This window comes from Nelumbo nucifera, chromosome 1 (genome assembly GCF_055504915.1).
Source record: "Nelumbo nucifera cultivar China Antique chromosome 1, China Antique-T2T, whole genome shotgun sequence".
Taxonomy (NCBI): Eukaryota; Viridiplantae; Streptophyta; class Magnoliopsida; order Proteales; family Nelumbonaceae; genus Nelumbo; species Nelumbo nucifera.
Genome location: NC_142649.1, coordinates 67074218 through 67626363, shown reverse-complemented (window position 1 = coordinate 67626363; position 552146 = coordinate 67074218). Strand labels below are relative to the sequence as shown.

The 552146-nt window shown below is 38.9% G+C and overlaps 23 protein-coding genes, 3 long non-coding RNA genes, 2 other non-coding genes and 3 pseudogenes across 65 annotated transcripts; 16 read left to right on the top strand and 15 right to left on the bottom strand.

Annotated features, from left to right (window-relative positions):
- Positions 1–3713: 3713 nt before the first annotated feature.
- Positions 3714–10524, bottom strand: LOC104594132 (putative serine/threonine-protein kinase). 9 transcript variants are annotated; one of them, XM_019197173.2, is made up of 9 exons: positions 10122–10524; positions 9601–9726; positions 8818–8940; positions 5765–8635; positions 5558–5661; positions 5233–5427; positions 5020–5116; positions 4756–4825; positions 3714–3901 (listed from the first exon to the last, which is right to left on the bottom strand). In XM_019197173.2, the coding sequence occupies exons 5-9, from the start codon at positions 5593–5595 to the stop codon at positions 3897–3899; spliced, it is 405 nt and encodes a 134-aa protein (XP_019052718.1). In that variant the 5' UTR covers positions 5596–5661; positions 5765–8635; positions 8818–8940; positions 9601–9726; positions 10122–10524; the 3' UTR covers positions 3714–3896. The 9 variants fall into 9 exon arrangements, with proteins under 9 accessions (XP_019052718.1, XP_019052717.1, XP_088759819.1 ...); XM_019197172.2 differs by having other exon boundaries at positions 5550–5661; positions 10122–10523; XM_088903693.1 differs by having other exon boundaries at positions 5550–5607; positions 7515–8635; positions 9585–9726; positions 10122–10518.
- A 28419-nt stretch (positions 10525–38943) lies between these two features.
- On the bottom strand, positions 38944–40013 carry LOC104594134 (small ribosomal subunit protein bS21c-like). Its single transcript, XM_010254299.2, has 2 exons — positions 39444–40013; positions 38944–39215 (listed from the first exon to the last, which is right to left on the bottom strand). Exons 1-2 carry the CDS (start codon positions 39896–39898, stop codon positions 39098–39100), a joined length of 573 nt encoding a protein of 190 aa, XP_010252601.1. The 5' UTR covers positions 39899–40013; the 3' UTR covers positions 38944–39097.
- Positions 40014–60788: 20775 nt separating this feature from the next.
- LOC104594135 (mitochondrial pyruvate carrier 4) lies at positions 60789–73230 on the top strand. Its single transcript, XM_010254300.3, has 5 exons — positions 60789–60948; positions 62859–62957; positions 63085–63137; positions 72433–72506; positions 73001–73230. Exons 1-5 carry the CDS (start codon positions 60894–60896, stop codon positions 73044–73046), a joined length of 327 nt encoding a protein of 108 aa, XP_010252602.1. The 5' UTR covers positions 60789–60893; the 3' UTR covers positions 73047–73230.
- A 6879-nt stretch (positions 73231–80109) lies between these two features.
- LOC104594136 (grpE protein homolog 2, mitochondrial) lies at positions 80110–85855 on the top strand. Its single transcript, XM_010254301.3, has 6 exons — positions 80110–80358; positions 82528–82726; positions 82815–83002; positions 83141–83308; positions 85089–85217; positions 85507–85855. Exons 1-6 carry the CDS (start codon positions 80221–80223, stop codon positions 85600–85602), a joined length of 918 nt encoding a protein of 305 aa, XP_010252603.1. The 5' UTR covers positions 80110–80220; the 3' UTR covers positions 85603–85855.
- A 900-nt stretch (positions 85856–86755) lies between these two features.
- On the bottom strand, positions 86756–93814 carry LOC104594137 (uncharacterized). 3 transcript variants are annotated; one of them, XM_010254302.3, is made up of 4 exons: positions 93330–93812; positions 90100–90159; positions 88031–88186; positions 86756–87128 (listed from the first exon to the last, which is right to left on the bottom strand). In XM_010254302.3, exons 1-4 carry the CDS (start codon positions 93636–93638, stop codon positions 86961–86963), a joined length of 693 nt encoding a protein of 230 aa, XP_010252604.1. In that variant the 5' UTR covers positions 93639–93812; the 3' UTR covers positions 86756–86960. The 3 variants fall into 3 exon arrangements, with proteins under 3 accessions (XP_010252604.1, XP_010252605.1, XP_088757978.1); XM_088901852.1 differs by lacking the exon at positions 86756–87128 and adding an exon at positions 87413–87807 and having other exon boundaries at positions 93330–93814; XM_010254303.3 differs by lacking the exon at positions 90100–90159 and having other exon boundaries at positions 93330–93811.
- Positions 93815–94078: 264 nt separating this feature from the next.
- LOC104594138 (Formyl transferase) lies at positions 94079–112954 on the top strand. 4 transcript variants are annotated; one of them, XR_016084371.1, is made up of 6 exons: positions 94079–94607; positions 95647–95755; positions 96855–96908; positions 98068–98244; positions 103428–103501; positions 112028–112154. XR_016084371.1 is itself a non-coding variant. In XM_088901828.1 (6 exons), exons 1-6 carry the CDS (start codon positions 94223–94225, stop codon positions 112424–112426), a joined length of 966 nt encoding a protein of 321 aa, XP_088757954.1. In that variant the 5' UTR covers positions 94080–94222; the 3' UTR covers positions 112427–112954. The 4 variants fall into 4 exon arrangements, 3 of the variants coding, with proteins under 3 accessions (XP_088757962.1, XP_088757954.1, XP_010252606.1); XM_088901828.1 differs by lacking the exon at positions 103428–103501 and adding an exon at positions 112313–112954 and having other exon boundaries at positions 94080–94607; XM_088901836.1 differs by lacking the exons at positions 103428–103501; positions 112028–112154 and adding an exon at positions 112313–112954.
- A 1644-nt stretch (positions 112955–114598) lies between these two features.
- On the top strand, positions 114599–114697 carry LOC148803371 (small nucleolar RNA snoR109). The gene has a single exon (XR_016081774.1). It is a non-coding gene; the product is annotated as a small nucleolar RNA snoR109 (small nucleolar RNA).
- Positions 114698–129566: 14869 nt separating this feature from the next.
- Positions 129567–141309, top strand: LOC104594139 (trigger factor type chaperone family protein). Its single transcript, XM_010254306.3, has 13 exons — positions 129567–130087; positions 130470–130553; positions 130962–131090; positions 132368–132456; positions 132573–132756; positions 133272–133362; positions 134846–135000; positions 135163–135255; positions 135362–135454; positions 140092–140172; positions 140372–140521; positions 140618–140713; positions 140923–141309. The coding sequence occupies exons 1-13, from the start codon at positions 129791–129793 to the stop codon at positions 140998–141000; spliced, it is 1620 nt and encodes a 539-aa protein (XP_010252608.1). The 5' UTR covers positions 129567–129790; the 3' UTR covers positions 141001–141309.
- A 1227-nt stretch (positions 141310–142536) lies between these two features.
- Positions 142537–144472, bottom strand: LOC104594140 (uncharacterized). Its single transcript, XM_010254307.3, has 2 exons — positions 143985–144472; positions 142537–143446 (listed from the first exon to the last, which is right to left on the bottom strand). Exons 1-2 carry the CDS (start codon positions 144382–144384, stop codon positions 142905–142907), a joined length of 942 nt encoding a protein of 313 aa, XP_010252609.1. The 5' UTR covers positions 144385–144472; the 3' UTR covers positions 142537–142904.
- A 6418-nt stretch (positions 144473–150890) lies between these two features.
- Positions 150891–196559, bottom strand: LOC104594141 (protein-tyrosine-phosphatase IBR5-like). The gene is made up of 5 exons (XM_010254308.3): positions 195971–196559; positions 190575–190674; positions 155002–155059; positions 154812–154918; positions 150891–151582 (listed from the first exon to the last, which is right to left on the bottom strand). Exons 1-5 carry the CDS (start codon positions 196205–196207, stop codon positions 151281–151283), a joined length of 804 nt encoding a protein of 267 aa, XP_010252610.1. The 5' UTR covers positions 196208–196559; the 3' UTR covers positions 150891–151280.
- A 38772-nt stretch (positions 196560–235331) lies between these two features.
- On the top strand, positions 235332–242755 carry MAP65-1 (microtubule-associated proteins 65-1). Of its 3 annotated transcripts, none has more exons than XM_010254309.3 (11): positions 235332–235528; positions 236461–236512; positions 236604–236704; positions 236846–237049; positions 237282–237539; positions 237669–237884; positions 238390–238545; positions 238640–238951; positions 239904–239991; positions 240851–240999; positions 242265–242755. In XM_010254309.3, the coding sequence occupies exons 3-11, from the start codon at positions 236633–236635 to the stop codon at positions 242565–242567; spliced, it is 1758 nt and encodes a 585-aa protein (XP_010252611.1). In that variant the 5' UTR covers positions 235332–235528; positions 236461–236512; positions 236604–236632; the 3' UTR covers positions 242568–242755. The 3 variants fall into 3 exon arrangements, with proteins under 3 accessions (XP_010252611.1, XP_088757941.1, XP_088757937.1); XM_088901815.1 differs by having other exon boundaries at positions 235515–235782; XM_088901811.1 differs by having other exon boundaries at positions 235516–235885.
- Positions 242756–262578: 19823 nt separating this feature from the next.
- EXT-LIKE (hydroxyproline-rich glycoprotein family protein) lies at positions 262579–276990 on the top strand. Its single transcript, XM_019197198.2, has 6 exons — positions 262579–263011; positions 263136–263236; positions 268991–269100; positions 274432–274507; positions 274696–274836; positions 275934–276990. Exons 1-6 carry the CDS (start codon positions 262918–262920, stop codon positions 276780–276782), a joined length of 1371 nt encoding a protein of 456 aa, XP_019052743.2. The 5' UTR covers positions 262579–262917; the 3' UTR covers positions 276783–276990.
- A 900-nt stretch (positions 276991–277890) lies between these two features.
- On the bottom strand, positions 277891–281091 carry LOC104594143 (indole-3-acetate O-methyltransferase 1). 3 transcript variants are annotated; one of them, XM_088896492.1, is made up of 5 exons: positions 280732–280871; positions 280407–280573; positions 280133–280321; positions 279724–279999; positions 277891–278447 (listed from the first exon to the last, which is right to left on the bottom strand). In XM_088896492.1, the coding sequence occupies exons 1-5, from the start codon at positions 280766–280768 to the stop codon at positions 278097–278099; spliced, it is 1020 nt and encodes a 339-aa protein (XP_088752618.1). In that variant the 5' UTR covers positions 280769–280871; the 3' UTR covers positions 277891–278096. The 3 variants fall into 3 exon arrangements, with proteins under 3 accessions (XP_088752618.1, XP_010252612.1, XP_010252613.1); XM_010254310.3 differs by lacking the exon at positions 280732–280871 and adding an exon at positions 280920–281091 and having other exon boundaries at positions 277896–278447; positions 280133–280573; XM_010254311.3 differs by having other exon boundaries at positions 277897–278447; positions 280133–280573.
- A 14969-nt stretch (positions 281092–296060) lies between these two features.
- Positions 296061–297719, top strand: LOC104594144 (uncharacterized). The gene is made up of 2 exons (XR_016084347.1): positions 296061–296805; positions 297185–297719. It is a non-coding gene; the product is annotated as an uncharacterized LOC104594144 (long non-coding RNA).
- Positions 297720–299763: 2044 nt separating this feature from the next.
- On the bottom strand, positions 299764–345908 carry LOC104594145 (transcription initiation factor IIF subunit alpha-like). Of its 2 annotated transcripts, none has more exons than XM_010254314.3 (10): positions 345749–345908; positions 345430–345602; positions 344971–345129; positions 318890–319032; positions 317677–318044; positions 317310–317425; positions 310008–310142; positions 309536–309754; positions 309163–309363; positions 299764–300081 (listed from the first exon to the last, which is right to left on the bottom strand). In XM_010254314.3, exons 2-10 carry the CDS (start codon positions 345598–345600, stop codon positions 299992–299994), a joined length of 1602 nt encoding a protein of 533 aa, XP_010252616.1. In that variant the 5' UTR covers positions 345601–345602; positions 345749–345908; the 3' UTR covers positions 299764–299991. The 2 variants fall into 2 exon arrangements, with proteins under 2 accessions (XP_010252616.1, XP_010252617.1); XM_010254315.3 differs by having other exon boundaries at positions 345430–345605; positions 345749–345889.
- Positions 345909–349939: 4031 nt separating this feature from the next.
- Positions 349940–379597, bottom strand: LOC104594146 (uncharacterized). Of its 5 annotated transcripts, none has more exons than XM_088901768.1 (8): positions 379451–379597; positions 378680–379293; positions 375421–375802; positions 370580–372027; positions 369859–369972; positions 369482–369636; positions 354346–354483; positions 349940–350329 (listed from the first exon to the last, which is right to left on the bottom strand). In XM_088901768.1, exons 2-7 carry the CDS (start codon positions 379157–379159, stop codon positions 354435–354437), a joined length of 2628 nt encoding a protein of 875 aa, XP_088757894.1. In that variant the 5' UTR covers positions 379160–379293; positions 379451–379597; the 3' UTR covers positions 349940–350329; positions 354346–354434. The 5 variants fall into 5 exon arrangements, with proteins under 5 accessions (XP_088757894.1, XP_010252618.1, XP_088757899.1 ...); XM_010254316.3 differs by having other exon boundaries at positions 354350–354483; XM_088901773.1 differs by lacking the exon at positions 369482–369636.
- Positions 379598–399558: 19961 nt separating this feature from the next.
- Positions 399559–413628, top strand: LOC104594147 (fumarylacetoacetase-like). The gene is made up of 14 exons (XM_010254317.3): positions 399559–399958; positions 400464–400542; positions 400973–401031; positions 401118–401242; positions 401580–401654; positions 402189–402264; positions 402499–402598; positions 402690–402749; positions 402830–402900; positions 403006–403068; positions 403387–403451; positions 412244–412340; positions 412491–412616; positions 413365–413628. Exons 1-14 carry the CDS (start codon positions 399755–399757, stop codon positions 413425–413427), a joined length of 1263 nt encoding a protein of 420 aa, XP_010252619.1. The 5' UTR covers positions 399559–399754; the 3' UTR covers positions 413428–413628.
- Positions 413629–417883: 4255 nt separating this feature from the next.
- Positions 417884–433316, bottom strand: LOC104594148 (putative BPI/LBP family protein At1g04970). Of its 2 annotated transcripts, XM_010254318.3 has the most exons (6): positions 432671–433316; positions 431534–431673; positions 419927–420278; positions 419043–419291; positions 418439–418564; positions 417884–418285 (listed from the first exon to the last, which is right to left on the bottom strand). In XM_010254318.3, the coding sequence occupies exons 1-6, from the start codon at positions 433076–433078 to the stop codon at positions 418094–418096; spliced, it is 1467 nt and encodes a 488-aa protein (XP_010252620.1). In that variant the 5' UTR covers positions 433079–433316; the 3' UTR covers positions 417884–418093. The 2 variants fall into 2 exon arrangements, with proteins under 2 accessions (XP_010252620.1, XP_010252621.1); XM_010254319.3 differs by lacking the exon at positions 419043–419291.
- A 4178-nt stretch (positions 433317–437494) lies between these two features.
- Positions 437495–438933, bottom strand: LOC104594411 (uncharacterized; annotated as a pseudogene).
- Positions 438934–448773: 9840 nt separating this feature from the next.
- Positions 448774–455914, top strand: LOC104594150 (golgin family A protein (DUF1664)). Of its 2 annotated transcripts, none has more exons than XM_088901730.1 (12): positions 448774–449068; positions 450524–450585; positions 451873–451944; positions 452547–452628; positions 453207–453277; positions 453420–453521; positions 453650–453743; positions 454649–454719; positions 454812–454844; positions 454927–455007; positions 455314–455373; positions 455459–455914. In XM_088901730.1, exons 1-12 carry the CDS (start codon positions 449014–449016, stop codon positions 455633–455635), a joined length of 960 nt encoding a protein of 319 aa, XP_088757856.1. In that variant the 5' UTR covers positions 448774–449013; the 3' UTR covers positions 455636–455914. The 2 variants fall into 2 exon arrangements, with proteins under 2 accessions (XP_088757856.1, XP_010252625.1); XM_010254323.3 differs by having other exon boundaries at positions 448775–449068; positions 453650–453739; positions 454645–454719.
- A 149-nt stretch (positions 455915–456063) lies between these two features.
- BAG5 (BCL-2-associated athanogene 5) lies at positions 456064–463183 on the top strand. Of its 2 annotated transcripts, XR_016084313.1 has the most exons (3): positions 456064–457012; positions 458423–458474; positions 462662–463183. XR_016084313.1 is itself a non-coding variant. In XM_010254320.3 (2 exons), the coding sequence occupies exon 1, from the start codon at positions 456314–456316 to the stop codon at positions 456983–456985; it is 672 nt and encodes a 223-aa protein (XP_010252622.1). In that variant the 5' UTR covers positions 456064–456313; the 3' UTR covers positions 456986–457012; positions 458423–460485. The 2 variants fall into 2 exon arrangements, 1 of the variants encoding a protein (XP_010252622.1); XM_010254320.3 differs by lacking the exon at positions 462662–463183 and having other exon boundaries at positions 458423–460485.
- Positions 460405–461047, top strand: LOC104594151 (eukaryotic translation initiation factor 1A pseudogene; annotated as a pseudogene). Its single transcript, XR_016084314.1, has one exon. The product of XR_016084314.1 is annotated as a eukaryotic translation initiation factor 1A pseudogene (transcript).
- Positions 463184–475619: 12436 nt separating the features above from the next.
- On the top strand, positions 475620–483077 carry LOC104594152 (mannan endo-1,4-beta-mannosidase 6-like). The gene is made up of 5 exons (XM_010254325.3): positions 475620–476117; positions 479374–479571; positions 480987–481109; positions 481589–481800; positions 482262–483077. Exons 1-5 carry the CDS (start codon positions 475734–475736, stop codon positions 482674–482676), a joined length of 1332 nt encoding a protein of 443 aa, XP_010252627.1. The 5' UTR covers positions 475620–475733; the 3' UTR covers positions 482677–483077.
- On the top strand, positions 477856–477973 carry LOC148803370 (U2 spliceosomal RNA; annotated as a pseudogene).
- A 582-nt stretch (positions 483078–483659) lies between the features above and the next one.
- Positions 483660–487883, bottom strand: LOC104594153 (protein IQ-DOMAIN 33-like). 2 transcript variants are annotated; one of them, XM_088901693.1, is made up of 6 exons: positions 487541–487883; positions 486478–486759; positions 485843–486046; positions 485097–485210; positions 484646–485008; positions 483660–483983 (listed from the first exon to the last, which is right to left on the bottom strand). In XM_088901693.1, exons 1-6 carry the CDS (start codon positions 487589–487591, stop codon positions 483834–483836), a joined length of 1164 nt encoding a protein of 387 aa, XP_088757819.1. In that variant the 5' UTR covers positions 487592–487883; the 3' UTR covers positions 483660–483833. The 2 variants fall into 2 exon arrangements, with proteins under 2 accessions (XP_088757819.1, XP_010252628.1); XM_010254326.3 differs by lacking the exon at positions 487541–487883 and adding an exon at positions 487049–487496.
- A 1733-nt stretch (positions 487884–489616) lies between these two features.
- LOC104594154 (serine/threonine-protein phosphatase PP-X isozyme 2) lies at positions 489617–503282 on the bottom strand. 2 transcript variants are annotated; one of them, XM_010254327.3, is made up of 8 exons: positions 502977–503281; positions 492209–492361; positions 491487–491549; positions 491315–491400; positions 490943–491018; positions 490575–490843; positions 490417–490495; positions 489617–490068 (listed from the first exon to the last, which is right to left on the bottom strand). In XM_010254327.3, the coding sequence occupies exons 1-8, from the start codon at positions 503115–503117 to the stop codon at positions 490018–490020; spliced, it is 918 nt and encodes a 305-aa protein (XP_010252629.1). In that variant the 5' UTR covers positions 503118–503281; the 3' UTR covers positions 489617–490017. The 2 variants fall into 2 exon arrangements, with proteins under 2 accessions (XP_010252629.1, XP_010252630.1); XM_010254328.3 differs by lacking the exon at positions 492209–492361 and having other exon boundaries at positions 502977–503282.
- Positions 503283–505737: 2455 nt separating this feature from the next.
- Positions 505738–506724, top strand: LOC104594412 (uncharacterized). Its single transcript, XM_010254698.1, has 2 exons — positions 505738–506070; positions 506152–506724. Exons 1-2 carry the CDS (start codon positions 505738–505740, stop codon positions 506722–506724), a joined length of 906 nt encoding a protein of 301 aa, XP_010253000.1.
- LOC148803369 (small nucleolar RNA R71) lies at positions 506116–506222 on the bottom strand. Its single transcript, XR_016081632.1, has one exon. It is a non-coding gene; the product is annotated as a small nucleolar RNA R71 (small nucleolar RNA).
- An 18166-nt stretch (positions 506725–524890) lies between the features above and the next one.
- On the bottom strand, positions 524891–529642 carry LOC104594414 (uncharacterized). The gene is made up of 3 exons (XR_002022528.2): positions 529076–529642; positions 526186–526493; positions 524891–526081 (listed from the first exon to the last, which is right to left on the bottom strand). It is a non-coding gene; the product is annotated as an uncharacterized LOC104594414 (long non-coding RNA).
- A 21-nt stretch (positions 529643–529663) lies between these two features.
- LOC104594155 (uncharacterized) lies at positions 529664–534882 on the top strand. Of its 5 annotated transcripts, none has more exons than XR_016084207.1 (4): positions 529664–530486; positions 531611–531826; positions 532185–533607; positions 534316–534882. It is a non-coding gene; the product is annotated as an uncharacterized LOC104594155 (long non-coding RNA). The 5 variants fall into 5 exon arrangements; XR_016084209.1 differs by lacking the exon at positions 529664–530486 and adding an exon at positions 530493–531315; XR_734695.2 differs by lacking the exon at positions 529664–530486 and adding an exon at positions 531940–532055 and having other exon boundaries at positions 530493–531826.
- A 6356-nt stretch (positions 534883–541238) lies between these two features.
- On the bottom strand, positions 541239–545343 carry LOC104594156 (geraniol 8-hydroxylase-like). 6 transcript variants are annotated; one of them, XR_016084203.1, is made up of 5 exons: positions 544804–545343; positions 544241–544693; positions 543376–544012; positions 542831–542994; positions 541239–541916 (listed from the first exon to the last, which is right to left on the bottom strand). XR_016084203.1 is itself a non-coding variant. In XM_088901534.1 (4 exons), exons 1-3 carry the CDS (start codon positions 545302–545304, stop codon positions 543395–543397), a joined length of 1572 nt encoding a protein of 523 aa, XP_088757660.1. In that variant the 5' UTR covers positions 545305–545343; the 3' UTR covers positions 541239–541916; positions 543376–543394. The 6 variants fall into 6 exon arrangements, 4 of the variants coding, with proteins under 4 accessions (XP_088757660.1, XP_088757669.1, XP_088757679.1 ...); XR_016084204.1 differs by having other exon boundaries at positions 541239–541909; XM_088901534.1 differs by lacking the exon at positions 542831–542994.
- Positions 545344–552146: the final 6803 nt, after the last annotated feature.

Genomic DNA, 552146 nt, shown 5'->3' with positions numbered 1-552146 from the left:
CCTCCAATTCGACCCAGATTGAACCTCTAACCCATGAACCTCTCCCTTCTCCGATTCTATGCCCGGTTTGGTTCTCTAAACAATGCCTAGAAGTCAAACAAACTCTCTAGAAGCAACGGAGGACTCCAACACTATGTAAACCATGACAACTCCTCTAGGTTGGAGGGGTAGAGATGAACCTAGAGAAATTAAAGAGTTGACACTATGAGATTAGCGAAGGATTGTTCCTTAACATGACACATGCCCAAGCATCACATCACCAAGGAGAGAAATCATCATTGTTGTCTTCCAATGCATCTTGTTTGCCTTCATCAAGTTCAAAGAACTACTCCTACTCAACTTTGTGTTGATAACAAGGACTTGTCAAAAGTTCATCAAAAACAAGCATTAGTATGTTGAGCATTCTACAACAAAATCATAGAAATCATCCCTTCAAAGTTATGTCTTCAAGATTTGTTAAGTTTCCACCTTGCAATTTCTTCTTTGGCGAAGGAGGTATAGAAGATGACGACGAAGCTCCATGACCTAATGAACTAGAAGAAGACGTCACCTACATAAGCAAAAGAGAAGTGTTAGTACAATAAAAATTAAAAGTACACCTTATCTTGAAGAGAATAATGCTTCTTAAATCAAGTCCTCTAGGGAAGAAGCTCATTGCAAGCTAATCCCTAAATCCAAGAGACCTCAAATCCAAAGTCTAGGAAGCTTTGGACCTAGGGACCCTAGACCACTCCGAATGGTGTGACTCTCTGGTGAAGAAGCTTTATGCAAGCTAATCTCTAAATCCAAAAGACCTCAGATCTAAAAGTCTACAAAGCTCTGGACCTAAGGACCCCAGACCATTGAAGGTCTACGAAGGCCAGTTACTGATGAAGCTCTGCATGGTGTGACTCTCTGGTGAGGAAGCTCTGTGCAAGCTAATCCCTAAATCCAAAAGTCCTCAGACCCAAAATTCTACGAAGCTCTAGACCTAGGGACCCTAGACCGTTGAAGGTTTGTGAGGGCCTGCTGTTGGTGAAGCTCTACATGGTGTGACTCTTTACTGAAGAAGCTCTGTGCAAGCTAATCCCTAAACCCAAGAGACCTCGGAACCTCAGTCTATGAAGCTCTGGGCCTAGGGACCCCAAACCATTGAAGGTTTGTGAGGGCCTACTACTGATAAAGCTCCACATGTTGTGACTCTTTGGTGAAAAAGCTTTGTGCAAGCTAATCCCTAAACCCAAGAGACCTTGAACCCAAAATTCTATGAAGCTCTGGGCCTAGGGACCCCCATTGAAGGTCTGCTAGGGTTTGTGGCTGATGAAACTCCACATATTGTGACTCTCTAGGGTTTGTGGCTGATGAAGCTCCACATATTGCTAGGGTTTGTGGCTGATGAAGCTCCACATATTGCTAGGGTTTGTGGCTGATGAAGCTCCACATAATCCCTAAACCCATGAGACCTAAAACCGGAAAGTCTACGAATTTCTGGAACCCAGACCATTGAAGGTCTGCAAGGGCTTGCTGCTAATGAAGCTCCACATGGTGCGACTCTCTAGTGAAGAAGCTCTGTGCAAGCTAATCCCTAAACCCAAGAGACCTCAGAGCTGAAAGTCCACGAAGCTCTAGGCCTGCTATTGATAAAGCTTTGCATGCTATGACTCCTTGGTGAAGAAACTCTGTGCAAGCTAATCCCTAAACCCAAGAGACCTTGGACTCGAAAGCCTATGAAGCTCTGGGCCTAGGGACCCCGGACCATTGAAGGTCTGCGAGGGCATGTTGTTGATGAAGCTTTGCATGTTGTGACTCTTTAGTGAAGAAACTCTATGCAAGCTAATCCCTAAACCCAAGAGACCTCGGACCTAAAAGTCTTTGAAGCTCTGGACTTAGGGACCCTGTACTATTGAAGGTTTGCGAGGACCTACTATTGATGAAGCTTTGCATTTTGTGATTCTTTGGTGAAGAAATTCTATGCAAGCTAATCCCTAAACCTAAGAGACCTCGGATCCGAAAATCTACAAAGCTCTAGGCCTAGGGACCCTAGACCATTGAAGGTCTACGAGGGCTTGCTGCTGATGAAGCCATACAAATGTGCCAAGTTGTGAAGCTCTAACTCAACATGTTCTATAGAAGCAAATGGATATCATGATACCTAGAGTGAACTATGTCTCTACCAAGCATAGCACTCTGCAAGTATCTACTCAACAAAATGCCAAATTAATTACAGCCATGACATGATAGAAATTTAAGAGAGAAAATATTCACAATGATACACTGTTGTCTATGGAGCCCAAGAAAATCTGTAGCAACATTCTCAATTGTTTGGTTGTTATTGGTAGGCAAAAGTTGAGAACAAGTGCGCAAGAAAGAAGGTCTCCTTATTTGTCTCCAAATACATATGGAAAGAACTTTGAGTTAACTTAAAAAGGTGTCACAACCATTCAGCCATTGGTTAGAGCTATTAAGAGCCCATCTAAGTGGAATATTAGATTTTATTAAAATCTTGGCAATTCTTGGATATGGAAGCCACAACATAATCAGAAATTCAAATTACTAATTATTATAATCATGGTGGGACGAGCATTTGCCTTCATGTTAATTGTTTAAACTTCATTGGGTTTGATACCTAGGTTCCCCCTAATCAAAGCTGTGAATCTATCGGAACTAGGCTTCACTACAAGTGTTCCCATGGAATTCAATCCAAAAGCTGTATGTTTCGATTAATTGAATGAAAATTTCATGAAGAATAATTTGATTGCACTTCTCCGAATTAATGGCTGAACTCATTAAATATTAAAGGCTACCAATACCAATACCAATGAAGAGTTCAAACTTTCTAATGTCTAACAAAAGTAACAAGAATGATACAACTATTCAGGTGAGTGTGGAAAATGCTGTAGGATCGAACACAGATTTTTTTTCCTTGTTTTTAGATACCCGATGAAGATAAATGACCAACAGCAACTATGATGAAAGCTAGCTTGAATATTGCATACCTAAATTTGCAATTTTGTTGTTAATCCACCCCAACTGATGACTACCTAATTCTGATGCTTGCTATGACTACGACCTGGTTATTGATGCCTATGTAAATATTTGCTACACATTTGAAAAATGAAACAAGTGTTGCTTGTTGAATATTAATTAATAAGGGGCATAAGGTCAATTCGTCTTAGGAAACGGAAATACCGGTATCCAACCAAATCATTGAGAGATACAATTTGATAAACCTGAGCCACTATCGAGTTGAAGTTAGCCACATACTACGTGGAATTGGACTTTGTTTTGGGTTCACAAGTCAACCAAGTCAAATGGTTGATTAATTATGATATCACTTCACAATCAATGGTAACATTCATCGAATATGTTAATGGCATACAAAACTCCATCGCCATCACACTGCAACAAAATCGGCATATAGCGGCGGATCATCCAAAAAGGGGTCACTATAAGTCATCAATAGCGGCGGAAATTTTGTTATTTGTAACCCATACACCCGCCGCTAAAAGGTTATCTAATTGTCACCATCTTATATATCCGCCGCTATAGATGTATCATTTTGCCACAAATATTCGCCATTAATACATAGCGGCAAATATATCCGCCGCTAAAAGAAAATTTATATCTATATATATATATCTGATTAGCGGCGGATATACCTGCCGCTATAGATCTGCAATTTATTCAACCTAATTAGCACTTGTTCAATTTTAACACCACATGAAGATTTCAAATAAAATTTAATAAAAGCTAATATATTAATTAAAAACAAAGGTACATTTTAACATGGTTTCCATACATTAATATTATAAAAAAACACAAAATTCTTCTTACATATAACAATAAATCACAAAAAAAAATGTAAAATATTGATGTTCATTATCTTCAACAATGTCTTCTATCACTCTTGTATTCGTTCAACCTGAAAAAACAAGGAAAGCAAATATAAATTAAAGTTAGATTGTGTATGATATGCATCAAATTATATATTAAATTGAAATAGACAATACCAAAACAAGATATTTTACAAACATCCAAGATTCATATGTTTAAAAAACAGTTAAAGATATGAAGAGAACATATGCAAATATGCAAATGTATGGGCTCCACCAATACAAAATCCTAAACAGCACAGATATGTAAGCCCTACCAACACATAGAATTTATACAAAACGGATATGTGCCCCCACCAATACACAAATCCAATAGAAAATAGATATTTGGGACCCGCCAACACATAGAACATGTACAAGAGATAGATGTGAGCTCCATTGGCACATAAACATGATTGTTTTCAATTGACTTAACATTCTTAATCATCAACACACAAAACTTGTGAAAAAACATAGAAGTTGATCAAATGGAATCATTTGAGTCTCTCTCTCTCTCTCTCTCTCTCTCTCTCTCTCCCTCCCTAAACATATTGATTGCTCTGAAACTATATATATGAGATAAGAAGGAATGCTTTTAGTAAGTGTTAATGGATGTGTGCTTCTATAACTTGCATTTGAAGCAGGTGTACATCGATGCATTTGGTATAGCATCCTTTAGAGGTCTATGAGAAATGCATGCTAAATCTCCCATTAAGGGGAAAATGTAGAAAGGAAGAAATGTTAATAAAAAAACACAACTATTTCCTCACATATAGGTTGAGTAGGGTTTGTGAAAGATGAATTAATAGCATGGGGAGGAAAACTAATCAACAGATCACCAAATTTATATAAAGAAATCAACTCAGTTTACATACTGCCTAAAAGATACTCCGGTGCTACATACCCAAAGTACCAGAAAGCTTAATGTTCTTGTTTTGGGCCCCAAAAGTTGCAGCAAGACCAAAATCAAAGAGCTGAATCAAGACAAATTTGTAGAACATATTTAGAGTATTTCATAATGAGAGACTATAATGTAAAGCAACACAATAGACTGATGATAAAGATCCACCATAAGAGATCAACTTATCTCAGTGATAAAATTAAATTGTTATATTTTTAATACTGATAAAAAAACATAGAAAAGTCTCACTAGTTGCTTGATTTTTACCTTTGCATTGAAATTGGAATCCAGAAGAATATTTGATGACTTTAGATCCCTATGGATCACTGGAGGATTGCAGTGTTCGTGTAGATATTCTAAACCTCTGCATCACAGTATTACACCATTCAAGTCAAGACCAGATAGGAAAGCATGGATCGAAGAAATTATAGAAAGCCAGAAACAAAATGCTTAAAGAAGATAAACAACCGGCATTCTGACCGGTTTAATGTTTCAAACAACTTAATACAGTTGACCCAAGATGTCAGATATGAAAGGTAGCACCTCCACTGGCACAGATATCCTTGCTTTGCACAAGGAATGGGATGAAGCTTTGTGCCCAATCTGCATGGACCATCCACATGATGTTGTTCTCCTTCCATGCAGTTCACATGGCAAGGGTTGTAGGTCTTATATCTGTGACACAAATTATAGGCACTTAAATTGCTTAGATTGTTATAAAAAGATGAGAATTGAACATAGGAACAGCCCTTCACAACCCAGATCATCTTTTATTGAAAACCCAGATAATTTAATACCTGAATACCTGATCAGTGGTCCTTGCATGGTAATACATCCGAACATAACTTGGGAGATCTGAGAATGACAAATGGCTTTGAATCAATCCCCAATCTACAGATTTCTTCCACCCTATTGCATAGGACACATTCTACTGAATCAATCCCCATTCCTCTATTTAACAAGTTGTCCTTAGTGAGGATCTTGCTTAAGTAGGCAGACCAAGCAAAGATACCTTTGAAGGTAGCTTATAACACTACTCAACATTCAGCAACAATATTAACCTCCTGTCTTCTTTCTGTCATCACTCCTTCCAAATCCCCTAATCCCAAGTAAATGGCGAAACACAAAAATGAACATGCTTAACAATACCTACCCCCTGTCCAAAAACCCTGAAAAACCTCACATAAGAGTGAAACTTAAGAACATGGCAACTAGCAAATGCCAATAAAAATATATCTTGCAATTTTTATCTAAGAGGTATTAATAACAAAAGCATTGATAACTCAAAATGTCATCCTCCAATAAAGTGATACAAAAGTCCAAAAAGTTCTTTAACTTATAAAAAATTCCTTCCTTTACAAAATCAAAAAACAAAAAGTTATAAACAAAAACCATCAGAATAAAAGAGCTTAATAAAACTGCATTTTGCATTAATGATTCAATGGATTTTTAGATATCAATGCACGGTAATCAAGCTAACATGTATTTTCTTTTAACTATATCAGCTTTAAATTTCAAGAGAACTTCTCCTCATATAAGACAAAAAGAAGCTATACTAACTTTAGCCCTAACTACATATAATATAAAGAGAAGAAGGTATGAAATAACATAATAATGCAACAGTAGAGCTCCAAGACCAGAAAGTAAGTACCAGATGTCAAAGGCAAAGAAAAGAATTCTTCATTCAGACCATAGAGAAAGTGGCAGAGATCAAAAGGAAATGAATAAATTTTTGCAACTATAGAAAAGAATGTGGTCTCCTTTATACAGAAGGGTGAAAGAAGCAGAAAATCAAGTAAGCAGAGAAGAAACCTATGTATTACTAATACTTCCCTCCAACATGGTAAACTTTACCCTGAGGTTACCATAGAGACTACAATCTGCCCAGTTCTCCACTGAATTCCACATTTCAAACAGAACCTCTTTTACTAAAATCAATAAGAGAAGCCAACAGAAACTAGAGAAGATTACATTAACAAAAATTCACTTCATCTCTTCAATGGAAAATAAGAAAAAAAAAACGAAAAATGGAAAAAAAAAAAGAAAAAGCAACATCTTGCTGAACTTGGAAAACCTCATTCTCAGTTAGTCACCATGTAAATGAGTTCAAGAGATGTCCAATGCCACAATTATTTTACTTGGTTTACTTTTTTCATTACAACTAAGTTTTGATAGTCATTGAGGAATTAGATAGATAGTTGTTGATTATTGTTGGAAGTTGTTGCCTAATTGGTAGACGGTTTTGCAGATCTTAAGTTGCTATTTTGAAACCCAGAAAATACTCATGAAGATTTCTACCTAAAATCTGAACCGACAGGAAGAATCTGAACTTGATCAAGTTAGGGTTAAAGAGGTGGATTGAAGCTGGCGCTTGGGGCTCTATAGGAGATATTGAATCTAGTATAGGATGCAGTAGCCATTGGTAGTGTATCACAGAAGTGATTATTTCCTCAAATGATTCGTTCATACATTTTGAACTATAGAGATGCATAAAATATATATTATTTGCATTAACCAACTAAATAACCATTGATAATTGATGCATATGCCTCATGTTACCTTGCAGCCTCTGACAAATACATCATTCACCAAATGTGGAAAATCAAATCAATTCAGGTGGTTCCCCATTGTCAGTTAAGATGGATTGCATGCATGATAATACAAACGCGTGTGGTATAAGATGCATTTGTAAGGGGATGCACTAGAATGGTTCAGGCCCAAGCAGTCAAGCATAGAATGATATACAAAGACAGAAAAATTACCTTGAAAATAGGGATGCATCAGAGTGATTAAGTACATGTTTTTCCTGAAAAACTCCCTCATCTTGATGCTTCACATGTTCTAAAGAAAGCTCCTGCAAAGGAAAGGGACCAGAAGTACATGTGCTACTCCTTGCATCAAAATATTTTGCAGGTTGACATAAAACAACCTTTCCATGATCATTATTTCCCAAGACTGGAGAAGGAGAAATACATTGTTTAGAAGTTTCCACCCCAATGATGTTAATTATCTCTCTTGGAGGTTCATTTGTTCCCTTAGTTTGATCAAGAGATTCAAGATTGTTGGATGCACCCTCTTTATTTCTCATGGAGGTTGACCGCATTTGTAGGGTGGCTTGTTACAAGCTAAAGGATCTAGAAGAGCTAGGGGCAGCCAAGGACATGGGTTGAGGTAGTGAGATATGATTTAAGGGTCCATACCTAAACAATGTACGTGGCACTGAACAGACAAAATGACAAGATAAGATTCATATAGCCTACCCCAATAGAGTTGGGACAAGGATTAATTGTGTTTAGTTGACTTGACTTGACTTGGTTTGTTCTTAATCAATTATAACTAGGATGCATGCATATTGCAGACCCAAACCCTATATAATAGGATTAGTATGTTTTAGTTCTGTTGGGTCCACCAGACCTATTGACATCCCTAGGATTCAAGAAGTCATTTCCAATTGGATTACTGAAGGTGGGAGAGAGAGAGAGAGAGAGAGAGAGAGAGAGAGAGAGAGAGGATAGGGGACAATATCCATATTTAAAGAAAAATGGGTTTGTTCTGTGTAAAATTTGGACTGTTGGTAGTTCAGGTAAGAAGCAAGCATGGGTTTGCGGTTTTCTGAAATATCTGAGCATGTATGGGACTGGTATTGCTTATGCAATTACTACATGGACCAGTATGAGGTACTTTCAAATCTAAAGTTCATGTTCCATGATGGTGACTTCCTAGCAAGATAATCAACTCTCCTTGCAGTAATTTGCAAAATTGCACCATCAGCAAGCATGTGTTGCAGCACTCTTGCAATATTCTTGGTATCATCAATCCCAAGATGGTGGCTTCCTAGCAATGGAATCCCAAGTTCCTTCATCATGGTCATCATTCCTGGGGCCTGGCATCCATTAAAAAAGTGGAGACATCAACCACAGAATACCTATAGGTTGTAGATATTAAAGATCCAAAGGTCCTGTTACTGGGAATTAGGCCATTATTTCAAATTCCTTGCAGCCATTTACTGGAAAAAGATTCAAAACAAACAAGTGCAGAAAGTAAATTTTGTCAATGAATGCTTACCCTCCTCTGGTAAAAATTGAGATAGATGTCCTTTAAATTGATCCACTCCATAAAATACGGTGGCAATCTTGTACTTAACACTTTGCATTGCCGAGGGATCTTTGTCTTCAAATCCCATTACCTCTAATATACACAACAGAAAGATTAAATCAGCAAAACAATGTCTAGTTAGTGTTGCCACACAATGATATCATTCAACTAAATTTGAATGACAACCTTACTATAAGTAGCATTACAGCATTAATGCTTTTCCAATTTCTCTATCAAAATTAAACAGGCAATTCCTATATATTTAATATTCTAGAGTAGATTTTTCTTTCTCTGACATACTGTATTCCTTTTACTTCCTACCCTTTCTACTTGAAAATGTTTTTTTAAGTGTTATTATCAGAAAATGGACATCTGGGGGAATGCTTCAGTAATACAACAAGCTAAGAACAAATTCTAGGTTTAGAAAAAATAAAATAAAAAAGGAGCATCACCATCTAGATACTTTGGTATTAATATTTCCTAGCATTGAATTGTATAATGATTATAACAATTTATAAATTTAGGAACCACCTAATGTTCCATTCAAACCAGAATTTGCATACAACAGGATTCAAGCCACGATGAGATGATGGCAACACATTCTCCCTTAGGCAATTCACAACATTATTAGACACATTCACATGGAATTACCAACACTTGTAAAATATTTGCCAAAGATGTTCAAGACATTTAAACACAAAAGTTCATATAAGAACAGAACATATATATATTTATACATGCTGATCAACCAACCAAGTTACAAATGCAGCACGGTGAAGAGGTCCTCCCAGTTCCTTTTACCACAAGCGATGATGGGCAATCCAACTTTCAAATTGATGAATAACTTCTTTAAGTGGAATTGTTGTATCATGCCAGACACTGCATATATTACATTTCCAACATCACCATACCAGTACATATGCAAAAGATAAACACAAGATAAATAATTCCCGAATCCCTATGCCATATCTTAATCCAAAAATAGAGTTGAAGTTTCTAGAGAGCGGAGAATTTGTTTCTTATAGTGTACAATTGGAGTTTCAATGCAGATAGCATAAGAGAATGCTGAGGTGTCTTTGAAATGACTGCTGAAATCACTTTTAAGAGACCATTAGTAGGGATGAGAGTGTGCTCGAAAATGGTTCCTTGGATGGTCTAGTTTCTTACAGAAGAATAGGGGACGAGCCAAAAAAGAAAAAAAAAAATGAGAGAGAGAGAGATAATGAGAGGAAGAAGATGAAAACGAGAGAAAGAGAGAGAGATCCGTGACTTACCTCACCCCAAAGTTACTCTCAGCTACCGAAGAAAGGAAATGCGAGAGATGAGGGAGAGAGGGTTGAAAACCTAGAATCAGCAAAGAAAAAGTTTGAGGGGTTTTGCTAGTGCGGTTTAAGGGAAGACGAAGGAATGGGGTTTCGTCTGTGCGGGAGAGAAATTTTAGCTTTTTTTTTGGATGTATAAGGGCAGCTCCACCGGCAAAAATGCATCCGCCACTATACGAAACCGCACTTATGGCAGCGGCCCTCACTACTCACCGCTTAAAAACGAGTATATAGTGGCATTTTTCCTAGTGTCACTGAGAGATCCGCCGCTATATATTGATTTTTAGTGTTATGATCAAATTGAAAGCAAGGTTCGAGCTGTCTCGAGAAATTACCCAAAGCTTAATATTTGTAGATGTTGAGCTCCATATAGCAAGGAGTAACTACATGCACTACAATTTATAATTTTCAGTATAAAGACAAATATGCATCATCTCCTCAAGGTTCATGAGCTATGCACAGGTCTTCTTCAACGGTTAAGTCAAACAATCATTCAACATAGAAATCGGTAGTGTCGAGGACATCGACACTGTACGAATGCAAAGTTGCAAGAGGTTCGGATGGTGTGGCATGGGCTTGACTGACTAAAGCCAAACTCGAATCCCACATGCATCATAATTCATAAATTTCAATCCATTATTTTGGAATAAAGGCTAACATGCAACGTCTCCTTTAGGCTTATGAGTTATATGAAAGTCTTCCTAAATGACCAAGTCAAACAATCATTCAACATGAAAATCAACATCGGCACTGTACGGAGCTCCATTACCTCATCCTTGAGAGGGCATTTGTAGACACATAAATTTTTAAGCCAAATAAGTGGGTTTAATTTACATGGTAGTCTTCACAAGTTAATATGGGCCTCCATGGGCTCAAGGCCCAAGTCTACATAAATATGACTTAGTGGTCCAAGGATCTAAGTGTACTAAGTCCAATATGGCCCATGTCCTATTATAATAGGGTGGTCCCATTGGCAATACTATTAACTCCTACATAATGGTTCATGTATAGGAGTTAATCTTAATCTAACACCCCACTTACATGGTACTGGTTAGAAAAGTTGGTTGAGACGGCAATCTCAATCCTAGGCTTATAGCCTTACATAGGAAGAAAGATGATCCCTTTTTACACACATTGCAAGAAGCTATCACACACCAAGACTTAAGGATTGCAAACAACGACAAGCTCTTACAAACTCCAACAACTTCAACATCAAAATAGAAGAAAAAAGGGAAAAACTTCTTAGTTCTCTACAATACACTTGGATTCAAGCTGTCTAAAGAAGATCAAGCCACTATAAAATAGCCCTTCATAGTCGATCAAGCGCGAAGCCCGGAGTAAAGAAATCTACATCAACTCTTTAAAAGCACCAAATTCAAGGAAATTTATATCAACACTTTAAGAAGTACAGGAAACACACTAACAACCTCTGTCTTCATTAAATTCGAAAGAAAGTTCAAGTCCCTTGTATTTTCTTAATTATAAATTCATTTTTGTAATTTGTCTTCATATTTTGTGTTAATCAAAATACACGAAATTTGTGTTGACAACGATATTGAAGACAAAATTACAATATTACTACTATGAAGAGAAACTTTCACTAGGTTTAATGAAAAACTATAATGATACTTCGGTGACGTTTGATAAATCTAAAAAGTTAAAAAGATATTATGTTTCTAAAATCTGAAAAAAAAACATAGATGTTTTTATATTTTTAGAGGCTCTGAATAGATAAGGTTGTTTGTGTTTGATTAATTCTTTAACATCTATAATTGTTTTATTTTACTATTTTTGGTAATTTTATTTCAGTTAGCACTATTTTATAAAATATTTAATAATTAATATGAATAAAATTTATAAAAAATTAAAAATAATTTATTAAATCAAAATAATATTAGAAAATATGAATAAAATCCATAAAGCAATAAAAATATTTAATAATTAACAAAATAATACTTCTTACACTCACCCTCATCGTCGATCATTGCTAGTTATGCATTCACTAGTTGAAATGCAAATAAAAACCCTAACAATAGAAAAAAAAATAAAACTCAAGTAGTGCAGCTAATCGAGATAATAAAAAACAAATAGAGTTTGTGAGATTTGAGACAAAGAAAACAAGGTTTAAGATAAAATTATGAGATCAATAACAAACTTAAAATGAAGCTTTGTTACTAGTGATGTGGAAAGTCTTTTCTCATTCGAGAAGAATATGCCAAATAAGCATGTCTTTTCAAAAATACTTTAAAGGTATTTTAACTTTAGAAGTGACAAGCCAATGTCTCTCCATTTTATATTTGAAAAATGGTTTCAAATCATATATTCAGATGCAAACCCAAATGTGTTTGATGTTCAAAAAGCAAATTTTTCAAATGTCTGACATCTAAAAAGTGTTATCAAACAGATCCTTAGACTTATAAAGATATAAAATAATAATTTATTATTAAAATTTCAATTATTAGGCCATAAAAAAAAACTTATTGAAATATAATTTTCACTTATAGAACATCTAGTTTTAGTAGTGGAAGAGAAAATTTTCAATCTTTAATGGTAAAAATCAGTTGCCACTTTATCATCAAGCTCATTTATTAAACTTACTTTTATTTGCAAGCTAATTTTTCTAATGTAATTGATTCTCTAAACTCAGAGGACTAAAGATTAAATGTTGTATCTTATAACTTATACATTATATTTTATATCTTATAAATAAGGTTAAAAATATATTATGTGTCATATCTTACATCTTATAAGTAATATTCAAAGGTATTAATACATATCGTACGATATGTATCAATTTTTTATATCACTAATAATTTAAAGAGTTAAAATTTAAAATTTTTATAAGTTTTAAATAATAATAATAATAATTATATCAGATCTATTATAACTTAAAAAAACAAATAAAAGTATAAAAAAATAGATGTAAATTGAATAATATGAAAAACTTTCATGTTATACATAATAATTTGTTAATTTGTTTATAAATTATATTTTAAATCTTATAACTTAAACATATATCTTATAATTTATGTCTTATATCTTATAACTTATATAATCTATGAATATAAAGTCATATGTTGTGCACATGTGTAAGAGAAAAATAAAATGATAAAAAAAGTATTAACATTATATAATATGTATTTTAATTTAACTTTTATAACATATATCAAAACTAGACGAATGTCAATATTATTTAATACTAAAATAAGAATATGTGTTATGCGCATGTGCAAGATAAAAGGATAAAAATAAAAACTTTATTTATATGATGTAATGTAAATTAAGTGATTTAATTCTTATGGCATTTACGGACATTAAGGCAAGTATTTTCTTTATATAATATAGATAAACATCTTATATCTTATAAGTTATAACATGATATCAAATCTTTTAATTCCATTATCTTATAATTTTTTATTGGTTTGTATAGTTGAGAATAATGACAAGTGGGAGAATTTATTAAAAATATAAGATGAATATTGTATGTACGACAAATGGGAGAATTTATAAAGTGGGGCAAAATGAAAATTTACTTATTTTATATATTATATCTTATTACTTATATGACCTATAAGTTATAAATTGTAATATATAATTTATAAGTTATAATATCATTATCTTATAAAATATAAATTAGAATGAGGTATTCATTTTTATTAATATTATAATATTATATCACTATGTGAAAAATGACTTTTTAGATAAAAGTGGTATTCTTAATATAGTTCAATGTTATTATAGTTTTTCATTTAATATAATATGTTTTATTATATAGGCAAACCGATTACAATTACATGTCACAATCTTTATAACAACTTAAATACTTGGTAGGAACTCGTACTAGCTGTTGATCCCTCCCTTAACCCTCACACTCCCTCTACTTCTTGCACTCAGATGTTGTTTCACCACCATCCTTAATGTCTTCCCATTAACCCGTGTAACATTCTATTGTTGCAAGTCCGAGACAAGTCCCCTTCCAGAATGGCTAAAGACTCGCATAACTCGAAGAAAATAATGGAGAAGCAAAACTTACCTACCACAACCTAGTAGATTACAGATCTAAGTAAGGAGCTGGAAAAGTATGCACCCATTGTCAGTCCCCACTTAGAAATCAAAGTGGAGCTGGTACGAGAAGCGATAGAGGTGGTTAACAAGACATTAAGAGGAAGAATATTTCCTCGCACTAAAGTTTCTATGGAGAACGACCAAGCATTTATTAAACATGCATGGAATCTGACGTACCTGATAGAAGTTGGCCATGATGATAGCAATGGTTGGGTGTTCATTTTCGAACAGAAAGAATACCTGTTGAAAGTTCTAAACGGAGGCTCGTGGTTCATCCGAGAGAGCTGGATGCTGGTAGCGGTCTGCCAAGATGGAACCATAGGAGAGAAGATTAAATTGTGGTTCCAAAAAATATGGCTTCAAATGCACAACATCCATAAGAACTACATCTCCGACCACCGTTGCAAGCTTTTTGCCTCTACAACAGGGAGAGTTCTAGAGGTCAATGCAGACATAGAACCTGGGAAGCCTACTCGAGGATGCATGGTAAGGCTACATGTAGAAAGCAACCTCAGAAAGCCATTACCAAGGGGATTCTTTCTGAACAATAACAATAACCCAGTCTGGGTGAGGTTTACTTTTGAAAACCTCATAGAACTATGTATCTACTGCGGATTAGTAGGTCACAACTGGAAAAAATGTCAGCTTCTTCCAAAAGCAACACCACTACATGAAATCCTTCTTGAGTTGGAAGAGAGAAAATTGGATGAACTAGGAGAATGGTTGCGGGCAGAACACAAGCCGAAGAAGCCACTCATCTTCCCAACCCAAAGGAAATCTCAAGAGACTACAACTGCATGCAAGCAACTTCAAATTGTAAGAGGTGATTAGAGCTTAAAAGAAGACTCGGAGGATGAGCTCATCAAGAAGCAACAAAGAAAAATAGAGGGTTTTCAACCACTGGCGAGAAACTGCAACAAAGGAAAGGAACGGGTAGTGAAAGCGAGTCACAGTGAGCCTAGTGAGTCATGAAAACGGAAGCGAGCCGAGTCAAGTAACAATGCAACTCGGAAACAATAAAAGCAAGAAATGATTATTCCGGGCTCGAATTCTGAGGAGTAGTAATTTAAAAATATTCGACCGCAACAGGCGGATATGGCATAATTAATTCCACTACGGGCTCGAGAAGGAGAGGCAGACCCTTCAGATATCAATCCTCGTTGAAAGACCATTTAGATTCCCAAGCTATGCCAAATAATTCCCTAAACTTTGGCCCAACTCTTGAGAAGCTAATTGGCTGCCAATCTGTTGCATCCCTAAGGAAATGCATACAAGAAATGAGAGCATCCAACAATGTTTCCTTTGAAGTGAACTCCACCACCAGTTCCAACACCACAGATCTCCTAGACCACTATGAAAGGAACCTGGGCAAACTCACATGCCTAGAGGAATCATCATGGACAAAAGATTGGGACATTCTCTAGACAGAGCAACAGCAAGGGGTTGCATCCTTAACAACTCTTGTAATTCAGGTATTCATTTATTTATATTCTCTGTTATACATTATATTTATTCAAATAAATCTGCACTTCTCTGCTTCAGATTACCTGGACTTAATCTACTTGGCTTACTATTTAAACTCAGTGCTAAACAATATGAAAATCTTGGCTTGGAATGTAAGGGGAGGGAAAATCAAGGAATTACAAAGAACTATTAGAAGATGGTGCAAGTTACAAAATCCTAACATCCTATTTCTTGCTGAGACAAAGATGTCAGGTGAAGAGGCTATGAAGTGCTCGAAATCCCCGGGGTATTATAATTTCAAAACTATAGGATCAATGGGCCTGAGTGGGGGACTACTGTGTGTTTGGAAGGACAACCTAAATATTACAGTAGTCGACAACTCATAGAGGTTTATAGAGTTAACTGGGATTAGTAGTACTTCAGCAGTCCCTTGGAACATACTCCTCTTATATGGCAATCCTGGTCATGGGGATAGAGTTGTTTTATGGGAACAACTTATAACTTCAAAATCATATCTAAAAGGGACTCCTTGGCTGTTCTTGGGGTATCTAAATGACATGGTCTATTCGGAGGACTATGCTGGACCTAGTAACAGATTAGAACATCTCAGCACCTCAGAGACCTGATTGACCATTTTGCTCTCTCAGATCTGTGATACTCAGGACCCTATTTCACTTGGACAAATAAACAACAAGGGAAAAAGGAGGTTTAAGAAAGACTAGATAGAGGCCTTGCTAGTGTGGAGTGCTTAACTTGGTTCCTAGAAACCAAATTATCAATTTTACCAACTATAAACTATGATCACTCCCCAATTCTGCTCAATACCAAGCCTGACCCATCAGAAGGGAAAAAACAGTTCCATTTCTTACCAATGTGGGTTCATCACAAGGGTTGTGACAATATAGTAGCAGAAAATTGGAACCAAGCAATTAATGGTTCCAGAGTCCTTTTTATTGCAACTAGGCTCAAATCCCTAAAGAACCACCTCAAAGCCTGGAATAAGACTACCTATGGTGATATAAACAAAAACTTAGCAGAACTGGAGAAAGAAATTCTACTAGCTCAATCAAACCAAGAAGAAAATAGTAAGCTAGTTGATCTGGAAGCCAAGTACAACCAGTGGCTCCTTGTTGAGGAGCAATTATGGAGGCTGAAATCCAGAGAACTATGGCCCTCAGAAGGGGATAGAAATACAAAATTCTTTCACCATCAAACAAAATTCAGAAGGAGGTGGTATGCAGTCAAATGTCTAAAAGAAAACTAAGACAGGTGGGCCACTGATCCAAATGCCATAGCAAACCTCCTTAAAAACCATTTCCTAAGCAGTTCAGGGCTTGAAGAAAATGTTGACCCAACCCTCCTAGAAGGGCTCCATTTCAACCAAACCTCTGCTGAAGAGAGTCAACATCTCCTAACACCCCCTCAAAAAGAAGAAGTTCAGCAAGCCTTATTCCAAATGAACCCTCACAATGCCCAAGCCCGAATGGCTACACAGCATTCTTTTTCCAGCACTACTGGAATTTGGTTGGTGATGACATCACAAATATGATCTAAAGCTTCTTTCACTCCAAAAAACTGCTAAAACAGTTGAATACCAACCTTGCCTTCTTACCAAAAAAGAGAGGAGTAGAAAAAGCAAAACACTTTAGACCAATTAGACTGAGCAATGTACTTTACAAAATCCTAGCAAATGTCATGGCCAATAGAATGAAACCCCTGCTTCCAGCTCTAGTCCAGCAAAATCAGGCAGCTTTTATCAAAGGTAGGAGCCTTACAGATAACGCCATCCTAGCCAAAGAAATTATCCACAAGCTAAGAACTCAGAGGGGAAAAAGGAAATGGGCAGCTCTGGAAATTGATATGGCCAAAGCCTTCGATAGTATAGGTTAGAGGTTCCACATAGAAACTATGAAAAAAATGGGCTTCCCAGCAGCATGGTGTGCGCTAATCTGGCAATGCATTTCTACCCCGTCCTTCTCAATAAAGTTCGATGGGTCTTCCTACGAGTTGTTTACCACCAAAAGAGGTTTAAGACAGGGAGACCCCCTCTCTCCCTACCTTTTCATTATTGGTATGAAAACTCTCTCAACCCTGCTGTGTATAGCAGAAAGTCTCTCAAAACTCCAGGGAATCAAACTTGCAAGAAACTCAGAGCCCATCACCCATCCTTTATTTGCAAATGATTGCTTCATATTCTACAAAGCTGGCCTTGAATCTTTTTATCACATCAAAGTCACACTTAGGTTATTTGAGCAAATCTTGGGACAGCACATAAACTTTGCAAAATCTGGGGTTATGTTTAGCAAAAATATGCACAGAATCCACTAAAAGCTACTGAGCAAAGTAATAAAAATGAAAATAATAAGTTATAGCTCCAAATATCTTGGGACTTGGTTAACAGAAGGAGAAGGTGGAAAGAGGAACACCCACACACATCTTACTGAAAGTATCTCCCATAAGATAGAGCTTTGGCAAGCAAAAACCCTTTCCCAAGCTGGCCACACCACACTTATCAAAGCAGTCACCCAAACTATCCCTTTGTACATCATGCAAACAAGTTACCTTCCCATGGGTTTATGCAAGAAAATGGATAGACTGCAAAAAAAAATTTGGTGGTCTGGAAGATCCAACACAACTACAAGGTGCAACATGAAATGGAATACAATCTGCTCCCCCAAAACCCTGAGAGGGCTAGGGATAAGGAGATTCTCCTTGATGAATAAAGCTCTACTGCTGAAGTCAATCTGGAGACTTCAAAATCTCAAGGACAGTCTTTGGGCCCGACAACTAGAAGCAAAATATGTCAAAAGAAATTGTTTATTCGACTGAAAGTAAAAGCCTCAGATTCAGGATGGTGGAAGAGTATCATCAAACTAAAAAATGAGCTAAAATCTCTTTTTTTTTTTTTGGAAGCTTGGAGATGGGAGATCTATCTCAGCATTCTTGGAACCCTGGGTTCCTTAGCTAGAGAATAATACCCCAACAAGGAGAGTTGAGAGCTCAGAACCTCTACATCTAAAAGCGTGTGAGTTTATCACAAAAAAAATTTAACTTGGAACGTTGATCTCCTTTACAACTCTTTTGATGATAGAAGTGTCGAAGCAATCCTTACCATCCCCCTAAGGACTTCACAACAACCCCATAGTCTTCTCTAGAAAGACTCAAAGAATGGAGAATTCTCTGTGAATTCGGCTTATCATTCTCTCCTAGTAACCACATTACAAACTCAGACAAGTAAAGTGAGATGGTCCAGAATATGGATGAGTCCATGCTCCTATAGATGTCAGATTTTCATGTGGAAGTTCCTCCATAAAGTTGTTCGAACAAAAACAGAAATATAGATCTACAAAAGAAGAGAAGACACCTGGTGTACTTTTTGTAAGGAATCTCCAGAAACCCAAGAACACCTCTTCTTGGAATGCCCTCTCTCAAGGGCTGTTTGGATGCAGGCCCAAGTCGAACTCATGTCGGAGGCCTTTCTGAACTCTGGTCGAGAGGATCTGATAGAATGGTGGTGGCATCACAATAATCATATACAGAATAAAGCCTTAAAGTACAATTATCTTGCAAAAGTCTGTGCAATCTTCAGAAGTATATGGGATGCAAGAAATGATCAAAACTTTAATAGTGGGAAAATAGACCCTATACAGATCCTGCACAGGGCTGATAACTATTGCTCCATTAAAGACACTGTCAGCTTCATAAATCGCATTCAAACCAACTACAATTAGATTGGGACTTGCATCAGGTTCTTCACTCAGATCTTCCAATCATCTTAGTGGATGGTTCATGGAGCACCTCCACACAAATTGCATCCACTAGACTCTTTATGTTCTCACACAGGTCTCCTCTTCTCATTGCAGAAGGAAAACCATGCATGGCAAGATCTCCCGCAGCAGCTGAGCTCTAGGCAATAGTAAGAGGTTTACATAAGCTTTTTTGTATGGGTTTCAAAGCAGGTTTTTTTCTATCAGATGCAAGAGAAGTTCTTTTGAAGATAGGAGGAATCGAAAAAAAAAACATCACTTGGGAGCTGCAAATACTGTATGATCACATATTTGAATTACTCTTACTTTTTGAAAACATAAAAGTGTTGTATGTAAACAGGGAAATAGTTAAGCCAGCTCATGAACTTGCAAGGAGAGCTAGGCTTAAAAACACTTATGTAAATAGTACTCACTCCCCTACGTACTTAGCTACATGTTTTATGGAAAATTGTAAAAAGGGGAATCAAATGTATCTATGATGTTTTTTTAGTGGATCCTTTTACTGATAACTTGTACCTTTTAAATTATAATTTATATTTTATAACTTTTAACTTATAATTTATATATTATATATATTTTTGTATAGTTCTTGGAACAAGACAATAACACAAAACAAACACAAAAACTAACCAAATAGACAAACTAACTAAACATTACCAAGACGCTTAAAGCAAAGGCCCCATGCAACAAACAAACAAATAAAGACTAACTTGGAATAAAAACAACATAATTGAACAAAAACATTCTATGACCAAGATTGGCAAGATGATCAGCCACAAAATTCACATCTCTCAAGACATGTACGTAGAAAACCTCAAGATTGTTACTTATATAAATCTCCGACATTCACTGATGAATCTTCTAAAGTTTCGAGGGTTCATGTGGATGCAAAGACTTCTTTTTAAGGCTTCAAGCATATTTCATTCATTCAAGAAATTGATACAAGTACAGAGAATTAACAGCAAGGCCAATCAGCACTTTTGTAAAAGTACTTTTATGAAAGCATAAAAGCACTTTTACACGAAAGCACTTTTATAAAAGTACTTTTGTGAAAGCATAAAGCACTTTATCAAAGTGCTTTTATGAAAGCACTTTTATGAAAGCACTTTTATGAAATCACTTTTATGGAAGTGCTTTTATAGGAGTACTTTTATAAAAGTACTTTTGCAAAAGCACTTTTGTAAAAGTTATGCATTTTCTGCATTTTTGTATTTTTTTGCATTTTCTATAATTTTTAGTGCTTTTTTGCAAAATATTTGCATTTTTCTAGTGTTTTATGCATTTTCTACAATTTTTTGGTATTTTTGCATATTTTCTAATTTTTTTCTACAAAAGTTCTGAATTTTCTACAATTTTTAGTATCTTCTTTCATTTTTTGTAAATATTTCTTATTTTTTTTTGCAATTTTTTATTATTTTTGCATTTTCTGTAATTTTCTACTATTTTCTGCATTTATCTACAATTTTTGCATTTTCGAGTATACAGGTTAACCTGACTTGTTTTTGTCATGTGGCAATCTTGAGAGAGATTATTCTCTCAAAAGTTATTATTTTGGGTATATGGTCCGTCCCGACCCATTTTTGTATTTATAGGTGAGGGTAGGTTGGTTAGTATGGGTGAGGGTGGTTAAGGGTAAATATGGATGGGTTAAGTGGGTCAGTATGGGTGGGTCAGGGTGGTTAGGGTTAGGATGGGTTATGACCCTTTAACAAGGATTGATGATGGGTCATGGTGGGTTGGTGGGTCAATATGGGCGGATTGGTATTCAATCCTTACCTAACCCAACCCACCCCACCCATTTGCCACCCTTCATGGGGGAACTTGGCAACAATAGTATGGGCTTCAAGGGCAGCCCAAGCTTCAGCTTCATTAGATGAACACTCACCAATATCTCGACAACTAACCCAGATCGTTTTCCCATGGTCATCTCTAACAATCACACTAATCGTGCACTTACTTTCCTAATTTTTTGAATCATCATAGTTAACTTTTAGAAAACCTCAATCCGGATGTTCCCATCTTATTGCATGGATCTGGGTAAGAGATCAATGGGCCTTATCCTCTATCCAAAACTCCGTTTTCATTTTTTCTACAATAAGGTGAGTCGGAATATCCTTATTTTGAAAAAGTTTAAGATTCCTTTTTTTCCAAATGTTTCATAAAACCACTTGTTTGTGGTTTTAATAGCCATCACTCTATCCCACCATACAACAAGGAACTCTCTAGGGTTAGGCCTTAAACCTTCAAAGCTAGTATCATTCCAAATTTGCTTGGCTTCATTACACTGAAGGAATAGATGATTCAGATTCTCCTATTCACCATAGAAACAACAGTTTGAATTATATGTATTATATAAAACAAATACTTGCCTTGAGTTCCATGTAGGTCATAAAAGTTAAAACTTAAGTACATAGTCATATGGCACATTCATATGTTCAGTTGACTTTATTGTTCATTTACTGTCCACTTTTGCAGGGACCACTCAAGCTTCAACAAATACTTTATTGTTCATTTAATGTTCACTTTATTATTCAGTTTTAGAATTCACTTATGTAAATTTGGTATCAAATCCATTCATCTTCAGGCAAGAAATATCTTATTAACTAAGACTTAAAACTGATCAGAATACTGTTAGACTAGAACCTTGACTATCCAATAAGATTAGAACCCTTGAAATAGGTCATAAAGACTAGTAAGAAGACCATTGGATACTGATTGACCATAATGGTGAATTGGAGAACAAGTACCATGAACAAGTTTTTTAACTTTACCTAACAAAGAGAGATCATCTGAAGAAGGTAGTTCTAGTTTCATTCTTACTAAACCTTAGTTCATAAAAAAATATGAAAGAAATTAGTTATAATAGCATAGAAAAATCACTTCAATATAAGAACTATAGAAAGAATAGTAGCATTAGGGAATGAATGCAAAGATTTCCATATTAGACCGTAACACTTATAAATAAATTTGGTTGCAACTTTATTCATTTTGGGCTTATATAGGTAGCTATAAAACTCCTAACTAAACTAGGACTTTAGACAGTTACACTAGCTTGTCTAAGGGATTCTAGACATAAACTCCTTAATAAGAGTAATTGAAGGAAGCTTACATTAAGGACTTATATATTTCAATGCATTCCCCAATTTTATTGTTTCATTATTAGATCTAGGAATCTATAGAGCCTTAACCTTAAGAATCCAAACTCAAGGCTTCGATATGAAGCCAGAATCTGAAAATGTCTCCCTAGTTTATAAAGTGTATTTTAAGACTATGAACACCATATGTCCTAATACGTGTATAACAGGAGTAAAGGGAATGGCGACTCTATTCCAGACTAATGCAAGTACTAATGTTACTATTCCAAAACCAATCTTATGGAAAGAAGTCCAATTACTAGAAAAATGGACCATGACTAACATTCAAAATCACAATTATTATGTTATGAGTATATCTATGAAAATTTCATGAAGATATTTGGGGAAAATATAAATTAACAAAAAATGAAAATGTAATTTTTTTTCTTTGCCTATAAAGACTTAATATGTTTTAGATCTATGGATTTATCTATTATATCCACAGAGAAATTGAAATTTCTACTTTAATATATTTTTTATTTTTATATTTTTACAATTAAAAAATAACTAATAATTAATAATATTTTATCATTTGATCACAATGATTGAATGAATTATAATTCATTGGATGGTCTATCATATCCATAGAGCAATTGAAATTTCTTCTTTAATAATTATTTTTTCATTTCATATTTTTAGAATTAAAAATAAATAATAATTAATTATATTTTATCATTTGATCACAATGATTGAATATATTATAATTCTATGGATGATCTATCATATCCAAAAAGCAATTGAAATTTCTTCTTTAATAACTATTTTTTGAATATATTGTATAATGTTTATTTATTTTTATTTTTTATAATTTTTAAAAATAAATAATAATTATTAATTATTAATTATATTTTCACTTAGAAGTTGTGCTAATGCATGTTTTATGGTTCAATAGGTGAGTTGGGTTTTTACCATCCCATAAAACTTAAGAATTATAATTTATAAATTATAGTTAAGCATATGTTTTTTTAATGAAATTATAAATAACTATAATATATTTCTTCATAAAACCATTAAAATATATTAATTTAATGTATATATACCTCATTGAGGTCTTATATCTAGTGTTATTGATATGTTCTTATAATTTATTGAAATATTTATAATGTTTCTATGCGTATCTCAATTTTCTCCAATACACATACCTATCCAAGGTGTATCCCGATATGTCTCTTAAAATTGTCTTTCCGATACACTTAGCATTTCTGATACTTTGAACCTTGCATATGAGATTCTAATAAAGACAGTTCCACCCTTGGTAAAATCTTATGAACCAACCAAGACTAACTTTGAGATAAATATCTTATAAATTGAGAAAGAAGAAATTTGATAGATATCTTTTTATGAATAGATTTTAATTCACAAGCTAGAAGAAAGCAATGGTTCTTTTCCACCTTTTCTAAAGGAGAAAGGGATTAAATAAGAACCTTATGGTACACAAAAATGACTAAGGTTCAAGAAAATTTGCCTTTTTGGGAATGGTTTCCCAAGTAGAAAAGAATTGCCAATTACAAGCCACTAGAAGAAGACTTAGAGGTATGTACTACTAAAAATGATCTAAGCTTGGAAAACAACTAAAAGAAAAGTTATGGAATCAATACAACCCCTATAAAAGCTACAAAAATAGGAAAATATGAACTAAAAGCAAGTCCTATTAAAAACCCCAGAATTACAAGAGAAGTTGAGAAATTGACACTTGAACATTGTTTCCTAATAATAGAACAAAATAACTATACCAATGTTTTCTTACAAACAATTGGGAAACAAACAAATAGGAAAGAAGCTCTTTTAAACTCTATAGAGACACATCTGGGCAGAAGACTACCACCATTCTTAAAAAAAACCACTAGGATCTCTTCAAGAGTTTTCACCATGAATGAAACTTAAAAAATAACCTTTGGATCTATCTAAAGTGGACTTCAAAGATTAAATGGCAAAAATGATTTCATTCCAAAACCCCTCTAGATGGGAAAAAGGAGAATCCTCAAAGATAAAGACCGATGATGAAAAGAAACTGACAAAATCCAAGTCCGTTAATTCAAAACCCATTGAGTCACTTCTAAGTGAAACATCAAAAAGTGAATCAATTAACCAACCCATACTTGAGACAAATAAGTTTATCCATAAAAGCCAAAAACCTTATTACCCCAGGCATACTCTAACTGACTTATTATTTGAAGAACCCATTAAAAGCCAAATTAGTTATGATGAGAATACCTTTTATGATTGCAATATAAATGGAATGTCTAAATACTAGGTCCACGAACTTATGTGCCATATGACTATCTATGTGAGTGCTAGTAAGTTATGCGGAGATGAAGAGAAAGTTATAGAAATGGTAATAACTGAATCATTTTCTAACCAATTAAAAGGTTGGTTGTACACAACCTAACTGAGAGAGAGAAAGAGAGAGAGAGAGAGAGAGACTTTATCCTCAATTCAATTAAACACGATGTACATAGGTAGGTGTGGTCTCCTAGTTCAGGATGTTGTAACCACCTTGATACTAAACATCCTTGCTCACTTTATAGGCAGCAAAATAAGAGAACAACTCATAAATCTCAAATGTAAAATTTTAACAGATTTTAGATGGTACAAAGGTGTATTTTTGTCCAAGGTTTATAAACTAGATAACACTCTAGAGGATTATTGGAAAAAATAATTCATTTTAGGATTTCCCCTCTTTTTGCCGAGAAGGTTCACAATTACTTAAGGAATTTAGGAGGAGGACAGCTTCTCTACTCACATTACACCTTTGGATACTTGATGCAAGTAGTAAAACAAGTACAATAGGACCTATGCAATGATCTTTGCCTTAAAAGGCAGCTCAAAAAAAGAATAAAGAAAAATCTGACTCCTAAAAAGAGTTAGGAGACTTTTGTTCCCAATTTGGGGTATGTAGTGATACAGTGGACTAGACCTAATATTTTTATGTGTGGTCTCATAAGTTCAATCTTTTATTTCCTTTTTTTTAGTGATATAGTGGACCATTTGATGAAAAGCATGGGTTAAGGTGGGAACCTCATCTCGAGAACGCATAAGATAAACCCATGAGAAATAGGAGTAATCATCGAACAATAAGAAATACTTGTACCCCCCATAGCAGGAATATGATATGACCCCATACATTAGTATGCACAATTTCAAAAGGAGTATTGCTTCTTTTATTACTCAAAAAATAGGAGGATTTACAATGTTTTGCAAGTTTACAACTCTCACACTTCAAAAAAGACATTTGAACTAACTTAAACAAAGCAGGAAACAAGGTTTTTAAAAACCTAAAAGACAAATGACCCAAACGATTATGCCAAAGCATAATCTAACTCACTGACTGAGAAACAAAAGACTTGGCAACTCCTCTATCACTTCCAAGTGGGTGCTTGAACAGGTAGATTCCATTTATCTCATGGCCGGTCCCAATCACCTTCCTTGTCACTAGATCCTGGAAAATGCAATGGTCAAGAAAGAAGGTTATTGAGCAATTCTGGCTTTTTATAAGGCTACTGACTGAAAGTAAATTAGTGCTAAGCTTAGGTACATGCAAAGCTGAGGACAAGGTAATGGCATCAGAGATTCCGATGTTTCCCTTGCCAAAAATGGGAACAAGGAAGCCATCAGCTATGGATACTTTATCTTTGCTTGAGGACAAATTGTATGAAGTAAATAATGAAGACAATTTTGTCATGTGGTCTGATGCACTAGAGTTTGTAATCCAAGTAAGGTTAGTGTTACCAGGAGTAGAGGCATGAAAAGCAATGGCTCTTGTACCTGAGTGGGCAAAGGTTGATGTGGAGGAAGGAGGTGTAGTAGTAGTAGAGACAAACAAAGATGATCCTGCAAGCCCAGCTTCATTCTCCAACTGAGTCAAAGCTTCCCTTATTGCAGCTAAGGCCTCCAAAGAAGTAGATCGAGGCCCCTAAAGGGAAAAACCATCTGATGTAATAGCTGCATTTGCATTTCCCTTCTTATTCCTGAGTCTTTCTGATACAATATTTGGGTGAAGCTTCCAACAATTGTCTTTTGTGTGCCTAGGTTTTTTGCAATATTTACAAAACACACCTTTCTTTCCTTAATTCTTCATTCTTCATCTCTTTCTCCCTTTCATCATTGTACTTGTGTTTTGCAGTTGCTAATGCCACTTCCATTTGAGAATTTTGTAGCATAACCTTCCTCCTACTCTCTTCACTATGTACTAGGGAGTAGGTTTGGGACAAGGTAACATTTTCCCTAGTGAAAATTTGTTGTCTAAAAATGTCAAAATCAGAATTCAGACCCATAAGAAATTCAAAAACTCTATTTCTCTCAACCAACTTGTTATAGGTTGTTGCATCCTTATTACTCTCCCACTCAATTGTTTCAAGATGATCTATCTCATGCCATAAGTATTTTAGATTAGAGAAATAAATTGATACAGGTTTCTCCCCCTACTTCAGATTGTTTACTTCAGTTTTCAACTCATAAGCCCTAGTTACATCAAGTGGTTGTGAATAAGTCTCTTTCATATTGTCTCAAATATCCTTGGTTGTCTTTGCCCAAAGGTAATTTCTACTAATATGAAACTGCATCGAGTTGCACAACCATGTCATCACAAGATAATTTTCTTGAACCAATTTAGCATAGGAGGGTCATCCTTCGGTGGTTCCTTAGTGTCTCCAATCACATAGCCTAACTTTCCCCTTCCTCCAATTGCCATCATGGCAAATTGAGCCCACTCCAAATAGTTATAACCATCAAACTTGATTATGGTAACCTGAAAAGGGTTGTTATCAATCATACTAATAGCCCTTTCAGCACCCTCTCCAGTTGGTTTCTATTCACCCCCAAAGAACTCCATGTTGAGTCCAACACAAAGAAGTACAAGGAACACACCCAGCTCCCTTTTTGAATAAAAAATGAGAGAACAGAGGAGAAGCAATTACCCAATTCAGAAAATTCTAGAAAAAAATAGTTGCACCCCTCAGAGATTTCAGAAAACCCTACTCGGTCCAATAAATTCCAAAAAGTAGCCGCACCTCTCAAAGGTTTCAGAAAACCCTACTTTCAGTTATAAACTTCTAGAGAACTGAAAAAAAAAAAAAGCCTACCTAGAAACTTTTGGGCGACACCTTCAATCCGAGATTTAAACCCTAAATCTCACCTCAAAAAGAGTTTTCTCTGATTCTTCCTAACTGCTGGGTAAACTCCAAGAACAGAAGCATCCTGGGCAAGGTTTTGAACTCCACCAATCTCTAAGAATCATGCCACAAACAAAACTAAAACTCCAGCCATATTAAAATCTCATGTAGCCAGCTGGAAAGAGCCTACATGAGATTTATGAGCAGAACTAAACCTGCTCTGATACCAACTCGAAGTTACTACCATTAGAAGAACTTCTAAGTGGAAGAGAAAATCAGAAATCGATAGAAAGAAGAAGAGAGAAGAAGATAGAAGAGAATAAAAGAACAAGAGAAGAATAGGCAAAAGTATCTTAATGTCACCCTAAGTCGTATTATTTATATGTTTAACATAACATTAGGTAAAAGGACAAAAATGCCCTGGTACCTATAACAATACAAGAAAGCAAGCATAAAGCCAAAAATAAGAAATAATAGACTGAACTTATGGGACCGCACATAAAAATATCAGGTATGGTCCACTGTATCACTATAGGGTAGAACCAGAATGCCCCATCACTAAGGCATTACATAGAAAAAATAAACAAAGATACTATGAAGTATCATGAAAAGAGAAAATCTTCTAAAGCAAGAAAGACTAAAAGGATACCTACTTGTTATAGATGTGGGAAAAGAGGACATTGCGCTAATAAGTGTTTCAATAAAAATTGTAAAAATATTAATGAACTAGATAACTCTGGAGAAGTGGAAGAGATAGCTTTAGAAGAAGGAGAATCTTCTTCATCATCCCAAGAAAATTGTTGCAATCAAGAGAATGGACTTTGTACCTGTAAAGACGAGACAAATAAAGAAGAAGAGTTGGAGGGCATAAACATACTCACCCTAGATGAAGATTAACTTCTAGATATTCTAGAAGATATCCCAGATGAATAAGTTAAATGAAAACATTTGCTTATAGCAATGCAAAGCAATAAAAAAAGGATAAAAGAATAAAATCTAGAAAGGAACCCTTCAAGCCAGAAGACATAATTTTATACAACCAAATAATGGAGCAAGTAAGGAAACAAATAACCTGACCTCCTACATTAGTAGAACTAAAACAAGAAGTTTAAACACTCAAAACGGAAGTACAATCGCTAAAAACATTAAGAATCAAAAGATGGATCTGTAGAACTTGCCAAATTTGTGGGAGAACAAGAAGAATTTGTCTATTTAATTGAGGAATTTAAGTGACAAAAATGGTATTCTAAAGTAACAATAAGGGTAAAAGACTTTAATTTGACTGTTATTGCATTAATAGATTCAAGAGCATACATAAACTGTATAAAAGGATTTGTTCCTTCTAAATATTTTGAAAAAACAACTCAACAAGTAAGTGCGGCAGATGGGAGAAAATTAGAAATTAAATATAAAATCCCTACTACCCATATTTACATCAAGGAAGCTTGGTTAAAGACCACCTTCCTTATGGTTAAGGACTTAAGATAAGAAGTAATCTTAGAAACCCCTTTCCTGTTATCAATATTGCATTATCACATAGACTCCTTAGGGATTACTATCACCATAGGAGAAATAACAGTCATCTATGAATTCTTACAAAAGCCTAAAATGACAACCTTAAATACCTTAACAAAAGACCTAAAAGGTAAGGCTAGGCTTATTTCAGAACTACAAATAGAAACAAAGGAAGAACAAGTTTCTAAAACCCTTAGAAACCCAAAAATGCATATGGAAATACAAAATTCCGAACTAGAATAGAAAAAGAATATTTGTAGAAACACCAAATGCATTTTGGCACTAAAGGAAACATACAATTGAATTACCCAATGAAGAAGGCTTCCAAGAATCTAAAATCCCCACGAACACAAGACCCATCCAAATGAATATTAGATTATTAGAGATATACAAGAAAGAAATTCAGAACTTGCTATCCAAGGATCTAATAAAGCCCAGCAAACCACCCTAGAGTTGCCCAACATTCTATGTTGAAAATGCTACTGAAATAGAAAGAGGAGTCCCAAGATTGGTAATTGACTATAAACCACTAAATAGGGAATTAAGATGGATTATGTATCCTATCCCGAATAAACAAGACTTAATAGGGCATTAAGATGGATTAAGCATTTGAATATATTTCTTAAAATTATGACAAAAAATGGATTAGTTGTTTCGGCTAAAAAGATGAAGTTGTTCCAGATTGATACTAGATTTTTGGGATATCAAATATCTAAAGGAAGAATAACCCCAATACAAAGAGTAATAGAATCTATAGATAAATTTCTTGATGATATTAAGGATAAAATTCAACTTCAAAGGTTTCTAGGAAGCTTAAACTATGTAGCATATTACTATAAATATTTGGCAAAGGATAGACAACTCTTGCAAAAAAAAAGGTTTAAAAAGAATCCTCCTCAATGAACTAAACGCTTCACTCAAAGGATAAAAATAATCACACAAATTGTTAAAACTCTTCCCTATCTTAGTATACCTCATCTTGAGACTCCCAAAATAGTGGAAACCGATGCTCAAAGATAGGATATGAAGGAATCCTAAAGCAAAATAAAAGCAGAAAAGAAGAAATTATAAGATATAGTTTAGGAACATGGAATGAAACCCAAAAATTACTTTATTGTTAAAAGGGAAATGTTACGTACAATCCTATGTATAGCTAAATTCCAAGGAGATTTAATAAATCAGTATTTTACCCTACAAATAGATTGTAAATTGCAAAAGAAATCTTAGAAAATGATGGTAAAAAATTAGTATTAAAGCAAATATTTGCCCAATGACAAGCTATCTTATTCATATTTGATTTCAAGATAAGATATATCTAAGGTACTGACAATTCTCTCCCTAACTTTTTTAACTAGAAAACTTCTATAGGGAAACTTGCAACATGGCAAGCAATAGCACGGCAAGAGCCTTCCTCCAAGAAATAACCAGCCTAATAGAATGACAAGGACTAATTAGTCAAATAGATTTTCTTTCCTTAATCAAAGGGAATTATCCCCATATCTAGAAGAAGGTGATAATTTGAGTCCCTATCTCACTTAACCACAAAATTTGTGGTAACAATTTACCTAGAAGAAGCATCTCAAATTCTTGACTCTGTAATTCCAAACAGAGTGATTCAATGCCTTGTCACTTAATATTTTTTAGGATAATCATTTTCCTATCTATGCCCTAAACAAAGACCAAAAATGCTGAGATCCTTATACAAACAGGATTAGCAAGAATTCAACATTATTTTCTAGATCCAAATAAATCAAATGTAGCATATTCTAAGCTTGTTATAAATAAGTTTCTCTCAAAAGAGACATGGAGAGATTTTAATAAGCTTAAATTCATTTTAAGGCGTCTCAAAGAGACCCTGATTACTTAATTACTGGGATTACCAGGAAATCCAGAATTCCATTTTCAAGCATTCATAGTTCCTCTAGTTCTCTGAAGATTTCCAAGGCTCATATCTTGACTAGGTCTATGTTTGGTGGATGTCATGGGGAGTGATACATGACATTTTCCCTAAAAAGGAGCTTCTAGACAAGTATGAAAAGTTTGTAGGTAAAAAGGTCAAATACGCTTTCGATCATATTAAGTAGCTCAAATTCTTTAGAACTTATAAGCTTCCATGGATCATTCGTTGGAAATATAAGCTAGACAACTCATGGAACCCTCCTGTAATAGAAAGGGAAATTAAAATAAAATTATGGGATAAATTTGACCTTTCGCGTACTCAAAAACCTCCGAAAGAAGATATCTTCTAATAATTTTTGAATCTTATAAATAGTAGCTTTGCGACAAATTTCCAGACCTAGCGCTAGATCATCTTGCTAAGATGTCTCTTCATCTAACCAAAAAAATGAAAGGAAAAAAGCAAAGACTCCTCTAAATACTCTGATACAGACAACTTAATGTTTATCTCTTTGCAATAAAGTTTGTCAACATATCCAACAAAAGTAAAAGGTGTTCAAGAGAAAAAAGATTCCTCTCTATCTCTAAGAGTAAGAGGTATCAATAATTCCCATCCTAAACAGGAATCTCAAAGTCCTAGGCTTGGGCTCATCTATTTAAAGCAGCACCCAATTCTTAGAAGATCATTGAAAAATTCTCAAGAGATATCTTACAGAGAGTTCTTCTCTTCTTAGTGTGCTTTCTATAAAATAGTAAGAGTGTTCTTGAGAATGTGTTCTTTCAGTTATCCCGAGTATATATTTGCTTGAGCTTGAGTGATCCCTGTAAGTCTAAGTGTTAGTATAATAATACATTAAACCCACTGTAAGTTCCTCTTCATAGTGGTAATATTGTAACTTTGTCTTCGATATTGTCTCTAATATTAATTATTGTCCACTGTTACTATTCACTAATAAATAATAAATACTATTAAAAATAATATATAATAGGTTAAAAGAGTAATTTCTCGAAAGTACTTTATTAAAAATAATATATAATACGTTAAAAGAGTAATTTCTCAAAAGTACATTCAAGAAACAATTTCATGAAGTACTTTCCAATAAAAGCAAGTTAATAGAAGTATTTTTCTTTTAAAAAAAGCGTTTCAACAAAATAACTTTCAAAAAGTACTTTTACAAAACTTTAATTACCACAACAACAACAACAACAACAACAACAACAACAATAATAATAATAATAATAATAAAACATGATTGTTAACACCTACATGAAACCACATTACACGACATTCTAACAAATTAAATATTATTAACTATTTATCTAATAAATAGCAATAAATATTAAAAAGTTGCATATTATTAAAAAATCATAAAAAATAGGATAATGCATATTTATCGCCAAGGTTTTAAAAGGCTAAAGGCGTAATGGCCCAAAAAGGTGAGGCATAAGCCTCAAAGTTTAAGGAAAAAAATTAATTAAAGTTTCTGTTAATGAAAATAGCATATAATATGCCAAATTAAAATGATAGAAAGTACTCATATCGATAAACTAGAGGTTTATAAGCAATATGTTTTGGCATTTAAGCATTAAATAAAATAATAACTAATCAACTAACAATTATAAACAATTTACATTTTGTTGTAACATGATCATGCCCTAATTTCCTAGTGGAAAGCAAATCAAAAGACAAGGTGCTGAAGTCGGTAAGTCGGATCTACGAAATAGTAAACAATCAAAGTACTCAGGGTGGTTAACCCAGGATGGACACTTTGATGCTTAAGTTAGTTGAGTTAAGTGAGGTTGCTAAGAGAGTAGAGAAAAGGAATGAGAGCCACTTTTGCACAAAATCACGCATACCTTCTAAAGGTTTGGAGGTCCTTTTATATAGATATCAGGGCCCAAGTGGTGTGTTCGAGATGTCCAAGAACGATAAGCCTTATCAACTTGTTATTGTCGAGGCACATCGTATCGGCATTGTGATGATCCTCATCTAGTTCCTCACAAAGCGGATGGAACCAGGCTCATCACTACCAGGTAGGCGACGTGTCATCATGTGCTTCGAAACCGATAAGCAAGGTGAGTGGATGAGGTTGGCCAGGTAAGGACGGTGTGCCACATAGGTCGGCACCCTGAAATATAGTTAACTACCTAGGTCATCAAATGCTCAAGCCGGGGAGGGTAAGTCGATTGGCAGAGCTATTGTCTCATCCTTCAGGGTGACATCCTCTGATTTGCCATTGTACAGCCTATCGGTTTCCCATTGATTAGAACCCAAGTCATAGAGGGCAGCTTAGGCCGACCTAATCAAGCGAGGCCCATTGGCCCAACCACGTGTGGAGCCGAGGTGTCATAAAACAGTCTGGGTCAACCACGTGGCGCATTGCGATTGGAGGGCCAAATCACCCCTCATCACATTTCATGAAAAAAACAATTTAAAAGACATGAAACAACTTAATTGATTTGATCTATGACAACAATAATAGTAATATTGATTAGTTAATAATAATAATAATAATAACATGACAACATATTATTATTATTATTATTAAAAAGAAAAATGACCCATTATTAGAAGAAATAAGAAGAATACCAAACTTGGGACATTACATTTAGAATAATAAGAAAAATCTCACTTGATTTATCCAAAATAAACTAATAACTTTATTAGTCCTTTTTGCATTGAGCTCTCTTAAAACACTAAGGAAAACTAATAGAATTTGATTTGACTTATTGGTTTTTCTACTTTTTTTTTATTTGGCCTATAATTATTGAAGTGTGTGTGTGTGTGTGTGTGTATGTGTGAATAAGTAATCCTTGATAATTGAAGTTTATATCTCATTCTCACATCTTTGATGTGAGGCTTGAACCTTTTAAAACAATGGGTCTATCATCATCCAAGCTTTTTTCCAACTATATGGGGTCAGGCGGTCAACTACATGAATTTGTTCTATTTAAAACCACATCCATTATTAAACTATTGGTGCTTGAATCACTTCTTATTACTTTTACCCATGTCCTTTTTAGTATGCCCCTATCTCTTTTAGCCCATCCATTAATAACAAAACATTATGAGGTTTGATAGATTTGAAACAAAATTTGCACATTTATTTATTGGATTAGGATAGGATCTACCATGACCTAGACCAACCTTGACCTGACCCATTGACAACATCACCTACAAGTCCAAGACTCCCATAGAATCAGGGGTAAATAACATACTACCACCCTCACTTTAGAGGTAATGATACTTAGCTCCCTGAACTATATTTGTAATAAAGATTCATCTTGAACTTTTAGATTCTAACTAATAACTCTGCATTTTGATGCCTTGAGGGCATCAATTCAGGGGTATTTTCAGCCTTAGAATAGTCAAATTGTGTCATTTTCCCAGTTAATTTCAATGTTGTGACCTCTGAGGGTCTTTGTGCAAATTTTGTGCAAAACTGGGAAGTTTTCATTGCTGAAATGCAGCTTTTGGGAAGCTGGTGTGAAGTCTAGCTGAGAGAGGGGGTGTTTTTGTGAAAAAATAAAAGTAGGAGAGTGCCTCCTATTTGCTAAACCCAATTTGGCGCCCCTCCTACTGTATTAGCATGCTCCCCACGCCTTAGCAAACCCATTCTTTTTAGTCTTAGCAAACCCTAGCCGCCCCTAGGTGTTTGATCTCCACCCTCCACCTCTTGTAATCTCAATCATTCATTCTAGGGCACTCTTTTTACAGTTTTTAAACCCTAAGGCACTACCTAACTACTAATCCTCACCATTCAGCCCCTAGCCACTAGATCCCATCCATCCATCCCATCTTATATCTTAGCTTTCCACTCTAGGGCACCACCCATCTCTTTTAATCTCTTCCCTTCAACCCTAGGTGCCTAAATCTCCTCCATCCATTTCTAGGCGTCCAAATCTCAGCCCTACATAATATTGGGCGCCCTCTCCTTCTATTCTTAGCCTTATGATCACTCTAAAACCATGATAACCCTCCATTAGAAACTCTAGGGCGCCCATAACTTTGCTAAAACCCAGCTGCCGCCCCCATCTTTCTCTCTATTCCTAGTTGTGTCCACCCTTCTCTATAAAAAGGACCCCAGGGGCCCTAGAGAAAGGGTTGGTCAATTCACCCAATTACAAGGCTAAGGTTTCTTGAGGAGTTCAAGGGTTATAGAAGGGGAGAACGCCCAGTTCTTGTCAGGAGGGGTTCCTACAAGCTGTTCAACCAATCTGCAACTACTGCCACTAGATCTGATCAACCACTCTTTTATTTTCTTCATTTTCTTTTTTGTTATTTTTATTTCTGCATTTTTCTAGATTTAATTCTTGTTTGTTCTTTTTTTTGCAGATCTGATTTTGTCTGATTCAAGGCTAAGGTGTCTCGAGGGGTTCAAGGGTTGTAGAAAGGAAGGATGCCCAATCCTTGTCAAGAGGGGCTCCTACAAGGTGTCCAGTCGATCTGTAGCTACCGCCATTGGATTTGAATTCTAGATCAACTTTGTTTATTTCTTTTATTTCTTTTGTTGATTTTCGCACTTTGTTAAATTCTGAATTTTAGTTATTGTTTTGTTTAATTACGAATCATTTAATTTCAGCAATAATAGATTTTATTTTCTTATTTTCTGCAATTCTCAATTGTATTCTCTTGTCTGGATCTAAGTACATATTAATTTTTTTTCTCACTTCCTTGTGGATAACCCGTTCTCATCCCTTTTACTACGTTTGTAATTGTTTGAGAAACGAAAAAATTTTATAAATATTAAACTAGTGTTCCGAAGTGGTTAACAACACGCTTCCGGAGAACACTAACACTATGCCCTTCTTCATTAACAGTCTTGATGGTAAAGATAAAATTATTAAGATGCCCATTTAAACGAGCCAAGAGAAGAAAATATCAAAATAACAAAAAACATGCATTGTTTAAAGCACACGCATGCCTTGTTGTATTGTTTAGTTTTTTTTTTTTTGCAAATTATAGTCTTTTTTATTTTCTCTTTTTCTTTGTTGTATTCTCTGGAATTTTCTATTTTCTTTACTTTGTTGTATTTTCTTCTTTTTATTCATTTTTTTTGTTATATTTCTACTATTATCTACAATTTCCTATGTTTCCTTTTATCAAATTTCAGCAAAATAATCAACATTAGGATAGTTTGAAGTTTTAGAAATGTTTAAACTTGCACATGATAGTTACATTTGATTTGTTTTGGAGTTACCAAGGATATGCCAAAGGTTGAGGTAAAGTCCTGGAATTTGAACGTTCAGGCAGATATTTGTCACAAATGAAAGTTCGGGGAGCTAAGTGTTACTATCCCCAAACTACATGATGGCAGTCTATAATCAATATTTTCAACCCGTCTTTGACCTAACTTTTTTGTTCAAGAGCAATATTTGATTCCTATCCATCGAAGGACATGCATTTTCAACATTAATTTTAGGATTTAGGGTTTAGTTGTGAAAATCAAGAGGTGCTCGGATGCTTTTGTACGACCATGGTTGGAGACAAGTAAAGCCCATATTTGTAGAAACAACAAAAAGTGAGAAAAATATGATTTAAACCATTTTTCATATATAATTTCATTTTAATTTTACGTATGTAAGAAAACATCATCTTTCAAAATTCAATTTAGACAAAATATTATATAATTATTAAATCATAAACATAACAAATGTCTAATTGCATTATACTAAAAAAGTTAAGTAGATGGCATAAATAATATATGATGGCGTTTGTATACAATGTGGTTGGTAGGAATGTATAAAAATGATAAAAAAAAATTAGCTAAATAGATATATTAAACTAAGCGTTTGTTCATTTGGATTGAATTCTGCCTCAAAAGCTATAATAGTTATTTTAAGAGGTGTATTGGAGTTGGTGAACTTTTCTTGGCTATGAAGTCTGAATGTAGAGAATGTTGTTCTGAAATTTGAATGTTAAATTATGAAAAGTAACAAATGACTATTTTAACCTTAGATATGAAAAAATTGTTTAACTATTTAACAAATAAATTAACAATTAATTAAATGAATATAAAATAATTAATAAAAGTGGATTGATATAAAATTGTAAATTATTAAATATCTTTAAAGAATTGATCATTAATTAATTAATTAATTAATAAGTAATAAATTATTAATTAAAGTATTTAATTAATTATTAATAATTTATAATTATTATTAATCATTCTTGTAATTAATTAAATAACTAATTATTAATTAATAGAATAATCAAATAATGAAATAGGTAATTAAGTAATACGTATATAATTAATAAATAATAATAATAATTTCTAAATATTATTTCATTAATAATTATATAATTAGATAAATAAGTAATTAGTATTAACTATTTAAATGATCGCTTTTAAAAACTGCTTCATTATCAATATTTTGTTATTATTGTTGTTGTATAGGATAATCGTAGCATGCATGAAAAGAGCAACCTTTTAGAAGTATCTTTGGGAAACAAAATTGAGCATTATTGCTAGTATACATGATGTACAACACATTAAGTCTGAAAACAAAATGAGAACCCAACGCTCTTAAAGTCTTAATACCTCTTAAAGTAATAAAGAGATAATAGGTATTAAGAGCAAAGGAACAGGCCCTAAAGGAGAATATGTTCATAAGGTATCTTTTAAAATTGTAAAATAAAAATGGAGCACTCTATATATTATATAACATGAAATCCATGAAAAATTGCATATGTATAATTATAAAAATATTCAATATTATAGAATATATTTAAGCGGGACATCCTATAATTTTCACATTGTATTTTTAAAAATCATTTTATTTAAAATCTAAATATCATTCCGTTTTAAAATGGAATTAGATTTTAAAAAATGACATTTTCTTAAACATTCGAAGTTAATTATCCTAAAATTAAATTAAACCATAAAGGAGAAAGCATGCGCCTTATGCAACCAAGTTACTTACTGGGCATGGTGGCAGTTTTGCTCTACTCCCTTCTCATGGAAGAAACGACCGCCAGAGTTATTAACTCCGGCGGGGCTATTGACAACGGCGGTTAACCTCCATTCCCAAAATTAATCCCTACTGCAAAGAAAAACCAGTTGCCAAAGATGATGAAATGGGTAAGCCCGATAATGAGGATAAGAAAGAGGGTACTCATTTTAACACTAACCTCCCAATGGAAGGCTTGGAAAAGGAATTTGAGCAAAAAGGAAATGATCGCTTCTGGGACATTAATTAGCAAGCCATAGCCAGGCTGCTTCTGCTGCTTGCTCAGTTTCAGACCCAATCAAATATATTGTATCTGCTTCTTCTTCTTCAAGGGGTTATTCTTTGATTCTTTCAATGGCCTTATTATTGGATGTATACATGTATACATTAGACATCTTTCAAGTGTAGATTTGGTTAAAAAAGACTCCACTAGACCTGTTTAATTTTGGTTTGTAGTTTGTCTGTTCTCTGTTCTAGGACAATATAATTTCTCTCTTTACCAAAAAAAAAAAAGACATCTTTCAAGTATTTCGGATTGTAGTTTCTCTGTCCTCTGTTCTAAGACTATAATTTCTCTCTTTACCAAAAAAAAAATGACAACTTTCAAGTGTAATTATCTTAATTATCCATTCACAGTCATCTATCCGTGTTCGACACATAGCCCCTGTCATGTGTTTCTCTCAAGGCTCTATATTCATTTTCAAAAGCTTCAAGTGAGTCAACCAGTTCCATTTCTTCATGGTTTGAATTTAAAGTTTTAGCTTGTTTCTGATAGGGGAATGGAAGAAGCCAGCAATGGTCTTCAAAGCAGATGAATTGAAAAAAGAAGGTATCAATCTACAGGGTGCACCAAGTTAATTGTACCTCTCAATGCCAGACAAGAAACCAACAATGATCTTTAACATGAATGTAAACAATAGTAATCTTCAGAAGTTTCTCTGCTATGCTAGTAGTCTCTCTTACCAAACTTACAAATTGAAAAGATAAAAATCCACAAAATTGCTCGGAGGAAAACAAACATTTCTTCAGTAAGGTAGGTCCCCTTCAGGCATATCCCAGTTGTCGTCGTCTTCCCCACTCTTCTTGGACGCAGCAGCATCGCTACTACCAGATGAAAATGGGATCCTTGGCCCTCCCGATCGTCTGCAATGGATTAAAAGCTTTGTCAACTCAAGCAAAATTGGGTATTTTCGGTCCGAATTGAAGTCTAATGAATTAGGAAGAACCACTAAGCCAAGAATTATTTCAAGCTTTCTAATCATCAAAAACATATATTAATGTGAATTAATATTTGATCGGATCTCTGAATTCCTAAATTGGGCAGAAATGCCATGTAATAAACAAGAGACAGTTTAAGAAGATTATGTTTACCTTCTGCGGCCTCTACGGCCGGCTTCTCTAGCTTTCCGCTTCCTCTCCTCCTTCTTGTTCTCGAAAAATCTCCTCCTCTTACACTCCTGAATCACTCCAGCTTTCGATACTTCCCTCCGGAATCTCCTCAAGAGAGCTTCTTCCGGTTCGCCCTCGTCAACCATGACCTGCACATTATAAGCTGATCTGAAGAACATAACATTAGCATGATGCAGTGCAGGATTAATTATCGAGTCAATTGAGTTTCCATCTTCGACCCACGAAACGGGTTTCTCCGATGTCGCCGAAACTGGAAAAGAGGAGGAAGGACGGGTGGCAGAGGAAGAGAAGGAGAGTGACCGACGAGACGGAATCGAGAAATTTGGAGGACGAGAGGGATAGATCGGAGAGGAATTGGGTTGGGTCTTCTTCAAGAAGCACAGTTGCAGAAAACCGCAAGTAGTCGCCATCACCATGGATTTCTTTCTCGTTTAGAGAGAGAGAGGGGAAGGCTTGAGCCTTATCCTATCCATTGTGTAACGTTTTTATGCGAGGGAAGGGAAACTGGGAAGGGAGGAGCAAGCAGTAAGCACAAAGTCACGAGCAAGCGAGTTCGAAACTTGGAATCCTATTCCGTTCTTCTTCTGCTTGTAATACTGGTCCAAGGCCAAGCGGCCCAGGCCCATGCAATGTGGCTCCCCGATTTAACGGACATAAGGGCAGAGCCACTGTATGTGTATGGTGGTGGGTCCTCTTGATGCGATGTGTTGTCTCTCCTACAGTTCGCTTGACCTTGGCCCAATATTAGTAGGCCTGGGCTATCTACTTTTTTGGACTTGGAGTATGCAAACTGATAATTTGTTGGGGATTCAATTGAATACCATTTCAGCCTCTCTCTCTCTCTCTCTCTCTCTCTCTCCAGTTTGCTTGATCACATTCTCAGAAGCAAGCCCATGAGCCCATCTCAGGGCCCATCACCTCTATACCAATGACCAAATAACAGGAGTGTTTTCACACCTATAGGCACATGCCCACATCATCAGATTTCGGAATTGTTAATGCCACCAAAGTCTTGACTATTCTGTTCTCCCCTATCTCATTACTACAGGAAATACTACAAAGATTTAACGTCTTGGATGTTAGAAACTGTTTATTTGTATGGTTCAGGGTTTCAACCCGTCTTTGAAGCAAAGGTTTGAGATAGGCATTGGCTCAGCCAGGGGGTCTTCATACCTTCACACAGACACAGGTTCAATTCTAGAATCATCCATTGCGATGTTCAAATCAACTGACACTTTTGCTTGATGAACGCTATGTGGCCAAGATCTTTGATTTGGGCCCTTCAATGTAGCTTTGGGTATCATGAGCTTGGAAGTCTTCAATCAGAGTAGTAATTCTTGAAGTACTCTGCAAAACCGGTCATTGATCCTTTGCTTTCAATGGAGCAGGTTAAGTTGGCCCATTGGGTAATGAAATGGCAAACAAAAAAGTTACTTGATCTGATCATTGATCTCCATTTCTTGGGTAAAATAAATTCTAATTCTCATAGGAAAAGGTTTAAAATGGAAATCAACAAGTAATTAGTAGTCAACACTGATCAAGAAATGGAAAAAAAAAACACAGCAGTTGACACCTAATTCAAGGATTGAAATTTCGCAAACGTATTGGCCTGTATTGCTCCATAGATATCGCATCAGTGACCTATAGACAACTTTTAAGTTGGGTTTTGGGAGTTGACCTGTTTCAGGAGGTAGACAGGCCTTATTAGTTATACTGACCCCCTGAAATGGTTTGAAAAAGAAAACTAAAAATAAAATAAAATAAAAGTGCAACCATATCAGCCTGTATCAATATTTAAGAACCTTCCTCTTATTGAATTCCAAACCATATTGCTAGCAAAAGATCTCATCTAGAGCCCCTAGTAAACATCCTATGTGAATTTATCCTCTCTATTATCCATTCCCTGAAGTCCCCATTCGGTCATTTGATAAAACTAGTAATTAAGCATGTGCAAAGAATTTTTTCTTCGTATTATTTACTTGAATTTTAGATACATTGAGATAGAAACTGAAAATTAATAAAATTAAAAACTAAACTTAAATGCTTGTTGTAAATGTGTATGTGCATTGTACCTAGAAATTTTAGGGGAAATTTTATATTTTACCTTTATTTTTATGTCAGCCAAAATTAAAAAAAAAAAAATAAAGACATGTTCTTGAATTATATTTGGTTATGAGAAGAAAAACAAGTTGGTTTTAGTTAAAAAAAAAATTATTCATATTTTTAAGACAAAAATTGGAGTACAGATATTGTTTGATTTATGAAAGACGTTGAATTCTGCAGGTGTATCATCCATGGTCCTTGATCTCATCTTCCAATAGGCATACCAATTTATTTCTCCATATAGTCCACTACTTAGTCAGACATGGATAGGCTAAGACTGAAAAGTTCAAAATTTGACCGATTGAATCACTTTGTTGGATCAGTAGTGTGACCAAGGGCATCATATTGTTTCCAAATGTTTTCAACAAAATTCTGAACTTTTTCATTTTTTGTGTTGTATCTTTTTTTTTAAATATTTATTATTCAATTATGACATCATGAGTTTCTTTGAAAAGTTGGACCATTGACCCACCATTTAAATAAGAAAATATCTTTACTTTTGGATTAGTTTTAAGTTATACATCTCATCTACATTATATAAATAATTTCTACTTATCATACTTAATTTTTGTTTAACATAATTAATATACAATTTTTTATATATTCTTTTGATTAATTATACCTTTTTATTTTTAAAGATTTAGTATTTAGCTATCATATCATCAAATAATCCATTTGACTCAAACCATTAACCCACCATCCAAAAAGAAAAGGGTAAATTACAAAGACCCCCCTATACTTTGTTTTGCGACAAAATCCCCCTATACTATGACCATGAGACAAAGATCCCCCTTGACCGTTAAGACCCCCCTATTGTTTTCCCTTGCTTCTCTTCTTTTCCCCTCCCTCTCCGTCCTCTCTTACCTTTCAATTCCAACAAGAAAATAACACCCAAAAGAAGTGTCTCCGGTGAAGAGGTAAAACAATAACTTTGGCGAGAAATCTCTATTGAAAGAGTGGAAGGAAACATGAGATCAAAGGATTGCAACAGCGGCAGATTCAAAACCATCACCGACACCTTCGCTTCCACCAGCGGCGAATTGCAGCGGCGTCCCTCTTTTGAAGACTCCTCTTTCATCGCCGAAGAGTGAACAACCCAAGAAGAGAGAAAAGGCATACCTGCTTCCTCCAAAGGTACCAGCATTCATGGTTAACTGCTCAATGAGCCCAACTGATTTGGGCTCCACACTCAATTCCTTGGCATACTTCACCCCTAGACCCTCCCCGGATGGCACGAAGAGTGCTCCATTTATCATTATGTCACCCTCCATCCTCCAGTTCCAACTCGTTCACTCGCCCTCATCCGTATCAACCCGCTTTGTCACCTACTGACCCAACCCACACCACAAAGTGCACGTTAGCAAAAACACAACAACAGGGGCGCATGGTATCAATAAATCCCTAAGACTACATAGTACTGTTACTACTATACCTCCTTGGCATCCGGGTTCGACGGCGCAATGTAGCGGTTGCCCTGACTGTTGATGGTGTGATTGGCACTACCATCGATTGCGTACATCTGCCATTGTGTGAAATCGTTGTTAACGATGTGGATGTATCCACGCCTACACCTGGGCATTCTCTATATGATCTCCTCACCGAAGTGATTGAACACAATGGTCACTTGCATCCCGATATCCAGTGGATACTTGTTGTTGTGTCCAAGCAGCATTACATCATTGTGATGGGAAAAGTAGTTGTTGGATATGGTAATCCAGGTGGACCCCATGATGGGATCAATTAGACCATCTGTGCAGTAGGACAACGAGCAATGGTCACTTGCATTCCGATATCTAGTGGATACTCGTCGGGTGGATACTTTTTTTTCCATAAATGAGTTTCTTTCCTGATTGTAGGAGAAGTAGAGGTGGTAATCGATGCAAGGTTGGCGATGACAACGGCAGCTTGTGAGTATGGTTTCTATTTACTCTTGTACTTGCAGAAACAAAGGGTAGAAAGCAGCGGTGTCCCATTTTTGAAGACTCCTCTATCAATCCATGTCGACCTTCAATTCCTCAATGGCTCCTCCACTTCCACAACCGCCTCCGCCTTTAAACCCGTCACCGATTTCTAGGATTCGTTTTCTTTTTCTATTTCAGCTCCTTCCCATAGTTGTCGCGACCTCTGTTACCGCCGAACCAATTGTTTCCTGCTGTTGTTAATGACTTGAGAGAAAAATAGGGGAGAAATGAGAGAAATGTGGAGCATCTTGACCTGGTACTCAGGAATAAGACCCGTAGAGGGAACGGAATTATAGAAACAAAACGACGATAGAGCCAGCGAAGGGGTAGAAGAGAGATCAGGAGAGAGAGTGTGAGGTTGGGGAAGATGAACAATATTTTTCTCGTTAGAATAGTTATTACAAGGGTAGTATAGGGATTAAAAAATATTGGGGTCTTTGTCTCATGGTCATAGTAAAGGGGGGTCTTTGTCACAAAACAAAATACAGGGGGGTCTTTGTCACAAACCCCATAGTATAGGGAGTCTTTGTAATTTACCCAAAAGAAAAATATTTTGATTTCTAAGTTGACATTAAATTTTGTATTACATTTCAATCATTGATAAAATTATTTCTTATGTATAGTATTATTTTTGTTCAATATAATGAATGTATAAATTAGATATGTACCCAATATTTTATTTTTTATAAATATATAACATTAGATATGTGCCCAAATGTTTCTCTATTTTTTTGTGATTCTTTGTATCTTTTTTAAATTTTATTATTTGGCTATGGCATCATTTCATTTATAGGTTGATTTTAAATTTGGCATTCCATTTTCAACATTAATAAGAATACTTCTTACATTTCATATTTATTTTTGTTTAGTATAATGGATATATAATATTAGAGATATGCCCAATTCTTTTTACTTTATTTTATTATTTAATTATGACATTATTTATTAACCCATTTGACCCTATATGATAGAATTGCTTATCCACCACCGAGAGGGAAGAAAATGGTTTTGCTTTTAAATTCCTTTTTTAAAATATTTATTTTTATATTATTAAAATTAATGTTATGGATTTGATTAGTAGAATTTAATGATGAGAAAAATATATCTTAAATATAGGATTTAATGAGAGAATATACCTTAGATATGAGATTTAATGAGTGAAAATAGTTTTATTTTCAATCAGTTTTAAATTTTATATCTCATTTCCATCATTAATAAAATCATTTCGTATTTATCATACTTATTCTTGTTTAATATGCCGAATATATGATTTTAAAAGTGTTCCCTTTTTTAATTTCTATATTTTTTGCATTTTATCTATTTTTGAACTTTATTATTTAATTTATACAACATGGATTGTCCCATTTGACCCAAAATGATTTAATTTCTCACCACCACATAGATGAAAACACTTTTTTCAAGATATATTTTAAAAGTATAAGTTTTTGTGTTATTGAAATTATTAATTTATTAGATATGGATTTAATTAATAGAATTCAATGATGAGAAAAAAAAATATGCCCTAAATATATGATTCAGTGAAGGTGAATGCAAGTTAATACCTTAAATGTTGGATTTAATGAGAGGGAATTGAATGCATTGAATATCTTAAAATTACCTCTTTTCAAGTCATTTAATATCAATAACCAATTACCCTATTTGTCCTTTTTTTATCAATAAATTTAAATATGGAGGGGTAAATTTTGTCGTAAAAAAATTCTAAAAATATTATTGAGGCTATTCGTACTTTTTAAAGTAGTATAGATTTCCACTTCAATATTTCTATAAGCTTTTCACATTCTTTTCACTAGTATTTTCAGCAATCCATAATGTAATTAACCACCTTAGAGTCAAAATCATCCCTTCAAATCCAAAAATTTGTCTTTCATGATGTCATTTTACTAGTTTAATTGTGTTTTGACCAAAACGTTTATTTCCAATTCTTTTCCTTTCCAAGTTATCCATTCAGATTGGATCAGTTCACTATCCAAGTTTGAAATTATGATGATTAGAATAAGCAAATATTTAACAGTTTATTTATTTATTTCTTTTAATATGAAGTGCCACTAGGACAGGAAAACAGTTTACTTTTACGATCAATATTTAAAATACTTGTAATTGTTACTTATATGGTGGCCCATAATTTAAATTTTATAAACCAAAATTGGGTTTTATATAGGAATTGCAATACAAATTTATGAGAAGCCTATAGCCCGAAACATTATTTTGGTTGATAAAAGAAAGGAATGAAAACAATTCATTTTCATTTTTACCACCAAAAAAAAACTTTTTGAAGAAAAAGCATTTAATTTATTACAATATTCTATCATTTTGTTCATTTTTACCCATTCTAGAAATTCATTCTAAACAAAAAGTAAGTAGTAACCAAACGTGGGTTTGAAAGAACAGATGACAATAAACCTATAACTTAAAAAATATGAATGAGACTTTGGTTTCTTTGAAATGCATCTCCAACAACCAGTCACAACTATAGAGATGCTCTATCTAAATCAATAGGGGTGTTCACGGGTCGGGTTGGGTCAGTTTGAGTCATTTTCTTCAACCAACCTGACCTAGTCGATTTACTTATTGACTAAACCGAAACCAACCGACCCTGAAGCAAAACCAACCCAAACATGAAGGGTCGGTCTATCGGTTTAGTCGGTTCTTATATATTTTAAACTAAAATATCTATTTATATTTAAGTTTAATTCTTTTTAGTTTTTATGCAAAATCAAAATATATATTTAAATCAATTAGTTTGTTATGCAAAACTGATTTTTTTGTTAATATATATTTAAATTTATACAAAACTGAATTAAATATTGTACCATTGTATTATATTTGTATTGGTTTACATTTTTTGTTTTTATCATAAATAACCACTTTTTTCAAAGTTCAAACAAAACACAAATAAAATATATCAACATTTAACATATAGGGTAAGGACAAATTAATAATTACTTAAACATATAGGATCGGTATGGTTTGGTTTGGTTTCGGTTTTCATGTATGAAACCGAAACCAAACTGAATTATCAGTTTATTTTCTCATACAAACCGAAACCGACCGATGGTTTTGAAAAACTAGCCAACTCGGGTTGGGTCGGGATGGTTCGGTTTTCATGTATGAAACTGAAACCAAACCGAGTTATCGGTTTATTTTCTCATACAAACCGAAACCGATTGGTGGTTTTGAAAAACTGGCCAACTCGGGTTGGGTCGGGCCAGTTTGGTCGGTTTTACATTTAACGTGAACACCCCTACAAATCAATTATTGTCTCCATCCTAACCAGAGGCTTACTTAAAAAAGAGAAAGGTCTTACGGATGGTTCAGCCCTTCATGTAACCATATAATTTCTAATCAACCATTTTTTTCAGTTGTCAAAGGGAATTCCAAACCAGGATTTGGAATGGATTTTGAGGGAATGATGGCATCCTTTGGAAAAGGTTGAAGAATCATGGAGACTAGGACCTACCACTTTTTAAGGATAAACATGAAAATTTTCCTAGTCAAAAAATCCACCATGGTTTTAAAAATGAATTCAAAATCAGAATCATTTTAGCCATTGATTTTGAGGTCAACGATTCAACCATCCGGTTTGAATGAACAACCTGTTTAAAAACAAATAAAAAACAACCTAAACTGTTGAATGGATCAAGCCAACAGGTCGCTGACCAATTCAATGATTTTTGGTCAGGAATCGGATTTGGGGTGAGATTAGAATACGGTTGCCCAGAAAGTTCTTGGGCTAAACAGACCAACCTCATGTTGGTATTGTTGAATGCCATTTTAGGCAAACGGTAATTAAAAGATTTTAAGACTGTCCATCACCCAATACATGCATTGCAATCAGTAGTTTGAAATGCAACTCCTACACCACACACATATCTATAGTAACATGGTAATCAAAGAAAAGCACATATTTGCTGGAAATCCATATTATTCAATACATAAGTCATCTTTGTATGAAATCTAGAGTAACAAGGTTTTAAATGAATGCTACATCTTTGTTGGACATATCCAACAAATTAGGAAAACATGGAATGGCCATCAAATTTTCACATTTGCAGTATGACATAAAGTCTGAGAAACAGATTGAGACAAAAAGGATATCTATATTGGACAGTAGATATAATGGTTGGAAGGGTATTATGTCTAGGGGTGCAAATATCCGATCCAATCTTATTTGGTCGAATTTGGATCACCCTGGTCAGATCTTTAGATTGGATTTGGATCAGCCCCTATCCAATCAAAGAAGATCTGGTCCAATGTGTTATATATATACATACATATGTTATTTATTTATTTATAAATATATTATTTATATTGTATTTTTGTAAATTTAATATATTATTTATTTTATATAAAAAACATGTATATATATGACAAAAATAATTAAAAAATACTTGTATTTTTTGTTTTTCTTTATTTAAATTGGTATATTTTATTTTCTTCTTTTAATAATTTATTAATTTTTAAAGAAAACAAGTTTGATCAAATCAGATCCAAAGATCCAATAGGGTTCGAATTCAGATCGAGTCCTATTAGATCCGATTGGATTTTTGGATCAGATCGAATCCAACATGAACAGTGTTGGATCATATTCGAATATGATCCAATCCACTAGCATACTCATCAATGCTTTGTTTCATGCCATCTAAGTGCTCATTAGCATTACTCTAACTTCTTGAGATAGATCTTTTTGGATATTCTTGAACTGTAATCACACTTCTCAAGTGGATGATGCATTTACTTTTAATTTCTTCCTCCAATGTCACTTGGATGTCTTGACATAATGTAATAAAACATAGAAATCTTTAAAAGGATTGGTAAACAAATAAGAGATAAAGGGTTAAAAGTAGAAGGTTAGAGCAGAGCTAAGTAGCTAGATGTATGTAGGTAGCAAACAGGATTATGCTTAAATAGTTAGGATTGGTGAGCTCCAGACTCAGTAGTTTGATGCTTAATCTGAGGCAACTAGATGTAGTCAGTTGTAAACTCTCAAGATCCATATAGATTGTAGAGCACCAACGTATTAGTCCCTGTTTGGTGGTAATTTTGAAAATACTTTTCATGAAAGTATAAAAAGTATCGAAACACGTTTGTTTGGGCTATTTTTTACTTTTAATAAATACAAAGTAAATGTACAAAAAAGCATGATAAGCAAAAAAACTTTTGATACTTCGTACTTTTTGGCCCTCTCACATACTTTTTACTTTCTAAAATGTATGTATAAACCGCATGTATGATACTTATACACCCCACCACATGGTAACATATATGAATACCACGTAGAAGTATAAACAAATTAATGTATTCTATGACACGTATTGTTGACTTACTTCGAGTGCCACGTGGCGACCAAATGCCACTAATCCTACATACAAATGCCACATGGCACATGTGGATGGCATATGTCATTTGAATATAATTCTTAACAATTATATGCCACATGACATTCATATACACTACCGCATGGCATGTAATATTCTCGACTTACTTTCAAATGCCACATGGCATCCACATATTATTGACTTACATTTAAAAGTCATGTGACATCCATATTATTGGCTTACATTCAAACTCTATATTGTCACAAGTGACCACTTTATCAAGTGCCTTTGTCATGCCCACTGACATACCATCAGAGCACCACCAAGTGTGTCTTAGGTGGGGTTGCACATGTATTTTATATGGGGGAATGCCCATGGCATTAGTATAATTATACAGTATGATTTTTCAATATTTTGTTAGAACACCAAAAGCTTAAGCTACTCTTTGAGGGGGAGGTAGGTAGTTAATTGGTGCCAATATTGTGTAAAGGTTAAGTACAAAGTCCCCTCGACACAAACTTGTGTACTTGTGCTTGCCATCTTTAATGCAATATAAAGTGCCTTTTGACTAATTCATATGGATTCTTTATTGCCTTTTGTGTGCTATTGCTTGCTTTTGTAGGCTTACTCAACCCAATCAAGTGTCGCATGAGGCCTTGTCTACTAGCCTCATGATAGTTGCTATCAGAGCGGGAGCTCGTGTCTAGCCATTTGACCCTCAACATGAGTGACACCATGAAGCACCATAGGGACATCATGGAGGAGATTGAGCATGAACTTTCCCCATCCCATGAGACCGATGATGCACCCATCGATGACACAGTAGGGACAAAGCACCGAAGAACCACACATCAAAGGCAAGCAAGCGCAAGAAATCCAATGGCATGCATTCCACCGTCGACCTACGCATGCTACGTTGTGAAGAACCACACATGGAGGAGATTGAGCATGAACTTTCCCCATCCCATGAGACCGATGATGCACCCATCGATGACACAGTTAGGGACAAAGCACCGAAGAACCACACATCAAAGGTAAGCAAGCGCAAGAAATCCAATGGCATGCATTCCACCGTCGACCTACGCATGCTACGTTGTGAAGCCATAGTGGGAAATATGCGTAATCGAGTAGACGAGCTCCACCAAAACGTCGAAGCCGTTGAAAGGGCGGTGATAGAGGTGGAAGGTCACTTGAGTGGTGTTGTCAATGAGGTCCATGACATGCTAAACGGGATGCTCAAGGAAGTTTGCAGCACCACACGCCAACAAGAAGGGAGCTCATCCCACTCTGACATTCAAGGCAAGCTAGATAGCTTCTAGGCCCAACTCAATGAAATGAAAAGCGAGTGGGCAACATGGAGGAGAGCCATGTCCTTCCCAATGGCCATTCATGCCTAATTAAATGAGATGAAAGCAGAGTGGGCAGCCATGAAGTCAGCCGTGTGTTCCTTCTCCGATGTCCAAGCTCAGCTAGATGAACTCAAGGTAGAGTGTGCAATCCTAAAGAGGGTTGTTGCCAATCCAGCTAGCACCTCCTCTGTGCATACTCCTTCCCACATTAAGATTAGGGACCCAACTCCCTATTCAAGTGCATACAATGCATGGGATCTTGGCAACTTCTTGTGGCAAATGGAGCAATGTCTTGCCGCATCCAACGTGATTGATGAACTAACATAGGTACGTACGACTATTATGTATTTGACTGATGTCGCTATGTTGTGGTGGCACAAAAGGCGTGTTGACATAGAATGTGGTACGTGCACCATTCATACATGGGCTGACTTTAAGGGGGATCTGAAAAGACAGTTCTATCCAGAGAACGTGGAGTACCTTGCTCATCGCATGATGAAAACACTCAAGCATGGCGACTCACTCAATGAATATGTCAAAGAATTTTCAGCTCTCACCTTGGAAGTCATCGACATGTTGAACAAAGACTTATTGTTCAACTTCATGGATGGCCTAAAGCCTTGGGCTGAGCTCGAGCTCCAGTGACGCAATTTTCAGGACCTTGCCTCCGCCATGGTCATGGCCGAACAACTTAGTGAACTGAGATTGTCGGATGATGAAGGAAGCAAACCAGCCAGCCTGTGTGTCACACATTTAAGTGGGGGAGATAGGCAACTAGGTCCCTTAAAGGAGAAGTAGCCCTTCCACCACAAGCCAGTCGAGTACCACAAAGGGAAGCAACCACAGGGAAGTTGAAGCTCTTACAACATAGATATCAAGGGAGACCAACCCGTCCTCCCGTTTGCTACATTTGTGGGGAGGAGCACTTGACAAATCACTACCCGAAGTGGGAGAAGCTGAATGCCCTAATTTCCAAACTAAGTGATGACGAGCAAAGTGACGAGGAACGGAGTACCCAGCTGCCAAGAGTAGGTGCCCTCCATCTTTTCAATGGTATGATGAAGAAAGGGGCTACCTCTAAGCAACCCACCTTAGTCAAGAGAGGACTGAGGTATGTTGACATATGCCTTGGCAGGAGGCCAACCAAGGCCTTAGTTAACACAGGGGCCATTGACAATTTTGTATCCTTTACAGAGGTCAAGAGACTTGATTTGGCAATTTTAAAAGAGCCAAGCTAGCTCAAAGTTGTTAATACAGGTGCAAAACCCATTGAAGGCATGGCTCGTCGAGTAAGACTCTGAGTTAGCACCTGGCATAAGGAGATTGACTTCTCTGTAGTACACATGGACGACTCCAATGTTGTCCTATGCATGGACTTCTTGACATAGGCGAAAGCTACACTGGCGCCTCACCTTAACACCTTGTTGATCATGGATGAGCAATCACCTTGCATGGTTGACATGATTGCACCAATCGACACAAAGAAGAAGCAAGTCTTGGCCCTTCCCTCCATCTTCCAACCCCACATCAAGGGACATCAAAGAGCTCTGCAGCAACAACCATAGTCACTGCAACTAGAAGTGATCGTGACATCTCTCGCAAGAAGACAACACCATCACCGCCACGGCACCAACAAAAGTTACATCCTCAATAGAAGGCGTATGTGCCCTCAATTGATGGGCCCAAAAGAAGACCCAAGGCCAACTCCAACACTAGTCTTACCTATCACTAGGTGAAGAGAGTGCCACCTACATATCCTAGGAGTCATTCCAACATTTGGCCTCCATCCAGTCCACATAGTAGTCTAGTAGCACAAACCAAACTAAACCATGCCTGAATTACCTTCAAGCCGCTAGCCAAGGACTTAACTTAGGACCTAGCCATAGGTTTCCCCTTCACTCTAAGCACTTGCCTAGGCCTGGAAGGGAAGAAGTTCATGGATCAGCTGAGGAACCCTCCTTCACCAACAACAGACTTAAGCAATAAGCAAAAGCTAGTCTTCAAGGATGAAGACCAAATTAAGTGGGGACACTATCACAAGTGACCACTTTTTTCGTGCCATCAAGTGCCTTCGCCATGCCCACAACATGATATCTGAGCGCCATTAAGTGTGTCTTAGGTGGGGTTACACATGTATTTTGTATGGGGGGAATTCCCATGGCATTATTATAATTATACAATATGATTTTTCAATATTTTGATGTAATCTTTTGTTAGAGCGCTAAAATCTTAAGCTACTCTTTAAGGGGAGGTAGGTAGTTGAGTGGTGCCAATATCATGTAAAGGTTAAGCACGAGGTCCCCTCGACACAAACTTGTGTACTTGTTCTTGCCATCTTTAATGCAATATAAAGTGATTTTTGACTAATTCATGTGCATTCTTTGTTGCCTTTTGTGTGATATTGCTTGCTTTCGTAGGCTAAATTGACCCAATCGAATGCCTCACGAGGCCTCGTCGACTAGCCCCATGACAATATGACATCCATATATCTAAATGTTATCATTTACTTTTACTTTGAAAAACATGCTTTTAAAAAATTTTCACTCAAACGGTTTTTGAAGTAAAAGTACAAAACCAAAAGTATACCACGTACTTTGTACTTTGGTGCTATTGAAAGTACCAAACACAAAGTACCACAAGAGTTTTACAAAATTCCACTATTATCAATTGATATAAAACCAAAGTTCTAAATACCTACCATTATCAAAGAAAATGTAACAAGTATACAATAACACAAGGAGAAAATTTTAAGATTGGTCCATGCAGCTTGTTTATTTACTCATACAACCAATTAAAGACTTTGAACCATATGGGTGTAAGAGTGCAAACGTAAATATGTAAATTTAAAGAAAATGCAAACTTGATTTGGTTTGCATTGATAAATTTTGTATTGTTACCAAAAAATATTTGGTTGTGATGGCTATAGACACAAATTTCAAGACTAAAGTCTACCTTTTTTACATTGACCAAATTTAAATGCAAAAGTTTGTTTCCATATTTTAAAAGTAAGCTTTTCTCCCATTTTGAATTCAAACATGTCAAAAAAGCAAAACTATCATTTTCAACACAAAAACATATTCTTACCAAATGCATGCAAAACTAAACTTGAGTACAAATTCACTTTGGTTCAACATTTGTACTCTTACCAAGCACAACCTAAGTGGTAAGCAACAACTAACAACTTCCCTCATCTATGCTTAGTAGTTGAACCAATTACTAGAAATATAGATCATTATCTAACACTTCAATAATCACTTTGTTAGAATAAGCAACATTTCTAAAATAGGAGTTCATGCCAGTTTGTAAATTTTAAGCTTTGAGACACTTTAAAATAGGCAATTGAATAAATCTGAATCTATGAGTAAAGTGCAACAGTTGTTAGAATTAGTCTCCCAAGTCAAAAAATCTCATTACAATCATCTTCATCATTATTTTTGGCATCAATCCTACCAAGCAACTTAACTAAAAATTTAGGCCAATAGTTAGTTTTCAGCCCAAAGAAGGAGTCCTAAAAATGTAAGTACCAACTTGACAACATAAATGTTTGAGCTTCTTGTAAGATAGAATTAGAAGATGATTGATTAAGTTTCACCAAGAGTGAAGTGCAATAGTTATGAGGACTGATCTTGCATAGTTACATTGTCATTAGAATTCATGAGTTAAGTTGTATAGGAATACTTGTAAAAATTGTATAAGGCTCAATTAGGAAAGAGTACAAATTCAAATATGTATAATACAAAATAATACAAAATATAAGGTTTTGCATTCTACATATTTAGAAACGATGCAAGCAAGTGTGAATGCAAATATATAGTGTAAAACGGTCCATACAAATTACAAAGTTGGATTAGTTTTGCATTGACAAATTTACCTTCTTACAAAACAAACTTTTAGCTATAATGGATACAAACACAAATTCCAATAAAGCATATGCCTTTTTTTATCAAAAGCCCACTTAAATGCAAATTTACTTCTTTTTTATTGATGTACTTTTACATCTCATTATCAATGTAAACATGCATTGAAAAATGTGTTTTCTGTCATTTCAAACACAGACAAAACTGAACCAACTTGCAAATTTACCCTAAAATGGGATTTACACTCCATTTACATCATTTCCAAATGCAGCCTAAAGACAAATCTTCTCAATTACATTCTCACCACTGCCACTATATAACGAATAAGGAGCTCGATGAAACCTGAATCACTTAAAAAAACAAAAACAATAAAAACTGAAAGGCTAAAATATTAAAATCGAATTTACTACACGAAAACAAACAGGGAGAACTGGTTAGATGCTTTTGTTTGTTAGTTTCACCGCATCGTTTCAATCCACGTACTCGATTTTGCTCTGTTCTATTGTCTTCTCCAATGCGAGAGTATTAAGAGTGGTCTTATATTCTTCCATCAAAATCTTTCCAGGTTTCAGAAAAATCTCTTTCTCTAATTTCTTATCTTCTTGACTCTTTTGCATATCTTTAAGTAAAATTGCACCCACCAATTCTACAAATAATTTGGAGAGGTAAGTCGATTATCATGTGGAGACTTCTAATACTCTAGATTACCATTATAGAATAGAGATCATTTCTTCCACCACCTACTGTTCAGTTTGTGGCACATGACACCACCGAAGTGAGAAGGGTTTTATTAGGGGAACAAGCGATTATAGAAGGACGAGGAGGAGGAGAAGTAGGAGCATAATACCAGCATGTTTGTGGGAGATGCCGAATTTTCTTTGGTGTTAGTGTCGGGAGAAGCGTTGGGTGATCTTCAACGAACGAGACAGTGGCAACATTTGGTGTCCAATCGAATAAATAGATTTGAATCTGATGAAGAGAACAGGCGAAAGAGAAGCTTTTTGTTCTGTTGGAGTCTTGGAGAGAGGAGTTTTTTCTTTTTGTTTTTTTTAATATTTATTAATTTAATTTTTAATTATTTTTCTAAAAATAAAAGTAAGATTTGGGTAAAATAGAAAAACTTCCCCTGAAGTTTCTAACAATCATAAAAACCTTCCTTTTAGTTTCATTTTAATAAATACTTCCCCTGAACTTTTAAAAAATTTGACAAAAACCTCCCTTCTAGACAGGAAACATTAAATTGAAGCATTAGTTTTTTAAATACCAATTATACCCTTTTGTAAATTATTTTTCATGGAATAATTTTATAGAAATAATCCTATTTGAAACTTGGTAAACCTCAAACTTGCCGAACACCTCTCTCCTTTTGTGAATCATGCTCCTTGCCTTCTGCAAACAATGCCTACATCTGTTTTTGCTCAATGTCTTCCAACATTGCACCAAGGCATAAATCGAAAAGACTCTAGTTTTCACCTCCATGACCATTAGTTGAACCACAAAACCACAGTGTCGTGTTTAGGATTGAGGGATTCATTGTAAAAATTGCAAGTGTCATAACAAAGGAAACACCCATCCAAAAACATTTGGTCTGAGTTGGTAGGAAGGCAACTAGGGAGCTTAGTTTGATTCTCGGTGAAGTACAGGAGGCAGCCAGTTAGGGAGAGGTCACTGTGGCATTGAGCTAGGTTGTATATGGTGGGAGAGTTGCTACTGGAGAAGAGGAAGTGGTTTAGGTTCCCCAACATTGGACACTAACACATTGAACAAGACCTTCCATTTCTTTGGTGAAGACCTTGGTGCTTGTGTGGTACCGAGAGGACCTCCAAAATAGGGCAGCTTGGGAGATTCCTGGATCGGAAAGGGAGGGTGAGAAGAAGAATGAGAGTTTGAAGAAGAAGACCCATATGAGATGTTGAAGCATTAGGAATGAGAAAAATTGTAAAAGATAACACGATATAAGCATGGATATCTCGACCGGTATGTTTATATTTTCCTGGAACATCTCTCTCTTATTCTTGAAGGATTTACTTTTTCTTCCCCCCACCCCCCCACCCCCCTTTTATTCCAATTGAAATTTTGGTTGCATACAGTTGGTGAGGCAGGGATGGAAGGAAGGTGGGAAATTAAAACAATAATAACAATGAAATATTATGGGCTATATTTACTTGATATTTTGATGAAAAAATTTCAAATTTCTTTTAAACGATGGATAGGTTCAAGTTCAGCTAAGAGTTGAGAAAGAGAGAACGAGAGCCGAGAGGGAGGAAGTTGCTTCGGCCTCCAACCTCTGGTTACAACTTACAACTCGAAAGTTCAATGGGTGAAGAGTGTAGAGATTGAATTTTTGTTGTAACCAAATGATGGCGGTTTAGTTGGTAGACTAGCCATCGGGGTACTATAAAGCTCTCTGGTTGTTTGTAGAGGAGACGTGAGATCAAATCCCAATGCCATCGGGGTTAGGGAGGATTATGGGTTTGGGGACGGGTACCCCTATTGGATACAGTATTGAATAGCAGAGGTGGAGACGATGGAGCAGAACTGACGGCCATTAAATCATGGATTGGAGGGATTTTTTTCAGAGGGTGTGCTAGCTCCGACAAGTCAAGGGAGGGCTTTGAACACCAAGTGCTACTTAAGATGCTCCGACAAGTAAAGGGTATAGAAAAGCTTTCAGGTTCTTCTCCTCCTTGAGTTTAGGGATGATGGGAGATTGAAAGAGGATAAAGAAGTCAAAGGGAGGTTTTTGTTGAGTTTCAAATAGGGTTATTTTTGTAAAATTGTATATAAAATCATTTACAAAAGGGTATAATGGGTATTTGAAAAAAAACTGATGTATCAATCTAATGTTTTTCATTTGGGTCAGTGATGGAAGGGAGGTTTTTGTTGAGTTTTTAAAAAATTAAGGGGATGTATTTGTTAAAATGAAACTAAAGGGGATGTTTTTATGATTGTCTAAAACTTTTGGGGAGGTTTTGTATTTTACCCATAAGAATTTTGGGAGAATGACTTTTCAACACACCCTAAGAATTCTTAGCCCCACAATACAGTTGGGCTGTTGGGGGTAGGTGCGATACCAATATATGGGCGGGTATTAGTGTTTTAGGGTGGTGGTGTTTGTCATTTTGAATTGCGTAGGGTTACAATGGAATTCAGAATTTTAAAGTATGATGCATAGTGTACTTTTCTGAAGATTTTTCTATGAATAGAATGGCGAATGTTTCAACTGTCCTTAGAGCCTTTGCAACAGTGCGTAGGGAACATCTCCATACTTGTATGATTTATTTACGGGGAGATATTCTCAATGCACAACTATAAGTGTTGTGAGGACGATGTGAGATAAAATCTGAATTCTTTCAGAATACCGGCGCGCCTACTTTTAATTGGTTACATAGCCCATTGCATGTTTATAGCTTTTCATGCGTGCGTTGAAGACGTGCTCACTCCTAATTTGTTATATAGTGGATATTGTTTCTGCACGAGGGAATTTGGATCTACTCCTAACAGAGTGTCACGGGGGTAGTTCTGTAGCGGAAGAAACTCGTGCGGCGTCCAAGCTAAGGTAGGCCAGGACAAGCCTTATGTGTGCTTAGGACTAGGAGTTTCCCAATGAGATGGCTCCACCAAGTTCAGTAGCACTGGATCATGCCCTCAGTTTGCATGGTCGGGGCTCTCTGTTGGCTCTAGCCGATCCATGGGAGGCGCCACTTACGTGCTAAAGGGGGATGACCATGATGTAAGGCAATTGGGCGCCGATGTGAAGGGACTCCTGTATGTCGATGATGATGGGCACCTGTGTGCCATGTTGATAGGCAACCACTAGGCCAGAACACACCCGTGCTATGGGCAATGGGATAGCTCATTAAGCTTAGGCAAGGGGCTGGCGTGGTGAAGGGTCATGCTTAATAGAGGCCCACATGCCAAGCCTCCCTCGAGTGTCGATGGCGCAGTGCCGGTCCATGCACTGTCCCCATGAGCATGTGGGCGCCCATGAGGAACCCTGGTAGCCATTGCTAGCCATTAACCAGGGCTGTCCCGCAAGGGATGTTGGTCTAGGAGTGCCAAGGTTAGGCACCCAAGGAGGTCGGTCACCCCTCCTCAATGAATACGCTAAGCTTTTGGAGGTCTGCCTGAAGATAACATCACTTTTCCCAAAAATCTTACAGGCGCAAAATGACAATGGTGTCCCTTAACGTAAGCCCGCCAAGCGTAGGCAAGGCTAAGCCTGTGTCAGACCGTGACAGGCTCCCCCATTCAATCCATTGTCGTCCTCGACAATGGCACATTCTGTGAATGGGCATCTATGTCCCGCACCATCCACTTTGTGTGCCAGTTCCTGGCTCGCCTGGCCAACCTGGGTCTCGTCTATGATGGTGTTCATTTATGGGGACGGAACCATTTCACCATGTCGACTTGTCTAGACTTCACCCCCTGTGTTGAGGTTACTCAAACCGCGCGATGGCTATGCCGTTGAAAGTGTGTGAGAAGGGCCCTCGAAGAAATTGGATGTGTGTGCTTCATGGAAGTCCGCCCTATGTATCATCTTTACCTCAAGGCTTGACCGTCTTCTTAGTAGCTTTTTGGTGGTGCTACCGAACACGATGTGATAGGTCTACTCCTACTATTGGCGATGTGTCCTGGGTACCCTTTCACCATGCTAGCCTGCAGACTTCACCTCGCCGTGTGCGGGTTACTCAAACCTAGTCCACGGCTTATGCTCTCTTGGCCCTCGAAACTACACTTCAACTCGCCGGTTCGGGCTATATCTTCGCTTCGAGGGGGCCTCAATGTGTTACTGCCTCAAGGAGATTTGACCGCAATGTGCGCGAGTGTGGCAACTTTTACCCATGATGTTGTCGAACATGCACTCGCCTTGTGATGTGTTGTTGCTGCTGCAAGTGTTCCACTTGTGTTGAGCTGAGCATGTCCTCCAGTTCAATGCCAGTGCTGGGCCGCCATGCTCCAATGGCCAGTGTACCCACATTCCTAACATTACAATATTGTGGCTTCAACCGAGGACACATTTGTGCTGAACTGCCACTTCAGTGATATTCCTTGACCAACCGTCGACACAAACCAATTCGGACTGTTGTCCCTGCTTCAATAGTGCCTCTGACAAGCTATGAAATAATGGTCCATCCGTCATGAAACCGAGATGTAGGCGCACCGCCCACAACTCACTAAAATAAACAATAACTGATGTCCATGAGGAAGCATGGCACTCCCCCACTCAAACCACCACAATATGCCTTCCATGAAAAGGCCCATGCGTCTGCCTTCGCATGAGCACAACGCTCAATGCGTCTACCCCCACAAGGGTGCTGTTTTGGGGTCATTGGAATGGGGACACGATGAATGGCCTCTTGCCAGGCCTAATGTGAATGCTTGCTTGAACCCGAGTAGAAGTGCCTAGGGACTACACCCCATGATGTGCTGCTTGTCGAGATGACCGCTTCAACTAGCTCTGTGTTCTTTCGCTCCGATACCAACTGTCACGGGGGTAGTTTTGTAGTGGAAGAACCCGTGCGGTGTCTAGGTCAGGGTAAGCCTTATGTGTGCTTAGGGCTAGGAGTTGCCCGATGAGATGGCTCCACCAAGTTCAGTAGCATTGGATCATGATCTCAGTTCGCATGGTCGGGGCTCTCTGCTGGCTCTGGCTGGTCCATGGGAGGCACCACTTACGTGCTAAAGGGGGACGACCATGATGTGAGGCGACTGGGCGCCAATGTGAAGGGACTCCTGTATGCCGATGATGATGGGCACCTATGTGCCATGTTGATAGGCAACCGCTGGGCTGGAACACACTCGTGCGTTATGGGCAACGAGATAGCTCATTAAGCTTAGGCAAGGCACTGACATGGTGAAGGGTCATGCTTAAGCCAAGCTCGCATTCCAAACCTCCCTTAAGTGTCGATGGCGCAGTACTGGTCCATGCACTGTCCCCATGAGCATGTTTGCACCCATGAGGAACCCTGATAGTCATGCTAGCCATTAACCAGGGGCACCTTGCAAGGAATATTAGTCTAAGAATGCCAATGTTAGACACCCAAGGAGGTCGACCACCCCTCTTTTTCGTGTGAGGTCGATGTAAGGTGCCATGTATGAGGAGCAGGTCAAGGAGGAGGAATCAATAATCATGTGATAGGAAAGGAAAATGTGTTCATGTCGTACGTCGTACCGTAGTAGATGATAATATGCGTTAAAGCGACGATTAGGATCGTCTGGTGGAGACTTATCAATACTATGATGTGGGACATGCGGAATGATCACTAACATTCCGTTGAACATGGGCGACGTGGCTTTATTATCCACCGCCAAAAGGAGCCTTTAACATTGACAATTTACAACTTAAAGCGACGATTAGGATCGTCCGGTGGAGACTTATCAATACTATGATGTGGAACATGCGGAATAATCACTAACATTCCGTTGAACATGGGCGACGTGGCTTTATTATCCACCGCTAAAAGGAGCCTTTAACATTGATAATTTATAAATTTTTTTCAGGGCGCCTCACAACGATTTTACTGGTATATCTCACCGTGCATAATAAATATTTTCCGTAAATAATAATACATAAGTACGGAAGATGTTTTCAATAGACGGATGTGTCTGTGAGATCGATGTGAGGCGCCATGTGTGACATCAATTTTTTTTTTTTTGGTTTTTTTTGACAAGAATAAGAACATGGGTTGGTTATAAACTATAAAGAGTAGGTGATTATTGAAAGGAAATTTTGTTAGGTGGACCGTGAACCTTCTCTCAATCACGGTGGTGGGAGAGAAGATACGGAGAGAACAGGGATTTCATGGCGGCTTCGAAGCTTCAAGCTCTCTGGAACCACCCGGCCGGCCCCAAAACCAGTCTGTTGACTTCTCTTTAATTCTCCCTCAATGTTAATCTACTGTTTTTTTTTTTTTTTGTTATATTCTCCGACAATTTTTTTCATTTTACCTTTTATTTTGGGTGAGTATCTTTTAGTTTTGGTTACAGATCAATTGCTTTAAACTCTACTAGCCACTACAGTCTTTTGCTGATTTATCTTGTCCTATCGATCGAGAGGTCGATCTCTAATATGCTTTTTTGACTCATAGTTAAGGGTTTTTCACTTGTTCCTTGCTCGAGTTAATTGAACGAATGCGAAGGGAAGAGGGTGTCGGTAATATAAATCAACGATTCCGCTCAAAGATGCAAGCTTTTTTATAGAAACTTTTCGAAAAAAAATTATCGAATTTATGGAACTGGATGATGATTAGCCCATAGTATTGACATGGCCAAAAATATAATAGTAATGCTACAAAAGTCGTACTCCTGTATTCAGTATCTCCAGTGGTAAAAACCAGGTACATTCAATTTTAGGTAATTATAAACTTGAATCTTTAAATCCTAAGATGAAATGCTGGAAACTCCACTCATGATAGATTGATAGAAGATATTTTGCAAGAATTTCCTTCTTGAATAGATAACACCATTCAGGTTTGGTAAAAATCAAGGTTCACTGTCAAGCTGTATAACATACTGGAACCTTTTAATCTAGATCAAAGATTTAGGTTTTGCCAAAATCTCAACATTCCTATCTTATGACTGTTTCAAAAAGTTTGGAATTTTGATTGGGTCTTGAAATTTTGCAAAATTTTGATAAAAAATTGTCTTGAATTTAATTTCTTGGTCTATTTGTGAAGGAAGTAAATTATACCACTTCATTCCTGTCATATCTTTGTGAAGAAGCTATATGTCAGGGAATCTGAAAATCTGGAAGAGGTTTATAGGGGGGTTGAGCTGGTTAAGAAGGAATGTCCGGTAACAAAGGAAGGCTGAAGGCTAGGGTGGACTTTGATCAATCAAATGGAAATAGAGGCTTGTTGTTTGGTTGGAAAGAAATTCCAAAATCTCTGAAGGTAGGGGAAACTTGCAGAATTCAGTCTCTATGGGGTAGAACATACTTGTGGGTAGCAGTGAATAGATGTTTTGGGGACACCCCCTTGTAGTTCTTTTTTTTTTTTTTCATTTCTGATATACTTTTTTGTAATTACCAAACTTTTGGTATTGAGGTGCACAGCTTTCTGTAGCAGGTTTAGTGGGTTGTAATTTTTTGTTTTTCAATACACTACTTTTCTTAAAGGAAACTGTTGTATACTAGTTATAAGTTGGATATTTAGCATTTAATTGTTAATACAAAGACATCACACTACATACTAGCGCACCAGGTGGATATGGTGGTCTCTGTAGGTAATTTTGGATGTCTCATAAGTTATGACAAAGCTGTGGGTCTAAACGTTGTTGACTTGAATCCAAAAAAGAAGGTTCATATTTCTTATCTTTTGTTTAATGGATAAATTGAGAAGATAATTGACAAAAATTATAATAATTATAACAGAGAAATATAACTCTAGATGCTATGAAACCTTTCAAAAAAAAATGCGGTGGTATTGAAGTTTTCTTTTAGGTCATATTTATTTTTCACATCTGGTGATTTCATGGAGACACATCTGAGCAAAAACTGAATCTTGACAATGTATAATTGGGACCACTATATTGCTTTCCAAAATAGCTAACAAAATATCGTTTGGTTTCCCAACATTTATGGTAACCACCTCCATGAGGCCACCAAAGATGAATCTTGGTAAAAGCCTAGAAACATAGAGAGGTTTCATTGAATGGTCCAAATCTCAGGAATTCATTCTGTGTTTTATATTTAGTATATTTAGATATTATTTTTGCTTGTTATCTCTTCCTGTCTGTATGCATGAGATTACACTTTTCCTAACTGCAGTTCACTTCTGGGCTCCAACCTTTAAATGGGGTATCAGCATAGCAAATGTTGCCGACTTTTCTAAACCACCAGAAAAGCTTTCTTACCCTCAGCAAATTGGTATGTGCCATTCAATGTTTCTTCAATGAGTGGGTCAGGTCCTTCTCACAAAAATTTTGTTTTCTGTTATCTAAGCGCCTTGGTTTAATGAGAAACTAATGGCAAATCTCTTCGTTATGGTTTCCAGCGGTTACATGTACTGGACTTATCTGGTCACGCTACAGCACAGTAATTACACCAGTAAGTATGACTAGTGCTATTCAGATATTTTTAACAAAGTATTTGCAATATTCTTGTTTCCATACTCCCATCCCATAATTCCGGATCCTACTCTTATTAATTGTTCATTTGTTCTCCTGAGAAATATTGTAAAACAAGCTTATATTGTATATCACTTGTAATGTTTTGTGCTCTTTTCTTTTAGAAGAAAACTTGACTAGTTAAGAAACATTTTCTGCTTCATGACATAGGCAAATTTGGTATAATTCATTGACCTGCACTAGGAAATCTGATTATCATAATTTTATGTTTCCAAGAACAATCTTCTAGATTCAGATAACTCTTTCCAACATTTTCTTGATGTAACTATTGATTGACTCCCAGCCAAGTATGTGCTAATGTAGAGATATGTTCAACTGCTTGAATATGTTCAAATGTTTGCTTTCTGACTAAAGAACTCATAATTCATAAATTTTCTTGGTACTCCTCCCCTCTTTGAGTAAGATTTATGATGTAGGATATCTCAATTTAAAGATTCCGTGGGCAATCATTTTTTTTATCAATAACAAGTAACTTTATTAAAATTTAAGAAAAGAAAAGGGGGGGGGGGTAAACTGTCTTAACTCCCCCACAAGCAAATTACAAAAGAAAAGAAAATTAGAAATGAGCCCAAAACAAAGAATCCCTGTTCACCTCTTGCTTGGCTACGTCAGCAAGTGAGTTAGCAGTCCTCTTCACCCAGCTGTATTTCATCTCAATGTCCCTAGCCTGCCATTAAATCATTAAATTACATATTTAGCAGTCCTTTCTTTGATGTAGTTTTTTTTATAGATAAAATATCATATTTCCATTTAATCAGAAAGAAATTACATAATCAGACCCCTGGGAAGGTGCGAGATGCCACCTCCTAAACATAAAAATGTACCAATGTTGTCTTCCTTTAGCCATCTCACCACCACCTCTGAGTCACCTTTGAGTACCAGCCTTCTGATGTTCAAATCTCTTGCTCTTTGGATTCCTTCCAAAGCTGCAAAGATCTCAGCCCTGAGAGAGTCACCTTCTCCAATTGGGACTGAGTACATGGCTAAGATATTCCCTTCCTCATTCCTGAAAACTCCCCCAATACCAGACAGCCTGGATTCCTTATGCTACTGCCATCAAAATTCAGTTTTATGAATCCAGAGGTGGGGGGTGGGGGGGGGGGGAGAGGTCTTGGAACCCTCTTAAACTGGGCAGAATTAGCTATCCCTTTTCCAATTTCTCAGCAAGTCATCCAGCCAATCATTTGCTAATGTAGAGATATATATAACCGCTTGAATATGTTTGAGTGTTTGATTTCTGATTAAAATTCATAAATTTTCTAAATACTTCTCCCCCCTGAGTAAGATTTATGATGTAGGATATCTCAATTTAAAGATTCCGGGGGCAACAGTTAGGGCTGTAGTAGGGTGAGATCTGAAAGGCTTTGATGATTAGAATGGACAACTAAGGAAAGGCTGGCTATGGGTTAGGTTGAAGTCAGAATTAAAGGTTAGAATCAGGCCTAGCATTGCCATTACATATGAGAGAGTAGGATAGAATAGAGTAAAAGTTGGGTAGCATGATTATTGTTTCATATGAGAAATTACAAGCTCAAAATGAGGATTCTTACCACTTACTGATATCTTGTTCCTTTGCTACAGCTATTTGGAATTGGATTTTTGTTTTGTTTGGGTGTAGGTGGAACCTGCCATCTGAAGTAAATATGTTTAACCCATCTGGGTGGCCCACAAAAAGAGGGAGAATTATGTGGAGATGTATCAGAACAACTGTTTTGTGGACTATTTGGGAAGAAAGGAATGCCAATTTTTTTCAAGAGAAGGAAAGGAGCCTTTCTTAAATCAAGAAATGAATTCTGACAAAGGCAATTCATTGGTTGAAAACTTTAAAGATCTTTGATGTTTATTCATTTATTATCTTTGGAGGAGCTGGTTAGCAGTGGCTAATACTTCTTCTAAGAAGAATAGAATTAAACCAGCGTGGGCACCTCCTTAGGAATGTTTTGTTAAGCTGAATTTTGATGAGAGTAGTCAGGGAGATAAGGATATCAACATCTTATCCTTGTTTGCAGGACCAGTGGAAATAAGAGATTCTACAAGGGCTGAGTTACTAGCTGCTGTGCAAGGGAACCAGCTTGCGAACCAGCTTGGGGTGGATAATTCACTAATTGAAGGTAATTCTAAGGTGGCTATTGCCTATTGGACCCGAATTTTGTCATTTGGTGCTACAGGGACCTTCTCAAAAAGGTTAATGGCTGACTAGAAGTATGACAGAATTCAATTGGTAGGCAGAACGGCAAGTACTTTGGCTGATTCATTTGCTAAACAAGGGGCTTCTCAGGAGTCCTTATATTGGGCTGCCTTGTAATTTGTACTTTGATTAGCTTTGAGAATCTGTGGTCTTTTTAAAGGAGGGGTTGCATCTCTTTCCTCTCCTTGGGTTGCTTGTAATTTCCCAATCTTTTGATTAATAAAATTATCCTTCAACTATCAAAAATAATAAAAGAATACTGAGCTTGCATAGCGTTATGTTTTGCATTAGTATGTGTATGCTAGGAAACCAAAGATATCTAATGCTTTCATCTTCAAAGAATCTATGCAGAGAAAATGCTTCCATCTTCAAAGAAGACAAAGATATCTAATGTCTTCTTGAGTAAGAGTTAAACCTAGATTGAGCATGATGTGGATGCGTATTGGGAGCAGCAGCAGCAATGATCCGGTGTTCTCATCCTATCCAATTCGGCAGCAACAGTCTTATCCATTCAGCAGATTAGATTAGACTATCTTGTTATTCTTATCTTATTAAGTTAGTAGATTAGATTATCTTATCTTATTAGATTAGGATTAAGAGAGACTTATCTTATTAGATTAGGATTACGAGAGATTATCTTATCTTATTAGATTAGGATTAAGAGAGACTTATCTTATCTTATCAGTCTTATCTTATCAAGATAGAGTTGGAGGTCTCCCTATTCAGTAAGGAGTCTCCCTAAGAACAGGACTCTTGTAATCTCCTATTTAAGGAGCCACTATTATTGAATAAAGGCATCTAAAATTTCAGTCAAAGAGAAGAGTAAAGGAGAGTTAGGGTGATCTCTTGGACAAATCACCCCTTAGGTCGCCACGATAGGGTCAACACGCAAAGGGAGGGGCAAGGGGAAACTAGAGGTTCTCCTCGTGGACCGACCCGTGACGAGATCCTACGCCCGGGCCCATAACAGAGCAAGAATTAGATGACTTTGGACCTCCTTATAAAACCATGCTAGACATCAGACCCAAGGCACATAAACATGAGGACTTGAAGGAGACATTATTCTTAGTTTTTCCTCTCTCTCTCTCTCTCTCTCTCTCACTCTCTCTCACTCTCTCTCTCGATAAAAGATAAAAGATAAGGTAAACTTTTATTCAAATAGCCAAAAATGGCAGATTACAACCAAGGCCCCTAAGACAAGGAGCCAAAACTCACTTTAACAACTACAATACATCATAACTCAAGAAAATTCCTAGATCTCAGCTGAGAACAGAGGACTGAAGCCTGAAGGTCCTTCGCCGCAGCCACCTAGGAGACTAGCTTGCCAAAAGCAAAGGCAATCAAGCAATCTATGCTAGAGGCCTTATTTTGAAAGATCCTTCTATTTCTTTCCGTCCAGACTGTGCATAAGATATCTGCAGGCAGGACACTCCAAATGCACTCCTCCAATTTTGAACCACCCTTCAGCTCCCAACTCCGTATCATGTCTAGAACTGAATGAGGCATACACTATTGCAGCCCTACCCCCGATAAAAAGTGGTTCCATATTGCAGCTGTAACCGAACAGTGAATGAATAGGTGCCTGCCATCTTCCTCCATATTTCCACAAAGAACACACTGCTGGTCCTGAATCTCAACACCCCTTCTAACCAGGGAATCTTTTGTAAGGCATCTATTGAGAGACACAACCCAAACCAAAGCATTCACTTTTGAAGGCACAGAAGGGCTCCAAATTTTCTCAGCTGGAATTTTTGGATACACAGCTTCATTCAGAACCCCCGCAAAAGAGCTAACCAAGAAATTACCATGATCCACACTAAACTTCCAGTTCCAAGAGTCCTCAGGAGACGTGTCAATGGACTGCCTGTAAAGCAACCCCAAGAGCTCAGCAACTTTCCCAATTTCCCAGTCCTGAAATGACCTTCTAAAAGAAGGGCTCCAAGTAATAGTGCCCCACTCACTTCAAACTGACTAGCCACTGATCCATTCTGATTTTCCGCAATCTGAAACAGCTGAGGGAAGACTTCAACCAGAGGTGTACTATCACACCAAGTGTCCTTCCAGAACCACAACCTATTTCCATTCCTGACCTTTGGAATTAGACCACTACTCATCCAAGGGAGAACTTCCATGACTTTTTTTCACAGAGAGCAGCCTAAAGAGTTCAATTGATCAGTGGTTACCCAGTCCCCACTGTCAGTATCATATTTTGCTGCAATTAATTTCCTCCACCATCTATCTTTTTCTTTCTCAAATCTCCAAATCCATTTTCCCAAGAGAGCTTTATTAAACAACTTTAGCTTCTTGATCCCCAACCCCCCTTTCTCCTTAGGGCCACATACCTTATCCCAGTTAACTAGATGAAATTTCGTTTCCTCCTCCCAACCCCTCCAAAGAAAGTCTCTCTGATTTTCTCAATTCTTTGGGCTACTTTGACTGGAATTGGGAATAAAGATAAAAAGTAGGCTGGAAGATTAGAGAGTGAGCTTTTTAGTAATGTGATTCTGCCCCCCAGCGACAGTTTATTGGATTTCCAAGACATAAGCTTCTTCTCCACTTTCTCAACCACCGAATCCCACGCCATTGTAGAGGTACATTTAGCTCCAAGAGGGAGGCTAAGATAGGAAATAGGCAAACATCCAATCTGACCAGGTAAAATCTCTGTGAGCTCTTCAAGATTCTCCACTTTGCCCACTGAAATTAGTCTACTTTTGGTCCAATTTACTCTCAAACCCGAAACCACTTCAAACCAACTAAGCACCCCCAAGAGAATCTTCAGTTGATCAACATCTGCATCAATGAAACACAGAGTATCATCGGTGAACTGTAGGATCTGAACACTTTCCCCACCCGGAAAGACCTCAAAATCCCTCCATAGACCCACAACCCCCACCTTCTGCACATAAACAGAAGAGGGGAGAGGGGATCCCCTTGTCTTAATCCTAGAACTTTTGAAGAATCCCATGGGTTGCCCATTAAGTCTGAGAACTTTGGAGAGGAAATACATTCCTTAACCCAATTTCTCCACTTCTGTCCGAAGTTCATTTTCTTTAGCACCAAGTCCAAACACTTCCAGTTTACATGATCATATGCTTTTTCCAAATCCAGCTTACAAAGCAGCCCTGGTTTACCTTCTCTTATTCTTGAGTCAATCAACTCATTTGCCACCAACACATTATCCAACAGCTGTCTACCAGGCGCAAACGCAAACTTATTCTCCTTGATCACACTAAGGACCTTCATTCTTTCTGCTAGGACTTTGGGAAGAATTTTATAAAAACTGTTTAGCAGACTAATTGGCTTGAAGTCTTTAATGTTTGTTGCACCTTCCACCTTAGGAATAAGGGAGATGAAAGTGCTGTTCAAACTTCTAACCAATGATCCATTTTGGTGAAAGTCATGGAACACCTTCAACAGGTCCCCTTTCACCCCCTCCCAGCACCGTTTATAGAAAGTGTTAGTCAAACCATCCGGCCCTGGGGATTTTTCAGTTCCCAGATTTTAACTACCTGCCATATCTCATTTTCTGTGAAGGGCGCTTCTAACTCCCTCTGCTGATCCACAGAAAGACTTGAAATTAAGCTCTTCTGGAAAGGGCCTTCTTGCCCAGTTTTCATTGAACAACTCTGAGGAAAAACCAGTGACTATGTTTCATTTCTGTCCAGTCTTCACCCACTTGCTCTCCACATTCAAGTTTCTCAATCTGATTTACTCTTTTCCTTGCTTTTGCCATTTTGTGAAAGAAACTGGAGTTTTTATCTCCCACTCTAAGCCATTTAACTTTGGCTCTTTGCCTCCACTTTAACTCCTCCTTGTAAGCTAATGAGTCTAAAGTCACTTTGGCTAGAAGTCTCTTCCTTCTTTCTTCTTCTCTAAGGGGTCCCACTTCTTCAGCCAAATCCAGTTCTTTAATTACCGCTAGGCACTTTCTTTTCTCCGCTTCCGTTTTTCCTTGAAGGTCCACTTTCCAAGATTTCAGCACCTCTTTGATCCCTTTAATCTTTTTTGCCAAGATGTAAGAGCTTGTACCCTCCACTTTAAAATCTGCCCATTTCGACATAAGCAGAGGAACCAACTCTCTCTCTGGGGATATGTGGATGCATTCAGCATTGAGAAAATGGTATTCCCACGTGTGGGTTATAAAGTGTGCGTGCGAGGAAAATCTATTATTTTGCACGTGGCTCCCCTTCCAACATGCGAAGAGAAGTCCACTATTCAGCTTCTCAAACAGGATGTGCTCCTCACCGAGTCCCTCCTTTTTTCTCTTATAAGTTATAACCTCTCTCTCTCTCTCTCTTGTGTGCAGGGCTGTCAACGGGTTGGGTCTGGGTCGGGATCAGTTAGAATCGAAACCGACCCGACATGAAATACCGAGGACCCGGACCTGATAGGGTCTATAATTTTCAGACCTAGAACTGAACTGATCGATTCTCGGGACAATCGGGTCTGACCCGATAGACCTGATTAAAATAAATAAATATATATGTTTAATATATATTAAATATTATATATATTATGTATATAGCTCGGTTCAGGTCTGAACCACTTCGTGACTAGGTGGAACCGGTTCCAAACCAATAATAATCGGGACACTATATCAGGACCCGGAACTGACCTGTCGACTCTAGTTCCTAGAACCAGAACTGACCCAATCGGTTTGGGTCCATCCGGTGGTTGGACCCAACCCATTGACAGCCTTACTTGTGTGCTGAGACAACATGTGTAAAGTGATCATATTATATCATCTTATTTATAGGGCTGTAATCAGATCGGATTTAGATCGAATTCAGCAAAATCTGAACCTCGATCCGATTATTAAAAATATGCACTCGAATCCAATCCGAGTCCGCTCGGATTTGAATAAAATACTGTATTTATAAATACAGTAATTAATAAAATACTGTTTATTTAATAAAATACTGTTACTAATAAATACTATTAAATACTGCTGCTTAACAATAAATACTGCATGTTAAATAATAATAAATACTGCTAATTAATATTAAATACTGTTAAATAATAGGCACTGCTAATTAATAAATACCGTAATTAATGAATCATCATTAATTAAATTAATTAAAATACTGTTAATTTTTCCAAAAAAAATTAATTAAAAAAATTGCCTCCTTCAAATTCTTTTTTCCCTTATACAATAATTTACCTTTTGCAAGCCCCTGCAACGCAGGGGCCCCTCCGCTACTTCCTCATTAAAATATATTTGAAATTACGTATTCAAAATTCATGAACAGAGAGAATATGGGGGGTCTAGTTTACTCAAAATTACTATGCTAAGCAAAACAGCAAAGCACAAAGGTTTCAATGGGATTTCACTTCCTCCCGCTCCTCCCCACTATCATTTATAGTTATATGGAGTTTCATGTTCGTAATTCATGATCAAAGTTTCAAGGGACCTCAGTACACTCCTTGGGCAAGAATCGGCACACACAAATTTAAGCTAGTTATAGATGGCACCACACTCAAAAAATAGTTATATTGGGCATCATACTGAAGCACCAAAAGGCAAAGGTCAAATGTTTACTAACTAGCTTGTTTTCTATTTGTAACATTATCCCATATTAATTTTATAGGTCAATAGGCCAAGTGCTTGGTAAAATATAGGACAGTAGCTCATATTTTAGATGCATTTCATTATTGGCATAAAAAAATGAAACATCAATAGCAAAAAGAGCTAATGAATGAAATTGTAAGTTTGTAACTCAATGGCAATTAAAAATTTGATAATATGTTGAAAAACCATATTACACGAGGTCAATGGAGCATTCCTGCTTAGGTATTGCATATATTCAAGTTTCAGCACCTAATTGTATTTTTTTTCCTAATAGCATTTATTAATAATTTATGTTAGGTGTGAAACTCAGTTTAGTAAATTAACTGAAGTAAATATATACATAATTCAACAAAACTTAGCACTGAATAAACAGATAAAGATTTACATGATTTGACAAATATCCATACTTCCATCCATGGTGTGTTGCATCTAAGGCAGGAACTTTGGGGAACATGAAGGGTCTCTGACTATGTATCACAAAATTGGGGTTTTGGGACCATATGATTAGACCAGAAGTTTCTGGTCTGAGAGTAGAGTTTAGGTCTGAACCCTGTGTTAGCAAACTGCAGGGGATGCTGGTCAGTCTGCATCACACTACCCTTCCAACTGTGTTTGAGAGATGAAATTGTCGAGGTAATATATGTAATACATGTAGATACAAGGGCCAGCTTTGGTGGTTGTTTCTGTTTTGCCATATGTTTCTTTTCATTTTTGAGGGAAGTTTTCTGCACTTGTTACTTAGGTGGATATTTCATTTTTTATCAACAATAATAAAATAAATCATTTTAATATCGTTGCTGATAAAAATGGAAAATAAGCTAGTCAAAGTGGAAATTTGATATTCTGGTAGGTCATTTGTGAAAATAAATTTAACAGTTTTCTTTTTCTTTTCCTTTTTTTTTGTGGGGAAGGGAGTAGTGTATTCTTGTTTTGAATGTTTTGGGTACTCTTAAATTTGCATGTTAAGGGAGGAAGTCCAACAAATTCAGGCTATATTAGAGGAATTCTCTCCACCACCCCAACAATTCTGGCTTCAATGTTCTCCCCCCACCCCATGTATAGTAGATTAAAGAAAGTTCCTCAAGAAAATTGAATGTTGTGAGCACTTTTAAGCTCCAGTAGCATATGCTTATATAGCTATCAGCTTGTTTATAAATTTCTGATTTGGTTCAAGGTCAACCTTTTATATTTCATGGTACTACCAGAATGTCGAGGAAAAGGAGCATAATGCACAAACCGTGCATTTTCAATAGATATCGTTCTGGTTTATTTTCTAACCTCTTTGTGGTGTTGTCGCAGTTATATATTATATCCCTGGAACACAATCTTGATACCATAAGGAAGAAATGTTCTAATTCATTTTATGCTATTTTTTCTCGAGTTTTACTCTGTAAAATTCATTGGGTTGTGGCTTGCAGTTAGTTCTAATAATTTGTGTAAATAATATTGGGATTGCAGAAAAACTGGAACCTTTTCAGTGTAAATGTTGCAATGGCTGGGACAGGGCTTTACCAACTGACACGCAAAATTCAGTAAGCTACATATCATTTCATGCTATTCATCTTGGATTGTGGGAATTATAGTGTAGAACCTGTAGGATAGAGAGTTTCTCTGTTCCTAAACTCATCAGTTTAGGTGGGGTTTTAGGGGTGGACTGGAACATTGCAGGTTGGGATGAATAATGTTACTAGCCAGTCTCATTCTTTTGGCCAGTCAAAGAGAATGGTTGTATGCAATGGCATGAATCAAAAGATGTTATCAATCTGGATGTTCAGGATCATCCTTTGGGAATATTGACCTGAGGCCAACCCAAGAGGTGGTTAGGTTGGTTGAAACCTCTGTACCATTGAGACGCCCATGACTGATCAATTAAACTGCTATTTTTTATCATCTATGTCCAGTATGCACAATCTGCTGACTAGTTGAGAATGTGGTTGTGTTTTCATTTGTCTCTTCTCTCTTTGCTTTCTTTCGAGTCCAAGCTGAGTCTAGCAATTCTAACACGATGTCTCATCATCTCTTCCAGGCACGATTACTTTTCCGAGACAGAAGTGGCTGCCACAAAAGAATAATAACAAAGAACTCCCTAGACTTCTCATTGTGTATCTTGGGGTGTTGAGCCCATCTTGATTACTTTTTTTTTGCATTCAAGCATTGTCTTCAGAGTTCAGATGTGTGGTTACAACTTGTTTTTTGTAGATTTTTGTTGCATGGTTTGATTCAATGGTTACGTATTGGACCAAACTTTAAATTTTACGAGTCTTGGTTGAGGAAACAGAACAATTTCTATAGCCCCTACTTCCCATCACCATTGTAGATATATATCAGATTTGATCACCTCCCCATCCTTGTTAAGTTGAACCAACTTTGTTGGATGGTCTCCTCGACTTAGAGTATTTCCTCTTTCCTACCGAGCCACGGGGATACTAGCCAATAAAGGTTGAACTTGAAGAACAAATCTGTCTTTTGATCAGGGTGTTTTCAATTAGGGGTGAGCATGGGTGGATTCAGTTCGGCTTCATGGCAAAACCTGGAACCTACCCTATACCCTATAGGGCTCAGTTCTAAGTTTTTGAAACCAGAACCTATCCTATGAAAGTCAGTTCTGGGGTCGGTTCTGGCATCGATGTGGTTCTGGGGTCAGTTCTAGGGCTACCTGTAAAACTTGTTCTTTCTTTACTCTCCTTAAAAAAATAAATAAAAAATGTCGTTTGGAAACTTGATATTCAATAATGACAATATATAGTTTAAAACTTATATTATCTTTATTGATTAAATTAATTAATTTAATATGTAGATTATCACAATATATTAATATATGGTTTAAAATTTGTCATTATAATTTAAATTTTGTAAATATTACCTTTTACATTATTATTATAGCAAGACACTCCACACCACCTTGTATTAAAATAAAAATAAATTATAAAATCACTTAAGTAACTCAATGGTCTAATGAGACCATGACTTTTGTAACCATGGGTGATTGGGTTCAAATCTTCACGTCCTTAAAAATATTTTGAGGTTTATTTTGAGTGGGATAAACCCCTAGACCTTTGGAACCAGACCCTACCCTGTAACAGATTGGATAGGACTAGTTCAAGGCCAGTTCGAATTTGATTCCATTTGGTTCTAAGTAGAACTTACCCATTTGCTCACCTATTTCCAATGGAACACCATTGTTATCTCAAATCATGGTGGCAATCGAGTCTGTTTGCGGCAAGGACCCTATCTCGCTTATTGATGCATATTTGAGTCCCGGATCTCACTTCTCATGTAAGTTGAATCACATGATATTTGATAGCTTACTTACTATCCTCTTACATGTGCTAATTGAGTTCTATCAAAACTTAAAAGTGTCAATTGTATGTTAACTAAAAGCCCTCCTTTTGTTCTTCTCACCCTATTATTATTCATGGAAATGGTTTATCCAGAATATCTCTCGTCGAGCTCAAGATATGGGCACATTTTAAATTGGAAAATATAAAAACCCGAAAAGTTTGAGAGCTATTATGATTAAAAAAATCATCAAAAGGTGGTTGATCCAAATGGGCCCAATGTGATGGATGGTCTAATTGCATGCACGATTGCTCGTTGATGTTATTTATTTATGTATTGATATCTTCTGAAGGGCTACACGGGGGAACCCATGTCCCAACCTATAACCCCCCAACCCAGTAGGAGACCTTACCAACCAGCTGGTTGGTATCTTTGCCTCGTTGATGTTATCTAGGTCCTTGATAGATTGAAATGGTGGAACTGTGGAAATGAAACACGAATTGTATATAACACTACGGTTCAGTTTGGAAGAAGTACAAATACAAATATGTAGAATGCAAATCTTTGTATTTTGTATTATTGTGTATGTATTTGTACTGTACATATTTTATATAAGATTTTATTTTCTTTTTTATTCAAAAAGAATATGCATTAACAGGTTTTACAAATACAAATATATACAATGCAAAGATACGGTTTAAAAATACTAGGTTTTACACAGCATATTTATATTTGCACTCTTCCCAAAATGAGCTGAATGGAAAGATTCTCATCTAAATGTTTAAATTTTTTGAATCCTCAAATTGCCCTTTTTTTATATCTTTGAATGGTTTATAATTTGATTATTATTTTTAAATATAACATTGAAGCCCTCTCAGTTGCTCCAATAGATCCTTGCAAATTCATGGCTAGACTATTCAAAAGAAATGGTAGAAGTTTCTTTCTTATAGATATAAGTTTATGGTTTTGTTTGCCTTTTTTTCCATTTATTTGATAAAGAAGTGAATAATTTCTATATTTCAAGATATGAGACATTCATGTAAGTGAAATGCATAAAAAACATTTTTTTCTATACCAATGAAATGATTCTTATTATTTTAGTTTGGTTTTGTTTAGAGAAAATGGAGGTGTTTTTAATCAATTATGATTTAAGAGAGAAGAGTGAAAAAAATAAGAAAACTTTAGGTGGGCATTTTGCTAATTTAATGCATTCAGTTAACTAATTTAATGATCGGGGTGTTTTGTCACAAAGTGAAAGTTTAAGTGGGTCTTTGTCTCTGTATACTTGACCTCCATGTCTAATAAAAGCTTCGGGGTACTTTTGATCAATTTGGCACATAGTTCAACTATCATGCCAGAAAAGGAGCTGGGATCATTGCCAATAAAAGACCTTCCAACACATTCTCAACATGATTTGACACCACACATCTTACCATGAGATTGGGACCCACCATAAAAGTGGGACCTGCTATGAATGAGATGTGTAGTGTTTAATCATGTTGGGAGGGTTTTGGAACATATTCTGTTGGCAAGTGATCTGAACTTGCCAGGAAGGTATATCCAAGATTTAAAACTTTGATACAAGATACGCATAGAAATTATGTGTATCGGACCCGTATCGAGGGTGTATCGGGGCGTATCGTAGGCATATTGGAGCGTATCGGAGGTGTATTGGTAGCATATCGACGAAAAAGATATGACAAAAAACTGAAAAAATATAAAAGGGAAAAGTAAGCTTCTTTTCCCTGAATTAAGCTTTCTTTTACCCCCCAAATGACTCTAAAACTCCAAATCTCATTCCTAAAGTGTTAGGTTTGAAAAAATTTACAAGAAACAAGTGTGAATTGTTAATATTTTTTAAAGAATTTTCAAACTTTGAAAAAAAAATGGTAAAGATAGGTAATTTTTTTTTCATTTTTTTATAATATCTTATAATTTCTTTTTTTTCTTGAATGTATAAATTTATGTTAATCTACATTTCTTACATTCCAAATCATTTTTTTTTTGTGTTATCGGTAGATTTATGGAAATTTCATAAAGATATTTGGGGGAAATATAAATTAACAAAAAATTTGAAAATGTAATTTTTTCTTTGCCTATAAAGACTAATTATGTTTTATATCTATGGATGTATCTATCATATCCATAGAGCAATTGAAATTTCTTCTTTAATAATTATTTTTTTATTTATAGAATAAATAAATAAATAATTATATTATATCATTTGATCACAATGATTGAATATATTATAATTCTATGGATGATCTATCATATCCACAAAGAAATTGAAATTTCTTCTTTAGTAACTATGTTTTGAATATATTATATAATGTTTATTTATTTGTTATATTTTTTGAAAATAAATAATAAATTATTATTAATTATATTTTCACTTAGAAATTGTGCCAATGCATATTTTATGGTTGGATAGGAGAGTTGGGTTTTTCCCATCCCATAAAACACTAAAACTTAAGAATTATAATTTATAAATTATAGTTAACCATACAATTTTTAGTGAAATTATAATTAACTACAATATATTTCTTCACAAAACTATTAAAACATATTAATTTAATATATATACACCTCATTGAGGTCTTATATTTAGTGTTATTGATGCATTTTTATAAATTATTAAAGTATTTATAGTGTTTCCAAATGTATTTATGCACATCTTAGTTTTTCAAAGTATTTTCGATACGTCTCTTAAAATTGCTTTTCCGATACATTTGACGTTTCCGATACTTGGGATATATCAGAAAGATTTGTAAACCAATGGTAGTTTACCCTAACAAAAGGAAGACCCGTGGTGTTTGGTGCATCTTTTGATTAGTGGAAAGCTAAAGACCAAAGAGTGGTATTTTCCTATTTGGTATTGTGTAGACAAAAGGATTCGAAGACGAATGCACAAAAAAAAGTTGAAAAAGCCAAAAAATTGGGAAGCTTCAAATAAAACTTTTGGTTTTTCCACGCTAAAAATAGTCTTCCTGGCTCTTTTGTAGCTTGACTAAACTAAGGTATATTGTTTAGTACCGTGGTGTTGCACGGCCATTTCGAGTCCACCTAGACACCACGTAGGAGATTTTACTTCAACGATCAAAAAACACATTTGGTTAAACCTTTTTAAGGAAGAAACAGACAGAAACAAAAACACCTTGGAACAAGATGTTAGTGTTTCTTGCAATGACCAGGTGGCATGGCTCCATGTATACATTGACTTGGCAAGCGCAAGTTATTATCCAATATTGGAACGTTTCTTTTTTTCTATGGAACTGAGCAAAGAAGGAAGCCCTAACAATCCAAACCATTGGATATATGTGCTGACACATGGTAGCTGTTAAGCAAGTAGTGTCCATTGAATATGAAGGCATGAAGCTAAGTGAGTGTGGTTCACAGAACAATCATCAACCAACCTATGCTGGTAAAATGTACATGTCATACATAGTATAAAAACACCCTACTGTTTCTAACAATTGCCATCGCCGTTAAATTGTAATAGAAAGGATGAAATATCCTTTTTGCCCTTCTAAATCTCCTTTGATCCCATTTTCCTGTCCCTTCATTCTTCTCTATCTCTTCTCGCATTGTCACCGGCTCACCGCCACCGCAAGATTCAAGTGTAACTAGTGATACCTGACGTGTTACCTACGATTTTCCCTCGTTGGTGGAGCATCATTGTTAGTAGCGACTGGTTGTTTTGATGGAAACTGATGTAACGGTTTCTGGTCATATATCATTTTTTTTTGACTAAGTATCTCGTCATTTGGTATGTTCCCAGGTGGCCGATGACTCAGAAGCTGAAGTGGAGCTCCCTGGTGTAGCACAACCTAACTGTTCCCTGTAGGAGATGATCTTCTCATCTTTGTAGACAACGGACCTGGTTGATCTGCAAGAACTGAATCAGAGAACCCGGGGGTGTTTACCCAACGAGGTCACTCCGATGGCCAAGTTAGCACTTAGTTGTGAGCTGAAATAATATTAGAGAGTGGGAGAGCTAGAGGGCAGAGATTACCTTCTCATCTCCTCCCTCTTCGCCCCTGGGGGGTGAGGCCTTTATATACTGGAGTCATCGTGGGTTTGGTGGAGCAATTTCTGGATTCTCATTGTGATGGGACCTGTTTTCGTGTTAGGTGGGGATAACACCACCAACCAGTAAGGTTGCCCATCTTCGCCTGAATCGGGGAGTAGGTGAGCTAATATAGCCGTTACAAGTCATAATCTTGTAAAATGCGGGGTATGGTGGTGATCCTCAGGGTTGTCATGCGGTGGTCAGTCTGACTAGAAAGCGAGCTGTCTGTAAGGTGTCAGGCTGCATGGTGGCGAGCTGTCTGTAAGTGCTGCATGGTGGCGAGCTATCTGTAAGTGTTGCATAGTGGCGAACTGCCTGTAAGTGTTGCATGGTGGCAAGTTGCCTGTAAATGCTGCATGGTGGCAAACTGCATGGTAGTGAACTGCCTTTAAATGTTACATGGTGGCGAGCTACCAGTAAGTGCTGCACGGTGGCGAGCTGCCTATAAGTGCTGAGCTATGGCGAAGTACCTATAAGTGCCAAGCTATTCGGGTGGCGAGCTGCCTATAACTAGTGAACTGCCTATTTGTCACGATGATTTAATCTTCCATGCAAAGAATAAGTCAATCGGGTTTCCCTAATCATTTCTTCTTCCCCTTCCTCTCAACGCAGCGGTAGAACATCGACACCCTTTCCTCCATCGATCTCTCTCTCTCTTCCCTCTATCTTTCTCTTTCTTTTTTTCTCCTTCTTGAACTCTTTCTTTTTCGGAGTTCCACCTTTGGCCGACCCTATTCACCCATCCAGTTGTAACCTGACGTAGTGGCGTTTTGTCGCCGCTGCTGTATCAAGAGTTATCAAAACTCACCACTCCAGTGTCTCCTTTTCGATCGCCATCGTCGATCGGACTTGCAAGCTGGTCCGTCTGTGGAGATGCTTTCGTACTTATAGAGATCGTATCCAATGATTTCCCCCAATGTTCTTGGGAAGATTTCTCCTAATCTTCTTGGGAAGGAGATGACCCCTTCCGCCTTCAGCTGCTTATCTCCTCCCCCTCAGGCAACCCTTGTCGGTTCATACTCGCTCTAGTACGATGTCGAACAACCATTTATTCCGTTCGATGGCTCAATCTCCAACAAGGTGGTCACGCCGTTGACAAAGAAGATGCCCCATTTGAATCACCTGGAGCTCCTCCAAATGGCAGCAGTTCTCTCTTTCCCGCTATCTCTCCTTCTCTGCTCTACTCTTTCACTTCCCCTGTTCTGCCATCGCTGTTGCAACTTGTACGGAAAATTTGGTAACCTTTCTCTCTCCTACTCTTTCTCTCACTCTTGTCTCCCTATCTCCCGTTCTTTCTTTCCCGCTATCTAACTCCTTCTCTCTCTTTCTCTCTCCCCTCTTCTTTCACTTCCCCTGTTCCGCTACCACCGCTACAACTTGTAGGGGTGGATTTGATAACGCCTCTGTAACTATCTGTTTGTTAATATTCCCGCTATATATTTCTCACTCTCTCACCTCCTCTCTCTCTGTGTGCATGTGGAACGAGAAACTCCCTCTTTTTCTTCCTGAAGAAGACCAGTTACTGGTGAAGCAAGTGCCCCAAAGAGACGATAATCGTAACAGTTTCTCTCACGGGCGGTGATTCTTATCCGACTTATAGAAGAGGGACGGAGGGTAAAATTAAATTTATATATCACGCATTCACGTGGTATCGCATGTGTATGAATTTTAACAATAATGGCGGTGAAGGACAATAGTTAAACCGTAAGGATAGAGTTAGCCAATCAACTAAACTACAAGGGTAATTTAAAAAATTTACCCCTTTTTTATATACAAATACCCCTTACGCCTTCTTTCTTCCTCTCCAAGCACCGAAGCACAATACTTCCTCCTCCAGTCCTCCTTCCTGTTTACACGGTTCTTAGAGAAGCTGGGTTGCTATTCTGAATTAAACGGAGATGTTCGTTTCAAGGGTATTTTCTAGGATTTCGAGGAACCTCTTGAATAACGCCCGAGGCGTCCTCGTCTCTTCTCGCCAAGAGAAGTTGTCGGTTATCCCCTATGGCTTTCATTCTATTCGTGAATCAACTAACAATGTAAGGTTATCCCTCCCAGTGGTTTATCTGTTTAGGGTTTTATTGAGGCTTTGCCGCTAGAATGAGTCTAGGGCTTTCAGGGGCTTCCCGGAGCTAGTTGGCGTGAATTCATGGTTTTCCTATTGTTTAACTATTCTAGTTTTATATATTTTTTTTCTCAATGCGTGATTTTTCTCTTGTTGGATAGAAGAAAACCCAACTTTTCTTTCTATCCGTGTTTTGGAGGGTGGGGTTTAGGGTTTAAGGTCTATCTACGGGTTCTGGAACAGGAATTGCTTCGAACCGAGCAATGCTTGTGGAGTACAGATTAATTCATACTTCACTGTTTACTGCAATTTTGATTTCTTTTCAAGAAAAAGAAAAGTTGTCTTTGAGATTGAATTTTGCTAAAAGTTCGATTATCTGGGTTGTTTACGGATTAGGAGTTTATGGAAAGAAATGCAAGGTATTTACCTTTGCGCTATAATCATGTCTGTTTTATGTTTTGTGATTCTTTTTGGACACATTTAAACCTTTGATACTTATTTCATATTAGATTGGTTGGTGCTCAATCTGCGCGGTATCCTCTCAGTTGGTGGAATTTTTTATGTTATTTCTGTGGGATAGCTTTTAACTTCCCATTAACTTTTAACTTCCCTGTTTAATTTTGCATCTGTAATCAAGAAACGCTTGAGAACATGTGCAATAATACATAAGAAAAAAAGGCCTGTTCAGCTTACCTTTAAAAAGATTCAGATGCCAATATAATATTTGTGTTAGGTTATAAAAGAATTGTATACCTTAAGGAATGCTTCACCGGTGCTTTGATAAAAAATTCCTCAAAAATGACACTAAATGCTTGTACATGGGTATCGTGTTGTTGGAAATTTCAACTTTTAGTCTAAATTCCATGCCGATCAACTTTCCCAGCTGTATCCTATGATACCGGGGTACCTGGTATTCTGTAGCTTTCCATATGGAATCTGGGGCTTTATACTCCAGCTAAAAATTGGCAAAGCACTTGGGTTTTCTGGATGGATGGGTAAGTGGTGCCAAATATTCGAGTGTTTAGAATGCATTAGTGCTTAAGACGGGTTAACTTAGGATGGATAGTAGTCTTATTTGCTGATTAATCCCTGTTGTTACATTTTTTGAGTAATACATATATACGTTATCCTTCTAGAGAAAAAGTATGTGCTTTCCTGTGCCTTTTTAAATCATCACTACAGTCTGCCTCATCATGGCCTAGTGGGGATTGGCAACACAAATCCTCTGCTTTGTTATGCTCTGTCTATTGTCGTGTATTCCATTAATAAATGAGCTAATCAGTCTTTGCTCCCTAACTGAAGCTCAGTTCTGTTTGGCAATTGATTGACATTTCTGTATTTTGTTTATAACCTTTATCTTGGACAAGGTCACTTCCTCCTACTAGTGCATTTATTGCATCCTTAGGATTTCGGTGTATGACACTATACTCACTTGCAGGCTAGACATCTAAAAGCATCAATTTGCATTGATCCTTTTGTTTGCTATTTCATGATATCTTCATGTTTCTAACTTGTTCTTATTTCTGATATAGTTTTTTTAATGAAAATGGTTCTAATATTATTTTAACAAAAACGTTTTTTATAGCCTTGTTAAATTAATAAATGAGCTAATGAGTCTTTGCTCCCTAACTGAAGCTCAGTTTTTGTAACCTTTAACTTGGACAAGGCCACTTCCTCCTACTGGTGCATTTATTGCATGCTTAGGATTTCGGTTTATGACACTAGGCTCACTTGCAGGCTGGACTTCTAAATGCATCAATTTGTATTGATCCTTTTGTTCACCATTTCATGATATCTTCATGTTTCTATTGGAAATGCTTCTAATATTAATTTAACTTGTTCTTATTTCTGTTTGGCAATTTGGCATTTCTGTATTTTGTTTATAACCTTTAACTTGGACAAGGCCACTTCCTCCTACTGGTGCATTTATTTCATCCTTAGGATTCCAGTTTATGACACTATGCTCAATTGCAGACTGGACATCTAAAAGCATCAATTTGCATTGATCCTTTCGTTCACCTTTTCATGATATCTTCATGTTTCTACTTGTTCTTATTTCTGATATAGTTTTTTTTTTTTTTAAATTTTATTTTATTGAAGATGCTCATGATATTATTTTAACAAGGTATGATTTCCATTCCAGTGGTTTCTGAGCCAAATGACTTGGCATTCTTCAGCACTTAATACCTCATTGTCTCAGCGATTTGGGTTCTCATCTGCATCTCCCCAACCCAGTGCAAAGGAAACAAACCAGACTGGAGATGAACATGTGAGTGGCACCCCTGCTAATGCTGAGGCCACAAAGACAAATGGAGATGCTAAAGTGCAAGAGAAAACAGAAGGTGCAGATTCTAGTTCAGAATATAAATCTCCTACTCACCTATCTGTCAACAAGAGAGTTACTAAACAAACTGCATATTTTTTGTTCAGATAATGAGGATGAGCTATCCATTGATGATCTTGTAAAGCTTGTTGCTGAAAAGGAAGAGCTACTAAAGATGAAAAACAAGGAGATTGACAAAATGCAAGATAAAGTTCTCCGTAGTTATGCAGAAATGGAAAATGTTATGGATAGGACAAGACGTGAAGCAGAGAACTCCAAAAAGTTTGCTATTCAGGTTGGTGGCTTATTATTGTTTCTAAGTCATGGCTTGTGATCATTCATTTGCATTATTGATCTCTTATCAGAAAATCTGGTTATTTCCTTGCATTTCATTTAAACCCTAACAGTGCCTGTTGTATGAAATATGCTCCAGAGCTTTGCAAAGAGTCTGTTAGATGTTGCAGACAATCTTGGAAGGGCATCTTCAGTAGTCAAAGATAACTTTTCAAAGATTGATGCATCTAACGACACTGCTGGAGCCGTGCCACTTCTAAAGACACTTCTGGAAGGTGTTGAGATGACTGATAAGCAGCTTGTAGAGGTAATGCATTTACTTTGGGAAAGCTTATTGTATTATCTCCTCCACCCCGCCTCTTGTTTGGTCCTTTGTCCCATGGTCATCTTAATTCTTGAGTAAAGACTTTCTCAGAACTTAATTTCGGTTTGCAAACTTTGTATTGCGTACCACTGGTGGAATTTTGCCACCTATTCCCAAAGGTCCATCTGATTTTGATAATGGCTGAAGTGAATGACTCTTGCCTTGTCTTTTAGTGAATGTCATTAAGTAGGTACTTGACTCCTTAACTGCTGAATGACATATTGAGTTGATTGCTGTACCCCTAAGTATTTTATTATGTCTATTTTAACCTCCAAAAGGCAAAGCAACATGTCATTCGGTTCAGTCCGTTCAATTGTTATCAAACAAACACCAGAATAGCCCTTTCCATAGACAGAATTTGATCACCAAATGGACAACATAAGTATGTTGCAGAAGTTAATTTGTTGTTTCCCATTTTTCATTGGTTGCATGGTCAACTTGTATTATAACATTTACCCTTGCAAAATAAAAAGGCCATTACCCGTAGGTCACAGCTATCTGGTGTCCTTGGAAGGGTGGACCGGATATACTGACCCAACCTTTTTGGCACTTTATTGCACAAAGTAGCTGTTCTCAGATTCAAACCAATGTTCTCACGCTTGTCAGCCTGAGATTTTACTACCAAACCAAGCAATGCCCTCTGTTTACCATTACAAAATCAGCAGCCATTTAATGGACAGGATGGAAGAAATTCTCAAGGATGCTGTTCTGGAAATCTGGTAATGTATTGAAGGGTTTCACTGTTCCATGGTCATAAGATAATATTGTCATAAAATCATAATGATATTTGATTTGTAAGCGAGCAAATTCAAATAATTTATGGATTCTTATTGTGACGGTCTATATTAATCTTTTTGATAGTAAATAAAAAAAGGAAATTCATTAAAGATCACCCCCTCTCCAATTCTAAATATGACCAAAATCTCTACCCCAAAGCTTCGTTTGAGACCCCCAAGAAATATGGTAAAATCAAGATTCACTCCAAAATCCTTTTCCCAATAATTGAACAAAGTTATTCATCAAAAAAAAAAAAAAATTGAACAAAGTTCTTCCTATGCTTATTGTCTTTCCTTAAAGATTATTTTGTTCCTTTCTCTCCAAACCTCCCAACAGACCACAACAGGAACATAAGACCAAACAATTTTCTTGCGACAGTCTAATTCATTGTGTTAAACTGTTTCTTTTAATATGCTTAGGAAGTAAATGAATATGGATGGCTCAAAGATGAAACCTCAACTGTCACTATTTTAGTACAGCATACCTCCTTTAATTGGGTTCTCATGTTCTATTAACTTTATTCTTTCTATTTTTCTGGAACCCTTATTTTTTAAGAAAAAGAAAAAGTCCATTACCCTTTTAAGGCTGCATTTGACATTCCTTATTTTAAGGACTTATCGCCTTTTTACTGTTAAAAACTCAGTGTTCATAGGGGCATTTTAACTGCAAAAAGGAGATAAGTCCTTAAAATAAGGAATGCCAAATGCAGCCTAAGTGTACATTTTGCCAGAGATTAATCATTCTCATCTTGTGCTTTGGCAGATATATGTTATATCTTTCTCAAAGTCCATTTTTAGTTCTTATCTTGGTTCACCTTGCTAATTGTTTTAGCTGTAACCATGTTAGCTCTTACAAGTGCCTATAATACGATGGGATCTTATGGATGGCATGAATAATGTGCTTTTTGTAGTCTTAAAGGTTTCTAATAGATGTTTCCTGCTTTCAGGTGTTTAGAAAGTTTGGAGTGGAGAAATATGACCCAATCAATGAGCAATTTGACCCTCATAGGCATTATGCAGTCTTCCAGATTCCAGACGGTTCTAAGCCTCCTGGAACCGTTGCTGCTGTTCTAAAGGTATACTTCCGATGGTAGAGATATTTTCTTAATACTTGTAAACCATACTAATTAGGTGCTCCCCCTGGTAGCCTGGGGTGAGAAGACGGATTGGCTTTGGCTGTTATTAGATTCACTTGGTTGCATTGTAGAGAAATAAGACCATCCCTTGAAACCACATTTACCTTGCGAAGTTGATTAGAAATTAGAATGCACGATGGAAATTGTAAAAGCAAAAAAGCTATAACCGAATTGCAATCTGTCTATTTTTATTTATTTTTAATCAGTTGCAACGTATCTATTTTTGCAGTCTGGATACATGCTCTACGACCGAGTTATCCGGCCAGCTGAGGTCGGTGTTACCCAGTCTTTGGACAATGGAGCTGGTGAAAGTTCTGAAGCTTGAAACAGGGTTTGTCTACTTCGCTGGTCATCCCATGATCATCAGATGTTCCTTTGAGAAATCTTGTAATTGTGAGAAGAAGAGAAGAAAGAACTAGTGTTAGATCTAAACCAGATCAGTTTTAGCCTATACTATTTTTGGTCATAGCGTGGAGAAAATTTTGCTCTGTTTTATTTATTTATAGCAAATAGTGCGACAGAATAATTCAAAGAAAATTTTGATTGAAATTATTAAATTACTACAATTTAAAACCTAATTTAAATAGCATGGGGTCATCAATTTGAATGTCTACGGCATGACAGTTGAAATATATGTTTGATTAAAAACGTCTTCAGATTTGCCTATTTCTATATGGACGATACATAGACTATTTTAATCAGATTTTCTCAAGGGGTTTGACATGTGGCGTGGCCCGTGGGTGTGTATCGTGCAATTCCACTTGTGTTGTATGGATTGGTCTCTGCTACGTACGGCCGGGGAAAATGTTGATGCCTGATGGGTTGCAAACTCTGTAGAGCCGGGGATTTGTTCTTGTTAATCGTGGGCTTTGGAATTTGGAGACCGAAGTCTGCTGGTCCGTTTGGTTCGTGGGAACAGGAGTCTAGTTGATTATTTTGATTTCTACGGTTTGATTGGCTCCTATTTCTGTTGGAATGGCATTTTTCCATTTGAAGGAATGGTCATTTTCTTCCTCTCCCCTCTCTTTGGAAGTGAGGTTTATTCCAGACTCAACACAAGTTTGTGAAATACTTGTAAAGTGTTTGGCTGTTACATTGAAATAAGTAGCCACAACAGCATACTTGTTTTGTTTGCTAATGCTTGTGCAGAAACGCCAACGTAAGGCATATTCTAAGAATTTTGTGGAGTTGGCTAATTGTAAATTTTTACAATGGGGACAACAACCAGGGAACGAAGGTATTGGGATTGCATTACTACAAGCCTACAACATCCCCATGATAATCTATAACATTCATCCATGAAAAGAGTCCAATTTTCCTTTGACAACACCCCACCCAAAAATGAAAGAAAGAAAAAGGACCTTTATTGCCTTTGGCCAAATTGGTGTTGCTGCAAGAAAATACTAGAAGAGCAAGTTTTACCCAATCTCATAACCATTCAGAAAAAAGTGAAGTGATCCAATGAAAAGAAAGGATCATTATGCAACGACGCAAAGAAAGGTAGCATCAAATTAGCACTTGGTAATCATGAATATGCAATTTCAATACTCTCCCCTAAGTTTAAAATGTGGGAGAAAAAGAAAGCGAACAAGATTAACCGTTCTAATCAGGTTTTCACAAATGGATCATTCTCTTCATTCTGTTTTGTCGCAGCCTAGAAGTCAAATTAGTGGGTTATATCCCTTAGGCTCCACCACCACCTGAACCCATTCTCTCCTGCTGCCCTTCTTTACCCTGATCTTCTGTTTTGGAGTTGGGGTCACGATCACCATCATGGGCTTTTAAACCCAGGCTCAAATCCAAACTAGTTTCGCTCAAATCTTGTGGTGCCAAGTGATCCTTCTCTGAAGCCTGAAAATACAAAGCAAGGGAACCTTATTCCAGTAGTCATGGCTCCTGTAATTAAGTTTTGAAATCATTTTAGTCTAGCGGCTTAGAGCATATTTATCTCAGAAACTATCTGAATCATCCCTTCAGAAATGGAGCAGAGAGATTGGCATCACCAGTGACATAAGTTTGCCATATTTCTATAAGCAAGCAATGCAACTCTGGCAGTGTGCCAAATATAATTTGATCATTGAACAGGTAAATATTCATTAGGATAATCTTAATAAATGAGCACGTAAACCACACTATTGGGCTATAGTCATTATCTATATCTCATTCTTCATATTGGCCTTGTTAGAACTTAGTCAACATATAATAGATAAGACTGTCAAAATAAATTGCCATGAAGGCTTTATGGCTTAAGTATAGAAGAACATCTCTGAATTTTGTATGATGAAATTTGCAAAAGCCTATTTGTGATCCTACATTCCCTCGCTCCAATAGGTCCATGGAAATCCTTGAACAAGTCGAATGAGATTAGACATCTTGTCTGCTCTTGCATGACAAAATGATATTGATTCCTGAGCATATAAAGGCTTCGTAGCCATATCTAGTACATAAAACACTCAAGTTTGCACAGTATGTACTGGACTGGCTTTTTTGTCTGATGTTCACCTATTTTGGTAGACAAACCTGAGATCCTCTTTGACAAGCAGCTTTTATTAGCAAAAAGCAAATGAACCCAAACCACAAAATCTACCCAAGCGAAGTCAACTTCAGTTAACAACAGAAGAAAAGAGCAAAAAGAGGAAATCAAGAACTTGTAATCACTCAATTAGGAGAGTACTGAGACTTGCACCAAGAAGGGAAAGAGAAAATCATGGAAGGAGGAAAACTAACAGCATATGAATAAAGTTGTGCATTACCTGATTTTCTTCCATTGGCACATCGTTAATGTCAGGTTTTCCATTGGAACTATCACTCCTAGGGGTTCCCCCTCCAGATGGGTCAGCATCACTTGGTTTGGTTTCCTCATCAGTCTTTTCATCAGCCTCCATTTTCTGCTCTTCTAGCACAGCAATCTGCATTATCAACCTTATTTAGAATAAGCATTCAACAAGCTTTAATGATCCCCACAGTTATCGACTCAAAAAGAAAAAAAGGCATCAGCATAACCAGTCACAGAGTACTGCTGCCAATGATAACAGGAAAGAACCGAAGAAAACCCAGTGCCTTTTTCTTTCTTTCCTTTTAACGAGTTCACATCACCACCCCACCGTGCCTCGCCCCACACAACGTGCAACTGACACCTGTCCAGTCGCACACGGTGGGACGTTCCCACATGCTGGGCTAACAGGACGGACGTTAGCCCCGCCCGTTAGCCCCAAAACGAACTCAAGAGGGCTTTAGTCTGCGACTTTGCGAGCTTTTCCCATATTCCCGCCCCTCTAAATCTCAAATCAGAGGCTCTGACCCCGTTCTCTGCCCGAGCTCGGATCTCTGCCCCCATCTCCGGCACTGGTGATTGCTCCGGTCACCAGGTAAGTTCTAACCCTTGTTTTTTGTCCAGGGCTTTGGCTTTTTCATTAAACCTTCCTTTGATGTTTTGTTTTTCTTTTCAAACCAGAGACGTTTTTTACCCTCTTCCACCTCCCTCTCCGGCACCGGCAATTGCTCCGGCCACTGTTTTTTGTGTGGGTATTTTTCATTTCAAGAAACCAGTGCTCCATAAAGAAAAAACTAAGGAGTCTACTAAATCCAACTTCAAACGCTCAATCATTTTTGTGAAAAAAAAAATCTGTTTGATGCATAAAGTCATAAAATCAACCATACATCAACATAAAATCAAGCTTAAGTCATTTTTGTGCTCAGTGGATCTCCTGTAAGGAGTCTACTTTTTCCATCTTTTCTGGTAATCTTTCTATGGTTCAACCATACATCGACTGATTAATTCCCAAATGACCCTGCATGTATCAACCATAATGACCATATGAAAACACAGAGAATGGTATTATCTGAATTCTATGCTCAGAGATGTGACTGGAGAGATCGCCGGTGCTGGAGATGGGGGTGGAATCCAAGCTCAGGCAGAGAATGGGGTCAGAGCCTCCGATTTGAGCTTCAGGGTGGACAAGAATATGGGAAAATCTTGCAGAGTTGCAGACTAAAGCCCTTTTGAGTTCGTTTTGGGGCTACTGGGCGGGGTTAATGTCAGTCCCGCTAGCCCCGAATGCGGGAATGTCCCACCGCATGCGACTGGGCAGGTGTCAGTCGCACATCATGTGGGGCGAGGCGCGGTGGGGCGGTGATGCGAACTCCCTTTTAACATGTCAAACACCACCGGAATCTCTACTCTACTTGGGCACCTTAGATGGTGGTCACCAAGGTCCAGCCCTTCAAATGTCCTTGGCTCTCTATACAAGTTAGTAGATACAAGTCTGGATCTGCAACCACAATATGCTGGCCACAAGACCCTACAGCAGCGGATCAGAAACATCTCTCATACAGTCATGTTGTCATTCATGGGAAACGTTCCCTGATATGCAGCTGTAGTGTCCTGTGGCCAGCCTGTGGCCAGTGTATTGTGGTCAGCATATCTGAACTCAGTAGATACATCTTTTCTTTTCCCAAATGTAGAATGTATACATGGTGCTTTCATTCAGAAGCAAATAACAGGATTTTCTAAACCAATTATGGTTTCGATCAAAAGGTCAGGTGGGATTTTCTCAGCTCATTTTCCCTTAGAATAGGTTTAGCCTCAAGTGTAACCCCCGATCAGATAGCATAAAAGGAACTGTAAAATGGAAAAGCAAGTCATATTGATTTCTTGAAATTGTTAAGAGAAATTAATGTGGATAGGTATGGTAGAAAACTTGAAATAATCATTCATGCCAATCTAAGGAATATAAACATGGTTAAAGATTAACTATAAAAGATTATAAACTTTGATAGATTTCACAAATTAATTTGATTTTTTAAGGGCATGAAAATCTACCAAAGGACAATAGCTGCTGAAGTTTTGTACATAAACAATGCATTTGATTTTCAGGAGATCCTGCACAATTGTTAGGGAGAAGCATTTGCATCTTAGCAGATTGCATTGATTTTAAACTATTCAGATAGCAATGCAATATCTGGTCACTGAGAAATGAACAAAGTCAAGCAAGTATCTGAAATTTCTTCAGATATTTAATAAACAAGAGAGCTATCTAAAATCCTAAAACACCATTTTTCCCAGAGCAATTGACATGCAGTTGTCTTGGACAAAACACAAACTGTACATGAAATACTTGAGAGTGCATCACATTATTGCAATTATAAGATGATCTCAGGAGACATGAGATAACAAATTGTAAGATACAAAAGCAGTATCCACATATAAGAAATTTAGAACTAGAACAAAGAAGTGACAAACAAAGGATCATTATTAGTTTTTATGAAAAAGGAGATGTATTATATATGTCAGCCCAAACAGGGCAGCATGTACAGGTGAGTTCTTGTGTAAAGTAAGGTATACAAAACAACAATAACAACAACAAAAACTATTAGCAAATGAATACACTACCCACAAAATAAGAATAAAATATTTCCTTGTTGCTTCCTAATCCTATCCAAACAACCAGGTTGGGTAAACAATTCATGCTACATTAATCTAAGACCCACCAATAAACAAAGACAGTTATAATTTGGTTTCTTCCTTATTTGTTACTTATTCTAATCTTTATGCAATGATTTTTTCTTCTTTTTTATGTTTTCTTTTCCTATCTTTTCTTTTTATTCCTATACATTATTCCTCAGTTCCCATTAGGCACAATCTCTTATAATCTGATCCATCTTCTCATCAAGCAAGGTGTATGAAGTACATCAACTGCACTTGACAAACATCAACATCATCATCATCCAAGCTTTCTCCCAACTATATGGGGTCAACCACATGAATCCTGTTTCACCATTCCATTCTGTTTAATGCCATATCCATTGTTAAATTATTGGCACTTAAATCATTTCTTACTACTTCTACCCATGTCATCATCCAAGCTTTCTCCCAACTATATGGGGTCAACCACATGAATCCTGTTTCACCATTCCATTCTGTTTAATGCCATATCCATTGTTAAATTATTGGCACTTAAATCATTTCTTACTACTTCTACCCATGTCTTGGTCTACCCCTACCCCCTTCTAGCCCCTTCAACTTGCAACAAATCACTTCTTCTTACAAGTGCTGTTGATGGTCTTCTACGCACATGTAAAACCATCTTAGCCTATTTTTCTCTCATTTTATCACATATTGGAACTACTCCTAGGTTCCTTTAAATGACTTCATTTCTGGTCTTATCCTTTCTAGTTAACTTCTTCTTACAAGTGTTGTTGATGGTCTTCTACACACGTGATGAAAGCCATCTTAGTCTATTTTCTCTCATTTTATCACCTATTGGAACTACTATTAGGTTCCTTTGAATGACTTCATTTCTAATCTCATCCTTTATAGTATTTTCATTCATCCATCTCAGCATATGCATTTTTGCCACACTCATTTTTTGGACATGTTTCTTGATTGCCCAGAACTCTGCTCTCTACGGCAAAGCTGACCTTAATCTAAGTGGTATTCACCTATCACATAAAACTCCAAATGCACCCCTCCTTTTTGCCCATCCTACTCTAATTCTGTGGGTGATATCCTCCTCAATCTCCCCCTTGTTATGAATTGCCGAACCAATGTACTGGAAAAGGTCACATCAAATTATCTCTTGATCTCTGGTCCTAAGTATACCCTGATTTGTACAGACAAAAGACACGCTACGACCACAAGTCGCACCACGAATAGCAACTGCATTACAGTCTATGATTGCAGGCAACTCCAATTATTGTTCCATTCTTCCATCAACAGGCTATGACGGTTGGAGAAAAGGCGCAATGGGATTTGAGCGAATCGTGCTGATGATCTTCATGCTAACCTTCACTCAATCATAAATGGTGTGTACTCCCTTCCTTTTCCAAGACTCACCATATTATCTCTCTAGGAACTCTATTATATGTTTTCTCTAGATCAACAAACACCATATGAAGATTTCTCTTATTCTCTCAAAACTTTTATCATTGCAAAAGAAAGACAGCTTCCATGGCTGATCTCCTTGGTATAAACCCAAAATTGGTTATTTGATATATAATAGAAAGAAAAAAAGAACAAGTAGGATGCCACCTTCAATTGTTGGCTCTTTGGAAATTGTCACTAAAAAAGTCTCTCTCTCTCTCTCTCTCATGCGTGCACACACAGAGGCAGATTGGTGTCAAAACCTACTCTCATGTACCAGGTTCAAATTATAGAAGGGGCTAACTTGGGAAAAGAGATTTTCCAGAGTGAAGGCAGTCATAGAAACAACTATCTGGAGTAAAGTGAAAGCCATCGAGAAAAGGGCTATCTGGAGCAAAATGAGAGCCACCAAAGGGAAAGGCTGCGAGATTGGATTCACTGTGGAATACCTATAGCTGGAGTGAGAGCCACCAGGAAAACAGTTACCTGCCACTAGAGTTAGAGCTGCCCAGAGTGAGAGCTGTTGAGACGTCAGCTGCAGCTTCAGAAGTCTGGCTATATGTTATGGTTCTAAAGGTTAAACACCCTAGCATTACATGTTTCAACAGCAATATCGCTTTTGCTGTATTGGTCAAGTACCTAATACACACACTATCAATCCAACCTTACCGAAATGTTTCTTTCTTTTTTTTTTTCACCGAATCCTATCTCTCAAGTCTCAACATATCTTTGTCAAGTTGCCAGCATTGCACCTGTGCAGAACATAATTTCCTCAAGAATTCAAATATTCCATGATCCTCCAATCACATCTTTCAAAAACTTAGATCCCAATTTTAATAGTGTCAAAACTTTATCTGTTGGGCAGTAAATTTTCTAAATATAAGCATCCCAGAGAGCAAAAACCAAACAAATTACAACCCAAAGACCAAAATCTTAATTAGCCCACCCACAAATACCACTGCTAAACAGAAAACCCAGGTCATAAATCAAACAATTCTTAAAACCCACTGGAAACAATCCAATTTTCTTCAGAACCCATGTCCCCAATATCAAAACACCCTAATATCCCCGAAGTACTTATAACAGGAATCCTCCATGGCAGCATTGGCACCCTTTTCAACAAACAAACAAAACAAGTTGAAAGAAACAGAGAATGGAGAACAGCAAAGAAAATTTCGTTATATTAGTACCGGAACGTATCGAAACTTCCGTTTAGGCGGCTCCTCTGGTGGAGCAACCGCAGCAGTATTGTCATCCTTGGCCGAATTCTTGTCTCCGTTGTTGTTGTTGTTGCTCCGAGTGATGGGTGTCCATTTATAGAGGAGCAGATGAGAGCCGTTGTTACCATTAGTACCATTAGGCTGAGGAGTATGGTTCGTGGCACTAGATGACGACACGTGTACCCACTTCTTCTTCCACTTCCTTACTGGGCCGCTGAATACTGTCGCCGGCCCGTACCGTGTAGACGACCGTCCGAGCCTTGCTCCTACACCCTCCATTCACCGGCCAAATTTGAAAAGACACCTAGGCGGTGGATCGGTTGTAAATTGGCGGGATCCTTCGGATCAAAAACCAAAAACCGGGCTTACTTTGCTTTCTCGTCGTCGTCGTCCTCTTCCTCTCTCTCTCTCTCTCTTTCTCTCTCCCTCCTCCTTTTCTCCTTTCCATCCCGTCTCCGACTAGTTTTATGTTTTTTGGGAACATACGGAATGATCCCAGTACTTCATACCTATATTAATACAGTGCTACCATCGCAGCTTTTGCATATTTACCTATTTATCATCAATCTAGTCCGTCCATTTGGCGGACCCTCTCTTAAATTTCTTTAACGCCCATAATTACAAAGATCCTAATGGGACCCAGTGATTAAACGGTCCAGATTGACAAAAACTTATTATCATAATCACGATCGTACTGGAACAATCTATATACCCTTGGTTTTTTTTTTGTTCTCAGTTCGCTCCGTTGTTTCCCTGCAAAATCTCACCTTTCTAGTAGGAGCTGAACCAAACTGGAGGAAAATTGAAGTAAATCAATAATAATCTGTATAGCCATTCTTCCCTTCTTCTGTTCAGTATTTTTAATGGAAGCCCGTAGCTTGCTCTCTGAATTTTGTTCAAACTCTACAAACTTGATACTTCAAAAGACCAGAAAATTATCAACAGCAAGAATAGTATCTTCGTCTTCTTCCTTCATTCAGTCCCATAATCGGGTTTCTTTTAAAACCCATTATCATACAAAGCTTGTTTCACAAAGGGTAGAGATTAAGAGAAGATTACAGTGTACAAATAGTGTTGAAAAAGCAGAGGACCTTAACGCGGTTGTGAAAGATTCGGGAAATGGGGTTCGACATAAAAAGCTAGCAGTTTTTGTCTCCGGTGGAGGGTCAAACTTTCGGTCGATCCATGAGGCCACTGTTGAGGGAAGGGTCAAGGGCGACATTGTTGTTTTGGTCACCAATAAATCCGGTATGTCTTTTTTTTTTCACCGAACAACTGCTTTTAATTAGTTGGAATGCCGATTTTTTTTTTCTTCTTTTCGATTGCGTCTTTCTTCATTCTTGTTTTCTTATTTATAGGGAAAGACTAGTCAGCATGGATGAAGTATAAATATTCCCTCTTGTTTGTTTTCTTTTCCTGGTTTTCCTTCATAGGCTAACCTGCATCTTTGTTTATGACACAGAATCGAGTGATTTTATTTTCTTATCATCTCTCAGTACTAACAAGAGCTTAGTGACTACTTTCTTTAGTTTTGTTTTCTTTTTCATGAGTCTTGTGTTATTCAGCTTTGTAGAGTTTTGAGCATGTTTTATTTCATTTGAGGATTATTTCTGGTTCTCATCTGGTTGAGTTTTCAGTACTAATCATTAGGAACCTGTGCATGACTTCTGGCATTTTCACCTTGTAAGGTTACATTTTACCCACCACCCTGCTTCTCGGTTCTTGCTTGCTTGTTTATGGTTTTCACTTGATTAAGGAGAACTAAAGTCACTCGTGAAAAAAAAATAATAATAATAACTAGGGTATCCTGACAAAAAAATCTAGAGGGTTAGTAACTTAGTATGGAAACATCCAAGCCTTCTGCAGTTTTAATCAGGATCATAATCACATGCTTGAGTTAGATTGATATTAGGGCTCCATTTTCTGGAATTAGGAATACGGCCAAATAAAGAAATGTTGCTGTTTCCACTGTCAATTTGCTATATGCCATCTTATTTAGAGAAATTTTAATTCATTAGGAGGCTGAAGCTATCCATGGCTAAATGGTCCAGGTGACAGGTAGTTTAGGTCTGCAGCTTATTGACCTTTTCATTCTTGCTTCGTGTTTGTTTTTGTAGGTTTTCCTTCTCTTCATTCGATGTACCTTCTCTGTTTTTAGCGAATATCTATTGTATGATTGTTATATAAGAAACTGAAAAGAAAGACAGAGAAATGTGAAATTGCTGTTATTTAAATTTTTATCATTGTTATTTTTGTTTCTTTTCTTTACCTTCTATTTCCATTGCAGGTTGTGGAGGAGCTGAGTATGCAAGAGCTAGTGGAATCCCTGTTATTTTGTTCCCCAAAACCAAAGAGACTGAAGGACTATCTCCAACTGATCTTGTAAGTGCTCTGAGGTGAGGCTTTCTTCCAAAAGCTACAGATAGATGTTATTCACGTGTCTTCATGTGGAACTTGTATTATAGCATCTCAAGTGGTAAATATGATATGTAGGAAGAACTGGTACCTCAGAGTTTCCATCGAAGGAACCAATGCATTTTACACAGTCAGAGAGTACACTGAAGAGAATATGATTTCAAACAAGATGGGGGATTTCAAAATAAAACTAGCTACACATTGGGGTGCTTAATTTTATAGGGTGTGCCTGTATGGCATGGGGGTGTGCTGAGATCTGACCACATCACGGAAGAAAAGATTCTTGATCTACATCATAGTTTTCAAGGCGCCAAGGTGAGGCTAGGCGATAGAGTAAAAACATGTATCCTAGGGTAGTTCCCTAGGTTCCATAATTATATTTCCTTAATAAATATCCATAATTTTCATAAGAAAAGTATAAACTTCATGTTAAATTATAAAAAATCAACATATTCATGAGAAGAAAAAGAAGAAAGAAAAGAAATTTAAAAAATATAGGGGCTGAACCCCTATTTTTGTTATAGGAAAAGAAGAAAAGAAAAGATGGAAGAAGAAGAAGAAGAAATTAGTATATAAACACGCAAAATTAGTAAAGAAAAAGAAGAAAATATGTTGATTGGGCAACATTTTTTGTTCTTCCTTACTTATTGGTTCAGGTTTTGAAGTCTTTGAGGGTTCAATACAGCATTTAGCAATGTTTGTGTTGATTAAACCCTAACAAATAAGAAAATATAACAAGAAATTAGTATATAAACACACATAATGAATATTTTAGTTTAAAAATGTCTATTTTATAATTATAACCTCAAAAAGTTAAGAATATAAAAGTTTTTATAACATGTTATAGAGAACTGCTTGGTGATTAGGCAAGGCGAGCCTCCAAGGGCGCCTTATCGCCTAGGCATCGCCTTGATAACTATGACCTACATTATATCATTTGATTTTCATTGTTAAAACCTGATTACTTCATAATAGACTCATCCAAGTAAGGAAGGAGTAGGCGATTTTCTATTTAGTGCTTCCTTTTCACTTCCAATTTCAAATATTATCATCTGTTAATCTTTATCGAATCCTCTCTAGTGTGGCATATGAAGCTGGAAAGGAGCTAGATTCACATTACAGCTTCTTACACGAGTACCATCCCGACTCTTCTTTAACATTCAGTCTGGTTAGTGCTTTTTCTAACATCTATATCTCTTCTTCTGAGAATGTAATCCATCACTTCCAAGTTCCAACACAATGAGGGTTTTTTTAAGATCAACTTTACATTGGACAATTGGGATCCCCCTTCTAACACTCAAGTCTCAAGTCTATTCTTTGTTTCAGAATTTCAGACACCATAAATGTACCATTTCCATGGAAAATCACACTCTGCAATATGGACATAATTTATTTCAATGTATTTTGAATATAGAAGTGAGTGCTTAAACTAAGATTCTATATATGCTTCCCAGAGAGCCTATAGCTATAAAATTCTTTAGATAATTGTTTCAATCTGGTGGACTTAGTGCAATTAAAGAAGTTTTCCTACATCCATGAGACTATGAATAGGCCTAATAACAAGCCAAGAAAAAAAACATCTCTAATGAATCCCATTGAGAAAGGAGATCTGGGCTGAGGGATTTCTTGACTGCTATGCTCCCTAATACAAAAGTTTTTTTCTCCTTGCTGGAAAAATCTTTCCAATCTCTGGTCACTGAGACTAGCTTTTTTTTTCCCTTAACTTTGGTTATAACCTGCAAGTTTTCTGAGTAAAGACTAGGATAAATGTAAACTAAAAGGTCATGAATCATGATTTCTCTCCTTATCATCAACAAAGTTTCCCACCACATTCCTTTTTTATTGTAGGATGTTGTTCTAGCATTGGCTATGCAATATTTGTTTCCATTTGCTGTAATCATGTGAATTGGAAGGGATGTTGCATGGGAAATGCAAATGTCAAATGCCACTTGTCATGATTTTGTGTCTAACCTCAATTTGAGAGCCTGAAGTACAAAATAACCTTTTAGTTATTACATTATTTTAGACCACCTATAGTGGTGCCAAATCTAAACCATTAATAATTTATATGGAGTGGATTTCAGATATTATGTTCTTTTTCCCCTTAGAGAATAACTTACTGATAATCAGGCCTTTTCAGATGGTTGTCTTTTACAGGAAATTTGAGGTTGACTTTATCCTCTTAGCTGGATTCTTGAAACTTACATTATGTTTTTTTTTTTTTTTTTCTTTTTTTCCTTTAGAGAATTTACTGGTAATCGAGCCTTTTCAGACAGCTGATTGTCTTTTACAGGAAATTTGAGGTTGACTTTATTCTCTTAGCTGGATACTTGAAACTTATACCAGCTGAGTTGATTCAGGCCTACCCCAGATCTATATTAAACATCCATCCATCTCTTCTTCCAGCCTTTGGGGGCAAAGACTACTATGGTATGAAGGTCCACAAAGCTGTTATTGCTTCTGGAGCTAGGTATGTTAAGTTCTAATATCCTTTCCGTCAGTTATTGGCCTTTTCTATATTTTCTACTTCTTGGATTCTATATAAGAAATTGTGGTACAAGGGTGGTGGAATCTAAGAGTTAACACACCTGAATCAATCTTAGTCCTTTAGGGATGTTGAATAAACTCCTTTAATGAAGAATATGTGAGCTGTTGCTGGATATACTAGCTGCTTGTGAAATTAGAGAGAAGGTGGAAAAAGAAAGAACAGATTAACCCAGAATCACTCAACAAGTTGCCTAGGAAAAGGAATCATTTTGGGGTGTGGGAATCACTTACCATTCTTAGCATAAGCTACACTAACTCAAATAAATCAACTCATTAATTCTTCCATATTTTTCCATTTGCACATGGGCACATACTATGGGCGGCCAATCCTCTTGCTAGAATTGCACCTTTCATAAGAAAGTAGAAAATCAGTAACTCCTAAACTAGTTAATCAATAACTATAAAACAAATCAAATCCAAGGCTGGACCCTACAGGTAATTTGCAAAACAACTAAAATACCCCTATGGTGTAAAAATTTCAGAAAATTCAGAATTTGAACTGTTTTCTCATGCATCAATCAAATCATCAACTTATATTGGAGATGGGGCAATACCAAGAAATCATGGTTGCTCTACAGAGCATAAATCACAATTTTTTTTTGGGTTCCATCAGAGTGCAAAGCCACCTCTGTTGGATAAACAACCATGTATCAAATAAGCCTTCTTCCAATAGCTGTTTTGGCATGATGCCCAAACAATCAATTGATTTATGAGAGACTAAGTGGGTTCTCTTGTTGTTGTCACTGATAATTCAGGTTTTTATTTAATATAATTTCTTACAATTTACATACTGTAGTTAATCTTAGGCTGCCTGCTTGAATGACTATTTTGTTTATCATTTAATTTAAGTTGATTTTGCTTTCTCATTGACATAGTTGTCAAGGCATCACCTAGGCTAGGTGCCTTGCCTACATGCCTTGACTTGTAGCAACAAGGTGCCATCCAGGTGACTAGTACTCGCCTAGCAATAAAGCACCCACCTAGGCTGTAAAAATGACAAGGTGAACGCTTTATTATAATATCACTTGTATTGCTATTATCTTAGTTATATGTATGTTAATACATTTTATTATGTACTATATATATCATTTATACTTTGTTTTAAAGTTTTACTATTGAAATTTAAAAGATCAAAGGGTTCTAGGAAGAGAAAAAGAAAGAAAGAATATAATTATAAAGAGGTTTCTTTTCCTTTTTTTTTGTTTTTTAATTCTCTCTCTCTCTTAAATTAAATAAAACAGTAGCTACACCCTTGTTCTTTTTCTTTTTAAAATTTTTATTTATATAAAATTATAACCTTCTTTAGATGCTAATTGATATGAAATTGCCCTATGGAATACTTTATGTTAGCATTATTTTTGAAAATATTGAAATTAATATATTTAAAATACTTTATCTTTTAGATATGATGATTTGTCATGCTTTGAGAGGAAATTTAATGTTCTTTCAATTTAATATTTCATGTTGATCATAGTTTTCAAGGCACTGATACTACATTAAGGGAATGGCTTTTTCCCCTATTGTCTTTATGACATATTGTCTAACTTCCAACACCATTGGATCCTTCATTAAGGAGTTAGATAATTCTACTGTCAACAAGTTTAGGACTCCAAAGAGGAAGTTGTATAAAGTATTCTCTATGTCTTAACATAATAGTGAATCTTATCACATTGATCATTAGTTGACATACCATCCTTGAATATCCCAACATACCCAAGTATTTGACCCCAAAAGGATCTCGCTAGTTGGCATATCAAAGACAGACAAGTTTGATAATCAACCTGCTATCAATATCAAGTTTATGGATTAAAAGAAATACCTAGTTGTTCCACTTGTCAAAAAGTCTAGGAACATTTTGGGTTTGGTCTAGTTCAATGTTTCTTGTAAGCACTCATCCTCAAACCTTAGGTCACAACCCGAGTAACTGAGGCCCACTGCTCCACTACCATGGGTGGTATGAGAATGATAACCTTGTCAGGATAGACTTCTCCAAGGGTATCCACTAGTTGTGAAGATTTAGGTCCATATTATGACAACTATATAGCCTCATACATAATACTGATATGAACTAAGGGGATTTAGTAGAACAGCCCAATGACACATGAAGTAAATGTTTTTTCTATTCATAACAAAAGTGTGTACAATACATCAGTTGAAGCTGAGGGCATACACACTGTCTAACAACTCCCACTTGCACTCAAGTCCAATATGGTATAAGTCGTAGCCCAATGCTGCCCATGTGTTTCTCAAACACTTTTTGCGTTAGTGGCTTTGTCAATGGGTCCGCCACATTCTCCGTTGACACTACCAAGCTCTTGGATGGATTTCTTCATCCAAACATCTTCCTTAGAAATATTACTTGCGGCAATGTATTCAACATCTGTTGTGGAATCCGTTGTCAACCTTTGCTTACTACTATTCCAACTAACAGCTCCTGGCCCTAGTAGAAAGGCAAATCCATATGAAGACTTTTTGTCATCTGGGTCTGACTATAAATCGACATCAGTATACCCAACCAATTGCAATGAACTTCCTTCAAAGACAAGGGAATAATCCTTTGTCCTTTCAAGGTATTTCAATATGTTCTTCACAGTAGTCCAGTACTCAGATCTTAGATTCAATTGATATCTACTCACAACACTTACTACCTAAGCTATGTCAGGTCGAGTGCATTGATAGGATCATCAAAAGCTATGTCACGACACAGTAAGTGCTCAAGGCAGTTTGTATGTCACGACACATTAATTAAATAATTAAGTGGTTGGCCCCACTAGCTTACATAAAGCATGTGACATGTTGGCTCTCCCATTAAGTTGTGGGTCCCATGCCATACAAGCTGTAATATTCTAATTGGATAATTATTTTCAGAATTATTAAAGTGCTAATGGATAATTAAAAGTCTCACATGAGAATCCAAGTCAAACTATTCACTAGATAGTCTAGTATGACTAGGATTTGGCTAGTTTAACTAGGTAGTTAGATTCCAATCTAAAGGGCTGGATTTGGAGATCAAGACTCTCTCCAACTTAATCCTAAACATGTTAGGAGTCATAGATAGACAAGGAGAGGGCTCTTGCAGCCCTCCATGGTCTATAAATAGATAGCAATAAGAGGGGATTGAACCATGCAAGTTTTTCCCATCATTGCTAGAATCAATCTAATCTTGTAAGACACCTTTGACTAGGGTTTTGAACCTCATTTGACCAGACCTGTTAGTCAACCTCCCTAGCATTGTTCTAGACTTATTCCGGGTTAAAGATATGACCCAAACTCGTGTGAAAGGTCAGACCTTTGCCGTTGTAAATTCTAGAAAAGAATTCCAAGACTGCAAACACAGTTGCACCATCTTCAGTTAGTTGCAGTATTTTGGGAAGATCCAAGTTTGGGTGTGAACACCACTTCGATTTTTGCATTTGTGGACATCATAATCGGGTTCTACACTTATTCTTGGTCCGAAGATTTGATCTTTTATGGTCCAAGAATCCCAAATGATCCAAGGAAGAAAATCGTGTTTTCACTCCAAATGCGATTTCGGCATTAGGGTTTCAAGTAAAATTTTGATTTTCAACCTCTCTAATTATTGGAATTTTTGCACAATATGATCACACGATGTTCATCTTTCAGGTTCAAAGGAGTATACATCTTGATTCAACCATAACAAATAACTTAGTTTAATAATGTCTATTTCATTATTATAATCTCAGAAAGTTAAGGATATAAAAGTATCCAACAACAGTGTAAAAGATATCTTGGTGATTAAGTGATGCAACCCTTATGAGTGCTTTATCACCTAGGCATCACTCTACATGTTATGCTACCTTAGTATGAACTGGTTGTCAAAACATTAAGAATATAAAAGTATCCAAGAGCACCATGTAAAAAATTTCTTGTTCATAAAGCAAGGCAACCTGGTATTAGTGCGCTGTTGCCTAGGCTGGTGCCTAGGCATCACCTAGACAACTATGATGCTGATGTTATATGAAACTAGGGAACTTGGCCAGAATTTAGTTATTTATTTTATAAAATTCTTATTGCCTAGGTGACTAGGCACCCCATTGACCTAGAATCATCTAGATGTCTTGACAACTATGCTCACTGTTTATGAGTTCAAGGTTGTTTTGAAGTTCAAAAAAAGTGTTATAAATGGAACTTATTTTCAATGTTTAGGCCATTAAGTTTCTATACTCATATGATGATTCTTTGTTATGATTAATATGCATATCCATGTGCTTCTAATAATGACTCATCCTTGAACAACTTCAATGTTTGGCAAAACATTTGGAACCAATTGTTCTGGTACAGGAATGAAAATATAATTACTGACCGGCTACATTGGGATGGATTCTTGTTTCTCAAACAAAAAAACAAAGAAAATAATTTGGGAAATGAATCTAAACACATCAGATACAATCTTCCAGACCACCTTACCACCTTTCTAGCAAGCCTTCAATCAAAATCAGAATATTTCAACGGGTTGCTTCTGCTTGGATGAACAAGGCTAGAATTTAAATCAAATTAAACAACTCTCCTCAAGGTCCCATATTCCCCCACATGTAGTTTTAACATAATCTTGAGTTGATATCTGGGGTTCTATTACGATACCCCATTAATTTGGTAGGCAGGCAGTAGGTTTGGAGAAACTAACTCAAAAGCAAATTTATATTGGGTAGTTTTCAGTTTTTCTAATGTAATTTTCAGTTTTTAGGTAGTAGTTTATCAATGCCTATGGTCAACCTTTAGTTTGCCTCACATGTGACTGATATAATATGATTTAAAAAGCAACTTGCACTAACAATGAATATCCTGCATAGGAGTTACTTTACTGTTAATTTTGAGAGAAGATACACTAAAACCGTAAGGATCTTCAAGCACCTCTCCATGTATGACATTTTCCATAATTGGCAATTGGTGTCTGTGTCCTCTTTCAGTTAAACAGGTGGTGAGGTGCATGCTTATATAAATATTTATTAAATAAAAAATAAAAAATATATAATATTTTATTGGTTGTTTTAGTTATTACAATAGAACCTATTGCATGTTATCATGCTTTTGTATTGAGGAAAGTAAAAACAAAGTTAATCCTTGAGGGTTTCACATTGACAATAGAATCGAAATATCGAACTGAGGAAGATGAGAGAACAGCAGCCTCCATTGTTCCCACACAGTCCTCTAAAGTCAAGGTGAGTTAATCCTTCTCCTCCTCCTCCTTCTTCTTAGTTTTGTTCTTTGTTTCCTGGTGTAAAACAGTGGTTACGCCCCATTTTCTCCTCTTCCTTTTTGTATCTTTTCTCCAAGTTTTTTGAATCATTTTATTGGACTAAAACAGGGGCTCCGCCCCCTTCTTTTGTTCTTAAATTTCCTGTATGTTTTCAGCTTTTTTTTTCTCATTATTGGTGTCTGAAACAGGGGCTCCGCCCCTTCTTTTATTCTTTATATTCTTCTTTTATTTTAATATTTTTTCACCACCTTTTCTGGGTCTAGAACAGGGGCTCCGCCCCCTTCTTTTGTTCTTAATTTCTTCCATTTTTTCAGCTTTTTTTTTTCTCATCATTGGTTTCTGAAACAGGGGCTCGTCCCTTCTTTTCTTCTTTATATTTCTTCTTTTATTTTAATATTTTATCACCAGATTTTCTGAGTCTAGAACAGGTGCTCCGCCCCCAACTTTTCTTTTTCATTTTCTTCTTTTATTTTAGTATTTGTTCCCTATGTATTGTAGATCTAAATTAGGGGCTCTGCTCCCTTCAGCTCTTTCAAGTTCCAAGCACAAAAGTAAGTGCAGAATACATAAATCCAAAAAAAACTAGTTCAAAAGGGTAGAAATCCATTGGCAACCTTAGTTTTAAATTCCATCGCTTAGGCGAGGGCTAGGCGCCCGCCTAGGCGCCTGGGTGCCCCATGGTCGCCTTGGCGCCTTGAAAACTATTGGAAATTTGGTTAGGGCTGAATTAATGACAGTGGTTCAAGGACTGCATCTAGAAAAATTATTGATTGCTGGCTTCTCATTGGTGGTAGGAGATTCAAAAATTAAAAGTCAGCAGGCTCAAAGACAATAGTACAACCTCCTGACACTACAGAAACATTTTCAAGGAGATCGGGATGCTAACAACAGGGACTATAGTTGATTATGCCTGGGTACACAGGTCAGCAAACACATTGGCTGATGTTATCTGGTAAATAGAAGTTGCATATTTTGAGGAGGGTTGGAAACTGAAATGTAATCCAGAAATTTGGGTTTGGTGGCAGTAGCCATCCCAAATTGGGACTGCAAGGCAGTTGTGTATAATATATTCTACTCTCTAATCAGTAAAGCTACGAGTTAACTCTTAAAAAATAGTTTTAATTGAAGTTGGATTATGTTCAGTCACTAGAGCAAAAACTGGTTTGGAAGTAAGAATTAGGGGGAAATAGTAACAGTTGACAGATTAGGATACTATCTAGGAAAGCGAAGAAACTGGAAAAATTGATGAGAGGTTTTCTTTGGGAACTAGGAGAAGGTAAAAAATACCACTTAATCAGTTGGGAGGTTGTGGGTAGAAGCAAAGAGGAAGGAGGATTAGGGCTTGAGAATGTGCTTAAAAGGAATTCAGCTTTGTTAGGGAAGTAGTTGTGGAGGTGGCCTGTAGAACGAGATAGGCTGAAGTGGTGAAGAGTATTCATGGATGGTTAGAGAGTGGATGGGATGTTGGTGCTTCAAGGAGGGTTAACCTAGCAACACCATGGAAAGCAATTCACAAAATTCTTCCGTAGTTTCTCAATTGTATCAGGTATGATGCTTGTTCTGGTAATTCTATTCAGTTTTGGGAGGACATTTGGGTTGGAGATCTTCCCCTAAAAGACCTTTTTCCGTCCTTGTACTCTTTTTTTGTATAAAAAAGATGTGGTTTCAAAATTATTTCCTTCAATTTTAAATTTGTTGTCTTTGTCTTGGGATTTTGGTTCTCATAGAGGGTTAAGGGAGGATGAAGTTGATTGTCTGTCTGCTCTTCTTGGTTTCCTTGATAAGGTTTGGTTGGATCCTTTGAAACCTGATAAGAGGATTTAGGCCATTCACCCTGATGAGTCTTTTTGTTGTGGTTCCTTTTTTTAAATTCCTGTGCCAAACCTCCTCTCAACAAAGTTTCCCTTCCAAAGAAGTTTGGTGTAGGCTGGTTCTCTCCAAGGTTTATGGCTTTGTGTTGGGAAGCGTGGCATGGCAAAGTAAGCACGATGGGTAACTTACAAAATTGAAGACCCTTCTTATGTATTTCTCCAAACCGGTGCACTCTTTGTAGATCTCATGGTGATGACTATTATCACTTATTTTTATCTTGTAGTGTCACTGCAGAGCTCTAGGTTTGGCTTTATATAGGATATGCCAACAGAAGTAAGTACAATCTTTAACCCTTCTGTGTTCTATTGGCCCCATAAAAGAGGAAGGAAAATGTGGACATGTGCACGAGCTGCCTTGTTATGGACAGTTTGGGAAGAAAGGAATGCTAGGATCTTTTAGGAAAAGGGGAGGAGCAGTCAGGCCTTGAAAGACTGCATTATGTATAGGGCAATACATTGGTTAAGGACTCTGGATCAGTGTTTTAAAGTGCGGAGACGTGACGTGAGGCGTAATTCAGAACACAAGAGGTGTAAGCCTCCCGAACACAAGGAAGTGTAAGCCTCCTTAAGAGGAGGGGGGTTATGAGGAGGATGAAAAGGAAGGGGGGATCTCATTTTTTCTTTATTTTTAATAAAAATCTTTTATATTAAGAAGAATAAAGATGCATAACAGCTCTTGCATCTGAGGCGTACGCCTCAGAGGCGTCAGTGCCTCTGGCATACGCCTCAGGGCATTTTGGGAGCGCCTCTACGCTTCCCACGCCTTTTAAAACACTGCTCTGGATTTGTTTGATCATTTCTCCTTTACTGACTGTTGGAGGGTTTGGTTATCAGTAGCAAGTTGTTCCTCCTCCAAGGTAAAGGTAATGACAAGTCGGGTCCCCCCTCACGGTTCTTTGAAGCTGAATTTTGACAGGAGTAGCCAGGGCAACCCGAATCCCTCTGGATTGGGAGGTGTACTGAGGAATGAGGCTGGAAAGGCTGTCTTAATATACTCTGGCCCTTTAGGTGTTGGGAACTTTATTTATGCAGAGCTGTTAACTGCAATACAAGGAATAATTCTTGCAAAAGAAATGGGTGTGGAGCAACTTCTGGTTAATGGGGACTCTAAGACAGTGGTGAACTGGTTAAAGAATCCGGAGGATGTCATGTGGGACTACAAGAATGAGATAAAGAAATTCAAATGGCTGGCAAGGAATATGTCTGTAATAGTACAGTGGGTTGGGAGATCAGCTAATGCATTTGTTAATAGGGAAGCATTGTACTGGGTGCAACTGTAATTTGCGTTTTTTAACAGTCATGCACTTTTTGATGTAGTTTTTGTGTTCTCTGTATGAAGAGAACACGCATTCCCCTAGAACTACATATCTTCTTGCAGCTGAGAGAATATTAGCATACTTGAAGAGATGCCCAGGTAGAGGTACACTGTTCAAGAATAATAATCACATGAAGGTGGAGGTCTATACAGATGCTGATTGGGCTGGGAGTGCTGATGACAGGAGGTCTACCTCTGGATATTGTGCCCTTGTAGGAGGTAACCTCGTCTCTTGGAGGAGTAAGAAACAAAGTGTTGTTTCCCGCTCTAGTGCCGAAGCTGAATACAGGTCAATGGCTAACGGAGTGGTTGAAATCCTATGGTTGAAGTCACTACTTGAGTTGGGTATTGATTATGAGAAGCCCTTGATGTTGTATTGTGATAATTAGGCGGCTATTAATATAGTTTACAATCTGGTGCAGCATGACAGAACTAAACATATCGAAGTTGATCGACACTTTGTCAGAGAAAGGGTTTCATCACAAGAAGTGTGTCTCCCGTATATTACCTCCAACATGCAGCTCGTAGATCTTCTCACCAAGGCCGTTCCAAGGAAGAAGTTAGAGGCAGACCTATTCAAGTTGGGAATGACAAATATCTATTTCCAACTTGAGGGGGAGTGTAGAGAACACTGATGTGGGCTCCACGGCTGTGGTCCCCACTGTGTTTGTATGATAGCACATGTAACCTTTGATTAGTTTGTCAATGTTAGTTGGTAGTTATCTTAGACAGCTTGTTATCTCAGTTATTACTATTCCCTGTCTGAGGGACTCAAACTCACTATTACTATTCCCTGTCACTACAATATCATCCACATATACAGCAAGCAAGGTCAAAGAAGAGTTCACTCTTTTAATGAACAGTGTATGATCTGATTGGGCCTGTACATAGTCGAATTTTCCAAGGGCTAGTCTGAATCTATCAAACCAAGCTCTAGGGGATTGCTTTAATCCATACAATGCCTTATTCAGTCGGCAAACCTTCTTACTTGTATCTGTATCATAGAATCCAGGGGGCAACTGCATATAGACCTCTTCCTGTAAGTCTCCATTCAGAAAAGCATTTTTAACATCCATCTGGAACAAGGGCCAAGAGTAACTTGCTGCAAGGACTAATAGAACTCGAATAGTGGTCATCTTTGCTACTAGAGCAAAAGTCTCCAAGTAGTCTATACCATAAATCTGAGTAAACCCTTTTGCAACCAACCGGGCTTTGTACCTTTCAATGGAGCCATCAGCATTATGTTTCACAGTAAATACCCATCTACATCCAACCGGTTTCTTTCCTCTGGGTAGGTCAACTAGTTCCCAAGTATTATTTTTCAAAAGGGCATCCATCTCAACTTTCATTGCATCTTTCCACTTTGGAACTGATAAGGCTTCTTGCACTGTTCTAGGGATAGGGATATCGGCAATGGAAGTGAGATAGGACCTGTAAGAGGAAGACATGCGATCATAGGATAGAAACTGGGAAATGCAGTGAGTTGTGGATGTGGTGCAACACCGTTTCCCTTTACGGACCGCAATAGGGAGGTCAAGGTCATTTGAAGGAGGGGAAGTACCTGGATCTGGATCTGCAGAAGGAACTGAAGTTGGTTTGGACTGTCGATGACCGAGATCAACCTGCCTGCATCGCCTGTGATAGACTTTCAACTCCTGATTCCTCTGACAACCCTCACCATTACAGCCTTCATCACTCAATGGAATGGGTAAAGGAACAACCTCAGATGAGTTAACCCCACTCTCATTGCGCTCCCCCTGAGGAAAAAGACCCAAATTCTCACTACTCTCCCCCTGAGGAGAAGCCCTAGGATAATAGGGTGCCTCCTCAAAGAATGTGACATCCATCGAGACAAATCTCCTCCATGAAACAGGACCATAGCAGCGATAACCCTTTTGAGTTTGTGCATAACCGAGAAAAATGCATTTGGAGGCCTTAGGGTCAAATTTGGAATGATGAGGTCCAAGAAGCTAAGCAAAACAGGTACAACCAAAGGTTTTAAGAGGAACAGTAAACAACTCCTCATCTGGGTATAGAAGGGTAAACGGAGGCTTTATATCAAGAACCTGGGAAGGAACCCGATTAATGAGATACACTGCCGTGAGGATAACATCACCCCAGAAACGGATAGGCACATTGGAGGTAAACATGATGCTTCTAGCCACCTCCAAAATGTGCCTATTCTTCCTCTCGGCAACCCCATTCTCTTGTGGTGTATGAGGACAAGTGCTCTGGTGAATAACCCCATGATCAAGTAAATAAGAGGCCAGTGGCTTAGCAAAGTATTCTTTTGCATTATCAGATCTAAGGACTTTGATTTTGACCCCAAACTGGGTTAAAATCATCTGATGAAAGTTTTGGGCCAGAGCGGGAACCTCATCTCGAGAACGCATAAGGTAGACCCAAGAACAACGGGTATGGTCATCAACAAACAACAGAAAATATCTATACCCACCCATAGAAGGGATGTGATATGGCCCCCAAACATCGGTATGCACAATATCAAAAGAATTATTACTTCTTTTATTACTCAAAGAATAAGATGTTCTACAATGTTTGGCAAGCTCACAACTCTCACATCTCAAATTTGACATCTCAACAGATTCAAATAAAGTAGGAAACAAACTCTTCAAAGACCGAAAAGATAAATGACCTAATCGATTATGCCAAAGCATAACCAAACTCACAAACTGAGAAACAAAAGATTTCTTATCCACTGGCTCTTTCCAATGAGAACTTTCTCCAAGCAGATAGATCCCATTCGTCTCACGGCCAGTCCCAATCACCTTCCTCGTCTCCAAGTCCTAAAAAACACATCGGTCAGGGAAAAAGGTTACTGAACAATTCTGATGTTTGGTAATACTACCGACTGAAAGCAAATTAGTATCAAGTTTAGGAACATGCAAGACTGAGGATAAAGAAATAGTATCAGATAACTTGATGTCACCCTTGCCAGAAATGGGAACAAGAGAGTCATCAGCAATGGATACTTTATCTCTACAAGAAGATAAGTGATAAGTAGTGAACAATGATGGCAAGATAGTCATATGGTCAGATGCACCTGAGTCTATTACCCAATAGTGTTCAGTGTTACCTGGAGCTGAAGCATGATAGGCTGAGGCCCGAGTACCTGAATGAGCAAATGCAGATGTGGTAGGGGCTGATGGTGACTGAGATGACTAAGCTGAATTCCCAACCTCCTTTTCCAACTGTATTAGGGAAGCCCGAACAACAGCTAAGGTATCTAGGGGCGTGCCTTTTGTGCCTGACAATGATGCAGAATCATTATTCACAACCATATGAGCATTACCTCTTTTATTCTTCAGTTTTGTTGGGACTAAATGAGGGTGGAGCTTCCAACATGTATCTTTCATATGCTTGGGTTTCTTGCAATGTTTACATAGCAGATCCCGTTTATCTTCCTTCTTCATGTCCCTTTCTGTATCACCCCCAAACTTAGGTTTAACTTCTGCCAGGGCTGGGGGAAAGGGCTGATGTTGCATCATAACCTTCCTCCTGGTCTCTTCACTATGCACTAGGGAGTATGCTTGAGAGAGGGTCACACTGTCTCTTGTTAGTATCTACTGTCTCACAATGTCATAATCTGAATTCAGGCCAGCCAGAAATTCAAACACCCTATTGGTCTCAACTTGTTTTTTATGGGTTTGTGCATCTTTTGGACTTTCCCACTCAAGAGTCTCCAGATGGTCAATTTCATGCCACAGGGATTTCAAGGTAGAGAAATAAACAGAGACTGGTTTCTCTCTTTGTTTAAGATTATTCACTTCACAATTCATTTCATAGGCTCTAGCAACATTAAGAGGTTGAGAGTAGGTCTCTTTCATGACATCCCATATCTCCTTGGCTGTCTTTGCCCGCAAGTAATTTCGACTGATATGTGGCTACATAGAGTTGCATAGCCATGTCATAACCAAGTAGTTCTCCTGAACCCACTTGGTATACATTGGGTCCTTCTTGGAAGGTTCTTTCACATCTCCCAATAGGTAGCTAAGTTTTCCCCTTCCCCCAATAGCCATCATGGCTGATTGGGCCAATTTCAAGTAATTGGATCCGTCAAACTCACAGTTGTAATCTGAAACGCAGTCTCAGACATACTACCAGAACTGTTGTTCCCCAAAACACCTTTTCCCTGATTTTTGAACTCCATTCTTGGTCAAGAATCAGTAGTTAAGAACTATCAGGGTTACTACAATCGAAAACAACAGTTAAACAATCGATCACAATCAGATATCTGTATGAAATCAGTTCAGATCTGATTTGAAACCAATCGGCAACCAGAATATATGCAGTCCGATAACAGTTCTCACCCCCAAAACAGGCTCGGAAGCCAAAAACAGGTCTGAAACCCACTTAGAAAGCAATCTGTAGTGCTGAAGCAGAATTAGGGTTTTAATCGTAGGGCTAGGAAGATCTTTGTGAGAACATAAACAGTGATCAGTCGCACTTTCCAAAAGAATTCATAGTCAAGTCTAGCCGTAGGGTTAATGACAAACCCTAAAAAAAACTGATCACCTCTGAGAGAAAATAGGAGAGTTCGGCCGCTCCTCCTAGATAGGTCCAACCTATCTTGACTGACAGCAATCTCAAGGGAAAAATAAAGACTTACCCAGAGAACTCTGATCACTACCTTCAATTGTGGCCTGAACCCTAACCTTCTCTGATTCTTCCTAATTACCAAAAACACTCTGCAAGCCTCGACAAGTCTTCAAACAGCTGCTAAACTTTTCTGGTAACCTCCAAGAATCAGCCAACGAACAGTCCTTTGTAAGCTTCCAGCCCTAGACAGTTCTCGTGTGGTCGGTTGGACTAGACTCACATGAGAAACCCTAGATAGGCTCTGATACCAAGTAGTCAATCAAGACTACAGTCAGTCTTGAATTCCAACAAATTTCAGATTGAGAAAAGTAGAAGAAAGAGGAAGAAGAAAGGAGAAGAAGCAGAAGTACACAAGGGTTTTGAAAGGAGGGACAGATCGAATGAATCTGCCGCCGCCACTCTCTCTATTTATAGTTTATGTTCACTAAATGTAGGAAAGGACAGAATTGCCCTTAATGCTTACATGACAAATAAAACAAATAAGTAACTGAGATAACAAGCTGTCTAAGATAACTACCAACTAACACTAACAAACTAATCAAAGGTTACATGTGCTGTCGTACGAACACAGTGGGGACCACAGCCGTGGGGCCCACATCAGTGTTCTCTACAATAACAATTTGTTACTTTAGTCCTTTTGCATCTACAAATGGGTTTGTCATGTTTTATCTTCTTCCATGGCCAGATATTCAGGTCCCACAATCCATTTTGTTGATGAACATTATGATACTGGTCGTATTCTTGCTCAAAAGGCAGTACCTGTTCTGGCAAATGATACGGCAGAGGTGCTGGCTGCAAGGGTCCTTCATGAGGTAATGAGGGTGATTAGGATTGGTTTTGTTATTAGATGGCCTGGTCCACTCATTTGATTGTTGATTGGTGGAAGTATTAAATTTTTCTAGAGTGACACCATTAATTTCTTTCTCTGCTTGGTTTTTTCTTCCTTTGAACACTTGAATTTTCTATTTAGGAGCATCAATTGTACGTGGAAGCCACTGCAGCATTATGTGAAGAGCGGATAATTTGGAGGGAAGATGGTGTACCTCTCATCCGAAGTAGAGAAAACCCAAATGTATACAGCTGAAGGAAACCTGGTCGGAGATTGCATGTGAGATTAAAACAAGCACATAGTTAGGACCCAGAACTTCATCCAACAGAGCTACTGGGTCTATTTGTTTGTTCAGCAGAGCTGTGTGAATTTTATGATCAAAGTTTTACAGGTTATGGGATATCAGGCATTTGGCAAACAGGGTACAACCCAACCCCAAAGAGATTTCCTTGTTCAAGTGTCTCTGGTTGGACGATATGAAAATCATAGATTCATAGCAGCAGAACACTTTATGACTATTGGCCAATTTTCTTTTTCCTGTTGTTGTTTCTAGGAATTAGAACATTTGGACAGATTTAAAATCCAAGATTGGCCCATCTTGCTTTTAGTATAAAGATGAGGGGATACATTGATTTAAGGGTGGCAGCACATCCAAATTCGCCACTTGATTTGATATTCTGCGTGTGAAACACTGAAATTTGATGCTTTTTTTTTTATGGATGGAACTATTTTTATGAAACTTGGAGGACTGCTTTTATCTTCAATTCTGGTTTCCTTTTTTGCATATTTATGAGTTATATTATTGTACGTTGTATGAAGGGTGGTCATTCACGAAACATTGTGCTTTACCCAGAAGCAACTAGTATTTCTTTACCCAGAAAACACACAGAAATAAGCAAGTGTGTTTCAATTTTTTTGTTCTTGGAACAACTGACCTTCTGAGGATTGAATGTTACAATTTTTTTTTTTGGCTGTCCACTTTCAACAGGGTTCTTCTGCATGACAGATTACTCCATACATAGCTGGACTGGATGGACTAACTTGTCCTGCAAGAGAATTTTTTTTTTGGGCAAAAATTGCATAATAGTATCTTACTTTGGATTAGTTTTACTTTAGTACCTAGACTTCAAAACATACCACTGTAATACTGGATCTTTTGAAAATTGTCAATTTAGTCCAAAATTGTTAACAGATGCCGATTATATATGGCATGTGAAAGAACACAAATACCCTGAGTTTTGAATAGATGCACAAAATTGTCATGTTTAACTCCCTTTTCATTGCAATTGGGCATCACTATTCACCTTATGTTGAAGAACTGGTGCTTCCTGTTGGAGAAACTACACGAAAAAACATGTTAGAGAAGACATCCAAGGGATTTAGACTATTATCGTTGTAATCCTTTTTTCAATTATTCAATCCATAACAAAGAGGGGAGAAGACAAGTAACTCTTACTATGCCCTCTTGCTGATAAAGGCAATCAAGATAAAATAGTCATAAAAATATTAAAAAAAAAGTAGTTTTAGTATTTTAAAAAATTTAAATCATACATATCATTACATGATCCAAATAAATGATGAATTGGTAATGATAGATATTAAGTTTGCCATTTTTGGGAGTTAAATACTTTTTGGAATGAAAATAACCCCAAATACGAGCACTAAATCACATTATATAAATCGTACATCTTATCTACATCTCAGTAGAGTAGATGTAGGTGTACATGCATTGGGAATATCTCTCGTACTTATAAATTATTATTGACAAAAAATATTTGGAAGAAGTACCGATCAGTCCAGTTCAGAGTTTACTGGTCACAAAGTACAGGAGGAATGCATACCGTGAATTGATGACAAATTCATGGGCAGGATGTGATTTATAGGGGGGAAGAAGGCTAGTTGTAGGGGGTGGCTGAAATTCAGAATTCTGCATTGTATGTATTCATACTTTTTCCTTATTATCAATGTACGGTAATTATGTCTGTGAGGCGCCCATGTGTGAGGAACAGATTCCGTTCCTCCAGTGGACAGCCCAGTGTAGTGGACAGCCAAAAGCAATAACCAGCACCCCAACCCCACCCAGCTGAACCATGGTTAAACAGCTGTAGTCAGGTTACTTAAAATGCAAGAACCCCACATAGTCACACTATATAAATCGTGCCGTGCTTAGGGTTTTTCACATCTCTTAAACGCGCATCTTATCTCTGTTCATTAGAGGGTTTAGGGTTCCGACTTCTTTTGGAGTTCGTAGTTATGGGTAATTGGTATTGAGGGCATGATGAATTCCTTGCTCTGTGCTGTTGTTTTTGCTTCTGATCGAAGATGATTTACCTTTCGTTTCCAACTGTGTCTGTGCCTTGATTTATGCGCGATGCTACATGTACCAAGAGAAGGGTGCGGTATACCCTTGTTCTTGAATCGCCAAAGTGGCTGTAGCTAAATCGATCAACGGGAGAGAAGTTAACTGGCCGGTTGTCGTGAGATCCCTCTCAGTCGACTAATCTGCTTACCGAACTTCTCACATTCATTTCCCTGTTCTTCTCCTTTTTCTTCTTTTTCTTTATAGAAAACTGAAAAAAAGTAATTTCAATCTTCCGTTATTAGAATAAAGAAAGGTGTTTATTTTGAGAAGGGAAGAAGAGAGGAAATGGCATAGGATTTAGCCTTTTCTAGAGGCCCTTCTCAGATATTGATAGAAGGTCACCTTCCAGGCTTGCTGCATTGATTTCCCTTCAGCTTGCGTCTATCGGTGTCTACATTTTCAACCCAAAACTGTCTGGTACTCTGGACTGGACTGGACTCCTTTAGAGCTTCATATAAACATGATATGGAGGGCTACAGGGAATTGGTGTTGAAGACATTTCGACTCTGGGGTCGAGCTTAAGTTTTAGATGAGCGTTCCACCATTATCGACATAAACTGATCCATTGCGAAATCTGTTGATGGGATATTTGGCATCAAATGAAATGCAGACACAAGACTCCTCATCCATTTGCGCTTGGGCGTCAGCCCTCGGCTAAGTTTTTCGTTAAAATTCTCTAAACCTAAAAGAGGCAAGGGCCTAAGGAACCAGACTATTTGTTTAACGCATTATAGATCTCGAACTTCTTTGCAGAAATTCAATTCATGTAATTGCAAATCCTCGCGTCGCAACCCAAATTCGCAGTTTTTGGCATAAAGGTATTTGGGCTTAAATATAATAGTAATATTAAATACAAAATTAAATTTAAATGATTGTAAATAAGTTGTAAAATATATATTGAGAATGTATAATTGGAAACAAAGCACATAAAAGAAGTTATCTCTAAAATTTTGTTCTTTCCTTTTTATTGGATAATATAAAATATCATAGATTTTATTGGATCAATAAGACATTGAATTTGGATGGACCGGACCCGGATCAATATGGCATTTTGGATTAGACCTGGATAGTAGATAAGAACATAGGTGTCAATGGACCAGATTAGAACAGATTGGACAGTCTCTGAATTGGTCCAAAATGGTAGCTAAATTCTCTTTATAATTATTTTTCTGCTTTTTGGTAGGGAAGTGATAGAAATGCGGTTGAAATTTATGGAAGGAAACAACACGATACTCAGCTATTTCACTTGTACCACATATCATATAAAAATCATCATCATATCTAAGCTTTGTCCTACTACAAGTGGAATTACTTTTTCTAGTTCTTTAAGTTTGTAACTTATCACTTTTTCTGTCATAGATGGTCTTTATCATTTATTCCTTCATAATAACTTTATTTCTAACCCTGTTCAACTTAAGAATTACCACATCCATTTGAGCAATTGTATTTTTGCTATATTCAATTTTTAGATATGCTGATTCTAACTTCTCAACACTCTATTCCATACGATGTAGTTGATCTTATTAATTGTTCAATAATATTTGCCTTCTAGATGAAGTGGTATTTATCTATAATATATAATTCTAAATGCATTCCTCCATTTGGCCTTCCTCTAATTTTATGGGCTACATCCTCCTAAATTTCCCATTTGTTATGAATTATTGAATTAAGGTAACAAAAGGGGGGATACATTGAGTTTCATTATTATTATTATTATTATTAAATTTGCATTGCATTTATATTTTGTTTTACTCCTAATTATTTTTAAATCCTTTGAAAATAGACCAAACAAAACAATACTAAGCCTCGTACAAATATAAATATGTACAGTGCAAATACATACAAAATATAAGGTTTTGCCCTCTACGTACAGCCTAAAGAAAATTAACTGACTTACCTGCACACAAGAGCTTTATATCCTTGCCAATAAAAAAGATATCTTGATGCCAAGAGTCTTGTTCACCATGAATATAGGAAACCAACTGGGAATTGTCAGTTTTAAACAAAATATTGTCTAAATTGATGTTCACAATGAATAAAACAGCCTCAAACAAAACTTTTGCTTCACCCACTAGAAGCCCCACATCCAATTCCCCAACACAAACCTTCATAATCTCTAAAAACATAAATCCAACAACAGTTTTGCTTGAATTCAAAAACTACCATCGACATTACATTTACAAAAACCAACTGAAGGTGGTTGGAAGGAGACCTTCCTGACTCCATGCCCTATGAACAACTTACCAATCTCCTCTCCAAGAAAAGAGATTTCCCTAACCTCAATTGACATGCGAATAGAGCCAATTACAACAAAGGGGGAAGTATAAAAAAAAATCTCAAAATAAAATCCATTTCTATCTTTCAAATAAACCATAAAGTCAGTCAAAGAAATATTAACCAATTCCAAGAGATAACAGCAAGTTATTAAACCAATTTCCAAACAAACTAAAGCCTTGACTTCGTTCCGGATTTATTCCCACCCCTGAGCCTGGCCAAATGCATTTGGCCTTTTCAAAGAGAAGGAGGGCATGAAGAATGGACTTCCCTTCTTAACTGCAATTCCATTCAAACAATGCCTCCAAATGAATTGCTTGATTTTTAGCTCTACGGGAAGCTCTTGTGGGATATATATACTTCAAACCATACATAGATATATAACAAGTGTCTTTTATTAATTACTTAATGATAATAGATATCAAGAAAAAAGTTTTTTCTAGTAAAGAATTATATGATGAATCTTTAATATGGTAAATTAGCTAGAGTCTAGAAAGGACTATTTTTCTTTCCACCCTCTATGCACAAAACAAATCTTGACCCCCAAAAACTTTGTCATGCGTTCATAATTGGTTTTCAACTACTAATATTAATTGTTGCCATATAAGGCTAATAGCGATAGATCTGTATTTTAAGCATATGACCAGTCCAACTAATTTGACATCCCAAGACCTTTTAATCTCCTATTACCAATATTTTGCATGGCTTTTGGTATTGGGATGTTTTAAGCTATTAGTAAATATATACACGTATTTGCATGTGGCAGTATCTCTAAGATAAAACTATTTATAATTCATAGGCATTTTTTGAACAATTATGAGTGGATAGTTTTTAGAGTGAGAGTAAAGGACATATATACCCTCTTTATGCCCATTATATGCTGTTTAGATAAGGGGTAAAAGATGTCCAATGAAAATTCCAGAAAGAAGGACATTCACTCTTATAGCTAGTATAGATAATGTTTCATGGCATAGGGAATAACATATTGTCACATCACATATAAGAGGCACTAAGTTCACATCCTGTGCACAGGAAGCGTGAACCCGCCAATACAAATGCAACATATTGGAAATGTGAGCAAACGGTGAAGTTAATGGGTGTTCAGCTGTTAACTGAACCACCCAAAAAAGACAAAATCATTCGAACTCCCTCACCAGGTAGGGAAAGGAAGGGAAAGATAGGCCCGTACAAAGTTTGTAAAAGTTTCCCTATCTTTCCTTTCCTTTCCTTTCCCTACTTTTTTCCTCCAAACCAAACACAACATCAGAGACCTCCTCTCCTCCAAGCCCTAACCCAAGCATCCCACCAGCCATTCACTATACACTGGTAGCCGTAACCATGAAATGGTGGCAAGTATTCCGGAAGCTAGCTACTCTCTAGTCTCCTTGGCAGCTTCCTCCAAACCGAATTTTGTTGGCGTACTTAAGCTTCTCCGCCATGGGTGGGTTGAAGAAGGCTCTTGAAACCCTCATAATTGATTTCATTCAATCGCTTGGGATGCCATACATGGTTCACCACCTGGAATATGCCCCATTCTCTGCGTGCAAAAGACAGCACCAGACAACTATTACCACGGGGGGCAACTGGCCTTGGTTACTGTTTTGTACGTGGGTTTTCATTCTTCCAGTTTGATGTATCGGGGTGTACCAGTGTCAATTGGACTAGATTTGGTGCAATCTGATCCAGCCAATGTGAGTTCATTACAAATGGACCTGGTCCAATCTAGTACAATGAATATTTTGGACCATTTTGGATCGGTCCATTGACACCTATGTTCTTATCTTCTATAAATGGATCATATATTGGCTCAATCCAATATAAATTCATTATGGACGGACCAAGTCCAATCTAATATGTCATATCACTCCGTCCAATCCATCCAAATTCAATATGTCTTATTGGTCCATTCAATCCATCCAAATTGATTTTGATTTGGCAGGAGTCAAACCCAAAACCGGTCCATTGACACCCCTACTGGGGTGGCAATGATTTGATTCCACTCTTGGTCGGCTCTTGAACCCTTTGAATTAGTTATGATCACTCCAACAATCTGGCTGTGGCTAGTGTAAAACCATTACAAGTGAGAGCATGGACGACAGAGGAAGCTGATGAGGGATAATTTGGTCCTCCCAATCAAGTGGCGACACATGGCCCCCGATTGACACCCCGACATTGAGTCAGCGGACCAGCTCAGTAAGTTAGCTTGGAACACCTCGCTCAACCCAAACTCCACCTCGGTAAGGCTGAGCTGGTAGAACTCGTAAGATTACGGTGACCTGTCCTACGAGCCGGCTGAGCTAAGAGGAGCTACGGTGACCTGCAAGGGAGAGCTCACTACCCGTCCCTAGCAGTTCGCTACCAAAGGCGCTGTTATCGCAATCGTTAGAATGTCTCACCATGTCGCATGCCTCGACTTTACTCAAACAAACTGTAATTGCCACGAAGAACTCGCAACTAACACATTAACGCACCAGGAAAAATGGAAACGGCCCCACAGGGAGCTCAAGACCGTTCCCTAGAGGACCCTGAGCCCTGGGACCTATTAAAGGCGCCCGATCCCACTCAAAAAGGTATGCACACTAAACATTCTAGAGCTCTCTCCACCTCTTAAGAATTCTCGAATACCTACTGACTTAAGCATTGGAGTGCCCTCCCCAGGTAAAAGACACCCGGACACTCTCACCTTCTACTCCTTGTAACATAAATCAACTCGGTCATCCAAACGTCAACTCGACCCTCATAGCTCAGCCCGACCAGATAGACTTCCAGTCGGAGTGCGAGTCACCGCACACGAGGGAGCATCCAGGTTGCGCGACATTAGAAGCCATAAGGAATATATGCTTCGGAGGTGTTATTGGCTCAATTTCAAATATCAAAGGAGTAGGAAGATATGATATATATCGGAGTTCATCAAACTACAGCTTGCAACTTTAAAGGCAGCACTAACAGGCATAAGGTAACAGATAAAAAAAAAAGAGATGAAACACTTGATTAACACAAACAACACTCAAGACTAAGGGCTCCAATATTTACACAAAAAGCCACATGGTTATACCTCCATCATCTTCAGTCTTCACAATCCACACATTCCAACCAACCACAAATAAATGATAGATAGCGGATATGAAGAGTTTGTCATCCATCTAAAACATTTGGAACTAACTTGTTATCTTCTTGCTGAATGTGTGTTTTTTTTTCCCTTCTTTTCCACTTTTATTATTACGACTTCAAGATCATGTGCCAACTAACTTCTCCAGCTAGCATCCATTTCTTGATCTTAAGTGACGTTTGATAAATCTAAAATTTTAGATTTGAAAAGTTAAAAAAGGTATTTTTTGTCTGAAATATGAAAAGAAGCATACTTGCTTTTCTACTTTTTACAGGCTCTGAATCCATAAGTTTGTTTGTGTTGGATCAACCCTTTACCATCTGAAATTTACTGACTTTACTATTTTACCCCTAGAATATACTATTTGGAAATGTTGAGTTAAATTTGCATTATCTCATAAAAAATATTTTTCAACCTAAAAAATAATATTGAAACAATACAAATAAAAATAATAAATTAATAATTACTAATTAATAAATGAAACAATTAAAATAAAAAAATAATTAATGACTATAAAAATATTAAAATAATTAATAATTAATAATTTACATAAATAAAAATTAATAAAATAATTAAAGATTACTAGTTAATAAAAATAATTAATGTTTAATAAAAAGATTAAAATTATTAATAATTAGTAAAATAATTTATAATTATTATTATTTTAATATTATTACTCGCCCAACTGCTACTGTTGGAAGTTGTAGTGGCGGTGGCGATGGCAGGAAGACAGGGAGCGAGAGAGAGAGAGAGAGAGAGAGAGAGAGAGAATTGTCGCTGCAAACCCCCATCTTCGGCCTCCCTCTCTTTCTCTCTTCCTTCTTTCCTCTGTATTCTTTTTTCTTTCTTTCTTCTTCACCTTCTCAGATTCACCGGAATACACTGTTCGACATTGTGCACTCACCCCTTCCTCTCGACAGCGGTGGCAAACCAATAGTAGGTCTCCGTCCGTTCTCTCTCTCTCTCTCTCTCTCTCCCTCTCCTTCCTCTTCTTCTTCCTCCTGGCATTTTCCTCCTCTTCTCCTATTTTCATCACCGCCGCTGCAAGTGTTACAGCGACGGATTCAAACTCGACAGCGGCTACACGTCTTCTCTAGGCCATTTCTCCCTTCCTTTCTCGCCGACGTCTCTCTCTAACTCTTTCTTCCTTATCTTCTCCTCCTCCTTCTTCCTTAACAATTCGCCCTCCCCCATCTCGCCACTGCAATTTCAAGCAGCGGCAGTTCTCCACCCGTCCCTCTCTTCCACTCTCTCCCTCTTCTGTTTGCCCATCATATCTCTCTCTCCCTTCCACCTCTCTCTTCTCCCTATTTTTGTTCGCCCGTCAGATTCCGCTGTAGTTGCAGTGCCCCAAGGTAGGTCACAGACCCCCTATTCTCTGTCTTCTCTGCCAGCTAGGTAGACCTGAACAACAACGATCGTCCATCGGTACTTGTTTCTCAATTTTAAACCAGAATCCCATTGGAAGGCAGACATCCAATATGGGGCATCCTCTTCTCAGTTTAGGTGCCAAGACTCGCACAAGAATCTTTTCACTGGTGGCAAGAAGCGGGAAGATAGGGAAAGAGAGAGAGAGAGAGAGAGAGAGAGAGAGAGAGAGAGAGAGAGAGCCACTACAAGTTGCAGCGGCGGTGGCGGGAATACATGAGAGAGAGATAGAGAGAGTGCAATGACGGTGGTGGCAGTGGAGCTTTGTTAGGTCACAATGAGAGTTCGATTCAAGTTAGATGAAGGACAAAACATGTAATATTAAAATTTTTTTAAGGTCACTTATGTCTTTTACACACCTCTGAATTATGTCTGACCACATTAAGTAGCCGCTCCACCTCTTAGAAATTAAGATCTAAAATCCAATTTCAGATTTGTAATAAGAAGGCATACCAAACGCAAGTGGTGTCTGAAAAACAACATTTTCAGATTCAGACATTTGAAAAGTGCAATCAAACGCCACCTTAGTCTTGGTTCTCGCCACTTGCTCAGCAAGTAGTTAAGGCGTCAATTGTATTTATAAATACTCTCTTGTACCAATAAGACAAGATAACAAAGTTTCTTTCTCATCACAAGTTGCGTTGAGCTTTACACTTTTGCTCATTGTATTTATTAATCCATTGTTGCATCTTGGTCTCTTCAATAACGCTGATGACTCTGCTCTTCTTCAGATCACAAGAAGATGGTTGTTAGAAGCAAGGCGTGTAGAAACACGGACATCAAAGACACAGACTACTCTAATCCTATGTCTCCATACTATCTTGGCACCTCAGACAATCCTGGCATGGTGTTGGTCACCACTTTGCTGAACGGTGACAATTATCCGATTTGGAAAAGAGCAATGACGAATGCTCTTTGGGCAAAAAATAAGATAGGTTTTATTGACGGCACAATCTTGAAGCCAGATCAAACAAAACCAGTAGAGCTTTTTGCCTGGAAGAAATGTAATTCAATGGTCATATCATGGATTTACAATGCCTTGACTAGAGAATTACATGACAGCGTTGCTTGCATGGATGATTCTCGCGCAATCTGTTTAGATCTCGAAGAGAGATTCTCGTAGGGAAATGCTCCTTGCATTTTTAATTTAAAACAGGAATTAGCTCTACTCAGACAAGACAACCTCTCTATTTCAATGTATTACATGAAGATGAAAGCGATCTGGGATGAACTCTCAACTTATATTCCAGTGCCAGTCTGTACTTGTTGCACCCGTGGTGTGATGAAAGATCTAGTAGCAAAATGCGAGAAGGGTCACATCTACCAATTTCTCATGGGTCTTAATGACCGGTTCAATACTGTTCGCTCCAACAATCTTGGAATGGAGCCACTCCCATATGTGAGCAAGGCATATGCCTTGATTACACAAGAGGAGAAACGTCAGTTGGTTACTTGGCAACAAAGCCTAACAATTGAAGCAATAGTTTTCCATGTAACTGATCAGGCCAAAGGTGGTTCCAAGAATGCCAATTTGCCAAAGATCAACCAAAGCTCTGTTGTGATCACTACAAAAAGACAGGACACAGCAAAGATCGCTGCTACGAACTCATTGGTTATCCTCCTGGTTGGGATCTAAAGGGAAGATCCGGCATGAAGAAAACCCATTATCAAGAAAAGAATAACACCAACACTCCGAGGTCAAGCTTACATACTTCAAACACTTCTGATTCTTCACCGATAGCAAGCCTCACAATGGAACAATACCAACAGTTTTTGAATCTTCTAAATCTGATCTTCTCATATGAGGATACTGTGATTCAGATTGGGCAAATTTCCCATCAACAAGACGGTCAACAACCGGTTACTTTACAACTTTGGGTTCCTCCCCTCTGTCATGGAAATCCAAGAAACAACCAACCATCTCTTGCTCTTCTGCCGAAGCTGAATACAAATCAATGGTGGCAGCTACAAGTGAGTTACTCTGGCTTAAACGCTTGTTTGTTGATCTTGGACTACAACATTCACAGCCCATGCAGCTCTTCTGTGACAACAGGCTGCATTACACATTGCCGCCAATCCAGTTTTTCATGAACGGACAAAGCACATAGAGATTAATTGTCATTTTGTCCATTCTCATCTTCAAGCCCACACCATTGCGACAAATCACATTGCCTCTAAGTTACAACCATCTAATTTGTTCACGAAAGCCTTGGGGCATGATCAATTTGCTTTTCTCTTATCCAAATTGGGCATTCAACCTCCTGCTCCAACTTGAGGGGGAGTATTATGACATCAAGATCACGTGCCAACTAACTTCTCCAGTTGGCATCCATTTCTTGATATTGGTCTTGGTTCTTGCCACTTGCTCGTCAAGCGGTTAAGGCATCAATTGTATTTATAAATACCAATAAGACAAGATAACAAAGTTTCTTGTAAGCACTCTGCAAAAGACGCAAAAAGATGGAAACACCAATAAAGGAGGACCGACCTCCAACAAAGTCAAAACTCATCAAGAAACTCCCAAAAATGGGGATACACAGAAAAAGATTGCCAAAGTCACCCCTTCCATGGCAATCGCAACTAAAAACTTCAGACTTGAAAGGTGAAAGGAGAAAGCCAACCATTGTCTCACCCAGGTTTGGACGTAACAGACATCTTGCAAAAGTAAACTCCTTCCATGGAAAACCGTCCCTAGGCATGAGGCAAGAAAAAGGCCACGTCCCCACTAAATGATTGTCTCACACATAATAGACATCTCTCTCTCTCTCTCTCTGTTATTACTTCTCCTGATTCTAAGACAATCAAATTATATTATATAGGGAAATTGTCTAAAACTCATCATATCACTAACTTGACGTTAAACAGACTAACGGGTGTTAATATATTACCATTTTAACCTTCATAGAAAAATATAAAATATATACAAAATAAATTAACGGGTGTTAATATATTACCATTTTAATATTTAGACATGAAAAAATGGAAAAAGTTCAAAAAATATTTTCAAATATGAGATACATAAAAACATAGAAATTACAAAAAATATAAAAAATTATAGAAATTGCAAACAAAATAAAAAATTATTTTCAAATTATAGAAACTATAGAAATTGAAAAACAAAATCAGAAAATAAAAATTGTAGAAAAAACACCAAAAATTATAGAAAAACACAGAAATTACAAATAAATAACAAAAAATACAGGAAAAATTATAGATTGTAGAAAATAGAAAATGTAAAAAACAGATATTATAAAAAACAATTGAAATTATAACAAAACACTAAAAATGGAAAAAAACAAGAAAAATGAAAACTGAAAAAGACCATTTTTCCTCTAGCTCGCCATTCAAGGGTAATTTGGTCATGAAAATTATTATTTATGCTGACATGGACGCCTCTGTTAAGAAGCTTTAGCGGTGCACTAACAAAAGATAAGTTTTAGAAAATAAAAACTTACTAACATAGTGAGTTTTAGACATTTTGAAAAGTTGTTGTGGGTTTAAGGGAAATGTGGAGAACTCATGGTGAGTTTTAGACAATTTTCCTATTATATATGATTGTTTGTTTTAACAAACAATATAATCATCAACAAGGAAATCAATGTTTAAATTAAAAAAAAAAAAACAGGTTAAAACATCTTTTTTGAAAGGGAAAATCAATAGTAGAAATAGAACTCCAAAACAATAATAAAGTACCACTTTCAATCTAACTAGAAGAGAAAGTTAAACTCAAGAATATATAGACATCAGAAGGTGTAGACAAACCTTAGATCATAGTATTAAATAAACTAAAGACCTTGAATAAAAGAAGCGAGGAGGAGAAGAAGAAGGATGGTTTGTTGAGAGAAAGAGAGAGTGAGAATATTCAATTTCCTTTTTTGGATGGGATTTTTTTCCTTCTAGAGATGTGCATATAATGGGGGCAAGTGGTCAACATTTAGTTTTTGGAGTGGATTCTTTTTATTTTTGTTCTAACTAACCGAAGGTTAACCGAGATTACAATCTATTTAATTGAGATTTTGTAAATGGACAGGTGTGTCCTTAAATGGGAGGACTTAGGACACCTAAGGGGTACAAAAACAACAGATGATCCCACTTGGCATAAACTCGGATTGTGTTGGGTCGTAGACCTGTTTTCGGGCTGGGCTGGGCCGGGCCGCCAGGCTTGCACAATTTTATTGATCGGGTTTATGAATTACTAATAATTAGCAATGATTTTTTAAAATCCTTAAAAATTAGTTGTAATTTTTAAATTACTGGTGTAATTAGTGAAAATTATTAGTTGTGAGAAAAATAGTAATGTCAATAATAATTTACAATTAACAAACATTTTTGTTATTTTAGTATTTTGATAATTATGGAAATCTCAGTAGTTATAGTAAGTAACTAATTTTATTATTCAATAATTATTTAAAAATTTACAACAATAATTTTGATAATACGATAACTTTTAATTACAAATTATTAATGTTATATTTTAATTTCAATAATAATTTTGATAATCTGATAATTTTCAAATTGTTAATGCTATTATTATTACATCATCAAATTGAAATAATTGTAAAATCATTTCAAAATTGTTGAGGCTATTAATAATTATTAGTGATGGTGCGCAATCCGGTCACTCCTAGTTGGCACTTGCGTGGCTCCTGAAAGGTACCTAAGATGGAGAAGATCAGGGATTCCTGGGGGCTTGCCCGACGGGAACACTCCAACGCTTAAGTTAGAGTTCTGTGAAAGGTGCAAAGAGAGGAAGAAAGCTAAGAGTGCAGATAACGCGAGTATCAGAAGTTACCTCTATCCTTTGGGATTGGGCTACTTATAATAGAACTCTGTCGAATCAGGCCCACCTGCCTCTGACAGGGCAGGTATAACCGCCACTATCATCTTGCCGCAGTCGTTACAGTTAGGGCTGAGGTGGCACGTGCGGGGCTGTCCTTGCAGGGTACGTACCTGTCAAGTGTAAGACACCTTCTAAAGGTGGCGGGCACGACACTATCTGACGAGAGATGTGGTTGCAGTCTCCAGGTTTGTCAGGTACGGTGGTCGGGCAGAAGGCCTTCCTATGATGTGTCAAACTGCTTTCTTGCGAGCTACCCGGTACCGAACTACCTTGCGAGTGGTGAGTTGCCTGTGGCAAGCTACACCGAGCTGTTTGGCCCGAGGTGTCTCTACCTCGGGGTATCTAGAGGCGGATTGGGGTGTTCCTGTTTGGGAGTGGCCTAAAATCCACTAGGAGGAGCTCGGGCATTAGGAAAGGTCAGGGGGCCCCGAGCTCGGAGGTAGCTCGAAATGCCTCAGCCTTGGGAAGGAGGTGCAAGCCAGGCGGCTCTCGGCGAGTAGCCTAACCCGCCGAGTTTCCAGACTAAGCTCGGTGAGCCCTTCCCACCGAGTTGCGGTTGCGCTTGCTGTGCTATCATGCTGAGTCATCGCTTGAGCAAGGTCATGCCCAAGTGTACCCGTGCTACGAGGTCGGGCCAAATCACCCTCCATCAATTAGTAATTACCTTAATGATTGTAAAATTATTTCAAAACTAATAAGGTTATTAATAATTAAAATTAATAATAGTATTTTTTAAAATGATTTTACAATTATTACAAAAAACTATTGAAAATATTGATAATTATAATTTTATGCAATAATTTGATAATTTCATAATGATGGTAATTTCATTAATTTATATTATCAATTTATTAGTCATTATTAAAAATAATCATATATAATTTTAAGTTGTAAATTATCTGTAACTATTATTTGTGAAAATTATTAAATTAACAAAAATGTATGATAATTATTTCAATTTACCACACTTATCATTAATTAATTGCTATGATAAAAAATATTGATAAATAAAAAATAATAAGAGTAAGTTTTAAAATATTTTTGGTTATTTTTGTATTTTGATAATTATGGAAATTCCAGTATTATAGTAATTATGTTATTCACGAATTATTTTAAAATTTTCAAAATTCTGTAAAAATTACAACAATAATTATCATTATATTATTTGTAATAACTAACAGTAAATCATTTTTAATTATGGGTGAATTATTAGAAACTATTGAAATTGTAAGAATTATTTGTTTCAAATTTACTTTTTACCAATTTCATATAAGTTAATTTCATTAAAAAATATAAATAATAATATACAATAAAATCATTAATTATAATAAATATATTTTAGAAATGTTTAATTTAAAATCCACTAAAATAATTTAAATAAGAATCTATTATAAAATAATTAAAGTTAGCTAAAACTTAATAACACTAAACCCAATTGGGTTGGATCGGGTTAGTCTCACCCAAGTTGTAACCCTACCCTTTATATTTCATGTAGTTGTCCACATCAACTTACTCTCTTTTGTGCTTTCCGATCTCTTTAGAATTTTGTAGTTCTTTTTAATATTTAAACATGGGTTGTTTACAACAAAATCAGTTTCATTTTTTATTAAGAAATTGAATGAGTTTGGATCTCCTGTCCACACAAACTCTACCCATGTTTATTGCAGCCACGCATGGAGAACATCTCATCCTCTGCATAGTATTATGCAAGGAGAGATGTTCCAAATTCATGGGGGAGGGGGGGTAATGTGTTGAGGGTAGAGGTGGGCAGGAGATCCGGAGTCAAATTGAATGCAATGACTCCCAATTAACAGAACCATCTCTTAACACCAGCCCATGAAATGTTATGGAGATGATTGCAACCGATGTTTCATTCGAAGATCTACCACTATTGAAGTAGGGTTTTGTCTTTTGTATTTTCGGTTGATGTTTTTTTTTTTGTGTGTGTATTTTGTTTTCCATTTCCAATGCTAGGTTTTCTCTAGCAAAACAAAAGTTGCTCATTGTTTTCTTGCTTTGCTGGCTATCTCTTTCTTGCCAATGATTTAGGGATTCTTTTGTTCGAGGGAGGAGTATATATCCTCTTCTACTTCTGTTTTAAGAAAGAAGAAATTCTGGTAAACTTAATTAATAGCATCTCACCATATCCATGCTGGTTATTTCCTAGGACAAGTAAACTTAATTGTTTATTTTGACATTAATGTTCCCAAGCTACCTGTGCAAGAAAAAAGGAGCTCAAAATTATTGGATAACTGTACTACTATGTGTTGGAACCAAATTTAGGGAACTTGGGGAATCCCACTTTTAATTCTATTCATTTTGTATTTAAATATGCATGAAAGAGTCAAAATTAGGAAAATTAATTGCAATTGAGTTTAGGCTATTTTCTGTACTGAACCCCTAATATTATTCTTTTCTTTTTTTATTGATCTCGATCTTTTGTATCAGGCAATGCTGATGGATTATTCCATTTTATGTAATTTGGTTGGTTGACTTTGTTTCTTATTACACTTATGTCCTTATTTGTATATAATTAAGACACCATATCCAAATAAAATTGTTATTTTAAACTTTTTTCTATATGTCTTTTTTGCCCATGCTTAACCAAATTGGTATTGGCTGCCTATTCATTAGCTAATCTTCTTTTAAATTTCATTGGATATGTATCAAGTTAAAATTTGTACTCATTTCCTATGATTTAATGGGTCTGTTCTCATACATATAAAATTTGTATTTCTACAAGTACAACTTTTATTATTAGTTTTCTTTACTTTTTATTCTCTCAATTATTTGGTATTACCAAGCACATGCGCCCCTTGCTAGTTTTCGGGTTGGGTTGGGCGATCAGGCTTTGCCTCTATATTAATAGAATATGTTCAGGCTCGAGCTCGAGCCCGACCTTACCATCGTGCCTAGGTTTTGAGCCTGAGCTTGGCCCTCATATAAAACCTGAAGCCCAAGATCGGGGCCAAGCCCGACTAGAAATTAAGAAAAAAATTTCTTTTTTTATTCTATTAATAATCATTTTATTTATATTAAAAGACCTTAAAACCTAAAAAAAATAATAAAAGATTTCACTACTACTTGAAAAAAATATATTTTTTTATTATATAATACATTACCAAATTGGGCTCCCGATATTTTAGACTCTTGCCTGAGCCCACATGCCTAAAATCCACTCGGCCCATGAACAGGTTTATGGATCAAGCTTAGGGTTGGGCCCACGTAAGTCCTAAGTCGCAGCATAATGCTGTTCAGTAGTTCAAGATCAGCTGATTCAGCACTTTGATGGACTCGGATCTTGTAACAATCTCAGCCGTTCATCAAATGGACTTTTCGTGGACGACATTTATGCACTTCGGGGCCATCGCATCAATGGCGCGATGCGTGCATTGTGGCGCCGTCTACGTTGCCTCGATATTTTCTTATCCTAGAGAAATACCAAGGAGAATGTCCGTCCTATCCGAATTCGTGTATCTTCTTCATCTCTCTCTCTCTCTCTCTCTCTCTCTCTCTCTGTTAGGCCACCTAAAACGGAGCTCTCACTGCTTTCTATCTGCGGAGAACTGAGCAGTCTAATAAGCTGCTACTGTTTTTGAAAGGGAAATGGATCTCTTGAGTTCCACAACCCTCCGTTTAAATTTGAAACCCTCTCTATTTCATAATTCTCGCCTCTCTGCTTCGACTCCTCTCTCTGAACGTATTCGACCCATCAGGGAATTTACCAGTTTTCAGAGACTTACCTTCGCTTCCCGCCAATTTTCTCTTCGCATATCTTCAACTCGCAGGACCCTGGCTCAAACTCAACGCTCCATCCATGCATCGGCAGTTGCTCTCGACACGGACAAAGATAAACTGCCGGCTGATATTGAGGTCACAGAAACCGAGGAGCCCAGCTCCAGAGTGAGTCTCTTTTCTTGTTTTCACCGTTTCGGAATTTGAATTCTTTTCTTGTTTGCCTATCACTGAAAATGTTAATTTTACGTGCTAAATTTAATTCATATACTGTATATAAAGACGCAATTGTTTTGTTTTCTCGTTTCAAAATGTTCACTTTGATGTTTCTTTCCAGAGCTTCAGAATGCAGTCTATATTCTATATCTTTTCACGTGTTCTGGGGATTCCCCTTTCTTTTGTTTATTACAGGAACTGTCAAATTCTGATATGGGTATACATTGTCTCCATTCTTTTTCATAAACTGAACGGTGGATAAGAAGAAATCCTTTCATATTATATGCTATTACGGGCCCAGATTCTGTTCTTTAATGTCTGGTGTTTTCTGCAGGTACGGTTAACTGTGAAAGTTCCATCAGTTGTATGCGAGGATTGTTACAAAAACGTCATCATGGAGATTACGAAGCAGTCAAAGGTACTTCTAGTTCAGTTCAATGATTGTCCTTGGCTATTTTAGCTGTCATTCGATATGCCTGGTGATCTGTAATGCAGTATTGCATTATAATTCAGTGAGGCCAGTAATTACTTGATTATTCTGTCTAGCTGAATCCAACAACGTCCTACGCTCATGAAAAGCCATTTCTAGTTATCGCTAGAAGTTTCCACATTTTCAAAAAAGCGATATTTTGAGATCTAGGGTTAGGGTTAGGCGTAGTGATCAATCCACTGAAAACTTTGAGATCTTAGAGCTTGGTGTCAATCCACTAAAAGCTCAATAATTCTTAGCACCCCTGCCTGCATGCTTGGTTGTTTATTCATTTTTCCGTTAGTAATGAGAAAAAAGAAGCCAAGTTGCCATTACAGTTTGCTCTTGTATGCTCAGGTACCTGGATTTCGCCCGGGAAAGAATGTTCCAGAGACTATCCTTGTAAACTATGTTGGCAAAAAGAATGTTCAGCGAGCTACAATTGAATCTATTCTGAAGAGGACCCTTCCACATGCAATGTCATCGGTATGTTACATCTTTAATCAGTTTCTTTGTATCCTTTGCCTTTGGAATAAGTTGGCCTTTTCTTGTAAGTTAAATTTTTGGGTCTAAGTTTTAAGTTTCCTTTTTGTTAATCACATTAATTACATATTTCTCCTTATTATTTCAGTTGGCGCAACGGTTGGGTTGCTCCATTGTGACATATCTGACCAGGGTTCCAATCTTGTAAACAGCCTCTCTGTATGTGCAGGGGTAAGGCTGCGTACATCTGTTCCTCCCCAGACCATGCATTGGTCCTCATGCACTGGTCTGCCCTTTTATGCCAACCTCATATAATTGGGATGAGGCATAGATGATGATGATTTCAGTTGTCGGAAGTTGTTTAATTTTCAAAAAATTTTTAGTACTTTGTGTGTGTGTGTGTGTGTTTGGAGGAAAGCAATCTTTTGTAAATTTTTATGGAGTTGTAAGTAGTTAATAAAATTCTACCAGGTAACTGAATTAGTTCTAGAGCTGTAGCATCTTCCATGACTGACCAAAATAAATAGAATATATGTCTTCATAATCCTATGATGTACTTCTGTCTTAACTTCAATACTATGGGAACAGCAAAGGGGCACAACCAGGAGAAAAAAAGAATGAAAATTGTATTTACATATATAGAGTGAAAACTATATACCCTTTTAGATTATATACTTGCCCCACCACTCAATTTTTTTTCCTGGTTCCACCTATAGGTTGACTGCACAAATCATGTTTCATCATTCCACTCTCAGAGACCATATTTTTTATTAAATAAATGAATGCAGGTTTCTTTCTCTTCTGCTTGAGCACTGGCTATTAATTTTTCAGGCTGAAATATTTGGGCTATATGATTGTCCCTTTTGCGATGAAAACCCTGTTTTCCTTGCCATTTATACCTTCACAAATTAGAAGGGATGGAAACAAAGTTTTTAATGTGGAAAGGGCAGAAATAATAACTGAACTATTTCGTTCTAAAAAAATTATGTCCATTTTACGTTTAGCTTTAAAGATTGTGTTTATCATTCTTTTATGCTGATCTAATATGCTGTACATATGGTTCTCCATATCAAAAAACAGACATTTTTCTTATGATCAATTGCAATTAGAATATTGGAAAACTTTATTATGTTATTATTTAATTATATGCTCCAAGTTTACTTATATTTTCAATATTATGACAGAGAACAAGAAAGTATGAACTTCTAAAATTATTGCCAATCATCAGGGAACTGATTGTTTAAGCATATTAGCTGCTATCCTGATCCACTTTCCTTCAGGTGACTGGGAAGGCCTTAAAAGATTCCGTTCGCATTGTTACCAAATTTCCTGAATTGGAGGAAGCCTATTCTCTTCAAGGTTTTCTCAGGTTTGTCAAGTTTTTATCTCTTAGTTCTTGGAATCTTAAATGTCATCACATGTGCAATTATCATCATCTCTATTTGTTTGTGAATCTAAAATAGTTGTTGATGTATTTGGCTCCAGATATGATGTTGTGGTCGACGTTGCACCTGAGGTTAAATGGATTCCTGAGAATGGATATAAGGACTTGAAGATTGTTGTTGGGATAGACAGTGACATAGATGCTCAAAAGGCTTCTGAAGAAGAGCTAAGGCGTCGCCACAAGAATCTAGGTTCACTAAGAATTGTAACTGATAGAGGATTACAGGTATATTTGGTTTCAGTTACATTTCAAATGTATTTTTTTATGCTTGCAATTTTCGTTCTGGGTCAACTAGCATTTCTTCACCCTGAATGATGATGAATATGAGATAGAGAGTGAAAAGGATTTTCTAGGTAGTTATGTAAACAAGGAAGTCCAAGTTGATGGGCAGATGTGCTTAAGTTATTAAAATGTTATACATATAGAGGAATATTCTTAATTAGTTACACAAATTTTAGTTTTTTATCACTATATGTATATTTTTGTACATTTTGAGCTTCTGGGTTTTTCAAGTAATTTCCTTCTCTCATGTTTAGGAAATTAAACCCTATAGAATCCAAGTTTCATTTCAAAACTATATTTTGCTTAACTTTAAAGTGGTGCTTATAATGGTTTTATTTTAAGAATCCCAATAAGAAGTTTGCTCCAATAGTTTGTTCCCAAACTTCAATGTAACTGAGTTCTGCTTAAGGAGAAAAGAAAATGATCCTACGGCTAAAGTCTATCTTGAAAATTCACAGATTGGTGATGTTGTTGTCCTTGATATATCTGCAACAACAGTTGAGCAGGATGAATCTAATGCTCGACAAATTCCAGCTGCAGAGAGTAAAGGTTTGTCCATATGAACCCTAACCCATAAAATCCACAAGATTTATTTTTCCACTTAAAACGTTATGAGATCACTTCTTAATATCTTCCATTTTGTCATTTGTAAAGAGGAACTTGGTATATGGGACCAACTTGAGAATTCTTTTTGAAACTTCATGCATAACATCCTGACATATTTTAATTTTCTTTATGAAAATTTAGCTGAACACTGAATCGAATATAGTTGGTAAGTAGTTTTCATGAAAATTGCTGAATCAAGTACAGCTAGATTGATTGGCTGAAGAAGAAAGGATTTTATGATAAATAACAAAGGCTATTAATATAAACATATAATGGACCATTCCCACTGTGTATCCTTTAATATGAAAATAGTCCCATGGAAATGAAACTCCACACACTATTCAGAGGATCTAAAGAAGCTATTAACATTGGCCAAACTAGCGCCAACACTGTCAAAGGAGGGTCTGTTCGTGAAAGTGTTATTATTGTAATGGAATTGGAGTTCGCCATATCTGACTTGAAGGCAACTGAAAGATGGCCGTAGACTGCATTGAAGAAGATATTATCATATGAAATATTGTGGAGATTGTGGACTCAATTTGAAGAGATCACTTTGACCTTTCAGGAAAGAATGGAACAATGTCTAACACATATTTTGCGCATCCTCTTAATGAAGATGTGCTAAATTGTATAGATATACTTTTAACAAATTAATATTATACGTACTTTACCTTGTTTAAAACAGATAGCGAGGGAAATATGTCTCTGGATTTCATTGATAATCTTGGGGCAATAGTGAAGTTGATAGGGTGGAATGGTGCAAGCCTCTAAGGAGTTGGCTTGCATAATTAGTTTACTAAAAGGACTATCTGATTTGCTGCATATCCTATCTACTTCTTTTCTAGTCACCCCCCCCCCCCCAAAAAAAAAAAAGGAAAAAAAATAAAGAAAGAAAAGATATCCTTCCTGGTGCTGTCTTAAATGTGCATAGAGGAATGGAACAACTGTTTGGTTCATAAGTTCTAAACCATCTGATATGTTATATTCTTCCATAATTTATAAATCATCACATTGGCTTATTAGGTTCTACAAATGGATCAGCATTTACCTATCAGATGAAGATTGTGGGTCCAATTCCTGTCAATAACTGTGGAAGATGACTACTTCATATCCTCCATGACTTAAACATGCTCTCTGTTGTAAAGGTCTTTGTTTTCAAAATTAACTGAACTTTTGAAGCAAATAAACTTTTCCTCTTGTTAACATTCTATGTATGCATCATATGTGGGGCTTGGAAATAATCTCAGAACAAGTTAAGCAATCATGATTATCATTGTCAATCAACTCCTTTGTACATGATGAGTCTATGGGATGCTTCCATTCATTAATGATTTGTTTAGATGGTTTTCTCATAGCCTTGCAGTTAAAGGATATAACAATCCTAAGTTCTAGAAGTAATTTTTACCTAATTGGTTTCCATTTGTAGGATTTCATTTTGATACAGAAGAAGGTGATAAACTTCTGCCTGGGTTTCTTGATTCAATAATTGGGATTCAACAAGGTGAAACAAAGTATTTTCAACTTGTATTTCCAGAGTCATGGACCCAAGAAAGCCTCCGTGGCATTCATGCTCAGTTTACTGTGAGTTCCTAAGTAGTTAACAAGAGAAAGGTGGGAGGGGGGAGAAATTTGGGTACAGATTATTTTCTACAAATTTGATCTTTTATCATAAATGTTATTGTATAAAGTTGACAGATTTTTGAAGGAAAATATATTTATCTTGTCTAATTATTCCCTTCCCAGGTTGAATGCAAAGAAATTTTTTATAGAGATTTGCCAAAATTGGATGACTCTCTAGCCGATAGGCTTCTTCCCGGGTGCAGTACATTGGAACAGGTAACCCCTTTGTCTATATGCACACACAGATAACGAGGAGGGGGGAGATAAATTCAGTTTTAATGTCTAGAACATGCTCAGGATTAAAAACTTTTGTTCCATTCAGGTCAGAGAATCATTATTTCAGAGATGTAAAGAAGTGGAGCAGACAGCTAGAGAACAAGCAACAGATAATGCAATTCTTGATCAGCTTCGTAAGGTTATTTCAGTTTCACAGTTTTATGAAACAATATTGCAATTCAGTTTATTTATTGAAAGAATAAGTTGGAAATATTGACCAAATATTGCACTTTTCATGGAATCCTGCTCTTCAATTTTCAACCGTATTTTAACTGGGTATTGAGCATGACATTGTCATGAGGGAATCTACAGACCTATCAAATAGACATAAAGGCAATGGTACCTCCTTTCATTTATTCTTAAGTGGGGTGACCTTCACTGGACCCAACTCATTTCATGCCCATGTTGAATGGGTTTTCCACTTTGGTTGGGTTTCACTTCTAGGTTTGGAAAATCTTTATTTTTTTTTTGATCAATAACACTTTCATTAATTCATCAGTAGAAAATTTACAAGTGGAAGACAAACACACTTATCTTCCAAGAGTCACAAAGAACTTCAAGAAAGGAAAGAAGAAAATACAAAGATACAAGGACACTAACATTACAACTTAGCCCAAAACAAGGAATCCCTTTCTGCCCCTTGTTTTGCTAAACCGTCAGCTAGGGAATTAGCTGATCTCTTAATCCAACATGTCTTAACTTCCATCTCCCGCACCAGCCATTTGAATTTCCTCTTCTCATTGTTATACTTCCAAAGATCATTTTGTTCTTTGGTCAGCCACCCTATCACCACCTCTGAATCCCCTTCAATTATAAGTTTCTTGATGTTCAATTCCTTAGCTTTCCGGGCTCCTTCCATAACTGCACATATCTCAGTTCTAAGGGAGTCACCCACTCCAATTGGGCCTGAGAACAAAGCAGAGATGACCCCATTTTCATCTCTAAAAACACCCCCGATCCCTGATTGTCCCGGGTTTCCCCTACTACATCCATCAAAGTTTAATTTCAAGAATCCACTAGGTGGGGGGGTCCAAGCCACACTCATTACTGACTTGGTCTGCGTGCAACTTGCAATTTCACCCCACTTCCTCAACATGTCATCCACAGTGTAATCTGTGAATATTTCCAGAGATTTCAGCCACTGTACCGCCCTAAACTGTATGATAGTCCTCAAATCTGCTGTCCCTCTCTGAGTTTCTGAGAATATCCTGGAGTTCCTTTCTTCCCACAGTGTCCAACATACTGCAGCCCTTAGTCCTCTCCACATTGTCCTTCCCCTTTTTAACCGCCACCTGAAGAAGGAGGGGGCAAAAAGGCCCTGCATGTCTGATGGGGGATTACAGCTGCATCCAAACAAGGAGAAAGCCCAAACCCACAACGACCTCGCGAAGTGGCACGACACCATTAGGTGAAAACCGGTCTCCCCGTCTGCTTTGCACAGAACACACCACTGAGGTGACAAGCAAGTATTGGGTCTCTTCTTTTGGAGTAGATCACCAGTGTTGATTCTTTCCAGATAGGCTTCCCAACAAAAACTACCAACCCTAGGAGGTATAGCTCTGCACCAAACCTCACCAACAGGAAAAGGGGACAGGGTAGGACTGGTGGACTGACTTAAGACTTTGAAGAAAGAAGCACAAGAGAAAATGCCATTGGGGTTAGGTGTCCAAATTCTAGAATTCGCCCTAGTGGGGTCTAAGACAACGTTATCAAGAATTGCAAGAAAGCTCGAAATACAGTCGAAGTCTGAATCCCTCAAATCCCTTCTTAGACTCAAGTTCCACCCAATCCCATTTAATAATGAATTTTACTCGAGCATATAATCTCAGCCCCATTTATATGCATATAATTTTATGGAGACATAAAGACAAATTTCTTTTATTGGTACAAGTCTTACGAATATTATGATTAAGTGAAAGAGGTTCAGATGTTAGCAACTCAGCATTACCGTCTTCTCGTCATCATCATCTAAGCCTTATCTCAACTATATGGGGTTGGCTACATAAATCTTGTTTTGCCATTCCATTCTGTTTACGCCATATCAATTGTTAAATTATGACCACTTATATCATTTTCTTACTACTTCAACCCATGTCCTTTTTGGTCTGCCCCTAGCCATTCTTGCCCCTTCAACTTGTAACTGGTCACTCTTTCATATGGGTGTTGTAGATGGTCTTTCGTGCATGTGATTGAACCATCTGACTCTACTTTCTCTCATTTTATCACCTATTGGATTGGACCTACTACTAGGTTCCTTCAAATGATTTCATTTCTGACCCTATCCTTTCTAGTTTTTGCACCCATCCATCTTAGCACGCATTTCTGCCAGTCATTTTTTGAACAATGTTTCTTGACTACCAAACACCCTACTCCATATTTGCTAACCTTACAATTGTTTTATAGAACTTTCCTTTTAATCTAAGTGGTATTTACCTAGCACATAAGGCTACAAATGCACCCTTCCATTTTGTCCATCCTGCTCTAATTCTATGGGCAACATCCTCCTCAATCTCTCCCTTGTTATGAATTATGGAATCAAGGTAACAGAAAAGGTTACATTGAGTTATCTCTTGATCTCCAATCCTAAGTTGCATATATTCAGCTTGACTCCTGCTTATTTTAAAACCTCTTGTTTCTAAGGTATTCTTCCATAAAATTAATTTTGCATTTAATACTTCATTAGTTTCATCAATTAAAAGTTTAGAACAATGTCCTTGGCAAACAACAAGCACAATGGAACCTTATCCTAAATATGTTTAGTCAATTCATCTATGATCAGTGCAAATAAATAAGGGGCAACTGCTGCCCCCTGGTGAAGACCCATTGTTTTAATCGGCTACCAACCTGATGCAACCTTCCTCCTTTATCTAGTTTTGAGACTGGCAGTGTAAAATAAGTTCACACTAGTGAAGTTATGTCACTGAAATCTCATCAACTAAATTTGGTTTTATGTTCTTCATGCCCAATTTGGTTTATTCATAAGGAGCAGAATCTTATAAATTTTGGGCACAAGAGTAGTTGGAGGAATCAGGAAGATTGAAGGGCTGATCTTTTTCTAGCCATCCATTGTGACGGATTTTGGAAGGCTTATGTTATGATCATTTTTCTAATGAATGACAGTATTATTTTGCAATCCTTGGATGTTGTATAGGCTGTATACATTGTACATGAGTTATATTATCACGGACCATGTGGGCTTTATACATGGGACCCATGGTCCAGTTTTTGACGTGTAATTATTAGTACAGTACTAACACTTACCTATCAAAAAAATAATTAACTACCTTTACATGCTATGAAGGTCTTGACAAGGTATGACTTGAGCCACTCCAATGGCACAAGAGCACAGTATGTGTGCTTATATTAGGTGGATCACTAAGGTGGTCCAAGGAGGATGGACCAAAACACAATGCTAATCCATGTAGGGGCCTAACACAAACAGGTTAAACAAAGGTTTTGTGGTCAGCACAATTTTTTTTATCCTTTTGCCTTCTGTGGCAGTATAGCCAACCACATATAGTTGGAACAAATCTTAGTTGAGTTTCCTTATTCATACCACCTGTGGATCTGACAGTTCAATGTAAGAGCTTGTTCCATCCACTGCATTTCTCTCGTTAGAATTCACACCATCCATATTGTTAATTGCATCCAGATAGTTAAGTCCTATTTGAGACAAAAATCTTCTAAAACTAATGCTGAACTTTTAGTATTGCAGATTAAATTCCTTAAAGAATGTTTACAGAAAGAGCTCTCCATATAAATTTTCAAGGACTTGGTAAATATGGGATTTTGTCAAACCCTACAATCTGGGTTTTTGTTTAATCCTGGATTTGCTTTCCATTCCCTTTCAGACGTGTTTGAAAGTTCAAACTATTTTCAAGCGCTTAAGTGCTTCTGGGCCTTGGTTTTGGACAACACTTTTTCTATTTGAAAAGAACTAGTTTGTAATTTTCAAACCAGCATACTTGAATTCAATCCAACTCAGATTGGACATCAGGCTGGATCACTTTTTCTATTTCTAATATTTGATTTAGCATCAGGATTTCAGCCCCTTTGAGCTAGGCTAGGTTTGGAAAGACAAGGATTGTGCCACACCCATAAAGGCCCCACCTAGGGGTATGCACACTTGTTTAAGCTGATTGAATGATTTTAATCATTTAGTCATTTTTCTTGGTCTATTAGAAAGTGGTGGGAACCCCAACCCCAGAGAAAAATACTTTTTTTTTTCTCTTGCATTTTGCCATGAGTAGTATTTCTTTTTGGTCTAAAAGAGATGTGGTTTAGAAGGTTTTGATATCTTGGTGTTTATTTGCTGTTATATTGCAATAAGTTGCCACAACAGCATTTTTGCATAAATGGGCGAGAACTGTATTTGGTTATGCCCATCTATGCAGAAATGCCAATGCATTACTCTAGATTATTATGCAAGGGGCTGATAGTAGAAAGATCAATTTGATGTTTTCTCAATCAAGAGGCTCTGCTTAAATGCCTTCTATAGCGTGGCACATTAGGAAATGAAGAAATGGAGTACTTTCCTGAATTCCATTCTGAGCGCAACAAATTTATTTAATAAAATATAAAACTTTAAATGAAAAATGTCGTAGCATTAGAGGGTGTTTGTGTTTCTGATTATGTTTAATACAATGGCAGATAAATGCTATGGAACACATTCTTAGATTGTCCCACTTATTACTAACAGTTGTCACATACTAGCTCTACCTTTTTCCTCAAACGTTTTGGTTCTATCTAGTACTTATATTTTTTGTGAATTTTCAGATGATTGAGGTTGATATTCCACAATCTTTGTTTGAGGAACAAGGCAGACAACTTTATGGAGCAAAACTTTTACAGATACAGGTCTGAACTGAAGTTACAAATTAAAAATTGAAGCTTTCATTCGAAGGTTTTAAAATTGGATTCCTTGCTCCAAAGGAGTTTTATACTGCAGATTGCAGGATTCATGGTTTTAGAACCTGCAGGCAATTTGATATTATTATTTTTTTTCCAATTCATGATCTTATATATTCTTTCTGATTTTTGGGCGTCCTGTGAACAGGCAAATATGAAGCTTGATCAAAAGCAGTTAGCTTCTCTTTCAAGCCCAAAAGCAGTAAATGAGTATCTGGAAAGCCAGAGGGAGAATATAATAAATGTGATAAAACAGAATCTGGCTGTAGGAGATATATTCCAGCGCGAAAATTTGCAGGTGGATCTCTTCTGTTAAAATGTAATCTTCACTGTTTACAATCACATTCCATGTATAACACTGTTTTTTTATCTCACATGCTTGATCTTGTTGCAGTATTCAACAGATGAGCTTGTCAAAGAGGTTGAGAATTCCATTGCCGAATTTAAACGCCATAAGCAAGAATATGACGAGGAGCGAGTAAGAGAACAGGTTAGTATGATTCATTCTACTGAATATTGTAAAGGGGCATTTGTCATCGTTATGAAATGTGTTCCTTAGATCCCATTATGTGATGCATGTCTTATTGGCATCCAGGATAAAAGTAGTGAGATGATTAGTACAAATGGGTTATTGATTCTATTATTCTATATGACATAGATACCAGTTGTAACGCAAGAGCCATATTTCAAATTGTGTAGGTGCAAGAAATCTTAGAGGGTGCGAAGGTTCTTGAATGGTTGAAGGAACATGCAGGCATTCAGTATGTAACCAGATGAGAGGGAGATCTGAGTGGTAAGATGCTTATGATAGGGCTTTCGGAACAGCAATGAGGCTCCAGAGTCCCCACCCACTTCCCCTTTTGAATGTAGGCCTATTCACAGGCCCATCTTTTGGTTCATGGGCAAGGGCAACACAAACTACCCTTAGTCTATAGTTGTTTACTGTTTACTGAGAAAGGAGAGAGAAATTGATCAAAATTTCTAACCCATGACAATCTTCTTTTTCCATTTGTAGGTGGGTCAGATTCACATTTATGATGCATATTGGTTGATGTCGTTATTTCATCGTTTTTTTATTTTAGCTTCTACTTTTGTGTGATAAGAAGGAATGCTTGTGGGTTGTGGCATGACAGGTCGTTAGAAGCAGTGAGAATAATAAATGTTGGTCGACCCATTTAACATATTCTCTCCCACAGAAATATATCTTTTATTCTCTCCCAGTCCCACCCATCCGACATTGATGCCATTGTTTCTGTGTATCTGCAGCCGGTCGGCTGATGTTATAATAGCATAAAAACAAAACAGAATATATTATAATACAAAAATGCATCTTAGACAAAACAAACCAAACCAAACATGTTTGCATTCCCTAACGCCCTCTTCAACGCTGTTCCTGGATTAATTTCTGTCCTTTTCTTTGGACTCGTAAATGAAAGCCAAGTCACCAAATCTGCTTTTTTTATCCCTCCTCCCGCCTCCCGTTGCCCCAAGCCCACACCCATACACATTTTGGAACTACATTGGTGTGACTGTGGCGAATAAGAGAGAGAATTGATTGCCCCTCAGCTTGATGATCTGTCGAGTTTGAATTACATCTCAACTCAACGGGAGGACAAATAGAGTCCCCCCCACTCCCCACGTTTCCAATGTATTGTTGTTTCTCACGCGGTAGCTTATTATGATTTTCGGTGTAAATATAGATCAATGTAAAATTTCATTCTCGGTTTGTATTTATCGGTGTTTGGATGAAGTGTAATTTTACATTGACTGATAGAGTTTTAACATCATTAATCAATGCAAATACAATATCGACAAAAGGATTATCGATATACTTTTACATCAATAAAGTTCTATATCTCTGAAATTCCAGAGAACCTAACCAGTTTCAATCAAAGTCCATTTTCTACGAAAGCTTATGACAATTACTTCCCTTGTATGCTTGCCACCGAGTCCAAGAGAATTAAATGCCAAACTTTTGGAAGAAATGGACTTCGATTGAAACTGATTCGGTTCTCTCTCTCTCTCTCTCTTGATAACAAACCGTGACCATGAATGTTCCCATCATGCTTCAACTACCCTTTGCCTTTGGAAGAAAGAGAAAGAAGGAACGGGGAGAGCAATCCATGGGAAGGTAGCAATAAAGACAAAACTGATCCTTAATCTACAGCGTTAATTCTTCTCAGACGTCAGACGTATTCTTGCATCCGCCCCTTGGCTTGGACGGTTATAATCCAGAAACTTCACTTCACTTTCACGGTTTCACTTGCACAAGTAATTGTCAATCAACCTCTAATTGTCCCAGAGCGTTCAATTACACAACAACTCAAGATTCAAGCCACTTACTGTATTATAAGAAAGAAAAAACTAAAATGACAGATCCATCAGATTTGACACAACCGGAATTGGAGGGCTACGATACAGAAAAGTATTGATAAAAAGAGATCGTGGGCCATCCATCACTCTGTCACTTAGCTTCTTCCTTTCTATCCGACTTTGGATAAGCACCAGGAATCCTCAACTCTCAAGGACACGTTAGCCACTGATACATTCATTCAGCCAGGGCCACGACCAACCACACCAAATCTCACCACTCACCACTTCCGAATTCTGATGAAAGAAAGAAAGAAACTAAAAAGAAACCGCCCTTTGCTTTGATTTTTACACCCAATTCAACAATTCAATTACAAACCCATGCCACTCAACACCATTGCCAAGTTCCCAGCTTTGAACCCATCAGCTTTCTTGGCAATATGACCTCCACAATAATAGCGAATCTCCGGCAACGGCAACGGCGACGGCGACGGCGACGGCGACGGCGACGGCTCAAACCCTGTCCACCGTTTTCTGGCCATAACGTCTCCCGTCTTTGATGCCTTCTTAGCCGGAACTGCATTCGTCGTACGCTTGTAAGAACCGAACCACTTCGCCTGCATATACCTACTTCTCCTCCACGGTGGGACGTGCATCTCATTACTCTTCATCGACTCTTTTGCAGCGGCACACATTAACTTCACCACCTGCTTCAGCTCGTCCTGCTCTCCAACGAAGATGGGTGGAAAGACCTCGAGCAAAGACAGGTAACGATTCGTCGGCCGAGCTATGGTGAATTCTCCGGAGAGGGCCGCTTCGACAATGTAACGGGTTCCGGCGAATATGACGTCGATGTATTCGTAGTCCCCCGCCGGGAAACGGCCGATTTTCTCCCACCGGGATTTGCAGAGACCTGACGTTGTTATGCTTTGTGAAATCAGTGCCAATTGACAATACAAAATAGAGGGTGCTAACATACGCTGCATGCATGGGTACATGAATGAAACGACAATTGAAATCGGAAAACCAATGCAGATGCCTACAGACGTACACTCATTGTGCTCTGCTCTGCAGACACCAGAAAAGGAAGAACTGCACTACTGCAGCGTAGTAGAACTGTGCAAACAGTACAGTGGTGGTAACTGGTAAAGTGGTAACGTACGCCGTGAAAGAAAGGCAGAAGTCGTGTAGGGATGCTTAATACGGTTCACTGAGCTCACGAATGGAATGCTGAGCCCAGTGCTGACACCAATTTAAACTGTATACAGATTCCGATGTTCTTGATTGATTGAAAACCATCTGAATGGTGTGAGCCATACAGTGTTTATCACTCATTGGCTCAGAAATTTTAAAAAGCTAACAAGTTTTTGAATTTGGATCATCTAGCTCTAGAGTTGAACACTGAAAAAGAAAATTAAAAGCAGAGTAAGGTTGTTCGGTGTGTTAATCACCTGCATCGAGACCTCTCTCCCGCAATCGACACATCAACTGACGTTTAAACCCTTCAGACGGCCTCGTTCCAAGAACTCGGCATGCGAGTTCCACTTCCTTACGGATCGTTCTCTTAACCTGCTCGTCTCCGTCCGACGAATCGCACCCTAGCAGGCCTTGCAATATGTCTTTAGTCTCGGTGTCCGACTGAAAACCGCTCTTCTCATTCTCATGCGCTTGCTCCTCATCTTCTTCTCCATCGACTCGGTCATCCGTCTCCATAAACGAGTCTATTAGATCGGATAAATCCGCCGAGTTCTCCGCCGAGTGCTCGCTACCGCTGCTGTCGCAAAGACGAGCCCGAGCCAAGTCGTCGAACGCCGCCGCAACTCTTTTAAACCTTACCGGAATCTTCGCCATGATTGACAGAGAAGCGTGCAAGAAATTTTCTGTTTTTCTGGAGATAATTCTTCTGCTTCTTTTGTTTTACGCAGACTGAATCTTCTGGTCTGGTCTTGTATATGTAAGCGGGTGGCCATGTCGACTCATCACGATGATGACACGATGGAGAGAGAGAGAGAGAGAGAGTAAACGACAAAAGCTCAAGAAACAGACAATCATCCAATCTTTTTGTATGGCCATGGGTCCCTCCCATCAAACGGTGGATAATGTTACAGGGAGTAATTCCGTTTGATAAACGGGGAATGAACCTGATCCGTTTTTGGCATATGATATCCATTAGAAGACGACGCCGTTTATCTGATGGTGTGGCTCTAGAGAGTAGAGCCAAGTATCCACTATCCACGCGTTTAAGTAAGGACATACATGACGTGGCGTCGAGGTTTTTTGTTATTTGTTCGTTAGGTGAGTGAGGAGTGAGGAACTCCTGAACTCGACATGCTCAAAGCTGACGTGGATGGGAAGCTTGTGAGTTGTGGCCTGGTACATCCACGTGGGCGCTAACGTGCCACGTAATTCACTTTAGTAGTTATAGGTTGTTAGAACATGAAGAGATCGTTAGAGCGTCCAGATTCAATGAACCCATTATTGTGTCCAGATTAATTGAACTCGAACCACGTTGTTCTTCTGAACAAAATCGTCTTTTGAATTTTGGTAAAAATCCAACGAGTTTCCGTTTGATATCCTATTGCGCGTCATCTTTTTCTATAAAAGAAAAGAAGTTTTATTGATTCCTCTACTTCACAAACTTTTGTGAGTGAATTAGAAATCTGAATGTTCATTTCGATGAATGAAAGAACAAAAAGGTAAAACTCAATTGATGGAGCCTATGGGTCTAAAATTTTAGCCAACCATTGGAATCATTTTAATTTGACAATCTATTGATGTAATTTTTTATGGAAAAAATCAATCGATGGAAAGGTTTATTTTGATTTTCGATATAAACCTGAAAACAAATACAAGAAAATATAGATCGAGAGTGGAGTTTTATATGCGAATAGATGGTGGAGTTTTACGTTAATTCACATTTACACTAAAAACAAATATGATCTTAAAATTATTACATCAGTAAAAAAAAAAAAAAATGTTCTATGTTTTTATTTTGAGAACAAAAAATTAGTTGGTTTTATTTCAAAAAACAATGCATGTTTTTGAAATTATCAAAATGATGGCTTTTAAAAGAAAAACAACAATGGATTTGAAATAAAATGAGAAATGTTGTATGATTTAAAACAAACAAAAAAAAAAAAAGTTTTCCAACAAAAAAAGGTTTGAAATAAAACATGTTTTTCAAACCATAAATTCAAGAACGTTTTTATGTTCTGTTTTTTCAATCTTAGAAACAAAATACACATTTACCGCCAAGAAAAGAACATGTTTTTCATGTTTTTTGTGTTAAGAAAGGGTCGGTTTTCAAATCAAATGGTTTTGATTTTTTTTTTTAACCTGAAAAACAATTACAATTGACATTAAAGAACACCCTCTAAAAGGACAAGGTAATAAATGGAGTCATACAAAAAATCTAAGAATAGCTCCAATTTGTATTAAAATGAGAAAAAAGAGACTGAAATTGTTTGACCAAGGTTTAAAATTTCTTTACGTATCAGCCAATATTGACTGATACATATCGTATCTTTGAGGTTCTGGTATTGGGAACGGTACCAAATCCTTAGTACCCTTCCTTTTGGTCATGTTGGAAGTGTATCATTCCCGTATTAGTAGTGTTTCGGTGAGTATCAGCCTGTTTGGGTGTTGTATCGGCATACCGACTGATACAATGCGATTTTATTATTGTCGGAAAATGAAAAAAAAAAAACTTCATTCAAAGTAGGGCTTCTAAACCCACTTCAGAAGCCCTCTTTTTTCCCCCAAACCATCTAGAAACCTTCATACCATTCGTAGAGATTGAAATCTAGACAAAATCCACCGAAACATCTACAAATTTGCAAGATCCAACAAGTTTTTCGAGATTGTTAAAAAATCACCGAAAATATGTTTTCCCTTTTTTTTTTTTACAATCTCAGCCAATGTTTTTGTGTTTTTTAGTTTGGATGCTTAAAAAAATCTTTGTGTATGTTGATATGCTATTCTTGTACAAAAAATCCCACTTATTTTGCTCCTATATGTAGATCTTTGTGAATATTTGAAGAAATTACAGAATAGTAAAAAATCTGAAAGAAATGAAAATTTTAGGTTTTTCTTGTTATCTACCTCTAAAAATTGACTATGTCATAGATCTATGCATGACCTATCATGTCCATAGATCAATTAAAATTTCTTGCAAATAATTGATTTTTTTATTTTTTTTAATTTTTAAATTTTCAAAATAATATATAAATAATTTCTTCAATTTTATGTGATCTAACCCTATACATTGAGTATGTTGTAGAGCTAAGACTGACATCAATATATTGAAATATCATGTGAAAATTTTAATTTGTTTTTTTTATTTTTAGATTATAAATATTTATTTATTTCTCTAATTTTTTGCTATTATTTAAATTCTAATAATAAATATTTACAGTAAATATATGGGTGGTCCATTATGTCCATAAACCCAATCAATTTTATTTGTCATATATTTACTTTTTAAATTTTAGTTTAACTTTTAGAATGAAACATGCAAAATAATTATTTGAATAAAAATAAATGATTATTTAGTTTTTGGAATGAAACATGCAAAATAAGTATTTCATATATTATGTCCATAAATCCATTCAATTTTCTGTTACACATTTACTTTTTTTAATTTTAATTTAATTTTTAGAATAAAATATGCAAAATAATTATTTGAATTAAAATAAATAATTATTTAATTTTTAGAATGAAACATGAAAAAATAATTATTAATTTTAGAATAGAAATAATATATGTCCATGGAGCCATTCAAAAAAATATTTGTTTAATTTTTAGAATGAAACATGAAAAGTAATTATTTGAATAAAAATAAATAATTATTTAAAAAATACAGAAAAAAAATTGTTTGATTCAACAATTACAAATTTTACATAATTATTTGATTCAATAATTGTTAATTGTTTAATTGGATTAGATAATAACACGTGGAAAATATTTAAAACAATTAAAAAGAATTTTTAGTAATATTTAAAAATATTTAAAAAATGCAGAATAAAAGGCATTGATATATTTCACATGATAATCTATAATTTGAATGTCAACATAATTTTGGCCTCAAAAATATGAAAGCGATTATTATTTGTTTAATTGGATACTTGTATTAGATAATAATTGAAAAAAAAATATTTAAAAAATTTCATAATAACAATCGAAAATTAGTTTACTAACACATTAACACTTAAAATTGGATAATTTAGATAATAATTGAATTTTTATGTGATTCATGTAAAGTTGTATTTAGTGATATTGATGTTTATTTATGATTTACTAGAATATTTATAGCATTTCCATGTATTTCCATGCGTATCTTAATATTCCGTCCATATCCATGCATATCCAAGGCGTATCCCAATATGTCTCTTAAATTTGCCTTTATAATATGAGTTTTCGATACTTTGAACCTTGGGTTTGACCATATGCATTAAAAACCACCTATGACACCTGTCAAAGGAAATGATCTCTTACAAGTTGAAGAAACCTGAATAATGAGGGGCAGACTTCAAGGGGGAAAAAAATAACAATGAAAGTAGTAATAAATCATTTAAGTGCCCATAATTTAACAATGAAAATGGCATTGAAGAGAACTAAATGGCCAAACAAGATTTATGTAACCAACCCTATATGGTTGGAACAACGTTTAATGATGATTATGAATCGGAGGATTTCATTGAGAAATCTCAAATGCAAGCATCTAGTCAACCACCAACCACCATGGATAAGTATATAAACTAGGGCAAGTTGAAGACGTGGTGTGCAACCATTAACCATACATTCATAATGCAGACGGATAGTAGAGTTGAACGCCTTAACTAATCGTGACAAGAGTCGCCCATGTGGCCATTCTGACGGTTTTGGTTCGAATCCTTTCAAGGGATAAGAATTGGGATCTGCTCCATACACCCGCTTTCCAGTTACATTCCACCATGTATTGAGAACATCTCTCATGAATAATAACATATAAATATGAAAAATGTTCCTGATGTACGGCTGAAACATGCTATGAGGTTGGTGTGAGAAACGCGCTGTGTGAACTCCTCAATATAACCAGAGGACACTGAACCGGCCAATTCACCAACTGACGTGGTGTTTCATGATAGTCGGATGATAAGAGTAGATCTGCAGAGGATTTTGAGCACTGTTCGAAGTGGAAACTGCAAAACCATTTAAATTTGGATTTTCAGTAGCACGAGTCACAGACAATTTGATCCTTCAATCAATCAGTTAACAATTATAATTAAAAGGATGGATCGTCATATTAAACAATGAGAATCATAGGACATAGGAAAACCTCAGCCACTCATTTAAACCATGCCGATACGATCGAGTGGGGTTGGCCGGTTATAATTCCTTCTCATAACATAAGCTCTACCGTGTTTTCTACAGTCTATCATTTGCCTAATAGAAATTTTTTACCCTATGATTCTCCAAAATTAGTATAACATTTTCCTTAAGCCCAGTTCTCTTTTCAGTGAGTTATTTATGTATTTATCCGGGTAAATGTCTTTTGGAAAATATTTAGTCGGGTAAGCACATTTAATCATGTTTTTTTATTTCTAAAGTAAATAAGACAATGATTGTTATAGTCATAAGTATTGACAATTTTTCCTTCATATGGGAAAGTTACTTATCCAATTGGGAGGAGATGAGTATCACCACATAAATCTGAGGAGGAAAAAAAAACATGGATATCTTAACTAATGGGAACCAAAATCCCATTGATCAATTTTATCTTCTTTCAGAATCAAAAAAAAAAAAAAAAACGAACAGGCCCTAAAAGAAATGGCAAAAGGCTAAATCGTGGGACAAGTTTAAAGCCCTATTCAAGTCTACAGACCCAAGACCTTTTTCTCTTATCATTTATTTTCTGCTTTTCAACTATTAAAAGCTGGGAGACTTTTAACTAGCATCACCTGAGCAGAGGCCATGTCTAATTTTTACAGATGAATGAATTATATAGTAAAGTGGCTTTTGAGTATGTATTGTATGTCTTAAATGATAACTTGATACATGCTGCCACAGACAAATGTGTTGTTGCAAACAGACAGCAAGCAGAACTGAAGGCAGTGAACGAAGCTCTAAAGATTGCTAAAAGCTTGGGACAGAAAAGATTGATAAAAGCTCCAAAGATCACACCGGTGGATACACAGAAGAACTGGGTTGACCAGATACACAGGGGCAGTCTAAATAATTTAGTTAATGATATGGAAGACATTCAATTCATATAAATAGGGAAGGAACTTAACAGTTTAGCTTGGAAAGCGTGTTATGATTAAAAAGAAAGCCAGATGTGCAAATGGATATTTCTTTCCACGTGGCAAGCATAGCACAAACATCACCATAAGTTCTCTAACACGCACAGACACAAAAGAAGCCCCCCTGCAAGTCTAATAGCCTATGCATGCAATTGTTTGTATGCATATTTCTACCCTCAGACGTACATGAGTTTTACATAACATTAATGGTCCCTTTATTTTAAGTTTGATAAGAAGTTGGTCAACTTTTTTATACTTTCCTCAGATAAGCGAAAGATCCACGGTAACGGCACTTTTTTTTTGGATAAATTTTTTGATCATTTATCTAAAAAATTCTTATCCTTTTCTCGGATAAGTTATTTCTCCACCTAAAAGGAAAGAATTAAAATTAATGAAACAAAAATATCCCTTATACAGAAGTTAAAAACCAAAAAAAGAAAAGAGACTTACCTGAAATCTGAATAAGTAACTTAACCGAAAAATGAACAGGGCTTAAGTTTTTGATAACCCACCATGCCAAAGCTTGTACGCTTTTGACCGATCACCCATGAATGGACTAGTGCATTCCTGATTTTTTACCCCATGGCCTATGCAGTGCACCGCCTGAGTTTGAAAAGACAGAAATTACAAGGAGTTAGCGACTGAGGGGAAAGAGAGAGAATAGAAAGGATGCCGGAAAGAGAGAGTGAGACTATAAAGGATGCCTAAGATGTGATGCCAATAGAGATTTTTTATTTGCAATTGTGCAATTCCCAGGCCGCTAGATCCAAGGTTCAAAGTATCGATAGATATCGGCCAATATATTGTTCTGAAACCCCACCAATACGCCCCTATAGTGGGTGTATGGGGAGTCTGACCGCTTCAGGGGGTAGAAGAGCCCTAAACTGACCCCCTGAACCGGTTTCAGAAAAAAAAAATAAAAAAAATAATAACGATTCGCCCGATACACCCATACTAGCATATTGGGCATATCGATATTTTGAACCTTAGCTGGATCACCCACACTGTTGAAATGACGCGTGATTGAATAAACCTTTCATTTGTCGTAGTTTGGCATTCCATACAAACAGAGGTCCATTGTATTAAGCATCCTACTAAGATTATATATTAAGTATGAGCCTGTCTCAATCTGTATATTTACAATACAAAAATACCAGCTTCATTATATTTGTTTTTGTACTTGGCACATACTATAATTAATAGCTAAACAAAAGCCCCTTCCAGTATAATCATCTCGTACAGAGAAAAAAGACAATCAGTGACTGAGATGTTGCACTTCCACAACACTTGACACCCAAAACATGGCATAATGTGGGGGAGGATTTAAACTTTTAATATTCAAATCTGACACACAAACAGGGGTAACCTTTTTTCCCTCCATTTCTCGTACCCAAATTTTATTATGCAAGCTCGTTGATTGGGGCTCTTCTTCTTTATAAAGGATGATACTGCCAAAAAGGTACAAAATTAGGAGCCATCCATTGTGGTATCATTCCCATTCGGAAGGCTGCTGCCTATATCAAGCATTTTCTTTTCATTCAGACCAGCTCCAAATGTGAACTCATGAGGAGGAATATTCAAGGCTGGACGGTCAAAAATGAATGTTGTAGTAGTCATGTTGAAAGTAGGCACAGGAACAGGGTCAATAGTCTTTGGGAAGTTGAAAGCCAGTTGTGATGAATAGCACAGAGGGAAAACTGGCAGGGTTGGGGCATTCTCAATTGCTCCAAATATTTTCTGCTCATATTCCTGCAACTGCTGGTGTACAGCTACAATTCACAGACAGAGATGTCAGAACTCGGGAACAATACATAATATAAATGAAAATAATAATAATAACAATAACAATAATAATAATAATAATAATAATAATAATAATAATTAAGCTTCAAGGTGACGGTGACTGAAAATCATGCAAGATGGGGCTGCTAATTGAACATGTCCCACCAACATGAACAAAGGATCTAAACCATGGATGTATTATGTTGTTATGGAAATAAAGTCAAACAGAAAATAACATATCAAGAGAATAACCATAGTACAAGTAAGGTTTAAAGTATCGGAAATGCAAGGTGTATTGGAAAGACAATTTTAAGAAATGTATCAGGATACGTTTTAGATATGCAAAGATACAGACGAAAAATCAAGATACGCATAAATATAATAAGAAATTCAAATAAATCATAAAAAATATATTAGTAACAATACTTACAAGTTTTATATGATTGTAAATAAGTTATTTAAATGTAAAAAAACATAATTTAATGTTTATATAAAATGTGACATAACAAGATATAATTAATAACCATTGAAAAATGATGGGATAACTAAAATGTGAAAAAAGCAAAAAAAAAAAAAAAAAAAAACTAAAATGTGAATGTATACACATCAACTTTCAAATAATCAATATAATTTATCTTAATATTTATTAGTATATAAATTTTAATAATTAATTTCAGCATTTATTAATAAGCACCACTAAGAAAAGATGAAATTTACTTAAAACTAAAAATGTATATAATTATAACAAACAAATCGGAGTGGCTTAGTGGCAAAGTTATGGGTGTCAAAATCTAGTGACCAAGGTTCAAGTCTTGCTATTGTTAATATTTGTAGATACTAACAAAACAAAATTAATGAGAGAGAGATAAATATAGGACTAATTAATGGCAGAAATGGAATTAAGCGCTAAAATTCAAATTTGAATTTAAATTTGCTTTAAATATAGGACTAATTAATGGAGAAATTAGACATAAATATAAGAGTATGAAACTACATTAATGAGAGAGATTCGGTATTAAATATACATTAACCAAATTAATGGAAGAAGGGGAACCGAAACGATTCGGTTTGTATCGGCCTGTTTCGGGCTCATATCATCCAATACATATCTGAAACAGACCGATACGGGCTTGTATCGGCTGATACATACATACAAAAAAAAAAAAAAAAAAAAAAAACGGAACAGATAATTTATACACGTTCCATGTATCAGGTTTTTATCGGAACTGTACCTATCGGCCAATACGTTACGATATTTTAAACCTTGAGTACAAGTGGTGGATCCCACAACTTTTCTATTACATGTATAAAGACATGACATCTCAGGCTGTCCCAAACCTCAATGGCTCATCAGACTTCGGGATCTCCTAAGTCCTAACATAGTTGTCAAGGACTCGAGGCATGGCCTTGGCACCAGCCTCAGCATCACCTCAGTGCCCTTGTAGAGGCAGTAGGCACCTTACTCTAAATGTAAGAGTTAAAAAAGCTATCCATGTAGGCAACAAAGTGACCACTTGGGAGGAAAAAAAAAACAAAACAAGGGGTGGACACCTTATTATAATATATCACTACAGATGCATCTTATTGGTAGTGTTAATTGATATTATCATTACGTGTGTGTGTGTGTGTGCATTTGTTGCTTTTGTTTTATTCTAGCATTTTATGATATGAAGGATCCAAAAGTTCTGAGGGAGGGAGGGAGGGAAGAGAAAGAGAGAGAGAGAGAGAGAGAGAGAGAGAGAGAACATTTTTGTCTTTTTCTTTTATTTTCCTTCTTTTTTTTTGGTGTAGTTATCCATGTTTTATTACTAAAAAGTACAGTCTCTAGTTGCTAGTAACTTCTTGACAGGAAATTGCATTATTAAATACTTATTATACTCTAATATTGAGTACAAAATGTCATAGTAGTATGTTCAAAATGCTATTACTTTATTCAGGGTATGAAGTTTTACCATGTCTTCATGTGAAACTCATTATTATCTAACAAAAAGAATTACTATTTTCAATTTATATGCTTGCTGGATAGTATATAGAACTAGAGGTTAACCTAGAATAAAGCTTTTTTTTATCTTATTCCATATCTTAGGTGCCTAGGTGACTACACACTCTAACTGTTACATCTTGGCAACTATGACTTCCACTTACATTTACTCGGTGAAACTCAACTAAAAAGGTAATACCCACATCATGATATGTCACAAAGTGTAAGGCATTGACGCTGAGAGCCTTGACAATTTCTGAAAGTTGCATTCTCTACATAAAGATCATCTCTATTTAGTGAGATCGATTTGAAAAGCTTTCAGTGTGGAATGCAGAGCCAAATCCAACCGAATCAGGATGTTGAAGTCAAATTACCCAAATAGTTACTGCCTTGTTCAGAATAAGCTCTGAGGTTAGCAAGCTCTGATATTTATTTACATTGTTTTTACCAGAGATAGTGAAAGAATGAAAGACAAGTTACATATAAAGATTTCCATTCCTTAGTGATTAGACAGGCAACAATAAAGTATTTCTGTACCCCAAAAAATAAGGCACTCAAGTATTTCTGCGTTCACAGACATGCACATACACAGTTGGTATGTAATTTCCACCTTTTAATAGGGGTGAAAGTTGGGTACCTGATTTGAAAATTTTACACTGCATCAGGCCCAGGTTTCTGGACCGGGTCCATTCAAATTTTAGAACATCCCAACTCAAGCCCGCCCAAGTTGCACCCCTACCTTTTAAATTATTCCTTAGCAATGACTATCTTTTCTAAAAAAAAAAAAAATCAAAACTATCACTCGGCTTGGACACCAAAGCTGCAGCTATCAGCTCAGTATTTTCAGTTTTTAATGTTAGAACCAGGGATGCCTTTGTAGGTAGTGCTGTCTTTCTATAGTAACCAGTATGCTGGTTTAACTCTAATTGGCGTACTAGTCCTACTGTTTTTTTTTTTTTTTGGTCTATACAGTTTCTGCACTACTCTAATTGATTGCTTGTTAAGGTGGTTAGATGCCATAATTTGTTTAATGTCTTCTAGCCCCTAAAGCATGTTACCATCCTTCACAGACAATAGTAGTAACAATAACAATAGTAATAATGATAATGATAATAACAGTAGTAATAATGAAAGTAGTGCGCTTCTGCAATCCTGTTTTTGGTTCCATAATTCCATTTCCAGCCTTATGAATATATCATAGAGAAATAAGTCAGTATGCTGAAGTGTATAAAAACCTGATGTTAAATCAACAGATGGCCTTCGATCTTTCACCCACTGATAGCTTTGAGCAAGTCTCCATCCTTTACATTTCATCAAGTATGCTATTACAATAGCAGGTGACCTGTAATAGCCTGCATAATGATAATTCTGCTAAACAAGAATAAGCAATCAAGATCACGTCACCCAAGAATGATAAGAATTGACCTATTTTTCCCTGACATGCAGTGCACAAGAACACGGGCCTTGTCTTTTTCACATTGCTCTGTACAAACCAAAGAGTTTAATTAGAATATATGTTAACACATGCTCTCCAAGAAAATCAAATATAATACTGGCCAACAGGGATAAGGCTACATGCCAACAACTACAATGCTACAGAATGGGGAAGGAGTAAAAATATGCCCAGATGTTTTTCCTTTTCAATCAGAAAATATTCTCATATGTTTCACTTTGAAACTAAAAATGGACAGACATCAGAACATGAACATTATCTAGTTTACCCACTAAAAAGACCAAAAGCATGGGATTGTAAAGTTATTTAATCATTAATTACAAAACAAAGAAAGAAATAAAGAAACCATTTAACGGGATTAAGAAAATATCAAGTCTGATGGGGAACCAAAGATATGATCCACTTCACTAACCACCTATGAGGATTGCAATTCATTGCTCATGCACTTCAAGAAATTTTTAATCACAACATAGTATCAACATGTTTTTAAGTAGACTGGCAAGATAAATGGTGGGTAGACATGTAAAATAAACACACATATTGAATTTCACTAGCACATATGTGCTTTGATGCATTAAATTTCACTACCATTTTAGCATAAAGCAATTCACTACCATGTGTATGAATGCTTCTAATAAACTATAAAGGAGAAAGTCTTTGGTTTAATGATGGGAGTAAGGTTCCAAATGTGGACATGAGCCCAAGTCTCACAGCCCTTAATCTGTTTCTCACCAAAGACAACCAGTGTTTTAGGGACAGATCTGGACTGCTAGGTCAAACTGGGTTGTACCAGGATCAAACATGCCACTATAAGGTTCTATCACTAATTTGAGCTACTTTCAAGTTTCAAACCATAATCCCGTTATTGTAAGCCATTCCTCATCTAACCAGCTTGTCTCTCTTTGTTATGTTCACTTGGTTTCTCATGATCAGATCATAGGTTGATGGTTCGATTCCAAAGGCTCAACTTGAGTAATCTCCCCCAATCCTGCCTATTTCTTCAGATGGGATAAATATTTGGCTCATCCAAACTGTCCACCAAACAAGAATTTAATGGATAAGCCACAGTTCTGTCCATGTTAGCCCTACAATGCACACTTTGTGTTGTTTTCCTGGAGCAGTATTCACTATTACTACAGTTGCTATTTTTAATTTAAATAAAAGCCTAAAAAAGATATTATTCTGTATAGGTGGCAAGGGTTTGGAGGCTGGAATTAACCCATGAACAAAGGGTGACTAAAGAGATAAGTAGGCATTTCTATGATACATGGTACCTGTATACCCAATATGACACCAGATACCATATGGACACTAGATATACTCTGCAATATTCTTTTGAAATAGGTAAGCATGCCCATGTCACTTTCCATGTTCAATCTAGGAACTTGGGTTCCCTTGGGAACATAAAAGACTAAGAGGGTAGGTATCCAAGTTGTTTTTCTTCTTCACAACCTTAAAGGATATTTCATTTCCCCTGAGGTTAATAATAGTCAAATTTGGATGAATGAATCCAAAAGGGCTTTCTTCTATATCTTTCTTCAAGTTCCTATGTAGCAGAGCTTCATCCCTCTCCGTCTTTTTTTTTTCTTTTGAGAGAAGATAACTGAAATCATTAAGTATTCAAAAAGGGGGAGATGTACAAGCCTTTTAATAAGCACAACAAAATCAAAGAGACTGCCCTCTAGGAAGGCAGCGTATTCGAGCTATACAAAAAATCCCTTCCCAGCCCAGATTTAGCTAGATTATCAACACATGATTTAATTCTCTACAAATCCATCTAAAGCTCCAGTATAAATAAGAGGCAAGCTCCCTGATTTCTAACAACAGATGGGATAGTTTCCACGGGTCTAGAATCTGTCCCGAAGCCCAGTTAATAACCTTCCACTGCAATGCAGCTGAGCTGCTGTGATTTGGCAATTCTGAGGCCTTCCAGGAGGGCCCTTGCCTCGGCATCAGAAGCATCTTCTGCCTTGGCTGGACTACTATACGCCCAAATCAAATCTCCATTTGCTCTTTGAATCAGTCCTCCAATTCCAGCCTTTGATCTGTCAGTGGCTGATAAACCCCACTGCTGTGTGAAGGTTAGTGAGCTGTTTCGAGGGAGCTCGCCCTCCTGAAATGGATGAGAGGTAGGAGACGAGAGAGAGAGAGAGAGAGAGAGAGAGGAAGAAAGTAAGGAATATCTCAATGATTCTTTGCTTCACGTATTTCAGAAAATGGCCTATATAGCAAATGGCCAGCTGCCCTCTAACCGACTCTGACACTCTCAGTGCATGCTCTGAGTGCATAATCAATTTCACAAACGTGGTCATCGGTTATACACAAGGGTGATGGGTGGTGTCACTCGCGGGATCCTTGGACTGTTATGGACTGGCGCCTGGGCCTGATGGGCCTGGTCCGCACCATGTGGCTCTTCTCCTCCACTGGACCTAACATTCTCGTCTCCTTCAAGAATGACCTTGTCCTCAAGGTCAAGCATAGGGAACTGGTGATGCAATTGTTCATAATCTTCCCATGCGGCATCTTCCTGAGGTAAACCACACCACACGACAAGTGCTTGTTTAAAGACCTTACCATCCCTGCGAACCCAACGTAGATCTCTGATTATTAGAGGCTCAAACATCACCTCCCCTTCCTCTGTGAATTGCAGAAGGGTGGAACTGGTAACATCGGTGGAAGCCAGGCATGGCTTCAGGAGGCTGACGTGGAAGACGGGGTGCAGTTGGCACCCGACAGGTAAGTGGAGACGGTAAGCCACAAGCCCAATTCGCTCTGCCACCTGAAATGGGTCGAAGTACCTAGGAGACAGTTTCTGGGATGCCTTCTCGCCAGGGAGGTCTGTCTATAGGGTTGGAGCCACAGATAAACCCAATCTCCAACTGAGAACTCCAACTCTCGATGTTTCTTGTCATAGGCTAACTTCATTCGTTGCTGGGCCTGGTGTAGGTGGAATTTGAGGAGTTTAATAGTATTGTCCCGGGCTTGTAACTGTGTTTCCACCTCTCCAACAAATGAGGTACCCAGCTCATACGGAAGAATGGAAGGGAATTCATAACCGTATAACACCCTTAAAGGGTGTCGTCCCGGCTGAAACCTGGAACGTGGTGTTATACCAGTATTCAGCTCAGAGCAGCCACTGGGCCCACTGTTGGGCCTATCACCCACAAAGCACCTTAGGTACGTCTCCAAGCAACGGTTGACGATTTTGGATTGTCCATCCGTCTGTGGATGGTAGTTGGTAGAATGCAACATCTGAACCCCTTGAACTGTGAAATAAGCCTTCCAGAAGGCACTCATGAAGAGGGGGTCCCGATCCATTAATATGGAATGTGGTGTCCCGTGCGGTTTGGCTACCTCCCGGATGTAGGCTTGGGTCACTGTAGATGCTGAATAGGGACGTGAGAGGCTGATGAAGTGAGCATATTTACTGAGTCAATCCACCACCACCAACACCACTGATTTCCCTTGGGATGTGAGCAGTCTAGTTATAAAGTCCATACTGACTTCGTCCCATACCTGATCTGGAATAGGTAGAGGTTGCAACAACCTAGCCGGAGTCTGTGTGCTATATTTCTGCTGCTGGCAAATAGTACAACGGGCCACAAATTCTTGCACCATCTTTTTCATACCCTTCCAATAATAATGGGCTGCCAAGCGTTTGTAGGTGCGGAGAGCTCCAGAGTGTCCCCCTTGGGCCAAACTATGGAAGAGTTCAAGCAGCTCCTGGAGATGCTTGGATTCCCGAGAAACCACCATTCGGCCCTTGTAGAAGAGTATGTCGTTCCGGACAGTTAGCCTGGGACCCGTGTTGCATCCTCAATGATCTGGGCCCGTATTTGAACTAAGTGAGGATCATCATGGGCTTCCTGTTTCAATTGGGAAGATAACGGATATGTCAGTTGTGAAAGGTCCATCAAGCTAAACTCACCAGCTCTAGAGAGTGCATCTGCTATTGCATTAGAAGCCCCAGATTTGTATTTGATTGCAAAGTCAAATCCCATTAGTTTGTAGGCCCATTTATGCTGATCTGGGCCCAAAACTCGTTGCTCCAACAAATGTTTAATGTTGCGGTGGTCCATCCTGACAGTAAACCTTCGGCCCAATAGATAGGCCCGCCATCTTTGGACTGCCAAGGCAATGGCCATGAGCTCCTTCTCATAAGTGGACTTGGCTTGGGCCTAGGCTGAAAGGGCCTTGCTGAAATAGGCTAAGGGCCTCTGCCTTGTTGCATTAACACAGCTCCAATCCCCTTACCTGAGGCATCAGCCTCTACTACAAACTCCAAATCGAAGTTTGGAAGGACCAATGTTGGTGGTGTGGTTACTACGTCCTCGAGGGCCTGAAATGCTTCTTCAGCTTGTTGATCCCATACAAATGAGTGCTTCTTCAATAGCCATGTGAGGGGAGCGGCAAGAATTCCATACCCCTTAATGAACCGACAGTAATAACCCATCAGCCCAAGGCACCCCTTGAGAGCGCGTGGAGAGCTGGGGCGGGCCCAAGAAGTCATACAACTAATCTTCTCTGGGTCTGTGTAAACCTGTCCTCCAGAAATAATATGACCCAAGTAACTGACTTGAGTGAGCCCAAACAAGCATTTTGAAGACTTGCGAACAACTGATGCTGCCGTAGAAGGTCCAATACACACTGTAAATGTTCCAAATGGGAAGCCCAACTAGAGCTGTAGATGAGTATGTCATCGAAAAATACTAGGACAAATATGCACAGATAAGGCTTGAAAATCCTGTTCATGAGGTGCTAGAATGAAGAGGGAGCATTAGTCAGCCCAAAAGGCATCACTAGGAACTCAAACTGTCAGTCGGAGATCCTGAAAGCCGTTTTGTGAATGTCTTCGGGGTGGACCCGGATCTGGTGGTAACCTGATTGCAGATCCATCTTAGAGAAGTATTTAGCTCGGCCCAACTCATCAAATAGCTCCTCAATCAAGGGTATGGGATGCCTGTCCTTGACCGTGATGTGGTTCAAGGCCCTATAGTCCACATAGAACCTCCAGCTCCCATCCTTCTTTCTTACCAAAAACACTGGGGAGGAAAAGGGGCTGCTGGGCTTGATGAATCCTTCGTGTAACAGTTCCGTCACCATACGTTCCACCTCTACCCTCTGATAATGGGGGTAGTGGTAGGGTCTGACATTGGCGGGTGGGGCTCCGAGCTGGATAGGAATCCGATGGTTATGGTCCCTGGTGGGTGGTAATGAGGTTGGTTCTTGGAAGATATCAGAATAGGACTGCAGCAAGAGCTGGAGCTGTTGGGCTTGGCTTGGGGTGTGGGTAGTGTCTCCTGTGAGTGGAATGGGCCCAGTAGGCCTAAAGCCCATGCTCATCAGTTATGGAATGGATTCTTGTTGACAGGTCTTGAGAACCACCTGTAGGCTGTCAGCAGTTATGGGCTGAGCCTTAATCCCCTTTAGCAGGTAGGAGTTCCCTTCATAACTGAACTGCATTGTCAAGTCGGCCCAATTACATACCACCGGGCCTAGCAACCGAAGCCATTGTATACCCAAGACAATGTCTGCCCCAGTGAATACTAACGGGTGTAAATCCACGTGAAATTGGTACCCCTGGATCTTCAACTCTACTGACTTGCACCTACCATCACAAGAGATTTGATGGCCATTGGCGACATTCACTACAAACGGGGAGACAGGTTCTATCACTAACCCAAGTTGCCAGGCCAGCTGCAGAGTAATAAAATTTAGAGAGCTACCACTGTCAATTAAGACAGCCACTCTCTTCCTTGAAATGAAACCTTGCACTCGCATGGTCCTCGGGGCCTGGTATCCAACTAGAGCCTGAAGTGATATAACACAGTACTCTACTTCTAGAATAACCTCCATTTGTTGAACCTTTGGGTCACTGGTTTGGGTCTCATAGTCATCCTCTCCTTCTACTTGTAGAAGAAATACCTGTTGGGCTTTGCATTTGTGGCCTGGGACGAATTTTTCGTCGCAATTGTAATAGAGGCCCTTCTCCCTGCGGGCCTGCATTTCTGTCTAGGATAGCTTCCGATACGAGAGGGTCATTGCTCCTGGTCTTCTGTTCGACAGGGCTGGTAGGGGTACTGGTTTAGGAGTAACCGGGGTTGGAAGTAGAGGCCCAAGTCTCGATTCCACCTTGAGGTAAGGTCCCTTCTGAGTCAGGCCCACCTGAGGCCCATTAAGAAGTAGAGGCCAACTTCTTAAGTTGGTCCAATCTCTCCTCCTGAAGCTTGGCCAGCCCAACTGCTGCCATCAAGGTCGTAGGCTGCATGGTATTCACCTCTAATCGTATGTCTTCTCTCAGTCCCCCTATGAAGCACCCAACCAGTGCAGCCTCCGGCCAGCCATGAATCCGGGTGGTATTCCCTCACCGTTCCTGTTCGTCTCATCCGAGAGAGAGACTCATGGAAGTTTTCACATCCAGAGGGGTCGATCCTCACACATAAAGCTTCAGTAAGGTCCAACCAAGTGGTTTGGGGGTGGGTCTTATGGTACCACATGATGGCTTCACCATCCGTATGTATGGCGGCAATGGAGACCCTCTGATCCGCCGGGGTCTCATGGAACTCAAAGTACCGTTCGGCTCGGTAAATCCAAGGGGTGGGATCATCACCTGAATACAGAGGAAACTCAAACGCCACTACTGCTGGACCCTTCAGTCTCCGTGGATCTAGGAGCTGCTAACATCCGTTCGAACTAGCCTACCAATGTTGAGAGAGTTTCTTTGATTTCTCTCAGTTCATTGGTAGTCTACCGAACTTCTCCTTCTACTCGGTTGATCCGTTCTTCGGCTGATGACACTCTGGTGGATGGCATCACAGCAAGGCTATGATACCAGTTGATAAACCACGCTACTGTGTGAAGGTTAGTGAGCTGTTTCGAGGGAGCTCGCCCTCCTGAAATGGATGAGAGGTAGGAGACGAGAGAAAGAGAGAGAGAAAAGAGAGGAAGAAAGTAAAGAATATCTCAATGATTCTTCGCTTCATGTATTTAAGAAAATGGCCTATATAGCAAATGGCCAGCTGCCCTCTAACCGACTCTGACACTCTCAGTGCATGCTCTCAGTACATAATCAATTTAACAAACGTGGCCGTCGGTTATACACATGGGTGATGGGTAGTGTCACTCACGTGATCCTTTGACTTTTATGGACTGGCGCCTGGGCCTGATGGGCCTGGTCTACACCGTGTGGCTCTTCTCCTCCACTGGGCCTAACAATGGCTCTCCTAAAACTGCCATTGAAGTTTAAAATAAATTCAGCCTTGTCTTGAGGTGATTATAAGGAGGTTGAGGGTGAAAAGGAGAGGTTGATAGTAGAACAGGCCAGTTACTATGTATGTCATTCCGACTGATACCCTCAAAGATTTTTCTATTCACCATCCAGCTACTAATGTTGGCCAGAATGCAATCTCGAAGAGCCTCCAAGGAGGAGTAGCTCTCCTCAAATAACCTCCTATTTCTTTCTTCCCAGATATTCCACATAACAGCATGAACAACTGCTTTCTAGAAACAGCTTCCTCTCTTACCCGAAATCATCTTTAGCCCTTGTCAAGAGTTGATAACTCTATACCAGAATGAGGGGGAGTCCAGATGACTTTGCCTCCAACTGAGGAATCGAGAAAGAACTGCCAAAGATTTCTGGCCACCACACAATTAAGCCTTCTTTCATCCCTCTGTCTTTGCTTATAAGGTCATAAGGAACGCCCCAATCCTCTTAAAATGTGAACCTGTTGTTAGGAGTGGGTATATTCCCTCCTACCTACATCTTATGCCCATAGTTGTCAAGGCGACGCCTAGGCGCCTAGGCGGTTTTCAAACTTCGCCTCGCCTAGACGCCATGCAAAGTTTGTATAAGGTGCACGCCCAGTCAGTTAGGCGCACACCTAGGCGACTAGGCAGGCACTTAACTCCAAGGCGCACGCCTAGACTAGATGCAAGACACATTAATACATCTTTTAATACATTAATCCTTTAATATTTTATATTGTTTTTTACTTTTCTTTTGCTGCAAATAGTTTTTATTGGTTAGTTTTTGTTATTAAAATAGAACCCATCACACATTATCACTCTTTTTATTAGAAGAAGAGTGCTGTCTTTTTAGTGCTTCAAACACAGTCCAACTCCAACTGTTGCTGCAATGCTGCATAACCAACAAGAAGTCTAAACAACTTCGAATATGCCAGGTAGTCAAATGAATCATCTTCTTCTTCTCAGCTTTCAATCCGCCTTTTCTTCCTCCTACCCTCTTCATTTTCAGCCTTTTTTTCTTCCTTTTTGTTGGTTCTTCCTTTTTTTTTGTCTTTTCACACGTTTTTTGCATGATTCTATTTGGAATCAAACAGAGGCTCCGCTCCCTTTGTTTCTTCTTCATTTTCCTACAAAACTTTCACCCTTTTACATGCACTTTTGTCATCCTCGATGGTAATCTGGAACAGGGGTTCCACCCCCTTCTCTTCTTCATTTCTCAGAGTTTCTTCATCAATTTTTCCTCTTCACTGGTGATCTGAAACAGGGGCTCTGCCCCCTTCTTTTCATTTTCTTAGTGTTTCCCTAGTTTTTCTTGGTCTAAAACAGCAGTGGAGCCCCTTGTTCTTTTTTTCTTTTTTTGGTCTAAAACAGGGTTCTGCCTTGCTGTTTTCTCCTCAAGTTCTCTTTCTTTTCTTGGTAAAACACAGGGGCTATGCCCTCTTCAGTTCTTACTAGCTCATGAAGGGTAGAAACACGTAAGCTTACTATTTTCTGATTTAATCTCCTAGGCAAGGCCTAGGCGCCCCTTGGTCGCCTAGCCTCGCCTTGGCGCCTTGAAAACTATGCTTATGCCTTGAAGAGGGTAATATCTGAATCATCTTTTCCTCTAATATCTAGATAGGTTCAAACGTCCATAGTTAGCTAGCCAGTCCATTGCCATGTCTGCCTCTAAAAGCATAGGAGTAATGCACATTCAACTTGAGCCCTTCACAAACCTCATGACAGCACTCAATTACCCTTCTGATGTTGCCATGTCTTCCACAAACAACAAAGGATTAAGGCCACATCCATAGGTAAAATTCTATTTGATGATGCCCCATTAAGAAGGCACAAATTCTCCCCCTAGTCTACAATACTTGTATTGCTAGAATCCAGCGTAGGAACATTAAGACCAGGATTAACCAAATTTGCTTAGCAACAGGGCACCTGAAAAAAAAAAATGCTTGGTGTCTTCCACTTCCCTGCACTCGTCACAATTAAAACTAACGTCCATGCCTCTTCTTTTCAAAAGAGAGTTAGTTAGTCAGTAACCTGTTTTTAAGAAATAAACTCAAAAATAATTTGACTTTAGGTACATTGAAGACTCCAGATCTTTTCTATCCACTAGAACCTAAGATGCAATCCACATGCTCCCTAGAAATTAGCCAGTGTGCCATCTTTGTAGTGAACTTTCCTTTAGGATGGAGTCTGGTGAGATACCGCTCACCTCGGAAGCCCCTTCGAGGGTGGCTTAACCTCCTGAAACAGAAAATGGGGAGGAAGAAGAGAAGGGAAGGTAGGAAGAGAGGGATGCAGTGAAAGAGAAAAACAGGGGATATTCATTTATTCCTTCTTTAAAAGAGTAGGGCCTTATATATCTAGCCTACAGGTGTAATCATAGAAGGAATATCCTCTGATTGGCAGAATAACTAACTGATAACAAACTCTGGGAAATATCATGGAGGGAATATCTTCTGTCGACAGAATCACCCTCTCTGTGTGTAACTAATTCTGAGGCTCTGTTGCTTGTCCCTGAAGCTCTGTTGCCTGTCCCTGAGGCTCTGTCGCCTTTCCTTTCTGCTTCCTTGAGTACTGCTGATGGGTAGTGGCCTGCTCCACTCCCTGTGTTGGGTTAGGGGAAGGTATTTGGGTCCCCAACAATTCCTCCCTCCTTAGCATTGACCTTGCCCTCAAGGTCTAGGTTCGGGAACCTCTCATTCAGCCTGAGATAAGGTTCCCAAGTGGCGTCTTCTGGGGGCAGCCCGGCCCATTCTACCTTGGCTTCTGGTACAACCTGCCCACCTCGTCGGACCCATCGAAAATCCACAATTTTGATGGGCTCTGTGTAAATGTCCCCTTCTTCAGTGAATTGGGGTAAGCTAGATGAGGTAGGAGTATGATTTCCCACAGCCTTCTTGAGAAGAGAGATGTGAAACACTGGATGAAGCTTCGAGGTAGTAGGGAGGTCCAATCTGTAAGCAACAAGGCCCACTCTTTCCAGCACCTTGTAGGGCCCATAATACCTAGGAGCTAGCTTGTGCCAAGCCCGTCTTACCACTGAGACCTGGCGGTAAGGTTGGAGCTTAAGGTAGACAAAATCACCCACCTGAAACTCTAATGGGCGGTGGTGAGAGTCATAGCTGATCTTCATTCGTTGCTGGGCCTTTGTCAAATTGGCCTTGAGCAGTCTAAGAATCTCGTCTCTTTCCAGTAGGCGAGTCTCTACTTCTGCCACCTTGGACGACCCATATTCATAGGGTAATATGGGAGGGGGTTCTCTGCCATATAGGGCCTTGAAAGGTGTCATCCATGCAGCTGACTGATAAGTTGAGTTGTACCAGTATTCTGCCCACGGAAGCCAGTGAGCCCATTGTCTAGGCTTCTCCCCAATGAAGCATCTAAGGTAGGATTCTAAGCATCGATTAATGACTTCAGTCTGTCCATCAGTTTGCGGGTGATAGCTGGTGGATGGGTGTAGTCGGGTTCCTTGCAATCTGAAGTACTCCTTCCAAAATGAACTTAGGAAGACAGGGTCACGGTCCGAGACAATGGATCTTGGTGTTCCATGCAGTTTCGCCACGTCCCGTATGAAAATGTCGGCCACCATCGCTGCAGTGTAAGGGTGAGGCAAAGCAGAGAAATGGCTATACTTGGTGAGGCGGTCAACCACTACCATGATGACCTCTTTTCCTGCAGAACGAGGGAGTCCTGTGATGAAATCCATGGAGAGGTCTTCCCACACTTGCTCTGGAATCTTGAGGGGTTGTAGAAGGCCCGCGGGTGACTGTGAGGAGTATTTCTGCTGTTGGCAAGTTGGGCATTCTGATACATAGTGCAACACATCCTTGTGCATTCCTACCCAATGGTAGTGGCTGCTGAGTCTTTTTAGGGTCCATAGCACCCCTGAATCTCCTCCCAAAGCGGAATCATGAAACAAACTTAGCAGTTCAGTTTTGTGGGTGGAATTTGGAGCAACCACAAACCTACCCTTGAAGAAAAGATCAAGCCCCACAATTTGGTAACCCGGAACCTGAGAAGGGTCACTTTTCCACCTTTCCCTAATGTCTTGCAGCTGTGGATAAGATCTGGCTTCTTGCCGTATAGCTTCAAATAAGGGAAAACTGGGCTGAGAGCAGGTTAGTTGGGTCAGCTCTTCTACCCGTGATAAGGCATCAGCTACTTTGTTGGCAGGCCCAGGTTTATACTCGATGTGGTAGTCAAATCCCATTAGTTTACTAAGCCATTTTTGCTGCTCCGGGGTGTGCACCCTTTGTTCTGCTATGTACTTCAAACTTCTTTGGTCTGTCCTGATGATAAATTGGCGTCCCAATAGGTATGCACGCCATTTCTGTACTGCCATTACCATGGCCATCATTTCCTTGACATAGGTGGACTGATTTTGGTGGGCTGCTGAGAGAGCTTTGCTGAAATAAGCAATGGGTTGCCCCTTCTGCATCAGAACGGCCCCCACTCCGACACCCGATGCATCACACTCTATCTCAAAGGGTTGAGAGAAATCCGGAAGAGTGAGGACTGGAGGGCTAGAGACTGCTGTCTTTAAGTCTTCAAAGGCCCGTTGGGCATCATCAGCCCACCCAAACGAATCCTTCTTTAACAGGCGTGTTAGAGGGGCGGCCATAAGCCCATACCCCTTAATGAAGCGCCTATAATACCCCTGAGAGCCTTTACAGTGGTGGACTTGGGCCAATTTTGGATGGCACCTATCTTTTCTGGGTCTGCCATGACCTGGCCTGCAGCAACCACATGGCCTAAGTACCGAATCTGTCTTTGTCCAAAGGAGCACTTTGCCAATTTGGCATGCAACTAGTGCTCTCTCAGAATTGTGAGGGTAAGTTTGAGATGTTTCATATGGGTGCCCCAATCCTTGCTGTAAACCAAGATGTCATCGAAAAATACCAGAATAAATTGCCTTAAGAAAGGCCTGAAGATGTCATTCATGAGGGCCTGAAAGGTGGAGGGGGCGTTGGTAAGACCAAACGGCATAACCAGAAACTCATAGTGGCCATCGTGGGTCCTAAAGGCTGTCTTGTGGATATCAGCCTGGTGAACCCGGATCTGATGATACCCGGACCGCAGGTCCAGTTTGGAGAACACTTGTGCTTCCCCTAACTCGTCCAGCAGTTCGTCAATGAGAGGTATTGGGAACTTGTCCTTCACTGTAATCTGGTTCAGGGCCCAGTAATCTACGCAAAACCGCCAACTACCATCTTTCTTCTTCACTAGGAGTACGGGGGATGAAAACGGGCTGGTGCTGGTCTGTATATGCCCTTTGTCCAGTAGCTCTTTTACTGCCTTCTCAATTTCCAGCTTTTGGAAATAAGGGTATCTATATGGCCTCACATTGGCTGGTTTGGATTCGGGTAAGAGGGGTATCTGATGGTCATGGGCCCGGGGTGGAGGTAACTGGTTCGGTTCCTTGAATATGTCACCAAACTGATCGAGGATCGATCTTAGGCTCTGGTGTTGGGCTTCAATAGGTTGGTCACAGTCCTGATTGTTTAAAATCGGAACTGTGGGCCGAATGCCCAAATGCATAAACAAGGGCTGTCCAGTATCCTTGGAGGCCCGAATTATAGAGGCTAAGGTATCACCTCAGGGACTAGGGGGAGCACCCCTTGCAAATGGCAGGTCTGTCCATTTTGGCAAAAATCCATTGTCATTCTGGCCCAATCACACAGTGCAGGACCTAGGCCACGTAACCAATGGATTCCCAAAATGATATCAGCCCCCAAGAATTCCAATGGGTGAAGATCTACCACGAAATTATGGCCCTGTACGAGGATCCTTTCCTTCTTACATACACCATTACATAACATCTGATTCCCATTAGCCACATGGATTGAAAAGAGAGGAGTGGGGTGTATAGTCATACCTAGTTGCTTTGCCAAACGGCAAGTGATGAAATTCAAAGTAGAGCCACCGTCAATCAAAACCATCACAGATCGGCCACCCAATCTTCCTTCTACTCGCATGGACTGAAGAGGGTTGAGGCCCATGAGAGCGCATAGAGAGATCTCGGCTCCAACCGATTCTGGTTCGCCTGATATCAGCTCACAGTCTTCGAGGTGCTCTGGTTCTGTCCCCTCCGGTTCTCCCTCTGTTTGAAGGAGAAATACTCGTTGGACCCGGCACTTATGGCCCGGCCCAAACTTATCATCACAGTTGTAACAGAGGCCCTTCTCGCGTCGGGCCTGCATCTCAGCCCACGAGAGGCGCTTGAAAGGCACAGTGGGCTTGGGCAAAATGGGCTTCTGTGGATCCCCAACTTGTTTTTGGGGTTTCTGTTCGGCCCGCTGGAGAGCCCTCACATTCGGATAGGATGGCTTGCTAGTCCTGCGCATGCTATCAATCTTCTCTTCTTGCAAGCGAGCCATGCCCACCGCCGCCATGACTGTCGCTGGTCAAAGAGCTCTCACTTCCAGGTGGATGTCTTCTCTGTCTTCTCTGAGACCTCCCACAAAACACCCAACCAAGGCCTTCTCCGGCCATCCGTGTACTCTGGTCGCCATTCTTTCGAACTCGAGTTGGTAGTCTGCTACTGTCCCTGTCTGTTTTAATCGAGTGAGAAGTTCGTCATAATCCACGAACGTCGTCGGCCCAAAACGGATGCACAGAGCTTCCGTGAACTCCGCCCAAGCTACCTGAGGATGGGTTTGTCGATACCACTGAAGCCAGAGAATAGCATCTCCTTCAAGGTGAATGGAGGCGATGGTGACGCGCTGGTGTGCAGGGGTTTCATGGTACTCGAAGAATCTCTCTGCTCTGAAGATCCAAGGAATGGGATCTCCACCGGAATAGTTGGGAAAATTGATTTTAGTAACCTTTCCGGCGGGGTAACCCCCAATTCCCTGGCTTCCGAAAACAGAGGCGTCGGCCCCTGTTGGCTGACTGGTCTCGTCGGACTGTTGTTGGGAAGCGAGGTTAGAGATGACCACCTTGAGATCCCTAAGTTCGTTCAGTACTTGGTGGAACCCAATCTCAAGTTGGTCGACTCTGTCTTCCATGGTAGAGGATCTTGTCTACGGCATAGTTGGTCTACAACCTTGCTCTGATACCAACTTGGTGAGATACCGCTCACCTCAGAAGCCCCTTCGAGGGTGGCTTAACCTCCTGAAACAGAAAATGGGGAGGAAGAAGAGAAGGGAAGGTAGGAAGAGAGGGATGCAGTGAAAGAGAAAAACAGGGGATATTCATTTATTCCTTCTTTAAAAAGAGTAAGGCCTTATATATCTGGCCTACAGGTGTAATCATAGAGGGAATATCCTCTGATTGGCAGAATAACTAACTGATAACAAACTCTGGAAAATATCATGGAGGGAATATCTTCTGTCGACAGAATCACCCTCTCTATGTGTAACTAATTCTGAGGCTATGTTGCCTGTCCTTGAGGCTCTGTCGCCTGTCCTTTCTGCTTCCTTGAGTACTGCTGATGGGTAGTGGCCTGCTCCACTCCCTGTGTTGGGTTAGGGGAAGGTATTTGGGTCCCAACAGAGTCCCCACACAACTTCCTCCTAATTTGCAGTATTTACTCTTGTCTGACCCAAACAGGAATTTTTTTTTTTATCAATAACAACAGATTTCATTAAATAGGAGTAAACTTACAAAGAAGAGGAGCTAAGGTATCTCAACTCCCCAAAAGTTGGGAATGCACCTAAACTGACAAAAACAACAATTACAACTGAGCCCAGAACCCAGAAACCCTATCAACCCCATGCCTAGCTAATCCATCAGCAAAGGAGTTTGCATTTCTCTTTACCCAAGTACACTAAACTTCTATGTTCTTGATCAGCCATTTGAACTTTCTCTTTTCGTTACTGTAGCTCCACATCTTAGAAGTGTCTTCTTTTAGCCAGTCCACTACAACCACAGAATCTCCCTCTATAATCAATTTCTTGACATTTAGGTCTTTAGCCCTTTGTACCCCTTCCAAAGCTTCTAACACCTCAGCCCTCAAAGAGTCTCCCACTCCAATTGGGCCACAGTACATAGCTATTACATTACCTTTCTCATCTCTTAACACCTCCCCAATACCCGAGGGCCCTGGATTCCCCATGCTACTACCATCAAAATTTAGTTTAATAAAACCAGGAGGTTGAGGGTTCCATGTGAGATTCGGGGTCTTCTTAATTGAGACTGACCTAGCAATTTCTTTCCATTTTCTTAACATATCATCTGTTGAAAAATCTGTGAACTCATCCATTGTTTTCAGCCAGTGTATTACCCTTATATGAATAATTTCTAGCATAACTTCCAAACCTCTCTCCTTTTCTGAAAAAAAATCCTTGAACTTCTTTCTTCCCATATTGTCCAACAAACAGTAGCTCTCACACATCTCCACATGATTCTTGATCTTTTTGTTGGGCATTCAAGAGAAGAAGAGGAAAACATGCTTTGCACATTCGTTGGGGAGATCCACCTGCATCCAAACAAAGAAGCAAACCATTCCCAAATATTTTTTGCCAAAACACAGGATATTAGTAAGTGGTAACCAGACTCACCAGCAACTTTGCAAAGAACACACCAGTGTGGAGATAAACAGCTATTGGGTCTTTCTCTTTGAAGTAAATCACCTATGTTAACTCTTCCTAGGAAAGCTTCCCAACAGAAACTCCCAACCCTCGGAGGTATAGGTTGATGCCACACTTCCTTGACAGGGAATAACAAGCCAATAGGAATTTCCGGTTGTATTAGGGCTTTAAAGAAGGACGCACAAGTAAAGGATCCAGAAGGAGACAAAGTCTAAATCCTACTATCTGTTTTTGTAGGTTCCAAGAAAACCCCATCAAGAATGGACAAGAGAGTTGAGGTACTATCCAATTCTATATCCCTAAGAGCTCTTCTCAAACCCAAAATTTGAATTTGAGGGAACAAGAAATGTGGCAATTGGTTCATTTTTTAAGGTGGAGATTGCAAAAAAGGGCCGGAAATTGGTCTTTCAAAGGAGACTCCTCAACCCAAACATGTTCCCAAAACTTAATGAGGTTACCCGAGTGCAAGTCATACCTGATCCAAGGAGAAAATAGAGGCAAAATAGCTTGGATTAATTTCCAAAGTGATGCTCTTGTAGACATAGCCAAAATCCCAGAGTCCCAACCGTTCTCTGCAAACCTGTGAATACTGCAAATTATCTTAGCCCACAGTTTTTCCTTCTCCAATGAAAATCTCCATAGCCATTTACCTTGTAAAGCCAAGTTCCTATTCCTATTGTTCCCAATGCCTAGCCCTCCATCCTGCTTACTCCTACACACCACCTCCCACCTAACCCTATGGTCCTTTTTCTCCTCCCCTGGCTCCCACAGGAAATCTCTCATTAGCTTTTCCAACTTGCTAGCCACCCCTGCAGGCACCTTAAAAACCAAAAGGTAAAAAATGGGCAAATTAGCTAGAGTAAACCTAATTAAGGTGATTCTTCCTCCAAGAAATAGATAGTTTTTCCTCTAAGATGCAAGTCTCTTTTCAAACCTCTCCACAACTGGAGTCCAAAAACTTCCTTTTCGAGGATTATTTCCTAGGGGAAGACCAAGGTAAATTAGAGGCCAATTTGACACTTCACAATCCAAAATGTTTGCACACACAAGGATCTCACTTCCCCCCATATTCACACCTACAACACAACTTTTATCAAAGTTTACTTTCAGATTCAAAATTTGCTCAAAAGTTGTATTGTAAGTTTCAAATTCCTAATCCAATTCATATCCCCTTCCTCACAAAAGAGAATTGTATCATCTGCAAACTGCAAATGTGTGAGTGATATGTTCTCCCTGCCTACTCTAGACTTCTAGAATCTGCCCTAGAGATCAATCTCCCTACGACTTCAGCAACCAAGGTGAACAAGAAAGGAGAAAGGGGGTCTCCTTGTCTTATTCCCCTCAAAGTTGGGAAGAAGTCCACTACCGTTCCATTCACCAAAATAGAGTAGTGATAGGTCCTAATACACCCCATAACCCACCAGCACCATCTATCTCCAAACCCAAACAGGAATTATAACAGACCAGATTTATGAGACCTACACCCCAACACCCAATACATGCAAGATCTTTGGGGCTAGTACTCCTGTCCATTAGTACCTGTTGGAATAATGTTAAAATAACTTAGTTGCAGATGTTAGGGCCTGTTTGGATAATTAAAGTGTTTTTTATTTCGTTTTTTATTTCTGTTATGTCTGTTATTGTACTCAGAGGCACAAGGGTCTTTTCCCTTGTTATTTCTATCGCCCTATATATAGTAAAATAAACACTGGCGCCGCCAGTACTGTTACATTGCAAACCTTCTCTCTTCTCTCCTCTCCTCTCTTCTCTTCTTCTTCTCTTCTCTTCTCTCCTCTTCCACTTATCTCTGGCCGGCTACACTGTCAAGATGGTATCAGAGTGGGAATGCTGATTAAAAGAGAGCAGATCGATCAACCCTACTATCAAGAGAAGATCGATCAACCCAAAGAACAGATCGAACAGACTAGCAGAAAAGAAATCTGATTCTGGACTACAGAATAGCTCCGATTGGTACAGTTCTCCCTATTTTTTCTCTTCTTTACTCTCCTTGGTCATGTGCCGAGTGAAAACCCTATGAATCTGGGGCGGCTGAATACTGTCGAACCTGTGTAACCCTAGTTTTCTTGGATCGTGTGATCCTGTTCATGTGTTAAGACAACTGTAGGTCAATGCTGACCCATCTTCTCAATGGTTTGAGTTGACTATAAGTAAGAAGGATCTCTCCTGCTGATTAGTGGCTGTTAGACATTCTGGAATTCTGGTAGGTGGGGACTGATAAAACTATACAGGTCTGAAATCTGCCGAATATTACCTCAGTTTTTGTCTGGAATTTGGTACTGTTTGTGCTCAATCTGGTTGGTAAACCCGAGTGTGTGGGTGTGAACTGAGTGGAGCATTGTTTTGTGGAGTAAGGAGGGGTCCTAAGTCCGGTGTGTGGGACTGATTAACTGCTTGACCATGTCGACTGAGAATTCTGCTACTTCAGAGATCTCAGGGAGCCACAATGGAGTGAGTGGGGAAATGGATATGAGCTTTCCCATGGTTGTCATTCCCTTTGATGGTCTGAATTACCTTGAGTGGTCTAGGGGGATAAAACTCTACATCACTGCTAGGGGGCGAATAGGATACATCAATGGGAGAGTAAAGGAACCGAAGTATGGAAGTGTTGAGCATGATAGGTGGAACCAAGAGAACAATATGGTGATGTCTTGGCTCTTGGTTTCACTGCTGCCACAAGTAAGGAAGACTTTTATGTGGGCTGAAACTGCTTATGAGATATGGGAACAAGCGAAGTCCACTTATTCAGAACAGAGACACTATGCCAAGATATATCAACTACAAGTTGAATCTTCTACTTGCAAGCAGGGGGAGAGGAGTCTCTCGATGTACTATTCTGATTTGACATCAATATGGAAAGAACTTGATCACTATCAGAATGTGAATTGGAAGTGTGATGAAGATGCAAAGGCCTATAAGTCACTTGTATCACAGCAACGTGTGTTTGCCTTCCTCCTAGGGCTGAATTCGTCATATGAGTCCATCAGGGTACAGATCTTGGGTAGTAAAGACTTGCCATCAGTCTAGGAGGTGTATGCCTTGGTGCAGTCAGAAAAAAGCAGAAGAAGTGTGGTGAATGGTGTAGAAGGGGAGTCAGTTGCCCTAGCGGTCCGGAGAAATTCAGATACAAATGTCGGAGGTGGCTTTAAAAGGGGTGACACTCAGAAAAAATCAGAAGATAAAAGCAAGCTTTGGTGCACTCACTGCCAGAAGACACGACACACTAAAGATACATGCTGGGATCTCCATGGAAAACCTAAATGGGCACAGGATTTGGGTAAGAAGTCAACACCGGATCAGGGCAAGAAACCAGGCCAGCATAATCAAAAAAGGTATAACTCAGCTAATATGGCATCGACAGAGACTAGTCCTTCCGTAACTCAGGAGACAATGCAAAGGAATATTTCCATAGTGATCTCACGAAGTTCTTTGCTTCAAGTGGGTCACTTCAGCGAAGCTCTTGTGCCAGGACACCCCAACAAAATGGTGTGGCTGAACGAAAAAACCATCACCTTCTCGAAGTTGCTCGTGGCTTGCTGATTCATATGAATGTGCCAAAACAGTTCTGGATGGATGCAGTATTGTGTGCGACATATATCATCAATCGCATGCCCTCTCGGCTACTAGAGTATAAGGCCCCACATCAGCTCTTGTTCCCTACAGCCCCGCTGTCCACCATTCCGATGCGTGTTTTTGGGTGTCGTTGTTTTGTCCACAACCTGTCACCTACTCGTGGTAAACTTGGCCCTCGGGCTATTCCTTGTGTTTTTCTTGGTTACCCTTCATCTCAAAAGGGGTATCGTTGCTATGATCCCATTGCCCGCAAGTACTATGTTTCCATTGATGTCTCATTCTTTAAGAGTCAACTGTTCTTCTCAGTTTCTCCTCAGGGGGAGAGTAGGGTTGAGGAGAAACAGGCGACGACTCAGATTCAACTACCTCCTTTACCCGATCCTCCTCCGTTCTGGGTTTTTCATCGTCGCCATAAGAGCCAGTAGAGTTCAAGAGTCGTGGAGCCGGACACTATGCAACCAACATCATCGGATTCACCCGAGGCAGATCCATCTCATCAGCCAGGTACACTTGCTCCCATTGCTCCTTTAAATGTTGATTCACCTGTCCCCAATGATCTTAATATTCCTATTACTAAGAGAAAGGGTGTTAGATATTGTACCACTAATCATCCTATCTCTAACTTTGTGTCCTATGAGCATGTTTCACCTTCGTACCGTGCCTTTCTCTCTTCTGTGGATAGTGTCCCCATCCCTAAGACCGTGGCAGAAGCTTTGTCAAAACCTGAATGGACAGATGCAATGCAAGAAGAAATTGATGCCTTACACAAAAATGGTACGTGGGAGTTGGTAGATCTTCCTGAGGGGAAGGAACCAGTGGGGTGCAAGTGGGTGTTCACAGTGAAACACAAAGCTGATGGAACTGTTGAAAGGTACAAGGCTAGACTGGTAGCAAGAGGCTTCACACAGGTATATGGAGTGGACTATGCAGAGACTTTTGCTCCAGTAGCGAAGATGAACTCCATCCGGATTCTCCTTTCCTTGGCAGCAAATCTTGACTGGGATCTTCACCAATTGGACATCAAGAATGCCTTCTTGAATGGTGACTTGGAAGAAGAGGTGTACATGACCCAACCCCTAGGGTTCTGTGCCAAAGGCAGTGAACAAAAGGTGTGCAGGTTAAAAAAGTCCCTACAATCACCTCGGGCTTGGTTTAGTAAGTTCCATTTAGCAGTCCAACAGATGGGATTCAAACAATGCCAGTCAGATCATTCCCTGTTTGTAAAAATATGTGAAGGTAAAATTGCAGCTCTTATTGTGTATGTGGATGACATAGTGATCACAGGAGATTGGGAGGCTAAAATCCAGAGACTAAAAAAATTCTTAGCCACTAAATTTGAGGTGAAGGATCTAGGCCCCTTACGATACTTTCTTGGAATTGAAGTTGCCCGCTCTCACAAGGGCATCTTTATTTCCCAACGGAAGTATGTACTAGATCTACTAGAAGATACAGGCAAGTTGGGGGTAAAACCATCTGATTCACCTATTGAACCTAATCACCATCTAGGAGACAGTCAAAAAGAGTTTTTAAAAGATGTAAAGATGTTCCAGAGACTCGTGGGGAGACTTTTGTATTTGTCTATGACCAGGCCTGATATTGCCTATGCAGTGGGTGTCCTTAGTCAATTCATGCACAGCCCGAGGACAACTCACTTTGAGGCTGCAGAGAGGATCTTGAGATATCTCAAGAAGTTTCCTGGAGCTGGTTTGTTGTTCCAGAAACACAGTCACTTAAAAGTGGAAGTATATACTGATGCAGATTGGGCAGGAGCAGTCAATGACCGAAAGTCTACCAGTGGTTATTGTGCCTTTGTAGGAGGAAACCTTGTCACATGGAGAAGCAAAAAACAAAGTGTGGTGGCTAGATCCAGTGCTGAAGCAGAGTATAGAGCGATGGCTCATGGGGTTGCGGAAATCATGTGGATAAGAAATCTGTTAGGTGAACTGGGTTTCGCAGTAAGCAATCCTACGTCACTCTACTGTGACAATAAAGCTGCCATCAATATTGCTGCTAAACCAGTTCTGCATGATAGGACGAAACACATTGAAGTGGACAAGCATTTTATCAGAGAGAAACTTGAAAGTGGAGAAGTGTGTACACCATATGTCAGCTCGGAAGAGCAACTTGCAAATATCTTCACCAAAGGTCTTCATCATGTGCGGCACAAAGATTTGTGTGACAAGTTGGGCATGATTGACATCTATGCTCCAACTTGAGGGGGAGTGTTGGAATAATGTTAAAATAACTTAGTTGCAGATATTAGGGCCTGTTTGGCTAATTAAAGTGTTTTTTATTTCTGTTATGTCTGTTATTGTACTCAGGGGCACAAGGGTCTTTTCCCTTGTTATTTCTGTCGCCCTATATATAGTAAAATAAACATTGGCGCCGCCAGTACTATTACATTGCAAACCTTCTCTCTTCTCTCCTCTCTTCTCTTCTCTTCTTCTTCTTCTTCTCTTCTCTTCTCTCCTCTTCCACTTATCTCTGGCCAGCTACACTGTCAAGACCTGTTGCAAGCTATTTTTTGGGTTAGGAGGTAGGGAGGAGGGGGAATGCCATGACTTGAAAAAAAAAAAAAAACAAAACAAAAAAAACTAGGGATGTCCTTAAAAAACTACAAATGTACTCAAAAAATAGCTTGATTGTCACAATATAACATCATTGGAGTATCAATCTATACTTCCATTTCTGTTAACAAGTTCTTCAACCATAACAATTCAAAACCCCATGATCCATAGCTCCGTTCCCTACCTCTGCATTAGATCAAGCCACAACAAATTGCTTCTTACTTCTCCAAGATACAACATTACCACCCACCAAGGTACAATAACCAAAAGCAGAGCGCCTATCATCAATAGAACCTACCCAGTCAGCATCAAAGTAGGCCTCAAACCTTGAGACGCCCATGATCAGAATACAACATTCCTTTTCCTAGACATCCCTTCAAATAGGCAAGTATTCTACTCTGCTTGCATATGAGAAGATCTAGGCTTATGTATATATTAACTGACCACTAAGTAGAGAATACAAACCAACAAATCTTTGATACACACCTTTGTTAGGAAAAACATCTCCATCATCAGCTCCCAACTTATGGTTGGGATCAATTGGAGTTTCAGCTAGATTACAATCCAATCTTCCTACTTCTCGAAGCAAATCAAGAACATATTTCATTTGAGAAATATAAATGTCCCTTTCCAAGATCCTTAATTTTAATAGCAAGAAAAGACTTTAATTCAACAATTTATGAGACATCACCCTTGTGATAAGAATATCATCGACATATACTATCAACATAGTCACATTGTAATTGACTCTCCTAATAAACAAGGTATGGTCAACATAAGATTACGTGAAGCCGATTTTCAAGACTGCTTTTCTAAATCTGTCAAACCAAGCTCTAAGTGACTATTTAAGGCCATAAAGGGATTTCTTCAAGTGGCAAACATTTCCTTCACTTTTAGGGATGTTTTTTTTTTTTTTGATAAATGAGTGAAATTTTATTAAACCAACAAATAAGAGTTACATGCAACCGGTGGAAAGGCACGAGATGCGACCTTTCCTTTAAAGCTAATTACAGAATTATAAGTACAAAAGAAATTACACTGAAGCCCAAAATAAAATATTCCGGGAAACCCCTTGTTTTGCAAATGAATCAACCAATGAGTTTGCTGATCTGCCTACCCACCGAACTCTAGTTGTCATATTCCTTGTTAACCATTTAACCTTTTTGAGAAGATCTCTAAGACCCAAAATCACAGTGTCTGGATCCTTCAGCCAACCCACTATCGCCTGGGAAAAACCATGTAAACCTCTTCCTAAAGGTAACCATTAAGGAAGGCATTCTTCACATCCATTTGATATAAGGGCCAAGAATGGTGGGCAACAAGAGACATAATAACTTGAATTGAGTTCATCATAGCTACAAGAGCAAATGATTTTGTAGTGAGAATGGTCTGAATAGACCTTAGTGTTCTTTATTTATTTTAAGTAGTATTTAAAAGTTATGTTTCTTGGTTATGGGCCTTATGGGCCTTCTTTTATTTTCTTTAATTATTTCTTTAGTGCTGGCTGCCCCATTAAGGGCATCTGAGTAACTGTACTCAAACTTAGATATATTAATAAAAGTGATGAAAGGGGGCTAGAAAGAGCTTTTGGAACCTAGTGGTGGAAAGGTTTGAAAAAAGATTGGTCTCTTGGAAAAAGAATTACCTCTCTTGGTGGAAGAGTTACACTGATTAAGGCCACGCTTGCTAATTTACCCATTTACTTCCTGTTTATGTTAAAAATCCCAGTGAAGGTATCTATCAGGTTGGAAAAGTTGATGAGAGACTTCTTCGTGGGAGCCGGGAGAGGAGAATAGGGATCATAGAGTCAGCTAAGAGATAGTGTCCAGGAGTAAAATTTGTGGTGGTTTGGGGCTCGGGAATGTTAGAAGAAGGAATATGGCTCTTCTAGGGAAGTGGTTGTGGAGGTTCCCCTTGGAGAAGGAGAAGCTATGGGCTAGAATAGTGGCAAGTATACATGGGTTGGAGCACAATGGTTGGGATGCTAGAATGAAAGCTAGGACCACAAGCTTTTCTCCTTGGAAAGCCATTCACGATCTGCTTCTAGTATTCTCCCCCAATATCAGGTATGATTTGAATTCCGGTAACTCCATAAAATTCTGAGAACAAACTTGGGTGGGGAATGCCCCTCTAAAGGATCAATTTCCTTCTTTGTATGATCTACTGATCTTAAAAATGAGTCATTTCATCCTTCATTACCACGTCCTCTTCCAATTCTAGCTTGGGTGGAATTTGGGTCTTAGAAGGGCCTTGAGGGATTCAGACTTTGCTAATATTTCGAGCCTTCTTGAACTTCTTGATAATGTTGTCTTAGACCCCACAAGGGCAGACTCTAGAATTTGGACCCCTACCCCCATTGGCTTCTTTTCTTGTAATTCCCTTTTCAAAGTCCTAAGCCAGTCCACCAGTCCTGTAACCTCCCCTTTCCCTGTTGATGAGGTTTGGTGCAGAGCAATCCCTCCTAGGGTTGGTAGTTTTTGTTGGGAAGCCTATCTGGAAAGATTCAACACTGGTGATCTACTCCAAAACAAGCGACCCAATACTTGCTTGTCACCCCATTGGTGTGTTCTATGTAAAGCGGATGGGGAGACTAGTTTACACCTATTGGTGTCTTGCCATTTTGCGAGGTCAATTTGGGAATGGGCTTTTTCCCTCTTTGGGTGTAGATGGAACCCTCCATCAGATCTGCAGGGCCTTTTTTCCCCTTCTGTCTTCAGGTGGCGTAGGAAAAGGGGAAGGACTATGTGGAGAGGTTTGAGGGCTGCAGTATGTTGGACAATATGGGAAGAAAGAAACTTCAGAATATTCTCAGTGGCTGAGAATATCCTGAAGAAGGAAACTTCAAGATATTCTCAGTGGTTGAGAATATCCTGAAGAAAGAAACTTCAAGATATTCTCGATATGTTGGACAGTGGCTGAAATCTTTGGAACTATTCACAGGTTACACAGTGGATGACATGTTGAGGAAGTGGGGTGAAATAGCAAAGTGCACACAGACCAAGTCAGCAGGTGGACACCTCCACCTGCTGGGTTCGCGAAATTAAATTTTGATGGGAGTAGTAGGGGGACCCCTGGACAATTAGGGATTGGGGGTGTCTTTAGGGATGAGAATGGGGTCATTTTTGCCTTGTTCTCAGGCCCAATTGGAGTGGGTGACTCCCTTAGAGCTGAGATCTTTGCAATTATGGAAGGAATCCAGAAAACCAAGGAGATGAACATAAGAAAACTATTAATTGAAGGGGATTCGGAGGTGGTGATAGGGTGGCTAAATGCAGACAGCAATGGTTTATGGAGGTACAGTAATCAGAGGAGGAAATTTAAGTGGTTGTGCGGGAGATGGAAGTTAAAATGTGTTGGGTCAAAAGATCAGCCAATTCTCTAGCTGATGGTTTAGCTAAACAAGGGGCAGAAAGGGATTCAATGTTTTGGGCTAAGTTGTAATTTTTTGTTTCTACCTATTCTTTTGTTTTCTTGATTGTACTTGGAAGATAAGTGTATTTGTCTTCCTTATGTAACTTCTTTGGTGAACTAATGAAATTGTTATTGATCAAGAAAAAAGGGGGCTAGAGAGAGAGGTTCGAATTCTTCTTTTCTCTCTTCCCTTATTTTCTTATACCACAACCTATTGCTGAAACTTCTTTCTTCTTCTTTCTCTTTCTCTCTTTTCTTCTTTTCTTGCATTATCTGAATTACTATAGGTGTAATTTTCGTATCAGAGCATGTTCTCACTTCTGACTTTTTTCTCCTTCCTTTGCCCATACATAGTATGTATGGAGAACTGATTGGTTAATCAATAAGCTACTTATGCAGCCCAGTTAGGAAGGTTTTTGGAGGTTTTTCATCCTTAGTTGAAGCCCAAGGCAGGTTCTTGGAGATTTTTCACAAAAACCCTAGATAACTAGAGAAACCTTGTTACAAGTCATAGAGATAGTTTGAACCAAGTGCTTGGGGATCAAAGGTAAGCTTTTTGATTTCTATTAGGGGCGATTTTGGTTGGATTGAATTCTAGAACCTTTGGAAGTTTCGATTGAAGCTTCTCTCTTTCTGCCTATCTCACAGGACCCTATGAAACCGTAATTTTAGGGGGTTGAAAGGTTGTTCTTTGCTTAGAATAGTAAATCTAGCCTAGTAAAGCCCTAATTTGATTTTCATTTGCATCTGTTTACTCAATGGAGCAAACTGGAAGAGAGATCAAATATTCCACAAATTCCGAGTTTGGACATGGAGGGGTCTGTGGAGAATCTTTTTGGGACTATGACTACTGTAAAGTTAGATGGGGGCCAATTATTTAGCTTGGTCTCAATCTATTAAGATACATGTGTGTAGTAAAGGAAAATGGGATTATATTACCGGGAGCAAGAAGAAACCGAAGGAGGATGATCCTACCTATGAAAGGTAAATGTAGGAAAACTACACAGTAGTGGGTTGGTTAGAGAATTCTATGCAACCACACATTAACCAGCATTACCTATGGATGGAAACTGCAAAAGAAGTGTGGGATAGTATCACAGAAACCTATTCCCAAAAGCTTAATGTTGTTCGGGCCTACAAATTGAAGCACAATGTGAATAATCTTAGATAGGGGAAGAAGCCCTTAGCAATCTACTTCTCTATGCTGAAATCTCTTTGTCAAGAGATTGATCTGATGGAAACTATTGTTTGGGGTTGCACAAAGGATGCAGAAACATATAGGAGTTTGGTGAAGAGAAATTGGGTCTTTGAGTTCCTCACCGGACTCAACTCGAAGTATGGTATTGTGACGCAGAATGTTTTAGCAAAGGATGAGGTGACTTTATCTCAAGCATATGCTATGGCAAGTAGTGAGGAGAGCAGAAGACAGGAGTCTATTGAGCCGTAGTTGATCACTATGCTAATGTTGGGATGAAGCTGAAGGTTAGCACTGGGAAGAAAGATGTTATCTATGAATACTGTAAGAAGCCTAACACACTAAAGACACATGTTGGAAGTTGCATCCAGAGCTCTCTTGCCAGATTCAAGAAAGAAAATGGTGGAAAAAGGGTTGAAACTGGAAAAGGTGGAAATGCAAATGTAGCCACCTCTTCACAAGGTGAACAAGGACAGGGTGGAGAGAAGTCAGTGGGAGAACATCTTGCAGCCACCAGGACTGAATATGAGAAGTATGGTCGAATCATCAGTCACTTGGAATCCATTGCTACAGCTCCTTCAGAGATTGTTCCTTCCTTTGCATATGCTCACTCAGGCATTCGTGCCACTGCACATCATGCTTCTGTCTCAGGTACTCATAAAACCCCTTGGATAATTGATTGTGGTGATTCTGACCATATGACCAGCGTTTCACAGTTATTCACCTCTTACCAACTTCTTTCTGGCCGGGATAAGATATCCCTTGCTGATGGCCCCCTAGCCCCTGTCACGGGAAAGGGAGACATTAAGACCTCTAATGCCTTGACCTTATCATCTGTTCTTCATGTACCTAAACTTAATACCAATTTGCTTTCAGTTAGTAATTTGACAAAATCTCTGAATTGTAGTGTGACCTTTTTTCCTTCATATTGTGTTTTTCAAGACATGGAATCTCAAAAGATGATTGGGAGTGGCCATGAGGCGAATGGGATCTATCTGTTAAACATGCCTGAGCAGAGCCAAGTACAACCTAAGAGAATTGCTTTTGTTTCAAAGTCAACAAGTCATATTATGTTATGTCATAGTCATTTGGGTCATTTGTCCTTTTCTTCATTGACTAAGTTGTTTCCAAAGTTATTTAAAGGAATTAGTCTATCGAGTCTTCATTGTGATTCTTGTGAATTCTCAAAGCATTGTAAGAGCACTTATCCTTCAAGTAATAAAAGATCAACTATTCCTTTTAATATTGTTCACTCTTATGTGTGGGGGGCCTTACCATTTACCATGTATGGGTGGGTATAAATATTTCATCCTGTTTATTGATGATTTTTCACGATATACTTGGATTTACCTTATGCGCTCTCAGGCTGAAGTGTCTAAACTTGTGCAACAGTTCCATGAACACATAATCACTCAGTTTAATACTAAGGAATATTTTGAGGATCTTACCTCCTATCTTGAGAAGTTTGGGGTTATTCATCAGAGTTCTTGTGCCCGCACTTCACAACAAAATGGAGTAGCAGAGAGGAAAAATAGACACACTGTGGAAGTTGCAAGAAGCATTCTTTTTGCTACCCATGTACCTGCGAAGTTTTGGGGTGATGCAGTTTTAATAGCTACCTACCTTATTAACGACATGCCTTCTCAAGTTTTGGGGTTAAAATCTCCTTTTGGATTCCTCTTTCCTGATGTTGAAATTTTCTCTATTCCTCTGAGGGTCTTTGGTTGCACTGGCTAAGTCCACATTCCCAGTTCCAAAAGACACAAGTTTGGCCCCAAGGCTCAGACGTGTATCTTCCTTGGTTATGCCTCCACACAGAAAGGGTATTGTTGTTTTGATCCCATTAGTGGCACCTGATTTGTTTCTATGGATGTCACATTTGCAGAGTCAGTTCCTTTTTATAGCTATCCTTCTGAAGGGGAGATATCTCTCGAGTTGTTTTCTTCATCCCTTCCTTTGCAAACTCCAATTGAGTCTTATGTTGAGCCCTCCACAGTTACCCCCATTCTCGTAGAGGGATCCTCTCCTTTGAGGTCTTCCACTCCTGGTCCTCCCCCTCCTCCTACTAGTCTTCCAGTTGTTTCCACTCATCCTATTCTCCAGAGGTGGTACCAACGGCAAAGGCTAAGGCAAACACAGTGTTGGATTGAAGTCTTTGTATGTATGAGTATTCGGCTGATAAGAGTTCTTATTAGCCTATACTTAAGTTTAAGTTGTCCTGTACTGGGCCTTTGTTAATGGGCCTAATCCTGTTTAATGTTTTAAGTTGTCTGGGTGTCCCATCACTAATCAGGGGCATTCTAGTAACTTCCTGTATCATTATACTACACCATAATATAAATAATAGTACTGTCGACTGAGCAGGTGAGTTCGACATTCCTGCATCTCTTCTTCTTCTTCTTCTCTTTTCTGTTACTTCGGCTACAGTAATTTAGCTTTCACACAGGTTGATCCCACACCTCCAATTGAGTCTCAAGCGCTCCCAATTACTAAAGAGAGGACATGTCCATCACCTCCTCCACCAACACCCTCGTTTCCAAACCTTGACCTGCCCATTGCTTTGAAAAAAGGTAAGAAGAAATGCACAGCTCATTGTATTTCCAAACACCTTTCCTACAGCTTGTTGTCCCCATCCTACTATGCCTTTCTAGCCTCCATTTCCTCTCAATCCATCCCAAAGTCTGTTTCAAAAGCCTTAGCCACACCAGATTAGAGGGATGCTATGAGTACTAAAATAGAAGCCCTTCATAAAAACAATACCTGGGATATTGTTGACTTGCCAACTGGAAAGAAACCCATTGGATGCAAATGGGTTTTCACTATCAAGTATCTTGCATATGGGTCAATTGAGAGGTATAAGGCTCGGCTTGTTGCCAAGGGATATACCCAAGTATATGGGATAGATTACACTGAGACCTTTTCTCCAGTTGCTAAAGATGACTTCGATGAGAGTTCTTTTATCCTTAACAGTGAGCTATGATTGGCCTCTGTATCAATTTGATGTTAAGAATGCATTCCTGATTGGTGATCTCATTGAAGAAGTATATATGTCCCTTCCTCCTGGTATATATGGCAAGGCAATACAGGGTAAGGTGTGTAGATTGAAGAAATCACTTTATGGCCTGAAACAATCTCTGTATGCTTGGTTTGACAGGTTTAGGGCTGCTCTTGTTCGGTTCGGCTACACTCAGACTGAATCAGATCATACCCTCTTTGTTAAGAGAAAAGGCACTATGGTGACATTTCTTATAGTTTATGTAGATGATATTGTGGTTACTGGCAGTGATATAGAAGAAATTAGTGCTCTCAAGAAGTTTCTCGGTTCTTAATTTGAAATTAAAGATTTAGGGGAGTTGCAATATTTTCTAGGCATTGAGGTTGCTAGGTCCAAGGAAGGTATCTTTATTTATTAATGGAAATATGTGCTAGAACTTCTTACTAAGATTGGAAAACTTGGTGCTAAACCTGCCTCTACCCCTATTGATGTGAATCATAAACTCTCAACTAATGATGGAGAACTTTTAGCCAATGGGAGAGTGTTTCAGATATTAATGAGGAAACTTCTTTATCTATGTATGACTCGTCCAAACATTTCATATGTTGTGTCATCAGCCAGTTCATGCATGCTCCCAGAGACACCCATATGGTTGCTCAGTGATTTAAAAGGTGCGCCTAGGCGCACAATCAAGGTTCATTTTAGGGTAGGCGCCTCGCCTAGGTCCTAGGCGCAGCCCATTCAAAAGGCGCACACCTAGTGCGCCTAGTGCCTTAGCCCAGGCATGCGCCTTTTGAAAATGTCACTTTTTCCTTTATTTTAGTCTTGCGGCTAGGCCAGGGGCTCTACCCGGAGCTTCGAGAACCCCCTATTTGGTAATGTTGTCCATCCATTCATCCTAATAAAATATCTTCTTAAAAGCAATTAAAACTATAAAATCATTATTTTTTGTGTGAAAACTAAGAATTTAAGACCCTAACATGGACTTGTTTAGGCTTGCCTCCAGGGGCGTGGCACAAAGGCGGCTCGTAAAATTAGGAATGTAATATGTCATATTAGCTACTTGATGCAATTGAGAAAAAAAGAGATTGTGGGTTTTATATGCTTGAAAATGTTTTATATGTTCGATTTCATTTTTAAATTCTCATTTGATATGCTTTACATATTATGTTTATGTATTTTAATTCTAGATAATAGGTTTTTTAAAACATTTATTTTAAAACTTAAGTTTATATTTTATTAATATATGTTTTATATTTTTTTTAATTTTTTGCATTTTTTAATTTTTCTTTTTTTTATTTATTTTTTTTGAATTTTTAGCTTTTTTTTACACCTCGCCTTGCGCCTCAAGCACTAAATGGCCCTTGTGCCTATTTTACGCCTTGCGCTTTTAAAACACTGTGGTTGCTGCAAAAAGGGTGTTATGCTACCTTAAGGGAACCCTCGGGAAGGGTATATTATTTATTTGCTAAACATAGAAACATGAAGGTAGAAGCATATACAAATGTTGATTCGATAGGAAATGTGGATGACAAGAGATCTACATTAGGATATTATGCTATGGAGATCCACATTAGGGTGTTATGGCTTAGATCTCTCCTTAATGAGATGGGTGTTTCTTGTGACGAGCCACTGATGTTGTATTGTGATAACTAACCTGCTATTAACATTGCTCACAACCTAGTTCAGCATGATAGAACTAAGCACATTGAGGTAAACAAACACTTTATACGGGCAAGAGTGGCTTCAGGAAATGTGTGCCTACCTTTCATTGCATCACAAGAGCAGCTAGCAAATTTTCTAAGGGAGTCCCAAAGGCAAAGCTTCAACATTATGTAAGCAAGCTAGGCATGATTGACATCTATGCTCAACTTGAGAGGAATGTAGTGAGAATGGGCCTTAGTCTTCTTTATTTCTTTTAAGTAGTATTTAAAAGTTAGGTTTCTTAGTTATGGGCCTTATGGGCCTTCTTTTATTTTCTTTAATAATTTCTTTAGCGTTGGCCGCCCCATTAAGGGCATCCGAGTAATTGTACTCAGATTTAGAATTATTAATAAAAGTGATGAAAGGAAGCTAGAGAGAGGTTCAAATTCTTCTTTTCTCTCTTCCCTTCTTTTCTTCTACCACAATATATTGCTGAAACTTCTTTCTTCTTCTTTCTCTTTCTCTCTTTTCTTCTTTTCTTGCATTATCTGAATTATTGTAGGTGCAATTTTCAACTGTTTTCTAATAAACAACACCATAAAACTAAGTGTACCCTTTCACTACAAGGCGAGCTTTATACCTTTCAATTGAACCATCAGCTTTATGCTTCATAGTATATGCCCACTTACATTTAACAGGAACTTTACCTTTTGGGAGAGAAATAATTTCCCATGTTTGGTTTTTTAAAGGGCCTCTATTTCCTAATTCAGAGCATCTTCCAATGAAGAAGCTGCAATGCCTCAATAACATAGTGAGGGATAGAAACTAAAGAAATGGAAGAAATATAGGCACAATAAGAGGGTGATATAACATAATTTGAGTTAGGATATTTAGCACATGTCCTTTTTTCTTTACAATCTGCAATAGAAAGGTCAAGGTCAAAACTTACATTAGGAAGCTCAGTAACAAATACAACACAATAATCAAAAATAAAAAGAGGTTCAAGTTCCAAATTACTTTAGTCCGAGAAGTCAAATTGTAATGAACATTCAATATCTAGAGTTATCCTCTTTTTCCATCTGATGAACCATTGGTGCCAAGACCAAGGAATAGGAGGCGGCAAAGGAGGAGGCACAGGATGAGCACTACTACCACCACAAGTAGGAGGAGAAGAAGAGGAGGGCCCAGCAGTATCAGTTGTAGCCGACACAAGAATAGGCATACAGAAAGGAGTTTGATCTTCATTGACATTCTCCCCTTGAAGAAAAGGATAAAAGGAGGAGAAGAAAGGAGCAGACTTAAAGAAGGTGACATCTTTGGACACATCTCTTGCCAGAACAAGGATCATAGCAATGGTACCCCTTTTGAACCGAAGAATATCCCAAGAAGACACACTTGATAGACTTGTGGTCAAATTTTGACCTAGAAGGGCTCATAACATGGACAAAGCAGACAAACCCCACGACCTTTTTTAAGTGTGAAGATATATTAGGCGTTTCAGCTAAATTTTGGCTAATTTGTAGCTTAGATAGTGTTGGGAATCACTTTAATAAATATTTTAGAGCCCCTTAATGGGAAAGTGTTAGAAATATTAGAAAATTTCATGGCAAGAGTATAAACAATGCATGACCCCTGTTTTATTTTTCCTTTGGATGGGGAGAGGGTAGGGGACAAATAGATTGCGTGCACCCAAGGATAGATAATTTGAAGGGCAAATTTCTTAAACTACCCTACTGTTTATCTAATTAACTAACTATAACCTTACTGTTTAACTATTGCCTTGCACCACCCCTACTGTTTCTAACAATTGATTAGCTCTACCCTTGCCGTTAGCATCCGTTAATGTTCCGCCAAAACCCATACACACATGGCACTAATTTTTTTTAAAAACCCAATTTTACCCTTCATCCCTTCCCTCTCCCTTCTTCGTCTCCTCCTCCTCCTCCTCCTTCGCCGTTTCTTCCTTTCAGCAGCGCCAAACCTAGCCAGCTAGGGCACAATCCAATAGAAGAGTCATATCGTTTCAAGGTTTCCTGTGTCTAAGAGCTCAGCTTTGTCTTCCTTCTTGTTGGTGGTAAACTGATTACAGAAGAAACATGTTTTGGGAGCTGGGTTTGGGCTGCTAATGGAGCGACATGGTCGAAGAAATGACCAGCAGCAAGGACAGAAAAATAATGAAGACGGTGATGAACACAACACAATAAGACGTGGTTGCTCACAGAGTTTGGTGGGGGTGGTCCTAAGTTCACTGGTGCAGACCCACAATCAGTTCAATCTTTTTTCAGGTTCAGCTTTGGTTCACAGGTGGAGTTTGATGCATTGTGCTTCGATTCTTCTGCTTCTACCGCCACTGTTCTTATGGTGAATTTGGATGCTGACTTAACAACAGCTGGCATAAGAGATTTAAAATGAAGAATTGAATTTTTGGAGAGGAGCATCTCTCCAGTGGCCAAGATGTTGGTCAGGTTCAGTTTTGGCGAAACCCAGTCCACTACAAGGAATTTCTACAAAGGTATAGTGGGTGGTCTTTTGTTCTCAGCCGTAGATGTTTCCCTGCTACCGGCCATCGGAGACCATTGCTACAGAAGCTGCTCTCAATTGCGCAACCCTATCTTAAAATTCTTCCCAGCTGCAAATGCCGGTCCTTTTCTCCCCACCGTTTTCCCTTCTCCTTCCCTCTCGATTTCGTTCCTTTTCATTATGTTTTCGACCCTTCCACTATCTCAGAGAGAAGTCAGAATCACAGTCTCACAGAGGTGAGACCCGGTAACTAACTACTCCCTCCGTCTTGATCTAATTCACTCCTCTGTTGCTTCTAGTTATTCCTACTTGTGTCAGAAGAGGGAAGAAGGGAAGAGAGAGAAATGGGATAGCAAAGCAACGTTCGCCGGTAGCACTCTATTTGGTGTAGTGAGTTTGAAGAAGCTGAACAGGGCCGGCCGAAGTCGGTTACAGGAGGATGAAAACTGTGACTCTGTGAGAAGAAAGAAAGCAAAAAATAAGAGAAAATTGAGAGAGAGAGAGAGAGAGAGAGAGAGGGACTAGAGCTAAGTCCCGCCCTTGGCACCATTTTTCGCATATGAGAGATTTACCCACTTTCACAAGCGGCATGTCCACCAGTAATCAGTTGAGAGAGAGACCATCTGTTAATCTTCCTGAAATTTGGGTTTTATTTTGAAAATTTAAATAATAATGGAGGGCAAATTTGACATTTCGATTTTTTCTGTTAACATTTATGGAAGATGTCATCAGAAACAGTAGGGGTGGTACAAGACAATAGTTTAACAGTAGGGGTATAGTCAGTCAATTAGCTAAACAGTAGGGGTAGTTTAAGAAATTTGCCCTAATTTGAATAAGCATATTCAAGTATCAAATAGACCAAATGACAAAGAAATAAATTATGAGCTAAAGTTTTAGCAATACTAACAAAACAAGTAATTCATAGATCATCATCACTATCATCTAAGCCCTGACCCAACTATACGGGGTCAGCTAAATGAATCTTGTTTCACCATTCTGTTCTGTTTAGTGTCATATATCCACTAATAAATTATGAACACTTCTAGCCCCTTCAACTTGTGCCAGATCGCTTCTTCTTACAGGTGTTGTAGATGGCCATCTATGCATGTGATAAAACCATATTAGTCTATACTCTCTCATTTTATCACCTAGTGGAGCTAATATTAGGTTCCTTCAAATGACTTCATTTCTACCCCTATTTTTTCTAGTTTTTCCACTCATCCATCTCACCACAGGTGTTGTAGATAGTCTTCTATGCATGTGATAAAACCATATTAGTCTACATTCTCTCATTTTGTCACCTAGTTGAGCTATTCTTAGTTTCCTTCAAATGACTTCATTTCTACCCCTATTTTTTCTAGTTTTTCTACTCATCCATCTCACAATGCGCACTTCTCCCACATTCATTTTTTAGACATGCTGTTTTTTGGCTCCCCAACACTCTCTCCATTATCCATGCAACATTGCTGGCCTTACAACTGTTTTATAGAATTTTCCTGTTTACCCAAGTGGTATTTGCCTCTTGCATAAGACTCCAAATGCATCCCTCTATTTTGCCTACCCTACCCTAACTCTATGGGTGACATCCTCCTCAACCTCTCCCTTGTTATGAATTATTGAATCAAGGTAACAGAATAGGTCACATTAAGTTACCTCTTGGTCTCCAATCCTAAGTATACCCTAATTTTCACTCCTATTATTATCAGTATAGCATATATTCTGTTTTAGTCCTACTTATCTTAAAACCTGTTGTTTCTAAGGTATTTGTCCAGAAAGGAAAGCTTCATACAATGGCTCACAGGTTACAGCAGGTATATTTTACAAATGGAAGGTATATGGAGAAACATACCTAAAAATTGGATTGCATCATCAAAGGGTAGACTTTTCTCATCTTGGAGGCAGTAATATGTGAAAGAATTCTTGTAGAGATTTTGGCAAGCAGGTACAGTCTGCATGATAGATAAGAGTGTGTAAGGAAGGTTGAATATAATTTCTTCACTACTCACCAATGAAGATAAAATAAATAAATAATAAACAAAACAGACCATGTTAGGGTCTCTAGTTTTACCAAAAAGACATAAGCATATCTTTCGTAAAATGGTAGAATACATTAAATACTGGAAAGCATGACAACATACAATGTAAGAAAGTATATTACACATAAATAGCATGGACATAGAATGGGAAAGATATGCTGCTTTTTTTTTGAGAAAAGGTAATGCATTGTATTAAAGATAAAAAACACCACCACACTACACAGCAAGAAACTGTGAATACACTATCATTTTTTTATCAATAACTGTGAATACACTATCTCCACCTCTACAATTATATCTTCTGATTTTTCCAAAGCTTCAAAAATTCTGCTGCTTCTTTCCATCCACACAGTCCAAAAACTTGCCAGAGGAATCACTTTTCAAACTGTTTTTCCATTTTTCCACAGGCTCTTTAATTGTCAACTGGTTAAAAGCTCCGGAACAGATTTTGAAAACAAAACTGTAGCCCAAAAATGTCTAAAACTTTGGACCACAGCCAAACAATAATGCAAAAATAAGTGATCAAAAGATTCCACTTCCTCATTACAGAAGACACAGTTAGTGCAAGTAACATAAGAAACTATGAGGTCCAGTATGGACATTGCACCCATTTTAAGTGTGCAAGTAACATAAGAAAGTAAGAAACAAATAGCTAGACATTAAAGTAAAATGGGACAAAAAGGAACTCCCCTTTTTTTTATCAGTGAATTGTACAAAAAGGAACTCCCCTTGCACTAAGGGATGAATCCATATTCTCAAATCAAGATGTAAACTTGATTGAATTAAGATGTGAACTTGACTAAATAGTTCTACATTATAAACTAGAAGAAAAGTTTCTTATTTGGGTCGATTACGGTTCTCCCTAAACAACCCACTCTATATGACCAATCCAAGACATCCACTATATGACCTGGTTGGCCACATGTTCAATCCCCCAGTGCACATGAGCCCTACAACTCACCCTGTATTGATGTTTTCCCCAAGATATATTATCTGTCAAAGTTTAAACTCTTAAATTTGAGGATTGCCTACAGAAAAGGGTTTATTCTCAACAATTGGCAAGGAATATTGTAGCTCCATGAAGAGTGCCAAGAGAAACTTGTGGGTTGCTTTTGGGTCACCAACCATTTTTCCATGTGGAAGATTCTTGTGTTATTTAGACATCTTCACTGAATAATCCAACTAGAAAACCCACTCACCAAGAATTAACAGGAAAATATAGAAGTAACATCTAAATATTCTTCATCATATAATGATATTGCACCATGATTACTACCTACAACAAGAAATGCTTAAGTTGGAATAACAGGTAAATGCCCACTACAATGATCAGACTTTCACCAAACTACAAGAGCTTATACAACTCACCAAGTGGAAAGAGAATATCATCATATTCCAGTAGTTTCAAGAAAAGCAAAGTTACTAACCACCCATGTTTTTTCTCTTACTCTTCAGGTTTTTCTTTTTCCTCTCATAGTCACTTCCTTAAAATAAACAATCATTGCATACATAAGTAATCACAATTAATGATCTTAATCTCATAAACAAAATACAGACCAACTTAGTTTTCAGAAGCCTTTAATACAGCACAAGTTTGAATTATCAAACAAACAATTGCAGATTTCTCATTTCTCTGAAGGAAAGAATTGAAACTAATACTTCTTTTGTTTAATAAAAAATCTCCCACTTCCAAAAGCCCAAAAACATCAAAAAACAATTGGGAAGAAAAACTTGCAGCATAAACACAATACCAGAGAAAACAATCAGCCATATCAAAATGGAAAAAGAAAATATCCTCCACATTAACCTCATCTTAGTTAAACTTATTAAAGGCTCAAAAGTCATCCTCCATAAGCTCAAACCTTTTTAATCAAAAACAGTAGTCATGAAATTTTATCGAGGAAAAGAGAGAAAGTTCCTCCATACCAAAAAATTAGACTGAAAGACTAGTAAAAAACAGCCAATGGATGATATACACTTGCATCATAGTACTATACAGATTATAGATACAATCTCAGGCCTGGTACCCTGCAAACCAATTCATCATAGTACTATACAGATTATAGAGAAAGTTCCTCTATTTACATCTGCCCTTGCTAAAGAATCCACAATGCTGTTGGCAGATCTGGGGTCCATTGGAACAAGTAGTTCATGTTGGTTGCGAAAACCTTTTTTCCCTTACCAAATGCCTTGGGAATGGGAAACCAGGGGGAACCAGGGACTTTATGCCCTTGACCTTACTTCTTGAAGCCCCTGACCATCAATCCTAAGTTTTTTCAGTAGCTAAACCCACAATGTTGCTCATCCTAACATACATCATCCATCACTACTCTGTTGCCCACGAGAAATCAAACACCCTAAACCTCATTTCTCCAATATCAGATATCATGCTGATGCTTAAACATTTTTTATCATTAGCAGATCTCTGGAATTTCTATCAAAATTAAGAAAAAGAAAAATGTACAGATGAAAAGAGTTGATACCCCATCATTTATACAACAAAGCCACCTGGCTCACTACCACATAGAAACACATTTCCCCGATCCCCACTGCCTGTCCAGGAAGTGCAGGCCCCCAATATAAACCCACCTGATTTACCCCTTCTCTAGTTGGTTGATCTGTTAGTGTTGGCTGATCTTCTAACCAGTTTGAAAAAAGTGCTCAGTCTGTTGGCCAGAAATATTGCCTCTCTAATTGAGTGCTAGAGCCCCAATTGTACTTATCCCCTTCCAAGCATCACTGCACCACCACCTGTGAGTCATCTTCCACCTCCAATCTTGTGGGACTCAGACAGCAGCATAATCTTAAGCCTTGGAGAGTGCATTACAACTGTTCAGTATGGGTAATGTTCCCATCTACCATATGTAGGGGTGGCAATTGAGAAAGAAGGATTAGCTGAACACAATCGCTGTTCAGTGAGCTGTGGAACCAATGATAATTTCCCAAGTCAGTAATAAAATACATGGGACCAGCACCTCTCAGAGTGGGGCCCATGAACTTATTATTGGTGTGGAATATTATCATTGGTTCCACAGCCAGCCAACAGCCATCACATTCAGCTAATCTGAATTAGCAATTGAGCGGGTTTGGTTTGGATTGAGTTTCAACCAATCCATCCAACCACCAACCCATCAATGACCCATTTAAATAAAAACTAAATGGGTGGAACACAATCCATATCCAACCCATTAAAATTTGTTATTTACAAGTTACACCATGGTGAACTTCTACGAGGGATCCACATCCAATTGGCTTAGGATATGATATGGCAAATGGAGCACACTGGAAACGGATGTCTTTAAGGATAAAATACCATATGATGATCTGAAGTAGTTCTGTCCATATGCATTTCCATTCTAAATGGCTACCGCATCAACCTCCTGAGTACCTCAATATTTTAAATGGTTAGCCAACCCCATGACCCAAACCTCCCAACCCATTATGCTTCTAATCCACTGGGACGATGATCCATTAGTAACCGACGTTTAAAACATCCAACCCAACCCACAAATACATGGGTGGATTAGGCAGATTGGGTTGAAAATTGCCACCACTAATTGTAGGTCCTAAGAATACCAAAATCTCCCCTTTAAGGTTTCAAATGCCTAGCCTCCACTTTTATGCCTTGACAACCATGGACGAGGATTACCTAGAGTGCAGCCATCAAGAATTTAGCTTTATTTACCTTCTTCCAGGGCCATCTATCCTTGAATTTTCTTTCCCTATGGTACAGACCCAGAAACCATCTGCAACCTCTAAGAATAGAACCAATAGAAACTCCCTTAAATTCTTCTCTAGTGGAGGTCTAACAAGCAAGTCTCACTGTTACTAGATCGATGAGAATAAATGGCCTCTTGCTCCTTATTGCTAAAGATTCATGAATTTCTCCCATTCCTAATCTTCCCCAAAATGATTCCCTCCCGTGCAAGTCCATATTAAACTCTCAAATTTTTCTTTTTCTAGGATTTTTTGGGATATTAGTTCATCAATCATATAGTTGGGATATTATCCAACCCAACCCAATATAGTTGGGATAAGGCTTGATCATAGATTTGGAAATAGTGTCAAAAGAATTTAAGGATGCAAAACAAATCAACTTTGACAATGATTGGGAGGAAATGGTGAAGGAGATAATGGCAAGTAAGCCATACAAAGAAGGCTTGTAATGGTAGATTTGATTAAGGTGGTCTTGCCCCTAGGGAAAATAATTGCATTTCTATGTTGAGTGTTTCTTCTCAAATGTCTCAACAACCAGTACCCAAGACTCATGTTAATCTGAGTTTGCTCCAAACAGAGTTACACCATATTCCCAAGGGAGGTGGTCAATCTCATGCTCAAACATTCAACCATAACTTCCCACTTCTTTCTCTACCATTTTAATATCTGCCAGCCTTCAGACATGAATACCTCCAAAATACTCCACAATACCTTTCAAATCCAACATTGAGTTTCCCCTGTTTCAAAAAGCAGATTTTTTTTTCTTTTTTTTTATCAATTCAAAAAGTAGATGTTGTTGGTAGCAACCTATACACGCAACCCCTGAGCCTACTTCTTCTACCTAGATGGCTAGACCCAAAAATCTTCCTCCAATTAATGTTATCACTCGTAAACCTTCTACGGAATCACCCTGCATACCCCAGAAAACCCTTGTCAACTTACAAGGGAAAACACTCTAACAGATATAATGAACCAGTGTACATATTTCACCAAATTAAAGCCCGTTTTCTTTAACAGTAGTGGTATATTTAATATCATTGCGTTACGTGACTTTACTGACAAAATTCTCATTTAGAATCTAAATATCATGTCAAATTTTAAACTTCATGCTAATCACGACAAACAAGTAGAGGCACCTAATTGAACAAAGTTAAAGCCTTGAGACCTCTAAAAATAAAAACAAAAATACTAGCAGCCAAAACCTCAAGTTCAATGAAATTGCAAGCCCCATTAAATACATGATATACGAACATATGTGCGTGTATACTTTGCTGCACTGCTTCGTGTGATTCAAGCAATTATTTTCTGTCTGAAACAAATCTTGTGCTATGAAATGAAAAGAAAAATAGTGATAAGCAACGTTCAGTAACCGTTACACTTGTAATCATCTAAAGGACATGAAAAAACGTAGACTCGATCACATGTACTAGCTACGAATGCTCGAAATCAATAGGGGGAGAGGGGAGAGAGAGAGAGAAAGAGAGAGACTAACATTGAGAATGCGAGAGATCCCCTGAGTCTTGAGAAGCTCGGCTCGAGACGCGTTATCGTAGCTGCCCAAGTAAAGAAACTCAGGCAAGACCTCCGATGGAAAAGCACTTGTTTGAATGCCCAATTTTTCAGATGAAGCGGGAATCCGATGGCCACAAACCCCACAAACTTCCCCTTCTTCGTACTTGTGATAATGCCCACAAACCCCGCATGGGTTCTCTCTCTCCCTCTTCCTCATGATTAAATACAACGATCACAACAGACCCAGATGACGAAAACGGCCTTGCAGATCGGAACAACTTAAACCAGAGTGTGACGAAGGCAGCCCAGGAGATAAAGAGGAAGAAATTCAGTGGAGTTGAATATGGACAGATGGATAGACGGATAGATCTGTTTTCTGTATTAGGATTAGGAAAAGCTTAATTTACTAGACTTTAGATCGAATCGATTGTCCCAACCCAATTGAGTAATTTAGAACTCTTTAGATTTAGTAATGAAAACCCCTTAGATTTAAGTTTGTCTCAGTCTCTCAGATGCTGTCCTTGTCGGCACCAGCTAGAAACCGTAAATAAAAGGGTTTTCCCTAGAGTTCGATGGAGTGTTTACGCAGCCTTCTATGCTTTTCAGTTGGTCAGAGGCCCCACTCTACCTCTCTTTCCATTCTGGGTAAAGGGCCCTCTATATTTTGGAAGTTTGACCATTAGCCCCGTATATCATCCCTATTTTTTCTTTTTACAGTAAACCCCTTACACTTTGGTAAATTCATTATACCATCCGTCCGGTCCTCGGTCCTCGGTCCTCACCATGTGAATATGTGATTGGGCACAGATATGCTATGTTCATCCGTTTGTTTGTATCTGATCGTCTGATGCTTTATGTTCATCTGACTGCAACAGTATAGATATGACTGGAAGGACACCTGTACATAGAAGTATATTAAAATTTCTTTTGGTAATAGAAATACACAAAGACTGCATTCAGGTTTGAGGTCTTAAATTTGGATACCAAAACAGGGGCTCCGCCCCATTGTCCCTTTCAACCTATCCTTGAATGACGAAGATCTTTTAATGTTTTACATTGAACAGGTAGTAACAACTCAGTTCATGTACCATAACACAAACCTTCGTTTCAGGTAAACTCTCTGTTCGAAAATCGCATTTTAGATGGCAAAACAGGGCTCCGCCCCAGTCTCCCTCTACCTATTCGGGAAATATCATTTTATTTTAATGTTTGAGAAACCATCTCAAACAGTTCATCTATTTCTTCTAATATCATTTTTGGGTGAATGGCATTGCATTCTTCATCTAATCTCAACAGTTCATTGCTTTTGTTTGAGAAACCAAGTCTCTTCAATTGCAGCCAGACCTAGTTTTGTGCTATCAATTATCTCCATTTTTCTAAGTGGAAGTTGAATGTAACATATATTATATATCTGCTGCAATGGTAGATTTTAGAAGCACAACACCATCGAGGCCTTTTAAGAGGACTGGGAGCTGTCTTTGGTCACCTGGCAATGATACAAGAACAACTATCGACAGAACAACTAAGGCATGTGAAGATAAACAGGTCCCCACAATGACTTACCTGAGTTGGAGAAACGAAGAAGAAAATTTCCTTACAAATATAACCTGACACAACTTGTCCATGATGAATGAATAAACAGTCCGCCGCACAAGCCCTCATGAGTGTCGTGAGCACGAGCTCGGTTTCAGAGGGTTGTAAGTAGCAAATAAGAGAACGTGTAAGATTTTCGGTACAGTCGTTCATCTATTATGACGTATTTGGCTGCCTGGCACTCTACCCTTCTGGCAACATTACGATCTGCAGGGAGGGTCCTGTGTAGCAGGAAGCTCGCGAGTGGATCAATCCAGCTCGGCTTTGCTTGTACGACAGGAGCGACCTCCTCTGCCCCCCTGAGAATGCTAGGCCGAGGCAAGTTCTCTATGTACACGGTTCTCATGATGTTGTCACTTGTGCTGGCTAATCGGGATAGAGCATCGGCCTCAGCGTTCTCGGATCTCGGGATCTGCTTAATGAAGTAGGACTGGAAGTTGAGCAGGGTCTCTCTGACTTTGGCTAAGTAGGCGACCATGGTTGACTCGCGAGCTTCGTATTCGCCAGTGACTTGTTTGACTATGAACTGTGAGTCACTATAGATAACGATATGCTTAGCTTTCACTTCGCTTGCTAAGGCCAACCCGGCTATCAGCGCCTCATACTCCGCTTCATTGTTGGACGCAGCGAACTCGAAGCGTAGCGCATACTCCAATTTCACACCGCTTGGCCCATACAGAATGGTTCCAGCCCCGTTACCCTGCTGATTTGACGAGCCATCCACATGGAGGATCCAAGGCTCCTCATCCCAAGTCGGTTTCGGTCTAACCAGGAGAGAAGTCGCGTTGGTTGGAGCTTCCTTGCTGTGCTCGGGCTCAACTAACTCAGAGACCTCGATGCTGAAAGTGCATTCCGCGACAAAGTCAGCTAAGGCTTGGGCCTTAATGGAAATTTGCAGCTTGTACTGGATGTCGTACTCGCTGAGTTCGATGGTCCACTTGGTCAATCTACCGGAGACCTCGGGCTTGAGCAAGACTTGCCTCAGAGGCTTATTGGTGAGGACGACGATTTTATGAGCTTTGAAGTACGGTCTCAGTTTTTGAGCTGCAACAACTAGCGCGTACACCAACTTTTCGATCTCAGGATACCTCATCTTTGCTTCCTACAACACTTTGCTAAAATAGTAGATGGGTCGTTGGACCCGATCTAGTACTTTTGTCAGTACCGAGCTGATTACCTCGTCACTCGTGGATAGGTACAGCTCCAAAATGTCTCCCTCCTCGGGTCGGGTCAACACAGAGACGCTAGCGATGTACCTTTTGAGCTCGTCAAAAGTGAGCTGGCACTCTTCGGTCCATTCGAAGCCCTTGCTTCTTTTAATTGCCTTAAAGAAAGGCAGGCAGCGATCTGCCAATTTGGACATGAAGCGGCTCAAAGCGGCTATGCGACCGTTCAACCTCTGAACCTCCTTCAATTTTCGGGGTGGTATCATATCTAAGATGGCCTTAACTTTGTCAGGGTTAGCCTTAATGCCACGCCGGTTAACGATGTAACCTAAGAATTTACCCGAGGTGACACCGAAAAAGCACTTGTTCGGGTTTAATTTCATATTAAACTTGCGCAAAATTTCAAAAACAGAATGCAAATCTTTTATTAAATCATTTGAAAATTGGATTTTGACGACCATGTCGTCTACATAACACTCTACTTTTTTGCCGATCAACGGCTCAAACAGTCGGTTTACAAGTATCTAAAATGTTGCCCCGGCATTTTTCAGTCCGAAGGGCATGACCTTGTAGCAATACAGGCCAAGCTCGGTTATGAAGGTCGTTTTTTCTTCGTTAGCAGGGTCTATTCTGATCTGGTTGTAGCCCGAATAGGCGTTCAAGAAGCTCAGCAACTCATGCCCTGAGGTCGCGTCCACCAAACAATCGATCTTGGGGAGTGGAAAACAGTCCTTCGGGCAAGCTCGGTTCAGGTCGGTATAATCGACGCACATGCACCATTTACCATTAACCTTTTTTACCAGAACGGGGTTGGCTACCCAACTCGGGTAATGGACTTCCCTAATAAAATTGGCTGCGAGGAGCTTCCCGACCTCCTCGTCAACTGCCCTCCAACGCTCCGGGGCTAGGTTGCGTTTCTTCTGTCTAACGGGCCTAACTACAAGATCAATGTTCAGTTTGTGAGTGATGACTTTGGGGTCTATGCCGGGCATCTCTCCTCGATTAAAGCACCGATCTGGAGGGTCCGAGCTGGGTCCTCTGTTGAAGCAAGCACGGAAGTCGTCTCTTCTATAGGTGCAGCTCGCTCTTCATAGTGCCCCACAGGTCGCTCCAGCTCGAGATCATCTGCCACCTTGGTTTTTCCTTTGAGGGCGGCAACATAGCACTTGCGGGACTCGAGCTAATCGCCTCGCACTACCCCAACTCCGAAGTCCGTGGAGAACTTCATGGCCAGATAATACGGTGGAAACCACCGCACGCAAAGCATGGGTGATGGGCCGACCTATTATGGCATTGTACGGGGAGGGAGTCGCGACCACCAAAAAGTTGTGCTCGAGCCTCACTATGCAAGGCCAGGTGCCGCCCTCCACTAATACGAGGACTCTCCCCGGGGGCCTGACTTCCTCTCCCCTGAAGCCCACCAAGGGAGTGTTCGCGGGCTTGAGATCGCTCTCATGAAGTTGAAGCTTGGCGAAAGCTGGTTTGAAGAGTATGTCTACCGAACTGCCGGAGTCAACGAGGACACGCTTCACCTCGAAATCATTGAATCTTATCTTCACAACGAGCGTGTCATCGTGGGGATACTGGACTCCGCGCGCGTCATCCTCGGTGAAGAAGATTGGTTCCTCTGTCTTTGGCCGCTTCGAGGGATTCCGCTCTTCTCTTTCGATCTCACGAGCCGAGGTCCTTCCTGCGGCCGAGGTGCAGCCCGCGATGATTGATCCGTCGGTGATCATTTGGATCGTTCCCCAAACTAGCCTTTCTTCGGGTGGCTGCCTCTACAGTTGGTCACCTTGCCTGTTGCTGGACTCGGGAGCATATCTACCTTGCTCCGCCTACCGCCCTGTTTTATTATCATTTTGTACAAAATTTCTTAAATATCCGCGATGGATGAGTTCTTCTATCTCATCGCGGAGGTTTTTACAACTTTCAGTACTATGATCGTGATCTCTATGGAAATGACAATACAAGTTTTTATTTCTAACATTCGGATCTCCTCTCAGTCGGGGTGGCCACTTCACATACGGCGCGTCCTTGATCGCCATGAGGATCTCAGCTCACTTCGCGTTCAATGGCATGTAGTTCGGCCTTTCAGTTGGAGGAGCTCGGAAAGACTGATCTGGCCTTCCTCCCCGAGCTGGTTCTTTCTTCTTCTTGTTGTCCCCATGGATCGAGGACTCACCTTCTCTTTTCCTCTTCTCAGGTGGGTTCTCACTCTTCTGGTTCATCTCCTCCTCCATTCTAATGAACTGGTCCGCGAGCTTGAGGAATTCAGTTACATCCTTAGGTCTATTGACAACCATGTGCCACTTGAATTCCTTGTGCGTTATGCCTCTCTTAGCTGTTGTGAGCCTCACCGCAGGGTCAAGGTTGGGTATCTGCAAGCATGCATCATTGAATCTCTTGATGTAGCTATGGATAGACTTCCCTTCCCTCTGGACTATGCCGATGAGGCTTTCTTGGGTCCTTGGGCATTTCTTACTAGAGACAAAGTGGGAGGTGAAAACCTGCACGAATTGTGCCCAACTCTTGATTGTTTTAGGCACGAGGTTCCTGTACCACCTGCGAGCTACTCCCTTGAATGTGGTGGAGAAGGCTACACACATGCAGGACTCATTTGCCCCGACTAAGTGCATCTGCAATTGAAAGGCATCTACGTGATCATTCGGGTTGAATGATCCATCATACTTGTCCAGGGGAGGTACCTTGAAGTCTTTGGGCATTGGGACGGCTAGGAGTTCGGGAGCCAGAGGAGATGGTACAGAGAGGAGCGGAGTGGCTTTCGCCGCTCCCGAGCTCGCCTCTTCTTTGGGGAGTTCGAGCAGGCGCTGGGTTGTAACTCGGCGAGCTCGGTGGCGTCTCCGCTGCTTCTTCGTTGGCTCTGCATTGGTGCTACTGGCCTTTGTGTTTTCGGGCACAGTAAGCCCAGGGAGGGGCTCAGACTACTGCCAATGGTTGTGGATCGAAGGGCCTTGTCTATAATCCGCAGCCAGGACCTCGAACTGGTTCTTGACGAGCAGGATCTTGAACTGTGAAAGTCGAGGTGATATGGGTCTGGTTGGCTGAGAGTCCCCCGACCTGACTACATGCTGCGAGGTAGGGGGAGTGGCTTGTCTTTCCCTCCCGCGGGATGAGGCCTAACTCCCAAGAGGGTTCTGAGTCTGGGAGGTCTCTCCCCGGCGAGGGGGTTGCTCGCTGCGATGGCAGGGCTTGGCCTGCTGCGCAGGGGGGTATCGAGGAGGAACTTGTTGCTGGTTATGGGGCAGTGATGGAAACTGTTGTTGGTACTGGTGTTGATAGACTTGGTGCAACACTTGCTGCTGATACAGCCGAAACCATTGAAACTGTTGCATTTAAGCCTGCATAGCTCGCATGCAGTGCACTAGGTCTTCAAGCTGGTTTTGGCTGGTCACCGGAGGAACAATGGAGGGTTCAGCGAAAGTTGCTCCTACCGTGGAGGGGAGTGGAGCGTTCACAGGTGCCATTATTTGGGGCACGTTCAGAGTAGGAACTCTATCCGCAGAGAGGGGGACGGTGAACTGTCCAATACATACTGTTGTGACTTGAAATTGCTCCCCGACGCCATTCATTTCTACATTGCGTCCGGCGTTGTTGGAGGAAGCCATAGAAACTGAAGTTGCATAGTTTGGTGGAAGAAGGCTTTTCGATGCCAATTGATGGTGCGCGATCTGGTCACTCCTAGCTGGCGGCGAACGAGATACCTGTAAGGAAGAAGAAGGATCCCCGGGGAGCTCTCTCGACGGGAATACTTCGATGCTTAAGTTAGTAGCAGGAAGAGAGAGTTGCAGAGCAAAAATGAAAAGGCTAGAGTGCAGATCACGCAAGTTACCTTTGCTCTTGGGGGTCGGAGCTCTTATATACTGATGTCCTGACAAATTAGGTATAACCATCTCTGATTCTTTGCCGCAGCCGTTACTTGCCAGGGTTGAGCTGGTGGGCGCTGGTAGCCATTGCAGAGTACGGCCCTGCTAGACAAGGGACACCTCTCAGGGTTGGCAGGCACAACGCCGCATGGCGAGAAACATGGGCGTAGTCTCCAGATTTGGCAAGTACGGTTGTCAGGCAGGAGATCTTCCTGTGATATGTCGAGCTGCTCTGCCCTGAGCTACCTTGTACCGAGCTACTTTGTGTCGAGCTACCCTGTGCCGAGGTGCTTCTACCCAAGGTGGCTTACTTGAGTTTGGTCGGGCGAGTTTTATTCTTAGGAGGTTGCCGAGCTCAACCCGAAGTGCCTTGAGCTCGGGAGGTTCCCGTCTTGGGAGAATCTTAGTTCGGGGTAATCGGAGTGTCATCTTGTAGCGGGCTGCCACGTTGGATCTTGACGGACTGGCCGCGCTGAGCTGTCACTTATGTTGAATCACGTCCACGTGTCCTCTTATGATGAGGTCGGGCCAAATCACCCTTCATCACTATCCTTGAATGACGAAGATCTTTTAATGTTTTACATTGAACAGGTTATTCAAGTGGTAGTAACAACTCAGTTCATGTACCATAACACAAACCTTCGTTTCAGGTAAACTCTCTGTTCGAAAACCGCATTTTAGATGGCAAAACAGGGCTCCGCCCCATTCTCCCTCTACCTATTTCTTCTAATATCATTTTTAGGTGAATTGCATTGCATTCTTCATCTAATCTCAACAGTTCATTGCTTTTGTTTGAGAAACCAAGTCTCTTCAGTTGCAGCCAGACCCAGTTTTGTGCTATCAATTATCTCCATTTTTCTGAGTGGAAGTTGAATGTAACATACAGTATATATCTGCTGCAATGGTAGATTTTAGAAGCACAACACCATCAAGGCCTTTTAAGAGGATTAGGAGCTGTGTTTGGTCACCTGGCAATGATACAAGAACAACTACCGACAGAACAACGAAGGCATGTGAAGATAAACAGGTCCCCACAACGACTTACCTGAGTTGGAGAAACGAAGATGAAAATTTCCTTGCAAATGTAACCTGACACAACCTGTCCACGATGGATGAATAGATCGTAATGAGAACTTGAGGATAGCCTACTGCCTACCCAATTAGAGATGAATAGATTGTTGTCGGTGTTGGTAGTTCCATTAGAACCATAGAGATGAGTTTCTAGATATATATATATATATATATATCCACCTGTTACTGTTAGGATTTTTTCTTAGACAAAGTAGGAGTTTCTACTTTCCTTTTTAACGTCCCTTTTCTCACTTCTCAATTTTCTTCATTCCTTTACAAGCCAACCAATGACTGGAACAACAATAAAACTTGACGAGATTTCGTTCAGAATGGCCATTGGCCATTGGCCATTTTCCGATTAATTGGGCTTGGGCGATTCGAAGTAATTGGTTGCGTATAGACCTTCTATACATTCGGGTAAGGACAAGCATGTATTGTTCACCCGTTGTCAATCTATGTAAATGGGTTTCCAACTTTCTACTGGACAGACCGGTCCTTACTTCGATCCAAACGGTTTTTCAAATACGTGCTCATGTTTGAGTCAATTAAACAAAGGTTCTTAGATAAAAAAAAATATATATGTGGTTTTAAAATTCATTATTACATATAAAATTAATTTCCACTAGAATCAATGCAATTTATTTAATAAAATTTTTTTATTAATAAAAATTAGTACTTCAAAAAATCTAACTTCATAATTAATATACTTACAAGAACTAATAAAATTAATAACATTTAATAAAAAATTAATCAAGCAATAATTAATAAAAACAAATTTATTAATATATTATTAAATAAAGTTCAATAAGATTTATTAAACAAAATTAGTATTTAATAGAAAATAATAAAATCTCAATTTATTATTATTCCAAATAATGTTAATATAAAATAAACTAAAATTAAAATTATTATGAAAAAGTAATTAATAATTAAATTCCAAACAATTCCATTAATTTTATTAAATTAAAATATTTTAAAGTTCCATCTATATATATATATATATATATATCTATAAATATATTATATATATATAAATATATATTATCTATAAATATTATATATATATTAAAATTGGTCTGTCCATGTCAACGTGTCTCTCCTTTGAGAGAAGCTATTTATCTATTTTTCTCAATTTTTTGTATTTTTTCTTAATTTCATTTGTTTTAAAAATATAAAACAATAATAGAGATTAATAAAGTTGTACACTATTACAGAGAGGCCTTTGGGTTTTGCAAGGCCTCTTATTTTAATGCATGCTATTATTACATTTAAGAGAGAGAGAGAGAGAGAGTAGTAATAATATAAAACAAGGTTTTTAAAACCAACCTGAACAACAAACCGGTCAGAGGTCCAGTTCGCGGGCTGAACGGTCCGATTGTTCGAACTAAACGGATGACCCATTTTGACAAAAAATAAAACAAATTAAAAAAATAAAAACAGCCAAAACCGTTAGACGATTCAAACATTTTGACCGCACGGGTCAGTGGTTTGTTGACCAAAATCAATGGTTTTTGGCAAAATAACGGTTCTGGGGTAAAATGAAACCGGTCACCTGACCGTTTCTCGGTTATTTTGGTTCAGTCCGGTTTGAAAACCACAATATAAATAGGTTAAACTTAAACAATCAAAAAATTATTAATTTAAAAATCACTAAACTTTCACTAAAAATAAATATTAACAAAACTTAGTAAATATTAAATATGTGTTTCAATTCCACTTAATAAACGCTAATAAAAATAAGAAATTTAAATATAAAAATATTAATTGGTAGTTTTAATAATATTATTAGATAACTTATGAGTTCAGACCTTAATAAACGTTAATAACAAATATTAATTGAAAGTTTTAAAATACCAACATTTAATTAAAAATATGAAAATTTCTGAAAAACCTAAACATAATTAAAATACAAAAAATAATTAAAAAATATTGAAAACTAACAATATTTTATATTAATAAGGGTATTTACTAAAAACAATTAAGATACTAAAATACAATTAATAGTATTTTATTAATAAAAAATACCAAAAATTATTAAAAAATGCCTAAGCTATAAATTATTGAAAAAATATTGAAAATTAACTGTATTTTTTAATAACTATGGTGTTTATTTAGTTATTTAATTTACTATTACTTAAAGCAAATGTAATTTAATTTTGTAGTGAATAATATGCAGAAATAAATGATGAGAACACTGAAAATTATTAAAAAATACTCATATGCAAAAAATATTGAGTAATAATGAAAAAACACCAAAAATTAATTAAAAATCTAAAAATTCTGAAAAACTTAAAGCTTAATTAAAATACTAAAAATAATGAAAAAAATTAAATTAAATATATTTTATTGAAAAAAATACTAAATACTAATGAAAAAATAATGTATTTTAATTATTAATAGTAATATAATTAACAATAATTATTTTTAAATTGTAATTAACAATAATCATAATTTAAGCTATAAATAGTAGAAAATTGCATTTAATTACCAAAAAAATTACATTTAATTAGTTTTAGCAGAGAAATTAGCAATATTTTTGAAAATATGATAATTTTCATAAATTACTGTATTTTAAAAAAATATAGTAATTTAATAATTATAATATTTTAATAACTAATAATAAGTTAACCTAACCTGATTAGATCTATAAATTTGCAGGCTCAAGCAACTATTTTCTTTTGAGTTAGGTCTAGTTGAGATATGCACCATGCCCACATATTATCAGGGATAACTGGATCTGAAGTCTAATTGCGTATCTAACTTTTGGAGTCCAATGATAGCTTTAGCGGATAGGGCCCAAGATAAACAACCCCTAATAAGCTCAACTTGGAAGTTATATCCATATATGGTAAATATTATTATATAACATTTAAATAATAAATTTTATATTAATATATATAGAAATGTTATATATTTTTTATACTAGACTATAATTAAATAAAAAAATTAATTTGTAAAAAATCATAGTTTTATAATTAACACGGGCCTCTTTATCAACAGAAAATGTGCAAGCCTGAGCCTCAGCTCGACCTGAACATCGGGCCTAGAGCCTGAGCTTGAGCCCGAAGCCCGATTTGTACACAAAATGTCTTATTTTCAATATACTTTTATAAACTAATATTATATTAATTTGTAATAATTTAATGAATTAATAAACTACTTTATATTTTCTAATAGTAAAATTGATATTTATTAATAATTTAAGAAGTATATATATATATATGTATATATAGATATATATATTATTTATTATATATATAACATAAGTACTTTTTTATATATGTAATAGTATTAGGCTGGGCTTATTTGAGAAAACCCAAGGTCGAGCTCACAAGCCTAAAATTTTGTCCAAGCCTAAAAAATAAAGAGTCAGGTCATCAGGCTACCCGGCCCATGAATAGGTCTAATTGTATATATAAATGATCGTATAAATCAAAAATCATAAGAAATAAAAATTTAAACATCTTTTTCATTTTTTTAAAAAATGGTCCTCTCATAGCTTGGCCCGATCTACAGCCTGGCCTGGCCCAAGGCTTAGCCCAACATGACCCGATTTACACCTCTACTTGAACTCGCTCAATACTCGAGACAAGGTAGGGAAATTCGAGTATTCCCCATCCTTGATGAGGAGTGGGGTGCTTTGCCCCTGAACTCGCCCGACATTGTGGAGTCGTTGCCTTGCCTTGAACTCACCTAACACTTGGGACGGGGCGAGAATGGGGTAAAGTGTCTTAACTATGGGGCAGGGACAGGGATGGGGTGCCTTGCCCTGAACCAACCTTGTTGTCATTCCTATATAATTGTTAATTATTTGTGAAATTAATAAAAATGTTTGTTTTTGTTATTATTATAATTTATTTAAAGTTAATCAAAATTTTATTTAAAAATAATAAAAATGATAACAATTATTAAATTACTATAAATTATTAATAAAACTAAATTTATTAAAAAATATTTGTTCATAATAAATTAACAATAATTATTTTTTGTAAATCAACATTAAATAAAAATACAATTGGGTGGGAAAATAGCCCAACTTCGCTTATTGGGCCCAAGCCCAAGAAACCACCCTACCAGATATGCACACTCAATGGTCTGAAGCCTAGACTCACTGTGAGTATAATGATTACCCCGGGACTCAACCGGTTCAACCATGTCAAACCTACCCTCAGCCCTATCAAACCGATTCGCTTGATGATATGTTTCTTCAGCTCCAACAATTGATCTTAGCTTAGCAACAGTCAATCCTAAGATTAGAGAACCAAGTAATTCAGCTCATGGAAGCTAACCTGCAGTAGGAGAATGATTCAATGCTTAGTCAGCCGGTTGTCGACCCCAGAACTAAATCCCTAGGTCTTCCCCAACACCTTATGACTTCTAATGTCCAACATTTAGAAAATGCTGGAAAAATTCTGGCTCTTTAAAGTGGAGAAAAGTTTGAAGACTTGTATAAGTCTAAAAGTCCTTCTGCCTACCCAGAACAAAATTGTTGTACAATAAATGTAAATAGAAACCCCGAAGAAACCGGTCTAGTCACAGCGGATGACCCGACGAAGGAAGCTAATGTTTTTACAAAGTCTCCTCACCCATTACGGTCTTGGCCGACTGTTGAACCTCTCCAAGAGCTAAAGAATGAACCACCCGTGCCTTCTCTTGAATCTCCTCTACAACTAGAATTAAAACCCTTGCTGGACTCCCTTAAGTATGTGTCTCTAGGACCCGACCAAACACTACCAGTAAATATAGCAGTTGATTTAACTCTTATACAATAAGAGAATCTGATTGATGTCATAAAAGAGTATAGGGGTGCCATTGGTTGGTCGGTGGCTGACCTGAAAGGGATTAGTCCATCCATTTGTATGCACCATATTTATACGAAGGAAGGAGCCAAACCGAGTAGGGAAATGCAAAAGCGGTTGAACCCAAATATGAGAGAAGTGGTCAAGCAAGAAGTAGTCAAGTGGTTGGATGCAGGTATTATCTACCCAATTTCATATAGCAGTTGGGTAAGTCCTACACAAGTGGTGCCTAAGAAGGTTAGACTCACCATGGTCACCACTGATCAAGGTGAAATGATCCCCATCCGATTTACCACGGGATGGCGAGTATGCATCGACTTCAGGAAACTCAATGTAGCCATGAAAAAAGACCACTTCCCCCTGCCCTTTATTGACCAAATTCTAGAAAAACTTGTAGGGCAAAAATATTTATGCTTCTTATATGTGTATTCTGGGTATAGCTAAGTAACCATTTACCCTGAAGACCAAGAGAAAACTACTATCACCTGTCCATATGGCACATTTTCCTTCCGAAGAATGTCGTTTGGATTATGTAAGGCACCAACAACCTTTTAGAGGAGTACAGTGGCAATTTTCTCATAAATTCTAGGTGACTTTCTGGAAATATTTATGGATGATTTCTCTGTCTTCGGGGATTCCTTTGAAACTTGTCTCAAACACTTACGAAAAGTTCTTCAACGATGCGTCGAGACAAACTTGGTACTTAGTTGGGAGAAGAGTCACTTCATGGTCCAAGAGAGTATTGTCTTATGCAACATAGTTTGTAAACGAGGGATCGAGATAGATAAAGCAAAAGTTGACCTAATTTCTAAACTCCCACCTCCCACCTCTATCAAGCAAATCCGCTCATTTCTTGGACACACTGGTTTCTATCGTATGTTCATTAAGGACTTTCCCAAGATTTCTAGGCCTCTGTGCAATCTTTTGGTGAAAGATGTCCCGTTTAATTTTGACGAGGCTTGTTTTAAGGCTTTCGATTATCTAAAAGGGTCACTGACCAAAGCCCCAATTCTTCAACCACCCGACTGGTCATTGCCCTTCGAAATAATGTGTAATGCCTCTAACTACGCCATCGGAGCAGTTTTGGGAGAAAGGGTGAATAAATGTCATGTCGTAGTATATTATACTAGCCACACCCTATCTGAGGCCCAATTGAATTACTCCACTACCGAGAAAGAATTGTTAGCTGTAGTATTTGCTCTGGAAAAGTTTCGCCCGTACCTATTGGGTACCAAAGTTGTTGTATATTTTAATCACTCGGCCTTAAGACATTTGTTGTCTAAGAAAGAGGCCAAACCTAGGCTCATTAGATGGGTCCTTCTTTTGCAAGAATTTGACCATGAGATTCGGGATGAAAAGGGCTCTGAAAGTGTAGTAGCCGATTTTCTGTCCAGAATTCAAATTGAAAAGAGTGAGGCTGTGAATGACTATTCCTTTCCAGATGAACACTTCTTGGTTGTTTCCCATAGTACACCCCCGTGTTTTGCTCATATTGTCAACTATTTAGCGGTGAGTAAAATTCCTGAGGGGTGGTCCGAAAATGAGGACAAATTCTTCTCACAACTCAAATACAATTTCTGGGAAGACCCTGAGCTATTTCGTATCTGTTCGGATCAAGTAATCCGAAGATGCATCCTCGAGTCTGAACACCAAAGTATCCTTAATTTTTGTAACACTCCTACTTGTGGGTGGCACTTTAAGGATACCCATGCTTTTAGTAAAAATTGTATAATATGCCAAGTTGTTGGGAATATGTCCCGTAGAGAAGTGATGCCACTTATTCCCATTCTAACTGTAGAAATCTTCGATGTTTGGGGTATTGATTTCATGGGACCGTTTCTACTATCATCCAGTCACGAATACATCCTGATGGCCGTTGATTATGTGTCAAAATGGATTGAGGCGGTAGCAACCCGAACCAATGACCACAAACTTGTAATGAAGTTTGTTCAAAAGAGCATTTTCTCTAGATTTGAGTGTCTGCGAGCAATCCTTAGTGATGGGGGTCACATTTTACTAATGTGCAATTCCGTGCTTTGCTCCGCAAATACGGAGTCACTCATAAGATAGCAACCCCCCACCATCCCCAAACGAATGGTCAAGTGAAAGTTTCCAATCGCGAAATCAAGAGTATTCTGCAAAAATCCGTTAGGCCTGACCGAAAAGATTGGCCCGACAATTTGGACGATGCACTTTGGGCTTATTGGACGGCGTATAAAACTCCCATTGGATTCTCCTTATAAGCTAGTCTTCGGCAAAGCTTGTCATCTTCCTGCAGAATTAGAGCACCGGGCTTATTGGGTCATCAAAAAGATTAATTTCAATCTAACCCAAGTTGGATCTCACCAAGCTCTGCAATTAAGTGAGCTGGAAGAACTTTGCAATGAAGCTTATGAAAGCTCTCGCATTTATAAAGCCAAAATGAAAGTGTTCCATGATAAAAACATTTGAACCTGGTTAAAAAGTTTGGCTCTTTAATTCTAGGTTGTGGTTGTTTTAGGAAAATTAAAGTCCAAATGGGATCGGCCGTTTGTTGTTGATAAAGTGTTCAAGCATGATGCTGTTAGAATAGTTGATCCTAAGAATTGAATCATGTTCAAGGTCAATGGTCAAAGGCTTAAACCATACATAGAAGAGATTAGAGGAGTTGAGAACTTTAGTTTGAATGATCCAATTACATCTGGTTGAAGACGTTAAACTTAGTGTTGGTTGGGAGGCAACCCAACAAAGTTTTATTTTAGTTGTCTTGTTAGAATTTGTCTTTTCTTTTGAATAAGTTTCAGAATTCAGTTGGCAAATCCTGAGCCCTTATTGAATCCTTACCTCTTAATTGTTCCCTTTGGCCCATGTCCCTTTTGCATCTTTCTAGTCATGCCATTGGGGATAATGGCATTTAAGTTGGGGGTGAGGAAAGAGAGAAAATTTTGAAAATTTGAGAGAAAATTAAAAAAAAAATGAGAAGGTAAGCCTTTAAATGTGTAGAATTAAAATTTCATAGAAAATTTTTTAAATTTTTTCCATCAAAAGAGATTCTCGAACAGAAAAGTTGATGAAACTGATAAAAGAATATTGAATTTTGTAGAGATTTGTAGCAATTGGCAGGAGTTAAATTGGTTTTGTTTGAATATTGTCGAAACTGTTTAGATATTGAAAATACTCCCAAGTTTGCCCTTGTGAAGATAAGAAGAGAAAGATTGATAAATCATATGAATAATTCTTCAAATTAATAGAGATAGTGGACTACTCCGAACAGTGCTGAATTTTACACAAAAAAAAAGAAAGAGAGAGAATAGAATGTTAATGGACACCCTAGACTTAGTAATCGGGTCTCTTCACCTAAGTTAAATGTCGAGATTCGTGTCAAACGGGAAAGGAATGCCAAAGACACTTACCTAACACTTAGTAATCGGGCCTCTTCACCTAAGTTAAGTGTCGAGATTCGCATAAACCGTGGAAGGTAGCAATAAAATGTGTGTGCATATCAAGTTCAAGGGTAGAAATTCATTGTCAGAAATGATAATAAGAATACCCGCCTGATTTTAAAAATCAATCTCAGCTTATCAAGACAGTTTGCAAATGGAATGGTATATAAGATTTTCAAGACAAGTTTCTGTAATGTTCAAAACATGATGGTTTTACCCCATAAACCGAATATTGATCTTTACAAAGTTTGAGAATTTTAGAATCAGGATACTTGGCTAATTTTGTCAGGAATGATCTTGCAATGGGAATGATCTCTTTACTCAGTGTAATTTTAAGGTTGCATTACTAAGGGACTAGCAATGGTTAAGTTGGGGGTGATAATTTTGTATTTTGATGCCTTAAGAGCATCATTTTAGAGGTATTTTAGACCTTAGACAAACTAATTTGTACCCTTTTTAAGGTTAAATTCGATGTTGTGACCTTTGAGGGTCCCTGTGCAAATTATGGGTAAAAACTAGAAAATTTACAAAGTTTTCTGCAGATTTTGGGAAGCTGGTGAGAATTCCAGTTGAGAGAGGGGATGTTTCTATAAAAAATCGAGCACAGGAGGGCGCCTCCTATCTGCTAAACCCAGAAAGGCGCCCCTCCTACTCTATTAGCATACACCCCCCTCTTTAGCAAACCCTAGGGCACCCCCCCACTCATTCTTTTCACCTCTAACAAACCCTAGCCACCTCTAACTACTAAATCTTCACCTTCCACTCCTCTCTAACATCTAATCTCAACCATCCAAGCCTTAGCAACCTCTCATGCCCTTAGATCTTCACTCTCTATCTCAGTCACTCACTCTAAGGCACCACCCACTCCTTTTAATCTCCACCTTTCAGCCCTAAGCGCCCAAATCTCCACCATTCAATCCTAGGAACTTAAATCCCAACCTTCCATACATATAGGCACCCTCTCCTTTTCACTCTAACTGTAGAATCCCTCTAGTTTAATCCTAACCCTCCATTCCTAAACCCTAAAGGTGAGCATTTTCTGCATAAACCCTCTAATCGCCCCTCTATTTCTCTCTAATCCCAATTTTGTCCACCCTTCTCTATAAAAAGGACCCAGTTCACAAGGCTAAGGTTTCTTGAGGGGTTCAAGGGTTACAGGAAGGAGGATTCCCAGTTCTTGTCAGGAGGGGTTCCTGTAAGCAGTTCGTCCAACCTGCAACTACCACCACTGGAGTTGATCCACCATTTTTATTTTGTTTTATTTTCTTTCTTTTTGTTATTCAGTTTTTCTAGCAATTTAATTTTTGAAAATTTCAATTTTGGTTTGATTTAATTTATGTTTTTCTTTGTCTTTTGCAGATCTAAATTCGCCCAGTTCAAGGCAAAGGTGTCTCAAAGGGTTCGAGGGCAGAACGTAGAAAGAATGGCTTGCAGTTTGTCTTCCCGGAAAGCTATCGCCACTGATTCCAAATTTCAGCATATTTTTATTTATTTTCTAGTTAATTTCAATTTTATTTAATTTCTTGTCTTTTTCAATTTTGAATATTTAATTTCAGCTTTAATAAATTTTATGTTCTTATTTTCTACAAATCCCAAATTTGTTTTCCTTTTCTTATTTGTTCGGAACAAAATAATAATTTTTAACCTTGCATCCCTGAGGATTTGACCCCTTCATCACCACTAAACTACGTTCTTTATTTAGTTTTGAGGATTGGAAAAATATAAATTATTAAACCGGTGTCCCGGGTGTTTGACGATGCATCTCGGGTGCACTAGTACGCGTGATTAAATGCATTCTATCTCTCATACTTTCCGATTTCTAGCTCACAATCATCACAAGAGTACTAACTAAAGCATTGGAGTGACCTCGCTGGGTTAGCCACCCCGAGTTCTCTGATTTGTCTTCCTTGCTGTTCGATCGATCCCCTCAGTGACTGACATCCGAGCTACCCTCCAGTTAGAAGCATTTAGATCACACACCATCAATTGGCACCGTCTGTGGGAAATGATCGAAAAGCTAAGCTTCATACCTTATTATTTTACTCACTTAATGGCTTCTACATGCAACACCGGGAAGAGCATCGAGATGACCGTCTCTGGGGATAGGAACAGACTATGGCTTGCCAGGAGTTCCTCATGGTATGCATCATCCAGATCACCATCCCCCTCACTGTCTCGAGGATCCCTACCATACCGACACAACAACCTTAATAACGTACACAACTGGTGAACGCCCCACTGCCACAGGTAAGCACCACCTTCTTCGTGCCAGAGACTTCAGTGGTCCCTCCTAGGGTCAGGCACCAGCAGTTCGACGAGATGGTCCAAAGTGTCCACACCATGCAACTACAAATGCTATGTAGCAACGCTGAAGGGCAAGGCGAAGTTGGCGGAAGATGTCGAACTCGAGCTACCACCCGAACACACAAAGGAGCGAGTTGCCCTAATGGAGGAAATAGTCCATGTACCGGTGGCAAGAACTAGGGCAAATTCCCCATTGCAAACTCAAGCTAGTAAGTTTTCTACTCGATAATTTAGATGTTTTTGCTTGGTCCGCGGCAGATTCCCCATTGCAGACACAAGACGCGTCCCACTTACATAAAATCACAAAACTAGGGCAAATTCTCAGACCCATTGCATGCAAACCAACTCATCCCAAGATCTCTATATAGGGCCCTATCTTCCTAAGACACAACAACCCTCGATCCTTGTATCGGTGGCAAAAACTGCAACGTAGCTCAACTTCCCTTCTTTACAAATACAAATCTTAAATCTCACCCTACAGCTCATTCCTGTTATATGTTGGTCTTTCGCACTTGATAATGTTTAGATATTGGGACATCTCCTCTCTATGAACACGTTTATCACATACTCATTTTACATAACACTATCGCACCTGATAGTATCTCATGTTGAATAACGCTATTCGATATGCGATAAAGTTGACTATGCTTGTGTAGATACTTGATTTGATAGAGTCCAACAGGCATTCAACCCTAAAATACTTGAATCCCATCATTTCTGATGTTACCTACAAAAACCTGTGAGGTCCCTTCCAATGTTAGTAGATACTTGCAACTTTCTTTCTTCTCAACAATGTTTAACACTTGCGCTAAGCCTCCAAACTAACGGACACACAATTTCCTTTTATAGTAGTTTACAATTACACTCGCAATGATGTTCGATTACCATTAACTCCTATAATACTTATGAAACGTACTTAATAGTGATGGAATGTACAAAACAATCAACTTTAAATTATTTGATTTCCATTTGACATTTCTGCTAATACAAGTTGCGACAAAAATTCACAAAACACACGACTTTCTAAACCGCACTATCTACAACCTTGATTCAGACTCTTTCTTACAAACTAATATGCGATAAAGTTTTATTACAAGATCAAAAACTCTAATCTAGAAACTCTAATACAAGGAGAAAAATTTTCCGCTACATTCAAATTCACTATGCATTAGAACCCGAACATAATACGCCAAGGCCAATAGCCCATTGACACCGCGATAAAAGCACTAGCGCAAAAGCACTTAGGAACTAGCACATTTATGACGCAATGGCACATATTTATGACATAACTCGCATCCTTCTACAAAATGGAGCAAATACACTTCCTTATGTGCATGGTCCAAAATCTCATGCAATAAATGGGGGGCTTTCCTTCGTCCCTTATTTCAGATACCCGACATAATGCCTTCTATTAAAGCAAAATGGGGTTGGGTATCCTATCTGCGAGACACCCATACAACACCCTCCCACTCACCAAGGAGGGCGGAAATGGTAATACACCCGGCAAAACCTCACCTAAGTGTTTTCTCGATAGAAGACATTCTATCAAGATACAGGGGGCTACGCCCAGCAAAGTAGTAATAGGATCACCTCTAGCCACCCCCTCCCCCCTACCAATGGTTAGGGAGGCTAAAATTCAAAAACACTACACAAACCCAGCCATTGCTAGAAAAAGGCAATACATATGCTCCCTCCCTTCCCATACGCTCTCTCGCCCCTTCCCCTATCAATGGCCATGGGGGGGTTGAAATACGAAAACTCAGCACTAGGTTGCCCGTTGCCAGGAAGGAGCATCACACACAGTAATTCCTAGTGTCTTTTGTTAATTTCCTTCCCGTCAATAGTCAGGGGGCTTAAATACACAAATAAGGCGTAGCATTAACCATTGACAAGAAGGAAATCCCAAAAAGACAAGGGGGCTAAACCATAGAATGTAGGGAGCCCCCATCGCAGACACAAGACGCATTCCACTTACATAAAATTACAAAACTAGGGCAAATTCTCAGACCCAACGCATGCAAACCAACTCACCCCAAGATCTAAAAACAAAAACAATGGCAAGTGCTTATCAATAAGCTCCCATTTACCGAAAAGCAAGGGGGCTAATGTAGGTACATAGTGGTCACTAAGACCCTTAGAGTACAAAAGGTGTCAAACCAACACTACACGGACGCCTACGATGAATCTAGAACCCATCGCACATTTTCAATGAGTTCATCATAGATCCACAATTGTGATGAATTCATATTTAGGATAGGCCGCGATGAACTTCGGCTAGCGCGAATCTGCAATAGAGCTAAGACATGCACGGTTCTGATGAACCCGAACACGCGTAGAGTTGTGATGAACTCAACACCATCACAGAGCCGCGAAATCACAACAGATCGGGAATAAGTTCCGGTTACACATGTATCTTTAAATTACACATGCGGGATCAATAAAAGTATGCTCGGCAAACGATGACGTCACTCATGCCATGTCAGTATAATAGGGTCACATACGAAGAGAATCCAGAAGGAATATGATTCTCTAATAATGATCCCTTAATAAACAAACTAAAGGAAATATCTCATTTCCTAACAGAAAATATCTCATTTTCTAATAGGAAAGATTCCCTTTCCTAACAAGAAAGAACTTCTTCCTTAACTTCCTCTCTATAAAAGGGAGAAAGCAATTCTTCCCTAGGGAGACAACACATATCATAAGAGTGACCTAGGGTTCCTCACAAGGGGATTCTCCCTTCTCCCCCATGTCCTCTTTCTTTCCTGCTGCCATCTCCGGACCTTCAGAGACTTGACCTCTATATCCTTACCATGCTGATTACAACCGCACCAATTTTGACCCGACCTAAGTAAGGTGATGAGCTGAAGTTATACCTATCCGCAAGTGACGAGGTGGTCAACTCGTTACAGATCAGAGAAGTAGACCGATTCCAGCGACCCGTCTACTATGTAAGTAAAGTTTTGTAGGCTGCAGAAATCAGATACCCTAACATTGAGAAACTAGTGTATGTACAGCAGATCGGGAATTGTGTTCGTACTTCTAAGCCCACACAATTGTCGTTCTCACCAATAGGCCCTTGACGCATGTTCTGCTGAAGCCCCGAGGTGTCCTGTAGATTAACAAAGTGGGCCATCATGATGAGTGAGTACGACATCTAGTTCGAGCCACGTCTAGCGATCAAAGCCCAAGTCTTGGTAGATTTCGTAGTGGAATGTATGTTCAGCACGCCGGCCCCTGAAGTTATCGAGCCGGCTAGTAGGTCAGAGGTGTCAACCAGTGCGGAAACGGTGCTGGACTAATACTCTACGAGTCAAGTGAGATAAAGCTAGAGTATACTCTCCGGTTCGGATTTTAGGCATCGAACAACGAGGCGGAATACGAGGCATTGATTGTCGAGCTAAGTATGCCGAAGGAAGTGAACGCGAAAGACCTCATAATATGCAGCGAATCTCAACTAGTAGTGAACCAGGTCAACGGCAACTACGAGGCTCGAGACCTGACAATGGCAGCCTATCTAGCTAAAGTAAGAGAACTCATGTCGACCTTCCTCTCTTGGCTCATCCGACAAATACCAAGGTCCAAGAATGCTGAGGCCGATGCTTTATCATGGTTGACGAGCCCAAGTGACAATACGAGGAGAACTGTGTACATAGAAGACCTAGCATTCTTGGGGGGGGGGCAGAAGAGGCCGCTCCCGTGTTTCAAGAAGAACCGAATTGGATTAAACAACTTGTCGATTATCTACTCCACGGGACTCTACCAGGGGATCGCAATGTAGCTCGAAGGCTAGAGCATCAGTCATCTCGGTACGTTATTATCGGCGGGCGGCTGTATAGGAGGTCCTTCACGCTTCCCTATCTATGTTGCTTGCGACCTTCGGAAGCAGATCGGGTACTTCACGACATCCATGAAGGACTTTGTGGAGGAGACATGGGGGCAGGGCACTCGCCCAAAAGGCACTAAGACAAGGGTACTACTGGCCCACTATGAAGGCATATGCACTCGAGCTCGTCAAGAAATGCGGCAACTGCCAAAGGAACGCCAACATCCTCCATCAACTTGCTATTGATCTTAAGTACCTAACCAGCCTGTGGCCTTTTCTGTAGTGGGGGATAGACATCCTCGGACCATTCCCACCATCAACCGGGCAAAGAAGATTCTTAGTTGTGGCGGTTGACTACTTTACGAAGTGGGTGGAGGTTGAGCCCTTGATATCGATTATAGCCCGGAATGTGCAGAACTTCTTCTTGAAGAACATAGTATGCTACTTCAGACTACGCAAGTTGCTGATATCGGACAACGAGAAACAATTTGAAGATATCAAGTTCCAGAACTTGTGTGTCGAGATGGGGATCCAACAGAATTTCACTTCGGCTGCACACCCTCAAGTGAACAGAAAGGCCGAGGCAACGAACAGGGCAATCTTCCGCGGACTAAAAGCTCGTTTAGCGCGAGCTAAGGGGTTCTGGGTGGATGAGCTGCTTAGCTTCTTCTGGGCCTATCGAACAACCATCAAGAGTGCAACTAGGGAAACACCATTTAATCTGATGTATGGAACAGAGGTCGTGATTTCTGCTGAGATCAAAGTACCAACCTTGTGGGTCGAGGCGTACGACGAGAAGGCAAAGGACGACGAGCTCTAAACTAATCTGAACTTGATAAAAAAAGTACGTAACCTGGCCTATATTCAGACCGCAACCTACCAACAACGAGTAGCTCGATACTATAACGCCCGGGTCAAGAGACGCCAATTTTGAGTTGGCAACTTGGTGCTCCGGAAGGTGATGGTACCTGAGCCTAGCGTAGGCAAGTTTGGCCCGAACTGGGAGGGTTCGTATAGGGTAAGCCGAGTGTTCGGAGAAGGCACGTATGAGCTTGAAATGATGGAAGGAAAGTAGGTACCTCGAGCCTGGAATGTTGACAACCTTAAGAGGTACTACCTGTGGGTCGAGGCGTACGACGAGAAGGCAAACGACGATGAGCTCTAAACTAATCTGAACTTGATAAAAAAAAGTACGTAATCTGGCCTATATTCAGACCACAACCTACCAACAACGAGTAGCTCGATACTATAATGCCCGGGTCAAGAGACGCCAATTTTGAGTTGGCAACTTGGTGTTCCGGAAGGTGATGGTACCTGAGCCTAGCGTAGGAGAGCTTGGCCCGAACTGGGAGGGTCCGTATAGGGTAAGCCGAGTGTTCGGAGAAGGCACGTATGAGCTCGAAATGATGGAAGGAAAGTAGGTACCTCGAGCCTGGAATGTTGACAACCTTAAGAGGTACTACCTGTGAATCCGAGTGGACACCTGCCAAAAATAACTGAGTCTAAAAGACCATCAAGCTGATCAAGTTGCATATAGGAGAGTGGACCTCGAGTCGCTCCCAAGGCCTAAGGGTTAAGGTGTTTAGCTAACAAAAGATCTCGGCGCCACATAAGACCTAGTCGCCTCCTCGACATGGGCAATATAAGACTCAGTCGCCTCCTCGGCATGGGCAACATAAGACCCAGTCGCCCCTTCGGCATGGGCAACATAAGACCCAGTCGCCTCCTCGGCATGGGCAATATAGGACTCAGTCACCTCCTTGGCATGGGCAACATAAGACCCAATCGCCTCTTCGGTATGGGCGAAAAACAAACCCGTCCGCATTGCCGTGCAGACAAGTTGGGGACATACCCTATAGTGCCCACGCCTCGACGTACATTGACATCGGATTATTCTTACTCATGCTTAGCCCGCCAGCTCTGCACTTCGAAGTAATCCAACACTTAGACAAAATTTTTTGCACATGAGATGAGGAGCAAACAAATTCTATTCATTCAAGGAAAAGTTCTAGTACATTCAAAGAAAACAAAAAACACAAAAAGGTAAGTTACAACTACTTAACCGAGCTCAAAGGCTCGGGACATCAAACATATACAGGGGGTCCAAGAAAAGAGGCAAGTAAAGTAGTCATTATGGGGCTCCTCGCCCTCACTAGCAACATCCCCAGGAAGATCGGTCTCCATGGCATCCTCAGCAACGGTCTCTTCGACGGCCTCCTCGGTGTCTTCTGCAACCGTCTCCGTTGTCTCTTCGCCAAGGTCGTCGTTGTCGCTCCCCACTTTGGAGTCTGGGTCTTTCGCCGCCTCGTCGGCCATTTCAAAAGTTACCCCGATCATGGTGACAACCTTGAGGTCGAGCCTAGGGTACTCAAGCCACATCAGCCATCTACTCAACTTAAAGCCATTCTAGTAGGCAGCCAAGCCAATCTATATCCTTAGCTAAAGGAATTCCTCCGAACTCTTGTAGGCCTGGATGAAATTACTCACAGCCTCCATGATTGCCTCGTCGAATATGGTCTCGTGCTCCTTCAGAAGAACTTGAATATTCTCTTTCTCCCATTGAAGATCCTCCTTCTCCTTCATCAAGAGCTCGATCAACCCCTTTGAGCCCGAGTATCATTTTCCGATCTATGGACTTGACCAAAGGCCTTCTATAGTTCACTTCGAGCCTTCTTGGAGGAGTCCTCAGCTATCAGGACCCTCTTCAGATGTTGATTGGATTGCCACGTTAGAGAATGAATAATAGAGTTCACCTGCTGAAAGAAAGAAGAAGATTTCTAAATATCAAAAGAGAAAGAGGAAAAAGCATTATTCGAGGTTTAGATATGTACCACCATACAATGACTGGCTGCCTTTTGCCCGAGCTGAGCGACCGGTAGCTCAGAAAATTGGACAACCTCCGTAGTGTAGACCGCTTCCTTGCTCTTGAGGAGGTTGTACTTCGAGATCATGATGCTCGGTTGCACTTCGAGGCCCTCTCTTGAAGAGCTGGCCCCGTGGGTGGCTTGGAGCTTGGGTGCCGGAGTCTCCATGGGTAGGTGAAGCGGGGAACCCTTACCTTGGTCCTCTTTGACCAGGTTGATAATGGGAGGTTCCACAGTGACGACGGTCTCGGAGATGGGCGGGGTGGGAGTCTCCTGAGAGCGGGCCTTCTTGGAGGCCCTCCTCTTCTTCCCCTTCTTCATGCTCCCGAAGAGTTCACCTGTGGGGATATCCTCCATGGCTCCTGTGGAAAATAACAGTAAGATTAGCCAAAGCAATTAAGGACGAATTCAAAGGAAAAGGCAAGTGTTTGCACTGAGGTGGCGACCTACCAGGAGGACTCAACCCGACTTTTATGAGCTTTTCTTTGGATAAGTAGTCTTCTAGCTTCATACTGAGTTGTGACCAAGAGCGGATTTCCGCCTTTGTCTCCTTATCTAACTTGATGTCGGGGTCCGAAATGGCTGGCCTCCAATGAATAGGAAATGGCCACCCCACGATGTTGCAAACCACGAAATAGCACCTCTTCCAGGTCAAGACCTTATTGGGGGTGTCATATAAGACCTTATACCCGGGACGATGAGACGTGTAATAGCTACGTCTGTTCTCCGGGAGAACAGAGGCAAAGTTCTTTTTTGATGGACCAGATCGAACTAAAGATGTCAAGGGTCAAAGGCCTGTTATAGTCATGGAAGAGTGAGATGGTACCTTCAATGGTGTGGATCGAGTTGGGGTGGAGCTGATCTATGGCGATGCCAAAAAACTTAACGACCTCAGTGATAAAGGGGTGAAGTGGGAAGCGTAGCCCAGCCGCGAGCTTCTCCTCAAACACCACGATCTCGTTGTGATTATGGTCCCAATGATACTTTCCTAAGGGAATGCTATATACAAGGTTGTTAGGAAGCCTATAGCGAGTAGCCAGAGATAGGAACTTGTCAGCCGTCATGATCGAAGGGCCAAAGCTATCTGGCCCCTGAGTGCGGCGCAAGGTGAAGGCTCCCTTCCCGAAGGCCTCGCGTTCCTGCGGGGGTGCATCCGCCTAGGACGGGTTGGAGTCCAAACCATGCACCGAAGCGCTCACCTTGGCAGGGTTCGACTCTTCAGCCTATGCCGAGGTCCCCACCTCGGCTCCGACGGACTCATCACTTAAGCTGAAGAGACTACCAATGTTGATGCTAGACATGACAAACTAAGCGGAAAGGAAAAGATAAACAGAAAATGGAAGCAAAGACAAGACGAACTCACCTAAAGACCGAAGAAGAGAACGAGCGACCTCGAGAACGAGGGTAGATGGCACCGACCTGGAGACAAATGTGCAACCTCAAAACTCGAATATGCGAAATATGGCGAAGAAGATGGGTCCTAGGGACCCCCTATTTATAGCCATTATACTCAACATCTGATGGTCCGGATCTGCACGATCCAACGACTCTCATGAAAACCAGTTGCACGTCTACCGAGGCCAAATTCGGTTGAGTGCACGTTTTGGCATCCATGGAGTTTATAACTTGCATGACACCCGCACGTCCCTGATACGCAACCTGGTTTTTTCTAATCGAGTCGTACAAGTCATTGCGGTTTGACCATTGGGCCAGGCATCGGACCAGGAGGAAGACGGGCCAAATCCACCTGAGCTTATCATGAACTCCCCACACCGGTCGAGCCCCCTGGCACGGGGAATGGGGGGTAGTTGATGAGGGGTAATTTGGCCTGACCTAGTAAGTAAGACACATGGACCCAACCTGATGACTAGATGCATGACTCAACATTCCCGGCCACCTGGCAGGTCAGATTACTCTGGGTACCTCAGCCACCTCGAGAGCTTTGGAGTTCGGGCATCTCAGGATGATTCGACTTGCCAAGATGACGTGTGGCGCACACCTAGAAGCCTACCGGTCATCTCCGAACATTTCGGGATCACGTCGTCGTCCCACCCGACTCGGATGGACACAATAAGCCTTATCGGTTACCTCGTTATCCACCTTCTGGAGTGGAGCGGACTCCTAGGGTTCAGGCCGAAGATCTCGGGAGTGTTTTGTGAGAACCATGGCAGCTCTTTTATTTAAGGCATACCCCTATAGCACAAGGTACGCGCAATTAAGTGCATTCTAGCTCTCGTATTTTCTGATTTCTAGCTCGTAATCATCACAAGAGTACTAACTTAAGCATCGGAGTAATCTCACCGGGTTAGCCACCCCAGGTTCTCTAATTCATCTTCCTTGCAGTTCGATCAATCCCCTCAGCGAACGATGTTCAAAATGCCCTCCAACTAGGAACATTCAGATCGCGCACCATCACTATTCATTCAACGAACCCTAGTTTTCTCCCTAAAATTTAAGTTTGTCTTATGAAGGATAAAATCGTCTCAAAAATACATAAAGGATAGTCTTGGCATTTTGAAAAAATCTAACTTATCACGTGGCCGACGTAATGAATGGATTAATTTTTAGGAATTTCAATACTCCAATGACACGTTCTAAAGTTTGAGATGAGCCCCCTAAAGTACAAGTTTCTATTATGGAATTTTCCCTCAAGATTAAGAAGGGGGGGCTATATATTATTTCATGAAATTAGACTAGTGACTCGGGTTCGATAATCCTAATTCATGCAGTCATTTTGGGCACTTGGGCTTGGGCCGCTTGGCCTTGGGCCACTTGGCCTCAACCTCGAACTTTGTTGGAGTAAATTTGACTAGTTGAAAATTTGACATCTCTATTCAATTCCAACCAATGTTTTATGAACTTGATGGCCTACACGACACCAAGTGGTGGCTCAGTTGGTACGTTAGCTGGGTAGTCTCAGCGGGAATTGCGGATTAAAGTTCTGCCACCCGTTACTAACCTACCTTGGAGATTTATTAGTATGTCAAAAAAAAAAAAAAAGATTTACGCGACATTTATGATTTCTACAATTTGGACAGACCCAACTTCAGTCGAGCATAACCTAATCCAAGCTTTTGTATGGATTAGACTTGAATTTTTGGGATGAGGTATGAGTAGCCTTAGCCTGGACCGAGCCTGAAATTGTTAAATGACGACACTATTCAACTTTTTATAATAGGTTTATTCTTTTAGGAAGGTGCATTTATCCAATGATATAAAAGACCGATAACCAATCAATAAGTATTCATTCAAATTCAAATTCATGTAGGTTTTTGATTGACTAAGTTTTATCAAGTACCATACCTTTTTTATACCATAGAAATAGTCATCTTTAAAATATTGTGTCACGGGACTTGGTTTTGGTTTACACCTGGCTTGGGTTGGCAAAATTAGGTTTCATTTGATAAATCTGAAGTCTATTGTTTGAAAAGTCAAAAATTTAAAATCTAAAAGAAAGTAGAAATCATGTTTTACTTTTTAAAGACTCTGAAAAGATAAGGTCATTTTGAATTGGAGCAATTCTCCAACATCTGAAATTATGAAGTTTACTATTTTATCCTTGAAAGTAGAATGTTCGGTACTAGTACAAATAATAAAAATATTATTATATTAATAAATAACTATTATGATTTTTAAATGAATAATTGTTTATTTTTTAATTAATATTATTATTTATAATATAAATATTATAATTGATAATATTAATAATTATTAAATAAACATTATTACAAAGTATGGTTGTTGATTTAAATGACAAATAAATAATATTATTTAATTAATGATCAATATTTAATAACAATATTTATTATTATTAAATAAATTTTTAAATATCATTAAATAATATTTATAATTTTATTTAAATAGATAATACACACACACACACACACACATATATATATAAGAATGAGGTCTAGGAATTTTCTCCTTTTCTTGAATTTTGTGTTTTTTAAATTCCATGCCATTTTTGAAACAACCAATGAGAGACTCTCTTTTCCCCCATAAAAATCCACCTAATTTCTCTCTCTCTCTCTCTCTCCCTTCCAAGTGATCTTAACAACCTAAATAATCTACTCTCCTAAAATTATCTCTAATTCCTATTTATCTCCCAAATTATCTATAATTTAATAAAGAGTTTCTCTCCTAAATTATCTCTAATTCCTATTCATTCTCTCCCCAACCTTTTATTTATACTAGTAAGTGTGCACATGCTTTGCATGTGACAATTCTATATGATGATAATTATAATAATATAAAATTTTTATTATTAATCAGATGTAGATTGCAAAATCCAAATCTGATTACAAAAACACCTCATCCAAATATGTTATAATCATATCAAATTATGAAGTATCAAGTATTTTGATTTAAATAGAAGGAATTAAATGAGGTGAGAAGTAGTACTTCAAATTACAATTTAAACTTTACAATTAAATAAGGACTAAATTAAAAAATGAATATTCTAGTCACTGTTTTAAAAACTATACCAAACCAGATGATTGAACCGTTTGGCCCAAGAACCGATCAAGTTATCGGTTTCATTTTGGCCTTGAACCACTATATTACAAAATACTATTGAAAAAAAAATGTTAGAGAATCACTGACCCAAACATTTTAACCGTTAAATCGTTCGACCCGGTTAGCAGTTCTTGAGTTGCTTTTAATCTATTTTCAATTTTTTTATTTATTTTAAAATAAAAACTTTCATATCTCATAATTGTGTTCAACGATTCCCAATGACCAAAATTAGTTAGGGTTTTTAGTTTTCTATGTGAGTTTTTTCATTTATGTTTATTCTTTTCAAGTTGTAACAAAAAAAAAATGCAACTCTAACGAAGAAATCGAAAAATCGATGCAGGAGATGAGAGATTAAACATCGATCTTATATTAGAAATCTGATATGTATACATACACACACACATGGTGGACTTTAACGTAATCCTAATCTAATGGTCAAAATAAAAAGTTACATTCTATTTTAGATCTTACCAAATACCAGTTTGACCTGTTCAAACTTGACTGTTGAACCGCTAACCTGGAAATCGAAAGCCAAAGCAGTTCTATTTTTGGGTTAGTTTTGAAAACCTTGATTATAGTCAAAATAAAATTCCACAACCTTCTTCATATTTTTAGTAGTAGTATAAATATAGAATTATAAGTGTGTTTATTTTTTTCTTTTTTTTTGTATTTTTGTGCGTAAAAATAATTTTAATACGTGACACTTACTTTTTGTTTAATATGATATATATAAGATATTAAACAAGTACCCGAATGCTTTTTTTGAAAATTTTATGTATTTTTTATTTTTCATTTATTTTTATATTTTATTCATTTTTAATATTTATTTATGACATTAAAGGTTAACACATTTAACCCAAAAGTTGAACAGTTTATTATTAATATTTATATTTCATTTTTGGTTAGTTCTAAATTATGTATTTCATTTTCATTATCAATAAAAATAATTATTATTTATTATGCCTTTTTAATTTGATTAATGAAAATATCATAAATGTGTCTAATTTTTCTAAATTTTTGTGTAATTTTTATATTTATTTATATTTTAAAATTTTTATTACCTAACTATGACTTCATAGGTTGATCGATTTGATTCAGATGGTTAAACCTGACATTAAATCTATAATAAAATGACTTTTATAACCTTTCTCTAACAAAGAAATGGAGGACAATTTTAGTCCCAAAAAAATCCACACTGCATCCACACTTTTATATATAGTATATATAGATGTATCTAGATAAAGCTTGAATTAAAAATTTAAGAATTATTTAAATATTATAACAAAGTTATATAGTAACTTTAAAATGTTTATGAAAACATAAAAAGTAATTATAATAGATTTAATAATATTCATATTATTAATCATTTTATATTTAATTATTAATAATATTCATATTATTAATAATTTTGTGGGAGTCCTTGCCCCCCCCCAAAAAAAAAATGAAAATGTACGGACAGGCCCAATGCAAATTTCTGATTTCCACTATAGAGCTATAAACATTCAAAATGTCAACAACCCACACTCTATGCACCAACGCCCACACGTGAATTGGCATCAATTATGACCGAGCACCTACCCCAATAGTACTTTGGGCCTACAAATTTTGACCATGGGCTTAACCGTCATTCTCCCAAAAAAAACATCAACACTCTTCCAACTCTCAAAATTAATATATATATTCTCTAAAAAAATTTGTAATGGACCCAAACTGTCTCAGACCATTTTCTCTCAAACCCTACTTCTTCTGCTCCCTATCTCATTTTATTGGTTAACACTTTAATTTGTTCCCTAAAAGAAAATTCCTAGCTCTCCATATATATAGTATTTTCATTATAAATTTATTTTAAATAAATGTGTATTTTTGCTATAATTTTCTAATAATTATTGGAGACTAAACTTTTTTTATTTATTAGAAATTAGACTATTAATTTAGTTGAAAATTAGGAGTGTTCATGGGTCAATTCGGTTTGGTTGTAGGCTTTTTGGCCAACCAAATTAACCTGTTTAGGTTGGGAGTTGGTTACCCAAAACCAATTGAGCATTAGTGAAAACTGACCAACTCGGGTTGTATCAATTTTTCAATTTAGTTAATCAGTTCAAAAGATTTAAACTTAAGAATTAAATTTAAAAAATAGATTTAAATTAAAGAAATTACATTGGTATTATTAAAATATATATATATATATATATATATATATATATATATATTCCATGGTTGGATCGGTTTAGTATTGGTTATCTTACAAATGGCCAAACCAAAACTGATCAAACCTGATTGGGTTGGGAAATTGTTGAATCAAAGCTGATTGGAAGTACTAGAAATCGACCAATTCGAGTCAAGTTGGGTCAGGTTGTTTAGTTTCATTGGTTTGATGAACAATCCTAGTTGAAATTAATTATTGTTATTTTATATTGTAAAACAAATTATTATTAAAAGTAGTATATAAAATATAAATAAATATTAATTATTTAAAAATTAAAATATAAAACAGTTGTATACTCTTAGTGTTTCTATTTGTTAGCTTTCTCTTAACAAAGTCCATGCATTACACAAGCCCCTGCTAGTATTATTATTAAATAGACAAAGGATATTGTGAGGGCATTAACATCATTTCATCACCTCTGAAATGCGTTTGATTTTGGTAAAACATGAGATCAGGTCTTACTATTTTGGACATGTTTTTCTCTTATTAGACGTTATAAGCAAACTTGATCTTAAAAACTCTTACCTCTAAAAGGCAAGTTTTTTCATATGTTATAATTTGACTTGTATTTCGGCAATTTTAATTTAAATATCTATGGGTTGGACATAATTTGACCATAAACCCAATTTGACCTTCCTAAATTGCATCCATAGATTGGGATTGGGTAGGGGTGTAAATGGGTCAAATCATGATCCAATTTGATTCGAGATCCGATATAATTTTGTCGAATTTGGATCTCCCTAATTCGGATCTTCAGCTCAAATAATAGGATTCGATCAAAAATCAGATCAGATTTGGATCACCCCTATCCGATCTGATATATATGTTATTATTTATTTATATAAATATATATAGTACATATATATGTTATTTATTTATTTATAAATATTTTATTGATATTGCATTTTTTAAATTTACTTGTAAGTGTGCATTGGCTTTGCACGTGGCAATTCTAGACAATGATAATGATAGTAATAATGTATCCAAAATTTTCTATAAAATTCATGTATTTTTTATATTTATTGTTTTTTCATTATTATTCAAATTTAGATTGCAAAATCCAAATCCGATTAGGCTACAAAGTTTTGGGTATCACTGGTGGGCCTATCTAATTGGTTTGTTGGACTCTTTTTTTGTAATGCTTTATCTTTTTAGTATATCTTTTTTTTTGTTCATTTATAAAAAAATGTAAAATTTAAAGAGAGAGAATTGAATGAGGTGAAAAGTATAGTAATTTAAGTTACATTTTAAACCTCACAATTAAATAGGGATTAAATTCAAAAAAGGGTATTTTAGTCAAAAAATCCACAATCTTATTCATATTTTTAATAGTAGTGTAAATATATAATTATAAATGTAACCAATTTTTTTTCTCTCTCTCTATATACATATTATTTCTCTGTGTGTAAAAATAATTCTGTTATGTACATTTATTTTTGTTTTATATGATAAATATAAGATATTATATATGTGCCCATTTTTTTAAACTTGTGTTTTTTTTTTCATTTTTGTGTTTTTATATTTTATTATTTAATTACAACATTAAAGGTTGACACATTTGACCCAAAAGTTGAACTATTGATCTCTGCCAAACAAGAAAATAATTTCATTTTTATTTAGTTTTAGATTATGTATTTCATTTTCATCATCAATAAAAATAATTATTGTTTATTACACTTAGTTTTTATTTTGATTAATAAAAATATCATAAATGTGTTTATTTTTTTTTATATTTTTGTAATTTTCTATATTTATTTATAGTTAAAAATGTTACTATCTTTCTATGGCTTCATGGATTAACGAATTTGATTCAGATGGTTGAATTTCTTAGTCATCATTTGGATAAAGAGTGATTTTGTTTTTAAGTTAGTTTTAAAATAAATAGGTTCATATTGTTAAAATTATTGGACATAGATTTAATCAGTAGCATTTATTAGTGAAAAAAAACTTAAATATATGATTTAATAAGAGAGAATGGGAATTAATACCTTAAATATAAGATTTAATAAGAGGGGATTAAATGAGGTGAAAAATATTAATTAAAATTACATTTTCAACCTTTATAATTAGAGATGGACTAAATATACAAATATGGGCATTTTAGTCAAGAAAAGCTCTACACCCTCGTTGGTACTTTTTATAATAGTATAGATTATATTATTTATTTTTTATAAAAAACATGTATATATATGATCTAAATAGTCGAAAAGATACTTGTATTTTTTGTGTTTATTTAAATTGGTATATTTTATTTTTTTTAATAATTTATTTATTTATTTTTAAATCAAATCGGATTGGATCAGATCCAAAGATTCGATGGTCACATCGGATTCGAATTCAGATCCACGTTTATGAGATTTGATTGCTTCTCCCCTTAACAATATCGAATCAAATTCGGATAACCTTGATTTGAATTGGATCCAATTCATTTGCATCCCTATGATTGGGTAGAGTTGGGCTACACGTTTCAAGTAGTAGGTGGAAATGAGTATTTCAATATTTAAATGATTGGCATAAAACATGTGCAAGTAAAAAAAATATAAGGGTAAAAAGATGAAAGACTTTTATGTTGAATTTTTTTATGGACTTCTTTAAGGTTACATTTGGCATTCCTTATTTTATGGACTTATCTCCTTTTTGCTGATAAAATGTCTTAGCATTTAATTTTTAGGGAAAATTTCTTAAACTACCCATAAGGTTTAGGAAAATGACTAACACTACCCCTACTGTTTTAGTCGTATCTTAAAGTATTCCTACTGTTTTTGACAATTGACTAAATTCTCCTTGCCATTAATGACCATTAACGGGAAAATGAAAAAGACTATTTTACCCCTTATTTTCTTTCAAATTTTTCAAAATAAAACGACAACAGTAACTGCCTTAACCTTTTGAGACAAGGAGATTTATTGTTTAATCTTCATTGGGAAGGAGGTTATGAGACAAAGACGCAAGTTTCTTTTCAACAGCATCTAAGCTACGACTTGGTTGATGGACAATGGAGATGAAGCAACACAAATAAGAATTCTATTAAAGGAGCTCAAAGATATGGCTAAAAGGGCTATTGACAATAATGAATCTTCTCATACCGATTTCACAACTTTGGTTAATGAATTAATGTTGCATCGAGATCAAGAGTCATGAGTTAAATCTTCTCATTATAGAACCACTCCATAGTGATGGACCAAGTCAAGCAAGCACTCATTGAGTCAGTACTGAAACAGGGCATGCTCTTGAAACATACATTACGTAAAGATCTGAATTGGGCTCCTTTTGCATCAAACCAAGTCAAACATTCATTTTCATTGATTAAGGTGGTGTTTCCCCTTTGAGCCTTATCTATTTTTCAAGGTACATCCCTTACTTTTTTTCCTTCAAATGCTCTCAATCTTTTAATATGATTGCTTATTCCCTTGATTTTCTTTATGAAATAATGATTCATTCACATTTGTTTATTCTTTGAATCGTATGAAACCGAATCAGTGGATTTACAGATTGGGTTATGAAAAGATACTTAATATGGAATTAGAAAAGATGAAGAGCCAAGGTATCAAAGAAGGCGATGTTGATGAAGAGGTAAAGATGGAGAAAATTTTTTATTTGATTAGAAGCTCCCAAAGCGTTTGTGATTAGTTGTGACCAAAAAGTGAATGAACCCATCCTCATTTACCTTTGTTTTGAGCTTGTTCCTCTCCCTCTCTCCACCCTTCCCTTCTTACTAGTCCCTAGCTTGTTTTGCACCGCATCTAAGGGAGCAAGGAAGAAAATAGAGATGCCACTCATGAGTTAAAATTGGAGGAGAGAAGGGATGTTGGTGGTCAATCTTTTGAGAGAAAGATTTTAAAGGGTATTTTTGGAATTTTTGAAAAAACGGTCATGTAATGTCATATGTGATTTAGTGTGATGAAAAATTAACGGTAATGAAGGATTTAGTCAATTGTAAGAAACAATAAGGGTACTTTAAGGCAATACTGAAACAATAGGAATAGTATTAGTCAATTTCCTAAAAGTTAATGGTAGTTTAAGAAATTTGCCCTAATTTTTAAGGTCAATGGCATGCCACACACCCCGTGAATTTGGTAATACCATTAGACGTATCCATGGGTTAGGCTTAGGCTGAGTTTTACCACTCATTAACAGAAAATATCTATACTTAACTACCCAAGATATAATAAATATTACTACCCAAGATATAATAATACACCTATATTAAAGTAAAAGATACATACAAAATGTAAAAGACAAAATATTAATACAAATTATTACCTAATACCTATTATTAATATAATTTTTATTATTTGTAATTATAATATTATTGGGTTGGATTTAGACTTGAACCGGCTTTATTTAAAAAGTTAAAGCCCAGCCTGAAAAATAACTGAGCCTAATATTTATAACTCGAGCTTGAGTCTGCGGGCCCCAAACGGGCTTAAGCCCGCTGAGTTAGTTGGCCCATGAACTATATATTCATTGTAGTAGAACCCTATGTTTAAATATCAAACTATTTTGGATAACTTTGTTTTGTATGTTATTAAATTATTTTAACTAACTTTTATGTCTTAAATAGTTGGATGTAAAGCCAAAAGTATAGGAATGAGATGGTAATGATAATCAGCATTATTCAGTATTTTTTTAATATCACCTGCCAACAAAAGATGCTCCAACACCCTCCCAACATGATCTAATACATGCTTGGGGTGGTAAGTTCCAATCACATGTTGAACTGTGTGGTATAGACCATGGTTGTCAAAACCGGATCAGACCAGATGGTCGGATTGGAAAAATCGGGAACCTGTTAGGTGACCAATTTTAGTTTTCTCCAAAATCGGAAATTTGCCCAAAACCATTGATTTTGGTTAACAAACCGTTAATCCAGGAAATTAACCGTTTTGATTGCTTTTTACTTTTTTATTTTTTTGTCATAATGGGTTCGAACGGTCCCGATAACTAGACCCCTGACCGGTTCGGTCTCCGGGTCATTTTTAAATACCATGGTATAGACCATATGGGGAGAATGTTGGAATGCTTTTTTTTTGGGTAGGTAGAATCTGGATTCAATCAATGCAAGATCCCTTTCAACAACTTTATAGCCTTGCATTGGGAATATGGAGATGTTCTCAATGCAAGGCTACCTTGTATTGGGAACAAGTGATGTCTCATCATCTCCCGTACTTGTTATGGGGAGATATTCCCAATACAAGGTGGGGATGTGTTGTGGGAAACCCCCTTATGGGGCGCATATGTGAATTTGGCTGTAAAGGCTTTTCGGATGGTGTTAGAATGGGTCTTACACTAATTGAAACCGATCTCAGGCACCAAAAATTGTCTAGTCCCCATGAAGCAAGCTATTGATGTTGGAAACTAGACCATCGGTCACAAATTATCTAACATCATACGATTGGTGTTGGGGCCACGTCACGTTGATGGATGCTTGGGGTGGCGCTCAATTGCCTTCATACTAGGGGTGTTCACGGATCAAGTTGGGTTGTTTTGAGTCATTTTCTTCAATTGACCTGACCTAGTTAGTTTACTTATTGACGAAATCGAAACTGACCGACACTGAAACAAAACCAACCCAAACATGAAAAGTCAGTTTAGTTAGTTTATATATATATATATATATATATATATAAACTAAAATATCTATTTAAATTTAAGCTTATTTCTTTTTAGTTTTTATGCAAATTCAAAATATATATTTAAATCGATTAGTTTTCTATGCAAATTTATTTTTTTTGTCAATATATATTTAAATGTATACAAAATTGAATTAAATATTGTACAATTGTATTATATTTGTATTGGATATATGTTTTTAGTTTTTATCATAAATAACCTTTTTTTTTTCAAAGTTCAAACAAATACAAATAAAATATATCAAACTTTAACATATAGGGTATGGACTAATTAATAATTACTTAAATAATTAAACATATAGGATCGGTTTGATTTCGGTTTTCATATAATTAATCAAACCAAAACCGAACCAAGTTGTTAGTTTATTTTTTTATACAAATCGAAACCGACCAACTCGGGTTGAGTTAGACCGATTTGATTGATTTGACATTTAGGGACTGTTCGTTTACTCTAAAATCTGACACCTGAAAGTGTAATAATTACATTAAGAGGTATATTGGTATTGGTGAACTTTTCCTTCCTCTGAACTCTTAATGCAAAGAATATTGTTATGAATTATGAAAACTATCAAATATCTATTTTGACCCCATATATGAGAGTTTTTGTTTATCTTTTTGGGGTATCATTGAAAAACAAAAAGTTGTATAATTACACTTTAAAAGATAAAAAATGAGAGGAAACGAACAACCAATTTTTTCTTAAAGTTAAAAGATTCATCTTAAGAGATAAGAGTTAAAGGGGAAATGAAGAGACCCTTAATGTGAACACCCCTATTTCATACCGTTATTTCTTTTATTTTAGCCGGATGAAAATAAAAATAATTAAAGAAAAAAGAAAAATCATGCGGCAACATCAGACGGACAAAATGATTGTTTGAACTTTGATAAACCGTTGTACCATGGAAGTCTCGGTGATGTAATGTAGCATGATATCGTGCCACGAACGATCCGACATTGTTGCGTCCTGAAGAGGGTACTTTGTTAAGTTGGGGCCCATTACATTACACAATCTGGTTAGACAATTAGACACTAATTAATAGTGTTATTCAATGGAAAGGCGTTTAAGGAAATATGTGAGGAGTGGACCCACCATTTAACGGGCCCCACCTCTCTCTCTCTCTCTATCTATATCTCTCTGTCTCCCTCCGTCGTTCTTTGAATTCTTGTAATAAGGTGCGTTGTTGTTTTCATTCGATGGATCAGATTGGATTAGAATTAGGATATATTTAAATTTAATATAGACATTTAATATTGATATATTTATAAATAAATAAAATAATATAATATAATATAGAATCCGATTCTTTCTGGGCGTTCGATTAATTTTTCAGTTTTTTATGCGAAATGTACTCTATACATATACACACACGTAACATACATACATACATATTATGTATTAATTGTATAGATGGAGTCATCACAGATAGAGACCTCTACGAGTGACACGACACGTAGCAATGACCACGGCCTGTATCTCTTTTCTGCTTGGCAAGTGGCAACAACCAACGCCTGTCGCCTAACAAATTATTGTTCTTTTTCAACTACAACTTTTATGTCCGTCGTCCTTCGCTCCTCCCACCCCCACTCATCAGTCATTACCCCCTCGGCCCCTCCTGATCCAACCCAACTACTACAATCTACAAAGCCCGTGTTTTATCCCCAATTCCACCTGCTTTGTTCCAAGGAATGACGTAATTTCGTAGAACTACGAGGGATATGACCGTCCCGTAGGCCGTAACTGGTTTGATTAGATGAACATTGAACAGTGATATATAACTGCCCAGTTCATCGTTACAAAGGATCTAACACAAATCGGACGGTTGGAATTACCTGATCTAGAAGCCAAAAAGACAAGCAACCTGAAAGCTAGAGCCAGGGGTCCCACCTCAGAAGCGGGGCCTAGACGGCTAACGGCTTCACGGCTAGTAGTAGTGGGCCTATCACCTATGGCCCACTCGAGAGTCAAAACCCTGAGCTGTTGAGTCAAAATTTCAAGGGCAAATTGGTAATTTGATGCTAAGGACGTCCCTTTTTTCGTAATTACCCTTCCAATACGGAGACGCGAGTCATCAGGATTTTCAGGACATTTCCCGCAAGCACACTCCTACTTACCGCATTTTTCTTCTCTGTCTTTTTCCGAGTAGCGCACGGACCGGAGTGCCCATCGCCTGTGTGTCCCTCGAGACACTCCACTGTGATGAAACGCTTAGATCTAAAACCAGAAATCTCGAGTCCTAGCTCCGATAACGATCTTGGTACGTTCGGCGGTCCGAGTCCCGCGTTATCCATCTCATCTTTCTACTGTTGTTCTTTGAAAGTAGACATGTACCAAGTGTCACTATTAGTTCGGTCGTGATCTCATCTCGAGTCATGTTTTCTTTTTTGTCTCGAGCTGAGATGGCTCTGATTTGACAGGATATAGAGATCTGAGAATTCTTTGTTCATGTGGTGTCTCATTGGGATGAATGTGGGGTTTTGTTGTTCGGATTGACGGGGATCTTTTAATGGAGTAAGGGTTTCTCTGGGTTTAATGATTGAATGCTTCTGGTTGAATCTCGGATCTAGGAGTTGGAATTCTTATGATTAGAACTGGTTATGCTTACTGTTTTAGGGTCTGTAATCTTGTCCATTTTGCTTGTTTTGTGGGTTTAATCTTTCTGAATTTGCAATTTTCATTCAGTGCCAGATTTTGGTGGTTTAAGTGAATTCGAGTCGAATGAAGTAGGGTTTAAGGGTTTAGCAACTGAGAATGTCATAATGCAATTCTAGATTTCTAGATGCTTGCCTTGTCACTGCATTGGTGCGTCCTGATATGTGAGATCTTGACGTGGAAACTAATTTTGTGCTCCTAACATGTTACGCTCCGAAGAAATATTGTTATTATACGCTCGTTTTTAGTCCTGGATTGAAATTTCTTTTCTACAAGGAAGTGGGTGAACATTAGTTTTGCTTTTCTATTGTTTAATGGCAGATTTGAATTCTTTGAAGTTATGAACTCGATGGAAGGCCCTAACTAGTAGATCTGCTGTAATTCTGTGTGAAGTACGTTTGCCATTTCTAGAATGTCTCCGGTTTCTGTAGTTTAGAAGATTAGCGTAAATATGTATGCTCCAGACCATGGTAGTCCATAATTGTTAAATTTTTGCGTTCTTGTTCTTCTGACTGATTGTTTACATTTTGCTTTCAGATATATGAATATACTTACCTGGTGAAGGGCCATATATCTTTGTGTCTATAAGGTAGGTGGAGTTTGCATCTTGTTTCTTGGCATATAAAGTTTACTCCTAGTGACTCTGAAGCGAAACTTTTGTACTTTCTTGTGCAATGCAGGGGGAGTTGTAATTTTTAGAAAAGCTACAATGGCAGTGACCGAGTCTCAGAATCCAATTGTTGGAGAAATAACTTGCGGGTCTTTATTGCATCAATTGCAGGCAATATAGCTTTCTTTGTTTTTTTTGTCTTTATTTATAGTTTTCTTTGGAGAGTTTGGATCTCACTTTGATAAACAGAGAAAATTGCAACAAATGATTGCAATTTCTGTGGAAACTGACCAAAAATTTGTTATAATGCAGCAAATATGGGATGAAGTTGGTGAGAGTGATGAGGAACGTGACAAAATGTTGCTTCAGTTAGAGCAGGAGTGCTTGGATGTTTACAAGAGGAAAGTTGATCAGGCTGCGAAGTCAAGGGCACAACTTCTCCAGGCCCTGGCTGATGCCAAATCTGAACTCTCAAGTCTTCTCTCAGCTCTGGGAGAGAAAACTTTTGTTGGAGTGGTGAGTACAAAGCCATGCAACTATATATCTATATTATCATTCATCTAATAGTAAGTTCCATGCTCATTTAACTAAAACTACTCTGTATCGGAAAAAAAAAACTAAAAGTACTTAAATATGTGGGCATTTTTGTATGTGCGTTGATAGATTATATATCTTAACATACAAGAATGCAATTTTATCATTTTGCAAGTTCCGATTTTCTCATAGATACACTCTTTCTTATTTACAGCCTGAGAAGACGTCAGGGACAATCAAGGAGCAGCTTGCAGCTATAGCCCCAGTTTTGGAACAACTATGCAAGCAGAAAGAGGAGAGAATAAAGGAATTTTCTGATGTACAGTTGCAGATTCAGAAAATATGTGGAGAGATTGCTGGAAACTTAAAACTTAGTGAGCAAATAGGGACTCCTGTAGTTGATGAGTCTGACCTATCCCTGAAGAAGTTTGATGAATTTCATGCTCAACTTCAAGAACTTCAAAAGGAGAAGGTGTGTTTCTTACCCTCATAAATGCTCCAGTTAGTGAGAGATGGTTCAAGTCATATTTTCTCAAAACTTGTTCCATTGTTCTATCTCTTCCATTAAATTGATGACCTCCTCTGTCTTTTGATCTTGCAGGCTGATAGGTTGCACAAGGTCCTTGACTTTGTAAGCACAGTGCATGATCTCTGTGCTGTATTGGGGATAGATTTCTTCAGTACCATTACTGAAGTTCATCCAAGCTTGGATGACTCCATTGGTGTTCAGTCTAAAAGTATTAGCAATGACACTCTAGCCAGGCTGGCTAAGACTGTACTAGCATTGAAAGAAGACAAGAAACAAAGGCTGCTGAAGGTAATGATCCTTTTAGCTATTCAGCTCTGAGTTCACCATTGCTGAACTTTGCTCATCAAGGTTATATTGCACGGCATGCACAACTCTGTGTGCTAGATAAGATATGCATGATTTTCTTAGACATGGTAATCCTAGAAAATTTAGCTTATTGACTTGTTCTTATATGTACAACAATATCAAATCATAATTTTTTCTTATTAGATGTACTGACTTGATCCAGCTGAAAAAGGATAAGTTGTGACATTCTCATCTCATGCTTGATGCTCCATATTTTCAGAGATATTTAGCTCTACTTGTGTAAATGGTTGTTCTTGTATGTACCATATCCTGAAAGAACATGTTTGAAACTTTTTTAGTTTTGTTCACCTGCAACCCAGTTGTGTTTTTCATAGGAGGAAGTCCTTTGCTTCTATTTTTCTTAATGGTCATTTTTACCTGTAAAATATTTTTTATTTGATCGGAACAATGAATTTGATTATTCTAAGTAATGTCAACTTCTTTTTAGCTTCAAGAGTTAGCAGCCCAGCTATCTGATCTTTGGAACCTGATGGACACCCCCAATGAGGAGCGTAGTTTGTTTGATCATGTTACTTGTAACATCTCAGCTTCTGTAGATGAGGTTATTGTCCCCGGTGCCCTTGCTCTTGATCTGATCGAACAGGTTTGTAAGGCCTATCTGGTCTATGTGTTTACTATGTGCTTAAGTTTAAGTGAATTTGGTAATGTTCTCTTACTATCTTGTTTATGATGTGAAGGCTGAGGTGGAAGTTGAAAGGCTTGATCAGCTAAAAGCGAGCAGGATGAAGGAGATCGCTTTTAAAAAGCAAGCTGAACTTGAAGAAATATTTGCTCGTGCTCACATAGAAATTGATTCAGATGCAGCTCGAGAAAAAATAATGGCTCTAATCGACTCTGGGAATATCGAGCCTTCTGAGTTGCTGGCCGACATGGATAATCAGATCTTAAAAGCAAAAGAAGAGGCCCTCAGCAGAAAAGAAATATTGGACAAGGTTGAGAAATGGATGTCATCTTGTGAAGAGGAGAGTTGGCTAGAAGATTACAATAGGGTATGCATGATCTCTTTCTTCTCTCCAATAACATTATGCTTTCTTCAACAGATTAGCGAGTTCATCTGACCTGTGTCCTTTCTAGGTTTCAGAGATTTAGTGAGGTCATTTTGACTTATGATTGTTGTGGGAAGGCTCTTGAAAAATTTACTGTTGTTTTCCAAACAACTTCAGAATTGGCCTTGTTGGACACAAGAACCAAACGCTCAGATCCTTGTTTCCCACCTAGGTTAGAAAATCAACATGTGCTAATGCAGATATCTTGGAACCTACTGTTTTATCAGTCATGATATCTCCTTGCTTTGTGATCAACCTCATATTTCTTAACAATCAAATTAGTTGGATTTCTATCTTGATTATGTATTTCTTGGGGTTCCAGTGAAATGCAATGATGGATGGTGGGAGTCATCTTAATATGTCAGTAAGTAACCTGCATACAGGGTTGTAAATGGATCTGTTGAATTCAATTACTAATCCAATTGAATCCAGTTATCCAGGGGCTTGGATCATTATAGATACTTGGTTGGGTTCTTTCCCTTAGGTGGTCAATGGTCACCCTTCTATTAAGGGTTTAATCAGGGTTGAGTGTATAATTGAAGCATAACACAGATCCTGTATTAGCTTGTGGAATATCGTATACGTGGTGGATTAGACTTGAGAGTTTATCTTGTCTAAGCCCAACCAGGTTCAATCTTAAGGAGTGCATTACTCTATTAACTCCAGTTAGCCTCAAATCTGTTCTGACCCCTATCTATTGATAACCGTAACTGCGGAAAAAAAAAGAAAAAGAAATCAATGTTCACCACATAAGAGAAGCATAAATATGCATGTGTAGCAGAGGACATGAGGGCATGGATTTTTTCTTCTTCCCCATTGCATTCCCATATACAAGTCATTATCTTTTCAGTTGCAGATGGATTTCTAACTCTCTAACAAGGGCTTTCTGTAACAGGATGATAACAGATATAACTCAAGCAGAGGTGCACACATAAATCTCAAGCGTGCAGAGAAAGCTCGTATTTTGGTCAACAAAATTCCAGGTATGCTTGGATTTATGGTGCTATATTTGTCATGTAGTTATGAATTTCCAGAGCAAAAGATTTTTGTTCGATTGTATTGTATGGGGAATCCTGGGCCTTCAGGAGTGGGAGGGGGGTCTTTAGAAATGATGAAGGGCATGTGGCTTGGGGCAATTGGAGTAGGAGACTCGTTAAGGGCAAAAGTTATGGCTGATATACTGGGGGTTCAGCGGGGAAGAGATTTGAATATAGAAAGATTAATCATTGAAGGTGATTCTAAGGTGGTTATTAGTTTGGCTGATGAAAAATGAAACAGCATTGTGGTCCTACAGAAATAAAATACAGCAATTTAGGTGGTTGAATAGGAATGTTCAAATTCAAATTAAATGGGTTCAAACATCAGCAAACTGTATGGCTGCTGAGTTTCTCTTGGACTCAATTGTAAACAAAATGTAAGGGGAGAGAGTAAAATCTGCTCTATAAAAAGTTTATGTAATATTTACTGTTTTCAATAAAATTAACTGTTATCTATAAAAAAGATTTCTCTTTTGTTGGATTTCATATTATAGAGTTACATGGTTAGAGGGCATTTCTGGATCAAGGGCATAATTGATGGTTTGATGCCAACACATTCCTGATGACATACAGAACAGATGAAGCTTTTTTTGTCATTGTTATCTGATGAGTCTTCCGTGGGAGATCTTCTAGGATATTAATGCATCTGGCACTTGTTGTCCAATAGACATGCATTTTGTGCTCATCATGGATATAGAATGGTTTGGTTCTTGCTTTCTGCATCTATGCCATTGTCTGGCAACTACCTTTATCATTTGAACTGCAGATTACCCAACGTTAATAATTGGTTTTCTTGGTCTTGTAGCTCTAGTTGACACCTTAGTGGCCAAGACGCAGGCATGGGAGGAGGACCGTGGCATGTCATTTACTTATGACGGTGTTCCTCTCTTAGCCATGCTAGATGAATATGCCATGCTCAGACATGACAGAGAAGAAGAGAAGCGGAGAATGAGGGTAAGTAGAATTCCACTCTCAGAACACTTATTTGTTGTTCTAATTAGGGGAAATTAAAAAAAATATGTTGATAATGATTTCATTTATGGACTGTTTGGATACCATTCAATGTAATCACTCTAAATTTATTCTGTAAGGCTGTGTTTGGATTGTGGGTGGAAGTGGAAAAGCAGCATGGGTTCTGCAATTAAATGAACAATGGGAATGACTACACCCTAGGTTCATTCTATTTTCTATTGACTTGACAAAAGATGTGGCAAAAAGTCTGTTATCCTCCATGTTTTTCCTCCATGTTTTTGTTTCTTCACTTTTAGGAGCAGAACAATGGAGTGGACCTTGTAAATCCTTTTTTGTTTCTAATTTCCATTTCTGTGACTCTGTCCCAATCCAAACACATGCTAAATTCATCATCTAGATTCGATTCATTTTAGGAAATGTTATATGAATAGGGTTGAAGTCTTTTTTAAGGTTTCAAGGTTATCTCATGTTTCTATTTTTTTTGTCATAGTGAATTTATTTTGGATGAACTGCTTTCAAATGCTGAAAAGAATTTAGAAGGAAATGATTATTATTTCCTTATCTCCAATGCCTTCTTAGAGCTTTCCACTAGGTGGCCATCCCTGCATCAGCCACTTGGGAGGTTGTGGCTGATGTGGCTTATCCATTATATTGAGATATTTCTGAAGCAACACCAGTCCCTGAAAGTTTCGATTCTGGGATTTGATTGCAATGTACCAAGAACTATTGGGTTGAGACTTAGCCCTCGGATAACATGAGGGTTCTGAGACACTCTCCCATGGAAGATATCTTGGTTTATGACCTGTCGAGCAAAGTCATCCCCTCCCCTTGAGGTGAATTGGTAAAATGTTCCCAACTTCCCATACAGATTTGTTGGTCCTATCTGATAAATAAAGGTTCCCAATTTCATCTCATGGAAGGATGATTTGCCCAACTTGGACAATTGATTGATTAGATAGGTGATCCTCTGGTTGACCTGTTTAATGCCAAGTGAAACATTCTATACCCAACCATTGCTTTGGTTCCACATGTAGGCTGCATAATATAGGACAGGCTACATGACCATAGGGTAAATGTAGCAAACATAAAAAAAATCTAACAAAAAAAGAAAAAAAATGTAGCAAACATATATGGCATATGGGTTGCCACCTGATCAGCTTCCTGGATTGTGTAGATATTCTTTTACCAAATACATATATATCTATATTATTACTATTCGGCTGGTGTTGATGAAGAGGCATTTACAGGACCAGAAGCGATTCCATGAGCAACTAAACACAGAACAAGAAGCCATATTTGGTTCAAGGCCGAGTCCCAGCAGACCACTTGGTCCAAAAAAGGTGGTGGGCCCACGTTCTAATGGAGTTACAAGTAATACTCCTAGTCGACGATTATCTCTGAATTCCCATCAAAACGGCACGAGATCCTTGAGCAAGGATGGAAAGAGAGACAATAACCGGCCTGTAGCTCCTGTTAACTATGTAGCCATATCAAAAGACGATCCAGGATCACCTGCATCAGGCACTGACTTGACTGAGGCTTCACCATGATCTTTGTAGGCTTATACAGCTGTGGTAATATTAGGTAGTGTAGTTGCAAAATTAAAGGAATGTATCTTTTTTGATAAGTAATTAGAGGAATGCATCCTTTCAATAGCAAGTAGAATTTATGGACTGGATGAGAAGTACGTTCACTTGGCATTTAGATGCTTTTATTCATAACCTTTATTCGATCTTCATCTGCATCTAGTTCAGAGAAAGAAGGAAAAAGAAATTGATGATCTTTAACAAACCTTAGAAATGCAACTCGAATTGGATTTATATGTCAAAGTTTTGAAAGAGGTGGTGATGATACGACCTATGAGTTTTATAATCTATTCCCCCTGCGATTGTGACAGAAGTTTGGATTCTAAATGGGATTTGGGTTCCGTCTAATATTGTCCAGTGGTCTCTAATTGACCAAAACAATTATGGGCTGGGGCTGGTGTACAATCTATTGTATCACTTGCTTATTTGGTGTTTGGTGTAGAAGGCGTTTTTTATCAAATGTGATTCAGTTCACATAATCAGCCATGCAATGCCCAATGCCCGATGTCCTCACACAGGGGCGCCTCATAGGCACATCCACCATGCATTGGGAACATCTCCCGTGAATAACAACTTGGCCTCCTGCAAGTATAAACGTGTTCAAACTTTGAAGTGTTACTTTTTATTATTAAAAATATTTTGCTGCGATATGGATGTGACAACTCAGAAAAAAGTAGTGTTGCTTTTCACTTTTTTTATCATTTCCCCATGTGAGCCTATGAGGCCTCCTTCCCCGAGTGGCCGAGTTATATATGGTGTCTGTTAAATTACATTTATAAAATTTGTCCCCAAGCGCCTGTTGCGTTTTCTGCAAAACGGTATTTTTGGTATTAAATTTGGCATTAAATACGGTCTATCTAACAAAATGGACAAAAATAAGAGATCACATCCGCCGCGCCTCACAAACCCTCCCTGTGCACATCTCAGTGTGTGAAGCAGCTATTTATTGAAGTTTTTAACAACGCATAGGAAGAAGGTTCAACATGTTTCTCTTTATATTCGCCATGTCCCTGTGCGCAACGAGATCGGATCTGCTCCTCACACACCTGGCGCCTTACGCTCACATCTTTTATATGTATTTATTATTATTATTATTCATGAGAGATATTCTTAATGCACGGTGAATATGTTTGTGAGGTGCTCATTTGTGAGGAACAGATCCCATCACGTGTACAATTTGCATCATCATTTACAAATGCATGCATGTCATCAATTATCATATTACGTATTGCATGCCAACATGAAATCAAGGGAATACTACTTTGCATGCATTACGTACATGGAGCAAAACAACCAATATTGGTATTGGGCATATCCCTAGCCGTTTACGATTATCTACAATTCAGTCTTCCCCCTCATCGGTTCTGGACTTTGATGAAGAATTTCAGCTCCGTTGAGAATACGAGGCTCTTCTTGAGCAAGACGAATTGCATGTATTGGAAACAATTAATGGTCCAGGGTAGATTGGCTACAGCCTACAAGCGGGTGATAGAAATTCACGTTTTTATTTTTATTTTTCCATATTTCAGCTACAAACAGAAGATTGAAATATGGAGCTGAGCCTGAACGGATGATATTAAAACTATCCAATAAGTTAAATTGTATGGTCGTTATTCCAATCTGTTATGGACTACAGGATTGGTAGGGCCCTTCATAATTGATCACATAATTTTTCATTCACAGTATCAATATCAGGTCCAACTATTAATAATAATAGTGCTTCAATTTCACTTTAATTTATTCAATTTTAAAAACAATTAATTTAAATTTATTTTTTATTAGTAAATAGTAAAGTCTTTCTAACCGAAAAAATAATGCTTGGGCTTAACTCATATTAGTTTGGCCCAAATGGGAATGTTTATTCTAAAAAATTGTGAACGTCTTAGGGCTTCTTTTACTTCAATTTTGTTTGACAAAGCCCATGCATCTCACATGTCCCGATTAGTTTCCTCTTCAATCTCTTTGACTCTCTTAATCCCTTTTGGCTCTCTACAGTATGGGTATAAAATTGGTAGATTGGGTTAGGTTAAGGACCAAACCAACCAACCCTAAAATGGACCCTAATTATGACTCAAAATTGATGTCAAGGCAAAACCCAAATTTGCCAACCCAAAGAGGGGTGCAATTTGGGTCGGGTTTGTTGGGAGTTTGATAAATGTTCAATGGGCTTGAACCCTAACCCAATTCTGATATTGAAATTCTTCAAATTTTGCAACCTGGCTTGCAGCTAGGGGTGAGCATGGGTAGACTTGGTTAGGTTCCATGACAGAACTTTGAACTTATCCTGTAAGGGTTGGTTCTAGATTTTTGGAACCAAAACCTATCCTATGAAGGTTAGTTCCAAGGTCGATTTTGACCTTGGCAGTCCCGGTATTGATTCCAGGGTTTACATGTGGAACCACTTATTCTTTGTTTACTCCCCCTTAAAAATAAAACGTGTTCTTTAAAAATTTGATTTTCAATGAATATAATATATAGTTTAAAACTTGTATTATCTTTATTGATTAAATTGAGTAATTTAATATGTAGATTATATATATATATAATATATATAGTTCAAAACTTATTATTATAGTTTAGGTTTTGTAAGCATTACCTTTTACATTACTTATTATACACATTCAAATATTAAAATGAAAAAAAATGATCAAATCATTTAAGTAACTCAATGGTTAAGTAAGACCTTGCCTTTGGAACCATGAGTGCTAGGGTTCAAATCTTCACATCCTCAAAAATATTTTGGAGTTTATTTCAAGGCAAGTTTGGTTCCAAGGCTGGTTCCACTAAGTCCAACCAAGGTTTGTCAGGGCAGTTTGAGTAGAGTAAACCCCTATACCCTAGAATTGGCTTGGGTGGGAGTCAATCCTACCCTGTGATATGAATAGGATATCCGAATTTGACCATTAGATATTTGAATTATTTGAATTCGATTCGATTATGTCAAATCTCGAATTCAAAATTGGATTTTTGAATACACACCCCTAGTTATGGGTAGAACCTACCCATTTGCTCACCCCTACTTATAGCCCTAAATTAGGGGTCATCATGGACCAATCTAGATTGGGCTTGAGCCTACATGGCCCACGTTGAGCCAGGCCTGATTCCAGGCCTATAGCTTTTGTATGTAACATATGAAAGGTATTTTGTACTTCCTTCCCACCTGTAGTTCAATTTGTGAAGGTTGTTCTTAAAACCTTAGTAATGGCAATAAAACTGCTTTTTTATTCTTCTCCAATCGCAACTCAAAAAATTATTTCAAGGAAAAAAGGAGTTGCAAGAGCTGTGCATTTTTCCTTCAAAACAAAGATTGTAAAATGCAAAAGGGGATTTCATTTCCTCAATTTTGGAGACAAGAGTCCAAGAAAAATAAGAAAAGGATTGCATATTAGTTATGGTACAATCTAATTTCATAATGTTTCCTACCATGAGGTCTTGGGATTGTCCATTTAGCGGGTTTTTATTTTAATCTCTAGAGTTTTGAGAACATGAATTTCAACCAAACATGCCAATGGGATGTAATTAAAGGCAATTCTCATATATGCCTTCGGAAGAAGTCTGCCATGAGAAACCAACATCTTTACTACCCAAACCAATTTCATCTTCTTCCTATTCCCCTGTTTCTTCATTTGTTTCTAACAAACTTTTTTTTTTTTTTGGGGGGGGGAATCAATCAAAAAACAACTGATTCATTTATGAGATTTGTTGATACATATACATATTTATCAATCGGGGCATAAGCAGTTTGGATCAAGTAGGCACAACATTGTAAGCACGTTAAATGAGCACTTGATAAATTTTTTTGACTACTTTCAAAATATTTATCAAGTGCTCATTTAACGTACTTAATTATATTGTATTTATTTAAATCTGGTCCTGGGCATATAGGTATCATGGTAGTCAAGGCCCTTTCTTTGGGTTTAGCCTTTGGCCACCAAACAAGCCTTATAGCGTTCAATAGATCCCTCCACATTGAATTTGATTTTGTACACCCATTTAGACCTAATGGGTCATTCGCCCAATGCCTGTGGTAATTCAACAATAGACCATGTATTGTTGTGTTTGTAGCACTTCTATTTCTTCAGTCATGGCCTTTCGCTAGTGAGCATGTTTAATAGCTTCAACAAATGTGGTGGGCTCGACCAAGGAGGATGGGTCCACGGTTGTGGTTTGGATGGTGGTGTGGGTCGTAGGCTTAAGTGATGGAGGAAGTAACACCGGTAAAGTTGTGAATTCATGGAATTGTTAATATTGGGTCAATGCCAATTATCATGAATTGGATTTGCAAGCTGGTCAAGTTGTAAGCTTGGTAGAGGCCCGTCATCACTTTAGGGCAATGAATAACAGGATGGGAACTAAGGCATTGAGTAATGTCGCAAGAAGTAAAGATGGTGTGTGTGGTCAAGTCATAAACCCAATAAGCCTTTTTGCGCATAAGATTATGTTTGGATGCAGTGAAAATGAAAAGAATGCAAATTTTATTTTGAGTTTTACCTACTTTAGATCTTATTTTACATGGTTTGTAATGCAATCAAAACAAAATAAGGTAAATTTTGGAATAAAAATAAATCACAATTTGCACCAAAAACATTTGCACTACCATAGTTTTGTATCAGTGTAAATAAATTCACATTGGAACCAAACACAGCATAAGAGTAGCCCATAAAAACATATTTCTTAGCACAAGTATCAAATTTATGACGTATGGGTGATGTGTTTTGGCCAAAGCACAAGCAACCAAAAACTTGCATGTATGTGAGTGGTTTATGAAACAACATTTCCATAGGCAATATGCTGCCCATATTGCCATTAGTGGTATCCACACTCATGCCATTGTGACATCCCTTGTGCTTGTGCGTAAATCATTTGATCTCATTGTTGATGGCATTGAAAAGCATGGTTTTTAAAATCGAACCGGTCAGGGCATCATTTTCCGGTTTGGTGGTTCAATCGTCCAGGTCGAATGGTTCAATCCGTGACATTATAAATAAATAAATAAACAAAAAATACTTATATATAATAAAAAATACCATAAAAATTTAAATAAAATACAAAAAATACACAGAAAAATACAGCAAAACAACATATGAAAAAAATAAAACTATCTAAATATAAAAATAGTAAAATACAGAAAATACAGAAAAAATTCCAAAAAATATAGAAAAAATATGTAATGAGCACCTATTTTTTTGAGAAGAAAAAAGCATATTAGTTCAGAAAAAATTATCTGAACATATTTTGAGAAGAAAGCATAAATTTCATATCAAAACATATTTTGAGAAGAAAAAAAGAAAGAAAATTCAGAAAAATATAGGATGAGACCCTGTTTTTTTGCTAGGAAATGAAGAATAAGAAGGATAGAAGAATAAGAATGTGTTGATTTGATAAAATTTAAGATATTCCTTGCTTATCAGTTCAGGTTTTGAAGCCTTCGAGGGTATAAGACTGCATACATCTTGTGTATTGAATCGGCAAGCTCGTCGAGTGCCGAGTGTCGCTGCAAGTTGCCGTTGCAAGTGTTGGTGTCTAGTGAATCTTTTCGTCATCGGATGCCGCTACAAGTGCTTGGGTGAGGGTGACTCTTTTCATTGCTGCAAGTTCGTCGGTGTGTGTCACTGTCGGATGTCGGAGTTGATGGCTGCCATAGGTGGTAGGGTGTGAGGGTTGAGACTTGAGAGGACTGAGGAGTGAGGAGGGAACTCGGGAAATAACCCTAAAGGCTAAACCGAATAAGGGGCTGGGATTTGAAAATCGAACTGGTTGGGATATAATTGGTATTTTACTATTTGTTTTTTTATTTAAAACATTAAAAAATAAAAATATTAACCTGCGAACCGCTACCCAGGTCGAACGGTTTAGTAGTTCGATCGCTCGAGTCAGCGGTTTCTTTTTACTTTTTAACATTTTTTTTTTCAAATATCAGGTTTCTAGTAAAGCCAGACCCAAGTGGCTGACTGGTTACTAGTTTTTCCGGCCGACCATCCGGTCTGGTCCGATTTTGAAAACCATGTTGAAAAGAGTATCATACAAGCTCATGAGAATCTCCGCCCATGATCAATATTGGTTAAGTTTGCTTTATTTTCTAAATTATAGCTTGGTGAAGTTTGCTTCGATCCCCTTTTCCAATGAGTGTGTTAAATTTGGAGAATGAACTTATGTGGAATGTATGGGTCAGGCATCTCCTTCTCTGTTGATTTCACCCTCTCAAGGTTTCTAAGGGTCCGTTTGGTTCGTAATCAGAATTGGAATCCTCCGGAATCGGAATCGGAATGGTCCATTCCCATAGTCTGTTTGGTTCAGACAGGAATGAGAATGAGAATTAAAGTCAGCAGGAATAGGATTCCATTCCCAAGGGCGGGGTAGGGAATGGCCATTCTCTCAAATGGAGGAATGGCATTCCAGCAGGAATGGGAATGGGATTCCGATTCTGCCCAACCAAACAGTTGGAATTGGAATAGCCCATTCTGATTCCAATTCCAGACCCCTATTCTTGCAAACCAAACGGACCCTAGGAGGGGGATGCAAATCAGATTTCTAACAGGGATTGGAGTCCAAAAATCCCTTTTTTCTTTGTTGGCAGTGCGGCTAATTATGGGATTGCCATTGCAGTAGCACTTTCAGAGGAACTGCTCCTGAACTTGGGTGGCCTCAAAGCATAGAATTGTCGAAATGGACCTTCGACTTGATAGAACAAAGACCGTTGAAATGGAGATTTTTTGCCTTTGAATGCCTGCCTCTACATATGCTTCATCAGCCTGAGTGCCGAACCAGAAGGAAACCATCACCTCTCCTGCCTTGGCCTTCTCCCCTTTCTTGTCCTTCAGTCAGGTGACTTGTACAACCTGGGATCTCTAACAACATTTGAATGGGTGTGACAGTGTGGGTGTGACCGGAATGATGCTGGAGAAGGAGATGGAGATCTATGGGAGTGGGCTTATAAAATTTGTTAGAAAGGGTATTTTAGGAATTTTTGGAAAATATATCAACCAGTGGTGTGATATGTGATAAAGTGTGACATAAAGTTAATGGAAGGGGAGGTTTTAGACAATTGTCAAAAAAATTAGGGGTACTTTAAGACAATATTAAACAATAAGGGTAGAGTTAGTCAATTAGCTAAGCCATATACATCGTTTAAGAAATTTGCCCTTCTTAGAAGAGTTAGAGGAGGTTTTTATATTGGGAGAATGACGGTTCAGCCCAGGGTCAGAATTTGTAGGCCCAAAGTACATTTGGGGTAGGTGCCAGCTTGGAGTTGATGCCAATTCACGGGCGGTCATTGGTGCATAGAGTGTGAGTTGTTGACATTTTGAAATCTGCATTGGGCCTGTCTGTACTTTTCCGTTTTATATTTTACCATTTTTTTTTCTAAATAATCTGCATGGATTGTTTAGATTATATATACTGAACAGGATATAGGAATTTTAGGCTTTATAAAAAAGTTATAAAAACAACATAATGACTTTTTCTTTTTTGATAAATAAATGACTTTTTTCTTGCCTCACAAAGTATATGTTTGGTTTTGTTGGAGTTTACAGAGAGACCATTTATTACTTTAAACATTTATTTGTATTATCTTACTTTAAATTATTTTTGCTTTTTATTTGGTTGGACATCACTTTAAACCAAGTTTTTTAAAACTGAATCGGACGGGGAACCGTTTTAGGGTCTAGTTCCCAAGTTGAATGGTTCGACCATTCGAACCAAATGGATGGCCCATTCTAACGAAAAAAATAAAAAGATAATAAAAAATGACCAAAAACCGTTGTCCGAGTCGACCACCCAGGTTAGCAGTTTTGGGCTGGAACAGAACTAGTTAGGTTTTCGGTTCTCGATTTTTCCAATCCAACCATCCGGTCCGGTATGATTTTAAAAACATTGCTTTAAACGTTTATTGGTTTTGTTGGAGTTTACAGAGAGGCCATTTATTACTTTAAACGTTTATTTGTATTATCTTACTTTAAATGTTTTTCACTTTAAAAATTTTTTGCTTTTTTATTTGGTTGGACATCACTTTAAACCAAGTTTTTTAAAACTGAATCGGATAGGGAACCGTTTTGGGGCCCATTCCCAAGTTGAATGGTTCGACCGTTCGAACCAAATGGATGGCCCATTCTCACAAAAAAATAAAATAAAAAGATAATAAAAAAATTAAAAAGTAAAAAATGACCAAAAAACGTTGTCCGAGTCGACCACCTAGGCTAGCGGTTTTGGGCTGAAATAGAATTGGTTAGGTTTTCTGTTCTCGATTTTTCCAATCCAACCATTCGGTCCGATATGATTTTAAAAACATTGCTTTAAACGTTTATTGCTCTCCACCTTATATTAAACCCATAAAAACATGACATATCATCATTTCGTTTCAAGAAATGATGGGCGTTAGACGAGGCAAAAAATAGTGATTATATATATATATATATATAAGGAAGTTTTTCAGGCATTTTCTAAGAAGTTGACATGATACATCATCATTTTGTTTCAAGAAATGTGGGGCGTTAGGGGAGGCGAAAAATAGTGATTATATATATATATATATATATATATATATATATTAAAGGAAGTTTTTTAGGCATTTTCTAAGAAGTTGCTATTAAAGCCCATAACCCCCCTCCCCCCACCATTCAGATACATGACATACTCATTTTTTTGGAAAGTTAGACACCGTTCAGACAACCCACTACCACCATTTTCAATCAATCCCTAAAAACTGAAGAAAATGCAAAAGTGGTTATCCACAACCACTCTGTCTATGTTCTATCAATCTTAGTTAATCTTTAATGATGGTGCACGATCCGGTCACTCCTAGATGGCACTTACGTGGCTCCTGGAAGGTACTTGAGATGGAGAAGAAAAAGAATCCCCGGGGGCTTGCCCGGCGGGAACACTCTGATGCTTAAGTTAGTATTCTATAGGAGAAGCAGGGAGAAGATGAAAGCTAAGACTGCAGGTAGCGCGAGAGTAGAAGATGATACGCCCGTTCCTTGATACTAGCTCCTTATAACAGAAATCCATTGCATCCGGCCCACTATCCTCTGACAGGGCAGGTATAACCACCACTGTCAGCCTGTCGCAGCCGTTACTAGCAGGGGCTGAGGTGGCACGTGCGGGGCCGTCATCGCAGGGTACATGCCTGTCGGGTGTGAGGCACCCTCTAAAGGTGGCAGGCACGACGCTGTTTGACGAGGGATATGGCTGCTATCCCCAGATTTGTCGGGTATGGTGGTCGGGCAGGAGGTCTTCCTGCGATACGCTGAGTTACCCTTTCGCGAGTTACCCTATGCTGGGCTATCTCATAAGCAGCGAGCTGCCCGTGGCAAGCTAAGCCGAGCTGTCTGGTCCGAGGTGTCTTTACCTCGGGGTCTCTATAGGCGTGTCAGTGTGTTCCTGTCTGGGAGAAGCTTCTTGAGGAGTGCTCACGCGGCCCATTCTCGAGCTATTTTGTAGCGAGCTCGTAATACTTCAGGATTACCTTTAATAGAATTGGTCCTTGGGATGACTTGTCTGCTTGGGAGCTTGGGCGAGCTAGTTCCCCTAGCTCGCGAGCTAAAGTTGCCTCGGAGTATCCCTTCAAAGGTAGCTCGCGAGCTTCTCCTTTTGTGAGATACGATGTAGTGAGCTGCTTTATGGGCCCATCACTTGGTCGCACTAGGCTACAATGCTGAGCTGTTGTTCGTGCTGAGTTAGTGTCCACGTGTCACCGTTCCATAGGTCGGGTCAAATCGTCCTCCATCAATTGCTCCCCACTCCTTGAGCTGAGAGCGTTGCCTTAGCGTGAGGAGTTCATGAAGCGTGATGGACTGATTTGACCGAAATTCAAACTTGATTGACTACTCACATTAAATGCATCCATGGGAATCAAGAGATTTTCTGACTTTTCTGACTTTTCAGATTCCCAAAACACGCTAAAGTATCTCTTAATTTCAAGCGTCGTGCAACCGTCATTGCCTTAATCGTGGAAGACGTGCCGCCAATCACATTCGGTTTTCAGAAGGCGTGCGGTCAATGTGCCTGCGAGCCGTTGGATTTGCTTTGATTTGGGTCGTCAATTCGAAAACGTGGGGGCTATAAATAGAAGGGCCCTCTGGGCCTCGTTTCCCCTCACGCCATCTTGCTGTCTTCGGATTCTGAGGTCGTGCACCTGTCGGGTCTACTCGAGTTCCTCAACTTATTTCATCCTGTCCCCTTTCGGTGAGTCTTACTTATTGTCGGTCATGTCGGGATACCCGTACCATGTCCGTTACCAGGGCGGTGACCAGGATGATGATGCTCCCTCGAGCTTGGGAGCAGGTTCCGGGGGCCAGGGAGGTCTCCGGTGAAGGAGCTTCTACTTCACGGGGAAGGGAGCCCAATACTTTCGGCCTTTCCTCCATGATAGAGGGGAGACTTAGGTCTCTGATTAGCTATTTCCACCTCCCTAGGGACCTTCTCTACTCCATCCCCATTGTTAATTTTCCATGGGAGCATGGCCCCAACGATATAGTCATTTACCAGGAGCAGCTCGAGGCTGGCTTGCGTCTCCCTCTGCACCCCTTGATAGTGGAGGTGCTAAACCACTTCAATGTCACTATTGACTAGCTCCATCCCAATGCCATCAGGAACTTGGTTGGGACGATATCCTTGTGTTGGGAATACTATCTTCCCTTGAGTCTGGACATCTTCTCCGTTATCCTCTGTATAAAGAATGCCACTCTCGGGGCCTCACCAGAGAGCCGTCTCTACTACTTCTCTCTCTGCCGTGGCTACAAGCTTTTGCATGAGCTCCCGAAGAAAATCCCCGCCTGGAAGCGGGATTATTTTTTGGTTCGCAACCCCGAAGGGTGGCCCTTCCTTACTTCTTGGAGGGGCGCCATCCAGGACTCCAGAGCCAAGCTGGACCCCAAAACTCATAAAACGATGCTGTCCTGGGCATCAGTAGGCTTCCTCTGCTCGGACTACTTGGCTGAGGAGAAGCTCGTGTAGGCTGGCTTGAGCCCGCCTTCTTTCAAGCAATCAGGGGCGCAAGGTGAAGAGGTCGTGCCCCGATCGAACTCCCACCTCGGGGGGTACTGAGTTCGGATCTGCCGAGCTAGCTTTATCCTCCCCTCCGCCTGAGATCCCGCCACCTCCATCTGAGGGAACTAGTGGGGCTGGTCTCGGAGGAGGTAAGCTCCCACAGCAGGGGCGATTCCCCGTAACCCTTTCCAGCCATCCCCTTACCCTCCGTTCCCAGTGGGGAACTGGGAAGGGGTGAATGACTACACCGTGGCTCGCCGAAGGAGCCAGAAGGCAATTAACAATGATGAGGTCGCCCATTGTGGGAATATGGAGCCCGGGGACCTCGCCGCGTTTGCCTCCTCTCACTGCATGGTGGTAAGTGATTCTTTCCCTTCTCTCATTTCGCTTCCTTTTGTTGTCCCTTGATCTTCTTTCTGTTGGCAGGTGAATACCGCCATCCATGCTATGGCTCTCCAGACGCGCATCCACCATGTTGACGCCCTCGACCAACGGGCTGCTAATAAAAAGCTCCAAGGCGAGCTCGACCGGATTCGGGGCGAGCTCCATTACACTTGCAAGGGGAGTGAATCTCAGGAGCTGCTCATCCGCGACCAGGAGGCACAAATTTCCCGGCTTTCTGAAGAGAGCACGCGTTACCGCGAGGAGTCTTCGAGGGTGGCGGCGGAGAGGGAGCTCCTTCGGCAGCAAGTATGGGACTTGGAGTCCACTCTTCTAGATCGAACTCGAAATTTTGACCAAATGGTGGAGGCCGAACGAGAGAAGGCGGTCTGGGATTTCAAAGACTCCCAAGAATACCACGACCTCCAGGTGGAATATGGCTCGAGTTCGTACCATTTTGGGTTTACGCTCTGCCATGGGTGGGTGGTTCAGAAGAAGTTCTCCGGGGTTAACCTCGACGACATCACTATGAAGGGCCTGTCTCCTGAGGTGAAGGATCAAGCAGAGGAAGAGGAGCCTGACTCCCCGGAGGATGAGGATGAGGAGGCGGATCCCTGAGGCGGTGTTTCTCCTGGACTTCTGATGGCTCCCGGGTTCCATAAACCCAGTCTTCCGAAGATCTTTGGTTGGGCGGTTATGCCCTGTGATTGTTAAACTTTCCCGAGCTGCTTAGCTCAGTTGTTGCCTTGTCATTTTTCTCTCTTCTTTTTTTTTTGAAATGGTAATGAATGTTCTTCTTTTTTCTTTTAAGTATGGTGTGCACTCTTTATCTTTGCTAAGGCGGTCTCAACACCCGAGCTATTAGAGCTACATACCCGAAGTAGGACTTCTCGATAAGCATTATTTCGAACGGTCCCTTAAATCATTTAAGGTACCTCTAGGGTACACGGCGAAGTGATTACCATGCGTGCCCAAACCACATACTCATCGATTATTCTTTGGTTCGATCACCGTACCGGAATGAGCTATGCTTGTTGGTGTTTAAACCTGAGCTGCTCACGCTTTTCATACTTTACCCCCATTGTCAAATTGGCTAAGTCCTTCTTGATGCGAGGTGTTGGTTAGCTCGGTGCGTTAGGCCGTAAGCCGGGGGGCGACTTGTAGTCTACCCTTGAAGTTCGCCCACGTCATGGAGACGACTGGGTCTTGTTGCGCCGAGGTCATATTAGCTCGGTATTTTGGCCCTTAGGCTCGGGGAGTGGCTCGTGGCCTACTCAGTTGTTACAGATAGTATTGTTTAAGTTGACAATATTCCATGCCCGAGGTACTTGTTTCCCTTCAAGGGTTTCGAGCTCGTACGTTCCTTCCCCGAGCACTCGTTTCACTCGGTAAGGTCCTTCCTAGTTGGACCGGAGCTTGCCAGCGCCGGGCTCAGGTACCATAACTTTACGAAGGACCAGGTCGCCAACGCAGAGGTTCCATTTCTTGACCCTGGCATTATAGTACCGAGCTATTCTCTGCTGGTAGGATGCGGTCCTGATGTATGTGAGGTCCCTTACTTCGTTGAGTAGATCGAGGTTGGTACGTAGCTCATCTTCATTCGTCTGATCACTGTATGCTTCTAGTCGCAGCGTAGGTACTTCAATCTCTGCAGGTATAACTGCTTCGGTGTCGTAGGTGAGGTTGAAGAGGGTTTCTCCCATGGCGGTCTTCTCCGTGGTCTAGTAGGCCCATAGAACACTGGGTAGCTCATCTGCCCATAACCCTTTAGCTCGGTCTAACCGTGCCTTCAGTCCGTGGAGGATGGCTCTGTTTGTGACTTCTGCTTGACCATTTGCTTGAGGGTGTGCGACTGAAGTAAAGTTCTGTCGGATCTCCATATCTTGGCATCAGTCTTAGAATTTGATGTCCTCGAACTGCTTGCCGTTGTTAGAGATCAGTACCCGAGGTAACCCGAAGCGGCACACAATGTTCTTCCAAAAGAAGTTTTGGACGTTCTGGGCTGTGATCGTTACAAGGGTTTCAGCCTTTACCCACTTGGTGAAGTAATCCATTGCTACTACTAAGAACTTCCTCCCGCCCGTTGCTGGCGGGAATGACCCGAGTAGATCGATGCCCCATTGTGCGAAGGGCCACGGGCTGGTGAGATACTTGAGGTCGACAGCAGGTTGGTGGTAAATATTGGCGTGTTTCTGGCATTTGTCACATTTTCTAACGAGCTCAATAGCATTTGCCTTTATTGTTGGCCAATAATACCCCTGTCGAAGTGCCTTTTGGGCGAGGGCCCTCCCCCCCAAGTGTCCGCCGCACAGACCCTCATGAGTGTCGCGGAGTACAAGCTCGGCTTTGGTAGGTCGCAAGCAACGCAAGTAGGGAAACGTATAGGATCTCCGGTATAGCCGTTCGTCTATCATGATGTATTTGGTTGCCTGGCGATACACCCTTCTAGCTGCATTGCGATCTGTAGGGAGGGTCCCGTGTAACAGGAAGTTCGCGAGCGGGTCAATCCAGCTTGACTCTGTTTGAACAACGGGAGCGACCTCCTCTGCCCCCCTGAGAATGCTAGGCCGAGGCAAGTCCTCTATGTACACAGTTCTCATGGTGATGTCGCTGGTGCTGGCTAACCTGGACAAGGCATCGGCCTCAGCGTTCTCCGACTAGGGATTTGTCTAATGAAGTGTGACTGGAAGTTGAGCAGGGCCTCTCTGACTTTGGCTAAGTAGGCGACCATGGTTGGTTTGGTTGGTTCGCGAGCTTCGTACTCACCAGTGACCTGGTTGACCACGTGCTGGGAATCGCTGCAGATAACGATATGCTTGACTTTTACTTCTCTGGCTAAGGCTAGTCCGGTTATCAATGCCTCGTACTCCGCTTCATTGTTAGATGCCGCGAACTCGAAGCATAGGCGTACTCCAGTTTCGTGCCACTTGGGCCGTGCAAAACTATTCTGGCTCCGCTGCCCTGTTGGTTCGAGGAGCCATCTACATGAAGGATCCAGGGCTCCTCATCCCAGATCGCGTTTGGCCTAGCTAGGAGAGATGCCACACTGGCTGCTACCTTACGAGGCTCGGACTGAACCGGCCTGGGAGCTTTAGGCTCACCCAAACTGGGGACCTCGTGCTCAACTGGCCTGGGAACTTCAGAGCTGAATGTGCACTCGGCGATGAAATCTGCTAAGGCATGGGCCTTAATGGCAGTTCGCGGCTTGTACTGGAGGTCGTACTCAATGAGCTCAATGGCCCACTTCGTCAACCGATCACAGACCTCGGGCTTAAGTAAGACTTGCCTCAGAGGTTTGTCGGTGAGGACGATAACAGTGTGAGCCTGGAAGTACGGGCGGAGCTTCCGAGCTACAATTACCAGGGCATATGCTAGCTTTTCTATCTCCGGATATCTCGTCTCTGCTCCCTGCAATACTTTACTAACATAATAGATGGGTTGGTGGACCCAATCTACTTCTTTTATTAGTACCGAACTAACCACTTCATCGCTTGCCGAGAGGTACAGTTCTAAAACATCGCCCTCCTCGAGCCGGGTTAAGGTCGGCACGCTAGCGAGGTATTTCTTGAGCTCGTCAAATGCGAGCTGGCAGTCTTGAGTCCACTCAAACCCTTTGCTCTTAATTTCCTTAAAGAATGGCAGACAACGGTCTGCCGACTTGGACATGAAGCGGCTCAGGGCGGCTATGCGGCCATTCAACCTCTGAACCTCTTTCAAATTCCGGGGTGGTCTCATATCTAAGATGGCCTTAATCTTATCTGGGTTGGCTTCAATGTCGCACCGGTTAACGATGTATCCTAGGAATTTTCCCGAGGTCACACCGAATACACACTTGTTTGGGTTCAATCTCATATTAAATTTATGCAAAATTTCAAAAACAGAATGCAAGTCTTGTATTAATTCATGCGAAAATTGAGTTTTGACGACCATGTCGTCTACATAGCATTCTACTTTCCTGCCAATTAATGGCGCAAACAACTTATTTACAAGCCTTTGAAAGGTTGCCCCTACGTTTTTCAACCCGAAGGGCATAACCTTGTTACAGTATAGACCGAACTCCGTGATGAAGGCAGTCTTTTCTTCGTCCGCTGGGTCCATCTTGATTTGGTTATAGCCCGAATAGGCATCTAAGAAACTCAGCAACTCGTGCTCTGAGGTTGCATCCACCAAATGGTCAATTATGGGGAGCGGGAAGCAGTCTTTTGGGCAGGCTCTGTTTAGGTCGGTGTAGTCGACGCACATGCGCCACTTGCTGTTAGCCTTCTTTACCAGAACGGGGTTGACTACCTAGCTCGGGTAATGGACTTCTCTTATGAAGTCAGTTGCGAGGAGCTTCTAAACCTCATCGTCAACTGTTTTCCACTGCTCCGGGGCTAGGTTGCATTTCTTCTGTCTAGCGGGCCTAACTATAGGATCAGTATTCAGCTTGTGAGTTATAAGGTCGGGGTCTATACCGGGCATCTCTGCCGTGGACCATGCAAAAATATCTAAATTTTGAAGTAAGAAATTTACCAATTCGGATCGTAGAGGTTCCTGGACGGAAGCACCGATTTGAAGCATTCGAGCTGGGTCTACGGCTGAGGTCGGAACAACGACTGTTTCTTCCGTGGGTGCAACTTGTTCTTCGCCTTGCTCTGTTGGCCGCTCCAGTTCGATGTCGTCGGCCACCTTGGTCTTTCCCTTTAGCGCGACGACATAGCACTTGCGGAACTCGAGCTGGTCGCCCCGTGCTACCCCCACACCAAAGTCTGTAGGGAACTTCATTGCCAAATGATAAGTGGAGACCACCACTCGTAGGACATGGGTGATCGGCCGACCTATTATGGCGTTGTATGGGGAGGTGGTTGCGACCACTAGGAAGTCGTGTTGAGTCTGACCACGCAGGGTCATGTGCCGACTTCCACAGGTACTGTCACTTTCCCAAGGGGCCTTACTTCTTCTCCGCTGAAGCCCACCAAAGGAGTGTTTGCGGGCTTCAAGTCGCTTCCCTGCAACTGAAGCTGGTCGAACGCGGCTTTGAAGAGAATATCCGCTGAGCTGCCTGAGTCAACGAGTATGCGCCTGACCTCGAAGTTGTTGATCCTCAGCTTTATCACAAGCGCATCGTCGTGAGGGTAGTGGACCCCTCGCGCATCATCCTCCGTGAAGAAAATTGGCTCTTCTGTCCTCGACCGCTTCGGAGGATTCTGTTCTTCCCTAGCAGCTTCACGAACTGACGTTCGAGCTACTGCTGAAGTACAACCCGCAACGATCGAGCCTCCCACTATCACGTGGATGGTGCCCCGAACCGGCCTCTCTTTTGGAGGCTGCCTCTGTGATTGTTCGGCCGGCCTGCTGTTCGACTCGGGAGCATCCTTACCATGCTCCCCTTGCTGACCTATCTTATTATTATTATTATTATTATTATTATTATTATTATTATTATTATTATTATTATTATTATTATTTTGTACAAAGTTCCTTAAATATCCGCGACGGATGAGCTCCTCAATCTCGCCGCGAAGGTTTTTACAACTCTCAGTACTGTGACCGTGATCTTTGTGAAAACTGCAGTACATATTCTTATTTCTCTCATTGGGATTCCCCCTCAAACGGGGTGGCCACTTCACATACGGGGTGTCCTTGATCGCCATCAGGATTTCGGCCTGTTTCGCGTTCAGTGGGGTGCATCAGTTCGGTCCGCTACAGGAGCTCGGAACGACTGACCCGGCTTTACCCCCTGAGCTGCATCTTTTTTCTTTTGACTGTCCCCTTGGCTGGAAGGCTCTCCTTCCCTTTTCCTCTTCTCTGGCGTGCCCTCGCCCTTCTGGTTGATCTCTTCCTCCGTGGCTATAAACCTGTCCGCGAGCTTAAGAAACTCGGTTATGGTAGCCGATTGGTTGACGACCATGTGCCATTTGAAATCTTTATGCGTCACGCCTTTCTTGGCCGCTGCGAGGCGCACGATGGGGTCCAGGCGTGGTATCTGCATGCACGCATCGTTGAACCGCTTGATATAGCCCTGGATGGACTCTCCCTTTCTCTGCACTATGTTGAGGAGGCTTTCTTCAGTTCGCGGGCACCGCTTGCTGGTGACGAAGTGGGACGTGAAGGCTTGCGCGAACTACGCCCAACTTCTTATCGATCCAGGTGCCAGGTTCCGGTACCATGTACGGGCTACTCCTCTGAAAGTGGTGGAGAAGGCCACACACATGCACGACTCACTGGCTCTTGCCAGGTGCATTTGCGACTGGAAGGCATCTACGTGATCATTTGGGTGGAACGACCCGTCATACTTGTCAAGAGGGGGGAGCTTGAAGTCTTTAGGCATTGGGACTGCCAGGAGTTCGGAAGACAGGGGCGACGGAACTGAAAGGAGGGGAGCCTTGACTTCACCCAAGCTTACCTCTTCTTTGCCTTCGAGCTCGGGCAGGTTGTGGGAGACAGACCGACGAGCTCGGCGGCGGCGTCTCTGCTTCTTGGCGGGCTCCACTTTTGTGCTGCTCACCTCCATACTGTTAGGAATGGTTTGCGCAGGAAGTAGCTCAGGCCGCTGGTGATGGCTGCGGACAGAGGGATCCTGCTTGGAGTCTGAGCCAGGATCTCGAACCAGTTCTCCAGGATTGGGGCTTCAAACTTTGACAGCCGAGGTGACGTAGACCTGGCGAGCTGGGGTTCCGACCTGACCGCCCGTGGCGAGGCCGGGGTGGCCGGTCTTTCTTGTCTGTCGCCAGAGGAGGCTTGGCTCTTAGGCGGGTTTCGAGAGGCTTCTCCTTGGCTAGAGGGGCGTTCGTTCTGGCGGCGAGACCTAGCTCGCTTTGAGGCTAGGTGCCGAGGAGGGAGCTACGGCTGCTGAAGCTGGGGTTGAGGCAGCTGGGGGAATTGCTGCTGGTAGTGATACTGGGAGACTTGGTGCAACACTTGCTGCTAGTAAATCTGGTGTTGCTGGAGTTGCTGCACTTGGGCTTGCATGGTCCGCATACATTGCATCAGATCATCGAGCTGGCTCTGGCTAGTCGCCAGAGGAATGATAGTTGGTTCAGTAAAGGTCGTTTCGACCGAGGAAGGTAGGGGAACACCCACAGGCGCCGTAGCTCGCGACATGTTCAGGCTGGGGACTCCGTCCACTGAGAGGGGAATGGTGAACTGCCGAATGCTGACCGTGGGAACCTGGGGTTGTTCCTTGGAGTTACCCATCTCCATGCTTCGTCCAACGTTGCTTGAGGAAGCCATGAGTGCCGAGTTTTCAGAGAAGAAAAAACTGTGAAGGTTTAGAGGAAGGCTTTTAGAAGCGTATTCCCACAGACGACGCCAAATGATGGTGCGCGATCCGGTCACTCCTATCTGGCACTTACGTAGCTCCTGGAAGGTCCCTGAGATGGAGAAGAAGAAGAATCCCTGGGGGCTTGCCCAACGAGAACACTCCGATGCTTAAGTTAGTATTCTACAGGAGAAGCAGGGAGAAGATGAAAGTTAAGAGTGCAGATAGCACGAGAGTAGAAGATGATACCTCCGTTCCTTGATACTAGCTCCTTATAACAGAAATCCGTTGCATTCGGCCCACTAGCCTCTGACAGGGCAGGTATAACCGCCACTGTCAGCCTACCGCATCCGTTACTGGTAGGGGCTGAGGTGGCATGCGCGGGGCCGTCATCGCAGGGTACGTGCCTGTCGGGTGTGAGGCACCCTCTAAAGGTGGCAGGCACGACGCTGTCTGACGAGGGATATGGCTGCTATCCCCAGATTTGTCGGGTACGGTGGTCGGGCAGGAGGTCTTTCTGCGATACGCCGAGTTACCCTTCCGCGAGTTACCCTGTGCCGGGCTATCTCGTAAGCGACGAGCTGCCCGTGGCAAGCTAAGCCGAGCTGTCTGGCTCGAGGTGTCTTTACCTCGGGTATCTATAGGCGGGTCGGTGTGTTCTTGTCTGGGAGAAGCTTCCTGAGGAGTGCTGACGCGACCCATTCCGAGCTATTTTGTAGCGAGCTCGTAATACTTCAGGATTACCTTTAATAGAATTGGTCCTTGGGATGACTTGTCTGCTTGGGAGCTTGGGCGAGCTAGTTCCCCTAGCTCGCGAGCTAAAGTTGCCTCGGAGTATCCCTCCAAAGGTAGCTCGGGGAACCTGGAGAAGCTCGTGTTGTGGCGAGCTTCTCCTTTTGCGAGCTATGATGTAGCGAACTGCTTTATGGGCCCGTCGCGTGGTCGCACTAGGCTACAATGCTGAGCTGTTGTTCGTGCTGAGTTAGTGTCCACGTGTCACTATTCCATAGGTCGGGTCAAATAGTCCTCCATCAATTAACCCTCTACATATCATAACAAAAAGAAAACTATCCATATTCAAATAATTATTGAAAAATTATTTTTGAAATTAATATTTCTTGAATTTTTAATAATTATTTAAAATATTAATATTTATTTTAATATCAATAAATATTAATAATTATTTTATTTAAAATATTATTATTTTAATAATTTTTTAAAATATATTAATATAAATAAATAAATATATATTTTTTAATAATTATTTAAAATATTAATAAATATAAATTTAACATTACAAACGCCGACGTAACGCTGATGTGGCTGCGTTTTTTCAATAAAGCTGGCCCATAGTGGCTTTTAGCGCGTTGAAGTGGGCTGATGCATCTCCATGTCGTGGGGTGGGTTTCAGTGGGGTTTCCCCAACAAATTTTCTACTGAAATGATCTACCTATTGTAGGCGTAGCGTGGTGGTTTTAACAAACAAGGGTCAAGTGGAGATGAGAACAACATGGATTCTACGGTATCAAGTTTTCACAAGTTGAAGTGTTGATGGGGATTCGGATTCTTTAGGCTTTAAAGTTCTAACATTGATTGTGGAAGCTTATTCCTTCCAAATTCGAAGACAGACCAGCTTGTGTAATCACGCTTTCCTGCGTTTACCCGATTAGACCCCTCCCTCTTTGTTATTAGAAAATCAGGAAAACGATGGGGAGCGAGAACGAACCAGCGAAGCTCCTTCTTCCTTACCTCCAGAGAGCCGATGAGTTGCAGAAACATGATCTCCTCGTCGCTTACTACTGTAAGCCGTCCTTTTTCTTCCACTTTTGGCTTAAAAAAATATCTCCAACCCTAATTCTTCCTTTTGGTGGAGTTTGTAACATTCTCTTTTTCCCTATTTTTTTTCTTAAATTTATTCTTGCCAGGTCGTCTATACGCGATGGAACGAGGGTTGAAGATCCCTCAGAAGGATCGCACGAAGATGACGAACTCACTCCTTATTTCACTCATGAATCAGCTAGAGAAGGTTAGACTTGGTTTAACTTTTAGTGGACATTCATCCATGTTAGGATTTATTGAGGGTTCGATCATGGATACTGTTTTTGCTTCTAAAGTTTTATTCTTCCTAATGTTACTTTATTCTAATTTCAATATGGCTATTGGGGAACTTAATATGGTTTTGACGTTGTTTGGAAGGGCAATTTGATGTTAAGTTATTAGTTTTTATTTGTTGAAACTGTGTGATTGGATCGCTGAAACTTCTCTATTGAAACCTGGGGGTAGAACTGAAACCATATCCAAATCTGCTTTAACTGCAACATCAATGAGCATTTTCATAAAGTTGATTCAGAATATGAATAGTCCATGGTTTTTTCTCGAATTCTCTCTAAAGGAGAAGAATGCTTTGAAGAACAGTCCCCATCACAAAAGATTGGGAATTTGGCAATGTTAACTTGAAGAATCTGGCTTTGCTCAGCAAATGACTGGAGGTTTCCCAATGAAAATGAGAAGTTATGACACAAGGTTGTTGCAAGTATTCATGGCATGTCAAGCAATGGATGGGATGCTGGATGTCTTTGTAGAGCTACCTTGGCTGCCCCCTGGAAGGCTATTCATGGAATTCTTCCTACCTGTCTAAATCCTATCAGGTATGACTTGGCTTTTGGTCGGAAAATCAGATTTTGTGAGGATGTGTGGATTGGGGATACCCCTGTAGGTGAGAGATTCTCTCTTCTTTTTGATCTTTCCAGGTTCAAGGGTAGGCCTTTTTTGAATTCCTAAGTCAGCACCCTCATCCTTTAGGGATGATTTGGAATTTTGGATTTAATAGAAACCTTAGAGAATCTGTAATTCCTAGTGTGTCTGAGTTGTTAGGCCTACTGAATTTAGTGTTCTTGGGAGAAGGTGGATCAGATTCTAGGGTTTGGGGCCCTAATTCTATTGGGTTGTTCTCTTGTAAATCCTTCTTACATTCCTTCGTAGCCACCTCCTCTTCTCCTTTTTTTCACAGTCAAGGAAATTTGGTTCTTTCCCATTCCCCTTAAAATTAGTGTTTTTTGTTGGGAAGTGTTTCATGGTTGTATTACATGTTGGTCAAGGAAATATGCCCTATTGGCGTATCTCCCTGTATCAATATTTTGAACCTTGATTAAATCCACTTTGGCTAACCTTCCAATCTATTACATGTTGATCTTTAGGATGCCACAAGTTGTGATTAAAAGAATTGAGAAGATCATGAGGGATTTCTTGTTGGAGCCTGGGGAGGAGAAAAATATCATTTGGTTAGGTGGGAAAAGGTGAGATAGTTGAAAGAGGAAGGGGGTTTAGAAATAGGAAATGTGAAGATGAAAAATGTGGCTTTGTTAAGTAAATTGCTTTGGAGGCTCCTTAAAGAAAATGAGAAATTGTGGACCAAAGTTATTTCATGTATCCATGGGTCGTCAAGATTCAAGCAATGGCTGGGATGCGGGCTGCTTGCATAGAGCTACTTTGGCTGCTCCTTGGAATGCCATCCATGAAATACTTCCTTTGCTTCTACCCTTTAGGTATGATTTGGTTTCGGGTCAGAAAATCAGATTTTGGGAGGACATTTGGATTGGGGATTCCCCCTTGTCCAAGGTGTTCCCTTCCCTTTTTGCTCTCTCCAGCTTCAAAGGAAAACCCATTTATTTTCTCTTCCTCCTCACTTTCAAATCTGAATTGGAATCTGGGTTTTGTTAGAAATTTGAGAGAATCTGAATTTTATAGTGTCTCTGCTTTGGTTAATTTGCTGAACTCTATGGTCTCGGGGGGCGGTGGTTCAGACTCTAGAGTTTGGGCACTCAATGAGTCAGGGTCTTTGCTGGGAACTGCCTAACACAGGGTTCTATTGAGGAACCACCTCCTGAAAAGAGAGAGAGAGAGAGAGAGATTATGTTCTGTTACATTATTGGGGGTCAGTTCTCAGTTCCTGTTACATTCAGTTATGCCACCCTGTCATTAGTTAGACCAGAGAACTGACATGGAGTTCTTCTTTTGTAGGTCTTGAGTTTGGGCTGGCTATTTCCATACACCGGCCTGGGTTCAGTGCAGCTTGTCCAAACAATCCCCTGTCAAGACAGACCTTGGCCTCAAGGTCAAGATGGGGAAACTGGTGGTGGAGTTGGATATAAGGGCTCCCATGTTGCAGTTGCATCTTCCTTGGGTAGTTGATACCACACTACCAGAGCTTCCTGTTCCACATGTTGTCCTTCTTTACCCAATGAAAATCAATAATGGACTGTGGCTCTGTGACAGAGCAATCGTCACAGAATCCCTGCATTTGCACTTATCTTCAAACCTTAATCTCTCGGTTTTCTTCCTTATTTCCTTCATCTCCTCCTTCCCATTAACTTCTGCTATTTCCTTTTCCTTTATGTTCTCCTTTTTTTACGCCCCCAACTTCTGCTAACCATGGCTTGAAGTTCGTTAGCAACTCTTACCTTCTGGCATAATGATCATTTGCTTTTTTCCTTTCTCGAACCCTTCTTCAAGCGACACAAACCATCCTTTTGCATTCCTCCTCCTTACTGCATAGTATTCTTTATTCCTAGATCTGAACATGTCTTTCCAATCCAGCTTCCAACTTACATTCGTTGCACCATCCAGAAAACTTTGAAACCAGAACGCCGCCTCTCCTACTAACATAACTGTACCTTTCCTGCCTTATCGAATTTTAACTATAAGCTCTTTATTCTGGAATAGCTCCTCCATCAGAAATTCCTTCATTCTCTGTTATGATAGCATGACAGCATCATGGATAGAGAAGAAGCAGCTGATTCTCCCTCAGCAAGCTTCTCCTCTTCCAGACCAAACCCTTTTCATTAGATCTTGCAAGCACAACAGATATTCAGTCTCCAGAACACCATTATCTGTATGAAGAAAACGAAGATGAGAAACAGCAGCACTCCATCGCCCTCCTTCAGACGCTCTTTCAACTAAGTGATGTTAGAAAATAGAGGGGCTGAGCCTCTATTTTTGTTCTAGAAAAGAAGACAAAAAAAAGAAAAGGGTGGAAGAAGAATATGTGTTGATCGGATAAAATTGCTTATCAGTTCAATTTTTGAAGTCTTTGAGGTTCAAGGCAGTATACATGTTGATTGGACCCTAACAAATGAGAAATTAATAAAAAGAAACTAGCATTTTAACTTAAACTGAACAATTTAGTTTAATAATGTCTATTTTATATTATATTATTAAAAAGTAAAGAATATAAAAGTAGCCAAGAACGCTATGCAAAAAATATCATGGCGTTTAAGCGAGGTGACCCTTTTTTTTTGAGAAAAGTTATCAATTTTATTGAAGAAAGGAGAGGTACACAAGAGTGTGTACAAATACAAGAGAGGGGCGAGTCCCCTGAGAATTACACAGGAGGGCAGGAATCACAGTACAGAGACTCTAGAATAACTCGTAATTTTGCTAGACCATTTGCCATTACATTTAGTTCCCTTGGGATCCAGGTTAGAGAAACATTTAAAGGAGCCAGGAGGTCCCTTGCCTCTGATACGAAGTGACTAAGTCTCCAAGGTCCAGTTTGCTGTTGTTCCAACCATCTTATAGTATTGGCTGAGTCACCTTCAATTGAGAAGCTTTGGATACCCAGTTTGCTGACTAGGCGAATCCCTGTTAGAGCTGCTAACACTTCTGCCTTTGTTTAAGTGAGGTGACCCTCCATGACTGCCTTATCACCTTGGCATTGCCTAGGCGCCTGCATGGGTGTTGACTTAACAATTATGGCTTGGTGTAATAGTAAAATATTGGGCTAGCAACTATGAGAACACAGGTCCAAGTCTGAGCACAAAAAATGCCAAAGGTTAGGACCGACATTTGGTAATGGTCTTTTCTGGAACTGTTGGCATTCAAAATCCTAATGAAATGGACTGAGATTTGCTTTGAGTATGGATAATGCAATAAAAGGGAACAAAGATATGGATTCTCACTAGGGGCATATGAAAGACAATTTCTGCAGGTTCTTTTGCCTAGTGTTTTTTTTTGACCTGCCATACCAGTGAACACGGTCGCAAATCACAATTCCAGTTCGGGTCAACCTCTAACCTGCCATATTACGATAAACTGCTGACTGGTCAATGACCCATTTCTCTGGGTGGTTGGACATTAACCTGTCTTACCAGTTTAATGGGTTATTGGGTTTTTTCGTGTTATTTACTTTTGAAACCTTCCTGGATGGTTGAACCACTGACCAATTGACCTGGAGGGAAAAGTGGTTCAGCATCCAGGCCGGGTTTTAAAACATTGTTATTGCCTTGATGTTAAGTGATCAGTTGTTAATATAGCTGTCCACAACAACCACTGAACTTTGGTGGGGGCATGTAGGGACTAGATCCACTGCCACAAAAGGAGATTGCCTATTTGAAAATGAAGTAGATCTTAAAAGATAAGGCACCTGCACACATTTTTCAGATTCAAAAATAGAGTTTTGTTTAAGTTTACTTCTAGCAATTTCTTGCATCCAAAAATGGTTAAAATGTTTCTTTTGTTCTCAAGAGTGTTTTTTGTACCACAAATGTCTTTTGTTGGTCATGGGTTCCCCAGTGGCTGAAGTATACACAGTTTTGGGCAATGAGGTGACATGGGTTCCCCATTTCAGAATAGGTCTTTTTGATTGGGAAGTTCAAGAAGCTACGAGGTTGTTGGAAACTTTACATGTTCAGAACATTGACTACAATCAGGATGACCAGTGGAATTGGGTCTGGTCCAAAAAGGGTATTTTCTCAGTAAAATCTATGGCCAGTAGACTCAGTAGTAGAGTGACAGTGGGGGACTTCCCTGCTGAGCAGGTTTGGAATTCAATTTGCCCATCAAAAGTTAATTTCCTTGTCTGGACAATAGCCTTAAACAAATGTCTGTCCAGAACTAATCTTGAAAGAAGAGGATTGCAGATCCCGGATAAGTCTTGTGTCCTTTGTGATGATCATCTGGAGTCTACAGATCATCTCTGCATTCATTGCCCATTTGCTGCCCAGGTGTGGTATCACTTCTTGAAGGTTGTGGGGGTATGTTTGGTCATGCCTAAATTGGTTAAGGATTTGCTCTGTAGTTGGAAGCTCAGTAATTTGAAGAAAAGAGGGAAGCTGGTCTGGATTTCCATCCCGACAGCAGTGATTTGGGCTATTTGAAACAACAGAATTTTTAAACAAAGAGTGAGAGGGCCTGAGGAAATAGTTCAGATGGCTGTTGGTAAACTGATTTCTTGGATTTCAGTCACCCCAGAATTCAGACATTTAAATGTAACTCAGTTACTAAGAAATCAGTCAATTTGGTGCTTGTAATGGGGGGGGGGGGGGTCTCAGGCTTGCCTTGTTGGCAGGTTCTGTTTTGTACTTTTAATAATTTGATTTAATAAATTTATCTTACCTTTTAAAAAAAAAGTCTTTTGATGGTCATTTCATTTTATTTTTATTTTCTAGCTCTGAATTTGAAATGCAATTATTAAAGGACGTTTTTTTATCAGAGCAATTATTAAAGGACATACACCATTAGAAAATTTTGTTGGTGTTAATTAAGTTGGATGAAACCTCAATGATAGGAGTCATTGCGAGTACTGACTTCCTACTGTTCTGAGACTTGCTACTTGCTACTTTCATAATCTGTTGTCCCCTACTTCAACATTTCCTTGTAAGGATCATAGGTACTTCTGACATGCAAAATATATTTGTGCCAAATTTTTTTTTGGTCAAGGTCAACTGCTATTAATCTTGTATTATTTGAATGAACTTAATTTTATTTCCTTTCATTCCCACAGGACAAGAAGTCACTGAATCTGGGACCTGAAGACAACTTGCATTTGGAAGGATTTGCCTTAAATGTTTTTGCAAAGGCAGATAAGCAGGACCGCGCTGGGCGAGCTGACCTGTATGGCAAGCAGTAGTTTGTCTAAGATATGACACTTTGAAATTTCTTATAGAGTATACAGATATGGTCTATGATTATTGATAAAAAGAAGGCACGCGACTGTTATAGTGATACATATGACTAAATATCTGAGAATACTATAAGATGTGACATACAACTACTTATAAAAAAAGATATGACATACGACTCCTTTAACATGACCTATCCATCTAGTTGTTTTTCAGCTCGATCTTAAGGTTGGAGAGTGAAGTTTGTCCAGAGGAGGTTCCATAGTTGGAGAATTAACAATGACATTTGGAGAAAGCTAGTTAACCAGCATACTTTATTGCTTCAATTTGTACGAATGATCGGAATCTTGCACTTTAGTTCCCAGATCTCTCTAAATTAGTTTTGGAGAATGTTGGGAATCATAAATATTCACAGGATGTGTTTGTCATGGAGCTTAGGGACAAAACTAAACACTCAATATCTTATTTGTATTTGCACAAATCCTTGCTTATATTTCATATTTTGTAATCTAACGGTCTGTGGCACTCTGTGCCCATGATAGGGACAAAACTAAACACTCGTTATCTTATTTGTATTTGCACACAATCCTTGCTTATATTTCATATTTTGTAATCTAAAGGTCTGTGGCACTCTGTGCCCTTGACTTAGCATTGTTATACTGATTCCAATTACATTATTGTTAGGTTAAGTAGGAGCTTATATAATGTAGTTATACAGGAAAGAATAAAATAAAATGGTGACTGATTCATCAAAATCCTGGGATAGGATGGCTCTTGATAGAGAACAATGGCGGGACAGGATTCTTGTAGCCAATTGAGTAGTTGGGATTAAGGGTGAGTTGAGTTAGTTGAGGATGGTTTAATGTCCTTGTTAGTTCGTGAGAAGGTGAGAGAGCAAGAAGAGAAACAATAGTTCAGATCTGTTAGGGTTGATCAATGTGATCGAACCAACCCAAAAAGAGAGTATTTATATTAAACTGATGTGAATGGACAAGATTGTCCTTACAAAGGAAATAGAAGAGCTGTACACATACACGCCTATTAAAGTACAATAAAGAAGAATAAAGATACAATAAAATTACAAAACTACCCTTTGTCTTCTCTACACTCCCCCTCAAACTGATACTGGGGGTATAAGCATTAGTTTGTCCACAAGAAAATTGTGTCGGGCTTTGGTCATAGCTTTGGTGAAGAGATCTACAAGTTGTAGGCCCAACAAAACATGTGGGAGAGAGATGTGGCCCGCGTGTAGAAGGTTACGAATAAAGTGGCAATCCACCTCAATATGTTTAGTGTGCTTAGGAAATACAGGATTGGTTGCAATCTTGATTGCACTCATGTTGTCAGCAAACAAAGGAGTAGCAGATTAGTGATCAATGTCCATGTCATGAAGTAGAGCCTTAAGCCAGACTATTTCACTGCATACTGAGGACATGGCTCTATACTCTGCTTTAGTAGATGACTTGGAAATAGTTCGTTGTTTCTTGCATTTTCAAGAAATCAGAGAATCACCAAGGAATTTACACTAGCTAGTAGTCGAGCGATGAGTCAGGACAACCTGCCCAATCAGAATCTGCATTAGCTCGGAGTTGAGTGGAGGAAGAAGATGAGAAAAATAATCCATGTGATAGAGTGCCCTTGACATAACGAATAATCCGGAGAACTACAGAGAAGTGGGGCTAACGTGGAGCAGATACAAACTGACTCACAAGCTGGACTGCATAGGAAATGTTCGGTCTAGTCATAGTTAGGTAGATAAGACCACCTACAAGCTGTTGATATAAAGTAGCATCAGGGAGAAGTTCATCCTCATCTTTACTCAGCTTATAGTTAAGCTCTAGAGGTGTATCCACTTGTTTAGAATCAGTCAAGCGAGCAAGAGTCACCAAGTTAGAGGCATATTTTTGTTGGTTGACAAAATAACCTTGATGGCATCGTTGAATTTCAAGCCCAAGAAAATAGGTGACTGGCCCAAGATCTTTCATTTTGAGAAGAAGCTTCAGTTTAATGCCGTCCACATCATCTCCAGTGATACGAATATTATCAACATATACCAAAAGAAGAGTCAACCCCTGAGCTGACTTGAGAGTAAAAAGGGAGTAATTTGAAGCACTCTATCGAAAACCAGCCTCTAACACTACTGTACGAAAGCGGTCAAACCAAGCTCGTGGAGCTTGTTTAAGACCATATAGAGATTTCTTCAGTTTACACACCAAAAAAGGATTGCCACAATATTCGGGAGGTGGTTTCATATAAACTGTTTCTTGTAAATGGCCATGGAGAAAGGCATTCTTGACATCCATCTAGTGAATTGTCCGTTGTTTAAGAGCAGTAATGGCCAAGAATAAATGAACTATTGTCATTTTAGCCACAGGAGCAAAAGTTTCATCATAGTCAATTCCATATTCTTGCTTGTAGCCTTGAGCAACCAAATGGGCCTTATATCTGTCTAGAGTACCATTTGATTTGAGTTTCACGTTGTAAACCAATCAACTACCGATGATGGAGGCATCTGGGGGAGGAGAGACAAGCTCCTAGGTATCATTCTCCAATAAGGCCAGAACTTCTCAATCCATAGCATCTTTCCAATGCTTAATTGCTACAACCTGGTTGTAAGACTTAGGAATATCTGTGGATGACAAAACAATTGAGAAGGAGCTATGACTAGAAAAGAAGCATAGCAGTTAGGTGGACGAGAAGTACGAGATGATCGACGCAAAGGAATAAATGAAGGTAAATCCTTGGGATGAGAAGGGGAACTTGCAATAGTAATAGATGGAGAGGAGTGACCAGTCACTGTTGCTGGAAGTGGAGGAGGCATAGGTGATGGGCGAGCTGGATGCTTCCTAGAATAAACTTGAAGTGGTTGAGATGGAGGAGAATCACCTGCAGAGACAAAGTGATGCATAATAGAAATGAATGGTGCAGGCAATTTACTAATATGTTCAAAGAATGAAAGGTTCTCAAGAAAGATGACATTGCGAGAAATACACAATCTACGGGCTTTGGGATAATAACAGAGAAAATCCTTGTGTTCCATACTATATCCCATGAAAGCACACATAGCTGATTGAGCTGTTAGCTTGGTGCATTCATGGGGTGGAAGATGGACAAAGCAAACACAACCAAAGACACGAAGTATGAATAGATTTGGCGAGCGATGAAACAAGGATCGATGGGAAGAAGAATTTCCAAGGATAGATGTAGGAAGAATGTTGATGAGGTGAATAGCTGTGCGGGTTGCCTCCACCCAAAAGGTAATGGAAACATGGGAGTCTTGTATTAAGGATCTCACCATCAATGTAGCGATTCTTGCGCTTAGATACCCCATTCTGTTGAGGAGTACCTGGGCAAGATCTTTGGGATTGAATGCCATGTTTGAGACTTTGAGATAGGTTTGAAATTCACCATCCTCACCATCATAGTACTCTCCCCCTGAATTTGACCTCAAAATGCTTATAGTGCTTTTAAACTAGGTCATTACCATAGCATGGAAGTTCTTAAAAATGGAGAAAACCTCTAATTTCTTTCGAAGAAAATAAACCCATGTGTATTGAGTATAGTCATCAATAAATAATACAAAATATTTATAACCCAAGCGTGAAAGAACCGGAGACGACCACACATCACTGTGAATAAGGTAAAAAGGTGTAGAAGCATGTTTAGTAGAATATGGAAAAGGTAAAACATGACTTTTACTATAGCAACAAGTTAAACAGGATTTATCAACATTCTTAAATGAAGAAGCAGTCATAGGCAAACAACTAGAAAAAAATAAGTAATCCAAGTTTTTAGCATGAGTGTGAACCAAATGTCTATGCCATAAGTGCCACACAAGAGGTAGTAGAAAAACTAGAAGTAGTAGTCAGGTGAAGCTCTCTTATTCTCAAATTCCAGAGCAAACAGTCTTCCAAGCCTACGCTCCTTCCCCTTCAGCTCCCAAGTGTGCTAGTCCTGGATAAAACAACCATCATGGGTAAATAAAACATTATTACCATCATCAACAAGTTGCCCAACAGAAATAAGGCTAGTAGTCAACTTATGCATAAAGAAGGTTTTGGGAAGATGTAAAGGTTTGGACTCAAAAGTGGACAAAAATAAATCATTACACCCACATACAAGAAGAGAATCACCATTAGAAGTAATAATATGGTTGACAGAGGTGTAAGGTTTAGAAAACTGACCAAAGGAGGCCCTAGAATCAATGAACCACATGTGAAAAGGAGAGGAACACAAATAAGTAGACTTACCAGCTAGTCCAATAGCAGAAAAAGCAGAGGAAATAGCTAAGGACATGAGCTCACGAATCTTTTCTTCAATCAAATTTCCCTATACATCTGGTTTGTGAGCTGATGAAGGGGAGGCAGTATCAGTAGAAGTTGGTTCAGCCGAGGCATGATAAGCCTTATGTTGTATTTTCTTGGGAGGCCTGGTTGGGCATTTCACTATAATGTGTTCCTGCTGTTTGTAGTAGGTGCAAAAATCACAGAGAGTCTCCAAGAGAGTCTCCAAGAGAGTCTCCAAAAGAGTCAAACTAAGAGAAGAAACCTCTTACAGTCAAAAGAGAGTCTCCAAGATACAATAATAGTTGAAAACTGAGAACACAGTCCAGAAAAGGAAAGAATGGTTGCTGCCGCCCAGAAGAGATGTATAGATCCCTCTCAATTCTTCTCTGTTATCAATGAAACTTTTAGAAGATGATAAGGAGGACTAGGCGACACTTCCTTTCAATTTTCACTGCAAACGGATGTCTTTTGAGAGAGATCTAATGAAATCTCTCTTACTAGATGCACAAATCACAGAAAACTGGTTCCTGGAGTGATCAAAACAGTCCAGAACCAATCGGCAATGACGATTGCTCTCAAACTGATCAAGAAAGAGGAGAAATGGATCAGAGAGCAGCCTGCTCTGATACCATGTCAGTTCGTGAGGAGGTGAGATAGCAAGAAGAGAAACAATAGTTCAGATCTGTTAGGGTTGATCAATGTGATCGAACCAACCCAAAAAGAGAGTATTTATATTAAACTGATGTGAACGGACAAGATTGTCCTTGCAAAGGAAATAGAAGAGCTGTCACTAATGTACACGCCTATTAAAGTACAATAAAGAAGAATAAAGATACAATAAAATTACAAAACTACCCTTTCTTTGATTCTTCTCTACAGTCCTGTGGGTGGGACCCATTGAGTGTTGGTTGTTGGCTTCTTGACCTTTTTCATGACTGCCATGTCCACTGAAATGCATTTTATAAGATGAAACCTTTGATAATCCTTTTATAAGAAATTGACTTTTTTTGTTACTAAGTATGTTATACTTTTTACAGGAATACAGCAAAAACCTTTTATGCTGCTAGCATCTTCTTTGAGATTCTTAACCAGTTTGGTGAACTCCAACCTGATGTGAGTTTGGAACCATGTTTTTTTTTTGGTGCTAATATGGTGTTTCTTTACCAAGTTCTAAGGTTTAGAAAGAATAATTATCTTATACTGTAGGTTGTGATAATTCTGATATTCTCTGACAAATTGTATTATCATCACTAGGTTTTTTTTGAATAATTTACACAGTTGTGTACCCTTTCCTTTGACAGCTTGAGCAAAAACAGAAGTATGCTGTATGGAAAGCAGCAGATATAAGGAAGGCATTGAAAGAGGGGCGGAAACCTGAACCTGGCCCTCTTGGTGGTGATAAAGATTTATCAATCCCATCAAGTACCCCAAATGGTGCATATGTATGTTTCTGAACTAGCTTTTATCTCAAATTAGTTTGGTCGAATTATGTGCTGATTAAATAGACTTCATAAGGGGAATGTGATTTCTTGCCCAAGTAGGAAGCTATTGATGGACAAAAAATAGTTTCATATTCCGCTCTTCCAGTGTTCACTGCTAAATATAAGTAAGCCATGTATATTTACAGAACTAAAAAATTATATAAATATTTATTTGTAAGTAGAAAAAGGAGAAACCAGAAGATTTTTCTTTTCAATACTGCAGCTTTTAAGGTTGTATTGTTGTATAAAAGAAGAAACTATATAAATGACATGGCCATTTTGAGTTGAATGCCCAGTACATAATGTCATCCAAAAATCCTGTATATTTCATCTTTGCATAATTCCTTGCAACTTAAAGTTGAGGGAGCACATGATTGCATTGCTGGTAATGTGGCTCATAAATCGTATTTTCTTTTGCATCAGTCCCAAGTGATCACTTGTTTGGCACTTTTTATCATTTAAAAGTTGTAAGAATGTCACAAATAAAGACTGCTTCAAAGGCTTTGTTTCTTGAGGAAATAGATATCTTGATTTTACTTTCACAAGATCCTTATTGTTCAGAATTGATCTAGCTGTGAGATTGTCACATTCAGTGAGATTGTAATCCAGTTTTTCTTTTTCTTTTTTTTTTACTTATTTATTTTGAAGTAAAAATTGTAAGCTAGGAGTAGACCCACGAATGCTCTCTTAAGAAGGGGTTTGGAACAGTTACTCAAACCTGGCTTCACAAAGACAAGTTGGTTGTACTGAAAGATGGTGCATATAACCTTTATGATTCTTATAGGGAAAATTAATCAGCTCTGGTTTGAGGAACTTAGGCATTAACTTGTTTTGTGAGTTATGTTTCCAGTTATACTTTGTGTTATGTCCTAGAGAACATGATATAGACTAACCTATTGAGTAGTGAGTTTAATTGAAATGTTTCTTTTCATGCTCTGGCCCTATCAGTTTAGTACCAGATGACATCTTTGGAAGTAAATTATATGACCTTTGAAGTCCCAGTTGTTATGGAGAAACAATGTTATTGAATATTCTCTAACTAGTGTAACTTTGTTCAGGATCTCGGATATGAACCCGATTCATCTTACCATCCAGGCCCAGGATCTGATGCACTTGCTCCCATCCACCATGATTTTAACCATCAACCTTCTGTTAATCTGAGACCACCTCCCACTTACCCAACTGCTGATGGCGTTTCAGATGAGTTCCACCAGCCTCCACTGTCTAGCAGACAAGAAGGTCACATGCAGGAAAGTTCTGCTTACCCTCCGCCACCTCCACCAGTTAGTAGACAAGATAACTCTGCTTACCCTCAGCCACCTCCACCAGTTAATAGACAAGAAAATTCTGCATACTCTCAGCCACCTCCACCAGTTAATAGACAAGATAATTCTGCTTACCCTCAGCCACCTTCACCAGTTAATAGGCAAGAAAGTTCTGTTTACTCTCAGCCACATCAACCTTATCAGCACGAACCCCAGAATCCATTTCCACAAACCTACCCTTCACATGAAAGTGCACCATCTTCCTACTCTTATCCCCATTTCCAATCTTATCCTAGCTTTACTGACAGCAGCCTTTCAACAATTCCGTCACACTATCCTTCTTATTATCAAGGCTCTGATGCTTCCTTCTCTCACCAGTCATCTCCTCCTGTTTCAAACTATTCATCATCAGCTCAATACACTTCTGGTAGCAGGAATGCAACCAATGCAGAACCATCACCAACTCCTGCTCAAGTGTTCCATTATGACAGTAATTATGAGCCACCACCTGAAAAGATTGCTGAAGCACACAAGGCTGCGAGGTTTGCTGTTGGGGCTTTGGCATTTGATGATGTACCAGTTGCAATTGATTTCCTGAGAAAATCACTTGAACTATTGACAAATCCGTCAGCAAGTCAATAAGCTTAGTGCTTAATCTTTGTTTGCCTACTTTCCAATTTCCGTATTGCTGTTTTATGTATGATTAGATTTTTGTACAGGCGGGTTGATATTTGCTGGAAAATGTTCAACTGCATCTTCTTTATTTATTGACACATTATGTAAAGCTAGATTTTTTTTTCTTTTTTTTTTCACATGAATGAAAGACAGTTGCATCCCTTTATTCTCAGTATCTAATTTGTCGCTGATTTGAAGATATGAATCTGATGCAACTACAAATATGGTAATCATATAACAGAATAATAATGTCATGCACATCTTCATTATGTTATAACGTGCAAACTCTGTCTTGATGTTTCTCCTTAGATGGACCATTTATTGCCCGAGAAAAAAAAACCGGTTGGATGGAGGATTAGAATTATCTTGCTAAATCATTTGACATGAGTCCACAAATGAGTCCCTGAACGGTTCTATTGTAAGCAAATAAGCCAAATCCTTTGTAGTCACTTTCGAATATTTGATCAAAGAAAAAAAAACAGATTGAATACAAAGTTCTATGTATTCACATTTGGTCGTGTTACTGATAAAAAAGAAAACCGCTGAACTAGGTTTTCATTTCATGATTTATATCTGAGTTAACTAGGTTTGTCGGGGGTGTCGTTCAAACAGCATTCAATCCGATGCTTCAACAACTCAAGGTGGTTCCATTGTTGGTCATCTAGAGTGCATATAGAATGTTTTGCTAGTTTTAATTTCATATCCTTGCATGATGTTAATGTGATTTTGAACATCAGGTTCATTAAACTTTTACCATCTGAATTTCTTTTCGACTACTTTGCAATATTCTTCCGGCTATTAGAAAAAAAATCCCAATAGGAAAGGATGGTAACAAACTTACAATAACCCCATCAGTTTGTTTTTCCTCGTATGAATTAACCTCCTAAAGCTAGGAATATATAACAACTAGCACGAAACATAGATTCTGTATTGATCTCTTGCTTCAGCAAGGGAATTAATAGAGACCAGTCAGATCACAACGAAACAACAAATACTTAATTCCAAAGCGATCAATAGGTCAGGTAAGTTAGAGGAACATATTGCCTCTTTTAAATTATATTGTTACTTGGCTACTAGATAGAATAAAAAACTGATGCGGGGAATGTTGAATCCCTACCCTTTACTTGAAATTATCTTGTTACTTTGTGTTTATTTGTTTATAGTTTGGATGGTTCAAAGGAACATAATTACATAAAGACCCAAATTCACCAAGCTGAGAATAATTAATCAGTAGTTGGTAACAACACACATCAAAACACTTGGAAAGCTTTCTTTTCCCTTCTATGCAAGGTAAAGAGAAGCAACTATGTGAAAGAATTGAAGGTTTTCCACCATCTCTTTGGCATGCATTGTGGCTCGGCGCTCCATCCGGGCGAAGAGCTCGTCACTGAGCTGGCCTCCTATGTGTGCTTCCACCAGAACACCACACACGCTCCTACAATTGTTGGCTAGGGCTCGACCCACCTCGGCTGCATCATCGGGTCGATTAACTACAAGCGGGCTCCCTCCATTGACAACCTGGAGGTTTATGGCGAATGAGCCATCGCCTTCCACCACCTCCTTAAAGTCTTGTAGGCTTGGCGCATACACTGGAATGTTGAAACTGTCACGTCTTTCTGCTTCTATCAGTCCCTGCAATATAATGATCAAATTTACTCTCTTAGTATGGAGATACGAATGAAGGTCTGTGTCCTTGAACAATCAGCTTCTGATCTTCATCGCCAGAGGGGGAATTGGGTTTTGTAGCAAAGCGCAGACTTCTGAGGACGTACATAGAAATGATGGGTTCCTCATCGAATGGGGTCAAAATACTTAAAATGGGTTTTCCGTTTTCATCAATTGCCACATTTGATGATGGGTGTTTGAAATGAAGGTAGTTTTTAATTTTTTTCCATGATTTTGAACCATAGAACCAAAGCTCGGATTGAAATCAGGTCATATCTGAATTTGATTTGATTATATTGATTCAAATTTTCCAAATTGCACCCCCTATTTCTAAGACCATAAAATTGGAAGGTGTTTAGTTCTAGAATACACTTATGGTCATTAGTTCACTCTTCACACCAAGTCACCAACTACTAAAATGTATTTACACCTAATGGTCATTTAAGCCACAATCCTACAAGGCTACACTCTAGCATATCCATACATATCCTAATCATTCTATTTCTTTCTTGTGCATCTTCCAACCTTGTCTGAGACATAATCATCATTTTTATACTATTTCTACCACATTAGAAGGCTATAGAATGCACTATTTAAGGGGCATAAACATAGAAATGAAGCTACCGTTTCAAGAACACCTCAGTTTTCTTTTTCTACCAAAAAAAAAAAAAATATCACCCTGTTTTCTGATCAAAATCATGAGAGATGAAAAGTGGACAACAAGTTTATAGAAGACTCTGGTGACGTTTTGGTGGTTAAAAGATCACATGTTTGCTGTTCCCAAAAAAGAAAAAAAAAGTGTGCGATATTAGCCTAACAACGAGCCTGCTCAGAAATCAGGTCAGGGGTCTCAGGGCTAGGTGTTGGTTCATGATAAATTTGTTAGAGCCCTACATCAATCATTTCTCTCTTTCAATAATGTTGTCCATAGCCTTTTGGTTTCTACGGCCGTGTGGGCAGAACTAAATTAAAATGGGGTCAAATCAAGACACCAGAGGGTTTGAAATAGGGGGCCCCGGCCAAGTACGTCAGTTTCTAGCACTGAATTATTGATTATTCATTATTGAACTACTATATATAACAGTACTAAAGGCTAGAGCTAAGATTCTTTTCCAAAGAAGAAGAGGAAAAAAAAAAAAAGAAAAGCTAGTTCCTTATGGCCCTTAAAAAAAATTGGGATAATAAGCTCATCATCATATATATATATAGCTTTTAATAGTTAGCATAAGACATGATTAATTACCTCTTGCACAAGATCATCCCAAGCTTCTTGAAAGTGGGAGCCAAAGAAAAGACCAACTCCACCTTGGTCTATAGGGTCTACCGAGGTTCTTCCCAAGCAGACCAGAAACATGGAGCCTCCTCTCTTCATCTCGAGTGATCGAGACCTCAGGAACCCTGCCAAGTCCGTCTGAAACTGCATTTTGTATGCATTGGCTGTGCTCTCATTTCCACCGTGGATGAAGACCCTTCCCTTGTTATAGGCTTCGGACTTGTTATCCGTCACAATCTCTGGTACCTATTCGTGGTCACCTCACACAAAAGTGTTATTCGTTCAGTACTGTCAGTGTATCCATACAGCATTCAACCATGCATGTTGATATTATTATAAGCAGCCTATGCTGCATGCGTTAAATAATGAAAGTGCAGACCTGAGAGAGCCAGTGCAAGGAGAAGGCTGAATGGAAGACATCAACAGATCGAGCCGGAAAGAGTCGACGGTAAAAAGTGCCAGGGACTCCGGCGGCAAAGTAAGAGCGGTGGCCGTCGGAGTCGTTGCTGGAGGCGGCTATACAGTCTTCCATGCTACCCTTGTCAGCAATGGGTAAGGGAGGGAGAAGCTGGAAGAGAGTGTTGAAGTCGTTGGAAGGAAGGTCGGAGAAGAAGACAGAGAACTCGGGGGGTTGGTATCCCATGGCTTCATACCTCTTTCTCATATGTTTGATGATCACGTCTGTGGTGTAGATGGTGTTGCAGCCACATGAACACCCCAAGTCTGCCACCACAAACGGAGCCTCTTCTGGGGATGAGTGTAGTTGCACCATGTCCAGCGTCCCCTCCAGCAGATGAAGCATGGATCGGGCGTGTAGAGCCTGCATGCATGCATTAACACGATCGGATCATCATCATCATAAACTTATTGCTACATATTAGTTGCAGAAATTAAAGCACCAACCAAAGAATAACTAACTAATTAACTAGTTAGAATCATCATCATAAGCTTATGAAAAAAAGAAAAGAAGAACCAAACTGATGAATAAAAAGTAGCCTCCAGTAATTATGGGCATTAATGATTTAATTCCCCTCTCCCCAACAAAGGAAGGAAAATGTAGATGTGCTAAGAGCTAGAAACAACGTAACCAAGAAAATATGATGAATCAGGTTGTGTTATATGGTGAGAGAGAGAGAGAGAGAGAGAGAGAGAGAGAGAGAGGCAACCTGAGCTTTTGAGTTGTTTGCATAGCTTGCTTCTCCTTTGCCTCCTTTCATGGAAAGCATGTTCTCAAGCTTCACTTCAGAAGCAACAAAATTGTCTCCTTGGAGGGCCATAACTGCTCTTAGTGTCGTGTTGTCAGTGTCTCAGTAGGGTTACCTTGGATGGAGAATGGACCAAAAGTATGCGTATATATAAATAGCAGAAAGGATATTACTAGTGTGAGTACGTACTCCACCTTACAAAAGCTCAAAAAACTTCTCCCTCATATTTTCCATATCAATTATATAATTTAATAGTTATCCTAAAATCTCTTTCATAAAGATGTCTCTAAAATCAAATGGAACATGCATGTTGTTCACTTTTGTCTCCTTTTAGAAAGTATTATAATATATAGAAATTTTAAGGAAGGTTTAAAGCATGGCTACATGCATATCCATACTACTATAAAAAGTACAAAAGGGTTTAAGTTTTTTGGAATTTTTTGACTAAAATACCCTTTTTTTGAAATAGGGTCCCTATCAATTATGAGGGCAGAAAATGTAATTTGAATACTATTATTCATTGCATTCAATTCTCTCTCACTAAATCCCATTTAAGGTATTAACTCTCATTCACCCTCATTTAACCATATATTTAAGGCATTTTTGTTTCTTTTAATTAGTAAATTCCACTAATTAACTTGGAAAAACAGTATTTTTATGTGGTGGTAAGAAATTAAACAATTTTGGGTCAATATATAGGCCAACCCATGTTGCATTATTGCAACAATTAAACAATAAAAAACATTAAAACTTGATAAAATGTAAAAAAAAATATCTATACTACTTTAAAAAGCACAAATAACCTTAAGAGTATTTCTGGAATTTTTTAAGGACAAAAATTATCCCTCCATATTTAAATTTATTGATAAAAATGAGGGCAAATAGGGTAATCGGTTAGTGATATTAAATGAGCTGAAAATGATAATGTTAACATTCAATGCATTCAATTCTCTCTCATTAAATCCAACATTTAAGGAATTAACTTACATTCACCTTCATTGAATCATATATTTAAAACCTTTTTGTTTTTTTTCATCATTAAGTTCTATAAATTAAATCCACACATAATAAATTAATAATTCCAATAACATAAAAACTTATAGTTTTAAAATCTACCAAAAAAAATAGTGTTTTCATGTAGGTGGTGGTCAAATGGGGTTTAAGATTTTTGGATTTTTTGACTAAAATACCCTTTTTTGAAATAGAGTCCCTATCAATTATGAGGGCAGAAAATGTAATTTGAATACTATTATTCATTGCATTCAATTCTCTCTCATTAAATCTCATTTAAGGTATTAACTCTCATTCACCCTCATTTAACCATATGTTTAAGGCATTTTTGTTTCTTTTAATTACTAAATTCCACTAATTATTAAATCCATACATAAATAATTCTAATAAATAAAAACTTGAACTTTTAAAATTAACTTGGAAAAGCAGTATTTTTATGTGGTGATAAGAAATTAAACAATTTTGGGTCAAATATATTAGGCCAACCAATGTTGCGTTGTTGTAACAAGCCAACAATTAAATAATAAAAAATTAAAATTTGATAAAATGCAAAACAAATACCCTTTGTTTGGACTAATAAGGTCCAAGATTTCTGGAATTTTTTTGGACTAAAATACCCTTTTTTGAAATAGGGTCCTATACTACTATAAAAAGTACGAATACGGTCTAAGATTTCTAGAATGTTTTTGACTAAAATACCCTTTTTTGAAATAGGGTCCCTATCAATTATGAGGGCAGAAAATGTAATTTGAATACTATTATTCATTGCATTCAATTCTCTCTCATTAAATCCCATTTAAGGTATTAACTCTCATTCACCCTCATTTAACCATATATTTAAGGCATTTTTGTTTCTTTTAATTACTAAATTTCACTAATTAAATCCATACATAAATAATTATAATAACCTAAAAACTTGTACTTTTGAAATTAACTTGGAAAAGCAGTATTTTTATGTGGTGGTAAGAAATTAAACAATTTTGGGTCAAATATATAGGCCAACCCATGTTGCATTGTTGCAACAATTAAATAATAAAAAATTAAAACTTGATAAAATGCAAAATATATATATATACTACTTTAAAAAGCATGAATAACCTCAAGAATATTTCTGGAATTTTTTTAATTCGGATTTACCCATGTTAGAAATTTTAGGGTATTTGACCCATCTATAGGGTAGGAATGGCAATGGGGCAGGGTAGGGTGGGCTAGGGCTGGGTTTTGATTATTATATCCCCAACCCCAAATCAAATGTCCACCCCGTCCCTGCCCAAAACCTTAGTGAGGCTAGAAATCCTAACCCCATCCTTGTCCTCATAGAGAATGAGCCAAAATCTAAAGTGGATTTCGAGAGGGAGGGGGGGGGGGGGGGAGAGAACACGTATGGATTGGCCATTCAAAGGGGCCAACCATTAGGGTAGGAAGTGGGGGAGGGGGAAAATAGACTTTCAAAAGTATGAATTTCTAGGGCATAGGGGGGCCATGGGTCCCTTGGCTTCACCCTTGATAGTTCACCAAATAAGAGACTTGATATTTGTAGAGCAACAAATACAAATGTCAATGGATTAGGTGTAGGTAGGGATGCAAACAGATTGGATCAGATTTGAATCAAGGTATATCTGAATCCGGTCTAACACCATTAAGGGGAGATTTGATTGTATTAGATCTCATAAACGTATATTTGAATTCAAATTTGATGAGACCGTTGAATATTCGGATCTGATTTTAAAAAATAAATAAATGAATTATTAAAAGACAAATAAAATATAACAATTTAAATAAAGAAACACAAAAATACAAGTATCTTTTCAACTAATTTGGTCATATATATACATGTTTTTTTATAAAAAATAAATAATATAATATATTTACAAAAATGAAACATAAATAAATAACATATATAAATGTATTTATATAAATAAATAATATATTTAGCAACAATAATAAATTTGCAAAAATTTTTACAACAAAAAATTTGGTGACATCCCTACCTAATTAATTAATTGATAATTATTCATAAAGTATAAATTGCTAATTTTTTCACAATAAAAAAACATTAAACGTCACCTAAAAGGTGGAAAATAACATTTAAACGTCATGGAAAGTACTTTGCGTGATGCTCTATTTTTGTGACGTTTATAGATAAACGTCATTGAACATGCTTCGCACGATTTGGCGGTAAAACCCATGATGGCGGGAGGTGTCATTTACTGAAGTTTCTCGTAAATGTCACTATAAATACAAATAAATGTTAGAAAAAGTCAACTTTTCACAATGGTATAGTAGAACTATTGCGAAAAGTGAGTTTTCACAGATACATAACTTTAGGTGACGTTTCTTCTAAACGTCACAAATATAACATCACCAAAAGCCCCTTTTTTGTAGTGTAAGGACAAAAGTTACCCCTCCATATTTAAATTTATTGATAAAAATGAGGGCAAATAGGGTAATCGGTTAGTGATATTAAATGATTTGAAAAGGGTAATGTTAAAGACATTCAATTCTCTCTCATTAAATTCAACATTTAAGGAATTAAATTGCATTCACCTTCATTGAATCATATATTTAAAACACTTTTGTTTCTTTTCATCATAAGTTCTATTAATTAATTCCATATATAATAAATTAAAAATTCCAATAACTTAAAAACTTATAGTTTTAAAATCTACAAAAAAATAATGTTTTCATGTAGGTGGTGGTAAGAAATTAAATCATTTTGGGTCAAATGGGCCAACCCATGCTACCACAGTTTACAATAAAATTAAAAAAAAAGGGGAACATTTTAGCATCACATATTCAACATATTAAACAATAATAAGTATGATTAATAAGAAACATTTTTATTAATGATGGAAATGGAATGTAGAATTTAAAACCAATTGGATATATTCTCTCACTAAATCCTATATTTAAGATATATTTTTTCATCATTAAATTATACTAATTAAAGCTACAACATTAATTTTAATACTATAAAAATAGTTATTTTGAAAAGTTATTTGAAAAAAAACCATTTTTTTCTCTTCTAGTGGTGGGTAAGCAACTCAACCATTTGGGGTCAAATGGGTTAATAAATAATGCCATAATTAAATAATAAGAAATTAAAATAAATAAAACATATAATACAAAAATATTTCTAATATTGTATATTCATTAAACGAAACAAAAATAAGCATGAAACATAAGAAGTATTTTTATTAATGATAAAAATTAAATTCCAAATTTAAAATCAACCTAGAAAGGAAATTATGTCATAGTCAAATAATAAAATTTTTAAAAATAGAAAATGCAAAGAATTACAAAATAAAAAATAGAGAAAATTTTGGGTACATATCTAATGTTGTATATTTATAAAAAAATAAAATATTGGGTACATATTTAATATTATACATTCATTATATTGAACAAAAATAAGTATTATACATAAGAAATAATTTTATCAATTATGGAAATGTAATACAAAATTTAATGTCAACTTAGAAAGGAAACTATTTTTCTTTTTGGGTAGTGGGTTAGTATTTGGGTCAAATGGATTAATCAATGACACATGATTAATCCAGACTCCACCCCTCATACAATATTCACAAATATCATCATCATTAGCTCAGACTGAGACATGCCATGCCATGCATATTGAATATTCAGAGCTTGGCTATGTGAAATCATCAGAAGCGGGGTTCCCAACCCATCAACCATGGTTAGTATGATTGATGAAGGACAAGATGGAGTGTGGAGTCAGCTACAGGCACATATACAAAAGGTGAACCAAGTGGCAGACTGAATTGCAAACAGAGCACTTTTTCTTTTTCTGATGGCTCGGTCTTGTTTAATCTTTGTAATATTCCTAAGGATCTTGCTTTGATTTGTTTAAGTGATTTTTGGGAGCTTGCTACCCTCGGCTTATGTAAAACCACTTCTATAAAAAATGATTAGTATTGATGTAGCGCGATCTGGTCGCTCCCTGCTGGAAGGCAACTCGGACGTCGAACTTCTACGTGGTCGGGTCGAACTACAAGATGAAAGAGATCAGAGGTCCCGGGGTACTTTACCCGGTGTGGACACTCCGATGCTTAAGTTAGTGTAGGAGATTGTAGCGAGTTGATAGCTTGAGAATACTAGTGAGTGAGAGCTAAATCGCATGTACCTTATGAGGCTGGAGGTGATGCTTTTATATAGGCAAGCTGTCGTGGGTCTCACAAAGCTTTTCCGAGATCACCGGCCCACCTATCCCAGAGTCTATTCCGCACTCGAAGATGGACTCCGAGTAAGCTGATAAGGCTTATCCAAGTTCATCCGATTCAGGCGGGATAGAGATAAGGTCCATTGGCTTGCGGCGTGATCCCGAGGAGATCGGAGACAGTTGGCTCGCTTCTAGAAGGAGGCTACGTGGCACCTCGGCAAGTTGGTGAGTGTGGTGAGCTACTCGGGCCCCGGTCCTAGCTAAGTGACCCGAGGTGACTTGAACTACTGAAGTGTCCAAAGATGTTGAGATGTCACCTAATCATTACGTCACTACATGTGTGTCATCATGTTGTTGCACGGACCAAATTATCCCTCATCAATTATAAGTGATCATCTATTAACACATCTCTTCCGAGTACTTATTTCCTATTCTCATTGATATTACGTTTGTAGTTGGTAAGTGGTAAGTGGTATGGGATATATGACTTTTGGGAGAATTGAGATCTCCATTTATTGAGGAGTCAACCAGCCCTAGGCTTCCTCCTCTTGCCAAAGAGGGTTCTAGATCTCTTACCAAAGAGATCTCTAGATCTCCTACCAAAGAGAGATTTAGGTCTCATACCAAAGAGAGCACTAGTCTTCTTGCTAAAGATGGACCATCTACTATTCAGAGAATCCCTACCATAGAGAGACCAATCAAAGCAAAAAGGAAACTCTCTCCTCTTAGGAAGTTTCCTAATGAAGCTCTTGCCTTAATTTATTATTTCTATTCTTGTAATTGTTTCCAATTCATTCATTATTCTTCTTATATATATACAACTTTGTACAAGATCTTAATGTGCTAATAAAATTCGACCCATTCTTTTAGATCTCTATCTTTTTAAGCTTTAACTTGGTATTAGAACCATGTCTTACAACACCTCCATTGCTTCTAAGATAATGAGCTCGAGCTCAACCTCTTCCCAGAACTCTTCCCTACCAATGAACATCAATTCTATTCCTAATATCTCTCATTATCTAACAATCAAACTCAATGGCAAAAATTTTCTTCTCTGGAAAGCTCAATTGCTTCCAGTACTTCAAGCCCACAAGTTGATGGGGCTCATTGATGGATCGGCCAAGCCTCCCTCAAAAGAGATTCCAGATCCTATTGATAACATTAAGAGAATTCTGAATCTAGAATTTTCCACTTGGCTGCAGTTAGATAAACTGGTCGTAAGCTGGCCTGTAGCTTTTTTTTAACTAAAGTAGTCCTAGCACAAATCATTTGACTCTTTACGACTGCCAATTCTGGAGTGCTCTGGAGAGACCTTTCTCTTCTCATTCTTGATCCAGGGTACTTCAACTCAAACGTCAACTTCAAAACCTCAAGAATGGGAACTTGTCTATCAGCGATTATGTTCAGAAAGACAAAACAATTACATATAATCTTTCTGCAGTCTCAGAACTAGTAGCAAAAGAAGATCTAGCTTTATACATTCTATCTAGCTTGGGCAGTGAGTATCAATCCCTTATTACAACCATTACAAATCGAGCTGATGCAGATTAGCTCAATATTAGTGATGTTCTTGGGTTACTTTTGAGTCATGAAGCCTGACTTTTACAACACAAATTTTCTTGTAAAAATCCTAATGCAAATCTTGCAATGAATAACAATAAAAATTTGACTAACAGTTTTAAGCCCTCTCAAAGTTCTTACAATCAAGGCAGGGGTAGCATCAATTGTGGCAGAGGCAGGGGGCGTGGTGGTCAGCACAAGGTCGTGGAAGAGGAAGTAGAGAACACTTTGCATCCGACAAATCCTACAGCCTTTCACAGTGGCATTTCACACAACGGCTCTACGTCAGGAAGTGGATTTGATCTAATTTGGTATCCAGATAGTGGCGCCACTCATCACATGACACCGGATGCTGATAATGTACAACTCCGAACTGAATACCGAGGTTTTGATCAAATCAAGATTGGTAATGGAATAGGTTTGACTATAAATAATATAGGGTTGGCTTCTCTAGTTTGCAATCATAATCGGTTTGCCTTGAAGAATAACTTCCATGTTCCTTCTTACTAAAAATTTTCTATATGTAAATAGATTTACCAAGGGTAATAATCTGATTTTTGAATTTCATCCGAATTTCTTTGTCTTGAAGGACCATACGGGGAGAGTTTTACTCCGAGGACCTAGTAGAGACGGACTCTATTAGTTTCTTGGAGCAGTTCAGCACAAGATAGAGAACTCGACAACTTTTATAGGCGAGAAAACTTCTTTGGCAGAATGGCATCAACGACTTGGTCATGCATCTCTTCGAGTTGTGAAGAATATTATTTCTAAATTTGGTTTACCTTATTTTGGATCTCTTAGTTATCCTTTTGTGTGTGAAGCTTGTCAAATGGGTAAAGCCCATCATTTAAGTCTACCATCTTCAACTACCACTATTTCTGCTCCTCTTGAACTAGTTTTTTCTTATGTATGGAGACCTGCCCCAACTTGTCCAATAAAGGTTTTAAATAATATGTTTTATTTATGGATGCATATTCCCGATTTTCATGGATTTTTCCTCTTGAAAGGAAGTCAGATGTGTTTAATACTTTTATTAACTTTAAGATGTTTCAGAGTGATTGGGGTGGCGAATTTTGCAATCTCTGTCGTTATCTTGATAATGCTGGAATTATTCACTGCCTCAATTGTCCTCATACGCATGAGCAGAATGGTAGTGTTGAGCGTAAACATCGGCACGTTATCGAGTCCACGCTGTCTCTACTAGCGTCCTCCTCTCTCCCCCAATCCTTCTTGGCAGATGCTGTTGAAACTGCCGTGTTCCTCATCAATCGATTGCCAACTCCGGGTCTTGGTAATCTCTCTCTTTACGAGAAATTGTTTGGAAAGCCTCCTAATTATTCTATGCTAAAGGTTTTTGGTTGTATGTGTTACCCTCTTCTTCGGCCTTATAATGCACACAAGATGGATTTTCGCTATGCTCCCTATATCTTTATTGGCTACAGCAACAGCCACAAAGGGTCCCGTTGTTACAACCTTGCTACTAGCAAAGAAATAATTGCTAGACATGTTGTCTTCAATGAGCACTCTTTTCTCAGATCAGCACAGTCATTGCCACCTTCCATCCCTATTACTCCCACTAGATTTATTCTTCCTTCCTTGGGCATCATTAATGCTGACACGTGTCCAGCTCCTATTGCTCCTGAGGTATACTCTTCTCCCCTACCATCTATATCTATTACTAATGAGGCATCTGCTACTTCTTCCTCTAAGCCAGAATAGGAAGTTTCTATCAGTGTTGATTCCCTGCTAGTTCTGCACACTCGCCCCATTCAGGAACTGTTGGACACAACTCTTATTGTAGATCTTCCGGCGCGCACTCATACAATGATGACAAGGTCTATGATGTCTAGGTCGACTCAGGTGTTAACTGCTACTTTCCATCCTCTCCCAATTGCTTTACTGCATGATGTTCATACTCATGAGAAGGAGCCCTCCTCTTATGGATAGGCTTCCAAGTCTCCTCATTGGCGGGCTACCATGGTTGCTGAATTTCATGCCTTTCTTCAGAATGGTACTTGGGAACTGGTTCCCTATGATGCTTCTATGAATGTGGTTGGCTCCAAGTGGGTTTTCAAAATCAAACGGTACCACGACAGTTTCATTGATCGTTACAAAGCCTTTCTTGTTGCTGAAGGCTTCACTCAGGTTTTGGGCGTAGACTTTACTAGGACTTTCAGTCCTGTGGTCAAACCTACTACTGTGCGCACTGTTCTTGCTCTTGTAGTTTCTCGTGGTTGGGACATTCACTAGTTGGATGTTCATAATGCCTTTCTTAATGGATTTATTACTGAGATTATTTTTATGTGTCAACCGAAAGGCTTTGAGGACAACAATTATCCCCATCATGTCTAGAAACTTCATAAGGCCCTCTATGGGCTCAAACAGGCTCCTCGAGCTTGGTTTTCCCGGTTGAGCAACTGTTTATATGATCTCGGTTTTTGGGGTTCCCAATGTGACCACTCTCTGTTCATTTACCATTTACATCATTGTTTAAATTGATGATATTATTATTATTGGATCCTCCTCTACTCATGTTTCTCAGCTTATCAGCAATTTATCTCAGACCTTTGCTTTGAATGACTTAGGGTCGTTGCACTACTTTCTTGGTATTGAATCTCATCGTGATGCAACTGGATTGTTTCTTTCTCAATGTAAGTATATTTCTGTTGAAGACTAAACTTGCTATCGACAAACCCGTTTCTAGTCCAATGGACACCTCATCCCGGATCTCTCGGTTTAATGGTTAACCGATCTCTGATCCCACTCAGTACTAGAGCATTGTACGTGCTCTTTAGTATGTCACTCTAACAAGGCCAGATGTTGCCTTTGCAGTGAATAAAGTTTGTCAATTTTTACAAGCTTCTACTGATGAACACTGGGGTGCAGTAAAAAGGATTCTGAGGTATCTCAAAGGAACCATTAACTCCGGTTTGTTTTTCTTGGCACACTCATCAGACACCTTAACAGCATACTCTGACGTAGATTGGGCTGGTTGTCCTAATGACAGACGTTCTACTGGTAGATATGGTATTTTTCTTGGTTCTCATTTAATTTCGTGGAGCACAAAGAAGCAGCCTACAATAGCTCGGTTTAGCACAGAGGCTGAATTTCGAGCTCCAGCTAATGCTACTATGAAACTATTGTGGCTGAACTCTCTTCTCTACGGTCTGGGTGTCAACTCCCAATCGCCACCGGTTCTCTACTTCAATAATATTGGGGCCATGTACCTTGCTGCTCATCCCATTTTTCGTGCTCGCACTAAACACATTGAGGTCGATTTTCACTTTCTTCGTGATCTTATTCTTAAAAAGTCCTTGGTGGTGCGGTTCCTTCCTACTGAAAACCAGATTGCAGATATTTTCACTAAGCCTTTGTCGTCGTACCGGTTCGAACAACTTAGGTCTAAGCTTCATATGCTTCCTGCCCATTTTCACTTGAGGGGGCATATTGAGGAGTCGACCAGCCCTAGGCTTCCTCCTACCAAAGAGTGCTCTAGATTTGCTACCAAAGAGAGCACTAGTCTTCCTGCTAAAAATGGACTAGCTACTATTCAGATAATCCCTACCATATAGAGACCAATCAAAGCAAAAAGGAAACTCTCCTCTTAAGAAGTTTCCTAATAAAGCTCTTGCCTTAATTTATTATTTGTATTGTTGTAATTGTTTCCAATTCATTCATTATTATTCTTGTATATATACAGCCTTGTACAAGATCTTAATGTGCTAATAAAATTCAACCCATTCTTTTAGATAAGCTTTAATTCCATTAAAAGACGAATAGTGATTGATGACCAGCTCTATACAAATTAAACTAAAGAATTCTTCCAAAATTAGGTTTGATGAATACTTCAATTCAAACCCATCACCCCAAAATTCCAAGTTTGTAAGAATCTTCAATTGGGTATTGTACCAGACTACTCTTTTATTAACTGCAGTTACTGTTGGAGCAGTGAAGCATCCATCGATTATTACAAATAATGCTGCCTGTGTCTGCGACACTTTCTTTTCTTTCTCTGCTGGAGACCCGGGATCTTGTTGTCTTCTTTCTCCCTCACCATCCCTTTCTTCCTCGGCATTTTTTCTGTTCAACTTCAATTAATCCCGCGTGAGGGTCACCAGTTCACGTGAAACTGCGGTGGATGCATGCATATTATTCATGGTGGACCATATCTCCTTTTTAACCTTGATAAAAAGTTTGATGTTACAACCCAACAGCTAGAATTGTGTCCCAACACGCAGAGTAGTACTGTAATTATGTTTTTCCATGTTATTTCATGAAGATGTTCCACTCCACCTTTTTAATGTATGGATCCAGCTGACCGTTGGATTTGTGCATATTCATATATACATACATACATACAACCTGAAACCACATTAACTTTAAGTAAATAGCTATATATCAGACTACAGCAAAGTTTTATACATCATTTGGTGGAACATCATTGATTTATAAATGTATATATCGTTGAGTTAGAATTTAATTAGTGAACCGATTGTCATATACTGGTATTCAAAAACAGATTAATTATTATTTGTTTTCTATATTGGAAAGTTGAGTTTATTACCTGTGTCTGTGTCATGTACGTCTAACACTGATGCCTCATCTCGGTTACGTTGATACGTATCAATACTTTAAACCATGGGTGCAACTTGGGTTGATTGAGTATCTGTTCAACTTTTTTTTATTTATTTTTTCATAAAGATACTTTTATTTAGGTTAAATTTTAAATGCTACGGTGGATTAGTTATATTGGGTTGCAACAAATATTCAAATATCACAATGCATCGTTGCCTATCATACGATTAAACCTGTTCATGGCCGGGTTCAGGCTTGACTTTTGCCAAAATTCTAATGGGCCTGATCCAAAGCTTAAGCCCAAAACAGTGTAAAATTGAGCCTGGACTCCTGACTCATGAACAAATCTACATAGGATATGCAACAGTTTTTAAATGCACTAAATGAAGGATTTCTTTTAGGTGTTCAGATCTCTTATTCATACATCACTATAGCCACACATTGAAAACATCTCACATAATTGCATGTTATACCATTCATGGGGAGATATTTCCAATGTACAGCTATAGTGTCCTGTAGGTGGGATTCTAGTGGGCAGGAGATCTGGATTGCTTTTTGTGTTTAGATCTCCTGAGTTCAGATTTGCGCCCCACAACATCTCACAGCACATCCCCTCTGTATATTGGGAACATCTCCCAATGATGATATCATCAATTCTGATATTATCATCAGGAGATATTCTCAATACACAGCGGTAATATGTTGGAGAAGTATGGGAGATATTCCGCACATGCAACTGGTACATGCAAGGTAGGTGTGAGGACCGGTAGGTGCGAGGAGCAGATCCTGACTCGGTAGATAGGTTGGTTTTCAACACCCATCCAACCAAACTGAAAGTCTAGAAAAGTTTATTTAATGCATTTGGCACGTATCAATACTTTGAGCCTAACATGATGTACTATTATTAATGGGTGTGGATGGTTGGTAGATGGGTTGGTTTTCAACATCCATGCCATCCATTTCCTACCCTGGTTCTAACTTTTAACACACCGAGTTAGGTTAAGAGTTGATCTTAACCCAAACCAACTGCATGCACTGAGTTGCATCATTACATTTTAGTTGGGCTTCATCTGGCCACATCACCCATGTATGTGTTCATTCCGGCATTTCTAGAGTGGAGTCCGGATCTGCTGCACTTCTACACTTTCAGTCTATCACAAGTTCAGAACTTCATCATTACATGCGTGTTGTCGTATGCATAGGTATTCACACTCCTACAATGTGAGGCTGAAAGTGCAGGAAAAAAGTGCAACATATCTTTACTAGCAATAGGGTCCTCTTCTTTTTGGGTAGTAGTGCTAGAGTGGTCCTAAAGGGCTTAATTCTGAGATGGTCTGATGCCCTTGAGATTCCGGCATTTCTCTTTGTTTGCTTGTTCGTTTCTTTTTCTTTCTTTTTTTTTTGTTTTTTCTTTTCTGAAATTGTAGGAAAAGGTCTAATGCCTTGGGATCCACCATGTATGAAATGTGTGGTGTCGGATCATGTTGGGAGGGTGTTGGAACACATTTTATTGACAGGTGATTCGAACTCTAAATTGGATCATATCCATCAGATTTCAATCTAATTCAGATTGCAAATGACTATTAAATTGTGTTAACAAGTGAAACAAAAAATGATCACATATTATTAATAAAATGAACCAAAAATGACTTTAATATTGTATTTCATGAATAAAATGAGTTAAAAATAATATTTAGGAAACTTGAACCATAACAATTTAAGTAAAAACACAACACTCAAACCACCCTTGCAAATAGATACAATATAAATTTTCAATATATATGAATATATACATTTAAATCAAATCGAATTGAATTTTATTGGGCTGGTGGGGGTGGATCCGTATTTGCTCCAATTATAAATGGATCAAATTCGGATTAGAGATGGCAATTTTCCTTGTCATTGTTGAGTACCCAGCTTCTCCGACTCCATTGGGTTGGAGATGGATATTGCATTGGCGGGTATGACTGGCAATCTTGACCCCGATCAATTTGACTCTAAATTGGATCATATCCATTAGATTTGAATCTAATTCAAATTGCGAATGACTATTAAATTGTGTTAACAAGAGAAACAAAAAAATGATCATATATTATTAATAAAATGAACCAAAAATGACTTTAATATTGTATTTCATGAATAAAATGAGTTAAAAATAATATTTAGGAAACTTGAACCATAACAATTTAAGTAAAAACACAACACTCAAACCACCTTTGCAAATAGATACAATATAAATTTTCAATATATATGAATATATACATTTAAATCAAATTGAATTGAATTTTATTGGGCTAGTGGGGGTGGATCCATATTTGCTCCAATTATAAATGGATCAAATTTGGATTAGGGATGGCAATTTTCGCTGTCATTGTTGGGTACCCATCTTCTCCGACCCCATTGGGTTGGGAATGGAGATTGCCTTGGTAGGTATGGCTAGCAATCTTGACCCCAACCCATTTGACCTGCCCAACCCACCCATTTTATTTAAGAGTCAATATAGGTCGAGTAACCTATTAGGGTGAGGATGGGTTGGGTTGCGCGGGTCAAGATGGGTTGGATCAAAGTTAAGCCCTATCTATAGTCGCCAACTCTCAAATAAAACAACAGTTAACATGACTCGAACTCAGGCCTCTTTACATGTCCACATCTCATTACAAATCCAAACCACCATACCACATTTTATTTTGTGATTAAAAGTGAAATAAAATAGATTTTATTAACTTTCGTGTTCACATGCAATTTTATACGAAAGAACTTTTACAAAAGTAATTTTATATTACACAAAAGTAGTTTTACAAATGTACTTTTACACGAAATTACTTTTTTGAAAAGTACTTTTATGAACAGTTTTACAAAAAGTACTTTTACGAAAATACTTTTATGAAACCATAAAAGCACTTTTACACAAACACTTTTATGAAAGCATAAAAGCACTTTTATAAAAGTATTTTTACAAAAGTAAGTACTTTTATGAAAAGTTCTGCATTTTTTTCATTTTATGCAATTTTCTGCTATTTTCTACATTTTCTAGTATTTTCTGCACTTTCTGCAAATTTCTGGTATTTTTTTACATTTTCTACATTTTTTGGTGTTTTTTTTTTGCAAAAGTTCTACATTTTTAGTAATTTTCTGGTATTTTCCACAATTTCGTAATTTTTGTTTTTTTTTTGTATTTATCTGAATTTTCTGTAATATTTTGGTATTCTTTACTACTTTTTGCATTTTTTAGTATACAGGTTGATCTGACCCGTTTTTGTTACGTGACAATCTTAAGATGATTCTCTCAAAAATGTTTTTTCGGATATATGTATTAACCCAACCCGGCCCCTTTCTGCCCTGTGACTAACCTTGAGAGAGAGAGAGAGAGAGAGAGGGTTCTATGAATCCGTTCCCTGGCAATCCAAACTCTGAAGGACGACAGCCCTAAGAAGCAAGAAGGACGAGCCAAAACAAAACCTTTGGGAAGTAAAGCATTTTATCCCTTCCCTCTTCTGTTTCCCAAGTGAAGTTGAGCCGTCCCCTTCAAAAGTGTTTCAAGTTGAAACCAAAAAACTAAGAGGAGGGAAATCCCCTGGCAAATGGCGCTACTAGCGGGTGGGGCATCATCCCATTCGGATTGGTCTGCCCTTTGTCTCCCTCTTGGAACCTTCCACTTTTGCCACCCTCTTCTTACATTTTCCTTGTGCTTGTGGGTCCTTCAGTTAATGTGGGCCCACCTACGTGAGTGTGAAATCTTTGGTGTTAAGTGGGCTGTGGGCCGGACATATGATGACACTGAGGAGGGAGGGGGTGTTGAGAAGATAAGATCCCAATCAGACGTTAATAAAAAGGTTGGAATTGTACTGGATTGAATTGCTTCCTCCTTGTTGCAAGGGATGACTCAGGCAACAATTTTGCAAGATGGAGCTTTAGGTGTGATTTCATGGAACTGGAAGTGTTGAAGTTACCTCTCAATTGTGTGGGTATGGAATATGAAATATCAATGGCAGATGAGGGTTGTTACTTGTCACTGACAATGCCTACTCTACACTACTTGGCGTTGTTACTCTTTACTCCCCATTCAGCCATTCCCAATAGAGACTGACTGGTTGGTGCCTTGGTGAAGAAACTTCTGTCATTAAGTTTCCTTTGGTATATAAACTAAGGCTAACACCGGAGAGAATACACACTCTTCAGTCCTTGGCTTCCTTAAGTAGCAGGAAAGGGAAGTGTGATGAAAAGGAGCTCCTTAAACAACACGTACGATCAGTTCCCCTCTCTCTCTCTCTCTCTCTCGCCTTTTTCTGAAGCTTACACTGAGGGAGGAGATTAACCATCGAATCTCTGTTTCAATGGCTGAAGTTATGCGTAGTTCCTTTATGTTGATGCTTCTCATGATTATTATATCGGTGATTGTTGGGGAGAAAAGGATAGCAGCTCAAGTTCATCATGTGGTTGGAGACGATCATGGGTGGGATCCATCTTCCAATATCGGAGCCTGGTCGTCCGGTAGGATTTTCAGGGTCGGCGACAAAATCTGTAAGCTCTCTCTCTCTGATCCACCGGATCGTTTATATACTCTTTTTTCCTTTCTTTTATCTGGGTCTTACGAGAGAACTCTCATCTCGGAAGTAATCCAGATTAATTGCTGCTTCTCACTTAATTATCAGAAATATTACTTCATCTTTCCCTTGACCTGCCAAGTTGGGCTGTGAGACACCATCCCTCACACCTGAGATATATTAACCGACTACCGGAGAGTAAAACAAGTTGCACTGTGCACAAGAATCAGGCGGTGGTGATGTCTGGGGTGGTTTGCTCGGGCCCCAGCACATTTCCTATCCTAGTCTTATAATCTGATCGTACGATGTTACTTTTTTTTTTTGGGGGGGGGGGGGCGTTGGGTGGCATTTGGCAGGGTTTGCCTATTCTGTTGCGCAGGAAAGCATTGCAGAGTTGAAAAGCAAAGAGGAATTCGATTCATGCGATACCAGTAATCCAATCAGGATGTACACTGATGGCTTGGATAGCATCTCCTTTGACGCAGAAGGCACCCACTACTTCACCAGTGGCAGGCCGGAGAGCTGCAAGAAGGGTCTCAAGTTTAACGTCGAGGTGTTGCCACAGCCTAAAACAAAAGAGGAGGCGATGATGATCGTTTCTACAGATGATGCCGTGGCCACTGGACCCACCCCATCTGCTTCCACGCGTGGACTCCCTTCTAGCTTGTGGGTTGGTTTGCTCTTGCTTTGCTTCTCTCAGTTTTAGGATGCTGTTACTTAAACCTACGATGATGATCTCTCATTTCAGCTTAACTGATCAGTATGATTATGGGTGTGTGGATTGTTGGTTATAAGAACGCCGGTTAAGTTTATTTGATTTACTTTTTCAGTTCTCTCAAGAGTTTGAATCATGTTTCAAGTTTCAATTTATATGACTATGGGTTATAGTTATGGCATTCTTGTTAACGAATCCAAATTCATGGGATTAATTAGATGAGATAATCCAGGAAAGCCTTCCACTTCAAAATCTGGGACAGAGTTACACTGTAATTCTATATCCACATCCTCTGTTCTGTAAATGGATCTTGTCCTCTTCCCAAAAATGTAGGAGCGATGAGGAAGAGCCACCGAGTTTGATCGATGGGGATGGTAGCTTGGAAATGGCACCAACCAAAACCAGAGTGCTCACTAGAACAATCATGTGCTCTCCTCTGTCCAAAATCAGAGATCCAAATGTTACTTCTGTCCGTCTTTGAAGCAATGAATGAAGCTAATAATCTGCCTCGCCTATTTGCGAGTAAGGTCCTCAAGCAATCTGGTTTCCTCACCTGTGGGCTTGCCGGAGCCTCTACCTTTAATCTTCTCCGTCATTATCAATGAAATCCCTTGAATTTTACCAAAAGTTTAGAAGTGAATACTAGACGCATCATGTAGCCTATAAAGAAATGATGATCATTTGGATGGTTATAGGACTACGTGAAGGCTAAAGCAACTGGATCATATAAATAGTTATCAATCATCCAAACCAAAGATAAAAAAATCGTTACGTATTAGCCCGTATCAGCCCATATCAGTCGATACATATTGTATTGGACCCTTCCCGATACGCCCCTACAGGGGTTGTATCAGGTTAGGGCCTGGTTCAGAGAGTAATCGGACTTAAATTGGCCCCTTTAAACTAAAATTGAAAAAAAAAAGGGCCGATACTGGCCAATACGCCCTACCGGTGTATCAGCCAGTATCGAAACTTTAAACCTTGATCCAAACCCTATCCCTACCATATGGAGCCGGCCACATGAGTCCTATTTCCTCAGTTTTGTTTAACCCCGGATTGGAGATGGACTACCTCCTTTGTGTCATGAAACCAAAAAAAGAGTCCGGATGTGCTAATCACAGTACATTGCTGGTCACTTGCACTATACATCGGAAATATCATACGTCAACTCACAACAACCAAATATTCTTACCCAAAAGTAAAAGAAATCTTCTGTTTTCCTGTCAAATCGCACTTATAACATAAAAAGAAAGTTCCATCTCCATCATGTTTTCATCTTAAATGAATTATTGACTTGTTATCTTCCTCTTCATATTCTTTTTTATTTTTTCAAACCTCGCATGGGTCATATTCCTCTACGCCATTAGTCCCAACTGAATGAGAAAACTATGTGAGAAAGAAAGCAATAGTACGTAGGATTGAACCAACTTCTATGGCTGAAGCCTGGAGGGTTGAGGGTTTATCGTGCATTTTATGGTGATAGTTCCGGTTATTTACATAGTATACATTGAATGAAGGCGGGTATATGTAAGGCACATTGACATGCAGAGGCTAAGGTGGTCTAGAGTAACAGAATTGTAGAGTTTGTTACAGACGCATCAGCCTGAGCTCTATATATGTATCCAACCACAATCAAATGGGTATGAGAGATTTACCTTCCAACAAAATTATCTTTGTTTATTTTCCTTCTTAGAGCCGTGCCTGGAGATCGATATCAGTATAGCCCAGGCTCATCATGTGGTAGGAGTCTTGGAGTTGGAGATAGGGCTGCAAATAAAGGGAAAGGGTATATCCAATCCGATTCAATAAGAAATCCGATCGATCCAAATCCAAAAAGAATCAACCGAATTTTCAAAACTATGATTGGAATTCGAGTATCTAATTTTTTAATTGATTCGATTTGGATTATAATAAAAAAATTGGTGATATAATCTAAATAATATAATATATAATATTTCATAATTAAAGAATTGATCTACTTTTCTAATTTAATCAGATTTGTTAAAATCAAAGGAGATATCCAAAATATGGTTCTTAACGGATTGAATTCAGATTCGAATCGAGGCAGCCCTAAGAGGGGGTTGGAAAATGGGTACAGTACAAACTCTACGGACTATTTCTGTGAGCACATTATGGACTATTTCTGTGTGAGTCTAGGAGCTTGTTCGCAAAGTGGTGTCAATTATAGATTTACAGTGCGTAGTAGACAGGCAAAAAACGTAAAAGAAAAATTAAATGACATGAATTTTCAGGTTACTGGTACGTTACAGAAAACTAACCTCACCATTGTTCAGATTTCAGAACAAGAAGCCCTACAATATTTTTCTTTTTTCTCACAAGGAGAAAGTATGTGGCAGGGTCTAGATTGTAATGCACGAAATTGTTACCTCAAGAAAAAGTGAAAAACCAGATTTGGGAAAAGAAAAGCTTGAATTTAAGACCCAGACATCATTTATCTCTCAACACAATCCAATTGGATCCGTTGCTCTTTTGTATCTTAGAGATTCTCCTCACAATTGCTGCGAAAGCTGACTTGTCCTGCAACAATTAATCCTCACAAGTTAGATCAAACATACTGCCAACCAGATTGTTTGGAACACATATTCTATTGGTGTTTTTTTTTTTTTTGCCTTTATGTTTTAGTTCAGGCCGAGAAGCATGAACGAATTCTACAATAAGACAAGATATCCACAATATGTAATCAGTCATAACATTATACAGTATTGAGGCATGTATAGATGAATATCCGAGTCCAATTAGAACAAAGGAATAAACCCACAGACGGTTTAGACCATGCTCAACAAGTAGGACAAGGAACTTAACTCATCCTTATTCCTAACTATTTCGTGTTAACTAAATTAAAGATTTTTTCTTGAACCTCGACATAGCCATTTCTAGGTTCAAATCCTCTTCTTTCGGAAGTTTTGGCCCTCTCAACTCTATAAATAGGGGTCTTGGGAGCCTTGGTGGGGAACTAGTCACAATGCTCAATAAGAGCAATTGAGTGGAAGGTCTCCCATTGTGGAGAGCAATGTGTTAGCATAGTTTTGGGATAAGCCAATTGGCTCATACCCATGTGGTCCAAGTATGAATTAGGGCCCCTAACTAAGCCATCTCAGGCCCAGGTCACACAGCCAAGCAAACCACTGAAGATATCTCATGTAACACCTCCTATCAAGTTTGTATACTCCAGGAGGACATGTCATCCTAACTAACTCAACACCCCCATGTGCTGGTGAATTGGTATGTTAAACATGATATGCAGAGCATAGTTGTCAAGTAGTTTTGTTCACTAAGTTATAAAATACTTTCATATTTTTTATTTTTTGACATTATAATTATAAAATAGGCATTATTAAACTAGAATACCCATTTTATGTGTTCATGTACTAATTTCTTTTTATTATTTTCTTATTTGTTAGGGTTTAATCAACATAAACATTGCTAACTGCTGTATTGAACCCATGGTTCAAAGTATCAATACACCTCTGTGTATCGGCAGAGGTGTATCAGTACTTATAATGATACTCCCCCTTTTTTTTCTTTGGTTTTCAATTTCATTTTTAAATATATATATATATATATATATATATTATTTTAAAAAATGGGTTCCCGAAAACACCTGTAAACATGTGCATTGGGGCGTGAAAGATACAATACAATACACCCGATATGGGGCATATCGTATCGAAGTTTTGATCCTTGATTGAATCCTCAAAGATTTTAGAACCTGAACCAATAAGCAAGGGAACTTAAAATTTTGTCTAATCAACACATTTTCTTTGTTAGAGTTAGCCGAATAAGGGTAGATTAGTCAACTCACCTTGGTTAAGTTATGAGCTTATGTGGCAGTCTTATTAGAGGTTCTCTGTCCCATACTTAAGCAGGGGCAGTTTAGTCCTTGTACATTTAATTAGAGCCTAATCACTATTAAAAGGTCGACTGATAGGGTTAGCTATCCAGTCGACAGTTCTTTCATCTTCTTCTTCTTCTCCTTCTCTTTCTTCTTCTCCTTACTGGTTCGGACTACTGTAGCAACAGTAGAAACATGGTATCAGAGCGTGACAACTTCAGTTCGTGCTTCAGTTCTCTCCTTTTCTTCTCTGGGCTGTCAATGGAGAAAAGTGGTTCGTCCTAGGCCTGAAACATCACAGCTCTTCTTTTTTCTGGTGCACAGAACCTCCTTTCCTAAGAAAACAACTTCAGCAGTGAATGGTTGGCTGAAGCTCTCAAACGAAGGTTGGTTATCTCTCCTCTATGTGCTGTTGGTATTTCTGGGTTGAAAATATTCAAGAACTTGAGAGGACTGATCAGAACCTAGAGAACTAGGTTGGTTGTTGCCTTGGTTCTTGGAAAAATTCCAAGAACAGGCTGTGTTTACAGTGACCAAATGGTGTAAGGGCTGCTACTGTAGGTGGCCGAATGGTGCAAGGTGTAATGCAATGGTACTAGTTGAGTTTTTGTTGGTCTTGTGGTGCCCTCTTAAAAGCGTTAAAGCAGGTCTGTATTGTGTGTGACAGCTATGGCTGTGTGGTGGTGCTTGTGATGCACAAACTCTGTTGAGTAGTTGTAAGAGAGCTTGCATGTGGTTAGTAAGTGCTGAATTAATGTCGGTGTAGTCTGTGTTTTTTTGTGAAATCAGTAGTGGTGTGGATAAGAACAAAGGCGTGTGTATCTATCATTGTGTTTAGGGACTGCTGTAGGTTCTAGAACATCAAACTCTTGACAGCAGCACTTAGTTGGTGATTGGGAATTCAGATTAGAGGCAGCATTGAAGAGAGTATCATGGCAGCAATGGGAGATGGCTGTAGTGAACAGAAACCTAGTGTGGTGGTTTCCTCTGACTATCTAGGTGTACAGATGACCTCAATTAAACTGTATGGTGAGAACTATGTTCCATGGGCTAAGTCGGTGGAAGTTTTTCTCAAGGCAAAGAGAAAAGTGAAGCATGTGAAAGAAGATAAACCACCGGCTGACTCTCCAGGGTTTGATGATTGGGAACAAGAGGATGCTCAAATCATGACATGGCTATGGAACAGTATGGAACCCAAAATAAGTGCCAACTTCATGTTCTTAGATACAGCTAAGGACATATGGGAACATGCCAAGAAGCTGTATTCTGGGCAAGATAATACTACAAGGGTATATCAGCTCTATCAGGAATACTTTGGTCTGCAACGAGGAAATAAAACCCTAGAAGAGTACTATGCCAGTATGAAGAACCTCAGAAATGAACTCAATGTCTATCATCCTCTCACTCCAGATGTTAAGGTTCAGCAACAACAGAGGGAACAACTAGATGTCACAACGTACTTAGTGGGGTTGAAATCAGAGTATGAACCAGTTAGGGCCCAAATATTGGGGGGCTCTACCCTTCCTACACTTGAGGAAGTGTTTGCTCGGCTTCGCAGGATTTCTTTGGGACAGACAGAATCCCACACAGTCTGATAGATCAGCTTTTGTGATAGCCAGAGGAGGTGGACGTGGTACGAAAGGGGGAGGACATGCCTCCCGAGGAGGTCGTGGTGGTTCCATATTTGGCCATGGTGGTGGTCGTGACTCAGGGGGAGGCCGTGGCAAAGAAAAAGGCAGCTCTACAAGGAAGTGTACCCACTGTGGCAGGGAAGGACATTCCGTAAATTTCTGTTATGATCTTCATGGCCGCCCTCCCTCTAAATGGGCCAATCATGCTGTTGCTGGTGGGGTTGGTGTCAGTGATAATCAACAGGCAGACCTAACTCCTTCCACATCTACATCTGTTTCCGGAAGGGAGATGGTAAGTGTATCGCGTGATGAGTATGAGCGGTTCCTTCAGTCCACTTCACAGCACACTACTGCTACTCTTGCCCACTCAGGTATAGCTTGCCTGTCATCTAAAACCTCTCCTTGGATTATTGACTCTGGAGCCTCTGATCACATGACCGGGACTCCAGGTGTGTTCTCCTTTCTCTCTGAAACTTCCACATCTCAAACTGTTACCCTTGCCAATGGTTCCTCCTCTCCCATCTGTGGTGTTGGCAATGTTGACATGGCTTCTCTTTCTTTATCATCTGTTCTATATGTCCCTAAGTTTCCATTCAATCTTATATCTGTTAGTAAATTAACTAAGACTACTGTTCTGTTACTTTTTTCCCTTCCTCTTGTGTTTTTCAGGATCTCAGGACGGGGAAGAAAATTGGTGGGGGGCATGAAGCTGGTGGATTGTATTATCTGGACGGTGGTGGATCGTCAGTTGCACTTCAGACTTCACTCACTCCTCTACAGTGGCATTGTCGACTGGGACATCCTTCTCTCAAGGCACTCAAGATATTAGTTCCGTCTTTGAGTCATTTGCCAGTGTTACAGTGTGAGTCGTGTCAGTTTGGGAAACATCGTCGTGTTTCCTTCAGTCCTAGAGTTGAAAGTCGTATGTTGAGTCCTTTTGCTTTGGTTCATTCAGATGTTTGGGGCCCGATCAAAATAGAGTCTTATAATGGTTACAAGTATTTTGTCACTTTTATTGATGATTGTTCAAGAATGACATGAATTTATTTAATGAAAGAAAGGAGTGAATTATTTTCCATTTTTCAAAAATTCCATGCTGAAAGACATACACAATTTGGTGTTCCAATCAAAGTTCTTCGTTCAGATAATGGTCGTGAATATTTTCTAACTTCCTTTCAACAGTATTTAGAACAGCATGGTATCATTCATCAAACTTCATGTGCATCCACTCCTCAACAAAATGGGGTGGCTGAACGGAAGAACCGTCATCTCCTTGAAACAGCTCGGTCTATTCTTCATCATATAAGTGTTCCTAAACGGTTTTGGAGTGATGCTGTACTTACTGCATGCTTCCTCATTAATCGGATGCCCTCCTTTATTCTTCATGGTCGGTCTCCCTTCTCTATCTTGTTTCCCACCTTGTCTCCCTTTCCATTAACACCTTGTATCTTTGGCTGTATGTGCTTTGTTCACAATCTGAGTCCTGGAATAGACAAGTTGGATGCACACTCCATTAAGTGTGTCTTTCTTGGCTACTCTCGGACTCAAAAAGGGTACAAGTGTTACAATCCCATTACTCAGAAGTGCCATGTCTGTCCTGATGTCACCTTTTTTGAGTCTATTCCCTTCTTCTCGGGAACTGAAGCATCTTCGTCTCCACCTTTACTTCCTCTTCCTCTTCCGGTCAGTGATCCCGTTCCGGGTGTTCTTGTTGGAGTTGACTCATCACCTCATCCAGTGCAGAGCCTTACTGAACGACCACCAATTCGGCAAGTGTATACACGTCGAACGACACCAGCCCCTCCTCCAGCTTCTACCTTGTCCGCGGATCCTGTCATTGCTCCTGTTGCTGAACCCTCAAGACTTCACCTACCCATTGCCTTACGGAAAGGTAAACGTAGTTCTACTCTCCATCCCATTTCCAATTTTGTTTCAGTATCTCGCCTTTCCGCCTCACATCGCCAGTTTGTTTCACTATTGTCATCTATTTCCATACCTAACAATGTCCAAGAGGCTCTTAGTTCACCTGGGTGGAGGCAGGCAATGGAGGAGGAACTCTCTACTCTTCAGCATACTCACACGTGGGAGCTCACTACTCTTCCTCCTGGTAAGCATGTTGTGGGTTGTAAATGGGTGTATACTGTTAAATACTTGCCAGATGGTAGTGTGGAGCGTCTGAAAGCCAGACTTGTTGCTAAAGGGTATTCACAGTTGTATGGAGTGGACTATATGGAGACCTTCTCTCCAGTGGCTAAGATTAGCTTTGTCCGTGTGTTAATTTCCCTGGCAATATGAAGCAACCACCTGGGTTTGTTGCTCAGGGGGAGGCTGGTAAGGTGTGCAGACTGAAAAAGGCAATTTATGAGTTGAAACAATCGCCTTGTGCTTGGTTCGGGAAGTTTAGTGAAGTGGTGAAGAATTTTGGAATGAAACAATGTTGGGTTGATCACTCAGTGTTCAGCTATGACTCAGAAGCTGGAAAGATTTTATTAGTGGTCTATGTGGATGATATTGTCATAACTGGCAGTGACAAATTGGGGATCGACAAACTCAAGGTCTTTCTGCAAAATCATTTTCAATCAAAAGACCTTGGAACATTGAAGTATTTCTTGGGTATAGAAGTTGCCAGATCAAGACAAGGTGTAAACCTGTGCCAAAGAAAATATGTTCTCGATCTATTGGACGAAACAGGACTGTTAGGTGCAAAATCGGCTGAGACTCCTATGGAACCAAATGTTAAGTTGAGCAGTGATACAGGGGAAATATTTGATGATCCTATAAGGTATAGACGACTAGTGGGGAAGCTGAACTATTTGACTATCACGAGACCAGACATCTCCTTTGCAGTCAGTGTGGTGAGCCAATTTATGCAGAACCCTCGTATATCTCACTGGGATGCAGTTCTTAGAATTGTAAGAGATTTGAAGGGAGCTCCGGGCCGTGGGCTATTGTATAAACCAGGAGGAAAACTTGAAGTAGTTGGGTGCACGGATGCAGATTGGGCGGGCTCTGTGTCTAATAGAAGATCTACTACATGTTACTGCACATTTCTTGGAGGAAATCTTGTGACGTGGAAGAGTAAAAAGCAGACGGTTGTGGCTAGAAACAGTGTTGAAACTGAGTACAGAGCCATGGCACACACTACATGTGAATTAGTGTGGTTGAGGAATCTCCTACAAGAAATCGGGTTCCACATGGATAAACCTATGAAGTTGTATTGTGACAATCAAGCTGCGCTCCATATCTCATCCAACCCTGTTTTTCATGAGAGAACAAAGCACATAGAGATTAATTGCCACTTTGTGAGGGAGAAGGTTCTTACTGGAGAGATAAGCACAGAACATGTAAGCTCAGGTGATCAGTGGGCAGATTTGTTTACAAAAGCCTTAAACTCAGGGAGAGTGAACTATATATGTAACAAGCTGGGATTATATGACATATATTCTCCAGCTTGAGGGGGAGTGTTAGAGTTAGCCAAATAAGGGTAGATTAGTCAACTCACCTTGGTTAAGTTATGAGCTTATGTGGCAGTCTTATTAGAGGTTCTCGGTCCCATACTTAAGCAGGGGCAGTTTAGTCCTTGTACATTTAATTAGAGCCTAATCACTATTAAGAGGTCGACTGATAGGGTTTAGCTATCCAGTCGACAGTTCTTTCTTCTTCTTCTTTTCTTCTTCTTCTTCTCCTTACTGGTTCGGACTACTGTAGCAACAGTAGAAACATTCTTCTTACAGATCTTCTTCTTCTTCTTCTTCCACCTTTTCTTTTCTTCTTTTCCTATAACAAAAGTAGGGGTTCAGCCCCTATATTTTTTTAATTTTCTTTCCTTTGTTCCTTCTCTTCTCATAAAATGTTGATTTTCTAAACTTAAAACATGAAATTTATACTTCTCTTATGAAAATTATGGATAATTATTAAGAAAAGATGGTTATGGAACCTAGGGAACTACCCTAGGATATATGGTTTTACTTAAAAAAAATCCATCGCCTAGGCCCCCTGTCGCCTAGCCTCACCTTGGCGCCTTAAAAACTATGATGTAGAGGTATAAATATCTACCGAGAGCCAAAAAGAGCAATAAGAAACATACTGAATTCTCTTCATCTTCATCTTCTTTTCATCTCCTTCTCTTCCCTTGTATCCATTTCTGGAGGAAGAGCTCCCTCAAAGAACCTTAGCTTTTCATTGAAGTCTATTTACTGGTACCAGAGCCAGGTTCTGGGATGCCCACCACCAGATCCAGTGCCGTAGACAGTCGTGTTGACCAAATGGAAGAGCACCTTCACCGGATTGATGGGAATTTGAAAGAGATGAAAGAAGCCTTAGCAACCTTCATTTCTCAGTTCAAGAGAACCTCCTCAAAGGCTAACAAGGAAAGCAAATAGGAAGGATCCAGCAACGACAGTCATCGGGAAATCTTCCTGGACAAGAAATCAAGATCAACTTCCCCATTTTCTCAGGTGATGATCATGTGCCCTGGATTAATAGGGCTGAACAATATTTTGCATTCCATTCCATGAAGTCCCTGCCTCCTAGAGGCTGCAAATCATAGCGATTCACATGGATGGTGAAGCAAATCTTTGGTATCAGTGGTACCGAAGATCTCATCCACAACTTACCAGGCTTGACTTCATCGAAGCTCTTAATGTTCGATTCGGCCATTCTGGGTATGAAGACTTTGATGAATCTCTAGCTGAGCTATGTTAGACATCTCTTATGCGATGTTGGGGGGTATCAGACTTTGATGAATCTCACAACGATTCACATGGATGTTGAACTAGTGAAGGATGTTGGGGGGTATCAGAGATTAGTGGGGTGATTGCTATACTTATGTATGACACGACCAGACATCTCTTATGCAGTGAGTATGGTGAGTCAATACATGCATGCTCCACGAGTTCAGCATTGGGAGGCTATTGACAGGATACTTTCTTATTTGAAAGGACACCCGGGTAGAGACATATTGTTTGCTGACAATGGACAGTTGAAGTTAGAGGTTTACACAGTTGCTGTTTGGGTAGGATGTCTAGATGACAGGAGATCTACATCAGGAGTTTGCACTCTTGTCGGAGGTAATCTAGTTTCATGGAAGAGTAAGAAACAATAGTTGTGGCAAGGTCAAGTGCAGAAGCTGAATACAGAGCCATGGCACATGGTGTTTCAAAGCTCCTCTGGATCTGTTCCTTGTTAGGGGAGATTGGGATTGAGGCAGAAGAATCTATGATGCTATAATGTGACAATCAAGCAGCAATTAACATTGCCCACAACCCAGTTCAGCATGATAGGATGAAGCCACATCGAAGTGGACAGACATTTTATAAGGGAAAGGGTGACCTCCGGAGAAGTTTGCTTGCCATATGTTGCATATGACTTGCAGTTTGCTGATGTTCTTACAAAAGGTGTTGCAAGAAACAAGCTATAGCATGATCTACACTAGTTGGGAATGTGTGACATTTATTCCCAACTTGAGGAGTGTTGAGTTGTGGGCCGATTTTATTTGTTTTTTTTACATAACTTAGTTAGGTAGTTGTTGGGCCTTAGGCCCATTAGTTTATGTTTAAGTTAAGTGTGACTTTTCAGCTTCTTACAAGTAGCTGACCTACTAAGGGCATACCTGTACTTGTACACTCTTTACTTATGAGTATATAATCTAATGAAAGGGGCGGCCAGATTAGATTTTTGACTTCTCCTCCATTCTCTTCTATCTCTCTTCTCTTTCTTTCTAGCAGAAACCTTTTCTTCTCTTCTTTCTTTTCTTCCTTTTACAGATTTTATATCAAAACAGGTTATCAAATATTTTCTACTCTATTTAGTGCCATATCCATTGATAAATTGTGAGCTCTTAAATAATTTCTTACTACTTCAACCCATGTTCTTTTTGGTCTGTCCCCTAGCCCTTCTAGTCCCTTCAACTTGCAACAGATTGCTTCTTTTATGGATGCTGTAGATGGGATTCTATGAACATGACCAAACCATCTTAGTCTACTTTCTCTTATTTAATCACACCTATTGGAGCTACTCCTAGGTTCCTTCAAATGACTTCATATCTGACCCTATCCTTTCTAATTTCAGAAACATAATATTTGCGAATCAAAACAAGCCCTAGATGAACATCAAGATAAACATGTAAAAAAGTACCTCCTTTAATTTCAGTCTTGCTTTAAATTTAGCAACAAGATCCTGTGTTGTTAAATGGCTTGTTGCCAACAGTACTGCCCTGATTTCATCTTCAGTGACAGGACCAGTTGGTGCTGTTGATCCAGATGATGCCAATGCTTTTTGGGGTGCACTACATCTGGAAGTGGACATGGGCTCATCCTTCAGAGAGGATTTTGATTCCTGAACCAGAAGGAAAGGGCACAATGAGAGGTGCAAAAAAGGTATCATGTATAACCCAAAAGAAAATCCAACACCAGAAGCATTATCTGTTAACTGAAAAATCAAGTAGATTCATTCTTTAAGATCCATATATATATATATATATATATATTGCAAACAAATGATGACATACATTTTCAAACTTCCCTTTTTTTGAAGGTGCACCATTAGCAACTTTTCCATCATCCCCACCAGATTTTCTCTTTGCCTTTGCTGACTTGGATGTAGAAGGTGTTCCTCGAGCAGTCCCTGAAGATAATGGTTTTGAGGGGTTGCTCTCAGCAGGTTCTTCTTTTGGTGCATCCTTCTTCTTTGGAGCCAATACAGGGGACAGACCAAACTCATCTTCCACCTAAAATGCCAAAGAAAAGAACATAATAAATTATAAAACTGAGCATGCCTGCTTACTGAAATGATTACTCTGATAAATCTCCTTAGGTTGGCCATACATCAGCATCAAAGTCTTAAAAAGAGGGTGCTTACAGCACAGTGCTAAGACAAGTAAATGAATCATGATTGTAGCTTGGTTACATCTTACAAGAAGATCTACAAATGTTTCAGTATGCTATAGTTTATAGTTTTAGTTATGCACCACATGAACTTACATCTTCATCATCATCATCATCCTCAGCATCCGAATCGTTCAGCCCACCTGCTCTACCAAGCAGCTTCTTTAGTTCCTTTCCAGATTTGCTAAGTCCTCCCTCTTCCTCATTAGCTTCATCTTCATCCTCTTCATCCTATGCATGTGCAAAGCACAAAAAAAATTTGCATGAATATTCACTTGTTGCAACTCTATGGATCAAAGAAGTAATAAATTCAATACTAAGAAGAATCCCTAAGCAGTACAGAAAAGTTAAAAATAACGTAGTGCTAGTACACTAATGCACATCTGAAGTAATACATTTTGATATATAAGAAAACCCTTAATGTATATGTTAGAGTGAGCCGAATAGGGGTAGTTTAGTAATCTCATGTTAGTTAAGTACTTTGCTTATGTGGCTGTTTTATTAAAGTACTCTGCCCCACACTTAAGTGAGGGCAGTTTAGTCTTTGTAAGTGTAATTAGAACCTAATAAACATTAGGGGGTCGACTGAATGTGAGACTAATCAGTTTCGACTAAACCCTCCTGTTCTCTCTTTCTCTTGTCTTCTTCCTCATCTTCTTCTTCCTTCTTCACTGGTTCGGGTTACTGTAGCTGCTCCAAAACATGGTATGAGAGCGAGGTTTCTGACCTGCTTCTGCTTGTAAAGCATCTCAGCTGGGTTCGTGACGCCTTCTTCGTTTCTGGTTAGTTAATGGAGAGAGCTGGTTCGCCTTAGGTCTGAGACATCACAGCTCATTGCTCTCTGCTGCGCACAGTTTTCTTCATCAAGGAAGGTGATTTCAGCAGTGAATGGTTGGCTGATAATCTCAAAGGAAGGTTGGTTATTTAGTCCTTTTGTGTTGCTGGTATTTCTGGGTAGGAACCCTTCAAGAATCAGTTAGTACTGATTAGAACCTAGAGAACTAGGTTCATTGTTGCCCTAGGAAGGGCTGTGTGTGCAGTAGCCGAATGGTGTAGGGCTGCTGTGAGTTTGTTGGGTGGTGTTAGGGCTGCTGTAGGTGGCCGAGTGGTGTAAGGTGGAATGCAGTGACCTTGCCAAGCTTCTTGTGGTTGTGTAATGCCCTATTAAGTGTGTTAAACAAGTCTGAACTGGGTGTAGCAGTTTGACTGTGTTGTGGTGCTTGTGATGCACAATTTTTTTTATTGAGTGGTTGTAAGAGGGCCTACTGTTGTGTTGTGGTGCTTGTAATGCTTATGTGGGTCGTAGGTGTGTGAAGTCAGCAATAGTGTGAAGAAGAACAAGTGTGTGCTCCAACTGTTGTGTTTAGGGGCTGCAATAGGTGCTGAAGTATCAAACTGTGAACAACATCAATCAACTTGTAGTTGAGAAGTAAGGTTAGAGGCAACTGTGAAAGAGTACAATGGCAGCAATTGGAGATGGCTACAATGATCAGAAACCTAGTGTGGTAATTTCCTCCGACTACCTAGGGGTACAAATGACCTCAATTAAGCTGAATGGGGAGAACTATGCTCCATGGGCTAAATTAGTGGAAGTGTTTCTCAAGGCAAAGAAAAAAGTAAAGCATGTAAGAGATGAGAAGCCACCGGAGGACTCTCCAGGGTTTGATGATTGGGAACAAGAAGATGCTCAAATCATGACTTGGCTGTGGAATAGTATGGAACCCAAAATTAGTGCCAACTTCATGTTCCTTGATACGGCTAAGGACATATGGGAGCATGCTAAGAAGCTATATTCTAGACAAGATAACACAACAAGAGTGTATCAGCTTTATCAAGAGTATTTTGATTTACAACAAGGAACCAAAACACTAGAAGAGTACTATGCCTGCATGAAGAATATAAGGAATGAACTCAATGTCTATCACCCCCTTACTCTAGATATTAAAGTTCAGCAACAGCAAAGGGAGCAACTAGATGTTACAAGATTTTTAGTGGGGCTGAAGTCGGAATATGAACCAATTAGAGCCCAAATATTGGGGGGCTCTACTCTTCCTACACTTGAGGAAGTATTCTCAAGGCTTTGTAGAATTTCTTTGGGACAGACAGAGAACTCCACACAGTCTGATAGATCAACACTTGTGACAGCTAGAGGGGTTGGACATAGTACAAGAGGGGGAGGTCATGCTCCCCGAGGAGGCCGTGGCAGTTCCATGATTAGTCGGGGTGGTCGTGACTCAGGGGGAGGCCGTGGCAGAGGGAAGAATAACTCTACAAGGAAATGTACTCATTGTGGTAGAGAGGGACACACAGTGAATTTCTGTTATGATCTACATGGCCCTCCCTTAAATGGGCTAACCATACTGTAGCAGGTGAGGTTGATATTAGTGACAGTAAACCGGCAGACCGAACTCCTCCCACATTTACATCTACCTCTGGGAGGGAGATGGTGAGCGTACCGCGTGATGAGTATGAACGGTTCCTTCAAACTACTTCACAGCATACCACTGCCACACTTGCCCAATCAGGTATTGCTTGCATGTCATCTAAAACCTCTCCCTGGATTATTGACTCTGGAGCCTCAGATCATATGACCGGGACTCCAGGTGTGTTCTCTTCTCTTTCTGAAACCTCCACATCACAAACTGTTACACTTGCCAATGGGTCCTCATCCCCCATATGTGGTGTTGGTAATGTTGACATGGCTTATGTGCCCTTATCATCTGTTTTATATGTCCCTAAGTTTCCATTCAATCTTATGTCTGTTAGTAAAATAACCAAAGCTCTTAACTGTTTTGTTACCTTCTATCCTTCCACTTGTGTTTTTCAGGATCTCAAGACGGGGAAGAAGATTGGTGGGGGGCATGAAGCTGGTGGATTGTATTATCTTGACAGTGGTGGATCTTCAATTGCTCTTCAGACTTCACTTACTCCTCTACAATGGCATTGCCGACTGGGACATCCATCTCTCAAGGCTTTCAAGATTTTGGTCCCGTCATTGAGTCATTTGTCAATTTTGCAATGTGAGTCATGTCAGTTTGGGAAACATCGTCGTATGTCCTTCAGTCCAAGAGTTGAGAGTCGTATGTTGAGTCATTTTTCTTTGGTTCATTCAGATGTTTGGGGTCCAATCAAAATAGAGTCTTATAATGGGTACAAGTATTTTGTCTCTTTTATTGATGATTGTTCAAGAATGACATGGATTTACTTAATGAAAGAAAGAAGTGAATTGTTTTCCATTTTTCAAAAATTCCATGCTGAAATGCGCACACAATTTGGTGTTCCAATCAAAATTCTCCGTTCAGATAATGGTCGTGAATACTTTCTTACTTCATTTCAACAATATTTAGAACAGCATGGCATTATTCATCAGACATCATGTGCATTCACCCCTCAACAAAATGGGGTAGCTGAACGGAAGAACCGTCAGCTTCTTGAAACTGCTCGGTCTATTCTTCACCACATGAATGTTCCTAAACGGTTTTGGAGTGATGTTGTACTCACTGCATGTTTTCTCATTAATCGGATGCCCTCCTTCATCCTTCATGGTCGGTCTCCCTTCTCTATCTTGTTTCCCACTTTATTTCCATTCCCATTAATTCCTCGTGTCTTTGGTTGTGTGTGCTTTGTCCACAATCTGAGCCCTGGAATAGACAAGCTAGATGCATGCTCAATTAAATGTGTCTTCCTTGGCTACTCACGGACTCAAAAAGGGTACAAGTGTTATAATCCCATTACCCGGAAGTGCTATGTCTGCTCTGATGTCACCTTTTTTGAGTCAGTCCCCTTCTTCTCAAGTCCTGAAGCGCCTTCATCTCCACCAGTCCTTCCTCTTCCTCTTCCTGTCAGTGATCCAGTTCCAGATGCTGTTGTTGGAGTAGACTCATCACCTCATCCCGTGCAGATCACCACCGAACGTCCACCAATCCGGCAAGTGTATACACGTCGAACGACACCGGCCCCTCCTCCAGCTTCTACCTCATCTGCGGATCCTCTCATGGCTCCTATTGTTGAACCTTCAGACCTTGACCTACCCATTACCTTACGGAAAGGTAAACGCAGTTCTACCCTCCATCCCATCTCCAATTTTGTTTCATTATCTCATCTTTCTACCTCACATCGCCAGTTTGTTTCCCTTTTATCCTCTATTTCCATACCTAACAATGTTCAAGAAGCTCTCAATTCACCTGATTGGCGGCGGGAAATGGAGGAGGAACTTTCTGCTCTTCAACATACTCAAACGTGGGAACTTACTACTCTCCCACCTGGTAAGCATGTTGTGGGTTGTAAATGGGTGTATACTGTGAAATACTTGCCAGATGGTAGTGTGGAGCGTCTGAAGGCCAGACTTGTTGCTAAAGGTTACTCACAGTTGTATGGAGTGGACTACATGGAGACATTCTCTCCGGTGGCTAAGATTGGTTCTGTTCGTGTACTAATTTCCCTGGCAGTTATGTATGATTGGCCTCTGTTTCAGCTTGATATAAAGAATGCCTTTCTCCATGGTGATCTTGTGGAGGAGGTATATATGGAGCAACCACCTGGGTTTGTTGCTCAGGGGGAGGATGGTAAGGTATGCAGATTGAAGAAGGCAATTTATGGGTTGAAACAATCGCCGCGTGCTTGGTTTGGGAAGTTCAGTGAAGTGGTAAAGAGTTTTGGAATGAAGCAGTGCCAGGTAAATCACTCAGTATTCAGCTATGACTCAGAAGCTAGGAAGATTCTACTAGTGATCTATGTGGATGATAATGTCATTACTGGCAGTGATAAATTGAGGATTGGCAAATTAAAGGTATTTCTGCAAAATCATTTCCAAACAAAAGATCTTGGAACATTGAAGTATTTCTTGGGAATAGAGGTTGCCAGGTCAAAGAAAATATGTTCTTGATCTATTGGAAGAAACAGGACTGTTAGGTGCAAAACCGGTTGAGACCCCTATGGAACCAAATGTTAAGTTGAGCAGTGATACAGGAGAAGTATTTGAAGATCCTGGAAGGTATAGACGACTAGTGGGGAAGCTGAACTATCTGACTATCACGAGACCCGACATATCCTTTGCAGTCAGTGTGGTGAGCCAATTCATGCAGAACCCTCGTATACCTCACTGGGATGCAATTCTTAGAATTGTGAGGTATCTGAAAGGAGTTCCAGGCCGTGGACTATTGTATAAACTAGGAGGAAAACTTGAAGTAGTGGGGTATACTGATGCAGACTGGGCAGGCTCAGTGAATGATAGAAGATCTACTACGGGCTATTGCACATTTCTTGGAGGAAATCTTGTGACGTGGAAGAGTAAAAAGCAGACGGTTGTGGCCAGAAGTAGTGCTGAAGCTGAGTATAGGGCCATGGCACATACTGCCTATGAGTTAGTGTGGTTGAGGAATCTTCTACAAGAAATTGGATTTCACATGAATAAACCTATGAGACTGTATTGTGACAACCAAGCTGCACTCCATATCTCATCCAATCCTGTATTTCATGAGAGAACAAAGCACATAGAGGGCAGTTTGAGGGGGAGTGTTAGAGTGAGCCGAATAGGGGTAGTTTAGTAATCTCATGTTAGTTAAGTACTTTGCTTATGTGGCTGTTTTATTAAAGTACTCTGCCCCACACTTAAGTGAGGGCAGTTTAGTCTTTGTAAATGTAATTAGAACCTAATAAACATTAGGGGGTCGACTGAATGTGAGACTAATCAGTTTCAACTAAACCCTCCTGTTCTCTCTTTCTCTTGTCTTCTTCCTCATCTTCTTCTTCCTTCTTCACTGGTTTGGGTTACTGTAGCTGCTCCAAAACAGTATAGAACAATACTAAAAGGAGTTAAACATCAAAAGGAGACTAGTTCATTTGTACCACCAGATAAAGTTGTGTTTATTTTTCCTCAGTCCTTGAAATTAATTTTCTATACCATGGTTAGCTGAGAATAATTTCTTTTTGTTCCTTCAGTTATGAATTACAGGAACTCTGCATGTTGCTAGTCTCAAATTCCGGTTATGATTCCTTTTCTTTTTCTACTTCTCTGGTACCTACAAAGCCTGACCTTTCCCCACTGAAAAAATTTTGCAAGGGTCCACATCAATTGTGTAGATTATAATTATCTGAAGATATATTGTTCTAACATATTGAAAGGTTCCATTTCCAAATTAAGTATTTGAAACTAACTCTGCTACTGTCTTGGTAGCATTCTTATATTCCATAACCAATCCAACTACTATCTGCTGTATGTCCAGAGATGACTCTCCATTAATTTCATAAGGAATTCCTCCAAGTTCACAATCAAGAAATGACTGCATTGAATTTTATGGCAGGTACATTATCATTAACATCCATTAAGTAAAAAATCAGGTTCACACCCCAATAAAGTTTAATTTTGATGGGTGTTGCCTTGGGAACCCTGGACCCTCGGGTGGGGGTGCTGTGAGAGATCAGCATGGTAATATCCTTCTTAGTTTCACAGGCCTAGCAGGGAGGGGTAATTCTTTAAGGACAGAAATGCTTGCGGTAATTCAAGGTTTGAAATTATTACAGAAGCAGGGGTGGAGAGATGTGATTGTTGAAGGGGACTGTCAGACTGTAATTTTTTGGATGAAAACTGAAGATCAATTACTCTAGGAGTTTAGGCAGCTGGTGAGGGGGGCAGTAGCAATTGGAATTTTGTTGAATGCCTCATTCAATTGGGATCCTAGGTCTGCAAATGTGTTGGCAGACTCCTTAGCAAGAGCAGGGGTGGGGAAAGAGTATTTAGTTTGGGGTTGCCCAGGTCTGGGCTTTAATTTGTAAACCTTATATGCTGGGGTGTTGTTTTTAGTGGTGACTATAATCCTTTGTATTCTGGTTTTGGGCTCTACTGCTCTTTCTGAGTAGTTGGAGCTTATTTTAATATATATTCGGTTACTTATCCAAAAAAAGAAGAAAATATAAGTGGAATCATTTATACCACTTAAATAGTTGCATATTACAAGTACTAATAGACTGGGCAGGTACAGCCACCTGTCAACATCATACGTTTCACAATCTCAAGTGGTATGAATAGCCAAAATTGACAGACTTAGCTGCTAAAGGGGAATGTAGAATGAAAGAACTGATATGGATAGTTTGTGGGTTTTGATGCATCTTCTTCACTACACCAATAAAAAAAATGCTACTGTGCCTTTTTTGGCTAGGTAAGCCTATGCCTTACAAAAGCAGGTGAATTTTTTTACTGTTTTGTCTTTCTTTCTTTCTTTTTTTTTTTTTTTTGGTTGGGGGAGGGGGGTGGACAGTTGATACAGTTTTAATACCAGGTTCACCGGTCACTTTCTTCAACCTCTCTGTATTCTCTTTCTTTTGCCCTAGTTAATGAATTCTTCCTTAATAATCAAATGGAAAGCGATCTAGGAGAAAGAATGACAGTCAAAACAAAACCTGTTTGATTTCCGGAGGTGCAGGAACCTCAGGAGCTAAGTCTTCTCGCTCCTCAGGATCATTACCCACAGCTTCATCATCATCAGTGAAAATTTCTTCATGCTCCCAGTCATCACCTATAAAGAACCAGCAATAAAACAATAAATAAGCAGCATATTAATTGAAGATACACTCTTAGAGTGCCACTCTCAATATAACTAATTACACAATATATTCAGCATTGATAACTCATCATGGCAACAATTCCATCTGAACTAAAGTTTATGAAGCACATTCCAACCAAAAAATAAAGTAGTTTATGAAGCCCAAAATAAGAGATCATGTCCAGCATCTAAGGTAATAGAATATAAAAACAAGATATGCTTACCCTTCTCAATATCATCATCATCCAAATCATGATCACCTCCTCTGGGACCTTCATCATCATCACCACCTCCTTTTCTTAGTCCAAGTCTAGTTTTCCTTGCCTCCTCTTCTTCCTCGTCTTCCTCTCCCTTATCTGAGACCTTCCCTTCGTCATCATCACCAGTTGCTTTTCTACGTCCCCTCCCACCACCCCCACCACTTTCCTTGTCATCAAACTTCTCTACTTCACCAAAAGCAGCAGGCCCATTATTTGCCACTTTCATCATCCATCTTTCATATCCATCTGCAGTTTTCCGCCTATTCTTCATTTTCTCTTCAGCTTCTTCTAAGGTAAGTTGCTTATATTGGGCAACTTTATTAAAATTGTACCTAAGGATGAAAGACATCAAACATCCATTACAAACATTGTTAAAGAATATAAAAAAATACTTTCTTAAAAAAAATAATAAGGGTTTTTATCTGAAACTCCCCCTAGCTTTTGGATTCTCTTAAATTTACCATGACTTTTTGATACCTCCAAAGACCCCTGTCAGACACCTTCATCTATAGGACACCCACCTTCCATTAGGTCTCTGTTAGTGATGATGACAGAAGTGAACCACTGCACCATTAATATTTGTTTAATGACAAAATTAACTCTGATCAATTTATCAACCTATAAACTATTTTTTTATTATAAAAATACCCCTGGTTCATTTCTTTCGCCTATCTTATGTTCTTCTCTCATTTTACAATCCATCAACAGTTCATTTCAGCTTCTCATTTATTCCTCAGACGAAATAGGTTTTAAGCTTTCGCCTTCACCTCTACATCAAGCAAATGGTTACAAGTATTTTGGTTTAAAGGCCAGAGATGAACAGAGGGGTTCCTGGAGGTATCTAAAAGTTAGGGTAAGTTTAAGAGAACCCCAAAAAAGTGAGTGGGTGTTTCAGATAAAAACTCAAAATTATGTTATCTATCAAATAAATAAATAAACCCAAAATTAAAGGAAAAAAGAAAAAGAATTGTATGCCTTCATTGAATTAAAGTTTAAAAAGTGTAATATAAAAGAATATAAATACTAAATAGAAAGCAATCTGGATATAATTACTAACTATGACATGCATGCAACCATTAAAATTTACTTGTTCTCAGATGAAGACAGTTGGGAAAAAAAGAACATAAGGCTATAGACTCAAGCATAACTTAAAGATTGCATATGTTGGTATGCATACCAAGAACCAGCAGGGATAGCAACAAATTCCTTCCCTTGCATCATGAGCAGATAATAAGCTGTTGATTGTGCACCCTCAATCTGACCATGATACTGTTGGCCCGTCTCATCCTCCAAAAGCCAAGGCTTATTCTTGTACTTCTCCTATTTGATGCATTGTCATAAATTAATGATACAACAAATTGAAAATAAGTGAGAAGGAGAACATACAAGTGAATCCATAGAGAACATTGGTAGGACTAGCTTGCTGAATAGCTCAAAACAGTAGGATATAATCACATTAAGTCCATAAATGATGTTCAATAATCATTAATTTCCTTTTCTCCTCCCTCTACCAACAGGCCATACATTTCAAAAAAATATACTGGTAACATTCCAAGCCAGCATTATGAAGATGCCCATGTCCATTTATGTGAATATGTGATCAGCTGGCTGGTCAGCTGTGTGTAAGGTTATGACTTAGGTGCCAAGCTCTTGCCAGATGTCAGCATACAGTAAAAAAATGCAAAAAAACAAAAAGAACCTAAATAAATAAAACTCCTAACTATATAATTTAACCGTACTGACTGTACTGTACACTATAAATTAAGTTAAATGAAGCTAGGTATCTCCCAGCTCGAAAGCATACCTTGGCAATCTCCTAGACCTGAAAAGATGCACTCAGATAAACCTAGAAATGCTTAGCAACTGCAGTCAACCAGACTCTTAGGTGGCAACAATTAACAAAATCGTTCTAACTACCTATTTCCCAATCTAAAAAAGTAATGCCAGACCAGGGCAGAACATGAAATAAGATGAAATATCAACATTCAGTCCATGGTCCTTAACTGCCCTATTGAACAGCTCATTCGGGTGAATTCATTGTCAGCTAACATTAGTAGGCTTCCTAGCTAGGAGTAGAAAAACAAGACCTTGAGTGGGGGCTCAAGGGGACAGCAATAGAGCTAAGGATTCCTTTTATGTAATATCAGTAATTGTCATATATAGCTGTTTTCTGTTTTGATTTTGAAGGTTAGTGTGCTTTTCCCCGGCTATTAGACATCCTTAATGCCAGAGTTCTTTTCCTCATCATCACTATCAATAAAATTCTTTTCATTGTTCGTTGATTAAAAAAAGAAAGAAAGATCAACCCCCTGTCCAACTGCAATTGAATGAAGAGAAACGAGGTAGAAAGGAATGTTAAGAAGGGATCTTAATGTCCCAAAACTGAGAGTAGAAGAACATATAGGAAAGATGATGCAAGTTTACAAAAAAGAAAAATAAGCTTGAAAGAGAAATCCAAGTCTGAGAAAACCCAAGATTCAATATATGCCTCTTATTTCAGAGTTGGGGTCTTATATAGTTGGCTCTCCATTACAACCAAAAAGACAAATATCTTTGTGTGGCTATTGTAATGATCTCCGGCACTGGATCTGTTGGTGTGGCATTCAAGCCCTTCTGCCTTCAGGTGAATTGATGAGAGTAGGGTGCTTAGAGTGCCTAGAGTCTACTAATAGACCTAAGCCTTCATTCACATAGGCTGGGTGGGTCTCAACAATCCCTCCCGCCTTGAGAGTGACCTTGCCCTCAAGGTCCAGGTTGGGGAATTTCTCATTCAGCTGTATGTAGGGTTCCCAGGTGGTGTCCTCTAATAGAAACCCAGCCCATTCTACCTATGCCTTGGGTATGACCTGGTTGCCTTTGCACACCCAGAAAAAGTCCACTATACCAGTGAGCTTGTGGCTGTGGCCTGTGGCTCAACCTCTTTCTTTAGAAGGGAAATGTGGAACACAAGGTGTAAATTGGATGTGGTCGGCAACTCCAACCGATAGGCCACAGGACTCACCCTTTTGAGGATCTTAAATGGCCCAAAGTACCTGAGAGCAAGCTTGTGCCAAGCCCTCGTTGCCATAGAGACTTGGCGATAGGGCTGAAGTTTGGGGTAGTGATGTAGCAAGGGTACAAAACCAATAGAAAACAATAGAAAGAAGTGATAAATCTTGACATGAAACAGTAAACTTGAAGCGGGAACAAAGAACAACCCACCTTTAGGGCTGAAATCACCACTTCCATTGATAGTATATGCCTTTACGGTTTGAAAACAATGAAAAGATCCTTCTACAAACAAGATACGAGGCTTATAGATACCTCCAAGCAAAGTGACGCCCTAACACCCAATTTGACCAAAATACCTCAACCTAAGCGACTCATATTCAAAAGGCAAGACAGAAGGAGGATCCTGGCCATAGAGGGCCTTGAAGGGTGTCATGCCCGCTACTGACTGAAAAGGTCAAATTGTACCTGTATTCAGCCCATAGCAATCAATGGGCCAATTACCTAGGTTTTCCTCCTACAAAGTATTCTGTGGGTGATAGCTAGTGGAATCATAGAATTGCATCCCTTGGAGGCTTCCAAAATTCAGGACCGCCAGGTATTGCAGGGTGTTCGGAGACTCCATAGGGAGGCTGGTGTCTATGTATTCAAGACCTATTGGAGTGAGAGATTTTTTGAAAGCTGAGCTTATGGCCTTACTGCAAGGCCTAAGACTAGTAAAACAATCAGACTTTTGAAGTCTGGAAGTAGAGGGGGACTCAAAGTTAATCATCACTTGGGCAAAAGGCCTATGCCGACCCCCTTGGACTTATAGGCATGTCTTCAAGGAGATCGATTGCTTATCAAGGGAGTTAGGCACTCCCTACTTATGGGTCAGAAGATCTACAAATGGGATGGTGGATACACTAGCAAAACACGGGGGTTAATAAACATTAGCTATTTTGGGCAACAATGTAAATCTTATGTATTTGGATGGTTGTTATATCTCAACCAGATGTACTAAAAGTCCCTCTTTGAATTAATAAAACTTTCTTCTTTACTAATAAAAAAATGACTGAGGAATGGGGGTTCCGATTAGAAACAATAGATCTAAGTGTCCCATGATGCCGTACAAGGGTGTGGTAATGCTGAAAAATGCCCATAGTTGGTCAACCAATGGTGACCATTTTACTAGATGAACAAGTAAGCCTTGAGACAAAATCCATAGGGATGTCTTCCCACACCTGCTCAAGTATATTGAGGGGTTGCAATAGCCATGCCGCTGCCTGAGACTGTAGATATACTTGATGTAATGTTGTTCTATGGTCCCTGTTGTACCATAGCATTCTTTTTCTTTCTTACCTTGCAGCCCTCCAAGGGCCTCTTTGTAATTATTCTTTTTTATCTTTATCCCTTCAAGGACCTCTTTGTAAATACTTATAACTAATAAGTTATATAGGCTCTTTGGAGGTGGGGGTTGGATATACTGTTTGACACCCCTGAAACTCTTGGTGTTCTCTCAACCTAGAAGATTGATAGAGACAAGTACTTCTATTGTTGGCATACCCCAACTCTGCCATGTGTTGCTGGACATCCTTACACATACCCATCAATGGCTGCCTAGACGCTTCAAGGTGAGTAGAATCTGGAGCCCCCCAAGGACAAGTCATGAAACAACCTTAAGAGCTTGGGTATATGGGCTAACTTAGGGGCCACAATAAATCTTCCCTTGTAGAAAAAGTCCAGCCCAATTAAAGCATAGCCAACAGCTTTCAAGGGGTCTTTTTGTAATTTGTCTCTAATCAACTACAATTTGGGGTCTAGCTTGGCCTTCTGGCGAATGGACTCAAAATGAGGGTATGTGGGTTGGGAACACATTAGTGCTTTCATCCAATCAATGACCTGGTCAGTTGAACCATTCAAACCATCATCCAGCCATGGTTCTAGGTCTTGTTAGTAGAAAAGTGCTGAAATAAAAAATCTGTAAAAGAAAAGAATATTTCTTGTAGAAGAAGAGAAGAAAGGAGAAAAGGAAGAGAAGAGATTTGAGAGAGAAAAGAAAGCAATAATGATGGCTGCCCTCTTCACTATTATTTATAGTCTAAAAAAATAAAGAGTACAAAGACCAATATGCCCTTATAGGGCAGTTAACACATAAAACAATTAAAATAACTACTCAAAAAGGACCCAACAAGAGTGTTGTGGTCCCCACTTCCAATCTAAATGGTAAATAATCAAAAGCTACCACTATAGACTACACAATTTGTCTAAAACCTCAACACTCCCCCTCAAGTTGGGAGTAAATGTCACACATTCCCAACTTGCGTAGGTTGTATTCAAACCTGTTCTTTGCAACCCCTTTGGTGAAGATATCAACCAAATGTAGTTCAGAGCAGACATAAGGAAAGCATGCTTCTCCAGTTGTCACCCTTTCTCTTATGAAGTGCCTATCAACCTCAATGTGTTTAGTCCTGTCATGCTGAATTGGATTGTGGGCAATATTGATTGCAACTTAGTTATCACAATATAACATCATGGGCTCCTCAGCTTTTATTCCAATCTCACTCAGTAGAGATCTCACCCAAAGTAGTTCTCAAACACCATGAGCCATAGACCTATATTCAGCCTCTGCACTTGATCTAGCCACAACTGACTATTTTTTACTCTTCCATGAGACCAAGTTTCCTCCCACAAAGGTGCATACGCCTGATGTAGATCTCCTGTCACCTAAGCAACCTGCCCAATTTGCATCTGTATAGGACTTCAACTTTAAATTTTCATGGTCTAAGAAAAAAATCCCTCTGCCAGGATGCTTATTCAAGTATGCAAGTATCCTCTTAATGGCTTCCTAGTGCTAAACCCGAGGAGCATGCATATATTGGCTCACAACACTAACATCATAGGAGATGTCTGGACGTGTCATACATGAATATAGTAGCTGGCCTACCATCCTTTGATATCTTTCCACATCCTTAGCCAATTCACCATCCAAAGCATTAATTCTATGATTCGGGTCAATAGGAGTATCAACTAGTTTAGTTCCTAGCTTCCCAGTCTCTTGTAGTAAGTCCAACACATATTTTCTCTAAGAGATGAAAACCCCATACTTGGATCTTGCAACCTCAATCCCCAGAAATATTTCAGCTCACCTAGATCCTTGATCTCAAACTCTTGCTATAGTGACTTCTTGAGTGCATCAATCTCCTTCAGATCATTTCCTACAACAACTATATCATCTACATATACAATCAATACTGACAAGAGTGCCTCTCTCCTTTTTACAAAGAGAGTATGGACGAATTGAGTTTGTGTGTACCCAAACAGATAAGTACTCCTATGAACCTATCAAACCATGCCTTAGGTGACTGTTTCAAACCATATAATGATTTTTTCAGCCTGCAAACTTTTCCCTTACCAACATTCTCATAAAAACCAGTTGGAATGTCCATATATACCTCATCTTGCAGATCACCATTAAGGAAAGCATTTTTAACATCAAGCTGGAATAGAGGCCATGAATACGTAGCTGTTAGGGACGAGAATCCGAACTGAGCTCATCTTAGCAACTGGTGCAAAAGTCTCCAGGTAATCAATACCATAGGTTTATGTATACCCTTTTGCAACCAACCTTGCCTTGTACCTCTCTATGCTACCATTAGCCCTGTACTTCACAGCGAACACCCATCTACATCCGACTGTCTCTTTGTCTGTAGGAAAATCAACTATTTCCCATGTCTGATTCTTAACCAAGGCTTCCATTTCTTCTTGCATAGCTAGTTTCCACTCAGGTTTGGAGAGGGCCTCACTGACATTCCTAGGTATAGACACAAAATCCAAGGAAGAAACGAAAGCATAGTAGGAGGGTAATAAGGCATTGTAGGAGAGATGGTGTGAAATGCAATGGGTTGTACACTTTCTCTTCTCTTTGCGGAGTGCAACAGGAAGATCAAGATTAGTGGGATTAGCTTCCACAATAGTGTTAGGTATAGAAACATCACTATCAAAGGAAATAATGCACTCGGGCTCAAGGGAAATACCTAAAACTGTATCAGCCAACCTGGGATCTCAGATGGACTGATGGAGAGTGGTGTAGGTTCTTCTATCTAAGCATGTGTGGAGCCAACCCTCTTCTGGTGGCGATGATAGACCTATGAGGCTGGTCGTAGTGGATCAGGCAATGGGACTGTAGCTGCTGATGGTGGAATAAGTGGATTAGATGGAGGAATAAATAACACCGAAAGAAGGACACGTTGTGAGTTCTCCTCCCCAAAACACTCCCCCTAAGGAAAACCACTCAAAAAAGGTAACATCCATAGTGACAAACTTGCTCCCGACACTGGATTATAACAACAATACCCCTTTTGGTTTTGAGCATACCCAAGGAAAACACATTTCTTGGCCGTAGGATACAGTTTCTTGCAATGAGAACCAAGAATGTGAACAAAGGAGACACACCCAAAGACTCTCAAAGGTATATGAAGTATCCCCCCATCTGGAAAAAGCAAGCTGAAAGATGCCTTAAACCCCAAAGTGCGTGAAGGAACACAGTTAATCAAATGCACGGCTGTGCCTTAAACCCACAACTACTTTGATGAATCACACCATGCTCCAAAAAGCATGAGGACAAATCCTTCTCAAAGTATTCTCTAGCATTATATGATCTGAAGACTTTAGTCCTCACTCCAAATTGTGTGTGAACCATCTAGTAGAACTGCCACACCAAAATGGGTACTTCATTACGTGATCTCATCAGATATATCCAAGAATATCGTGTATGATAATCCACAAACAAGAGAAAATAATGGTAACCACCCATGGAAGAAATGTGGTAAGGACCTCATACATCAGTATGAACAATATCAAAAGCATAGGAACTTCTTTTATTACTTGGTTTAAAAGAATGTCTACAATGTTTTCCCAACTAACAACTTTCACATTCCAAACTAGACAACGAAACAGACTCAAACAACTTTGGAAACAAAAATCTCAATGAAATGAAAGAAAGACAACCCAAACGATTATGCCAGAGCATAATCTGACTCACAAACTCTGATCCACTACTACTACTGCTACTAGCATGATGGCTCTGATGTCTCGGAATCTCATCTAGAAGGTAGACTCCATTCACCTCACGACCACATTCCCAATCATCCACTTCGATTCCAAATCCTGTAAAACACAATTACCAAGAAGAAAGGTCATTGAACAGTTCAAATTTTTTATCAAAGAGCTTACTGAAAGAAGATTAGTGTGGAGTTTAGGGACATGTAAAACAAGGGATAAAGTAATGTCATTAGTCACTCTAATTGTCCCTTTCCCAACAATGGGAATATGGGAACCATCTGCTATAGAGACTCTATCTTTACCAAAGCACAATTGGTAAGGACTAAAGAGGGTAGGTATATTGGTCATGTGCTCAGATGCTCCTGAGTCTATAATCTAGGGAGGTCCCGCCTTACCTGAGGTAGATACATGATTTGCAACTGCATATGAACTACCTATATGAGCAAAGGAAGTAGTATAGTTGGCTCCTGCACTATTCTTCCCATCTGAAGAACTGGAATTGGATAAATCCTTCTTACTCATAAGTTGTCCATATTTTTCCAATTGTCCTCACTGCAGCTACTACAATGGACTCCAGATCAGCCTGGGAGAGGGGTCCTGAAGGTTCTCCTGTAATTGCCACATTTGCATTTCCCTTCTTGTTCTTGATCCGAGCTGGTACGAGATGAGGGTAAAGCTTCCAATAGGTGTCTCTGGTATGCTTAGTTTTCTTACAATAGTCACACACCAAGTCCTTCTTGTCCTCCTTCCTAGCTTCACTACTCCCCCTGTCTCCATTTGGCTTAGATTTAACTGTACTAACCATAACTGACTAATCAATGCATGGTTGTCTCAACATGACATTCCTCCTACTCTCTTCCCCAGAGACAAAGGCATAAGCTTGAGAAAGAGTCACACTTTCTCTAGAAAGGAGATGTTGCCTAGAAATGTCAAATTCAGGGTTTAACCCAACCAAGAACTCAAAACCCTATTATTTTCTACCAACCCCTGATAGGTTGTTGCATCCTTCATACTCTCCCAAACCACAGTTTCTAAGTGGTCGATCTCCTGCCAAAGAGTTTTCAGCATGGAGAAATAGGTGGCAAGAGGTCTATCTCCCTGTTTTGTACTAATCACCTGATTCCTTAATAACAGGCTCTAGCTACATTTTGTTTCTAGGAATAGGTTTCAATCACTCCATCCCAAACCTCCTTTGCAGTATTAGCCCACAAAAAATTTTTACCAATGTGAGGTAACATAGAGTTACACAGCCAAGTCATCACCATGTAATTCTCCTGTACCAACCAAAAGGGATATGTTTCAGGTTTCTTCTCCTCCCCAATTATGTACCCTAGTTTCCCACAAGCACCAATGGCCATCTTGGTTGATTGTGCCCATTCTAGATAATTTGTACCATCAAACTTCACTGTAGTAATAATTCCAAACCCAAAAATATCACTACTACCTCCAACACCCTGACCCATGTTACTGGTAGACTTTTGCTCGGTACCCCAACTCTCCATTTTACTTCAAACAGTTCAAAAGCATAAAATAATTAGGTAGAGAGCCTCCAAGATCAAATCGATCTCACACACAAAGGTAACAGACCTTTCTGAAAGAAGAAAACCCTATCCTGAGAGAAATCTCTCTCCTCCCATTGTCTCCCACCAGAGAGAAAAGTGAATCGGCCACTCCCGAAGGCCTGGAAAATTCCAAAAACCTAACCACCCCTATAGAATACCTAGAGAAGTCCAACAATACCTGAGCGCCCAAGATCAAGTCAAAATCGAAGAGTCCAACTTGACTAGTACTCTTCCCCGCACTCCAGATCTTCCTAATTTTGATGCCAATACATAGATCACCCTTCTGATGACTAGATCACACCAAAAAATCCAAGAATTGGGCAATCTGAAGTAGATCGATCAGCCCTTTATCTCCTCATGCAATCGGATGATCTAGAACTGCATGGAAAAAACTCCAAGAAACTCTAGCTGAGCTATGATACCAAGTAGAAAAGTGCTGAAATAAGAAATCTGTAAAAGAAAAGAATATTTCTTGTAGAAGAAGAGAAGAAATGAGAAAAGGAAGAGAAGAGATTGAGAGAGAAAAGAGAGCAATAATGCTGGCCGCCCTCTTCACTATTATTTATAGTCTAAAATAACGAGTACAAAGACCAATATGCCCTTATAGGGCGGCTAACACATAAAACAATTAAAATAACTGCTCAAAAAGGATCCAACAAGAGTGTTGTGGTCCCCACTTCCAATCTAAATGATAAATAATCAAAAACTACCACTATAGACTACACAATTTGTCTAAAACTTCAACATCTTCTATGTGGACCCTGATTTGGTAGTACCCTGAGCGCAAAGCCCAATTCATCAAGAAGTTTGTCAATAATGGGGTTGGGAAATCAATCCTTGGCTGTTATTTGTTTCAAGGCTCAGTGATTAAAACAAAACTGCTAGGTACCATCTTTTTTAACAAAAGTACAAGGGAGGAAAATGGGCTTGTGTTGGCTTGAATATGTCCCTTAGCCAACAACTCCTCCACTACCTTTTCAATTTCTAGCTTTTGAAAATAAGGATATCTATATGGATAGACATTGGTGGGTGTCGATCTAGGCAAGAGAGGTATCTTATGGTCCTAACACCAAATAGGAGGTAGCTGGGTTGTTCCTTAAACAAATCTTCAAACCGGGCTAATAACAGTTGTAAGGCCTCCTATAGAGCCACAGTAGGTAACAAGTGGTCTATGCTATAAAGGATGGGAGAAGTGGGTTGAAGACCCAAATACTTGAATAGTGGCTAACCAAAAGCCTTAGAGGTCCAAATCATGGAGTTCATAGTCTTGGGTTGTAGGGCTTTGGTTGCAATCTGATAGAAATCAATCAGCACCCTTGAAGACTTATTCTAGAAAGAGGGCCTTACAACAGGTCCTGATATGGCATAGTGATGGTACGTAGGATTTGGACTGAATTGGACACCAAGGGTATTTTTGTTATTTTACAATTTTTCTGTAGGGTCCAATAATAATAAGGTTTGATTGTCTATTTATAGTTTGTTTATGTTTAAAATTTCAGAGTCATTACATAAGTAGGATTAGAGTTATTGAGTCTTCTTTGAATTGAAATATTATATGACGGCTTAGTTTGAGTCCTACTAAGATTATTGAGTCTAATAGTCTGACTCCTAAGATTATTATGAGTTTAGAGTCTATAAATATGTATGGACATTTTACACAAAGTGTAAGTTTATTAAGTTTTCTTCAGATTATGTTAACTATGGTTAGTGGTTCCCATGCCCTAGCGTGATTCTAGGCACCCTATGAGTGATTCCAGGTATTGTACCTCTTCTTTCTCTCCCTATTTTCTCTCTTATTCCTTCAAGAAGCCATTATAGCCATCAACAGCCATAAAATTCTGACCAAAGAAGACCATAAAACATTCTCTAAGGACTAAATGAGTTCGTCCTACATCACAATCCTTGTAGGTTGCAAGGTAGCCCATCTTTCATGAAATCCATGGTCATATGGTTCCGACCACATAAAACTAGGGCTAGATGGGTATACTTAATTGCTTGGCCAAGAGACAAGTGATGAAGTTCAAGGTCGACCCGCTGTCAATAAGTATGGATATGGGCCTGCCCAACAGCTTCCCCTCTACCTTAATGGACTGAAAGGAATTGAGGCCTATCAAGGCGAGCAAGGATATATCAACACCATCCTGATCCAGCCATTTTGCATCAGGTCACTATCTGCTGAGCTAGAAGGGTCTATCCCATCCACTGTGTCATCTTGTTGGAGAATAATCACCTATTAGGCCTTGAATTTGTGGCCAGGCCCTGATTTATCATCACAATTGTAACATAACCCTTTCTCGCGCCAAGCTTGTATTTCAATCCATAGGAGGAACTTAAAGGGCACTATGGGAACCATGGGCTTGGCGGGCTCTCCAATGGGCTTGATGGGTGTGGATCGAACCAAGGAGGGGTTTTAAGGATCTGACCAAGTTGTCAATTCACTTCTAGGCGGATATCATCTCAGAATCCACCTATGAAGCAACCCACTAGAGATTTCTCTGGCCACTCGTAGACTCAAGTAGTGGACCTCTCAAACTCTAGTTGATATTCTTGAACCAACCTTGTCTGCTTCCACTTGGAGAGGAGCTCATCATAATCTTAATAGCTTGCCCATCCGAAGTGAAGTAAAAGTGCCTTTGTGAACTCTGACCAAGTGACCTGTTGATGGGGTCATCAATATCACCGGAACCATAAGATTGCTTCACCATCCAAGTGGATCAATATGACTGAGACTCGTTGATGAGTCGGCATCTCATGGTACTCAAAGTATCGTTCTGCCTTAAAGATCCATGGGATTAGGTTTCAGCCTGAGTAATTTGGGAAATCAATCTTGGTCACCTTCCCATTAGGATGTCTACCCATCCTTGAGCTACTGTAGGTATATCCTTCTGCATCACCTTCCCAGTGATTGGATTTGCCTACTACAAAGCGATGGAAAATATGGATGCCTTGAGTTCCTTGATCTTTGTTGAGAATGTGCATTTGGCTTTAGGGGTGTTGTTGTCTTTTCCTATTATTTGTATTTTGGGCGCCCTTATAGGGACATCACTGTAATTTCTAACTTAATATATAATGAAATATTCTGGGTGTGAATAGTAACACCCTATTGTCTCCTGTAACTCTTCCTACACTCCCAATCTCAAGAAGACCTACTGATGTCAAACTGCCGTCGGATGACATCAGCAGTCCGTACAGGTACTGGCGGCAACCCTTGAAAAACTCTGGTGCACCTTGATTTTAGGGTTATTTTGGTATGGTTCTTATCTTCATCTGATGTGTCTATGATTTTTCCAAGATTTTACAATAAAAAATTACAGAAAAATACTAGTTCGATGTTTGGATTTTTTCTTCCTTGTCTGAGTTCGATGCATGCTTGAAACTTGTTGGTTTTGGTTTATTTGGCATCACTAAAGGTATGGGAAGTGGTTCCACATCCTTAAAACCTCTAATCTTTGTACGGGAGGTCCTTTTTTCCTTCCTATATTGTCACCAGTTCAGTTTTGGGCCTCCCATTGGATTCCAGCTGAGTGTTTCCCATCTTTTGTGGGTCTTGTGTGTGCCGGTTGGTTGTTGGAGTGCTGTAGAACTGTTAAAAGACCTACCCAACTCAAATGGATGTGCCTAAGGAGTTACAGATTGTTTCCGGAGTGCTTCCGGATAATGTCGATGGAACCAACTTCCCAGAGTGGTCTCAATCAGCCAAGCTTACTATCGGAGGTAGGGGTAAGCTGGGATTTATTACTGGTAGGGATGAGAAGCCAAAAGCTGATGACCCCAAACTTGCTAGATGGGAACAGGATAATTCCTTGCTTATGTCATGGCTGGTGTATTCAATGCAGCCACATTTTTTTTTTGATAAATGAGAGTAATTTTATTAAATCAAATAACAACAATACAATCAGCCTAGGAAGAGGCACGAGATATTACCCCCCTTAGGACTGAACCATATACACCAAAACTGCCCAAGCCTGAGACACAATTACAAAGTAGCCCAAAATAGATCTCCCCTTGACACCCCCTGCTTGGCCAGAGAATCAGCCATTGCATTTGCTGATCTTCTAACCCACTGAAACCTGACAGTCATATTCCTTGTCATCCATTTAACTTTCTTTAACAGATCCCTGTAGCCCCAACAAGCTGTTTCTGGGCTAATTAGCCAGCCTACTACCACCTTGGAATCCCCTTCTACTAGCAGATTTATCACTCCACTTTGACTAGCATTTGTATACCTTGTACCACTGCTAGTAGCTCTGCCCTTATTGAATCACCTTCACCCACTGGTCCTGAAAATAGAGACAACATATTGCTGTCTTTGTCTCTCAGAATCCCACCAATTCCCGATGGCCCTGGGTTACCTTGGCAGCTTCCATCAAAATTCAATTTTCACCATCCAGTGGGAAAATCCATTCAGCTTGTGATTTGATCTTGGTGGAAACTGTAGCAGCCACTGCAGCCCAATTTCTCCTTAAGTCATCAAAGGAGTTATCAGCCAACAAGTGTGTAGATTTTAACTATGAAATAGTCCTTGTCAATATGCATTCCTTGATTTCAACAAGACTTCTTTCATGTTCTTGAAATATTCTAGCATTTCTCTCCTCCCATACAGTCCACAACATAGCAGCTCTGATACATTTCCACATTTGGGGGGAATTGGTCTTGACCATACCTCTTTAACAAGGAAGACTTGAGAGGAGGGATTGGAGCAAAGGGATTTAAAGAAAGAAGCACAAGTGAATGAGCCAACCGGGGTTAGGGACCAGACTCTTGTATCCGGGTTAGGGGGGTCCAAACACACCGAATCTAGAAGAAACAACAGCTCTGAAACGCAAAGGAATTCTTCATCCCTTAACCCTCTTTGAAACCCAAAATCCCAATTTAAGGCCAAAGGGCAAACCGAGGGGGAAAGGAACCAAGAAATGGGTTTCTTTTTAAAGAGGGAGATGGAAAAGAGAGAAGGGAAACGGTCTTTTAGGGGTTGAGAGCTCACCCAAGTATCTTCCCAAAAAAGAACGGAGTTCCCAGAGCAAGCATCATACCTTACAAAACTGAGGAACTTAGGAAGAATGCCAGAGATAGCCTTCCAAGGTGTTGTGAGCAAAGCCCTTCGGGATACTCCCGCATCTCAACCTAATTCGGAACAGCCATGGATACTTTTCACTACTTCATGCCACAACCTCTCCCTCTCCAGGGGCCACCTCCAAAGCCTTACCTAAAAGAGCCTCATCCTTGATCACCACATTCCCTAATCCTAGGCCTCCTTCTTCCTTACTCCGACACACCACCTCCCACCAAATCAAGTGCTCTTTTTTCTCTTCACCAGGTTCCCATAAGAAATCCCTCATTAGTTTTTCCAACCTCTTTGCCTCTCTTTTAGGAATTCTAAAGACTGACAGGAAGTATAAAGGCAAGTTGGCTAAGTTGCTTTAATCAAAGTAATTCTACCCCCCTTGGATATATAGTTTCTCTTCCAAGCTACCAATCTTTTTTTGAATTTTTCCACCACGGGGTTCTAGAACCTACTTTCCTTTGGATAGCACCTAATGGAAGTCCTAAGTAGGATAGAGGCCACCGAGAGCAAGTGCATTCTAGCAAGGCTGCTATAGACTCCAACTCCTCTCTATTCAAGTGAACTCCCATAACACAACTCTTCTTAAAACTTACCTTTAAATTTGAGGCCCTCTCAAAGTGAATTATTAAATCTTTCAGATTCCTTACCTCCATCAAATCACAACCTTCACAAAAGATTATTATGTCGTCTGCAAATTGGAGATGGGTTACTGAAACTCTATCTCTACCTATTCTCCACCCTTTTAGAGATCCGGCTCTATCTGCTTCTGAGAGGAGTCTACTAAAAGCATCGGCGACTAAAGTGAAAAGCAACGGTGACATGGGATTACCTTGTTTCAAACCCCTACTAGCTGGGAAAAAATCATTAACTACCCCGTAGATTAGGATGGAATAATGGCAATTGGACAATCAACCATTTGCACCATTTATCCCCAAACCCACACTTCCTTAGCACAAGTAGTAAGAATCCCCAATCCACCAAGTCATAGGCCTTTCCAAGATCAAGTTTACAAACAAAACCTTGATGCCTCAATCTCCTCATCTCCTCCACACATTCATTTGCTATTAGAATCTGATCTACAATTTGTCTCCCCTGAACAAAAGCTCCTTGCGCTTAGCTAATAAGACAAGGAAGCACCTTTTTTATCCTCAAAGATAAGACTTTAGCCACAATCTTGTAAACACTAGTCACCAAACTAATAGGTCCAAAATCCTTTGGATGCTTGGCCTCTTTATTCTTGGGAATTAAGGCTAAAAAAGTAGCATTAGTACCACGACTCATCACTGGATTATCCTCAAATTCCCTAAAGACCTCAATTAAATCTTCTTTGACTACGTCCCAACAATCTTGGAAGAAAGCCATTGTAAACCCATCCGGTCCTGGTGCTTTTGACCTATCCATTGAAAAAACGGCTTTTCTGATTTCTTCCTCCTCAAAATTCCTTTCCAGCCAGCACCTACTCTCTTCTGGAAGTTTCTGCCAGGTAATGCCTTCCAACTCCACCCTAGGTCTTAGGGGACTCCTCAAAATGGATTTGAAGTGGTCAACAAAACAATTGGCTATCCTCTCTTGGGTATCAAAGGCTATTCCATCCACTTCCAGCTTGGACACTAGGTTTTTCCTTCTTCCATTGGCTAGGTTATGAAAGAATTTAGTGTTCCCATCTCCTTCCTTAATCCATTTACATCTAGACTTCTGCCTCCAAGAAATTTCTTCTCTCAAAACAACTTCATCTAACTCTCTTTTTAGTTCCCATCTCCAATCTCTCTCCCGAGGGCTTATGGTTCTTTGGGATTCCTTCGCATCCAATTCCTCTATTTGGGTCAATAGAGAGGATTTCAATTCTTCTATTCTCCCAAAATGCTCCCTATTCCACTCCTTCACATGTGCCCACAATCTTTTAAGTTTTTTTGTGAAATCTTACCCCATTTCCACTTCACCCCCCTTATGTCTTCTCTCCACCATTCCTCAACCTTCTTCACGAAGTCCGGGTGAGTTAGCCATGTCCTAGGCCAATGGGGCAGTGGTCAGAAGTGACTCTCGGTAGAGCCCTAGTTATCAAGTTCGTCCACTTGTTTTCCCAGCTTTCATTGAAAAGGAATCTATCTAACTTAGAGCAGGTTGGTGTCTCTTGAAAATTGGACCAGGTATAGAGGGCTTGCAGCATTGGGAGTTCTTTTAATTCACAATTACTAATAAAATCATTGAATCTCCGCATGCTGGTTGTAATGACCTGTTGGGGATTATTTGATTCATTCGTAAATCGGATTACATTGAAATCTCCCCCCAAGCACCACGAACCATCCCAGAGTCCTTGTATCCCATAAAGTTATTCCCAAAAATCATTCATCTCTTTGTAGATGGTTGGTCCATACACATTAGTTAGTGCCCAAGTAAAACCATCCTCTACCATCCTGAATTTTAACGACACTGAAAAATTTCCTACTAGCTCCTCCGCCACCTCCACAACATCCTCTCTTCAAAAAGTAACCATTCCCCCTGAAGCCCCCCAAGAGGGTGCTGAAACCTAATTTATTCCTCTAGATTTCCAGATACTTCTTACCCAACTTCTATCAATATCGGCTAATTTGGTCTCTTGTAGCATCACTATATCCGGCCTTTCCCTTCTAAGGAGGTCCTTAATTAGCCTTCTTTTCCTAGCACTCCCCAGCCCCCTTACATTCCAACTGATGATTTTCATGGAGGTAAAAGGTTTGGCATCCCCTCCTAAGATCAAGCCCCTACTTGGAGGCTTTCCTTCTCTCCCCTCTTCTGTTGAACTCCAAATTTTCTTCTATATCTAATATCAACCTTTCCACCTCTGATCTTTTCTTCTTCCTTCGATTGTTAATTATTCCAGATCTGTTTAACACAGCTTTTGTTTTATTTTGCCTTTCCGAAAGTTCTTGGTTTCCTCCACAGGTTCCTCTGTTTGCCTATACTCCTCAAGGAGAGCACAAATTTGTCCCCAAATCCTCTCTAATTCCTGAAGGGATGAGAGATCCATCGTATGGACGCCCAAATCTTTCGGAATAAAGGGGCGAATTTCAAAAATTTTTCTCTCCCTTTCAATTGGGAATTGCATTCCCTATTTAGAAAATCATATTTTCAAGGATCAATCTTGAACCATAAATTGAACCAGATCTGAACCAAAAGTAGTAGGAGAAGATTATACCTGATACGGAGAAACAATATCTCCCAACGAAGGTGTTCATGCCTAAGGAAGGATCCAAAGACTGCTCCCACTGAAAATGGCGCAGTGCAGGATGGAGCAGAATCAGCAGTATTCTTCTCCAAGAATTCTGTCCTTCGCAAGAAACAGCAGGATGGCACGTGAGCACAGCTTCCTATCAATTCTTTCTCAAAGAACTGATGTCAAGATCGAATCTTGACTTCTCCCACAACTGGAGATCGAACTGGCAAACTGGGCGGCAAGAACAAGGAGGCGGCAAGAAAGAATTCTGCAGGGTTGCTTAATTCTTTCTTCTGTGTTTTCAGCTCTCAAGAGAATGTGAATAATCTCTACAAAAGGCTGCCGCCCCTTTCTTCTCTTGTAACCCTAAAGGATCAGCTCCTAATCCAATTAGGACTTGCTGATCCAAATCTGATTTGGATCAAACATCCCTTTAGGTGATAAGGATAAACCCTTATCTTATCTGTAGATTAGATTAGCCTTCTCCTAATCTCATTAGGAGGTTTCTAGACCCTATCCTATCTGCTAATCCATCTCAGAATTCGCCCCATATTTAACTAATTAAATAGCCCAGTTCGAAATGGGCTTTAGGCCCATTAAGCTTATGTGCTCACTTAACCTTCCTAACTGCTGCCCAGTTGGGCTTCCTTGTATGGCGTGGGACCCAAGCATTGATCTACACATCAGCCACATGGGTTCGGCCCAGCCTTTATTACAAGGCCTGGCCGAATACACTGTTATGGACAGTGCACCCCCTGAAACCCATCAAATGGGCTCTATGGGCCCAACACTTACCCTAAGTGGTCCCTGGGCCAAGCCACCTTGTAACACCTAGGGACTGTGGGCAGATGCAAGATTAGCCCATCAGGTATTATCCTTAATGGTCTTACACTTAACCTCTCAGCCCATAATGATCATACACTGCCCGACAAGAGATGACTTCTCCCTCGGCTGCAAGGAACAGTGTTGCACTCTCTACTTATATGGATCCCGGGAATTAAAACCTTTTTGCAAACATTTTAGAAACCATAATATATACTTTTATATCTCATATAAAATATACTTTACAAAACAAATCTCAACAATTGAAATCGGCTACCGGCAGTCTTGGTTTCCATCAGTGAGAGTGCATCCCCGATCATTACCTTTGTCCGACAAAGAGGTTGATCCTGTCACTATGATCACCCACTCAGATGAATTCTCAGACTGTCCCAACATACCCAGGTTTTGACCCCCGCCAAGGATCTCATTGATTGGTACATCAAAGATAGCCCAATCCGACACCTAGTGCAGTATCATAATCGAGTCTAGGGGTCGGGTGTAACTTTCCAGTTTTGTCCATCAATCTCCAAGGTCCAGGGCAATACTGGAAATCTAGTCCAGTTCAAAGATTCAATTAATCCTACACTGTATGTGCCTAGGGTCTCACCCTGGCAGCTGAGACAGGCCACCCCAACCGACTTGGTGGTACAACAGTGTCAGCCTTATCAGGATAGGTCTCCCTAGACCGATCCACTGGCTGTGAACATTCTAAACTAACACGAGTCTCATTAAGTGTCCAGTTTAAGGGTATTACACAGAAGCATACCAAGGGAACATGAATCAAATATGCACTTTCATTCATTTACAATAAACTCATAAAGTACATCATTCTGATTGAAGCTAAGGGCATACAAAACTGTCCAACAATTCCTCCTTCTCCTTCTTTCCCATAATTGATTCATTCCCAGCTTTTTTGCTACTTTGAATCCCTGTTTTTACTAAACTTTCTTGAACCCCATACTTCCCTACCTCTTCCTCTTTTTTCTTGTACTCCAAAAACCTACAGATCTGATCCCAAATCTTCTCTAACTCCTCTTCCTATAATTCTCTTCCCCTTTCCACTTCCTCTCGTCCTTTACCCTCCTTGTCCCCAATTAAATGTTTTCCATCCATGGCTGTTGCATCAAGTTGAGCTGCAAAAGTACCTGTTCCAGGCAGAAAACCCACATCAGTACCAAAAAACGAATTGACAATATTACCTGACAGGTTGTGGGAAGAGGCCAATGGATCTTGAGAAGCAAAACAAAGGGGCAAGGTTGCGTTTACTCCTTCCAAAAGAGGTGACTGTGGGTCCCCGTTGTGTTCAATCAATATTGTTTTATTCCTTGCATTAGAATCTGCCTTTTGATGTTGTCCCCTAATTGATACCACTGTGTTCGGTAACCGAGGTAAGTCCTGTTCCTCTAGTCTTCTATCAATGCCTTGCCACTCTAGCAAACTGGGAGCAAATTTAGGAGCCGGTAGCCTTTGCCTCAATGCAGCCACATATTGCCCGCAATTATATGTTCCTCTCCACTGCCAAGTATGTTTGGGATCGTGTTACAGCCACATACTCTCAAGAAAAAATACAGCCCGAGTCTATCAACTCCGAAGAGAAGTTTATAATATACGTCAACGGGAGAGGACTATAGCCATGTACTTCTCTTCTTTGTAGTCTCTATGGGAAGAAATGAACCATTTAGAGAACTTGGAATGGAAGAACCCCGAAGGCGGTGAACAGTATCGAAAGTATGTTGAGAAGAACCAAGTGTTTGACTTCTTGGATGGATTGAATGGTGAGTATGATTTTACTCACATTTTGAGTGCAAATATTGTTTCCCTTGCTACTGCATACTCCTTAGTGTAGGGAGAGGAGAGTAGAAGGGTTGCTATGATGCACACTCCAGTGATGGATCATTCTGCCTACATGTCTTCAAGGTCCAAGTCGAGTACAAATAGATAGGGTACTAATGAAAAGCATGATGATGTGGTATGTGATTACTGCAAGAGGCCGAGACATACGAAGGACAAGTGTTGGAAATTGAACCCACATTTGAAGCCTGACAAGTTTAAAACTATAAAGAAGGGTAATGCTCATCTTACTACTGTTGGAGTTGTTTGCCCTCCTAATGTATAGGCTCCCACACATGATTCCTCTGATGTGATGGAGAAGCTTAGGATTCTATAGACTCAACTTGAGAAGTCTGAGCCCTCTGCCTTTACTAGTTCTAGTAATCCTTCCAGTGCTTTTGCAAAAACAGGTACTGCACTTACTTGTCAATCTTCTCCTACTAGCTCTTGGATTATGGACTCTGGAGCTAGTGCACACATGACTCAGTCTTCCCACTTCACCTCTTATAAGTTAGCTCCATGGGAAGGAAAAATCACTATAGCTGATGGATCTCAAACCCCTATCTCTGGTCGGGGGGAGGTTAAGCTTACTCGTGATCTTTCCCTGAGCTCTATCCTTCAGTTCCCTAATTGTACAAGAATCTTTTATCTGTTAGCACTCTTACCAAATCCCATAACTATTCAGTGACCTTTTTTCCCTTATCGTTGTGTTTTTCAAGACCTGAGAATGGGGAGGACGATTGGAACTAGACATGAAGCTGATGGAGTTTACTTTTTTATCAAACCTCTAAGCAAGGATTACTATGCCAGACTGAGTCATGTCAATATGAAAATTTCAGTCTTTTGAAGTTGTGGCATTGTCGGCTCGGTCATGTGTCTTTTAAGTCCATTAAATTTTTGTTTCCAAACTTATGTCAGTCTAAGTCCAGTTTGGGTATGCAATGTGAAGTCTGTCATCTCTCAAAACAATGTAGAACTATATATCTTGCAAGTAATAGAAGGGGTGATGTTGCTTTCAACTTGATACACATTGATGTTTGGGGCCCATACTCTACTCCATGTATGGATGGCTATAAATATTTTATATTGTTCATTGATGATTACTCTAGATATACTTGGCTTTACCTGATAAAGAGTATAGATGAGGTCCCTTCCATTGTTCAAAACTTATTCAAGATGGTGGAAACACAATTTGAAAGGCACATCAAGATAATATGGTCTAACAATGCTAAGGAGTATTTTGAAAAGCATTTGTGATTATTCCTTGAAGGAAAGGGAGCAATTCATCAAAGTTCATGTTCTCATACTCCGCAATAGAATGGTGTAGTACAGAAAAAAAAAAAAAAAAAAGCAGACATGTTGTTGAGGTGGCAAGAGGCCTACTCTTCCAGATGAATGTACCAACTCGATTCTGGGGAGATGCAGTTGAAGCAGCAGTGTATCTCATTAATAGACTTCCTTTACAATCCCTTTCTCTTCAATCCCCCATCAACTTTTGTTTCCTAAGGATCCTATTTTCAATTTGCCTTTCAGAGTCTTTGGTTGTAATTGCTATGTTCATGACATGAGTCCCTCTCGCCTGAAACTTGACCCTAAATCTATCAAATGCATATTTTTGGGCTACTCTCCAGTCCAAAAGGGGTACAAGTGCTTTGATCCCCATACTGGTCGAAGGTATGTATTTAAGGATGTTACATTCCTTGAGTCTAATCCATATTTTTAGTTCACTCGTCCTTCTCTTCAAGGGGAGAGTGTTTGTGAAGATTGGACTCCTTTTTGTTTTCGCATTCCTACCTCTATGGACATTCCTAGTTCATCTTCCCCTTGCAGTAACAATATTCCTGCTCCTCCTATTCCTCTCCAGCGATCCTGAAAGCAGTGATTTATAAGGCGTAGAAGGAAGGATACTCCTGAGGCTGAATGTGCACAATAATCAAATCACCCGGTTCTAGGTAACTCTGAAGACAATCCTAAACCTCCTTCTCCTACTGTTATTGAATCTGATGTCTCACAATCTAACCTTGACCTTCCCATTGCAGTTAGAAAAGGAAAAAGGAAATGTACTGCCTACCCCATCACTAACTATGTTTCTTATGATGCTCTTTCACCTTCCTATCATGCCTATGTTACTGCTATCTCCTCTGTTTTTGTTCCTCGTAATGTTTCAGATGCAATACAGTCACCTCAGTGGAAGGATGCTATGAACCAAGAGATAGAAACTCTCCAAAAAAACCACACCTGGGAGCTTGTTCCTCTTCCTAAATGCAAAGTTCCAGTGGGATGCAAGTGGGTGTATACCATTAATCATCAGGCTGATGGATCAATTGAAAGATACAAAGCTAGGTTGGTGGCAAAAGGATACACCCAAACATATGGGATTGACTATCTAGAGACCTTTGCTCTTGTAGCCAAAATGAACTCTATTCGAGTTATTATGTCTCTCGCTGCTCATTATTCATGGCCTCCATATTAGATGGATGTGAAGAATGCCTTCCTAAATGGAGATCTTTAGAAGGAGGTATACATGGATTTACCACCAAGGATAATATCTTACCTAACAATGAGGGGAAGGTTTATCGTTTAAGAAAATCTCTTTATGGACTTAAACAGTCCCCTAGAGCTTGGCTTGATAGATTCAGGAAAGCTATTCTTAGAATTGGGTTTACACAATCACAAGTGGACCATACTTTGTTTATACAAAGGGTTAATAGCCTACTCACCTTGTTGATAGTGTATGTGGATGATATTGTTGTCAGTGGAGATGATCACTCAAAGATAAACCAACTAAAGTCATTCCTTGCTTCTGGATTTGAAATCAAAGATCTTGGGAATCTTAGATACTTTCTTGGAATCGAAGTGGCAAGGTCAAAGGGAGGATATTCATTTCACAGAGGAAGTATGTCCTTGATCTCCTTTATGAAGTTGGGAAACTGGGGTGTAAGCCAGTTGAAACTCCTATTGACCTCAGTCATAAATTGAGGGCTGATGGTGGAGATACTCTTCCAGACAAGGGTGTCTACCAGAGGCTTGTTGGTCGGCTTCGTTACCTGTGCCTAACTCGGCCTGATATATCCTATGCTATTAGCATGGTGAATCAGTATATGCGTAGTCCTAGAACTTCACATATGCAAGCTGTCAACAGGATTCTTGCCTACCTAAAGGGGTGTCCAAGTAAAGAAATGTTATACTCTAACCAGGGACATCTCAAGGTTGAGGCTTATACTGATGCTGATTGGGTAGGCTCTATAGATGATAGAAGATCCACCTCCGATTACTGCACCTTGGTAGGAGGTAAGGTTGTCTCTTGGAAAAGCAAAAAACAATTTGTTGTTGCCCGATCTAGTGCTGAAGCTAAATATAAAGTTATGGCTCATGGTGTATCGGAATTGCTATGGTTGAAGTCTTTGTTATCAAAGATTGGGATCCAAGCTGAAACCCAAATGATGCTTCACTATGATAATCAAGCTGCCATAAACATTGCTCATAACCCTATTCAACATGACCGCACAAAGCATATTGAAGTTGACAGACACTTCATTAGAGAAAAGATAACTAATGGAGAAATATGTGTGCCTTTTGTTAGGTCAAAGAACCAACTTGCTGATTGCCTCACTAAGGGTCTCAACAAGCCAAAATTTGATAGAAATTTGGCAAGTTGGACATGATAGATATCTATGCTAAGCTTGAGGGGGAGTATTGAGAATGTGCATTTGGATTTAGGGGTATTGTTGTCTTTTCCTATTATTTGTATTTTGGGCACCCTTATAGGGACAGGACTGTAATTTCTGACTTAATATATAATGAAATATTTTGGGTGTGAATAGTAACACCTTATTCTCTCCCGTAACTCTTCTTCTTCTTCCTCTTTCTACACTCAACAACTATCTCCAAGGCCATCTATTGGAGATTGATCTCAATCTAGTCGACCTTGTCGTCAAGAGTTACAAAACAAGTTTCTCACCACGGAAGTCTCTTCAAGGGAAACTTAGTCTCTTGAAACAGAAAACATGGATGGGGAAATACGGGAGAGAGGAAGAAAGAATGAAAAGAGAGAGAGAGAGAGAGAGAGTAGGATCTCAATTTACTATATGTTGCTAATTAAAAACTTGGGGTCTTATATAGCTGGCTCCCCATTACAATCATATAGACAAATATCTTCATGTGACTGTTGTAACGACCTTTGCACTAGATTTGCTGATGTGGTGCTCAAGCCCTTCTGCCCTTAGGTGAACTGACGAGAGAGGGGAGGATGCCTAGAGTGCCTGGGGTCTGCTGATGGGCCTAAGCCTTCCTCCGCATGGGTTTGGTGGGTCTCAACAGTATCAAAACAAAAGAGATACCCCTATTGATATGATCAATAGTTCAAGAGAAATTTATAATCTCCTATAGCAAGAGTTCGGTAGCATATTTTTAATTCTTCAATTCTTAGAATTTTCTTATGGTTTCTTTGACAAGTAATCAAAACTTTACTGATAAAGTGTGTAAATATTTACAAAAAGACCACAGGTTGAAAGTGAAGTATTGTATCATATAAGAAGAAAGAAAACAAAAGATCATGTACAACAAGATTCCATGTACAAAAAAATGAATTATATCCTATAATTTTTAAACAACTTATGAGTAGCCAGCCATGAAAACATCTTCCTCAACACCTTCTGAAAAACTGTATCAGCAGAGCTGCATTTGTTCTTGAACATTCTTGCATTTATCACCTGCCACAAACACCAACAAACCACAGCCAGGACAATATTCCAAGCCAATTTTCCTTTTTTTCTCAGCCCTTCAGCCCTCTGACCTACAAACTCCATCACCAACCTTGGACAGCAGCTCTTTACTTCAAACAAGTTCTATATTTTAGACCATACTTTGTGGAAAACTGCAGTGTAACAGTAGACAGTTCACTGATTCCAAGTGCCATTCACACAACACACAGTCTGCTGAAACCAACACCATACCCTTTTGAAGAAGGTTGTCCCGAGTAAGATTTGTTTAAATAGGCAGTCCAAATGAAAATTGCTACTTTTGTGGGCAGTCCAACACCATACCCTTTCGAAGAAGGTTGTCCCAAGTAAGATTTGTTTAAATAGGCAGTCCAAATGAAAATTGCTACTTTTGTGGGCAGTCCAACACCATACCCTTTCGAAGAAAATTGTCCCTAGTAAGATTTGTTTAAATAGGCAGTCCAAATGAAAATTGCTACTTTTGTGGGCACATTCTTGCATCAAATAATTTTGGCTGACTGATTGCTCTTCTGAACCAAAAAGAGCATTGTAAAAAGAATTCACAGAGAATTTTCCTGACTTCTCCCACTTCCACGATCTTTTACCTGAGCTTCCAATCTCCACCATGAATCTCTTCTGCCTTTCTTCTCGGTTCAGTTTTATAGTCATTGTTAAATCATGATCCCTTAAATCATTTGTCACTCATAGTTGTCAAGGTGACGCTTAGGCGACAAGGCGCCCTTGGAGGCTCGCCTCGCCTAATCGCCAAGCAGTTTTCTATACTGTGTTAGACAAAACTTTTATATTCTCAATTTTTTGAGGCTATAATTTTGAAATAGATGTTTTTAAACTAAAATATTCATTTTGTGTGTTTATATACTATTTTCTTTTTATTATTTTCTTATTTGTTAGGGTTTAATCAACACAAACATTGCTAAATGCTGTATCGAACCCTGAAAGACTTCAAAATCTGAACCAATAAGTAAGGATGAACTTAAATCTAACCAACACATTACTTCTTTTTCTTTACATATTTTCTGTGTCTATACTATATACCAATTTTCTTCTTCCACCTTTTCTTTTCTTCTTTTCCTATAACAGAAATAGGGGTTCAGCCCTTATATTTTTTGAAATTTCTTTTCTTTCTTCTTTTTTCCTCATGAATATGTAGGAATATGTTGATTTTCTATTCTTTAACATGAATTTTATACTTTCTCATGAAAATTATGGATAATTATTAAGGAAATATGATTATGGAACCTAGGGAATTACCCTAGGATCATATTTTTACTTGAAAAAATCCATTGCCTTGGCGCCTTGAAAACTATGTTGTCACTAATTCAACCTGTGCCTTTTTTCAGCTGCTTATAGCTCTTATAGACCCTTTGACTTGTAACAACTCACTTCTTACTGTCATGCAGCTAACCATATCACATTGTATAAATAAGGGTGTAAGAGGGCATTGTAAAGGGCCAACTTTGAACTTGAACTTAAAAAATCAAGAAAATGAGCTTTGTCCCTTCATTTTTTTGTGATCCTCTGCAAACACCTCGTTATCTTTCCACATGTGACCAGAATAAGGATCCTGTTATTTTTTTTCACTCTCTGCAATTGACGCACCTACATGTTCTCTCCTTTATATATTTGTCATATTCAAAATAATAAGGGCCCCATCCCTTTATATGTTTGTTTTCTTTTTTTTTTTATTTAAAGCACATGTACACATATTATCTTTGCATCTCCCTCCTATAACAGAAAAGAGATCCGTTCCCTAGTTTTCCATAGTCTATATAATGTTCTTAGTGTTTGATTCTTTTATGTTAGTTCACTATTAATGTTTTCTAGTTGCTAGGCCAACTAGGGAAACTAACTCGTTCATAAGAAACCAGGAAGAAAAACTAGAACCACCCAAATTCTAAATATAAAAATCATGCCTACTAAACAATAAGGGAATCCACTGTCCCAACAACTATGTGAAATCTCATCACTGCATCAAAAGTAAAGATAGCAAAAATGAAATTGATAAATGAATACCCGCAAGGCATCAGTAACTTGGCGTCCTTGGAGTCCTTCTTTCTGTAGAGACCATTTATTATTGGCATTTTTCTTCTTTGAAAAATTTGGAACTCCTGTGACGAATCTACCGATGAAGTAACTCTTATCACTAGCAGAGCTTGCACGAACATTGTACTCCTACAGACAACAGAAGATGGATTCTAAAATGCTCCAGCGACAATTAATAACAATTAAAACGTAGAGAAATAATTTATCTGATTCCAAGTTTCAACACGCCTGAGCAAAGGAGTTTAAAAAAAAAAACAATATCTTCAGAAACTTGAACACATTAAAGCATACGAAAAAGAAAAACAAGAACACATAAAAGAATTGGACTCGGAAAAGAATTGCCAAATTCAAACCAGCTGCATCTTTATAACCCCATAATCGAATATTGAGCAGAGTGTATTCATGCCAAATGATCAGAATAATACAAACCCGGATCAATCGCGTAACAATAACTCCGCACTCATAGCATTTTCCATGGTTCTCTGCCATTGCCTTCCCGCAGGATAAACAGAGAGTCATGTGCTTGCAATTGCTTCCGTAAAGATCCGTCGTCGACCCACAGCCGCTACATGACGGCTTTAGAAGGAGATCTGAAGACATGACTGCTACAATCATAACAAACAATTTGAGAATCAGAGACGAAAATAATCAGACGAACCAAAAAAAAAAAAAACAGAAAGACGAATTTAGAACTGGAAACCAGAATGTCTGGGATCCGGATGAAATTTCTGTTGAAGAAATTGTATACCGTCAATGGATAACCCTAAATTCAACTCGAAGGTTTCCAACTCCAAGAGATCATGATTCTTTAGGATCTGTTAAAGGCCTTCCTGTTCCTGCTCAATAACCTCGAGGTGGCGACCATTTTTTAGGGAATAACAGAACAGAAGGCTCGGCACAACGCCCCAACCACGTGTGAAATAAAAATTTAAACAATGAAAAGAATTGCCGCCATTAATATGGAAAAATGTTTAAAGTATCACAGGGCTCACGTAGATTGGTGAATATTATATATTATTTATTCTTTAAATATAATATTTTATATATTTTTTTATAATATATATTATAAAAACTAAAAAATCAAAAAACCGGCGAACCGAACCGGTCAACCGGTTAATCAACTGATTTCGGTTCAGTTCCGGTTACCGGTTTACCAAAAACCGGTACTACCGGTTTAGTTGAAAAAAAGGCCCACGGTTCGGTTACCCGAACCGTGGGAACCCCTTTTATCTATATCTTTTTTTATTTGCTCCCAGCTCTTCTAACCCCTTTCAATGTCTTAACAGATGACTTCAATTAGATATTATATTTATAACCTTTTTCTTTCCACTTAACCTTTTCAAGTTAATAATCTTCGTTCTTTTCACTTAGCCTTACTGAGTTACGTGCTTGACCGAAAACAGGTGTGGGATTATTCCTGCTATCAGCGAACCAACACTGAGTACAGAGAAGGATTGAGAACTGATAATTGGCGACGAACAAAGAAAACTAACGCAAAGAGTTGTCTCCGGCAGCATTCAACCCAAACCATAAGTTTTATTAGTCCACAATCTCCGACGCTCTGCAATTCGTTCACTGCTTCCCTCTTTGTTTACGGAGGGGTGCGGTTCAGTTAGGCCTATTTTGCAAATAGAACCGTAGTATCGGTTTTTTGGAAAACTGGAAGCCAAAAATCGAATAAAAGTCGATTGATTAACCGGTTGATTGATTCAGTTAATTGTTGGTTTGGTTTTCGGGTTTTTTTATTTTTATAATATATATTATAAATCAATATATAAACTAGTGGAGGGGGCCCTGTGTTGCAGGGGCTCGCTCATAAACTATTAGTCTCGAGCTTGATTCGAATTAGAGACTTGAGCTCAGCTCGAGTCAAAAGCTTGGAAGTTTGAGTTCGGCTATCTCCCTCAGCTGCTGAAATGTCGAGCTGAGGTTTCCCTAGCAAGTAAAGTGTCGAGTTAAGGTCTTCCTTAGTTGACAAGGCGCCGAGTTGAGGTATCCCTTAGTTGACAAGGCGTCGAGCTAAGGTCTCCCTTAATTGTCGATGTGCTGAGCCGAGATCTCCCTCAGTGACCGAGGTGCCAAGCCGAGGTCTCCCTCAGTGACTGAGGTGTCGTCTAGCTAGAGATCGATTCGAATTAGATACTTGAGCTTGAGCTCAGAAGTTCAAGTTCGGCTCGGCTCGAACTCGACTACCTTTGATTGCATGTCCCCTAGTAGCCAAGAAGTCGAGTTGAGGTCTCCCTCAGTTGGAGAAAGAGTGGCATTCTTTTAATTTACAAGGAGAGAGAGAGAGAGAGAGAGAGAGAGAGATGGCGGAAGGGGTCCTGTGTTGTAGGGGCTCCCTCATAAACTATCATGCTCAAGCTCGATTCGAATTAGAGACTTGAGCTCGAGCTCGAGCTCGGTTCGAGTCAAAAGCTCGGAAGTTCGAGCTCGGCTACCTTTGATTGTAGGTCTCTCAAGCAGCCGAGGTCTCCCTCAATTGCCAAGGTGCCAAACTGAGGTCTCCCTCAGTTGTTGAAGTGTCAAGCTGAGGTTTCCTTAACAGGCGAGGTGTCGAGCTAAGGTCTTCCTTAGTTGACAAGGTGTCGAGCTAAGGTCTCCCTCAGTTGTCAAGGTGTTGAGTCGAGATCTCCCTCAATGACCGAGGTGCCGAGCCGAGGTCTCCCTCAATGGTTGAGGTGTTGTCTAGCTTGAGATCGACTACCTTTGATTGCAAGTCCCCTAGCAGCCGAAATGCTGAGCCGAGGTCTCCCTCAGTTGGAGAGAGAGTGGCATTCTTGTATTTATAAGGAGAGAGAGAGAGAGAGAGAGAGAGAGAGATGACGACAGAGAGATAAATATGGCATTCTTGTAATTTGTAAGAAAAAGAGATAAAGAGAGTTGGTAGGAGAGAGAGAGTGGCATTCTTGTAATTTGAAAGAAAAAAAGCAAAGAGAGAGAGAGTTGGTAGAGAGTGGCATTCTTGTAATTTCTAAGAAAAAAGGCAAAAAATAATGTTAGATTCCATTTCCCTCATCCTCAGGCCTTCTTACGTATACATTTCGGCTTAATATATTTACTAGCGGAGGGGGCCCTACGTTGTAGGGGCTCGCTCATAAACTATCAGGCTCGAGCTCAAGTCAAAAGCTTGGAAGTTCGAACTTGGCTACCTTTGATTATAGGTCTCTCAAACAGTCGAGGTGTTAAGCCGAGGTCTGCCTCAATTGCCAATGTGCCAAATCGATGTCTCCCTCAGCTGCTGAAGTGTCAAGCTGAAGTTTCCCTAGTAGGCGAGGTGTCGAACTAAGGTCTCCCTTAGTTGAGAAAGTGTCGAACTGAGGTCTCCCTCAGTTGTCGAGGTGCTAAGATATTAATTTTCAATATCCGTCGGATATCGAATTGAATTTGGGTATCGGATTTTCTAGTCGGATTCGAATTCAGATATTGTTTGATCCGATTCGAATTCGATCCGTTTACACCCCTACCTAGTAGCCAAGATGTTGAGCTGAGGTCTCCCTCAATTGGAGAGAGAGTGGCATTCTTGTAATTTATAAGGAGAGAGAGATGACAAGAGGGAGATATGGCATTCTTGTAATTTGTAAGAAAAAGAGAGAGAGAGATGGTAGGAGAAAGAGTGCATTCTTGTAATTTTTAAGAAAAAAAGGCAAAAAATACAGTTAGATTTCATTTCCCTTATGCTCAGGCCTTCTTACTTACATATTTCAGCTTAATATATTTATATAGATATAGATATATAATAAAAATTATAAATATATATAAAACATTATATTATAAATAATAAATAATATATTACATATTATAAACACACACACACACATATATATATACCAGTTGGTTTGATTAATTGTCAATTTTTTTTATATTGATTAACCAAAACTGAACCGATATCTTTGATTTTTTGAAAACATCAAACCGACCAATTCGGTTAATTGGAAATTTCAATTCGATTTCATTGGTTTGGTTTGTTTTTTCGATTTCTCATTATCACCCCTAGCATACAGATGACGATTTTCCCATCCCAGTCTGGTTTCCTTGACCCCATTGGGTCCGGGAATGTAGATTGCATTGCAACATTGGTGGAGATGGAGATTGATAGTGATGTCCGATTGGGAACTAGGATGGGATGGGGAGTGCCCGCCCCGCCTTGGATTATATATATTAAAAATGTATATATAATAGTTTTTATGATATTATTAAAATATATTTAAAATATTTGTACATTAAAAATTATATTATTTTAAATAAATTTATTTAAAAAAAAATCAATTTAAAAATTCCAAGGATTTGAGTATGATGAATAACTTTTTTTTATTCATGGGAGTTGAGATCGAAAACACCTTCCACCATAAAAATGATACGGACCATGTATGAGATATATGATGTGAGATCTTGTTGGTAGGTTGTTGGAATGTATTTTATTAACAGGTGATCCGGATTCTATGTCCCTATCGATGGATCCTGAGGATAAGGATCGAAAACGGGGATGTGGTATATCCGAATAAGGCCGGAGGAAGGTGTCTTCAACATCAAAATTTGTCAAAATTTTCTCATGAATACGATTGTCCTTTTGTCAAGATTTTCGGAGGAAGGTGTCTTCAACATCAGGAGTTAGGACTATATAAATATATAATACGTGTCCACATATCTAATCCTTTCAAGTTTTAAGGGAACCTCGATACTGGGCCATGGCGGTGGTTGTATTGAAAATGGCCTAGCAGTCTAGCACTACAAATGATTTTACAACTTCATGTCTGGGGGGTGAGGCCCTGCTGCCATGCAGACAGATGAAGGGACGCCCTTCCCAAAAAGTCCACATCACAAAGGCACTGAAGATCACAAGGAAAATTACAAATAAAATGAACCAGCCGCTGGGTTTCAGAAAATTTGGACCCCAAGGTTATTTGGCCCACATAGCATAAAGATCCACACATCCAAGTACGATCAAATATTGTGCACTAAAAATAAAAGCATATTAATATGTCCTGATATCTAAAACACTGGGGCCTACTCTGTGGTTAATTCATGCCAACACAAGTAACCTGTGGATTTAGGCATTTAGCATGCGTAACTAAATTGACCTACACGCTACACGTTTAAGTTTTTAAGTTTTAACTGAGATTTTTTTTAATAAAAAGAATATTTTAGATTCAACGGCCCGAAGACACCTCTCCCAAATTTTGATTAGGGATGAGAGGCACCAAGATTACAATTACAATTAAGGAGATGAATACAAGCTCGACTATTGTTGCATATTGTACAGAACATGGCTTCTCACATGGCCCTTCTCGTCAGTATCAATTTTCCCGGTCTGCTACTAAATGAATACCTGGTGCAAGGCAGTTTCAAAAAGGAAACTCAACAAATATCCTAGAAAATGAGACAATAATTAAATAGAAAACAAGATCTCCCATTTTACAAGGCTCACATCATATCTTATCCTCCTTTGTATTCGTGCTTCAACAGTAAGGCTCAGTTTGGAAGGAGTACAAATTACAAAAAATGTAGAGTGCAAAACCTTTTATTTTATATTATTTTGTATGTATTTGCACCGTACATATTTTGGAGGATCTGATGGTTATGTATCATATTCATTTTGAACTGGATGAATGATTTGGTCAAGTCCACTTTTAGGTCTATTATGTGAAGGTTGACGGAACACCAAAGGCTATGTTCTCAAACATGAATTTATTTTTTTTCTAAATTTTGATAGCAAGAAATTTGAGCCTCAGTCCTCACAAATGGTTTAGGAAAACGTTATTTTCTTAAAATAAAAACACATAAAACACATTATAAGTGGTAATAATGTTTTTCGTTTTACAAAACCAAAACAAAAAATGTGTCCTTGCATGCCTGGTTTAAAGAACACATTTTCTTAATCAAACATTCAAGAACATGTTTTGTTTTTCTGTTGATGTGGTGTTTTCTAGAAACAAGGAAAACAATATATATATATATATATATATATATATATATATATATATATATATATATATATATATATTCAGAGATTCTAATCAAACGTTGTATTAACTTTATGTTGTAAGGTATCTTCTCTTGTTTCCAAAACAAAAACCAGAAAACTGTGCTTAAATTTTCAAAGAAGAGATCCTGTGAAGGGTTGTGGGGAGATAGTCATGGATATCAGTAGAAGAGGCTTTTAAGAGCATGTCAGTATGTTCTTAGTGAGCAGAGTCTGAGGAGTGAATGGCGTTTTACATGTATTCCATATACATTTTACTATTGGGATTCCCTATCATACCATATGTATTCGTGCTTTTACACATCTCCATAAAATTATTTTGATTAAAAATAATCCTGTTTTAAAAACATATTTTCCTCTGGTGGGTTGATATTATACATCATAAAGCATACAATATTCAGAAAGAGATGTGCTTAGCCAACTAATCTCAAAAGCTGACGAAGAGGCCATTAGGGGTTGGAGAATTGGTAGGAGCAATCTTCCAATCACCCATCTCCAATTTTCTAATGATATAATAATCTTTTGTGAAGGGGATGATTTAAGGGGGTGAGGAACCTTAAAGATTTGCTCCTTTATTTTGAAAATGTTTCAATTTGAAGATCAATTGGACCAAAAGTTGTGTAGTGGGCATTAATCTAGAGGATAGGGTTGTTGAGTCTATTGCAGAGTGCTTAGATTGCCCCATCTCCTCTTGGCCCATGTCCTACTTAGGTCTCCCTCTTGGTGCGAAAGTTGTTTTTGGAATCCGGTGTTGGAGAAGTTTGAAAAAAAAAAGGTTGGCCTCAAGGAAAAAGAATTACATCTCCTTGGGTGGTAGAGGTACCTTGATTAGGGCCACTTTATCCAACTTACCAGATTATTTTCTGTCTTTAGAATCCCTATCAAGGAAGCAGAGGTTAGAGAGGCTGATGAGGAATTTTCTCTGGGAACCTGGAGAGGGGAAAATGGAGTAAGGGACCACTTAGTAAGATGGGATTTGGTTTGTAGGAACAAAGAGCAAGGTGGTTTGGGCCTAGGAAACTTAGCGTGTAAGAATACGGCCTTGTTAGACAAATGGCTTTAGAGGTGGCCCTGAGAGAGAGGGTCCTTGTGGAATGAGGTTATAGGTAGTATACATGGTTGCTCGGACAATGGTTGGGATGCTGACTCATCTCGTCAGGCTACTATGGCTTCTCTGTGGAAAGCAATTTCAAGGATCCTCCCCCAATTCCCACATTATATCAAGTATGATGTTTATTCTAGGAATTTAGTAAGGTTTTGGGAAGACATTTGGGTGGGTAGTTAAGCCCTTGAGAATTTACTTCTTTCTCTCTATTCAATTTCCCATAGGAAGAATGAGATTGTGGCCAGGTCTCTTTCTTCTCCTATCACCCCTGATTCTTTGAATTGGGATTTAGGGTTTAGAAGAAGTCTAAGGGAGGCAGAATTGACTTATGTGACAAATCTCTTGCTTCTCTTGGCTAATGTTTGTCTGAACCCCCTCAAGTCAGATGAAAGAATTTGGTTCCCTTCACCTAAAGGTTCCTTTTCATTTGCTTCCTTTTTCAAAATCCTCTGTCCGTCCTCTATCTCTTTACCTTTCCTATCAAGGAAGTTTGGACTAAGCCCATTCCCCCAAAGGTCTCTATTTTTTGCTGGGAAGTGTTACTTGGGAAGGTTTATACTTTAGACCAAGGTTTTTGAACCGCCGTTGACCCGGACAGTCGGACCATTCGGCCCGGGAACCATCCAGTCAACCGGTTCCGTTTTACCCCAAACCCGGTTTTTGGCCAAAAACAGTTGAAAAGTCAACAACCCATTGACCCGGGTAATCAAACTGGCAACCTGTAAACCCGTTCAATGGTTTTTGACCGTTTTTATTTTTAATTACTTTTTGTTTTTTTAATTTGTTTGTCAGAATGGGCCATCCATTCAAACCGGACGGTCAGACCGTTGACCCAGAAACCGGTGGCCAGAACAGTTCCGTTTCCGGGTCATTTTTTAAACGTTGCTTTAGACAAGGTGTAGAAGGAAAGGTCTTACTTGTGCTTGTCCCCAAACTGGTGTTCCCTATGCAAATCCAATGGTGAGGACTGTTTTTATCTTGCCTTGTTGGTACAGCTATCTGGTTTTAGATTTTTGCCCTTTTTGGTTGCAGGTGGTTGCTGCCAGCAGAAGTCTCTCAGTTGTTTGAACCCTCAGTGCTTGGCAGGCAATCAAAATGAGGAAGTTTAATGTGGAGGTGCATTAGGGCAGCTTCCTTATGGACTATTGGGAGGAAAGGAACACTAGAACCTTCCACAATAAGGAGAGAAGACTTTCTGAGTTGAAGGACTGCATTTTGGCAAGGGCAATACACTGGTTTGGGTCCCTCCCGAGGGTTTTGTTAAACTAAACTTTGATGGGAGCAGCCAAGGTAACCCTGGCCCCTCTAGCATAGGAGGAATCTTGAGAGACAAGGACAGCAATGTCTTAGAAAGGCTGACCACTGAAGGTGATTCCTAGGTTGTTGTGGGATGGTTGCTGGATCCAGATTCGACTATCTGGAGTTTAGAAGATCTGCTTAAGAAGGTGGTTTGGTTAACAAGGAATATGATAGTGAAATGGGTAAGAAGATCGGCTAATGAGATGGCTGATTCTCTTGCAAAACAAGGGATTAACAGGGATTCTCTGTTCTGGGCAGCTTTGTAATTGTGTATAATCTCTATACTAGTGGTTACTTGTTTTTTCATGTAGTTATGATATTTTTTCTTAAGAGCGAGGCTGCACCTCAAGCCTCTCTCTGGGCTTATTTGTAACAGATACTATTTTTTTATTAATGAATTAAATTTCAATTATAAAAAAAAGAGGTTCTAATTGAACGGAACAACGGATATTGGCTCGCCATTCTTATTTTTACTTTTATTGTTATGTATAATTAATTTCCAATTTCATTTAAGCATGGAGTTTTTCTCCTAGATACATAGAAGCTTTAAACTAGCACGTGCAAAATCATGTATAGGATTTTGGTACATGGCACATCAGCCTGAAATGCTTGATAGAAGTGAAAGCACATTTATGCTTTTGAAAGCATCTTTTTCATTTTAGAAACAAGGTTATTTTTTTAAATTCACTTTGTTATGAAAACACACATCTAACATGTTCTTTTTTGCTTATGTGGCATTTTTAGAGAAACAAGAAAAACAAAAGCATTTCATGTTGGAGAACACCCCCTAAATGGAGAATTATCGTATTTTTGTTCATAAAAAAAAAACACCCCCTAAATGGATGGTAATTCACATCTTGCCACACTACAAAATAGTGTGACCATATATTGTCCCCCTCTATGGAATGCAAATATTGAATATGATGGAGATGAAACAATAGCATGAGAAAACAAAAACATACCTGACTACATGAAATGCTTAGGAATCACATGGCCATGAAAATCCTAGAAAAGATTATGGTACCAAAAGAATGGGCATGACTAAGATTAATCAGTAACAGGCCGGAAAAGTCCTTTAAATTCATCATAAGACCACCTGCAAAAACAAAGTTTTGTTTTTCTCTCAGAATATAACTTAAGGATAAATGCAGAAACAATAATAAAATAAAAGGAAAGAGACATGCTCTCCAGGTTACAAAACAAAGTTATTCTTGCATAAAGAAAACTATACCGCACACACAAAGACTAACACAAAATGGTAAAATCCAATCTATCCAAAGATGCCATCTTTGTTGGACCTAATTAGCAATTAGTTCTGGAGAGAGGAATATAAAGAGTTTTTCGAAAAAAAAAGGGAAAAGAAACAACTATCAGAAAAGGGCTGAGATTCTAGCTGCTGTACAAGGGATAGATCGCAAACTAGTTAATACACTGAGTGCCATGGAGGACGAGAGGACTTACGTTTGTGCTAACAGATGGAGACAGAAATTCGAAGTTGAAGCAAAGTCTTTTGCACTGGAGGAGATCAAAACTAGAAGGGGTTCAGTCCTGAAGGTTAACGAGCTTTCTAAGGCAAGTGAATTGGAAAGTTTAAATCAAAGATGATAGCACTGTTTACTGGGCAAAGCTATTGAAAAATCGAAAAGGAGCTTATGTGACACTTAATGAGTTTTTGGGCCTGGTAAAAAATGGCTGGTTTGCATCCTGGAAGGAAGAAATGGGAAGGGATGGAGGTTGATGGCGGAAGCTCTAGCTGCTCTACAGCAGTTCTTGGTGTTAACAGGGGACCTGAAACATATCAGTGAATGCTCGAAGGCAGAAGAAGAGAAGTCAGAAAAGAGATTGAATGAGAAGAAAACAGAGAGAAGCAATTTAGATTTTATAAAGGGGAAAGGAAAAAGACTGGTGGAGACTGGAGGAGAAAGCTAGTTTGGCTATAGATCAGATTGATTCAGTCTGGTCATCCTCTGTGGAACAAATCTATCGTTGGAGGAGGAGAAAGAAACATGGGAAAAGAAATTTGTAATCACAACAGGAATACCAAACCCTGTCTGGAAAAAGATTCTAGAAGAAGTCCTGGAGATGATGAAAATAAGCTCATTAGCAATGATAAGGCCGTTTGATGATGATAAGGCGATACTAGTTGTACAGGGGAAGGAACTGGAAACCTCAAGCTTTGAAACTGCTGAAGGTCTGGTGTTAATTCATCGCTGGTGCCCCTTGTCGAATGAGTGATCATCAAATGAAGGAGCTCTTACCATCTGGCTTCGTGGATTACCCTTTCACCTGTGGAAGGAAGCAACATTCCACAGAGTTGCTTCAGTCCTAGGAAGGTTTTTGGAGGCGTATAATATAATATAAAAGATTTGAAAGCGTCAAAGCTTCATAATGTCGGAGCTAAGTCGGAGTTGGTTCCGAGGACATTCCAGGTGCTCAGAGACGGGCTATTGTACAGGGTTTAGATAGCGCTGGGAGCCGAAGCGACGCTCTAGTGCGGGAGGAGAGAGGAAGACGATGATGATGACATGGAGGGTTGGGCGTGATGTGGCGAAGGCAAAGAGTGGAGCCATGTGGCAAAGAAGCAGTCAAAGGCAAATGAGAAAGGGTTTCTTGAGAAGGAAACTCAACAATTTATTCATGGGAAAGCAAATCAGTAGTATTATTTGTTTAAGCAACCGAGGGTCTCAAAGTTGCAAGATCGAACAGCCAAGAAATCATACACAGAGGCTCTGTTAATCAGAGAAACCGTGCCCAACAAATTTAGTGCACAGGCAGCAAATTTTAAAGTCTTGGGCAATGTGAGACGCACAATGGATCAGGTGGGATCAGTTTGACCCAGGGAGAATTTTAATTTAGAGGCACGTGACTCTATTATGAGTCAAGTGCCTTGTTCCCTTGGGACTTTGGGGGATGCTAATTGTGGTGTATCATCGTCCCCCTCAACTGGACCCCCCCCCCAATAGAAGGTTACAGCAGCAAAGATCTCCACACCCGCAGAAGCTCCTATGGGAAGTCCCGGTGGTTGAAAAACCAACAAACTGGTCCGGCGACCTCCGTCCAAAGAAAACTCGACCACTCCAGATAGACCAAACCCAAAATACAACAGGGATTTGAGGGAGGACTCTGATGAAGAGAGTGAATGAGAGAACATGGAACCTGATTGTGATGAGGAAGTCAACCAACCCTCTAGCATTGGAAGTCTTGATTCGACCAAAGCTCAAAAAAGGTTGAATGATGATGATTTGGGGCATGGAGATTTTGTTTGAAGAACACTCCTCATTTGTTGTTGTACAGTTGAAGGTGTAGAGAACATTGATGTGGGCCCCACAGCTGTGGTCCCACTCTGTCCGTAGGGTAGAATGTATCTAGTCACAGCTGTGGTCAATTTGTTATTATGTTATTCTTAGTTGTTATTTAATTTTCAGTTGTTATGTGTTAGCAGTAATGATGTAAACACAAGGGCATATATGTCCTTTCATGTAACTAGCATAACATATAAATATTAAATTAAAGTGGCGGCGGCAGAATATTGAGATTCTGTTCTCCTCAAAGCCTGTGTTCTACTGCTCTCTCACCACTCTTTCTTCTACCTCTTCTTCACTTTCTCTTCTCATTGAACCTAAAGTTTCTTAGTGATCAAGACTGATAGCAGTCTTGAACACCTACATGGTATCAGAGCCAAGTTAGGGTTTCTCATGTGAGCCTAATACCAGCCGACCACATGAGAATCTCCTAGGACTAGAAGCTGAAAAGGAGTTCGCAGACTAATTCTTGGAGATCGCCAGATGTGCTAGCAGCTATTGGAGACTTGCTAAGGTTGCAGAGTGTTGGTGGTCAGGAAGGATCAGAGAAGACTAGGGTTCGGGTAACCCTAAAAGGCAGCGAACAATTTTTCCTTGTAAGTTGTTTACTTTCTAAGAGAAGTTCTATCAGAGAAGATAGGTTGGACCTATCTGGAGGGGAAGGCCGAACCATTCTAGGGTTTTCTCTCTTCGATTCACTAGGGCTTTACAGCAAACCCTAGGCCGAACTGTCTCAACTGTGTTTCTCTCTACTCTAGGGATTGAAAGTGGTCTTGCGGCAAGCCCTAGGGCTTGACTGAATATTGTGATCTACCTAGAGCTGCCCTTAAGGTTACGGGTAGGTTTGATCAGATTCTAGGGTTTCTTATTAACCCTACTATACAATACTGTTTGGATTGTGCAACTGAATTGTTCACTTTAAGAACTGATTAAAACCCTAACTTTCCCAAGCATATCAGATTTTTTTAAGCTGTTTTCAGAGTCCTAAGGGGTTAGAGCTCTACGGACAGCTACTGTTGTGTTGGCTAGTTGGTTTCAGATCAGAATTATCCCAGTTTTGTGCACATACACTATGAATACAGATCAGGCCCATACTGTTTTTGATTGTGATTGGTAGTTCAAGTGCTGTTTTGAGACTTGACAGAAATGGAGTTTAAAAATCAGGCAGGAGGCAGCCTTGGGAACATCAGTTATGGTAGTGTTTCTGAGATGGGTGGTCAGATTACGACCGTAAAGTTTGATGGATCAAACTATTTGGAATGGGCCCAATCAGCCATGATGGCTTTGGTGGAAGAGGTAAATTAGGGTACCTCTTGGGAGATATGAAAGAACCTCCCAAGGGAGACCCGGCATATACCAAGTGGATTCAAGAAAACTACTTGGTTATGACATGGCTGTGTAATTCTATGCAGCCTCATATTAGCCGGAATTATTTGTGGGCAAATACAGCTAAGGAGATATGGGATGTTATGAAAGAAACTTATTCCCAACCCCTTAATGTTGCCAGAGCATATGAATTGAAATGTGAAGTGAAAAATAACAAGGAGAGAGACTGGTTTCAGTATATTTCTCTACCTTGCAGTCCCTATGGCGTGAGATTGATCACTTAGAGACTCTTGAGTGGGAGAGTCCCAGAGATGCACAGATATATAGAAAGCAGGTTGAGACAAACCGGGTATTTGAGTTTCTGGCAGGCCTAAACTCAGAGTATGATATTGTCCGGCAATAGATTTTGACTAGAGATAGTGTGACTCTCTCTCAGGCATACTCATTTGTACACAGTGAAGAGACAAGAAGGAAGGTTATGATGCAACCTCAGCCCCCCACACCAGCCTTTGTAGCGGTCACACCCAAATCAGGGGGTGATTCAGAGAAGGAAAGGAGGAAGGAAGACAAGAAGGATGTGGTATGTAAACATTGTAAGAAGCCCAAATATACAAAAGAAACATGTTGGAAACTACACCCTCACTTGGTTCCTGCGAAGTTGAGAAACAAGAAGGGCACTGCTCATGTAGCCGTGAACACTGATTCAACATCCTCATCTAGCACAGAAGGAACATCTTTGGAGACCTTAGCTGCAGTTCGGGCTGCCCTAATACAACTAGAAAAGGAAGTTGGAAATTCAGCTCAGCCACCACAGTCTTCATCAGCCCCTGCTACATCTGCCTTCGCACATTCAGGTACTCGAGCTTCAACCTATCATGCCTCAGCTCCAGGTACTACTGAACCTTGTTGGATAATCGACTCAGGTGCATCTGATCACATGACTAGCTTGTCTTCATTGTTTACTACTTACCATTTGTCTTCTGGTAGGGATAAGGTATCTATTGTTGATGGCTCCCTGGTTCCTATTTCTGGGAAGGGTGACATCAACTTATTAGATACTATCTCCCTATCACTTGTCTTGCATGTTCCTAAGCTTGATACTAATCTTCTTTCAGTCAGTAGTATTACCAAGCATATGAACTGCTCAGTAACTTTCTTCCCTGACCGATGTGTTTTTCAGGACTTGGAGACGAAGAAGGTGATTGGGACTGGCCATGAGACGAATGGGATCTATCTGCTCGGGGAGCTGTTCCGTCAGGGAGAGTCAGTTGAGAAGATGTCTTTTGTTTCTCAGAGTGTGAATCTGGTTATGCTTTGGCATAACCGATTAGGTCATTTGTCTTTTCGGTCTTTACAGAGTCTGTTTCCTACTTTATTTGAGTCTATTGAATTGTCTCAGTTATAGTGTGAAAGTTGTGAGTTTGCTAAGCATTGTAGAAAGCCTTATTTATTGAGTAATAAAAGGAGTGATAATTCTTTTGATATTGTGCATACTGACGTTTGGGGGCCTTATCATATCCCTTCCATGGGTGGGTACAGATATTTCTTGTTATTTATTGATGACCATACCTGTTTCTCTTGGGTTTATCTCATGCGTTCACGAGATGAGGCACCTTCCCTGACCCAAAATTTTCACCAAATGAACCTAACCCAGTTTGATGCCAAGATCAAGGTTCTCAAATCTGATAACGCAAAGGAATACTTTGCTAAATCATTGACATCTTATCTTCTTCATCATGGGGTTATCCACCAGAGCTCTTGCCCTCATACACCTCAACAGAATGGAGTTGCCGAAAGGAAGAATAGGCACATTTTGGAAGTGGCTAGAAGTCTCATGTTTACTTCCAATGTTCCTATTCACTTCTAGGGTGATGCTATCCTCACGGCTGTATACCTTATTAATCGAGTTCCTTCCATGATCCTTGATATGTGATCTCCTTTTTCCCTTCTACACCCACGTGAGGACTTGTTTTCTATTCCCCTTGACATTCGGTTGTACTTGCTTTGTTCAACTTCTTGGTCCCCATCACTCCAAGTTCGAACCCAAGGCCTCCAAATGCATCTTCCTTGGTTATGCACACACTCAAAAGGGTTATTGCTGCTATGATCCTGTCTCAGGGAAGAAGTTTGTCTCCACGGATGTCACTTTCCTTGAGGGGACACCCTATTATCCTCGGGTTTCCCCTCAAGGGGAGAGTAGTGAGAGTGGGGGTTTGAGTCATTGTCTTCAGGGGGAGAGCAGTGAGAGTGGGGCAGTTCCTTTACCTATTCCATTGGGTGATGAGAGATGTAATCAGGAGTTGAGGGAGAGTTGCAATGGTGAGGGTGGTCAGAGGGATAAGAAGTTGAGGGTCTATCACAGGCGGTGCAGGCAGGTTGATCCTGATCATTAGCAGTCCAGGCCAGCTCCAATCTCATCTGTAGCTCCAGGTCCAGGTACTACAGTCCCAGGGCCCACTGAGACTTCCCCTATCGTTGCCATTTCACCTCCTACAGATGATCTTGACCTTCCGATTGCAGTCTGTAAAGGGAAACGACATTGTACCACATCTACAGCCCACTGTATTTCCCTTTTTTATCCTATGATCGCCTATCTCCTACCTACAGGTCCTACCTTAGTTCCATTTCCAATGTCCCTATTCCAAAAACAGTGCAAGAAGCCCTATCTGTCCCGGAATGGAAAGATGCAATGCAAGTTAAGATGGATGCCCTGTTGAAAAACAACACCTGAGAGGTAGTCGATCTGCCCAAAGGAAAGAAACCAGTTGGATGCAGATGGGTATTTACGGTGAAGCATAATGCAGATTGATCTATTGAGAGGTATAAAGCTTGGTTAGTTGCAAGAGGGTTTACACAGACTTATGGCATAGATTACTTGGAGACCTTTGCACCGATAGCCAAGATGACCATTATTCGAGTCCTATTGTCCCTTGCAGCGAGTCACACCTTTATACCAAATGGACATGAAAAATGCCTTTCTGAATGGAGATCTACAGGAAGAAGTTTACATGTGTTTGCCTCCTGGATTCTATGATGCAAAAATAGGTAAGAAGGTCTACCAGCTCAACAAGGCTCTGTATGGTTTGAAACAGTCACCTAGGGCTTGGTTCGATAGATTCAGACTAGCCCTTGTGAAGTTTGGTTACGTACAGGCCCAGTCAGATCATACCCTATTCATCAAGAGGGTGGAGTCCTCCTTGACACTACTGGCAATATATATTGATGACATTGTGGTCACAGGGAATGATAGCCATGAGATTGAGTCCCTTAAACAGCTTCTTCATCAAGAATTTGAGGTTAGACCTTGGTGTACTTCGGTATTTTTTGGGTATTGAGGTTGCTAGATCCAAACTGGGGATCTTTATCTCTCAAAGGAAATATGTCCTAGACCTGTTGGCAGAAACTCGAAAGTTAGGTGTCAAGCTTGTAGATACACCAATTGAACAGAACCACAGGATTAGTGCCGAGAGTGGGGAGCTTCTTAAAAACAAAGTTATGTTCCAGCAATTGGTAAGAAAGCTCCTATATCTCTGCCTCACTCGGCCGGATATTACTTTTGTTAGTGTTGTCAGCCAGTACATGCGTTCCCCTATAACCACACATCTTCTTGCGGCAGAAAGAATCTTAGCCTACTTGAAGAGATGCCCAGGTAGGGGCATACTATTCAAGAACAACAAGCACATGAAGGTGAAGGTCTATACGGATGCTGATTGGGCTGGGAGTGTTGATATCAGAAGGTCTACCTCAGGATATTGTGCCCTTGTGGGAGGAAACCTTGCCTCCTAGAGAAGTAAGAAACAAAGTGTTGTCTCTCAGTCAAGTCCTAAAGCAGAATGCAGGTCCATGGCCAATGGAGTGGCTGAAATCCTATGGCTAAGATCTCTACTCGAGGAGTTGGGTATTGAGTATGAGAAGCCCCTGATGCTGTATTGTGATAATCAAGCCGCCATTAATATAGCACATAATCCAGTACAGCATGACAGAACCAAACACATTGAAGTTGACCGCCACTTTGTACGAGAGAGGGTCTCATCTCAAGAAGTATGCCTCCCCTACATCACATCCAGTATGCAACTAGCAGACATCCTCACTAAAGTTGTATCAAGAAAGAAGCTAGAAGCAGATCTATCCAAGTTGGGAATGATGAACATAGACTCCCAACTTGAGAGGGAGTGTAGAGAACATTAATGTGGGCCCTACAGCTGTGGTCCCACTCTGTCCGTAGGGTAAAATGTATCTAATCACAGCTGTGGTCAATTTATTATTCTGTTATTCCTAGTTATTTAATTTTCAGTTGTTATGTGTTAGTAGTTATGATGTAAACACCAAGGGCAGATATGTCCTTTCATGTAACTAGCATAACATATAAATATTAAATTAAAGTGGCAGCGGCAGAATATTGAGATTATGTTCTTCTCCTCAAAACATGTGTTCTATTACTCTCTCACCACTCTTTCTTCTACCTCTTCTTCACTTTCTCTTATCATCGAACCTAAAGTTTCTTAGTGATCAAGACTGATAGTAGTCTTGAACACCTACAGAAGGATTGCGGCTCTATTGAAGCCTCTACTGACTGTGATGCGTTCATGACTATGATTGACGGACACAAAATTGACGACCAAGTTAAGAGACAAAGGATGAGTGATAACATAGGGGAGTTCGGATGTATCCATTTGGAAAGCAAAGAAACACAAGGGATATGCCACTTTGTAGCATAACAGTGCTCGCTTCCAAAAGATTCTAATCGGCCAATGCTTTCCAAGGGCTTTGGCTTACGATAGAGCTGAACAAGGAATTCTTAACCCTTCTTATGTTGTCTCTGAGTAATGTCCACCTATTACCTCTCAAGTTATTGCTAACCCTACTACTTGTTGTGTGTCCTCCATTGTTCTTGCAAATCCAGTTGTTGCTCAAAATCCCTTGGATGTTGAAAATCATGTTGCCACACACTCGGAGGTGAATTGAAGCTAGGAAGGTTGGGGGTTAGTGGAGAGAAAGGTAGAATCGACAACTTAATGTATGTTTGCAAGGCTATTCTTATGGTAGAGGATATTTGGGAGATAGTTGATTTAGAACACACACACACACACAGAAGCCCCCCTTGGAAAGTGAAGCAAAAGACCAAGAAGTTGGTGAGAAACAATCAAATTCAAAGAGTAGCTCAATAGGAAAGAGGAAGAAGTCTACTTTAGGGAAGTCGTTAGGGGTCAAGGTGTTTGAAAGAAAGGAAAAAGGGAAGGGGAAAGGGAGAAGAAAGAAGGGCGAGGTGGAAAATCTGATAAACAAAATAGTATATGATAGAGAGGAGAACAAGAGGAAAGAAAGAAAGAAGGGGAGGTTTTTTAATGGGATTGATTGGAAGTTGTGGGTTTCAAGTTTAGAATCAACATGAAGATTTTAAGTTGGAATGTGAGAGGTGTAGGCAGTGTGAAGAGAAGATTGATTAGAGAAACTCTTAGGAAGGAGAAACCAGATGTGGTTTTGTTACAAGAAACAAAAATACAAGAGTTGGATAGAAGATGGCTCAAGAGTATCTAGAGTGCTAGGGGTTTGATTGGGCTTGTGCCCTGTCATGGGGAGCTTCTGAAGGCATCCTTACTATTTGGAAAAATGAGGAGATATAGTGTGTGGAGGAGTTTATAGGGCAATTCTCTATTTCAATAAAAATCAAAAGAGTGGAATAGTGGATGATGATAAGGAATGGGCTTTGACAAATGTTTACCAGCCAAACTCATATAGAGACAGGGTCCAACTTACCTAGAGTCACCTCAAATTATTGTCCAATTTGTCTAGTACAAGAAGATACCTTGGGAGGCCCCTCACCCTTTAGGTTTGAGAACATGTGGTCGGATGGAGGATCCTTCGTTTGTGGAGCAGATCAGAGTTTGGTGGCAAGAGGTAGGACATAGGGGATTGAAGAAAGGCATCAAGTTTTCAAGGTGCTTAAAGAAATTAAAAGAAAAAAATAAAAGCCTAGAATAAGGACCTGTTTGGAAAGGTGGAAGAGACAAAGGAGAAAATCTGCTTAAGGATTGTAGAGCTGGATACAATAAAAGAATTGAGAGAAATTAGCAGGGAGGAAAGAGAGGAAAGGTGGAGGCTCAAATGCAAGTTGGAAGAGGTGCTAAGAAAGGAGGAGATCTCTTGGAGACAAAAATCTAGGTGCATGTGACTATTGGAGGGGAATGGAAACACAAAATTCTTTCACTCATTGGCAAGTGGTAGGAGAATGAAGAATCTAATTAAGAGGCTAGAATAGAATGCTCAAAAGATAACCATGGAAGAGGGGATCGTTAAGGTGTTTGTGGATCATCATTTTAAAGGTATCTATATGCATTCAGGAGTGAGAGATCTGCCTCTTCCAAATCTAGAACGGGAGAGGGTACCAAAAGCCGAGTCAGCAGCTTTAGAGGAAGTTTTTACCCTTGAAGAGATTAGAGAGGCAATTTTTTCAATGGAAAGGTCCAAAGCTCCAAGGCCAGATGGTTTCTCTATGGTTTTCTTTCAATAGTGTTGGGATATTATCAAGGGCGATTTGTTGGAGGTTTTTCAATGACTTCTATCATGATGGAGAAATTTCTCGAAGAATAAATTTAACTTTCATGCCGTGTTTTAAAAACCAACCCAGAGGCCAAATTGTTTTTGCCTACAGGTCGCAAGTCACTAGTTCGACCGTCCGAGTCAAACGGGTTAGACCGTGGCATGTCAGTGTCAATATATTTTAAGTATATATATTTATATGTGTACATGTATATATATATATATGCAAATACATATTTTATCAATAAACAATGTATAATTATATTTTAGACATGATATATGCATTATTTTATATTTAATTTATGTTTTTAATTTTTTTATGTATAAAAATAATAAAAATTGCAATTTTAGGTCAAAAAAAGGGTTTTTTTTGCAAAAATAGCGGGCCTTTTGGCGCCTTGGGGCATATAGATCTCCCAATGTTTTAAAACGCAAAGGCGTAATGCGAGGTGCTCCACTACCTAGAGGCGTGAGGCGTAGTTAAGAACGTAAGAGGCATCAGCCTCCCGAACACAAGGAGGCGTAAGCCTCCTTAAGAGGAGGGGGATGAGGAGGAAGAAGGAGGAGGAAGGGAAAGAGGAAGAAGAGGAAGAAGGATCTCATTTTTCCTTATTTTTAATAAAAATCGTTTATATTAAAAAGAATGAAGATGAATAACACTAGTTAAAAGGGTCTCATTTCTTCCCCCTTATCTATTCTTCCCTTCCCTTTCTTTTTCTTTACCTTCATTTTCTCTCTTTTTTTTTTCTTTTCATTCTTTTTCTTTCCCTTCCCTTTCCTTTTTTTTTCTTTTTTTTGGTCTTTTCTACATGAGATGTGCATGAGGCGTACACCTCAAGCACACCTCATGAAAAAAGCATGTGGGGCGTATGCCTCAAAGGTGTCGGTGCCTCTGGCCTACGCCTTTGGGCGTTTTGGCGGCACCTCGCCTGGAGGTACGCCTCCCATGGCTTTTAAAACATTGGTGTTACCCAAAATTAAAAAAAAAAAAAAATCACCTCAATCGGACACCGGAGTGTAAAGTTTTGGCCTCCCAAAGTTTGTGTACATGGTATGCAACTCACAACCCGGTGACCAGGTCATCGGTTCAACAATTCAACTGTCCCAGTCAACAGTTTTTTGGGCAACGCCGGGTTTTTTAAAAACCGGACCCAAAAGGTTGACCCGGTGATAGTTCAAACGGTTCGACCATTCGGGTCAAAAATAGGTTAGAAACATTGCTTTCATAGCCATAATCCCCAAGAAAAATGAGGCAGGCGCACCAAAGGACTTTAGACCAATAAACCTAGTGGAAAGCCAAAGCATCTACAAAATCATTGTGAAAGTTCTTGCTAGAAGACTAAAGGTGTTACCACTCGTAATCTCACAATATCAAGGAGCTTTTGTGGGAGACAAATAATTGATCAGATCTTGGTAGCCAATGACTGTGTAGCAGAAAGAAAGAAAATGGGTGGACAAGGTTTCATATGTAAGTTGGATCTAGAGAAGGCCTACAACTTTGTCGATTGGTCATTTCTTTTGGAGATTCTAGAGAGAGTTGGTTTGAGGGAGAGGTGGAGATTATGGGTTAAGGAGTGTTTGAGCTCAATGCACTACTCAAATCTTCATAAATGGTGTGGCCAGATATTTCTTTCTAGCAAAAAGAGGTCCAAGACAAAGTGACCCCTTATCTCCCTTCCTTGTCAACCTAATGACAAAGGTGTTAAGTAGAATGATTATCAAGGTTGACCAAAACAACCTGTTTAGAGGGTGGAGGATTGAAAGTCTTGAGGTGTCAGTTTCTCATTTGCAGTTTACAAATGATATCATTCTTTTTTGTGAGGAAGGCAATTATGAAAATCTCAAAAACGTGAAAGAGCTTATTAACTCCTTTGAAGCCATCTCAAAATTGAAGGTGCATTGGGGAAAGTGTTGTATAACATGCATCAACATGGAGGAGGAAGATTTGAGTAGTTTGGTGAAGATATTAGGGTCTGAGGTTAGACAATGGCCTATGGAGTATCTAGGACTACCACTAGGAGGGAAACCAAGACCTGAATTGTTTTGGAAATCGATGGTAGAGAGATCCAGTAAGAAGTTGGCCCTTTGGAAGAAAAACTACCTTTCAATGGGTCGAAGGATTACTTTGATTAGAGCAACTTTAGCCAATCTCCCAATTTACTTCCTATCCACCTTTAGAATACCTTCTATGATAGTAGGTCAGCTAGAAAATCTTATGAGCCATTTTCTATGGGAGCCTGGGGATGAGAAGAGAAACCATTTAGTGAAGTGGGAACAAGTTAGCAAAGCAAAGGAGAAGGGAGGACTGGTATAGGGAACCTGGTTCTTAGGAATACATCTTTACTGGGAAAGTGGCTCTAGAGGTTCCCATCAGAAAGAAACAAGTTGTGGCACAAGGTCATTGAAAGCACTCACGGGATGATGAGCAATGGTTGGGATGCAAAGGTGGCCACTTCTCTGTGGAAAGAAATCCAAAAGGTATATCCAACCTTTATTAATTTTATCAGGTATGATGTTGGGTGTGGGTCAAGGGTTCTCTTTTGGGAAGACATTTGGTTGGTTGATGCTCCTCTTAGCTCCATTTTCCTAGGCCTTTACTCAATGTCTGACCACAAGAACCGTTTAATTTCGAGATTTGCCACTTTCTCTTTAGTGGGTGTGAGTTGGAATTTTGGGTTCAAAAGGGAGCTAAGTAATGTGTGAGGCCCTTATTCAATTATTGGATAAACTCCAGTTTATTTTCTTGATTCAAACCATGGAGGACACTAGAATCTAGACTACCTACCCCGATGGTATTTTCACTTGTGCCTCATTTCTCAATTCACTTTTGCAACCTTTGGAGGTGGGAAAGAATTTCCCCGTGAAAGAAATTTGGAGTAAGTCCATACCACATAAAGTTAAACCACTGTGCTGGGAGGTTTTTCTTGGAAAGGTGAACACCTGTTATTTGCTTCGAAAAAGGATACCGAATAGATGTCTTTCCCTACATGTGTGTTTTCTTTGTTTTGAAAATGATGAATCCTTACCCCACTTACTAATCTCTTGTCCTTTTGTGTAGTAAATTTGGGAGTCTTTTTTTTCACTTTTTGGTTGCAAGTGGATAGCTCCTTAGGATGTAGCGAGTCTTTTCAGCCCAAATTTCCTAAGACAACCAACAAAAGGAGGAAGAACAATGTGGAAGGCAGTTAGAGCTATTGTGGTTTGGTTCCATCTAGGAGGAGAGGAATGCAAGAATATTTAATGAGAAGCTTAGGTCAAAGGAGTTGGTGGAATTAAGAAAAATTAAAATGGCCCATTGTATGAAAACCCTTGACATCTTCCAATGTTTCATAGACACTAATATAATAAGAGATTGGAATGAGATGGCACACTCTTCTAAACAAAAGGAAAGAAAGATGATGGAATGGAAGTCACCAGCAAGAGATAAGATGAAGTTAAATTTTGATGGGAGTTCATCAGTTCAATGGGAAACCCAAGGATGGCAGGTATTGGTGGTGTGTTTAGAGACTCCTCACGTAAAGTGTTGGCTACCCAAAGGAGAAGGGGACTCTTTAAAGGCTGAACTGTTGGCGTTGTTACAAGGCTTAAAATTTGCTAAGCAATCCAATTTAGAAACCTGGAGTTGAAGGAGAATCAATAGTGGTTTTTTTTATGAATGAAGATAATTTATTAATCCAGAAATATGAGGCAATATAGGAGACCCAAGAGGAGACACGAGTTGTTACCTCTTCAAACAAAGTATTAAATCAAATTAAAAACCAGAAATATCCAGAAATAAAATTACAGAGCAGCCCAAAATAAATGTTCCCTTGAAGCCCCTTGCTTAGCTAACCCATCCGTTAAGGTATTTGCTGATCTTCCCACCCAAAGAAAGGTAACAGTCATGTTTCTTGTGAGCCAGTTGACTTTCCTTAACAGGTCTTTGTGTCGCCACATATCTGAAGCTGGGTCTGTCAGCCATCCCACAACAATCTTAGAGTCTCCTTCAACTACCAAGTGCTGAACTCCTAATTGTTCTGCAATCTGAATACCTTGTACCACTGCTAAAATCTCAGCTCTATTGGAGTCTCCTATTCCCAAGGGGCCTGAAAACAATGCTAAGATGTTGCTCTCCCTATCTATCAGCACCCCTCCTATCCCTGATGGGCCTGGGTTTCCTTGGCTGCTTCCATCAAAGTTCAGCTTTGCCCATCCTTCAGGCAGAGGCATCCACACTGCAGATTCCCTGTCCTTCCTTGGATCACTTCTAGTCACAATGTACCTTGTGTATTACAAACAAGCCTGAAGGGAGATAGACAGTCTGAAAGGGGACCTGAATGCTTCCTTCAATTGGATTCACAGGACAGCTAATGGGATGGCTCACACTTTAGCAAAGCAAGGGTTATTGAGGAAGCAGTTATTCTGGGCTCTATTGTAAATTAGTTACATGGACATCTGTATTTTGGGTGAATGGATACCCGAGCTGTTGTAACTTCTATCTCCCATTAATAAAATTAATCATTTTTTGCTGATCAAAAAAAAACAACTATGCAGAAGTGACAAGGCAGAAGCACAATTATACTTATGGATATCAACAAGGGAGGAGTTTGGAAAAACTTCCTTTTCTGTGTTTCTGAACAGACAATAATGTTTTGATACAAGCTAGATAATTTGAAGATGAAGCATAAAGAAAGAAGTTTGTTTTTTGTTTTTTCTGCATGGTTACTGGCTTACTGCACAGAGAAATACTGTTGGCTTCTGATAACAGTTATACACAGTAATAACTTTTCTCAAAAAAAATGAGAAAAATTAAGGAATAACAAAGCCATTTGGCATGATGGTATCCAAAGAACAAAAACCTTGGAATAGTGTAGTCTTTGTAGAAAGATATTTATATAGAAGAAACCATAAGAACCCATATACAATCCAGTAACTGGAGGAACATACTTGCAGAGGAAAACTGGCCGTAAGCCATTATTTGCCCCATCACCTAAATGCGTACGTCTTTCAATTTCTTCCTTAAACTTGTTAGAAGGCAGAACATCGCATGGACCTTGAATTAAACCAGCCATTACAGTGCTTTCATGGTTAGATTCATAGACCTGCAACGGTTTAGCCATGAGAATGTATGAAATTATGTAGAAAACAGAACAGCAGATGGCTAAAGAATAAAAAAAAGGAAGTGGGTAAAGGGCCAAATTTTCCATCAATTAGCAATGCCCTTGATCAGATTATGGATATGGAGTATACCAAACTTTATACAATACATAAGAATGGAAATTTAATGTTCAAACTGAAAATATGAGAAATCACTTCTACTATACCTCATTATCTTCTGGCATACATGGCCGACCCACAACCTCTGGCAGATCACTTGGTGAATAACACCTACTCACAATAGCCCACTTTGACCTAGTTCTAGTATCCTCCCAAAGAGCCTGCAATAAAACACAAGAGCTTACAATTTGTGTATTCTTTTTTTATTTTTTTATTCTTTCTTTTCTTTTTGAAAATAAGTAATGTTTTCATTCAGTGTAAAGAGAGATGTGCATTAGAGGATGTACAAACTACAAACAGGGCTCTATAACAAAAAACATTAAAAGCCACCTCAAGTAATAGGTTAAAATATTTGCATTATACAATAAGTCCTTTCCTTATCCAGATTTAGCTGAAGAGTCTGCCACTTGGTTTAGTTCTCTAGGGATCCATGTGTAGCTATGACCAAGGGTCTCGGAGATCTCGCTGGTTTCATTAAGGAGACGGGTGGCTAGCTGCCAGGGGGTTGCCCCAGACTTGTTGACCCAACCCATCACATTCCAGGAGTCACCTTCAACTGTCAAAGAAAGAGATTGGGTCTCTCTGGCAATTCTGAGATCAGCAAGAAGGGCCCAAGCTTCTGCTTCAGAGGCATATATTGCAATTTTAGGGCCACCAGAGCTCAATGCAAGTTACCATCAAATGATGGAAGTACAGTTTCACTGGTGTAGAGGTCATTTTACCAATTTAAAAGATAAAAGAGTCACAGTAAGCTTGATGATGGTTTACCTGAAGCTTTGAAGGTCTGAGATTGTTACTGTTAGAACAAAAAAGTGCATGATCTAGAAGCTTGTACATGACTCCATTAACGCAACAAGACTGATAAAATGCCTTCTCATCTACAACTTGAAGTACATCACCAACCCAATCCACACTATGACAGCCATCTATTGAAGACCTAGTGCAATCTCTAACTCCATTTCCAACATCTGAAGCCCCAAAAGCACTTGCTTGAGCAACATCTTGGGCATCTCCCCTGACATCACAGCTTGTCTTACATCCAGAAGTATCTTTTAAATCAGACATCACAGGCTCTTTGAATATGGTGTTGTTAGCAGGATAATGATTTGCAGAAACTTCAGTACAATTCAATGGCCTACTTTTGCCAACATCTTTTGAATTACATGATGCTTGCAAGTCATAACAAGTATCAAAACCTATATCAGATTGTTTTTCTTGACAAGGGTGTCCAGGTTCAGATTTCGGAAGTACCTTGGGCTCCAACATTGATCCCTCTCTGTCACATTGAGATGATGAACTATTTTGAGTGGGTTGGTTCAAACTTTGATTTGCAGTGCCAGAACAAGGAACAGAAGCTGAAACTGCCCCAACAGTTTCACATAATATAGCCTGGCAGGTTTCACTTTTTATTCTGTTTACTGCAATGTCAGTACCTTGTGTTTCGCTTTCATTTGTCATCCTTAACACAAAATCCAATTCATTATGGTTGTTGTCTGTACTACTAACATTGGCAGGATTCTGTAAACCTAGATTTCCATTAGTGGTTACTTTCTGGTGATTAATCTTCTCATCTGAACTTCCCACCCTCTTATCTAAAGAAGATTGAGCTCCAGCTGTGCTTGAAGATACTTTTGGTGCAGTGATACTTCTTGTTACACGACCATATTTAGGGGGCAAAGGTTTCCCATTGCTTGATATCAAACACCTAGGGCAGTGCCACTCACCTTTAGGAATGCCTTTTAGATTGTAAGATTGAAGACACCTTAAGTGGACTCCTTTCTCACAAGCATCACATACAAGTAAACTTTCTACATCATTGATGGTAACCTTGCATACTTGGCAAGATAAGGTCTTGTTCATGTAATCTACTGAAGGCGGAATCCAGTTAGGACGTTCAGGAATCCTTGGTTGCAAAAACTTCTGAACATTCCTTGCAATGTCACCGTGGTTAGTGTAAAGTGAAGGAGTTTGCATAAAATTCATGCCCAATGAAGATTGGTATGCACTTGGCAGGTTTCCAGATGCAGTTTGAATTACAGAAGGTTTACACATCTGATCTTTTTCTGCTTGAAGAGCCACTGTGGTGCTTCCTTCAGTTTTGATAGGAGTATGATCCGGCACCTTGTTTACTTGACCCACTTTGGCTACTGCTGCAGAATGAGCATGGAGGGAAAATGTTGGAGGTTTGTCTAGCGAATGATCACCAGAAAGATTTGCTGCACACAAATCGTATTAGATTAAGACATCCAAGAGAATGCAGGTGCAGATAAAGTTATCTGGAAGAACACAGTAAATGTCTCGGCTAAAACTTTTATGGTCAGAGATAAGCATGTCACTCAATACAGTCATATCAATCTCATTGTATACCTTCCAAGAGTAAATCTGCAAAAAATCAAGGCCCATCCCAGCTTTTTCTTTATTGCTAATAAAATACAAGAGGATAGCGTTAATAATTATGGGATTAATACAAAACAGCATACCTCTTATAAAGTAGATAGCTGACCCAAGAACAGCCTCACTACCATGAAGGAAAACTACTACAAAAAGGGTACCAGGATTATCCCCTGTATAACTTCTAAGAGTAAAACAGTAAAAACTTAAATTCAATCCCACCTGTTTTGAGGCGTAGAATGGAGGTTGATTGCATCCTGTGTGGTTTAGCCTCAGAATCTATCCAACACCTGTTAATTCATTGCTCCTATACTTATCAGGTGTGGTGCCATTTTGCAAAGCTCTTCGAGCTGTGTTGGGTCCCTCCATTCTTGATTCCAGATCTCTAGTCCGGTTAGACCATTGGAGGGTTAGTTTCTTTTCAGATAAAGGCAAGTTCCTGTGGAATTGCCTCTTATTTGCAGTAACTGGAATATCAAAAACAAATCGCATTGACAGCAACTTGTAAGATGAAATGCAGAGACCCTTCAAAGATGGTATATTAGGTGTGAGGTACAACTGAAATAGAACTTACCACATGCTCAATCAAATTAAACATTAATATATCACATCACCATTTCAGTGCGGGGAAAAACATGGTTGCATTTGGTTACTCTTATATGATATTCTTGACAATAGAAGGGGACTTGTTGATTAAGAATAATATCATAAGCCCCTTAAAAAATGAGAAATGAAAAATGAGAAATGAGGTAATCATCAAGTGGAACCTCATTTCATTTTACTCATCAAAAGAAATCAAACTCCTTAAACTTCTAACCACCAAAGTAATTATTTGGAATATAGAAATCCAAATCTTATTGCTGACAGGTTCAGATTGTTCCAGCAATATTTGAGTTAGTATATCAATGAATCAGGGAAGCGTAAATAGTTCAATCTGAGTACCTTCTTAAAAATGGTCCATCCTAATAGTTGCTCTATAAGAAATCCATAAAGAAGGCAGGCAAGTCAAATTAGGACACCAATAGATGTAAGATTTTTTTTCTTCGAGAGAAAAAGAGAAGATAATTTTTTGATATGGCTGTTCCATACAATATCCATGCTCACCCAGTATAGGTGTCCTTAGAGATTTTTGGGGCACTGACATGTTAAGCTTTTCAATGCTAGTGGGTGATGATAATGAGCCCAGATCTCCTGAAAGCAAGAATTCTGCACACACGGCATTCAGCTGCATATCAGGAATATCTCCCATACATGTATATTAAATTCAAGGGGAGATGTTCCCAATGTGCAAATGGATGCCTGTGCTTTCAGAGTGTGTGCAGAGGGTGTGCTTGGAGGAGATCCCTCTTTGTGAGCTAAATTACTTGCTTATATAGTAACAGGGATGCTCTTTAAGTAGAATGGGGCCATAGAGAGATCAAACTTGCCTACACAATTAGTTGGAATGACCTTTAAGTATTAGATTAGAAGACCATAGAGGTGTTAGGTGGATGACAGAATTGATGAAAGGCCCATGGACTTCAATGCATCAAATAGGGAAGCAAAATTGTTTCCTTACATCAGTCAATGACCCTGTGGTTGTGGGTTCATTGACAAGGGAAGGGGTAACAAGAACCAGTCTTGGATGGGAAATAGTGGGTCCTCGGAACCAGCATAGGGTGGAATATAGTTTTTTTTTTATCAGCAAGAAATTTTATTAATAATGTAGCAAAGGTTACAATCAGTTACAAAAGTTATAGGTAGCAGAAAAGCATTAATCTAGTCTGCACCCACAAACAATCAGTTACAGTTCTGCCCAGTACAATGTAGATCTATTTGCCCCTTGTTTTGCTAGGGTATCCACCATCCCATTTGCGCTCCGTTTGACCCAAACAAACTGAGAGTTGATCCTCCTTGTAAGTATGTCAATTTCTCTGAAGATAAACTTGAGCTTCCAAGGTACTGAAGTGATGCTTTTGGCCCAAGAAATGACCAGTAGTGAGTCTCCTTCTATTTCTAAGTCTGTTATTCCTATCTGCTCAGCCATCTTTAGACCTTGAAGCAGGGCTAGAGATTCAGCCTGTATTGAGTCACCAATACCTATTGGTCCTGAGAAGAGTGCCACCACCACACCCTCATGATTTCTAATCACACCCCCTATGCCTGCCCTTCCTGGGTTACCAAAAGAACTCCCATCAAAATTTAGTTTTAGTTTGTTCAGTGCCGGTGGCTTCCATTCCTCACTCACATTAGTTGCATAGAATTGTTTCCTCTTTTTTTTTCTTGCAAGACAAGTCAGCCCAAATGCTGTTTGTAGTGCTTCTCTCCCTCAAGTGTTCCTTAAGGAGACAGACTGTCCTTTTTCATTATGCTACTAATTAAATCCTTTGATGGTTACTATTGATCAAAAAAAATAGAATAATTATTTATAGTATTAAAAGATGTGATGAAGAAACTGAAAGTACCCTTAAAGGTTTCTTTGTTTCTTTACGAGAACTAAGGTCATGTTTAGATTGGATGGGAATGGGAATATAGAAGAGAAAGGGAAAAAATGGGTGGTTTCAAGAATGTCTAGCAGCCCTAGTAGGGATTCCAATTTCCAATGAAACAGCAGGAAACATGACAAAAGTCCACTGCTTTCTAGATTCCACAAGATTAAATTTTCACAACCAACTGCAGAACCCGGAAAAAAGCATATTTTCTCTTCCCTCTCCCCCAATCCCATCTAAAAACAGCCTAAAATTTCTGCCCAGTACTCCAGCCAGACAAAAAGGGAATAGTGAAATCAATTCTGTGTATTAAATGGGTAGGATCCACTTAAAACGCCTTGTGCATCAACAAACTCAACCATTGATACGAACTATCACAGGTTATATCCTCTTGTATAAACATCCAAACTGGAGTTCCCTGACCAAGTCACATGATTAGATGGACCACAGGAACCCACTCAGCACATTCCTACTTGCAAGGTCTCGTGGGTCAACATTATTTATCTGTTGACACCAATAATAACTGGAAATGTCTACTAGTGTAAACATCCATAGTGACAATCCTTGATCCAATAATGTGATCAGAAAAAATTATTCTAAGAAAGCCCTAGCATGAGCACCCTCAGAGAGAGAGAGAGATGTATACTGACTGTATGTACACAACAGCAGTTATCCTTTCACGGTTTCACCATATGATATTGTACTTGAAATTTGAAAAGCAATTAAGGAATAAAGGGTAACAGGCAGCACCTTGAACTTGGGATGTGTAAGCTGACCCATTTGATCTTCCATCTAATCTGAAATGTGACACTTCCACTCGAGGCAATGGTAAAGAGGAGTCCTTCTCTAATGGGTTTGTAGACAATCCCCTGGACACTGTAGTTGATGGCATTTTATTGACGGGCAACTGATTCAACGAGAGAGTAGAAGATAGAGGAGAAACATGAACTGCAGTTGAAGCAGGTTGAAAACCTCCAGCAGTCACTGGTGCATGGGTGGGTTTTTCTGGTGGAAACCTATGACCAGCCTGTAACAATGAACTGCGTCCTTCAGTTGTTGCACCAAAGCCCACTTGCAACAATGGGGAAGAATATGGTGCAGATTGAGCAGCAAACTCCTTGGATTCTTCCATCTGCAGAGCAAAATCAAGGGAGATTATCAGGTGAAGATATGACCTGATAAGACATGATGCAACCAACTACCAATTGAAGACTATAAAACCACAGAAAAAGCATTTTTCGTGCACAGTTTTTAAAAGTAAAGCCCTACCTTGATGATTCAAGAAATAATTCTGAGTTCTGACTTAAAAACTAAAATCTTTTCTGGGGCAAAAAAGAAACTCCAGTAAATAATACAATGTCCTCCAAGTATAAATTTATACAAAGACAACCAAAAAGCAAAGGTTAAAATGGTTAAATAAACATAAATATCATCATTGTCATCATCTAAGTCTTGAATCCTTTTTCACAATTCCATTTTATTCAGTGACATACCCATTGTTTATCGTGGACACTTAAATCATTTCTTACTACTCCAACCCATGTTCTTTTTGGTATGCCCCTATCCTTCTACTTGCAACAGATCACTCCTTACAGGTGTCATAGAAGGTCTTCTATGCATGTGACAAAACCATCATAGTCTACTTTTTCTCACTTTACAACCTAGCAGAGCTACTCCTAGGTTCCTTCAAATGACTTCATTTCTGATCCTATCTTTTCAATTTTTTGCACTCATCCATCTAAGCATTCACTTTTCTGCCACACTCATTTAATGGACATGCTATTTATTAATTGCCTAACTCTTTGCTCCATGCAACATACATGCCCTTACAACCGTTTCAAAGAATTTTCCTTTTAGCCAAAGTAATATTTGCCTATCACATAAGACTCTAATAAATCCCTCCTTTTGCCCATTCTGCTCTAATTCTATGAGCGGCATCCTTCTCAATATCTCCTTAGTTATGAACTATTGAACCAAGGTAACAAAGGAGGGTACATTGAGCAGTCTTGTGGTCTCCAATCCTATTGTACCCTGGTTTGCACTCCTATCTAAGGTTCAAAGTATTAATACACCTTGATGCGGTGGAAGGGGTGTATCGGTACTTTGTACCACACACTTCTTCTTTTTTTCAAAAATAGGTATGAGGGATAGGTTTGAGCATAGATTAATATATAGAATAAACCATTTGGGGATTAGCCTTTGAAAAAGGCATATCGGCATTTTATTTTTTTTTTCAAAAATAGGTCTGAGGAATAGGTTTAAGAATAGATTACAATATAGAATAAACTATTTGGATAGCCTTTGAAAAAGGCATATCAGCACCCGGCTGTTACGATACAATATGCACAATACGAGGCGTATCGTGTCAACACTTTGAACCTTGCTCCTATTATTATTAAATTCGCATTGCATATATTCTGTTTTAGTATTGCTTATGCTAACACCTCTTGTTTCTAATATAGTTGCCCATAAACCTAATTTTGCATTAATCCTTCATTAATTTCATCAATTAATGCTCTGTCATCAGCAAACATCAAGCACCATGGGACCTCCACTAAAGTCTTCAGAAATAATTTGTCAAACATCTATATTTACTACAAGGGGATAAAGTCAGCAGCAGAACTGGCAAAATTTTAGAAAAGCAGAAATAATTTTTCAAGCTGTCCACCTAGCAATAATGAATCAGTAGCTCCACAACCCACTGTATCCATCTCCATTATGTTTAAATTAAAATCATCTATCAATAGAAATATACATAACTATCTGATGAGGAAGTTTTATTTTTGAAACATTCACCAAAACTATTCCAACATATTTTATAAGGAAAAGGAAAATTTTAAACACCACTCCAACATAGCAATATTGGAAAATTTACCCAAAAATAGAAAATGCACATAACCGTCTGATGAGAAACATCTTTTCGAAGTATCCATTAACACTGTGCCAACATAGCAACAAGAGGAAAAATGATCTAGTGATAGAAATATACATACCTATCTGACAAGGAACTTCTCACTTTTGAAGGCTTTTTATAATAAACAGTAAATAGTGATTTTATTGATAAAAAAAGACATTTCCTGTTATTCAAAAGCTTGACAGCAAGGTACAAGAACAGCATTTTGCCTTAAAATTTTCCCCCTGCCTAGTTGGCCCCCACAAAAGGAATTCCTTTGAAACCTCAATTCTTGCTAGGAAATCTGCCAAGCAATTGCAACTCCGAGGAATCACAACAATGATCAATTCAAGATGGTAATCAAAGCTCTAGCTTCTCTTAACAGAAATGTTACTTCCAAGGTACTTCTCACTTTTGAAGTATCCACAAACACCATTCCAACAAAGTAACGTTACACCCCTTGGCTTATCAAAGAAAACCATTACTCCTCCCTAGATCAGTTATCAATGTATAATACATAATACAATACACCAAATCCTCACAGGATTGAAGAAAACTATGTCTAATGGTCTTTTTCTTTTTGAGGAGTAAATGAAATTCATTAATCAAAAAAGTGAAATACAATCTGACAGGTGACAAGATGTCACCACAGAACACACATCCAAATAAACTCTGTTCAAGACCATTCATCTAATGGTCTTTGCTTGTCAAAGAGTGAGCATGCTCCACAAAAGCAAGATCTTTTTCCATTTAAAGTAAGCTTCCAATCAAATTAACAAGGTCCCAGCCTAATTAGTTGGTGAAATATTGCAATTAATGTCCCACGGATCAATCATCAAAATTAAGTCTTTCAAGCATGTTCCATTATTCCAAAGTGAACCAGTAGCATCCTATTACCTATACTTCGTCTATTATTCTGACTAGTTATACTCAGTCTTGCTTAGGGAATGAGGAATCAGACACAAGAGCCCCACTCCAAGCAAAATCTACAAGAAGTCGGGCACAAGAGTGTAATTTTTAACTACAGCCTATGAGAAATAGAAATTGAAGATACAACGTTATGATATATTGGAAACAAATTAGATATATGTAAAACAGCAGAAGTTGAAAATCCACCTTTCTCTTTGTAAGCAACAACTTCTCCGCGATAGACATCTTTGGAGGACGAAACCCTAACCTTTGATCTCTGGACCTATTAAGCCCGAGATCCTCAATAACAACCCTAACAGCATTGCTCGGAAGAATATCCTTCGGAGCCGGTGCTTCGCACATCTCCGCCAATTTCTCCCTGGCCTCTGCCATCAGATCTTTCTCCACAGCCGTTGGACTTCTCCCACCTCGCATCTTCCCCAAAGCTGATAAAACCAAAACAATCTCGGCTACCCTCTTCATATCCCCACCAGAAGCCCCTCTCGCCTTCTTATGCAACTGAGCATCGGAAACACTTCCTCCGTCATTCTCGGGCAGCCTCTTTTCGCTAACGAAAGCTGATGTGCTGTCCGGTTTCACTTCCAGCGGAACACTGGCGTCGACATTCGGCGGATCCATACCCCCAAACAAATCCTTCAAACCCCTAACTCGCTGCAAGAAATTCATCTATTCACACGAAGAACAATCCCATCCGTACGAAACGTTCGATACGAGCCACCAACTCCACCGCCTGCAATTCTCATCAGCCCAAAAATCCGAGTCCTATTCGAGCTCCGATAGGCGGAAATCGGCGGACAAACCTGCAAGGGAGAGAGATCAGAAGCCATTGGTAAGAGCGGGGGAAGCGTAGAAACCCTAGGAGAGTATGGAAGACTGAGGAGGGAAAAGGAGAGGAGAGAAAACGAGGAAACAAGGACAGGTCTTCAAAATTTTGAAAAACTATATCCGTTTATATACCTTTTTGGCGGGTATTTGATGAGAGATAGCTTTGTAAGTGATGTGGTGAAGAGATAGGTGGTGAGCAGAGAGAGAGAGAAAGAGAGGGAGATTGGACTATAAATCGTTCACTCGCGCTTAAAGCCGAGTTTTAAACGGGACGACAGAGTCAAGTCGCCGAGGTAAGCATTAGTTATAGTTAGAGAAGTAGATTGCCCTATGACACGGCCCCCATATAATATTATTTTTAGAAACTCAGCCCTTTGTTTTCTTTTTTTGGTAAAAAACACCCCTGTACGTTCATATCATGATAAATAATGTTTTTTATCACCTCTGTCAAAGGAAATGACAGAATAAACCTATTTACATTATCAAACATCTCTAAAATCTTAAAATCATAAAATGCCCCTCTCACTTTAGAAGACAATTTTAGAATTCATTTGTGGGGTTTGGTTGGGCAGAATTGAAATTCGATTTCCATTCTTGGTGGAATGACCATTCCCTCACCCTCATGGAAATGAGAATTCATTCCAATTGATTTTAATTACTTCCCATGAGAATAAATCATTCCAATTTCAACTCCAATTCCAATTTCAATTCTAATTACAAGCCAAATGGAACCTTACTTTTTATCTATCTAGGGATAAGTGGACTGTAATCCACCTCAAAAATCTGAAATTGCATCCCCCTCCTAGTCTACTAGTAGCCCCCTATAAACCGCATCATGCCTGTGAATTTGACATCAATCCATGGGCACTTTGGGCATGATTCAGTCCACCACTATAAATCTTAGCTCCACCTTAGGGGTGGACTGAACTATAAAAACCCCTTTTATAAAAATTTGAGTGATGTACAATGATTTCAAGTAATGTAAGTTATATAGGTGGTCTAGTTTTTTAATCTGTAAAGGCAAATTTCTATTAAAGAAAACACACATAATGCAATCAAAATGCTACGAAGCATCAATGGAAATAAGTTCCTACTAAATTCGCGGCAGGTGTCAATGATTTTGTCTAGAAAAATCACGATAAAAGCTGAATCCAACACAAACTCTTGTCTTATATTGTTTATTTCTATTCATTCCCACTTCAACACACACGGATACCATTAGGCCCCATGTAAGGAAAAGTGACTTTCATGTGAATCAAGATAAATAGGAGATCGAATCAGCCCCCCTCCCTCCTAATTTGTGTTTGTGTTGTTTATCTTCATTCTTCTTTTTTTTCATGTGTGAGCAAATGTTTGCTCAAATGACGAGTACCACCCTTGCTACAATAGCTAAAGTCTTTCTTACATTTTTGGCAAATTGTTCTTTTCCCTTCCCCCTCAACATCCTCTACTTTGAATATTTTCCAAACTAGGCTACTCAACTTAGAGGCCCTCTTTTTCTTTCCCTTAGCATCAATACCAGGGGTGAAAGTTCCATCAATATCAATAGCACCGATGTTGGTGCTAACACTATCATGATGCGACTGAATATCGTCGATAGTGAACATGTTGGGGAATTGGTTTCGGGAGGAGCCAGTCATTTTTTTAATTCTAAAAAAATAAAAATTAATTTAGTTGGACTTGCCTAAATTGTCGGTTTAGAATCCCAACTTAATTTCAACGGTTAAAGCCTTTCAACTCCAAGAGTCCAAGCCTCCAAAATTGCTAACTTAAGATACTTTAGCTGGTTGAGCAAGCCTTCTTTTTGTTGAAATTTCAATAAAGTTAAGAATTGGAGAATCAGACAATTAGCAAATCAGCATTCACTCAAATTGCAGAGAATGTATGAGAGAGAGAGAGGAGATTAAGAGAATTGTTGAATTGGTGTGATGAAAATAGTGAAGGATAGGGCTATTTATAAGAATTGAAAATAATTCAATTGCACAAAATACCCTAAAAATTAACTGTTTTTTAGTTGTTAGGAGGGGTATTTTGGTCATTATAAAGTTATTTATAACTTTACCCAAAATGCCCCTAAACTAGTTATATAACTATTAGGGGGCATTTGTGTCATTTTTGTCCCCCTAACCAAAATACATAAATACCCCCCTTATATAGCTATTTATAGTTATTAAGGGGTATTTATGTAAAAAACTCCCAAAAAGCTAAAACTAGCCGGGGGGTCCCCAACCGCTAGTTCTCGGACGGGCTGAGCGTGGCCCACTACAAACCCACGGGTCATGCTGTGCCAACCCGTAGACTTCGAACCCCAGCCCAATACGTCATGGACCATCGTGTCAGACCTGACACCCGACCCGATTTACACATCTAATCCAATGGTTATCCACAACCCAACCCATTTAAATTGACCCAATGGGTGATCAACCCATTTCCAACCCATTAAGTAAATGGGCGGATTGGGTGGGTTCAGCGGGTTGGGTGAAAATTTGCCACCCCTAATTAGGCTCATGAGCCTCATGAGTCGAGTTTCATTGGGCTTAAGCTTGACTCAATTAGCAAAATGAGCCTATATATTAGGCTCAAGCTCAACTCTAAGCTCAATTTTTTGTGAGCCAAACTCGAATAGCTCATGAAGAACTCAACTTATGTTTATCCCTATTCACAAGAAAATCAAATGTTCTCACTTGTTTCTAGATGCTTTTATTTAGGCTCAGTTTGAAAAGAGTACAAATACAAATATGTACATTACAAATACATATAAAATAATACAAAATATAAAGTTTTGCACTCTACGTATTTGTATTTGTACTCCTTCCAAATGGAGTCTTAGGTGCAAAATTTAGTTGCTTTGTTATTATGTGAATTGGCATTGCATTTATGTCACCATTAGATTGCATCCAAATGTACCGAGAGATGAATAGTTAAAAACAAGGATCTAAATATGAGCATTTTAGTAATTTTCACTCTCATTGTAATACTAATTTAACGGAGTTAGACTTGAGGCCTCGTTTACTTTTCAAAAAGTTACTTACTTGGGTAAGTGTTTATTGGAAAATACTTACTCAGATAAGTGCATTTATCCATGTTCTTTTATTTTCCAAGTAAATAAAAAATGATCATTTTAGCCATAAAAAGCCATTATTAAAAGGGGCAAAAGGGGCATGTTTGTCCTACCCAAGTGTTGGCAATCCCCCCCCCCCCCTCAGCAGGTGGGAAAATTACTTATCCATCTAGGAGATGGGAGGCAAAATAAATTTTCATAGGCCCTACATAAAAAAGAACATGGTATCTTGATCGATGGGAACATGACACTTATATGATGGAAATGCCATGGAGAAACAACTTTGGTAGGTGTAAGACTATCAATGATCCTAATTATGTAGGGTGTGGGTCTATCACCATGTGTCCCAATTATAATTGGGTTGGGATTGGTTGTAGTTGTTATAAGCCAATTAAAATCCAAACCTCTATATATAAAAGTACTGATTGCTAGAAAGGAAATCATTATTCCAAGTGGTTATAGGATTGATCAAAGTTTCAGAAATGGATGTATAAGTAGGAGCTACAAGGTACTGCAATTATAAAATATATAATAGATGTTTATGACTAGAAAGTGAATGCAAAACTTTAGTTTTTTGCATTTTGATGTCATATCTTTGGTCTTAAATGGGTGTTTAGTGTTGTTGTGTTTCCTTTTTTTTTCTTAGAAAGAAAAGGATTTCATAGAACAAGAGAGCAAGATAACACAAACACAACCAAACAAACAATTACAAAATACAAACATCCAAGCTAAAACACTAAAACTACATTAAGATTACGTGGGGATGGAAAGGAAAATCTCCTTCATCAACTTCCAAACTAGGACCAAGCTAACTTAGAGGAGACCACCAAGGCTCTAAAGAAACAAGCTTAGATGAGCAGAACCCAACTTACCTTGAGGGATACACCTAAAGTTAAAAGAAATGCCTAAGATGCTATAAATATCATTAATTAAGTAGAGGCCAAATATTAGGGGAACAATCAAAAGACTTCTTTCTAGTAGCATTAACCACATTGAGTGAGTTGTTCTCAATATGCCAAGCCAAGGCCCTTTGCAAAAAAAAAAAAAAAAAAAAAAAAAAAATCTCAATTTGCAAAGACTTAATTTAGCAAATTCAGCTTAGATGATTTGAGATGTATGCTCATCAAACAAATCAAGGAGTTCCCTTCTGCCCCATGAGTGAGTATGAGTGAGTTTGTTGATTTATCAAGTTACTCACCCACATACACTCCCTTACATTATTCCTAGGCCCCATGGGTTTGAAGTGAGGGAGTCCAAGCAACTAGGGGTGGATTCGAGCCGAGCCGAGCCGAATAGTACTAGTCTCGAGCTCGGCTCGAGACTGTTCTACAAGGTCGAGCTCGGCTCGAGTCAAAAATGCATAAGCTCGAGCTCGATTTTGAGAAAAAATATTTTATAAAAATAAAAATTATATATATATATTTATTTTATATTTAATAAATTGAGAATTATAATATTTTTTATTTATATATATTACTTTCTATAATTATATATATATATACAAACTGGCTCGTGAGCCGTGCTCTAGTAGGCCCGAGCTCAGCTCGTTTAATAATCGAGCCACTGTATTGGGCTCAAGTTCAAGCTTGAGCTCTGTTGAAACCAAGCCGAGCCGAGCTCGAGCAGCTTGTGAAAAGCTCGGCTCGTTGCAACCCATACGAGCAACCAAAGGTCATCTCAGATATCAATATTATTACCCTTTGCAACATTTCAGCAAGCCCCATCCTCTATAACTTCTCTTCTAACTAGTGTTGTTCAAGTTGCAAACATTTGAACTTAAATGACATAAACAATCATGAAAGTAAGATGTTTTGGTACAAAATATATTAAATTATAATTTATAGTTGTTTCAAACACACAAGTATCATTGATTCATTATAAGCAATAAAAGTAAGAAAACACCCAAATATTATATATTTATGTATCCCAACACCCCTATGAACATAGGGGGTGTTTGGAACTATAGTGTCGTGTTTTCGTTTAGGGTCCATGTAACTATCATATAAGAATATTGACTCTTATCATATTAAAGAGAAAATCTATGATGTGGAAAAGATAAGATATGGAAAGAGTTTTCACCAATCAAAATCCATCCATGAATTTTGATAAATAACACTATGTTTGCTACCACGTTTATGATTATGGTATTTTGGCCAGTTGTTTTTCGAATATCATATATTTTCCATGTGTTTGTACCACCTTTTAAATTGGGATATGTACATAGGAGTATCTGTGAAAATGCCGAAATGGTTCTCCCTCGATAAGATGCATTTTCACTTTAGTTGTCTACATGGATCTTGGACCTCACTAACGGGACTATAGGCCTAAGGTCTATATCAAACCCATGCTAGCAAACTACTCTCATGTATTTATTTAGTCCAGCCACCCTAGAAGAAAATAAACAGATCTTTGAAAATTCCCCAAGGCCCCGTTCGCTTTTTGGTAAGTTACTTACCCGGGTAAATGCAGTTACTTGGGTAAGATTTTCCTGGCAAACACTTACCCGGGTAAGTGCATTTACCCATGTTCTTTTATTTCTCATATAAATAAGACAAATGACCATTTTAGCCATAAAAATCCATTATTATAAAGGGCATTTTTGTCCCATTCAAGTGTTAGCAACTTTCCCCCACCCCACATAAATCTGAAAAAAAGAACATGGGTTTCTTGGTCAATGGGAACCAAAATCCCATTGACCAACTTTCCCCCCTCTCAAAATCTGAAAAAAGAAGACCCTCTAAAAACAAAACTCCAGGCCTTGGTGGGCTTAAAACCGAATATTTTGTACGGTAGTGGAATTTGCTTGGCCCCATAGTGACCTAAGCTATTATGGAAATTCTTGAAGTAAGGGAATATGCCACCGAAATTAAATAACACTTATATAGTGCTTTTTCCCATTGGCTAATTGATTTTTTAGCTTACTAACCACGTTTATGAAACAATAGCTCACTTGCTAGGCCCCATTGGCAACAATTTGCTAATTGGTTTTTTAGCTTACTAACCACCACAGACTATGGTTAGGCCTCGTTGTTATGTTTTACCTTATGCGCTATATGGAAGGCTAGAGATGAATACATTTTTCAACATAAAAGTATTAATATTGACTTGATTTATTGCTTGGTTAGACAAAACCATAAATTATCTCACTCTATATATTCAATTACAACAGTAGGAATATTTCGAGATCATTTAGGGTGATGGAGGGGTGAATACTTTATATCTATCGGATGAACAACTAATGACCTTGGCAAAAGTCTGGTTCCATTCATGAATGTCTTAAACAGTCTCAAGCTTGAGGATTTGATAGGATCATTATTGAATCAAACCATCTGTCAATTGCTATGACTCTTCGTCACCATAAATGCATTAAGTGGCAAGTTGGAAATTTGTTTCTCTCTTATCTTCAACTTCTATAATCTAATGGATTAGTTTGTCCCAAACACTATTATCACAAAGCCAACCATAGTGCCAATGCTCTACTTAATATGGCTTTTAACCAAGGTTTCAAATTTCAACACGATATGTCTAATTTGGGGCGTATTGTATCATATCTTTTAATGTCTAATTTGGGGCGTATTGGTAGTATGGTATTTTTTCTGTCGTATCAGACCATTTCGGGGGGGCGTATCAGACATATTAGTCGATATGCTATGAAAAAGATATAGACAAAAAACAAAAAAAAAGGGAAAAGAAGCTTTTTTTTCCTAAAATAAGTCTTCTTTCACCCTCAAATGACTCTAAAACTCCAAACCTCATTCATATAATGCTAGATATGCAAAAAAATGCAAGAAGCGAGTGTAAATCATCAATGCTTTTGAAGCTTTTTCAAGTTTTGAAAAATATTGCAAAAATAGGTAGGTGTTTTCAGTTATTCATAATATCTTGTGATTTTTTACTTGAATGCTTGAAAATGTTTAGTAGATCTATGGAACTTTTATGAAGAAGATTTGAGAAAAATATATAGTGCCAAAAAAAATTGAGAACGTACTTTTTTACTTATTTATAAAGACTTAATATGTTTTAGATATATGGATTATCTATCATATCCATAGAGCAATTAAAATTTCTTCTTCAATATTTATTTTGATTTTTTATATTTTTTGAATTAAAAATAAATAATAATTAATTATATTTTATGATATAATCAAAATGATTGAATATATTGTAGATTTATAAATGATCTATCATATCCATAGAGCAATTGAAATTTCTTCTTCAATAATTATTTGTTTGAATATTTTATACAAATGTTTATTTATTGTTGATTTTTATAGTTTTTGAAAATAAAAAAATAAATCGTAATTCTTTAAATAAGTAATAATTATTAATTATATTTTCACTTAAGTCATGTTGATGCATGTTTTATGGTTGGATAGGATTGTTGGGTTTTCTCATCCTTTAAAACTTAATAATTATAGTTTATAAATTATAGTTAAGCATATGGTTTTTTAATGAAGTTATAATCGACTATGATGCATTTCTTTATAAAACCATTAAAAGATATTAATTTAATGTATGTACACCTCATTTAGGCCTTATATTTAGTGTTACTGATGTGTTTTTGTGATTTTATTGAAGTACTTATAATGTTTCTATATCTATTTATGCATATCTTAATTTTTCTCCAATACGCATGCAAATACAAGGTGTATTCCAATATGTATCTTAAAATTGCCTTTTCTATACACTTAGTGTTTTTGATACTTTGGCCTTGTTTTTAATGAGGATAGACGTTTTATATTTTTTGAATCCCCTCGCTAGAAATGTACTTAATTCTTTGGGAGGATATTTCTTGTGTTATTGTAGTTGGCATATGTGTTATTCTAGGTAGTTGTTGTTTTTCCTGGACCTTAGAATAAAAAAACTTTACTTTCTAATTTCTAGTGTTGAAATTCAAGTACAAATGTTGAGATTTGAAACACCCATATTATCAAACACCATCATAATGTATAATGCCATGTGACCTTATCATGCTGAACCTACCCAATCAACTACATATTTTGTAATTGTAGTAAAAATTAAATTGTCTAAGTTAAACCCGTCCAATCATTTACATATTTTGTAGTTGTACATTAAAATCAAATTTCCTATGGCTTGGTTTGGAAGGAGTACAAATATAAATATGTAGTGTGTAAAATCTTGTATTTTGTATTATTTTGTATGTATTTGCATTGTACTTATTTATATTTGTACTTTTTCCAAACTGAGTCTATTTTACATGGAGTCAAATGGAAAATTGGAAATTCAGCACCATGGTTCTAAATGCCATTTTTTTCACATGATGAGTAAATTTGGCATCTTATATATATTAATACAAAATGATGCTTCGCGTTCATTAAATGGTATCTACACGTGCAAGCAAAAAATTGAGTGTGTGAGGTCCATTAAGTAGTATCATACGTGTTATCTCATTCGAGTGTGTGCCTCAAGTTTCTACTTTTACCTCCCCCACCTCCCTAAAATATTTATTTGTTATTATGCCTCTCCGCTGCCTCCTCCCTCTTATCTCCTTCGTCTCTTCCTAACAGGCTTAGCATACTCTGTCTCTCTGGTTTGACATTACTTAGTAGTCCGTCCATCCAATGGTGTTCACTCCAGTAAATGGATGCCTTGAGCGTCTAGTAAATGGAATCCCCACGAGTGATTGAGTGAACCATAAAATGCGCATGCAAAATCCAAGAAGTCAGATTGCACACATTACCCTATCCACTCGTGCAACTCAAGTTTCACACAATAATCCCTCTCCTTCTCTCTCTCTCTCTCTCTCTCTCTCTCTCTCTCTCTTTCCATCTTCGTTTTGTCAAAGCTTTTGTATTGCCCCCATCTTTCTATTCTTCTTCTTCTTTTTTTTCTACTTTTTAGGGTTTTTTACATGGTTTTAAAACACGACCAAAAAACGGAACGAATGCAGCGCAATTCGGGCACTCCTAACTGGCAGTCGACTGGCTCCTAGCTGGCGATGGATGGTACCTGAGAAGAAGACGGTGAAGGATTCCCGGTGGGAATACTCTGATACTTAAGTTAGAACACCCGAGAAAACGATAAGGATTGCAAAAAGAGCTAAGAGTGCAGGTAGTGCTAGATCAATGAAAGTTCGAGATTAACTCAAGATACCTTTTCTCCTTCGATTATGGGGCCCTTAAATATGGGCGTTCTTGTCAAATCGGGCGTAACCACCACCTGTTGAGAGACGTGGGTGCAGTCTGCCGGACTGGCAGGGATTGCTCCGTCAGTCAGGAGACGTGATGCAGTCTGACGGGTACGGTCTTGCCAGATAGAAGCTTCCTGAAAATGTCGCGTCGCTTAGTAGCGAGCTGCCTTGTAGCGAGCTATCCCGTAGCGAGCTGCCTTGTGGCGAGCTCCTAGAGGTACTTCGAGGTGATTCCGCTTGAGAATTGCCTTTGGGGCAATTCTCCTGCCTACGTATTGGAGCGAGCTGGGATAAACTTGTCTTGGAGTATTCTCTTTTAGTACATCGGGGGTCCTCGAGCTCGTGCTGTCGCGAGCTCATCCTGTGGCGAGCTATAATGTAGCGAGCTGTCCTGCGAGCTCGCTACTTAGTCGCAGCCAGGCTTTTATGCTGAGCTGTTGCTTATGCTGAGTCATGTCCACGTGTCACCTTCTTAACGCGAGGAGTTCATGGAGTGTGACGGGTGGATTTGACCTGAAATTCAAACTTGATTGACCAATTGCATTAAATACACACGCGGATGTCAGGACTTTTCGAATGCCAAAAAGCGCGCCAAAACGACTCTCATCTCCGGAAGTCGCGCAGCCGGCATTACCTTAATCATGGAAGACGTGCAACCAGTCACATTTCAGTTTCAGGAGACGTGCGATCATCTTGACTGCGAACCGTCAAATTTGCCTTAATCTGGGCCGTTGGTTTTGTGGGCATAGCGGCTATAAATAGGAGGGCCCCAGGCCTCATTTCCTTTACGCCAACTTGCCTTGTAGAAATTTTTTTTACTGGACTAATGCCTTGTGATTTTTTGGCAACCATCATGTCTGGTGTAGACGCATGCCGCCTTCTGTCCAGCAACCAGAAGCGCAGGGCAAAGAGGCCGCGCCCTGACCGAGCCTCCATTCCGGGAGCGTTAAGTTCGAGACCGCTGATCCAGCCTTCGTTTCTCCACCGCATGAGGTCCCACCGGTCCCGTTCGAGGGGGTAGCCACGGAAAGTGGCATAGAAGAGCCCGAGCTCCCGGCGTAGGGGCAGTTACCTCCGCTTGAGCAATCCCACCCCTTCGCTTTCCTACGGTTTCCTGCCGGGAACTAGGAGAGTGTCACCGACTTCACCGTGGCTTTGCGAAGGAGTCGGAAGGCAGTCTCCCATGAGGAGGTTGCCAGCTGGGGAGGGATGGACCCCAAGCAGCTCGCCAGGCTAGCCTCCGCCCACTGTATGGTGGTAAGTGACTACTTTTTTCTTCTTTTCCCTTCTTCTTCTTCTTTTTTCTTTTCTGACCTCGACCTTTTGTTGGCAAGTGAACTCCGCCATCCACGCCATGGCCCTCCAGACCAACATTCACTCCGGCGATGCTCTCGCTCAGAGGTCAACCGTGCAGAAGCTCCAGGGTGAGCTCGACTGGGCCCGGGGTGAAGTCCTTCAGGCTCGAAAGGGGAGTGAGGCCCAGGAACTGCTCATCCGGGACCAGAAGGCACAGATCGCTCGGCTTTCCGAGGAGAGCGCTCGCTATTGGGAGGAGTCGTCGAGGGTGGCAGCGGAGAGGGAGCTTCTTCGCCAGCAGGTCTGGGACTTGGAGTCCACGCTTCAGGATCAGACTCGAAACTTCGACACCATGGTGAAGGCTGAGCGAGCTAAGGCGGTGTGGGACTTCAAGGACTCCCAGGAGTACAACGACCTCTAGGTAAAGTACGGCTCGAGCTTTTACCGTTCTAGATTTAAACTTTGCCGCTGGCTGGTCTGAAAGAAGTTCTCCGAGCTCAGCCTCGACGGCATAACAATGAAGGGTATGGATCCAGAGACAGCGGACTTAGCGGAGGAGGAGGAGCCTGACTCTCCGGAGGATGATGAGGATGTGGAGGCAGTGGATCCCTGAGGCCGGTTGCAGCTCTTCTGTTTTCTTTTTCTGAATGGATTCTAGTGGTTCCCGTGTGTTAGAACTCGGATTTAAATATCTCTTTTGTTTATGAACTCTCTTGGGCGGTTGGGCCTCACTTTTTATTTGTTATCTGTTGAATCTTTTCCCGGGTTGTTAAGCCCGGTTTTTTGTTTATAGAAATTAGTAATGAAATGTTATCTTTTTATGCAAAGTATTGTGTGCTTTTTACTTTCTACCGAAGCGATTTTATCACTCGAGCTGTTAGAGCTACATGAATGGAGTAGGATCTTTCGGTAGTTGTTACCCCGATTTGTTCCTTATCGAGTTCAAATAGTATACTGAGGCGATCTACGTTTCATAGGGCTCTTGCCCAAGCTGCCTATGCCTTTGGTATTAATACTTAGCCATTGCCGATGAAACGGTTAGGTCTTTCATTGTGTCGAGGTCTTAGTTAGCTCGACCTTTTACCCTTGGGCTGAGGGAGTGACTCATAGTCTACTCAGTAGTTCGCCCATGCCATAGAGGCGACTGGATCTTATCGCGCCGAGGTCTGCGTTAGCTCGGCATTTTGGCCCTTAGGCTCTAAGAGTGACTCGTGGTGTACTCAGTAGTTATAGGTAATATTGCCTTAAGTTGACAATATTCCATGCCCGAGGTACTTGTTTCCCTTCTAGGGTTTCGAGCTCGTATGTTCCTTCCCCGAGCACTCGCTTACTCGGTAGGGTCTTTCCCAATTTGGCCCGAGCTTACCAACATCGGGCTCAGGCACCATAACTTTGTGAAGGACCAGGTTGCCGACGCCGAGGTTCCGCTTCTTGACTCTTGCGTTATAGTACCGAGCCACTTTTTGCTGGTAGGTCGCGGTCCTAATATATGCGAGGTCTCGTACTTCGTGAAGTAGGTCGAGGTTGGTACGCAGCTCATCTTCATTCACCTTGTCATCATACGCTTCTAGTCGTAGCGAGGGAACCTCGACCTCGGCTGGGATGACTGTTTCAGTGCCATAGGTGAGGTTGAAGGGGGTTTTGCTTGTGGCGGTCTTCACGGTGGTCCGATAAGCCCATAGAACACTGGGTAGCTCGTCTGCCCATAGCCCATTAGCTCGGTCTAGCTATGCCTTCAGTCCACGGAGGATAGCTCTGTTTGTGACCTTCGCTTGACCATTTGCTTGAGTGTGTGCGGCTGAGGTAAAGTTCTGTCGAATTCCCATGTCTTGGCACCAGTTCTAGAATTGAATGTCCTCGAACTGTTTACCGTTATCAGAAATCAGTACCCGAGGTAACCCGAAGCAACACACTATATTTTTCCAAAAGAAGTTATGTACATTCCGAGTTATGATTGTTACAAGAGGTTCTACTTCTACCCACTTGGTGAAATAATCAACTGCTACTACTAAGAACCTCCTCTGGCCTGTCGTTGGTGAAAACGATCCAAGTATATCGATCCCCCTTTGTGCGAAAGGCCACGGACTGGTGAGATACTTGAGGTCGACAGCGGGCTGATGGTGGATATTGGCATGCTTCTGGCACTTGTCACACTTTTTGACGAGCTCGACCGCATCTGCTTTCATTGTTGGCCAATAGTACCCCTGTCGTAGCGCTTTTTGGGCGAGGGCCCTACCCCCCAAGTGTCTGCTACACAGGCCCTCATGAGTGTCGCAGAGCACGAGCTCGGCTTCGAAAGGTTGCAAGCAGCGCAGGTAGGGGAGCGTGTAAGATCTTCGGTACAGCCGTTCGTCTATCATGACGTATTTGGTCGCCTGACGCTCTACCCTTCTAGCGGCATTGCGGTCTGCATGGAGGGTCCCGTGTAGCAGGAAGCTCGCGAGCGGATCAATACAGCTTGACTCTGCTTGAACGACAGGAGCGACCTTCTCTGCCCCCCCGAGAATGCTAGGCCAAGGCAGGTTCTCTATGTACACGGTTCTCATGGTATTATCACTGGTGCTGGCTAACCGGGACAGAGCGTCGGCCTCAACGTTCTCCGATCTTGGGATTTGCTTGATGAAGTGTGACTAGAAGTTGAGCAAAGTCTCTCTTACTTTGGCTAAGTAGGCAATCATAGTTGGTTCGCGAGCTTCATATTCGCCTGTGAGTTGATTGACCATGAGCTGGGAATCACTGCAGATGACAATATGCTTGGCTTTCACTTCTTTGGCTAGAGCTAGCCCGCTATTAACGCCTCGTACTCCACTTTATTGTTTGATGCTGTGAACTCAAAGCGTAGTGCGTACTCCAGTTTCGTGCCGCTTGGGCCGTACAAAACGATTCCGACTCCGCTGCCCTGCTGGTTTGAGGAGCCATCTACGTGAAGGATCCAGGGCTCCTCATCAACAAGACGATTTACTGTCTCTTTTTTTGATTGCATGTATGTTTAGCTCCATCTCAAAGCAAAACTTTGGACTTGATTTTCTAATTTTTTTTCCTTGGTTTTTCCAGTTTGGTGGATGTATCGCAATTTTTTCTGTATTTAAGGTCACTTTGGATTTATCTTTCATGGTTTTGGAATCCCTTGCAATGTCCACCCTTCCCATGACTATGACTACAAAGTTATTTCGTATAATTATTGACATCTAGACAAAATGATTCGAAAACAGAACCGTTTTGGCCACCGGTTTCCAGGTCGACAGTTTGACCATATGCTTTGAACGGATGGCCCGTTCTAACAACAAAAATAAAAAAATAATTAAAAATAAAATGACAAAAAACCGTTAAACGGGTCGACTGTTTGACCGCCCGGGTCAAAGGGTCATTGATTGATTCAACGACTTTTTACCAGGGACTGGGTTTGGGGTAAAACGGAACCGGTTGCCTAGACAGTTCCTGGGCCAAACAGTCCTACCGTCTGGGTCAACTAGGAGTTGTCGATGTGAAACAAAGGACAACTATGAAGTAAAACTCAGAACTATCACTGTATTATCATGTTCTTTTATATAGAGATGCTTTGATAAAGTAATATTTAAAAAAAAACGAGCACATGATGAGTTTCAAGACTTTAGTACTTATAATTACAAGTTTCTTGTTAAGAAACCATTATTTTTTTTAATGTAGCAAATAGCAATGTTACAATTCCAATCTAGATTCGTAGGGGCCCCTACGCTAGTTTTAACTTATTCAAATACTGTGTGGTGCTTTCTATCAAATTTGTTGGCAATAGATGCAATGATGCAAGTTTATAAGCAATTTTGTGGGTGTGTTTATTGATAAATAAGTGCCTATGCATGAACACTTATTGGTGTTTGGTGAAAAAACAGTGTTTTTTTTTTTTAAACAGGGGTAGCATATGAATTCCAAAAATTACCTGGCGCCCAAGCAATAAGCACTTGAAGAAAGAATCCAATCTTTCTTTTTTAATATCTTCTGAAGGGTTACACAACCGGTAGCCCATCCCCCAACTCATAACCCCCACCCAGGTGCAGGTGGGATTCAATGCCAAGTCTCTACTACCATCAGCAAGAGACCTTACCAACTGGTTGACACCTTGCAAAAAAATAAATCCAATCTATCAAATTATGTTGACGATATATACCAGCAATCTATAGGGGTGATCACGGTTCGGATAACCAAACCGGTAGTACCGGTTTTTAGAAAACTGGTAACCAGAACTAAACCGAAACTAGTCGATTAACTGGTTCGGTTAATCGTTGGTTCAGTTTTTTGTTTTTTATAATATATATTATAAATATATAATAAAAAAATATAAATATATAATACTATATTTTAAATAATAAATAAATACATAATATATTATAAATATATATTTATATATAATGCATATTTATTAATTTATAATATATAAAATATATAGAAATACATGTATACCAGTCAGTTCGGTTAACTGCCGATTTTTTAATTGGTTAACCGAAATCGAACCGACTATTTTGGTTAACCGATTTTTTGGTTCGGTTTCGATTGGTTTTTCGGTCAATTTGATTTTTCAATTTTTTTTCTCACCCCTAAAAATCTATTCCAAAGGCTTAAGGGTTAAATGACAAATGACGAATGACGAAAAACACATTGCATTTATGCACGAATGACGAATGATTTGTGTTTGACAACATTGCATTTATGCACTGACAACTGACGAAAAACACATTTTCCAATGCATATTTATTTATTTACATTCATAATGAGATGTAAAAGTACATCAATAAAAAAGAAGTAAATTTGCATTCAAGTGAGTTTTTGATAAAAAATGCATATGCTTTATTGGAATTCGTGTTTGCATCCACAATAGCTAAAAGTCTGTTTGGTAAGAAGGTAAATTTGTCTGTACAAAACTAACCCAACTTTGCAATTTATAAAAACCTTTTTACACTCTACATATTTGCATCCACACTTATTTGCATCATTTCCAAACACGGCCAAAAGGGAAGTCTTTACATCAACATATCATCAAATTGGGATTATAACAAACTATGGTTTTAAAAAATGACCCAGAAATGGAACCGTTATAGCCACTGGTTTTCGGGTTGATGGTTTGACCATCCAGTTTGAATGGACAACTTGTTCTAACAAAAAAATTATAAAAAAAATAATTAAAAATAAAAATGGCCAAAACTGTTGAATGGGTCGACGGGTCAACAGTTCGACTACTCGGGTTAATGAACTGTTGACTGATTCAACGGTTTTTGGCCAAGGATTGGATTTGGGGTAAAACAAAACCGGTTACCTGGACAGTTCTCAGGTCGAACGATCTAACTGTTCGAGTCAACGACAGTTTGAAAACCATGTTACAAACCCAACTATTCAATCATCATTTGAACCCATATTCAAGTGCTCTATTTCTCAAAATATTTCAATGAAATGCTAGTAAGAAATTGTGAAGAAAGAGAGGGAGAGAGAGAGAGCCTTTAGATGAAACTGAATTCATTTTAGAATGAAAGTGGAAGGGGATTGGACTGGTGGTTGCTAATTATGCTTCAATGGTCTAAGGAAGAAGATGAATGATGTGGTTTTGGAGTAAATTGTTGTTGAGTCTTTGTAGTTTTAAATAAAAAATATATTACCCATTATTAAAAATGAGAATTGTCAATGGCTCTTTGTTAAATATCCTGATTTTATTTCCAATTTTACCCCCATTAATAATACAAAACAACCAAACTAACATATACCCCATTATTTAATTGATGGAACACCTTATTTTTATTTATAAATCTACCCCTATTAATAAAACAATTTTGTATGGGTTGATAGCCAATCTAGCAAATTCACAGGTTTCTAATTTACTCTTATATAAAAGAGAGACAAGTGTCCTAAAAAATGAATACATGGACTGGTAGTCATGATGTTGGTTAAATTTTTATCATAAATCAATATGGTTGAACAACTCTCACATTACTCTCGGTTGTTTTCATGATATTAAATAGAATCGAATTATCTTGATAAGTTTGAAATTTCTTTTTCAAGGATAAACTTAATTGATAAACTGAATGGGTGTATCTCTCCGTTTTAATAGAAATGTGATCATATTTATAAAAATCCTCCAAATTTGAACCTAAATAGGGTGTAGTATGTTATAGCATTTCAATGTTATTTCGTTTTCTTTGGATACAATTTAGAATCCCAAAATAAAAGTTCACTCAACAAAGTAGTTAGTTTTTTATTTTTTATTTTGTCTAAAATTGCTTTTTTTGTTAATTTGTTTTAGGTGTATAATTGTTTATATGAAGAGAAAGATGATTATACAACCTTATAACTTGCAACTGAGTGACGTAAGCATGAAAATGTATATCTAAAGTGTACTCAACAATTGACATTTGTAAAATAAAGAGTTTAAAAGTAATATTTTTCCATAATAATATTTATAAATGTCAATTTTATTATTTGTGCAATTTTTATGTTGAAATAATTAATAATTGAATGAAGGAAAGCCCAAACATAGGTCCAAGAAACCCAAACCCAAGTTCTATGGCCCAAGTATGAGTGCTGATTCGTTTCTCGTTTTACTCTGAACAGAGTCCAGTATTTTGGGCATATCTTTTTTTACAAATGTCGAAATTCGATGATTCTTGATGTTATGGACAGTTAAGAGATAGAACTATAATTCACCTGTTGATGGCTTTCTCTAAATCGATCTCTATCTTGGCAAAAAATTGGGGGTTAAGACACGGATCCGGGCTGAGTAGATTGAGGAGCATGCCAGCACAACAAAAAGGAAAAATCTAACCTAAAAGGGGGACAATTTTCAGAGGTTATTTAGCATTATTTTTTCAGTCTTTCACAGAGGAGAAGAGGGGAGAATGATGTCCAAGCATGGATAAAGCTTCAACAAAACTAGGGAGGATCTTGATCGATGAGTTTTGCTTGTTATTTTACTCTGATTCCTTGAGAGATTTCAATGTTTAATTTTGTTTTTGAGAGATTTTTGTTTTTATTATTTTGATAAACCTTGAAGTTATATTCTTCAATTTCCATATAAGATTAGTCATGCTCTTTTTATGTGCAATTTATTAGAAAATAATTGATTGGGTAGATTTATTTTATGAGTTGATCAGTGACTACAATACTGTCAATCTGATATGTTGTCATTTTTTGGTAGTTTGTAAGAATAGATCATTCTGTTCTTCATTGAAAATTAATTCTCTTAGAACAAATACTTTTGTTCTTGTCGTTGGTTTCAAAGTTATATTTTCCGATTGTTTGTTTGGGATGTGAAACTTGGAATTGAGTAATAAATAGGAATCAAAGTCGATATCAGTTAAGCAAATCGATCAAGTGAATCTCGAAGCTTTGTTCATCACAAACTACTTTTCATCCTTTAATCATCGTTACTTTTATTCAAATATTTTTGTTCTTATTTTTATTTTTAGAAAATCAAATTTCTAGGTTATTCACTCTTAGTGATAACTCATTTTGTTGGTTTGATAAGCTTTTCTATGGATTCGACACCTAAAGCTACGCTTCAACAACCACTTATCCAATGGTAATAATTTTGGGCGAGACACTGAGATAGTGGTTTGACTCATTACTTTTAAATAGGTTTGGGAAGACTATATTTTTGTTTTGACATAGTCATTTTGGGCCAATCTATAAGGAATGCTTTTGGATGGAAGGAACATTGTTATTTAATTCATAGATCAAACAAGAAAACAAGTAGAGGAGTTTAATTTTTTTTAGGGTAATGAAGAGGAGTTTAAATTGGAGAATGATTGAAGATATTTGAACTTATATTTTCCATTTGTGTTATTTTTTCATGCTCATTGTTAGGTGGAGGTGATGAGTCATTTTGATTATGTTCACTTGCTAGCTTAGTAGCTTTGATTGATTATTGTTCAAATAATGATTATAACGCTAAAGTTGGATTATAAATTCATAGTGAATTTCATTATTATTGTTGCCGGCTTGTTTTTGTGTGTTATTCTTTTGGTTCTTGAAAATCATTTTTTTTTTAAATCATTTCAACTCAAATATGTTATTTTGTCTAAGGATGTTCATTATACGGTTCAAACCGCAAAACTGAACCAAACCAAACCGAATTTGCGATTTAGTTTGGTTTATACCTATAATCGGTTTGATTCGTTTTGAGAATTTTCTAAATTACGGTTTGGTTTATTGAATTTTATAAACTGAACCAAACCGTAAACCGAAATTATATAATATGAATATATGATATATAAAATATCTAAATGGAATACGTAAAATTATAAATATATAATGAACTCTTTATTTTATAATAAAATAATAAATAAAAGTTTTTAAATTTTAATTTTTAGGGGAGCTATTTGAACTTTCTAATTGGGTTAAGCCCAAAAGAATCATAAAATGGTCCAAAGTCTTAAACTATATTAGAAACCACACCAAATCGTAATAAAACAATTTGGTTTTGTTTGGTTTCCATACCAAAACAGTTTGGTTTGATTTAAAAATTTCTCAAACCATAATTTATCAGTTTAGTCTTTCTCCAAATCGCACTGAACCGGACCGTGAACACCCCTAATTTTGACAACAGAAACATAACCCCCACTAGTATTATGAAAATGTGGCAAAAAATTGATTGGATGGTTCATGTGGTAGACGAAAGGATTCATGGGATGCGACTTTATGTAAGGGACCAACCAAACGTGGGCTTCAACATGCCACCTATGGATGTCAACGGGTCGGCATGGGTTTGCCTCAACCCTAATCCGATCCTCTAATGCCCCATTTCGAATTTGACCTGACCTGACTTTAAAATACATGATTTTATAAACCGACTTGACCTATAGGATCTAACCTGATACCAACATGACCCGTAACATTTCAATTTCATGTTTTAAATACATTTTGAAGACATAAAATGTATTAATTCTAGTTATGAAATTGTTTTATAGATTTGAAGGTGTCACTTTTCCATTTAAAAAAAGAAGAAGAAAACCAAAATCAAGATGTAAATAAATCTTTAACTTTAAGGCTATAGAGCTAGAAGTCAAAAAGTTATAAGAATACTTTCTATATATACATGGTATCATGACCTGCCAGAGTGGACAGCCAAAACCCTTACCCCATTCAGGTTGAAGAATTAAAACCCTAACCCAACCCTAGACCGAATATAATTAACCCTTACCCAATCCTAAATCAAATATACTTACCCTAACCCAACCCTATACGATCGTGTCATGCCAGATGTACCATTTAACCCGACCTATTGACAACCCTAATGCCATCTATCCATGTTTTGATGGTGGGCCATGTTGCAAGAACTTGTCTTATATGGTGTGATTGTCATCATCACGATCATTCAAGAGGTTTGAAGCAATGTTTTAAAAATCTACTTGGAGGTTGAATCGCTTTTGCCTCTAGATCGTAGGGCATTGGATTGACCATTTGGGTCAAATAGGTAAGACCATATATATATTATATATATTAATTTTAATTTATATATTTTTATTTTAATTTAAAATTTTATTTATAAAAAATACTAAAAACTGCAATATGAGGCCCAATAAAGGGTTTTTATTTTGATGAAAATAGCAAGCCAAAGGCATATTTGACACATTGGAATAAAAAATTACTTACAATAAAAAAATCATATCAATTCAACATTAGAATGCAAAATTAAATGTGCAACCTGAGACCTGATACCGGGTCGAACGGATCAACGGCGGGTTGAAAATCATGGTTTGAAGGGTAGATAACAATTGACATACGGGGCTTTGATTGTTCAAACAAACTATCATCTCTTGCGTCGACCATCTGAAAATTAGTGTAATAATTAAGACTGACAAGTGGCTAACTGGCTACAGATACAAAAACAGTGCTTATCTCCTACCAAACTCCGTCGGCAACCTTCGACTTCTCGGCTTCAGTCTTCACTTCTTGGGACCTTGCAGTAATGGCGCTGAAATCATTTATTCAAGTTCATTCCGACTCGCATTTCCCTATCCAAAACCTTCCGTATGGCGTTTTCAAGCCCCAACCAGGTGGAGAAGCTCGTCCCGGCGTTGCCATCGGCGACTTTGTATTGGATCTCTCGGCGATCGCTAATGCTGGTCTCTTCGATGGCCCGGTGCTCAAGAACTCTGATTGCTTCGTTCAGGTTCGTCCAACTTCAGTTTCCTTAGCTTAGTCCGGTTTTATGATTGTTCTATTAAGTACAGTGTTTCTTTTTCTCTTTCTTTCTTTCTTTCTTCTGTTTTGATTTGAATTTAGTGGAATTATACGGTGTCTTGAATGCTTGCTTGGTAGCTCAAAATTGGCGATTCTAGTAAGCCGCTTTTACAGTCGTGTAAATTTTCTACTTCTGTTTGTGGGTTTTCGGTATCCTCGGAAGTCATAGTATTGTTATTCGTTGATGCAGCTATTTTCTTTATAAAGTAGAAGGAAAATAACTTTTGGCTACACAAATGGTCTGGTTTCCCTCAAGCCTCAATTCATCTGTCTCTTTACGGGTGTATTTTTACTACTCATCATTTCGTGTTTGTCGCTGATCATAGTAAATTCTGTATCATAGTGTTATTTCCCTTTGTCAAAATTTCGGTTTTCTGGAGGTCAATAAATAAAATAGGATAAAACAAAATAACATGATCTTCTTATGTAATCAGCCTTCTCTAAACAAGTTTCTGGGGATGGGAAGACCTGCGTGGAAGGAAGCTCGCGCGACGATCCAAAAGCTATTGTCATGTAAGCTCTCATTTTCTATTTATAAAATATTTCCTTCTTTTTTTTTTTTTTCTTTCATAATGCCAGGATGTAAGGTTAAGACTTATTGGTGCAAGGGTCTCTAGGTTTGCATGAAAAATAGTGGAAGGTTACCTGTGCAGAAAATTGAAGGGAAAAAGAAATCCTAATCAATTAATGCACAAGCTTATAAAGTAAGACTTGCTTTTCTTGCAACCGGTGATCCATTTTTCTTTTTCCGGATAATGACCTGCAATTCCCATCAAAGTGGCAATGAAACATTAGGAGTTTGTCACGGACAATAGGAAAAGAAATACCATGAACATTTTGAAAATCCTTGTTCAGAAACTTCATATTGTAATATTAACAAGAGTTCTGTATTACTTGTTTTGTGATTCATACATCAAAGGTCACTGAGTTTCTCTGGATGCAGTTGATGAGCCAACATTACGTGACAATGGGAGTTTGAGGGAGAAGGCACTTTTTCCAATGGTATACACCATCTAAGTTCTGGATCTACTATGTAATTTTGCAAGGGTAGTCATGTTTGTATTGCTAACTTTACCTATCATGAACAGAACAAAGTGCAAATGCTTCTGCCTATTGTTATAGGGGATTACACAGACTTCTTTTCCTCCATGCATCATGCGAAGAACTGTGGAACCATATTTCGTGGACCAGAGAACCCAATTCCAGCAAACTGGTAATCTCTCTTTTGAAGTTATATGTGAAATATAAATAATTACTTAAAGGGCGAGTAGGTGCTCTTGCAGAAGATTGGCATTTAAGCTATAGGATGATTAAAACTCCGCATGCTTAATTTGATATCATTTGGGATGTAGTGAAGAAAACAAGAAGTTGACTATTTGACTATACTGTTGAGGTTTATACTCTATATAGACTTCAATTTTGTAGCTATATTCTATCTTATTCACTCTTCTGTTTTATACTTTTTTTTTTTTAATTCTATGAAACTTCTATTTATCATGTCTGAATCTAATCCTTCCTATTAAAGTTGATAGCTAAGCTGTGATTTTCAGGTTCCATCTCCCTATTGCATATCATGGACGAGCATCATCAATTGTTATCTCTGGAACCGATATTATAAGACCCAGGTAGAAAATTTGATCTGGAAGTTTCTTTTTTTGGAAGAAGCTCACCTTGAAATTCCAACCTATCAAATGTTCAGGTCATACTAAAAAATCATTGCCATTACATTTTGAATTACTGCAGTTTCCCATGTATGTCTACTTATCTGATTAAATAGAAAGTCATTACTGACATTCTGCTCTGTAGAGTTAACAAAATGATGTAGCCATTAAATTCTCTGCTTGCCACTTTGTATATGACAAATACCAAGTTTTTGGTACTTTATCCTTTTCCATTAGGTTGCCCTGAATACATAATTAATGGATCATGTCCAAATTAACCTTAGTCTTTCGTGGTGGTTTTTGAAGCCCCAAAGTTTCTAACTTGTTATGAGCCTTTCTTGGAGACTTCGACTCTCCTTGGGTTGTCTGCTTTTTGTTCAAAATTTCTATTATCTATCATATAAAGATACATGGTTTGTTCAACTTATTTCTGAACAATTTTCTTTTCTATCCTGTAATATTTCATATCATATTATTCATTACTCCTATTTTTGCCAGAGGTCAAGGTCATCCAACCGGCAATTCACCACCGTATTTTGGACCTTCTCTGAAGCTGGATTTTGAGCTAGAAATGGTTAGCATTTTATGTTGAATAAAATTGTTGCCTGATCAGTTTTATTTATATCTGAGTGTAGATACGATTCTATAACAGGGGTAGAACCTCATAGTTGATTTTTAATTCTATCTTGTGTCCTTTGGGCACTTTTATGTTAACATTGCCAGCATTTAGAAATTCAACTCATAGGAACCATTTCCTACTGAGTTTTCTTGATATGAGTTGCTTTATTTATTTATTTTTTTATTCCAGGCTGCTGTTATTGGTCCAGGCAATGAGTTAGGAAAGCCTGTGGATGTTAATGAAGCAGCAGATCATATCTTTGGTCTTGTATTAATGAATGATTGGAGTGGTATTTACAGTGTTCTTATTTTGGTTGCAAATTCTTCATTAGGTTTAAGTTTAATTATGGATGTTTTACTGGTTTTGGTTGATTTTGACAGCTAGGGATATCCAGGCATGGGAATATGTGCCACTTGGGCCTTTTCTAGGAAAGAGTTTTGGTGAGAATCTAAATTTCAGTTTTTGTGTTCATATCTTAATTTTGAGGGCCAAAATCCATATTTGTATTGGATGCTGGCAGGTACAACAATATCCCCTTGGATTGTGACCCTGGATGCTTTGGAGCCTTTTGCTTGTGATGCTCCAAAACAGGTAATTCATCACCTTAGTTTTTTCAGAGCCTGGAACCTTTAGAATTTTGTAAATTGACAGTTCTTGCATGAGATTTCTTATGGTAAAGAATGCTATAAATTGCAGGAGCCCATTCCGTTGCCATATCTCACTGAAAAAAAATCCAGGAACTATGACATTTCTCTAGAGGTAGCGTATAGATGCTTCTATGTATTCTTACTCTTGATCAGTAGTTGTATTGTGACTGCCGTCTGGTAGGCCAGGCCATTCTGGACCATCCAATGAGAATGAACTTACATTTCTATCTATACTTTCTGTTTTTTTTTTCTCCATCCTTGTTTTGGGTTTGGGCTTATGTGGTTGAAATGGTTGTAATGTGCTCATTGCCTTGAGCCTTTCTCTTTAATGAATTTTACTGTTGATTAAAAAAAAAAACTTACATTTCTAATATGATGCTGTAGAAATATGCTTTATACATTATAATGATCATGGCCTACTCATTGCCAGGTTGAGATCAAACCTACTGGACAGGAACATTCATCTGTTGTCACAAGGAGTAACTTTAAACACTTGTAAGGATAAATCAGTTACTATTTTTACCTGCATTGCAATTTTATGATACCTTGTTGCACACGAAAATTGAGTAGGACCAACCCCTTATTTTGGTTAGAAATCATTGACCATAATCTTGGATTGGTATAATAGTAAAAATGGTACTCTATGCTGGTATAAGCATAACAAATAGAACTCTATTTTGGTGTAGGCGTAACAGTGGTTATGTATGGTCTCAGATGATTTTTATATGTTATTGTCTTACTCGGCCCTGAAGGAACAAAAATATCCTCTAATTGTCTGAGAGGACTTAGTGAACCCAAAAGAGTGGGATTAGTGGACACTATCGCATAAATAACAATTTATTATATACTAAATATTATGATTTTTAATATTATTTTTAAAATTCATAAAACCATACAAGCATAACAAGTGTGCTATCTGGCCTTCCTACCTATTATCTTTCATTGCTGAAAATCCTATCAGAGGTGGCCATGAGGATAGAGAAGATTCAAAGGGATTTCCTTTGGGAAGGAGTTGGGGGAACCAAGAAGTTTAATCTAGTTAAATGGGACAAGGTGTGCAGGCCAAAGGAAAGGGGTGGGTTGGGCATTAGAAGGCTGAAGATATTCAACAAGGCACTTTTGGAAAAATGACTTTGGAGGATTAGGTTGGAGAGGGAGAGGGATTCTCTTTGGAGGAGGGTGGTGGTAGGGAAATATGTGGTGGTGAGGTTTTGGTGGGAATCAAGGGAGGTGTCTAATCCTTATGGGGTGAGTGTATGGAATGGTATAATGAGGTTTTATCAGGATTTTAGGAGTTTGACCATGTTCAAGGTGGGAGATTGTGCTAGAGTTAGATTTTGGAAGGATCGATGGAGGGGAGTGGGGAAGTTGTGTGAAGTGTGCCTGAGGTTGTATAGGCTGTCTGAACACCAATTAAGGATCGATCAATGCTATGAAGTCATAGGTGATCAGGTGATATAGTGTCCAAGATTTAGAAGACCACTGAGGGATCAAGAACTGGAAGCATGCATTTTGTTTCTGGAAAGATTGGAGCAGTCCAACATTTCAACCTCATCAAGGGATGCCCTATTGTGGAAGGAGAGCAGGGATGGGAAGTTTTCAGTGAAATCCTTCTACTTGGCCCTTATGAGAGATCATGTGACCATGGTACAGGCAGAAGGTTTGTGGAGGAATCCAGTCCCACCAAGGGTGGAAGCTTTTGCAAGGCTAGTTTCCCTGGATAGCATTTTAACAGCAGACTACTTGAATAATAGGGGCTTCAGCATGGCAAGCTTCTGTTATATGTGCGATGGAAGAGGAGACACTACACTATCATTTTTTTTCATGCAAGGTGGCCAATTTCATCCGAAAGTTTTATTCTTCACTCTTCAGGGTCAGAGTTTTTCAGCCAAGCACCACTGCTGAAATCTTTTCATCTTGGCCAAGATTCAAAGGGAGTGAGAAGGCTAGGATAGTCTGGAGCTGCATCCCTTTTGCTGTTTGTTGGACTATCTGGAATAAAAGAAACAGAAGGATATTCGAGAATAATTCCAAGAGTATTGAGTGTCTCATAATTCTCATTTCTTTAGTTGGAAAACTAATGGCAGGTTTTGCTCAAATTGATAGAGTAAATTTGGGGGAAAGCATTTGGGATGTGCTTGAAATTCAAGCCTATAATGCTGAAAATGTCCTTGTTGATTAGAGTATTATTGGTGTGTCACCTTGACACCTACCTAGATTGCAATGCTTCTTTATCTTTTAATGAAATCTTTTATCTTTATCTTTATTCTTCTTCTTCTTCTTCTTCAAAAAAAAAACAGCTTAAATAGTTAAGTTACTTTTATAATTGAAAAGTTAAACTAACAGCCTTTGGCCCTTTGCCTATTTGCCATGTAGCCAGACTAGTTGTTTTTCATGTTTTCCTAATCTCGATGTTAACTGGAAAAGATTTAATACAATGGATCATAAATATGTGTAAAATGGAAAATTAGAGATGCCAGAGTGCCCTATTGGACAGCTTAAATGGTTGGATAATTGTTACATGGAGGGCACATTTATTTTAACACCTTTTGAGAAGGACAAGGCTTTGCTGGATCTGCTTGAGAACAGAGTAGGAGTTGAGGCTTTAAATATCCAAGCTAAACTTGGAAATTTCACAGTATCAAGATGGTGTTCAGGATCAAACTCCAAAGATTTCTTTGTAGAAGATGGAGTGTTGGTGTGTCTTTTAGGTCTTCCCTTTCACTTGTGGAAGCAAGAAACTGCTGAAGCCATTGCTTTGATGTGTGGAGGATCACTAGGAGGTGCCTTTTGGGGAAACCTTCGTTCAGCTTCCATTTTATGAATGGAGTAAAACCTGAGGAGATTCCTCGGAAGATAGAGGTGCTAGTCGAAGGGCATTGCTACTCAGTGTGGCTGGCTTCATCCACTGAATCGATGAAGAGGCTCGTAGGGAGGGAGATGAGAAGGTTGAAGAAGAAGAGCTGCGTGGCAAGAAAGGATTGGAGGATTCAAACAAGAAAAGCACTTTCACTAAAATGGAAAAACATTTGCAGGCAGGGGGTGGGTTTTTTTGCGTGTGGAAGCAGTGAACAGTCTGGAGGGTGGTAGGTCCTTTGCACAGGTTGTAACCTGCGCCAAGACTTTTTTGAACAAGGAAAAGGGGTTGGTTCAAGGAAGAACCGAACATAGACCTGTTAAAACCAAACCGGGGCCGGGGTTGGACGTGCGTGACCTTCTTAAAAGTCACGTGAGCTCGCAGGTGTTTAAGAATGGGCCAAAGCAAAAGCCCATGTGGGCTGCTAATGGTATTTTTAAAGGCCCAAACAGGTCAGCGGGCCCGACCCAGCTTGTTAAAAAGGCGCGTGAGCCTCTAATGAAACACGTGACTGGGGTTTCGACTATGATAGACATCGGTTATGGTCTATCATCGTCCCCAGCCGCGAGCCAAAGGGGGGAATGCGCGCAGTGCCGGAAACCAGAAAAGAAGAGGGCGTTACAGTGGGTTTCCCGACGAAGTCTGAAGGAGCTTAGCCCCGTGCGAGGCTTCCCAGAGAGGCCGAAGCCAAGTTTCACTAGGGGAAGAACTGAAGAGAAGAAGAGAAGTTTGAAGGATGGGTGCAGTGCGGTGAAGGCGATGATGAATCGGAGGACCTTTCTGTTGATGGCTCTAGCGTGGGCAGTGTAAATGATGAAGGCAGCTGTGCTGGAGGTGATATGGAAGGGTGGAATATTGCAAGATTATTCTAGGGTGAAGACTGCAATCGGCTTATCTCACTCCCAAGACCACAGAGTGCGCAAGGTTTATCAGAAGGGGAAAACCGGGAAGACCGGAAGCAGAGCAGGAATACGCCATCTAGGGGTGACCCAGGGGTAGAGTGGAAAGATCACCAGGTTGACCAAAGGATAGAAGTACTTCCCAACCAACTCAGGAAGATAATTGTTTACCAACCTCCGGAACAAGAGGAGGCTGGGAGCAGTTCTATTCTAGCTTGTCCATTAGTCCCAGGTAACCATGTGATTTCGGTTTGTGCTACTAATGTGTCTCCTGTGTCTTTGGTTCCAGATTCCGTTCCTGTACCATGTCCTGTAGCCCATGAATATGTAGCCGAGCTAGTAGGCGGGCTCTCTGAGGAGGGGGCGAGGGGAAGGAAGGATTGTGGGAAGGTGCGGGAAGAAAGGTATAGGAGTGGAAAAGTGTGGGAAATCATTGAAAGAGTGTTTAAGGATGTGGAAGGGAAGCTGATTTGGAGGAGGGAAGGGGAGGAAGGAAGAGAGGAGGGGTTAGTGGAGAGGAGGGAAAGGAATGAGGGTAGATATGGTGAGGATTACAGGGAGAAAGCAGGGAAGGAGGGAGATAACATTAAGGGGAGGAAGGTTGGAGAGGAAAGAACTGAGGTGGGACTAGAGGCGAGGAAGGAAAGGCAGGTGGACAGAGATGAAGGGGATTCTGTAGGAAGGGTAGGGGTGGTGGAATCGGGGAGAGAAGACACGATAGCAGAATTTGTAGGGAAGTTGGGCTATAGGCTGGAAGATTTGAATGAGTTGAAAGAAAGTTTACAGAAGAGGAAGATGCAGATCATAACAAAGAAGAGGAGGTTGAGTGAAGTAGAGAGATTAAAGAGAGATGTAGAAGGAGACAAGAAGCTCGAGGTAAAAGGAGATAGAAGGAAAGGGGGAAAGTAGTGGGTAGGTGGCAAGGGGTGTGTAAAAAAGAAGCGGAATGAAGATTCTTAGTTGGAATGTGAGGGGAATGGGAGTGCGAAGAAGAGAGCAACAATAAAAGAGGTAATAAGACGGTATGACCCAGACATTGTGCTGTTGCAAGAGTCTAAGAGAATGAAGTTTAATGACAAATGGGCAAGGAGTGTATGGAAAGCCAGGGGGATTAGCTGGGTGGCGGCTCCATCGTGAGGTGCTTCCGGGGGGATTGTAACAATGTGGAAGAGGGATGTGGTTGAAGGTCTGGAGGAGTTGATTGGAAAGTACTTGGTTTCCATGAAGTTTAAGCAGCAAGAGGATGATTATATGTGGGTGCTCACAAATGTTTACGGACCGAATGACTACAGAGAGAGAAAGGAGTTGCGGGAGAAACTGGCTGATGTTAGAGGGTTGTGGGATGGGCCTTGGTGCATGGGTGGGGATTTCAATGTGATTAGATTCTCGGAAGAGTCCAACAAGGTTAACCAGAGGGTGACAAAAAGCATGAGGAAGTTTAACAGTTTTGTGGATGCCTTTGAGCTTAAAGAGATTCCCCTAGCACATAAGGCATTTACATGGTCAAATCTCCAATCTAGACCCATTTGCTCTAAGCTGGATAGATTCCTGTTCTCTTTGGATTGGGAAGAACATTGGGGAAGCTTGGATGCTAGAGCTCTCCCAAGGGTGACCTCGGATCACTGGCCCATAGTGTTATGTAAGGAGAAAAGAAGGTGTGGAGGTCCTACCCCCTTTAGATTTGAAAATATGTGGTTACTTCATCTAGGGTTTCCTAACAAAGTGAGGGAGTGGTGGCATGAGTGTAACCCGTTGGTGGAGTGGGAGGGGATGAGATTCCATAAGAAACTACAATTCTTGAAAGCAAGAATCAAGGAGTGGAATTTGATGGAGTTCGGGAGGACAAAAGAAAGGGAGACTTGATGAAGAAGATTGAACGCCTTGACTTTAAAGAGGAAAGGGGAGAATTTAGAGAGGAAGACAATGACCTCAGGAGAGAATTGAGAAGACAGTTAGAGGAATGCCTGCACAAGGAGGAAATTAGCTGGAGGCAAAAATCTCGGTGTAAATGGTTGCAAGAGGGAGATAGAAACACTAGGTATTTCCACTCTCTAGCAGATGACAGAAGAAGGAAGAACTTTATCTCCAAATTGGTAGTAGATGGAGTTGAGTTAGTACAACAAGAGGAGATTGCCAGGGCTTGTGTGGAGCACTTCAAATCTATTCTAAGAAGGCCTGTGAGTAGAAGGGTGTGGGTAGAAGGTTTGGATTGGCCAGATGTAGGGGTGGAGAACAGGAGAAGGATGGAAAGAAGCTTTAATATAGAAGAAATCAAGGAGGCTGTGTTTTCTATGGATAAAACAAAAGCTCTAGGGCCGGATGGGTTTACAATGGCTTTTTATCAGGATTGTTGGGATATCTTGAAAGATGATCTCTTGCGGGTGTTTGAGGAGTTTTTCAGGAGAGGAATTGTCAATCCGGGTGTGAACTCTACATTTATAGCCTTAATTCCAAAAAAGAAAGATGCATCCCACCCGAAGGATTTTAGGCGAATAAGCTTGGTTAATAGCTTGTATAAGATCATTGCAAAAGTGTTGTCTTTGAGGCTGAAGAAGGTACTGCCAGATATCATTGCACACTATCAAGGAGCTTTTGTGAGTGGAAGACAAATTACAGACCAGATTTTATTTGCTAATGAGAGTGTGGAGAACTTTAAGAGGGATAAGAAGAAGGGAGTGGTCTGTAAGTTGGACTTGGAAAAGGCTTATGACTTGGTGGACTGGGAGTTCTTGAGGAAAGTTTTAACTAAATTCGGGTTTGGGGCTAGATGGTGTAAGTGGATCATGGGCTGTGTTCGGAATTGTCATTATTCAGTGCTAGTGAATGGGATAGTGGTAGAATTCTTTCCAGCCAGTAGGGGTATAAGACAAGGAGACCCCCTTTCTCCTTTCTTGTTCATTTTAATTACGGAGGTTTTGGGGAAACTGATTCACAGAGCAGATTCTAGGGGGCTCATTAGAGGTTGGAGGGTTGGGAGGGTGGAAACCCCCCTCACTCACTTACAGTTTGCTGATGACACGATTCTGTTTTGTGAAGGTGGTAATGTGAGGTTTATCAGGAACTTAAAGTCAGTGATACAACTGTTTGAGCAAATGTCCAATTTGAAGGTTAACCTTGGGAAAAGCTGTGTAGTGGGGGTGAATTTGGAGGAGGGAGAGTTCAGGGAGAGTGCTGAAGTGTTGGGGTGTGAAGTTTCGGGGTGGCCTCTGAACTACTTAGGATTACCATTAGGTGATAATCCTAAGAGAGAGAGTTTCTGGAACTCAGTGATGGAAAGGTTTGAAAAAAGATTGGTATCCTGGAAAAAGAACTACTTCTCTCTTGGTGGGAGAATTACACTAATTAAGGCCACGCTTGCTAACTTACCCATCTTTTTCATGTCGGTGTTTAAAATCCCAGTGAAGATTGCTAACAGATTAGAGAAGATAATGAGAGATTTCTTGTGGGAGCCGGGAGAAGAGAAGAGGGATCATAGAGTTAGCTGGGAGATAGTGTGTAGGAGTAAGTCGTGTGGTGGTTTGGGGCTTGGGAGTATTAGGAAAAGGAATATGACTCTGCTGGGGAAGTGGTTGTGGAGGTTTCCTATGGAGAAGGAGAAGCTATGGGCTAGAATAGTGGCAAGTATTCATGGGCTGGAGCACAATGGATGGGACGTTGGAATCAGAGCTAGGATCACAAGCAATTCTCCTTGGAAAGCCATTCATGACCTGCTACCAGTTTTCATTCCTAATATCAGGTATGACTTGAATTCCGGTAACTCCATAAATTTTGGGAACAAACCTGGGTGGGGAGCGCCCCTCTAAAGGATCAGTTTCCGTCTTTGTATGCTCTTTCTGATTTGAAAAATGAGCCGATCTCGTCTTTCACCACCCCGTCCTCTTCCACTTCTGGGATTGGGTAGAACTTGGGTCTAAGAAGGGATTTGAGGGACTCAGACTTCGACTGTATTTCGAGCCTTCTTGCACTTCTTGATAACGTTGTCTTAGACCCTACTAGGGCGGATTCTAGAATTTGGACACCTACCCCCAATGGCATTTTCTCTTGTGCTTCGTTCTTCAAAGTCTTAAGTCAATCCACCAGTCCTACCTTGTCCCCTTTCCCTGTTGGTGAGGTTTGGTGCAGAGCTATACCTCCTAGGGTTGGTAGTTTTTGTTGGGAAGCCTATCTGGAAAGAATCAACACTGGTGATTTACTCCAAAAGAAGAGACCCAATACTTGCTTGTCACCTCAGTGGTGTGTTTTGTGTAAAGCAGATGGGGAGACTGGTTTTCACCTAATGGTGTCTTGCCACTTCGCGAGGTCATTGTGGGATTGGGCTTTCTCCTTATTTGGATGCAGTTGGAATCCCCCATCAGACATGCAGGGTCTTTTCTCACCTTCCTTTTTCAGGTGGCGGTTAAAAAGGGGAAGGACAATGTGGAGAGGACTAAGGGCTGCAGTATGTTGGACACTGTGGGAAGAAAGAAACTCCAGGATATTCTTAGAAACTCAGAGAGGAACAGCCAGATCTGAGGGCTATCATACATTTTAGGGCGGTACAATGGCTGAAATCTTTGGAAATATTCACAGATTACACTGTGGATGACATGTTGAGGAAGTGGGGTGAAATTGCAAATTGCACGCAGACCAAGTCAGTAATGAGTGTGGCTTGGACCCCCCCCCCCCCCCCCCCCCCCCCCCACCTAGTGGATTTTTGAAATTAAACTTTGATGGATACAGTAGGGGAAACCCGGGACAATCGGGGATCGGGGGTGTTTTTAGAGATGAAAATGGGGTCATCTCTGCTATGTTCTCAGGCCCAATTGGAGTGGGTGACTCCCTTAGAGCTGAGATATGTGCAGTTATGGAAGGAGCCCGGAAAGCTAAGGAATTGAACATCAAGAAACTTATAATTGAAGGGGATTCAGAGGTGGTGATAGGGTGGCTTACTAAAGATCAAAATGATTTATGGAAGTATAATAATGAGAAGAGGAAATTCAAATGGCTGGTGCGGGAGATGGAAGTTAAGACATGTTGGACTAAAAGATCAGCTAATTCCCTAGCTGACGGTTTAGCAAAACAAGGGGCAGAAAGGGATTCTTTGTTTTGGGCTAAGCTGTAACGTTAGTGTCTTTGTATCCTTGTATTTTCTTTTTTCATTTCTTGAAGTTCTTTGTGACTCTTGGAAGATAAGTGTGTTTGTTTTCCACTTGTAAATTTTCTACTGATGAATTAATGAAAGTGTTATTGATAAAAAAAAAAAAATTGTTACATGGAGGCATTTAGAGTGAATATTTGTAATCTTGCAGAGTCAATGTAGAAAGCATTTTGATAAATCCACATGATTCATTTTGGCTGAGCTCGACATATATTTTGGAGACTTGTGAACACATGTTGACTAAGTCCCTTGGTGTCCATGCAATACTGCAATTTATATGCATTCAAGGAGTTTAGCTGTCTGGTTTAGCTGTCTGGTTTCATAGTTCAAGTATTATTTTGATTTAAATCTCTGTAGTATAATATCTCTAATTCTTCTCTGTATTGTGAACTAGATACTGGACACTGACTCAACAACTTGCACACCATACAATTAATGGTTGCAACCTGAGGCCTGGGGATCTTCTTGGAACTGGGACCATTAGTGGACCGGTATGGGTTTAGATACTGTTCTGTAGTACTGAGCAATAGTGGTTGTACTAGATTTAGCACTGTTTTGTTTTTCTTATTTCTTGAAGTCTGTCGAACAATTTTCCTTGTGCTGTTTGATTTTTCATTTGCAACCATTTGACTTCCTAACAGGAACCAGAATCTCATGGATGCCTGCTAGAATTGACATGGAATGGGCAAAGACCACTTTCTCTAAATGGTTCAACTCGTAAATTCTTGGAAGATGGTGATGAAATCATTATTACTGGTTGTTGCAAGGTTCTTCCTTATCTTCTATTTGATCTTACTTGGAATTTACTGCAACAATGTCTTTTTTTCCGTATGAAACAAATAAATGATTAAATGTCACTGTGGCTTTTGTGTGGTATTTTGTGCAGGTAGACCATTTAAACTCTATTAATTCCTACTATTATCCTGTTCACCTATTCCATTCTGCTACTTTCTTTTGTTTGTAAAAATCTCTAGGTTCTGATTAAGGCATTAAGCACGGGCTGAACTAAACAATCTGTGGCCCCTTCTTCAGTACTAAGTTATGATTTAACAGTACATGTCCAACTGGCTGGAAACATACTCATTTTGGGTTCCTGCCTGAAAACACTCCTTTTCCTTTTTTTTTTTATTTTTCTCTTCTGTTGTTTCATCTTCTTTGTCTCTCTGGTGCAAAATGTAATTCCATCAAAACTACCCTCACTTGACATTCATGGATTCTGCATATATTTAAGGGGTGTTCGACAGTGTGAATGGTTTTATGGTTTGTTTTCTGAAACAAAAACATCTACTGCCATGTCAACAAAATCAATACATTTTTGCTGCTGTAGCAGGTTTTGTTTTTGAAAACAAAACCATTCACATTGTCATACACCCTCTTAGGAAAAAAAAAAGCCATCCATGATATTGAATGCCCCCTTTGTATCCCATATTTTAATATGCAGGCTTGAAACTAATACATAGGGACATTTGTTTTCCCATCTTGGTTTGTAACTCATGGAAATTGAATCAAATGCAGGGAAATGGTTACAACGTAGGATTTGGGACATGTTCAGGAAAGATTGTTCCAGCTCCTCTTTGAGGATATTGTTATTGGCTTATTTCTGTTTTATTGTGGAAATGTACTTTTATATGTGGAAGTAGTTCTAGTCCTTTAGATGTTCAGTTCCATATGTGGCCTGAAATTGTCATAAACGAGAAGATGCCTATAAAAGTGTTTTTGTTAAATGTTTATACTGAGATCTATCGTTTTATTTATTTCGTCTTAATTCCTCCATAAAAATGTTTTCACTCTTCTTCCAAACTAGAGCTGCAAATGGTATTCATTCATTCATAATCAGATCGAATATGGATCCAACAATATTATGTGTTGCCAAAGGAGCGTTATGTTCAATTCTTGTAATAGGCGAATAGCTTTTGGGGAGTCCGGATTTCCTGCACAATCCTTCCTGAAGACCTTTCTGTACATCCAATCAAAGAGTGCCATATAAGCACTCTCTTGTATTAAAATTTCACGTGTGTGGGTTAGAGTAACAGACGTTTCAAACGTCTTCCCTATTTTTAGTATAAGTTCATAGAAACAACAAGTAAAACTGATCTTAACCGCGATCAACCATCGGAAGTTAAGATTACAGAAAATAATCTGTAATATATTTTTGCAAATATGTCGAAGAAAAGACATTCGATGACTTACCTCTGTTTTTCCTATTTCTGCTCAAAGTAAAACCACCCATCGTTGAGCTCTGAGAAAGATCTGACTCTTCTATATCTGATATTCCTTCCCATGAAAGAAAACCAAGGAGAAATCCTTCTGGAGTTAAAACAGAAACCAGTCAACGAATGCAACCGAAGGAGAAAAGAGAAAGAAAGCCTCTGAAGAGGGGTGTTGAAGAAGAACGTGTTTATCAGTCCGAGAATCATCTCTGTGTTCACGCGTTTAATTCCTGGAAATCGAAAGTCAAGGTGAAACTCTTAATTCTCTAGTGTTTGATTGTTGATTTTAGTTGGTTTATCAGTTGGAGAATCATCTCAGCCTTTTAGCGTTTAATTCCTGGAATCGGAAATCAAGGAGGAAGTCTTATTCTTCATTGTTTAAGTTTCTTGTTTTATCTTTGAATGAAATAGGAAAAAGAAAGCCTTTTAACGTTTAATTCCTGGAATCTGAAGTCAAGGAGGAAGTCTTATTCTCCATTGTTTAAGTTTCTTGTTTTATCTTTGAATGAAATAGGAAAAAGAAATTTAGCTGTATTTTTTATTTGTTTTAAAATTTTAATATACTAAAAATAGGGAAGACTTTTGAAACGTCTGCTACTCTAACTCAAACATGTGAAATTTTAACATGATTGGGTGTACAGAAAGGTCTTCAGGAAGCATTGTGCAAGAAATTCAGACTCGCTTTTGGGAGCCCTATTTATATCTATCTATATATTAAAATGGAATGTGCTAAGCTTGCACCTTCCTTCATTATGGTTTCTTTTCAAAGTCATTTATCTTTTTTTTTCCTGGTTTCTTCTCAAAAACAATTATCTTTTTCTTTTGGGTAAATCTATTAAACTATCCCTACTGTTTAGCGTAATGACACATGGTACCCCTACTGTTTAGCTATTGTCATTGCCGTTAAGTGCTAACAAAAGGAAACAAAATGTCAAGTTTGCCCTCTTCTTCCTCTTCAATGGAGCAAGGTCTTGGCGGAAGTTGGGACTCTTCTTCCTCTTCAATGGTGCAAAATATCAAGGAATGGGAAGCCAATTCTTCCCCAGAGGCTTGCACCGGTGATGCCTTCTCTCCCGGAGGCTTCCAGTTTCACCGTCAGGCGAGGTCAGGAGGTCTGTTTCATTTACACCGAGACTGGTGCCGGTACCGGCATCGGTAGAGACAATGGCAATACCGTATTCATGATCAGATCTGAAGAACCCTGAAGAAATGGTGCTTTAACAGAGGGAAAGGTAGAGCAATGGAGAAAATTTGGAAGTTCAAAGCAGATCTGAAGAACTTCCAATTTGAGAGATACTCAGATCTGGGTTCCTTCTGAGATCTAGGCTTGCTGTTTAGATCTGGCTGAAGCCTTATTGTTTAGCAACGGTGGCTATTTAGATCTAGGCTTGTTGTTTAGATACTCAGCTCTTATTGTTTCAGCTCTTAATAAGTTTTAAGGAGATTTTGAGTTCTTCGATGGCTGAAGCCTGAAAGCCAAACAGGGAGTGGAATGGTTGCAGAGTGGTTCATTGTAGCTGCCGCCGGGGAGAGGGATGGTGAAGAAGAAGGGAGAGGGACAAAGGACAAAATTGGGTTTTGAAAAAATATTCATACATTACGTGGTGTCATGTGTGTATGAATTTTGACGGAACATTACCATATATTAACGACAGGGGTAGAGCTAGTCAATTGCCAGAAAACTTAAGGATACCGCAACACAATAGCTAAACAGTAGGGGTAGTTTAAGAGATTTACAATTTTTTTTATTTTTTTTATTTTAAAATAGAACAAAATAACTTAAAGCACTGACCAATCACCTTTTAAACTTTTAATACTCATTAATTCACCATTAACACACACTCTCTCTCTCCTCTTTTCCATTAACTCTTTTAATAATCTCTCATTAATTATGCCATTAACTCTCTCCTTCAATAAATGATGCCACTAATTCTCTCTCATCTCCATTACTTCATTAAATTTCACAAAATTCATTAAAGATTAATTATATTCAAATTGAGATATTCAACGATATATTATTATGCTAAATAATCTACTTCCATTTATAATTATAACTGATTTATATTCCATTTGAAAATAATAAAAATTAATTAACCATAATAAAAATAATTTAATAAGTTACTTAAATAAAATAAAAATTATTATTAATTATTGTTAATTAATAAAAGGAATATACTTAATATAGTTAATTGAATTTTATAAGGAATTTGTATTTAATAAAAACTTAATATACTAATTTAAATTTAATTTTTACTAATTTCAAAAGTTAATATAAACCATCAATTTTAAATATAGTTTAATTATTTTAAAGTCAATTTAAATTCCATTTAAAAATAAGGAACACTATAAAAACTTCCTTGGGTTTTCTAACAATCCTATGTAACTCCCCAGTGTTTTGACATTATCAAAAACAACCCCTATTGTTTTGAAAAAAGGTGCAAATACCTTCTTTTCGTCATCATTCAAAATAAAAAATGTTGATGTAATGCATTAATTTTACTTCACTTTAGCCTTTTTGTCTTACTTTGTCCAAGAAAAGTAAGGAGAATTATTCTTTGAAAGTTGCTTGGCAAAATAAATTAGTGGAGGGTAAAGTTAAAACTTTAAATTGTGTATGATAATGCATAAACAGTGATAAGTGTATTTTAGTAACTTCAATTCCTTTGTTACTGAAAAGCCAAGGGAAAGGAGGTACTTTTGCACTTTTTTTTTCAGAACTATATGAGAGGTTATTGTTAGGGTCAAAAAACAAAGGTGGTTTATAGAATTGTTATTTAGATGTTTTTTATAATTTAACCTAAAAACAATACAAATACAAAAACAATAATAAACCAATAAAAAGTATTAAAAATTCTTTTTAAATAGAATTAATAAAAAACAACATTAAGATACAAAAACAATGCAGATTTATCTAGAGAACAGAAAATTGACCACTCTCACTAAAGCACAACTTAGATTGTTATTGGATAAATTACATATAACCCAAAAAATAATACTTGAATTGAACTTAGATAGGCACTTGAAAATGTCATAGAGCTCCATCATCAATTTTGCTTATAAATAAAGCCCGTATATCACATGGGTCCTAACTAGTTCTAAATGTGAAATTGCTTAAACTTTCATTGGTTCGAAACTTGATCATGGAGCAAACCCAATTCCTTTTCTGAAACAAACCCCTTTTCAGTTCAGCTGGCATTAAGCCACACATGGCAATCCTTCTAGCAGAGCCATTGATTCCTATTCGGGAGGATTCAATTTTGAGATCACTTTGGCAGTTTGGAAAAAACAACCTGGGCTGTTTTGGGAGCCTCTCTACACATGACACCTTAGCTAATTCAAGTTTTCATTTGTCTTTTCAACTAAAAAATATCGAGTGTAAATACTATTTTACCCGTACTCATTATGAAATGTCATTCACACCAAGCTTCCAAAGCAGCTGTTTTTTACAAACAGCCAAAGTTTTTCCTTGCTTTGGTTCGGCTGCTTGCTCAAAATGGCTTGTATCGGAGAGCCATGTAAAATTGTAAATGGCCACACGATGATCAAATTATATTTCGAGATTTTTTCAATCTAACATTGCTTCTAGGCAAGGTTTAAATGATCAGAAATGTAATGAATAAAGACAATTTTAGGAGGACATGACAGATTTTTTCTTTTAGGAACAAGTAAGGAGACATGCTTATGAATTGTTGAAAAATTAAGACACGCATGCAAATGTTGGGGAAACCAAAGAACGCCCCCACCCCCCCAAATATAACATTATATCTAAAGTCTCAGATGATCACAAATCATGTAAGAACAGTTAAGTCCTGATAACCATCCAATGAATCTTTCAAAAACGATAATGCATTATATCATTATCTCATCTCATGGTGCAGCTCTGTCCTTCACAAACATCATAGTGATCCAAGATTGCACCAATCTTAAGATGGAAAAACAAAGGAATTGCTTAACTTGTACGAAATCAACAGTAGACTTTCTTTCCTTGTATTACAACACCTAAATCCTTGTAAAAAAAGCTCTAATACATCTACTCATGGGAAGAGATAATTATAGAATGAATCTGCCAAGGCCACATCACTACAAACTGTTATTAGTGAATTGGTACAAAGTATCTTGGCATTTTGAAGGTTGAAACCCCGGATAATAGGCAAGGGGAATCCTTTCTTCAGGTGTAAGTTCACATATGGCAAGAAAACGGTTTTCAGGAATATCCACATCACTGACTGCACAATAAAAAGAACCATCTGATCAGTAGTACAATAACCATCTTTATGGACCTATGGTCCAATGTGATTCAAATCCATATACTAAAATAAACTGAATGAGTATTGTGCTGACACAGCTGGGCTGATGTAAGCATGAAAACATCACTATACCTGAATTAGGTGCATGTGGAAGTTACCAACTTTGCTCCACTTCAGTGTGAGGGTAAAGTCATTTAATCCAACATTACCCGCCAAGTTATTCCTTATAACCTCAACAGAAGCTGATGTGCTAATCACCTGTTCAAGAAAGAGTTTTCATGATGAAATGCGATAACAGCGTTGAACCTTTGGATTTTATCCTTATGTTACATATTACTTCTATTTCTTACTAAATGATATCAATTAATATTCATAAAGTTGGATGCCTGAAGATGCAGTGTTTTTAAAAGAGTAAAAGAAATCCATGTTTTTGCACATCATCCTATAGTGGTTTAAGGTACTTGTGGGCAATGAAATTTCATGTAAAACCACAGGTTAAGTGAGTGGACGAGAAGGCATCTCTTTTGAGCACCCTGTGTACCAGTAGGGAAGATAGGTACACAAACTACTGGAGAATTGTCTAGGAAGGTGAAAATTTATATATGCAAATATGCAATCAATTTTATAGAATAATCGTACCCTGCAGATTGAACTAAAAGGAATAAGCATAACAAGAATCATAAATCAAGTATATACAAAAGGAAATGAAAATAAGCTTATCAAATATTGAGCTTACCACTGATATGCATGCAACTGGTATTGTTTTATTATCATCCAAAACATCAAGTATCATATCTGAATAAATGGTAGCATTGATATTATCAGGTGAAATCATTATTAGTGGAGGTGAAGATAAAGAAATATTCAGATTCATGTCCTTGTCTGGGTATTTCTTGTACAGTTGAGGAACAATATATTTCCAGCCAGCAGTGTTTAAAATATACTGATCCGGTACTTTGTCCACAGTCCAGTGCATAAAATCTCCCTGATCAATAAAAAGTGTTATTAGTACAAGACTTCCAACCTTGATTCCTTGACAGATACAACTAAACTACATTGACTATATTAATCATAGGCTAGCCAGCCTAGACCTTGATGGATGATGTGCTCAAGTACTCAGTGAGAGTAGTATTAGCTTATACCACCACTGTCTTAACCCTGTTTAGCTTGGGTTTCTCACCTCACAAGTTTCTCAATCCACCCACAGAGCTTAATTTTTTTTATATATCTATAGATCACCCACAGAATGAACTTTTAAAGGCAGTCAGGTAAAGTAGCATGATTAAAATTGATTACTCATTTATTTGTCTATGTCCCCAAGATTTACAAGGGATAATTAACAGTAAGTAGCTTAAAATGCATAGAAAACACTAGTCAATGCACCCTCCACACAACAAAAAGAAAAAAAAAGGAAGTTTCATAGTGAAGTTTAAGGCCAAATTTAACTCACGAGAAAAAAAAACTCAATTCTGAGCAGTTATGACCCCAAGCAATTAATTACACATGCAAACATGATGAGCATCATTTGGTGCCCTTTATTCAAATGAGCACCACTCAGGAATTCTGTAACTGCAATTAATCATAAAAGGGAAATTTATATTCATAAACTAGGAAACTTACATTGAAATATATGTCTGATGCAGAGTTAAATACTGCTTCATCAATTGAAATCTCTAGCATTTTAGGTGGACCTTTGCAGGAAACTGACGATTTTGAAATTTTATGATAATATCCGTGATTTACAGCCTTATCTGCTGCTACAAACAACCCATCAATCTCAAACCCAATGGAAGAATCAGTCAACATAGGATCATTAACAAAAGCGATATTCAGAGCAGCAATCTCATCCACTGGTATTTCTTTTGGGAAAGTATTAAACAAGGAATCAAGCTTCAAGACCCCCTCTTTCATATTCTTGGTAATAGCATTTTCCACTGAAGAAGTTATTTGCCCTTCAAAAAAATCCACCAATCTGCAAAATAGGAGAATCATATGAAAAAATAACTAAGAAGATCAATCAAGACAAGAAAATGATATAAAGGCCATTATAGTAGAAAAGGATGGCCCCATTTCAGTTAGACTATCACAAATAAGAAAGGTACAAGACCACTTAACTGGAAGGAAATAGTCATGCCTAGGGGTATCATTCCTATCCTGGCCTGCAAATTTCCAGGCTTGAGCTTAGGTTTAGTGTCCAAGCCCAGCACAGGCCTGCATCATGCCCAGAATATGTATATACAGGTCTGGGCCTGTATATGTATATGTATACATAGGTTAGGTGCTAAGTCCAGCCTGGCCCATGATAACTCCTATGCCATTCTAATGTTTTCTCATTTCCCATGTGAATGCAAGTTGTAGCTCAAATTTATGTTTGGCACGTGGCATAAGAATAGCCTTCTGCTAGTCAGATTAGGGCAGTTATTTTCTAGGAGGGAGACTTTGAGGTGGTAGTGAGTTGGTCCTTGGTACCTACATCTACATCATACTTTAAGGGAAGTTAGATCTTTACCAGCTGCAGGAAGCTTCTCACTCTTCTGGGATCAGAGCTATGCATATGATAAGGAGAACTGCTTATAGACTTGTTGATTAGACAATAATAAATTTAAGGGTAAGAGTTGAACCAAATCTTTTTTTTTTAAGATAAAAAATAAGGAATCTTATTAAAAAAGAGAATAATTTACAAAGACCCACCGAGAGGTGTGAGGTGCAACCTCTGTTTGGCTAAAGCATCTGCTAATCCATTGGCCAATCTTCTTTCCCACATTACTCAATGCCAAAGCGTCTTATTGCTAGTCAACCATTTAAACCTTTTCAAATCATCCTTGTAGGCCCAAATTACTTTTTTCTGGGTTCTTCAGCCATCTTGTCACCACCTTAGAGTCTCCTTCAATGATTAAATTCTCAATATTCAACTGTCTTGCTAGCTGAATTCCTTGCAGAGCAGCAAAGAGCTCAGATCTAATTGAATCACCCTCCCTAGCAGGGCCTGAGAATAAAGCTAACATACAGCCATCCTTATCTCTAAGTGCACCCCCTATGCCTGAAGGACCCGGATCTCCTTGACTGCTACCATCAAAGTTAAGCTTAACAAACTCAGTTTCAGGTGGAGACCAAATGGAGACAAGTCTTCTTTTTCTTGATGAGCTATTTGCTACAGCATTCCAATTCCTCAAATATCATCAAAGGAGAAGGGTGAAAAAATGTGCAAGGTTTTCACCCTATGTCTAAACCCTTGTTACAATACATTCCATCATTGCTTCCAAGTTTCTTTACTTCTCTAGGAAAATTCTGGTGTTTCTTTAATCCCAAATGGTCCAAATTAAGGCTGCCGCTGTGCTTCTCTAGAGAAGTCTTCCCCTCCTCTTGAGCCAGCTAAAGGTGGTAGAGTCAAAAGGCCTGTGTAGCTCCCAAGGCAAGGTCCAGACAAGAAATCAAGAGGTGGTAACAATTCTCCCCATCAGCTTTACAGAGGACATGCCAGTTTGGAGGTAAACAGAGAGAAAGCCTTCTCTTTTGTAGCAAATCCAATGTATTAAGCACCCACTTCTGGAGGAATGGGCTTGCTCCAAAATTATTTAGGATGAAAGACAAGATTGGACCAAGAGGGGCATAGAGAAGAGAAATAAGAGGCACAAGTAAAAGATCCAAACAAGTGAGGACACCAAATACTCCTGTCAAAAGAGAAAGGGTCTAAGCACACACTTTTGAAGATTTGCAAGAGGCTAGCCACAGAGTGAAGCTCCTACTCTCTCAGACCCCTTTGAAAATACAAGTCCCAAGGTAAGGCACTAGAGAGGGACAAAATTCACAATAGGCTCTTTCTTGAACAAAGAAACAGCATATAATAAGAGTTGAACCAAATCCATCCACCAAAAGTTTTCCCAAAACTTGATCTTGTCTAAATTCCCTACTTAATTTGTGATACAAGGTGAGAAAGTGGAAAGAACACAACTGGTGAATATTCAAGGTAAATGATCAGTGGTCAATTACTCATAAAAAAAAAAAGATTAGTAGTCACTGAGTGCTATGAGTTCGACCTGTTTGGATGATTGTTTCTCTATGTACTAAGTTGGTAGGTTCCATGAGGAGTCACCACAACCAGCTGCCAAATCCAGTTGCATTTCTCTTCCAAACACTCCACCTAATCATTCTCATTGTTTCTGAGCTGATAAGATGATCTTGCTTCTCTTTACTATAGTCATGAAAAAAAAATCACTAGCTTTTCCAGTCATTTTCATAACCTTTTTGGGAAGCTAAAGCAACAGACAAGTAATAAACAGGAGAATGGCAAAATACTAATTTGACCAAAGTGATCCTATAATCCTATTGCCCAGTAGGACAAGAAAATTCTTCTACATGAACAATTTCTGATTCAATCTCTCACCAAGGGATCTAGAAGATGGCAGATCAAGGTCTTACTCCTTTAAGACATTGATATTAGAGAGGACACCAAATAAAGCTATTGAGATAATACAGAAATTGATTAAACACTAGTTGCCAATGGTCTCTTATTCAAGGCAACTTAGGATCAAGAATCACAATGTAATGAATTCCATTATCATAGCACCAAGGCTAATGGATTCTATTATCCTTGTCTAGCAAACTAGTCAGTTGGCTTATGAACCTAAGCCTTAGCCTCTAAAAACCTACTTTCCTTCTTTCTCTCCATGAGAAGTAGCTCTCTCATATTCTTACCATAATACAAGAAGGCTGGCAGTACTAAAGAATTAACATAAAGAAAACAACATTACATAAAAATATAAGAGCATACATAAAAAAATACATGGTGAATTCCCTTCTTATATGCAGTCTGCAAGGTTAGTTTGCAGAACTTGAGAATATCTCTTAAACCACAACCAATAGTCATCTCAAGAGCCTTCATGCTACTGTTATTTTACCTTCTAGTTCTTCCCACAAACTATGGGATTCCCCATGATGCATGGATACTAAACAGCTTTTCTCGAAAGGCTCACCTTCCTAGGAATGTTTTAATAATATACCAAGGCATGATACCAGTCCAAAAAAATTGTAGTCATCCTCCAGGTTTTTGGTTCTAGGGGAGATCCAGTAAGCCATGAGAGCCTCCAAGTGAGTCTGGCTTCTATCAGGGCAGAGTCCATTTGCGCATTGTTCACGCAGCATGAGGACGCGCCATGTGTTCTTTGTCTCATGTGCATGATTGAATGTGTAACATGGATTAAATGCCATTAGCTTCTACTCGTTCCATTCCACTTCCCACACCTCTTTTGCCAGACACACCAAACTGAACTAGACCTGTTCATTCTCACTCTCTCCCTCTCTAACCGGTGGCGACCAACAGCCATCACCAGTGACCAGAGAGGAGTGGGAAGTGTTTAACAAAGGAATGTCACACCACTCTACCATAACCATGGAGAAATTCTTGACAAGTACAAGGGATTCGAGAGTTTCAACTCAGTTGTGGACGTTGGTGGTGGAACTGGAGCCACACTCAGTATGATCACTTCCAAGTACCCTTGTATCAATGCCATTAACTTTGATCTCCCTCACGTCATACAAGATGCACCCTCCTATCATCATAAGTAATTAACCTACCTCCTATATATACTCCATGCTGATAAACATGCCATTTTCATGAAAGTAATATTTTTTTTATTATTTTCAGTTCATCCTTTTATATATACAGTTAACTTATAGCCATGTATACCTCATCTATCTGAACAATTAGAATCTCTCCTGCTTCTCTCCTTTTTACCTCAAAATTAAAGAATACTTATATGATCATAAAGCACAACTGACTCCTGTAGTCATATTGTGTGTTTAAATATTCTTCTGCAGTGGATATGCCATGATTGGAGCGATGCACACTGCTTGAAAATTTTGAGAAACTGCTATCAAGCATTACCAGACAAGGGGAAGGTGATCATCATAGAATCAATTCTTCCAGTATCCCCAGACACTAACCTCGCTGCTAACGGTGTCTTCCAACCTGACAATATTATGTTGGCACATAATCCTGGAGGAAAAGAGAGAACTGAGAAAGAGTTTGAGGGCTTGGCCAAAGCTACTGAATTCGCTAACTTTCAAGTTATGTGCTCTGCTTTTAACAGTTATGTGATAGAGTTGCGCAAAAATTAAACATACCAACCTTTAATTTCGATTTCAAGCTAGTCTTGGATCTCGATCGCTTTGTTCCATTCCACTATTGGTATTTTTCATACCAACTCTGCTTCCCCTTCATTAGTATAGATTTTTCATGTTAACGAACTGAAAAGAGAACCCCACTTGGGTCTCCATCTTGACATGGATGAAAAGGTATTTCATGTTAACTTCATCATTGACATGGGTGAATATACCTTTTCTTGACATGTAAAGCAAGAGAACCCCACTTGGGTCTCCATCATTCTTACTCTGAAAAATTTCGCTCTTAGACTGTATTTGTATTCCCTTATAAAGCAGGTTTTCTCCAAAAATCATTGCTCTACCTGGGTTTTTCTCTGGTAGCCGGTGTTAACAGTTGCCGATGATGGATGTTGGTCGCCGCCGGTTGGAGAGGGAGAGAGTGAGAGTAAACAGGCCTGGTTCAGTTCAGTGTGTCTGGCGAGAGAGGAGCAGGAAGTGGAATGGAATGAATAGAAGCTAATGGGCGTTTAATCCATTTCGCACGTTTCAAGCACATGCACGAGAGAAAGAACACGTGGCATGTCCTCATTCTGCGCGAACAGTGCATGCATGGACTCTGCCCTGATAGAAGCTGAACCCCCTCCAAGCACATACAGTTTCCTTAATCCATGACATCATGCTTTGAAGGCATTGTAAGATGGAAACCACACCCATTGTCCTATCCATTTCTTGGATTTTGGTTTCTTGGACCAGGAGAAAAATTCTCCCAATTCATTTATCTATTTATCTCTTTTTTTCAGTTCTTCCTTCATGTACATCTCTAACACTGCCCACAAAGTCAAATCTTCCAATTATCTTCACTTGTTATAATCCCCTTCTTGAAATTCCTCTTCAACTGGGTCACCAGGTACACTGTTTGCAATGTAGGGTTGGGCAACTAAAATAAGAACATCCGAGCTGGTTATTTAAGAAACATGTACTCCCTGTTCACCATCTACATCACATGCCTAACAAATGCATGGCCAACTTAGCAAGCATGGGAATGAAAATAGAGAAGGTTACACAGAAAAATACAATTAGTTTCTAATTCTTGACAGTATGGCCGGCCAGAAATAAGAGGAAGAGAAGAGAAGAGAAGAGGAGAAGAAGAGAAGAGAAGAGAGGAGAGAAGAATGAAGGGTTTTGCAATGTAACAGTGCTGACGGCGCAAGCCTTTATTTTAATATATATAGGGCGGCAGAAATAACAAGGGAAAAGACCCTTGTGCCCCCGAGTACAATAACAGGCATAACAGAAAGAAAAGACGAAAAAAAAACACTTTAATTAGCCAAACAGACCCTAACATCAGCAACTAAATTATTTTAACACTCCCCCTTAAGTTGGAGCATAGATGTCAATCATGCCCAACTTGTCACACAAATCTTTGTGCCGCACATGATGAAGACCTTTGGTGAAGATATCTGCAAGTTGTTCTTCTGAGCTGACATATGGTGTACACACTTCTCCACTTTCAAGTTTCTCTCTAATAAAATGCTTGTCCACTTCAATGTGTTTCGTCCTATCATGCAGAATTGGATTAGCAGCAATATTGATGGCAACTTTATTGTCACAGTAGAGTGACATAGGATGGATCACTGTGAAACCCAGTTCACCTAACAGATTTCTTATCCACATGATTTCCGCAACTCCATGAGCCATTGCTCTATACTCTGCTTCAGCACTAGTTCTAGCCACAACACTTTGTTTTTTGCTTCTCCATGTGACAAGGTTTCCTCCTACAAAGGCACGATACCCACTGGTAGACTTTCGATCATTGACTGCTCCTGCCGAATCTGTATCAGTATATACTTCCACTTTTAAGTGACTGTGTTTCTGGAACAACAAACCAGCTCCAGGAAACTTCTTGAGATATCTCAAGATCCTCTCTGCAGCCTCAAAGTGAGTTGTCCTAGGGCTGTGCATGAGTTGACTAAGGACACCCACTACATAGGCAATATCAGGCCTGGTCATAGACAAATACAAAAGTCTCCCCACGAGTCTCTGGAACATCTTTACATCTTTCAAAAACTCTCCCTGACTGTCTCCCAGATGGTAATTAGGTTCAATAGGTGAATCAAATGGTTTTACCCCCAACTTGCCTGTATCTTCTAGTAGATCTAGTACATATTTCCGTTGGGAAATAAAGATGCCCTTGTGAGAGCGGGCAACTTCAATTCCAAGGAAGTATCGTAAGGGGCCTAGATCCTTCACCTCAAATTTAGTGGCTAAGAAGTTTTTCAGTCTCCAGATTTCAGCCTCCCAATCTCTTGTGATCACTATGTCATCCACATACACAATAAGAGTTGCAATTTTACCGTCACCTCTTTTCACAATAGAGTATGATCTGACTGGCATTGTTTGAACCCCATCTGTTGAACTTCTAAATGAAACTTACTGAACCAAGCCTGAGGTGATTGTTTCAACCCATATAGAGATTTTTTTAACCTGCACACCTTTTGTTCACTGTCTTTGGCACAGAACCCTGGGGGTTGGGTCATGTACACTTCCTCTTCCAAGTCACCATTCAAGAAAACATTTTTGATGTCCAATTGGTGAAGATCCCAGTCAAGATTTGCTGCCAAGGAAAGAAGAATCCTGATAGAGTTCATCTTGGCTACTGGAGCAAAAGTCTGTGCATAGTCCACTCCATATACCTGTGTAAAGCCTCTTGCTACCCGTCTAGCCTTGTACCTTTCAACAATTCCACCAGCCTTGTGTTTCACTATGAACACCCACTTGCACCCCACTGGTTCCTTCCCTTCAGGAAGGTCTACCAACTCCCAAGTGCCATTTTTGTGTAAAGCATCAATTTCTTCCTGCATTGCATTTGTCCATTCAGGTTTAGACAAAGCTTCTACCACAGTCTTAGGAACGGGGACACTGCCCACAGAAGAGAGAAAGGCACGATATGAAGGCGAAACATGCTCATAGGACACAAAATTAGAGATAGGATGATTAGTGGTACAAGACCTAACACCCTTCCTCTTAGCAATAGGAATATTAAGATCATTGGTGACAGGTGAATCAACATTTAGATGAACAGATATATCAATGGGAGCAAGTGTACCTAGCTGATGAGACGGATCTGCCTCGGGTGAATCCGATGATGTTGGTTGCGTAATGTCAGGCTCCACGGCTCTTGAACTCTGCTGGCTCTTATAGAGACGATGAAAAATCCGGAATGGAGGAGGATCGAGTAAAGGAGGTAGTTGAATTTGATTCGTCGCCTGTTTCTCCTCAACCCTACTCTCCCCCTGAGGAGAAACCGAGAAAAAAGGTTGATTCTCAAAGAATGAGACATCAATGGAAACATAGTACTTGTGAGCAATGGGATCATAGCAGCGATACCCCTTTTGAGATAAAGGGTAACCAAGAAAAACACAAGGAATAGCCCGAGGATCAAGCTTATCACGAGTAGGGGACAGGTTATGGACAAAACAACGACACCCAAAAACACGCATCGGAATGGTGGACAACGGGGCTGTAGGGAACAAGAGCTGATGTGGGGTCTTATACTCTAGTAGCCAAGAGGGCATGCGATTGATGATATATGTCGCACACAAGACTACATCCATCCAAAACTGTTTTGGCACATTCATATGAATCAATAAGCCATGAGCGACTTCGAGAAGGTGACGGTTCTTCCATTCAGCCACACCATTTTGTTGGGGTGTCCTGGCACAAGAGCTTCGTTGAAGTGACCCACTCGAAGCAAAAAACTTTGTGAGATCACTATGGAAATATTCCTTCGCATTGTCCGACTGGAAGATATGGATTTCCATTTGGAACTGAGTGAATACCAAGTGTATTTAGAATAATCATCAATCAAGGTAATGAAGTACTTATAGCCAACCGCAGTAGGTAGAGTAACAGGGCCCCAAACATCAGAATAAACAATATGAAATGGAAATTTAGATATTTTATTTCGTAAAGGTAAAGAACTTCTACAATGCTTACTCAACTGACAAGTTTGACACTGTAACTGACTCACTGACAAGGACTCAAACAACTTTGGAAACATAACTTTTAACGACTCAAAAGAAATATGACCTAAATGACTATGCCATAAATAGGCTTGACTCTCACTTGACGAACTCATGGACTCTGTCGCCACTAGACCAGCATTATTCTCCAACACGTAGAGACCATCCACCATGCTTCCTCTACCAATCGTCTTCCCCGAGGTCAAATCCTGAAACACACATGAAGACGGAAAAAAAGTGACTGAGCAGTTCAAGGAGTGAGTCAAACTACTAATAGACAACAAATTAATAGGTAATTTCGGAACATGCTACATTAGGAAGAGTAAGGCCAAGTGGGAGAGGTATGGTACCTCGGCCAGCTATGGTAGAAAAAGAACCATCAACCAGTCTTACCTTATCTCTCCCAGAGAGAAGGTTATATGTCTGAAACAAATTTGACTTACCGGTCATGTGATTTGAGGCTCCGGAGTCAATAATCCAAGGAGAATCAGTAGTATGAGATGACACATGGAAGGCTATGGCATTACCTGATGTAGACGCAAACGAGGTAAAGAGAGTAGGACCAGAATCCATCCGGCGGGGAGTCCTACCATACAATTCCAAATGTTCACGGAAAGAGTTGATAATATCTTCCTTAGGGTCAGAACTGGGATGCTTCTCCTGAGTTACCAAAGGACTAGTCTCTGTCGATGCCATATTAGCTGAGTTATACCTTTTTTGATTCTGCTGGCCTGGTTTCTTGCCCTGATCAGGTGCTGACTTCTTACCCAAATCCTGTGCCCATTTAGGTTTTCCATGGAAATCCCAACATGTATCTTTCGTGTGTCGTGTCTTCTGGTAGTGAGTGCACCAAAGCTTGCTCTTATCATCTGATTTTTTCAGAGTGTCACTCTTTTTAAAACCACCTCCGACATTTGTATCTAAATTTCCCCGGACAGCTAGGGCAACTGACTCCCCTTCTACATCATTCATCACACTTCTTTTGCTTTCTTCTGACTGCACCAAGGCACCCTGATGGACTCATACGAAGGATTCAGCCCTAGGAGGAAGGCAAACACTCGTTGCTGAGATACAAGTGACTTATAGGCCTTTGCATCTTCATCACACTTCCAATTCACATTCTGATAGTGATCAAGTTCTTTCCATATTGATGTCAAATCAGAATAGTACATCGAGAGGCTCCTCTCCCCCTGATTGCAAGTAGAGGATTCAGCTTGCAGTTGATATATCTTGGCATAGTGTCTCTGCTCTGAATATGTGGACTTCGCTTGTTCCCATATCTCACAAGCAGTTTCAGCCCACATAAAAGTCTTCCTTACTTGTGGCAGCATTGAAACCAAGAGCCAAGACATCACCATACTGTTCTCTTAGTTCCACCTATCATGCTCAACACTTCCATACTTCGGTTCCTTCACTCTCCCATTGATGTATCCTATTTTCCCCTTAGCAGTGATATATAGTTTTATTCCCCTAGACCACTCAAGGTAATTCAGACCATCAAAGGGAATAACAGCCATGGGAAAGCTCATATCCATTCCCCCACTCACTCCATTGTGGCTCCCTGAAATCTCTGAAGTAGCAGAATTCTCAGTCGACATGGTCAAACAGATAATCAGTCCCAAACACCGGACTTAGGACCCCTCCTTACTCCACAAAACAATGCTCCACTCAGTCCACACCCACACACTTGGGTTTAACAACCAGGTTGAGCACAAACAGTACCAAATTCCGGACAAAACAGAGGTAGTATTCGGCAGATTTCAGACCTGTATAGTTTTAACAGTCCCAACCTACCAGAATTCTAGAATGTCTAACAGCCACTGATCAGCAGGAGAGATCCTTCTTACTTATAGTCAAATCAAATCATTGAGAAGACAGGTCATCCTTGACCTACAGTTGTCTTAACACATGAACAGGATCACATGATCCAAGAAAAACCAGGGTTATACAAATTCGACAGCATTCAGCCGCCCAGACTCGTAGGGTTTTCACTCGGCACATGACCAAGGAGGGTAAAGAAGAGAAAACAAGGAAAACTGTACCAGTTGTAGAGCTATTTTTTCAGTCCAGAATCAGATTTCTGTTCCACCCAAGTTCAGCAAGTCTGTTTGATCTATTCTCTCAGTAAGGTTGTTCGATCTGCTCTCTTTAATCAGTATTCCCGCTCTGATACCATCTTGACAGTATGGCCGGCCAGAAATAAGAGGAATAGAAGAGAAGAGAAGAGGAGAAGAAGAGAAGAGAAGAGGAGAAGAAGAGAAGAGAAGAGAGGAGAGAAGAATGAAGGGTTTTGCAATGTAACAGTGCTGACGGTGCCAGCCTTTATTTTAATATATATAGGGCGGCAGAAATAACAAGGGAAAAGACCCTTGTGCCCCTGAGTACAATAACAGACATAACAGAAAGAAAAAACGAAATAAAAAACATTTTAATTAGCCAAACAGACCCTAACATCAGCAACTAAATTATTTTAACACTTATTAACAAATTGTTAGAGAATGCAATACTTGACGTCAAATGATAGCATCAGGATGGGAGGACTGAAGGCTGCCCTGCCTTCCTCTGTTGCATGCATACATGCAACTAAGCTTTAAGATTGGGAACCACCATTTATGGGTGCAGACAAGGAAACCCACTGGATTAAAATCGGCTTATTTGATTAATGTATTCACTAATTACAAGATCCATAAATCTTCTTTATTTATTTCTGCATTCTTTGCCACACTGTCTCTAATTATACATGTTTTTCTTTTGATAAGAAACAATACTTCATAATTTTTAATAATAATGGGGAAAAGCCCAACTATACAAGAAGCCTGCACTCAATTTACAACAGCAGCCTAAAGCTTACCCACTTCGCTCATACATGTTAAGATTATACAATCTGGGTTTTTGCTCCAATAGATCCTAGATCTAATGTATGGTGGATCCTACACATCTAAAAAACTATTTCATGGCTTTAATAGCCTCTCCAAATGGTGGACAAAATAGAACCAAGACTGCCAACACTAGATGAAAACATCAATAAAAACTTTAAGGAAAAAAAGGTGAGATACAACATTATTTCAAACAAAACCAAATTCTGAAAAAAAAATTAACTTACCCTTGATAAAGCCAAGATGCTCCACCATCTAAATCTATAGATATCTCTTTAACAAAACAACTACATTCCATGAGAGACAGCTCCAGCGTTCCTTCTTGATTCTCCAAACCCAAAGTTAGCCCTACTTCCAGGCCTTCAACCTTACCTAGAAGCAGCACTCATCAGTTTCCCTTTGTTGAAAGATACATTGAAGATGATGACATAATCATGTAGGAGGAAAGAATAGAAAAGCTTTGAAAAGGTAGCTGGCAGACCTTGAGTATTGCTTGTGCAAAGCAACAAAATGCATGCCCAATTGCTAGTCCAAGAAAGGGGAAAAAAAAGAATCTAACAAGCCCCCTCACCTGGAATAGATGAAAGGGTTCATAACCAGTTGAGTGTTCTATCCGTCTATGACTGGCAATTGGATATCATGGTCCCATAATCAGTTGTAGGAGTTCAAGAAATTACGTGGCACCTAAATCCTAACCTTACATGACTAAATTAAGTAATTCATGCAGTGCAGGCATTGACAGTTATATTTCAGAGTGCTCAGATATTACGAACCATGAAGCCTCAAGATTTTTGTCACAAAGGAATGTCAATGTTTACAGTAGGAAAACAATAGAAGTGACCACCTAAGGCATAATATTTCATTCCTTGAAATTATCTTAATAAATATAACTTTTGCAAGGTAGTAGGAGCTGAAACTTATTATGACCCCAAGTGGTAATATAATGCTAATTCCATATACAGCAGTTTCAGGTGTTCACTTCTATTTTATGTTCACGTCCCCAAAACAATGGTTGAATCATTGCATTTGGTAGCCCAACATCCATAACCATTATTCGCAAAACCATCACATTATTCAATTGATTATCAATCTTATTAGTTGAAGCAAGACGGAAAACAAAAACAAACAAAATAATTTGAATCCAGTAATCATTATTTACACAAGCTTGATTCCGTCCATGAAAGTATCCATTAATTAAAACTACAAATTTCACAACACATTATTAATCTGGAATTAAATCTAAAGCTGCAAACTTGAAAAAGGATAAAAAAAGATTAAAAAACTTAAAATAGAAGCCAATAACTTCAACAACATCTCTAGATATTGGAGGACAGGGCAAAGTGAAAAGCCTTCTCGGGGTATACCTGAATAGAGGCATGGCCTTTATCCGAAACAACAATAGGGATGAACCAGGTACCATAGGAATAATACCAATTCATACTCAAATTTGCGGTGGCACCCGAAGCAACAATTGTTATACCGGTATCGCCAGGCTTCACCTCTGATGCAGAAACATCGACCCTATAGATCGTGATATTGGATAGAACTATATGAACATTACCCACTAAGGGGATTTTCACAGTCTTCTGGATTTGGGGCAAGCTAAGAGGCGCTAGAGAGGTAATTGCCAGGTCTACCAATATATCCTTGGAGAAATCAAGACCCTTCTGGGATATGACTGCAGAGATGAAGCCTTCTTCACTGGATTGTGATTGGGCGTGTACAGGAACGAATAGTAAGGCTACGAGAACGAATAAAGTAGTCGCTGCCATCGATGCGATGAGGTAGAGACCCAGATTAGAAACTTATCAGAGAAGAGCAGAGGCCATGAACATGATTGACCAGATGGAGACAGTAGATGGAAGCAGAAACTAAGGTGTAAGAATCCATAGAAGAGATGAAGGAAGCAGAGTGGAAATAGAGTGGAAATGGAGTGTTGCACGAAGGACATGGCTGGTTTGGATCTTTCTGTACTGATGATCGGAACTCGTTGTTTTAGCATTCAATCTTCCACTTGCTACTGAGGATTGCTTTTCTTGTTGATAATTATTACGTGAGTGGCACGTGCATTTGCACGTTCTGGATGGAATGGTTAGATACTTTTGTCAACCGTCAACAACATATAGCTCGATAACGGCTGTATTTTTATCTATAAAATTTACCATTTGCACGTGCATTTCCATATGTGTTATCTATAAAATTTACCATTATATATATATTATTTATAAAATTTTTGAGATGGGATAAAATGAAAATTTCTCTAAAATATAAGAAAACATTAGTCTTTTTATATATTGTTAATTATATAATTGTAGGTAACCCAGTTTTAACATGGCAATAAGATAATGACTTGAAGGAAGAATTCTTTGATTCCAAGCATAGACGATGTGGACTCTTGTTATTGTTACTACTTACTAGTGTTATGTTCGCAGGGGCTAGTGAATTGATAATTTACCATAACAGCAAATGAGAAAAGTAAAATTTGTCCTTAGTTGCAAATTTTGAAGCTCACATCATACAAAAATTTTAAAGAAAATATATAAATTAAATTAATGTCAAAAATAATATTTATATAATTTAATATTATTAAAGAGCAAAAATATTCTAAATAAATATTACCTAATTACTTTATGGATATATGGTGCCACCATGGAAGTATCCTACAAACAAATCAACTAAAAATAGATGATGCAAACTAAAAAAAATAATGAAATAAAAATGCCAATATATCTATTATAGCCCATTTAGAGATAGAGAACATTTTCCTTGATAATCTATTAATTAAATCCCATTAAATACCTATTTCCCCTCTCTCTCCCTCCCCCTCCCCTACAAGGGTATACACTTGTAAAATGTATATTAAATTACTTGATTTCACTTAATGTATTGTTGAATTTATTAATTAGTTTAAGGTTATTAATTGTAATTGTATATTTTTAAAATTTTGAGTGCTTAATGTAATTTTAGTATGTAATTAGATTAATTAAGTTAATAATTTATTTAATTTACCATGATCAAGTTACCTTAACTAAATTAACTATGACAACTAATTAAATTACACCAAATTAATTTGCTTATCTTACCTAGTTGAAATATCTAAAAAATTTCAAAGTTACAATTAGGCAAAATCTATAAACAATCTATGAAAATTGATACAATATAGATTTTGCTAGAGGTGTAAATCGGGTCATGTCGGGCCATGCTTCCCTCCCTTGGGATACTTTAGGGGGTCAGCCCGAGCCTGCATAGGTCTGTGCCATGCCATGCTGCGAGGACCTTCCATTCTCTCTCTATGTGAAAGCTTCTCTTTAGACTCGTTTATTATGAAGTTATATACAATATGATGTGCATAATCTTAGAAACAATCATTCGGACAAACATTTATTGTTAAAGTCATAGCATGTTAGTGTGCTATCCATACACAAGATATAGAATATGTTATTGACTATTATTGGATTTATGATGAATCTACAACAAAGTCATATCATATGTGTTATGACCACCATTCTTTGGTCTCCTATACTTGTTCATCCACTTTTGCTTCTATTTAGGTTGTATTTGATATTAATGTTTGGGATCTTGGTTGATGGTGACTTGGTTGGTGAGGTATCTGATGTAGGGTGCTTTGGCCCGACTTAGTAATAGGGGGACACGTGGACACGACCTAACTAGCAGGATGACAGCTCAGTCTGATGCACCAAGTCTGCAACCCATCGAGCTCGAATAACCAAACCACCTCGGTCCCAAGGCACTTCGGTATTCGTAACAGGTCGGATCCAAAGGGCACTAGCTCGGGTAATATTGACCGACCACTGCATGGAAACCCCGAAGATCTCGCCACCAGATTCTGTGCCCCACGGAATCACGCCTCGTAACAACTAACATTATCTCCCCTGTTCGATTCAGGCGGAAGTGATGAATCTTATCAGTTGGCAGCGTTATCCCCAATTAACGCGAAAACGGACCTCATCGTGATGAGGATCCCGGAACCGCTCCGCGAAACCCGCAAAGGCTCCACCCCCCGGGGGTGAAAGATACACGTAATCTCTGCTCTCTATCCCTCTTGCATTCTAAGCTATTATCAGCTCGCAACCAAGTACTAACTTAAGCATTGGAGCAACCTTGTCGGGTAAGCAACCCTGGGTTCTTTGATTCGCTTTTTGTAGATCATCTGAGTTCGTCGTCTACTAGAAGCCAGATCACCTCCAGTTGGGAGCAGTCGGATTGCACTATTAATGTTTGGGATCCTTGGCTAATGGTGACTTGGTTGGTGAGGTATCCATCTATTTATAGCGGAGACTTGGGATGGCCTACCCTATTGTGTAGCCTTAAAAACACAAGAGTATAAAAAAAATATCACCATTTGTAGGAATGGCAATGGGGCGGGGATCATATTCTCTGTCCCCAATCTCGAATTTGAAATAAATCGTCGTCTCTGACCTTAATCCCTTCTGAGGATAAAGGTTATTCTCCATCCCCAATCCCTAAGGGTCTGTTTGATTGCTGAGAAAATTGGACTGAGAAAGGAAAATTTATTTTCTCAGTTAGTTTTAATGTGTTTGTTTGTTGAGAAAATTTTTGTGAGAAAATCCACTTTCTAGTGTTTGTTTGCTGAGAAAAATTTTCTCAACTAAAAAAATGCATGTAATTTACTTTTATGACAACTTGCACCCCCCAAATGTATGACACATATGATTGAACTTTCCACGTGGCATGATAGTGTTATTAAACTTGCTCATTCAAAAATTTTACTTAAAAAGAGTAAGAAATGCTTAATTATTTCGACCTGCTCATTCATCATATAATTTGTTCATAGGTCTACTCAATGTACTCATCCATAAAAAACCTGTGCATGCATTCATAAAATAGTCTACTCTAAACTAAAATTGCTCTATTATTTGGACCTGTTGGTACATCAAAGAAGTTGCATTCAATAACATATTTCATTCAAAAAGTCATACATACATCAATAAATCATTTGAATTTGTCTTTAACCTGTAATTAGTTCATCAATGCCAATAGTTCAACCTATTCATTTAATGTAGTCATAATCATCCATATACCAATAAATCCATTTGTGATAAAATATAACCATTCATTCCACCTAATACAAGTAGATTGACCATCGCAAAAAAAAAAGGGATAACAATCAAATTGCCAATGCATCCTCAAAAAATATACAAAATGGACGCAGAGGCTCAACCATCAAAACAAGTTTTTGCCATATATAATTAGTACCTAATTTGTTAATAATCATGGATAATCATGATTAAAGTCCATAAACCTTGCCTCTTTAAATCATTGATAATCATGGACCTAGAAAGGCGATTAAGAAGATACAATAGTCACCTTCATTAATCTTTTGGGCCCCAAAGGACCCGGGTCTTGATTCTTGAGGACACACCCACCAAAGTGCAGCTTAACTATTTAAGAACTAACAAGGTCTCTGCCTCAACAAACCAGTACACAATATATTAGCCAAAGCTTTTTCATCTTCTCTAGCCACAACAAATTGTAAATATAAATCTAAAAGCCTATTATCTGACTCAATATTCAAATTTTACACAAACATCACCAAGGAGTATCTTCCAAGGGATTATAAACCATCAAAGATTAAGCAGAACCATCTTCGAAGTATGTAATTGTCATTTGCATCACCAAAAGAAGACAACAAAGGCACATAAAAAGCTAGATAAAACCCTCTACTAGGTTCTAGGGTAGATGCAGCAGAAGAACACCGATAGTCACTTCAGCAGAAAGACACAGAAAAAAACACTTTAGTGATGAAAATGTGTGTTGTTGAAAAAGATTAACTAAAGATATTATCAACCATTAAAGGCAGCACCTTAATAGGGGGCTAAGAGAAACCAATTCCATTCTCCCACAATGAACCTATATTGGGCCCTTTACATATCTTGGGTGATCAACAAAAAGAACTCCAGACATCCCATCAGAGAGCCTGTTGCTAATAAATTATTATGTAAAACAAGATACAAGTATAACAGGATTTATGTAATAGATTTAGTAATTTTTATGGCAAAGCCACTGAACAATTCAATTGATGGGACAGTAAAGATGCCTTCGGAACTAATTGTTTATAGCACTATGTGGTTCAACCTTGTAAGCAGTCCATCTTAACCACTCATTAGAAGACAAGCATGGAATACCTCGTGAGATGCATGGTGGGATTACCTTGCACTAAAAACAGGTTCAGCATCTGAGGTAGGCTGCATTTTTCAAGTGTACTTTAGAAGCAATCCTTCTGGTGAGAGACCTGGTATATGCAAATCTCTATAAATACAAAATCAGAAACAAAAGTTAGAGCAATCAATTCCAACCAATCCAGTAATAAATATAAGGAGAACAGTTTCAATAAATTAGCCAAGAAGACGAGGAGAAAGGAAGTGGGAGAGAGGGATCCGAGCAAACCTGATGTATGGCTGTAAATCCTTCCATCCCCACTTCTGTCGCTCCCTAAAGAGCACTGCAAAATGATCAGCAGGAGTGGAGGGCAGAGATGAAACACTGAAGGCACGGATCCATGTCTCAACTCCAAGCCTCTCTACCAACACTTCCCCTTCCAACATCTCAAAGCTTGCAGACATCCCAGCAGGAATTTTCTTCATCCACTCATCCATAAAACTCTCCATTTTCATCTTCCCTCCTTTCAGAACCACTCTGGAAAAATGAATACAAATCCACCTCTCATCCAAAACACACGCTCTACCGTTGCTTCCATTCCCCTCTCCTACCTGGCTTCCATACACTTCTAAACAATGCAGTGCTAGCATGCGGGGAAACCCATGAGCCTCCAGCATGCCCACAACTTCATCTTCCTTAAGCGCATTTAAAGACCATCCATTCAACACCGCATTGTGCAAAAGCATACTCAGAACAATATCCATATACTTCTCATCCCGATTCTCCAATAGCCATCAATCTCCACAGCCGAAAGAGCTCGTAGACCAGCTCTCAATTCCTCATCACTAGCTTGTATCCTGTCAACTAAGTCCTCCCATTGAAACAAACCCGTCTTGTCTTTCTCAATCTCCAATTCCTCCACATCCATCTCATCTTCTGGTCTATAGGGGTTCTCCATGAGGAGCAATTTAAGCTTATCCAGCTTGGGAGCAACTTCCACAAGTTCCATAATTCCAAGTGCCACTTTGAGTACCGATGGAACCACTGGCTCATCGCTAGCAGTCTCACTCGACTCCGACGGATCTGATGGAGGAACGAGGAACATAGAATTGGAGGTTCCGACGAACTTGACAGCATAAGTCTTGGATGGCATACAAAGAACAGCTTCTTCGTCGGACTGACCTCGTAGACTCACTCTACAAATAAAGAACCCTAGAACTGAATACTGAATCATAACCCAAGTCGAAGAAATTGCAGAGATACAGAAAAGAAATATGGATGAAACCTAAAAAATCGAATTTGAAGAGTTGAAAACTCATTGCGATTACCTGTTGTGAAGGATACCAGGAAGCAACTTCTCGTCGATTTCAAGAAGCATAAGATCATCATGGGGCCCAAAGTGGGGGTGATAAGCGATCGAGATTGAGGAGTTCGATTGAAGATTTAACACTGCTTTAGCTCCTCCTCTACAACTTTCGTGTTCCATCTCTCCCTCTCTGAGCTCGCTCTCTCTCTCTCTCCGTCGGTGCCTTCGACTTCTTGCTCTGACAAACTCGAGATATTTTCTCAACCTTTTCTTTTCTCACCGGGGTCGCACTGTTTTGGTGCGACCCCGCTCACTTAATTTTGGGAACCTGCGTCCCTCTTGTTTCTCATCCCAAAACACTGTTTACCTGTAAAAAAACGCAAGAAAGGGAGAATCATTCGGGATTATTCCCTTTTCTCATCCTTTTCTCAGCAATCAAACAGACCCTAATGGAGACAGGTTCCCCATGGCAACTCGAATCTCTGGAATTTTTAATTAGCAGTATTTTTTAAAATTAAATTTACTTAAAATAATGGGGTGTGTGTGTGCGTGTATATATATATATATATAATAAATAGAATAGCTAGTGTCATCAACATGTTTTTTTGCCTCTCTTACATTCTTTCTTCTTCTCTTCTCCTCTTCTTCTTGTCTTCTTCTTTCTTGGAAAATATGGTATCGGAGCAAGACGTTGCTCTCTAAATGTTCTCTTCTCTGATCGTAGCACCTTTTCTTTCTTCCCTGGACTAAGAATGGAAGAAGCAGACTTGACCAAGGTCTAAGAACACTTTGGCTCCTCTCTCCTTGCTTAGAACTAGACTATTATTCAAGAAAAACAACATCAAAAATAAGTTGAAAGTCGACTGAAGTCTTATCAAGAGGTTAATGATAGTTTTTTTTTTTTTTTTTTTTTTTTATGTTGTTAGTGGTTTTGGGATGAAATCTTTCAAAAATCTGCTCCGATTGAACAAACCCAAGAACTAGATTATTTGTAGCCTTGGTTCTTGGTAGTAAGTCCAAGAAAAAGCTATGTTTACACTAGCCGAATGGTGTAAGGGGGTGTTTGACCCTTTTGTGTGGATTTGTAGATCCAAAATTGTAAGGTTTTGAAACCTTTATAGGTCATGAGTGACCTGATTTGACTGGGAGGGTACTATAGTATTTTTTGTTGATGTGTTTGGACTTGTATTGTCCTTTGGGAAGGTCAAACAGACATGTACATGTGTGTGACAACAACTATTGTGTGTGAATGTATTTGTTACACGCATAAGATATCTAAGGAGTGGGGGTGTTTGTCATTCGCGTGTGTGGACTGAAAGATAGTAGGTCATTATTCATGCTAAAGTTATTTTACATGGCTACTGAAGATTCTACAACATCTGGAATTACATCTAATTAGGGTGGATTGAATGGTGGTAATGATACTTTAAATATATAACTATCACTCCCTTGGATGGTAGGAACTATTTGGTTTGGTCCAAAGAGATGTGGTTGTATATTACATCTAGGGGAAAGGTAGGGGATTTCAATGGGAAGGTAAAGGAGCCTAAATCAAGGACTACTGGATATCATAAGTGGACCAAGAAAATTGTATGATTATGTCATGACTTCTGACATCCATGTTACCTTCAATTAAGCAGAATATCATGTGGGCTGAGACAACCACAAAAATATGGGAACAAGCAAAAGCAACATATTCAAAACAAAGGCTTTATGCTAGGACTTACCAATTATAAGCTAAATCCTCAACATGTAAGTAGGGGGAGAGGATCTTATTTGCCTATTGTTCAACTTGAATTTCAATTTTGAAAGAGATGGATTACTACCAGAGTATTAGGTGGGAAAGTGAAAAAGCTTCCAAAGCTTATAAACTTGTGTCTTAGCAGCGTGTGTTTGCTTTCTTGTTGGGCCTTAATCTTGTATATGAACCTATTAGAGTGTAGATTTTGGTTATTAAGGATCTTCCATATGTTCAGGAAGTCTATGCTCTAGTTCAGTCATAGGTAAGTAGGAAATTAGCTATGAATTCTCCTGAGGGGGAGACTTTTGCCCTACCATCAAGGGGAAACATGAACTCAGGAAAAAAAGGGGAGGGCCAAAAAAGACCAGATGATATATGGTGCACTCATTGTTAGGAATCTAGGCACACTTGTGAAACTTGCTGAGAGTTGAATAGGAAGCCAAATGGGGCACAAAAACTGAGCAAGAAGTTAGAACAGGATCAGAATAGGAAACCAAATCAGAAGAAGTTCAAGATCAACCCCCAGGTTTTGATCTCAATGATGATAGTATTAACTCCTTCTGTGACCATCTAGAGCAATATAGTAAGGCTCTTAGACATACAGATACTAAGACTACTCCTTCAACTTCTTTTGCATCCTCCTTAGGCAACTTAGCCTTTGTCTTCCATGTAGCCTCTAAGACTTCAAAAACTCCATGGATCATTAATTTTGGTGCCTCAAACTATATGGTTGGTAAGTCAACCCATTTCTATTCATATACCCTCATCTTAAGTAGAGATAAAATGAGGTTAGCATATGGGTCTTTCTCCTCCACTGCTAGCTAGGGGTCTATATCTTTGCCCTTTGGCCTTCTAATATCAGATGTCTTACATGTTCCAAGGTTACCTATTATTTTTTTCTATTAGTAGTAGTATACATACTTTGAATTGTTCAATAACCTTTCTCCCACATTCTTGTGTTTTTCAGGATTTAGCCTTTAGGAAGATGATTGGTAAGGGGAACATGGTTGATGACCTCTACATACTGGAGAACAAAGTTGGTTATGTAGTTTTAGAGTCAATTAAGTAAGAGTTAAGTTATGTTGTGGCACCATTATTTGGACCATATTTCTTTTGAGTTTTTGAAACATTTATTTCCATAATTATTTAAGTTTTTGTCATTCAGTGATTATCAGTGTCAAGTGTGTTAATTGAGTAAGCATTGTGTAATTTATTTTCCTTTAAAAAAAATCAGATATTCCTTTTTTATCTTGTGTACTTTGATGTGTGAGGCCAGTTAATAGGGCCAATTAATATTCCAACTAAGAATGACTATAAGTACTTTATCTCATTTATTGATGATTTTTCTCGGTTACTTGTGTTTATCCTTGCACTCTCGAGAAGAAGTTCCTAAATTGGTGAAAGATTTTTAACGCATGATCTATACTCATTTTTAGATTGAGATTTGAGTTTTCTAATCTGATAGTGCAGAGGAGTATTTCCATGGTGATTTGATTGACTTCTTTGCCTCATGTGGCTCTCTTCACCAGAGCTCCTGTGCTAGAACCCCTCAACAAAATGGGGTTGTAGAAAGAAAAAAAATTGCCACCAACTAGAAATTGCTCAAAGATTACTCTTGCAAATAAATGTCCCAAAAAAATCGGCACCTACTAGATTTTGGATGGATGTTGTTCTAACTTCAACCCATGTTATCAACCATATGCCATCTTGGTTATTGGAATATAGGAATCCACATGAGCTCCTTTAACCTAAGGCTCCTTTGTTTCTCATACCCATGCATGTTTTTGGTTGTAAGTGCTTTGTTCGTGATTTCTCTCCCACCCAAGGTAAGCTTGATCCTATAGTTATTGTTTATATTTTTCTTGGTTTCCCCCTGTCTCATAAGGGTTATTGTTGTTTTATCATTGTTTCCATAAAATATTTTATGTTTATGGATGTCTTGTTCTTTGAGAATGTTCCTTTCTTCCTTATTTCTCCTTAGGGGGAGAGTAAGGTTGGTGAAAAATAAAATCAATCTCTAATACCTCCTCTTGTTGACCCTCTTCTATTATGTGTCTTTCGTAGACAACGTTATAAAATCCAAGGCCATCAAAGTTCAAGAGTTGTGAGGCAACTTGAAGCTATACAACTAATGCCATCAAACTCTCAGGGGTTATATCTCTCACCCCATCCAAGTACCATTACTCTAGTTGATACCCCTAAACCTATTGATATCGATACTTCAAATTATGATCTAGCTCTTCCCATTGCAAAGAGGAAGGGTGTCAAATCATGTACCACTCACCACGTTATGGGCCTATGGCTCATTTTTTTTATCTTATGATAATATTTCACCCTCTTTCCATGCTTTCATTTCACCCATTCGTAGTGTTTCCATTCCTAAGAGTGTTGTAAAGGCTTTATCAGTTCCTGAATGGACAAATGCTATGACGGAGGAGATTAATGCCTTATATAAAATGACACATGGGAGTTGGTAGATCTTCTTGAATGGAAAGAGCCTATGGGGTGCAAATGGGTGTTTTCAGTGAAACATAAGGAAGATGGCATAGTTGAAAGATACAAAGCCTGCTTGGTTGCAAAGGGCTTTACTTAGATGTACATGGCCAATTATGTAGAAACCTTTGCTCTTGTAGCAAAGATGAACTCTATTAAAGTCCTTATTTCTCTACCAATAAGTCTGCATTGGAAATTCCACCAATTAGACATTAAAAATGCCTTCTTGAATGGTGATATTAGAGGAGGAAATGTACATGAACCAACCTCCCAATTTTTGTGCAAAAAGTAGTAAGCAAAAGGTTTACAAGTTGAAGAAGTCTCTATATGGGTTGAAATAGTCTCCTAGGGCCTAGTTTAGTAAATTCCACTATGTAATCCAACAGATGGGTTTTAAATAATGCCAAATTGACCACACACTCTTTGTGGAAAATAAACAAGGGAAAATAGTAGCTTTAATAGTTTATGTGGATAACATTGTTATCACTAGTGATTGGGTCTCAAAGATACAGAGGTTGAAGAAGTTCTTAGCCATACAATTTAAGGTAAAGGATTTGGGGCCATTACATTACTTCCTTGAAATTGAGGTTGCCCACTCTTAATAGGGTATCGTCATCTCCCAAAAGAAGTATACTTTTGATATTCTGAAGGATATTGGGAAACTAGGTGCCAAACCAACGGACACTCCCTTTGATGTGAACTACAAGTTAAGGGACTACAGTGATGAGCCCATAAAGGATGCAAAACAGTACCAAAGACTTGTTGGAAGACTCTTCTACCTATCTAAGACTAGGCTTGACATTGCATATTCCATGGGAGTCTTCAGTCAGTATATGCATGCTCTAAGATTACACACCTTAAGGCAAGAAGCAAAGTTCATAAGTACCTAAAAAAATTCCTTGGGACCAACCTCTTCTTTAAGAAGCATGGACACATGAAAGTTAAAGTTTATACCAATGTTCTGAAAATCAGGCCGGACTGGTCAATTGAACCGGTCGAGCTGTGACCATGACCCCTCACTAGTTTGGACATAGCCCCAAAACTGTTTTATTAAAAAACTGTAAAAAACTGACCACCCATCTTGTTCAACCTGGGAACTGGTCCCGGTTTTGTTACACCCCAACTTTTATCACAAAAAGACAAAAACATGCAAAATTGAACCAAACAAAACTTAAGGTCTTAATTTACAAATCTAAACCAAATAAAAATCCCCAAAATCCTCGTCCCTCTTTCTCTTTCGTTCGACCCCAAACCGTCATCGAACATCACCTCTAGCAACAACTGCGACTCATTGCCTTGCTGTCGGCTGCCTTAAGCAATAGCTGACGATGCCAGGTACTCTCTCTCTCCTCTGCTTCCTCCACCACCTCCTCCTCCTCTTCTTCTTCTTCTTCTTCTTCCTATTGGTGGTCTGTTCACCATATCCCTTCAACTCCGTTGGTCGTCTGTTTTCCTCCTCTCCCTCCTTCTCCGATGGTGGTTTGTTCACTACCACTTGTGTGACAGTGGTTCCTCTCTTCTCCTCTTTCCTTCTCCTTCTCCTCCTTCTCCTCCCACCGTCTGACGCCTATTTCTGCAATCTCTGGAAATTTATTTTATTTCAAATTTTAAATGCTTTATTTTTTAATTTCTATATTCAAAAATTGGTTAACATTCATTAGTTTTGTTTATAGGTTTGCTCAAATTTGATTAATCTTTGTTTTAGGCTTATAGTCCACTAAATTCTTACACAATAGGCAAGACAACCCACCTATTTGTTCAATTCTAGGTTAGCCTAAGCCCCCTTCAAAGCTTGGAACAAAAATACAAAAATAGGCGAAATTTAAACTTTAATAAATTGATACCATATTTTGAATTTTTTTAGAAATAAATTAAATAATTAAATATTATGATTTAGGAATTAGGATAAATAATTGTATTTAATTTATAATTTTATACCATCTAATTTGTTAGGATTGAGTCTTAAACTTTGTTTGTTGATGTATTTGTTTTCATTGTGGACATATTGTCTTAAACTTTGAAAGTTTGAATTGTTATTTTATTTCTATATTGGATTATTTTCCTTTATATTTAATGTGTGTATATATATATATATATTACACTACTCTTTGGTCTAAAGCTTGCAAGTTCTCTAGACTTTACAGACAGTTTAGTGGGAGGTGAGTCATGCATTATTGTGGAATGTCTAAGACAAAATCCAGCTATGGACTATGGAGATATAGGAAATGGTAAGGGAGGATGCAAATGAAGGACTTAAGGGCTAATGTTAGGTGAGTCCTAGTGAAGGGAATGACATGGTTGATACACTAACCAAACAAGGTGTGAATAGGGATCACATGTTTTGAGGGACTGTAAATAATGTACAAACATTTTAAAGGTCATTATCCAATATTGGTCCCAGCTGTGGTATATATATATATATAATTTATTACATTAGCACAGTTCAACCCTGGTCGAACCTCTAACCTGTGAACCTTTGCCTTTATTGGGTCAATATCTGATCCGATTCTCAGAACATTGGTCTATACTGATATTGATTGGGCTGGTTCAATGGACGACAAGAAATCCCCTAATGGTTATTGTACTTTTATAGGTGGAAATCTTGTCGCTTGGAGAAGTAAGAAACAATGTGTGGTGGCTAGATATAGTGCAGAAATAGAGTGTAGGGCCATGTCTCATGGTGTTGCTAAACTCCTGGGGATTAAAAATTTGCTAGGAGAATTTGGTTTTCCTCTTGATGGTCCTATATCACTATATTGTGACAATAAGGCTGCCATCAATATTGCAGCCAATCCAATGCTCTATGATAGAACCAAGCATATTAAGGTTGATAAACACTTCATTAAGGAGAAATTAGAAAAATGAGAAGTGTGCACTCCTTATATCAATACTAAAGAATAACTTGCAAATGTTTTTACCAAGGGGTTAAATTCCTTGTGGCATTATGATCTTTGTGACAAGTTGGGGATAGTTAACATCTACACCCCAACTTGAGGGGGAGTGGTGTAATATGTCAGCTATGTATTGCAGGGGCATTTTGGTGTTTTTTCTTTCCTTTATGTTATTTAGGCTTGCCCTAACATACAAATAGAATACTTGGCATTGATAGCATGCTTATATAGTGAAGACTTCATTCCCCACTCTGACCCCGTCCCTTGTTAGGGATCCCTATTAATCCCCATTCCCATCCCTGCCTTGCCCCACCAAAGCCCAACCCCATCGAGTCGAGAAGAGTGGGTACCTAATGGGGATGGGAAAAATTGCCATCCCTAATCATTTATAATATTATTTGGTTGTAGGGGCGGAGTTAGGGGTATGCCTTGAAAATCCCTACAATACCCTTTTTAACTTTACCTATATTTTGGTTCCCTTACCTATATTTACTAACTTTTGGCCCCCCTATCTCTGTCTATTACATTTTGGCTCCCCTCAAAAGAAAATCCTAGCCTCGCCCCTATTTGGTTGGAGATATGTATTGTAACATCCATACCAATGCCATATCAATGCCACCTTAGCTAGGTCGTAGAGATTCTCCCAAGTAGTAAACACCCCAATTTGCATATATGACATTTAAGTGACAAATGTCGCCATACATATTTATAAATACATACCCAAACATATATTGACAACTTGCTATTTAGAGGGCGCGCCCTACATGACATATTAATTCATATAAACTCTACACAAATAATCAAGGTTTTAATTTGTCATCAAATTAGGGTCCAATATGCCTCCACATTGGTGAGTATCAGACCGTATTCACCATGATACACCACGATACAGTGACATATCATGTTGATACACACAACTAGTAAGATACATATAAAGTTATAGCGTATCCTGTGCCGGTGAACATGGATATGGAGATGATGATATACTTGATGTATCACATTGATATTTTAAACCTTGCACAATTATAATAATGTTGAATCTATAACTGGGCATATGTCGCATGTAGAGAGAAGAAAACTCTAACTTTGGCATACTTTTGTTCTATTTCACCATTGCAGCCTCTAGAGCATATTGAATTCTGAAACCAACTTGAAGCAAAATTTATATTGAATGCTACCATTAACGTCTACAACTCTGATGAATTTGAATTAGTGCATATTTGTTGGGGTCTCACAACAACCACCCATAGTATAATATCACTAGGTATTTGAAATAGCAACCACGAGAAATCTAATAGTAGCAAAAATGATGAAATCCAAACAAAGACAAATAAAAACAAGCACCACGTGAGAAATGAAACCTATTATTCATTATGAAGGAAAACTGAGAAGCATTACAAATATCTTGTGGCTTGCAACTCAAACAAACCCTTAATCATTGTACACCCGTTCTCCCTTTCCTCTCAACCTGAATAACAAAAACAAGAGAAAAAACCAACTTTCACACCAAGAGCACTCTGTATTTTTCTCTCACACTCTCTTTCTAAAAAAGCCTTAATCCTACATACAAAAGAAAGCTTTTATATGCAAAACCTCTTTAACCTAAAGAGGGACCACACCAACCGTTAGATTAAAATTAATCCAATAGTTGTAAAATAAAACACAATCCCAACAATATTTGATTGCACCGCAACCATAGTGGATACATCCATTACCTGCAAATATCATTAAAAGAATCATAAAGATAGAAGGCATCACTCTTGGTTCTTAAACTCTGATAGATATCTAAATCTAATGGACTTCTCCATCCCCTGTATAGGCACCCTTATAAAGGCATCATAATGTTAATATTTTCCTTGGAAGGCATTAGATAAGAAAATTGTTGTGAAGAACAGTTGCCAAAAACATGAGCTTCAAAACGGAAATATAAGAAGACTTGTTGGTCAAGAATAACCTTCACTGAAGAACAATTGTCGAAAAAATGGATGGAATATTATGAGAATGGAATATACTAAGCAATAATACCGTAATAATGCTTTAGGGGTAATTTCGTAAATGACATTTTTCGTCTTGGTCATTGACAGAAGGGAGGTTTTTGTCAAGTTATTTAAAAATCCAAGGGAGGATTTTTCTAAAGTGAAACTATAGGGGAGGTTTTAATGATTGTCAGAAAATTTAGGGGAGGATTTTACATTATAACCTTGCATATATAAGCAATTGTATACATCAAAAGTTATATAAAATAAAAATTTAAGATTTTTTTTTTTTCATTTTTTGTCTATTTTGTTAATTTGTTAATTTTTTTAATTTATTTTATTTTTCTAAAAAATTATACCTTTCATGGCTTGCCCTGATCCATGGCTTGATCTTGCCAAAGGCTTAGTCCATAAACCACTCCGTATCCACAACACAGCCTGACATAGCCTGACAGACCACCCATGGCATAACACCGCTTGATTTACACCTCTAACGACATCACACCAGAACAAACTATCTAATGTACCGATTGAGCCACCTCTCAATTGGCAAAGTTATTGGTTGGGAACATCAAGAATTGGTCTTCCCCTAATTATTAATTAGAACAAAATCATAAAATCAGAATTAATAAAATTGGTTTGATTTCTATCTGATAGGCCCGACCCATTGATATATGCAATGCGGAGGGTGTTTTTCTGGAATCGGGGCTGACCCTCTTTGCGTGCCTTTGCGGAGGGAGGGTGGGTCCGACGGGACAACTACAAGCACTGGACTTATGACTCCGAATCTCCTATCCACACTTACCCAAATACACTATTCATGTGAATTGGGAATATCTTCATAATATAATACTATATAAAGGATGAGATGTTCTCCCTATATGAGTAGTATAAACGTGGGCAGAGTTATAGTGTGCAAGACATCCGGAGTCTGGACTTTAAAATCGATTCTACTATGCCTGCGCCAATGTCTCTTTCGGACACGAAAAGTAAAGACGGGAAACGTGGCTGATGATATTGCCAATGGCATAGGCTTGCTTGGAAACTGCTGGCACTTCTATCGTCAATATCAAAACATACGCCGTGGCTGTATCATTTTCCAAACTGAAAACTCTGTCTCCGTGGTCAGACAATCCTCCCGTCTCTTAAGACTGCGAATATGGCGATGCAGACCGGGGTCTCAACCTCCAAAGTTTTGATTCTTGTCGGAGCAGGTCATATCCCTCTCTCTCTCTCTCTCTCTCCTTTAATTTTGTTTGTATCATTGTATGCTCTCGCTCCCCAATAGTTTATGAGGCTTGATCTGGTTCTTCCTATTCGATTTATTCTTCTAGCTTCGGTAAGCTTGGAGTTTCGATTTTACAGTAATCTCAATTTGGATTTCATCAAAACAATGGCAGGATTTCAGTAATATTTCATAGAAACGGATGGTTTCAGTAAAATTTCATGAGTTGATCAATGCAAGGTTTAAATTTTCATCCAGAGCATAATATATGAAATCCACTAAATAAAACAATCTAATTGTGAATCGAAACTACAATATGAAACCCTTGAGAGTTTAATGGGTTTTGGTCCTAATCGATTAATTTCTAACACCAAGCTTCAATTCAACCTTTGGTGGGTCTCTTCTCACGAAAGACCATTCTAAACAAGTTTTCTCCTACCACTGAGGTTGAATCTTTCACCAAGGCTTCGTCTTGAATCCCCACAATAAAAACTTCCCATTAAACTAGAGGATTTTAAATAGGAAAACAATACCAAAAGACAGATGCCCCTTAAAGAAGAAATATAAAAGCATGGGAGGAGGTTCTCCAAGAGAAACCTAAAGACAGATAATGCACAGCAGCGACTCAAAACTGATTCAACCCAATCTTGTCATGTCCTGGTTTGACATCTTGAAGAACCTTTAATCCCTACTTTTTGTAATGCAGTTTTGTTTGAATTAAATTGTAATTAGGTTCTTCTGCAGAGCCAGAGGATTCTAATTTTCAAGCAATATTTTGGTTTCATCTTTCATGGTTTATGGTGCAGCTTCAAAGACTGTCTAGTGTTAACTAGATGGTATGCTAATTGACAGGTTTCTAGGCTAAACTTTCTGGTGGACATATACCTTTATGGGTTCTGGTGTTACATGTTCTGATTTTTTTCTATGTTCCTGCCAATATGTATGCGTGTAATTTAACAATTGATATGGCACTGAACAGAACGGAATGGCAAAACAGGATTCATGTGACCGCATATAGCTGGGACAAGGCTTAGATGATGATGATGTTCCTACCAATATGCATCTATAAAATAACAAAGAAAAGGAAGAAACCCCACAATCCCTCTGGCTCTAACTTTAATGAACTTTACGTTTGGAACTTATTTAGGCTGCAATTGGCATTCCTTATTTTAAGGACTTATCTCCTTTTTGCAATTAAAAAATCAGTGTTCATAGGGGCATTTTAACTGCAAAAAGGAGATAAGTCCTAAAAATAAGGAATGCCAATTGCAGCCCTAATCTCCCACCTCTTTGTTAACTCTGGATGTATAAAGGTTCTTATTTTGTACTGTCAGTTATTCTCATTGATAAAAGAAAATGATACATTATTAGCCCTTTTACAATCATATTGTTCACCCTGGCATCTGAAATCAGTTGGTTTCTTTTTCCTTTTTCTGTCATTTAGGTTTGACTGGTTCTGTTATTTTGAGGAACGGCCAATTGTCTGATGTTATTTTTCAGCTTCAGGTAATTGATTCCTTGATTATGATATCTCACACGAACTTGTCAATATAAGAACTTCCATCCATTTCAGGAACAAAACACCAATTGCATAATCTCCATTAAGTTTAAAGTTTTCTATCTCTTTAAGATGGTGAACTGATGGGAAAGAAAGGGTTTTCTTAAGAACTTTTTTCTCTTGCCTTTAATTGTTCATGATGTTAAATATGTATGTTTCTAGTACTGATGGACTGATGTCAGGTTAAGCATGTTCAATTTTAAGTTGTGACCTTTACAGTTCTTTCCTTGTTGATGAAAACCTTGTGTGCATTGACTGTGAATGTTAAATACCAAAAAAATATGGTTGTTATTTTTGCACAATAAATAACTGGTAATAATTAAAAATTTTCACCTCTATTACATTTTATAGCAGATGAGTTTGAAAATTAAATCAAACTTTTCCACCTATAGAATCCAATTACTTTACATTGTTGGTATTCTTGCGTAGGAGTGGATTAAGCCCTTAAATTGAAGTAATTACTAGAAAGTGCAGAAATCTGTAATTATGATTAATACCATCTTGGATGGTGAGCCAAGTAGGAACTGGTCATGTGCCCAGATTTATGTCTTCAAGTGATTTCTCATACTCTGATGTTAGTCACACTTTGATAGCATGAAGTGGTATCTTGTTTAAGAATCAGTCAAGTGCCCATTATTGCTAGATTAATTAATAGATTCAACAGGATCTGGGGTATATTTTATGTTCCTTGTTTTTTATTGTATGCAAGCTATAATTTCTTGTATTCTTTTACCCAAAAAAAGGACACAGGCCATCCAGAATCAATCTGAAAAGCTTTATGTTTATCACAAAACCAGATTTCACAATGTGCATCCTATTTATCGGTTAATGTTTAAGATTATGCACCCTAATATTATATACTGTATTGTTATCATTTTGTTGTTCTTGTTGTTTTCTTCAATTTTCGTTAACCAGACAGTAAAGGAACTTGAGGATGCTGCTCATGGAGTTCCTTACTTCAATTATGATAAAAAGAATGCGCTCAGTGCTTGCACAGACTAACCTTTGGCCATTTGGTGGTCCTAAAATGATAAAGATTCCCCCCCTCTCATTATGCTCTTCTTTGAACAAACAACTTTTACTGAACTTTGATTTATAAGTGATGAAACCATTATTTCTCTCTGCTGCAAAGCTGATAGCATGAAGATGAACTTGGTTGCATGTTTTGGTGTTTTGCTTTGCTTCTAATATCATCATAAACAATAATAAGATAGAGTGGCTATATTTTTCCTCAGGAATTAATCAAGGGTGTGAATGATACGGAGATCTCATCCAACAAGTATGATAGCTCCCTTCTTGCAGCTCAGGTATCTCATTACTATTCCTTCATGTCTTTTGATGTACAGTCTCCCCTACCTCTTCCCTCTTCCTTCCTTTGCTTTAGCATATTGGCTTGCATATGTTCCCTTTCAATTCATTAATTTAGATTCACATCTTATGTGATTGCACTGTACTTTTCCTTTATCTTTGATGTCAATAGTTTGCTCCATGAATGCCTTGGAGTGTGACGTAGTATGCCTCCTTGGAGAGTATGAGGTGATTCCTTCATGTTTGAATAGAATGGAAAACTAAGGTTTAGTAACATATGAATCAGGGATTGATATTTTAAATATAGGTAATGTAGTAGAAATGAGATTTAGTCTCTTAATTGAATTAGGATAACATATTAACAATCTTGTAACTTGTATTTTTGTCTCTTCAGTTTATAGTTCAGAATATTAAGCCAAAAACAGTTGCATGTCTAGGAAGGTTTTATCTTAGATACTATATTGGGATCTGGGAATAGCACCATTGATCATTTCTTTGTATTGTAAATTTCATTTTCTTGGTTTCTTTGCTGGTCCTAGTCAAAATTTAAGCTACTTGCATAGTGTATTATATGTTATATGGTTTCCTATTTGTCTTTCAGATTCGACAGTTGGCACAAGAGATCAGAGAGTTGACACTGTCCAGTCCAGTAGCCATTTTCAATGGAAATTCTGACTCAAGTGGTAATCAATGCTCGTTTAATTTTGGTATTATGGCTAAATCAGTGGTTAAGATGCTACAAACACCAATACCTTTTGTACTTATGCTATGGCTTAGATTCATACTCAGTGAGTTCAACCTAGGAGGACAACTTAACTTCCTATTGCTCTGATTGGATGAAAATGTAAACCAATCTATTGCATTCTTTTACCTGCCTCATCAAACAAGGAACGACCAAAAGCAGAAAAAGGGCTTATGAATAGATCAACAATAGGCAGTTTATTTTTGTAAAGTTCGTCTATATGGGACAAAGAACTGACTAATTTCATGTCCTTCATCACCTGTACTTGTGTACTGCTACTACAATGTTCTCATCTGCTGCTCCATGGATGCATAGACTTGCTCAATTTGCAGCTTTTCTAAAGAATGGATGAAAAAATCAGAGCAGATATTTATTTGATATATATTTCACATTCTTTATTTTTCTCAATTCTCTATGCAGCCTAGCAATAAGCATTTTTGGTACTGATTGTAGAAGTTTTAAGTATCCCCATGCAAAATCTATACTCAGAGTGATACCAATTTTTCTTCTTTTATACAGGGAGCATTGCATCTTACATAATGCCAGCTGCTGCACTTGGAGCGATGGGATATTGCTATATGTGGTGGAAGGCAAAGTTCTAACTGTTAACGATTTATGAATTTGCAGAGCCTATATGATTGCATTTGCTCTATTATGTGGTCTGGGGTCTGGATGTGTGCATTTCCTTCTCTTCATTGAAAAATAATTTTGTTACTTTTGTGCTTTGTTCAGGGCTGGTCATTTTCTGATGTTATGTTTGTAACAAAGCGTAATATGGCCAATGCTGTTGCAATTGTATCAAAACAGTTGGAGCAAGTTTCTGCAGCTTTAGCAGTATGTTTAGATACAACCAATGACCCTTTGGTTCATTCATTTGTTCCTCTTATGGAATCTTTTATGTCATAATGTTATTAGCATACTCAATTGTTCCCCTTCTTTCCTTTTTTTTCTCAATTTTATAGTCAACCAAAAGGCACCTATCTCAAAGGCTTGAAAACTTGGATGGGAAGCTGGATGAGCAGAGGGAAATATCAAAGTTTATCATGAATGAGGCAAGTAATATGCAGAATTGTATGCTGTTCGTTTTTAAGTTTGATATATGTTGCCATTTTCTTCTGAGTTCCAATTCTATGTACTTCCATTTTGTTATATATGGATTTCTTATAAAAGTTAAGATCTTTTAGGATTTCTCTATCAATTAATCTAATTGATTGTTAAAATCTGCAAAGGGAGTTGACTAAGCATGCTGACCTGTTCAACAAATGGCATCTATGTATAAAAAACTTCAAGTTTATAAGATGTTAGGCATGGTTTGGCAGTTGAACTGGCCATGTTGAGTTGTTTTCACCAGTTTGCCAATTCAGTTCATTTTTATGCATACCAGGTCAATCAACCGAATGAGTTAGGATTCTGGTGACATGTTGCTCGGGATTTTAAGTCATGGTGCTAATTATTAAGGTCTTCTCTCCAGGAACACAAAAGAGGTCTAATGTGGTTGCATAATAACTTTTCAATCATTCAGTGAATTTAGAAAACCTCCTGATCAATCAGAGTTTTTTGCAAGTTGCAACCTCATTGGATAAACCAAAAATAAGAAATTAAATTGAGAAGGTTGGATTGTTGGAGGATGGGAGAATGGATGTTTGACTTTCTGGTTAGGTTAGCACGACCCCAAGAGTATATTGAAGAGAACTGTATTGGGAAAGATATGCCATTTCTCCATCTTTGTCTATGCAAGGAAGCCTTGGATGTAACCTTTTATTCTAATATTTCAACCCATTGAGAGGGTTTGGTGGATCCCTACCAGTTTGAATGTCTGAGCAGTCATTTCCACCCTTCTTGAAATTTGAGAATTGAGTGTAATATGCATATTTGAATCAAGATCATATGCCTTCTTCCATAATTTAGATTTTTCTTGGAAACTTGTATTTATTCATTACTACTTGTTTACATGCAGGTAGATGATGTGAAATCAGATCTTTCTCAAATTGGATTTGATATTGAAATAATCCAAAAAATGGTGTCTGGACTGGTGAGCTAATTACAACTTCAGTGTGATAACCTTAAGTACATCAGCAGGAAGAACCATTTTATTGATGTTATGATAACTTTTCCACTAAGCAGGAAGGGAAGATTGGACTTCTTGAAAGCAAACAGGTACATAAGTACTCATCATGAATACTCTCACTTTGTACCTATTGAAATTTATGAAGTTATTGATGTCTCCGAATATGTACAGGACATTGCTAATTCAGGCCTCTGGTATCTATGCCAAGTTGCTGGGGGAATTAAAGATGGGCTAAATACCAAACTATTTCAGGTCAGACATCCGGTGCCTGCAATATTTATAGTTTCTGGACAGAAAATACAGCAAACTATATCTAAGAAACTTTTTTTAGTGGCTTCTTGAAAGCAACTCAACCAAAGCCTCAGTCCTCCCAAATGGTCCCTTTGTTCTCCTATATATAATGCATCTTATATGATATTTTTAAACTAAAAAGTAGTGGACTGTATGGTGGATAACTAGATACAGTCCAAACCTAATAAAGATAAATTATTGGTCCTCTGTGTTACTCCAAATATTGAATAATTGATATGGATGGACAATCTTTCCTTCATTTGACAGGACCTTAATGATAAACCTCCACTGAGGCATTCTTTAAACTATGAGGACAAATCACCCAAGGTACGCCATGTTTCACCTTTCACTTGAAGGCATTAATTTTCTTTTCCCTTTATCTCATGTTTACTGCATGTTTATATTCTTTCAGGGGCTCCAATTCATTGCAGAAAGCGTTGAGTCAGGCAAGATAGAGAAGCCAAAGCTCTACAAAGTGGTAGATAGTGATCTAGATGACAAGCTCTCTAAAAACGTTTCAGCTGCGAAAATGAGAATACACAGGGCGTGTCCAATTAGTGCTTCTTTGACAGGGGATGTTAACTCATAAATTCGTCATTATCCGATTGGCGATTTGTTTGATTAATTGATTGTTCATGCTTGGAATTTGGATATGGGGCTTATATTTGTGCAAGTTGAAGGTCAAATTATTTATTTCGCCTTGATTCTGCTTCTCTTCTTTTTTTTTTCTCCTAAGTTAATGTCTGGGAGATGTATGCATTGATCCCACCGTTCCGAAAGGCCGAAACTGTACTGTGAAGCTGTACATGCTGATAATAAATCAACCAACTCAGTCATGGTAATTTTCTTGGCATTTGGTCTAAACAAACTCGATCTGTTTCATGGTAGTTGTCGTCTTACATGGTTTTCAATGATCAAGGATTGTTCTTCATTTTTCTCTGTAATAAGTTGAACCTCTACAAAATTCTTGGGTTTTTGATTTCCCTCAAGATAGCGAGGAACGAAGGACGATGATGGTAGTGGTGGCCGCCGGTCAGGTTTGTAGCCGGAGATGCACTCCCCAATAATATCCTCTGGGGTTTTCGCTTTTCGATGATTTATGGATGGGTCCCACAGATGACATCACCGGGTTCTTTTGGAGGCGAAACGCGCCAAACCTGCTTTCGGGAAACATCCACTCTGAAGTCTCAACTTTCAAGTTTCAACCTCATCGTCTTCGGCTGGAGCAACTCTGAAGCTCAATTCCTTTGTTTCGTTTCTCTCAACCATGAAAGCCTCCCTCAAAGCACGATTCTCGTACACGACGACCACCACCACGGTCACTAATATCAGCCGAAATGATCAAAATGCCCCTCCATCGGACCCCAAAATTGTCGAAATTCCAATCGAGTCCCCCTCCGAAACCCCGCTGCCGGTAACCGACCACCTCCCCAGTACTTCTCCTCCCCAAACTCAAGCGCCTCCTGACGACCCTGAATTCGCCGCGGCCGTCAAGATACAGTCCACCTACCGAGCCTACGTGGTGCGGGCGCTAGTTAGCAAGATCTCGGCGATCAATTCAGAGGCGAACCGGTTGGAACGCCTGATCCAACGGCAGGAGACGGTGGACGCCATTCGGAGCGGTGACCGAGAGAAGCTGCGGATGAACGAGGCCCTGATGTCGCTGCTATTGCAGCTGGATTCCGTGCCGGGTGTCAATCCGACGGTCCGCGAGTTGCGGAGGTCGGTGAGCCGTCGGGTCGTCGTGCTGCAGGAGATATTAGACGCGGTGGCGGATGCCCGTGTGGACGACGGGGACGGATTCCTGAGGAATTGGGATGAGGTTATTGCGCACATGGAAGAAGATGCGTGCAAGGAGCGAGGAGGGGAGGAACTGGAGCGGTTTTGTGTGGAGAAACTGGGGTTTCGATGCATGCAGAGGTTTCTGCGGGGGATTTGATGTATACTGTTGCGGATTCAGGTAAAGGTAATGTGGTGGTGTTCGAAGCCTCGAACTGAATTGGAATTTAAGAAAATACTACTTATTATGATATTAATAAGATAAATAAATAAGATAATACGGTAAATTACGATAATTAACCAGTAAACAGTAATAACTGTGTTCCACCAATTAAATCACTTAAATGTAAGTGCTGCTCATATGTTGTTAGACAACTGAACATGTGATGGCTAATGTTTGTTAAAGTGTTAAAATAGCTAATTGAGGCGGTTTAGACTATGTATGTGTTCGTCAAAGGCCTCATTATGTGCATCGTAGGTATTAAAGTAAACATTGATTTCTGTGTTTCTCGTCTCATAAAGTTTTATTTTGGAGCTTTGGGTAGGTGTTTATTGGTATTTTTGCTGATATAGTGGCTAATGATGTTTATGTGTCATAAATACTCTCATTAATTATTTTTATTTAATAAAAATATTTATTAAATAAAAATAATTATTTAATACAAAAAATATTTATTTAATAAATGTCAATGGAATCAAACACATATTATGTAAGTGAGACTTGCAAAATTTTGATGTATGAAAATTGTTGGATTTAAAGCCTTTCTTATTCCTGAAAACTCATTCTTTAAATGGTGATCCTTTTTTATAGAATTCTAACCAAATATAGCCTAAATTGAAAAAAAAAAAGAAAGCATATGAAGAGTTTTGATCAAGCGAAACTTTATTTTTTTCCCTTTCAATTTTTATCATTTGACCTCTTTTATCTAATGAAATAGCTTAACCCCAAGGAAACCGTTTATCATTGTGGTCAAATTGTATCATCCCAATGAAAATCAAAATATTGTCATGATTTCACCAATGGAGAAGAGGATGATTGATAAACGTGGGAATCCTTTTTTTTTATTTTTATTATTGGCAAAATAAGATGGGAAAATAATCCCCTCCACTAACAACACTTAACGCGGTTGATGTTTCGAGCCGCACATAGGAAATATTTTGTTATTCATAGGGAGATGTTCTCAATACATGGTGGGATAGAGCTGTGAGGTCAATGTGAGATGCATTTTGTGAGGAGCAAATTTTGCTTCAGATGACTGACTAGCTTCAGACGGGGAGGTGCTGGTGTCCAAATGGTCATCAACAATTACAATAGGATGAGAATGAATGTCAGTGAAAAATTCCACGGCTTAATAAAATCTCCTTGCCCTTAAAAGAATCATACTATATAACTCCAAAAATCCTATAAATGATTTAATTGAATTATGAAAAAAGAAAAATTTGTGGGTAATTTGGTTAGGTAAAATTTTAGCACATGTTAGGTATGGTGTAACTTCTAATTTGGGCTAGGTTAGTCCAATTCCAAGTATCCAACCTAACCTGCCAATAAAATACCTTCCAACAGCCTACCAATATCATCAATGTGTTTTGTTGGCAGGATATCCCAACTTGCCTTGGAGAGCTTCTTATCCTGCCATCTTAACTGCCAGGTTTGATGTGCATCTCTTTATCTCTTTTCAATGTAAGACTTTTCACCATGGAACCATTTTTTTCATACACTCACACATACTTTAATTCGTAATAAAGTTTGGAATGTGGTTGGTTGCAGTGCAATTTTATTTGTAGTAGTGCAAATGTATGGGAGTACAAATGAAAAGAATGTAAATTCTGGTTTAATTTTATTTTGGGTTTTACTCTATTCTGCTTCAGGTCTCCTTTTGCTTCAGTTTTACTGCAATCAAACAAAAAAAGATAAATTTTGAAATAAAAATAAATCAGAATATGCAGCTAAATCATTTGGGCTACTATAAGTTTGCATTACATTGCAACCAAACAGAGTTGTAAAATGTAGAGTGCAAAACCTTGTATTTTGTATTATTTTGTATACATTTATACTATATATATTTGTATTTATACTTTTTTCAAATTGAGCCTTAAGGCAAAAATAAAAAAAAATGATAGAATTGGGTCAATACAATTTTAACTTGAGCTCAACCCAAGCAAATTTTGTCTTTGAGGTTAGATCAGGGCTAATGATTTTCGGTTTAGGTTGGATTAGGGTTGGCCATACCAAAATAAAGGTCAGGTTGGAGGGTTTAACACCTTGGGTTAGGTTCAGGTATTTTTGTGGACAAGTAGAGGGTTTGGTTAACTCTAACCGGTGCCTGAATAGGCAAAATGAGATACCAACCTAGTCAGCGGATCCATATAAATATATAATTGAGATAAGGCTTAGATAATGATGGTGATGACCCGATCCAGCCTGCACCACAAAAAAATTATACACTGCTAAACAGCTTGACCCGAAAATCCGATTAAAGATGAGATCAATGCGGGTTCACCACTTAACCCGCCCCATTGATTAATGCTACGGACACAAAAGTTTTGTTTTGTACGCCTTACAAATGAATCTCAACCAACAATCAAGAATATTGTGTGTGGAACTGTGGAACCTGCATTGATGATATGGCACATTCCAGATTTATGGTTAAGTCTTAAGATGCTTTTGCAAGGGATTGAGGAAATAAAAAACTGTATCTTAATATGTGTTGGATTCTGTTTATTGAATAAGTGTTTGTATTTTATTTGCTAGTCGAAAAATGCAATAATTGCAATTATTTATGACAATTAGACGCTACTTCAGCGTAATAATGAATAAACGGCCAGCCCGTTTGTGAAAATTTCAAAAAATAAGTTCTACAAACGGATAACATGCACGTAAACTAAACTTCACTTTTTACATTTTCAATGTATATAAAAGAAGAAGAGAGAGAAAATACTGAGATGGAGCCTATGTGGCACCATCAATAATCGTTTAATCAAGTACATCGTTGAAAAGTGAATTAATCAGTTTAAATATAATGAATGGTTAGAAAAAGTGAAAAAGGTATAGTGAGTGTATGTAAAAATTACATCGATAAAATCGATGTATAAGTCTACCGTGAATAGAATTTACATTGAAAAATTTTATACTGAAAACAAACATGGGACATTTGAACCGGGGTGTAATATTTACCCCGGTTCTCATTTACACTACACCTAAAACAAACCCCGGTTCTCATTTTTCGAATCGATTCCCATTCGTAATGGCTCCTTATTGTAGAATCGGGTCCGGATGAACGGTCTAGTCATCGACATCTCATACACGTGGTAATAAAAGTAACTCACTCCTTGTCATAATTCATAAAAGGAAAATAAAAGAAAATCGTTTAATAATCCTACGCGGCCAAACCTGCACCATTTTAAAGCTCTAGAGCAACTAGTCGGGATCGGGAGATCGAGAGAGAGGGAGAGAGAGGGAGAGAGGGGAAAAAACCCACGGGAGGAAGTAGCTAGAGAGAATCTACTAGGAAAAATCGAAGTTTAGGGTTAGGGTTTCTGCAACTGATATTCTTTTGTCAGCAGAAACCACCAGCAGATATGCCGAAGAACAAGGGTAAGGGAGGTAAGAACAGGAAGAGAGGTAAGAACGAAGCAGACGACGAGAAGCGAGAACTCGTCTTCAAGGAAGACGGGCAGGAGTATGCGCAGGTGCTTCGGATGCTTGGCAACGGCCGCTGCGAAGCCATGTGCATCGACGGCACCAAACGCCTGTGCCATATCCGAGGCAAGATGCACAAGAAGGTCTGGATCGCCGCTGGAGATATCATACTCGTCGGTCTCCGCGATTATCAGGATGACAAGGCTGATGTTATCCTCAAGTACATGCCTGATGAGGCCAGGCTCTTGAAGGCATACGGCGAGCTTCCGGAGAACACCCGTCTCAACGAGGGTATTGCCGCCGGCCTCGACGAGGAGGAGGATGGTGCTGGGGATGATTATATCGAGTTTGAGGACGAAGATATTGACAAGATCTAGGGTTTGGAATTATCTATAGTTTATGTGTTTTCTCCTTTACAGTTTAATTTTATAAGGATCAATCGTACGGGATTGGTATGTTGTAGTAAATCCGAGAATTTTATTTTTCGTGCATTTGTGATGACTATGTTATGATGAATTAGAGCTTCCCGGATGGTATTGAATGAAAATAATAGCGAATTGGTGAAGTTCAATATTGTATCTATCCCAGGGTTTCGGAAATTTCTCCTTTTCTTCTGCTGCGGATTTTTCTATCTTTGATGCTCAAAGTTATGCTTAATTTATTTTTGGGTGTAACGTATACTGTGTTGGCGTGAGATTGAATTCGAGATTATTTGGCATATGAAATTAGGGTTTCTTTGACCCATGGTTGTTCGATTGAGCTCCACATTTGTGCCCTCGTTTGTGTTATTTTTCCAGTCGAAACTTTTTCTGTCTCTATGAATTTGGTTGATATGTTCAGCTTATATGGATGTCAAGTAACTTTAGGATAGTTGCTCCTTTTGAAGATATATGTTGATTATGATATATTTTTTTGCTGGTTTTCTCTGGGCCTTGATGGTTGGGTGGTTTATTTTCTATTTTGCTTATATATATGCCTCTTAGGTTTCTGGAATAAGATCTTAATTGTGTCTATTTGGTACTGATTTGGAGATGTAAGCCTGTGAAGCCTTGAGAGGCTGTCGAAATTTATGATGCCCCGAGCTATGGTGTCAGTAAAGTAATGATCCATGGCGGGGCATGGTATGCCTTTCTCTTTCATGCTTTTTGAGATTGAGACTGGATTAACGCAGTGAGCAGATGAGAACCTTCTCCAATTGGATGCCCTTCTTGTAAAAAGCTTCACTACTTGGCTTCATGGTTATCTTCCCTAAAATTTTGTTTAGGCCCCATTAATTTCAATGTAAAACATGCAAACAATTCTTTAATCTGTAATTTTTCGTTAAGTTTCTGCCTATTTGACAGGCAAAACTTTGCTTGCTTTCCATTCTACATGGATTGGGATTTATTTCCATTATTAGGGTGGGAAACAAAATTTTGGTTGTTAAGGAATTAGACATACAGTACACCTACAACTTCTGCCATAACTTGCTAGATGTGTAAATGGTATTCTTCCTTTTTGCCTTTTGGGTTTCTATCATATTCAATCTATGCCATGTTCTGTGTTATGGGTTTGATTAAAAGAGAGTTGTCATGCTGTGTTAATGGGTTTTTGATTGAAAGAGAGTTCTGAATATCTTCTTTAGTTTAATTAATTAACTTCTTTAGGAGAGGAGGCTTGGTATTAGCTAACTGTATTATTGTATGGTTTGACTAAAATGTTTCTAATTAAGTGGTAGGTTATTTTGATTAGAGATATGGATGACCACACACCACAAGCACTAAGACTTCCACAGGAGTTAACTGGATAAAATCCTACATGGCAATATACAAGTGGTGTTTGACATGACTACGTGTACGTTCCTTGCCGTTCACTATAGCCAGCAGTGCAGTATTTGTGCAATTTTCAAGTGCTTTAAAAGAAAATTGCTGCAATGATCGATCAGATGTGGCAAGTTTATATTGTAAAATGGCATGGGCATCAATCAACAAAGATGTTTGCAACAGAACAAATAAACTGGTCATTAATGAATCTGTGGCTTTCCTTGCCTTTGCCTTACGAATAAACTGGCCTTTGAGCTTTGGCTTTTGGAATTAGTCATGTTACTATCTTTTCATCATTCTTTTATATATACTATTCACCTTAAATTATTTATGAGATCGGATGCCTTTTTTTTTTCCCAGTAATTTCATTATGTTCTCTCTCGGTTCTTATCAGAAGCAGATTAGTCTTAATTCTTATTGGTGATGGCGGCCATTTATCTCCTCCTACTGAGAGAGCTAAGGGAACCACAGATCAACTTGTGCATTTTCACTGGAATATATTTGAACAACTACATAACAACTTGTCATCATTCAAGTCTTTATGAGGGTGAGGGTGCTCAACTCAAGCCAAGGACAACAACTTGCTCAGTAGGAGGCCAAGAATGCATTGGGGAATTACGCTTATGACACAAGGGAAATTAAATCCAGCAGACAAAGTAGAAGATTGAGAAGGCAGTTGATGATGATAGGCTGCATTGATTCCAAGGAAACCAGTTGGCAGAAGTGGAATAGCATCATCTTGTTTAGGGGTTAGGAGTTGATTCTTGTTGATCCTTAATTGATTATGTATGTTCCTGTTTTGGCTTGAAATTAATATAATAGCATCATCTGCCAAAGAACGAAACAGATGCTGTGTCGTTATCTTGTTCAAATATTCTCAGAGTTATGCAAGACCAAGAGTCAATCAAAGAGAAAAGATCATCTCCTTGCCTCCTTGTTTTTCCACTGAAATAAATATACTAAAACAATCAGGGAAAGAAAAGAATCAAGAAGCGAGGCATCGGTATTCGGTAGGACGATTTAACATGAATTCGATCAAAAACCAGAAAATTACGTAGGGTATGTTTGGAGGAAACGTCAAATTGAGGTTTCCCCCAACGGCCATTGAGTCTCACAATGTTTTAGCTGATATGGCACTTACCTGTCATCCAATGTGGCATGTTGATGAATTGATACGATGCATCACGTATCATACAACACTTCAACGTAATTGGTGTTACATTGGAGAAAAATAAAATCTGATGAAATCCTGGATTTAGAAAATTCTTGCTAATTAGATTGACATAATAGTAATTGGAAGTGTGATTGACGATACATAGAATTAAAATGTTTACCTTAACCACTTCAACATGAAACAGGACATACCAAACACATATCTACTATAAATTCTTAGTCAGCATTGCTGTTGAGACTAAACATTAAGATTGTGTTTGTTTCCTGTGTAAAACCCAGTCTGGTGTAGTTTTACACCGTGATCCACTTTTGTATGCATTTGGTCAGGATGTAAAATAAGAATCATTATTGATGTAAACCATTTTTTAAATCCAACTTTTACATCGAGGGTCAATGTAATTTTCACATCGAAAAAGTCGATGTAAAACTCAACCAATCTCTCCATTGGGGTAAAAGTAAAAAAAAATCCATCAGGTGATCGGGGTAACATCTCTCTTCTTCCAAAAACTGCTCCGCTTCTTCACCGGCGAGTTCCTCATTCCGTCGTGGTTTTAAATGCTATCAGATTTCTCATCTAACCATTGAAACTTCCACCCATCCGTACTATTCAAAAATTTTCAGCCTGAAATGGCAATTGATATTGCTCGATTCGAGGTGGTGCCCGAACGGAGGAAGGTACTTTGATAATCCTTGCCAACAGAGTGGTGCCGAGGTGGGAGGACAAGGCTGCGCTCTTGAAGACCTGTGATCAATAAAGGGAAGTCAGAGGACCGAGGAATTATCCCCGGGTAGGCACTCCGATGTTCAAGTCAGTAGAGGGTAATGGATGGCCGGGCCGAGTAATAAGGGTGCTGGTCCAAGTAGAATAACAATATGGGTGCTAGAAAATTGGAATCCCTTACCTTGAGCGGGGAATGCCTTTTTATAGCCAAAGGTCCGTGTCCTGGTCGGACTGGGCTTCCGGGGTTGCTGGGATGAGGGTAACCACCGAGGTCCTTGGGATAGAGTCCTATTCCCCAGCGGAATTGTCCTCCTTCCCCGAGGTCCTTGGTGTTCCTCGATGCTCGTCAACATTTGGGATCCATGCAATGTGGGTAGTGGCTGAGGAGTCCTTCGACCGTCGGCTGCGGAACTTCGAGAACTCTATCTTTGGAATCCGAACACCACCCCCCTGTTCTAGAGTCGAGGAGGGGGAGTGCTCGACCGAGGTATTGCGCGGTCATTTAGCCTGGCCAAGCGCTGAGGTGTTGAGTTATGCTCTGAAGTCTAGGCCTCCCTGATGCTCGGCGATGCTATGTCGAGGAAGGGCTCTTCGTTCTTCGGTTGAGATATTGCACGACCATTTAACTCAGCCAGGCGCCAAGGTGTTGAGTTAAGCTCCAAAGTCTGGGCCTCCCTGATGCTCGGTGGTGCTGCGCTACGGAAGGGCTCTTCGTTCTTTGGCTGAGGAACTTGTGTTCGAGATTTCGGAATCCGAACACCACTCCCCCAGTTCCGAAGTTGAAGAGTGGAGTGCCCGGTTGGGGTGTAGTGCGGCTGAGGTTGGTCGGTGTTTGTTGTCGGGCGTCTTGAGGAGACCCGAGATGCTAATTGGACCAGCGGTCCTGGTCAAACCTCGGATGTCCATAGCGTTGGTCACTTTAGGGTGGACCGGGGTAATCAATGTCCTTACCTTGCTTGTCAAGATCGTCACTTCGGTTCTTGAGGCCTTGCGCGTGCGGTGACAATCACGTCGATTGGTCTTCCCGAGCTTCGTTAGAGCGACGCTTGATCTCCACAGTTGATCTAGCTTTGATTCACACTCCTACGGGTTATAAGAAGGGGTGGAAGGGCATTTCTCCTTTGCCATTTGCGAGAGGAATTGCTTAGATAGCTTGGCAAGGGGTTGTCAATGTTGCTTGGCTTTCGTTTTGATTCCACGGCTTCAAGTCCGATAAGATGTCTTCCCCATCTTTCCGTTTCTCTTCTTCTTCTTCTAGTTCCTCTTCAAGTTCTAGTGGCTCTAATTATGAGTTTAAGGTCGGGGACTTTGAGGCTGCCGAGGTTGGTCATTCTAAAGTAGAAGTAGAGTGTCCCTTGTAGGCTGGTTGTCGGTTCGGGACCACCCCTTGCATTTTGACCCCTGGGGACATGGCTCAGATCCGGGCTATGTATGACATCCCCAAGGAATTCAGGATGAGGTGTCTGTAGCCTAGTGAGAGGCCAACAGATGCTCGGCCGGGGTAAAGTGTGTGTGTACGAGAGCATCTTGGAGGCCGGGGTATTTGGATGGTACCGAGTGTTGCCGGTGCAGCTGATGCCGAATTCCTTTAGTTTTTTGTTCAGCATTTTGTCTTATTGTGTGGTCTGCGACATCAAGTTGACCCTAGATATGGTGAGCTACCTCCTCTAGCTGAAACTTCACCAGCAGGGCTACTATTACTTCTCAACCAGGAAGAACATCAAGGTGTTGGTCGGGGTCCCCACTTCTATGAAGCATTGGAAGGAAACCTTCTTCTTCGTGCATTGTCTCGAGGGCCCCCCCTTCCTGGCTGTGCTGCAGCTCCTAAGGATGAAGGTGCCACAACCCAAGTGGTCTATGGTTACCTGGGAGGAAAGGTCGGCCCTGAGCATGATAGGTGAGAAAGACATGGTGGCGTACACATGCTCTGAGATGTTGATGCTCGTCGGATTGATGCACAAGGTGGTCGGTCTGTTTTTTGTCGCCTCAGTTTACTTGTCGAATCCTCTTTCCTTTTTTTTTCTTTTTGATATCGTGCTTATTGTTGCAATTCCAAGGTGTAGGTGTGGAGATGGCGAGTGAGGTGGAGATTGTCCACCAAATGAAGGAGAATCAGCAAAGGTAGAACCGGGCTGGTGTGTAGCCGTAGGTCCGCCCGAAGGTGGTCACCAAGGTTTTCTGAGAGGGCGTCCCATTGCTAGAAAAAGGTTCGGTAGTGGGGCAATGATGACGGGCATGTGGTGGTGGTGGTGGATCTAGAGGACGTTCTCCAGGCTTCCGTTCCTCTATAGACTGAAATCGAGGGCAACATCTCGACCATCCATGTGCCACGGTGGTCGGTTCGTAGCAAGGATGGCCTTGAGATGCCTAGGGTTCCCGAGCAGCTGCTCCGCGGAATACTGACAACATTCATTGCTCGAGAGGTCAGGGGCATTGGTAGTAGTGCCCTAGAATTCTCACTCATTCGGGCTGTGACTCAGGTAAATTCGTACTTGCTTTCGTTGTTTTAAGTATGTTCTTTCGTGCTAACATCGTTCCTTGTCCGCAAAATGTGTGCTCGGCGATTGCTTTGAATGACCGACTCTGGGACCTCCAGGGATTGTACGAGAGAGAGGACTTCGAGTGCTTGAACCTGAAGGCTCAATTGGCCGAGCTTCGGGCGGCCGGGGAGTGGACAACCGCGGTGGAAGAAGAGGTGGCTGAGCTGAAGGCCCAGATAGCCGAGCAGGTGAATGTTGTGCGTAGCCTAAAGCAGTAGATCACCAAGCTGAAGGCGGAGAGGGAGTGTCTAATGCAAGAGGTCATCGAAGTGGCGGTGACGCAATAACAAGGGCTCGGTAGAATACCGATAGAAGATGGATCAATTCGCCTCGAGCTCCTACGTGGTAGGGTTCAACGCCTTCTGGCGAAGGGCGCTGCACCACTGTCCCGAACTGGCCAAGATTGTGTAGAATTGTGATGCTTATGACGACGAGACGCCTCCCGCCTTGGACAACCTTGTTGATGAGGAGGGCAATGGGTACAAGGATGGCGAGGAGGGAGATGAGGCTGCTGATCCTCCTTCCAAGGATTGAGTTGCCGTAGGGTTACTTTTGTTTCTTTTTGTCCTTGTACAACTCGGTAAGCCGAGCTTTGAATTGTGTACAGAGGATGCTAACTTAATAAAAATGTACTTTTTTGGTTCCAAAATTGTGTAGCACTTCTCTCTCTCCCCTATCTTTTTTGTTGCGTTCTTCGATCTTGTTGTGGTCGAGGTCTGGGGTTGGCTGAGATCTTTAGTCTTTGATTAGTGGGACTGGAGTGTGTTCCGAGCTCTCGTCTTTGGGACGCATAGTTATTGGTCTCGGGAGCTTTTTGGCTCTTCGAGGGCTGGTCGTTGCTCGGCTAGATATAGCCTAACTATTAGTCAATGGGTGTGTGGAGTTTAATGATTTCCCTTAGGCCTTGATGGGTGGGGGTGTTTTTCTCCACTTTAGGCTCGGGCCGTAGACAACCGAGTCAGTTTACTTGGTCGGTGATACGCTGCCGAGCTATGCGTCGTGGGCTCAGGACATTCGAAGGTCAGCCGAGTCAGTGTGGTGTGCCGAGCTACACGTGTGTTGTGTGGTGTGTGTGCAGTGTCGCGTTGTGTATGGTGTGTGTGTGTACGGTGTTCCAGGCAATCAACATATGGCTCAAATAAGATACTCCTCATTAACATCGGATCATTGATAGTACATTTAGAGATTTCCTGTGTTCCAACTTCTTAGTATTTGTCGGCCATCAAGGTCTTCGAGTCTGTAGGTGACAGGTCCAAGAACTCTAGTGATTTTGTATGTCCCTTCCAGTTTGGTCTGAGCTTGCCTTCTCCTCGCGTCGGCACAATGACTTTGCGGAGGACGAGGTCACTTGTCTTGAACTCGCGTCTTCGGACTTTAGAGTCGTAGTACTTCGCCATCCTCTGTTGCTGTGCTACCATCCTGGCATGTGCTCGATCCCGGGCTTCTTCTACCTGGTCTAGTTCTGCGTGGAGGTTCTCGTTGTTCTGGTCTTCATCATAAAGCTCGGTTCGGAGAGTTGGGGAGCCTATTTCCACATGTACCATGGTCTCGGCCCCGTAGGTCAGGCTAAAGGGCGTCTCTCCGGTAGCTATCCGCGGAGTAGTCCTGTATGCCTAGAGTATGCTCGGCAGCTCTTCGACCCACCTTCTCTTGGCCTGGTCCAGTTGGGTTTTCAGGCCATGCAATAAGGTCCGGTTGGTCACCTCGGTCAGCCCATTGCTCTGGGGTCGATGTGCGGTGGTGGTTCGGTAGTCAATCCTCAGGTCGATGTAGAGAGTCTCAAATTTTCGATCGGTGAATTGCGTCTTGTTGTCTGTGATGAGGACCCTCTGAATACCAAACTGGCAAACAATACCTTGCCAGAAAAAGTTCCAGGCATTGTGCGCGATAATGCGTGCCAGTGCTTCGGCTTCCACTCATTTGGTGAAGTAGTCCACTGGCACTAAGAGAAACTTTTTTTGTGCAATCGTAGTGGGAAAAGGACCGAGGATGTCCATGCCTCACTGTGCAAATGGCCACGGGTTAGTGATCGGCTTCAAGGGGTCTGCGGGCTGATGATGGAGGTTGGAATGTCGCTGAAAACTATCACATTTCCGCACGAGCTAGGCTGCGTTTTGCTTCATGGTCGACCAGAAGTAACCTTGCCAGAGTGCCTTGTGTGCCAGGGTGTGCGCACCGGGGTGGTCTCCGCAGATGCCTTTGTGGATCTCCCTGAGGACGTAGTCTGCCTCGGCTAGAGAGAGACATTTCAGGTAGGGGAGAGTATGCGAGCGGCGATAGAGTTGACCCTGGATAAGGCAATATCGGGCTGATCTATATTGGAGCCTCTTTGCTTCTGTCCGATCTTTTGGAAGTGTGCCTTCCTGAAGGTACTGTGTGATGGGGTCCATCTAGGATGGATCGTGCTATACTGGGAGGATGAGGAGAGTCGTCGGTGTGATGCTTGGTTGGGCCAGCGTGTCCAACTGCACCGTTGTGTTGAGGTCGATCTTTGGGGAGCTAGCTAACTTTGACAACGCATCGGCTCGTATGTTTTCGGTTCGAGGAATCTGCTGGAGGTTGAAATGCTCAAGCCATTGGATGAGCTCTTGCACCTTTTGTTGATAGCTCGCCATTGTGAGCGTCCGCATCTCGAACCGGCCAAGGATCTAGTTGACTACCAGTTGGGAGACGTTGAAGGCTTTAATTATCTGAGCTCCTAGGTCTAGGGCGAGGTGAAGTCCGACGATCAGGGCCTCATACTCAGCCTTGTTATTAGATGCTTTAAACTCGAACTTGAGGGCGTGCTCTAACACTGTGTTGTCCGGGTCGAAGAGGATGAGGCCGGCTCCGCTGCCTTGCTGATTTGACGAGTCGTCCACATGTAGAGTCCATACTTGTGGCGGCGGGGTTGGGTACTTGGTGGCGAAGGTGCATTCGGCGATGAAATCAGCTTGGGATTGGGCCTTGATCGCGGGTTGGGGTGCATAATCGATGTCGAACTCACCCAACTCTATGCTCCACTTGATTAGGTGGCTAGATGCTTCCGACCTTTGGAGGACCTGCTTGAGGGGCTGGTCAGTGAGTACCTGAATACTATGGACCTGGAAGTACGGCTTGAGCTTTCTAGCCGAGGTGACCAGTGCTAGGGCCATTTTTTCCAAGTTGGAGTACCGGGTTTCCACACCGCTGAGGACTTTGCTAGTATAGTAGATCGGCCTCTATACCTAGTCTTCCTCCTTAACCAGCATTGAGCTAACGACCTCATCCCCATTCAAGAGGTAGAGCAACAACTCGTCCCCTAGTCTCGGTTTGGTGAGGAGAGGCGGTGAGCTCAGGTACTGTTTCAGTTCTTGAAAGGACTGTTCGCATTCCTTGGTCCACTAGAAGTCCTTTGGTCTCTTGAAGGCTTTGAAGGGCAGGCACCGGTCTACGAATTTGGACATGAATTTGCTGAGGGCGGCTATTCTACCAGTGAGGCGTTGCACTTCTTTATGAGTTTGGAGTGATTGCATGTCGAGGATGGCCTGTATTTTCTCTGGATTGTCTTCAATCCAATCCCCCTTTGTGTCACCATGAACCCCAGGAATTTATCGGAGCCGACCTCAGAGGCACATTTGGTTGGGTTCAGCTTCATCTCATACTTCTTGAGGGTGTCGAAGACTTCCTTTAGGTTGGCAAGGTCATACTCAACCTTCTTGCTTTTCACGAGCATGTCATTGACATATGCTTCCATATTTCGACCAAGCCGATCCTTAAATACCTCATTCACCAGCTGCTGATAGGTGGTGTTGGCGTTCTTGAGGCCGAAGGGCATCACCCTATAGTAGTATAGGCCATAGTTGCTGATGAAGGCCGTTTTCTCCTAGTCATCTGGGTGCATTCGAATCTGGTTGTACCTTGAGAAGGCATCCATGAAACTCAGGAGTTCATGCCCTGCTGTTGCATTGACGACCTGGTTGATCCTCGGCAGAGGAAAACTGTCTTTGGGGCAGGCTTTGTTTAGGTTGGTGAAGTCGATGCATATCCTCCACTTCCCATTGGCCTTCTTCACCATCACCACGTTGGCCAACCAGTTGGGATATTTGACTTCCCAAATGAAGCCGGTGTTGAGCAACTTCTGCACCTCGTCAGCAATCATTTTCCACCACTTTATAGCGAAGCTTCTCTTCTTCTACTTGATAGGTCGGTAGCGAGGGTCGGCGTTCAGGCGGTGTGTGATGACTTTGGGGTCAATCCCCGACATATCCTCTGCCGACCAAGCGAACACGTCAGCGTGATCCCTTTACAGCTACACAAGTTCCTCCCAGAGACAATCATCTAGGAGAGAGCCGACCTAGACCGTCCTCTCGGGGTCTTCTTCATTGAGCGGCACCTGGATGAGGTCTTCAACAGGTTGGCCGCGCTGCATCTTCACCTTGTCCCACAAATCATAGACTTCAGCCATTAGTGTTTCCACGGCCGGGTGCCATCCTCGGCAAGAGAGTAAGTAGCACTACCGCGCAGTCCTTTGGTCTCCATGTGCTACCCCTATGCTGTATTCAGCGGGGAATTTCATGGCGAGGTGGAATGTGGAGACAGTAGACTACAGAGCATTAAGGGTCGGCCTGCCGAGGATGGCATTGTAGGATGAGGGGCAACAGACCACAATAAAGTCTACCATGGTAGTCACAGTGATGTCATCGTCTTTGATCAGGAGGGGGAAGGTTATCCTTCCACTAGGCAAGAGGGACTCCTCGGAGAAGCCCATCAGGGGAGTGTTGACGGGGGTGAGACGCTCTTTTTCAATGTCGAGCTTCTTGAATGCATCCTTGAAGAGCACATCGGCGGAGCTACCTGTATCAACTAGGATCTACTACATCTCGAAGTTAGCAACCTCGACTGTGATCACCAAGGTGTCGTTGTGTGGGGTCTAAACCCCTCAGAGGTCGTCGTCGGTGAAAGTGATTGGCTGGTTGCGCTTCTTCTTGTCTCCTCGGTTGTCAATCTCGCACAACCGCGTGTACTTCTTGCTTCCCGAGCTTCTCTCCCCTCCCGTGGTGATCCCCCCTGATATCACATGGATCATGCCGGCAGAAGGAACTCGGGGCGATGGCCGATCATTCTCTGTGTGCGGTTCTTCCTGTGTTGGCTTCTCGTTTTTGTCGACGAATCCACTGAGGTACCCGTGCCTGATCAGGTCCTCGATGTGGTTGCGGAAGTCGAAGCAATTCTCTGTGTTGTGGCCGTGGTCCCTGTGGAATTCGCAATACTTGTCGCGGTTCCTGTTGTTGCCTTGTGTTTTCATCTTTTCGGGCCACCGAACGTAATTACGGTTGTGGATTTGCATCAGAACTTCAGACTGCGATGTATTCAACGGCGTGAAATTCTGATAGGTCGACGACAGTGTCCGCAGTCTGTGATCAGGCTGGCAATCTTGCCTCTTATGGTCCCGATCTGATCTTTCTGACTTCCTCTCCTTGGTGTCTCTCCTCTTCTTGTCGGGCCTTTCTTCTTCGTCCCATAGTTGTGCTTGTGCTTCTTCCGCATTGATGTACTTCTAGGCATGGCTCATCAGCACGGCTAGGGTATGCGGAGGGTTCTTGGAGATGGAGAAGTTGAAAGGCAAGGGGCGGAGCCCGTGCTGAATAGCGGTGATGGCCACAGATAGGTTCATGTTTCTAACCTATAGTGCTTCTTTATTGAATCTTGCCAAGTAGCCTCTGAGAGATTCTATCTTCCTTTGCCATACTTGCATAAAGCTGGTTGAAGTCTTCTAGTATTTCTGGCTTGCCATGAACTGTGCGCGGAATTGGGTTTCCAGTTGCTCCCACGATGCTATGGAATGTGGAGGTAGAGAGGAATACCAAGTTAGGGTTGGACCTGTGAAGGTGGCCACTAGGGCTTTGCACATTAGGCCCTCAGAGGATCCATGCAACATCAGTTGAGCCTTTAGTGCTTTAATGTGGTCGACAGGGTCAGTATTCTTGTCGTACTTGTCGAGCTGAGGTGCCTGCCACCCGTGGGAGGAACCTTGTCCACAATCTCATGGGTGAACGATGGTTCCTTGGAAGTTGGTGCAGTTGGCTGTGTGGGTTGATCTACAGGTAGGGTCGTGCTTCTCTGGACTTGGCTGCGCTCCAACTTCTCTCAGCGTTGTCAGAGCTCCCAGATCTCGACGTCCCTATTGTCCAGAACTGCGGTACGTGCGACTCTCTCTTTCTTGGGCCACGCGGAGCGGTCTTTCACTGAGCTGGACTCAGCAACGGAGACCACACCAGGTGGCGTCCGCTTGCCAAGCCTCTCTTTAGCGGGGATCCGCGTAGTTTGATGTGTCCTACTACGGTTGTCGGGCTCGCGAGAGCAAGCTGTGGAGGTGGACTTCCTTGCTGCATCTTGCTTCTCATGGTCGGACTGCGCTCCCCTCTTGTCCGGCTGTCGCATTTTGGGGTCCTCGGGGCGAGGATTGTCCTTTGTACGCATCAGGGCGTGAGGGGGGATGACCTAGCTGGGTGGTGTCGTAGATCCTAGTGCCTACATTATCTCGAAGATCTTATTGACTTTCTCTTGCATTGCTTGGAACTGCATAGGATCAACCGCGTTTGGAAGCTGCGGGATTTCTTGGTGTGGAGGGCTGCGATGCTGAGACTCCCGAGATGGGGATCGGCATGTTGATTGTTCGAACTGGTTCTTGGGCATCTTGATCACTTTCTTGATTGCGCGGTGAGGAAGGAAAGATTTTGGGAAAGGCTTTTTGTGCGTTTCCCACAGACGGTGCCAATCTAATGTTGCTCGATCCAAGGTGGTGCCCAAACCTAGGAAGGCAGTCAGATAATCCTTGCCAATAGGGCGGTGCCAAGGTGGAAGGACGAGGCCACGCTTTAAAAGATGTGATCAAGAAAGGGAAGTCAGAGGCCCGAGGAGTTATCCCTGGGTAGGCACTCTGACGCTAAAATCAGTAGAGGATAGTGGATGGTCGGACCGAGCAATAAGGGTACTGGTCCTAGCAGAGTAACAGTATGGGTGCTAGAAAATTGGAATCCCTTACCTTGAGTGGGGAATGCCTCTTTATAGCCAAAGGTTCGTGTCCTGGTCAGACTGGGCTTCTGGGGTTGCCGGGATGAGGTTAACTGCCGAGGTCCTTGGGATAGAGTCCTATTCCCCGACGGAGTTGTCCTCCCTCCTCTTCTTATCCGTAGTTGTGCTTACCCACATGACGTGCAGCTGACGTGGCTGGGAGGATAAGATGGGGGGCCACAGTAATAGCCACTGTTTTCAAAACCAGACCGAACCGGACGGTCGGATCGGAAAAACCAGGAACTGGTCACTTGACTGGTTCTGTTTTCCTCCAAAACCGTTTTTTCCCCTAAAACCGTTGATTTTGGTCAGCAAACCGCTGAACCGGCTGGTTAACCGTTTGAACCGTTCGAACGGTTTTGACCGTTTTCCAATTTAATTTTTTTTTATTTTTTATCAGAACGAGCCGGTCGTTCGGGTCGAACGGTCGGACCATTCAAACTGGTAACCAGACCCCTGACCAGTTCATTTTTAAAAAGCATGGTAATAGCGTAGCACGGTTGGGGCCGCGGAGTCGGTTTATACCTCGGAGTTGACCGGGTTGTGCTAACGTGGCCGAGGTGACCGGACGATGATTGGGCAGACACGTGTCTCTTAATACCAGCTCAGCCATGACCCGAATAGAAATGATACCAAACACAACCAGAATCAGTATAACGATTTCAATTAAAATCTAGGGCCTTGGGATAAGTGGTTGGTTATTCGTTGATAATTCATACCAAAAGGCTTATTCGCTGAAATTCCTGAATCCAAACGTTTCATCTAGCAATGAATCCACGACTATGGCATCGGTTGTAGTATTGCTACAACCTTCTTCAATCATATTGCCTTGCCAAATCATGATAATTCCTTTTTCGTTATTTCTCCATCTAAATTAGACATGGAGAAAGTTGATCCAACCCGAAAAATAGGGTTATGGTCTCATATTTAGTTATTTAAATTTGAGAATGACCTGACTCAAATAAAAATTAAGTTGAGTTGAGTTGGGTCATGGGTCAACCCGCTAACCTGATTGTTAGGTCTAATTTGGATTATCTATACATTGTTAGAAATTTTCACTCTTTTGTCTTTACTATATATTTAGTATTTATTCTTTATTGTTTACTCTTTGAATTATTAAACACTCAATTTTTTTTATTTTATTTTTGAAATTTTAAGATTAATTCTTTTAATTTTAGCATTTTTTTATATTTTTTCTTTATTTTTAAAATTTCAGTTATTTTTTGAATGATCCAAATTGACCCGTGGGTCTAATCCTAACTAAAATATTTAAAGTTAGAGGCTAACATTTGCCGATCCAACTCAAAATTCAACTCGACCTAAAATCAACCCAAAGTGTCTTGACCCAATCCAAACCCGATCCACCCAACCCAAATGCCAGGTCTAATCTAAACTACTCTCACCTTGCCAAACACAAGCACCTGTAAGTCTTTCTTCGGCATTGTTCACATTAACGTCTATTGGTACAGAGTTAAGATGCAACGCTCTTGTCGCCACTCTCTGTTTGGCGCTGGCGCGTCAAGTGTGTGAATTTCACATTGTGCATTAGGATAATGTCTTAGGGTATTTTTGTAATTTCAATGTCACTGTATTACAGCAAAACTAACGGAAGGGAGGTTTTTGCAATTGTTTTAAACGTCATCAGAGGTTTTTGTTAGGATCAAAATACAGGGGAGGTTTTCGCTAGAATCGTTCAGTTTATAGACTTCAATTAAGGTCCTACAAAGTAGTCGGTGAAAGTCAACTATAATCATAAGTCATAACAAGTCTTCCCGGTTCAACGAGGGTACCCTCAGGTAAGATGTTCTTTCTTAACCGTTGGATTGGTGTTGGAGGGATTCATGACCGGTATCAGAAGGCGACGTCTCACGGAAGCGCGAGAGAAAGAGAGAGAGAGAGAGAGAGAGAGAGAGAGAAATACTTCATGAAGCAAAATCAAGAGGGAATTTTGGCAGGCCTGGTACCAGGAGCAATGGTTGCCTGAATTTGCGCAAGAGATGGAACCGATGTGGAGAGAGAGGGGACTTTATCCCTTTTTGGGTCTTCTATCTATAGCTGCTCTTCTTTACATGAATTTCGGCGACAGAGTTACATTTCCTGTTCTATGGCAACCCAGGATGAGCTTCGTAGGCACCAATTCCACCCGATTCGTTGTCATCGACCAAAATGGCGAACAATCAACTCTGTACGTCAACGGGTGGAATTCGTACTGGTTGATGGAAGAGAGTGTGTGGAGTAATTCCAGGCACAGGGTGTCCAAGATGCTCAAGAGAGGAGCTGAGATGGGGATGACTGTTTGTAGGACTTGGGCCTTTAACGATGGAGATGGTCATAATTCTCTTCAGATATCACCTGGGAACTTCAATGAGAAGGTCTTTCGGGTTAGTTCATACCTCTCAAACAATATGATTTAATTTTGATAGTAAAAACTAAGAGAAACTTCTGGGTTTTTTTCTGTTAATTGTAATGCTCTTTATTTTTTGGGACAAATAGCAGACACCATGTTGTGCTAATTATGATCAGCACATTTACGAGCTTGAGCTCGATCTATTACAATATCAAAAAGAGATTGAATTGCTTCAATTCAAACCGATTACAGAAAAGCTACTTCGTAAATTGTAGATAGTTTCCAATTTATTGAATTTTAAATGGAATTTCATTTATTTTTTCTTTTTCTTGTGTTTTCCCGCTAACTATTGCTTATCAGTGGGCAAACTAGATTTCCACAAGCGTAAGAGTAGATATAATTCGGAGTTTGAACACTTATGGTTCATGTAATTAAATTGCTTCACCAATTTGACAACCTTAGTTCTTATTCTCCATCCAACGATTCCAACCATTCAGTCACGTTCATTTAGTTGTCCAAGTTTGAGCTTTTAATCAGATGATCAACTTACTCTATCAATTAGCCAGCTTAAGCTTGTCATTCAAATAGTTAATGGTTGCATTTTAGACATGGTTTTGCATGTTAAGAGTTTCAGTATACAAACTAACAGGGAGGGGTTATTATGTAATGTTGTGGAGCCTATTTAAATTATAACACCTTATTTGTTATGTTGATAATATGGAATCAATAGACTACTTAGTGCCCCCAACCTTGGTACCTTGTAGTCTCCTCTTGGTCTTGGCATAAAATATTCAATCCAATTTAGTGTATCCTTATTCCCAATTATTTGGGGTTGATTATATGAATCATGTCCTACCATTTCTGTTCTATCAAGAACCATGTTTTCTGTCAAATTACGAGTCCCTACATTATTTCTTATCACTTATTCTCACATTTTCTTTGGTCTTCCCCTTGCTCTCTTATAGCCTTCTACTTGCACCAAACCGCTCCTTGTTAGTGTAGTCATTGGCCATCCATGCACATGACTGAAGCATCTTAACTGATTTTCTATCATTTTGTCACCAATTGGAGCTACTTCTAAGTTCTCTATAACACACTTGTTTCTAATTATATGATTTTTAGTCTTGTCATTCATCCATCTTAGCATTCTCATCTCAACTATTTTCATTTTTTGTACATGCTTGTTGATGGTCCATATAACATATTATAGTCATCTTATAAAATTTTCCTTTTAGTCTCATTATTGTACACCAATTGCATAGGATGTTAAATATACCTCTCCATTTCAACCACCTTACATTAATTCTATGAGCAACATCCCTATTCAAGTTCACCATTATGGATGAATGGTGATTAATGCAATGTCTAGAAATGACTACTTTGGGGTATCTCCTGATCATCATCCTTAATTGCAGCTTCACTGTTTCTATTATTTTTATTAAAACCTTTTCATTCTAAAGCATCTTCCTATCATAGCTTTGTGTTGAATCCATCTTTAGTCTCAGTCAATAATATATCATCAGCAAACAAATACACTATGGGACCTCCTCCTGTAAATTTCTAATTAGCTCAAGCATAACTAGTGCAAAAAGATATTGATAAAAAAAAACTAGTGCAAAAAGATAAGGATGAAGAATTGACTTTTGGTGTAAACCTGTTGTCATTGGAAATTTTCCTTCCTGAGTTTAAACATACCTAGTTGAAGCCTCTTTCTTTCTCAAAACCTATAAGGTGACTTTTGGAGAACTTATCATGTGCTTTTCTAAATCAGTAGACCTTTCTGGGCCTTTTGGCTAAGATCAAGTGTAGTATCTGTTCTTGTATTCATCAAATAAATAAAATACCAAGTGGAGATCCTCCTTTGTTGCTTGAACTTTTTTATTAATTTTCTAACATGGGTTTCACAATTGATCTTCTTGGCATGAATCCAAATTGGTTTTCTAAAATATTAGTTTCATGTCTTAATCTTTTCCAATAAAATTTCATAGCAGGGGTTATAAGTTTAATTTCCTTCATTCATAAGACATTTCCTTTGTTATAATAATCACATTGGAAATGTGAGTGCCAGTACTGAAATGAGACAGTCACTTTCTAGGCAGGGGCTGGTGCTTTGTACAATGGTAAAATCTCAGGGTGACAAGTTTGAATCAGAGTAGCCACTTCATGCAAAAAGTACAAAGGTTAGGTCCACATCCAGTTCACCCTTCCTTCCCAAGACTCTAAGATAGAAGGGAGTAGCATTGTGTAATGGCCATTTTTGGGTCACCATCTGGGCCTACAATATTTATTTATTTTACCCATATTTTGAGAATGGAGGAACCACTGCTGGTTCAATGGTAAAATCTTGGTCTTACAAATAGGAGTATTGGTTCGAGTTTGAGAGCAGCCAGTTTTTGCAAGAAAATGTTGAAAGGTTTGGTTTATATCCAGTCCTTGCCTCCCAAAGACCCTGAATAGATGGGACCAACATTGGGTAATGGCCCTGCCCATATTTTAAGAATGTGATGGTCATCATTCCTGATTCATCATCATCTAAGCCTTGTCCCAATTGAATGGTTGGCTACATAAATCCTGTTAAGTACGATATCCATTGTTAAGTTATGAGCCCTTAAGTCATTCCATTTTTTTATCAATAACGTATACACTTTATTAGAAAGCAAAACCAAGTATAATACCAGGGAGAGATATGCTCTCATAGCTCTCCCACAGAAGTTCAGCAAATACAAAAGACTTAAAACACCAATTACAATTGAGCCCGAAACATAGAGACTCTATTCATCCCTTGATTTTCTAACCCATCAGCAAAGGTATTGGCAATTTTTTTGACCCAAAACACCTTAAATCATTCCTGTTTCATGGTCAATCAAAAAGCAATTACAAATAGTTCCCAAAATAATGTGTCTTTAGAAACAAATTTATCTGAAATGTGCTTTTTAGAATGTTTCCAGTTTATGTGCTTTAGAAACAAAATATTGTGTCTTTAGAAACAAAATAATGTGCTTTTTAGAAACAAATTTATTCCTGTTTCCAGTTGAAACCATAGATACACAGAAATAGTTTTGCCTATTTCCTATCTCTAAGTTACTTTACCCATTGCATTGGATGCTGAAATGCTGATAGAATGTAAAATTTTCGTTACCCCTCAAATATACTCTCTCCTCATGCATAACTGCAACCCTTCATTTTCATTTTTTCAGTGTGATGTTTTGCCCGTAATTAGTAGCTGATTTCATCTTTCCTCATGGTCCTTATTCGTGATTGATTTATTGACTGACATTATTTTATTTCAGGGATTGGATTTTGCAATAGTTGAGGCAAGGAAGCATCGGATAAGGTTGATTCTTAGCCTAGTAAATAATCTAAATGCTTTTGGTGGGAAGGCTCAGTATGTAAAGTGGGCCAAAGAAGCTGGATTCAATGTTTCATCCTCAACTGATTCTTTTTTTTCACACCCAACTATAAAGGGCTACTATAAGGATTATGTTAAGGTCGGTCTGTTCACCTTCCATTACTGATTTATTCATCATCATCATCATCATCATCACAATCACCACTACCACCGCCACCACCACTACCCAAGGTTCAAAATTTTGATACGATACACCCCATATTGGGCATATCGTATTGTATCTTTGGGGTTCTGAAAAACAGGTGTTTCAGGACCCCCTATCTTTTTTAATAAAAAAATAGCCCTAAATACCTCCCAAAAACTAAAAAAAAATATAAAACTGCATATATCTAAGTACCAATATGCCTCTGCTGATACACAGGGGTGTATCGATACTTTGAACCTTGCCACTACCAACTGCCTTAGCTGACCTGTGAATCTGTTAATCCCATACTCAACCATTGAATTATTTATCTAATTTATCTTGAATTAAAACTTCAAGCCTCCCATTTTGTCTTCCATCTTGTTCTTGTAAACTATTCTGGTGTAAGGTTTGCTTATACAAACCGTGAGTGTGGAAATGGGAAAGTTGTTGAAAGGGGGATGGATATTGATGTTAGCCAAGAGGATGAGTCAAAAACTGAAAAAATGATGAATGAACAAACAAAATCAGAGTACAATAGCATTGACATAACAGCCCTTCCTATCCTTGATTTTGCAGTTATTTATCCACCTCATCAGTCTCTAATCTTACCACTCAATAAATGAGATATTCATAAGTTCATGAACTTTTGTTGTATGCAATAATATCTATGTTCCCTATTTGGATACATTTCTCTACTATATGCTTGGGTTCTGATCCCTCAACTACTACAGTGTTATCCAAATTCATTAAAGATCTCAGTCCATGTAAGAAGATAAAATAATCTGCTTCTTCATAGCTGATCTCTATGCTGCGCTTGCTACTTTGATGTGATAAAACATTCCAGAAGGAAAGGAAGCATTGTTATTAGCACAAACAATTCAATTGCACCTTCTTTGTGGTCTATTGCTGAAATGTTAATTTAATAATCCTAGACATCCAATTCTGCACCGTCTTCTCAATGGTTCAGCAAATGATTGAGTAGTTCACTTTATTGCATGGCAAGTATTAGCAGATTGGAGTTGTCTGAAGTGAGAGTCATAAGAATCATAAAACTGTTGATCTCTATTCCACTGAATGTGCTCTGGCATAACATCTATGGCTTTATGTAGATCATGATTGCTAAGGAACATGTTCATCCTATTTGTGTACTTGTTATATTTCAAAGTAGCAAGTTAAATGAGGTAAAAATTCAAGAAAACTACAAGGAAATTGTGAGGAACACTAAAATCATCTCTTAATCCCACTATATAAACAATCATATCCATCAAATCAAACTTTTAGTAACTTTATCAGGTATTGGAGTAGCTCAATAAAGAAACTTGATAAGGTACCAACTCCCATTATACATGTTTTTGATTGAAACATTGCAGGCTATTGTTACAAGAAAGAACTCCTTAAGTGGAGTCAGATATTCTGAGGAGCCAGCCATATTTGCATGGGAACTTATAAATGAGCCTCGCTGCACATCTAGTTCATCTGCTCCTGTTCTCCAGGTGAGAAGTTATGTTGCCTATATCTTAGGGTTCTCGTTGTGTACACATGGCATATTCATGTAGGAAATACCAAAATATTTTTGATAGTTAAGATATATTACCTTGTCCATGGAAGATCTATGTTGGATCAGTCCACTTGGACAAATATAACCATGCAATCTAATAATCTATTTCCTAGTTCCTACTGTTTGTCATATAATTTCTGTTCACTGAGAAAATGAAGAAGATAAGCCATCTGATGTGGATGATTGTCCTATGTTGTGGAAATGGTTGATTTTGTCCATGCATTATAATCCACATGCACTAGCATGCCCTTCAGTGAACTTCCTCTTTATACCTAAATATATATCTGACATTTCATCATTTTTCATCTTTCTTTGGTTCTGGTCTCTAATGCATATCAGGCATTGTAAGATAATAGATCTACTTTATTTATTTTTGTCTGTTTCTGTTTCTCATGCATTTTCTCTGGGGAACAGAGTTGGATTATAGATATGGCTGCATTTATCAAGAGCTTGGACCAGAAACATCTTCTGACTGTTGGATTAGAAGGCTTCTATGGACCAGAAACAACTGAAAGATCTGGAGCAAATCCTGGGGATTGGGCATCCTCATTTGGATCAGATTTTATACAGAACTCAGCAATTGAGAATATTGATTTCGCATCGGTTCATGCTTACCCAGATAGCTGGTCAGCAAAAATTGCTTATTTTGTAGTTTGAAACTGAGGTCTATGTCTGCAATTAACCCAACCACAGGGTTGTACAACCAACTTGTTGATCTTATCTTTTTTATTGAGAGAGGTATTTTTAATGGGGTTTAGACCAAATGTCAGAGTAACCAAAGGATCTTTACCTTCAAGTAGGGCTAAATGTTAGATAAGGGAATTGATGTCAAGGATCAGAGGAACAGGTTAACATATTGATCCCTAGACCTAGAGGTGTGTAGTGGATGGTTTTGGGATTGTATCTCTCTCTAGAGACATCAGTGAAGCAGTCAGGACCAGCAAGTTGGTAGTAACATAGGGTTCCATTGAGAACTCTGGACCTTAGTTTCATATTTTTGTCATGTATCTTTAGCAAATGCTCATTTTTCTCCTTCTTTCCTCGGCTCTGATTTCAGTGATATCTCACAGTTGTGCATCTCTTGCAGGATTCCAGATGCTGATTTGAAAGAGAAAGCAAATTATCTTTCAAAGTGGGTGGATTACCATGTGAATGATAGTGAATATGTGCTGAAGAAGCCAGTTCTTTTTACAGAGGTTGGATCTTCTTTGCATGCCAAGGAACAAGGTACATATGATAGGGACTTTTTATTGAAGATAGTGTATGATAAAATATACGAGTCAGCAAAGAGGAGGCAAGCTGGAGCAGGAGCATTGATATGGCAGTTACTTGTTGAAAAAATGGAAGACTATGGTGACCAATTCTCGCTTGTAGCATGGGAACACCCATCTACCTACAAACTGATACTAGAACAGTCCTGCAGACTGAGAAGCATTTTTTATGAGGGCAAAACAAATAGGAAACTTAATAGTGGAGATCCTTGCTTTGGTTTAATATCTTGATACTGATGGATAAATCAAGCCCATTTGATCCAAATTCATCTGTTTTGAATGGAAAAATATTTAAGTTTCAGTGATATTTTGATCACTGGAAAGCTGGTTGCTGGTTTCTTGTATGAAGAAGAGAAATACCATGGAGCACTCCTGTGGGAACATGATCAGTGATTGGTATATGCTTCAAAGTTCAAAGTTTATGTACAGGTATTTGTTTTATCTACTTGGCCAACTGCGCTCTGACGCCCAAAAGGATGCAAATGTTGCGATTAAAATTTGTTGTATTTATTTCTACCAAAGATTATATTGATTGTATCCCAAAATGATGCACAACTAATACTGAATAGTTTCATATTACTGTATTTGCAAATAATACATAAATAATAAGTTGTGATCGTTACATTGATTAACCTCTCTCATCCATATCTATTCTGATATTGTTCCTGTGTGTATTCTCTGTTAACCCATTTCTCTCATGTTTTTTTTCCTTGATTGATCGTTTCTCTCATGTTTTTTTTCCTTGATTGATCGTTTCTCTCATGTTTTTTTTCCTTGATTGATCGTTTCTCTCCTGTTCCTTTCCTCATCTTGCTTATTTTCGTCCATATTTCCTTTTTTAGTTCATTACGCTCAAATTCATTAATGATAGCTCTTGTGTTATCAACTGGCTATTTCATAGGTATTAACAAAAAAAATAAAATAAAACCCGGCTATTTCATTGACCAAATCATAGTTTTTTCCTCCTAAATCCTAATATTTGGCACCGACAAGTATAGATATAATATAATATACACTGATACGTTGATATATTTTAAGTCTTGGATCAAAATCAAATAAGTTTCATTATTTTTCATTTTTCATTTTCTTCTCCAATTTGGAGATGTGAACAGGTTGGGTGGATGGGGAAAGTTTTAGTACCCACTGGCAATAGATGCACCTTTCCGAGAGTCTTCGGGTTGTGTGGGATCTAAGAAATCTGCACTTAGAAATTCATAAGCTAATATAATTGCTTCGCTCGTGGTGTCGGCTGAAATTGAAATAGATTACTAGTGACTGACTCCATGGAAACACTAACGATATGGGGAGATGGACATAGCACATGTGAAAGCCAATTCGTATGGAGGACCTTATAAGCAGAAACGATAAACCCATGTTCACATTGAGATTCAATGGCCCCACTTGGAGCCACTCGTCGGTGGAACAGATTTTGCCTGAGATGAAGTTTCTTTGTGCTTCATTTCTCCCACACTTCGTGGCTGTGTCTGCTTCTGTTTCTTATCTTTCTCAGCTTCCCTAGAACTTTCTTTCTTGCTCACCTGTAGCAAGGTGGAAAGAGTATACATGTGGTAAATCAGACAACCAAAGATTGGAAACTGAACAAGCCAACTTGTGCATCAACATAAATGGTTTTAACCTTAGCCCTATAAAGAAACTTGGACAAGCAAGGCTCAAAAAAATGCCATTGTCAGTAGGATTATACAAGTCCATTTCAGTTGGGTCATAATAATTCCCTAGTCATGAGGTTTATCATCAACTCTGTTTTAAGTTTTCCTAAGGAAATAATCAAATTCTACAATTATGGGGTTTCTGGGAACATGATGAATGATCCTTGATGCTTATCGGAGAAAATAATGAAATCATCTTAGGATTTTAATATATGAACACTATATTTTTTGTTTAAATGAGAGTAGTTTTATTACTGGGATGTTAACAAAAATGAAAATAAAGTAATTTTAGTATTTCAAGAACTGGTCTCATCTCTAATTTTCATTTTCTGATATTGGGTCCATTTTAGAAGATGGAATGGAACCTTCACCACTCAGGTTCCCAGGAGAAAACTAAGATGAAATGGTTCTATTTCTATGTGGCAACCAAATGCCTTGTTAATGCTAAATAAAAGAGAACCAAAACTATAACTCCCTAAAGTATTTAATTATACTAGAGAAGAACAACAATGAGTGAATGAGAGAGGGTCGACCTTGGTCAGGTGTGATGGGTATTGGTAGCTTGGAACAGTTTTCCTTCGTGACACGCTTCTGGTGGCCTTCAGCCTGTTCTTAACAAGTTTGTATCTGTCTTCTGCAGACAGAGTAGGACTATCAATTCCGTCCGGTACTTCATTAGATCCACAGCTTTCCTTCTCTTCTCCTATATCAAAATTTTTCTTAATAAGAACTGATCTTTGATCATTGTTAATGGGTTCTAGGCGCCTGCTCATACGATCTTCAACGAAGGAACCATCTGTCTGGCGAGTTGCCATCCAACGCTCTAGCCAGTTCCAACCCATGTTGGTTTCTCCGGTATCAGATCGGGCTGTCTTTTTCTTTGAACAAATCCGTAGCTATCAACAGATAAGGGAAGAACTGAATTGTTTCAGGATATCAGATCACCTTAACTGTACTCATTTTGGGCAAATATTACATCTATACCTGTTGAGAGAAAGCATAAGCTAGAGCTCTTTCACGTCTGGTATGTGCTTCTTGTCTGTTTTGGATCCTCAGCTTTGATATGTTGCTGCTCACTGTGCTGTCATCCCAATCTTCCTGCAGAACTCATGGGCTACTAGATATGTTTTGAGTTGAATAGCTGTAAAACTAATGGTTAAATTAATCCACCCAAGTTGGCATCTCATCTGAGTCGCCTGTGTTTCAAGTTGGGCTATGAGTGGAATAAACTCAAATAATCAAAGATTTGGGTAAATGCTTTATATATATGTTTGAATGAATTATCTTATAATCCTTGTTATCCAGTTTGTTAATTTCTATTGACAAGAGCAATTTAGCCAAATCAGAGAAGAGGTAGTACGTCAGAGCCTGAGTGGCACCACACAGAACTGTTAAAACCTTGAATATCTTGAGCCGGTATGAGACAAGGTCAACCACCTTGATTTCTTCCTGAAATCCGTCAAAGAATAACATGGATTCAACATTGGAAGATCATTGTCATGAGAAACCACTGCACTAAGCAAGCAGCTGGCTATATCATGGAATGAAATACCATTTCTTCTTGATTGAATAAATTAATTGTCAATATCTAGATCTATGTTCCTTGGTATCCCTGCAAGACTGCATGTCATAACACCTTGTTGGTCGGATATTCTGATCTCTACTAATTAGACATGTGCTGAGTTTCTCAGGGTGACTGAAATCTAGTGCTGAAGTTATGGCCTATTTACCTTCGCCTTGGAGATCTGAGTCCGGGATTTCTGCTGCACTTGGTGTTGAACAGCAGTTCTATCCTCCCGAACTGAGAGAACTTCAACAGAGTTTCCTGTTTGAACTTCAATTGATGTACCAACAGACTCCTTACTTGGACTTTTTGTGCCTTGGACAGCCTCTGTCTCATCCATCTGCTTTGTTCCTCTATCTCGACGCCTAGCCTGAATTCCATGCATTTCAAGAAAAACCATATGAAAATCAAAATGCTTTAAGCCTATAAACTTGAAAGAAGATGCTTTAAGCATGAAAATAATAAAAACCTCCTTAACAAAGGTTTTCTTTTTTCGACAACTTTCTATTGAATCCTTGAATTTTTCCTCTGAGCTCCACTGAGAAAACTAGAGATGGAGTTTGACTGTTTGAGTGTCCCACTGTTAAAATTGGAGAACTCAAACTGCAATGCTCATTAAGTTTTAAATGTAGGAATCCTCCAACCTCACAATGTTTTTGTGGGGATTTTGTGTAAAAATTCTATACTTTAATTTTTGAAAGATATCACTTTCTTTTCGGTCGGAAATTAAATCTACCAAAATTTTAAAAGAGAAGTCAGAGAAGAAGTATTTAAGGTATTTATGACAGAGCATGAATCAACCAGAAAGCGTCGGAATGCCGACTGGATGAAAATTGCTGCATCCTCTTCGCTCAAAAGTTTAGTAGATGAATTCTGCTTTTCATCGAGTATCTGTTCTTCCTTCACTCCACTCTGAGTTTCTACTTCTTCCTTCAAATCCTCTGCTACAGGTTGTGTTACAGTGGCCTCTGAACTCTTGATAGAAGCTGAATCTTCCTCAGCGAGGACCGAGTTAAATTCGTCCCCACATAGATAGGATCTAACAGAGCTCCATCTTCTCCTATCCACCCCATTACTCCTTCCCTGATTTGATCAAATTCAGAACCAGAAAACTGACGGTAAGCTTCTCGAGAAACCAGAGTGCGACATAGTCGGCAATACAAAAAGAGAAATCCCAAAAAAACGATCACTCCAACTGAATTTGGAAAACAATAAAACGTGAAAAATTAACCACTTAAATCTCAGAAAACGGAAACAAGAGAAAGAGAGAGAACGAACAAAACAAACAAGAGAAACAATTCGACTATCAGAATCCAAACCAGACTAATCTCACGAAAGCGAACAAACTACAGTAAAAGTGGCTGTGGCGCACATTGCTAACGTGCTCACTCACAGACCGAGTAGTCTTAGAGAAAACACTCCTGACGAGCTCCCCAGTGAGACCCATTTCACGTCGGCAACCGCGGAGCAGAATTCTCAAATGGGGCGTCTATAATTATAGCCAAAAACCATCATAAAGTATTGATTATTTATAAATGAAAAAGGAGTAAATAAAGAAAAGTTGAAAACAATTGGTTTACTACATTCCCACACTCCACAGTGCTCAGTAAAGCAATAACTGATTAATATAGATTAAGTAGGAAAAAGAAAAGCCCCACATGTTAGATAGAACTAAGTCAGAGGTTTTGCAGGGTTTGCAGAGCTTTAGAGCTGGACTGTGGCCATTTAAATCACAAAGATGATCAAAAAGTGAAGGGTGGAGAAAGGGGATAGGCTTAGGCTTGAGAATTGCAGAGCTAATTGCTTTTATATTACTTTTTGCACATGGCTTGCACCAGATGGTCTATTGAAGTTTGCTTGATACCGAGTCTACGCATATTCTTCTTTTCTGTTGGGTCTCTCCTTTTGCTCTCATCTCATGATTATGAGTAGTAGCAGCTCTTCATGTTTCTTTCTATGATTCTCTGTGTTGAAAGACAAATATGAACCAAGTAAAAATACTAAAACAGATTGGTTTTAATTTCTTCAGATCATATCTGCTGCAATGTAATTCTGAAAACCAATTGCTTATAAGATAATAATATGAAGGTTGTTTATGCCTATTTGTGAACCGTCAAGATATGTGAGGAGTTAAAGACTTTGTCAATGGATTAGATCAGCCTGCCCAAATAGTCCATTACTCCATTTTCGTTTGTAAAATGGAATTGGGATTTGCCAGAAGAATACACATTACACCCTCACTAGACGGTTGCATATACAACACAACATAACTTTCTAACCAGTGCTTTCTTGTCAACCGTTTTCTCTTCTTTTTGGGTTAGTCTGAGCTCTACGTCAATTTTGGCATTTCTTACCGCTGGAATGGTGGCCGACATTGGGTCTAGTACAGATGAATCTGTATCTGGTTACAAGGACTCCACAATAGAGTAGCTGAACAGAATAGGGTACACTAGAGCAATCAAAGTGTAAGCTAAAGGTTAAAGGTGGAGGAACACTGCCGACTGTCGTCCATACCTCTTAGGTCTCTAACTAGACCCCACAAGAATGTACTTCGTGTCTTTATCTGATCCACGCTCTGGACTCTGAACAGTTCATATCAACTTTCCATTTCCACGTGGTTGAAATGGCAATACCTCTACTCTTTGATTTCCAATTTTCACCATGAAATTCTCTCTTCTACCGGGCCAAATTAAGCTTTTTCTTACATGGGTCAAGATTCAATTAATGGTCTCCTCTCAATTCGCACGGTGTCGAATATATTCATTCAAATGTACTTCCTGTTTGTTTTTCTTTTAACTTTTATGCATCAAATAAAAAAATATTCATTCAAATGCTGGGTCAGAAAACTGCATCCATAGGTTGAAGCCTGTAGGACTTTCTACCACTCCACAAAAGACACGTGGCAAAAGCCCCCCCCCCCTGGTTACTTGTTGTGCCTGTAGGACTTTTGCCATAGGATTGGCATTAGAAAATCATTAACAGAAGTACAGAACATATGGGTCACCTAAGTAGCTTTCCTAATTGATCAGTTTAGGAGTTAAATAAGATGGAGTTCAGTACCAAATGGGTTACTCCTTTCTTTCTTTTGTAGTCTATCTATTTCTATTTCCATCTATATCGGTAATAAAGGTGGAAAATATATCAGTAGAACAAAGTAGGACAACCAAAAAAGCAAAGTCATCATCTATGACCCAAAATAGTGAATACCAAACAAACAGGTGGGCCTTTGTCAGATTTTTCTGCTAGTTATCAAATTCAAACTTGACAGAGATTCACAGTTCACCGTTTCAACCGCAGTTGAATGAAGAATTACAAAGAGCAAAAAATATAAGATTTCTCGGTATTCTTTATCATCCTTTAAATCTTTAAATAAAGGGAAAAATGAGAAACTGAATAGGCTAGTTGAAAACAATTTGACCAAAGGTTGAAATCTATGGTGCATGAACTGCACTGTGGAACGAGAAACTTGAATCAAATGATAGAGCAAGTCATAGTTGAATCTTTAAGTTGTTAAAGTCATAAAAAATAAGTAAACCTTGTGAAATGCAAAAATACATCATATAAAATGCAAACTAACAAAAAGTAAATGAATCATGTAATTGTCTTTTAACGTGATTGGTTTACTTCACCAAAACCGGCAGTTCCGAGGCAAATGGAAGGCTGTTGTACCTGGTTCATTGTTTGAACTTTGAATGGTTAAAGTTAAACTGGGCAGTCCAATCTAGTTCTCGAAACATTGGTAAACATAATTACCCACTAACTAGCGCCCAAGGCAGGTGGATTCTTATCCTTTTAATCAAATTTAAATCAAGACATTGCAGATCATTCCAAAAATAAATAGACTGCGGGTTGCTGACGTATCTGTAAAGGCCAACCCAGAGGTGATATTTCTGAAAGAATGCCCCGGGGAAAGAGTGGGGGGCATAAGGTGATGATTGAGTAAACAAAACTAATGTAAGCTCTTTCATTGCCAAATAGTATGTTTCTAACCCAATCCTTGCCTTGCATTTGCTCCCAAAGTTGGTAACAGAACTTCCTTTTCCATTTCCATATGAAACTGTTGATTCCTAGCTCTGAGCTGAGAGAGGCCAGGAATCCATATTAATGACACAGACATGTAATGAAACATATTTCTAATCTTACAGAAAATAATGACAAAAGAAAAAAATTAACCTAGTATACCAAACCGATCAAGAACCCAAAAGTATCAATCTTGTCGACCATATGAGAAGCTGATCTTTTACAGTGCCAGTCCATTGACTCTGGGAGGAGCTTTCGGTCATCACTGTAAATCTATTTGTCCACTAGATGATTGGAAGAGAAACCCCTTTAAGCAAGATCTCAAAGAAAGTAATCTGGTGCAGGTTTCTTGGAAGGAGCTCCTCTTGATTCCTGCATTGCATCCAAAATCATTCAGTGCCCTAAAACGAACCTGAAATAAGCAGAAATGAAGAGTGCAAAGCTGCATCAAGCTTCATGTCTCTTTAAGAATCAAGTTTAAAAATGCGAGTATCATGAACATTCAATCAGTAGGTCCATTTCGTGGATCAAGGATTACCACTGAAGTGATTGTTAGATAGCCTGTTTTGATAGAACCTACTGATTGAATGTCAACCTTTTTTTTCTAAATGTGAAGCATGGGAGCATAAGACCAGCAGACATGGAGGATCATGCAGCCACCATTTTTTACATCAAGTTATATGCATGAAAAGAAAAAGGAAAACAGTTATATGTACAAACATGTGGAGCTGCTTCAAACACCCGGAATTGCTTGTTCAAGTTCTCATCCAATTCAAGAATTGCAGCCACGTTACCACATCTAAACACATCCAAAAATGAGATTAAACCACCTAATCAAGGGAATGGTAGTACTAGGGAAGGCCTTGGACAGTAACTACCTGTAACAGTAGTTAGGAGCTGACCAGACTGTAACAATCTGGTTGTTGAACATCCATTTATATCCTTCCATTACCAATTGATGTGCACGGCATATGAAATCAATATTATTCGAGTGGTTGAAAGAAGTAACAACATTGCCACCAAATAGGTAACCAGCACCTCGGGGACTCAAACCCCAACCATCTACAATGTCTTCAGGATCTGACCACAAAAGATCACACATGGCACCATCATGGGGTACTTCTTGCTTCCGATCAATTGTTCTAATCTGTAAAAGGAGTCTACTTAGTATATCATGAATGAGTATCTAAAAAAAAATCTTACTATCATAAAGTGTAATTAGATACTGACATATATCCCATAGTACCTGGTCCAATGTGGATATAGCAGGAGAGAGACCACCATGGACGCTGAAAATCCTGTTCTCAATGAGGGCTGACAGACTGTAGAAAACCGTGAATTAACAAATTCAAAAACTAAGAACATATTAAGGCAGCATAACTGAGGCAAAAATTGATAATTGTAAATATACAACTTAAACCATCTGTTGATTTGGCTACACAGATGTATTTTCTTTTTTTTTTATGATCATTGAAAAGAATGTGATAGGAACATCAGGAGAGGTTTTTGGCCTGGAGTTTACCTCTACAGGTGCAATCCATGTCCCATGCACTTAATGCACCTTCTAACCTTCTATCACACAGGTAACTATACTACAAGTAAAGAAATGGGGACAAACCTTAAATAATCAAATATATCTGTACAATATCTCCAGACGTTCACAGAGCCATATTTACGTAGGCACTCATCATAAAATCCATACACCTGGTAACAGAGAATTAGCCAGTGAGTCTGCTAAGCAGAAGAGATGTTAGAACAAAGATCTCCATCAGAGGAGCTCAGATCGAAACCTGTGTAATCTGGCGACTCTCATGATTCCCTCTTATCAATGTTATTCGATCTGGGTATCTCACCTGCATGAAAGCACAAGGTTTTGGTTAAAAAATCAATAGAAGCAAAATAGTTGTGCCAAAATAGTTGTGCCTAAGGAATTGAACATCAAGAAACTTATAATTGAAGGGGATTCAGAGGTGGTGATAGGGTGGCTGACTAAAGATCAAAATGATTTATGGAAGTATAATAATGAGAAGAGGAAATTCAAATGGCTGGTGCGGGAAATGGAAGTTAAGACATGTTGGATTAAAAGATCAGCTAATTCCCTAGCTGACGGTTTAGCAAAACAAGGGGCAGAAAGGGATTCTTTGTTTTGGGCTAAGCTGTAACGTTAGTGTCTTTGTATCTTTGTATTTTCTTTTTTCATTTCTTGAAGTTCTTTGTGACTCTTGGAAGATAAGTGTGTTTGTCTTCCACTTGTAAATTTTCTACTGATGAATTAATGAAAGTGTTATTGATAAAAAAAATATATATATATATATATGCATACATATGCAACACTAATGATCTACTTATGGTGAAAAGTATCTAAAGGACCACTAGCAGATGACAAATTATAAACCTTTTAATTCAAAACCTTAACAAAAGTTATAGCAAATGAACATAAAAATAAAGCCCAGATAGAGGGGAGATATCTCTTTAAAATCCAATTTTGTAGAGAAAAAGGAAGAAACCTGACCTTCAGGGCTAATAAAAGCAGAAACGTTTCAACAGAATAAAATCCCCTATCGACAAAATCCCCCAAAAACAAGTAGTTTGTCTTCGGACAATCACCACCCACTTTGAATAGCTCCTTCATGTCATAAAATTGCCCATGGATGTCCCCACATATCTATAGAAAAGCACAGATGAATATGTTAAGATGGTTTATAATTGTACTCCTCAAGATTTAAAAAAAATAAAGCAATAGTATCTGTTTTAGGTCAAGAATGAAAACAGTTATCAAATGTTCTATGTTTATAATACCAACAAGAAGGGCAACCTTTATTGGTATATTAATAACAAAAAGTTTGAGTTAGTGGAATTATCAAGATACAAAAATATGATAAAAATGAAAAAAAAAACCCGTCCACATCCACATGGATATATACTGGTTCCTGGTCCCTCACCCTTTTTGCTCAGGACGTTCCCTGGTCATGTTGTACAGGTGGCAAATGCACAATACACTAGCTCTATATCCATCTTTAGCATATTAGCATCCCATCCAGGATATAGATCAGACAAAACTAAACCACTAATTTTACAACCAACTGATCTGTATACCTTCCCTGAACAGTTTTTCATCTAACTGTCTAAATGAGACAAACGTTATAGCAATCTAATGAAATTGGTTCTTGAGGTCAGAGATCTAGTGGGGACTCACTTAAAAAAGTACATTTACAAGGATATGGATATACCTCAACCAAAAAGGAGTCACTACCCAATGTCGTCCCAACTATAAGGGGTCTTGGAAGGGGTGGACTGGATACAAACCCAACCTTTGGCATTTTTTGTACAAAGTACATGCTTGTCACCCTCAAAAGAAATTGTTGCAATATTAACTAATTGATCAACTGGCCAGCTCCAATTATCTCTCAAGTTATGGGTTGGTTACCTCTAGTTCCACCTGATTCAAATTTCCTTTGATGATAAGTTCTAATAAAAATTTGAAAACTTCTCCTGTTGCGCTATTGTTGTAGTGGTTCTCCAAACAAAGCAGACAAATTTGACCTATTCGCTAGCCAACAAATGCTAATAGAATAACACTCCCAGAGTACTGATGTCTCAGATATTAAATGCTCTGCATGGGTCTGAAGTTTTGAAGGTAATAGCAGTAAATTTATCAGAACTTAAAGTCTATTTGGAATTCACACAATTACATCATATGGGGCCTTTTTCGTTATTAATGAACTAAGTAAAAGAAACTAAACATAAATCATATCAAAGTCCAAAAAGAATTCCCAGTTTCAACAATTAAAAGGAATCAGGAATCAGGATAAGCCTTCCCAACCAGAACCAGGAATATACCATCCAAAAAAAGTCTGGAAACTTCTTTTCCTTTTCCTTTTTTTTTTGGCTAAGTAGCCTACTTACACATTTTTTTGAAGAATAAAGATGAAATTTATTAAAAGAAAAAGAGAATACAAAAGGAAAGGTGATAAGAAAGCACCCGAGAGAAGAGATAGACACTTAAACGGCTTACATCCAGAAAAACCAGAATACAAACCCAATCAAAATAGAGAGACAAAAGCTCCAGATCTCTCTTTTATGACCTGATGAATTATATCTAAGCCCAAAATGTTGCTTGATAAGGAAAACAAGCTCATCATCAATGTTTTACTATCCTTTTTCTCACTAGAAACCTTTATGTCAATCACAGCAGAATTGGTTCACTAACACAATGCTTTCCTTTTCTTTTCTCTATCTTCTGTCTCATTGGAAATCTTAATGGCAACCGCAGCAGAATTAGATCCCATGATGCGGATGCCAAATGGCCAAGAGTTCACAATCAAGTAATGCCAAGTTTTATCTTAGAGAATCTACAGAAGGTTCCTTTGGAATCTTAGGCTTCAAACTAGTGACTAGTGACTTGAAAACTATTGACTCATGCATGGAAAAGATGTTGGAGACAGAAAGGCACTTGCTGTTTTAACCAAAAGCAATTAACAAAATAGTAAATTAATATGACACCCTTTTCTTCATTTATTTTATGGTTGGTTATCCCACTTTTCTGTCATTTTTGAATTACATAAACGATCAATTATAGTGCCTCTCTACAATATATTAGGATAAAGCTTAATACAGTGAAACAGTCCAAGTGATAGATAATAATTTTGAAATGTCAGAGGCAGCATGTAATGATTTATCATTGAATTGATACACACATGCATATGCAAAGATTACATCCCTTCACACACATCACAACAACAATTTAAGTCATTTACCCATTTATGTGTCTGAGCAGCATCCATTCCTCCAATAGTAAAACTAGTCATGGTGAAATTAACAGTATAACCAGTATCATCACAAACAATTACAGCCTAATCTATGAAGATAATTTTTTTAATTGATAACAAAATGTTTATTGGAAGTGCCTATCAAAAAAAGTTCATTGGAGGAAAAGATAATAGGAAAATGACTGCTTAGGAGAGAGCCACACCCATAACTAAGAATCTAAGACATGGAAATGGGCATGATCAAACCCTGGTCATAAAGTGCCCAGATAGTCAAGCATGCTCCAACTAACCCTCCAATGAACTTTTTTCTGATAATTTTTTTTTCAGTGAATTTGGGCCATACATTTGATAACAAAAATTGTTTTATTGATTTTTCTTCTCTTTTTCGTTTTTGAGAAATATCATACTTATATTTATTGAGCATAGCAACATCCATGTACATAAATGCCCCATAAAATTGGGATATAGAAACAACAAAAGACAGCATTCTATCAGAAGGTTTTGTGAACCAGTGATCAAAATCAAAACAGAGGAATAGGATTGCTTTAGTATTTCTTCAAAGAGATAAAGCAGAAACTGGGTCAAATTTGGAAAGCAAACACGATTTGATATTTAGCAAAGAAAAAAAACCTAACATTTGAAAATGCAGTGAACAAAAGCAACCTTTTACAAACATGCTACTGTTCAGCCAAAGCAAATCCCAGCATTACCATAATTAGAGAGTGTAGGTTCTTCCTAGAATCTGAGTGAATTATTATAACATTCTAAATTGGTTGCTAATGTGTAGTAGGTTTAGAACTAATGGTATCGATATAAAGGGTTTCTGTTCTAGATCTACAGCCACATCCACACACTCTTGCAAAATATAATTATAGACATCCTTGAAATACAATATTACTTGCCCTACTCAGTGCTCATTGGAAACCAGAAATTATATCCCTAGCCCTTTTTGGGTCAGAATCCTCTCCCCTTATATAAGAAGGAAAATTATATGGAATTTTTGTTAGAAAGGCCAGTCTTTAGACCACTTGGGACTTAGGAGGAGAGGAATGCCAGAGCCTTCTCAAAGATGGAGCAGCCTCACAATTTTTTGAATAATTTCATCACCAGTAGAGTGGTAAATTGGTTATGCATTGGAGAAGACTGTATTGGTTTATTTTGGCCCTACTGAGTCTGGACTTGGTTTCTATTGAGGCGAAGGTCTTGCTTCAGGGTCTCAGGCCGATGGCTTTTATTGGATTAGAGCATCTGGAGGTGGAGAATGACTCAAACTGTTATTAGCTGATTCCGAAGCAGTAATTAAGGGCCTTGAATTATTGACCACCATATTAGAGAGGGAAAGAGAGGGAAATGCCATGACATCCAGGGTAAACAAATTGTTCAAATAGATCGAGAGCAACCAACCCCTTTCCTAATGAGATGCCTAGGGAGGTTTGGGGAGATGAGTTGTATCAGGAGACATACCTTATCAAGTTGACCAATTAGTCACTTGACCAGACCAACTAATCAGTTGATAATCACGACGCAATCACCTAGAATGACGAAGTATCAATTAAGGTTGACTAGTTGATTAACAACCAGTCATCCTAGTGAACTACAAATTCATTTTTTAAGTTTTGTTTGTTTGTCTGTTTGTATCTCTAATTATTTAAAATGAACCGAATATTGTTGTAGTTTGTTATTAAATTATTGCCCTAAATATTTGTGATTCATAGTAATCAAGGCGTTGCCTAGGTGACTAGGTGCCCTTGGCTGGGCACCTCGCCCAAACACCTTGAGTTATAGCAACTAGGCACCCACCTAAGTGACAAAAATGACAAGGCAGGCGCCTTATTATAATATCATTTATATTGCTGCATCTCATTAATATGTGTTTTAATACATTTTATTATACACTATTTATATCATTTATACTTTGTTTTAATGTTTTATTATTGAAATTTAAAAGATCTAAGGGTTTTGAGGAGAGAACAAGAAAGAATGAATGAATAGAAGTATAGAGAGGTTTCTTTTTTTCTACTCTCTAAAAGGCAGCCCAGTGCACAAGGCTCCTGACAATGCAGGGTCTGGGGAGGGACAGATGTACGCAGCCTTAACCCTGAACATACCTAGAGACTGTTTCCAAGATTTGCTTGGTCACCTAGGTCAGAATGGAGCAATCCAACCATTGTGCCAAGGCCCACCCTCTTTCTATTCTCTCTCCCTCTCATCATTTAAATAAAATAGCAACTCCATGTTTTTTTTTTCTATTTTACTTTCCATCTTGAAGTTTTATTTTATAAAGTTAATAACCTTCTTTAGTTGCTAATTGCTCTATTAAATACTTATTATAGTAGTATTTGTAGAGATGTAGAACAATAATGTGGTCCCCACTGCTGCATGCCTATTTATATTGCTGTTAGTATGTTAGCTGGATTAGTTGGTAGTTATTTTCTGTTATTTATAGCTTATGTAAGTTTTTGTAAAAGGTAAGGTACTTTATTTAATCAAAGAACAATACAATAGAGCCTAGGCCTTTAGAGGCTACCTAGGACCACCTCAGATTACAATCTCATCCAAGACTGAGAACTAAACAACAACCGCATATTCTGATTTTTAAAATCCTCCGTCGCCGACACCCAAGACAATAACTTGCCCACAGCTTTCTGCACCATTTCCTTCGGAGTTTTAGATTTACCTTGGAAAATTCTGTTGTTTCTTTCAGTCCAAATAGTCCAAAGAACAGCTGCCGGAATAGTGTTCCAAACCAAGTTTCCTTTCTTGCTGAGGCCCTCAATTTTCCAACAGTACAACAGTTCCTTCACTGAATTTGGCATTACCCAACTGACTTCCGAGGCTTTAAGGAAATGCCCCCAGAGATAAGCTGAAACTGGGCAATGAATAGACAGGTGTTCAATAGATTCTGCTGAACCACCACACAATCCACATGAAATATCCAGAATCTGAATGCCATGTCTCATCGGATTCACTCTGGTCAGACACTTGTCTAAAACCATTGTCCAAATCAGAAAATTTTTTCAAATTTGCCTAGCCAGAAAGTTCACTTGACCTGAACTGACCAAATTAAGGAACATGGACTTGACAATGAAAAAACCATCAGCTTCCCATTTCCAACTCCATGCATCCTTCGTATTTAAATCAATCCTCTGATTTGAAGTAAATCCAACAGAGTCGAATACTCTTCAACCTCCCAATCAAAGAGATTCCTACAAAGCGGATTCCAAATAATAGAATTACCTGAAACATTAAAGTTCTCAGCAACAGAGGAATCCTGATTAACAGAAATTTGATACAAGAGAGGGAAGGCTTCTTTCAAGCACACTTCTGAGCACCAAGAATCTTTCCAAAATTTAATTCTTTCCCCATTTCCCAACTTAAATTCAATTCCTTCCTCAAATAAAGGAAAGACCTTCAAAATACCTGCCCATATGGAACTTATCCCTCTTGTAGAAGGGCACTTGGATCTCCAATCACCCCAATCTACCCCATATTTTTCCACAATAAGATTTCTCCACCATGCATTTCTTTCACTAGCAAACCTCCATAGCCATTTTCTAAGAAGGGCAGAATTGAACTTCTTCAATTTTTTTATTCCCAGCCCACCAACTTCCTTAGGAAGACACACTTGTTCCCAATTTACAATGTGGATCTTCTTTTCCTCCTCCCAACCCCTCCATAAGAAGTTCCTCTGGATTTGCTCCAATCTATTTGCAATTTTGATTGGAATAGGGAAAAGGGAAAGGAAATAAGTAGGAAGATTAGAGAGAGTGCTCTTAATCAATGTTACTCTACCCCCCAAAAGAAAGATATTTAGCTTTCCAAAATGCCAGTTTCCTCTCCATTCCCTCAATAACTGGAACCCAAGTCTCAGAGGAAGTACACTTTGCCCCAAGAGGTAGCCCCAAATACTTGACCGGGAGATGAGCAATCTAACAAGCCATCACATCTACACAATCTTCTAAGTTTGTAACATGACCCATGGAATGATCTGAAACTTACTCAAGTTGACCTTGAGACCAGACACCACCTCAAACCAACTCAGAATTCCAAGCACCACCTCCAATTGACTTGGGGAAGCATCAACAAAACATAAGGTATCGTCTGCAAATTGAAGGATATTAATTTTTTCCTTTCCTGGCGAGATTGCAAAGCCATCCCAAAGCCCGTTCCCTGCAGCCTTCTTGCTAAAAAGAGTTAGAATTTCCATGATGCAAATGAAAAGCAAGGGAGAAAGAGGGTCTCCTTGCCTCAAACCCCTAGAGCTACTGAAAAACCCCGTCGATTGCCCATTAATTAGGATAGAAAACTTTGGGGTCTTAACACAAACTCTGATCCAGTTTCTCCATTCCTGCCCAAAATTCATTTTCTCCAACACCAAGTCCAAACATTGCCAGTTAACATGGTCATAAGCTTTTTCAATATCAAGTTTACAAATGACACCCGGGGTCCCCTCTCTTCTTCTAGTGTTACAAATGACCCACACTCTTCTCTGAATCTTTTCTCCTCTTCGTGTTCTCTCTTCTTCTTCCCCTCTTCTTTTCTTTTTCTTCTTTTCTTCTTCTTCTTTTATTCTCTACATTATTTCTTGTTTAATTCAGATCTAAACTAAGACTTATTGTAGTCTTACTAGACAACTTGGTATCAAAGCCAACCTAGGGCTTCTCATGTGAGACTAATCAGGCTAACTGCAATGAGAACTTCCTAGGGTTGGAAGTTTTAGCAAAAAAAAAAAAAGTCAATTGGCTGGTTCTTGGAGATTGCTGGTAGAGTGCAGCAGGTGTCCAAGGGATTGTAGAGCCTTGGAAGGTGTCTGGTGATCAGGAAGAGTCAAAGGAAAGAAAGAAAATTCAAGATTAGGGTTCAGACTGTGGACTGGAGGTGGCGACCAGACTTTTCTGGGTAGGTTTCAATTTGTTTTTGAGATCGACTTCAATCAGAATTTAATTTGAGTAATCTGGAAGGAGTGGCTGGAAGTTTTCTATTTTCTCTGAATTTTTTTAGGGTTTTTTTATTGACCTACAACCAGTTCTCAAATTTAAACCCTAAATTTATGACTGTTATCAGTTTCTGGGTAACATTTAGACCTGTCTCAGTACTTCAGATTGACTGATATTAGTTTCTGGGAGATTATTAGGCCTGTTCCAATATTTCTGGGTGATTGATAGACCTATTTCAACCTTCTAAGTCAGTTAGCAATTTCTGGGTGTAATTAATCTGTTTCGGCATTAAAGGGGTTTCCTTTTGATAAATTTCTTGAAAGAGATGGCAGGAATGGGGTTTAAAAATCAAGGGGAAAGTGTTTTGGGGGTTGGTGGTATTGGAAACATAACTGAAAACACGTTTCAGATTACCACTGTCAAATTTGACGGACCAAATTACTTGGAATGGGCTCAATCAGCCATGATGGTTATTGGGGGTAGAGGAAAATTGAGCTATGTGATGGGGGATGTAAAGGAACCAACCAAGGAAGACCCAACATATGCCAAATGGGTTCAAGAGAACTATTTGGTTATGACTTGGCTGTGCAACTCCATGCAGCCTCACATCAACCGAAATTATTTGTGGGCAAAAACTGTTAAGGAGATTTGGGATATTATGAAAGAAACTTACTCCCAACCACTTAATGTTGCTAGGGCTTATGAGCTGAAATGTGAAGTAAACAACCTTAAGCAAGGAGAAAAACCAATCTCAGTTTACTTCTCCACTTTGAAATCTTTGTGGCATGAAATTGATCACCTAGAGACGATTGAGTGGGAAAGTTAGAGGGATGCACAAACCTACAAAAAACAGGTTGAGACCAATAGGCTTTTTGAATTCCTAGCTGATCTAAATTCAAAATATAATATTGTGAGGCAACAACTCCTTACCAGAGAAAGTGTGACCTTGTCTCAAGCCTATTCTTTAGTGCACAGTGAGGAAAGAAGGAGGAAAGTTATGTTGCAATATCAACCTATGGAATTAGCCTTAGCAGCAGTGAAACCAAAGTTTGGAGGTGACAAGGAGAGGAATATGGAGGATAAGAGGGAGTTAGTGTGTGAACATTGCAAGAAACCGAAACATACCAAAGACACCTGTTGGAAGTTATATCCACATCTAATCCCAACAAAGCTTAGAAATAAAAAGGGGAATGCCAATGTGGTTATCACTACTGATGGTGCACCTTCATTTAGCACAAGAGCCACATCCCTAGACACTTTGGTTGCTGTCCGAGCTGCTCCGACTCAGTTGGAAAGTGAAGTTGGCACTTCAGTATCCTCATCTCAACCACCAGTTACAACATCTGCTACTCCCACTTCAGCTTTTTCTCATTCAAGTACAAGGGCTTCAACATATCATGCCATAGCCCTAGGTAACAATGAACCTTGTTGGGTTATAGGTTCAAGTGCATCTGACCACATGACTGGCATGTCCTCACTGTTTACTACTTATTGCTTATCTATTTGTCTAATGCCATCTCTTTGTCTTCAGTTTTGTATGTTCCTAAACTTAGTACTAACCTGCTTTCAGTTAGTAGCATCACTATAAGGCAAAACTGTTCAATGACTTTCTTTCTTGATCAATGCATTTTTCAAGATTTGGAGATGAGGAAGGTGATTGGGATTGGCCATGAAACAAATGGAATCTACCTGCTTGGAGGGAATTCACAAGGGGAAGATAGAGAAGTTGGGAGGTCTTTTGTTTCTCAGTCTATGAATTAGGTTATGCTTTGGCATAATCAATTAGGTCATTTGCCGTTTAGGTCTTTGAAGAGTTTGCTTGAGTCAGTCCAGATATCTAGTTTGAAATGTGAAAGTTGTGAACTTGCAAAGCATTGTAGAACAACCTATTCTTTGAGCAATAAAAGAAGCAGCATTCCTTTTGAAATTGTGCATACTGATGTTTGGGGACCATATCACATCACTGCTATGGGGGGATACAGATATTTCTTGTTGTTTGTTGATGACTATACTCACTATTCATGGGTTTATCTTATGCGTTCTTGAGAAGAGGTTCCTATCTTGACTCGAATCTTCCATTAAATGGCTTCGACCCAGTTTGGGGTCAAAATCAAAATTTTCAGATCCAACAATGCTAAAGAATATTTTGCAAAACCATTGGCTTCATATTTCCTTCGAGATGAAGTGATTCTACATGTCAAATAAGTATCCTTCCAATGTTTTCTTGTTACTATTTTCAATTCATCCACATTGACTAGTATGATGTGGAGATAAATAGGGCTCAATGTGATAGAACTTATTGGCAATTATGTAGGTGGCAGTTGTTAAGATCAGATAACGTTCATATTGGGGTATCTTAGTTGGAAGACACCCCAACTACGACCTTCACTGAACTTAAGATGCATTGCAATTAATCAACATGAACCCATAAAATGTATGGGGTTAGGAGAAGTTTCTATTGGTGATGAAATGATTGGATGAGATCAAGTATGGGTCTATCTGGAAATTGCCTAGTCCAAATCCAACCAAACTTAGTGAAGGATTGAATTATCATTTATCTAATGAAAAACATAAAAGCCAAGTGGACTGGAAGGTTAATTATCAAAAAGAAAAAGTGGACTGGAAGGTCATGTAAAATATTCTAGTCCTAATAAAACGCCTTGGCAAACATCTAGACACATTCTCGCCTGATTCTCTACTCCCCTTTTCACCGACATATCATCTTAGGCAATGCGAACCCACCTTTCAGAACCCTATCCTTAAAATCCTCTTACACTTCCTATCAAGGCCAACTAGGCCAATAAATTAATTCAATTAACATAAATTTTCATAACTTCTAGAGTATCTGTAACCACAATAACAATCTAAGATAAGGAGTTCTTAGCTCTGAGATGGAATATAGGAGGCATGCTAGCGGTAGCTAGGTGGAAAAACAAGGGGTTAGAGCGCCAGTGGTGGCATGATACAAGCTTAATAAAGGCACATTCAAATGGAGTCTCAAATGTTTTGACTCCTGCCATAAATCATTTACAGATAACTATACAGGGGCACCACATGTTAAGGAAACAATGTTACAGTTATTACTTTTGTGTAACAGGCAATTAGATGCAGAAAACCCATTGAGGAAAACTAGCGTCTAAGCTCGTCCTATATTGGGTTTAACAATGAAAGTTAGACGCTGAAAAGGCTTCCTTTCAAGGCACTCGGCTTTCGTTTACAGATAGAACTCGTATTGGATGATCGCAAACGAGTTAGAGAGAGCTCTTTCAAAATGTGAGTTTTTAAATATAAACCTCTCACAAACATCGAAATCCCAAGATAATCCAGCCTCTCGAAGCATCGCCTCCAACAGTAAAATCCCAAACCAAATCAAACCCAAATAAGATAATTTGAGAACTATTCCATATTCCTCAAAAAAAACACCTACTCGAAAATAAATGAAAAGGAGGACAAAAAAAAGCATAAAATAAACCCATAGTATATGAGGGAAAAGGAATCAAACAGAACCAAAGCAACAAGGGTTAAAATAAAATAGGAGATGGAGCTGTATTGAAATGGGGTTTTCATGGCTTACGGTTACTGGGGCGTCGACCCGTTGAACATTACTCTCCTCAACGAGGATTTCCATAGCTTTAAGGCAGAGAGCCTTCACCTCGGACTCCTTGAGAGGCTCGCATTTCTTCAGTTGCTCTATTTGCCTGTCCAGGTCCGACATCTCTCTCTCTCCCTCTCTCTCTCTCTCTCTTTCTCTCTCTGCAATAAAACTAAACCAACCGATCTGAAGTGTGAAGTCCCCTTCACTGCATCGAAAGCTCCTCCACTTCCCTCAGCTATGAAACTGGAGCACTTTCTCTAGTGGACTCTGTTTTTTAGTTTTGTTTTTCGGGTTTTCGTTGTTGGTTTTCTTTTTCTGAGTCCGACAGTAGCACGAGCGAGGCACGTGAGGCATGGTCAGCGAGAATGAATTAAGGACTCTTCAGTCTTCATGGGTTTGAACTTTGAAGGCCCAAAACATTGCTTGATTGATAGCTTTGGACCCATCCAAGGTTCGCATGAGAGTTTTGGTAAAATATCTAGAAAGCCCAAATTGGCTTTCAGTTGGTCATCAGCTTCTTTGAATAGCTTATCCAAAGCACTTCAAAACGATTCTAGATCTGAGCTCTATAATAGGATGAGATGTTCCTTGTAGAGCATTGGGAACACTACCATCGTGCATTGGGAACATCTTCTCGTGCATAATAACATATAAAAGGATGAGATGTTCCTTATGTGTGACTGTGATGTTATGTAGGTAGGTGTGGATAGAATTGTCTTGGGTATGAAATCTTTAGCTCAGTATTTCCAAATGAAAAATAAGAGAGAAATAAAAAATTTAGAAAATGTTTTTAAGAAATTTCATAGGGGCCTTTATAGTTCAATCCACCTCAGAAATCTGACCCCTACCATATAGGTCAGATGAATCCTGTCCGTGGATTGATGCCAAATTCATGGACAGTATGCAGTTTATAGGGGGGCTACTAGTAGACTAGGAGGGGGCTGCAATTTCAAATTTCTAGGTGGATTGCAGTCCACTTATCTCAATTTTATATCCACTCACGAACAAAACGTTAGTAGATATAAAATTTTATAGTTGAATGGCACATGTACACACGTAAGAAGAGAAGAGATCGTCTCCTTTTAAAGGATCAACCACCATGGAAATGTGAACAACTTATCAGGGAGTGTGGGCAATTGAAGACAGGAAACAAACTTTCACGTAGCATACTTCCACGTTTAGAGAGAAAGAAACCAAGCTGCTGACTGGTAATTGATGTGCGCGCATGCTATACATCATTTTTATTGTTGTATACATGGTTTTAATGATGATCTACAATGGTTTTTACCCTATTTGAACAGAATTTCAGGAAACTAGGAGTTTGGGGCAATCTAGGGTGAAGAGAGCATATTTCAGCCCATCAAGAAGAAAAGCCCAGCCGAAACCCCATGGGAAGCACTGAAGCCACCAAGGAGAGAGGCCCAACTTCAACCCAGCCGAAACCTTATGGGAGAACAACAGTTCGGCCCATCAAGGAGAACAACCCAACAACAGTTCGGCCCACCAAGAACAACAGCCCAATTCGCAGCCCTAGAGAAGGGAGAAAAGGCGGCTGACTTTTAGAAGAGAAAAGGCTGAGAACACAAGAGTATAAAAAGAAAAGAAAAAGAGAGAATGAGGGTTCGGACCCTTGGAGTCAAAATAGAAGAAGAAGGAACTGCTAGAGAGGGAGAAGGCTGTTGAATGCGAACCGAAGAGAAGATCGAAGACTGATGCAAAATTCTTAGGTCGTCTTCTTCTTTGATTCTGCAATTTGGTAACCTAGATTCGATTAGGGTTTCTTGATGTTTCTTTATTGAATATTTCTTCTTTCTTTCTTTTTATGCGAACCATGATGAATTTTAATTCTGATTTGTAATTAATTTTAAGCAGATCCGATTGATTATGATTTATTATTGGGATTCTTGATTAAGGTTTTCGATTTATAGAATAATCTTGTCTGAATTGTTCTTGTATCTTGGATTACTTGAATTGCTTGAGAAAGAGTTTAGGTAATCAGATCATCTAATCAAGAAAACGGATTGAATGCATATTAGAGATGATTTGCATGGTTCGGTTGGCAATCATTCATACCTGAATTGATGACCTGCGAGTTCTTTGTTCTTAATGTATCTAAGGTGATTAAATTTCTGATAGAGATATAGGAATTGTCGCCTATAGATAGGGGTGGGCTGCGCTCGAGAGAGGCTGCTCATAAAATTAGGGTTTCGCCAACCCAAGACTGAATTCACTTCGATTGGACAACTTAACGATTTAATTGCTAAACCGGTTCTGTTAGTTCTTGCATGCAGTAATTCTTCTTATTATTAAAGGTGGTCTGATCCAAATTGCTTAGGGTAGTTTGCTAATTAGGAGTTAGGTTTTTTCTTTGTTTAATATTTTGGTTTATTAGATAACATACGGCTGATTCAGTACTAGTAGTTGTTGGATCAATCCTCGTGGGAGCGATACTCTATTCATCATTATATTACTTGATTGGCTAGTGCACCTGCTAGTGTAATCTATATGCATCAAGTTTTTGGCACCATTACCGGGGATTTATTACAGCAATATTAGGAACCATCTATCATTGTTAATATGATTTTGTACATTATGTTTATGATATCTGTGTATTAGCATTTTTATGACTTTGACTTGTACAGTTTATTACACGCAGAAGTGAAAAGGAGAGCATCACCTATGATCCCGAGATTGAAAGAACTCTTTGTCGCCGCCTTAGAGCTTCTAAGCAAGTGAGGAGATGGCCGAACCAAGGACCATGATGGATTATGCCAAACCAACCCTCACCGGGGCTGCCTCGAGCATTGTGAGACCAGCAATAACTGCTAATAACTTCGAAATCAAACCAGGAATAATTCAGATGATACAAAATACTGTTCAGTTCTGCGGCTTGGCTCATGAAGATCCGAACACTCACATCGCCAATTTCTTGGAAATATGTGACACATTCAAGCACAATGGGATTAGTGATGATGCAATGCGGCTTAGATTGTTTCCGTTCTCATTGAAAGACAAAGCCAAAACTTGGCTGAACTCTTTACCTGCTGGATTGATAGCAACTTGGGATGAAATGGCCAGCCGCTTCCTGTCCAAATATTTTCCTCCGTCCAAGACAACAAAGATGAGGAATGATATCACCACCTTTTATTAGTAGGACGGAGAGTCATTGTATGAATCATGGGAGCGTTACAAGGAGTTATTGAGGAAAGTCCCTCATCATGAACTTCCCGTATGGCTGCATGTTCAGACATTTTATAATGGGTTGACTGAAGCCAATAAGACTATTATGGACGCTGCAGTTGGGGAATCCATTAATAACAAGACCCCTGAAATTGCCCATGCACTCATTGAGGAGATGGCTGCAAACAACTATCAATGGCATTCCAAGAGAGCCCAAGTTAGGAGACAGCCCGGACTTCACAATGTAGACACTTATATAGCACTATCTGCACAAATCGGTGCCCTTAGCAAGAAGATAGATGAAATGCAGATGGCAGCCATGCATGTTCAGACCGTAGCTTGTGAATGGTGTGGGGGAGGTCATATCAGCACTAAATGTCAAGTTGGAAATCAGTTCGTGCAGTCTCCCGAGCAGGTGGATTTTGTTGGTAATCTGCAAGGGCAGCAAGGCAATCAGTACCCTCGTGCATTTAATCCTGGATGGAGGAACCACCCGAATCAGTCTTGGCAAAATCAAAATGCGGTGAAACACTTTCCCCAAAATTAAAATTAGCCAGAAAAGAAATCTAATCTAGAGGAGCTGATGACCAAGTTCATAGCAAGTGCAGAAATGAGATTTCAAAACCAAGAAGCATCGATCAAGAACTTGGAGACTCAAGTGGGGCAGTTGGCACGGATGATATTTTCTAGAGCTCAAGGCGCTTTACCCAGTAACATCGTGGCAAATCCAAGAGAACAGGTGCAAGACATTACCTTGAGGAGTGGTAAGGAGCTGCAAGAGGTGGAGAAGAAGGCAAAGGAAGAAGGCAAGGTGGGTGCAACCCTAGAAACTGAAAAGGAGGAAGAGCAATCTGATTCAAAGAAGGAGAAAAGTCAACAGCCGCAAGTACCATTTCCGAATAGGCTAAAGCAACACAAATTGGAAAAGGAATTCGGTAAGTTTCTTGAAAATTTTAAGAGTTTATATATTAACATCCCTTTTGCTGATGATTTAGCCCATATGCCACACTACGCAAAGTCCTGAAGGAAATCTTGGCGAATAAAAGGAAACTGGGAGACGTGGCTACAGTTGCACTGAATGAAAAATGCTCGGCAATCCTCCTCAACAAGTTGCCTCAGAAACTAAAAGATCCAGGGAATTTTACTATTCCTTGCACTATAGGCAGTTTGAAAATTAATAAGGCATTGTGTGATTTAGGAGCTAGTATAAATTTGATGCCATATTCGGTTTTTAAGAAATTGGGGTTGGGTGAACCCCAACCCACTAGAGTTGCATTGCAGTTAGCTGATAGGTCCATAAAGCATCCTAGGGGAATCATAGAAGATGTACTTGTTAAAGTTGACAAATTCATTTTTCCTGCGGATTTCATAGTTTTAGACATACAGGAGGACGTTGATGTCCCTCTTATCCTAGGGCAACCTTTCCTAGCTACGGGGAAGACAATGATTGATGTCCAACAAGGGCAACTAAGCCTTAGGATTCAAGATGAGGTAGTAATTTTTAAAATGTCTGATGCTATGAAACATGCACCTTCTAGTGATGATTCTTGCTATATGATTGATGTCATTGATTATGATGTTGGTGATTGTTTTCAGGTTAACAGGTCGGCTGATCCCCTTGAGCTATGCATACAAGAGGGAAAAGCCATAGTGGGGAAAAATGAAGAGATTCAAAATATGGCAACATACTTGAATGCAAATTAGCAGTTTCAAGGGAAGGGGTTCATCAAGTTTGAGAGCTAGACAGACCTTCAATGCCAGAAAGCAAGCCTTCAACCGAAGAGCCACCTACCCTTGAGCTGAAGCAACTCCCACCGCACTTGGAGTATGCTTTCTTAGAAGCACCATAAGCCCTACCAGTGATCATATCAGCAGCCTTGACCCCTTTGCAGAAAGAAAAACTGTTGCGGGTGTTACGGGAACACAAGACAACTTTGGCTTGGAAGATAGCAGACATCAAGGGAATTAATCCGTCAGTTTGCACTCATAAAATTCTGATGGAAGACGGCAGCAAGCCCTCGGTTCAGCCCCAAAGACGCCTGGACCCGAACATGAAGGATATAGTGAAGGCAAAAGTTATCAAGCTGTTAGATGCTGATATCATTTATCCGATCTCCGACAGCTCATGGGTGAGCCCCGTGCAAGTAGTGTCGAAGAAAGGTGGCATGACCGTGGTACCGAATGCAAGGAATAAACTCATATCGACTAGGACCGTTACTAGTGGTGAGTGTGCATTGATTACAGAAAATTGAATAAAGCCACACGCAAGGATCATTTCCCTCTACCCTTCATCGATCAGATGCTAGAGAGGCTTACAGAAAATTGAATGAAGCCACACGCAAGGATCATTTCCCTCTACCCTTCATCGATCAGATGCTAGAGAGGCTGGCTGGACATGAGTACTATTGTTTCTTAGATGGGTATTCAGGATATAATCAGATTCTGATTTCACCGGAAGATCAGGAGAATACCACATTCACATGTCCTTACGGTACCTTTGCCTACAGGAGGATGCCATTCGGGTTATGTAATGCTCCAGCCACATTTCAGAGGTGCATGATGGCTATCTTTTCTAATATGGTTGAGAAGTTTATGGAGGTCTTCATGGACGATTTTTCGGTTTTTGGCTCTTCCTTCGATGCATGTTTAAATAACTTGGAGAAGGTGCTCAAGCGGTGCAAGGAAACACATCTAGTGCTGAACTGGGAGAAATGTCATTTCATGGTGCAAGAAGGCATTGTGCTTGGACATAAGGTTTCACAAAGAGGGATAGAGGTTGACAGAGCCAAGGTGGAGACAATTGAGAAGTTGCCACCACCAACACCCATCCAATCTGTGATAAGCTTCTTGGGACATGCCGGGTTCTACAGAAGATTCATCAAAGATTTCTCTAAGATAGCTAAGTCGTTGTCCAATTTACTTCAGAAAAATGTGCCCTTCGATTTCACAAAGGAATGCCTACAAGCGTTCAACATCCTGAAGGACAAGCTTATTAATGCCCCAATCATTATAGCACCAGATTGGACACTTCCTTTTGAATTGATGTGTGATGCGAGTGATTCAGCAGTGGGAGCTGTTCTAGGACAAAGGATGAATAAACACTTTCAGCTGATCTATTATGCTAGCAGGACCTTGAATGGAGCTCGACAGAATTACACCACAACGGAAAAGGAACTAATAGCGGTAATCTTTGCTTTTGATAAGTTTCGTTCATATCTGATTTTGTCCAAGGTTATTGTGTATACAGATCACTCGACATTAAGACACCTACTCGCAAAGAATGATGCAAAACAAGGCTGATAAGGTGGATTCTGCTGCTGCAAGAGTTTGATGTTGAGATCCATGACAAGAAGGGTACCGAGAACCTAGCTGCTGATCATCTTTCCCGGTTAGAGAATGTAGATTTGGAAGGGAAGATAACTAGCACCCTCCGAGATGAGTTTCCGAACGAGCAGCTCTATTCCATTTAGGTAGATATATCCCCTTGGTATGCTGATTTTGCAAATTATCTTGCTGGAAATATCCTTTCCCCTAACCTTTCATATCAGTAGAGGAAGAAATTCTTTTCTGATGTGAAACACTATTTGTGGGAGAACCCCTTTCTGTATAAACTTTGTGTAGATCAGATCGTACGGAGGTGTGTCCCTGAGGAGGAGATGGAGTCGGTGCACCAATACTGCCATGATCGGGAAGCGGGAGGCCACTTCGGAGCCAACCGCACTACAGCCAAGGTGTTGCAGTCAGGTTTCTATTGGCCAACCTTGTTCAAGGATGCTCACAGGTATGTGTCCGCATGTGACCAGTGCTAGAGGACAGGTAATATTTCTTGACAGAATGAAATGCCCCTTACTAATATCTTAATCTGTGAAATTTTTTATGTATGGGGTATAGATTTCATGGGACCCTTCTCAAATTCTTTTGGGAATAAATACATCCTAGTTGCTGTTGATTATGTGTCCAAATGGGTGGAAGCCATGGCTTTACCCACAAATGACTCTAGGAGAGTAGTTCATTTCCTCAAAAAGCTATTCACTCAATTTGGCACACCTCGCACCATAATTAATGATAGGGGAACTCATTGCTACAACACCCAATTTGAGCGGCTGATGCGAAAATATGGTGTTACACAAGTAGCAACCCCATATCTCCCTCAAACCAGTGGCCAAGTCGAATTTGCCAATAGGGAACTCAAAAGAATTTTGGAGAAGACGGTAGACTCTTCTAGAAAGGACTGGTCAGTCAAACTAGATGATGCATTATGGGCATATAGGACTGCATATAAAACACCCGTCGACATGTCCCCATATAGGTTAGTCTTTGGAAAATCATGTCATTTACCTGTTGAACTTGAGTATAAGGAATATTGGGCCCTGAAGTTATTAAATTTTGATTTGCAGGCAGCAGGAGCACAAAGACGAATGCAGCTGAATGAGATGGATGAATTCAGACTTGCAGCCTACGAGAATGCTAGGATCTACAAGGAGAGGACCAAACAATGGCATGATAAGAACTTGTTGAGGCGTGACTTTCAGGTGGGACAACAAGTGTTATTGTATAATTCATGCCTCCGGCTGTTCCCAGGCAAGTTGAAATCGAGGTGGTCTGAACCTTTCACCATATCCCAAGTTTTCCCCCATGGAGCTGTAGAGGTCACTCACCCGACACAAGACACATTTAAGGTCAATGGTCAACGCCTCAAGCCATATATAGTGGATGGAACACTGCCTACTCCATCCACTGTATACCTAGACGATCGTTGATCCTATTGGAAGGTCGAGCTTCAGACGGAAAACAAGTGCTTATTGGGAGACAACCCAATGTTGATAAGTAGTTTCTTTTCTTGTTAATTGTTCTTTTTTTGCTTTTCTTTTTTGGTATTATTCAGTTTTTTTTGTTTTGTAGATTGCTGCTCTCTCTTAGTGTTTATCATTCTCTCCTCCTAATTTCTCTTGATCTTAGCAGCTAGAGGGTCCAAACGAAGGAGCCATTTCCAAATTTCAGAATGCTCTTTAGCAAAGTTCTCTAAACCCCTTTTATTGCTTGATGATGCTCTTTAGGGAACTGCCCTCATTGCTGAATTCATCTTTACATTCTATCACTATGAACATTGAGGGCAATGTTCATGTTAAGTGTGGGGGAGGTCGTAGCTATGCACCTTAATCACCTCAATACATAATGCATTGATAGGCCGAATAAACTGAAATTCCCTCAAGATTATTGTTGGTTATAAGGTGAATTCCAAGAGAGAATACGATGAGTTGAAGGGAATCACTATAAGTGCTAGAATTTATTCTTGTGAATTAATCCAAATTTATCACAATGCATGAGGTTAAGGAAGTCGAATAGGACTTTCATCATGACCAACACTAACTCTACTCATGTATATAGGGCACCTGATTGAAATCTTAATGGACATTCGAGCTATTAGTGCACATCTGAACTATTAATGCATGAATTTCAACAATTGCAAAAGAAAAAAAAAGAAAAGAGAAAAGGACAAAGTCCAAATGATTCCGTTGTCATGAACTGAATAGTAAAACTAGCGGTTTATGATATGAGTTCAGTCCCAACTCCGCTATTCCAAGCTGAATAGTAAAACTAGAAACTTGGAATATGAGTATTGTTATCTGCATCCAGCCTGTGACTCGTGAAAGATGGAGCATAAAATGCACTCACATCAAAAAAAAAGAAAAAAAAGAATTCGGTGACGGCTAAGGTTCAAAGGGACACAATATGGTTGAACATTCAATTAGGTGCATTGACAGATTTGAGACCAAGCTCGAAGTGATGGTTAATAATGGTGGTTAAGGAGTTGCTATACATATTGAACGGAAGTGAGTGCTGGAGCATGAAGAATCTCATGTTCTTCCATTCCTTGGTATTATGTATGTGGTAAGAGTGGCCAGTCATGGGGATGAATCAGAGTGCTTATGTAGGGTTTTCGGTCACTTAACGCATTTTCATCCTAAAAGTCATTCGATAGATGGAAATAATCTGAGGGATGATCAGTTTATGGGTAATATCTTTGCTTGAGGACAAGCAAAAACTTAAGTGTGGGGGAGTTTGATGTGTGCACATGCTACACATCATTTTTATTGCTGTATACATGGTTTTAATGATGATCTGCAATTGTTTTTACCCTATTTGAACATAATTTTAGGAAACTAGGAGTTTGGGGCAATCTAGGGTGAAGAGAACATACTTCGGCCCATCAAGAAGAAAAGCCCAGCTGAAACCCCATGGGAAGCACTGAAGCCACCAAGGAGAGAGGCCCAACTGCAACCCAGCCGAAAACCTTATGGGAGAACAACAGTTCGGCCCATCAAGGAGAACAACCCAACAACAGTTTGGCCCACCAAGAACAACAACCCAATTCGCAGCCCTAGAGAAGGGAGAAAAGGCGGCTAACTTTTAGAAGAGAAAATGGCTAAGAAGACAAGAGTATAAGAAGAAAAGAAAAAGAGAGAATGAGGGTTCGGACCCTTGGAGTCAAAACAGAAGAAGAAGGAGAACTGTTAGAGAGGGAGAAGGTTGCTAAATGCGAACTGAAGAGAAGATCGAAGACTGATGCAGAATTCTTAGGTAGTCTTCTTCTTTGATTCTGCAATTTGGTAACCTAGATTTGATTAGGGTTTATTGATGTTTCTTTATTGAATCTTTCTTCTTTCTTTCTTTTATGCGAACCATGATGAATTTTAATTCTGATTTGTAATTAATTTTAAGCAGATTCGATTGATTATGATTTATTCTTGGGATTCTTGATTAGGGTTTTCAATTTATAGAATAATCTTGGCCGAATTGTTCTTGAATCTTGGATTACTTGAATTGCTTGAGAAAGAGTTTAGGTAATCATATCATCTAATCAAGAAAACGGATTGAATGCATATTAGAGATAATTTGCATGGTTCAGTTGGCAATCATTCATATCTGAATTGATGACCTGCGAGTTCTTAGGGTGGGCTGCGCTCGAGAGAGGCTGCTCATAAAATTAGGGTTTCGCCAACCCAAGACTGAATTCACTTCGATTGGATAATTTAAGGATTTAATTGCTAAATCGGTTTTGTTAGTTCTTGCATGCAGTAATTCTTCTTATCATTAAAGGTGGTCTGGTCCGAACTGCTTAGGATAGTTTGCTAATTAGGAGTTAGGTTTTTTCTTTGTTTAATATTTCGGTTTATCAGATAACATACGGCTAATTCAGTACTAGTAGTTGTTGGATCAATCCTCGTGGGAACGATACTCTATTCATCATTATATTACTTGATCGGCTAATGCACTTGCTAGTGTAATCTATACGCATCAGTAATGAATCTTGATCAACAAAGTGACCTGTTGTTCTATAGTCTCCCTTGGGCCTTATCCTATTTTATGATATGAACATTTGGGGTAGGGTCATGCTCAAGGTTTTAAAAACCAATTTGGAACTGAATCTGTATTGGCCATTGTTTTCTGGGTCAATGGTTTGATCGTCCAGTTTGAACATATGGTCTATTCCAACAAAAAAAATAATTAAAATAAAAAAATGATCAAAACCATTAAACAGATCGAACGGGTTGATGGTTCGACCGCCCAGGTCAACGACTTGCAGACCAATTCAACAGTTTTTGGCTAAAGATTGGATTTGGGGTAAAACATAATCGGTTGCCTAGACAATTTTGGGGCCAAACGGTCTGACCGTCTAGGTCAACGACAGTTCAAAAACATTGGTCATTCTTGGTCATTCTTCACTAGGTTTTTTTTTCCTTCCTTCATATCAAAAAAAAAAAAAAACACAAGAGGAAAAAAGATAGTGGAGAGAGGAAAACAAAAGGAGTAGAGTTTTGATAATGGTCTGGATGCGAAGCCAAAGTAACTACGGGCATAAGAATAAGAAGGCATTAGCTCCACCCAAAACTTCTTTTAGGCTCAGTTTGTTTGTTGTGCAAATTTTATTTATACTAATATAAATGCATTGGAATTCAAATAGTGTGTGTAATCTCTGGTTTATTTTTGCCTCAGATTTTACTTTGTCTCAGTAATTTGTTTGTAAGAAGTAAAATAATTTGATCCCCACCTTATAGAAAATAAAATAGAAGTGGGGCAGAGAATTATTTGTTGAAGTAAGATGATATGGTTTCCACTCTATATGAACTAGAAATAATATAAGAAGAAGGTAGCAGAAATTCTGCATCAGTTTTTGGGATGCAAAAATTGCACTGTTAATTAGTGCAACTGATAAAAAAAGTACAATTTTTGCAGCAAATAGAAAATAAATATAAATGTAAATATATAGAGTACAAAATCTTATATTTTGTATATATTTGCATTTGCACTATTTTCAAATTGACCCATAATAATTACAAACAAATATATGCATAACAGAATTAGGTGAAAAAATTGTATTTAGTCAAATTTTCATTGCAAATAAGATTTTGTACTCCCGATTCAGGTTTGCGATACAAACATCGAATCAATATATTCATGTACCCCCGATTCAGGTTTGTGATTGTATCCATTTTTTGGATACAAATTTGTGCTCTTTGAAAATCGATGTAAGCAGGCTTATTGATTGCAATGGTCTAGCAAGAGAGACTACCGTTTTCACTGGTAAGGTGCCTCCCAATGGTAACTTCCCACTCTCCATCTCCGACCATTGATATTTTAGATGAGTTGATCTTGCTATTTCATTTTGTAGATCTCCCATCTTCTTGGACCTTTTACCGGTTTAGAAAAAGTACAAATAAAAATATATATAATATAAATACTTAAAAATAATATAAAATTTAAAGTTTTACACTCTACATATTTGTATTTATAGTTTTTTACTTCTTCCAAACTGAATTTAGTTATACTATTATATTCAAATAAATTAAGGGTCTGTTTGTTTTGTAGTCGGAATCGGAATGGAGTCCATTCCCATAGTCTGTTTGATTCAGAAATGAGAATTAAAATCAGTAGGAATGAGAATTCAAATGAGAGAATACCATTCCAACATGAATGGGAATGGGGTTCCGATTCCACCCAACCAAACAGTTAGAATCGGAATATCCGATTCCAGACCCATATTCCTACAAAACAAACGGACCCTAATATAATAAGTATATAATTGTAATTTGTTGCCAATCTTTTTACTATTCTAATGCCTTGGGGCAGCAGGTAATTCCGCAATATTCGTTGTTCTTTTTTGGTAAGAAAGATATCCATTAACCAAACAAACAAACAAGAAATATACATCAGCGAGTCAAGAGACAAACCCTACAAAGCAGAATTGGTTCATTTACCCCAACTAACTATCCATAATGGAATCTTTTTTGAGAACCAGAATTGGTTCCAATCAGGGGGTAATGACAAATTTCGATCAAGATGGGTCAGGCTAACACCTAGGGTAGGTAAGACAGATTGTATTATATTCACCAGGCATTGATTCAGCTCCGGCTAAGCCTAAAATGCAAAGCAAAACTGTATGTATTTTTGAGATATATCAAAGGAGAATGATTGTTCAATCCATATCAGAAATCTTAGTGTAATCCGATTGTTCAGAATGATTGTTGAATCCTGACCATGAATTGATGTTAAATCCACGGGCAAGATGCAGTTTATGGGGGAAAGCTACTAATAGACTATGGGTATGATTTCAGAATTGTGCAGTGGAGTGCAGTGTACTCCAATATATCAACATATTTCATCACATCACATCACATTCGTTGGAGGCCTTTTATTATAGTATGAGATGAGAGCCTAATAGCTGCTAATATCAAAGTCAGGCACTGTCATTCTCCGACCTTAAATCCATATATATTTGACCTTTAGACTAGTTCTAATTTAAACTCTGAATTTTCTTAAAAACTTTGGCTGTTTGATAGCTGTTTTAATGGCTGTGGTAACAGTCATTTTTACTCCAAGTTCTTAAAAACCTGCACCCTTGATACCCCTACACTACTGTTCTGTAATTATTTTTAATTGTCATATAAAAAAAATTGACTATTACAATGGGTAGAACTTGGCTGGAACTCTTCACAAATCACAATCCATTATTATCCAAGTCGGTAAGCTTATTTCCCAGCAATGCCATGGGCTGAAAAATAGTCAGCCCATAATAAAGCACTAATTATATACACATAGATGCATATCAATGTAATTAAGTCTCAGTTTGGAAAGAGTCCAAATACAAATATATACACTACAAATACATACAAAATACAAGGTTTTGCATAACCCTTCCAAACTGAGCCTAATAGGATTAGGAAAAAAACTGCTATAATAACTCAAGTAAAACTTACCCTTCTTGAGGTCATTAACTCCAAAATTCCATATCCATCTAAATGCGTACTGAGCCTAATAGCATGAGTACGCATGCATCATTAACTCCAAAACTCACCCTTCTTGAGGTCATTTAAGCTTGTAAATGTAAGTGACCTGTCTGTCCTTTTCCTTTACTTCCTTTTTTTTCTTAAGCTTGTAAGCACACATTACACTTTTTTTTTTTCTTTTTTGATAGCCAAATCATTATAATGATGCATGCGTACTCATGTACATGATAAAGAATGAGAGTCTCATTTCAGAATTCATGTCTGGTGTTTTTGTTCATGAGCTATATTTAACATTTCTGTGTGAGAAAAGAAGGGAATTTCCAGTTTTCCACGGGGAGGACAGATTAGAGAGCAGGACATTGATTTCATTTACAAGGAGAGTAACCCCAGTAGATCATTGGGACAGTGTACTTTTGGAGCACACCACCACAGATTGAGGATACCTGGATCAGGAGGGACGGATATATCAACATTGACATTTATACTTTCTGAATCACTTCATCTGCTCTTCTGAAACTAATTTTTCTGTAGCCCCCCTAAAATCTGAAGCTCTAAAAGCTTTACTAAGATCTTCATCTTCTTTGTGTGTGTGTGTGTGTTTGATAGGTAAGACTTATGATTACAGGTTAAGATCCAAGAAAACATAATAAGCACTAAAATTATGTAGAAATATAAACATTAACAGATGTCTGTTGAAGGAAGAACAAGGCCCTGTATCACACCACACAGTAGAACACTGCGTTACAGAAGAAAATAACAATTGAAATCTGCTTACCGCTTATTAGAGTCGGAGCAAGAGAGGAGAAATAATCCCAACTGTAACAACCAGTATTCTTTTTTTTGTTTTTGTTTTTGTATCAACCCATGTTTTCCCACAGCTTTCTTGAGCTTAGTATATAAAAGCTTGTCTTCGCGGAGATGACCTCGCTCATGCTGTCTAAGTTCAAGAAAGCTGTGGAAAAATACGAGTTGATCCATGTTCTTTCCTTGATCGACTCAAAGCCCTCGAACCACCACAATAGGCACTGCAAATCCTATGACCGCTGCATCTATGCCTTGTAGAATAGCAGGTTTAGATAAACTCCAGTAGCTTAAGTGCAATAATAACTACTTGGCTTTATTACAGTAGTGTTGAGAGAGAGAGAGAGAGAGAGAGAGATGAATGCAAAAATCCTCGAGGCTAGAAAGCCATGGAATCACCAAGCCTAAGGGCCCTAACGTGCTTTTAATATCATCCTACAAAATGCTAACGTGGGGTTTTAGTTACTTTTCTTGGAGTTGCACCAGAGAGTATAACCTCTGTATTTAGCATAAATATGAAACCCTAACGCTGACCTAAACTGTAAAGCAGAAGCACAAAAGGAAACCTGAAGTAAACAATCAATGTGAGTGCACCGGTTCAATTAAGTAAAGGGTTACCAGCGGGATGTTTGGGAAAGAAACCCTAGGAATGGAGAAATCGGTGTGAGTGGAAGTACTACCTACGTACTACGACTGAGAGAGAGATATAGAGAGCTTTGAATGGTTGATGAGATGGCTGAAAGGACTGATGCGGAGGAACCCTTAAAGCAGAGCATGTGTGGCCACCGGATGTTCTCACTTTACGGTGGTGATATAGGAGAGAACAGAAAAAACACTGTGGCATTCTCATCCTATCTCTGGTGCCAATTCGAGAGTAAGCACGGCAATCGCTGCGGCTGACTGCCGTTTCCGCCATTAGCGCCGGTAGGCCCGGGACAGGGTGGCGTGATTGATGCTGTGCTCTTTATTTTTGTTTTAGGTTTTGATCGGAGGATGAGAAGGGCTGATAATACTGATGATCGGCTATTAATCCCATGTAGAGTACGTACCTAATAAGCTACCTTTTTGTGGCGCAACTCACGCTCGATCTGTGGGATGAGAGCTCCTCAGACAGAGACAGATGCCACGGAGCGCTGTGACCTGTGACTCTGTGAGGAGGTCAGGGATGTTTTCATTGAGAGCCACGCAGCAGCGTCGTCGCTTTAGTATTCTCAGCACCATCAGCAGAATAAGCTTACTAGCCGAAACCTGAGTGCAAGAAAAAGAGATAGAGAGAGAGAGAGAGAGGGAGCAGTTGGGCTTGGACACATCTGCGCTTGCATATCATCTCTGCCGAATGCTGACCATGTTTTCCCATGCATCCGCAGCTGCAGATCCGCTTCTGATCATCAAAGCATTGAAGCTAAGATTGAACCAATTTGGAGGATCGGGGTCCATAATCCAATTGACCAATTATGATTTTATGAGATTATGTAGCATGATCATTACCTCGATGAGTATGATTCCATCTAAGAATGCAAAGCTGCTGCTTTGTTAAATGTTAATGATTATTCAGGATTTGCCTAGTAGTGGGTATTTATTCATTTCTAGCTTTTCAAGAGAGAATCAGCAAATGCTCTCACCTCAGTTCAGGCATCTTTGGAAAAATCCAAAAATTTTTTATTAGTTGATGGGAAAAGTAAACTAACAGAGCGAAGCAAGGCATATTGGAGTATTCCTTCGCCAAAGACATCAAATATTTTGCAATTTTCAAGCCAAATGAGAATGAGAGTCATGAGGTCTAGGGATTACCTGCCAACAAAATAAATTCCAACATCCTCCCAACATCATATGACACCACACATCACATACATGGTGGGTCCCACTTTGATGGTGGGCCCCTGTTTCATGGTAAGATATGTGATACCAGATCATGTTGGGAGAGTGTTGGAACATGTTTTATTGGCATGTGATCCCAACTTGACTTAGGATCCGTTTGATTTGCATTTGGAATCGAATGGGAATTGGAATTAGGATTGCCTGGAATGGATTCTCATTTCTAAGGGAGGGGGAGGGAATCGCCATTCCCTCAAACCGGGGAATACCATTCCACAGGAATGGGAATTGGGTTTCTGATTCCACCCAAGCAAATCAAATGGACCATTCTGATTCTATTTTTAGACCCTTATTCCTGCAAATCAAATGGATCCTTAATGTCTAAGTACCCATTTGGAGGGCTTCTAGGATGCAACTAGAATGGTCATTCCCTCAGGCCTCAGCTGGGTTCCATACAAACATGTCATAAGTTGTGTTTGGTAAAAATCTGAAAGTCCAAACCAGTGTTCCAAATGCCACTTTAGCAACTAGAATATGAAGCTACTCTCATTAATTTATCTAAAATATATATGCTCAACATGAGCTGCTTCTTTGTAGAATCTCAATTCAAACATAGAAGCCTCCTAAATGGGGCCTTGGTATAATTCATTTGTAGCTTTCCAATTAATTAAAGCCAAATCATTTCTAGACTACTTGCCTCCTTATACAAAATTTCAGTGAAGTTAATCTAATGAATCACAAACCTCTTTCCCAATGTTGGCAAGCAAATCACTAAGCTTGTTTCCTTCATGTAAAGCATGCCTGAACTGGGTAGTGAAATCTCTATTTAATTTCTAAAGATTCCAGGTATCTTCAATTATATTATGGAAAATCTAGGGACTCGGACTCTTTTGAAAGAGTTAATCTACCAACTATAGAACTAAATCTTAATTCTAGAGAGACAGATAGTACTCTTATCAATATTTATGAATATATAAATTTTATAAATAATCCTATCCTGAACTTAAGATGACCAAAATATTAACTTTCTGTACGAAATTAATTTGCTCCTAGTAATTGGTGTTCTAAGATATATTTATCAGAACACTCAAAACCTAGAACTTGAAGAACTAAATCTTAATTCTAGAGAGACAAATAATATTCTTATCAATATTTATGAATATGAATTTTAGAAATTAATTTCTTTTTTAAAAAAATTATATATATATATATGCACTAAAAAGAGAATATTACTAGATGTTAAAATTTAAAATAGATACAATTGTGACAACCAAGTAGACATGGTCTAATGGTGGACATGTTGTTACCTATTGATGTAGGTTCAGGTCTTATTTGTAGCCTTTTTATTAAGCATGCTAATAAATAGGAAGTGGTGAATTGAAGTTTGTAGATGATATGATACTTTTCTAGGAAGGAGGGGATCTGATAATTAGATTAGGAATCTGAAACTTGCAATACAACTTTTTTGAACAAATGACCAATCTAAAAGTGAATTTTGAGAAAAGTTGTATAATGGGAATCAGCATGGGGAAAGGGAGATACTTGAGAATGCATACATTTTAGAATGTGTAATATCTAATTGGCCTCTGAATTACTTAGGTCATCCCTTAGGGGTTAATCCTCAAAAGGGAAGTTTATGGGTTCCAATCATGGAGATATTTGAAAAGGGACTCGCCTCTTGGAAGAAAAATTACTTATCTCTTGGAGGAAGAATCACCCTAATTAGGACTATACTAGTTAACTTGCGTGTTTATTTTTATGTCGATTTTTAAAATCCCAATAGGGATGACTAGCAAATTGGAAAAATTAATGAAAGACTTTCTTTGGGAATCAATGAAGGAGAAAAAGGATCACAGGGTCAGGTGGGTGGTAGTGAGTAGAAGTAAGAACTTTGGAGGTCTTGTCATTGAGAATGTTAGTAAGAGAAACTTGGCTCTATTAGGAAAGTGGTTGTGGAGGTTCCCCCTAGAAAAAGTAAAGTTGTGGGCTAAGGCAATAGCTAGTATTCATGGGCCTATAGATAATGGATGAGATTTTGGGATTCTCGCTAGGACTGTAAAAGCTTTACCTTAGAAAGTAATCCAAGCTATTTTGCCTTTGTTTTCACCCTGGATTAGGTATGACCTACACTTAGGTAATCTCGTCAAGTTTTGGGGAACAAGTTTGTGTTGAAGATTCCCCTTTGAAAAACTAATTTCTAAGTCTATTTTCCATTTCTAACTTAAAAAATGAACCTATTTCCACTTTCCTTGGACCCTCTAACTTGACTTTTGGGTTTGGATGGAACTTAGGTTTGTGAGGAGTTATTAGAGACACAGAATTAGACAATACTTTGGCTCTTTTGGGCTTGATGGGATTTTCTCGGACCCCACAAAGATAGATAACAGAATTTGGATACCTTTTCCTTCAGGTTCCTTCACTTGTGTCTTCTTCTTTAAAGCCCTAACTCAACCAATTGACCCTTTTGGTTTGTCATCCCTATTAAAGAAATTTGGTGTCGACCTATCTCTCCAAGGGTTGGGGGTTTTTGTTAGGAAGCTTTTCTGGAAAGATTCAGCACAGATTATTTGCTTCAAAGAAAGAGACCCAGTAGATGTTTATCTCCTCATTGGTGTGTTCTTATAAGGTTGATGGTGAGTTTGGTTACTACTTATCAATATCCTACCAATTTGTAAAAGCATTTGGAAATGATTCATTTCTTTGTTTGGGTGCAAATGGAATCTCCTATAGGATGTGTAAAGCTTCTTTGCTTCTTCTTTGGAAATGATTCATCTCCTTTTTGATAAGGAGAGAAGCTTAGAAAATGTGTTAGAAGCGATCCATATAAGGGTAATACATTGGTTGAAATCTTTGGAGTTGTTTACGAACTTCTCAGTGGATGATTTACTATGAAGTTGGAAAGACATTGTGAATTCAGTCCAAGGCCCTCTAGCATTGGGGGAGTTCTAAGGAATGAACAAAGGAATGTAATAATTATGTTTTCTGGCCCAATTGGAGTGAGAGGCTCTCTTAGGGCTGAGGTAATGGCAGCATTGAAAGGGGTAACAAGAGCTAAGGACCTGAATATCAATAAGTTGGTCATAGAAGGAGATACTAAGAATAGTGGGCTGGTTAAGGGAATGCAAGAATGGGCTTTGGAATTACAACAACAAAAAGATAAAGCTTAAGTAGCTAACAAAGGAAATTGATGTAAAATATACTTGGGTAAAGAGAAGAGCAAATTCCTTTACAGATGGGTTAGCTAGGCAAGGGGTGAATAGGGATTTTGCCTTCTAGGCTCACTTGTAATTGTTTTTTCTTTCTTTTTGGGTGTCTTTATATTCACCATTGGAGAATTAAGATAGTTTATCTCCTCTCCCTTGTATTTTAAGCTTTTATATTGATGAATTGTTCTTGTTATTGATAAAAAAAATATAAAGGAAGTGATGAAGTTAAACAAGGAAATTAATAAGGAGCCTAAAACAAACGTAACAAACAAATTGAATGTATCAACCAATATAAAAACAATATAGACAGATATTGTGCTTGTATTAAGCGATATTGTGAATACAAGTGGAATAATGTTGAGTTTTAGCCATTCCTCCCATGTTGTGCATCTATTAGACTTGTTCATAGACTGGGTAGCTTGAAGGGCTATCCCGGCTTGGCCCATTCTAAGTCGAGCTTGGTCATAATTTTAGACCCGCAAGATCGGGCTCGGGCCTAAAACACTAGGCCTGACTTTTTTCGGGCCTAAAACACTAGTCGAGCTTGGTCCCAGCTTGAAACTAAGCCTGACTTGATACTATATATTAAATAATAAAAAATATATTTTATTTAATAAAAAATATATACAATGTTTTTTCTTTGGTCTTCTCTTTTCTTTTTCAAGTAATGGTGAGATGTTTATTATTTTTGAGTTTTGAAAGTTTTTAATATAAATAAAACATTTTTTAATTGAATAAAAAAAAGAAAAGAATTTTTGTTTAGGGGTTATATGAGGACCGGGCTCTTGCTCAAGCCTGAATATATTCTTTTGATACATATACAAAGCCCGGCCCATAAACAGGTCTAGTACCACTGGAAGTTGTTATGTATCAATTGATATGTACCGATACTTCAAACCATGACCATAATTGAACATTTATTCGAGCTTGCAAATTTGGCTAATGCCTCATAATAGTTCAGATCTGCTCCTCATAGAGCACTCCACACACTGGCCTCACATCATGTATCAACCGCACATTGAAAATATCTTCCTTACTTGCATGTTATCATTCATGGGAGATGTCCCCTATACACGATGGGATGGGATGTAGCTGTGAGGAGCATATACCAATTTGGTTTTACAATCTGAAATAGAGAATTTTTAAAGAAATAGGCAACCATTGGCCAATTGAAGATGTAAAATAAATGTCTAGACAATTCAAAGCTAATTCTTTTTTGGATTTATTTGGAAACTGGTGTATTATTCTAGCAAGGGTCTCAATAAAAGTGATAAAGAAATGGGCAGAGGGTCTGTCCACCTAATCCCATTTGAAGGGGTGAATGGCTTGAAGGGAATTCCACTAATGAAGATTTAGAAAGAGATAATTGAGCTACACTATATTATCCATTCTTGTCATTTCTGAGAAAAGCCAAATTTATCCATAACTACTTTAATAGAAGACCATTCCAACATATTAATATTATAAACCTTTTCCATGTCTAATTTTGGCACATGTCCAACCAAAGGTTGCTTTCATCTTCTTGAAATTAGAGAAAAATTCATAGATAATTAAGATGTTATCCAATAAATTTTCTTTTAGGAACATTGCGATCCATTCCTAAAGATCGACTTTGGAAATATCGTTTTATTACATGTTTTCTAAACCTATTTTTGTATTTTTTTTTTTTTTACATAAAGGTGAATCAATTAGGTTGCTTAGTTGAAACTTGACCTACTAGATGATGAGCTTCAATTTGGTTTTAATATTAATTCTGTTTAGGCATTTGGTATAATTGTGTTTTATGGTGTTGCTGATTTGCCTCAACAGCAATAAGGGATGGGGCAGAGCAAGGTTATGAGGCCCACTGAGGCACTGACCATACGGCGTTGAGCCTGCAGTTTAGTGGGTTTAATTCTACACGTAGGGTGTTAATTGAATTGGATTTGGTCCAATCCGATTCGGTCCATTGTGAGTTTATTATAAATGGATCAGGTCCAATTTGATCCAATAAATGTTCTGGACCAATTTGGACTGGTCCAATTCAATGTCTGGACCGTCCAATCTGTTCAAATTCATTTTGATTTGGATTGGTTTCAACTCAAATCCGGTCCATTGACACATATATTCTTATCTTATATCAATGGACCGTATATTGGCTTAATCCAATCCAATCCAATCCATTATAAATTTGTTACAGACGGACCAAGTCCAATCCAATCTAATAAATATTTTGAACCGAATTGATCCAATCCAATATGTCTTGTTGGTCCGTCCAATCCATCCAAATTGATTTTGGATTGGACGGGGTCCAACCCAAAACCGGTCCATTGACACCCTTACCTACATCTCCTATTTGGAAGGGTGCCAAGGGACCATCTCAACAATTGGGTTATCCCTAAATCCAAACCCTGTAAGGTATGTATACAAGTATTAGACCCAGAACCAACCCTATCGTTAACCAGGTTATAACTTTAACCCATTAAAACCCAATTATACTTGACAAGCATTTGCTTTAGTATTTTGACAATAAAATTGGTAATTCGCATGCCCTCTCTTATCAAAATATATCCCAAAAATGATAAATTTTAGACATCTTATATTAATTTATTGTAGGTAAGAAATATGCATAAAAGATGAAAACATATTTACCATAGATAGGTGCAATGGCAAAATTTCTAGATGACAAGCATGAGAAGGTGAGTTCAATGAATCCTGAGAGCGTACAAAAAATTGGCAAGGGTTAGGTCCATATCCATTCCACCTATCAAGACCCCAAGACTGGCATGAGAAGGTGAGTTCAATGAATCCCTTTGTATAACAAGAGTCAGGATTTGCTGCACTAATCCTGTACTTCCTATTCAGTCTGTAACAAGGTAATCTCAAATAAAAGTGCAGCAGGTTCCGACTCATCTAACATATAGTTAATTTTGGTTGGAATCTTGGTCAGAATAGGTAAAAGTAAAACCAATCCCAATCTCATAATAATGGTAACTCAAAATGTAGACCCATGCTCAGTGTAACAGGGTCGGGTCAGTTCAGGTTTTGTTGGGTTGACACTGAACATTGACAGTTAGGGGTGCTTCCGGTATGGTTAATCATTGATTTGGTTCGTCAGTTTTTTGTTTTTTTATTATTTACAAAATTTATTATAGAAAAATCTATAAATCTATAATAAAATATTAGATATATATTATAATATTTTAAATAATAAATAATATATTATAAATTTATATATATATATAATGCATATTTATTAATTTATAATGTATAAAAAATATAAAATATATATAAATATACATAAAATATATATAAATATATGCATACCAATCAGTTCGGTTAACTGCCGGTTTTCCATTTTGGTTAACCAAAATTGAACCGGTACCTTTGGTTTTTTTAAATATTGAACCGAAACCAAACCGACCAGTTTGGTTAACCGAATTTCAGTCCGGTTTCGACCAGTTCAGCTTTTTGGTTTTCTTCCTCACCCCTATTTAAAGCCAAGCCAATACTGGAAATGTCTTTCACGGGAAGGGATACATGGACGGATAAACCACAAACCAAAACTGGACATGCCTTTCATGGGAACTACCTTATCTTTTAGGGTACTGAACTCAAAAGTTCCACACTTCCACCCCGCCCTGTTTGCTACTTTTCACCCTTTAGAAATTTGAACATGGGGCGAAGATTGTCAGCAGGCCAGCAGCTAAGATCGTTCACTGTGGTAGCTTTGGGTTGCAACTTTATGCTGTTGCAGTGTACACCTTGTACTCTCATGCCTTTTGTTGCCCTTGCTTCAGTCGTATCTATATTACTATTGACAGGAATACAACGAAAATGGTCACAAACAAATAAATGCTAACTCAGAAAAAAAAAGAAAAAGAAAAACAAGAGCATTACGTGAACAAGGACACCCACCCATACAGGAAACAGAAAGATAGTGAAGGCTAGGAGAACAGCTTTCATGGAGGCCATAATGGATCTGTGGATGATGAGGTGGAAGCCTACAGAGGGAGGGGAAGTCCTTTACTTTCCTGGCTTAATTCCATTTTCTCTACCAATCCAGCTTGGCTGCCTTTGGGTCTGTCAACAGTGTCTTCTGAAATGATTGTGAGAACCCTGTGGCAATAATTGTCACTTGAATCTTGCCACTGTAACGATCATCATTCATCAACAACAGTGCCAAATATTATGTTGGCAGAAGGATCAGCCAAACTAGTAACAACCTGCAAAATTAATCTGTGATAAGGAAACTAACAAGGTAATTCCATTCCAAAAAACTGAGATGATTTTTTTTTTTTGCCAGAGGAAAAAGCAGAGAACAGAAAATCCTCAAAACTCGCTTGAATTCCTTTACAAACTCCTATTCTCGACCAGGGTAAATCCTTGATACAGAAAATTTTTAAACTTTTCAATGTATCATAACTTGAAAGTCATGACTGGAGCCACCTCTTTCTAATCTATGTATTTCATTCCTAACCAAGATTAGCTTTTTCTATTTCTATTGCAGATGACTGGTTCAACAGTTACAATATCCTGAGTCCTGACTAAGAGAATTTCTCATGTACCCACTAAGTTGCATAGTAATAATGACATAAATTTCATTAAAGACAAATGCTAGCATCACTGTTAAGGAACATCATAGACCTAAATATCACCAAAGACAAAATGTAAACTGTGAATTTTGTGCATATATATAGGTTGTGGGTGTTTAGTTTTGCTATTTTGTGATGCAGGGCTCCTTAGAGGACAGGGCCTACGAAGTTAGCATTTGTCTTCATTTAGAAGTACAATATGAGTCTTGAATCTGCATGGAACAGGCTAACTACTTAACTAGCAGTATGCTTTTTATAACTATGGTCAAAACAAGTACCCTTTTTTCTTTCACAAGCACCCATGTATTTGTTTTCTGCTATCAGATGTTGGACACTTCTTCCTGTAGCCAGACATTTGTTCACAAGACACCCATATCAAGACAAGTCTCGCGCACAACCAGGCACATATAAACATTTTTACCTTTATTTACTTATAAAATCAAATGTACATAAAGGTGTGATACACATTTTAATTATGATAAGTGTTGCCAATGCAGTGATGTGGTGATTAATCGATTTGGCCTCCCTAGATTCTGTCTAGTCAACACCTGCAGTGGTTCAGCCCCTTTGGACACATGCAGCACAACAAAGAGTAAAATTGAATTTCGATGGAAGCTCATTGGGAAACCCAGGGCCCTTGGAGGAGTTTTCAGGGATGGGGAAGGCAGGATGCAAGCACTTTATTCTGGGCCAATAGGTGTGGGAGATTCCTTAAGGGCTGAAGTTATGTCTCTACTTCAAGGTATGAGCTTGGCCAAGCAATGGGGATATCAAAACCTTGAGGTAGAGGGAGACTCTAAACTTCTAATAGGATGGCTGCAGACAAAAAGCTTGGGCGTATGGACCCTTAGACAACAGATGGGGGAAATACTTTGCCTAGCAAGGGAAGTGGGAGTAATTTTCAAATGGGCGAGGAGATCAGACAATTCTGTGGGCTGACAATTTGGCAAAGCAGGGGACTCTCAGGGAAAGCTTGGTTTGGGCTGCATTGTAAGATTTGAGATTTGTATGGGGTCAACACTCATGCTCTGAGTGGTTGACACTATTGTATTTAACTGTTATTTTAATGAAAGTTACCATTTCCAATAAAAAAATGTAGTTTAATAGTCTTTTAATTAACAACATAAAAAAAGGAAAAAAGGCAGGCTAGAACTCTGTGGTTGTGGCAATTCCATACAATCACACTGCTGTCTTATTTGTATTTTACATACCATCACTCAGCCATGTACCAATATTAAAGCAACAAGTATGCCTATAACAAAATAAAGACACGTGGTATTATTTTACATCATCAGAGTGGAAGGTCAATGTTTTAAAACCAAGCCTGGAGGTTGTACCATTTTCTTGCCTGTGTCAACAGGTCGACCCATGATGACATGGTAACCCACTGAGTGGGTCACTACAACAGGTCATTGACTAGGTTGATGGGTTCTGTAACATAGTGGGTTAAAGGTTGACCCAAACCATGATTGTGACCAATCACTGGTTTGACTGTTTGGGTCAACAACAGGTTGGGAACACTATTGAATACAAGAAAATGAAAATTTACATAATTTTGGGGTTAACTAGGTCAACTAGTTGTTAAATAACCTGGTTAATCTAGTGGATGCTCAGTTTCCCTAGGCAACCACATGAACACTGACTAACTAGTTAGTGATGCAGTTAACTAGTTAACACTTTGACAACACTGATTTTGAACTGTTACGTTGTCCTTTTTTCTCAAATTTAGTGAAGTACAGAGTTAACAAGCACATATGCATGCATATTGCCAACTTCCATAGAGGGGTGCAACTGGTGTTAGGTGGGGTTGAGCATTTGTTGAATTTTGAATTGGCCTGGGCATGATGCTCTTCATATTGAGAAACCTGATTTGCATCCTTAGTTGTGTATATATGCATGTGTATAGCCTAGTCTACTTTTCTAGATTCTGGGGGCTTGTTATGTCTGATACCAATGAATTCCAAAAGGAGAATCTCATGTCTATGTCAACAGATCACATCTTTTCTGTAATATGTAACAGAAAATAATGCTAGATATCTATTCTGAGTCTTTGGTTTCTGGGGCAAATTTTCAAGCACTATATTCATAGCAATTCAAATGCTATATCTGCACTTATAATTGAAAGAGTTGCAAATAACTCAAGACTTGGAATTTTATCAATCAGACGATAAATAACAAAAAGGAGAAGATAATAGTAAATGTTTTCTTAGCACCTGAGACACTTGATTTACTTCTTAAAAGGTTATGTCCTTCCCTCAAGTAAATATTATATACAACTCCAGTGGCGGATTGGATTGATGATCCAATCAAAGGAGCCAAATTCCTCGCTCAGCTGCTTCTTTTGCACGGTTCTTGCTGGAAGAAACCCTTACACCAAGCATTGCAGTTCCAGATTCTTTTATAACTGCCTTGACATCTGCAAAATCCACATTAACAGTCCAGGTATCTGCAAAATAAGGGAAACAACTTTCCAACATATACAGAATAGACAAGGAACAGTCTTTAAGATGACATTTTTTTCACAAATCATTCACGGTGATGGAAATCCCCTGTACTCGTCGTAAAACATCATCTGCCAGGAGAAAGGCATCCTGAAGGGGTGTCTGTTCATCAGCAATATCCAACAAACGGTCGTTTGAAATCACTATAAGAGTATCAACATTTTGTTGTAATTTCTCAATAGCCTCCAATGCCTGAATACGAAGCAAGTGAAAAGAAATGTTGGGATATCTAAAGAAATTGGAATAATTTTTTCTTAAACTATCCTTATAGTTTAGCTAATTGAGTAAGTATATCCTTACTGTTTTTGACAATTGACTAATACTTCCCTTCTCGTTAGCCCTTGCTAACAGAATCTCATTCATTCCTCCCATTCTATCTATCACTCTTTCTCACCCTCTTCCTTTACATTCTTCTTTCTCCCTTCGTCTAGCCATCGTTCATCGTTTTCTCAATGACAACAGAGAAGCCACAGTGGCGGCGGTACTTTCTCAACGTTCTCACCCACCTCCAACGTACATCTCGCCAGTTTTTTGACCCCTATTTCCACCACCATCACTTTTATCCTTCTCTTCATCATTTTCGGACTCCCACAACCATCCATCGACCCCCTGCCCCTTGTTCTTTTGCCGGTGTTGCAGAGCAATAGCTATCGTTTGTGATTTGATCCATTCAGGAGCAAAGAAACCAACGGCGGGATCATTCCGGAAGAACCAATTGAAACCTTGTTATCTTCAATTAATGAGAAGCTGAGTAGAGGCTTTATGCCTCTAACATTCTGTTCCGTACACTGCTCGCGTATAGTTGGAGAAGCGTTGGTATTGAGAACTCTTTCCCTTTCACCGACCCATCTTCGACCGCTCCAACCAAAACTGCAATTCCTCCTTCTTCGACTAAGCGGTTTTGCCCTCTGAAATTGTAGCTGCACAACCACTGAGAAAATCACTACATCACAGCTAATTATTAGTTAGCGAGCCTCCTCAAAATCTAACCATGATTCATCTCCTCTCTCTCTCTCTCTCTCTCTGGCTCAGCTCCAGTGAGATTCTTAGCAGGCATTGATTGAACCTGAGCTAAGTATGCTGGTTTTGGAGATTCGAAAAGCCTAGATTACTCCATTACCAAGTATTGCCAATGGAGCTTGAACCTGAGCTTTCCATTTACAATTTTTTTTTTTTTAATTTACTATCTATCGCATTATTAGATCTTTCTTGTGCCATAGTTTATTTTCTATTCCTTGCTTGTTGTTGATTCTGTTAGTGGTCTCTATTTGATAAAGTGGGAGATCTATAGGTTCTTATGGTTATCTTGTAGGGTATGCTTTGAATGGGGTTTGTTTGTGGCATCCAAAGCGTGGTTTCCTGTTGGACGTTTTCTTTTATGTCCTGCCTGACTTGTAGCTAAGATGCTCAGAACTACCATCGCCTTCTCTGTCAAACTGCTCCCCTACTCTGAAATTAAGTCCACTAACGGTTTCACAGCTCTTGCATTAATGCCCCTCTCTTTGTTCTATTTCATAGACAGAGCTTGTAGAGCGTTGTGAGCGCGTCTTTCTTCCCTCGATTTGATCCATTCAGGAGCAAAGAAACCAACGGTGAGATCACTTAGGAAGCACCGATTGAAACCTTGTTTTCTTTGATTAACGAGAGGCTAAGTAGAGCACATGCGGGATGCGGCGTTTTTGACACCTCTATACCGGGTTTTCAAAACACAAACCAGAGGCTTTTTGGCTCTGGCATTCTGGCATTCGTGATGGGGGACTTATTCCCTTTGTAGAGAGAGAGATTTAACAAAGTACTTACCGGTGCTCTTGTTGGAGGTGGTGACGAAGCTTTTGTTGAACCGATTTTTGAGAGAGCATTAAACAGGTCACAAGAAGCGTATCTCCCCTTTCGCTAAATGGAATTTTAGCGTTCAACACTGTAGTTGAACAGTTTCTCCGTCTCTCACAAATGTGTGTCTCGTTCTTCTCACCATTTTTTCTTTTGTCTCAAACAGTTCGTACGTATACCTGTTGCATGACAGATATTCTTTCCATCCTCTCTTTAGATTAGTCTCATTCTTCTCACCATTTTTCTTTCTTTCCATCCCTTAATCCCCTGTTTTTCTCTCTCCCTCCGTATCGTCACCGCCCCCCTCAGAGCGGTAGATAAGACCATCCCTTCTTCCCCCTGTTTTTCTAGAGACTGAGATTGAGGACGATATGCGTTATAAGCTGTCTCTCTCATGAAGATGTATCGCTCATGCAGGAACACTGGCATCGCCTCTCCGCAGGTGTAGAATGTCGTCGACATGGCGAAGGCAAAGAATCCCAGTCGCTCTTGGATGCCGAGAGTTGTCTACATGCCAGAATATGGTAGCCAAGATGATACCAGTTACCAAAACTGCTCCTAAACGGACCCCAACCATTTGGACCTGAGCTCCTGCAGCAATTTGGAATGTATCTTCTTCCTGTTCTGATACAGGTTAGTTGCTCCAAGGGTTTTATTTTGTGCTAAGAGGCTTTAACCGGTCCCTTCAATTAAATAGATAATAGAGTTCATACTTTTTATTATTTTACTCCCCTTTTGCTGATCAGATCTATCGATCTAGTATGAGTGGTCCGGTTTGCCACAAATGTTTGTAAAATTGATGTATTTTAGCACAGCTAGCAGATATGATTCAGTCTTTACTAAGTGTAACAAACATATCAAGGTACTTGCATTATTTTACTCTTTCTTACATTGATTTATTCTTCGTGTAAATATTATTCAGTTTGCAATTTTTTTTTTCATGCATATTTAAGAAGTTTATTTTTTGGTTATCTATTGTTTGGTCTCCCAGTTTCTTAGCTGGTGTTTTAGCGTGGAAAGATCCACAAGTATTGATTCCTGCCCTTCAGATAGCAGAGACTCTTATGGAAAAGCTTCCTGAAACATTTTCCAAGATGTTTGTGAGAGAGGGGGTGGTTCATGCTGTAGATACACTTAAATTAACTGATTCTTCAAAGTACAGCTATTGTCCAATCATCTTCTGTTGAAAAAGATAATGATTATGTACCTGGAACATCATCACGTTTCAGGTGCTATCAGCAAGCAGTGGTTGTTCAAATGCAGATGTAAATCCCTTGGAAGAATCAAAAAGTGTTATACCTGGCAATGTTGGTTCACCGCCAGCATCAGTAGAAATCCCAACTGTTAATTCTAGCTTCGCACAACCGTAAGTGTTTGTGCAAAAGCTTTTAAAGATAAATATTTTTCAGCAGATAGCAAGGCAGCTGAAGTCGGTGTAACTGATGACCTATGCTTGAAAAACCTATGTTCGAAGTTGAATGCTTGTGTTGATGATCAAAAGACTAAATCAAAGGGTAAATTAAAGGCTTCTGGCCCTCGCCTAGCTGACCTTTCAGCTAATACAGAGGAACACTTGATTGGAGTGATATCTGAGATGCTAGCAGAACTGAGTAAAGGAGATGGTGTTTCCACATTTGAGTTCATTGGTAGTGGAGTTGTTGCAGCTTTGCTGAACTACTTTTCTTGTGGAACCTTTTCCAAGGAGAGAATATCAGAAACTAATTTGCCTAGGTCTCGACAACAAGCACTTAAAAGATTCAAGTCTTTTATTTCTGTTGCTCTTCCTGCTGGTGTTAATGAAGGGAATGAAACTCCTATGACTGTCTTGGTTCAGAAGCTTCAAAATTCCCTGTCTTCTTTGGAGCGTTTTCCAGTTGTACCGAGCCATTCCTCTAGGTCATCCAGTGGAAGTGCACATCTCTCATCAGGGCTGAGTGCATTAACTCAGCCATTCAAGCTACGTCTTTGTAGAGCTCAAGGAGACAAATCTCTTCGTGATTATTCATCAAACATTGTGTTGATTGATCCCCTTGCAAGTTTAGCTGCTGTAGAAGAATTTCTTTGGCCATGAGTTCAGCGAGGTGAACCTGCACAGAAACCCTTGGCATCTTCAGGAAATTCTGAGCCTGGTACAACACTTGCAGGAGCTGGTGCTTCATCACCATCACCATCTACACCTTCTTCCACTCGTCGCCATTCCACCAGATCCAGACCATCGGTGACTATTGGAGGTGCATCTAGGAAGGACCAGGCTCAAGATAGTAATGCAAGCTCTTCAAAAGGAAAGGGCAAAGCTGTTCTGAAATCTGCTCCAGATGAGAAGAGGACCTCAAACAAGAAATGCTGCACGCAGAAGAGCAGCTTCAGACAAAGATGCCCAAATGAAACCTGCCCATGAGGACTCTAGCTCTGAGGTATGACCATAGTAACTCAAATATCCAGATAATCGTTAAGCATTCTGGGTGTTGTACTTGTACTTGATGTTTTGTTTCCCATTACTGTAATATCCACATCATTGCATGCACACATATACATATGCAGGATGGAATGTACTGTGGCTATATTGACTCTTGATTGTGTGCTCAACCCATGTTTAGCTCCTTTTTTTATTCTCCTTGTATATTTCATACAATTATTCAAATGTAATAGTATATTGCATGTACCGAAAAAAAACGGTTTGCTTATTGCTCAATTATCGGAAAAATGTCTGCTTTTAGCTGAGCTGATGAATCTTGATAATGCCGTGCGTTATGTGGCTGTACACATTTGCTGAACTTGCCTGTAGAATTGTAGCTAGCTAACATATGATAACAGCTTGGTTTGGATTTTTCATATCTTCCTGAGGAAAAAATTTCCACTTCTAATTCCTTCTCAAATTTTGGCTAATTTGGTAACATGTAATCACCAAAACATGAAGTTATTAATATGGGAGAAAAGTTATACCAGTCATTTTTATATGAGTTCATGTAGCACATGGGAATTGATTATTGATTGCATATTCTGGGCATTATGGAAGCATCTGCTATATTATGCACTCATTATACATAAAGTTCTTAAGAGACTTCAATTGCCTTGCTTTACTGTTATCAATGATCTGAACAAATGTTGCTGGATCCTCGCAGTAGCATACTGAGAGCTGTTTTCTTTACTTGACATGGCTGAAATCAACATAGTAAAAATGAACTAAGGATGCACTATAGGTGAAGCTGAGGTGACTGGGATGTTGGTTGGTGTGGTAATACTCATCTGGTTGCACAAATGAACTGAAAGACGCCATCGCTGCCAGCATTTCAAGAGGAAAGCTGGTTTCTTACGGTGCTCTCTCTGCCAACGGGAGGTCGTACTACACTCATAACTGCTACAAGGCTAGAGGCCCTGTCCATCCATACACCAGAGGGTGATCTTGCAGGCGATAGCTTTTTAACCGTTTCGGGTTACACGATCCTCATGTCGCCTTCCATCATCTGGGTTTGTTTTCTTTTACCTACGGTTTTATTTATTTTTAGCTGCTGAATAATTTAGGGCTTGGTTCAGTTCCTAAACATTGAATAGAATAACAACGATGGGGAGAGAGAGAGAGGGTATGTAAGGCAATTCGAATAGCTCATCTCAAGGGGAAGGCATTAACATGTTTATGTAAAGAATAAGATTTTTTTTAAGAAGCATATTAACCTTTCTTTAAATTCATATGGGCAGTGCTTTATTACACCATTTCTAAATGTATAATTAATTTCTTTCAAAAACATATTACTGTGATCAATAATTAATTTCTCACTATTTGTGACAAATACTCTTTATATGAAAACACCTCGTGTTGTTTAAAAATTGTTAGAGTTAACTACTATAGGAGTATTTATCACTGTGGGGAGTATAAAAATTTCACACTTCAGAACTTTTTTTCTTACACTCATTAGCCCCTGCAACGCAGGGGCCACCCCGCTAGTTTTAGGAATTTTGAAATAATTACCAGTTTACACGTCAATTAATTAACTAAACAGTAGGGATAGTTTAAGAAATTTGCCCATAAACAAATAATTTAAATAATTTTTTTTTTCTTTTATAGAATAAAAATAAAATTTTATTGATAAAAATAGACAAACTGATTACAACCAGACATGGGTGCTAAGTTAACACCCAATACAACTACAAAAGGACAACAATGACACAAACAAACAAAATGAAAACAATGAACCCCCACTGCAAACGCAGCTAGTCTTCAGCTTCAAATATCTTGTCATACCCATTATTGTCCTCATTCCAAACCTTTCCTCCTTCTCCTAACAACTTCTTCATTCTCTCTTCCCTTTTGCTCTTTTCAAATGTTTTGAAATCTCTTCTAGCAAACTCCTCGCCTCCCCAAAAAAATAGCCCTAAGCTCTTACCAATTCTAACATCCCTGTCGACTAGGCTCTTAATCTCCACTTTGTGCCCCTCCTTTCCAGTTTGTTGAGACAGCCGAACGACTATCACCAACACGACCTACCTCCTTATTTCCTGACCCTGGCCTAACCTCTAGGCCTTCCTAGGACCCGCCCAACCAACCCGTCTTTTAACCTTGAAAAAACTTTTGACACGTGGACAAAAATGAAACTTGTTTGTCTCTTTGGCTTTCTTCACCCCTTCTAGAGATTCAAAGTCTCCTTCCTTGTTCACACTTATTCTCCGACCTAGATCGACAACCTAGGAAATCTCTTTGGCAAGAAGAAATTGATGCATCTAAATGAGTGAAACATCCAAAAAAAGGGGCCTGATTCTCTAAATACTCTCAATTAACCGACCCAAATAAAGAATGATTAGATGGTTAGGATTTGATGCGAGTAATCTCTTGTGAATAGGAAAATCATTGGGTAGAAGTGTAGAACAGATTAACAAGCAAGAAATGGTGGTAAAGAGAGACATCACAATGTCATCTAAACGCTCCCCTTAAAATCTTTGACTAGTAAAGAGAAAGAATATTTTCAACAAACAAAGACACCTTTGCAGTTCAAAGGCAATAATCAACTATATTATCAATAGCATCCTCAGATTAACTAGTAGCTACAAGCACATGCAATCAGGACTTCAGTCATAAGACTCAAGTTTTCAAGGAATAGTATCACCTAAAGGAAACTGTACACCAAAAATCAGATCAGGCGTCCTTAGACCATTCTATTCATGCTTCATATTCAGGGCTTTTTTATAAGCCTTCATACTTAGAACTTTCAAAGTATTTTAATTGAACCCTTCACCATCATCCGAATAACCATTCCAAACATTTTGGATAACAAACTTAGCTGATTTTTGAACCAATTAATCATCAAGGTGGGACCCATTGAATGGTGGGTTGGAATTCCATCTTATGCCAAATAAATTGAAGAAAAATATGATTAAATGTGAAAGCACAACAGTAAAATAAGTTGTCCACTCTAAAGAAATTATATGTTGGCAAGGACCCCCTTGAGATGAGGTGAACTGCAATCAAGCAATGGTACCTTGATGGATAAAACAGATAGGTATATCATGAATTTAAAGAAGAACAGAAAAGGGAAGAGATCTTTTACATCCTTCAAAGCTGAATGGGTAGGTGATTACTCCCAACAGTTAAATAACTCGCTTCCTTCGATATCTGAGCAACAAGGGCAATTTCAGAACCCGTACCACCACCCATCCCTGCTGTAATGAACACGAGATCTGATCCCCTGAGAGTAGTATCGATGGCCACTTTTGATTCCTCTGCAGCCTGCTCCCCAAGAAGTGGATTTCCACCAATACCACTACATCTCTATTAAGTGATTCAAATACCATAGAACCATAGAAACAGAGACTCCTTTCTACTCTGGCTTTACCAGAATGTTGATAGCATATACAAACTGTCTAATATCCCTGAACACACGGTACTTGGAAACTTCTTGGGTCAAAGTAACAGTGCCAAACCTAGTTCACGAGTCAAGAGCTCCCTGATTTGAAGTGGGTTCTTAGCAGCAGACTGTAGTAATGCCTGAACGTCTATATTTATGGCGTAGAATTCAACACCCAGATATCAAAAGCATGCGACATAAACATAAATATACATGAACTATCCTCTCAAAGATGTGTATACAATTAGGCGTATGAAATCATGCCAGAATTGAAATTTAAGGTATTGTCAATCCAAAATGTAGCAAAAAACATCAAATTTATGATCATGATCTCTAAAATCTTGCGAGAAGAAAAGAAATCTTCATGTATTTTGATTTACCGAATGAGTATATATAAAGAGTATAATGGTGGAGTCCATCTGGCTAACTGAATGTACAGCTGGTAATAACAACCTAACTGTCTCTAACACTCCTCCACAAGTTGGCGCATGGATGCCCAACTTGGATAGCAAAGAATGAAAATGATCTATTCCTAAGGCCTTAGTAGATATGTCAGCCGGTTGAATGTAATTGATGTATGTTTTAGTGATGGTATTGGGGCGAACAGGGGCGAAGCCAGAAATTTTTTGTGAGGAGGGCCAAGGGAAGAAGTATGGATGGACCCATAGGGGGGCCAACCATTGGGGTGGAGAGTTTGGGAGGGGGGAACTTTACATGGAAAGCTTTATTCCAAGTGGAGAATTCTGGACCATAGGGGGGGGCATGGCTCCCCTGGCTGGCTCCGCCCCTGGGAGTGAAGGTGTTCTCATATGAAGTGGTAGTCAATTTTGATGTGTTTTGTTCGTTCATGAAACATGAGATTGGCTGCTATATGGAGTGTAGCTTTGTTGTCACAGAAGAGATGCATGGGTTGAGAATGCATAAGTTCCAAATCAGCAAATAGTCGTTTTAGCCAAAGGAGCTCGCTAGTGGTAGTAGCCATGGCACAGTACTCTGCTTATGCCAATGAGCGAGAGACCATTGTCTGTTTCTTGGTTTTCCAAGAAAGGGAAGGATCCAAGAAAAGTAATATAGCCAATAGTTGAACATTTGGTGGAGGGACAACCTACCCAATCTAAGTCACAGTAGGCCCTTAAAATCAGACCACTATTAGAGGAGAGCGGAATGCCATGCTTTGGAGTTGGTTTGAGGTATTAGAGGACATGCATGGCAGCATCAAGATCACACTGTCGAGGGTCACTCATAAACTGGTTGAGTGTGTGTACTGCATAGCTGAGCTTTGGTCTTGTGATGGTTAAGTAAATGAGATGACCAACTAGGCGCCTATACTGAGCAGGATTGTCTATTGGGGACCCAGATTTCGGTCCAAGAGGGTGTTGTTGTTCCATTGGAAATGGGCTGGGTTTGCAGCCTAACTTCCTAATTCTTGAAGAATGTCTAGAATATATTTGTGTCGGCTGAGAAAGAGCGCCGAAGAGGAATGAGATATCTCAATGCCAAGAAAGTAATGGAGATGGCCTAGGTCCTTGATAGGAAAACAATTGCTGTGATACTTCTTAAGATCATTATTGGTAGATCATTAATGGCAATAGGATTGTCCTCGGCTATGACAAGGTCATCGACATATGCCAAAATGACTAAAAAGGAACTAGAGCTATTCATAATGAATAGTACATTGTCTGCCAATGATTGATGGAAGCTACATTGTTTGAGAGCAAAAGCTAATGTATGAAACCAATTCCGTGATGCTTGCTTAAGCCCATAGATTGATTTGTTTAATTTGCAAACACGTATGTTTATTAGAGACAACATGCCAGGAGGATGGATCATGTATACTTCTTCCTAAAGAGAGCCATGAAGAAAGACGTTTTTTACATCCATTTGGTGAGGTTCCCAACCTCATGCTACTACAAGAGCTAGTAAACAACGTACTGTCACTAATTTCACAACAAGAGCGAAAGTTTCAATGTAATCAATCCCTTCCGTTTGTGTATATCCCTTTGCAACTAATCATGCTTTGTAGCGCTCACTTGTACCATTCGGATTGTATTTGACATTGTAAACCCATTTGTACCTTGTCTCCAACATTCATCTTTTCTAGGCCTGCTTGTATGTGGTAGGCTCAAGATGGGAAGTGGCACCTGAATGGAGAAAGTTGGAAATGGGGTGGGAGGTGGATGAAGCATGTGGGTCATTATTGGATTGAATGATTGGACAAACGTAATCAGCAAGATGGGTTGGAATTCGTTTATTGCGAATGGGCCAATTAGGAGGATCTAACACAAGCATAACGGATGGTGATTTGTTGGTAATTGGTATAGGTTCTAGCGTAATGGGTGTAGTGGGTTCAGGTGCAATGGGTACAATGGGTGCAATAAGTTCAATTCAATATGTATATCAGATGGAAGTAACCCATTTGTTTCAGTAATATCTGAGAATCCTGAGTCTTTATGGGCCATGATATTGATCCTATCATCCAATGCCGGTGTTGGAATAGCTGGTGAGTGTCGGAACGATACCAATGGTCCATCATCTTGTTTATTTTCAACAAAAGGGAATTGATCTTCAAAGAACTTGACATCTCGTGAGACAGAGTTGTTGTGTCTCCATATCAAGAAGTCTGTACACCCTTTTTGTCCACGAGGGTAACCAAGAAAGATACATACCTAGATCGAGACGCAAATTTGTCACGCCATGATGAGTTGTAGCAGGATAGGCAAGGTGGCCAAAAGTTCGAAAATGTGCATAGGAAGGTGCTTGGCCTTGTAAAGCTTCAATGGGTGTCTTTCCAGACAAAATGGGCATGGGAAGATAATTGATTATGTAAGATGTAGTCAAAATGCATTCTCCCCAAAACTTTATTGGTAATTTGGCCTGGAACCGCAAAACTCTTGCAATCTAAGAGGTGTTGATGCTTTCTTTCAACCACCCCATTTTGCTGTGGGGTATCTACACATGAGGTTTGTTGCATGATACCATGTTTAGCTAAGAAATTCTTCATAGGACTAGATAGGAATTCTGAACCACTATCAAATCGAAACACATTGGATCTTACAATTATATTGAGTACTGACCATGGCACAAAACATGACAAAGAAACTATAGGCTTCAAATTTGGCCTTCAACAAGTACACCCAAGTGGCCCATGAATAGTCATCAACAATTGTTAGGAAATACTGTGCCCCTGAGAAAGACGGTGTCTTATTATAACCATCCCCATATATCACAATGAACTAATGAAAAAAATACTTGATGATCTAGAATTCCTAATGGGAAAAGACAGACGTGTTTGTTTTGCACGCATACAGGTATCAAAACATACAGTAGCAGGTATAGTAGTGTGAAGATATTTGATAGATGATAGCCGATTATAAGAGGCGTGGCCAAGTCTAGCATGCCATAAACTAAGACTTAGCATGAGATTGTAGAGCCACTACTGGCTTCACTGGTGTCAGGTAGTATAGTCCATCATGCAGCAGACCCACCTCAGTCACTCTCTTGGAGGAATGGGGCAGCACAGTTAAGCTGCGAAGTGAGTTTACTAATGGATGCCAAATTGCAACGGAAACTGGAAATGAACAATACGTTTTGTAAGGTAAGTTCAGGATATAGAGACACATCAACTTTGGATTGAATAGGCAAGCAGGTTCCATTTGGCAATTGAACGGGCTTGATATTGGATTGGTTAATGGTGTGGTGCTTAGAATGAAAAGGTGTCATGTGGTCACTTGCACTGCTGTCTAATAACCAGATATCAGAATTCATGAACCAGTTAACCATACCTGCAAAGTTGGAGAGAGTGGGCTTTCCACCATTGAGAAGATCAATTAACTATTGGTATTGCTCGTATGAAAGCCTGTTGGCAGGTGAGACCTTAGCATTTGGATTGGTAGACCCAGCCTTAGAAACATTAGCCTTTGCTGGAGATTTTCCTTTCGATTTCCCCCTGGTTTCCCTGTTTGGTGGGTATCAAAAAATCTCGTAACAACGGTCTTTGGTGTGTCCCTATTTCTTACAGTGGTCTTACCGTAGTTTAGGCTTATCACTGCCGTTTCCCCCTCGTGATTGTACTGTTACATTCAGGCTACGCCTCTACTGTTGGTGCTCGCTGAATTGCTAAATCTTGATGATTTTCTTTTCGAGACACTAATGCATAAACTTTGGTGATGTTCGGCAAAGGTTCCATGCGGAGTATGCTAGACCTGATAGTAGTGAATCTTTCACTTAAACCAAGAAGAAATTGATATACATATTCCTTTTCTTTCTCAGCGAGGAATTCTTTTGTAGCACCTCTACACGAACAAGTTGGAACTCCTGAGAAACAGGTGAGTTCGTCCCATATGCCTTTCATCCTTGTGTAATAGACAGCCGCAGGAAGAGTTTTTTGCTTCAAGAGTGCAGGATTTCTCTTTAATTGGAAGATCCAGGGGGTGTTGCCTTGAGAAAAACGTTGCTCAAGATCTAACCAGATTTCTTTGGCATTCTCGATATAGGCGACACTCTGATGCAGTTCTTGGGAAAGAGCATTGAAATTTCACGATATCACCATTGAGTTGCATTTTGACCATGCCAGCCATTCCGTCGTCTTCAAATGGTCTGTTTTCTCTATCGTTCCGTCCATGAATCCGTCCTTATTTTTGGCACTGAGTGCGTTGATCATTGCGCGTGTCCATTTTTGATAATTTTCTCCCATTAGCAGAAGACTAAGACCGTGTTAGGGTTGTTGGATGGGTGAAGGTAATACGGCGAGAAAGGATCTGTGAATCTGTTTCTGCTGCATCTGCTTTCAGTTTCTGGTGCCATCTTGTATTCGCCGTATTAGGAAGAGCTTCAACAGACTTTAGGCGTGGAAGAACCTTTTTCACCGCTCCGATACCATCTAAAATCTTGCAAGAAGAAAATAAATCTTCATTCATGTATTTTGATTTACCAATGAGTATATATAAAGAGTGCAATGGCGGAGTCCAGCTGGCTAACTGAATGTACAGCTGGAAATAACAGAATATACAGCTGGTAATGATAGCCTAACTATCTCTAACCCTAATATACAGCTGATAGGTAAACAGCTGTACACTGTACACATTCAATTTGTGGGTTTAAAACATATATAGATCAAACTGAGTTCTTTTGCAAAACACACTGTACACATTCAATTTCCTCCTATACATTGGATTTTTTTTTTTTTTTTCTTGTTGCTGTCATTGAAGATGTTGGGAGGAGTATAACTTTTATGTTTTTATGAACAATATTAAGAAGGTTTTTGGATTGTAGGAAAATTTTGAATTACTTGTGATAAAATAGAAAACCTTCAGTTCCAAATAGATAGTTTCTAGAGGCAGGGCAAAGAATTGAGATAGAAGATTCAAATATTGATAGGTAGCACGAGAGAATTTGTATAACTTTTCCTATCTATTGGTGTGGAGTGTGGCTAGAGCTTACATAGAATTTTTTCTTCATCCTTGAAGAAATCTGAAAGGGGCTTTTTGTATATTAACGATCAAATACAAACAGAAAGATTTCTGAGAAGAGACGAAGAGGAAAGAGAATGGGGAAGAAGAATTTGGGCTTAGATGAAATATCTATTTTTGAAAAAAGGTTTAATTAATATTTGAAGAATCGATATATTTTAAAAAGAGTATTTAACGGAGGGGTTAAGCTCTTGAATCTTGATTAGTTGTTACACTAAAATTGGACTCCTCTAACATGATTAAAAACAGTTGGAATCATTTTATTGGGTTAGTAGAGAGGGGAGTAGAGAGAAGTTAGTAGGAAATCCGGACTGGACACCAACACCCATTACCTAAATCCTGGCCGATTCCATGGGAACAGATGGAGAAGAAGAAGAAGAAGAAGAACAGTAGACACCCACTGTCACTTCGGATCCGTGAGCTTCTTCGACTAGCTCTAGGAACCCAACCAATGTGAGGAAGAACAACATCCGCAAACAGCCTCTTCTGGTGGAACCTAACAGAAATTGAAGAAGATGAGAACAAGTGATTAGGGTTTGGGAGGTGAAGACTGGCCATGGTCTCCAGGGTCAGTAGGTTCAGTAATCTGTTGAGACAAATTACTGAATTAGGACGATGGGAGGCGGATTGAATTTAATGGGACCCGCATTCGCACATTGGGTTAAATAAAGTTAAATAAATTTTGATGCATCGAGGACGTACGTGAGGCAATAAGCTCATCATCTGAAGAGAAGAAACTAGAAAAATGGCGCAAGGAAATATTATTAGCAACTGGCTTCAACTACAAGTGCTTATAATATTAGCAAAGAAGATGCATAATCATCATATAAATTACGACGTATCTCTGCATATATAGCAAGAGCAGTCTGTAGAATACCGTAGGGTCTAGGGATTGATTACTGAAACACAGATTCAGATAATCGAGGTTTCGGAACGCCAATCAAGCCTTTGGCCTTCTGTAGTGTAATCCCGACCTTCTCCGTCATGTCTTCCAAAATATCAGCCGGGAAGTCCCATTCAAAAGCATGGAGCAATGAAGCCAAGGAATAGTGAACCATCCGGTGACCCAGCGGCATACCCACGCACGATCGCCTTCCCGTTCCAAATGGCAAGACGTCGAAATCTTGACCCTTGACATCCTTGTCCGACCCAAGGAACCTATCTGGCCTGAATTCGTAAGGCTCTGTCCACACTTTGGGGTCCCTCGCCATTCCCCAGACGTTTACAAAGACGATGGCGTGCTTGGGCACATGGTAGCCACACACTTCGGTTGCTTCGTTGGTGCGGCGAGGGATGAGGAGTGGAACTCCTGGATGGAGTCTGAACACTTCTTTTACAGCAGCTTGGAAGTAGGTAAGCTTGGGGATATCGGTTTCTTCCACAAATCGCTCCTTTCCGACGACTTCATCAATCTCTGCTAATATCTTCTTATAGATTTCTGGTCTCTTCAGAATTTCAGTCATCCCCCATTCCACTGTGCTTGATGAAGTATCAGTGCCAGCCACAAACATGTCCTACATATACAATACCAGAGATAGATATTAGCTTTCGATCAGTTGTTCTTCTTTTCTTCAAGCTTTCTGCATGCATTCATACTGAGGATATATCATAATTCATATGTGTGACGGATTTCAGACATGTTGCTCTAAAAATCTACCTCAAAGCAACCAAAAGAATTCCCACTTGAATCAGAACTGACGATTCAAATAAGATTGACAAACAAGAACAAAAAAATTACTTACAGAGAGCATCCCTTTGATGTCCACCCGAGAGAATTGCTTCAACTCGTCATCCTTCTTCTCGCTCCTGTAATCCAAGAACACGTCCAGCATGTCCAACCTTCCATTCTCATTCGTCTTCACTCCCTTCTTCCTGTCCTCCAACCTTTCGCCGATCAACTTCTCGAAGAAATCGTCAAACTTCTTCACAACCTTCCATACTCTCCTCTTCAATCCCTGAGGGTCCAAAACCTTCAAGAGCGGAATCAGATCAGCCAAATTGGGCGCACCCACCACCTCCAGTATCTCCCACACCATCTCCTTCAACTCCCGCCCCTCCTTCGTGTTATCGAACAGACTCTTGGAGCAGACAAGGTTGCTTATGAGGTTAGCTGATACGACGAACGTCGAGTCGGCGATGTTCGCAGGTGTGTTTGACTTCCACGCCCCGTAGAGTGTTTTAAGCAGTCCTCGGACCTAGACGAAGCATTTGTTAATGTTAGAATTAATTACTACAGATGATAATTATGAGGCGTCGTCCGACTGTCCGAGGTCCGACTGTATCTCTCTATGTATGTATCAGGTACCTGTTGTTTTCGAGTTGGTTGAAAGAGCTCCATGGCACGAGAAGAGAAGATCTCTGTAGTGAGGATCTTACGGAGGAGCCTCCACCGTGCACCGTAGGGGACAAAGACTAGGGAGGTGGCATCGTACGTGACGCAGCGGACAGCTTCGGTGATTGTGCGGCTGGAGAACGTTGCGTCCTGGTGCTTGAGTATCTCGCGAGTAATGTCCGGCGAGGATACGACGATGGCGGGCTTCTGGCCCATGCGGAGGCTGAAGAGTGGACCATGGGTCTTAGCCAGGTGGTAGAGGTCTTCGTGGAGACGCTCGGTGAGGTAGGGGAGGTACCCCATCAAGGGCCATCCGATAGGACCCGGTGGCGCATTTCGCCAGTTTCGCCGGCGGAAGATGATCGGGAGGAGAGAGAAGGTGGCGACGGAGGCGAAGAAGGTGAGGAGTGTGGAGAGGGGGAGAGAGGTGATGTAGGTAGTGAGGGTGGAAGCGAGTGGGTTGAGCTGATTCATTCTTCGTAGACTCGATTGATTTGTTTCTACTGGCTTGACTTGGGTGTTCGTTTTATTAGTCTGTTGAAAAGGACAAATTTACCATAAAGTCCTCGACATTGAAGCGAAATGACACTTTTGTTTTTTGGGTAATCAAATGACACGCCCATGCTTTGGTTCACGAGATTCTCGTTCCAAGGATTGGCCCATTTTCACAAGATGGGCCCATTTTGTGAATCCTACCAAAATGAATCGGATGGGCCATTTTCACAAGATGGAACAGAATCATAATCATGATCAATCTAAATCTGTATGGATGGATATGGGGAGGGATTGTTACCGGCAGCCATCACCGTCCATAGAGAATTATAACATCTGGGTCCCACACGGAGGCAACCTAACCCATGCACCCATGAATCAGTATGGCAAGAATATATATATAAAAGGAGACATGCTACAACGCTAGAGGTAAAAGTGAGGTTAGTCCGGTAATTTTAACTGAAAACATCAAGCAATGTTGGAAGAAGAAAAGTGAGGCTATTTGGTTTTTCCTGTAACTAGCAATATGAGGAGGACGACGGTTCAACGAGGAGCCCGTGGGACGCTTTTCGTATACATGTTTTTGCCTCTAGCCACCTTGTCTACGTTGTCTTTTAGCGATTTTCTTATGTTTTCACCAAATCTTGAGGACTTCTTTTTTGCATATTCTATGTTGTCTTCTACTAATTTTCTTGTCTTCACCAATATTTTAAGGGTTCTTTTGTATTTTATTCTCAGTATCGCCTCTTAGTCTAATGAGAGTACAAACTATCAATAGAAGAGAAAAAAAAAAAAAAGAAAGACGAAGAATGGTTGCATGGAATCCGTGGGATCAGAATTCAGAGAAGATGGGGAATTTGTCTTGGTTAAGAGCGACTAGTCGATTGGCAATTGGACCAAGGTTTAAAGTATCCATTTTTTAAAATTTTGCACATTGAGAATTTCAACACTTGCTTCCGTCTACATCTTATATAATAATCATTTTTAAGACTATTGGATTGTAATCTCATAAGAGATTAAATCCAATGGGTTTGATTGGTCAATTACATGAGAAATTGCACCTACACACTTGATTGAAAAAATCAGTTTTCTCTTACAAAATTCAGTTTTGAACTTGTCCTACATTGGAAAATTGTAAGTTTTATTTTCAGTATTTCAATAGGAGTTGATTTACACTCTTTAGAATTAGTAGATGAGAGTATGAGGATTCGATATCGTGCAACGCGCGCGCACGCGTGTGTGCGGCGCAATGAGGCGCACTTTGCTTGCACCCGCGTGGCTCGTGATGGATGGCTCTGGTTTTGGTGCGTTGATGACCATTGATTACCGTTGATGAGATCAACGGTCACGATTCGATCGAGTGTGATTAAGAGGCACAATTCAAAGTTAATAGTCACCAACTGTTAACTACTTTTTAAACAGTCACAATGTTTGAAATTGTGACTGTTCAAGGTGCCTTCTCTAAACCAGCACCTACCTTTTCTTCATACCTCTTCACAAATTATTTAAGGAGTATGAATCAGACTCCAAAACACACAATTTCGAAATTCACTCTCTCTCTTTCTCTCAGTCCGGTCTGCTATAGTTTCACAGAAGGTTTCTTTGGAGACTCTTCAACTTTGTTGGTTGCAGATTCTCGCCAAAGGCTCTATTGTATCCTGTGAACGAATTTGTCTGTAACCCAACAGCAAACTCAGTAAAACTGAGTGGGGGCAAATAACGTTCTAAAGACAGTGTCTTCAGATGCGTCTCAGAGTTTCTCCTCCAAAGTTATAGTGACCCCATTCTTCCCCAACAAGGACAAATCAAATCAAGCAACTAAGCACGGTGGGTAGGGACAGTTTTGGAGTTTTTTTTTTTAAGCTCATCTTCAATTGGAATCTTCTGCCAACAAAACACATTTCAACCCTCTATCAAATATGATCTCATACCACACATCTTACTATGAGATTGGGGCCACCACCATATATGAGATGTGTAGTGTGGGCTTATGTTGGTAGGGTTGAAACGCGTTTTGTTGGCAGGTGATCTGGACTCCTCTCCTTTAAAGGCACATTATAGTTATCTTTAAAAAAATACACAATGGAAAGATGTGTGGTCTTCGACTCAACATCATAAAAGACGTCTAAGCAACAAATAGTATTTAAAATATTGGAGGGTTAATTAAAAAACTTGAATTGGACTGAATCAGAACGGCTCAAGGTCCTAATGAATTCACAGAAAACAAACTAATAATAAAAAAAAAGTAGAAGGCTTTTTGAGAATAGAAAGTGAATTGAAGCTTTCCACTGGATTGGGTATTTGTATCACTCCAAGGGAAAAAGGCATTAGAAGTAGTACACTCGAGGGCAGCCATTCATTTGAAGGAATAGCCATTTCTTTCCTTTTTGAAATGAAATTTCATTCTAACTTATTCTAATTCTGGTTCTGATTTCACTGCTGCTTTAACTAATGTATCATCCAAATTACCAGACCATAGTCCATGGCACCAATTACAACGAGCAAAATAATGTTCATAAGAAATAATTGTTTGACAATCCGAATCTCCTTCCACATTTATTATCTTTCCCCTATTGCAACCAATTAATGCTGCTATGATTTTAGCTTTTAGGGAGATGCTCTACCCAATTGGTCATTGACCCTGAAAAACTGAGGGCATATATTGCTGTTGCTGTCTCTGACAACCCTCCGAGTCTGGATTCCCTTGGTTGCCTAGGTTGCAGCCTTCAAAATTGAATTTTATTCTTCCCATAAAATGTGATGCCCACCACATGTCTTATAATTTTAAGTTGATGCTCTGCTACAATATGCCATCCTCCCAATAGTTCACCCATACATAATAATACCTTTGAATTCTTCACATGCCAATGCCCATACCTAATTCATTTTTTTTTAATACGATCTATCCACCTCAAACCATTAATTTCAAAAATTCTGGCATTTATTTCTATCCCTACAATCTCCATAAGCTTGCTGTCCAGGGTTGCCAACGGGTCAGGTCTGGGTACAACCAAAACCGACCTGACAAACAATATTAAGCAACTGCACCCAAACAAGAATAAGGTTTTAAAAATCGACTCGGACATTAAATCGCTTTGGCTACTGATTTTTGGGTTAATGGTTCAACTGTTTGGGTCAAATGGGTCAAAATGGTCAAGATAAATTTATTGCATCTTAACCATTGAATTAGCATATTAGGTCAGGTTAAAAAGAAATATAAATAGAGAGGAAATAGCTGTCGGTTGGGAAAAAAAAGAAAAAAAAAGAAGGAAAAGAAAAAAAAAGAAGAAATAAAGAAAAAGAGTGAAGTGGTGGTGGTGGTGGTTCACCCAAATGACAACAACAGCAGTGGCAGTGGCAACAGTGACAACGGTATCAGAAAGCGGAAAACCAACAACAGAAAATCCACCTCAGATCTCAGATTTTGCAGATCTCTTTTTCTCTCACACACACATATCAGTAATCTCAGAACTGACATCTCTATCTCAGATCTGAGATCTCCTCTATTTACATTTCCTTAAAATGTTAAATAAAATTGTAAACTGCTATCTGCATCGAACAGTTTAGTGGTTCAACTGCCTGGGCTAACGGTTCTTTGACCATTTCAACATTTTTTTGAGAATTAATGGTCTAAAGATAAATCGGACCCGGAGACCTGACCGATTCCTGATTTAAATAGTTCAATCGCCCAATCCAATCCAGTTTTCAAAACCATGAATCAGACCTTATATGGTCTCTAATTTTAGACCTAGAACCAAATTGATCATTTTTCGAGGCAATTGGATCTGACCCAATAGACCCAATTATTATCAACCTACTGAAAATATTATATATCTAATATATGGTTCGAGTCGGGTCTGTCCGGTTGGGCCTGACCCATTAACAACCCTATTGCTGTTCTTGCAAACTTACACAGTATCTTTTGCCTCTATGTATATTGGCAAATGAAAGATCCATAAACGGATTGGACTGTCCAATTGCTTTCCAAGTGTGATTAAAAATGGCTCCATATCTGAGAAGCATATTGGCAATGTTCAAAATATTGAAATGTATCGATGCCTATTGTATGGGATACATATTGATTTTTAGGGTCACAGATATGTTGTTCACTTGGAGTTAGGCTGAAGCAGTAGTCTCAGCCAATAAAAGAGATTAATTAATAAGCTTTAAGAAATTGTCAAATTAAACAAATAAAAAATAGTTTCGGCTCATCAAAACCTCTACAGTCTACACAATTTATTCGTATATTGTATTAATGCCTTGAATCTTGCATATTAGCAAGTCACAAGATAAGTAGTATCTTCACCAATCAGAGAATGCACACATTTAATTAGTTAATTTAACTTAATTGATTAAATATGGTAAATTAATTAATTATTAATTTAATTAAATACTTAAATTACATTAATTACTCGAATTTTAAAAGAAAAATTTACAATTACAATTAATAACTTTTAAATAATTAATAAAATCTTAAAAAATATATTTAAACGAAATTAAGTAACTTAACATATGATATGCACTAACACATTTTAACAAGTGTATACTATTGGAGGGGTTGGAGGGTGAGAGGGAGTGGTTGAATTCTTGGAGAGAGTGAGTAAGAAAGAAGAGAGAATGTTTTAAAATATTAGTTTGCTTTTGTTCCATGGAATTAGATTGAGACGCTAAAGAGATGTAGATGAAAAGGCCCGGCTTAGCCCAAAAATACTAGGCTTGATCCAAAGTTTTGTGTTTAGACTTGATCCGGACCTGGCCCTACAATTTTTAACCCAAGCTTTGGAGGTCCAAATTTCTAAGTCAAAATTGGGCCTAACCAACCTAAGCCCACTTAACTCAAAATTTCAAGGCTTGGGCCTAGGTTTTTTGTTCAAGCATTGGGCTCGGGCTTGAGTGTGCGTTAGGTCCACAAGTCTCCAAGTTGGGTTTGTTTCCAATACTTCAATCCCAACTTGGGGCTTGCCTAGGTGAAACATAATTAGAATACTTAATTAATTAATTATATTGATTAATTAAAAAATATAATAAAAAACATTTATTATCTTGTAAATAATATTAAAAGTTCATCCAATACTTTAATCCCAACTTAGTGCTTGCCTAGATGAAACATAGTTAGAAGACTTAATTAATTAATTATATTGATTAATTGAAAAAATATATTAAAAACACATTTATTATCTTGTAAATAATATTAAAAGTTCAAGGAGTGGTTGAAGATAAATGAAAATTTGAAAATAAAGATAAATGAAAAATGAAAAATTGTATTATAATGGGACTGGAGAGAGAGATGGTTGTCAACGGGTTAGGTCCAAGTAGAACCAGGATTGACCCGATAAGAATTATTAAGGATCTATAACTGAACTGAACCCGATAAGGTTTGTAATTTTAGACATAAAATGAAACTGATTGGTTCTCGGGTCAATTTGGTCTAACCCGATAACCGATTATAATAGACCTATCAAAAATATTATATATAATATTAATTTATTTAATATATTGAGGCGAGTCTGAATCAATTTGTGACTGGGTAGAATCAACTTTGAACCAATAAGAATCGGGACAATGTATCAAGAACCGGAACCAAAATGACCCAATCAGTTTGGGCCCATCAAGTTCAACCCAACCCACTGATAGCCCTAGAGAGAGAGAGAGAGAGAGAGAGAGAGAAAAGGGATAATATATGAAAAGTAAAGAGGGTAATAACAATTTTGCGGCAATATTGTAATTACATGTTGATGACACTTTTATAATTGCATGAAAACTCAATGTTATATGCACAACTAAAAAAGAAGTAATAATTGTTTTTCAATACACTCTTGTAATTAGTAAAAAACTCAAGGTCACAAATAATGATAATCTTGTAATTACACTAAAGCTCGATGCCATATCTACAACTGAAAAAGAGGCAATGATTGTTTTCAATAGCACTCTTGTAATTAGTAGAAAATTGAAAGAGACAAATAATGACACTTGTAATTAGCAAATGCTCACAAACTTCACATAAACCATTTGTGCCAAAATTGCAAAATATTTCACACAAGCCCATATAACCTTTAGATGCTAGGATTCCATTTCAAGCAAAATGGGTGCTTTATTAATACCCATTTTGCTTTTAGTATATATATGATATCAACGACACTCTTGTAATTATTAAAAAACTCAAGGTGACAAATAATGACGTTCTTGTATTTAATAGAAAATTGAAGGAGACAAATAATGACACTTTTGTAATTAGCAAATGCTTATAAACATATCACAAACCATTTGTGCCAAAATAGCAAAATATTTCACACAAGCCCATATCACATGCTAGAATTCCATTTCAAACAAAATGAATTTATACAAGGTTTCTTTCAGAGTCTTCAATCCTCTCTTCAATCCCAGATTTCAGGAAAGACCGAAGTGATCTTGAACAACAAAATTTAGCAATGAACTTGTGTTTGAAGGTTGATACTTTGTAAATTCTAGGAATTAACGTAAAAGGGGACTCTTCACCACATATTCTCCCAAAACCTTGACCTAGTACCAAAAATAGAATCATAACAAATGTATTGTAAGACAGTAGGGGAGTAATAACATTATAGCCTTGCTCTTGAAGGTGTTGATTTTGTTAAACACAAAATTTCATCCATTTGGTTCCAACTTATATATGCCTTCAATCATCAAATGACATGATTAGGGGTGCAAATGGATTGGATCATGATCGGATCCTATATTTGGCTGTATTTATATTGCATTTTTTTGTAATTTTTTAATAAAAATACATGTATATATTAATATATATGATGAAAGTAGTTGAAAAAGATATTTGTATTTTTCATTTT

Coding starts and splice junctions, on each gene's coding strand:
- LOC104594132 (XM_088903693.1), bottom strand. CDS start 7,575: ATGAGGGAGTTTTTCAGGAAAAACATGTACTTAATCACTCTGATGCAT. Junction 5,608..7,514: donor GATGCATCCCTATTTTCAAG/GTAATTTTTCTG, acceptor TGTCATTCTCAG/ATCTCCCAAGTTATGTTCGG. Junction 4,826..5,019: donor ATTCCAATTTCAATGCAAAG/GTAAAAATCAAG, acceptor GTCTTGATTCAG/CTCTTTGATTTTGGTCTTGC.
- LOC104594134 (XM_010254299.2), bottom strand. CDS start 39,898: ATGGTGATGGCGACTACTTGCGGTTTTCTGCAACTGTGCTTCTTGAAG. Junction 39,216..39,443: donor GGCCGTAGAGGCCGCAGAAG/GTAAACATAATC, acceptor AATCCATTGCAG/ACGATCGGGAGGGCCAAGGA.
- LOC104594135 (XM_010254300.3), top strand. CDS start 60,894: ATGGCGGCTTCGAAGCTTCAAGCTCTCTGGAACCACCCGGCCGGCCCC. Junction 60,949..62,858: donor CCCGGCCGGCCCCAAAACCA/GTCTGTTGACTT, acceptor TCCTAACTGCAG/TTCACTTCTGGGCTCCAACC. Junction 72,507..73,000: donor CAACTGACACGCAAAATTCA/GTAAGCTACATA, acceptor CATCTCTTCCAG/GCACGATTACTTTTCCGAGA.
- LOC104594136 (XM_010254301.3), top strand. CDS start 80,221: ATGTTCGTTTCAAGGGTATTTTCTAGGATTTCGAGGAACCTCTTGAAT. Junction 80,359..82,527: donor TTCGTGAATCAACTAACAAT/GTAAGGTTATCC, acceptor TTTCCATTCCAG/TGGTTTCTGAGCCAAATGAC. Junction 83,003..83,140: donor CCAAAAAGTTTGCTATTCAG/GTTGGTGGCTTA, acceptor AATATGCTCCAG/AGCTTTGCAAAGAGTCTGTT.
- LOC104594137 (XM_010254302.3), bottom strand. CDS start 93,638: ATGGAGGGTGTAGGAGCAAGGCTCGGACGGTCGTCTACACGGTACGGG. Junction 90,160..93,329: donor GGAAGTTTCGATACGTTCCG/GTACTAATATAA, acceptor ACAATTGTGCAG/GATCTCCTGAAAATCAAATG. Junction 88,187..90,099: donor TCAGCAGCTATTGTCCTTTG/GTAGATTTTCAT, acceptor TTGATAATGCAG/ATTGCTGTGCTAGAAGAGCA.
- LOC104594138 (XM_088901828.1), top strand. CDS start 94,223: ATGGAAGCCCGTAGCTTGCTCTCTGAATTTTGTTCAAACTCTACAAAC. Junction 94,608..95,646: donor TTTGGTCACCAATAAATCCG/GTATGTCTTTTT, acceptor TTTCCATTGCAG/GTTGTGGAGGAGCTGAGTAT. Junction 96,909..98,067: donor CATTACAGCTTCTTACACGA/GTACCATCCCGA, acceptor TGTCTTTTACAG/GAAATTTGAGGTTGACTTTA.
- LOC104594139 (XM_010254306.3), top strand. CDS start 129,791: ATGGATCTCTTGAGTTCCACAACCCTCCGTTTAAATTTGAAACCCTCT. Junction 130,088..130,469: donor CCGAGGAGCCCAGCTCCAGA/GTGAGTCTCTTT, acceptor TGTTTTCTGCAG/GTACGGTTAACTGTGAAAGT. Junction 140,173..140,371: donor CAAAACTTTTACAGATACAG/GTCTGAACTGAA, acceptor TCCTGTGAACAG/GCAAATATGAAGCTTGATCA.
- LOC104594140 (XM_010254307.3), bottom strand. CDS start 144,384: ATGGCGAAGATTCCGGTAAGGTTTAAAAGAGTTGCGGCGGCGTTCGAC. Junction 143,447..143,984: donor GGAGAGAGGTCTCGATGCAG/GTGATTAACACA, acceptor TAACAACGTCAG/GTCTCTGCAAATCCCGGTGG.
- LOC104594141 (XM_010254308.3), bottom strand. CDS start 196,207: ATGAGGAAGAGGGAGAGAGAGAACCCATGCGGGGTTTGTGGGCATTAT. Junction 155,060..190,574: donor TGATGCAATCCAATTTTTAG/GTATGTTTCTCC, acceptor TGGTTTGTACAG/AGCAATGTGAAAAAGACAAG. Junction 151,583..154,811: donor ATCTGTTGATTTAACATCAG/GTTTTTATACAC, acceptor TGTGAATTGTAG/CTGTACACCAGCAGTTGCAG.
- MAP65-1 (XM_010254309.3), top strand. CDS start 236,633: ATGGCAGTGACCGAGTCTCAGAATCCAATTGTTGGAGAAATAACTTGC. Junction 237,050..237,281: donor AGAAAACTTTTGTTGGAGTG/GTGAGTACAAAG, acceptor TCTTATTTACAG/CCTGAGAAGACGTCAGGGAC. Junction 238,546..238,639: donor CTCTTGATCTGATCGAACAG/GTTTGTAAGGCC, acceptor TATGATGTGAAG/GCTGAGGTGGAAGTTGAAAG.
- EXT-LIKE (XM_019197198.2), top strand. CDS start 262,918: ATGGGGAGCGAGAACGAACCAGCGAAGCTCCTTCTTCCTTACCTCCAG. Junction 269,101..274,431: donor CGCGCTGGGCGAGCTGACCT/GTATGGCAAGCA, acceptor TACTTTTTACAG/GAATACAGCAAAAACCTTTT. Junction 274,837..275,933: donor GTACCCCAAATGGTGCATAT/GTATGTTTCTGA, acceptor AACTTTGTTCAG/GATCTCGGATATGAACCCGA.
- LOC104594143 (XM_010254310.3), bottom strand. CDS start 281,030: ATGGCCCTCCAAGGAGACAATTTTGTTGCTTCTGAAGTGAAGCTTGAG. Junction 280,574..280,919: donor CAAACAACTCAAAAGCTCAG/GTTGCCTCTCTC, acceptor GCATGCATGCAG/GCTCTACACGCCCGATCCAT. Junction 280,000..280,132: donor CCTTGCACTGGCTCTCTCAG/GTCTGCACTTTC, acceptor GACCACGAATAG/GTACCAGAGATTGTGACGGA.
- LOC104594145 (XM_010254314.3), bottom strand. CDS start 345,600: ATGTCTTCAGATCTCCTTCTAAAGCCGTCATGTAGCGGCTGTGGGTCG. Junction 318,045..318,889: donor GCTATCCCTGCTGGTTCTTG/GTATGCATACCA, acceptor TTTCATCCTTAG/GTACAATTTTAATAAAGTTG. Junction 309,755..310,007: donor ATGATGATGATGATGAAGAT/GTAAGTTCATGT, acceptor TTGGCATTTTAG/GTGGAAGATGAGTTTGGTCT.
- LOC104594146 (XM_088901768.1), bottom strand. CDS start 379,159: ATGAATTTCTTGCAGCGAGTTAGGGGTTTGAAGGATTTGTTTGGGGGT. Junction 369,973..370,579: donor TCAGACCTTCAAAGCTTCAG/GTAAACCATCAT, acceptor GTTTTATTGCAG/GCTCTTTGGGAGGATACTAG. Junction 354,484..369,481: donor CGGCCAGTTTTCCTCTGCAA/GTATGTTCCTCC, acceptor TTGTTTTTGCAG/GTGGTCTTATGATGAATTTA.
- LOC104594147 (XM_010254317.3), top strand. CDS start 399,755: ATGGCGCTGAAATCATTTATTCAAGTTCATTCCGACTCGCATTTCCCT. Junction 399,959..400,463: donor ACTCTGATTGCTTCGTTCAG/GTTCGTCCAACT, acceptor TTATGTAATCAG/CCTTCTCTAAACAAGTTTCT. Junction 403,452..412,243: donor AGGAGTAACTTTAAACACTT/GTAAGGATAAAT, acceptor ATTGTGAACTAG/ATACTGGACACTGACTCAAC.
- LOC104594148 (XM_010254318.3), bottom strand. CDS start 433,078: ATGGCAGCGACTACTTTATTCGTTCTCGTAGCCTTACTATTCGTTCCT. Junction 420,279..431,533: donor GCATCTTGGCTTTATCAAGG/GTAAGTTAATTT, acceptor CCTATTTTGCAG/ATTGGTGGATTTTTTTGAAG. Junction 418,286..418,438: donor TCCACATGCACCTAATTCAG/GTATAGTGATGT, acceptor TTTATTGTGCAG/TCAGTGATGTGGATATTCCT.
- LOC104594150 (XM_088901730.1), top strand. CDS start 449,014: ATGGCGATGCAGACCGGGGTCTCAACCTCCAAAGTTTTGATTCTTGTC. Junction 449,069..450,523: donor TTTGATTCTTGTCGGAGCAG/GTCATATCCCTC, acceptor TCTGTCATTTAG/GTTTGACTGGTTCTGTTATT. Junction 455,008..455,313: donor TAAATACCAAACTATTTCAG/GTCAGACATCCG, acceptor TTCATTTGACAG/GACCTTAATGATAAACCTCC.
- BAG5 (XM_010254320.3), top strand. CDS start 456,314: ATGAAAGCCTCCCTCAAAGCACGATTCTCGTACACGACGACCACCACC.
- LOC104594152 (XM_010254325.3), top strand. CDS start 475,734: ATGGAACCGATGTGGAGAGAGAGGGGACTTTATCCCTTTTTGGGTCTT. Junction 476,118..479,373: donor TCAATGAGAAGGTCTTTCGG/GTTAGTTCATAC, acceptor ATTTTATTTCAG/GGATTGGATTTTGCAATAGT. Junction 481,110..481,588: donor CATCTGCTCCTGTTCTCCAG/GTGAGAAGTTAT, acceptor TCTGGGGAACAG/AGTTGGATTATAGATATGGC.
- LOC104594153 (XM_010254326.3), bottom strand. CDS start 487,123: ATGGGTCTCACTGGGGAGCTCGTCAGGAGTGTTTTCTCTAAGACTACT. Junction 486,047..486,477: donor CGGCATTCCGACGCTTTCTG/GTTGATTCATGC, acceptor CATGGAATTCAG/GCTAGGCGTCGAGATAGAGG. Junction 483,984..484,645: donor ACCCATCACACCTGACCAAG/GTCGACCCTCTC, acceptor ACCTTGCTACAG/GTGAGCAAGAAAGAAAGTTC.
- LOC104594154 (XM_010254327.3), bottom strand. CDS start 503,117: ATGTCGGACCTGGACAGGCAAATAGAGCAACTGAAGAAATGCGAGCCT. Junction 491,019..491,314: donor GATATATTTGATTATTTAAG/GTTTGTCCCCAT, acceptor GGTTTTCTACAG/TCTGTCAGCCCTCATTGAGA. Junction 490,496..490,574: donor GCTCCTAACTACTGTTACAG/GTAGTTACTGTC, acceptor GGATGTGTTTAG/ATGTGGTAACGTGGCTGCAA.
- LOC104594412 (XM_010254698.1), top strand. CDS start 505,738: ATGGCCGAACCAAGGACCATGATGGATTATGCCAAACCAACCCTCACC. Junction 506,071..506,151: donor TAGCAACTTGGGATGAAATG/GCCAGCCGCTTC, acceptor TTTTATTAGTAG/GACGGAGAGTCATTGTATGA.
- LOC104594156 (XM_088901534.1), bottom strand. CDS start 545,304: ATGAATCAGCTCAACCCACTCGCTTCCACCCTCACTACCTACATCACC. Junction 544,694..544,803: donor AACCAACTCGAAAACAACAG/GTACCTGATACA, acceptor TGCTTCGTCTAG/GTCCGAGGACTGCTTAAAAC. Junction 544,013..544,240: donor ACATCAAAGGGATGCTCTCT/GTAAGTAATTTT, acceptor TTGTATATGTAG/GACATGTTTGTGGCTGGCAC.